General features: G+C 47.5%; 10 protein-coding genes and 1 long non-coding RNA gene across 14 annotated transcripts; 2 read left to right on the forward strand and 9 right to left on the reverse strand.

The window, feature by feature from the left end:
• The first annotated feature begins 82,839 nt into the window (after window positions 1-82,839).
• LOC142765068 (kelch-like protein 10) lies at window positions 82,840-95,185 on the forward strand. The gene is made up of 10 exons (XM_075865632.1): window positions 82,840-83,233; window positions 84,092-84,308; window positions 85,345-85,494; window positions 86,028-86,230; window positions 87,096-87,174; window positions 87,527-87,726; window positions 91,160-91,314; window positions 92,353-92,531; window positions 93,946-94,065; window positions 95,087-95,185. The coding sequence occupies exons 1-10, from the start codon at window positions 82,974-82,976 to the stop codon at window positions 95,105-95,107; spliced, it is 1,584 nt and encodes a 527-aa protein (XP_075721747.1). The 5' UTR covers window positions 82,840-82,973; the 3' UTR covers window positions 95,108-95,185.
• A 25,699-nt stretch (window positions 95,186-120,884) lies between these two features.
• Window positions 120,885-155,653, reverse strand: LOC119168265 (uncharacterized). Its single transcript, XM_075865633.1, has 13 exons — window positions 155,481-155,653; window positions 153,582-153,620; window positions 150,454-150,478; window positions 149,957-150,102; window positions 144,977-145,079; window positions 138,846-138,961; window positions 136,051-136,206; window positions 133,900-134,141; window positions 132,633-132,736; window positions 127,451-127,529; window positions 125,988-126,155; window positions 123,526-123,645; window positions 120,885-121,561 (listed from the first exon to the last, which is right to left on the reverse strand). Exons 1-13 carry the CDS (start codon window positions 155,569-155,571, stop codon window positions 121,430-121,432), a joined length of 1,521 nt encoding a protein of 506 aa, XP_075721748.1. The 5' UTR covers window positions 155,572-155,653; the 3' UTR covers window positions 120,885-121,429.
• Window positions 155,654-157,990: 2,337 nt separating this feature from the next.
• On the reverse strand, window positions 157,991-216,708 carry LOC119168264 (methionine synthase-like). 2 transcript variants are annotated; one of them, XM_075867208.1, is made up of 33 exons: window positions 216,227-216,708; window positions 212,699-212,931; window positions 210,594-210,683; window positions 208,940-209,009; window positions 207,132-207,224; window positions 204,203-204,309; window positions 201,661-201,720; window positions 200,850-200,944; window positions 198,973-199,073; window positions 198,217-198,278; window positions 196,487-196,634; window positions 194,777-194,889; window positions 192,688-192,828; window positions 183,500-183,685; window positions 182,093-182,272; window positions 177,183-177,299; window positions 175,727-175,867; window positions 174,742-174,831; window positions 174,260-174,358; window positions 171,965-172,129; window positions 169,693-169,793; window positions 169,549-169,616; window positions 168,599-168,719; window positions 168,448-168,529; window positions 167,938-168,036; window positions 167,126-167,201; window positions 166,641-166,796; window positions 165,227-165,420; window positions 164,154-164,284; window positions 162,935-163,001; window positions 161,569-161,670; window positions 159,840-160,043; window positions 157,991-158,096 (listed from the first exon to the last, which is right to left on the reverse strand). In XM_075867208.1, the coding sequence occupies exons 1-33, from the start codon at window positions 216,303-216,305 to the stop codon at window positions 157,995-157,997; spliced, it is 3,873 nt and encodes a 1,290-aa protein (XP_075723323.1). In that variant the 5' UTR covers window positions 216,306-216,708; the 3' UTR covers window positions 157,991-157,994. The 2 variants fall into 2 exon arrangements, with proteins under 2 accessions (XP_075723323.1, XP_075723324.1); XM_075867209.1 differs by having other exon boundaries at window positions 157,991-158,100; window positions 216,227-216,706.
• A 1,169-nt stretch (window positions 216,709-217,877) lies between these two features.
• LOC119167040 (nuclear valosin-containing protein-like) lies at window positions 217,878-220,419 on the reverse strand. Its single transcript, XM_037418449.2, has one exon. The coding sequence runs from the start codon at window positions 220,284-220,286 to the stop codon at window positions 218,061-218,063; it is 2,226 nt and encodes a 741-aa protein (XP_037274346.2). The 5' UTR covers window positions 220,287-220,419; the 3' UTR covers window positions 217,878-218,060.
• Window positions 220,420-220,647: 228 nt separating this feature from the next.
• LOC119167042 (uncharacterized) lies at window positions 220,648-226,371 on the forward strand. The gene is made up of 6 exons (XM_037418451.2): window positions 220,648-220,929; window positions 221,025-221,163; window positions 222,328-222,488; window positions 223,544-223,862; window positions 225,640-225,729; window positions 226,264-226,371. Exons 1-6 carry the CDS (start codon window positions 220,756-220,758, stop codon window positions 226,320-226,322), a joined length of 942 nt encoding a protein of 313 aa, XP_037274348.2. The 5' UTR covers window positions 220,648-220,755; the 3' UTR covers window positions 226,323-226,371.
• A 904-nt stretch (window positions 226,372-227,275) lies between these two features.
• LOC119167041 (cathepsin L) lies at window positions 227,276-408,833 on the reverse strand. 2 transcript variants are annotated; one of them, XM_075867210.1, is made up of 14 exons: window positions 408,462-408,833; window positions 251,235-251,342; window positions 249,708-249,788; window positions 248,827-248,871; window positions 247,854-247,959; window positions 247,482-247,595; window positions 246,388-246,542; window positions 243,185-243,281; window positions 239,378-239,458; window positions 237,796-237,915; window positions 237,226-237,290; window positions 235,512-235,605; window positions 232,401-232,474; window positions 227,276-232,200 (listed from the first exon to the last, which is right to left on the reverse strand). In XM_075867210.1, exons 1-14 carry the CDS (start codon window positions 408,657-408,659, stop codon window positions 232,117-232,119), a joined length of 1,422 nt encoding a protein of 473 aa, XP_075723325.1. In that variant the 5' UTR covers window positions 408,660-408,833; the 3' UTR covers window positions 227,276-232,116. The 2 variants fall into 2 exon arrangements, with proteins under 2 accessions (XP_075723325.1, XP_037274347.1); XM_037418450.2 differs by lacking the exon at window positions 408,462-408,833 and adding an exon at window positions 257,676-258,053.
• On the reverse strand, window positions 259,260-261,563 carry LOC142765069 (thyroxine-binding globulin-like). Its single transcript, XM_075865634.1, has 2 exons — window positions 261,095-261,563; window positions 259,260-259,843 (listed from the first exon to the last, which is right to left on the reverse strand). Exons 1-2 carry the CDS (start codon window positions 261,252-261,254, stop codon window positions 259,608-259,610), a joined length of 396 nt encoding a protein of 131 aa, XP_075721749.1. The 5' UTR covers window positions 261,255-261,563; the 3' UTR covers window positions 259,260-259,607.
• Window positions 401,760-407,836, reverse strand: LOC142765720 (uncharacterized). Its single transcript, XR_012884370.1, has 3 exons — window positions 407,312-407,836; window positions 404,683-404,871; window positions 401,760-402,240 (listed from the first exon to the last, which is right to left on the reverse strand). It is a non-coding gene; the product is annotated as an uncharacterized LOC142765720 (long non-coding RNA).
• A 1,451-nt stretch (window positions 408,834-410,284) lies between the features above and the next one.
• On the reverse strand, window positions 410,285-415,446 carry LOC119186917 (iris-like). Its single transcript, XM_075867940.1, has 3 exons — window positions 415,349-415,446; window positions 411,796-412,091; window positions 410,285-410,520 (listed from the first exon to the last, which is right to left on the reverse strand). Exons 1-3 carry the CDS (start codon window positions 415,444-415,446, stop codon window positions 410,285-410,287), a joined length of 630 nt encoding a protein of 209 aa, XP_075724055.1.
• A 48,199-nt stretch (window positions 415,447-463,645) lies between these two features.
• LOC142761755 (amblin-like) lies at window positions 463,646-468,922 on the reverse strand. Of its 2 annotated transcripts, none has more exons than XR_012884371.1 (4): window positions 468,743-468,879; window positions 466,099-466,287; window positions 464,878-465,060; window positions 463,646-464,124 (listed from the first exon to the last, which is right to left on the reverse strand). XR_012884371.1 is itself a non-coding variant. In XM_075867212.1 (4 exons), exons 1-4 carry the CDS (start codon window positions 468,881-468,883, stop codon window positions 464,051-464,053), a joined length of 501 nt encoding a protein of 166 aa, XP_075723327.1. In that variant the 5' UTR covers window positions 468,884-468,922; the 3' UTR covers window positions 463,862-464,050. The 2 variants fall into 2 exon arrangements, 1 of the variants encoding a protein (XP_075723327.1); XM_075867212.1 differs by having other exon boundaries at window positions 463,862-464,124; window positions 468,829-468,922.
• Window positions 468,923-542,769: 73,847 nt separating this feature from the next.
• On the reverse strand, window positions 542,770-558,908 carry LOC142766100 (uncharacterized). Its single transcript, XM_075867941.1, has 6 exons — window positions 558,304-558,908; window positions 557,698-557,778; window positions 557,159-557,404; window positions 555,451-555,675; window positions 549,182-549,444; window positions 542,770-542,774 (listed from the first exon to the last, which is right to left on the reverse strand). The coding sequence occupies exons 1-6, from the start codon at window positions 558,906-558,908 to the stop codon at window positions 542,770-542,772; spliced, it is 1,425 nt and encodes a 474-aa protein (XP_075724056.1).
• Between the last annotated feature and the right edge of the window lie 17,808 nt (window positions 558,909-576,716).

Consider the following 576,716-nt stretch of genomic DNA (forward strand, 5'->3'; position numbering starts at 1 on the left):
AATGAATACGACCTTCCTGCGAAGCTGTGCGATCAACAAAAAAAAGGGGGGGGCGCAGGGGGGGGGAGCGCAGTCTGATGAGATTCTTATGCGTGAGAGTGTAGGCAGAAACGCTGTATAAAGCGCGGCAGTCTGTTGATATCTGGCCCTCGTATGTTTGCACATACTGCAGCACAGCCTTGAAAGCTGCTACAGTTGCGAATGCCTCGTTAGGTTTGATACTCGCGTTTCTTGGTATAAAGTGGCCGAAAGTGTGGCGTTGCCTGGACAAATACGTCAGGTTTAACTGTGGCTTGGTTATGTAGTGAATCAACAAAATCTGAAAGGGTCCCTTGTGAATTCACCAAAGATATGGCAGGCAAAAATACACACACTTTTTTCATCTTCTTTTTCATTGAAAAAGAATGTCGCAACAGCCATTCTTTCATCGTTTCATTAGTAAAAGAAATATCACTCCTTTCATTATACCTTTAATGGCTATTTTGTATACTTCCTAGTTGTTTGCTGTATGTGCGTTTGACGTAGTCAGTCGCTATAATCGCACTAATCAGTGGCATCATAATCACATGTGTTTGTTATATATGCTATAGTGATGCGCTTTCTTTCTTTTTTTCCGAAGAGATCGTGCAGATCATGTTTGCTACTTGAGCACATGTATTGACAAAAATAAACCAGTTGTCAAATTGCATTCGTTTGTTCTCTTGCATTCGCTCGGTTCATCTTCTTTTTCTTTCTGGTAAATGTGCTTAGATGCGTTGATCCTGCACCGCCACCCTCCAAAAACTTTTTTTGCACCTGACGCAAATTTGCATCACCTCCGGGATCTGAGCTACCACGTCTGGTTTCAGACGGCCTCCGTGATCGGCTAAACTTCAACGAAACAAGCATGCCATGTGATGACGTCACCATCTGGCGTCCCGCTTTGTTGCGACATGATATCACAACTTCTGGCGATTGATGACGTCACCACATGACGTTATCGCGTGATGCTGTTTTTGTTTTTGCACCACTCGTGTGGAGGCCGACGGCAGAGGCCAATGCGGGACGACCGTCGAATTGCGCGTTTAATGAGGCATCTAAGGTTTTCACCTTAATGAGCATATGAGGAAGATTAATGTACAAGGTGGATAAATCCCATCTCTTCCATACGTATACCTTCACGGCACCAAGAACTGTAAAATTAGAGTATCGCACGGCAATAAACAACTTCGCACTTCGATTTCTGATATATATGGTGACTCTTGTGCGCGTATCAACAAACTACGAAAATTAAGGGGCAAAAAAAAGTGGCAGACGTTTAGAAGATCTTATCTTGAAGAAATCAAGAATTGGTGAACACCTAGTGTGGCTGGAGCCTAGATCGAAGTATACGTAAAAAACAGTGTGTGTGTGTGTGTGTGTGTGTGTGTGTGTGTGTGTGTGTGTGTGTGTGTGTGTGTGTGTGTGTGTGTGTGTGTGTGTGTGTGTGTGTGTGTGTGTGTGTGTGTGTGTGTGTGTGTAAAGCAGGTGAGGGATGTGAAAGCTACGCGTCCGTTGCGTTGTAGAATGTTGAAATAAAATTTCTGTAGCAGCTGGTCACATGACTTCATGTTTGATCGCCACTGATTTTCGCTGTGACGGTGCGCCGGCAAAGGTTGGGGACGTAAGACTTCTGGATTTTCCCTCAACAGACTCGGTTGTTGGTTTGCTCTAGTATTTCTCTATTCCTTTCTGCTGTGAAAGTCTCGTGGCGCCGCTCATGTTGACTTACTCTTTCCTTTTGAGTCGCCTAATCAGGCATGTAAGCCCTTCCCCCGTTTTTGCAGTTGACCTTTCCTCCACATCTCTTTGACCCTGAGGAGAGGGTACGAAGCATACACACGAGTGTTAAGCAAAGCGTATAAAGCAATAAGAAAACAGGGAGACTTGTCGATAAGTCGACTCTCGCGACACCCCGCGTTCAATGCTTTCGATGGTTGTTCATTGCATTCGCGAAAGCACTGCCGAGGTTTCTGCGGATAACTGGCTTCACTAAAGAACTACGACATTCTCCAGTTTGAGTGTATGCGCGTTTTCTAGTTTGTGTGTGCATATTTTTTTTTACCATCTCTCTCTTTTCTTCCTTATTTTTCTGTCTCCCTTACCTCTTCCGCAGTGCAGGGTAGCAGACCGAAAAATTTCTTCTGGTCAACCTCCCCATGTTTCACTTAACATTCTCTCTCTCTCTATTTTGTTGTGTTTAGCGGAATTTGATAGGGCCGCCTAAGATCTATTCTAAAAGGGCGCCACAAAAATAAATATGTGGGGTGTAACATCCCGAAACCACCACATGATTATGAGAGACGCCGTAGTTGAGGTATCCGAAAATTTCGACCACCTGGGGTTCTTTAACGTGCACCCAAATCTTAGAACATGGGCCTACAGCATTTTCGCCTCCATCGAAAACGCAGCCGCCGCTGCCAAGATTCGATTAAAAAAGAAAGAAAGAAAGAAAGGAAGGAAGGAAGGAAGGAAGGAAAAAAGAAAGAAAGAAAGAAAGAAAGAAAGAAAGAAAGAAAGAAAGAAAGAAAGAAAGAAAGAAAGAAAGAAAGAAAGAAAGAAACAAAGAAAGAAAGATAGAAGGCAGGAGCCGCATTGGCCCGTCCTCTTCTGTGCCCACAGCGGCGAAAGCTGCTCGAGGCTTATTAACATAGGCTGGCTAACAAGTTGCCTTTCGCTTTCCGCACTCCAGTCGTCCACGACGTGTCCTCGTCTATTTTTCTAGCTCTTCCACCCGTGAACGTGACTTTTTCGCACACCGGCCATTTTTCTTTACGCCTGCACACGCAGGATGAGAGCTTTCTGACTGACGCTCCGCCTTTTGAAACAGCAATGTGTTCGTTTGAGCGTCATTGTCGGCATTGTAGCTGCCGTTGCAGCAGCCGATGGTGAAGCAAAGAGAAAGAAAGAGGGGAGGGGAATTTCCTTTACTCTGCGGCGGTCATTATGGAAATTCGCTGGGGCCTGTATTGCGTTCTCTATGTACAGTCGCTTGTTCTAAGGGGGGCCTGTTACGGTAATATATAGCGATGAGCTGGAAAAGGGAAACGCCTGCTAATCATTAAAACAACTTGTGTGCGGAAACGTGTCTACTAGTTACGTAATTGGAGTTTACGGAAGCGTGAATTGATGTGGCCGAAGACGCAGTCAAGTATCTATTTTGCCCTTATCTTTCAATAAAGGTTGAAGATGTGGAGATGTGCTTGCTATAGAGCATTCGTGCTTTGAAGTGAGTGAGTGAGTGAATGAGTGAGTGAGCTTTATTTTATAAGCACTTGTTATTATTAGCGTACCGTTCTTGATAGCTCGCGGCAATCCTAAAGACAGTGCTTGCGCCTGAGATATTTTGGGCTTAAAAATATCCTTTCTGGTCCGCTTGACCACTAACTACCCACCTATTACCTGCACAGCACGCACATTTAGGGGTTACGTTCTGAAAAAAAAGCTTCATTCATGTTTAAGTGCAGGACAAAAGATATCACATAATTGATGTTACGGAAACACATAAAACTGTGCACCAAAAGCTAGAAGACGAACCATTCCACCTGTATTAGACCAATCTATGCCTAACACTTCACCAAATCCGGACTCCACAAATACCTAATCCAGACTTAAGAATTCACTTTGCAACGACTTCTCCGTTACTCAATGGGCCTTTCTTTTTCCACGAAGGTATCTGTGCTTCACAAAACTGCTCCCAGTAGCGAGTTGGCTCGTCCTTTCTCCAACGAACATTCGCGCGGGTTCCTCGCCGCTGCGTATACCTAACTGAATCCGTCCCTTTAAAACAGAGCTCTGAAAGAGAAGCCCGTAGTCGATCAAGCAATGTGAACCGAAAAAAAAGAAGTACCGAGCCCCTACGCCCTATCCTGCCGTGAGTGTGTTGACGGTGGCAATTACCCGAACGGCGGTGTTCTTGCTAATCGTCTCCCAAACTTCGGGCTGCTCTCACTTACTACGCCGAGAAACCTCCTCCCCACTCTTACTGTTCCTCGCGTTCTCCTACGCGAGCAGCAGGAATAGGCTCTCCCCCGAAACGATGTTTAAAGAACTCGTCAGCAGAAAAAACGAAAATGTCCTGGAGCATCGAATGGGTGCGCTATCTGCCGTACAAAAGCAATTAGCCCCCTAGTAGTATGCGCTTCCCCACTTCTCACTCTTGCCATTCGGTTTCGCAGACCTCGAGCACTCGAGAGGGCATTGCATAGGAAGGTATGTATGACGAAATAGGGAAGACAAAAGCAAGGGCCAGAATGACAGCGACTACGGAGAGCGAGAGAGAGCTCGGAAGTTAAGAAGATAGGCTGAAAACGGAGCTTGAAGCGACGATCTTCGTTCGCCTCTGCGAAGTCCCTCTTCTTTCGTTGTTTCCTCGGGAAACGAAAAACTGAGGGATAGCCTGCAGTGTAGTAGACGTTGAGACCAATCTCTACTCTGAAATTAAGAGATGGTGAGGAAACTAAAGGCGTAAAAAAATGTGTGACATAACCTGCAAGAAAGGTAAATCAAATAAAGTCAATACAATTCGTTCTCTTTATCCACCTTCGGTTAAAAAAAACGACAGAAGAAAAAAAGGGGTGAACGCCCCTTTTGGAACGACGAAGCCCGGTTGCTATTTTACATGAGGAAACTGGGGATGAGGAATTCGGTGATAAGTGGATGACTGAAGTAGTTGAGAGAGCAAGAAAGAGCACAGACGCTCAATCAAGGTCGATCACGACGGCCGCTCTTCAGCACAGTACCAAGATCTCACGTAAAGGCTAAACGACAAAAAAAAAATCAAAGATATGTTTAGGCAAGTCTCTTGCTGTTGAGAACCGAAATGGTGCTTTTGTCCCTATTCAGTGCCACGTCTGATGACGTCAGCGTTGGGAAATGGTTTGCTGTGATCGCTTATCAAAGCGAGATATTCGGCAAAATAAGCAAAAGCCGGCCCTGAAGGGTTCGTTTTCAGTCTTGCTGAGTTAATGAAATCTGTTAGCAAGTGGGAAAGGCTGGTTTAAATCGCTGCCTTTTTTTTTCTTCATATTCGCGCTTGATTTTTTTTTTGAAAGAGTCTAACCCTACAAGTGAGCATAATAATGAAAAAAAAATGGCGCTCCTTCACTGACTCTCAGCAGAAAGGTACGCATTTGGGATAGTCGGTTCGTAATTACACGCACGAAAACAGCAGTACAAGACTGCATCAAATAAAAGAACACAGACCAGGTTCGTGAGAGTTAGAACATTCACTCTCACATTTGTTTTATATTTTTCATCAGATTCCAGAACTCTGCGCTTTCAATACGAAGCGTTAATTGATCAATGGTGCAGCCAGAGGTGTTTTACTGTCTACCGCCAACTTTCACACCTAATTTACATTGCTTTTTAACGGGTCGTGTCAGTCTGAAGCAGCAAAGAGTTCACATCTTTGCCCTAATTTTGTGCCACCCCTACCTTCACACAGAGGCATCACAAGCAGGTATCCACTCCACAGAAAAATCATCACCTGCCTTGAATGTTGGGCTCACTTATTCTTCCTCCTACCTGGTGCATATACAAATTAATTAGAAAAAAAGAAGCAGTAATAAATGATCGCAATAATTATTGAAAGGCAAAGACAAACTCTATTACATGCGTATTTGGTGCACCTCTTTCCACTTACTTCAGCTCCTAATCTCTGCGTGTAAGCCATTCGGAGAAAACGCACGCCCAAGTAGAGAAAAACCTGCTTCTAGCACTCCGCACTGAGTGGGAGCTTCATCCTTTTCAAAACAACTCTTACGGGAAAGAAAAAAAAATTGTTCGTATAACACCCTTTTGCCTCTTTTCTTTGTTGGCGTAATCGGGCGAAGGAACACGACAGCCAAAACGTGCCACGGCACGAACCTCTTTCCATCTCTCTCCTTCTCTCTGAAAAACTTATTACCGTTCTCGCCTGAAGAGCTCCGCCGTCTTCCGCAGGAGTTGGCAATTCTCGTCAAAGGTCACTTCACAGAAAGTTGGGGCAAAACAGAGCCCGCACTTCGGCGCGTAAAACAGCTTGCTCTTTCTCTTCCCAGAAACCCCCGCGCGCACAACACGTGACACCACATACACGTGGCGTCTTTGTTCCCAAATTCACGCAGTCACCTCCCCAGAAGCAAGAACCTCGCAGGTCACGAAGCGAAATTCGAAAGTTCTGGAACCCAATTGAGAACACGAAGCAGCTCGTCGTTGCTCGATTGAGAATAAAGCAGAAAAAAAATTCCCTAGTTGGAACTGCTGAACTGTACTTTCTTAGATATCAAACCCACGCGCGACTTCACAACTCCAGTTTTGAACAAACATGTCAAGTCTTTCATCTTTTTCTCTCTTACTTCTGCCGTTTTTCGCATCACGCAGCGAAATTGACTTCGAATACAGCACTTTTCCGCAGCGACTCGTCAACTGTAGTCGCAAACAACTTCTGTTGGTACCGCCCCCGGAGCAGACGACAAAACGCTCAACTCGGCATACGCAGTGCTGTATAGCGTGTACAACAGACTCAATAAAGAAGGAGGCGCCATTTAGACATGGTTCAGACAGGTCGCATGGCTCAGGTAGGACAGGCAAACTTTACTAGGGGCTCATTGCAAGGAAAAAAGGCCGAGACTGTCAAGCATGAAATGTGACGAACGAAATGGTTAACTTGTCGTGCCAGTGTTACTTGGTTCTCAGTGTTCGGTTCGCCTATTGCAAGAGAAAGCAGTGCCGGCGCTAGTCGACGAAAGTTTCGTATAACTTGGGCGCTGCGGAGCGAGCGCTGCAGAACCAACGAAATCGTGCTCACGTGATCAGCCAAGCGTGCAAGGCTCTGAGCGAAAGTTTCGGATCGCGTGAAGACGGGTTGTGTGTTGCGATTCCCCTTGGGAACATTTAATGAGCGGATCAGCGAGTTGCAGGGTTTCCTATAGACTAGCCTGGTATGGGAATAACTTGAACTTTTATTCCATGTGGGTCGAACTTTGACGCCAATGAAAGTGTGGACGAGCCAGTTTGTTTTTGAAATAATCGTGTTGCTTGGCGCTTGAAAAAAAAAAAAAAACAGGTGCGCTAAGCTGATTGACGCGGGGAAACGTTTGAGAGAGCTATGAAGAATCAAACTAATTAGGCAGTGAAAAACGTTGCTTCAGTCAGAAAACTGTGTTCGATGTCGCGTCGAGTGGTGTTCTGCGATTGGATGTGTGTCCAAGGGGCTGCGGAGTTGTGTGAATTTGTTTATTCTCGCCTTCAACTCTCGGTCCCATTGATGTAGAGGCAAAGTTTGTTGGTAAGAAGAGCTGCCTGAAAAATTACATTTCTTTAAAATAATGATATTTCGCATGGAAGCTAGCTTTACAAACATCTAGTAACGGCGCGCAGTATTGCTGCCTGAAAAATATGGCTCTCTGCGACATTGATCTTTGTGTGGCTAAAAGAAGAAAAAAATTTCCCGCATGAGCATCACTGTGGTCGACTTGTGCATAGCGTTTCTTAAAATAAGCTAGAGAGGACTCTGACGCTACAATCGTTCAACGACCGTCAGAATGGTGGTACGGTACATTGGTTTGCCTAGTCCTCATGCTTGCGGGCTTCGAACGCACTCAGTGTGGTTTTGTTTACGGCAGTGTTTCGGTTTGCTTCGAATAAAACAACAAACCATTTTAAACTTCGTTACGCGATTTGAGTTGGTGAGCCTAAAAAAGTTACGGTGGTGAAGCATATTTGCTAAATCTTTGCTCCTTGTCCCATCGTAACAAAGCATGCTCCAGACAACGCGAAGCCGAACGGAGCCGAAAGTACAAAGATTAGAAATAATCCATGTACTACCCATTTTTCCTGGGCTCGCTGAAGCGCCACGCTTTGTTGCCATGCGTTGCCGCTCCCACAGACACAGGCCTCAGAGTTCCCTCTTGTGCATTAAATACCATTATGATATCTCAACACGGAAATTTTGGCCCTTCTGTCTGTCTGTCTGTCTGTCTGTCTGTCTATGTCCGTCCGTCCGTGCGTCAGTCTGTGTCTGTCTCTCTGTCTATGTCCGTCCGTCCGTGCGTCAGTCTGTGTCTGTCTCTCTGTCTATGTCCGTCCGTCCGTCCGTGCGTCAGTCTGTGTCTGTCTCTCTGTCTATGCCCGTCCGTCCGTCCGTCCGTCCGTCCGTCCGTCCGTCAGTCAGTCAGTCAGTCAGTCAGTCAGTCAGTCAGTCAGTCAGTCAGTCAGTCAGTTATTTTAAAACATTTGAAAGAACTTGGAAGGGTAATATCACATCATATTTTATATTTGGTTACCTGAAAGGGTGTACCGAAAAAATTGAGAATTTTTGCAATCCAACCAGAGCAAGTGGGACGGATTTCCATAATAGCATTTGTTTGAATAAAGGTCCACCAGCGCTGACGTAATGCGTTAACCCGTCGCTGCCAAGGTCAACAACAACGCCTGTAACTTACGTCTTCAATACATTTACTAAGTGACGGGACGGCTTTATGCTCTCCCATAGTAGAGTACGTAGTACTCTAAATCATGAACCACTTTTTCTGAACACACAAGCTGTGAGGTTCACGGGACGGCTTTACGCTCTGCCATAACCGAGTGCTTCGCACTTTAAATCGTTACCAACATTTAAATGCGAAGCATTTCTTAGCGAACTTCGGCGACTTTGAGCGTATATCTATCTATCTATCTATCTATCTATCTATCTATCTATCTATCTATCTATCTATCTATCTATCTATCTATCTATCTATCTATATGTCTGTCTGTCTGTCTGTCTGTCTATCTATCTATCTATCTATCTATCTATCTATCTATCTATCTATCTATCTATCCATCTATCTATCTATCCATCTATCTATCTATCTAGCCCGGCTGTGGCGGCTGCATTTCCGATGGAGGCGGAAATGTTGTAGGCCCGTGTGCTCAGATTTGCGTGCACGTTAAAGAACCCCAGGTGGTCAAAATTTCCGGAGCCCTCCACTACGGCGTCTCTCATAATCATATGGTGGTTTTGGGACGTTAAACCCCACAAACCAATCAATCTATCTATCTAGCCGCCTACGACTTTTAGCTCTACTGGCCGTTTCCATAATCGCATCGATACCAAGCTTAGTATGGCATACCATGACTGAATGAAGAACATATTTAACTAGTCATAACATAAAAATCATGGCATGTGTGTCAGGAATGTCATGATTTACATTTCATGGTCCTGCAGCTCTTGCGGTGGTTTCGTTCGCATGGCATGTTGCAAAACTGTTATGGTATGACATGCTTGCATGGAAAACACAAGCGACATACCCTAGAACGAAAATCATGACATGCGTGTCATGTAACAGCATAACTACGTTCCACGCTCATGATGCACTCGCGGCCGTTTCGCTGGGGTCAGATATACCAAATTTGGTATCACGGTACGTGAGTAGATGACAAAGGTATGTGACTGGTGCAAACATGATAATCATGAGATGCCCGTCATGTAATAACATGACTACATGCCACGTTCATGGTGCGCTGGCAGCCGTTTCGCTAGCGTCACACGTACCAAACTCGGTATTAAGTCACGCAAACGGACGACATGGGTAAATGACACATCCAAACATGATAATCACGACATGCGTGTCGTGTAACAACGTGACTACATGCCACACTGATGATGGGCTCGCGGCCGTTTCGCTAGCTTCCCGTATGCCAAATTTGGTGTTACGTGACGCCAATGGACGACGAAGGTGTGGGACTGGTGCAAACATGATAATTACGAGATGCGCGTCGTGTGAGAACATGACTACATGCCAAAGTCAAGACGTTATCACGTTTCGACGTGACCAGGTGCGCGTGCTTGCCGGTGTTCATTTCGTCGCGTCATGCCGGCGTTGCCACGCCAGGCGCCGGTCGTGCCATATGCTCGCAGGCACGCGCCGCGCTGCGTTGCTTTGACGCATGCGCGTTTCAGCGCGTCCGGCGTCGCTCCGTCACGAAATGAAGGAGCGCACGGATGCTGGTCACGCCTGTCGTCAGACCATGAGTGCTCGCGTTTTGATAACGTAGCGTCGTTGTGCCCAGCGTATACGCGCGCGTCAACGCTACAACGGAGTATATTGGGCCCTTCACGATGCGCTCGCGGCAATTTTGCTGGTTCCACGTTTACCAAAATTTGGTGTTACTTGACGTCAATGGTGACGAAATATATGACCGGTGCAAACATGATAATTCTGACACGCGTGTCATGTATAGGAACGAGACAAAATGCCACGTTCATGGCGTGCTCGCGGCCGTTTCGCTAGCTCCACAAATACCAAGTTTGGTATCACGTGACGCGAATAGATGACGAAGGTAAACTACACATCAAAATATGACAATCATGACACGGAAGTCATGTATGGCATCATTTACCTCCACCTCATAACGTTGTGCAGATCTTAAGGTGACATATTAACATTTCTCATTCGTGCTTCGCATATTATCATCAATTCTCACTGTACGTGGCATCTGCCGATTTTGTTTATAAACGCAACTGAGCGTTCCGTCAGTGGTTCATTGCGTGAGGCCCACGGTGTGGCTTTATGCTCTCCCATAGTACAGTACGAAGTAGTCAAAATCATTACCCATTTTTTAAAGTGCGAATGCACTTTATAAGCGACCCTGAATTCGCCGTCCACGGTGCGCCTCCTCCTCTCCCCTAGCAACGGTGCGAGGAGCGTCTGTAGCAACGGCGCAGCGACGTCACACACCACGTGATATCGCGCGCTCCGCTCTCCGCTCCGTGGCTGCGCGCGCCCGCGCAGCCACCACTTTGAAGAGATCGGCAAGCCGTCATAGGTATGGATCCATCGCTGGCATCAACCTCGACGGCGATACCTCCAACAACGAGTACAACGCAATCGAATGCGAGCGTCGCACGCATCGTTGAAGATGTCGCGCCGGTTGAAGACAAGGCAGTGCGGCGAAGGGCCCGTGATGCCGAGCGCAAGCGGGTGAAGCGGGCCGCGGACAAAAACATCATTATATATAGTGCAAATTTACTCTCACATAAACGCGTAAACTCACCAAGATTTCCCGAGAGGGTCTAATGGTTCCTGGAAACCGCAATGTGATCACATGGGGAAGTTTACGTTAACTCACTGGCGCATGCCAACCGATTTTAACTCTACTCCCCCTCATAGCATCCCCCCGTGCATTCGCACTTAACCATGCTCACCCTCGGAGAAATGCTTGGGAGTTGTTGTTTTTTTAACACACTGTAGCATCTTTTACGTCGGGCCCACATGTCTCTGCAGGAGCCTCGAAGGACCATTGCCCGCGCGCTCACTCTCTGGGTAACGCCTTCAGACCCTTCAGAAATGGATCTCTAAACAAATCCGGCATTTACATTTCGAGAAATTACGGAATTCTACAGGTACGGCCACTCAACTGATCCTAAACACTGTAAAAGATTTACAAAGGCGGAGGAGCGTTTACTGATCGACCTTTACACCAAAACATTGCTGTGCCCGATAGTTTTTAACACTCTCGATCCTGCCTGTACATGAAAATGCCCTCACTGTGCGGAGAAGTCATAGGACATCCTCCACATGGTGTGGGCATGCCAATCAACCCCTCGCCTCATCCAACAACTGAACCGCACCCGGGAGAACTGGGAGGCAGTCCTGCTCAGCTGCTTCGAACTGGCGAGTCAGGAGGCCCCGGCGAACCGAGCCCGGGTCGCATTGGATGCCAATGTGCTTGTGAGGAGTGGCTCACATCAGCCACCCCTCACAACCTAGAGTTTGTGAGGGGTGGCTCACATCAGGCCACCTTCCACCTACCCCATTTGTATAAATACAATAAAGTCTCTCTCTATGTCTCTCTCTCTCTCTCTCTCTCTCTCTCTCTCTGTAGTTTTGGAGAGCTTCGCACTCTCCCATATAGTAGAGTGCATTGTGCTCGAGATCGTCAACGATTTTTTTTTCTAAACACAGCGCTGTCTCTCTGAAACTGGGACAGATGATTGCTATACCATAGTAGAGTACACAATACTCTAAATCGTTTAACATTTGTTTTAAACAATTATTGAACACTCTTTCTAAACAACCAAACTCTCTCGCCACGATCGGTTCGTTCAACTGGTGCCCTGGACACGCATGGCTCGAAGGCTCTAGCTTGGGTGCTTTGTAACCAAGCGAGAATCTCTCTCTTGCTTTGACCGTACCAATTCTATACCTAGGCGGATTCTGGTTGACCAGAGGTTCAAGCGGCAAAAGTGTGTAACGCTTCACAGATCCCCCAAAAGGAAAGAGACCAACGGCTATCAAAAAAAAATGACGGCCGATCCACGAGGTGAATCATAATGAGATTCGACGAAGCTCCTGGAAGTAATACCATGAAATTTTCTTCCGTTAATTCGCCCGATAAAAAAAACCTGGCGTCTTTCGTTAAGCAGCTGGCGTCTTCTTTTTGTTTTGCTTTAGAAACATCTGGCGTCTTTACGTTTTGCTTTTAGAAAACTTCTGGTGTCTTTCGTTGGTTTATTTCATCAATCAATGGCGTTTTGAACAAAATTTTTTTTATTGTTAAATCACGCACAGGAGAAATCTCACCAGGAACTACCTTGAAGGTAAACAATGGCTGCTACTGGGAATGAGAGACATCAGAAGTCGGCTTTTAACACTTCTACTTCTACTAACGTTTCCTTCTGGAACATGCCAATGGCTGACAATGGAGAATGAGACACAGGAGCATTCGACTTTTAGTTAACGCGCATGCCGCGAAATTTTTATTGTTCAACAAAGCACAGGAGGAATCTCCCACCGGCAGCACCTTGTAGGTCATAATGTAACACTTGTTACACACTACGACTACGCCTACGAGGGACGAACAGGTGCCGCTTTAAGGAGCTTCGCCCCTAAAAAATGGCGGCCGATCCCCGAAGGAAATGGCGATGATGGAGCGAAGCTCGTAGGACATATATGAAATGCTTACGACAGTGCCACACTGGTGCGCCGACGGACGCCGGTCACGCCTCGGGTATAGGACTATCCAGCGCTGATGCTTTGCTTGCGCAGCGTCGCTGTTCCAAGCCACTTTTATACAGCGGCCGTGGCCCAACACCCACTGGGGCTTACAAAGTGATGGACCGATGGATTGACAGATATACAGACGGATTGATGGATCGATGGGGAGATGCACAGACAGACTATGGTACATTTTGTTTAAAACCATATGGGCTCTGTGGATGCTCATTGTACGGTATAGATGGACGACCGACGGGACCTGCGAATCCCAAAGGAATTCACTGATAAAAATTGTTTATTTTTTGTGCCAATGTTTAGAGATAAACATTGGCAGTTCAAAGACTGCCATACTGCTAGAAAACCATTTTTCGCAAGCTTATAGATGTTAAAGCTTGGCAGAACTCCAGGTCGCATTTGCCAGGAATTGCCGTCATTAAGAGCACGCTCTTCCTTCATCCTCATATTTATCTCTTGCTTTTCTTCCGAAGCGCTGGCATTTGGTGTATGCTATCTCACAGCACCGATTCGTCCGTTGGGGGATGCGCTAACTCGGATGACTACGACCACACACATGGAAAAATAAAAAAGCAGGAAAGAAAGTGAAAGACAAATATATATATATATATATATATATATATATATATATATATATATATATATATATATATATATATATATATGGAAAGAGAGAGAGAGAGAGAGAGAGAATAGACAAGAGAGATAGAAACACAAAGAAAGAAACGGATACAAAAAGAAAGAGGTTGAATTAGACACATGGCACTGTACAGTAGGGGGTCACGAAAATGAAATGGAAGAGGAAGGAATGCAAGGGTGAGGAGGGAAAGAGAAAGAGAAAGAAAGAGGTGACGTGGTACATAATTCGGAAACCGCACTCAGTATAGCTTAGCAAGGGGGTGAGGAAGAGGAGTGATATGAAAGTTAGGAGGAGAGGGAAAGAAGGAGAGAAATTAGAAAGAAGTAAAGAAAGAATTTGAACAGAACGGAACGAAGAAGGAACTCAATCTTCTTTTGCCAGATGGTGGCACTTGCTTGCCATGGTGCACCACCACTGTTTGCACTCATTGAGCAGGCGTGCAACTGGTTTTCATATTGTCTTTCGAAATATAGTGTTTCATTTGAAGAGACCGACTTTAGGGGAAAGTAATGAAAATATTCGGCACCGATACTGTGACTGAGACGGCCGATAAAGAAAATGATGACATGATCCTACGCGAGACAGCACAACTTAATTACTTATAAAGGTACTTGCTTGGGCGAGTTCTTAACTACTCATTGTTACCTTATTGCGCACTGCTTAAAAGACAAACTTTTGAGATGAAGGACTGGAAGAACACTAGCGCAAACTTCCAACTGAGTTTATTGGACAGACACATGATGATTTTGTGCAATCGTGCTTGATGGTTACAAAAGAGGTTTATAAAAATAAATCGCAAACATTTATTGTCATTCATTTGTGATTCAAAGATTATCCACCTGGAAGATGACTGTGTCAGTATGGTATCTTTGGCACTGACACAGAAAGAAATGGTGTATTTATGCAAAATGTTTCATAGGTGCGTGTTACTTCGGCATGACTGATCATTTGAATTGTACTGTATGAAAATTGTGATTCATTTTTGTAAACCTTTTTTTGTAGCCATGAAACGTGATTGCATAAAAGCACTATGTGTCGGTCCAATAAACTCAGTTTAAAGTTTGCCCTTGTGTCCCTCTAGTCCTTCGTCTTTTAATCAGTGTACAATAAGGTAACAATGAACTTACCTCCGTTCACAACGGCCTGAGTGCAATATATCTCCGTTCAGCGCAAGAACATTCCCAGTTTGCCGTCACCTTTTCAACAAATGCAGCAAGACTACAAACACGCTTGCCCTTTGTCTCCACATTATGTTTTCCCACAGCGCGACTGCCAAAGCGTAACTGTCAAAACGGTGTCGTTCACCATCTAGTCACTCTCAAGCAAATTTTCGAAGACCGGCGCCGACAAGAAACTTCGAGATAGAGGTATAGCAGTAGTGAAAGACGATTTCTCAACGAACTAGAAATTCCGCTGTATTCACCTTGAAGAAGAAAGGACTTCCTCACGTCGTGATTAGCATGCGTACAATACGAGGAAAAACAGGTGAAATCCGTTAATTCCGTGGCTATTTCGAGACGATCGAGGCCGCGAACGCTCAGCAAAGCGTGGTTGCCGCGGGCAGCCGTTGCAAACTAGGACATTTTTCATGTGCTTTTTTAATTCGAAGCCAACGCCTTCGCAATCGCTGGCCAGGCAGTGGGCATCCGTTATTTCTAAGCCTGCCACCACTTTATTTTCCCCTATTTTTCTCGGCCTCCTTTTCATCGTAGGCATCTTGCTCGCCGGCTTTTCCCGAATCCCCGACGGGAAACATCCCGACGTTTCCCGCCAAAGCGGTTCGCGTTTCCACCCCCCTCCCCTTCTCTCTAGCGGCCATCCATAACACAGGTAATGGGGTGTGCACACACGCCATCACAGCGTGGTAGGAAGGACACCCAGGAAGGGGGAGACGAGGATGTTGAATAGGGAAGATGGGGAGAAAGAAATGGGGAAGCTGCTCTATCCACGATACGTCCCCTTCTCTCCACAGTCCCTTCGGTTTCTTCCTTAGACCAATGGGCATTTCGGCCAACCAAGGGGAACCAAGACAGCTAGCCGAGGCCACGAGCTCACTTACTTTTTTCCCCCTTTTCGGGAAGGAATTATAGAATCATGTGTTATATCGAGTTTTTTTTTTTCTTTCAGATCTTCACGTCTTGCCTCATTTGGCGACAGGCCCCGCACCACCGAACTCTTCGATACGTACTTTCTTTCAGCTTTGAAGCTAGGTTGGAAGAGGTTGAACGCACGTTTCTGCACGTCGTATTGGGAATTGGTGCTGGGAGATGGAGAAAAAATAGGGAAAACAGGAGTACAGTTGGAAAGAAATGCGTGGAAATAAGTAAAAAAAAATAGGAAACGAAAGGAGGCAGTGGTTGGGAAGGTCATAGCTTCACGGATAGCCGGTGTTGTGGAGATCGAGCAATATATCTCTACGAGTCTTTCCTGCCAGGACCTTGCATCGAATACATACGCTCGGATGACCATTCCTATACGCTAGGCTGACTCTACAGTAGATCTGGCGATCAACTTTCACCTGTTCTGACATTTTCCTTGTCTTCTTGTCTCATCACTTTAGCCTACCACCTCAGTGACCATGACAACATCCTTCCTTTCACCTTCTTTTCGGTCTCCTTCCTTCTCATCTATCTTTGATACCCTCTCTCTGTTCTTGCTTATACAACTTCCTTTCCTTCGGTACTTGCTCTATTTCTCTATCACTCTATCGCTCAATATATTTCTTTACCATCTCGGAGTATGCAATACTTATACTCATATGACCTAGCATTCACTACACAGCACATCGCAGCACCACTTACACATGTTATTGCTCTTTTCACAGCCCAGCTGCTGTGGTCCAGGTTCTCCATTTGTCGTACACAGAAAAATATCGCATTTCCGTTTGTCACACGTAGAAAAATATTGCCATTACGAACCGGGAAATATTAAATCCTAATGTCCCTAGATATTTCACTCCCATTTCTTAAGTACTGACAGCCATCGAAGCACAACCGACTAATATCATGGGCTAACGGTAATTTTCAGTAGTCATGTTCTTACTGACGCTTTTTCAGCATCTGGTGAAGCGTGTCCCCTGCTTACTAACGGCGGGGGGCTGTAGTAAGCGTGGGGGACAGATAGCTGCCGAAAGGCCCGTCGTATTAGCATATTGACCACTGAAAAATGCGACCGTGGGCAGATGTACTTAGACGTGCGTAGCTTTCTAGATATTCCGTATTAGAAATAAAATGGCGGTACAAGCAAGCTGTGCGTGAGAGAGGGCCAGCAGATAAGGCAGTCGTCGGTACCTAAATGAACGGGAAACATCTTGTGATTTCGCTCAATCCCACAAGAGACGCTGAAACCTGCAGCCGTGGGGTTTATAAGGCAGGTTTAATTCCGATGATTCGTTTAAGTCTTCCTCAATTCAGAAGGCGGGAGACAGATCACAGAGAGAGATAAAGACAGGAACATTTACTTGTATATAAAAAAGAGTAAGAGATGACAAACAGAAGACCGACTTAAAAGATACAAAGTCATAGAAACACACATATCCATAGATAGGAAGATAAAAACCACAGATAATAAAAGATAAAGATAGAGACGAAGCATAGCCAAGTGTAGTGAGGTACGGCGAGGGTTGGGAAAGAGGCAGGTGAGAAGGTAAAAGTCTGGCCGATCCAGGGCAAGCTATGTGCGAACCAGCTTCGTGGAGCCTATTATTATTATTATTATTATTATTATTATTATTATTATTATTATTATTATTATTATTGCTTGTTTGAATTTGAGTTCACCACCCAACAAGCCGCGCTACTATTCCCACTTCCTCCACCAATTCCTCATAACCAGCTTCTTTCTTTTCCCTTTTGTTGTTCAAGGAGGAAGAGGAATAAACTATATTATAAGAAACCAGCAGGTTTAGATGGCAGGGCCTAGGCCTCCCAAGAGAGGGGACTTCAAGGGCTTGCCTCGACGCCGCCTCACAGGGCTGCTGGGTCGCCCAGGTTTGGTCGTCAAGAACGGGGCTCCGCAGAGCCCCATGGAGCTTCGACGAAAGGGTCGGGGCGTCAGTGTGTTTGTACTGTGCCGGGCACTTAACAAAAAATGCCGTCAGTCGCAAGCAAAATTATCCTCATCAACAGGCATGCGCTCTCTTCATCATCTTCATGATCGGCTTCGCTGCAAGTAAGAGATAGAAAGGAGAGAAATACAAAAATCAATAGAAACAGCGAAAAAAGGCAGCAGTAGATAGCGAAATAATACAAAAACAGAAACACGCGAGAAGAGAATAAAGAGACGAAGAAACAAAGTGAAAAATAAAGAGAAACATGCAAAGTATACCAAAAAAGTCAACTTGCTACTCGGCCGATTCCCCCAATCCCGAATGTGCCATGGCCGGAAGAGAACGACCACAGACGTAGATGGGGAGCAATAGCTCATGACTGCCTATAGTTCCGTACTTCCTTCAGGCTTGCCGTCACTGCAAAGCGGCTTTATTTTGCGTGTCGATCTTGTCTCTCTCCCTTACTTTCTATTGTGTCCAATCTCTCATTTTCTTTCCTTAGCTGCTTTTTTTTTCTCGACACAAACGCCGCCTCGATAGCGACAGTTCACCCACGAATGACGCGATTTTTCTCTGCCACGCTGTTTAGACACCGTCGCGTCGGCGAGCCTACGTCACACCCTCACCCTCACTGTGCCTTTTAAAGTTCCATCGCAGGCGACAGCCTCATAGGCTTTTCTCCTTCCCTCCTTTCCAGAAACACTATATAAAGGCATGCATGAGGCCCTGGAACTGCATGCCTGTGCGACGCGAAGCCACGGTGTATAGGCGATCACGGCCGACTTGGCAGATACAACGCGTTCGCTGGTGCGACGCGTGTGGCGCATAGATCACTTTGAGGAGATGGGCAATTTGGCACGAGATACGTTAATTGGAAGACCCGAGGATGCGGTGTTACACGAAGCGGGCGCGTTTCGAGTCGAAATTAGTTGTGTGCATCATGGTCTGGCTGCGTTAAGCGTTCTTAAGGGGCAAGGACTTGTTTGACCGACTGCCCCGCCGCGGTGGTCTAGTGGCTAAGGTACTCGGCTGCTGACCCGCAGGTCGCGGGTTCATATCCCGGCTGCGGCGGCTGCATTTCCGATGGAGGCGGAAATGTCGAGGCCCGTGTGCTCAGATTTGGGTGCACGTTAAAGAACCCCAGGTGGTCAAAATTTCCGGAGCCCTCCACTACGGCGTCTCTCATAACCATATGGTGGTTTTGGGACGTTAAACCCCACAAATCAATCAATTGTTTGACCGACTAGAGGATTGTTGCCGAAAAGTATGTGCCGTAACGTGCTAGTTACGATGCATATATGTCTGTTATGTGTGCTGACGCACAGCGAGACGCAAAGGTGACCTACAAACCAATGTACAATCGTCGGAACGACATCGTTTGGGATTGAGGCCATGAAGAGATTAATGAAGTGCACCGAGATTACTCTTTATAATTGTAAAAGCAGTCCAGAATATTGTCTACGGCTGCAAGCACTGATTCAGCTAGGTCTTCGATGCCATGCCCTACACTTCAATCAGTGATCGAAATAACAAAGTACTCGAGGAAAATATTGCATCAACCTATCAAGTTCCTTAAACTTGATTCTATTTGACACTCACTTGGCCCACTTATATTACCTTTGTGTAAGAAACAGCTTACTGGAAAGGAAGGTTTGAGTGAGTGAGTGGCAGGAATGAACGAGCGAGTTGTTTAGGCGCCCTGATAAAGTCTAGGCTCTACTGATTCAATATGACTGGCATCATTTTCATGCAAAGATACCAGTGCGACGCTACGCCTTAGAAAGTGTTCCGAACCATTGTTAATTCACGCTATGACCAGAAATAGACCGTCACTTTATCACTTTACTCTGAATGTTGTTAACTGGAAGGCGCCGTTGTTGGTGCGTGCTTTTCCAGCAAATGTAACATCTCGAGTGTGGAGATTTATCGCATGTTAGGCGTAGGCTTAGCTTTACAACCTACAGACCTGTATGAGAGACATGACTTTAACTTCGACGTTGATGCACAGAACTAACCAGCCATGCTTGCCATGCTTTAACGATTGGGGCACAATTTACCGTGCACACTTTTTAACGTTGAAGGTGGTTAACATCGCCCATTCTGCGGTGGTAATAGTATCACTTAGCTTCCGTACTATCGCACCGATAACGGGGCCTGGAGCATTCTGTTGGCAGATAAAACCCGTTCAACGTCAACTGGGTAGATGAAGTGCCTCTTGCGCTCCAGATATTACACGCCTTTCTTATTTATATATCACTTATTGGTTCTTCTTTAAGGCGGCAGAGTGTCGGTGATATAAACAAACAAAGTGTGACCTACATGGAGGTCACACATCGTCAAGCGGCAAACTTGCAGGCTTGCACTGACAGCGAACGAAAGTTTATTTTTCGGTCGCGAACGTTTATCTACAATGCAATATACGCGGGTGGGAGCACGTGGCTGTTTATTTTCCTTTTTCGAAATAGGGTGAAAAATGGCAGCAATTTAAAATGGCTGTCCTCTGATGGCGCTCGATGACAGTTCTTGCATTATCTATCCTAATTATATATGGCCCATCAAGAAATGACAGGTACTTTATGCTTATCTTTCCGGCTACTAGGTCCATACTGAGTGATTGAGTGAGTGAGTGGTGGTAGAATAAAGTATTAGTGTAAGTAAGAGTGCGAGCACAGTAAGTGTGAGTATGAGTGATCAACTGTGAGCAAATGTGAGTATGAGTAAACATGAGCGGGAGTATATGAATGAGCGTGGGTATAAGTCAGCGTGAGCATGTGTGACTGAGGGAGCAAGTGGGAGTAAGTATGAGCATGTTTGACTGAGGGAGCAAGTGTGAGCATAGGTGACTGAGGGAGCAAGTGGGAGCAAGTGTGAGCATGAGTGACTGAGGGAGCAAGTGTGAGCATGAGTGACTGAGGGAGCAAGTGGGAGCAAGTGTGAGCATGAGTGACTGAGGGAGCAAGTGGGAGCAAGTGGGAGTATGAGTGACTGAGGGAGCAAGTGGGAGCAAGGGTGAGCATGAGTGACTGAGGGAGCAAGTGGGAGCATGAGTGACCGAGGGAGCAAGTGGGAGCAAGTGGGAGCATGAGTGACCGAGGGAGCAAGTGTGAGCATGAGTGACTGAGGGAGCAAGTGTGAGCAAGTGTGAGCATGAGTGACTGAAGGAGCAAGTGGGAGCAAGTGGGAGCGTGAGTATGAGCTAGTGGGAGCTTAAGTGAATGTGAGTACGAGTGAATCTGAGTACGACTGAATACGTGTATACGAGGGAGTGTGTGTTTCAGTATAAGTGAGTGTGTGTTTGAGTCTCGTGTAGAGTGAGTGTGAGTGCGCAAGTGAGTGCGATTGAGTGGGAGTATTAAGCGTAAAGGTGAGTAAGAGTAAGAGTGATTGATTGATTGATTAATTGAGTGAGTGAGTGAGTGAGTGAGCGAGCGAGCGATTCTGTCTTATCTTGTAACCATGAAATCACAGCAGTGTGTAGTCCTGAAACTCCACTCAAATATATCAGCCATGTCTTCATTTCGCGCAAATAAGTTAGGTTAGGTTAATTTGGTTTTTATGGCGCAAAAGCAGGTAAGGTTATGCTGCGCCAGACACAAGACTTTCAAGAATGGACACTGAAAAGATGAGATTTTAAACCTTATTTAACAGATTACATTCGTTCAGAAAGTTTAGCAAGTCAGGCAGAGGTACTAGAGGGTCATCTCCTCAGAACAAAGCAGGGTGTAAAGGTACGTGTTGTTTGTGTAGCTTGCTAAAATGTTTTTGTGTCTGTGTTTCAATGGTAGGACATGTGATTAGGATGTGCGTAAGTGTTAACCCTTCTTGGCATTTTTCACACGTTGGTTGTTCTTCCTTTGCGAGTAAGAAGTTGTGTGTCAAGTGTGTGTGTCCAATGCGAAGTCGGTATAACACAACTTTAATAAACCGTTGCTGGTGACGGCAGGTCTTCCATTCCCTGAGTGTGGGTTTCACCAGGTGGAGCTTATTGTTCGTGCAGGTGTCCTATTGCTTTTGCCATTTTTCTAGTAGAGCCAGGCGAATTGTTCTCTGAATATCTTTAAGGGGAATTTTCCCTTTTGTTACTGTTTTATGGGATGCTTGAGAAGCATACTTATCTGCTTTTTTGTTTCCGGGTATCCCAACATGACTTGGGACCCAGCAGAAACGAATGGAGGCTGCCTGGCTGTTTAAGTATACCATGTTTAAAATGTCACCCACTATCGACTCACATTCGCATTTTATATGTAGTGCTTTTAGTGTACTTAGTGAGTCAGTGTATATGATTGCTTTCTTGTATTTTTCAGCGATGATTTTCCAAACTGCTACATTCAAGGCATAAGCTTCAGCTGAAAAAATGGGAAAAACTACGAGGTACTTTCACAGAAATTGCGCTTTTCGTCGTCGCAATCTCAATACCCACGTGGTTTTCCGTTTTTGAGCCAATGTGAAATTCTTCGTAATCCCTATATTCGTGCTGAAGTGTACAAAATTTTTGGATTATGTGTTCTGGTGGGGTGCCTTTTTTGTTAAAACGGCTTAGTGAAAATTCGCATAGCTGTGACAGGTTGAACCATGGCGGCAGTCTTGGTGGTTTATTAGCGACATCTAGTGATCCATCAGGGATGGTATAAAAGCGGCAGTATTCCTCGAAGCGTAGGACAAGTGGTTTGAATAGGTTCAGTTTGTTGAGGTAGTGTAATCGTGAGTCACATTTTGCAGCAATTTCGTAGCAGATGTGTTCAGGTGACGAACTTATTCTTAAAACATGACAAGGTTAGTAATGCTCTTCGATCACATAGAGGGGGCTCATTGCATTCTACGAATTGACTTTGCACAGGTGATGTTCTATAAGCACCACTGGACAGACGGAGACCGAGGTTGTGTATAGGGTCAAGACGGCGGAAGTATGAGTTTCGCGCCGAGTCGTAGACTACGCATCCGTAATCTAAAATGCTGCGTACAAGAGATCGGTAAATACGTATAAGGCAGAGTCGATCGGAACCCCAGTGCTTATGGGAGAGTACTTTGAGCACGCTGAGTGCTCTTCTTGCCTTAGTTTTCAGTGCGTTTATGTGTGGCAGAAAGTTTAGCTTTCGGTCGAATGTGATTCCTAGAAATTAGTGTTCTTGGTTTACCGGCAAGTTGATGTTGTATAGTTTGAGCGCGGTTTCAGGGAACAATCCTCTTTTTTGCGTAAAGAGAACAACCATAGTTTTTTGGCCTGAAAAGCGGAAACCATTTTGGTCAGCCCATTTCACAAGCCGATTTATTGTAATTTGGAGTTGCCTTTCGCTGGATGATAGGCAGGAGGCTCAGCATGCAATTTGGAGATCGTCAACATAGACGGAGTGCATGACTGTACGGCGTATAGCCCTGTTGATGGAGTTCATTTTCACTATAAACAGGGTGGTGCTCAAAACGCAGTCCTGTGGTACACCATTTTCTTGAACAAATATTCGTGATAGTACCGTACCCAAACGTACTTGAAAAGTTATATTCGATAAAAAATTGTGTAAGCAGTTCAGCATTGTTACGCGAATCCCTAAGTTAGCTAGATCTCTGAGAATTCCATATCTTCAAGTTGTGTCATATGCTTTCTCTAAGTCAAAGAAGACCGAGAGACAGAACTGTTTGTTTAGAAATGCTTGTCGTATTTCTTGTTCCAGCCTAACAATGTGATCAGTGGTGGAACAGTCCTTTTTGTATCCACACTGGTGTGCGTCCATTAGGTGCTCCGATTCCAGAGTGAAGGTAAGTCTAATATTTATGATGCTTTCGTAAGTTTTTGCAAGGCAACTTGTTAATGCAATGGGCCTGTAGCTAGTTGGGGTTGTTGGGGGTTTACCAGGTTTTAGGAATGGTATAACTATGGCTTTTTTTCCAATCTTCAGGCATTATGCCAGAGTCCCATATTTTGTTAAAGAATTGGAGAAGTGCTTTCGCCGATGCTTGGGATAGATGTGCCAACATTGCGTAGTGTATCTGATCAGACCCTGTTGCCGTTTTTTTACCGGCAGAAAGTACCCTGTTTAATTCGTGCAGCGTAAGCGGAAGGATATAACTTTCATTTGAGGTATCTGCTAGTAGGCAATCTTTGTCTTTCTGCATTTTCTTTATATTTCAGGAATGTATTGGTTTAATTTTCTGAGCATGATACCTTATAAAAGTGTTCTCCTAATAGGTTGGCCTGGTCTTCTAGTGTTGATTGTGTGTCTGTACTTATAAGCAGTGGTATTGTGTAGGAGGAGTACTCTCCCTTGAACTTCCTCACCTGGTCCCAGATGTGTGGCTGAAATTGAAGTGAGTGTCATTTCCGGTTCGTGCGGTTGTTACGCCAGTACAGGGCTGGAAATAAACGTCAACGTTGCTTTAGCGCGGGGGTTCACAAAGTCATTATAGCATACGCTATACCAGCTTCATTTGCTGGCCTACTCGAGAAGTTTTGCTTTATCCCGGTGCACAACGAGTTCTTAATTAGCTTCCGGGGTCCACCCTAAACTCGCATGGTCTGGACCACAAAGAAAGTAAAGGATATTTTCTCGCAATAAAGATCGTGGGCAGAAAAAAACAACTTCCACTGTGCCCAACAAACACGCTGCCGACGACGACGCCGAGACAGAACTCTTGTCCCAGGGGTGGTCGGTGCTGGTCTATTCCCATCCACCGCGAAATCCCGAGTAATTAAAGCAAGCCACCGTCAGTCTAGATGCAGAAAAGGGTCGTTCCACGGAGTGCACGAGGTCTTAACTAAGCTGGACTCGGCCACCAAACGAACTCGGCGTCTCCCGCCATTCTGAAGCACATGCATTCTTTCGTCGTCTGTTCGTTTGTGTGTGTGTGTGGGGGGGGGGGGGTCTACGTCTTTCATTTTCTTCGTAACAGCAGGTGAGCACTAGGAAGGGCCAAACAGGAAAATTGCGCAAACAGTATACCTGAAGTTTACTGTACGCTATATTTTTCACATGGCAGAACGTCGCAGAAGGATAACCGATCATTCTAAAAAGCTCCAAGCTCCCTGTGAATACACGTTCAAATAGTTTACGAACCAAAATGAGTACATAATAAACATAAGCATGGCTCGGTATTTAAATTTGGTCTTCATTACTGAACAGTTCCTGCCACTAAAAAAAAAATCGGAATACGCATGATTAACACAAGCGCATAACTAACACTTGAAGCAATAGCCATGATGTTGTCAACGAGTGTCTGCGAATGCTGGTGCTAGGTGAGTAAACGAGGCAGTTGAAGTCACGGGACTCAGTGTGACAATCTATTCAATTACACTGGCTTCAAGATTGGCCCATACCTTTCATAAGCCATTGGAACATTCAACCACGTCACAGAGTGGGAAAGCAGGAGGCCATAGAAGGCAGTGCCTTGAAAGCATTGCTGTCCATGCTGGGGCCTATATATCTCTTTTCCGATTGAAGGACTTGATCAGCCTAAATTGTGATTTACTTACTAAAGTGCCAGCTTACCTATAGGGTGTGTGATATAAGCAGTGAAGGGGCTGGCTAAAAAAAAAAAGGGGGGGGGGAGGCAGGGAACTAGGCACTCTCTTGCTTTACGGAGACAATCTCTTTTTCTTGCTCCATAATTGCCGTCCAGGACACTCTAGACCCTAAACTGTGTTTCCTTACCTCCCTTATTGAATTACAGTCATCATGACCACGACTATAGAGACAGTTGATCGTATATTAGATGGACTGCTTTAAGATTGTTCACCCATATGACAAACAAGTTTTATCGAGAAGTGTGTTAGGATAGATAGATAATGATAATTAGCATTAGACATATTATATTAATGCCCATCGCAAACAAAACGAAAATTGAAAGAGGGCTGGTCGTCTTTCTACCAAGACGCACACCTTTAACAGTTTTATTCGCACTGTCCCCGCGTGATACTCTTCTTCAACAGCTGCTTATTCATCACCTACATCTTTCTTCGTCGCCTAAGATGTGCAGCAACGTTCATAGACAGAACCATATAGTTAAATCCCGCTCCTACTCCTTCGAATAGTCTAAATAGCAAGCACGCAGAATCTACACGTTCTCTCTGCAGCACTTCAAAGTCAGTCTGCACTATACCTCTCCGAAGCCCTCACTTACATACAGAGCCTTAATTATATCTTCTTACATTCGTTTCTGCCTGAGGAGAGAAGTTTCAGCAGTCCTTAACCATTTAACCTACCAGCACAGCGCCTTAGATCCGCCGTTTTCCCCACATAACACCGAATCACAAGACGAATCTTTCCCGCGCGAAGAGGGAGAGATAGAGAGAAGACACACCCATTGTCTTCTGGTAGAGCCACGGTTCCTGTCGCATTGCTTAAACACGAGTGCACCGAACTACCAGCAGCAAGGCAGCCTAAACCTACCAACGGGCAGCTGTGATTCATTCCGGAGGTTCCTTCTCCTGCCTGTCTTTCTCAATCCAGGCTCGTGGCGTGCCTAAGTCCCCGGGTATTTGCGGTAATGAGTTCGCCTGCAGCATCACCACTGGCACTGCACACAGAGCGTACTTGCGCGCAGTGTGCAGTGCCAGTGCAGTGCCAGGACGCGAAGAACGAGAACTTAGTCCATGCGCGGCAAGTTCTTTGGCTTGAAGTGAAGGCTTCCACCGACCGGTAACACACATACTTAGGACAAACAAGCGCATGCCCTTATATATAGTATATCTCTATCTCACAAGGTGCGTGCAGTGCGGGGAAGCCTGTGAATCATTGCAGATGATCAGCATCGCAAAATCTAGGCTGTGTGTCTATTAAACACGATGGTATTGCTTGAGATACTTGAGCATAGAAATTTCGGCCTGTCTGTCTTGCTGCCCGTCACGCAATGCAGCCGCCCCGACAAAGTTTAAGCATTTGCGAAACACCCAGCCATCTTGAACTGGTGGCTGCCTTTATACTTGTAATATTGCCGATCAAAAAGCAAATGCTACGCATATCTGAGACCCAACGTCAATGCGTAAACACTAGATAGTTACTTTACTATATAATACATAGATACGGTATTCTAAAAACCCTAGTTTTTTCTACCCTGCGCTAAAAATGTGACGCTCTGCATGAAAAAAAAACAAAAAAACGAGAAACGCCAGGCCTGTGCGGAAGGCCCAACACAGTCACAGTGAAAGCTAAAAGAGCGGCATTACAGAGCCTTTTCTAAACACAGATTGGATAACTGCTGTAAGCGCACTTGCTTGATGCCCACTATGGTATTAATATCAAATTATTCTAAACACACTTGCTTGATGCCCACTATGGTATTAATATTAAAAAAATTGTTTGGTAGTAGGCCGGTATTCGCAATGCTATTTTAATCATTCTTTTGAGAAGCATGGTATCCGCTAAAGTATTGCGAGGAATTTCGTCCCAATTGTTCATGCAGCGACTGTCGACGATGAGAAATTATGCCTTGAATGGGTATGCACCACAGTTAATAGACGAACAAAAACAAGCTTTTGTAATGGGTTCGAATATTGGACGACCCACTCGTTATGCTATCCGCATTGTGCAACGACTGCTTGTTTTTCACTGTTTTAAGAAGCTTTATAAGTCGTATTAACGTGACTGCTTTCCCGACATCAAGCCTACTTAAGACAAATCTGCCAAGAAGTCCCAAGCATCGGCTTGCCTCAGCGGTAGAATACTGGGCTGGCACCAAGCGGATCGAAGTTCGAGCCACACTGTGTCATTGGTACTAGGGTTTTTTTTTTTTCTAATTTCGCGAGATGTGGTTACGGAGGCTGGCGGCGGCAGCGGCGACGGTGAACTACGGCGCTGCGGGAGACCCAAGTTGTGATCTCATAACAGCTTTCGCTGTAAAATAACACCATATTCACGAGTTGAATGATGACTAGTGGGGCGAAGCGAATAAACGAACGGATGGACGGACGGCTGCACGAACGGACGCACGGATGGACAAATGGAAGCACGGACGGATGAATGGACGGAAGGAAGAACGAACGGACAGACGAATGGAAGCACGGACGGGCTGATGGACGCTTCGTCCCATTCATCACCATCCACTCCGGGGATATGTTGTGATTTTCTTTTGTTATGCCTGACATCTCCGCCGTACTTTTTAAAGTCCTCCTTGTATGAAGACGAAGTCCGTACTTTTTTCCGCGCTGCACTGAAGTAATGTGGCAGAGCGTACTACCTAGCGTGCTAGGACGGAATAAATTATCCGTGCACATAAGCGAGCGGGCAACGCGAGCTTCCGTGGTCCTGCGACGCGTTCAACGTTCGCAAAGCTCGCGGGGTCCGGTTGTATTGCGTTTGTTACTCAAGGATGCAGCGGGAACCAACTCCGGTCTGCTGAACGTTAACTCAAGGGAAGTGGGTGATAGGAAAGAAGGAAAAGAAACGTTACAATAGAGGGGACCCCAAATTGCGCGTCGCGGTGGAAAAATGAGGTCCGTAGCGTGGTCCTTAGTTCCCTACGCGAGGATTCGCTCTTTCTCGATCGTCGCCCTGGTTAAGCATTTATTAGCGCCACGCAGCTTGGTCCCTTCCTATTAGTAGCGCGTTCGTTAGTTCCCTATACGAGGATATGGCAGGGAAATAAAAAAGAAACGATACAACGAACCACACGTGGAGCCACCCAGTCTTTTCGCACAATAAAGAAGCTAGTAGCCGTTACCGAGGCTTTGATGCGAAGCTAGAAATGAGGCGACGATGTTAACGATCATTACTTTTGTTGTATTCTTGCAATAATTTGCTCGTAATAGTTATACTAATACAAAGATGATAACAAGGCGGGGATGTTCGAAACATACACGTTGAATGTGCGACAGTGACTATTCGACAAATTCGCAAGCTTTTTTTGTTTATTTGTTTGGTGCATTCTGACAAAATTTATACATGTGAAACGAAGAGTGGAAACTACCATAGGACTAATTAACAAAGTAGGTGAACAATTAATAGACTTGATTTGTTATAAATTGACAATTATCTCTTTAAAACTATTCGAATCATGGCCTACACCTCTTGTCGGTTGAGATCGAAGAGTTCAAAGGACATCCATCGACAGGTCATTGTTGCATCCTGTACAAGGATGGTGGGGACTTCGGCAACTAGTCTGAGCGACAGACGGCAGTATCTTCAATTATTTTGCGTCAATTTTCTTTTCATTTATGCCTCTTGTCTCTCTCTCTCTTCCTTTTCGTACCACCTCTTTTCTATCGTCTGTCACTCCCCTTACCCACTTCCCCAGCACAGGGTAGTCAGCCAGTCTCAGAATTCACTAAACACCCTCTTCATTCACTTATTTCTTTCTTCATCCTTCCTTCGTACCAACCAAAGAATTTACCAACGGTCACAATATGACCTTATGCGAATTCTCAGCGCAGATGTTTATGGTTCCAGATTTTCGGCAAAGGTGAGCAAATACACATGCGTTTAAGGCGACGCGGAGTGGCGAGTGATTCGTTTGCGCGTCAACGGAACCTGGTGTCACGAACTTCCACCGCCGCTGACTAACAGGAAATTTGCGTGCGGTATCATAAAGATTCTAGCTCTAGGGGACTATCAAGCGGATCTCTAAGCGAATACATAACAGACCGGTGATCTAGTAGGCCTTTAAGCGTCCGCAAGAGCATTCCACACATGAAATGTCCCTACGATCAACCCACTTTCCCATGCCCGTGTGCAAGAGACGTGCGTTGAGCTGTCACAAGAGGCGCGGGGGGCACTGACATTGCAGTAGCTAAGACAACAGCTCGTTAACTCTCATCATACGAAACTACAAAGGGTTGGTTGGTTGTTCCTCAGAGTCCTGGCGCAACCCACCACGGGGGATCGGCCATGAAACGGACGGTGCCTCATTTGTGAGGTGGAGTTGTTTTACCAGCCGGATTATTTAGATAAGGCTGTTTAAACAAAGAACCAATTGGTAAACGATAGATTAGAAACAAAATAAATATTTTTAATCTATCGTTTACCAATTGGTTCTTTGTTTAAACAAAGGGGCAGTCTCGCTTTCGCTCTCTTTCGTCCTCGTCCAATCTATAGATTAAGCCGGCAACGGCGACGCCACTCAATGCAGGACGCTCGTTTTACAGCGAAAGCTATTAGACATCAAAACTGGGGTCATGCGTGACGCCGTAGTTGTCCGCCGCCGCCGCCGGTGTCCGTAACCACTATCGCGAAATAAAAAAAAACCTAGCACCAAGGACACAGTGGGGCTCGAACACGGGTACGCTGCGTGTCAGCCCAGTACTTTACCACTGAGCGAAGCCGGTGCTTGAGGCTTATTCGCAAACTTGTCTCCGGCAAGCTTAATTTCGGGAAAGAAATCGCGTTAATATGAGTAATAAAGCATTTTAGAACACCAAAGGAACAAGCGGGCCTCACAAAATGCGAATAGCGTAACAAGTGGGTTGTCCAATGTTGCAACCCATTACAATAGCTTGTTTTTGATCACCTATTAACTGTGGCGCACACGCACTTCCGGCATAATTTCTCATCGTCGTCAGCCACTGCATGAATTGACTGGTATGTGGGGTTTAACGTCCCAAAGCCACCATGTGATCATGAGAGACGCCGTAGTGGAGGGCTTCGGTAATTTCGACCACCTGGGGTTCTTTAACGTGCACCCAAATTTGAGCACACGGGCCTACAACATTTCCGCCTCCACTGAAAATGCAGTCGTCGCAGCCGGGATTCGATCCCGCGACCTGCGGGTCAGCAGCCGAGTACCTTAGCCACTAGACCACCCCGGCGGGGAAGCCACTGCATGAGCTATTGGCCTCCTGGAACGTGTTTAGCGGATACAACGCTTCTCAAAAGAATGACGAAAAATAGCGTAGCAAATGCTGGTCTACTACCCAGAAATTATTATTAATAATACCGTAGTGGGTACCCGGAGAGTGTGCTTGCAGCAGTTGCCCAATGAGCATTTAAAAAAGGCTCTGAAAGGCCGCTCTTCTAGCTTTAGCTGTGACTGTGCTGCGCGCAGGCCAGGCGTTTTTATTTGTTACACATAGAAATTGAGTCCCTAAATTTGCACTGCCCTCCTATGCTTTAATAAAGACACACGCGAAATTGTGTTGAGTTATTGTTGCGAAGGTATTCAAAGGTGTGCTCGTGTACAGCCTACAGAACATTGTGCCTGATTATTCAAACTCCATTCTGTTTCATCATCCGCCAACTCTTCCCCATCAGTCACTCTCAGACGCCTCGTGCCGCACGCCTGTGCTAAATGTCTGAAGCGGGGCTCCGCTTTGAAAGCTCCGGGCATGACGCCGACGCCAAAGCCGAGGGGTGACATAACGAGATCAAAGAAGGCTGCGCTAGAGCTCTCCTTAGTTGTTTGTTTGGCCTCTCTTATCCTCCTAGAGCTGGGGCTAGTAGGGGTTACGGGCTGTTATCACTCAGGACTGACCGAAATGTACAAAGTGAAGAAGAGGATAGGATTAATGTGATGATTGGGGTGGGGTTGGGGAGTCTGTAACGTCTTTAGCGTGCAGAACGCCGGCGCCACCACCGACCAGAACCTAAGGCGTCATCATTTCAGACAGGGATATTTTATTTTAGAGTAGTTATTTCTACGATCAACAGCCACTGTGTTCCTTCCATAGTTATGCACGTATGTATGTATGTATGTATGTATGTATGTATGTATGTATGTATGTATGCACGTATGCACGTATGCACGTATGTATGTATGCATGTATGCATGTATGCATGTATGCATGTATGTATGTATGTATGTATGTATGTATGTATGTATGTATGTATGTATGTATGTATGCATGCATGCATGCATGCATGCATGTATGTATGTATGTATGTATGTATGTATGTATGTATGTATGTATGTATGTATGTATGTATGTATGTATGTATGTATGTATGTATGTATGTATGCATGCATGCATGCATGCATGCATGTATGCATGTATGTATGTATGTATGTATGTATGTATGTATGTGACGCTACGATGAGTGGGAGACGTGGCCTGGCTCATACCCCATGTTTATTCCACTGTCTGACGAGGTGGACTTCCTTTGGAACCATGAGCCCGCTTTTCTTTGTAGGTTGATGTGACCAGCAAATAGTTGATACTTGTTAGGGTGTCGCGATTTGTGTCATGCAATGAAGATAGTGCGCCAGAATTGGCAGAAAAATCTGCTGAGGCTGTTGCAACGCCATTCTTGATGGGCGTTCCTGGCACAGGGCAGAGCTTCGGAGTTGATCCTTCCGAGCCTCCTGTGTTGGTTGGGCTCTCGGGTTGCTGTGAACTCGACGGTGACGCTGCGAGAGGCTTGGTTTGGTCAGATTTTACTTGGGGCTGTTTCTCTGTGTCCACAACTTTGGAGGTAAGCTGTTCTGACGCATGAATGTGGACGGTTGGCCCTGGACTTGGCTGAGTATATTCGGAGTTCCGAAGCTCTATCCCGACCGTAGTGGGCGTGTGAGAAGCGAGGTGGGCGTTGTGAGCGACGAAAGAGCGAAGTGATGTAAAACCAGGATTTTCACTCTTCGAGTAGTCATGACGTTGTTCGGTATTTTCTTCTTGCGTCAGCTGGTCTACCATGAGCAAGGCGTCCTTATAAGGAGAGTGGTGAGCGTTAGGAGCGCTTGAAGAACCGCGTGATGAAAACCCAGGTGGTGGACCACGTATGCCAGACGAAGAGGTAACGGCATCAGGTGGTTGGGCAACGTCTGGGGTCATATGCTGAAGCGATGACTTCGCAAATGCCGACTTTCGTGCAGAAGGGAGGCGCGCTCGATGGCTGTGTTTTTCCCAAAATACGCGTTGTCGTCTGCCACTGAACTCGTGTGCCACTTCGTCTTTTGTCAGAGGTCGAATCTTGTTGTGTGTTCGAATGGTTGAAGACTGCCTGTAAAATTGACGACTGAGTGCAGTTGTCTGTGGATGGTGGGTTACAAGCAAGTCTTCGTCGTAGTCGTCATCGTACTTTTTAAACCAAACGATCATTTCTTGTTTTATCTTTTGCCAAGACTCATCGTTGTCGAATATGTGGGTGTGGTAAAATTTAAATGCCTCACCGGTGACGTAGTCGCTGAAGTTCGTAACCATTTCCCGTTCCGACCACGATGCAGCGGTAGCGTGGAACTCGAAGAGGTCAAACCAGTCCTGTACTGGTCCATCGTCCGCTGCTCCAGTGTACTTGGGGATGGGAAGGTCGGTCGATGATTCTGTCATGGTGCTGGTCGCTGTGTGCGGCTAGGAGATGATTCCGTAGTCGATGTATGGTCAGGGCGTCTTGTGTAGAACTGCGTCGATGATGAGACACTGATGAAGTGGCTGGGAGGTCTTCATCCTGTCGACTTGTGTGACGCTACGATGAGTGGGAGACGTGGCCTGGCTCATACCCCATGTTTATTCCACTGTCACTTCTTCCTTCTCGGCTTCTACCAATCATCGCTTCATACGTCACACGATTCCCCCTCCCCCCGGAAGATGGCACTGGTTACAAACTATAACAAATTAAAGAAGTGAATGAACAAAACAATGCCCAAACTCACAGTTTCGCGTCCAGACGGAGTTCCACAATCTTACTAAATCTTCAAGGCCGATTGAGCAGTCCGATGAATTTTATGACAACTCTGGTGGGCGAGGTTGACTGTTGCGTTCTGGCACACTGAAGCACGCCTTGAACGTAGAAATTACTGATGACACAGCGATTCTCGTCATGAATGAACAAGGGTCGAAGTACTTGTAGCATTTGAGAGTCGGATGTAGGCACGAAGTTCTTCGTCGTAGACGCTGCTTTCTGTGTCGTAGCTGAGACAGAACGAGTGCTTGCAGCCTGCATGTGCGAGAACCGAAGCTGATGGTATGATGCCTTTGTTCCTTCATTGTACACGTGGTAGCTGCACGTCTCTTTCGTAGCTTTCTGTGGTCTTCTCTCAGTTTGTTGAATCGTAGACACGGCGTTGAGAACTGGTGCAGAAAACTTTGTCGACGTTGCTTTCTGCGAAGATGGCTTAGGCATCGACTTCGTCTTTGCTTCTTTAATTGATATTGTATCTGATGATCTTTCAGCCACAAGTGTACTCGTGAGGAGGTTTCACTTGATCGTTGTTCTTGTTCGAGTAGCCGTTGCAGTTCTTGGAGTTCGTGAAGTTGCCTTTGTTGAAATTGCTCGTCTTCTTGTGAAAGTTCGTCAGATGGGCCTCTTTCAGGAACATGAGTCTGCTTTTCTTTAGATGGTGATGTGATCAGTAGATTGTCGGTAGTCGACACAGTACTGCTAGGCTTGTTCTGCGATGAAAGCAGCGTGACAGGCTGATGAGAACGCTCCCAAGATGGTTGTGAGTCATCCTTGATTGTAAATGCTTCTGTCAGTTGACAACGCGCCGGCGTTGGTGGATCCGAAATTCCGGCAGTGCTTTGACTCACATGTGTGTTGTCACTTGACGATGAGAGCACAACAGACATGGCTTCAGGTGGTTCTGATGGCGTATGTTTTTCTTTTTGTAGCGTAGTTAGGCTGACAATGTCTGTCGAATGACCCTGGTCCGAAACGTCAGGGTAGGGGCTGGTATTGTGAGGATTCACTAGTTCGTCACGCGTGAATTCCGTCGCACGCTCGAAACCGTCTGGGCCTTCTGTGTGACACGAAGCATCAAGGAATTCGGGTGGTTCAGTAAAATGTGAAGTGTTGTGGTGCAGTGAACACGTTGAAAATGCCGATTTCATTGTTCTTGGGAAAGCCGGCTTTAGGTTTAGTCTTTTGCCGAAATGGTCTAAATTCCTTTCGGTATACGGAGGCTTTACCTTGTCTGTTGCGACGTGCAAGTTACCAGTCGGAGTTCAAATGCGTGACTTTTTTTCGGAAGAGTCATATGAAGGTACAATGGTGGTATATTTTCTCTGAGGTCTCGTTTGGAAAATAGGCTTACTGCGGGAAGACTTCGCGTAACTGTGATGGGTCAGTTGAAAAGCCTTCCGCTGATGTGGTATGAACAGGTCTTCATCGTATTTTTTGAAACGAATGATCATTTCTTCTTTGATCTTTTTCCAAGAGTCATCGTTCTCAAAGATATGGGTGAGGTAAAATTTGAATGCCTCACCTGAGATGTAGTCAGTAAAGTTGATGACCATTTCCCGTTCTGACCATGATGCAGCGGTAGCGTGGAGCTCAAACAGGTCGAACCAGTCTTTTACGGGTCCATCGTCCGCTGCTCCGGTGTACTTGGGGATGGGAAGGTCAGTAGATGCTTCTGACATGGTGCTGGTCGCTGTGTGCGGCTAGGAGATGATTCCGTAGTCGATGTATGGTCAGGGCGTCTTGTGTAGAACTGCGTCGATGATGAGACACTGATGAAGTGGCTGGGAGGTCTTCATCCTGTCGACTTGTGTGACGCTACGATGAGTGGGAGACGTGGCCTGGCTCATACCCCATGTTTATTCCACTGTCCCTTCTTCCTTCTCGGCTTCTACCAATCATCGCTTCATACGTCACATGTATGTATGTATGTATGTATGTATGTATGTATGTATGTATGTATGTATGTATGTATGTATGTATGTATGTATGTATGTATGTATGTATGTATGTATGTATGTATGTATGTATGCATGTATGTATGTACATATGTATGTATGTATGCATGTATGTATGTACATATGCATGCATGTATGTATGTATGTATGTATATATGTATGTATGTATGTATGTACGTATGCATGCATGTATGTATGTATGTATGTATGTATGTATGTATGTATGTATGTATGTATGTATGTATGTATGTATGTATGTATGTATGTATGTACGTATGCATGCATGCATGCATGTATGTATGTATGTATGTGTGTATGTATGTATGTATGTATGTATGTATGTATGTATGTATGTATGTATGTATGTATGTATGTATGTATTTATGTGTGTATGTATGTATGTATGTATGTATGTATGTATGTATGTATGTATGTATGTATGTATGTATGTATGTATGTATGTATGTATGTATGTATGTATGTATGTATGTATGTATGTGTGTTTAAAAAGCACTATGACGCGTTCTGTAGCTGTGGGTTCCAGTTCGATTCCATTTTGATGCAATTTAAATCGAACGCGTACATGATTGGCTCACGCCTAATTTGGGTAAATCGTGGAGAAGTCAATCGTGTAACAACAAATGACATAGATGAATTATATGGCTGTCGGAAAAGAACATGATAGCCCATAAAAATTAATATTGGTGCTTTAACAACTTCGACCCAAACCGCTTTGATTCGGATAAAATTTCGACCGTGCAGCAAGCATTTCTGTGACACTGTCCTGATGGGGACGCTTGAAATAGCTATCTTCAGTTTCAGTTTCAGTTTTTCAGTTTCAGTTTCAGTTTTATTGAGCATTTTCTTCACAGAGTTGCGAAAAAGAAAACGCAAGGATAGGAGCAAAAAGCTGCTATATTAGCAGCTTGACGAGGCTCCTACCCCTTTTCACTTGGCATTACAGAATCAGCAGAGCACAAAACATGAAAAAACAATTTGACGTCGATTTTCAATACTTCAATAAATAAAAAGAAAGTGCATCAAAATTACATCAGTTTCAGGTTTACATAAAATAAGCAAACCACATAGAGAGAAAAACAACATAAAACAAAAGAAAACAGCGTGCGGCCAATCATGAAACAATGCACACGTTGCTAAACGGCTACCAAAGTATTACAAAATGATTATACAACGTTTACAACACTGGGTATGCGAAAAGCACGAGTTTTAATGCACAAGGGAAACACTGACGAGTGAAATGTTGTATGTTTTACTCGTAAAAAAAAGCAACGAAAAAAAAATGTCAAAGAAAGCAAACATTATACGATGCCATGTTACACAAGCACTATTATAGGGTGTTTCTTTTACATATAGTACTGTAGCCGGACAACTAGAAGATGCTAAACTACACGGCGCCATTTTGGATGAGAAGGTTTTTAAGTTGTTTTTTATGTATATTAAAGATGTCGATGTTTTTATTTTCAAACAAGTTAAAACAAGCTGGAATACAGTGTTCAAGTCTTCTCAAACCGTGATTAGTTCGCGAATAAGGAACAAACCAGGAAGGCCTTTTCCGAATGTCATAATAGGATTGTGTATTTTTCCTGAGGTTACACAGTTTAAGAAAACAAGCATTGTTTGATAGCCAGCTTTGTTTGTATTTCATAATAAGGTTGAAACTGTGTATGTGATCGATCGGTAAAATCTTATATTCTCTGAATAAATGACTTGTATGTGCGTCGTATGGTACGTTTGCAATATGACGAATCGCTTTTTTCTGCAGTAAAAATATTTTGTTCCAATTTGCTTTAGATGTATCTGCCCACACTAGACTACAATAGTTTATGTGAGATGAAAACAACGTATTATAGAGTAAAAGTTTAATGTTTGCTGGAAGTATCTGTCGAAGTTTAGAGAGAGCACCACACGTCCTAGCTATATTTCTAGTTACTTTATTAACGTGTTCATCCCAATTAAGATTTTCATTAAAAATTACTCCTAAGGATGAAACTTCTTTGACAACCTCAATTTTTTCGGGCCCGAGATATATATCCAAACCACGACAGACAGCCTTCTGAACCGGTGCGAATACCACAGCTTTGGATTTTTTTGTGTTGATCGTTAAATAACTTGCAGTACTCCAAATGAAGATGTCGTTAAGAATGTTGTTGGCTGAGTATGCAAGCTTACCTAAATCATTACCATGAAAAAATATACTAGTGTCATCTGCATAAATTATAAAGTCCACATATTTGCTGACACTTGTTATGTCATTTATATAAATATTAAACAGTAGGGGCCCTAATATGCTGCCCTGAGGTACACCTGACGTTATGGTTAGTAGGGAGGATTGGCTGTCATTTATAACTACAGATTGCTTTCTTTGTGATAAATAAGATTTCAGAAAGTCAAGTGGGGTTCCCCGAAAACCATAATGACGCAATTTTGCATAGAGTACTTCGTGGTTGATTCTATCGAACGCTTTGGAATAGTCAATAAAAACACCCAATGTTAACAGTTTCTTTTCAAATGAGTTAAGTATGAGTTCTTTTTGTGTGAGGAGAGCCAGTTCCGTGGACATGCCCCGTCGGAAGCCAAATTGATGCGGTGATAATATAGAGTACTTTTCACAAAAAGACATGACACGTTGATATATTATTTTCTCTAGCCCTTTAGATATAACAGGAAGTATCGAGATCGGACGATAATTAGAAAAAATATTTCGGTCACCAGATTTGTATAAGACACTAAATCTTCAATTTATTTAGATTAAATGGTGACTTGTTTTTTTTAAAACACGCGTGTTTTTTGTCCACTGCTATGGCCTGTTACGTGAAGCGTTCCTTTTGTTGACCGCAGGGTATTTATATAAACGTCACTTACCGGACAGTGTCATGTACGCGGTGACTTCGCAGATTTTCGCAGTCAGAACACCGACAAAGCAAGTCTTTACATTCTACCCCTACAGCAACAGCTATTGCTCAAACACTACAACAACTACTATCTAGAATACAACTAGTACTGCTACTACTGCTATACTACTACTTCGATAACTACAGTTAATACCTGAACAACAATAACTACCGCTATTTTACTATTGCTAGTACTGGAATAAAACAACTAATACGGCTACTCCTTTTATAAATATTTTTATTATTACAAACACTACTAACACACACAAACACACATACGGCTACTTAGAATAGAACTTCTTAAAGAGTTCGGTATGCCAACTGAACGTATAGAGCAAATTAAAACACACGATAACTACCGTTCACAGCACGAGCCATAGTGTATAGTAGTGGTCATCGGGGTTCTTTAGCAATTTAGAAAAATAGCAGCCATTTATGCCTCCGGTAAAGCATAGCTACATGCTTCAACATTCGTTTGAAAATGTAGCTGAACTGCTCTACATCTGGTTAAAGCGTGTCTGAACGCCTTCACCTCCCGTTGAAGCGGGTTGAATAAAAATTCACAGGTTTTTAAAGCATTCGCTCAAGAAAGAGATATGCTTCTTTTTTTTTCTCCGTCGGTGCATTGGTTTTTCTCTGCGCCACCACTCTTCCTAAAGCGTTCTGCTGCTAATATAACATTGCAGTGCCTCCGGGATCGGAGACACTGCGAGCTCTTTTTCACCTAATATAACTTGCACTGCCTCCTATAGATTCGCACACCGTTGACCAAACGACGATGTCATGCAACAATGTCATGTCAAGTTTGGTTGCACAACGTCATAGAGGTGTCACGATGACGTCCCAAAGTATTTCGATCTGTGGTGTCACAAATTATTACGCTTGTCTTTTCCTCGTGTTTTTTTTTTCGCGCCATACGCTACGTTAAGAATGAACCAACTCGCCCAACAAGTCACTACACTGTGATGTCAGAAGCAGTCATATAGAGACGTCCTCAAGTGACGTCAGGTTCGAAAACGTCACGGTGACGCCACGATAGGTGCGAATCGGGATGTCAGAAGCCATCATACGGTGACATCATCCTGTGACTTCAGGATATACAACGTCATAGCGACATCATGATGACGTCACAAATTACTGCAATCGGTGACGTCAGAAGTCGTCATATTGCGACGTCATCACGGGATGACGTAAACGATTGACGACTGCCGACGTGACTCGTGTTGACGCCAACGGCAAATGTTTGCGCTTCATGAGGCATTTAAGGCATTCTCCTTGGGAATATTAGTTAGGGCTGATGTCACAAAACTACGATGTGATTAAGAGAGACGCCTTACTGGAAGGCTCCGGAAATTTAGACCACCAGGGGTTGTTTAACGCGTGCCTAAACTTTAGCACACGGGCTTCTACAGCTTCGCTCTCCATTGAAAACGCGCCTGCCGTGGCTAAAAGGCGGTGCGACCGGATAAGGAACCGAGACGGTGCTCTGCTAGACAAACCACGCTTGAAACCGCCGACACGCTTCTTTTCCCAACATCCACCCTTCTAACTCCACCTCCCCCCCCCCCCAGGCTTTATTATTTCGAACCCCCCTGACTCACTAAAAGACACCAACCATCGCCCGCAGCACTGAGCTTCATGGAGCAGGCGATATGCCATGGTCGGGTTGAGAAGCCACGGATCGCATGGGCCCCCAAGCGGTTCAACACGAGGCGCATACATGGCGACAAACAACAACAACAACAACAACAACAAATCCAGAAGTAATGACAAGAGCAACTGTAGGAGCGACAAATCGTATCAGCGACCGCATCCACCCACCGAAAGGGCTACGGGAAATGACGTGCATGTCTGCAACAGGAACAAATGTAAGAACACACAACAACGGCAACGACAAAATAACAACAACAAACAACGACTACAAACCGTATCTGCGGCCGTAAACACCACCCCGCGAAAAGGCTACGGCAAACGATGTGGAACGAAGCGGGTGAGGTTGAAATCTAAAACCTCGGAGTGTTATTACTTTTTTTTCAGCTTTTTTGTATTTTGCTTTTTATGTTTTGGCTTACTCCTGAGGCCAGTGTGAGTACCCCCGCTTTGTGGGAGGCGAGCAGATGTTTCTTGTTTACATGTTTATCGAAGCTGACGACTAAAGAAAATATAAGTTTGAAAAGTGGCAGCAGACTATAAAGAAGCAGAGTGTAGACTACCAGATATTCATAGCGGTGCAGCAAAGTTGAAGGATACCGGGGGCTTCAACGAAGAAGTGTATACAGGATCGTCGGAAAGTTGAAGTGAACTAAAAAGGTAAACTATATCTCACTTCCTAGGGAAAGATAGTTATATTAAAGTATATTAAAATTATTGAACAATGAAGACGAAGTCGCTGAGCTATTATGCTATTGTGCTCGTGAACAACTGTGTCACAATTTCATCTGCGAAGATTTTGGTTTATATTGGAAGTACACCATTTGCAAATAAAACAACTTTGCTACGTAATCTTTCTTGTTGGTTTTTCTTTTTTTTTCTCTCACGCCCGCAATTAGCGAGCCATACGGCGCTATAAAATCACGTATTTATAACGCACATACAAGGTCAAAATTTTTTCGTAATTCAATTTCGCGTTATGTAGGGCACGACGTTGCTACAGCTTCCGGTTGTGAATTATTATTCAATTTTTTATTTCTTCTTAACTGTTAGTTGTCGCCTCCATACATAGATGGCGACGGTGGCAACGAGCCGCCAACTACAGGATACGTGAGCTTCTACGGAAGTTTCACTACCAGTTTACATATACCTCGAAATTTCTGCAAAATACAAATGGCGCAGTTCACTTACCGGAGGAGCTATCCGAATGCAGCTACGACGCCACGGCACAGGAGTTCCCGGATGGACGCCGGCTACAAATGAACGCATTTTGTGCTTCAATAGGGGGAAAGAAGAAGCAAACGTGTGACATAAAATTTTCCCCGTTAAACTATACTCGGGACTAAATATAACTTATAACACTAATTAGGCTTTCAAATAAATGTATCATCACCTTTATTACTACCATTGTCTATACATGTGAAACCCAAGCACCAGCAAATGTTGACCCTTTATTGGCTAAGGTGAGTAATTTATTGCTTTATTGGTTCCAGTGAGTAAATCTTACGTATTTCGCGATGTCCTTTTCTCGTTTGTTTTTTTCTCGCTGTTCTTGTATGATTTAACACTCATATATACCCAATAATGGTAGAAGGCCCCTCTGACAGTTTGTAAGTTAGGCACCTCCTGATAGCATCTAAGTCGATTTCCTTGACCATGTCATCATTAAAACTGAACTTTGATTGAATAACAAAAACTATATATGACATAACCTTGACTGTACGCTGTTGTACAAAGCAGTAAAGTGTTTCACATGCACTGCTAAACAACTGATCTCCGCATTACACGTCTCCCAGAATACCGCTGCAGTTCCCGTAAAAAAAAAAGTTAGAATGGCGTTTTTTTTTTTTGTAGACTGTGTTGCCGTTGTCCACGCGGAACAAGGCTCTGTACGTCAGTACAAAACTGTCAAAACGAGGAACTGCGTCACCTTACGCTAGAATAAGTATGCATAAACGCGTTTCCTTGCAGATACAGAGGCGTGGTGCTCCTTTCCACAGAGGAAACACCAGTGTCGATCCATCAGAAAAAAAAATGTTTTTTTTTAAGAACGGGAAAGAAGCAACAAAGCACAGAAGAGAGACAGAATACCGGTGATAGGACCTCGCGACAAGTCGAAGCGTTTTCGCAACGCCAACATAGACGGCGTGTATCACAGCGTGCCGGAAGGAGTACACGGAAGCGTAAACAACGCCACGTACACCCAAAGAGGAGTTCGGTACACATGCGCGCTGACGCGTCCGAGCAACATTTGGTTCTGACTTGTTTACCATGTGCCCCCCCCCCTTCCCGCCACACCGAAAAAAAAATAAACAAAATAACGCGGTTACGTAACACTATTCTTCAAGAGCCTCAATATGTCGTTGCTTCGAATACTGCGAGCCATTGTGAATTACCTTGTTTTCAGTTTTTTTTTAACTTTCTATTCCTTCAGCTGGTGGCTGGATATGCTTCGAGGCTTCGGATATTCATCCTGCCTCTTTTGAAGGTCTTCTTTTCTTCAAAATATTCACTTGCAAAAAAGTCAACTTGAAACGCGAAATAAAAAAAAAGGGTAGGTGCATGTGTGTACTATTTCCTTGGTAAGCCACTACAACTTATATTGGGTAGCAGCTTATAGTAAACAACGGCGCAGCTGTCAAATAAACACAACGGGAAGAAGCGTTTCTGGATGTGTGCTTACATTGTTATACTCGCCCCCCCCCCCCCCCACACACACACAACCAGCCGGGTTCCAAACTGGGTTCTGAAACGCATTTCGTGGCCAAACAACGCGGTATGCGCGGTTGTCCTTTCCGCTGTCGCACAGCATGTGTCGAGAAGCTCTCTGCTTCGCGCCGTGACGCAAACACCTCTTGTCGTACCAGGTAGCGGAAGCCGTTCTGAGGTTTTGTGCGATGCAATATTTAAATACGTTTCCATGCGTATCGATACCAATGTTGTTGTGTTTTTTTTTTTGTATGGGGCGAAGCTAAGGCACACACGATGTCCGACCGTTCTGGTCGAGGCTCGTCAGAGTCTCTATAGTCGAAGCGCAGGTACGAAACATCTGCGCGCGATACCGTCTACAAAACGTACATAGCACGCATACGGTTTAAAACATGATCTGTGTGCAGTACGGTCTACAGAGCGTACATGGCGCGCATGTGGTTTAAGAACCGACATTGTTTACACCGTTTATCATTTCGCCAATTGTGAATCCCTATTCACCGTCACTTCGTGAATCTGCATCAGTTCTTTTATTTATTTATTTTTTGCTTTCTGTCGTGGTCGACGACCCATTAGGGTCAGCTAAACTGATTGCGCTGCCGGCAAGAAAGAACAAGTGACACAATAATTGTATCTCGGGTATTAGGCGCCAATACCAGGGCATATGGTTAACGCTCATGAGGCACACCCAAGCGGAGCGCGGAGCAGGAATAAACGTTTGTTGTTCAAAGACAGACAGACACAGACAGACATAGACCGACAGACAGACACAGACAGACATAGACAGACAGACACAGACAGACATAGACAGACAGACACAGACAGACATAGACAGACATACATCGACATACATCGACATACAGATCTATACAGACACACAGACACAAACAGATATATACAGACATATACAGACAGACACAAACAGATATATACAGACAGACATAGACAGACAGACATATACAGACAGACATAGACAGACAGACATAGACAGACAGACATAGACAGACAGACACAGACACAGACAGACAGACAGACAGACAGACAGACAGACAGACAGACACAGACAGACAGACAGACAGACAGACAGACAGACACAGACAGACACAGACAGACACAGACAGATAAATAGATAAATAGATAGATAAATAGATAGATAAATAGATAGATAAATAGATAGATAAATAGATAAATAGATAGATAAATAGATAGATAAATAGATAGATAGATAGATAGATAGATAGATAGATAGATAGATAGATAGATAGATAGATAGATAGATAGATAGATAGATAGATAGATAGATAGATAGATAGATAGATAGATAGATAGATAGATAGATAGATAGATAGATAGATAGATAGATAGATAGATAGATAGATAGATAGATAGATAGTGAATTGAGTGAATATGCCTCAAGGGTAATGCTAAGGAGATAAATGTCTGAAGATTACAAGCCAAGCGAGTTGGTTAGAGTTCACGAATTTCGTGCTGTGCTCAGTTGTAGGGCGCCGGACGGAAGAAGCACACGCACGTGACAGGCACTGACTCCCTTGTTGTAGCGGTTTAAATTTTTAATATAGAGTGTGCTAATCTTTCGAAATTAGCTTCACTTTGCGAAATAAAAATACTTTGCGAAATATACTTCACTAACAAATCTGCGCCTGTCTTGTCTCCTTCTATCCGACGTCCTAATAATGAGCGCTGCACGCAATTCATTGTGAAGATAAGAGCTGCCCGATTTGTCATTTCACCTGCACTGTGTTGTCTTGGTAATTATCGTAAGCGCGTTAATTATAATATACCTTTGGCACCTAATTAAGTAAGCGAGGCAAACCCCTTTTGATATTGTGCTACATCAAAAGGCAACCCGTGTAACAAGGACTCGAACGTACGACCTCCGGTTATGGTGGAGAGCACTTCCTATACGCCATCCCACACTGGAGAATGTCTGATGCAACGAAATGATATACTCCCATTCGAAGCGCTCTGCCCGAAATATACATACGGAGCTTCCATTAGCAGCGCGCGGTTGGTGGTGGTCTTCGACAATGCGAATCTCGAGTCTGGATCGGAAGGCGCTCCACCCTTACGGCGTGTTTCGCAGCAAGCAAGGACCGAACACGGAAAATCAATTAGAACAGGCAGTATGCGAATCTATCTATCTATCTATCTATCTATCTATCTATCTATCTATCTATCTATCTATCTATCTATCTATCTATCTATCTATCTATCTATCTATCTATCTATCTATCTATCTATCTATCTATCTATCTATCCGTCTGTCTGTCTATTCGTCTGTCTGTCTATCCGTCTGTCTGTCTGTCCGTCTGTCTGTCTATCTATCTATCCGTCTGTCTGTCTATTTATCTATCCGTCTCTCTGCCTGTCTATATCTATCCGTCTATCTATCTATCCGTCTGTCTGTCTGTCTGTCTGTCTGTCTATCTATCTATCCGACGGTCCGTCCGTCCGTCCGTCTGTATGTATGTCTCTCTGTCTGTCTGTCTGTCTGTCTGTCTGTCTGTCTGTCTGTCTGTCTGTCTGTCTGTCTGTCTGTCCGCGTTTCCTGGCTTAGGCATTGAGGTCACGTGCACCGACACGTACATATCATCGCACATAGAGAATGGCAAAAAGGGGGTTCGCAGCAAATGCAATTGACATGTCATGTGCTAGGTGGCGAAACGTGTCCTCCCACCCTCCCCGCTTATTCTCCAGTGCTCATGCGCACTCTATATACATATCTTTTGTCGAGGCGTGCAGACGAGTCGCAGAACAAGTAGCAGACGACGAAGAGGCGTTCCAGCCGTGAAATTCAATATCGTCTGCATGACCGAGGTGACACGTGCGGGCCTATGTGTAGTTCTGGTGCTAGCATTTTTTTTACGTGCTTCCTTGCTTCTCTTGCTGATATGAGCGCAGTTACTTTCTGCATATCATACGCGCTCTTTGTTCCTTCATGTTGTCTTCTATGCGCTGCTGATGCAAGCAAGCACGCGGAGGAATTTTGGTGTGAATCGACAAAAAAAAAAAAAGAAGGATTGCGAGGGCGCTGATAACAAGTGCTTTGAACCGTACAACTATGACATCCCCCCCCCCAAAAAAAAAAAAAAAAAACTAAGGCAGACTCTTCGATCTGATTTTCGTTTGAGTACACTATACACACAATCGATATGTACACGCAGTGCAGTAGAGTTGGCGAAAATAGTCATTCTTGACTTCAAGCTATCTGCATCTGTGTGAATGTACAAAAGGCTCACCCGCACAGTTGAAGCAAACTCGGCGCATAACTTCTCCTAAATGGCAACAAATCTTCGCTAAGGGCTTTTTAGCAGCACTCTCTTCATGCGGCTGCTACTACACTGTAAGAAAATGAAGAGAATCGTTTGACACCTTGTTATGAATCCCAATAAATAGAAGGGAGGCGAAGAAAGCTTTAAATGCATCCTGTCGCGGAGGCAATGCAAAGTCGCGTTTGGTTCGCAAATATTTCAGGTGGTGTAAAGGGGGGGGGGGGGGAGGGGGATCAGTGCAATTGACTGAAAAGAAAACAGATGAAAACGACTTACGTCTGAGAGTCGTCTCAGGCAAATACGTCTAAAAAACCGCGCGATTTTTCTATTCTTTTTACGTTGTAGTGCGGGAAAGGACCTTTCTACAAGCATTACTTCTTCATTAGCTTTTCTTCTGTATATCGTACAACCTTCTGTTTATTACTTAAATTCATTCGCGCGGTTTAAGTGCACGAAATGATTCTTCCGTTCGCGCTCCAATTTATACTCGCAAAACAACATTAGTCGTGACAATGTGTTACGAAAATTTTGTTGCCCTTTTTATCGAAAGGTAGAGCTAACCACATTTTATTCTTGAACAGAAAATCGCGAAAAGCAATGGGCGCCTATGTAGCTAAATCATTATCATCATCATCGTCATCATCTTCAGCCTGACTACGTCCAGTGCAGGACAAAGGCCTCTCTCGTGTTCTGCTGGTCAACTTGGTCCTGTGCTTGCTGCTGCCAATTTATACCCGCAAATTTCTTAATCTCATCTGCTCACCTAGCCTTCTGTCTTCCCCTAACCCGCTTGCCTCCTCTGGGAATCCAGTTAGTTACCCTTAATGACCAGCGGTTATCCTGTCTACGCGCTACATGCCCGGCCCATGTCCATTTTCTCTTTTTGATTTCAGATATGATATCCTTAACCGCGGTTTGTTCCCTAATCCACTCTGCTCTCTTCTTGTCTCTTAAGGTTACACCTACCATTTTCCTTTCCACTGCTCGCTGCGTCGTCCTCGATTTAAGCGGAACCCTCTTTGTAAGTTTCCAGGTTTCTGCTCCGTAGCTAAGTACCGGCAAGCTGCAGCAGGTATATACCTTCTTCTCGAGGGATAGTGCCAATCTACCTGTCATGATTTGAGAGCGCTTGCCAAATGTGTTCCACCCCATTCTTATTCTAGCTGCTTCAGTCTCGTGGTTCGGCTCCGTGGTTATTACCTGTCTTAAGTAGACATGGTCTTTTACAACTTCAAGTGCACTATTACATATCTCGAAGCGCTGTTCTCTACCGAGGTTGTTGTACATTACTTTTGTTTTCTGCAGATTAATTTTATGACCTACTTTTCTCCTCTTCTTGTCTAACTTCGTAATCATGAGTTGCAATTCGTCCCCTGAGTTACACAGCAATGCAATGTCATCGGCGAAGCGCAGGTTACTAAGGTACTCTCCATTAACTTTTATCCCTAACTGTTCTCATTCTAGGCCTCTGAAAACCTCCTGTAAGCACGCGGTAAATAGCATTTGGGAGATTGTGTCCCCGTGCCTTACACCCTTCTTGATTGGTATTTTGTTGCTTTCTTTATGAAGCACTATGGTAGCAGTTGATCTCCTGTAGATTTTTTCCAGGATGTTTATATATGCTTCTTCGACACACAACACGTACATAAGTAACACGTACAAAAAAAACTCGGCTTAGCACAAGACCTCCAAAGCATTTTCATATAAATGTAGGATGTTTACAAGGTATATTCGCCCATTTGTAGATGACGCCAGTTGCTCTTCTTCAGAGACAATCAAATATAATGAGTGCCGAATCCACGAGAACAAAATCACAGAAAACTGCACTCAAACTGGATGTCTTCGCGCGCAAATAACTCAACCACTCGGTCTCAAAGTCCTCATTCGTCCCCGTGTGTGTCGTCAAATGATACATGTGCGCTCGTTAAATCACGGGGATCATAGATCAAATGCGACAGTTCTCACAGACAACGAAATTGGGACGATCGTGTCAGCAGAAAATATGGGCATACAAATCAAAACAACTATGCAAAGGCAGCTCCGAAAGAAAAAAGTTAAACACCAACAAACCCTGAAGGCTCAAAAGCAACAAAAAAATATCACACAAAACCAAACGCAGACACACATGTGCGGATTAAACGAAGTTTCAATCGATTATTGCAATTGCACTTACGCGAGCAGAAGGCGCATTCGTTAGACAATAACGGACGACTGCGAATGACGTCATATATTTCCTTCTGATGTTCTTGTGCACAAATCCAACTTTTTAGGGGCGTGCAAAGTAGGGAAATGGTGTCGGCAACAGCAAAACTAAACAAAAAAGTCTAAAACAAGGTTCAATTATGAATGCAGCTACTCCAAGAGGGAAACATACGGTAGCTACTGCCTTAACCCCTGACTCAGTACCTCCGTGTTCTTTAATCGCATTACCGTCGAGGACAATTGAAACACGTTAACGTGGACCCCCGTTTTTGTTCTTTATTTCTCAAATCTTCTTCTAATCTCTTCCGTAGTAATCTCGATGTAGATTTTGTGCTCTTCAAGTTGACAAATGTACGTTCCTTGACTTCATAGATAAAAATCTCCGGCACCGATTATCTGGTCGTTATAGTGTTCGTTTCTATGCTCTTGTTTTTTCTAAATCTGAGCACCAGCCCAGACCTCGATCTAACACTAAGAAGCGAAAGAAAATAAACACACATAAGGGGTGAGATGAAGGGATCGAGGAACACCGACAGTGGGTTTTGAATTATAACGAGCCAATTAAAGAACAAATATATTCACCCTTCGGGGCGTCCGCACAAGGTTCACAAGGAAACTGAAAACAGAAGTCACAAAAACAGGTTTAACGTAAGATCAAGCGAATGACGTGTCCCAAGGCAGCAGCGAAGCCACTTACGGAACAATTTAGAACCGAGCTAGACACTTGTACAGAAAAAAAATTGGCCACCAGAGGGGGCGGTTTTTCTATTGTTTTAAAGCTAAGCCTTACCTCTCGCCTGTTTCCTTCCCTATACTTTTTTTCCCACTCTGCTATACAGAGTCTGAGCCTTTTTTTTAACGTGGACCGGACCTTACATATTTTTCTTAGGTCCCTACAAGCCATAAAAAATTAGAAAAAAAAAACAAAGTGCAAAATAAAGTGAAATTGCGACCCTAAAATGAAGGGCAGTCTAGCGATTACCGCATAAAAAATCTGAAAAAAAAAGACAAAGAATAACAGCTCGGAAGAATTTGTACTTGCCTTGGTAATCGCATTAAAAACTTCCGCCTGCACCGTCGAGACAGTGCTATCGAAAGCTTTTTCATTATGGTGCCGCGACGGATTGTTCCCCATTCGCTATTTAGAGTGCATGTCAAGCGCTTGCCTGATGGCCTCGTAGCTTTTCGCTTACAACCTACCGAGTCCGACAAGTTCAATTTCCATTTGTTTCAAACGTTCTCTGCCGCGTTTGAATGACAAAAAAAAAACAATGAGCAAAGCTGTGCCGGCGATTATTCACCGTAAGCGCACCGTTTCATCATTTTTTATGGCCTCGTCTGAGCGCGAAGTACTTTGGAGTGAGAAAAAAAAAATAAAAGTTTAAACAAAGAAGCCAACGTGCGATGACGGATCGTGCCAGTACATACAGCAGAACGTTTGATTCCTGCTGCTCAGACCATGCAAGTAAATGCACGTGCTTGCGCAAGTACACACGCACACAGTACAAGCAAGAAAAACAAAAACAAAAGCTCGACACAATGACGCGCATGCACATACGTTGCCATATAATAGCATTTTTTTTTCAAAGCCCACAACGCTGAAGGGTCTATTTCGAAATTTTAGGTTATAGTAACTCGTGTTTGTAGGAGAGAAAAGTTTTAGTTTAGTTAGAGCAGCGCCTCCTTTATTTCTTTCAATGCCAGTGCAAACGCACGCTTCTAAAGGGGAGTCATCGCCTGACGATAGTTACAGCGCGAGAACAGAACGACGACAAAGGGACAAGAAGGAGACGTTTGTCGTCGTAGTCATCGTTCTGTTCGCGTTTGTCGCCTTTGTCGTCGTTCTGTTCTCGCGCTATAACTGTAGTCATGTCATGCCAACTAGCCCAAACCGCCACACTTCCAAAGGGTCATCGTCAGTCCGCCTTAGTTCAGGGAGTAATCGTGATGCGGTGCCACATGCATAGGTCCGTCTGAGCACTTTCCGCCGATGACGCGATCGACGTGTTTCCCACTCCAATATCATACGTCCGTCAGATTCGTTCCTTCGGGGGTCCTTCTTTGTGTCTCGAAGCAATGCCGCCGCTGCATCACAGTGCCCTCGAAGTCAGCGCATGAAGTACCGTTGCAGTGACGCTTCCCCATTGGTTGCTCGCAGCGCACCATGAACGCTGACACGCGATCTCAAAACACTATATATTTCACAGGGCGAGCGGGACAGTCCACGTCACGAACACGAGGAATGCAAAGCAACGCCCCACGGATCTGTACACAACTGAACAAAAAAAAATCCCAAGCATTTCCCCGAGGGTGAACGTGGTTAAGTGCGAATACACGGGGTGATGCTATGAGGGGTATTTATTAATTCGCCCTATTATATTTTTTAATCACACTATGGTGCCTTTATGGTGTAATGGTTCCTGAGAATCGCAATTTGATCACACGGGGGAGTTTACGTTAACTCACTGGCGAATGCCAACGGATTTTAACTTTACTCCCCCTCACGACCCGCTCTCGACGGGAGACTGAGAGAGAAGGCGGGCGCGCGAAAGAGAGGGGTGCGCGCACAGCTGCAGCGAGCGAGGAGAGCAGAGGAGCGAGCGAAGGGGGAGGGATATAAGGCGCGTTACTGACACCGATATCAGCGTCGCGTCCGTGACTTATTCGGTAGAGCGTCGCGCTGCGGCCCGCCAAGTCCTCTTTCTTTTAAAGATAGAGAGAAGACTGCGGACGCCGCCGACGGCGGTGGATGGTTTGAGGTCGCTTATAAAGTGTATTCACACTTAAAAAATATTTCTTCATATGATTTCCGTCGTGAGGAACTATACATGATGGGCTCTCTCCTCCCCCATCACCGTAAAGCACTCGTGAATGCTAGGCAATGGGGGAGAGCAAGAAAGGGCTAGAGGAGAGGGTCGTGAATGGGTGTATCGAGCGCATCTGGCTGGCATTGATAAAATTGAGGAGGCGCTAGTTGGAGGAACAGGTGTAAGCACTGGGACGGGAAAGGGGGCGTCGTCACCTTAATTCTTATAAAGTGTCGTGAAGCCTGCCCCATACCGTTACTCAGTCTCTCGAAAGCTCACTCTACTTGTCATTGTTGGAAGTGCAGAGTTGGGCAGGTTTTTGTTCATAATGGGGGTTGAGGGGCCCTTATATGTTTAATTCCAAGAAATGTTGCTCCCCACACAGGGATGGAACAGCGCAGAAGACGGGTCAAAGAGCTCCCTGTCTTGTCTGCTTCTTGCTCCGTTTTTCGCGCTGTCCTGCCAAAATGTTCGTGAATCGAATGGCCTACTTAAGTGGCCCTGCAATACATTTTCGTAATATTTAGTAAACGCTGCCCATTGGTCGTTGAGGATCGTGAGAACACGCGAGACCAACATTACGGCGCATTGCGTGGCCTAAAATTTACAATAGGGTGTTTTCGAATAGCGTGCGCTAAGCTAGCGGGCGTTGCAATCGCCCGCTATTTCCGTCACATAATGGGAACACAAGTGATTAACTTATACGTCGAGTGCGCAGGGACGCGAAACGCTAGCGCGAAGCAACTGATGCTGATAGCAACTGTATCACCCCGGAATTCGCTCTCGGCCGTTCAAGCACTCGTCATGAACGGCTTGATGGAGAGCACAGCTGACAGTAATCAGTCAAGACCCTTTGTTCATTTTTAAGAGGCCACTGACAAGGGCTGTCCGAAAATTCTGGCCAGGATTGCAACAGTATCAGCTGACTGTTAAGAGGTCATCGAGCCTTAGTCATCCGAGCGATCGAACATGCACCGATGGTGCTAGATTGATGAGTGATATGAGCGTCCCATTCAGAACGGAGAGGTGACCTACATGTCACCATGCCAAAAATGTTTATGGTGAAAAACAGGCTGCCAGAGGTGCCTCACCAAGCGTTGAATGACCACTTTGGTGTCAACACGCGAGCTGAGAAAAAACATGGGATGATGCCGTCAGCATGACGTGACGGGTCACCGTAGCTGTGACTTAATCATGGCGTCAATGTGACGTCACTAAATGACGTAGTCACATCACATCACCGCTGGTTTAAAAATGAGCCGTTCCCGGAGATACTACAAGAAAGACCCTTTGATGTGCACACAGCTTCCTGAAGGGGCAGAGGAGGTCAATGCAATTTACTGTGAAGAAAAAAAAAAGTGGATTCATACTTTGAGTCGCCTTAAGCCAATGCATAAAACATCCTGTGAGCTCTACTTCTACTTCAGGACCTCGTCGTGTGGAAGCTGAGGAAGACGTAAAGTCGGTAGCGAAATATTAGCGCAAGTGACGGCATTCTCTGACCAACGATTTCTCGCCATGGAGCAGCACTCGGGAGCAAAGCACTGCTGCTTGTGCCTCCCATCTCTGTGAGTGTGTTTTGCGTTTATTGCGGCAGACGCGTTATTCAAGACAAAGTTGACTACCACTCGTTTCTACAGACTATTTTACCTAAGACATATGGGCGCTGCCAGCCATCTTGGGTTCTTAAGTCGATGGTATTTTGTTCTTGTATATTGATATGTGAATTACTAAGGCCTATGAATCATCGTTGGCATAATGTGAGTCTACCATTGCACTGTTCGTTTAGTTGTTAAAGATACCAACCACAAACATGACTAGCCCAACATTACGGCTAGTAGTCTATACAAGGCTATGGAAGGATACGCAACTGATCAGCAATATCCAGCGTTCGAATACGCTATTCGCTATACGCTGTTCGAATATTCGAATACGCTATTCGAAAACACCCTAATCAATTCTCAATGTCGACTGGAAACGGTTCCTTCTTCTCTCGACAAAGGACGCCGTACACCAGTGACCACGCATGTGCATCGCGAGCTGCACACCTACATTCGGGCGCCGCAAGAGGCCGCCACCAGCCCGCGCGCGCGCTCCTTATTGCACTGTTAGTAACGCGCGCTTTCGAGGACAAGAGAGAGCGAGAGAGAGGCAGATATCGGGTACTCACGCGCGCCCGACGTACTTTATTTCCCCATGCCAACCCTCCTTGTATAGCTTGTACCACACTTGTTGGGACGAGAGGGGAAGGAGCAATTATAGCGTGTGACTATAGTATCCGTAACTGCGCTATTAGTCGATGGAGTCCATTGTGAACATGGAGGAAATAAGAAGAAAGAAGGTAGCATGACGTCACGCAGCCATCCTCGGCAAGCCAACCCGTACTGAAGCCAGCAGTGTCGGCCGAACAACTAACTTTTCGTATAGTGCCTAGAATATTCTAGGCACCATACTTTTGGCGTCAAGACCGCGCAAGCAACGAGACTTGCCGAGACTTCGTGGTGTGGCTCCCGGTAGCTTTTAATGAAACCCCGCCTGTTTCAAGAACGGCCGCTACACGAGACGCCCGCTAGAACACTAAAACCTACCGCACGCTCTCCCGTTTTGATCACGTATTAGGCCGACATAATGGACTTCCCTAGCGTGGCGTACTGCTCCCTTCTTTATTTTTTTTCTTCTTCCACGATTGCAAAGCTTATATTTTGGACTCACCATTCGGGAGGTGTCAATCCCCATGAGGGACTCACCATTCGCCTGCCTTTCCACTGGAAATGCGGGCGCTGCATTTTAGACTTTGCCCCCCCCCCCTCTTACCTATCCTCCTCCTAATGGATCACCTTGTGCACTGTTACGTTTGGCCCGGCAATTCGTCTGGGCAGACGCCATTGTGCGTAAGCCGGTCTACTGGGGAGGCTCTCAACCCCTTCGGCGCTCAGTATGCCAGACGCCGTCGGAGATTTCGGCAATTACCCAGACCATGCGGCAAGCAAAGGCGAGTTCCTGGCTTTCAAATGCGGACCCTTTCATCGTCCCTTCGAGCAGCAGCGGTGCCTGATGACCTCGGCGACTCATCTGGCGAGGGGGAAGCTGTTGTGACCGGCGCCAGAGCTGACTGGGAACCGCCGCTCTTTTAATCCTTAATCAAGTAGCCGACCAGCCGGCTGCCTGTGCCCGTCAGGCATCGTCCCTGCTAGCCGGATGAGACGTCGTGTCGCCACGACGCCGTAAACCGTCCGAGAGAGGACAACAAAGACAGCATCTTCCTTGGAAGAGACCGTGGCGGCCGCCGCAAATCGCCCCGCTAATTGAGCGAACAGATTGGCGGACCCTTTGATGTATGCTGTCAGGAGCTTGGGACCTCTCGACTAGCGGTACACACACACGATGAGGAATAGCCCCACTGGCGCCACTAGTGCAGTGATCACGACTCAATATTGGACGTTCACGTGGACGGTGCATGCTCGTCCCCCCTCATTTGTTGTGTGTGTGTGACTGGTGTTCCACTCGGAGAGAAGGAGCCCGACAGGGCTTAAAACGACGCCGCAGAGTGCTGGACGTCGCTCTGAACCATGTAATGGTTCAACCACCACGCTCGTGGTTTGTAAAACCACTAACCTTTCTTTGCTGTAAATAAGTCTGAATAGCGCCATAAACCTGTTTGTTTTTCGTATCCCCATCTTGTCAGCATTCGTTTCCTCCACCCGGTTACACCACGCTACCACAAGAGACCGGGTAGACCCCCGTTCGCAACAACTGGTGGCAGCGGTGGGATGCCATCAGCGAACTTCCTCCTTCCCACCCTAACAGCACGCACAATGGCACACTGGACGAGTGAGTAACATCAGCTCATATAACGAAAAGTGCAAACGGACAAGGACGGAGCAAGGAATACGGGCTCGTCCGCTTTGCTTGTTCCGTACTTGTCCGTTTGCGCTTTAAGTTAAAATGTGGTACACGTCTAAAATGCTTCAAGTATACAAACTGAGAAGGCATTCACACTCTCGACTATTTTATTAAGGTTGGTCTAGTTGGCGACAATATTATACAGTATGGTGATGTATAGTGCACGTTTGGCAGGTACAAATAAGACAAAATGTAGCGAGTGTCATGCACATCTTGTCTCCAATATATCTGTCCAAAGTGTGCCACTAAACTATTCGGTATAACAATCTCGACACTTTGCCCATTGCTCAACAGCGAACTCTGGAAAGCAGGGGTGTCGTGCCCGTCATATATTACGATATAAGGAGCCTTATGTCGAGGATATATGTGGGGTACTTCAAGCACGTAATTGGTCAATTCTTATATCAACGTAAGTACTGTAAGTAAGTCGGACGAAAGCCCGCAAGATGACGGAAGAGACATGCAAGAGCAAGTTGACAATCACTCGTTTGTAACACGAAGCTACAACATAATCCATTGGGATGATCACAAACACTGCTTCTCAGTTGCCGAACGTCCTGGTCTGGTGATCGAACCCGGAACCAACTTCCTTCAGGGGTGGTCGCTATACCAAGTAAGCTAACTCGAAGGCTAGCAAACGGCAGCGCGAGGGTGAATCAGCCGAAAAATTGAAGCCCGTGAACACTGAATACTGCTGATGAGTTGCGTATCCTTTTAGCCTTGTATAGACTACTGTTGGGCTAATAACCTTTGTGTTTCGCATATTTAACAACTAAACGAACAGTGTATTGGTAGACTCATACGCGTGCAAACGATTGAGTTGGTGCACACGATGCTTCATATATAGGCCTTGGTAATTCACATAGCAATATATAAGAACAAAATACCATCGACTTAAGAACCCAAGATGGCTGGCAGCGCCCATATGTCTTACGTAAAATAGTCTATAGAAACGAGTGGTAGTCAACTTTGCCTTGAATAACGCTTCTGCCACAATAAACGCAAAACACACTCACAAACATGGGAGGCACAAGCAGCAGTGCTTTGCTCCCGAGTGTTGCTCCGTGGTAAGAAATTGTTGATCAGAGATTGCCGTCACTTGCGCTAATATTTCGCCACCGACTTTACGTCTTCCTCAGCTTCCTCACGACAAGGTCCTAAAGTAGGAATATAGCTCACAGGATGTTTTATGCATTGGCTTAAGGCGACTCAAAGTATGAATCCACTTTTTTTTTCTTCACAGTAAATTGCATTGACCTCCTCTGCCCCTTCAGGTAGCTTTGTGCACATCAAAGGGTCTTTCTTGTAGTATCTCCGGGAACGGCTCACTTTTAAACCAGCGGTGATGTGATGTGACTACGTCATTTAGTGACGTCACATTGACGCCATGATTAAGTCACAGCTACGGTTACCCGTCACATCACGCTGACGGCATCATCCCATGGTTTTTCTCAGCTCGCCTGTTGACACCAAAGTTGTCATTCAACGCTTGGTGAGGCACCTCTGGCAGCCTGTTTTTCACCATAAACATTTTTGGCAAGGTGACATGTAGGTCACCTCTCCGTTATGAATCCGACGCTCATATCACTCATCAATCTAGCACCATCGGCGCATGTTCGATCACTCGGATGACTAAGGCTCGATGACCTCTTAACTGTCAGCTGAGACTGTTGCACTCCTGGCCAGAATTTTCGGACAGCCCTTGTCAGTGGCCTCTTCAAAATGAAAAAGGGACTTGACTGATTACTGTCAGCTTTGCTCTCTATTAAGCCGTTTATAACCAGTGGTAAAGCCGTTCATGTCCACTGCTTGAACGGCCGAGAGCGAATTCCGGTGTGATACAGTTGCTATCAGCATGAGCCCAACCCATCAAAACAGAAGTCAATACGTTAGCTAATATAACAGCTACTCGGCCACCGCTCCATGCCAATTCAACATTCTCCGTCAAAACCAAGTCTGGCCAAGTCAAGCCAATATGCCCTCCGTTGCCGATCAATAGCTCGAGGCACTTCTTTTCTTTTTTTTTAAATGAAAGACAGCAAGAAGCAAATTTGAACGTCGAACGAGTTGGGTGAGCTATGACGGAATGGCTGTCTAAAAAAAAGTTTGCTATAATAAATTTAAAATTGGCAGAAGGAAAGAACCACATGCCCCTTTCAGCTCCAAAAAATAATAATAAAACTCGCGAGGAAAGCTCGGCGTTAGCGCCGGCGCTGCAACAGCGGTGGCGTTGTGTCGGATACCTCGTGACATCAGTGCTCGTTTCGAACGACAGAAAGGGTTTTACCTCCATTTTATTTATTTTATCTGTCCCCCCCCTTCCCAACTCACTTCCCATTCCATCGCGCAACGAACAGCCACCACGCGGCAGTGGATGCGTTTCTCTATAGCACATATCGTAGTATAGCGTTCCCTCTTTCCCGATCAGTTCTTTCCCCTTTTTCTTTCCACCCACCTTTATCAATCCAGTCGGGAAGCAGAAGAACTCGGGGACCTTCCCGACTCGCACTACTCCCCCCTTTCTTTCCTTCGGTGCACGAACTAAGTACGCATATATATTTTAAAAAGACAAGATGTAGCTGCCGAGGAAAGCAAAGAAAAAGGGCCGGCAGGGCCGGCGGGTCCCCGAACATGCAAATTCCATCAACGATGCGTCCGTTCATGTCTCCATTTTCGTTGTTCCTCTTTTTTTCCCCTTCTCGTCTGCTATCGTGACCCTTTTTTTTCGTCTGCTACATTTCGCCTGCTTTCCCATACTCTTTTTCTGGCCATGGCGTGTTCGAGCAAGAAGACGCCGCGTTACATCCAGAAAGGGGAAGCGTTGGGGACGGTAAGTTGGAATGGAGCTGTAGGGAAGGAGAGGAAACGACGTGGGATAAAGGGGAAGAACGCTCCTTTTATTTTCGTTTTGTCGTCTGCTCTCGCATCGGCGTCGTCTGCTGTTGTCGCTCACGAACGCAGCGCCACCAGCCTGCGCGTAGACGAACTACGCTCGCACTTTCTTTTTTTCTTTTAACCCATTCGCTTCAACGCGCCGATGCTCCCTTCACATCCCGGCTTGGCCGTTATAAAGGAGTTGGCGCTAAAGAGACAGAAAAAGAAAGTAAAATGTGCAGAGCTCCCGAAGAAGGCCAGCCGACGCGTAACCTCGTATAACGAAGCTCGCCTGCCCTCGTCTTGTTTCGCCCCCTTTTGTATTTCCTACATACCTTTGCCACACTCCCCCATATCCTTGAAGCCTATTTCTTCCCCCCCCCCTTTTTTTTTACCGCATTCGGAGAAGCGAGCTAGCCCTCCTGCTTATAGACGTTTCCCCTATATTGCGTCCCTTTTCGAGAAGAGGTCTTCAGGAGACCGAGTAGCAGATGCTACCCACGACAGTGGGCGCAGGACTCCAGTTCTCCGTTTCCGCCTGTTTCCCCGCCCCCATTTCTGTCTTCTATCTTTCGGTTGTTCTTTCACATTGCCTCGGAAACGAAAGGGTTAAATCCGAACATCCCAACGCTCAACCGCTGCTAGGACCACAGCCGAGCGCTTCGGGAGTGTGAAGCAAGAATACATACAGAAGAAGAGCTACCTCGAAACCAAGGTGGCACGGACTTTAGGCGCACTGCCGGCTTGTTAGCTCTCAAGCTTTTTCCCGTCTCTTTTGTTAAACCACGCCACAACGCCGAATGTGTCTCTACTAAACAACCGGCTTTTTTTTTTTCGTCTTTCGGCTTGGTTTAGCTCCAGTGGGTTCAGTTCTTCCATTCTCCTCATGCAGTTCTTTATTTTCCTCTCTTTAGTAACCCTGACGAAGTCGCAGTCGTCTGTTTCCAGTAACATGGTCGTCTGCTCGAAGGCGATATTGGACTCGGCGCCCTTCCTTTTTCTCTCGATAGGCTTAGCGACGAGCACGAGCGGACGCGTACCATGCCTGGACGAGAGGCGTTCGAAGCGACCGGGAAAGAAAGGCGGCGCGGGCCGTGTTTAGGGACGCCACTGCAACTGCTACAACGAATGCTATATACGTATGCACAAAGGGATAGCGAAAAAAAAAAAGCAGTGGGGTTGAGGCAACCGCGAGGCTTAGCAGAAAGTGTGGGCACGCATCGCACCACTGTCGCGGCCGATTGGTCCCTTTCTTTTGACGCTACTCTCGTTTTCTTTATTGGCAGTCTTGCATTTCGTCTCGCACCCGGCTTCCTTTCCAGCAGTAGTGAGGTCGAGCTTCGTACTTTTCATCCCACGAACACACTTACACACAAAATACAAGGTGAAAAGAAATGTCCCTACAGGAAGGACAAAAATCATACCACCATCCCCCTTCTCCCCTTCCGACCAACAGCAGGCCTAACAGCGTGGCACGTTTTGGGGAAGCCGTAGCGCATACGGAAATACGCAAACCCTTCTATCCCCTATAGCAGCACCGCACACGTAAGTTGAGGACCGTGCCGCGCCTTCCTAAACAGGTCTACGCCGCTTGTTTATTTTGACTCCCAAGGCAAGGAGCATACCCCCCATACTTCTCCGGCGTTTCTCCGACTTCGTACTTTGTATGCCTTCTTCTTCAGTGCTTTTCGCATCGGCTCCGTTATACCCCTACCGCGCCAGTCACCGATTCCATTCCTGGAGACTTCCACGATTGTGTTTATTTTCTCGCGCACGCGCAGTACCCCATTCGGGAGGACGGACTCACTCCCCCACCCCGTCCACGGCGAGAAAGATGCGTGCGTGGCGAGACACTGATAGCGTGGTCCGGAAAAGCGAACGCACGGGAAAAGCGTGCGGTGTCGCTCATGTGCGGCGAGTCACCCCTTTTGTGACCACTTCATTCTGTTTTTATTTGGTGTACCGTCCCCTCTATTGTGTCACCAATACTTTGTGATTCGCATTAGGAAGGAACCGAAGAGCTCCCTTCGAGAAGAACAGGGGAAAAAATGAAATAATGAAAAATCGAAAAGCTAAAAGCCGTTTTGGGATGGTATATAGAATTTCCGCCTCGCTGTGCCGTCCGGAGTATACTTTCGTTTTGCATATCGGAAAGCTAGATTCGGTTTCGTCGAAAATATGAGCTCAACAGCATGTTTACGCTGTGCCTGCAAGACTGAAGTACTGAAAGCGGGGAAATGGCGAAAAAAAACCAAATTCAGTTGTCACAAATAGAAGGCAGGACAAATGTGGCCGTGCATGAGCTTGTGCAACACCATGTGCATGGCGGTCAACAAGGAACCAAAGGGGCAGTGCCCCCCTCGAGACACACCAGCACTTGTCCCCACCCAGGGTACACTACACCTTCACCCAGCCACTCGCAAGAAAAGTTTGAACTGCTCCTTTTTATACCCCACAAGGCTCAATCCAGCTGACGTCTTTTGCCGTTTGTGGTCTATGTGCGCCCACAGTTGTCCTGTCTTGTGTGTGCTACAAGGAAGCCTACTGAAGATGTGTTAGCGACAAGCCCGCCAAACACATCTTTCGTCGTCTGCATGGGCTTTTTTACGCACTCAAACCATAACAACGTGAATATAAGGCACGCCGAAATGAAATAATTTTGACCCGTGAGCAGAAAGTACTGCTGACCAGCAGTCGATACTCCTTTGAGCACGCAAGTCAAACATTGTAGTACTGCACCTGGCAGACACTTAACGATGAGATCTTTCATAACATTAACAACATCATTACATTCGGCTCGCTGCAACAAAAGAAAAAGACTTGCTTTGGACACACTGTGAGCGTCATCCCAACTGTTGCGAGCTAAATTTAAGCGAAGTAGAAATAAAACTAATGCTGTGATTCCCTCTGCTAAACGATTTCGTTTCGAAGCGTGGAAACTTGGGCAAGTTGGTAGGACATATAACTGAATGCAGGAACAGCGCAACCTAGAAGTAGTTACTTCGGAACTACGGAAGCGAAAAAAACAAGAACAGAAAAGAGCGCCGTTTTTGTCCTTGTTTTTGTTCTTGTTTTTTTCGCTTCCGTAGTTCCGAAGTAACTACTTCTAGGTTGCGCTGTTCCTGCATTCAGTCATTTCGTTTCCGATCAAAATTTAGGGATGCCAGTAAAAACATTAAAAAAACCCTAGGCGTTAGTTTACCCCTTCAGAGGCGTAAATACTCGTGTCAATATTTTGAATAATGCTTTTTTCAGATGTATAAGGAACAGCGTACAGAACATTGCTGATGAATTTACCAGCTGTTTCTCTCGGACAATTAAAAACGCAAACTCGCAGTTGTGCCCGTGCACTTCACGTCACAGTCTCAGCGAATCGGCCTACCAGCCTTCAATTTCTAAAGAGGACGGCCAATCTATCATTTTTCTGTTTAAAGTGTAACAAATCTATTGGTATGGGTGGTATTTCTACAACTAACTTGCACCGCACGTTTCAATACACCTATGAAGTTCTGCTAGCACTACTGAGTTGCATTATCTCTAGACGGGAAATTCTCATTAACTCAAAAACAACAATAGTTATATCTCTACACAAAAGCGGTACACGTGATAAAATTCAAAATCTTCGTCCGATATCGATTCTTCCTTCTATAGCACAAGTACTAGAAAAAACATTTGTTGTTAACGATGACAAGCTATCTTGATAGCCACAGCAATTTATCGCACCGTCTGTATGGTTTTCGGTCGAGGAAAAACATTCACTCTTGGAAGTCTTATCTGATTAGTTGAATGCAGCGTTTGATGAGAACAAGGTTGCTTGTGCGCTCCCTCTTGATTTCAGCAAGGCGTTTGATAGTGTCGATAGCACCTTGTTACTGAGTAGACTTTTCCCATTCAGATTTAAAGGTGCTTTCTGGTGTTTACTGGCTAATTTTCTACAAGACAGGCATCAACATACATCCGTTGCGCAGTCTTGTAGCGCTTATTAAGCAATCAATACCGGTGTTGTGAACAGATAGATTCTCAGTCTATTGTCATTCAATATTTTGTACAAGTTCCTTTTATATCACGATACCGGTTTTTCCATATCAATATGCCGATGACACGATAATCTGGACGTCTGCCAATGACATCTATGAGGCCATTACTCTTTTGCAGTCAGCTGCCACTAAAGTTAGTGATTGGTTTTGAGATAACATTATTAACATAAACGTGTCTAAAACTAATGTAACCCGCTTTCATAAACTATTGAAGAAAGTAGCCCTTGACTATCCTTACATTCTGCATTGTTCTGATTGTTCATTCTGCTCTTGTGAACCGGTGCAGTATCCGTTGTGAAGTACCTCGGCTTGTACATTGATAGCGACCTTTCTTGAAATAGTCGTCTTGCTCATGTTTGCAACAGTGTTGGGGCTGTGTCATGTTTGATATATGATACCAAATACTGTATGCCATTTTCAGTACGAAAGATGGCACATGCTCAAGGGTACAATCTACTGCGTTACGAAATAACTATTTATGGACATTGTGCTGTCCAATGGCTCAACAGAATAGATAGTACACATTCCATCTTAGAAATCTGAGAAATCTTAAAATAGATAGTACTAAATTCGATCTTAGAAAATCTATCTTATGACCTGAACATGAATTCTGAGAGAGACATTTTCAAAATGCTGGTAATGCCTAAATTCAACGATCTATGAATACAAACGGTTGTCCTGAAACATTTCTTGTCTAAAGAATCCGTAGTTCCATGTGTTACTTCCAGTTCATTAAGGCCCAAATTCCAGTATTGGAGACCAATATGTTCAGCAAGGTATGGAACTAGGACATGATCACATTATGTTCCAAATTATTTTAATGTTTTCAATGTTCCAAATCATTTCAACAGATCTTGCGATTTCTTCACTTACAGGCTGTTGTATACCGCGCATGGTACCCAACGGGCCTTATGAAATCGCAGTATGGTTTCTTTGAGCAAATGTAATTCAACGGGATAACCCTTAATTACTCGTAGCCCTGGCAAAAACAGATCGGTATATCCCTCTTTCAGTGCCACAGCAACGGAAGTTTCGTCAGCAAATCGTGGCTTACCGTTGATGCCGTGCGTGTTGAGCACTGGTCCTCCGGTCAGCTGCAATGCTTGAATTACACCCCGCCCACACAAGTTTGGGACTCAGCATCACGGCTTTCCCAGAGTACAGTCGACAGTAAAAGTTTGCGGGATGTGCAGCGTGTGGCGAAGCAGCGGAAAAATTGCATTGCTGCGCAGCCTACCGTGACGTGCACCAAGGTGTTGAAGTTGTCTACCACGGCTTCCGAGATTAGATCCAGCAGTGGCGCGTTGTCTAAACGCACCGTTACCAATTACCGAGGCCGTGTTGTATCCTGTACACCACGCCACGCCACACTATAGACGGCGCAGCAAGGCAGTTTTCCGCCACGTGCTACACATCCGGCAAACTTTTGCTGTCGACTCGACGTGACTGTAACTTTAAGCTGTCCTTTCACCGATCTTCCGAGAAAGCAACTCAACTGCAAAGACGACTTGACGAGCCCGGGCCAGCGATGACGGTGCAAGGCATAAGTCGGCCAGGTCACTTTTGACACTGGTGATCCTGTGGCCACTTGCATCTTCACGGGCAACAACATGGGCTGCAACATTTGCAGTAACGGCCCGGCCAACCCTGCCGACAACTCACATAGGTGTAGCAAAAACTGTCCGTAGTACTCACTGGCCGAGGTTGGTTCCTCATGGTGAGCTAAGTTGGCGTGGCTTGTATTTGGACCTTGAAGCTAGGTGTCCCTTCTTCCGAGAATAGAAACACTCTGCGTGGCGGAACCTGCACTTCTTCGTCTTGTGGGCTTCGTCTCAGCAAAGGCAGCTGGTCTGGCTGTCGTCGCGGGACGCGTCATGCATTTTGGCGGCGGCATTGTGGAGAAATTTTGGCGTTCTTGCTTTGTTCCTATACGTCATCGCTGATTGGCCCACCTCGCTTCTGTCGTGCGTTACGGGCCGCCGTCTCAGCCGCATCCTCTGCTTCCTGCAGCGTGGCCATATAGACCCTGCGAGCACAGTACGACGAACTGCAGAATACAGCAGCCCACAGACAAGCCTGTCGCGCCGCATTCTATCAAGCGCCTATACCTTTGAGCTATCTTCCGTAGCTCGTCGACTCGTCAACTTGCCGATTTTCGGTGAAAAAAAAACGATAACACTCCGCTATCTCGTTGGCTTTCGGCGAAAAATACTCGGCAAATTCTTGAACTAGTGCTTCGGACGTCGAATTCTCATTTTTGTCAGACGCACAGCGACCTGGCAGAAGGTCTGCCGTTTTGGTACTAAGGGCGCTAACCACCAGGGCCTGACGCTTCTCCGGATCGTCGGCCCCGTGCGCTTCAAAGAAACGTTATAATCGTACCTGATATGCTTCCCAGTTTTCTGGAGGCGCTGCGTCATGGTATTCTGGAGGCGCTGCGTCAGAGTGCCTGGAGCGTGCAGCGAAGGCGAACGAGCACACTAAGTCACGTCACACATGAGACATGAGCGCTATCTTTTGTCTTGGAAAACGAAACGCGCGGCTTTGAGACGGGCGTGCGTGCCCGTCTCAGAGATTATAAGGTGTAGAACGCAAGGCAATGGGTAGGTGCCGCCACCGTGTCGTCTTAGCACAGCGTCGGAAACGCTTCCCTTTTCGTGCAAGCGTTGCACGCTCAGTGCAGTGTGATAAACACTACGGTCCTTAATTAGAATAACTCAGTATGTACGCCTTTTCTAGTAAAAGACACACATACAGAATATATACGTGTTGTTATGGTGCCTCAGTTATACACGATAATTGCTTTTTAGTTGACAATCGCACAAATATGAACCCCAATTCTTGAGCATCATTGTTGGTCGCTGTGGATGGGGTCGGCCATTTGGGTTATCCACTGGTGCCGTTTAAAGTGCCCGGTACCGTTAAGACTAGACAGACAGACAGACAGACAGACAGACAGACAGACAGACAGACAGACAGACAGACAGACAGACAGACAGACAGACAGGCAGACAAAGAAACAGGCCAAAATTTTTGCGTCGAAGGTCCCCAGGAAAGACTATCGTCTTTGAAAATGCTCATTCTTACGAAAGGCGCATGACTTATTTTCTTCCCCATGCCATCCCTCCATGTTAGCTTCCATCGCTTTTGTCAGGACGAGACAAAAAATAATGCAACTGCAGCGTGACAAATTTTTTCAACTCCAGTCGTACTGAACGGATTCTAAACAAAATTGTGGCGATTGATTCGTGACGCAGTAAGTTTCCTCATTGAATCCACGTCGTGACTACTTGAAAAATGTGTTGTAAGGCCCTTTTAATAAAGATTTTCTGTAACAAATTGCCAAGGAAGACGGCGCTGTGTTTAACGCTATAGCGTGCTTCTGCTTCCAAGTAAGCGAGTTCGCAGCGCAGCACTGAAATGGCCAAATAGCTCGCTGACTCTTTTTGTTATTATTTTGCGGACGCTCATCAATCATTGCACGCAACCTGTGTGAGGATATAAGCTGCCCTTCTAAGGCAAACAAATGTTCCCTGGTGGTACAAGTTCCTTTTTTTTCCCCTCCAACAATGTTCACGTCGTCCCTTACTTTTCGTTATACGAGTGGGCTTCGGGCTACACACCATCGTCGCTACCCAGGCCACGCCAAAACACTTCCTGTTATGCCCCTTGGATCTCAGCGTCAACGGGTCATTTTTCTTTTATTATCCACCACACTCTCTCTTTCCTTCTCCCCCTCACACGCCTAGTTTGCGTGTTCCTGTCTCCAAAGCCAGTGTAAAGAAATAAAGGTTGACTTGTCCGAGCCAACAATAGAGTCTAGGTTGCGCACGAGAAGTTTGATAAGTATTTATGTAAAAAAACGCTCCGCTTTGTACAGGGAGGTATCGGTCGCCCTGCGCAGGAAGCAACGCGCGCGTTATACGCAAAATAGGGGGGCATAGACACGAGCTATTTTGCATGGCCCGGAATGGCGTGCCATAGAAAGAAATGAACGAAGGGAAATCCGCTGGCCGCTCCAGACAGTAGCGTGCAGTGGGTTCAAATGATACGTGAATAAGATCACGGGTGTGTGCACGAGTGAGGGGGACACTTACCCCTTGATCCCCAAGGTGGGTGGGGGGGGGGGGGCGTAAAGTCTGCTCTATATTTTTACTCGGTCGGACATGTGCCGTCATTGTTTATGGAACAAGGTAAGGCCCAAGCTGGTTTTTGACAATGATGTTGGTCGAAGGACTCTGATGTGGCATTCCCACAATTGTTTCTTCTCATCGTTATGCCTGAAACGCAAGGTACCGAAGGCTGCAGGAGGTCATTGAGCGTGATATCTCATTTTCTCTCTTCATTCATTGTGAAGTATTTTGTCTCTTAAACTCGACCAACGGGAAAGGGGGTGTTCAAACTTTGCATGCAATGGGGCCGTCGTTCCTATAAAACGCAATGAGCAGAGGTAATTGTGGTCAGCTAGCAGAAATTGCACCTAATTCATTCGCTTGATGAGAATAATAGTAAGCATTATAACAATTATGACAGTTGTGCTGTCTTGGTGTTCGTGGCGCATTAGCCACGTGTGATCGGAGAGGAACCTATAGACAACGGTGGTGCCATTTAAGCACAGTAACTAGTACTCTAAATCATTACCCACTTTTTCTAAACACATCGCAGTTTCGATGTGTGTGACAACCTCTTATTCACTCGCATGGTTGGCAAGTGGTCCTAGCGATTAGTGAAGCCTACAAAAATATATCTCAAGGCAACGCTAATTTTCACCTTTGGCATTTGTTAGTTGGACTCGCATGTCGGTGTTTGTGTGCTACGGTGTACCCCTTGGGCTAACTTTTTTGCCGTCGCGCTGCCTAAGGTGATCTTGGAGGCCACATAGGAAGAAACACTTGGCTGAGGTTCACTCCACCAGGTGCCGCATTCATTCCAGTTTCTTGCAACCTTTCAGTGAACTCAATAAATTCATATTCGATACACTTAACTCACCCTTTTCACAAGTCGAGCTAGGCTTCAATATCATATTTATCCGATGTAACTTGAACGAGAGCCATCGACTTCTATATTCACGAAACATTTTACGAATATTCAGGAAACCGGAAGTAAGTGCCCGATCGGATGTGCTTGGAATAGAAACAAGACAAGAGATCCACTTGGCGCTCGTGGCTCTAATAAAGTTACATTCGTTAGTCAGGCTCGTATGTAAGGTAATATTGTTGCACGACATCGGCAACGAAAGAGCATCATAGACGACGAAGACGATGAAAGCGACCGTGCTCGTGTTGTTGCTGTTGGGCCTCCATCTTGGCTGCAGCTGCCTCTGACTCTCCCTGCATATTTTGCAAAAATATTTATTTCATTCTTTCTGTCACTCCCGCCCCGCCGCGGTGGTCTAGTGGCTAAGGTACTCGGCTGCTGACCCGCAGGTCGCGGGTTCGATTCCCGGCTGCGGCGGCTTCATTTCCGATGGAGGCGGAAATGTTGGAGGCCCATGTACTCAGATTTGGGTGCACGTTAAAGAACCCCAGGTGGTCAAAATTTCCGGAGTCCTCCACTACGGCGTCTCTCATAATCAAATGGTGGTTTTGGGACGTTAAACCCCACAAATCAATCAATCAATCATTCTGTCACCCCCGTGACATTATGATCGCGATCGAAACAAGCAGCAGGTACGACACTGCCACGGCCAGCCGTAAAGAAATACGGCAACGTTCAGGCTGCGTTTCTGGACAATGTCAAATTCTGCCATGCTGTACGATTTCATGATAGCAGCTATCTTAAGCCGATCAGAGAGGCCATAGCAGCCCTCTGAGAAATCAAAGTTGACCGGTGACAGAGTTTTACAACCTGGTGAAATTCAACACTACCCAGAATACCAGCCTCCAATGCAAATCTACCGCTGTTGAGAATAGCCGAAGGGAGTGTATAGGACACTGGGATGTGGCGTCGGTAAAACTCGCGGTTGTCCGGATGGTAAATCTTGCTGCATACGTGCGTATATATTATCATTTGGTAACGAGTACAGCATGGCGAACGCTTGCTTTGTGGTTCATGCATGCAAGAGAAGTGTAAACGCAGTGCTGTTCGCTGTAAAATAGACTCTTAGTAGACTTCGCGTCCACTTGAACAAATTCGCAATTTGGACCTAGTTGGTACACAATCCTGAGGCTAAAGATACATCGCCAATGCACCGGACGTCCCGAGAAGAAAAGACACTACAAACGCTATCGACGGCTGTGTTCCTTCACACTTCAATGCATATACAAGCCGAAGACAACCCTCCTGTGCATGCGCACTAAAATAGTTAGTATCTTATCAAAAATCGAAGCACGGGAAATCATCCTTGTCTAGACTGCATCCAGCCGTTTCTCTTTTTTTTTTTGGGGGGGGGGGGGTGGGGGTGGGTTGAGCCATTTGTTGAAGGCCTTGGTGAACACTTATGTTCATTGCTTTCATTATTTATTCTAAATAAAACGTCCCCTCCAGCCAAATTTCAAGGGAAGCACTAGTCCTTAGCCCCCCCCCCCCCCCCCCCAAAGGGCAACTGCCCAGATCTTTAGTTTCATTTCTCACTATAGGGCTATTGCGTACGCATGAGCGATAGCGTTGCCTGAAATATGTGTATATATGCATCGACGTACGAAAGAATGAAACAAAAAAAGTCTACATTGTTCACCTCTGCATCACCAGGGGATGCTACTAATGTCGTTCAAAGATATACGGAACACACTAGCCAGTCAGCTCTTCCAATGCACCGAATTGAACGGGGGCTGCGTAGCATGGTCACACACCAAGACAACGACCGCGAGCCCGCGTGTGCCGTCGCCTTCAATAGGCAGATACTGCACCAACAACAAGAGCGCACTCCACCGGAGGGTGTTTTACTTTTTGGACAACGGGATGGAAGGGGGACGGGGCGAGGACGCCGTCATTATTTATCCAATGACATGCCTCCCTTGGAATCGACGATGCTGAGCTCTATGCGCGTACGCGCAGAGGCATACCGAAGAGGGCCTTCGCTAGTACACTCGCGAGGGCACGAGCTTGCATAATCTCGAAGGGGCATCAAGGAGTATAGGGAACGGCCGGGGAGCATGCCTTTCTACGTGGGCATAGGGAAAAAAAAGGAAAGGCGCGATCGAACTCTCTGGCCGCTCGAGCGGTCACCACCACCGTCGTGTATGCATGCATGACTGAGGACTTTGAAGAAAAGTGCGTGTTAGAAAAGAAGCGTGGCGGGAAGAGGGATTTTGTTAGCTCGTTTCTGAGGAGCAGCTCCCTAAAATGGGAGAGCCTTCAAATGGGGAAGGTCGGAAAAATTGAGGGTACACCTTGCGATAAGAACGAAAAGAGATTGAGTAGTGGACATGGGTATCTTGCCGAGGTAGGAACAGTGACCTAGCTGCCTCTCGACGGGGACATAGGGAATAAAGAAAACAGAAATCGGGAAGAATGTTCGCAGGGAAGAAGAGAGAAGTCTCTAGAAGAGCGATCGAGCTTGCTGGCCGCTCGAGCGGTCTCCAGCGGCGTTCCGTAAGCATGCATGACTGAGGACATTGATGAAAAAAAAAAAATGCGTGGTGGAAAGCAAGCAGGGTAGAGGAGGAATTCCGTTATCTCGTTTTCAAGGAGATCTTCAAAAAGAGGAATTGTATCTAAATGTGGGAGAAGGAGGGAAATGTGCGATAACACGAGCGGTAAAAAGAGCGACAAGCGAATAAACAGTGGACTCAGATGTTCTGGCGATAAGGTGCGTTGGCCATTAGCGCCCCTATTCCAAGTCACCTTAGAGTAGAAGCGCAAGGTCTTCTCCATATATTGGCTTATTAGGGGAAGTGGCCACTGTGGCAAGCATTCGCCCCTCCTGAAGGGGAACCCTTCGCGAACTTATGGCTGCTAGGTATTAGCCATGGGGTATGCTCGGTGTTTTTCAGGTTGATTCTGAGCGCAGAGATGTTCCAGGTTAACCGCAGACGATCATATTCATGACATGGTTGCCCATACTGCCGAGAGAGAGAGACTTGCGCTGAAACCGAGTGTTAGAACTTCCCATAAGGCCTATACGGGCTCGTTATCGTTCACGTGTGGCTTCCGGCGTTGCCTTTCCCCTTCATTCTCTCAATGAACGTACCGCTGAAGCACTCAGTGCATATACTTCAGCCAAGCTGAAACATGTGGCCACGGTGTTGATCCCGATGGTTCACTGAAGCTTTTCTCGGTCACGGGTAATGTTAGTCTAGAAATATGGACTGATGTTTGCTTGGCGTCTGTTGCCTTCTTCATTTGTGGTGGACCAGTGTTGAGTAGGGGCACTTTCTCTGATTTCTGTAGCACATGCTCCCTCTGACTGAGGGTGATAGGTTTTTGTACACAACGATCTTTTGACCGCCCACCCAAATAATTTCGGTTTTAAAGCCCACTTTATATGTAACGCTACAGAGTACGATGAAAAAAAAAATTTCGAACGAGTGTGTCGCTAGTGTGAATGTTTCGACAGGCAGATTTGTCCTTGAGAACGTAGCAACAGTTAGCGCCTTCACCAGGACAAGTTTCGGAATGCTGGCGACACCCCTGCTCGAAAATTTTCTGTTACTTTCTCCAAGCTTCCACCTTCTTATCATTATTGAATTCGGAGTAACGGAATTCGATTTAGTCCCGATATCACAGCAGGAAAACAGGCATTACGGTATCAGACCGTCAGCGAATCAAATATGAACGTATTGGAAGAAATCTACGGTGGCTTGGCCTTCGATAAAGAAAGTGACAGAATCACTAGAAAAGTGGGTGTGAGGGAGTCATGATTTCCGCAATGCTGTTAACCTCCTGCTTACAAAAAGGTTTCACGTCCCTATAGATTGGGAAGAGTTGGGAATATGAGCTAATGGAGAGTACCTCAGTCAACTGCTACTCATCGCAAGCTTACAGAGGTTTTCGCGGCCATGTAGATTGGGAAGAGTTATGGATATGAGCCAATGAAGAGTACCTTGGTAAACTTCTATTTATCGCCACCTTACAGGGGGCATTCACGGCCATAGGTTGGGAAGGGTTATGGATATGTGCTAATGGAGAGTAGCTCTGTAATTTGCCTTGTAAAGAATGTCTCACATGAGTCGATACTTTATACAATAATGTCCTGAGTGAATTTGGACCACCGATAGCTCGTATTTAACGATACGAGATCAAAGGTAACAAGAAGAGCACCGATTGTGCGGGAAATTGCTGTTAAAACGCAATGGCACATTGGAAGAAACAGCTAATAGTCCGCTGACGAACTCATGAATCGATTCTTTCAGACTCGGTACGGCTGTGAGTCTGAGTGAGTTCGAGTGAGTCCAGCAACGAAAAACAATGGTGACTGTGAGTCCAACAGAGCCTCAAAGGCGAGGTACGTAGTGTGAGTGGATCTGAGTGAGCTCTAAGTTTATTGCCGACCTATGATGGTAGGTATGAAAATTATTATGCAGAAAGCAGAAGTAGTGTAAAACAGCCTCGGAAGAGAACCGCGCTTCGCGACCGGTAGCAATGCACTGGAAGATGTAAAGGAACGCTTCTATGCTCATGAGAGGTAACCGCGGAGCTATACCAGGAAACTTAATTGATTAGAAGAATAATGATATACTGGAGCGCATCCACAGGCATCCTACTCATGAGTGGTAGTCAGTCTACCACTACCCTCAAGAGGAAGGTGTACAGCAGCTGAATATGACTGGTGCCTAAATAAGGAGCAAAAAAAACTGGAGGTTTTAAAAATGATTAAGCTTAAAGTGAGGATGACGCAAAGAGAAATATAAAGTAAGATGATAGCTGCAACCTTTAAAAGACAAAAAAAGCAGCAGAGTGACCGAATGCGTGTTAACAAAAGCGTGTTCAAGACATCACTGCCGAAATCGAGAAGATTTGGACATGGGTGGGGCATGCAGCGCGTAGAAAAGATAAGCGCTGGTCCTTAAGAGTATCTGACTGGATTCGCAACGAATGGATATACCTCCGGCAAGGATCCTATCTCAGCAACTTGATTTTTCGTGTAGTTTAATTCACATCCTTTCATGTCATAATTACCATGACACAGTTAAAAGATGCAAGTAATACCCGTTAAACGTTTAGCGGTTTCCATTACTGTTGGTTTTGCATGGTCACTACAAAAAAGAGTAATTAAACTACCACAATATTATTGCTACCGAGTTTGGTTCAAAGATATGTAAAGTCACTCCTCACGCGCACAGAAGCCAGCTGTAGAAAGCTACCGATGAACATGCCCTTCTTCAGCAAAGGTATGGTGGCGTTATCTATTGGTGAAAACTGGCAACCAACACGCGGGAAAGCCCACGCCCCGCCGGCAGAGTTCGCTGTTGTCGGAGAAAGCAGAACTGCGTGGAGGGTGGCGCAAAAATCAAATCCTCGAGTTGAGTGTTCAACACGCGAACGTCTGTATAGGCAAGTTTCAGGGAAGTAGCCGATTGCAAGTTTAGGACAAATCGCAACCTCAAAATATTCGCGTATGCTTGCAGATGTCAGCTTCTTTTCTGCAGTTATTTTTCGTCCTCTTTATGCCCTTTCTTCATTTTTTTAGGCGGTTGTATTTTAAACACATTCAGGAGCCCTTCTTTCTCTTTTTTTTCTTTCTTTCTTACTTTCCTTCTTTCTTTCCTTGTTATTTACTTCTTTCTTCCTTTCTTTCTTTCACTCAATTTTTTTCCTCTTTCCAAATTTCTCTCTCTTCCCTCTCTCTTTCACACTGAGCAATGCTTCCTACCAACTGTTTTCCTCCGTCATGCTGCCAACTGAACCTTCATTTACGTACCAGCCCGCTAAACACTACTGTTGAAATAGGCAACAATAACTGGGCTGCAGGTACATAACGCGTTAAATGTACAGCCAACAACAAAGTGTGGAAACTCGATATGACAAGTATACTCTTTAAAAGATCAGACTTTCGTATCAGAAATGGCTGATCGTTGACAAGCGCATGATGAGGAGAACATCGAGTAGTGGAAAAACAACATACATACATACATACATACATACATACATACATACATACATACATACATACATACATACATACATACATACATACATACATACATACATACATACATACATACATACATACATACATACATACATACATACATACATACATACATACATACATACATACATACATACATACATACATACATACATACATACATACATACATACATACATACATACATACATACATACATACATACATACATACATACATACATACATACATACATACATACATACATACATACATACATACATACATACATACATACATACATACATACATACATACATAGCTCGTTCTGTAGGGTGCTTGAGTAAAATTGCTTTCCTCCTCCCTTCATGGTTATGTAAATCATTATATTATAGCATGTTTTACTCCAAACTTCTATACGGAATGCTTGTATGGGGAACAACAACTAAGACCAATTACGATCGAATATTAATCTTGCAAAAGCGCGCGCTCCGTGTAATAGAAAAATATAAAGGTCACCCCAAGGACTTAGACACTCAGCCGCTTTTTCTTAAACATGGAATTCTATCTGCTAGGAAAGTATATAATCTTAAACTGATGCAACACATCCACAAACATAAACTACAGGATTCCTTTCCACGCACTGTATCAACAACATATGGCTTCAGAAATTCTACCCGCAAAACTAAGAAAACACGCACGAACTATGGCAAGCAGGCTATTGATTATAAGATCATACAATTGCTAAACCTTCACGAATCGAATATAGACTTTACTCTGAAAACTAAACAATTTAAAAGTCATCATAAATCCTTTCTTCTTTTGACTAAAGACATAGTAGATCCATAGGCTTTTATATTTAGGAATACTTGTATACTGAGTTGATTTTTTCTTACTGTGAACAATGATACTTAAACAGAATCGTTTGATACCAAAATTGTTTCCTGTTTATGTAAAACATATTCTGAATGTATATCATGTAGAAATAAGCTATGTAACTAAATAAGATATGTATAATGTCACTTATTTGTATATGTATGTTACTGATGTGTGAATATGTGTAATATGGCACTGATGCAGACTGTATCAGGAGGTCAAGACCTCGTCAGGCTTAGTCTTTGCCTTTAGTCTTTGCCTCCCGCAGGGAAGTTTTTGTATTTTTTTTCCTGCAAATAAACTTTGAAACTTTGAAACTTTGAAACATACATACATACATACATACATACATACATACATACATACATACATACATACATACATACATACATACATACATACATACATACATACATACATACATACATACATACATACATACATACATACATACATGCATACATACATACATGCATACATGCATGCATGCAAACATGCATACATACATACATACATACATACATACATACATACATACATACATACATACATACATACATACATACATACATACATACATACATTAAACTCCCTAAGAATTATTACTAGGGACTCAAACATTCATACATACGCAACTCCCTCAGGTCAGTGGACGGCGCCTACACCAACTAGCCCAGCATTGCGGTCGCCATTTCAACCTCAAAAAAGTATCCCCCCCCCCCAAAAAAAAAACAGAGCAACGAATAACTTACAGGCTTTCTTATGCATTCGCCTAAGACGCCTCCACGGCCAAAGCCATTTTTGCTTCTCAGTTGATGAACTGGTCCTACAACGCCCTCTGCAAAGGCTTTCTGCTCCTAACGTGGTTTTGCGTAGCCTCCGTGATCGTTACCAACAGAAGACGTCATGTGAGAACGTCATCGTATTACTGTCACTTTATGGGAAGCCATGATGACACCACCGCTTTTATCGAAGCTGTGACATCACTGCGACGTCTTGTGCCGACGTCATCACGTGATAACGATTTTTGCCATCAGTCATGTTGGCGCCACCAATGGTCAATTTTAGCGTTTCATGAAGCATCCAAGGCTCTGGCCTATACCACCTCGTGGACACCTATTTTCTGTGATCGTATCTGTAGGTCGCATCTGTATGTGACACTTGCTCGCTGAATTACGTGTCGAACGGTTGTGCCCCCGCGACCTCCGACGAAAGCACAGCTCTGGCCAACCGGCTCGCCCTCCGCCATCTCCTGACGCCGAAAATCTCTCGCGGAGTGGTGCCCCGTCCTCAGACTCCTTCGACCATGTCCCCATCTTTCTCTGTCTTATCTTTACTTCTCACTCTATCCTTTTTAATCTCTGCTTACCCACTTCCCTGGGTAGTGGGCGTCAGATCGGGTCTGACCGGCACTGCAAGCGAGTCCTCGTGCCAGGTCATTCGTCACCTCATTAAGGTTGACCCGAGTTTCGTCCACTTGTCCCATATGCGCAGGAAACCATCGAATTTCAGTATCGATAGGATTGACTTTGTTCAAAAGTTTAACCACAGTCCCAGCGACATAGTCCTTGTCAAAGCTCGTAATTGCTGCTTCGGAGTCGCTATAGACGTATGACCATTTTCTGTTCCTGATAGTTAAAGCAATCGCGGCTTGTTCCGCAACCGTGGAATCCTTAGTGAGTATAGTCAGGGCGTCCCGTACCTCTCCCTGGCTGTCGACCACCACAGCCGTGTAGGCATCTTGGTCTTTCACCCAGGCTTCGTCCATGACGGCCACCTGTTGTCGTACCTGTTCAATTTCTTTCAATAAAGCTTTCGCTCTCGCTCTTCGCCTGCTGACATTGTGTTCCGGATACATGTTTCTCGGCAGGGAAGTGGTTCTGATCACGTCCCTAAGCTTCGCGTTCAGTTCGACCTCGACCTCCTTCGGGTTCTTCGATCTATTGGGGACTGACCCGATTGCCCTGAGTATCAGCCTACCCGCACGTGTCCTCGTTAGTTTTTCCTGCTGCGCCATCTGTTGCGCTTCAGCCATTTCTTGCATGGTATTGTGCACGCCTAAGCTCACGAGTTTCTCGTTCGACGCACTGTTGGGTATACCTGTGGCAGCCTTCACTAACTTTTTGATAATGGTGTTGAGCTTGTCCAGCTCGGCCTGCGACCATTGGAGGAGACCTGCCACGTAGGTGAAGTGACAGAGAGCGCAGGCGTGTAGTAGCCTTAAAGCGCTGCCCTCACCAAGGCCCCTGTGTCGGCTGGTGATTCTCTTTAGAATCCCGAGTTCTTGGTTAGTTTTTTTTTTTTTTGAAGTATGCTGAATATGCTGGAAATATGCCGGGAGGTTGCTACCTCCCGCTTCTATGTAGAAGTCTAGAACTTTAATTTTTTCGACCTGCTTGATCGCGGATCCGTCCAGACAGCGCAAGATAATGTTGGGTTCTTCACCTGGGACATAGCCCTTGGGTCTTCGACCCTTACCTTGATTTTTTATAACCAAATGTTCTGACTTCGCCGCCGAACAATTTAGCCCTATTTCGCCGAGAGTGCTTTCCACGATGTCTACACTCTCCTGAAGTCTAGTCGCCGTTTGACCTATGTTTCCGTTGGCGCTCCATATGGTTATATCGTCGGAATATATTGCGAAGTGTATACCTTCTATCCGCTCCAAATCCCTCGCAACTCTAGTCATTGCTAAATTATATAACATGGGTGAGAGCACAGTTCCTTGTGGGGTGCCTCTGTTGCCCAGTGCCCCCAACTTAGATTTTAGTTCTCCTATTGTGAGGCTCGCTTGTCTACCACTAAGAAACGACTTGACCATGCGGAAAAGCCTCTCGCCCAGATCCATCGTGGATAGGACCTCGAGGATGGCCTTATGCTCTATGCGGTCAAAAGCTTTTTCGACGTTGAGACCTAGGAGCGCTTTAGTATGCACTGGGCGAACCTGTATGAACTGGTGCTTGATCAGGAGCATGGCGTACTGAGTCGACAGCCCGGGACGGAAACTGATCATGTTATATGGGAGTATGTCATGTTGTTCGACGTAGCGCAGATTCTGTTGAGAATGACGTGTTCCATAGCCTTACCTAGGCATGACGTCAGTGAGATTGGACGGAGGTTATCTAGGCTGAGTGGTTTACCTGGTTTGGATATGAGAATAGTATTGACTTCCTTCCATTCCTCCGGATATTCTCCTGTTTTTCAAAAGTCGCTGAAGTGATCCGTCAAGTAAATGATAGAGTTATCGTCCAGATTCATTAACAGTTTGTTAGTAGTGCCGTCGGGCCCGGCTGCCAATCTGCTAAAAATACCATGGAGGGCAGCTCGCACTTCACCCTCAGTGAAATCACGATCCATTTACTCGCACGGTGGCCCAGAGTACTCTATGTGTTCATCGCTATCCTCCGGTTGTCTCAGCGGGAGATATTTTTCCGCAAGCTCCTGCATGATTACCTCTTAAGTCCTGGACTGGCTCGCCTGGTGTAATAGTTTCGCAGTGGCCATTCGCTTGTTAGACTTAGTTTCGTTCTCTTTCACTAGGTGTTAGAGGAGGTTTCAACTGCCCCCACGTTTGACTCTACCGTCTGCCTGGTTGCAAGCTTTGTCCCACTGTTGTTTTGTGAGGGTTTGTGAGTGCTCCTCTATCTGTCTATTCAGCAACGCTATCTTTTTCCTGAGCTTTCGATTAAGTCTTTGTGTGTTCCATTTTTGCCGGATGGATTGCTTGGCCTTGATCAGATGTGCGAGCCTACTATCTGTGGTCTCTATGCTGTCTTTCGTCGTAATATTCCTAGTGCCTCCTGCAGGTCCTCGGCGAGCTGGTTGATCCAGGTCTGGAAGGACTGTCTGCCAGTTTCTATGGGTTCCAACTCTAGTCGCTTTGCTCTAGATTTCCTAAAAAGGTCCCAGTCGGTGCACCGAAAGGTTTTAGTCTGTTGTTTCGGCATTCCTATACCAATGTGTATGATATAGTGATCGCTACCTAGATCTGTGCCTGAATTTTCCCAGCTAGCTTCGTTTAAGTTCTTCACAAAAGTGAGGTCTGGTGTAAGAGTCTGCACGTGTACGTACCACAGCGGGTGGGAAAAGCCAGATCGGTGATCAGGCTCAGTCCGAGATCTGCGGCGAGGTCCCATAGCCCTTTTCCTTTCTTTGTATTCCAAGTGTATCCCAATGTCTGGTAGGGGGGATTAAAGTCACCAAGTCACCTCCTAATATAAGCGGGGAGCTCTTGGCGATGGCGAGTGCCTTGGTGAATAGTGTCCTGAAGTTCTGTTTCCTGGCTCTGGGACTGCTGTAAATGTTTAAGCAGAAGATGCTGCGCCCCTTGCCCCCCTGCCTTTTAAGTATGACTTCTACTAAGGTATACTCGATATTAGTCAATCCGAGCGGGATATTGTGTTCGATAAAACGTAGCTTTTTGTCAACGAGGGTAGTTAATCCTCTCCCGCAATGTTTTCCTCTTCATACCGACTTGTAGCCGGTTAGTTCGATCTCATCCGATAAAGTTTCCTGCAGCATAATTACCTTTGGTTTGTCCCCCATTGACCTGATTAATTGGCACAGCGATGCCTTTTGTTGAGGAATCCGCGACAATTCCACTTACGCACACGAAAACTGTGCGTGCTAGCCATATATATTCGATGAGTTTAGTTTGCTGTTACCCGCCGTCGTTCTTTTTGGAGTACTCCCTGACGGTCCAGAGAGTGAATTTAGACTTTCCGAGTCTGACGGCAACAATTCGTCGTCGTCATTTTTCATTTCGAGTTTCTTGAATCTCTTTTCTGCCGTCAACCTTCATTTCCATAGTTTGTCCACTTTAAAGTTAGTCCTTTCTGTCGTCTCTTTGATTTATTTAATTACCTCTTTCATTTCAGTAAGGACTGAGAAAACTGAATGACTTTTGGGGCTAACTGCTCTCTTTTTAGGAGCGGGGGAGCAGTCCCCCTCTCATGATTCATTATTTTCACTTACTGGCCTGACTGTTACTACGCTCGCAGGGCATGGCTGCGCCTTCTTATTGAGTTCGATTACCTGTTTGGTCAGTTCTTCGTTAGGCTTCCGCAAAGAGTTTACGTCCCTAAATAATTGATCTATTCTGGCATCATTGCTGTCAGTCACCGCTGGTGCAGCAGTGCTACCAGCGACTCTCACGGTACCTTTTGCTTTATCGGCCCAAGTTGTCCCTGCAGCCAGCGTGGCACCAGGCACTCCGAATTCTGAGCTCTCCGGCACTCCTCTCGACTTGGAGCGGCTGTTCTTCCTGGGTAGCGAGCGGCGTCTGGATCTCGAGCAACTCCGAGAGCGTGAGTGGTTTATGTGACTCTTTTGTAGGCTTGGCGTCTTCATGGGCGCCTTCGTTGCCGATCGCGACCGGTCACGTTCCCTTCAGCGGACCAGCACCACATAGGGTACACTAAACCACTTCCTGCACGTTTTGTCTCCGGTGGGGTGACCTCCTCCGCAAAACTTGCACGTGGGTGTGCAGATGTGGTTCTCTGGCGGGTTGAGTGCTCCACACCCTCGACACTGAACAGAGTCCGGCGTCGGGCACACATCCAAGCGGTGTCCTACCCTACCACAAGTGAAACACACATCAAATTGTGTCCTGTAGAGGTAGCATCTTAGCAAGGTCGGTCCGTAACGCACAAACTTTGACACACACAGTCCGTCGAAGAGGACGAGGACTGAGCCCGAAGTCTTGATACACTTTGCAGCCAAAGCTAGTGGATTGCGCTCGTGCACGATGTTTGTTCTTATAGTGGACTGGGAGTCCCTGATGTCGACTCGTCTAACCACACCTTTGCAAGTGGCGTGTGGGGCCTGTTCGTACTCATTGACTTCACATTCCGCTTCCACGATATTGAAGGACTTGATTCTGCCATACCTTGCCGCATTATCTGGTTCAGGCATGCTAACCATTGTGATATTTTGCGTGAAGTTGGGGCACACTGCGTCTTCATTTGCTTGCTCTGCCGTCGGGCCAGAAGCCTCGATCACTGCAGTTCCGATCGCCATGGTGCTCACTTTGCTCAAAGTCAGTACTCCCCGTGGTCAGATTATAATCGTGTGATGCTCATCGGGAAGCTGGGGCATCCTCGAGGCTTTGACAACATGATTCTTGAACGCGCCGGTGGCGTTTGCGGCTCTCCTGCCACCGCCGGTGGCGGCGTCTCCACTGGACGCTTGTGAGTTGCAATGACATCGCGTTGGCCGCTGTGCTGCTCTTCTTCTTAGCACGGGATCGTAGGCCGGCAGCAACTCGCCAGCCGAAATCCTTCTCGTCGTTCACGGATACGTCGGAAGCCTTATCGTGCATACGGAAGTCCGTCATGTCCGAGGGGAACGTAGGCCGGCTAGGCCTAACGGGCCCTACTCCTCGGTATGGATCGCTCCGCACGTAGTGGAGTGAACAGGAGAGGTCCGGTAATATTGACAAAAAAGGCTGCCCACCTCGTCACTTGTTATCAGTCCATTTTCGGCAACATCATGAATTGAATGGTGTGCTGGAAGTGGTCGCACAATGAGAAAATGTCCAGTGGAACAACAAAAAAGACGGAGCCGATGTGAGACGCGTCTGCTCCCAATGGCAACCACAGCGCCTCCCCGAGTGGAATTGAAGTCTTGGCTGAATATAAGCAGCGCTGGACAGACGGTCATTCTAACTAAATATAAAAAAAAATCGTCACACAAGAGTGGCACACTTCGTAGGTGACTGTAGCAATTAGCAGACACGGCTTGAAAGATCAGGGCCTGAACAAAAAGCGCCGTCCAGAAAAGCCGGCGTGGGAGTGGTTATGATTTGTGGCCTCCTATATAGAATAAGGAGTACACATCAAAGCGCTGGCAATAATCAACCTTTGTTTCCTCGTTATTCTAGTCAATCAATGAACCAACCAATCGTTCAATCAAGCTGGAAAGTGCCAATGTTAATGCGTAATCATTGCAAGCGCCTCTGCGGTAACGTTTCTGTGTGGTCACGCAATCAAACAATCGAAATATTACTAAAGATGTGCGTGCTGTGGGAATGTCATGCCCAATGCGGAAACGAGCAAGACCCCGACTCTGTCTCACCAAGCTGCGGAGCTCAGCCTGCAGCCACTAACCCGGGGCCGTGCAGTTAAATTTGAAGTTGAAATTTATTTGCATCATAAAAATGCGGAAACGTTCGCGTGAAAAGTGAAATTGGTTTATTGATATGTGGGGGTTTATCGTCCCAAAACCACGATATGATTATGAGAGACGCCATAGTGGAGGGCTCCGGAAATTTCGACCACCTGGGTTCTTTAACGTGCACCCAAATCTGAGCACACGGGCCTACAACATTTCCGCCTCCATCGAGAATGCAGCCGCCGCAACCGGGATTCGATCCCGTGACCTGGGGCGAGCAGCCGAGTGCCTTAGCCACTAGACCACTGCGGCGGAGCGAAAAGTGAAATTCGAAGCACTTGAGAAGTGACCCAGCCCCCATATACAAGGCATACAGAAAGGGCTACGATATACGCTAACAAGACATAATTACTATTTAACATTGCATAGCAACCTCCAGACCTGTGCAGTGTCATACAATATTAGCAGCTTGACAGTGTTCACAAGTACATAAAAAACACTTATAGCACAGGAGAAACAATACTGACTACCGACATTATGACAACAAATGAGGGTTTTTTTTAAGAGCCAAAAGCACGTTATGCACGTTAAATAGAACTGAGAAAACTCACTTTTTTTTCCTACTGGCAATATGACTCGGCCTGCTGAAACATCTTTTCGCCACTGTGTTCATCTCCCTTAAATACCACAAATCTATATTGTGTCTAAAATCTGCATAACCAAATGTTATCAGTACTGTGGAGTAAAGTTTGTATTTGGCTCATATAGATTTAAACATTTCATTTAGGTGTGAATTAGCTTGTAAAAAAGTGTAAAACGGTTCAAATGTATACGGTAGAGCACTATTTTACGATATAGAATTGGCATCATACTTGTGCTTTCGTCGGTGCCGTGCTTCGACGCATGGGCCTAATGGCGATTACTAGATTTGAAGAGCGAGTGGCCCTTCCTGCCAAAAGGCACACCATTCTGTTTTCTTGTACCTGGCATCTACTGAAGGCCTTGAAATTCATTCCTGTAAGTTTTATGCCATGCCATTTTTGACCTCTTCTTCTTCTGTAGGCAATAAATAGACACGCAACATCTTTACTTCATGCCTATTTTATTTCAAATTTCCGTGTTGGACTGGACGGAGGACAAGATACTGTTGCGCTTAAGTCGTAAAGAATCACTAAGATTCAATAAGAAATAGGCAAGTGAGACGTTTACTCTTTCAAATCAAGTTTTGTCATTAAACATGATGTCCTCAAGCAAGTGCCAACTCAAGAAAACCCAATTTCGGAACGCAAACACGATAACAAAGCAACTAAGACACAAATGAAACCTTTTGAGTGAGACCATGTTGGTTTTTGGATCATGTGTGTTGGCTCAGTGCTGCTTTAATGAATGTGGCTCACTTTAATTGAAACGGTTGGAGTATTGGCTAATTTTTTATTATAAACTGCCTTTTTGAGCTCATTTTACAATAAGGAGTTTTCCCATTTTCATTCAAACAGTTCTAGAAATTGAAGATACCTAGGCATGTTTAGGTTGCAGTGAAATTTAGCCTACTTTCGGTTCCTGCATTTGGCTCGTTTAAAAAAAATGATGCAGTGAACCCGGGATGCCACACTGAAGCAAGACATCGACGCCCCGCTGTGGGATACCTCAGCCTGGTCATCTAAAACTTAATCTTTGAATAAAGTCATGTCCATTCATTTACGAAACATACATGCTACTGTGGCCTCGTTCTTGTTCGCCTTCTACTGTGGCCCATACCCACTCTTGGGGATTGATCTAGAATTCAGTTCTCTTATAAAATGTTATGGAACTTTAGAGGGCGGAAGGTTTTAGAACAAAAACATTACAAATGATATACAAAATTTCACGCTCGCTCACATCTATAAAACAAAAACAAAAACAGAATGTTACTTCTTGCGAAGAAACTTCAGGGCTTTCTTTTTGGAACCTCGGACACCCAACTGTTGCTCTGACGGTTGAGCTCTGCTACAGTAGTCTATTATTTGCAGTCTCGGATAGGAAGGTGCGGACGTTAAAAGTCAGAATTGGAACGGGTGTTGAAAAACCAGACGTACTTCAGAAGAACCTGGCTATTAGACCATCGACCTGATTTGATAATCAGATTTTAAGGCATTAAAGTTACGGCATCGACACCGAAGAAGACGATAGGAAAGCCAGTAACCGCCAACTAAACGCGCCACGCAGCGCGCGCAAAAAACCGGTAAACCGATTTCGCGGGCTATATTAACCGCCAAACCCGGATACCTGTTCATTCGGCTCTCGCTCACACTAGCGTACGGCTGTTCCTGGTCGCTCCGGTCCCAGTGCCCGAAGATCGAAGTTTGTCCGCGGACTCCTTCCTCCTCCTGGTTGGCCTAAACCAGCTTCCCGTCTATCGATCTTTCGTGGACATTGCCGCAGATGTGTGCCCCCGTTGCAGCCGAGATGAAGGATTCTACCGTCAACGGTGCGGACAACAAGGACGACATGCTCACAGCGTCCTTCCAGGCGACGCAGCTCTTTACCGACGATGGCCGACAGCGGGAGTTCACGCCGGCCGCCGCGGCGAGGGCCATGCCAGGACTGCGGGAACAGCGAAAGACGCGCCAGTTTTGTGACGTCCTTTTCCGCGCCACCAACGGCCCGGAAGTTTGGGCGCATCGCTTCGTGATGTGTGCCAAGTAAGTGCCGTCGATTGCGATGCTTTTATTTGTCATGGTTGTTGCCTTTGTGAGCTACTTGAGTACCTTGGACAATTGCCTCCTTTATTAAGATGCCTTACGAATGGCGGGTGCTCTAGACGGAGAGATCTGCAACTCGGGGGCTATGCAAAATATCGAGTTGTTGCACCGTCCGCCACAGGTAATGCTAGCGATCGACATTATTACAAAAAAAAAGGGAGGGAACGGGTGTGGGAGCTGGTTTCTCTCTCACGTGGCAGGCATCTAGCCTAGGAAGCATTGGTTGGACCTTCTGTTCCGGAATGCTTCAGTCACTGGTCAGAATTGTTTCGCATCTAGCCGCCGTCTTTCCAAATGTATACCTGCTTGGCGCCATCAATCCACCCTTGTGTATATGCAGGCCAAGAATTCTGACCCGACTTCATATCTTGGGGTTTTCCCCTAAATTCACTGGTTGGAATTCCTAATGCGGTGTTCTTACCTCAATGTTCACCTGGGATATGACGTCCTCCGTTTATATTGGCACACATGCGACTCGATGTGATTAGGTGTTTCTTTATTTTTCTAGGAATATCTGGCAATGTGCAACCATGTAGATTCGGTGGCGACGGCACGACGTGTAAACAATGCTTACCACGGAGAGTTGTTTCGGCATGTACAGTCAGCATCAGATGTTTTTCCGCAGTTTGTGGCTTTATTCAGTCGAATGACGCTGGTCATGTCGTGAACGCGTTTTAGAGCAAGCCGGAGTTGTATATTCGGCACATTTGGCATTTCCTTTTGTAGTGGTCCACAATGTACGGATACTAACAGCATGCCCTATTCTAAACCATATTATTCTTTTCTGTGAACAAGCAGATATTCCAGTTGCTACACTCTTTTCGCTATTGCCAAAGAGGCCATGGCTCCAGAGCAAAGGAAAGAGGTGGGGTGCCCACCCGTCCGAGCTCTGATCGAGGACCTGGAAGGCGACATGATCGAGCTGCTCGTCGACTTCGCCTACCTCATACCGATGCACGAGCGTATCGGCACGCACAACATCGTCAGGGTGCTTGAACTCGCCGAGAAACTCAAGGTTAGTCGGAACAGACCTGTGAAAGAGTTGGAAAACGGGTTTCCTGTAACTACGTCCATTGGTGAAAACACTGCTGGTACGTACGAAGGGCGTGAGCAAAGTTTCCACACAAGAGCACAATTTAAGTTGAAGCTCCTGTGTGAGAGCCGAAAAGTCAGTAAACATTGTTTTTCACCTTGGTCGGGGTCCATCATTATTTTCGCCAGTGTTTCGTCCCGACTATGTCGGATCGATGAAGCAAACATGACCTCTATCCTGTCTTGCACACATCGTCGCTTCCATTGCAAGTCACCAATGTCCAGTCTCCTCGGCCCTAATTATTTGTGCTGATAGTAATTTGGTGGTAATGTAGCAGTAACGTAGTAATTTGGAAGGTGGTAGATTTCGATTGCTAACGCTAGGCTCGTATCCCAGACGCTGCGACTGCTGCTACTCCCATCGAACACGTTTCACAGCCCGAACGTCTTGCTGAAAGTGGGTCATTTAGCCGAGCCATGCATTTGCATAGCTAATGGGCTGGTCCTCCAGTGTCGCCATTGTGACTATTCAAGAGGGTGGCCGCATGAACCCCTACACGACTCTTGCCACTAATTTTGAGGGTTTACAAGAAAAAAATTGGAGACGAGGCTTTGATAATTTCCGACGGAGATTTAGGCATTGGGCCAATTAAAGTCATTTCCATAGCAACTCTCTCCTTCCCACTGCCTCCTCGGTTAAAAAGAATTAGCGTGACAAAAGAGTGGTGGTAATGTAGTAATGAAGGGGTGGGGAGGTAGCCTGATCATGTATTTCGATAGCTACTGGTTCTGTCGTTAATTGGGGAGATATGCAATGAAAGATGCGGTAGTGTAGCATAGAGCTTCCGTCTGCCTTTTAGTCTTCAAATAAATAGCCAATGACCGAATACACTACTTTTCATGCTATTTCTTCAGAGCGCAAAAATTTTCATAGGCGTTAGTGTTCGCGCAGCTTTTAGAAGCGGAAGAAGAAGAAGAAAACAGCGGAACGTTTGCATGACAATCTTCTTACAACGTAGCTGATCCAGATTCGAGATCACTGCCTGAAGACCCTCAAGCAGAATCTCGAGCCGGAAAACTGCATCCAAACGTACCACCTGGCCACCAGCTGCGGATACGAGTACCTCGCCGGAGAAGCCCTTCGCTACCTGATCCGCAGCTTCGATGCGGTAGGAGTTTACTTTCACTCCCTGTGACTCCTGGGGCGTTTCTTTGCCCCTTTCTCTATTTAGAGTAGATAGAGAGTAGCATACGAGAGAGACCGGAATGAAACGCGCTTTTCAGAAACAACTGTAAAAAAAAACATGCGGGAATAAAAAAAAAGTAGCCAGTAAATTGCCATGGTACCGACTGCAAATTTTCGTCACCAAACCAATCGAAAAGTCGCTAATTTGGCGCAAAGTAGGCACCAACGGCAACCCTGACTGTATAGATCCCGAGTCGGCCGAGAAATATATAAACCCCTCTATGACGTCGGCGTGAAGTGATGCTCCCTCTCAGCTGGCTCCTCTCTCAGATGCTCCCTCTCAGCGTCGAACGTCGACCGCAATATCGTTTGGGCGACAAAGTAGCCTGCACCGCCTATGGTGTTGCCTTAGCCAAACTAGCTCACGTAACGTTTTACGTGGCCGCCGCTCTCCGCCTAGGTGACTGCCTGGTGTTTACGGCAACACGCCTATACAAATATACATTCGCGACGCAGGTGTGGAAGAGCAACGCTCACTTCGAAGCCCTCACGCCCGAGGAGATGCAGTCCATCCTGGAAGACGACCGGCTGAACGCGCCGAGCGAGGTGGATGAGACCTTCAAGGCCATCCTCAAGTGGATCTCCGCCGACGCAGCCACGAGGAAGGAGTACCTCGCCAAGTTCCTGCCCCTGGTTCGCTTCGTACGGTGCAGCGTCACGTGAGTGACACGCCCGACGTCACAGCCACGCGTGTAGACGGGATGGCATGTTCATATTTCAAGAGACCCCAAAGGCGCATTTTCAGAATGGACAGAAAGCACTCTCGATGGGTAGTCGAGCGTTCGGGTATCAATCAATCGTCGAAATACGCGAGAAATAGTTCCACCTTTTCTATAAATGACACCATATATCGAGGTTAGCGGTCAATGGCTTAGGTAAACATCCTGAGCTCCATAGTTAGCCATGCGCTCCGTTCGTATTTACTTAAGAGATTGTAAACATTTTTTTTGTGGTGGTCGAGTCCAAGGCAAGCGCTTTTAATCAAGCCATTGGATGGTCAATCTCAGCTAGCGACCTAGTCGTCGAACGTCGACCGCAATATTGTTTGGGCAACAAAGTAGCCTGCACCGTCTATGGTGTTGCCTTAGCCAAACTAGGTGTACAGCCGCTTCAACAGAAATTTCGTTATAGTCGTCAAAGTATGAATGTCATTACATACCGAAAGCTTTTGTGCATGCACATTCATGAGAATCCGTGAGATAATGTAAACGTGAACGTTGTTTATAAATCGGGAGATGATATAACACTGTGATACACTTTTGAAAGCCCGACCTTGCAAAATGAGGAGAAATAGAGCAATGCCATGCCGGGAATTTTACCTTGAACATGCGAGTACGGCAGACGTTGTTTACCAGATAGTTTAACACGAGCCGCGATGAAAGATTAACTCGCCAAGTTCCTGCCTTTGGTTCGCTTCGTACGTAATCAAAGTAGAAGTGCTCATGTCACTTCTGCTCACTTCGCTTCATGCCTCCACAACTTATTTTGAACAGCTGAAGAAACATCACTCATGCGTTCTTGCAGAGAGTTCGAGAAGGTCTTGTCATACCCGCAAGTCCAGGGAGACCAAAGCAGCCTGAAAGTGCTCACCGTCATCCATAAGGTTAGTCAAGATACTTCTTTGCTTACCGGGCGTGATTTGCTCGGGCATCGTTCTGGTTCACAGGTCACAACTCGAGTCTTGAAAAGCAGAAATCCATTTGCCTTGTGCAAGGCCGCATTAGCTAAAGGCTTGCAGCTAGCAAGCAACAACCTTATGGGCAAAATGTCTAAAGCACTTTCGAGCATTTTCCTATCGCTATCAAGGACTCCTCATGTATGAGATGTTCAGCTTAGCCGAATATCAAGCAAGCGAGACGTCGTGAGAATGCTTCTGAAAAGTCGTACCATGCACCCCTCACGAACAAGCGGACTTTCTGGAGTAAATGAAAGAAGCTTTTTTTTTCTCCGCGCAGACGCTAACTCGGCCCTCGATGGAGGTGGGCAACGTTGCCGGCATCGACCTGTCCTCGAAGCAGTGGCTCAGGCCCCGCATACCCAAGGACATCCTGTTCGTCTTCGGTGGGTGGACGTCGGGTGCCACGAACAGCATGCACACGTTCAACAGCCGCGCCCAGAAGTGGCGCGTCATGGGCAGCCAATACACCCCACCAAGGTGACTTGTGCTTTCTTGCGCTCTGCAGTTTGCAACGGGTATACTTGTCTCGACGCACTTAATTCGACAGAATCCTGTCCTGCCTGGGTCAAACATAGAGCAATATAGAAATGTCGACTAGGTCAATGTGATCAAATCTACCGCGTCGGCATTTTCTATTAGACTAAAGAATAAATGGTTCAAATAGCGGCATACAGTGCAGATGAATTGCAGGATTAGTAATATGGTGCAATGAGATCTTGTATGATGACACATATACCAGACACAAGGAAAAGCACAGGTCCTGTGTCTGATCTGGGTAATGACTAAGCTTAATATGTGGTCTGTGTGACGCAACGACGAGTTCGTGCTTGTGTACGAGTGGGCAAAATCAAAATTTCGTGTGGACCTAGTTGGCACATATTCCTGAACTAGATGCAACCGCGCACTCAGACTAGGTGCTCCGCATAGAAAACAGGTGACACGCATGGGTACTGACTATGAACTGCTTTATCATTTTTTTTTCGGCTGTCGATGCATATATACGCTCAAGCCAGCCACACCGCTTATGCACAAACGTAAGTACTTTTAAAGGTAAAGCAGTCATGAAATTGGCGGATTACCTACGCTAAGAAAAATAATTCGTATTCACAAGAGTGCAGGAACTCATCTGAATATGAAGTCTGTGTTCACTGTTTAGACTTTGCTTAGAACGAGTGTAGTGCGATTATGTGCGCTAAGGCTGCCTTAGGCGTATATAAGTATTGACAGCCGAAGCAATAAAGCAGTTGGTAGTCGGCTTTATCGTGCATTTTCGATGCGGAGCGAACCATGGGAGAATTCACATACGTATATGGTATGCGAGCTGATGGGCGCACACATGTCGCGGGATATTCACAGAAATGCTGACGCATTCTACGACGACGTGACATAATGCATGCTGACAACTTAGGTGACCATTCCTGCACCTGTCAGTAAGTGCATGATGGAGCGAAGTAGGACGCAGAGTTCAAGCGCGAAGCTTTGCAAACAACGAAGGACAGCGATTGTGAGGAGGGGGCAATGACACTAGCGAGATTGCAGGTTAGCGAGGTAGCCGCGCTACACGGCTCTGTGGCCACCGATGTCTAATGGTATGCACAAAATTCTCCACCCCGTTCACATGCTCACGACGTTCTCAATGTCAACCATGACGCAACTGGTGAAGTGCGTTGCATTGTGCTGCTCAACGCCGCCGCCATCGCTGTGCGAAATTTCAATGACAATGATAATGTCAGATCAGTTTGCCCACTTGTCTAGGCATCAATTATAGGGGCGTACCCTATAGTTCATCCCGCAACCAATCAGAGCACTTGGCAAGGTTCGCTGTCTTGAGAGACAGCGGCAATGGTGTAATGGCTGCCCGATGACGACCGTTTCACTATTGCAACACGAGAGAAGCATATCGATTGTACGGCAAACGTTAGGGTGCAGTACACTCACTGCACGCATAGGCGCGCACATGTACCGTGATATTTTTTTATTTGTGGTTATCGCGGGCATCTGCATAGGTTCATCAATTGCAGGGTTAATCGGCTATCTCTAGCCAAATTTCAAAGATATGCCAACGCACTTCATGAAGACGCGACCAAATGCATGTCAATGTCCAACGTTCCTGCGCCCGTAGGCCTAACCGAAAGAGTAAACGAGGACGAAAGAGAGTGAACGCGGAGCTGAGAGGAGGATCTAAATCTTTCAAATTAGAGTTTCTCGGCCAGCTTTGTCAGTTACGAAGCAGGCCTCATGCATATAGTGAGCAACGTTTACGGTCACGTCGTTATTAATAGATGTTTGAGCGAAATTAGACCTCTTAATCCAAGAGGGTATGTCCGAACGTATCCATAAAATTCGCCGTCAACCACCGCAGGGCGTACCACGGCGCGGCAGTAATCGATTCCCGCATTTACATCGTGGGCGGCTTCAACGGCCGCGAGTGCTACCACTCGGTCGTGTGTTTCGACGTGCCCCTCGCCAGGTGGAGCGCCAAAGCGAACATGGAATACGCACGCTGCTACGTCAGCGTTGCCGTTCTGCAGGCAAGTGCCGAACACAAGCCGTAGGGAGTTAGCAGCAGGTATACGATTGCGATACCTATAGTTTCATTCGGCATAGTACAGTACCTTCATTGCAGTCAATTTTGGTGACGTGTGTTGTCTGGCGTCGCTGGCGTTTGTACGTGCTGTTGCACACAGTGTGGATCGAGCGGGATTTGAAACTCTATAGGCCGCGAGGGCCTCCACTATAGAGAGGCCAGCACTGCGATCGTTTTGACGTGACAGATATGTAGTAGTTGTGGAATACGGTGGCTTTGCTTTCGGGACACCACTTCCATCGTCCTTCATGGCTGCACCGGTTCCTAGTCGTGATTTTACGATGCAAATGAGACACGAGAGTGACACTGATTTGTAGTTTTTTTTGCCCGTATTATCAGGTCCTACCGCTTCTTTGGGCACTGAGCTTCAAAACAATGGGAAGCACACACGGTGTCCTCGGCAAAAAGCACATAAAAGGTGGTGTCCCCGCAGACAACACGACCAGTTATCCTATGATTGACGTCATCACGTAGGTGGCGCCACGGAATATCCTCGAGGGTGTCGCATCGAGCGTCATACAATTCAAATGGCATCGGCCCCTTTGGAGTGACGGTGGCGACCGTGGTCGCATTTTGGTGCACGGGAAATTCAATAGACCTAATGCGAAGGGCATAGCAGGTCATTGTTTCAGTGTTCTGTTCCTAAATACGTCTGGATGTGTGCCTTCCGACATGCAGTTCTTAACGTATACTAACAGTAGTAGTTTCACTACAGTAAACTGTGTCCAAAAGTAGTATGCCACGTTCTTAACCTGCCAGCGAACAAAATACAAACGAGGAAGCAGCAGCCCTCGTTCCAGCGCCTTTGTGACCTTACCGGTCTATTGAGTAGTCAGAGCGATATTACAATTGTCGTTTACAACCTAAGGATAAATGTAAGCGCCACCTACAACCACAACTTTTCCACCCGAAAAAGTTTGCGTAAGTGACTCATCAAATCACATTTGCACATTTACTTATGTGGCGCTAACTGCCATCGCTAACTTCATATCAGTGTTTCTTTGTGCAGAAACACATTGGTGCCACTGGTTTTCGGTGAAAAAAAAACGTTACCTTCCTCGCAATGCACTCTCTGTGAAACGTAATGCTTCAAGAAGGGACGACGAACTTAAATACTATTCCGCATAGTATTTTGCGTTAGCAGCGAAAAAGCATGTGCACTGATGTCTGCAACGGGGACCACGTAGCGTGACTATCGCGCAGATGAATGGCACGTGAGCCGCAGTTGTTGGGGCGGCCCTCGTATGTGTTCTTTAGTTGTAACCGCCTATAGCGATCAACGACAGAGTGCTTAGCTGGGAATAACTTCTGGTTGTCTTGCAGGGCAACATCTACGCCATGGGAGGTTTCGACGGGCGGTCGCGGACCAAGACCGTGGAGCGTTACGACATCAAGGCGAACCAGTGGTCCTTGGTGGCGGACATGGTCGAGGTGCGCAGCGATGCCAGCGCCGCATCTGCTCACGGCCGCATCTACATGTGAGTCGGTTTCCTCATAGAGTTTCCCAAAGTTAACTAGAGTGGACACCAGCGCTGCGATCGTTCAGCGACCATGGGAATTAAGGGTGGGACATGGATTCGCCTATAGTCTTCGTGCTTGCAGCCGGTGAACGCACTTGTAGCTTCGTTTATTGGTGTGTTTTGTCTAAAAGGAAAACATAAACCGTTTTTCACTTCGTCACCAGATTGGAAGTAGTAAGCCTAAAGTGTTAAGGTGGTGAAGTGTAACTTCCGAACATTTGCCGATTGTTGTTTCGCGACAAAGCAGCTTCAAGCCACACGAAGCCAGAACGAACGTTAAAGGTAAAGACTAGGCAAACACGTCACACCCTTAAATCTCATGCTCGCTTAAGCGCTATGCGTTGCAGCTCTCATAGACACTAGCACCAGTGTTCCCTCTTGTGTATAATTAGGAAACTCTATCGGTTTCCTGACTGCACTGCTTTGTGGAGTCTGTACACCTCACAATCGTGTTGTCACTCTAGCTCGACTGCTATCTGTAGTTTTTTTTTTTTGTGGTGGCCGTCACACCTACAAAGCTATTCAGTGGGGCATAATCGAAGAGAGCTGTTAATGTCGTACTGCAGTCATGACGTACCTCGTGCGGGTAACCTCCATAGCTACCAGGGAATCCTATCGTGGAGCATGCTCCACTTGTACGTGATCAGTGCTTTCGACGTTTCCATTGGCTATCTCTGCTTGTGCATTAGCACTCCAGGTTGCGCAAATGAGGTACTCAAGTCAAAATTAGCATAATGTCACGTGCTTCACTCGCCAGTGAGAAAGAGGCAGATGAAGACGCAGTAGTCCTCGTGCCAGGGAGAGGTTGCGCTCGGCGACTATTTCATTGTCACTTGTCCCTTCGGAAGTGACACTGTCATAGGAAACCCGAAGGCTAGTGTTCTGTGGTGGTGGCAGGTGTCATTTGACGTAGCCTATATTAAACGTAGGAAACTGATCGTCACGCAATAACGTAATGGACCAATTGCGTGCTACTGCATTATAATTATATCGCAGCGCTGGCGGCTTCACGGGTGTGGCGGTTCTGGACAGCGTCGAGTCTTACGACCCATCGACCAACGCTTGGACCCGGATCGTCACCATGTCATCTCCACGCAGCGGTGCTAAGGTGGTCGCCCACGAGGACATGCTGTACATCATCGGAGGCTACAATGGTGTCACACGACTTTCCAGTAGTACGTCTCTTTACGTTGCGATTGCATAACCTTGATGTGGCACAAGATCGCCACAGGGGTACAGCTCCCACGAATTGCAACGAAGCTACACGCATGCTATGTCATCAATGCGGCGGGGCCACAGTAAGATGACATCGGTGTACACAAAGAAACCTTTTCTCGCTTGGTGTCCACTTTAGCGCTTTTTGTTGAAGCACCATTATATGGGTGCTCTACATATTATGCATGGTGCATGGCCTCAATCATATTCTCTCCGTCGGCCATGATGGCCATGGTGGTACAGTGGTATTGTTGCTCATAGTCGGAAGGCAGGCTGGGCGTGCAAGACAGGACCAAGGCAGACCTGAAAGCTATACGCCTGCTCGACCTTGAGCAGTGGGCGAGTCGGCTGAATTTATAGATGGAGCCTGTCTTGATCGCAGTTCTTCAGGCGCCATGCAATGGATACCGGAAAGCTGTATTTATTATGGCGTCGAGTATTTTCGTTTCTTCCGCCATGGTGGTTCACTGGTAAGGGCGCTCGAAATAGGAGTAGGACCACGGAAGGAAAGACGGGAATAGTATACAAAAACAGGTCTTTCCTTTTTTTTGTCTAATATTATGCGCCGTTGTGCAAGCACCATGTAAGAATAGCCTCACGGCCGGTTAAATGGTTTGAGCGTCCGCTTCCAATACGGGAGGTACCGGCTTAAATTTCGAGGGCCGACCAGGAACCCACCGTTTTTTCCAATTTGTAGAGAAGTACACCGACTTGGCGCTAGGCTGTTTCTGGGTACCCATCTCGAGAGGTAGCCCCAGAAAGTTCTGCGAAAGCCCCTGGGCATACAATAATCCACCATGGCTTTTGTTAAATAGTTGAGCATCCGCCGCTGCTGTGGAAGGCAGAGAATATCTGCCGCCAGGCACCTACTGGCTAAGGAGGTCCCAGCGCACTTCTGGCTTGGTGTTCGGCAAAACGAAGGTCGTAGTCGCTTGAAAGGGACCCCCTTCCCCTGTGGGAAATTGGTGGCATTGGACCATTATACTGCCAGACTTAAAATTAATGACATCCTTTTTCCCCATTGGTCTTGCTCATTGTTCTTCAAGCAGCATAGATGTCAACCAAAATAACCAGAGAACTATACGCATGATGACCTTGAGGAATTTCTTTTCATCTGCCGCGGTAGTACAAAGACAATAATAATCAGTGAGCCTCGATTGTTGAACTTCATAGCGCTTGAACAACTGCGCATCAGACCAGACCAAAGAACGAGAGACAAACATTATTGTCTCTATCGCTCCTCGGTCCAGCTTTAGGCACGTCTCAAGAACCCTTTCCGTGCTGCTTTTGACGTCCTTGCAAATAACGTTTTTATCGTATGCAGCGCACTAGCACTTGGCAGCACGCATTCTGCAGCTTGTTCATTCTTTGCAGTGGAGCAACTCGATGTCAGGAGAGCTCGCACAACCGAGCTACCCAGCATGCTCCAAGCAAAAAGCAACTTCGCCGCCATCGTCCTTGATGGCTGCATTTACACCATCGGCGGTTTCGATGGTGAGTCTGATCAACGCCCCATACAGTAACTGTCACTGTGGTGGTACTCATAAGCATGTCGAGTCTGCGGAATGCCGCAAGGTGACAGACCGGAATAAGAACATCCACCCGTTCGTCATCGACATGAGAGATCAGAAATTCTTACGCGTTTTTTTTTTCACAAAAGTTCACCCAATGGCATACAGAATTAAATATACAGATGGAGGCAGGTTTCGGCTGTATACATCAACAGTGCTATATGGTAACGACCATAGAGTCACACGTCATAGTCTGATGGTGTCGTCGGATGAAGTCCCACTGTTCTGAAGTAGCGCCGCGTCGACGAATTTCACATATTTCCTTATCCTTCACCAGCTACAAACCAGTTGCCGTCACTAATCTCCTTCGTGGAGGAGATCAAACCACGAACTTCCCACGATATCAGGCCGTTGTGTGGCACAGAAAATAAACCCACATGTCCTGTGCGAGGAGTACGCAAAACTCTACCACATGTCATGTGTTACGCGCATGGGCTGACTATATTGTATTTGTTCTCTCTGCGTCGGATTGCGGTGTGCCTTATGAACGCAGTGCGATTTGGCGAAAATTTCACGCCAGCAGGCTGATATACAAAAAGGTGAAAAAAAGCCAGAACGTTATAAGGCTCTGTAGTCCTGGTACAACCAGTCAACGAATCGAAGGACGAAAACAACTACCATACAATGCACACCCCATGTCGAATTTTTCTTCTTTCTGCTCCAAGAAATTGATGTGCATTCCTCGTGAATTTCTGCAAACCCGTTTGCCATAGCTCTCGAGTGAACCATCTCCTGTCTACGTAAACGGGAGACTATGGATGTGTGGTATTGAGTGGCATTGGCCCTTAATAAGATTTCCCTTTGTATCTCCTCTGATGGCTCCCGTATGCTGAAACATAGCGACAAGACAAGTATAACCCGATTATTCTGGTCCCGCATGATTCAGCTGATACAAGAGAGGCGCCAATAGCACTAATTACCTTGCCTGCCTATCTCTCAAACAGGCATCACGACGATTCAGCTAGTGGAAAAATACGACATCACCGCACGCGGATGGTACACGGCTCCTCAGATATCGACCAACTGCAGCGCCTCCACTGCATGCGTCGTTGAGGACATCGCCGACCCGAGTAAGTGTTTCGTGAATGCAGAGGCTTATAATCATCTCCTCTGTATCAACCTGCTTGGAAGGTGGCAGTGAACTTTGGTGGCAATCGTTCCGAACACACTTGGACGACAGGCTTGGACGGTATGGGTTAACTATTCCTCGAAATAGCATGCACCACCCAGCAAAGACCTTCGGCAGCACCCACGTACCACGGGAATCGATGTTAAGCGACGCGTGTTCGGAGAAAGTGACGGTGGCGTGATTTTTCATCGACGTGCCGCCTGTATCGTAGGAATACGTATGTACTGTTTATAAAACTATAGATCATCAGTACTGCAACCTCAACTTACGTTTCACCGTCACCTCCTTCGCACTGGGCCTTTTCCAAAGCAGGTTTTGAGTCTGGCGTAGCCTGTGGTAGAATAGTTGGTGGCCACGCAAAATGCGATGGGTTCTGTTTCTGTTAGGACCCGTATGGTTATTCTTAAGGCCTGCCTCAAGTTAAGAACGCGTTTACATACGAAAACACCCAGACTAAATAGGGAAGTAGATAGAAACGCTTCAACTGCCTCCAGTTCGTCAACAAACGCTTTGCCTTTAAAAGTGGTGCAAGGTGTAAGGAGCCACAGAAGGAACGCCATTATGAACCATGATGGTTTACTTTTATAGCGTTCGACTAGAACGAAAAATACGACATCACCGCACGCGGATGGTACACGGCTCCTCAGATATCGACCAACTGCAGCGCCTCCACTGCATGGTCACGGGATCGAATTCCGCAGCAGCCCCATTTCGATGAAAGCGTACGTTAACCAACTCCTGCATGGCCTCCCTCATATTCATATCGTTGCCTTTGGGAAGTAACACGCCAACAAATAAGCACGCTGGTCTAAACCCTCAGCACGGTGGCCAGATTCATGTTCCTCCGCAAGTGGAGAGCAGGTGTATATATCTACACCATTTCCTTCGCCATTTGGCGTTCCGGCCTTCTTCCAATCGCTGTATTTCGTCCAGTTCAAATCAAACCGTTGTCACTCTTACTCTTGTTACAGCTCGTCAGGTACAAGATTTATTGTTTATTGTATGTTTATTTTTATGTTTGTTTCTTTATGTCTCTTTGCAGCGTCCTGGATATAGCTGTGCACCAGCCACTTACAACACTGGTGGCACAGAAGGGCGCACTCGCTCACCAGCACGGGCGTGAGCAGCGCCTTATCGAAGCACCGCGATTCAAAAGAAGCTTGGCACCAGGAGCCTGACGTAGAAAAAAGTGCGAATAAAGGGGCCTGCCGAACCTTCGTAGCGGGTGTCTATTTTTACGATGAATGGATGGATGGATGGATATGGCTGTACCCTTTGGGTCGGGCGGCGGCTAGCGCCACCAAGCCGTAATACCTAATGAACCAAAAACTATTTTTTTTCCTTAAAAGTGAGTTTGAGGATTCGTACTTTGCAGTGAAGAGTTTAATTTTCACTCGTGCCTTGACTTTAGCCACCAATCAGATAACCTCCTTCTAGTTAAGTCTACCCGCTTAAAGTTTATTTTGCCCTCCCGGTCCCTAAACCCCAGTGTTTTGAAAAACTCTGCGCCATCATCCTGAACTATAGGGTGAAGCCCTTTACAGAACATTATCAAGTGTTCGGCAGTTTCTTCTTCCTCTCCACACGCACTGCATACTGTGTCTACCCCTTCGTATTTGGCCCGATATGTTTTTGTTCGCAGTACTCCCGTCCTGGCCTCAAACAGTAGAGAACTACCCCGAGTATTATCATAGATCCTTTCCTTGGCAATTTCCTGCTTAAAAGTTCGATAGATCTCTAGTGCGGACTTCTTAGTCATGCCCATTCTCCACATGTCAGTCTCTGTTTGCTTCACTTTCTTCTTAACCGATAGTTCTTTTTGGTTTGGCCACCTGCTGTTTTCTAAGTATTTACCAGTCAACTTTCTGGTTCGCTTCCTCCATTTTGTATCGACATTCTTCATGTACAAGTAGCTGAAAACCTTCCTAGCCCAACGCTCTTCCCCCATTTCTCTCAATCGCTTCTCAAATTTTATCTTGCTGCTAGCTTCCCTGCCCTCAAATGATGTCCATCCCATATCACCTTGTACTCCCTGATTTGGTGTATTCCCGTGAGCTCCTAAAGCAAGCCTACCTATTCCACGTTGCTTAATTTCTAATCTTGCTTGAACTTCTGATCTCATGCACAAGACCGCATTGCCGAACGTCAGCCCAGGAACCATGACCCCTTTCCATATTCCTCTCACAACATCATACCTATTGTAATTCCACAGTGCCCTATTTTTCATGACTGCTGCATTCCTGTTACCTTTAGTCGTCACGTATATTTCGTGTTCACTCAGATACTCGGTCCCATTGCTTATCCATACGCCCAGATATTTGTATTTATCTGTTATCTCTAGTGTGACCTCCTGTATTCTAAGCTCACTATCTTCGTTGTCATTGAAAATCATGACTGCTGATTTTTCCTTCCTTACTGAATTCCCAGCGTGTGCGTAATATAAGGAAAAAATTGTGGGACTCGGCGAAACCAAATAAGAAATCCGGGCAAAAGGTACATTTTGTCTACGACAAAATTAGTATAGACCGTATTCTTTATCGCTGGGATGACACCGTAAACGATAAAGTGATGATTGGCGAGGCAAAAAATCCCTCAACTGGAAAAAAAAACCTGCCAAGCAACGGGCCGGCGTCTCGCACTCAAAACCGCCCCAGTTGAGGTTTATAAATGTGAATTGCCGAAGTGTCTTAAACAAATTAGAATCTCTTGAATGCCTACTTCTCGACCTTGAGCCAGACTTTGTTGCTCTAACCGATACCTGGTTAAATAATGACATTTTAGATAGTGAAGTAACGCCCCCAAATTACAATATAATACGGAAGGACAGACCGACACGAGGCGGTGGAGTAGCGTTAATGATAAAACGCGAAATACAATACACTGTGCTGCCAGAGGTTGAAGGTGTAGAAGCTGTCTTTTTGAAACTAAAATTTGGCCTTCACACAACAATTGTGGGCTGCTGCTATCGCAGTCCTACTTCTGGCGAAGATAGCATGCAATCGCTCTACAACTACATTGAACAAAACATACAAAGCGCAAGATTCATCTTGTTGGGTGATTTTAACCTTCCTGATATCGACTGGCAATCCATGAAATTTCATTCCGCATGCTCAGATGTCCTTATCGACACAATGCTGCGATTTAATCTTCGCCAAGTAGTCAACCAATCAACACGGGTCCAGGGAGAAACTTCAAATATTCTTGACCTTATATTCTTGAGTAACCACTTCCCAGCCGATGAAACAAAGATTGAAGTTATGGATGGCATATCTGATCACAAGCTCACTTTGTGCACTGTCCCCTTTCGTGATAAAATAGAACCAACGAACATAAAAATTACTTACCCTGATTATAAATATGCCGACGACACCAGCATACTAAATTATCTAATTATAAAGTTTCCGTCCTTCGAAGAATTGTCGAATGATAGTTCCACGACCATTGAAATATTATAGTCTCAGTTAAAAGAAATTATGCACCACTGTATTAATACCTTTGTACCTCTTAGAGTGAAAAAAATTAAGAAACACAACCCGTGGATAACACGTGAGGTAATACATGCGAAACGCAAAGTAAAGCGAATACGAAAGAGAATGAAACGAAATCCCGGAGCAGTAACAGTAAATAATTTGACTGCTGCTGTGAGTGACCTAAAAACAAAAATCAAAACAGCGAAGAGCAACTATTTCACTAAAACGTTGCCAAACTTTCTAAAAAATTCACCCAGCAAGTTTTGGAGCTTTCCGGGGGTGTGTTGCTTTTGTTGCAAAAAACAACAAAAGCAACACACCCCCGGAAAAAGATAACCCGATCACTGCAGACAAAATGAACAACTATTTCAAGTCTGTATTCACTGTCGATGACGGAAACATTCCAGACATCGACACTAGTGCGGAAGGTACCCTGGAATCGATTATTGTCAATGAGGCCGGTGTCATAAATCTCTTGTTAAACTTGGACACAAAAAAAAGAGCAGGGCCTGACAACATTCCTAACATTTTTCTTGTAAGATATGCAGAGGTGCTAGCTAAATATCTGTGCGTTATGTTTAACAAATCACTATCAACGTGCTCTTTACCTGTGGAGGGGAAAAAAGCCAAAGTTGTTCCTGTGCATAAAGGAGGATGCGGAAATGACATATCTAACTTTAGACCTATATCCCTGACATGTACAATCTGTAAAATCTTGGAGCACATAATTCTTAAACAAATAGCTGTTTTCCTAGAAGAAAAACGTATATTATCTCCCTATCAGCATGGCTCTCGCCAAGGTCTTTCAACCATAACTCAATTAGTGGAATTAACACATGAGGTATCCCAGAGTATTGACAACCAAAAACAAACTGATCTAATCTTCCTCGATTTTGCCAAAGCATTCGACAAGGTATCACACAAGAAACTACTTCAAAAACTTGAGGCCACCTTAGGAAATTCTACTGTTCTTAACTGGATCAAAAATTATCTTACTGATCGTACACAGTATGTGGTATTTAACGATGAACCTCCGTCACATCTGGAGTTCTGCAGGGCTGTTTGCTGGCGCCAATTTTGTTTCTTCTCTTTATTAACGATTTACCTACAAATATTAAGGAAAAAATCAAATTATTCGCGGATGACTGCGTGCTATATCGAGAAATAAACTCAACGGAGGACCATGTAGCTTTAAATAGTGCTTTACAAGATGTTTCCTGCTGGTGCCGTAAATGGCAGATGTCACTTAATGCAAACAAGTGTACAATTTTATCAGTAAGTCGAAAAAAAAACTAGGTCAAATTTTCTTTACACCATTAATGACATTCCCATAACTAGAGTAAGTCAGCATAAATATCTTGGAATTATTATAACTGAAGATCTAAGATGCGATGCACACATAAGTTGCGTTACTTCAGCTGCACTACGCCGCTTGTTTACACTCAGATACCGGCTTCGCCAGGCCCCGCCTTCTCTAAAACTGCTTGCATACACTTCCCTTGTGCGATCATTACTTGAATACGGTAATATTATTTGGTCACCATTCACAAAACAGCAAATCACGAAACTGGAAGGAATACAAAGGAAAGCTATGAGGTTCATTTACAACAAGTACAGACATACAGATTCTCCGACTAAACTAATGAAAAAAGCTGGATTACTTACTCTAATGAATAGAACAAGGTTAGCACGTGCAAAATTCATACATGAATTAATACATGGTCATTTAAACATTGATGTATCCGCCTATCTTACGTTTGATCAAACTAGAACAACACGCCAAAAACACCCAATGAGACTTAACGAATACTCCTTCAACACAAACTGCTTTAAGTACTCCTTCTTTCCGTTAGCCACTAATGAATGGAATAAACTGGATCCGAGTATCTCCATCACTACCGAATTAGCGAAATTTCTAACCCTTGTCGAAAATGAACTTTGTATTATGCAAACGGAATCACCTGGTTGATTTTAATATGTATGTTCGTGTGAACATTGTACGAGCGAAGTATCATGTCATCATATTTTTTCTTTAAGCAATTTTTAGTACTGAATCCAGGTGAAGAGAAATCGCTCTGTTGATTCTTGAACATGTTTCTGTTTTTCAGTGTGTATCAATTTGCCCTTCCTTGAAATACTTCGCCATATTGTAGGGTAGTTTCTTATTGCTGTGATTTCTTGTTGTGTTTCTTGATGCATATGCCAATATGTCAACCAATGTGTCAACCAAGTCGCTGCATTTATTTTCTTCTGACAACTTTTCTTTTCACTAATGTTTTATGCCTTCTTTGATCTGAAATTGTTAAATGATCCGATTCTGTTAGTTTCATTCTGTACTTTATCGCGATGTATGTCTTTATTGTGTACCTATTCGAATTTTTATGTTCACGCCCTTCCTGCTAAAATCCCTGATGGGATTGGCAGTATATCGAAATAAATAAATAAATAAATAAAATCTAACCTATCTCCCTCATTACCGCAGATGTCCATCAATCTCTGCAAATCTTCCTTGTTGTTGGCCATTAGCACTATATCATCTGCGTACATTAATGCTGGTAGTGCCTGATCAATAAGTTTTCCTTGTTTGACTAAAGAGAGGTTGAAGCCCAGTCCACTTCCCTCTAATTTTGCCTCTAATCCTTGTAGGTACATCATGAATAATAAGGGTGACAGGGGGCACCCCTGCCTAAGCCCCCGTTTTACCTCTGCAGGCTTGGATACCTGTTTTTCCCACTTTATAACTGCCTTGTTACCTTTATAGATACCCTTTAAAAGATTAGTGACTACATGTTCCACGCCTAGTGTGTCCAGTATTCCCCACAATTCCTCTTGAACCACGCTATCGTACGCTCCCTTGATATCCAAAAATGCTAGCCACAGGGGCCTGTGTTCCTTTTCTGCTATTTCGATGCACTGCGTCAGTGAGAACAGATTGCCTTCCAACCTCCTGTGTTTCCGAATTCCATTCTGCAGTTCCCCCAGCACCCCCTCATCCTCTATCCACGCCTGCAGTCTTTCCTTTATAATCTGCATCGCCAGCCTGTAGACCACTGATGTCACTGTTATAGGACGGTAGTTGTTTATGTCAGCTTTGTCCCCTTTTCCTTTATAGATCATGCTCATCCTGCTAAGTTTCCATCCATCGGGAACTTCACCATCGATTATTATTGTGCTCACTGCCTCTCTCAAAGCCTGCTTAGACTTCGGACCTAATGTCTTTATCAGCCTAATTGGAATGCCATCTGGGCCTGTTGATGTACTACTAGGAACCCTTTTATCAGCCCTTTCCCACTCTTGTTGTGAAAATGGAGCCATTGCACTTGATTCGTCCTTGTCTATTGTGGTGCATAAAGTACTTTGTTGAAATTTTTCTGTCACCCTTGTTCTTATATATTCAATAGCTTCGTCCCCTTCTAGCCTAGCACCTTGGGCTGTAGTTATAAAACTCTGCTCTAGGCTCGTCTCATTTCTTAGGGAGTTTAGATGGTTCCAAAACTTCGCAGCTGCCTTTCTATCTTTTTTATGTACTTCTGCCAGCCACTGAGCTCCCTTCCTTCTAATCTTTTCATTGATAAGAAAGGATACATCCCTTCTACAGCTTAGAAAGGTTGCCCATTTTCTTTCAACATCATCTGTCGGTTCACCCCGCTGCTTAGCATGTCTATGTTCCCTAGAGGCTTCCTGACGTTTTGCTATGGCTCTTTTAACTTCCTCATCCCACCAACTTTTGGGTTTGTGTCTTCTTTTCCTGGGTGACTTGTCACGCGTCTTAGCAAGCTCTAGCTCAAAGAGTCTAATTAGATTCGTGTATGTCCACACTGTCTTATTATCCTCCTTGATTACTTTCTCAATTTGTTTAGTGGCTATTTCAATTTGCCTTGCTGGATAAAAATTTTCCTGTAGTTGCTCATCTTGTCTCCTTCCCACTTTCACTGCTCTTCCAAAACTTAGCTTGATACGTTTGTGATCGCTACCCAGACTTCTGGAGCCACCTTCATCTATGTGCATTCCCCTGAGCTTATCATACATCCTATGTGACATCAGTGCATAATCTATCGTCGATTGAAGCCTTCCTACCTCCCATGTTATTTGCCCTTCACACTTCTCGGTACTGTTGCACATGATCGAATCAAGCCTTTCACACATATCCATGATCATTTTGCCTGTCGGGTCGGTATACCCATCTATATCTTCTATGTGCGCATTCATGTCTCCTAGTATAATTATCTCGCACTCTCTTCCTAACTCCTGAATGTCCTTTGATATACACTCTACCATTGCCTGGTTTTCCTCTCTGGCCTTTGCTCCCGTCCACAAGTACACGAAACCAAGGAGTGTCATTTGACCTGCCACTTTCTCTTTTAGCCATAAATGTTCCTTGCACTCCTGCTTGACCCTTTGCCAGTCTGTACTTTTATGAATGAATGCCCCAATACCACCCCCCTTCCTGCTGCCTTCTGTTCAATAGAACAATATTCCCACGCGTAGTCCGGATTGTTCGGAGGTTGTTTCATGTCCCTTAGATGTGTTTCTACAGAACCGTATACCATCGGCCTCTCTTCCCTTAGCTGTTCTTCTATCTCTTCCCACTTCAGCCTGCTCCTACCACCCTGCATGTTAATATACCCTATGTCTGAATTCGCTCGGCGCTCGTGGCTACGTCTATTTATGCCCCGGACTCTACCTATCTTAGATATTGGTGCCACTTTGGAATCGTATCTGTCCATACCACCTGTCGAAGAGTCTCCCTGGTTGTTTTCCTCGTTACTAGCTATCCTGCACCCCGAAGGGCTCGCTTGCCCCCCAAAAAAGCTACTGTGCGTCCTGCAAGTCGCCAACCCACCTCATGACCTAGCCGCCCATCGAAGTGAATTCTGTCTCGTTGAAAACCCCCCCACCTATGCACCTCTCTGTTTATTTCCACCACCTCAAAGCCTTTCTCTCGACTCATCCGCCATATCTCTTGGTTTGCGTTGACCACCGCTCTTTGCAGGTTGCTATCACGCACCGGTACCTCCGGTATCGTGCATATCACTACCTGTACCTTAGGGGAAGTGGCGCGCATGTCATCGACGCCTTTCGCCAGTGTGGCTGCTAGTCCTGCTGCATCTTCATTTAGGACATCGTTTAAACCGCCTGAAATTATCACGAGGTTTCGTCCATCAGCTGTCGTTTTGAGCTTTGCGCTCGCTTGCCTCATGACTGCTTCCAACTTGCGTCCTGGGAACGCCCCTACTGCAACCCTCTTGTCACCTCTTACCCTCTCTTTGATGGCTTCTATGCATCGATTTAAATTCGAGTCTCCGGCAATTATCACATGCTGGGACTTTTCAGCTGGAGCGTTCTGCACCTGGGGGCTACTTGCACCTGCGACGCCGGCTGCTTTGTTCCCTTCCTGCCCTACCACTACCTCGCTGAAGCTGGGCCTTGCGACAGTTGAACCGGCTAAACCTGTTTTTTCCAAACTTGCTTGCTTTTCCTTCTCCACCGTTCTGGTTGCCGGTTCCCTACTGTTCTCTCGGTAGGTCGCTTCTTTGTTCAGCTTCGCTAGCGCTTCCTCGGTGGACTTCAGTCTTTCTCCCATTGCTCTCGTTTTCTCTTGCTCTGTCGCCAACGCAGTCTCGAGCTCGGCGATTCTCATCAGCAGTTCACTCTGGGCAACCATCATTTTCTCAATTTTTAGATGCGGAGCATCTTATACTCGCGCCTTGTAGTGCGCCGTCCGCACCGCTTCTCGAACATTCGACAGCTGACGCGCGCGCATGCGCCGTCGCCCACTCTTCCACCATCTGTGCATCCCTTCCTCCTCTACACACCGCGCGCGCTTCACTCCTCCACCATCTGTGCACCCTTCCTCCTCTACACACCGCGTTCGACATCTACAATTCTCCTGATTCTCCAGTGGACGCGCATGTGGCGTCGCGCTTCGAGAACATTCAACAGCTGACAGTGCATGCGCCGTCGTGCTGTATATATACTCAAAGTCGGCGCTCGCTCGCTCAGTTGCCGCTCATCGGTTGGTTTGTACGGCGCGTCGACGTCCAAGGTCGCGGTGAAATGAATTCCAACGAATCCACAAACACAATGATCGACGTCCCTTCGACCAGCGCCGCCCTTTCGCATACGTGTGTACGTGTTCACTCATTTAACACCCCCTCCTACAACCACGTTAACCAATTTAGCCATCGACCCAAGTAAGTCGCAATTTAACACCCCATTTCACAACCACGTTAACCAATTTAGCCATCGACCCAAGTAAGTCGCACTTTAACACCCCGTTAACCAATTATATGGTCCGCATCCTCCTCAGTGTTCCCCCGAGGGAAGCTGCGGGCAATTTTTTTCTTCCGCCTCACATTGCCTACACTTCGCGTCAGCCTCTACAGGGGGCGCCTACGCTGCTCTACAGGGGGCGCCTCCAAGCGACCATGTCGGCCATGACGTATATGGTCTGACGTGTGGTGCGATCTTGCGCGTTCTCAGCGCCTAGTGGTGTAGTAACGAACAATATGATATGACCTCTGCAATCATCATCAGAATCATCATCATCAGTCTGACACGCTCACTGTATGGAAAAGGCCTCTCCCACTTTCCGCCAGTTAACTCGGTCCTGAGCATGCTGCTGCCATTTATACCCGCAAAGTTCCTAGTTTCCTCTGCACACCTAACTTTGTCTCCCCTTCGTGCGTTTTCTTTCTCTGGGAATCCAGACCAGTTTCTCTGAATATCCAGGTAGTAGCAGCGGAGCCGAGCTAGAAGATTAAGAATTGGGTGAAGCACATTCGGCAAGCATTCTCAAGTCATAACTGGTATAGATTACCACTATCCCTCAAGGGGAAGGTATATAACGGCTGCATTTTGCCGGTACTTCCCTATAGAGCAGAAACCTGGAGAAGAAACAAAGAAGTTTCAGCTTAAAATTGAGGAAGGAGGAGCAAGCGATGGAAAGAGAAACTACAGGTGGAACCTTAAGAGACAAGAAGAGAGCAGAGTGGGGTAGGGAATAAATTGGCGTTAAGTATACTATAGTTGAAATCAAGAAGAATAAATTGACATGGGCCGGGAACGCAGCGCATAGGCAGGATAACCGCTGGTCATTAAGGGTAACTGTCCGGATTCCCAAAGAAGACGTCTGCAATAGCGCTGTTTAACTGACCAATACACACAAACCTTTTCGAAACGAGGAACAACTTTATACATGCGATCTTCCGTGTTTTTTTTTTTAACCTTGCTGGCTTGGCCTAGAAGCCAGCGTGACTGAGTTTTATAGTGGCGGCCAGAACATTATATTTTTGGGTGCAATACATTCTTTATTTTGTAAAAAAAAAACGCGTGCGCTAAATTCTGATGAAGCAGAGCTCTTTCTGTGCCTGTAGTTATGTCGTCTTCCATCGTTTTTATTTCTTCCCTTTATCTCTATTCCTATATGTACTCTTCCTTTCCTCCTTTTTACACTCCTCCTCACCATCAAATATATACTCGTCACTCTCGCTTCCCTATGCTAAGTTATGCTGTGCCAACCTCATTGGATTGCCGACATGATAAGATGCTTGCCTTAGGACTTGCAGCACGCAGACTCGAATCTCGCTTCTCTTTTTCTCTCTAAGTACTTCTTTCGCCCATCGGAATTATCGCATCCCACGCCGGAGGAAATGGCGCACGCGTTCTAGCCCAGAAAACAAAATGGTGGCATTTTTTTCTTTTTCTTGTTTTTAATAAATGTATGTAAGGAGAGGTTGGTGCCAATGCGTGGCGCCGGCTACTCCTCTTCTTTTTCTTTTCATGCATTAAGGTAATCAGTTAATTATAAAACTATCTGTCGCTAAACAATTTGTGAATATATTTTCATATATGTAAGGGTACCACCCGGTCAATCGCTTATGTGAGTTATGCTAGTGTAATAAGCGTCAGCCATCCAACCAATATTTTCTGTTTGGTCTGCACAGGCTAGTGAACGGCTTCCACAGCTCAACCATAGAAAAAAAAAATGTCACATTTGCACGAACTGCGACACATGATACAACTGTTCAATTCTGGCTGCAGAACCCTCCTAAAAGCTCAAATATCAGTCTTCCTGCACTGAAGGCACATCGCAGCTCTGTTTAGTGCGACAAACCAATGGCTGCTCACCCGTAACACGTAACCAGGGCTGCGAGTGGTCCGAAGTCAGCTCTTTCCGCCGGACCCATAGTTAGCAGACCACGTGGATAAACCCTTGTCTTCCAAAGCGTGAACACGTCTGCCACGATTGATCAGTGGCTTAGGTGCTCGGCTGCTGTAACGAAGCTGGCATTGCAGGGGAGGTAAAATGGTAGAGGCTCGTGTACTGTGCTCTGTCTTCGCACAGTACACGATTTCGATTACTTGGTACTCTACTATGGGAGAACATAAATTAGCCGTCCTGTGGGCCCTGTTGGCCAAAATTGCGGCGTATGCCATGAGGACAACAGCGTTCAGCTCACACGCAAAAGAATTTTGCCGTGGATACCGGCCAAAAAGAGACGAAAAAGGTATTCGGAGAAGCTATTACCAGTTTAGGGTGCTTAGTCTTCTATTATGAGGGAGCAAAAAGCCGTCCCGTGGAGCTCACATTTCACGAGCTTTTAATCGAACTATTGAGCTGACTGTGTTTAGAAAATGTGGTGAATTAGTTTGACTTTCAGTACCAGGTACTCTACTATGAGAGAACGTAACACTTCCCGTGCGCCTCCCACTTGATGAAGTCCCATCGACGAAAATTACGCGGTGAACCAGTTCACGTCATTGAACGTACAAGGTGGAGATGCAGTAACGTTCACCGGTCACTTCGATCTTAACGTTAATCTACCTGTTCAAGCCTTGTTTGTGGGATAAATTGTGAGTCTACACAAATAGGCCTTTGAATGCAGGCTAGGCACTTGCGAAATAGTATGCGCTATTTTGCAATAAGTAAGGTACCCTCATTTGTACGCTTCTCTGTTATTAGCAGCTTTTCACACAGACGTTTGATCTTTCATTGGTATTGTTATTTCACGTTGCCACATTTTATTCTTTCCGGAATATTTATGTAAAACCTTCGTTGTAGCCAGAAGCTCAAAAATACTTTATCGACGTTGAAACAAAGCACTAAATAAAGTCATTACAAAAGTAGATAGAAAGATGGAGATTCTGGACCAAAACCAATCCAGACAGAACACAACAAATTCATGATCGTCATGCGAAAGCATGCCACAGGCGCCAACGTCAGAGAAAAAGCTGTGATAATTTCCAACAGGTCCAGACTGTCGGCCATGAACCAGGAGACGCATAATGGCTCAATATCAAATGCAGCAATCGGAAGAGTGCGAAATTTGGCAGTGGAACTACCGTGGTTTCCAGCGTAACTATAGAACTGAGGACGGATAATGGAAAGTTGCAACATTATTCGATAAGGCAATTACAACAATATCCCATAAGCCCATAGGAGGGACGCATATCCTGCATCTCATACAGAATCCAGCTATGAAAGGAGTTGTGGAAAGAGTGTCTTCGTACTTAATATATTTATCCTCCGAGACAAGCGGGAGCAACTTTAGACAAGCTCTTTCAAGAGACAGCCAAACTGGCGAAAGTAAACCCACTCATCATAGTTCGCGACTCTAATGGCGAGCATTCAAGCTGGAGATATGAGCCAAGACAACAAATGAAAATAATATTGCAAGAACTATAGAGGCACTGCCAATGACAGTGTTAACGGACCTTGCAAACTCTACGAGAATAGAGAACAGCATATCCAAGGACAAAAGCCCAGATTTAACGATAGTGCAAAACTGCCACAGCGCAGACTGGTACGATACCATTGGCACACGAAACAACCTCCTTGATGACACCTATACCAAGTGTCTTGGAGCAGAAACCATCACAGCTCCTTACCAGGCTAAATACACTGGCTCCCAAACTCAAAACTGGATGCTCCTCGCACTCATGCCGGAGCGATCATTAAATACTAAGCACCACACTCCGCACGGGCCGAATTCGCAAACACGTCGACACGACTGAAGTAACAGGCTAGCATGCTTATAGAAGATCGCTAAAAATTTAAATGATTGCCCCAGACGACTCGGACGAGTGGAGCAAAGTCATCCGAAATGGAAAGCAAATGTACACCAATTCAGTCGCTAGAAAAGACACCCCGGAAGAAGACGCTCACCTTCTCCACCTGTGGGAAGCAAGAAGGAACCTTACTAAATGATGGAAAAGTCAAAAACGAAATAGCAAACTGAATGAATTAATTAACTTTATTTCAAATCTGGCCGTTTCCTCTGGGCGAGGTGGGAGAAGAGGTGATTAACCCCTGCCCCTTCCCACCTTCCGTTGATTATGAGGCCGGTGCCTCATGCGACCACTCGAAGTCCTTCGACCCTGGCAGCATCTTTGGCTTGCCGGACGGCGCAAAGAAACTCAAATCGAAAATTAAAGATATAACGCAGCAAGCTGAAGAGTACGCTAATAAACTTTCCACAGCCAACTTGAAACAATTCGGCGATTCGATAAAAGGAACCCTAGGAACAGCAAAGGCATGGGATGTCCCCAGAACCATGACTGACCCACTTAAAACAAAACGCGAAGGACAAAACTTTTTAGACAGTTTATTGCACACACAACCAGGCACACGAGACGACCTCCATCATAACATCTATATATACCAAGTGTTTCGGAGCCCAAGCCATCACAGGCCCTTGCCAGGCTAAATACACTGCACTTTCAAACTCGGAACTGGATGCACCTTTCACGCATGCCCGGGTCTTGGATGTGCCACTTTCTTCATCCTTCCCGGTCCGCGCTTTGTGCGCTGGGCCTCGCGTTCTCCGTACCTTGCGTCCGACGCACGACTCAACAGTTATGGTCTGCAATCACCGCCAGTCGACAGACTGCTTCATGCTGCGTTTTTGGTGAGGTGGTGGAAGGACGCAGTTCTGCAATTCGCAGTGTTGTGTTATACCATTAAATCTTGACATGCGATCATCCCATTCCCAGTCCTCTCATTCCTCCAGCTGTCAGCAGCCGAGAACAGTTGCCACTCATCCACCGTGTTGGTGCATAATGCATAGGGAAACCACCGGGGATATATATATGAATTATTTGTTAAACGGACGTTCGTACTAGTTACAAGTGAAAGTTCACTTACGGAGCTTCGCTTGAATGCGTACCCTACCTTGGGACAGCGTGTTTCGAACGACAGATAATCTTCCGGCTTCGGGCACAATTTACTCTAGCACACGAGAGCTACGTGTAGTTCCATACAGGGGAGCGGGTGCGTTTTGAACCAATGTTCAACGATTTAAAGTTATACGACGTACTACTATGGGAGAGCAATAAGCTGTCCCAGTTTCAACGCACATGTGTTGAGAAAAGGAGTTTAACAATTTAGAGTACTTGGTACTCTACAATGGGAAGGCAGAAAGCTGGTACTTTATGAAGGTAACAGATGCATTTTAGATGCGAAGCAGCTCTTTGGCTCACGTGTGTAACGCCGGAGGTAAGTACGTGCATCCATACAAACGCGCCGCAACGCGCTCCCCCCGCTGCAGGTGTTGGAGCGGTGCCAAGTAGGTCACGCCGCAGCTGTGCGTTGACGTCGCGCTCCCTTCTCACGCTTTCCTCGCAGGTGCGCACTGACGTCACTCTCTTCCTCACCGTAGCACGTTCACCGCAGCCCCCGCAGTTGCTGGCTCCTCCACCCACTCGCAGCAAACTTCTCTCTCACTTCACCCTCTCCACCGCCCGCAACGCTCAACCACACGTCGAGTGGAAACACTTTTTCAGCTTGTTTATCTGCGATGAAAATTACACAAAACCGAACTTACTCGAGTAGAGGCTACACCAAGTTTTGCTTCAAACCGATCTTACAGCACCCGCGTGGACGCCCGTTTCAAGCGGGTCAACGCCGTTCGCAGCGCTGCTGCTTCGCATCCCATCAGGGTTCCCTGTGTGTTTAGAAAAAGTGGTTAACGGTATAGAGTACTTAGTACACTGTTATTTAAGAACATAAAGTCGTCCCGTCGGCCTCACACTTCATGAGGCCGTGTTCGCAAAAATTACGCCGAAGTCACGAATGACTAGGCCATAAATATCAGATGGTCCACAATTTTTTTTAATGCGGAGCATTTCTTAGTCGCACAATGTCGCGCTTCGGCGTTGGCGGTGGCGCCGTCCACACCTGTCCTCCTGCGCGTGCTCGCGTCTCCGGCCGGCCTAGGAAGACACCAGCAAAACTGTTGCTCCCCTCCCTATCTCTTGCCTCGCAAGGCCGACGCAGTCAACGTCTGCTAGTAAAGAAACAGCTGCTCACGCTGCGCAACTGCTCACTGGCCGCATTGTATATGTAGGCACTGGATCGCGCGTTCGGAATTGAGTCAAGGACGTCTTTACTTGGCTTTCACCTGACGTTCAAGGCAACACTTCCGCTTCAGTCAATAAGTAAGAATGATAAACACGAAATAGCAATTAAACATTCGCAAACCCTGCCCTATAACGCAACATTCACGTGATACCCCCCATTACTCTGCGACGCATTTACTCGAGTTCCACCCGCGGGTGTTTAAAAAAAGTGGCTAACGATTTAGAGTACTCGGTATTCTATTATTGGATAACTGAAAGCCGTCCCTTGTGCCTTATCCTCCTAGCAGTGCGGGCAACGGCCTCACATGGGAAGATGATGGGGTGCGTGGGAAGACGCACTCAACAGTTTTAAATGCAAAGCATTTTTAGCGAACTTCAGCGACATTGAGCGTATCTACCTATCTATCTTTCTATCTAGCCACTTACGTTTGGGTGGTCTCGTGGTCACCCCCTTAACTTGACGTGAACCAAAATTACCATGGGCGGGTAAGATGGTTCGACGAACATGACGCGCTCGTCAAGACATGAATAATCTGACAATCCAGTTGCGTACGTCATCAAACACTTCCCGTCAGACAGCGCCACATACCCACGGGCGTGTATGTGCCGCCGGTATGCGGGTATGTGCCACAGGTGATTGGCACTTAGTATCTACTTAGGAAGGACGAGAACACACATGGGCAATTTTAACGCGTAAGCGTTAAGAAATAACTGACATCGGTAGCGTCGACCTAATGATGGCATAGAATAAATGCCAGTGTTAAGAAAAACCTGACATAGGCAGCGTTGACACCCTGATTAATGCAAATAATGAATTTCCGGGTACCAGCAGGATTCGAACCCAAGCATTATGCGTGGGACTCTGAGGAGTATTATACTCGCCGAAAGTTACATAGCAGGGCAGTGCGCGTTCAAAAAGATGAAAGGAAAGAGGGCTTTTCAAAGAAACCTGTCAAGTATTCTACCACAGAGCTACGCCAGGTCTCGGAACTACTTTTCAAATAGACGCTAATATTCATGAAGCGTCAATAATGGTTGCAGTGCTGCCTGCCTAATTTTATAAAAATTACATGTGTATTTCTTTGATACAGCCATCACGTCGGATGAACGTCAATTGTGGTTAGGTGCTGTGCACTGAGGTTGACTTTTGTAGCAGTGTCCCAACTTCAATGTAGCAGTGTCCAGGGCCAGCATCTTTGCGAGCATCAGCGCTTCATATCAGCTTCTGGTGGTGCTAATACGCATGTTCTAGTTGACATCGTTGCGCAAGGGCAAACAACTGGTTATATATACATCTGCAACTCTTCAACATATATCTGTGCGTGCAAGATTTGTACATATATACTTGTTGTATATGTACGTGTACATATGTACGTGTTGCTCAATAAAAAAAAACTGCAACTAGGACATCTTACCTCCGCATGCTTCGCATAACGTCGTTTCCCACGCCCGTGGGTGTTTGGAGAAAGCTGGTGAACGATTTGGAGTACTTGGTCCTTCACTATGGGTAAGCACTAGGCCGTCCCGTGGGCCTCCGATACACACAGGATGATAATCCTGTGTTTAGAAAAAGTCGTTAACGATTTAGAGCACTTGGTACTCTACTATGAGAGAGCTGATCCTTACATGCCGCTATGGGTTCTGCCGATTTTTCGTTATGTCTACTAGAGATAATGCTAATGAGCAGCATCAACAAGGGTGATCGTGATAACCCGTCATACTTGCTCTGGTTTGGCTTCAAGATATGCATGCAAAAATAAACATTTCTCATTAGGAAAAACTAAGTAGCATAAACTTCCATCAATTTCCTTGATTGAGGCTTCACAGCCTTTAGTCTGGTATTTTTATTATGGCAAATTTGTGGCAAATTTTGTTTCACAGTTTATGGTTGCAATGGCATTAGGTCTAGGGTGTCGGAGGGCTCATTTTGAACAGGGGTGTGCAAATATTCGAAAATTTTAATAACAAATTGAATAGCGCATATCTTTCAAATACTTTTCGAATAATAGGCACTGACGGGGAGAATTCACAAGAACAGAACATTGGAAAACAATTGACTATTTGTGACGCTTTAATTTTTTGAATAGCAAAGTAAATGTTGGCGTCTCTGAACCAAGTCTCTCCTCATTATAGTATTCAAGATGAGGATGATGCATCAAACAATGTTTAATTCCTTTTTTAGGGGCGCAGCTCCTTGTAGCGGCACCCGGTCGTCCCTCGTGGCCATAGTAGTAGTGTGTAACAAGTATGACATTTTGACCTGCAAGGTGGTGCTGGTGATTTCTTCTGTGTGTTGTTGAACAATAAAAAAGTGCTCATTGTACATGCCAATGGCTGCTAAGGGGGAATGAGAGACAGGAGAATTCGGCTTTTAGCTAACGCGCACACTGCGAATTTTTTATTGTTCAACAACGCACAGAAGACAAGAAAGGGTTGCTACGTTATACTCGCTGGGCGTAACCTCCTTTGTTTTAGAAAGGTTTAGCGAGCCGTGGGCCGCAGTGCCATGACTACAGTGAAGAAGTATATACCATGAACTCGAGGTGGTTAAAGGTGGGAAGTAGACCCAAAACGCAAGCCGTAAGAAAGTGTGCGTGTGCCACCTCTCGTTTAGTCCTTGGAATGTCCGCTGGATGGCGGTGCTTCTATATGGGGAATATATGATGAAAAGATCCGAGATGGTGGTACTTGGAGTGTTGAATAGATGGACGAACGGACACACAGACAGATGCATGGATGGACTCATGAACGGACGCAGGGGCGGATGCATGGACGAACGCAAGGACGGACGTACGAACAGACGCACGCACGGACGGGTAGATGGACGCATGGACGGTCACACAGACGGACACATGGACGGACGGAAGCAAGAACGAATGGACGGACGGATGCTTCACCCCACTCTCCATCATTCACTCCATTGGTATGCTGCCAATTTTTTTTCTTCTCAGTCTATGCACTGGTACGCACGCCGTACACCTCATGCTTGCTGCACCAAATGTAGTTTTGAAATATAGCTCCCGAAATAGAGGCATTGCAAACTTTCTGCCCCCTCGCCTTGTTTTGCCCGGCATGCGTGATCGGCCCATCGAAGAGAAGATGCCAAGTGATTACGACCCCATCTGACCTCATGACGTCACAAGTTTAATGATCTGCAACGTCATAAAGTGAGTTCCAGCACCATGACGATCATATTTTGAATTACTCTTCTCGACGCCGACACCCCGTGACGTTGACGCCGCCAGCATTCCAAGTTCGTGCTTGTTCAGACATTGAAGGCTCGCGGATAACCATCCTGGCCACGTTTTTGCCTGAGTGAGATGGTTAGCGCAGTATAGAAGTTAATCCGCCACGCTCACGTCGTCATAATGTGTCATGTTGTAGTTGCCGTACAGAAGTGAAAATTCTAAGGGCTCGCTTTTGTTTGTAAGGCAAAATATGAATGATTGCTAACAGACAACACTGCCGATGAAAGCAACTTTCCTTGGCAGTGTTTTCAGTTAAAATTACTGTCGTAGCGCCAGTGCGTTATGAAGCGCAGTCCGCGACGCGACTCGGACGTAATCGTCAATACAGCGTCGTCGTCTTGCATACCTTTAGAACTGTGTGAACTCCACTGTAAAAACGGACAACCGAAGACATGAATGCAACACACGCGCAGTCTTCTCTTGTGCTTGCCGTCTTTCTATAGCGCTGTCAAAACGGTTTTAAGATGAACTTACACCAACTGTCAAAACTACGTGCTCTACGAAAGTTGCGTCACTCACCGTACGTTCTTCCATGGTGATCCCGCGTTGACGTTGAGTTGTATGATGGAGTTCGTGTCGCAGTACACTCCCTTCCACGTTTCACAATCCCTGCCAAGCAAGACTAGCTGGCGACATCGCCGCAAATGAGTGGTATCTCAGTAGACGTACTTTTTCAGAAGGCGCGAGCCACACAGAGACACCTCTTGTGAGACTATGCGCCACCGCCGGGTTACCAAGAAGCAATGCCAACTGCCATCAGCAGCAAATTCATCAGCCTAGAGCTGCAGGCAACGAAGAAGACGTGGTCCAGCACGTGCTTCAACATCCTGGAACAGTGGGCGAAAGCGGCGCCCCCACGGGTTTGACGCGAGTATTATAGGTTGCTGCTCCGGGACGTCGAGCACGCTATAGTGACTCACTTTAATTCCCTTGCCCATTCCCCTTTTATGCCGGATCGTCAGCAAAGTTGTTTCACTTACTCGAAGTGGACACCTGATGGTTTGCTTGGAAGCCACAGTCAATCGGATGAAGTACGACAACGGCGCGAGCCAAATCGATCCTGGGGCTTCAGCGGATACCTAGCGGCGTTACAACGAAACCTTCGAAACAAGAAAGGTTTTTTTTTGTTTTGTTTTGTGCATCTTAACAAGCTGATAGCAGCTATCAGAAAAGAAAAAGACACGCAAACAGGACGGGTGTATATATCAAACGTTTAGCGGCCGTCCAGTTGACGTGTCTCCGCATGTCCGATGCTGTGCATCTCCGATTCCAAACTGCACACGTGTGTTGGCCGTCCTGTCTCTTCGTTCAGCGATTGTTGCTTCCCGTCCTTCTTAAGATGATCCAGTTCTGTTATCACCGACTACGCCGAATTTCGGCGCTGAATACGTTCTTATCTCCGGTTGCTATAGCAACCGGCGCTTCGTGAAGAAAGCCGCAGCGGTTGTGCCGCGAGGCTTTCTTCACGTATAAGTCGGTGGTGGACAGGCGAAGGTGAATGCGCCAACAGCTGCAGAGTTTCGACACGACACCGTCTATCATGGATTTAGGTCGTCCCGCGAAGTGTCAGTTGCTATAACGCGACGAAGCGTTATTCACCGATGTTTCCTCGAGACCCCGATCAAGAGGCACTTCCGCCACCAGCACAATGTCTGCTGTAATACCTACGATAAAGAGTGCTTACCAGAGCAAACGACAGGGCAGGAGGGGACAGGAGAAGAGACGAGACAGAGCACTGAACTGCCAACAATTTATTTCTTGCGAAGGTCTTCGCTTTTATACAGTTATCAGTTTATACAGTTATAAAGGGTTATTATAAGCACTCTTTATCACGTTATACCAACACGCCCAATCCTACTGTCTCTTGAGCTACAATACCTATACTCGAAGAACCTATGGCATTGCGATCGTTCAGCCACTGTGGTAATTATGAGTATTTTATACGTAAAACCACGAAATTTATTTTAATTACTAGTTTTTGCAAGTTATGTGCAGCCTCGAAATCTTCAACTATCGTGCACGAGCGGTGACTTTTCTGTGCCTAAGCGCCGTACGACGAAGCCTCCGTAGTGGCAAACAAGGCGTGGGCATTCGAATGGTTTCGGTCGTATTTTCTTCTCAGAACATTAACTTTGCCGCCACAATTCGAAGACCTAGCATTACTATATGCACCCACTCCCACACTTATGAGATAAGCAGTAGAACGTGGTTCATCTGCTCAGCGCCGACAATAAGGAAGAGCCTGGCAGACGACAGGCTCGGACCTGAACGTGCTTCGTGGGCACGTGTTGATCCTCATCCTGTTTGCAACTTGGCTCCGTCGTACGGCGCTGACGCGCAGAAGAGTAGCCGCTCGGACAGTACAGTTAAAGATTTGGGCGGATGTACAGTGTCAACATTCATGAAAGGGAACACGTCGACGCGTGGCCTGCGCACTCCGGCAGCTGCTGGCAGCGCGTTCAAGCGGTAGCGATAGCAACCACATTCTCTTCTCGCGTCATCTCGCGGCGAGCAAAACAAGATGTCAGTGCTGATGCGGAACCGCTGGCAAGATTGCAACCCCCTCCCGCTTCAAGGCCATTACCGGCTCTCGCGTAATCGCCTTCAAGGGGGAGGGGGTCGCAATCTTGCCAGCGGTTCCGCATCAGCACTAACATCTTGTTTTGCTCGCCGCGAGATGACGCGAGAAGAGAATAGGGAGTTTTACTGCTGGGTACGCATTCTCTTGGGGCGTTGCGGGCCAGCAGCCGCCGGAGCGCGTAAGCCACGCGTCGCCGTGTTCCCTTTCATGAAAATTGACACTGTACATCTTCCACTCGTCTTGTCGTATCTTATGCGGAGAGTCTGTTATACTCTTCCGAGAGAAGAAGTACGCCACATAAATCTGTTTCAGGTCACTGTCTGCCTCGCGTAAGAAAGTCGTAAACCTGAAATTCAGCTGCCGTCATAACTTACCCCGCTGCTATGCTCGTTGCTGCTTACCAAGCTACTATGCTCGAGGGTATGGGTTTGACTCTTCGCCACTGCTGCCACGTTTCATAGGGGTCGAACAGCAAAATGAAACCTCCTGCTCAGGCTTAGGTGCGAGTTAAAAAGACCCAGGTGCTCAAATTATTCCGCAGCCCCCCACAACCGCATTTACTACCGGTCTCCCCAATGTTGCTAAAAAATCTTCTGAAAACTGACATTGGCAGAAAATAGATGGTACTAGTTCAAGCTGTGACTCATATTTGATGTATATGACATCGAATTTTCCAAAACAATTACCTGCCAGAAAAAATAATGAAAAGTAATTCTATGAGTTGAGTGACAGAAGAGATGGTGTTCTTTTGAGCCTCCAGGGTCGTTGCGACACCTGGTGGAGAGGTCTGAACCAAGCGCTTCCATCTGTGTGGCCCCCGAGATCTGTTTCGGCAGTGTGACAAAACACAAAGCTAACACCCGAGAAATACACCAGAAGGAAAGAACTAATCGTTCGGGTTTTACCCTCTCAAACCACGACGCGGTTATAAGAGAGGCCACAGGGGTGGTCTCAGGAATTTTCAGCCACCTCATGATGATCCTCAGCGTGCATACAAATCTAAGAAGACGGGCTTAAAGCATATCGCCTCCCCCAAGCATGTGGCCGCCGCGGTCGGGTTTCGATCCCGTGGCCTTCGAGTCAGCACTCAAGTACTGTGACTGGTCATCGTGATGGGTACAGCTTATTCATGCCCAGGTATACGATCGAGTGTCACTACCGGATGCATAAGTAATTATATTTAATGATATTTCTCGGGGTTTGATGTCACAAAACAACACACGATTATAAGAGAAGCCATATAGTAGAGGGCTCCGGAAATTTTCGACCACCTGGGGATCTTTGTCATCATCATCATCAGCCTGAGGACGCCCACTGCATGGCAAAGGTCCCTCCCATGATCCGCCAATCAACCCGGTCTCGTGCTTTCTGCTGCCACGTTATACCTGCGAACTTTATAATCTCATGAGCCCACCTAACTTTCTCTCTCTCCTTTGCGTGTTTGTGTTTTCTAAGAATTCAGTCAGTTTTCTTTACTGACCAGCGGTTATCCTGAATATGTGCTACGTGCCCAGCCCATGTCCATTTCTTCTTCTTGATTTCAACTGTTATCCTTAACCCCGGTTTGATTTATTTATTTATTTATTTTGATTGATTGATTGATTGATTGATTGGTTGATTGATATGTTGGATTGAACGTTCCAAAACCACCATATGATTGTGAGAGACGTCGTAGTGGAGGACTCCGGGAATTTCAACCACCTGGGTTTCTTTAACGTGCACCCAAACCTGGGTTTGTTCCCTCCCCCACTCTGCTCCCTTCTTGTCTCTTACGGTTACACCTTTAATTTTCCTTTCCATCGTTCGCTGCATCGTCTTTGTTTTAAGTTGAACCCTCTTTGTAAGCCTCCAGGCGTCAGCTCCGCAGGCAAGTACCGGCAAGATGCAGCTGTTATATACTTTCCCCTAGAGGGTTAGAGGTATATTATCATTCATGATTTGAGAATGCTTGCCGAATTGGATTCACTCCACCCATATACCCATATTCTTCTAGTTATTTCACTCTCATAGTTCGGGTCCACGGTTACTACCTGTCCTAGGTAGACATATTTCTTTACAACTTCGATCGCCTCTCCACCAATCGCAAATCGCTGCTTTTTGCCAAGAATGTTTCACATTACTTTAGTTTTGTGCATATTAATTTTCGGACCTACTCTTCTGCTTTCCGTGTCCGGTTCAGTAATTATACGATGTGATTCGTCCCCCGAGTTACTCGTTGAAGCAATGTAAGTCTTTGACGTCTCCTTTCTTATTGATTGAGATGATGCTGGTGTTCTCCCAAGATTCTCATACTCTTTTCGCCAGGAGACACTCCGTATATAAGCCACTTTTTCTAACACAGTTTATCTTCCACCTTCCAGCAGCTCCGTTGTTGCCTCATTTTGACCAGCGGTTTTGCCCTTTTGCATTCCTTCTGAAGCTTTCATTACTTTCCCTTTCGCTACCTGTTACTACTGGTAGGATCTTGAATTTCTGTGGTCTATTCTTGCTTCTTACAATATCATCTTGGTCTTCTCGGCTTCCATACAGGTCACTGTAGAACTCCTCCGCCCCCTCTACTATCCTATCCATATTGGTTATGACATTGCCTCTCTTGTATTTTAATGCACCCATTCGATTTTTGGCCATGCGAAAGTTTGCCTTCGCGTACTTAAGGCTTCTGTCGTTTTTTTACAACCAGCACGATTCTCTTCATGTTACACCGTCTGATGTCGGCTACCTTACGCCTACTGATTAACTTCAAAAGCTCCGCTAGCTCAATTTTTACGGTTGCATTTGAGGCTTTCATGGTTTGTCGTCTCTCGATTTTTCGCATCCTGAGATAGCTTTGCAGTGTCCTGTCTAGCGACTACCTCCGACTTCCATTCCACGCTCTTTGATCATACTAGTAAGATCATCATCCATTGTGTTAGCGTTAACGTGGGTTACATCGGTTAGAGCTGCAAATCTATTCTGAAGCAAAACTCTCAATTCCTCTACTTTCGGTCTCACCACTATCTCAATAATTGGCTTCTTGCGTATAAGTTTTTACCTTTGATTTTTTAGAGGCTAATCTCCTTATGGCGTGGCTTGTGCGTCCCCTGTTGTCGTAGTGCGTAACCTGTAACACACACCCGCATTCCAGTGGCACATACCCGCCCTCGGGCACATATCCGCATGTCCACATGTTACGAAAAACGTAGCACCGCGTCATTATCACGCTCTCGGTGTTAACAAAGCGCTGACATCAGAAATGTGGTACGTACCCTCTTTAGTACTTGGATTGTCCGCTGCATGGCGACACTTGTATATGATGAATATATGATAAAAAGAAGTGAGATGGTGGTACTTGAAGTGTTCACTAGATTAACGGACGCACGGACGGACAGACAGACAAGCAGATGGACAGGCGCACAGACGGACGGATGAGCGAACGGACGCATAGATGGGCGCACGAACGGGCACACGTACGAACGGATGGAAGCGCGGACGGATTGATGGATGCTTTGCCCCACTCATAATCTTCATTTCGTATAGATATGCTGTGATTTTTTTTTTCCATGTAGGTGATTGAGCTCTGACCATTCGATGGTCACTGCATAGGATCTTGCTAACTACTTCTACATCCTATGAATTGCATGGGTGTGCACGTAGCTTGAAGTTTATTTCGTTTTTTTTTTTTAGATTCACCATATGAACTTCAGCCCGTCCACTTAGGGTTAGCTCGTTTTCTTAAGAAAGTGTTCAAGATCCGTAAACTTAAATTATATCGTTCTGCGAAAACTACCAATAACTATCTTCTGGCATTTCTAGAGTCGGTGCGATATTTCCCCACTGCATGGTCTGCAGGCCTCTTTTTTCCCTACTTTGGCATTACAGTCACTCATCAGTATTGTTTACTCTGTTTTCACTTTATTAATTGCAGACTCTATGTCTCGTAAAAGCGTTCAACCAGGTGGTCATCGTGACCTGATGTAGGTGTGTAGGGCTGTACCACCTCCATTCTGTACCTTTTGTTAAACTTAATTACGACACTTGTCAATCTTTCACTGATGCTATAGTATTCCTCTATGTTGCCGGCCATATTCTTGTGTATAGTAGAGGGTTCTGGTTTAACGTGCGCCTAAACCTGTCTCAAGCATTCTCGGATACACCTCGGTGGGCACAAAAGCAGACGAGAAAACGAAAGGCGAGAAGGCCTCAAACATTTTCGCCTCCATCGAACAGGCTGCGGGCACGGCCGGGAATCGATTCCGCAACCTGCGGGTCCAGTACTTTAGCCACTATACCAACGCCAGCCCAGTACTTTAGTACTTTAGCCACTATACCAACGTGGCTAAAGTCCAGCCCAGTACTTTAGCCACTATACCAACGTGGCAGGTGACACCCAAGTAAATATTTAGGGTATCTTGAATTTTTTTTTCAGCTCGCAGCCACGCCAGCTTTCATCAACGCTGTACTTGAGGATAAATCCTTGAGCTTTGTCGCGTTCAGGGTGAAAGCCGTGGACGACGGAAACTTCACGACGCATCGACGATGTTGTAGAGCGCGTTGAAGAGCCGGTGACGCTCGCCGCAGACGCCCAGGTAGTCGTCGAAGTTGAGGTCGACCACGGCAAGGCCGTTCTGGAAGTGTCTATTCACCACGTTGCCCTGCGTTTACAAGGTGCGGAAGCCGCAACACCGAGGTCAAGCCTTTGTGTGGACTGTTCTACGGATAGATTTCCGTGGCACATCGAACTGTTAACTTTGCCGTTTCGTACCTACCGGGTGGTTCCTTTCGAACTGACCTAATTCAGTGGACGGTATTTGCGTTACAATGATCCTGATTGTAATACAATTCGCATCAAAATAAATAGGAACAACGAAAATTCAATAGACCTTTCTGTTTTTCCACGTGAAATTTGAATAGAAGGGAGCAAATAAGGAATAACGAGAACAGGAACATTGTGCGAGGGAAGTGCACACTGTTGAATTAGGAACAGGTTTACGTTTAACAAGTGTCCGCATATTCCTTATTTTTGTGTGTGTTTGTGTGTGTTTTTTCCTAATAATCCGTTCTCTCGCTATAAGCCACGGACAATTCAAGAAATATAAAAGCAAGCATTTCTAGCGAAATTGCAAATGTTACTGCCCTCACATTTCGGAGAGTGCTACATGCAACGTCAAGGGTCGAGTTTGGTTACACGCCTACAACATGAAGGGTGGTCATGTTCAACACCTCTTGTGCGGAAAGTGATTATAAACCTTTACAACATTTATTAGTCACGTTTGGTGTACCACTTGGCAATTACAAATTTTGGGAATGTTTCATAGGCACAAGCCATCCCTCCGAGTATGGCATTTCGTAGTTGTCGCAAACTCTTGGTTATTCTTTATATCGGCGTCGCACGTCTCGAGACGGGACGGGGCATGAACTTATCGTTTCCCTTGAATATTCTGCCACAAACCACATTCAAATTTGACTATCGCGAACAAAACTATGGCCCAAATAAATAGATTGGCTTTGTCATTTACATATTGTTTGCACGTGACGTCATGGTAACGGTTTCATAACGTACTGGTGTAACAGCATGGCGGCTTAACGATGTAAAGGCAACATAATCCCATCGTGCTTAAACGGCTTCATATGACAAGGATGCAGCGAGAATACTATTGGCCTCAGTGAGTCAATAACAAAAGAACTTGCAATCGATATAAAGATAACATTCAAATGCGACGTCCCGAAAATCTCGTGAGTCATGAATGCACCATCATGGTAGTTTCAGTGACGCCAGTGCAAGCCATTCATAACGAACATTGCTGCGATGGGCGCATACGAACGAAAACGGTCGGGTTCTGTGGTGTTCTAGACGTTTTGAGACTTTGTTGATTTCACATCGCGACACAGGAGAGCTTTCATTCAACAGCTAAAGATGATGGCGTCTATGTGTCGAAAGTAAAATCTTCTATTGGTTTTCTCTTGGTAAGCGGCGATTTTAACGAGAAATTCGTCACCATTGCAGGCATACGTTTAGATTTGCCACAAGACGAAGGCTTCTTGAAGTGCTACGACTTCAACCGGCGTGAGTTTATTCACTCCCAATCTATCTACCGCTTACAAACTACTTGATTTCAATTTCGACCAAATGCGGAAAATCTCATCCAAACACCCCGAAATATCAGCTATGGCTTTAGTAACAGTAATATCGCAGACCTTAAGTGCCAAAACAAGTATAGGATTTGACATAGAAACCATCATTCATAGCGCAACTAAACAGGACACACAGAAAGGAACCGATGAGCCGAGGCGCATGCTAACAACTGATTTCGTTGAAGGAAAGTCTCCACTTTCATACAGTTAATTCAATAAAATCAACTATTAGCTTGTGCCTGTGCTCGTCGGTTCTTTCTTGTGTGTCCTGTTTAGTTGAGCTACTCACGACGGCTTTTATATCAAAACACCAACTCTCTCAGCAGTCAACTTTTGTCAAATGACAGGGGCTATGAGACGCACCAAAGAGGCGGGATTCGGAAGTTTCTTTCACCCAATCTTCTCAGTGCTGACTGACATCGCAAAGTAAACGCCACGTTGACGGTTGATTATTGCAACTTGGTCTACATTCTGCGCTACTCACAATGACGGTGAGCGCCTTGGAGGAAAACGTGACGTAACAGTCACGCTCGTCGTGGTAGACGTGACAGGAAGTCGTCGGTAGCGGTTCTTCAGCTGTCATGTCCGGTACCTTGAGGCACACCTGCGCCCGTGCGAGTGGAAGGTTTGTTCCTGAAGACTTCTTTAAAACATGGGTAGTGGTTGCTCCCCCCCCCCCCCCAACGACCACTGCCGACGCGCACTTACCCGAACCTCGCACCATTTGACAAACTCTACCCTAATTCATACCCGACCAGTTTGTTCAAGTCCTGTCGAACAGAGGTCACCACATTAACCCACGTGCTCTGGTATTGTACGAAATACCCGCGAGGTGTCAACTCTGCCAATTCTTCCGCCGCGTTGGGCCGCTGCCTTGCGCAGGCCCCAGCTTCGGTGAACTTTGGGTGTCCAGAAGGCCCGGGAGGTGGCGGTGGCCCAAGGACTGAATATCCTCACGTTGGAGACCTAAGGCCCGGTCAGCAAAAGCTCTGCTGCACTACTAATTAAGTTCTTTTTACCAGCCAGACCAACAGAAGCACTCACCCCTTTGCGCCCCGGAAACACCATCAAAACAAGACGCTCAAGTTCCCCGCGTCTGTGGGTCGCCACCTCCTCTGCCCTTTCCAGGAACTTGCTTCTTGCAGGTGCCATCCTGAATGCCCCCCCCCCCCCCCAAGAAAAAGAATCCGGGTGCCGAACCTAGTTTAGAACTTGGAGTCAAAGAACATGATATGAGCCTCAAACAAGAAAGAAGTTTAGGGTTTAAAAAAATGGAGGCTTGGATAGATGAAAAATGCATCGGAAAGTCAATGTTGCCCTATCAAACGTTGAATGGCTCTCAGTGAGTGTGTGTTTTCAACCTGTCATCCCATTCCAAAGCGACGAGTTATAATTCATAATCACTTGCAGAAGCGTATAGGCAATTGGGCTTGTTTCTGTTTATTTTCAATACTCGTAATTACCATCATCCGCAGCAACTGCGCTGACACGTCGGCATGCGCTTATTGTCTAACGACGTCCCACTAACGCTATCACGCTCCACTCTCGAAAGCGAGGCACGAGTGTCCTCGAAGCCGGCGTAGCCGCCTCTGGCCACTTGAGCCCAAACGGCTACTTTTCGACCCGTTGTGCGACGAAAACTTATAGTTGGCACCATGGTTATTTTCTGCATACTTTTAAACTCCTGGTTTTACTCATCGAAAATGGCTTCACTTACTCGTCAACAGTGAAAACTCCGCTCTTTACACCACTCCGGTTCTATTTGGCTACAAACTGGCGATATTATTAAATGACATGGCTACTTTGGCTACTTTTGGCTTAAGTTCTCGCTCCTCTTCAAGTCCACGCAACTGCAACTGTGCTCGAAGCTTTCGTCGCTGTTTCTCGCGAAAAAAATATGGGCGTGAAGTGAAGGCAGTACAGTCTTGATCTACGGCATTTACTTCTGTATTCGCAGCGACGGTTAGCGCCGGCTGCTGTGTTGTGCTGGCTTTTGCCATGGATAAACAATTTACAATGTCCACTGCGCGTTGTTACATTATTCAATTCTTTTTCATTAAATCTGAATCCAAAAGCCAGATGTATACACTCGGTAATACATTAAGCTATACAAACTGCGACCAGACTTCCAAGACAGAACCCCTCAGTGCGAGAGGCCCACATTAAATTACTCTGATGTACTCAGTCGATTCAAATGTTCCTCCTCCCAATACGTGAGCTCTCTTCACGTCACGTGGTACGGAGCTGTGAATTGATAACGTCACCATTTAGTGATGTCTTGATTACTTTATGACGATGACACAAAATTTGGCTGACTTCATGATACCATCAGATGACGATGTCACGATGTGGCGTCATAGTGAACAGTCTGGCGATGTAAATTTGTTTGTCAGCGTAACCTTTCTACGTGTGACGTCATCACTCCCTGGGAGATGGTCACCTGATTTTCTTTACTCAAGACTCGTGAAACTCTCTCGGATTCGCGCAAACTCTCGCAAGGTCTCGTTGAAGTCTCGCGAATGCCAACGCAAACATAGCCTCTTGAAGAGACACTAAAGGGCAAAACGATTTTTCGCGTATTAATAAAGTACAATTTCATAATCCTGAAAACACCCATCTTTACCGCGACGTGACGCTTGGTAAGCCAGAAAACGCGCTAAAAGAAAATGCAGGCGGCGACGCCACCGTGCGATTCTCGCAACAATCACGACGACCTATTAAACTTTGAAGGTGACGTGCCGCGCGTACGTTTCAGCGCGAAATTTAAATGTGTAACTCTGACCTTGCCATTCTGCGGTAATAATGAGCTCATGAAATTCAAACTTATGGCTTTAGAGTTCTGAGATTACAGTTTATCACTACAAACGAAGTCATTATTTCTGTTTAGTGTCTAACAACATGTTTTTTTTTTTCCTTTGTTACTTAGGCCGTTGTACTGCTGCCCACCTGCGCGAAGGGAACCTTCTGCGGCTTCACCATAGATTCCTTGTGGAAGCAACTGCGGCCTGCCTGGTCGGGCAACATGGTGTAGCGAAGCGGGGCCAGGCTCAGCGACAGCAGGCTCTTGGTGGCCACCGACAGAGGCTTGCGCTTGAGCCACTCGAACCACGGTTCCTGGGCCGAGGCAAGCACACGGAGCATTCATGATTACTGGACACGGCTCTGCTTCGGTAGACTATCAGCAAAGGATATCTCACAGAAGTGTGGCAGCTTGGGCTAGTATGTATGACATGACGATAGTTATAGCGCGAGAACAGAACGACGACAAAGAGACAAGGCAAAGAGACAAAGCTGATGCTGATGGTGATGATCTCAGTAGATGGTGCTCACCCACAGAGGGGGATGGGCCAAGAACCGGGCGGAAGGATACTTAAATGAAACTAAAATGAAATTGCTCGTGTCCTTCTTGTATCTTTGTCGTCGTTCTCTTCTCGCGCTATAAATATCGTGATATCTCACAGGTTTAGTTCACGACTTTGCGTGCTTTGCTGTATGTACATCGTGGTTGCTAGATTGAGAGCATGAAATCCTGACAATTTGAAATTTTCAAGCAATGATGATATGTGATGATGATGATGGTGGTGGTGACCACGACGATGATATGATGATATGTGATGATAGTGATGATGATGATGATGACGACGATGGTGGTGGTGGTGGTGGTGGTGGTGGTGATGATGATGATGATGTGGGGTTTAGCGTCTAAAAACCACCATATAGTTAGAGACACCATAGTGGATGGAGGGGGCACCTGGCGAAATTTTCGAAGCAGGTGAGTAAAAAAAATGTGTATGTTGATGACACGTGGGTCACAGTAGAGTGAGCAGTAGTGGCGTAGCCAGGAGGCGGCCCAACAGGCCCATGCCTCGCTCCCCAAATATTTTTCGCCATAGTATACAAAGAAAAAATTGACCGTATGAAGGTGGTGCCCCCTACCTCCTTCGAAATTACAAAACTGCCTCCCCCCCCCCTTACCACCTTAAAAAAATTCTGCACATGCCCCTTAGTTCTATAGTAGAGCATGGGCCTAGTGTGGCCGTATTACGCTATGTCTAATGATGTTATTTCGATGCATTTCCAGTGCTCAACTGGAACCGCAAAAATAATATATGCGGACACGGAAAGATAAAGGGATCGTACACTAACACCTTTTTTTCGTATCTGCACGTTCTTTTTCTTGTTTCTTTTTTTCTTGTTTCTTTTTTTGTCATTTCGCTTTAACAGCTAATATTCATCAAAGTTCATCATTCCAACTGGCCCAGAAAACTGTTTTCAATTATGGTGTTATATCAATATAAACTGACTCATTCTTTGACTTCCGTGTCTTTTTAAAGTATATTCACACACACACACACATACCCACACACACACCACTATACACAATACTACACACAACACTGAATACTCACAAAGGAGCCGCTGTCGAAACCGCAGGCGGCGTGGCTCATGTTTGGAATGTGAGCCCACACCACCACATTCTTAAGGACCCTGCAGTTGAAAGAGAAAGGTGTTGTCAAGTAAGCATCGAAGTAAAAGAAATAGCACGTAGCTGTGATTGATCCCCACGATAGAGCAATCGACAAGCCAGAAATATTTATTCAAGAAGATTTGCAAAAAAAAAAATTAATGCCACGCAACAAATAGACACTGCAGCCTGCGCTCAGCATTTCCTCGCCTTCTTTCGTCAACCAGGTGTAGCTTGATATGTGAAAACGCACCAACTATTGGTGTTAACTATAACTTAGTGCCGTTGCTAGCAGACTTAGCAAACGTCCCTCCATGATTTATTTCTATCAGCTCTATCATTCCGATGCTAGTTAAATCAGTGTCAACTGTTTTCTAGTTCCGATAGAGTACTTGACGTCGATCGTATAGAAGCGATAGCTTACGCCGCTGGCACAGCATACACAGTATAAGCTCTTCGTAGTCATCCTAAATACAGGCCCCTGATCACTTGGTATGTGTTCGTATTTGAGCTATAGAGTTTAACTACTAGCCCGCTATGAGCGCGCTACCAGCTCGAGTGTGGTTTATCACGATCATTGGCTGTTATAACAGATAATTACACATAATACTAGCGCTCTTATCTCTCAGTTACCGCTTAAACATCACTGAATTTCCTATTATTTCGCTGGAGGAGAGTAAGTGCTTTTGTTCGCTGAAGCGAACACTGGAGCGTATCGTAGCGTTTCCCTTACATAGGTTAATACATACACTGCGTTTTCGGGACGGAATGAGGAAGGCATATTTCAAAAACAAATCAACTGAAATTTTACAACAACGTACAGTAGCTGCTGAGGGATCGTGGTCAAAAAGACAGCAATGCTCGACGTGATTCGCGGCCCCATTTCACAAGCAGAAGCATTGCAACAAAGGATGAACACAATGTAACGCGAAGAAATAGAATATAAAATTTCCAACCAAATGACAGTTCAATTAAAAGAGACATTAGAAAAAAATTATTTACAGCATGTACAGAACACAAAGGCTTCATACCATTCCAGTAACAGGGCATATACACCTCGGCACATCTATATTTCACGACTAACATCACTACGTTACTGTGAAGACATTTGCTCTAATATACATGACAATGTTGGCATATATGTACACAAGAACTCAATGCGATATCTTGATACAATGGTATAACGATACAAAATATGCAATGAAACACGATATGTAACAAATGAAATCATATAAAACAACTCAACGGGCGCTGCTTAGCACCAAGTCGGTTGAAAAATGAGTTGTATCCTTTCGTGTTCCACCTTGACGAAAGGGCACGACCAATGCCGCAGAAACTCTTGCTCCCCGAGGAAGAAAAGTTCCTCGGAGAGGAACGCGAGGATCTCTCGTCTCATTCTCCCCAGTATCGGCCACAAAGCACGCCGGCGGCAATTGGCAGCTACGGCCTCACATCGGTTTCTCCAAAAGCTGAACGTAAAGCTCCTTATAGCGGCACCCGTTCGTCCCTCGTAGTCGTAGTAGTAGTGTGTAACCAGTCTTACATTCTGACCTCCAAAGTGTCGCCGGTGAGAGATTTCTTCTGTGCGTTGTTGAACAATCGAAAATTCGCCGGCGTGCGCGTTAACTAAAAGCAGAATTCTCCTGTTTCTCATTCCCCTTAGCAGCCATTGGCATGTACATTGAGTAGCACCTGACAAGAAAGGGTTGCTACGTTATACTCGCTGGGCGTAACCTCCTTGGTTTTAGAAAAGTTTAGGGAGCGTTGGGCCACAGTGCCATGAATACAGTGAACTAGTATATACCATGAACTCGAGGAGGTAAAAGGTGGGAAGTAGACACGAAGCACAAGCCGTAAGAAAGTGTGCGTGTGCCTCCTCTCGTTCAGTCCTTGGAATGTCTGCTGGATGGCGGTGCTTCCATATGAGGAATATATGATGAAAAGATGCGAGAGGGTGATATTTGGAGCGTTGAATTGGTGGACGAATGGACCCACGGACAGATGCATGGACGGACGCACGAATGGCTGCACGGACGGATGGACGCATGGACGGACGGAGGAGCTGATGCATGGACGAACGCAGGGACGGACGCACGGATGGACGTACGAGCGCACAAACAGATGCACGCACGGACGGGCGGATGGACGCACGGGCGGCCACACAGACGCGCGCATGGGTGGACGGAAGCATGAACGAATGCAAGGACGGATGCTTCGCCCCATTCTCCATCATTCACTCCGTGGATATGCTGCCTTTTTTTATATAATGTGCTTGGACGTGGCTTGGGCTGCGAGTAGCTCCTTGCCCCAGCCTTCTACTTCAGTGCTCGACCTTTTGACCGCCGCTCGCACGTCACTCTTTGTTTCAGCGGCATACTCTTTTACTGTTTTGAGTGTTCGCGATAGCAGTGCACAAAACACCGACGTGGTGCTTCAGTGCATCAGTTCGACAGAGTTGAGATAAAAGGCACGCGTAAATTTAAATACTAATATCCATAGCCGGTAATCGACCATATTCGTTCATTTTCTATTATAACATTTTACAGTAAACGTGGCATGCCCTTTGCGCAAGAATTGTGGTCCCAAAAGTTCACTATGCAGCAGCGTATACCTCGCAGTTATAGCAACATTTCACCGTAACCTCTTCACACACGAGTTCGGGACGGCTCAGTGCTCTCCCATAGTAGAGTACCCTGTACTCTAAATCGTTACCCCCTTTTTCTAATCCCTCCCCCCCCGGGCGCGTTTAGTCGTCGACTTTTATTCTCTTAGCGGGACGGCTTAGTGCTCTCCCATAGTTGAGTACGAAGTACTCAAAATCGTTAAACATTTTAGATGCGGAGCATCTAATACTCGAGGCTTGTAGTGCTGCGCCGTCCGCAAGCTCCTTCCTCCTTCTTCCACCATCTGTGCATCCCTTCCTCCTCTACACACCGCGCGCGCTTCACTCCTCCACCATCTGTGCACCCTTCCTCCTCTACACACCGCGTGCGCTTCTCCTCTTCACGAACATTCGCTAGCTGTATAATGTAGCGCGCATGCGCCGTCACGCTTCGAGAGCATCGGCAGCTGACGCGCGCGCATGCGCCGTCGCGCTTCGAGAACATCGGCAGCTGACGCGTGCGCGCGCATGCGCCGTTGCGCTTCTCCCCCTTCTCGAACATTCGACAGCTGACAGTGCATGCGCCGTCGCGCTGTATATATACTCAAGGTCGGTGCTCGCTCGCTCAGTTGCCGCTCGTCGGTTGGTTCGTACGGCGCGTCGACGTCCGATGTACCTCGCGCCAAACCTCTCTCGTGCCGCCGTACAAAAGTACGTCGACGAGGCCGTGCAAGATTACAGAAAACAACAACCGCAACATCGACCGTTCATGCTAGTTTGCGACTTCAACGTCGACGTCATCAAGGACGATTGGATAGTCGAATACATGGCGTCGCGACACTCGCTGAAACGCGCAACGCACGACGACTGCAAACACCACCAGCCGACCACCATTCGCGGAACCTGCATCGACCACGTCTTAGCAAATTTCGACCTACGACCGCTGCAACCCGATCCACTCACTCTTCACTTTACCGACCAAAAAGCCATCGTGCTCAAAGTTCGTCGCAATAAATAAACACCGCCCTTTCGCATACGTGTCGTACGTGTTCACTCATTTAACACCCCTCCTACAACCACGTTAACCAATTTAGCCAGCGACCCAAGTAAGTCGCAATTTAACACCCTATTTCACAACCACGTTAACCAATTTAGCCATCGACCCAAGTAAGTCGCGCTTTAACACCCCTTTAACCAATTATATGCTCCGCATCCTCCTCAGTGTTCCCCCGAGGGAAGCTGCGTGCAATTTTTTTTCTAAACACGAGTTCGGGCGGCAGTGAGGCCCACGGGACGGCTCTTAGCTCTCTCATAGTAGAGTAGCTAGTACTCGAAATCGTAACCCACTTTCTTATACACAGATTGGACCATAATGCACTCATCGTGAGTGACGTTGCTGGGGCGGCTTTCTGCTCTCCCATTGTAGAGTACCAAGTGCTGTAAATTAATAAACACTTTTAGGGGCAAAGCTCCTTAACGCGGCACCCCTTCGTCCCTCGTCGTAGTACGCAACATGTCTTACGCTTTGACCTGCAAGGTGGCGCCGGTGGGAGATTTCTCCTGCATGTGCGTTGTTGAACAATGAAAAAATCGCAGTGTGCGCGTTAACTAAAAGCCGAATTCTGCCTGTCTCTCATTCCCAATTAGCAGCCATTGGCATGTACATTGAGCACTATCTGACAAGAAAGGGTTGCTAAGTTATACTCGCTCGGCGTAACTTCCTTGGTTTTAGAAAGGTTTAGCGAGCGTTGGTCCGCAGTGCCATGAATACAGTGAACTAGTATATACCATGAACTCGAGGTGCTTAAAGGTGGGAAGTAGACACGAAGCGCAAGCCGTAAGAAAGTGTGCGTGTGCCACCTCTCGTTTAGTCCTTGGAATGACCGCTGGATGGCGGTGCTTCTATATGCGGAATATATGATGAAAAGATGCGAGATGGTGGTACTTGGAGTGTTGACTGGATGGTCGAACAGACACACAGAAAGATGCATGGACGGGCGCACGGATGGCTGCATGGACTGATAGACGCATGGACGGATGCAGGGGTGGATGCATGGACGAACGCATAGATGGACGCATGAACAGACGCACGCACGGCCGGGTGGAAGGACGCATGGACGTTCACACAGACGCACGCATGGATGGATGGAAGCAAGAACGAATGGACGGACGGATGCTTCGCCCCACTCTCCATCATTCACCCCGTGGATATGCTGCCATTTTTTTTAGTAATGCGTAACCTGCGTTCGTAACGACATTGCGTATATATGTCAGAGCTCTGCATATCGCATAGAACGCATGAGCCAATGTATTTGGCGCGTCTTATGCGAAAAGCAGCTTACATACAAACGCCGCGCCGTTACGAACAATACGCTGTGCCAAAACTCACTACTAAGTACAACTATGGGAAAATATTAAGAAACAGAATAATATCGCATGCATAATGACTGTTTCTCAAAGATACAGTTAAAAACTGATTACACAAGGTTGCTCATTAACATCGCGGTAATGAACGTTTCCTCACCTGTAGTAAGCTTCGTACTTGAAGAAGGCCCTGTCGTCGATGGCGTCTTCTGGGATGACAACGCTGACCTCAATGTCAAATGCGCCGAGACATTCATTGAGGTTCTGTGTGAAGAAAAAAAAAGAAAGAAAACATCTCGAGAACTGCACCAACAGCACGCATCAAACTAGCTTGTCAGAAGTTGTTTCAATCTATAACCTTTCAGGTGCGTCTAGCCGATATCACGAATGCCACAATTTAGGCGAGATCAATGTTCCACCTATGTGTCTTTAATGACGCTCGCCCATTGCATTTGGTGAAATTCTTGCTGACGTGGATAGACGCGATTATGAGTACTTGGTACTCATAATCGCGGTATTCATAATCACGCGACATGGTACTCATGTCGCCTGATTTATTGCTCTTGAGAAGTTCCACTGTCTCTCAAGAATTGGCCTGAGATAACCTTTCCTTTTTCTTCTTAGTCGCTCAACTAATCCTCCCACCCCTGCACTCTCTTGAGGTTTAACCACGCGAAAAAAACACACGGTGGACAGGAAAAAGACGAGACAAACGCTGACTTCCAACTAAATTTTTATTGACAAGAAGGCTGTCAATATACCCGAGCGAACAGAAGAAAAAAACTGGGATAAAATGACAGATGTAAAGATACGAAATATTGTCAACAATCACTGAGCCTGCTACTCCGACCCTCGCACCTCAAAAAACATAGCTCTTTTTCTGACAGAGCAACTGATCGCTTGCTTAAGCATGCGCTCCTTTTTTTTTTTTTTGGAAGGGGGGGGGGGGGGCTAGTTGGCTAAGCAAACTAACCCAGTCAGCCACTTTGTTAGGCTGCATTCTCTGGAAGTTTTCTACACCCAGCATGGTTTTGCGCTGCCGCCGTGATGGGAGGCGTTCAAAGCTTTCTGCACCACCCGTGGTTTTACATAGCCTCGGGGATCGGTATTCACCTTTGAATAAGTAACAACGCCGTGTGAAGACGTTGCTATCTGACATGACGTTATCTGACGTCGCTGTGGCGTGATAGCTATGTCCTAATGACGTCGCAAAGTCAGGGGATCTGTTGCCTCATAATGACGTCATATGGTGACGCCACAAAGTGAGCGTTGCATCGTTCGAGTCGACTTTGTTTCGTGTCACTATTACGGATTGGTAAGGCATATGAGGCTTTCGCATTAATGAGTTTTCAGCTTGAATGAGTAAGACCTAGCGCAATTGCCCATTTCACCGTAGATGGACGTTGCTGTTAGCGAAAAAGGCTCACCACGATGAACTGGTGGTAGGAGCCGTCGGTGCCAGCCGGCGGGTGGAAAAGCACGCCTCCGCCGCCCGTGCGCTCCGAGAACTTGTGCAGGCTGCGGCAGAGGCGCACCACGGTCATGTTGGTGACGTCGGCCGAGGCGAGGGCGCGGAAGCCGTCTTTCATGGCCCGCGGCCCACCGATGCCCACGAATAACCGCACCCAGGGGTAGGCCTTGCGACGCTCGGCGATGGCGCTGTACCGTTCTGTTGGCCGGAAGAGTTAGTGAGTGAGTGAGTGAGTGAGTGAGTGAGTGAGTGAGTGAGTGAGTGAGTGAGTGAGTGGTTCGCCGTGCCAGAGCTACCAAATATCGATAGAAAATTGGGGGACCCTTAAGCTTCGCCTTAAGAAGTGAACGCGATATCGAAATCCGGCCTCTAGTGCACAATTCAACCACTAAGTGCATACTTATGCATATGTTTTGTGACAAACACACGCACGCACACAAACGCCCACACAGTAGATTGAACCAGCGCGTGCTATTATCACCGAATGGCCTCGTTTTCGTCGTGACACCTGTCGAACAAAATGCGTTAAATGGGCCCTGAAACACTTTTTTCAAGTAAACATGGAACGAATTCGCAAGAAGAGCTTATTGCCTCACGAATTCAACGCCGCAAAAAATTTAAGAATTCGTCCAGTGCGAGTGGAGTTACAAAGGTTTGTCGCATGCTGCAATTGCCTTCTCTCTTCTGTCGTCCCGACGAAAGCGCTGGACGCTAAGCAGGGAGGGGTGGCAGGGCAAAGAAACCACCGCGCCTCGTGACCTTGAGCACTTTTTGTTCGAATGCGCGGCTTTTCGGTGTGATCGCGCGCGCACGCGTGGACAAGTAGCGGCCTCCCACGGCTATCTCGGTAACTTGATTTTTCGGTCGCAGACCCACTGACAATTTTTCGCTCACAACCAACGTGGCCGACGCCGGCAGCGGGTTTTCTGAGGTACTAGCTCTTTAATGTTATCACGTTAATACAATAACTGAACCCACTTACAGTCGATCAACACAATAACTGAGCCCAGTTGAAAATTATGTGTGACCTCTGTATTGTGTGCTTCGAGGCGCAGCTGGTCATCCACTTTCGCAAAGCAGAATGGCTCCTCCATTTTCAACAGCACAGCCATTCTAGAGCTGGGCTTGACGACAGATGAAAATGTGCGTCGCACTTTGTGTGACCGGTTCCCCAGATAAACCCGTATATGGTGTCACTGCCTTGATTGCGGACAAAGCGGCCACCACCCAGTGATGCGGAGAAGGGAACTTGTGGAACGTGAATAGGACAGCATGGCGCGTATTCCAGGAGCTTTAAAAAATATTTTTAGACCTTTTTGCGTGTTTCACTGCAGCGGGGGCGTGTGTGATAGGGGCTGCCACATAACCAGTCCTTAGTTGCCCGTGCATCTCTAGCGATAACCTAATCACAGACACACACGCAAGATGACGTCTCGGAAAATCACAAGAAAAACAGTGAGAACCACAGCTCCACTGCTCCACTGTTACTCACGATTTCACGAAGTGAGATAAAATTTTATTCTTGCTTTTTTTTCTTTTACAAAGGAATCAGGATAGTCTTTCTTGGGATACTTGTGGTGCTTAGAAAAAGTGGTTAACGATTTAGAGTACTTGGTACTCTATTATGGGGGAGCATAAAGCCGTCCAGTGGACCTCAAAAACCCGGGAAACAGAGGCGCTTCAACGCCAAAATATTGGTCTGTTCGTCTGTTCCAGGACTCGGAGAGCTGGCCACAGTTTAAGCACTCGCTGAAGGCCCAGCCATCATGAACTGGTGGCTGCGTTCATACGTGTGAACATTGTCGATCAAAAAGCAAACATTACGTATATCTGAGACGCTACATTAATACGTAAGTTAGGTGGTATTTTCCTTTACTGGAAAATAAATGAATACGTAATTCTAAAGATCCTAGAGTTTCCCGACGCTGCGCTGGACATGGGACGCTATGCACGAAAAAGACTGCCGCTTTATTATTACCGTCTTCCTACGGCATTTGTAGCGAAGCGAGCAGATACACGGTCATTTTTCAACTTACGCGTCTCTTTTCAGAACATCGAACAGGCTCACTACCGGAAGGACGCTAAACCTTCGGATAAGACTACAAACCTTCATCGGCCGCCATGACTGCGACGCTGTCACCTCCTTGGGTGAGATCGAGGCAGCAGAAGACGACGGCCGAGCAGAGTTCCAGCGGCAGGCTGCTCACCGCGTAGGTGAAGTCCTTGGAGTCGAAGAAGCACCAGATGGGCTTCCTGGGTACGTCTGAAACGCAGTATAGTACGCGAGCAATGTGAATTCGTATCGGGCTGGTTGGTTTTTCGTGATTGAAAAAAAAAATTGCGCAACTGTAGCGCAATTTTTCTCCCGAAATTCGGTTTCGCCATGTCATAGAGAGTGAAAAATGACGACTTTAAGGGTATGCCTCAAGAAACTAAGGAGGTGCCACCCCCCTCCCTCCCCTTCCCAGAAAAGATTTCTGGCTCGCCCCTGTTTTCAATGTTTAGCCTAGTCACACATCTACGCCCGCGTCTTCCGGGGAACTATTCGCAACTCCAGCTATTCACGCGGCGCCTAGCGGCAATATAGGGAAGCTGCGTACTGATGTTCAAGGAGTCCACGCGTTAGTCGTATACGGTAGGAGCACGGTACGATGATGCCGCCCGTGAAGAAAAAACGAACTGTCAAGCAGATTTCTTCTTTCCAGGTGAGGCACCAGTGTTAACTTGTTAACTCGAACCTATTAAATGACCATTGAATCCAGTGACTACATGTCGCTGCGGTGCCCGAAGTATGTAAACAAATTTTTTCGCAGAGACGCGGTGCGCCATGTGCATTATACACACAACGCGACAACTTCGAAACGCCGCTCGTGTTTGCGGAACCACTGGTGCCGACTAAAGATAAGATTCTCCGCGTCAACAATCCGCTTCCCTTCCACAAAGCAGCGCACAAACTCCAATCACACTGCAGAAAACTCAATAATTGTGTTGGCGACAGCGGACGCGGTGACATACGTGAATCCGCCATGCTGCAACTTCGCAGCGCCCTCTCATGTTCATTTGAGTTGCGAATAGGTATAAGCCACTCTCCATTCCCCTCAACATGTAGAAGAGGCTCCAAGCCTATAGACCGCATGTTCTTGCTCAGTCGTACCTAATTTGTCGTCTCTTCAAGTAGAGGAATAAAGCCACAAGGGATATTAATAATAATCACAGGCCATAGATTCGCCCACGGTGCTAGAGTAGTTACCGTGCTCGAATTCATGCCCGAAGCTCGTGGGTTCAGTCTCGGTCCACGGCGGTCGCAATTAAATGGAGGATAAGTGCTAGAAGCCCATGTACTGTGCAATGTTAATGCACGTTAAAAAACAAGAGATGGCAAAAATTTCCGCAGCCTTCTAATAAGGCATCCCTTATAATGATATCATGGATCTTGGACTCAAAACCCCACATAGTATTGTGATATATTCAGCCGAGGACCATTGGTACATTGATCTCCAAAAACTGTCTGTTCCTCATCTTTACCTCCATCAGGCCCCTGGATGTGGAATTCGCGTCGTCATTTTATTTAAATCTTACGCTCGATCGAAAGCTTTCCTTTCTTTCTGTTGACTTCTTGTTTCTATTCCACTCTCAACATTGATTGATTTATATGTTGGGTTTAATGTCCCGAAACCACGATATGATTATGAGAGACGCCGTAGCGGAGGGCTCCGGAAATTTCCACCACCTGGGGTTCTTCAACGTGCACCCAAATCTGAGCACACGGGCCTACAACACTTCCGCCTCCGCCAGAAATGCAGCCGCCGCAGCTGGTATTCGATCCCACGACCTGCGGGTCCGCAGCCGAGTAACTTAGCCACTATACCACCGCGGCGGGGCCACTCTCGATATTTATGAAACAAGCAGCGCCTTTGCAATTATGATGCTCAGAATTACGTTGTGCACGTATTTCTTCATTGCATTGTGTCTATCATAGAATCTTCATTCCTAGAAATAACCCTCTTATAGATTTAACAGCATTAAACAACGAACACTCAACCAAAGAGGAGAAAAAGAGAAAGAGAAACGGGGTGCTTCGTTCAGACTTTGCTCACCCAAACCAGGAACCCAGGATACGCCCATGCTTCCATATAGCTCAAAATTCAGGAGCGGGCTTCATTTCATACCCGGTCAATTCTGCTGACAGCTGGCCGGCTGAGTATAATCACATTGCCTTCGTTAGTGTACAGCGCAGAGGTATGATTGGGCAATAAAGCGTCTTAAGAAACTCCCAGACTTCTCACCGTCATCGATGGTCCTTTGGTCCTCCTTATTCTATCTTTAGAGGCCGCGTTGATATCTGAGGAACAACGGCTGCATATCAAGGCAAAATTCTTAGCTATAGATGCCTCATCAAAAGCGAAGAATTGCCATCGGTATCTTCGAGACTTGGCGAGACCTGACAGTACATCGCAGAGACCGGCGTCGGCGTCAACACAAATTATGCGAAAAAGTGCAGAGTTACAAAAGTCGGTGAAAAGTCACTTGATGCTTGGGTATACGCGGGTGTCAAGCCGGCGCACTACAAAGTCGCACGACCTATGCGTAACACTGCGCCCACCAATGACGTCGACCTGTTATGTCACTGTGACGCCACAGACCACCAGAATTTGTTGCATCAATATAACGATACAATATCACGTATACTATGACGATGTCAATGCAAGGAATCGTGGCTAGGTCCCCGGCGGCCCCATTACGGAGCCAGTTTGAAACCCTGTTAACTTCAGAAAGCTTTCGAAGGCGGAAGGGGGAGGGAAAATATGTCCATAAGGGAGAAAAAGACAATCGCCTGCGCCTTCGAATCATCTGAAGCGAATGACAATCTGGGACCCTGCGAGGGCTTTAAGGTGTCCTCACGTGCTGCCCAAGACACCTTGGCGACATCCGAGGAAGTCGTGCCGTTGTCCGGTGACGTGGTCGTGACTTGCAGCATTGCACGGGGTCCGTCCACTATCCCGGGACGAGCCACATACCTGTTGTGCAAGAAAAAAACAAACGGCGACATAAATTTTCGAAAAGGCCCCGGAAATCATATGCCCAAGATGGCCCCTAATAGGGCAGCGTATACAACTGTCACATCAGAAGTTAGTTTACGTTACTTTATGGGCGAGAAAGTCGTCGAGCCTCTTATTACATGCCAACATGACTTGATGACGGAAGCCATTAGTAGGAATTGTAGCTGGTTCACGTTATGAAACAACGATGTGATTGCGAGGGACGCTGCAGTGAAGGGCGCCCGCATATTCAAAGAATTGTATAGTTCTTTAACGTGTACTAAAGTCAAAGAACGTGAGCCTAAAACATTTACACCTGCAGTGAAAATGAGCCTGCCTTGGCCGGGAATTGATTCTGCGCGACTTTCATTAACCAGCTGAGCACCATAAGCACTAAACCATCGTGGCGGGTACGTTCAGTCGCTATGACTGAATTGCTTCCAATTACATACCGTATTTCTTTGGGATCATTATCTGTCAGTTCTAATTATTGTTGGGTGTAACAAAGAAAACGAGCTCTTGGGTTAACCTTTCTTTCCTTCATTCATAGAGGCGGTTTCGTTGTGACAGACCTGACGCTTTCGGGTAGTATGCGAGTGATTATCAGTCAACTGCCAGATCGTATATTATCACCTACTACGTGCCACCAACATGCAGAAAAGGTGTTCTACATTCGCCGAAATGGCTACTGGTGGCGCTGAGTGACGCTCCCACGTTTAAATGCGCATGTAAACACTATAAACTAGATGGAGTGACGACCGCCGCCATAACTCAGTGCTAGAGCATCGGAGGCGTTATGCGAAGACTCGCAAGTTTGTTCCCTGCCAGTCGATATTCATCTCTTCGTGGACTTTTTTCTTACAATAACGTTGAAATTGCTTCTAACAGAGCGAGAGAGAGAGAGAGAGAGAAAACTTTATTTAGGCTTCTAACAACAAACAACCCCTATACTTTCCTTGGCATCATTGTCGGTTTTCATTTAGCGTCACATATATTGATGTGTGGCGCCAAAATTCCATCTTATACTCTTCATGAATACATTTGACATCATTTATCTAGACGCCCACACTAAATTCCGCGTCATTAGAGGCGTGAAAGACTTCCGGTCAACAACTCCATAAATAACTCATTCATGCAAAATGGCGCATGCTTCGATATAAAGCTTCTGTGTTTAGACAAAGCATTCAACGATCTTATGTACTTCGTATTCAACTATGGGAGAGCAGTGAACCGTCCCTGTTGTAGATGTCACCTGATCAGACCATTTAAAGAAAAAAAAAAGCCTTTAACCACAGGGAAATATAATAAATCAAGAGTGGCCACTCGAGCGTTTTCACGGCGAAGCAAGGAAGAGTCTGACCAACCGCTAGGTGGCGTACCCCTGCTGGCTTTTACTCGTTAGTCAACACATGTAGTATATAGCCACCTCAGGGGGACCATGAAGACTCACGATTGGTATAAAAATTTTTCAGAAAAAAAATTATTGACATGCGCCAATCGCTATATTGGCTTTACATCGTGTCCCGCTGAAGGCGCTAAATGGTTATCACCAAAATGTGTAAAATCTTACTAGATAGTGTTGTCTTTCTGCATTTGTTTTGCACAAAGCGTGCACGTATATGTGTTTCAAGTGTACTGGACATGTATTCCCTTTATGGAAGCATGGGTGTGTTTTCCTAGACAGGAAAACAAGTCCTCGCACGTAGGCTACGTGCAATGTCGTCCGCGAGGCTTAACCAAGTATTATACTGTTGCAAATGTATCCTATCGCGGAAAGCCACCATTTTTGCTCGCCTTAATCTGCAAGATATTTCGATATCTGTAATGCAAAGTTTCATTGATTGATATGTGGGGTTTAACGTCCCAAAACCACCATATGATTATGAGAGACGCCGTAGTGGAGGGCTCGCAAAATTTCGACCACGTGGCGTTCGTTAACGCGTGCCCAAATCTGAGCACACGGGCCTACGTCATTTTCGCTTCCATCGAAAATGCAGCTGCCAGAGCCGGGATTCGATCCCGCGACCTACGGGTTAGCAGCCGAGCACCTTAGTCACTATAGACCACCACGGCGGGGCAATACTAAATTTCCAGAAGTGATAGTTAAAAAAAAGAACAAAGCTACATTATAATGTTCCTTCACACCTTTTAGAGTAACATTTTTTTTAATATACACAGGTGCAAGTCAAAGTATGGTTACGTTCACGTTAGTTACCACATATACCATCGGCGCGAATTTATCCCGTTCGCCGCTTCCATTTCAGTTTCGTTACTCTGAAGAAAGCTCAGTTTTTTTTTGTTTTTTTTTGTCTATTCCGTAGCGAAATTAAATTAAGTCAGCTGCACAATGATTGCGTCAAGCCTGAGAGAAACGTGGAGCTGGGCGGCTTGCCTTGTTTTCTTTCCATTTCGCATTTTGTTTCCTCTTCTCTTTGTTTTTTTCTTTGTTTTAACAATGAAGCTGATTTTGCTCGACATAAGAGGTCTGTAGAACCTGCACGTGCTCTTCACTCATCTTCCATCTGGCTTCCTTCACAGTCTTCCATTCCTCTCTCTCTCTTTATCTTACTCTCTCTCTCTCTTTCTTTTCTTCTCTGTGCTCGTTGTCTCGGCCATCAGAGTGATGGTGTCCCCCAGAGGCAGATTTGGAGCACCTGCAGTAGCACTTTTTTCTGCTCCATGCGGAACACGTCTATTCTATGGGCGCCTAGGCTATGGCTTGACTCGTCTCGGCACCGTTACTCTCTGGATACGCCAGCAAGGCTAAGTCACCGAAAACGTCACTATACGCGTTATCACGGACGCGCCGAGTAGCGGGACACGTCATTTCTGTCATGAAGTGTAGGCAGCAAAACCACGTCACTCCAAAATTTTATTGACTTGGAAACTGCGTGCACGGCTGCATGAGCACGCTGAAACGTTTCTCACGACACGCTTACGAGCACGGGATTATTGTGTCATCGAAGCCAGCGCCATTTTAAAGCATACTATGAACACGAGCCAATCAAGGAGCCAATGGATACATTTTATGGAGTGTTATCTTTCAATATAGAAAAGCCAGTAATATCTCAATACTAATAAAAAATCGTCGACCACGTACAGCTACCAACGTTCTCGAATACTTCAAGTATTTGCCACCAGAGGTGTCCCAGGTGGTTTTTCACGACCTTAAATGAAGATCCCCGGCTTTCTGAAGCTAACATGGTTTTGCAAGACCTCCAAGATCCGAGGCGTTGAAATCTTTTTGCAGCTCACGTGGTTTCACAGTGCCTCCGAGATGGGCCCACCTTTGGCCAAGTAGCAATGCCATGTGGTGACGTTGTATGACGCCATAGTGACATCGCAAACATTCGCGATTATGATGTAATGATGACGTCACCAATTGATAATGACTTCTTTGCATCACTTCGCGTTGAAGCCGTATCTAAAGTTATCGTCTAAATAATTAAAATTAGTTTTGATTTTACTATCTGTCAGATTTTGTTCACATACTATGCCACCATCTGTGTCAAACTAACACTGCTGCAATTTTTGTGCAAGTGAGGCGCTACGTATGAAATAGATAATAGAGAGTTTTAGTACTGCGTACGCTGCGTACGTGGCGGCGTTGCGTACGTAAGGACGCCACGTTCTGCGTAGTGCACATGCGCAGACCGCAACGCGCACGTATCGCGCTACGTACGCAGCCGCTACGTACGCACTAATGAGATGCGTGCGTGCGTACGTATGAGGTGATCGCGCCGCTCTCGAACAAGTTCGCGACAGCGCGAGACTTCGTTTTGCAAAATGGCGGCATCGAAGCCAAGCACCGACCGGCTCTGTCGCTTAAAATATGGCCATACTCTGGCTATAACACTTGGATTGGCTCACATTGGCTGTCAACAACACGGGCTTCTATTTTGATCTACCAGATGGGGCAACACGCTTCACGCTCGTTACGTACGCGGGTACTACGGCGTACTAAAAGCCGATTAGTGGCAAACAACGCCACGTAACGCAAGGCGCTTGCGTGATGCGTACGTAGCACCATTCCGCAGTACTAAAACTCTCTAATCACATTGCGTGTTTTGTTTGCGGGCGTTGAACGGCCGCTAAGTTGTGTGATATTCTGTCGTTTATAGTACGCCGCAAGTAGAGGGGCACCCAGCCAGGTGTTGATAGCGTGCACTGTCATGTGATGACGTAATCATGCGATGCGACTTTGCGTGGCACCTAAGTTAGGTCACAAATGTTCGCGATTATGATTTCATGATTACGTCATCAAATTACAACAATTTTTTTTACTACTGCGCGTTGAAGAGGCCGATGGTCACATCTCGCTTTTGACGAGGCTTTCGTATGAACAATTAGTCTTTATTTTGTGACCTCTCAGTTTCATGTTCTCAGACTGTCACCTTCTGTTAGGAACACATGGCCGCAACATAAGTTTGTCTAATTGATACTGTTGCGATTTCTGTGTAAATCAGCGACTGTGTGTGAGATAAGTACATTGTGTCTTTTGCTCGCAGGCTATGAGCGTCCACTAGGGTGTGTAAAATGGTGTTTTTATGGGACGTTGCAGGTGCAGAGGCCCCCAGCAAAGTGTCCATCCCTGTTTGCTCTTTTAGGTATCTAGACATCGTATTTGAAAAAAAAAATGACCACCCAAGCACTCCTTGCGGGTGGTTAACCAGTAAAGCAGAAGCTTGCGGCCACAGGACGTTGCAGACGTCGCAGCCGAAGCCGCTCGAGAAACGTGCCGCCAAAAGCGGGCGTCCACTCAAGCGAACGCTTTCTGTCATAGCCTCGTTGACGCTGCTTTCTGAGAACGCCACTTCCTGGGCTCGCTGCATGTTGTCGCTTGCATTCGGCTTGAAAGGCTGCGGATCCGAGGTGTGCAGTTGCGGTTTGCGCTTCGCCACTGGAGTCTGTTTCGATTCCCGGACTGCAGCATCAGCCCGGCAAGCATGAATTTTCTCGTGGACCAGCCGTCGGCGCTGTTCTTGGAAAGTCGTCAGCTTTCCGGGCGCTCGAACGATCCGTGCCCTCAGCATGAGAGAGAGAAACAACATTTATTCACGCATCCGGCGTGCGGGAAGTTACCGGCCACACAGGGCGCGGGTATTCCCTATCTGAAGACTATGGCTAATAGTCCAATAGTCCCAGGCCCTAGATTTTGAGGACGTTGTGCTCCGGCTAGGCGTTGGATACTCGGGCTCCTCCGCTCCCGTTGTCCGGGGCGTTGGCTACCTTTCTCCTCTGGTTTGCCAGGGCCTCCTCAAGGCGCTGGATGGCCCTTCGTTGCGTGCCCTCAGCATGAGGAAGTCGTAACTTGAACCTTCTTGTTACGCCTAACTCTTCCCGTGACCATGAGCACTCCTTTGCTTGTCGACCTGCCGGATTACCTCCTTTACCATCATCTTTTTTCCCTTCTCTCCTGCCTTTCTTTCTCTCTCACTCCCCACCCCACTGTTGAGGTAATCTTCACTGACAGACGGCGCTGCACTTGTTTCCTCAATCTTCTCCCTTTCAAAGCCACTCCATTGAAAGTGCCGCGTGCGGGTTCGCCGGTGCGGCTGCGCAGGAAATCACTGACGACGCTGCTAATGGCGCACCCTCTTGATTGATTGATTGATTTGTAGGGTTTAACGTACCAAAACCACGATACGATTATGAGAGACGCCGTAGTGGAGGGCTCCGGAAATTTTGACCACCTGGGGTTCTTTAACGTGCACCCAAATCTGAGCACACGGGCCTACAACATTTCCGCCTCCATCGGAAATGCAGCCGGGATTCGAACCCGCGTCCTGCGGGTCAGCAGCCGAGTACCTTAGCCACTAGACCACCGCGGCGGTGCGTTTTGGGTGCGATGTAAATAATGACGTAACTGGCAGAGCAGCTAATGGACAGGTTTGCCGTTTCGCGTAACGAACGGCTTTTCGTTTCATATAGCCATGTCTAGCTTTTCTGGCAAAACGTATAAAAATTCACTCATTCCTATAGATGTATACGCACCTGTAACGCGGGATTGGTCTGCCCGGGCTGACAACAGATGCTGGAGCGCTTGTGGATGCCGCCAGGAGTGTCGAGTTCCGCGTCCCATTTGGCGTGCGAGAAGCTGCCAGAAAGCATTAGAAGCGCTCAACTCGGATCTGAATAACCAAATTGTTACGCGTAGCTTAGGCTGACTCCTCACATCATCCTAACATACTAGGAACTATATTAATGGGGTGTCTTCTCTTTCATCAATGCATTGATAGCAAATAATAAGCAGGCAGTCTAGCGTTTCTTTCTAGACTCCATATTTTATCCTACAACCAGACCCTAGGAGGCAAGGGGTAAATGGTACCGTGATTCTGATGCAGATATTTTTCAATTTCGTACCACGCCCGCGCCTTTTTAGTACACGTTTTACATTTTCACTTTGTGAGGGACGCAATACTGATCACACTAGCACAGCCGCTTTGTGTTTTCACAGCAGAGAAGAAACACCTTTCAAGACCGTACCCTATAGTAGTGCAGAGGCTGACATCACTGCCTCCACAGTTCATTCTCGGGGGGACACGCAAATTTAACGCAGCTCAAAAAGTAAAATCACGGCGCCCAAAGAGCCTTCGGTGAACTGCAGCGTAAATCCAAGGACGCGCTCACGTGCTACGCGCATCCCTCCTGGTTCTTTTCTTTCTCTGGTGCACCCCATGTTCACTGTTTTTAACAAGGGTCTACATCCATACTATCTATGACCCTGCCGCACTTTCTCAGCATGGTAAGAAAACACAGCCGATCGGTAGTCGGGGCCGCTGAGAACACGCAAGCAAAACATTACAGCGCAATATGTGGCCTGGAATTTGGAAATAATGTTGAAATTCGGCCAGGAATCGTTTTACAGCTTCTTTCAGCAAACGGTGTCGCAAACAGAAATGACCGCCCCATCAATCCACCACCTACGGCCATTGCCTGATTATAGCATTGTGGGCTGCATAGTTCCCACAGCCGCCGCAGGATGTCGTCACGTGCTCGTGGGCTACCCGCGATCGCAGTGAAATTAGGCCGCGCGTTCGTAGAAAAGTAAACAGTTGTTCCGTGTACGAGAATGAAACTGACGAGCGAATGCTCTTGAGGAGTGTGACGCAAACGACCGAGTGCCTGATCTCACTGCCAGCGTTCATGAAAGCGGTAGAGTGGGGAGCGGGTGGGGAGAGCGTTTGCTCCACTCGGTGGCGGAACAACTGATCGAGTGAGTGTGTGGCGCGCGCGGAGAAGCGTGAGGCACCTGGCGGGAGTGCGCGCCTGTTGTTTCACTGCGGCGCGCTTGCCCAGCGCAGGGAGCTTCGACGGCGACAGCCGCGGGGTAGGACAGACCTAGGAAGTTTCGCTCCAAAAAAAAAAAAAAAAGTGTTTGGGAGCGTGCGCGCGTTGGCGAAAGGGTGCATCTTCTTACCCCCTTGCCATCCTCCTCCCTGTACAGCTTTCAGCGCGCTCGTTGGTACGAAACGAGAAAGCAATTGAAGCGCCCGACGTATCCCAGTAACTCCTCCCGGTTGAGCATTTGACGGATTCTCAAAATACATTGAGGTAGTTGATTCGTGAGAAAATAGGCTTCTTTTATGAATCCATTCGATGAATAACTGTAAAATTGTAGCAGAGCTCCTAAAACTGAAATATTCAACAATGATTGAAAGGGACCCTTTTCCTATGAATCATCAAACGGCTTCATAAAATGAGTAAAGGAAATTAAAAGTAACCGCTTGCTGGTGAGTTGCCTTTTCGTCCACTTTCTTCGTATCTATATACAAATTATCAGAACACACTTAAAGCAATACAGTTACCTTGTCTGTATTTTCTTTGGCTTCATTATCTGCTGATTTTCAATATTAAAAATGTGGTCTGCGACAAGGAGCGTCATTGGCGATGGGAACATCGTTTTTATTTTAGTGTATGAAATATACAAGAACCCTTAAAATGGCCGTGAACCATTCCCAAGCGCATGTGAAAAAAAAAAACACATTCTGCAGAGAGCCGACCCTGCTAACAACATCTGCCAAGTCTTGCAGCCCTGAGCGTCGAGGCGAGTTTAGAAGCGAAGAGCGAAGTGGCCATCTTTACTCTTTGCATACAGATTTCTGTGCTCACTCTCTTCAGAGCCACCGGCGCCTGTTGTTTGAAGTCCAAAAAACTGATTACATGATATTGGCCGATAACTGACATAAATTAATTGATTGATCTTTTAACTGAATAAGGGCGCGCGCACAGACACGGACACAAGAACAATAAAATGCACACAACATTGGCGCCCCTCGCAACTAAACTTCATTCGAAAGAAAGGTAGGTACATAAATATCAATTCTCTCACTTGACCTGGCAGGTGAAAAGGCAACAACATATCGATTGATATGTGGGGTTTAACGTCCCAAAACCACCGTATGATTATGAGACGCCGCAGTGGAGGGCTCCAGAAATTTCGACCACCTGGGTTTCTTTAACGTGCATCCAAATCTGGGCACACGGGCCTACAACATTTCCGCCTTCATCGGAAACGCAGCCGCCGCAGCTGGGATTCAAACCCGCGACCTGCGGGTCAGCAGCCGGGTACCTTAGCCACTAGACCACCGTGGCGGGACAGCAAAAGCGCATGTTGAATTCGAATGGCAGATCCAGATCAAGTTTTTTTTTTTCTCCTCTGAGCGGAGCAATCACATTTCAATGGCAGATTGGGAGCGTGAACTGTGTCTTCCAATGGCAGATTCAGAGCAATCGCAGATGACGGATTGCTCCGCATAGCGAGAATTCTTCGTCCGCCGAAATCGGCGGATTTAACCGGAAGTGACGTATTCTGTGCGCCCGCCTTTCGTCCAATCCCCGATGGACGTCCGGAAAACGCTTCGCACTTCCTCGCGCCCTCTCGTGCTCCCTCGCTAGATTTCGGCTCTCAAAGAGCTCCCGTCGTGATGCGCACGTTCCAATCAGAGATTTGGCGAGAGCATTCCCGCTCGGATCTGCACGCTCAATTCGCAATCCGGCCCAGCGCTCGCGATCTGCCGTTGGAATTCGACATTAAATGGGTTGTAAAAACACGTGACTCAGATCAGACCCTCAGGGTGCTGATGAGATATGAAAATTTGTTTTCTGTAAACGTGATACAGGGTGCGCTTACGCAATTCTTCCCACTTCTCCTAATGTGAAACGCCTCTATCAGGTCTGTAGTCGTCAGATCTGGGTGTTTTGATATAAAAATAGCATCACAAAAAAGGGGGTTGCAACCGCTTGAGCTGCCATGTTTGGGCAAGTGTAGAATATCTTTTGTGTCCAACGATCTCCTATGTTCTTGTACCCATGAGTTGACATCTTCTCGTTTGGCCTATGTAGATGTGACCACACAAAAGTGGTACCAAATATACAACACGTATTTCTCACTTCACATACGACTGCCTATATGATTCACGTCGTATCCTCCTCGGTTTCGAACCTTTGCGTTTTTCGCTAGTTTTTAGGGGCGAAGCTCCTTATAGCGTGGCTTGTGCGTCCCGTTGTCGTATGTAAGCACCAGTGGCACATACCCGAGAGAGTCGTCTTTAGAATGAGAATGTCCGCTAGATGGCGGTACTTGTATCTGATGAATACATGACGGAAAGATGGGAGATAGCGGTACTTAGAGTGTTCACTAAATAGACCGACGGACAGATGGACGGATGGAGGGACATACCCGAGAGAGCGGTCCTTAGAATGTGCGCTGGATGGTGGTACTTGTGTATGATGAATACATGATGGAAAGATGGGAGATAGCGGTACTTGAAGCGTTCACTAGATAGAAGGATTGATGGAAGGATATACCCAAGAGAGCGGTCCTTATAAATGTCCCCAGGATGGCGGTACTTGTATATGATGTATACAAATGGAAAGATTTGAAATAGCGGAACTTGGAGTGTTCACTATATAGACGAACGCATGGACATACAAATGGGTGGACGGACTGACGGATGCATTGACGCATGGACAGAAAACAGAGGGGCACACGGACGGATGAATGGACATACAAACAGACAAACGAACGAACGGACGCATTGGTGGACGCACCAACGGTAACACGGATGGACGGACGCATGGATGGACGCATGGACGGTTTGACGAACACTCCGCTTTACCAATCATTATTCACCCCATGGATATGCTGTGATTTTTAATCTATTCGGCTACGCAGCTTGCTTATTTTGTTTGGGGCCGAAAATACTACCCCAACGTCATATCGATTCGCAACGTTTTTTTTATACCTCGTGTCAGCTTGTGCATGTAGGGGATGACAGAGGGCTTTTTAACTGATTCCTTACTTTTATCGTTCACTTGGTCCACCAGTTTTTCTGTTTTTAGTAGCTTCTGCACCACCTTGCGTAGGACGGGCTGAGGGAAGCCAGGGCTGCTCAGTCTTTCAAGCTGATTTGAGAAACTTTCTGCCCTTTCGTACGAGCACGATTTTTTGATGGAATCTTTTTTAAAGATGAACCAATACCAACTAGCCCAATTATCCGTTGTACTGCATTAATTGATTGACTGATAGTTTTAGTGAGCTACATGCAATGTTATCTCGCTTGTTGACTTCAGCACCATGGTTATCGCTTGACCTCTGCCAATATGTTATGACCGCACCACAAGAGGCAGGACTGGGTTGTGGGGTGCGGGCTTGTCCCCGGGACAGAGCAGAGTAGAACAGGCAGCCAAGCTACCGGAGGCTGTCTCTCTGTTCTCTTTACTACAATGGCGCTGTCGACTGTGCCATTGTGGTGAATCAGAGATACGAGAGACAACGGCCGTATGCCACCCGTCTGTTCTTTATCTGGCCTCGTCTTCCTTTTAGTCGGGCTAGCCGAGCTCGCATCAGTGACTGAGCGCGGGCTCTTTCTTCCTTACGAAGCATCTCAAGACTACGTTGCGATGTCATTGTGAATGCAACAACTGCAGACTCGTCTGTACGTATCTCGACCACTAGGCTTGACCACTGACCTGGTATGGCTGTCAGGTAAGCGACTGCGATGATGCCGAAGAAGCCGAGGGGAATGAGGCACAACGACAGCCGGTACTTGCCGAACAACCGGGGCCGCCGGGTGATGTCTTCCTCGAACCTCTGCCTCAGGTGGGGTGGCACGACACTGAAAGGTCGCAGATAGATAGATAGATAGATAGATAGATAGATAGATAGATAGATAGATAGATAGATAGATAGATAGATAGATAGATAGATAGATAGATAGATAGATAGATAGATAGATAGATAGATAGATAGATAGATAGATAGATAGATAGATAGATAGATAGATAGATAGATAGATAGATAGATAGATAGATAGATAGATAGATAGATAGATAGATAGATAGATAGATAGATAGATAGATAGATAGATAGATAGATAGATAGATAGATAGATAGATAGATAGATAGATAGATATGCGAGACAATGTGCCGTGGGAAAGTGCACCAGGGTTGCAGCACATGAACTTACACGAGGCGACGAACGCTTCGGAGGTCTGTAAGCAAGTGAGACGTAAACATTTACAATTAACAAAACACCATCATGAGGTAGGTGAAGTCAATAGTGATGCAGAACTACTGAAAGAACCGAACAGAACAGAACTACTGAAAATGCAGCAGTTGAAAGAACAACTATCGCGAATATCGGTAGTCCATTTACCGATAGTTCTGCGGAGAACAGTCATGACAGGATATACTATTCGCAGTAATCAGCTCTTTTTATTTATGAACATCTTTAGCATTTATTTAGAACATTTAGAAATCACCTCGATGAAAATGCCGGAAATTGCCTATTAAGAAATTATTGCTTAAAACAAAGCAGTCAACTTTACCAACAAAAGTTCGTGATTTTCTTTTTGTCATTTTAGACCACAAACACAAAATAAATTTGAGGTCTTGCAGTTCCGTGACATGAACGGCTTCCTTGCCGCTACCGCGGAACCGTTCAATTTAATTATCATTTGTAAGCCAAGCATTTTGGTGAAGGAACACAACCATTGTCGACCTTCGCTCCATTTAACCTGCTCCTTCTTTCTGAAACTATCTTTCTGAAACTATCCGTCCACCAGCAACTGAGGACTCGCATTGTGCAGGTACGGACGTTGCTGTGATGCGCAAGTACTTCCTAGCCTTCTGAGAGAGCGGCGTTGTTGTGCATTTCCAAGAGTGCCAGAATGCTAAAGGATTGCTCTTCCTTTCCTCTGGAGGTAACTCTAAGTACTGGCAACTCATTGGTTTTGCGTTTGAAGTGGAAGTTTCGGGCTTTGTTGTTGCCTCTCAAGAGAGCGCATAATTCAGCTTCCTGCCGGGACTTCGTTATGAAACACATGCTGATGATATGGGGGGTTTAACGTCCCAAAATCACCATATGATTTGAGAGGCGCCGTAGTAGAGGGCTCCAGAAATTTTGACCACCGGGGGTTCTTTAACGTGCGCCCAAATCTGAGCACAGGGGCCTACACCACCTCTGCCTCCATGGGTAACGCAGCTGCCGCGGCCGAAATTCGAACCCGCGACCCGCGAGTCAGCAGCTGAATGAAACACATGCTGTCTAGTTGGTTCAGGTACAGGACAAACTAGCTTTGTGCTTCGAAGTAGTGTCCCAATGTCGTCTTCAGAATTCGTTGCGTAAACTAAGTGCTGCAGCACCGAGGACAGATAGGCTTGGGGCACATAGACATCGCTAACTTCCTTACGAGCACGTGCTTGCGACCGAGGTCACTTGAAAAGTTCATTTCTGTGTCCAAAAATGCAGCGCCCTCCCTTGAATGAACGAAGAATCACAAAGCCACATGATAGGAGCTACCGACGTTGATTTCCTTGCTCGCGTTTGTGAGCCCTGGGCGGATAGTTTTGTTTCAAATTCTAGGACGAATATACCTCTACCGTTCGCAATTTCCGCTTTGATTTGCTTGCTTTATTGCCGATCTAGTAGGTCCGAAGCTACATAAGAGGCAAACGAAGAAACACTCATTGCCCTGTCCGCTTCATGTTCTAGTAAATAATCTCGAGCTATAGCGCTTACTTGCCGATCCCGCCATGGTTATCCCCACAACCACAGATTACGTCCACGGAGAACCAAGTTTACGCGGCGATGAGTTCGCGCGGTTGGCTTGCCCCTTCAAGGTGATTATCAGCCCCTCGCGCAATCGTCTTGAAGCGGGGAGGGTTCCAATCTTATCACCAATGACTGCTTGTTTTGCTTGCCCCGAGATGGCGCGAGAAAAGGCTGTAGTTGCTCTTGCTCCCAATTGAACACGCTGCCCGCAGCCGCAGGCCACGCGCTCGCGTGTTCCCTTTCATAACAAAAAATTGAAAGTGTACTTCACAAGTTAAAGGGCCCTTGAACAATCTCTCTAGGCACAAAGAAAGAGCGTGTTTGAATTTGCAGTCTTTGGGGCACAATTTACGGCACCAGCCGTCTGATCACATGACATTATAAGGAAATAAGATCTTTATTGGTTCGCATAATAAGAGTTATCAGTTGTGAATAGCCTCATACCCTGTTTTACTATTCAGTCTCGCGCCCGCTCTGCTTCTTCTCGCATGATTTTCATGCGTCATCAACTGATTTCACTTCGTTTTGTGCGTTTTCGAGTGTACAAGTGGAGGCAACACCATGTAGTTGTCATTGGCTTAACGCTTAGCGCGCTAAAGTCGTCGCCGCGTTTTAAGAACCTCTTCACAACCTGGCAAACGCGAAGAACGAGTGCGTTACACTCTCTTGACGTTTCCCGTCTATTGAGCAACATGCCTGACGCCAGCAGCTTGTTCGCGTGACGACGGGGTGTAGTAGGCACTCGATTGGTCGATATACGAAAGATATCTGTTGTCAATAGGTCTCCTGCTCTGCTTCGCCATGCAGTCGTGTGACCGTTCTGTCTCGTCTCGTATGACCGTCGTGCGCGAGAAACTGGTACGATAACACTTTCTGCGCTTACGACTGCGCAAGCGGAGTTAGCACCTTGTAGTCGAAAAGGTGCGAAATCCTGTCTGGCTCAATGCTTATAGTACTGGAATTCCACGCGCTTTATGAAGAAATAAGTGGGGAGGAGGACATAGCGCTTGTAGGAATAGTAGCGAAGTCAGAAACCGTGGTCTCTCATTTGAACTCGCTTTGGTTTACGGGGCCCGAAACGAGCGACAAGAAGAAGATGACGCCTTTACGAAGGATATTGAAGGTGGGAAAGAAAATGCCCTTCCATCTCTGAACTGGCAGTGATTCCGGTGTCCATAGGGGAACAAAGTTTAGCAAACTTGGTACCAACGCTGAACGCACCGACTAGCAGATTGAATCCCGGCTGCGGCGGCTGCGTTTCCGATGGAGGCGGAAATGTTGTATACGCCCGTGTGCTCAGATTTGGGTGCACGTTAAAGAACCCCAGGGGGTCGAAATTTCCGTAGCCTTTCACTACGGCGTCTCTTATAACCATATCGTGGTTTTGGGACGTTAAACCCCACAAATCAATTAATCAACGCACTGAATAGTAATTTTTGAATTGTTTGAAAATTTTTTCTACACACCGTATTCAGACAAATCCATTGATATGCGGGGTTTAATGTCCAAAAACCATTGAAATACATTAAAAGAAGGCTCACCTCCGTCAAGCGTCGCTGCGCATTCTGTTGCTCTTCCTTCTGCAAGTGAACGAAACAAGAGCCTGTATCTATAGACAGCACGATGTTAGCGTGATGGCAACATACACACGTGGTAGGTTGCTCTTACCGCTAAGTGTTCATGACTCATTCGTGGCCACATTTCGAACTGTTATACTAGTCACGCTTACCACCACGGTGGTCCAGTGGTTATGATGGTTGACTGACGACGCGCAGGTCGTGGGATCGAACCCCGGCCGCGTTTGCCGTGAAGGCGCAAATGCTTGAGGAACATGTACTTAGATTTAGATGCATGTTAAAGGGCCCCTAAACCACACCGAGTTCAAAGTCGAGACCGCAGTTTCGCACCTCCGCTGCCCTTTCCACAAGTGCCATCTCCTCCTCGCCACATATTTATTCGTGAAACACGTGGAATAACAGAACTAAGCGTTGGGCCAATCAGAATTTGGAGCTTTTCGACTACCCGCTGCTATTTCTTCTTGCGCAGTTGCTAACGCAGAAAGCAAAGTTAACTCAGTTTATGGCGCACAGTCAGTCATGCGAGACAAGGCAGAACAACGGGAAGAGCAAAAAATTCACCCCGAATCTCTCATATATCGACCAATCGAGAGCTTATACTTCATTCTGACGTCACGTGGCGTCACGAAGTCTGCCGCAAGGACGGTGGACGCCAGGAGAAAATAATGCGCTGGTTCCCCGTATTTTCAGAGGTTATTAGGGTTCCTTGAAAGAACCCGAAGTGATCGAAATTTCTGAAGCTTTCAACTGCGGCGTCTCTCGTAATCATAATCTGTCTTCTGCAGTGAATATAGCAGACCGTAGAAAAAAAAACTATAGCCATGACACATTGTAGTGGTACAGTGGACGTACTATCGCAATCATTAATAGAGGAAACACGTGACCGCATGACACGGATAGCCTCAACCACTGGGTCCCTCCCCCGCACTCCTATTTTTCCTACACAGTAATCACTCTTGAATAGCCACGCGTCGGGTTTGGGTAGGGTTACTGCACGTGTCGCTTTAAAGCAGCATGTACTTGTACGCATGCTACATGTACGTACGCAGTTAGCATGTACGCATAGTCCCGCTATAATGTGCTCATGACAGTGCGTGTGTTACCCTTACCGACACTGAATAATATTTATCCTAAAGGTGCTTCAATAAAAACTGATGATAGAGCAGTTTTTAATGTCAGATACCAATCGATCTTTTAATAAACCTGAAAAAAATTATACACACTTGACGTGACAAACAAATTGAACGAAATAGTTATACAGTATTGATGAAACACAGTACTTATAAAGACGCAGTAGTCCTCCGAAGTCGTCAGTCGAGGCACGGGCACTCAGCTGCAGACTGTTACTACTGTCACTTGAGGCTACACAAAACATGATAGTTTTGTTCTGTTTTTTTTTTTACGTAATAAAACGACGATATCATTTGAGGGGCCACCGTCCACGCTCCGGAAATTTCTACCACGTTGGGTTCTTAGCACTCTATTCATGAGTTTCCTGGCCTCTACCATCTCGCCTTCATCTAAATGCAGCCGTTATTCGATCCTGTGACCTTTTGGGACAGCACTGGAGAACAAACGAACAAACACTTAGGATCATGAGTCACGAAGACCGATCTATCTATCTATCTATCTATCTATCTATCTATCTATCTATCTATCTATCTATCTATCTATCTATCTATCTATCTATCTATCTATCTATCTATCTATCTATCTATCTATCTATCTATCTATCTATCTATCTATCTATCTATCTATTCGTGCCAGCCAGACATGAAGAACCGAGTATCGGACTCTTGTCCATTCACGCGAATGATGAGGCTTTACCCAAAAGACACTGTTGAAATAAAACAAGAAGATTACCAGCGTCCTCCGCAAGTGCTTCGGCGGCAAAGCGTATCTTCCTTTCGCGCTTGTCGACTGCTTTCTCAAGCTGCTGCTCTTCCTCGGCCATTTTCTTTCTTCTTCTGCCTCCTCATCCACTCCCGGGGCTTTGTCTGTCTGTCTGTTCGTGTACCTTTATAAGTGACTCACACCCATTACGAGGAATTAACGGAGGAACCGGTAGGTAGTAAAGATGATTGGTGGCATACGAACAGATGAATACACAGAAATATTGCTGAATGCATCATAGTAGCACAAAGCTTGATAAAAAAAAGACAGGAAACAGAAGCAAGAAGGGAAAAAAGGACAGGGGCTACACTTACAACCGTTGAAGGGTTTCTGTGAATGCATGTACATGTAAAAGCGTAGACGCATGACCAAAATAGAGAAATGGGACAGACACATACACGTGTCCCCCCTTTCAAATACTCAGAAATCCCGTTTCAGCGTCACAGAGCTTAACAGGTGCTTTCCTCAAGCATTCAGGACCGATGTGTGTTTGTGTGTGTGTTTGTTTGTGTTTGTGCTTTGCGATGGCAATCAAATCGGCAGTCTTGACGGGGTTTTTTATCGCCGTCTCCGTGGCCGTCACCGTGATGTCCCATATATAGTCCAAATAGGTAAGATCCCGCAGTTCATCGTACGTTATACGCGCGGGTAATATATCCTTGTCCTGCTTCTACTACCCCCCCCCCCCCCACTGCCTCAAATGATTCTTTCATGAATCAATAAACATGTTTACCTAGAAAGACATGCCGTCGAATGCTCAAGCAAAGCGCAAAAGCCCCACCCATTCTTAACGAGCATGGAAAGACGCCAGGGGCGAAGGACGGTTGCTCGAGCAGCAGCCGTGAACTTTCATTTTACGGACGCGGTCGCCATCGCCGGTGATCGTCAGCCATCAGCGGCCGACTCGTGCGGCGCTCTCAACGCAGAGACTGCGCGAAAAGTGTGCCCCTGGAGCGCCCGTATTCTCTTTCACCAGCGTTTTGTCGTGAGGTCGTATCCAAAAGAGTTAGCTGCCAGCGTCACTTCGTATAACGTTACAACGTGTTACTATCACACACGTTGCTTCACCCTTGCAGGAAGGGGTGACCTTTTTTTTTCTTTCCACTTTTCTTTCCTCTTCTCTCCCTTTCCTTGTTTTTACCCTACCAGAAAGAATAGGCAGCACAGTTGTGAGCCTCTTGTCTGCTATTTCCTCTCTGTCTACGTGTTTCCTGTTCATGCAAACCACAAAATATATTCAATATAATAATAATAATAATAATAATAATAATAATAATAATAATATAACATAATATTAGTGGTCTGGATGATAGACAACAGCAGAGGTTGTGATTTCTGCAATTATCGTCATTCCATAAGAAACTACTAAGCAACTTCCCAAACATTCCCGGGATGCTCTTCCTGCGACTAAACGTTTTTACAAACACTGTGCGAATTATTCAGCAAAACAATTCGTTCTATTACTTCGTGAGGGAGGAGGCATAAAAGGTCCCAATGACAGCAAAATAGTTCCAGGGTTCTCTTCACTCACTCATCATCATCACTAAATGATAAGTGAAATGTAGAGGGCTCCACACTGACTGTTTTGCTCTGAAAATTTATGTTATTGCAAAAACAATTATATAAACACTCTCCGCTGCTTTTTTCGTCACCGTCATGCCTCGTATATATATATATATATATATATATATATATATATATATATATATATATATATATATTGACGTATGCCCTGACGAAGGCCTGTCCCCGGCCGTAACGTTGGCAATAAAGCATCGTTTTTCGTTTGCTCGTTCGCTTCTTCTGGTGACTTATATCTATATATATATATATATATATATATATATATATATATATATATATATATATATATATATATATATATATATATATATATATATATATATTGACGTATGCCCTGACGAAGGCCTGTCCCCGGCCGTAACGTTGGCAATAAAGCATCGTTTTTCGTTTGCTCGTTCGCTTCTTCTGGTGACTTATATATAGACGAGTCTGATAAGCGCGCGCGGGCAGGACAAACCCCGCTGCATGGAGGTGGCACTTCGTGGAGGCGACGGCCATTAGAGCGCGCCTAACGTGCGTCTGTCGCATCATCTCGGCAGTGATAATGAAAACGAGCTAATGTTTCGAAGCTTTGAGGACTGGAAAACGGCGTATGGTGTACGAGTATACAACTAGCTTGCCGTTAGCATTCCAGGCAACGCACGCTCTACGGCGTAGTGCGTGCCAGCCCCAGCATTCTACCACTGAGCCACGCCGGTGCTTGTGTAGTTAGTGCAGCGCGCTGGGAGTCGAGAGTTCGCTGGTTCGATTCCGCGCAACAAATGCTTGCCTTCTATTTTTTTTCTTGGAATATTTTGTACACATTTCCAACATTACTTCAGTGACGGAAGTACGTCAGGGGAGTCGTGGTGGGCCCTGGCCTAAAACACTTTTTTGTTAAAACAACTAATGTACGATTTTCTAATCTAGCACCAATGTATTGACTTCAATCTGTGTCCAATATAGGGCCAAGCCATTTTTGTATTTCCTCAAAAGTGCTGCCTTTTCTTCTGGAGTAGTCTTCTACCTGAAAAATAAACAAAATGATCTCAAAATATACATATGAGACATAACTTTGGAATATGTAAATGAAAGAAGTGAACGCTTATCGCTTGCGAGAGGACAGGCCATTTACATTTAATCCTTTACAAGTATCTTGTAGCAGGACAATGTACCTCCATCGAATAAGTGCGCTTCTGTCAAGGTCATGTTTGTAAATTGTGCACCTGCATTATTGCTGCTGTTATAAATATTCTGGGCATTTTGCATTCGCATCTCTGAATTTAGAAATCGGCACCGACTTAAAAATTACGGGGCTGTGTGAAAGTGCAATTTAGGCCTGTCCACTTATATCCGCCAATTAAATCGATAAAGTAATCTGCTTTTTTGTCTTTATTGTGCACGATCGAACATATGTGGCAAACAAAAAGCCTGATTTGCCTCGTCTCCCCCAATGCCAGAGCGCGCATGCTAACCTTTAATATTGATTATGCACGCGTAGCACGCCGAATAAGCTGCCAGACTAACGCATTTAAATGTAATTTCTTCCCAGGAAGATAAGGCAGTGTAAAAGGTTGTCTTCTGAAGTTGCAGAAATTATTTCACGTGAATTATTTTCAAGTTCACTGCAGGGTCTCCAGCAGTGCACTCGCACGGTTGTGTAAGACCAAATTGTACTATATACCTGCTTTATATTGTGTATGTCTTAATGTGTCCCTTCGAAAGATCAAAATGAATTGCGTTTATTGTAATGTTGATGTGTTGTAAACTGTAATTGTCTAGTGTAATGATGCATTCTTCCCCCTCCCACACTGTAAAGCCATTAGGCGCTGTTCGTACTATGATTGAAAAATAAAAAATCACGCGACTAGCAACCAATGTTAATTAACCTTACATTAACTTCACGACATAACCCAGAGTAAGGACACCGTTAGGGTAAGGCACGCACACACACACATCACAGGTGATGTGATGCTTCCGTTCTGATATTACGGTGCATTGTCATTTCATAAGGGTCGGAATCACTGTGCTGTTTTGTTCCTGTTAATACTGTCGTTGCAATTCCCAAAAAAGTGGCATATTTAACGAAGAAAATCAGTACTGAGCATGGCAGCGTATACAAAAAAAAAACAATTAACAAGAAATACACGCGTGATCATTTCAGTATATCCTATCTCTCTTAATTAAATGCCTGCGTATAGCTACAAACATGTAATGTGCCGAGCGTATAGGTATGCGCATCTAATCTATCAAACACGTACCTGCACGCTTTAAGCGACGTTTTGCAACGATGGCTTCAAGCACGTTTCGCATCGATTTAGATTGTACGAGTACTGCAGATCAAGCGAGTAGGTGCATTTTTATATCACTGAGCTGCTGCGCAACTCAGTTCGAGTATCAGCCGCGAGCTCCTTTTGGAAACGCGGCCGTGGCAGCGTGCGAAGCGACCTTCGTCCTCTCCCGAGATGAGCCTGATAGGCGCACAGAAAAGATGAAAAGAAAAGATGAAAGAATGAAGAAGAGAAAAACAGACAGCATGAATGCTCTTGTTTGTTTGTTTCTTCTTCACCGTTCCATCTTTTCTGTATGCTCCAACTGCGCTGCGATGTAGCTATACGATATTAGATTACGCAACACTTCGCTGCATCTCCAAAGTTCTTGTTCGTGAACTTGCTCAAGGAAGGAGACGCTCGATTAGCGAATCCAGAGGATCCCTCGGTAACACTCGCGTTGCCCCAACGAGAAGTGCATCGGCCGCACACCAACCTGCTCACGCGTGACCCGACCGACGGCAAAGTAGGCGGCCTGAGGATGCGCCAGGTAGAGACCGCACACGGACGCGGCCGGACGCATGGCCAGGGTGTCGGTCAGCTCGATGCCCACCTCCTCGCGGACGTTCATCAGTCGCCACAGCGTCAGCTTCTCCGAGTGGTCCGGTTGGCAGGGATACCCTGGCGCGGGTCTGATGCCCTGCGATTTGACCATTCTTGGGTGCCCGAAAAAGCGGCTCATGGAGTACCGCGTCTCCATAGCAACAATTATTAAGTCGGTTTTAAGGTGTATTCAAATTGTATTGTATTGTTGTATTGTATTGAAATTAAGACGGTTTTTAATGGTGTATCGAAAGGGTGATAAAAACCTAAGAAGAAAGTGCATACATAAATCCGACGTTGCTTTCCTTTTTTATATCTTCCTTGCTTTAGCGTTTTTTAAGTATGTCACCATGCAACTTAAGTAACCCACCCTATTGCGGCAGTTGTTAGTTCTCAATGAATCGATTAGCAACAAATGTCAACCATGTGTTTATTTTAACATTAAAAAATGTCAATTGTTGTTGTTGTTTGTTTGTTCTTGTTGTTGTTGTTGTTGTAGTTGTTGTTGTTGTAGTTGTTGTTCTTGTAATTCTTGTAGTTGTTGTAGTTCTTGTAGTTCTTGTAGTTCTTGTTCTTGTTGTTGTTCTTGTTGTTGTTGTTGTTGTTGTTGTTGTTGTTGTTGTTGTTGTTGTTGTTGTTGTTGTTGTTGTTGTTGTTGTTGTTGTTGTACGAACGCACAATTCCGCAATAAAAAACTGCGATCAGTGCAAAGGAGTGGCCGAAGTTTATTTCACACCCGCTACACTGCACAATTAAAGATCGTGACAAAACCAGGGCATCGGTGAAAACTAACAATGCACCCATCACATGTAAGACGAAGGAAGCGCGAGAATACAAATACGCGCCAAATCTGCAATACTGAAAACCTGAACATATCGCTGCATGATCGTTTCTATCTCTTCACAATTAGGTAAACCTTAACATCCCTTAAAAACTAGTTGGCCCATGCGTTCCGCAGTGGCGTTAGCCATTAAATACTCACACTTGGAATAAACCAAAATCTGGACATTCCCACCGCAACACGAAACGTATGCAACCTTTGAGCTTGAGTTTGAATTTACTGTATCCCACACAGAGTTTCACAGTGAGTGGTTGGAACAAGGGTGAAAATCCAAATGTTCCAGCCAGACACCCACACGCTACACACACAAAAAAAAATCCACATCAAGAGCCCGAAAATGCTAAAGAGCCTGGCTGTGGCAACAAGACAGCAAAAGCAGAACAAATTTCAAGGCAGTTTAAACGAGCAATATAGATGCTATGCGTTGGGGGGAAAATATACAAATAGAGAACATTTACTACTGACATACGTCACGAAGCGTATTCTGAATAGGAATATTAGTCAGAGTAGGTACATTTCCACGAGTAATTTTGAAATTATTTCGCATATTTGGCAAGCAATAACACTATGCCTCTAAACTAAAATTTCCAAAACCTTTAAATATAGTGAACAGCCACCACTACCATCCTTTGACGTTTTCTGCATGTGTACACGCCAAGCGGGAAATAGTGCCCATCGGAGTAGCCGGGTGACGCGGGACAATCTATAGACGCGTCTGCTTTGGACTTTAATAGTCATAATTTCTCTCTCGCGTTATAGAGATGTAGTCGGCAACACTTGCCTTGTATTTGACGGAATGCAGTTCCGCTCCCTCCAGAGATTCGTGCGGCGAGTAGCCCCAGTAGAGTTTCCTGACCATGACGTGAAGCATTTCGGCGAATGCCTGAAAAAAAGAAAGTAAACGCAGACAGGATTGTCGTTCAGCGAAACCTTGGAGTGGGCTTGTCCAAACGTTGGCTCTGACGACATTCCTTGTTTGGCGATCTCTCATCACGGAAAAGGGAACTGTCACGTGCTGTGCCACGCAGATCGACTCCGGATATAATGAACCCGGTCGAAGCGAATTGTTCTCTATATCGCATGCGCGAAACTCATGTCAAACTGAACGCTACATAAAACGTACTCGCTATTTCGGTGACAGCGCCATCCTGCTCTTGGAGGTGGGGAGGAGCCCTCTGTCCCTACGCATGCAACATGACGAACTTCGTAATAGGCAGTTCAGTTGCAGAAGCGTTTGGCTATATCACCATCAAACATTCATTGATTTGAATATGTGGAGCTGTGAATAAGACATATACGGGAGGGCGTAATCATATTGGAACCTGTTTCGATAGTGCTCCACGCAGTGTTATTTCGTTATATATATCGTTCGCCAGTAAAAAATTACGAACGGTTACACAGTAATAAGTAAAAAGTCGATTTTCCACTAGGGCTATCGCAATGGATGCGATAGCAATGAATGCGATAGCAATCACACGGAGAACGAGAAGCAGCTCGATACTTTCAGCACGCCGCTACAGCACAAAGAAAGACGCTCAAAAACAACGCATAGGTATAAACTGGACAAATGTAAACTAAAAACCATCATAATTCTTACGCGTTTGCATCTGAGCAACGCGCTGAAAATTTTAACAATGCAGAAACCGGTGCTGATTGATTTTTTTGTTCCTTCTAAACTGCGGCACGTGTAATTAGCGCTCTGCGGTTCCCGCTACGTGGTGGCGTCTGACGCCTAATGTGCCCCGTATTTTTTTTTTCACATCATTAGTCGTACAGAAGGCAGCCACTTTTTCTTGCATATGGCATGGGCAGTTTTCAATTTGAAAGAAAATTTAAAAGCGTTGGCCATATAAAATACGCCCAAGTTGTTCAGAGATCTCCATACCGTGAACGGTAAGTGGTGCGTATGAATAGCACGCCGCGACATCACCCGCACAAGCATGGCGAGTGGCTGTGTTGACTTGCGCTGTGGACTGTGGAGCGAGTGTTCACTGGTTCGAATGCCCGCAATCTTAATTTCGATTTTTTCCCTACTGGTTCATTTTTCTTCATGCCTCGTATATAAGTTGTACATATCCCGGACATGACGGCGACGGCGAAAATCAGCCGAGAGTGTCTGTATAATTGCTATCGCAATAAAAGATTACCTCTGCCAGTCGGTCAGCGAGGGCTTCTACCATGATCACTCTGAAGTCGTCGTTCTTCTCTCGATAACTGGAACGGAGAAGAGACAGGAACAATCCACTGGTCAATTATTTTCAAACTTTATACTCATTTTTAGTGTGTCTATGAATTTGCAACCACAAAAGCAACAGCTAAAGAACCAGAATAACGTACTTAGAGGAGCGCTTAAAAGGGCCTGACATCTTTACTCGAGAAGAGGATCTAGCTCATCGTGTAATTTACTTGCACAATTTGTTTGTCGCTGACTCTCCAAAACTTTGTTGGTATCCGCCGAAAAATTGGGTTAACGCTTGTTGCTCATAAAAAAAAAGAAAGTTCTGAATTTAAAGCTCTCCCTCGTGAGTGACGAAAACCGATATCGGCCAGCCGGTGGCAAGCACTTGCAAAAAGCGGGAAAAAAACTCTAACAGCTTACAAGTACTATATATTTTCCTTGAGCCATAACTAGTATATATAATAGGGTACGAATGGTTTATCGCCAAGGACCACAGTCTCTAACTTTGGGTTGAATACCTAGATGTCTCGTCTCATTGTCGCAATCACGCCCGGCTGATCTCGTTTGAGTGCCCGTCCGACCATAGGGTTTTAAATATACACTAGAGTCAACTCGGCTGCTAGTGCCTATGGGAGCTGCAACGCAAGGCGCTTCAGCGAGCATGGGATTTATGGGTATAGTACATCAATTTGTCTAGTCTTCGTACTTTACGTTCCTTCTAGTTTCACGTGGCTTAAAGCTGCTTTGTCACGAAACAACAATCGGCAAATGTACGGCAGTTACGCTTTACAAATATTTTAGGCTTACCACTTCAAATCGGGTCGCGAAGTTCAAGGGCCGGGTTCGTTTTTTTGTCCTCCGAACCAAAACCCAAAAACAGCAACAGACGAAGCCACAAGTGCGATTCGCCGCCCGCACTGAGTACGAAGACTAGGCAAATTCATGTCATACCCATAATTCTCGTGGTCGCTGAACGATCGCAGCGCCACAGTCCCCACTAGTTAATTTTTTGGAAACTCTATATTCGTCCGACCTTGTTTGAAGAACCCGGATGTCTCATTTCAGTGCCAGAATAACGATGCTTGCTTTAGACAGAAGATCACTCGAATGTCGCCCACAACAGGAAGAAGCTTTCCATGTTTAGAAACGATCAGAGTGCTAGCTCAGATTCGCTGCCTGGCCCGTACCGAGCGCAGGCTTTCTCGCATCCGAATCCGGCGGACACCACGAAGAGGCCCACGAAGTCTTGGATGCCGCTCTCCAAGGGTGCCACAAAGTCTGACAGGCAGTAGAAGGGCGAAGGCTTGCTCTTCGCGGCCTGGTTTCACGAAAAGCCACACGGGCATGTTAACAAGGGCAACAAAAGAAGCATAAGAAATGCTGGGCCTTAACCCCTCTCCACCACTCGAAAATAATATCTCACGTTTACATTTCGTAAAACTGCGACAGCACATTGGACTCGGTAGACATACAAAGAGTCTTGGATACATTGCGCGTTTAGGTGTACTGGAATAATAATAATATTAATAATAATAATAATAATAATAATAATAATAATAATAATAATAATAATAATAATAATAATAATAATAAAGTATTGGTTGAAGTTCCTGAACTTCCCTGTACTGTGCAATATGAGTGCACGTTGAAGTACACCGTATGATCGAAATTTTCGGTGCCCTCCGCTATATACGGCGTACCTCAATCATGTCGTGGTTACGTGGCGTAAGAACTAAATATATTATTATTATTATTATTATTATTATTATTATTTAGTTCTTACGCCACGTAACCACGACATGATTGAGGTACGCCGTATATAGCAGAGGGCACCGAAAATTTCGATCATACGGTGTTCTTCAACGTGCACTCACATCGCACAGTACAGGGATTTCAGGAATTTCAAGCAATACTTGAACATATACGATTACCCTAGCCGAAACAGAGAGAGAGGGACATTTAATATTTGTGAAACCTGAGGTTGGATCGATGTTTTTACCAGCTACTCAAGGTGGAGGAAGCGTAGGGGTGCAAGAGAGAGGAGAGAGAGGGAAGGAGCAGAGGGTGAAGAATGGAACAAAACTCTACAACATGTTCGTTTTGGACAAGAAAAGAAAAAAAAATGGCAATCGAAAAAGACTCGCACAAGAATACACAGTTTATCTAGTGTTTACATATCACACGTTAAAGTGTTTAAATTTTCAGCTTTAACACTTGATACGCGAAGAGAAACACGTTACGGAAAAGGAAAAGAGAGTACCTGCTGGCGAAGCCCATACAATGTGCCAACTGCATGTCTCCTGGGAAAACCGTCGTCAGCGTAGAGATGGATATCATCGCCGACACTGTTGGCCGAGTAAAATCCGACGACACCACGCGCTTGAAGCAATCGGCTATCGATGATCTTCGCAAGCATCTGATTGGCTTCGTGAAACAACCTTTTCGCTTCTTGGCCTGAAAAGGGAAAATAAAATCCACGCATATCCACGAAGTTAATTCAGATGATAGGAGCAGGGCACTGAGCATCGGATCGTTAATCGTGGCCTTTTACATTGTTCTGGTAAACAGACTTTTATTTTGTTTTTTCTAACCTTTGCTTCTGTCATATGCTTTGATTGCTGGTTGGTTAAATGTCGCTGTTTTGGGGGCGAAGCTCCTTACGCCGTGGGTCGTATGTCTCGTGTCTTCGTAGTAGCCAGTTCCATTGCATTGCATGTCAATAAAAACAGTGACACAGCATATTCACGGAGTGAATGATAATGAGTGGGGCGAAGCGTCCGTCAGTCCGTGCATGCTTCTGTGCGACCGTCCGTCCGCCCATTTGTTTGCCCATCCGTACGTCCGTACGTCCGTCCACTTCGCCCCACTAGTTATCATTCACGTCGCGGATTTTCTGTGATGTTCTTTTACGCTGTGGCCTTTTATTTGTTCTGGTTAACAGTCTTTTGATAGTGTTTTTCTTGTTCAGATATGTTATCGTTTCTACATCTGTTGTTGCCGACGGGCGGCGGTTTATGGACGGAGGGACTTGTGCGATCTTAAGGTGCTTAGCTCCTAAAAGGAAGGGGGACGACGACGACGCAAAATTGTATATTTCCTTTGGTACTGAAGTATATCAACGTAAATTACTTCGGCATGGGAAGAGTGACAGTGAGAGAGCGCGCTGATTTCCGGTTTCGGATTCCACGACATACCTAAGCATGGGAAATTTGCAAAGAAATGCAATTTAAAACATCGGCGCATCCGCAATTGCGCTGTGCGAATAATAACTTTGAATTTCCTTGCTATCGCGTCAAAATCGCGCTCCCGATATCTTCTCCCGTTCAAAAGAATTAGGTAATGAAATATATTACGTTAATATCTACAATATCAAAAAAAAAAGCTAGTCATATCGGCACCATCTCAAATGCGAATACCAGGCCCCCTAACTAACTGCCGCCTTATAGGCAGGCTTCACTGCGTGGTTCTAATACATAATGCAGCTGTTTTTTAAATGACAGAATTTTTTTTCCCCTTAAGGGGAGCACTTTTCTACAGACGAACAATGTCCTCGTCGAGAAAATTTTGTAGCATCTAACGTTCTTTTTTTTTCTGAGGCCTCAACATTTTATGCGAGCTAGACTGTTGCTTGTGCTTGTATTGTGGAGCTGCTTTTCTTTATTAGAAGTACTTACCCACATGATCATCTTCAAATATTTTCGGGTACCGCTGGTTCGGATATTTCCCTTTCAGCTGCCACACGTCAAAAAACGGTTTCCAATCGATGTAAGGCACCAGCTCCTCAATGTTGACGTCGTGAAAAATCTTGGTACCCAAGAACTGTGGCTTTGCTGTTCACACAAGCAGAGGGACATTTTCACACATTTCACACATTTTAAAGAGATGTCACATTTTAGAAAAAAAAGTCACATGAAAGAATCTGCCAGCTTGAGTATCGGTAGTATATGAGGAGTACAATGAGGTATTTATATTGAGAAAACGATAATACACTTGTGTTGATGGTGTTTGCACACTTTAAGGTCGTAGTTGAATAACCTAAACAACTCAAGAGACCAGAATAACACGCTAATTTTCAGAATTAATGTGGCAGGAATATATTACGTTACAACCTTGAGGGCACCGTCTCAGGCACTTGAAAATGGTGCGATCAGGTTCATACTTGGGCTAAAGTCAGCGTTCCAGTTGAGCCGAAGTTTGTTCTGCCTGGCATATTCCAGAGAGACGTATTTCCTTTCCTGAGATAAAAGGAGGAAAAGCGAACAAATACATTCTAGAAATGAAAATATCATAACTTGGCAAGATAGCATGGAATAAAATGCGTACTGCGCACCTTGATCCTCGTTCATTGCAAAGTTCTTGAAAGTGCACAATGCAGGTGCCCGAAAAGTCTTTATAGTTACGGATTGCGACAACAAAGACGTGGGCTGGCTTGTGCCAATTAAGTGTAAGTTACCGTCTGCGGGTTGGCGAGGGTAAGTCGCCTTTGGGAGTTCGCAAGTGCAAGTCACACTTTGCAAATTCCCAAACGTAAGTCACTCTCAGCAACTCTACAAGTGTAAGCTATTTCCTGCGAGAACGCAGTTGCGAGTTACTCTTTGTGAGTTTAGGGTGTAAGCTTGGGTTCGCCAATTCTCAAATATAAGCTACCGTTTGTGGGAGTTAACATGTGTATCTCATCACTTGCGTGTTCAAAAGTGAAAGTTCTCTTTTACGAGCTTGCAGGTGTAGTTTGCCCTTTTCAAGTACTCAAGTGGCGCTTTGCGATTTTGCCAGTGTTACCGTATGCCAGTTCGCAAAAGTGAGGCATTGAAAGCCCACGAGTTACATTTCACGATTTTCAAATGTTCCCCTGTGCAAGTTGAGAGAGTTTGCGCACAAGCCCACAAGTGCAAGTACCGTATGCGTTTTAGCCTGTGTTACGTTTCGCCAGTTCGCCAGGGTTACGAATCACGAGTTCACAAGATGCGTTACCCTTTGCGAGTCCATGTAGTCCTCTCTGAGTTCCTCGTACTCCTCGTCAATGTCTTCGACAAGCACACTTTTTTTCTTGGCGTCCAGCAGAGCAGTGCACTGGAGAGCAAACCATTGGGATACGTCAAAATATATACTGATTACGGACATCAGTGAAATGCAAATGAGTCTTTACTTCGCAGCGCTTTTAGAAACGTATTAAACTGCAGCAGCTCAACAGGTTACACCTCTAAACGAATTGAGGAGTTAGGTATAACAACGCGACCGTTTTCTATGCTAATTCTGTGATGAAGCCATGACGTTAACAACATAATTTAACCAGGAACACAAGAACATGTGTTGATACGCATCTCTATTTTACATGTCTTTGACGAGTGGCGCCACGGTGGCAGCCGCACGAACTAGTCATATCCCGTTGCTTCCGGCACGCATAGCAGGCCACCCATTTTCGTACAACGTCTGTGCGGTGCTTGAAGTAGATATTCAACATTGTGGAAACCGATATCTTACCACAACGACACTCTTCGAAGCGTCGGGAACGTAGATCACCGGCTGGCGGTAACGTGGCGCTATCTTCACAGCGGTGTGGCGCCTGCAGTAGTGACATAAGAGAGTCACTTCAAGCAGGTCACCTCGCCGTCAAATCAACTCCAACACTTACTTCGATGTCGTGGCGCCTCCTATGAGCAGCGGGACGGAGAACTTCTGTCGTTCCAACTCCGTTGCGACGTGAATCATTTCGTTCAAGGATGGGGTGATGAGACCGGATAGGCCTAGGATGTCTTCGCGAAGAGCAATTTTACCAATTCAAAGAAAAGAGAGATATAAATCAGTCTGCAATGATATGCAAAGTCAGTTCCTGCTGTGGTAGCTGGCGTTTTGCAAGTTTTGATGATGAAGACGTGCAGATTACGACATGTTTAGCCGCGAAATAGCCCACACACAGAGCAAAGAAACACACAACAGTACGGAATGGCTGTGTATGCGCGATTTCGCGGCTAAAATATGTTCTTAGGCAAGTACCAACCAAGCCAACAGTCTTGTTAAAACATGCAGATTACGCAGACATGCGAACTACGGAACTGTTCGCGAAAATCGGGAGAAGTGAATGAGAGACATTCAGGACGATAGACAAGGTAAATAAAAACAGTGTTTAGATATCTAATAAACATTCATAATTAACTATACATTACTAAGAACTTGTGCTACTGTGTGCAGTACGGATAAATTGAACTTCAACTGCGAACGATTCGCTGTCTCGTTAGGACAAGGTGTTTCAGGAAAACAAAAGCTACTCCAAGAACAGATGGCGACACCACAATAACGTTTCGGCACTATAGCACTCTATGACGTTATGAATTCTGGCTGACCCTATACGAAATGAGATACATGGTTATCAAAAAGGAGCCTTACGCTGCGTTGAAGCGAGCTAAGCTCTCGAAGTGATAAGCTCACATCAGTATTTCTGCAAGACAGAAAACAAACATTGGGAAGGCCGTTTGAAACCACCTCACTACGTCAGGCCCCCTGGTGCAGTGTTCTCGACAAAGACACACACACACACGGGCCTTCCGCACCGCGGTCCGTGTTCGACAGTATGATTAAAATTACCGGCATTTTCCTCTCGAACGACGTCCAGGATCTTATCGCACGGGACCATGACGCCGAGGTCAATAACCCTGCGAAGGAAAAATGCACGCCAAGTTACTGCCCATATTAAATATCCCTAAGAGCAGCGATGAGTCGCTAGCTTACTTGAAGTTATTGCAGCCCAAGACGACTGCCACGATGTTCTTTCCGATGTCGTGCACGTCACCGCGAACCGTAGCCAGAACAACGACACCGGAGTGGCTAACCTGTACGAGTCACGCATATTACGTTTACGCGCAGCACAGCTGCTATGCTCGATGTTTGCAGCGTGTCATAGAGGAAAAGCAATAACATCATGAACGAGCAAGCGCTCCGTTTCAACTCTTCCACTTCGCTTCCAAAACACGTGCGCTGATTTGTCCGACGTGTGATGCAACAACGCAAACTAATGAGAGAACATGGACAGAGAGGGAAAAAGAAAGAGTGAGACAGGTTACACACACACACACACACACATATATATATATATATATATATATATATATATATATATATATATATATATATATATATATATATATATATATATATATATATATATATATATATATATATATATATATATCGGACAAAGCATAGCATAGCCTTGTATAGTACCGCAAAGAGGTTGCGAAAGTGAGGTTGATCAGAAGAGATATGAAGTGAGGAGGAGGGAAAGATGAGGGGAGAACGAGTGAGGTATGAAAGAAAGGAACGGAACAAATTTTCAAAAAAAAAAAAACAGAAAAGAAAGCAAGCATAGTCATATTAGGTATACTATAGTATAATATGGTACAGCACAGTATAATAGGGAAAGGAAATTTTCCTTGCATGGCTAAAGAAAGCCGCAATATCTTTCTTTTTCTCTCTCTCTCTCTCTTTAGTCTTGAGCGCCTCTCGTCAACAACTTATGCTCGACACAACTTCCAGTTAGAAGAGACCTAGCTCTTCTGTAGGTTTTTCAGTAGAAAAAAAAAATTCGACTTGGTCCGAAATTGTCGTCGTCCCCACGTACTCATAACAGAATATGAGGTTGTGAGACACATGGAATGCATGTAGTCTTCAAAAGGAATTAGGCATGCAGGAAGAAACGCAGACAGAGTAGATTGGACTAGCCATCTGTCATGAGTTGGTGCGTGAATATTCGAAAACATTGAATAACGAAACGAGCAGCACTCTATTCGATGACGACGCTTCTATGGAATAGAGCACAGTCAACCTATACCTAACATTTTTCGAATACTTTTCAAACAATCAGAAGCGACAGAAAAACCTCTGAGGAACAAAAAGTTGGAAGAATGAAGAATCCTATTTCTTGATTCAATTAATGAATTGCGGAGATTGGGCAGTTCAGGGTTCTACTGGACGATCTAAGCTTTACTCAGCAGCAGAGTAACAAATTCTCTTTTAAACTTCAGGGTCGCCGAAGCGAATGTGTTTCTAATTGAATATAATTATCAGGAGACTGATGAGAAACATGAAATACTACTTGATTTTTGAGTCTGAGGGTTACTTATAAACTGGTTACAAAGTGACATTTAAAAATCATACCTGCTGTGTTCATCCTACAATTAAAAAACACTTCGAAATCTGTAGTCGTTGTTGTATGTGAGGTTACATCAATTTATATGATTGTAGTATATTTTGTCGGTCAAGCGTAACGGTAATTTTAATTTTTCAAAGTTGGTCAATACTTGTTTCAAATAAAGTGTTTCGGGATTCATGGCCTGTCTTGAAAAGGTTGCCTTAGTATTCGAAAATTATTCGAATAGTATTCTCTATACATGTTCGATTGGGTATGATCACTCTTCGATTCATATTCGATTCGGTTCTAAATTTCACTATTCGCACAACCCTATAGTTATAAGCCAACACTTTATCCCTGCCTATTTTCGTTGTGGTCTCTAGGAACTCTTATGCAAACGAGTTTTACGGAAACCCGCTATAGGTGACGGAAGGCTTAAGCTGGGGAAATAGACAACATCCCGTTTGTGGAACGAAGCTACAGGGAAATCCCTAGGGATTTCTCAGAAAAAGAAGTTTCTTTAGTTGCCGAAATATTCGTCCTGGTCCGAGGATCGAACCCGGAACCAACCAACGCCTTTCGGGGCGCTGGCTCTACCAACTGAGCTAACGAGGAAGCTATAGCAAATGGTAGTGCGAGGGCGATTTCGTCGACAGGTCGAAGCACATGTACACAAGTAATGCAAATGAGTTTCGCGGAGATTCGCGAGGTGGCGGTACACGGTTAAGACGGGGAAGTCAACGAGCTCCCGGGTGGTTGTCTAATTTCCCCTTCTCGGAAACTCTGGTGCGGCAAAATCAGTAACGCCAACAATAGCCCCACATTTCTACCCTCTACAGTTTATAACAGTTAGGCCTCGTCGCAATTTTTCACCTGGTTTGTCGCCGTGCTCCCTAAGGACTTCCTTGCTTCCTCCTTCTCGCGCTCCATAAAAGGTATTAGGTAGGCGACGGCCTTCTTCATCACTCGCGCCGACTTGATCACTTGGGGCAGGAACATCTTTCCTTCGCCGAATAGGTCACCAACGATGCTCATGCCCTGAGGATGTAAATGTTCACAGAAGCGTAGCAGTTCGAATAAACATTAACTGGTGTTTGCAAGTGTAAAGCGCTATAGTCTCACTTTAAAGCGTCTTCTCTTTAGATAGTCTGGTCATAATAACTGCAATTACTAACTACCATAAATAAACCGACAACCAGTTATTATTTTTTTTGGCTCGCAAGCTGGCTTGTAAGGTGTAGATACACAAAGATCTTCTGCTATTTATTGTCACACCTTGCATTACAACGAATGGGTCGTAGAGTACAGAGTAAGGAGACGAGGATCAACTGTTATCGAACAATTGAGACACCTGTATTCGAATGGTTTTTGCTCGTTAAAGCTGCATTCACACGACGGACCAAATCATGATACGACCCCAGAGATCGCGTACTACGTCACCATACGTCACCCGCTTCCGCGTCTCCGCTTCGGTCTGCGCGGAGCTATTTTGGGATCCTCGCGCAGAAACACCGAAATCTTCGCTTGCAGCGTGAATTCTTCCCTGATGGAGGCTCAAATGCTGTCGGACCGTGTGCTAAGCTTTGGGTGCTCGTTAAAGAATTGTGGTCTAAATTTCCGGAGCCCCCCGCCCCCCCCCCCCCCTTAACTATACGGCGTCTCTCATAATCATATGGTGGTCCTGGGACGTTTAACCCCACATATTCATTTATTTATTCAAAATACCTTACAGACCCAACAGGGCATTGTGTAAGGGGAGCATAGAAGAAATACATGCACGAATTCGTACCATTTCCATGCAAACAATACATTGAACTAATTGTCAATTATTATACAAGTCCTCTCAATCAATCAATTCTCTCCTGTCGTATATATACATGTGACGCGATTCGGTTGCGGAGGGATCCGAATCACGTCACATGTCACGTGACTGATCCGTCCGCAATCATTTCCGTCGTGTGAATACAGCTTTTAGTGCAAGTATGGGCTACGCCATCTTCCGCATCTTCCGTTTCCTTAGTACGGAAGTTGCTTGTATCCTGTTCGACGATCTGTACAAAACCCGCTGGCCGTTAACGGAAAGATCGTTCTTATGTTAGGGAAAAAAGTGCTCAGCCACAATGTACCATTAACTTGTCGTAAAGTAGGGCCATATTTTTATGCAGTGTGCTTTCTAGCGCAACGTGACAGCTTACCGGTCGGAGTGTCTAACCACAGATGGCAAGACCATGACACAATTACAAAATCAAATTTTTGATCTGCGAAAAGTGAAGCCGCATACGGGTAACACATGCAGCAAACAATGCGAGGAAGGCGAGAGCGTGAGCGGTTCGTCTTTGTGCGTGGCGCGAATGAGATGCGCGATACGCTGGTTTCTTATGTCATTTAAACGCCATATAAACATCTGAGTCCTATGTGCATCGCAAAAGGGATGATTGAATCTGTTGCTATAATACGGGGTCTCCTCATTTTCGCCCGGACTTCAGCATATGTATGATGTTCGGGCCAGTTGTCCGTCCATTTGAAGGGCCTTTACCAAGCATAGCTGGAAATTCAGTGGTTTACAGATGCAGCTGTGCCCGAATCTTCAACGAAAACGTAGCCGCGAGAATGTCACGCAACGGAGCCGCAATAGCGAAGTTACTCGCGTTTGATGGTCCAACGCCACCCTCGCTTTCTTCGCTTTTTTTTCTCTTCGCTTTGTTCATTTCGTCCACTCTTCTCTTCTCCTCACCAAGTGCTACTGCTCGCCGCGAGGAGAAAAAGCGGGAAAATGTGTGTACTGCGAACACGGCAACCGATCATTTTTGTGGGTGACAGGAGCAGACGCGGATTATGATGTAACGGCCAATGCTGGGGACGCCCAACGGTCCGGAGAGTAAATCGGATTGTTTCTCCGAATTTCGTTGAGCACCCGCTAGTATGGCGCTGCCACGCTTTGCGCTGCTGATCGTGACGGTTCTTAACTCAAATCGCTTGAAATGTCAAGAACCCATTGGAGGTGCTTGGGGGCCTTTGAGAATGGAGTGATGGTGCAGTGTTTTTATCTGAGTTTAGCTTCACTCACATGCTATGTCTTCACACAGTAACTGCACACAAAAGCGATAGCAAGCAGGTAGGGCCGCTTGTGGGACAACGCCCTGGTGGCCCCCTCTAGCAACAACAAACCGTCATCAATGGTCCTTCGATGAGATTTAGGGCGAGCGGGTAGGCGTCTTTCTTTTGGCGGGCTTCCTCCACGTCCTCTTCTATGCGAGAGTCCAAGCCCTGGATAAACAATATTTACGTTTAAATATCAGGCACAAAAACATCGCGAACGTATCTGTACATACTGGTCTACTATTCTGGTATTAACAAAGCATATTGGCGTAGTGTTGCCTTTCGTGTCTACGCTACTACCTGCCAAACTGTTATCACACGGGAAAACTCTGCTTGTACGCGCAAACGACGGGAAGTGATACCGATAAAGATATAACGAGTAATCTAATGTTTAAGTCATGCGAGAACGGTAGCGCGCATCGTGTGAGAAGGGCATCACGCATCGTAGATAAGTCATCTGACAAAGTCCATCACATTCACGTGGTTCGTAATATCTCTGAAGCCGTATATCGTGCTATTATTTTTTATCAGTGAATATTGTTATTGCTCACCTTGATTAATGCTGTCTTCAGTCTCTCTTCAACAGAACAGTTGCGCCAGCTGTCCTCAGCCTCTTTGCGATTGCCTTCTTTGTTCATGCCCTACATGTAAACAATTATTAGTATAGTACTTACATACCTCACCAACAACATTAGAAACCTGGTCTAAAAGGAACCAAGTCAGGTTAATAATAACAAACTTCACATAACGACTGTTTTCTTTCTGTTGTCTCATTCTTGTGTATTACAGCCTTCCTGGCAATACCTTTTATCATACCCCTTATTCATTGTTTTTGATACTTCTACAATGTAATTATTCGCTACCATCATTAACAAATCGTACGAGCTCGCACAAATTTCAGTTTATCAGCAAAAATTCGTCTGAAGCTAACCTCTCGAACACGTCACTGATGGACATTAGAGACTTCCAATGTTTCATACGCTGTTCTAGCACTTCCTTACGGCCACAGGCTTTTCGAGGCTATAGCCTCTTTTTTTATCCCCTTAGCTATATAACATCACTCCGATAACATATATTGGTGATGCCGTCTGATAAGACGTAACAACTTCGCACGCGTAAGGGCTTAGAAACTATTCCTTGCATTGGTTCCCTTCCGAACACTTCCATGCCTAAGGCGAAGAACGTAATCTTCGAGACTACAAGCGAAGTTCTATTGTGTGGCGACTCTTTTTTGAGAAACAGGCACGATCATTTGACCTGCACACAACACGATAACTGCACCAAGTAAAGCTTTATTAGCATATCTATGTCATACACACACGTTGGATATATAAGTGTGCCCCAGGTGATGATAATTAAAAACAATTTTTCTAATGTCATACTTTCAGCGTGCTGTCGTGCGCAATGAGCTGTTTTGGTTTTTTTTTTTTGGTTTTTTTTTTTGCAATCTTAGGAGTAAAGTTGTCTTCAGCGGGACAAGCTGCACCAAAAATGGCGTAGAAAGTTTAACGTAAAATCGAGAAGGTCGGCACTAACCTTAGAGTATTCCAGAAGCTTCTCCGTGGCTTCTGGATCCGTGTTCATGACGACTGCTTCGCAGAGCTTGAGAAGTTCAGGGTCTATGGTGTCGTAGACGGGAAGACATCCGGCATTGACGATACCCATGTCCATGCCAGCCTACGTTTAATACTTTAATTAACGAGAAAGAAAGAAAGAAAGAAAGAAAGAGAGAAAGAAGGAAAGAAAGAAAAAAAGAAGGAAAGAAAGAAAGAAAGAAAGAAAGAAAGAAATAAAGAAAGAAAGAAAGGGAAACTGAGCAAGCACTTGCCGTCCTGAGGTTTTTTTCATAACCTGAAATGTAAATTTTCATTCGAACAAGCCCTTTATAGGTAACGGTAACAATTACTATTAATAAAAGAGTCGCAAACATTTGCAGTTGCTTCAGCTTCCATACACAGCAGATGACTTGGCAAGAACACAGCACGCTGACGTGCCTTTCAACTCTCTTCGCATCAATTCCGGAATTGAGAAATGCATCTTGTTATAATCGCCATCTTGTTCTAGCTTGAATATCACCGAAAGATCTATCCCGACAATTACTACGTAGTAACATATAAAGCAACTGCGGTTTCTCGTACAAGCTGTGTTTAAGAGTACCTTAGTTGCGCTACATATTCAAAACAAACCTCTTTCTTTCAGTATTGTTCTATCTAAACGACGAGGCAACATTCTCTTGGAATGACAAATATAGCAATCTTGTGTCACGCGCGTACTTTTTCTGTATATGCGATCGATATACATACCACAGTCGTGACCCGCCACATCCATTAACCGCGCTAGCATGTCCGGGGTGAAATCTTTAAAAAAAATTGTGATATTAAATAAAGTTTGTTCATCATCTATCTATCTATCTATCTATCTATCTATCTATCTATCTATCTATCTATCTATCTATCTATCTATATTTATCTATCTATCTACCATTAGGCCTACGCTAGCGATTCAGATGCTTTTCTACAAGCGTCACCAGTTTCGTTATTGATTCACTTCAAATTCAAGCGTATCATGTGCTATCTTGTACACAGGTAAAGCTTCATCCAAAGGGAGTGCAAGTACATGAGGCTCCTGCCCGCGTATCAACGTCTATTGACTACCCGAATGTCGCAGGATCAAATCTCGGCCGAGGTAGAGGCATTTCCTATGGAAACGAGGATTCTTAAGGTTCTTGTACTTAGAATAAGGTGCGCGTTAAAAAACCGCAGCTGGCCGAAATTTCTTGAGCCTTCCCCTGCGGCGTATCTTTGTTTTGGGACGCTAAACGCCAACATTTATTACGATTATTGTTCCTCTAATTGTGAATAACTGCAATCGTAGGGAATATATTCAAAGAGAATTCATCCACTTCGGACAATGTCTAGTGCGACAAAGCAGTAGATAGACTAAGTATTTAATAAATAATTATTTAATAATTTATACGTAAAAGACCACTCACGTCAATAGCGTGGAGAAGGAAGACGCTGTGCATCGCTTCCCGAATCCGGTCGTGGCCACGAAACGCGAAAGACAAGTTGGACACTCCTCCGCTGACTCTGACTCCCGGCAGGGTCGCCTGTGGGGACACAACAGCGCATCCTAGGGCTTAGGTAGTCTTCCGACGCTTCAAGGATACAATAAATACAAAGCAAGCAAACGACAATCATGTGTTAAAGAAACATTATTTGGAGTTATGCTGGGTTGCAAGCTAAGAAATAATGACCGCTCCTCTCACAACCATCGTGGTCCCTCTGACATAGAATTTTCATAAGTGCCCTGTCCAATAGCGCTCTCTTTTCCGTGACGATAATTATTTGTAGGGTATATAATAGCTGACTATATATCCCATGCCAACCAACCTTTTTTTTTAATCGGTATGTGAATAGGAGAGGCCGCTGCCATTATGGTTGCACTGCTTACTACGTGTAGAAAAAAAAAGAGAGCTGGAGGGCATACAGCGTCAACAAGAAAATCTCCTATGAAGCGGCTACCTGCTCGTGTTCAGGCCACAATTTCCATCCATGCTTCTTGTCCCCATTTATGGGTGGGAGGGGGGGGGGGGTAATTGACGAGAGAGCGCGTTTAACGCACGGTGTTCATAAAATGCAACCTCCTCCGACACCATTTCGGCATCGTGTACCGTGCTCATGTTTTTTTTTTTTTATGCGAATGCATTTCTTGGTCGGGCTATGTCAGGCGTCCGTCGGGATCCGTCCACCACCATCTCCCATAGCAACAGCTGCGCGCGCGCTTATCCTCGCCCCCAGCAAGTGGAGCATTTATTGCGAGAGAGTGTGGTGGTGGCGGTAGTGGTTAGAATAGTATGGAAACACCTAATTTCTGCAGCCCTGTAGGGAACATGAGCATAGGAGAGGGTAGGTGAAGTGCTTCGCCGCTCCTTCTGGCGTCGTTCGTTCTCTCTCCTCCCGGCGCCCCACACTCCCTTCCGCTCGCTCCTCACTCAACCGTTCGCTGAATACGGAGGACAATGTAGTGCACAATTCATTTTCTCCTTATTTTGACGGTGTTTGGCTTTTTACGAACGCCGCCATGCAAATTCGACACTTTGCTCTAGCTGCTGCGCCCCGCCATCTCTAAGCCAAGTACTCCAAAGTGGCCATGGTGCCACAGACTCAGAGAAACGCACTCGTTTGTATCTGGTGGCAGAAGGCCGGCGCAATGAAAAAAAAAAAAAAACTAAGAATGAGCCTGCATATAAAGAAATGCTGTTGTCACTTCTGGGCATCGCTGATTGGTTCCAGCAGCTTTGCCACTGCAGTCACACGAATGAAAAATCGGTCAGGAAGCGACTAGCCAAAACAGTCCCTCTGCGACCATTCGCAACTGTTTGCGACCAGTCGCAAATGGTCGCGCGACCACTGCTAGTCGCCGGTGTGAACCAGGGAGGTTTAAAAAAAATTCTGGAGTAGAAGTCATTACCAAGGATTGAAGCCATGCCTCTGGCAAGATGGCGGCTGTGGTGACCATCTTACTAGGGGCATGATAACGTATTACCATTGAGCGATTGGAACGGAGCGTTTCCTTTGCGACTGGTCGCAAACAGTTTCAAATGGTCGCGCGACCGCTGCTAGCCGCTGGTGTGAACCAGGGAGGTTTTAAAAAAATTGCTAGAGGGGAAATCATTGCCTAAGAGTGAGGCCATGCCTCTGGCAAGATGGCGGCTGCGGCGGCCATCTTACTAAGCATGATAACGTATCACCGTTGAGCGGGCACAATCAGAAAAGCTGGCTTCACTTCTGCTGGCAAGGCATTGCGGGAGCTTCCACTCCAGCAATTTTTCTTTAAACCTCCTTGGTGTGAGCCAACCAATAGCCTGGTTACTGGAACGAAGAAAGTTTGTTCTGTCTGTCTGTCTGCCTGTCTGTCTGCCTGTCTGTCTGCCTGTCTGTCACACTAAACCATTCAGCCACCCGGCTAAAGTTTAAGCACTTGCTGAACACCCAGCCATCTTGTACAAGTGGCTTCGTTAATATATGTGAACACAGTCCTTCAAAAATCAATTACGCATATCTGAGGCGCAATATCAATACGTAAATATGAAACGGCGTGTTCCTTTACTAAAAAATAGATATGTAACTCCAAAGACCGTAATGTTTTTTTAGCCTGCGCTGAAAGTCTGACGCTACGCACGAAAGAAGGCTGGCAGAAGAATATATCGTTCCTCGACGACATTTGCAGCTAAGCACGCAGATACGCGGCTAACGTTTTAGGGGCGAAGTTCATTACGCCGTGGCTGGAATGTCCCATGTTCTCGTCATCGTAGTAGCCACCTCTTGTTTAGTCCTTGGAATGTCCGCTGGACGGCGCTGCTTGTCATGTTCAATATATGATGAAAAGACACGAAATGGCGGTACTTGGGGTGCATCCGTCTGTCTGTCCGCCCACTTCGCTCCGCTCGTCATCATTCACCTCGCAGATATGCTGTAATTTGGGGGGGGGGGTGTTGTAGCCATGCGTGGATAGACAAATCCATCACTTCACTTATTTTGCGCTTGGATTAACGTTGTGAAAACTGAGGTGATTATTAGAACAATTTGTATGCATTATACGGACGAAAGGACTGCGCTGTTTTACCGAATAGAATGGCAGCATATCCACGGGGTGCATGATGGATAGCGCGGCAAAGCATCCGTCCGTCCATTCGTTCTTGCTTCCATCCGTCCATGCGTCCGTCTGTGACCGTCCGTGCGTCCGCACGTCCATCCATGCGTCCGTCCCTGCGTCCATCCGACCGTGCTGCCATACGTGCGTCCGTCCATGCATCTGTCTGTGTGTCCGTTAGTCCATCTAGTCAACCCTCCAAGTACCGCGATCTCGCATCTTTTCATCATATATTCTGCATAGAGAAGCACCGCCATCCAACGGACATTCCAAGGACTAAACGAGAAGGTGGCACACGCACACTTTCTTACGGCTTGTGCTTTGTGTCTACTTCCCACCTTTAACCACCTCGAGTTGATGTTATATACTAGTTAACTGTATTCATGGCACTGCGGCCCCCCAAAGCTTGGTAAACCTTTCTAAAACCAAGGAGTTTACGCCCAGCGTTTATAACGTAGCAACCCTTTCTTGTCAGATAGTGCTCAATGTACATACCAATGGCTGCTAACGGGGAATGAGAAACAGGAGAATTCAGCTTTTAGTTAACGCGCACGCTGCGAATTTTTATTGTTCAACAACGCACAGAAGAAATCTCTCACCAGCAGCACCTTGGAGGTCAAAATGTAAGACATGTTATGTACTACGACGAGGGACGAACGGGTGCCGCTTCAAGGATCTTCGCCCCTAAAAAGAGTCCTTTACCGGCAATATTGGCTTCAGGCCTGTCCGTTTATTACCCACACTATTTTATTTTATTTTAATGAAGTAATGCTAGAGACAAGTTAAATCATGATATTCATTATTACTCACTTGCGGCTCCAAAAGGCGGGAAGAAGTCTAAAGGCTCTGACCTCCCCGCCTCTCTAGAAATTTGGAATGAGTACCGCGAAGAACAGAAATATCATGTATTCCGATTATTTAATCCCCCCTCCCCAGCTCCAATGGAAAACCTTATGATCCACTGTGGCTTCTATTGGGAAGACAGTGGATAGCTATGTAAAATTTCATCTGTTTCTGTGTTTTCACGTGTCAAACCTATATACTATGCGAATGCTGCCCCGCCGCGGTGGTCTAGAGTGGCTAAGTTACTCGGCTGCTGACCCGCAGGTCGCGGGATCGAGCCCCAGCTGCAGCGGCTGCATTTCCGATGGAGGCAGAAATGATGTAGGCCCGTGTGTTCAGACTTGGGTGCACGTTAAAGAACCCCAGGTGGTGAAAATTTCCGGAGCGCTCCACTGTGGCGTCTCTCATGATCATGTGGTGGTTTTGGGACGTTAAACCTCACATATCTATCTTTATACTATGCGAATGCGACGATGCCGAACGACCAGGGCACGGGGTTAATGTTGGAACATTAAAGCTCAGATGCGTGCAAACTTAACTACGAGAGGGCTTTCGCAACTCGCGCGCGTTAAGCCGCGGTCTCCTTTGGCAAGAAACTCGCCCTTTCGTGCTCGACAGCGCCAATCCGCCCCCGCTGTCACTTTTAAATGCAGAACATAGGGTGGGGCAGGTTGTCTTATTCTGTGGTCGTCGTCACTGGCGTAACGCGGTCAGAAGCACATTGGGCACGCAGTAGACTATAGACGTAGATTCTAAACGTCTGGTTCATCCACCCACCACTTCCCTCCTGGGCGATTGGCCAGAAACTGGGTAGCTTCTATTTGACGCGAGCGCCAAATAGAAGTCTTCTTTTCCCCCTTCAGGCGCTTTGCTGAGGACTTAAACTGAAACCTTCTTTTTCTCGTTCTTCGGGCATCTTGATGGTGATCCCTTATCATCATCAGCAAAACAAAAAAGAAAAATAAACTAGCGCGCTCCACGTAAGGCAGGCGAGACTACTTTTAAAAATCGACAAAAAATGAGGAAACAAGTGCGAAGTAGAGAGAGAGAAAGGGGAAAGATAAAGGCAGAGGAAGAAATAAATGAATACAAAGAGAGCAAAGAAGACACAAAAGATGGAAAGGAAGAAGAAGAGAGAAGGGGGAAAAGGAAAACGAAACAGAAGCAAAGATTACTGCCAGCTCAGCTCTTCGGTCAGGTTTCGCAACCTTTGTGCGAAGGTCCCTTAACTGTTTTTTTTTTTTACTTACAGAGGCGTTTCGCAGTGTCGCCCCACCCGAGCCTGCAGCTGATTTATCGCTTTTTCTTTTCATTTTACAAAGCTACGCGTCTTTTTGTTTTGCAATAGATTGGCGAGACATTCGTTATGAAGCGAACCCTAAAAGTATTAAAGATTTCGCTCACTTTAATTCGACGGGTGGCGTTGATGAAGTCCACCGCGTAATTGGCGTGCTCCGACAAGCCCGTTGCGACTGTCAGGATGTTAGGGTCGAAGATGACGTCGCTGGGATCCAATCCTGCGTCCCGAACTAGGATCTCGTACGACCTCGTGCATATCTCCACTTTGCGGTCCTCATCGGTCGCCTGAAATAACATTTTCAATAACATTTCCAACAAGAAATATGAGGCGTTTCTAATGTTCATATATCCATATATACCAACCATCGATATAAGGACACACACGCGCACGGGCAGCTCATCCATAGAGAAATGAAGGCTGTGTTTATTTTTTTATTGATCACAGTATGAAAGTACTGAAATCGATGGGCTCTTATCGAACACAATCTTTTAGTGATAAACAGCAGACAATCAAGCTTATGAAAGTTTTGGAGGCTCTGTAGTAATTACGTGATAAATGTGAAGAAATTAAAGTGACCAAGCAGTCAACTAACTTGCCATCGCCGGCAGCGACCGCGGACGTATACGTTCGAATAACGCGTCCGACGCTCCACCAATCGAGTGTTCGCACCCTGCCGGCAGACGCATGCCTTTTCGTCCGCTTCGATTTCTTCTCATTTGTCGCGTGATCAAAGCAAAGGATGTCCCGCTAAACTTCCCCAGGCTAACTGTCTGTTGACTGTAAGTGAAAAGTTGTTCACAGTCAGTGGCACGGAAGTGTCTAATACACTGTCAACTGCAAAAGGATAATGCAAAAGGATAATGCCAATTTGTATTTGCATATAAGTAGTATCATTGGTTTAAACATTCTTTACTGTATAGCAAACTATGGTTATTCGTGCGCGAAAACGTGCACCCCCACTCGCTTGTTACCCCCTCATACATACATACATACATACATACATACATACATACATACATACATACATACATACATACATACATACATACATACATACATACATACATACATACATACATACATACATACATACATACATACATACATACATACATACATACATACATACATACATACATACATACATACATACATACATACATACATACATACATACATACATACATACATACATACATACATACATACATACATACATACATACATACATACATACATACATACATACATACATACATACATACATACATACATACATACATAAACGAACGCGCGCGCATGCGTGCGATTGAGGGTTCCATTCACGCGCATAAGTTCTAGTCTATCCCAAATAATGTTGCCAGACATTTTGTGCATCTACGCCTTTCTTAGTATACAAGCTCCTCAAAAGCTAAGTTCTCATATAATGAACCCAAATAACACAAATTTTACTATACACGTGCATTATTTCACGGTTCACGGAGCAGCAAAGTTGGGGACGTACAACTCACCTGACCCAGTTCGTCGAAAGCCATGACCACCACCGCCGCGCCGAACTTCTTAATCGCGAGCGCCTGCCTCAGAAATGCCTCCCTGCCTTCTTTGAGGCTGATAGAGTTGACGATACCTTTTCCCTGGGTGCACTTAAGGCCAGCCAGAATCACGTCAAAGTTCGACGAGTCGATGCAGATGGGAACCTGAAAAAAAAATTTACGTTACATTTATCACCATTTTTTTTTCTTTTTTTCTGTCACTGCTGTGCCTGTTTCGTCGGCTATACTTGGGCGGGGCATGCATCAGATGTCTCCAAACGCATGACACAACGTTTCTCGAGCAAATATATTACACGGGTGAGTTGGTGCACACTTAGCTGGAAAAACACTGCTAAACGGAGGGACAAGCACGAAGGAACACAGTACACAGTTCAGCGCTCGTCCTGTGTGCTGTGTTCTTTCGTTCTCGTTCTTTGGGTGCGGCGTGTTCACCCGAATAAGTTCAGAGAAGCCAGTTGAACCTTGGTGGGCTCGGTGGCTGTGCCACGGGACAGTTGCCTAAGCTGCTACTTTTCAATATGCAGGTCGTCGCCATCGCAGTGATCTGCGCAGCTCTGCCCGCTACCATACTGGCCATCCCGCACGCACCCTCAACCTGTGTGGAACCATGCATTGGCCGTATATCGGTTGCTTTCTCATATGATAAGCTAACCGCCCCTGACACGGATTTCGTCATCATTGCCACCTGGGATACGCCTATGTCAGCAACATCAATCGCCTCTTCGGCTATAAAGGAGCGACACCCTCGCGCGCCCAACTGTGGGCTCGGCGGCTGTGCCACACTCTAAGCCGAAATTCGGCAAAGTTGGACTAACTGCAGTCGTTAAACCAATGGACGAACGGTTCGTCCAACAGGGACTAAATGTGTGACAATGCGTGTCTTGCGCAAACGCCCGGCAATGAAGGGACCAACGGGGAGGGCAACTGCGCCGCGATCGCCTCCTGTCGATGCTGCACTGCAATGCTCGGCGTGGTTGGCGATCATGAAAACAAGTTAAATAGGCTATACGCCACTGTGAAAGGGAAGCACTATGAAACGAACAGAAGATGTTATGAGAGGAAAGTAGTACAACACGCTGTCAGTGCACACAGCAAGTGCCCTCGCGTTTCCACCATGCCGGCACGGGCGAGCCGAAGCCAAGTGAAAGTCTCCGCAAACACGGGCAATGCCGAGAACTCGCTTTAATGTGCTGAATAAGTTCGAACAACGGTGAACACTGACAATGCTAATAAAGGTAAGCTGTGCATCAGCGGTCGTGTACCCACACAGTGACCACAAGTTCAAAGCGATATATAGGAAAAGTAGGCTTCGTACGTCATCGGTATGAAGCGGGCTGCCGGTGTGAGTGCATTGCCGGCACAAGCGAAGGAAGCGTCGCGTACAAGTTCACAAAAATAGTAGCTCAGGCAAACTTATGTCTTTTTATCCATCCGACAATCGTTATCAAAAATCCAACGTGTAGGCGATCGCGGATACGACTAATCGTGCGGCCAGCGGTACACAGGTTGTGCCTTACCAGCACGATGAAAGAACCGTGCCTGCGAACGGTCTCGTCGCTGTAAGTATACGGATATCTACATCACTCCGTAAGACACAGCGAACATGGGGCACTTACCTATTGTTCATTTGTGACTATACAATAACGACGACGAAAATTTCACGCGAGCCGCATGTTGCGATCGCCGGCGGTCGTTCAGCCGTACTCGTCGTAAGCCTAGCGACGCCGTCGGCAAGCCGACACGGTATGGCATCGGCGGGGCGCCTCGCTGCTTCGCCGGCTTTCCCGCATAAGCGCCGCTGCTATGTTTGTGTTTGCGGACTCGTGCGCCAGCACTGCGAACGCTGGTTCGGCCGACATGATCGAATACCAGCTGATAATTCGTATTCTCGGGCTGGAGGCATGTTGAAGATTAGATGGATCCATATTAAAAGATCGATGCGCATCGGTGCTACGAATAAGCCCATGTAAATTTTCGCGTTACGGTGTCAATATTTATTGTTTTCTTAAGCCGAGTAAAAGTCGCCCGCTGGCACTAGATGGGAGGTCAAAATACTGTGCTATATATACCCGAGAGTCTGTTCTCTGTAGTACAGCGCGGGCAGTCAGTGTTTGCAGTGTGTTACTTTGAAATAGTAGTGCGCATGTATGTGTGTGTGTGTGTGTGTTGCATGAATAACATACTATGATCTTCAGTGCTCATTAAATTGGAATAAACATAAAATATACTGCACAAACGTAGTGTCGCCATTTTTTTTGCCATTGGTCCAGACGGTTCAACTGTTAGTCCCGCTGGAGCATTCTACTGGGGTCAACATTTAAACCAAGCGGAGTAAGTGCTTGGGGTAACAGTTGAGCCCTTGCAGTTACTCCCGCAGTTAGTCCAAAATTGGTTCAAAATCTGTGGCAGCGCATTTAAACCCCTAAAGGACCAATGGCATACCCCACTTTAGTCTTTTTCGGCTTAGAGTGCACGGGACAGTTGCCTAAGCTGCTACTTTTCAATATGCAGGTCGTCGCCATCGCAGTGATCTGCGCAGCTCTGCCCGCTACCATACTGGCCATCCCGCACGCACCCTCAACCTGTGTGGAACCATGCATTGGCCGTATATCGGTTGCTTTCTCATATGATAAGCTAACCGCCCCTGACACGGATTTCGTCATCATTGCCACCTGGGATACGCCTATGTCAGCAACATCAATCGCCTCTTCGGCTATAAAGGAGCGACACCCTCGCGCGCCCAACTGTGGGCTCGGCGGCTGTGCCACGGGACAGTTGCCTAAGCTGCTACTTTTCAATATGCAGGTTAGTCGACCTTTGAGTCTTTACGCTAAGAAATCGAGCGACTTGTTTCTGGTACTGCTGCCGAGCCCCCAGTGTTTGTTATCCATTATTGTAGAGTGTATTGATGTCTTGTGTGCCTTGCTATTGCTGTCAGGCGACATTGAAACTAACCCCGGCCCTGAATCTAACGCTATACTAACCGAATTGCAAAAACTGTCAGCAGGGCAATCACAGCTAATAATCGAACTGAAGGGTTTAAAAACCGAACTCGCCGAAAATAGCAGCATAATAGGTGAACTTAGCAGAAGAATCAATATCGTTGAGAGCCACTGTCAACGCATCGAATCCCTGCAACAACAGGTCAAAACCATCACGTCTACTACTGCCGAGACAACCCAGGCAATCTCAGACATAGAAGCACGAATTGATGACGCCGAAAATCGAGCCCGCCGTAACAATCTAATCTTTTTCGGTATTCCCGACCCTGGCGCATCGGAATCTGCCTCTCAGATAGAAGAAAAAATCATTCGCCTTTGCTCAGATCAGTTGGGCTTAACTGTGAATCCCGACGAGATTGAGCGTGCGCATCGTCTCGGCCGCCACAATACTAGCCGTAACCGCCCCATAATTGCGAAATTTGCTCGCTTTAAAACCAAAGAACAAATCCTGTCTAATGGACCCAAGCTCAAAGGCAGTAACTGCAGAATTGGTCAGGACTACTCCCGCGCAGTACAAAATGCCCGGAAACACCTTCTTGCTTTTGCAAAGGCGAAAGCTGTCGCCTTTTCTCTACGTTATAAAACCCTGTACATAGGATCCGCGAAGTATATGTACGATGACGCAGCGAAGCGTGTTAAAGAAATCAGATAGCAATTGCCACATCATCGACAGCCATCACAGCGCTCGATAACAATACGCCCAAGCACTGCTATTTCAGCAATTTTTACTAACATACGGAGTTTTCTTCCTAAACGCGACGTCGTATGTAATATTGCCCTATCGTCTGGGTGTAATTTGTTAATACTTACCGAAACATGGCTTACTGCCGACGTATCCGACGCAGAGGTTATGGATGACCTACCGGGCTTTCATGTTTTCCGCAAAGATCGTCAGAACTCCAGAGGTGGTGGTGTGCTCATTGCCGTCAGTGATACCTTGCCTTGCACCATTGTTCATACACCCAGTGATCTTGAAATACTATGGCTACTTTTCCGTTCCTCTCCTCATACTATTTTACTTGGTGTATGCTACCGCCCGCCGCGAACAGATACGGACTTCATTGAAAAGCTTAGCTGCGTCTTGAACACACTCACGACAAAATACATTAACGCTCAGATATTGTTCTTTGGGGATTTTAACTTCCCTCACATAAATTGGAATAGTAATCCGCCTTCATCACTGAGTAAAGCCGATAATGATTTCCTCGATCTCTGTTTTAACTTTAATTTAAGTCAGCTTGTGTTACAACCAACACGCGTTGCGCATGGCTCAGCCAGCGTTTTAGATCTTATACTAACCAATAGTCCAAATAGCCTATCTTCGATGTCTTACCTCCGCGAAATTAGCGACCATAAAATAATCCACGCAGTCTTTAGCTTTACCTTGCTGAAACGAGAATCGTGGAGAAAAACAATACGCTTATACGGCAAAGGCAACTACGATGCCATAAACAACGAACTTATCGCTTTTTACTCGACTTTTTGCACCGATTTTCACAGCCGCACACTTCATGCAAACTGGTCGATCTTCCAACAAAAGTTTACTGAGCTCGCCACCAACCACATTCCAGTTACTTCAGTACAAGCTAACCGCAATAAACCTTGGTTCAATAGGAAATTAAAATCTCTAGAAAATAAGAAAAAACGACTTTACCGATTCGCAAGGCAACAAAATTGTACCACGGCCTGGGAAAAATATTACGTAGCTGAGAAAGTTTACTTATCAGCTATACGTCATGACAAGCACTCTTTCTTTTATGACACCTTACCCTGTGTACTCAAGAGCAACCCCCAAAAATTCTGGCAAATTTTAAACCCCAAGCCACCTACTGCTGTTGTCATTACCGACCATAACGACATTGCGATTCCTGAGCAAGAATGTGCTGATGTATTTAACCTTGCTTTTTCATCTGTATTTACCACTGAACCTGATGCTCCTCTACCAGTGCCCCCACCCCCTGTCCAAGGTGTCATGCCAGCAATCCAATTCAGCGAACAAGGAATAATTGCCATAATTGAAAATCTTAAACTTTCATCAACTTCAGGGGCAGATGATATCAATACAAAACTGTTAAAAACACCAAGAACATCTGCGCAGCCTATTTCAGAATTATTTTCGAGCAGTCCTTATCATCCGGTAGCATCCCCCTCTCCTGGAAGGAAGGGCAGGTCGTTCCAATCTTCAAATCAGGCAACAAAAGCTCTCCTCTCAACTATCGACCGATTTCCCTGACTAGTGTACCTTGCAAGATAATGGAGCACGTCATCTACACGCAAATCATGCAGTTTCTTGACAGGCACAACTTTTTTCACGCATCTCAACATGGATTCCGGAAGGGCCTCTCATGCGAAACGCAACTTGCCATGTTCATCCACGACTTGCACATCAACCTCGATACTAACAAACAGGTAGATGCCATTTTTCTTGATTACGCAAAAGCTTTTGATAAGTTACCCCACCAACGGCTGTTACTTAAGCTCTCTCAGTTGAATCTACATCCCGATATTTTCCATTGGATTAAGGAATTTCTTGCTAGCCGATCACAGTCAGTACATATCAATAATTCCATTTCCGCCCCCCTCCCTGTAACATCTGGCGTTCCACAGGGCAGCGTCTTAGGCCCTCTGCTGTTTCTTATTTATATAAATGACCTCCCTCTACATGTTTCCTCTCAAATCCGAATGTTCGCAGATGATTGTGTCATCTACCGTACAATCACTAACAATGCTGACCACGCTATTCTGCAAGAAGATCTCAACAATATTCAGGATTGGTGCAACGAATGGCTGATGACCCTCAACCCCAACAAATGCAAGGTAGTATGTTTCACTCGCCGTCTTCAGCCATTATACACACCTTACACTATTGCTAACACTTCATTAGAAACAGTGGATACATTCAAGTACCTTGGTGTCACACTCTCACATGACTTAAACTGGTCGCCTCATATAGCATGCATTACCGCCTCGGCCAACCAAACCCTGGGATTTCTAAAACGCCACCTGCGTCATGCACCACGCCACGTAAAACTTCTAGCATATAAGTCACTCGTACTCCCGAAACTAGAATACGCTTCTCCCATATGGTCACCTCATCAAGCATGTCTTATCAATACCCTAGAAGCCATTCAGAATCGCGCAGTAAGGTTTATTCAATCGTCATATTCCTATAACATCAGCATATCATTACTAAAAACACAGTCTGGTTTAAACACGCTATCATACCGGCGCCGCATTGATTCATTAATCCTTTTTCACAAGTTTTTCTACAGCTCGCTTCATCATGCCCCATATATTTTGGCCCCGCCACCGCGCACATCGCTGCGCACAGGGCACCACTTGCAAGTTTCTCGTCCACGCAGCCGCACTACAACATTTTCTGCATCTTTCTTTTGTCGATCATCAGTTGACTGGAACGGCCTGCCCCGCCATATCGTCGAAACCACCTGCTCATCATCATTTTCGGTAAAACTAAAATCTGCTGTTTTTCAATAAATGTATGTAGCCACTATTTTGTAAAAAAATGTGTGTTAACCCCACCCCTTATGTAATACCTCCAGTGCGGGGTCTTTAAGGTAAATAAAAAAAGAAAAAAAAGAAAAAAAAGAAAGCGAAAGCAGTAAAAAGTTCAGATTGGTTGGTTGATCGATTGATCGATTGATTGATTGATTGATTGATTGATTGATTTGTGGGGTTTAACGTCCCAAAACCATCATATGATTATAAGAGCCACCATGGTGAAGGGCTCCGGAAATCTCGACCATGGCACCGGGGTTCTTTAACGTGCACACAAATCTGAGCACACGGGCCTACAACATTTCCGCCTCCATCGGAAATGCAGCCGCCGCAGCCGGGATTCGATCCCGCGACCTGCGGGTCAGCAACCGAGTACCTTACCCACTAGACCACCACTGCGGAGCAAAAAATTCGGAGCATTTCTTCGCCAGGCTTTCTTTTGTGCTTATCGCCATTGCTGCTGTTGCGTGTTCTTTTCTTGAGTTTACCTTCGCTTACATATTTTTCTCTTCTCTCGTGATTATCTGATTAGTTTAGACGAGTCGGAAAAATATCAGCAACACTATAAAAAGTCCGCTGTTGCCTCGCTGCGGTGGTCTAGCAGCTAAGGTACTCGGCTGCTGACCCGCAGGTCGCGGGATCGAGTCCCGACTGCGGCGTCTGGACTTTCCATGGAGGCGATAATGTCGAGGCCCGCTTACTTGTATTTAGGTGCACGTCAAAGAACTCCAGGAGGTCGAAATTTCCGGAGCCCTCCACTACGGCGTGTCTCATAATCATGTCGTTGCTTTGGTACATTAAACACCAGATATTATTATTAGTCACTTGGGCAAAGACGTCCACCCGCCGCAACCCAACCTCAACGAAACGGCTCATGATCGAGCGCGAGAACAGACCCGCCACGACAATTAATCATTTTGACAGCACTATCCCGAGCCCGGCCCGGGGCGTAATTTATACGTAGATGCGGCCTCATCAAGTGTAAGACCCGCGGGACGGCCTTAAGCTACTACTCAAAATCGTTAACCACTTAGTCTAAACGACGCTTCACACCTAAAACATGGAAGAACACGGCGCTGGTGCGAGTGAAAAGAAATATGAACACGATACAGAGCTCTCATTTCTCTGCAAAACATTTCATGTGATCCCGGTAGTATGCTGCCCAGCCAAATGCTTATGCACGATGGGGGCCTTTGGCTGCTTGCTGTACATAAACAGAGGCGGTGCTACAACAAATCCTTGTATGTAAGTCGTGTCTATCTTCTATTTTATGGCCTCCTTTCCACTGTTTTCCTCTCCTTACTGCTCCTAGTGCAATGCGAACTCTCTTCGGTGGCGTTCCACATCCGCTTCTTTTTTCCATTCATCTGTGTCTGACTTCGCCGTCGTTTCATTCTAACTTCACTGGCTCGGACAGGCAAGTCATACCCCTGTCACAAGTGGCAACTTAAGTGCTCTTTGAGCGAGTGTGCTTACATTCACGAAGTCTCATTTTGGCGGTTCGCTGCTACACGATAAAGTGAAGTGAACTTTGGAAATCATGGCAGTGGCGATTGACGGATTTGTAGCACAACGTTTGTTTGTTATTTCTGCGCCTGTGTCTTATCTTCGGACCACGTTGTCTTCGTGAAAGTAGCACATGTGTCACATGCCATCTTGAATGACTAGAGAACAAGTCACCTACACATGTGCAAGTGTACCTGGAAGTAAACTACGCGACGGACGCAGTTATTGCTGTGCATGTGCTGCCGCTTCCGCCTAGCGGACGTGGCCGCATATAGCCCGACGGTGAAAGTAGCGAGGTTATTGTTGTTTTTATTATTGTTTTATACATAACAATATCCATCATGACAAAAACAGTGGTTTAAATATATTACGAGCGCCACTTTAGGCAACAACGTCTTTCTGTACAAGCCACTGGTACCGAGGCTACACAATTCATCGCAGCCGTCGCAGTGAAGTGAGGTCGGGAAACGCACTTGCCGGCAAGTGTACTTTGCAGCGAAAGACACTAAACTTGCTCCTGTGACAGCGCGCGAATGACACTCGCGGCTAAGTGTACTCGCTCAAAGTGCACTTCAGTTGCTACGGGTGACAAGGATGTTAAGCCTTCGGGAATGATGGCGTTCACGGGCAAGCAAGCTCTGGCCTTTCAAACGTGCAGCCTACTCGGCTTACGTGAGACCTGAGTGACGCCGACGCGAGACATGAGGCGGCGACAGGACGGTACCTAAAGGTGTTCCGCGGTGAATAGTTCGGTTGCTTGATACACCTCCTGTAACAATCGAAGGCGAAAGCCTGCTTCACTCTTATTAATGTATTAGCTTAATTGGAGACATTTCTTGCAGCACGTCACGAGCCGAACTGTGGAAGGCACACATTAGACAGATTTAATGAAGCGTGGAAATCAGCCCTGCGGACGCAGTCTGTCATAAAAGCAGGCGGTGTCAACACCTCTTTTTTTATATATACATATAGAAGGTGTTGGCTGTGTTCGCATGGCTTCTGCGGACGCCCAACTAAATGTGTCCATTAAGCAACCCTCATTTTCCAAGTCGAGCAAACTGGCCCCGTGAATACGCTGTCATGCCACTTCCATTTTCCACCGTTATGCATCATGTTACCAACCTTGGACACTTCAGGCTCGCTGGCGATCAAGTTGAGAAACTTTGTCATCGCTTTCACTCCGTCAATCATTCCGTCGTCGACGTTGATGTCCAATATCTGCGCCCCCATCTCCACCTGCTCCTTTGCCACTTGTAGGGCATCCTTGCAGGGGATAGAAAAAAAGAGTCGAAACAGTAACCATGTAACAATACCTTGGTTGCGTAGATGCTTCTCATTTTTTTTCATTATATTTTTCACGTTTATCGCTCCGTTCCGCCACAGATGGCGACAGCAACAGTGACGGCGGCACCGCTCAACACAGGAACGGGCGTCTAAAGGCCTGACCACAAGAGCGCGTTGCAGCGTATGAGCGCATGGCTTTCCGACGCGGCGCCGCACCCTCCCCCTACGGAGAGAGGGGGAGTGGAGCTTCACGTAGCCGCGCACTCTTTCTCTCTCCATACGGAGAGAGCGCGGCGCCGCGTCAAAACACCACGCGCTGACGCGCTGCAGCGCGCGCGTCTGGTCCGGCCTTAAAAGCTGCATGCGCTCCAAAAAAAAAACGTCTGGCTTGTGCAAAACACGCAGCACAGACAACAAAAACTCACAGAGTGGTCTCTCAGAGCACGTTCTATGCCATCTTGGGGTAACAATTACACTTGCATGGCAACCGGTACGCCATAAATCATCATTAATTATGTGACGTAGAGAAACAACTACTAGGCAATTATTCGTTATTCTGTGGAGAGGCGGGGTGCCTGCAACACATCTGTAAGGCATTCGGAGTCAGATGACGATCAGATGAGGTTCATCGCATAGGCGGGCAAACTGACTCGTTAGTCGACTCACACAGACTCTGATCGAGTCGTGAGTCAGAGTCTGGGTGAGTCCCGCTAATATTTCGGTGAGCTTGATTCCGAGTGAGTCTGATAAAGAAAAATTTTAGCGAGACGAAGTCCGAGATAGTCCGGTTGACTTAAACATTAGTTAGCATGAGTCTGAGTGAGCTCCACATTGTTTTTCCGACCTCTCGTTCTACGAACGCAACTTCAGCGTTACTGTTACCCTTATATGTCAGCTCTGGTTTATTCTAATTATGTCTACACAACATCAACGCAGTAGCCTTCATACGCCAGCTATGTATAAATTCAATAGGGACGTGTGTGAGTTACGGGGAAATGGTTTGACCATCCCTACATTCTTTTTTCAAACGAAGGTGTTAAAAACATCTCAAGGGAGTCATCACCTTCAATAACAATGCCCTTTAGGATTGCAACCACGGGCAACTTGTACTTAAATATAGAATTAAGATCTAAAGTGCCAAATAGAACATCAATTATGCGACACATCGATGTTGAAAACCACTGATATCTTGGGCAAAACAGATAATTGTACGCTAACAAACTCGCCACTCAACTTGCTCTGACTCACTCACTCAGAGCCAGTAGTCTGGGCGACTCCAAGTAAGTGCACGTTAAAGAACCTCAGGTGGCCGAAATTTCCGAAGTCTTCCAGTACGGCGTCTCTCGTAATCATATGGTGGTTTTGGAACATTAAACCTCACATATAAAATCAATTTCATGTAAGTAATATTTTGGTAAGTCTGAGTCCTAGTGAGTCTGACAGAGGAAGATTTCAGTGAATCTGAGTCTGAGTGAGCTCTAAATTTTTGAGGTTCACAGCGTTTTGCTTCTTCGCTAGCACTTCGTAAAAGACCTTGATGTAAACTCTTATCACCTCTTCTAAACCATTATTGGTAATGCACACAATTCAGCCCTTACTGTGATTGGCCGCAGTTTCTTGTAGGGTGATTAAACTTGCTATTAATTTGCTATTCTTTTCCAAATCTTTTACTCAGAGAAAAAGGGAGCATTCAAGAAATTTAGGGGGCTCAAGTAGTCTTTGCCCGCTTTTGTGAGCTGTCTAGCTACGCTGCCTATAGCTACGTACGTGCGAATTGTGAAACATGAGCGCTCATAGTGTGCGTCTCCTTCTCTCTTCTTGTATTTAAGATGTTTACCATGTGTGCCGCTGATATCCCAGCCGTGATTTGCAGCGTGCTTCAACTAAGTACGCGTAAGCGTGCAAAGCAAACGATCCGTCACCGTACCTGGTATTTCCCCTGTCGGAGCATTTCGGCAAACCTTCGAGATCCGGCTATGTTGCAGCGTTCGCCGACGTTCACAAACAGCGTCTCCGACGTGATTACCACCGCTTCGAGTCCTGTTTGCAAAATAAGAACGGGTCCACGTCTATGCCGAACCGACACCAAACAAGAGGAACACGTGTATATACGTATATCTGCTTTAAAGGGACCCTACAACGCTTTTTGAACATGGCCAGAAAATGATGCCATATATATACATTGTCAAGTAGATCCTCCGTGAGTGGTCAAAACGTGGTTTATTTCGACGTTTCAGCCTAGAGTCTGGCCATCATCAGGATACTTCATCCTGAAGGATCCTTCATCCTTCACGATGAAGAATGAATGATCCTGATATATATATATATATATATATATATATATATATATATCGAGAGAGAGAGAGGACATTGCAGTGACGGCAACGACAAAAACCAGCTGAGAGTGTCCATATAATTGCTATCGCAATAAAACAGTCCTCGGCCATTGGCTTATTGGACCACCGTAAGCTACACAGTTACAGCACCCGCCGCCGTGTGCCGCTACGTGTCCGCAGTGCGTAAAGCCCCCTGATGCTGCACTGTTTAGTGAGCGTGCTCGTGACCACGCTGAAAGTCAGCTGCGCGTTCATAGAAAACCAGAAAAGGAAGTCTTCAGGGTTTTATAATGTATATAATAATAATACTAATAGCATAGATACTACTAATAATAATAATTACTGTTGCGGCTTAACGTCCCAAACGTGCTCAGGGTGTAGTATGGACGTATCTTCTTGCTCCCTCGTTATTCCCTCTATCTGCAGCTTTCAGAACGCTCGCTGGGACGAACCGAAAAAAGGGCGCTTTGAGTGTGCAGCGACTGTCTAACTCTGTTCTTTCTGTTCTTGCTTGACAGATTCAATTTTTTTACAGCGCTTGATTCGTAAGGTAATAAGCTCCTATAGTGGGGCAATTAATTGGATGGTTACTTGGAAAAGTATTGCAGGGCTCCTTTAAGGAAGACTCACATTCACTCAGTCAAATATGAATGCAGTTTTAATTGCTGCTACTGACCTCTATAGAAGCTTAACCTACAGGTGAACTAGTAATGGTGGGACGTGGTGACGCACATAGAAACACGGGCAACACAGAAGAATTATTAAACACGAGATTTGTGCGCCCACAGTTGGAAGTACTTTTTTGCGATTCATCAGTGTCCGGCACATCCAATCGAAAGTACTTCGTCGCGTGATGCGTGACACAAGAAAATTAACACTCTCATAAGAGCTTACACCTATTGCCCCTGAACCCCTCCGCGATCAGTCTTTTTCATTTTCCAGTTCTGCCTTCTGCCGTTTTTGTAGGGGGTTCGGTGGCGGAGTAAGCGTGGCAGTGTGATCCGGGACAAACAGGATCACCAGAACAAAAGCCTCCGAAATCGGGAACCCTACCTATAGCATTTCGTGACGTTGCCGCCAGACCCAAGACGCATGCACCATGGCAGGTATTTACGTTATTAATGGAAGTCCTATATGCTACCCCACATATGAGGAGCGTAGGTATTTTGAGATGACTGGGCAAGGTCGTCCTCCTACAGGAGACGTAGATGACGACAATGACAGTGGCATAGGAAGAGAGGATGGGGAGATGTAACGGAATAATGAAAACATTCCTGGACTTATCGAAGCGGATGGCTCACCGGAAAGACTGAGGCAACCTCTTCTGACCGCCACGGGTGGCGACCTCGGTTTCAAACCTCTCACGGCATCCGCAATGGCGCGGACATGTTCCGGCGTCGTCCCACAGCAGCCGCCTACTACGTTCACCAAACCGCTCTCGGCAAACTCCTGGGCAAGAAACAAAGACGGCGTGTCACGGATCCCTTTAGCTGTGCTGTTTGGTAGTGACCTAAAGAATCCACGTAACTAGGGAACACACACTACAGACTACACAAGATGACACATGATAATCACTAGTGGATGTCCAGTAAGTCAAAATTATTAGCCCTTTCATAGGTACTCAGCTTCTCGGCATCTTCTGTCGTCCCGGTCCATCATGTAGTTATGGTCTGTCATAAATGGGCATACGCCAAAAAATATTGCGTAAATTACACTACTCACAATCGGTCCCCTGAATATGAAGGGGGGCCACAGTTAGCCTAACAAATAGCCGACAGTATTAATGGTGCTAAAACACCCTTGCCTACACGCCTGAGAGTACTGAAACCGTGGGCATGTAAAAAATAAAAAAAGTAAGTAGTAGGACCTTAGGGCAAGCTACATTCCTTCCTCCTTCCTTTCTCCTCCTCCTCGACGCAGTTTCCCGACGACGTTAGTGACGCTTTGAAACACCCTTTTCTACATGCTTCGCCCATCCACAGTGTCTTTCTTCTTCTATAAATCTGATTCTCTTTTCGATATACTCTAGTGATGTAGCGCGAAAATCGCACGCTGAAAAGTCCTACAATCCGTTACGTAGTTGTCCTAGACGACTCGGTGGAAAAGGCCATATTTTGTTTATTTTTGCAGCACGTCATTTCATTTCTGCTTTTAATTATCGATCACCCTGATTCCCCCCTTTCCTTGAGTTTTCTGCAAATTACGTGGTGTTGCACCACCTCCGGCACTGACGCACCTCTGCAGCAAGTGACAACGTCCAGCGGTGATGACGCCATCATATGGCACCATATATGACGTTGCCAAGAAGTCATTTGAAGCGATGGCCAGGTTAGGCCTGATGGCTTCGGCGTATGTTTTGGCTGGCGAAGGAGCGTCGTGTTCCGACCTCCTCTCCATCGCAGATAAACGAGCCTAAAAGAGTGTTACCACTCGATGTGCTCTCGAGAATCGCGAGAGGTCGAGAGAGTAAAGCGAGAGAGAGAGGTGACCCGAACAGACATGTTTCAATGCTTACGTTAGGCGGACGTCAGGTTTCTTGCGCGTGAACCGACGAGTCGGTGGTGTAGTGAGCGGCGGTATCGGGGCGCTGTTGCGGGTGAACGGACGAGTCGGCAGCTGCGGGCGCTGCGACGTAAAGCCCCTGGCTTTACTGCGACGAGCGCACGGTATGCGAGAGAGAGTGACGTCAGCGCACACTGCGAGGGGAGCGTGACGTCATCGCGCAGCTGCGGCGGGACCATCGCTTAAAATACAAACAATTGTTTGTATATTCTACCATGGGCTTGACCTACTTGGAGCCGCTCCGACACCTGCGGCGAGGGGAGCTCGTTGCGGTGCGTACGCACAGACGCACGGAGGGACAGCGTTACACAGGCTAGTCAAAGAGCTGCTTCGCATCTAAAAAGGTACACACAACACTGTTAGCTCCTCCTTTCTAGTATTTTCTAGAATAGCCTATTCGCTGTTACAACAGTGTGCATAATAAAATAATAACAAGCACTATTAGTTCATATTTGGATTTGTAACCCACCTTAATTCTATCTGCCATGGCTTCTGGAGTCTCGTCATACTCGCCAAACTCATTAGGCAATCCTGCACGGAAAGATTTATTTATTTATTTATTTATTTATTTACGAAAAATACCTGCAGCGCCCGAGAGCATTATTGCAGGAAGAGGAGAGAATACGCAACGTAAAATACGTTCACACAAAAAAAAACTATTCAAAAACAAGATGGTCGCAAAAACAGATCATAAAAATGCAGCTATGACAGTACCAATATGTCCCTGAAAGATGTTTCAGTGCGGAAGTCTGCAACCTCCTGTGGGAGCCGATTCCACTGAGAAATTGTGAGCGGGGAAAAGAAGTTTTCATAAATGTTTGTTCTGCACAAAATTTCTCCTAATTTTGGGGGGTCGTGAGTTTTATTAAAGAAAAAAAATGGGGAGGTGAAAGGTAAGATTCTTTATATATTTTGAACAACCCATGAAATGTTTTGAATATTATTTCTAATCTCAAGTGTTTCCTACGTATTACCCAAAAATTCCCACCCTAACCTATCTTCAAGCACAGTGACTCTGACACTGAAGTTGTAGTTGCTAATCACAAAACGAGCTGCGCGGTTTTGAACGTTCTCAAGCATATTAGACAAAATTTTTGTTTGTGGGTCGCACGCCACAGTAAGTGTTACGCATGAGAATATTAAATGCTGCACGCAAGTGCACTCAAAATAATGACGCAGTGGCGGATAACAGCATGCAATGCACAACACTCCCAGTAAGTCTCACCAGCGTTAGGGTAGCAGATCACGTATGCATCGGTGAAAACAGACGTGTCTTTCAAGTACGGTCGCATTTCACTGGCTCCGAGGGCGCAGTTGAGGCCGATGCTGCGGGGAAAACGTTTCACATACGAGACCTCTAATCGCGATCCGAGACGAACAGAAGAAAGAAAGGAAGAGAGAAAGAGCTATGCACAAGTTCAGTTATTCGGCGGCAAGTTATCTCTTCGTTCACATTTCTTCCTTCACGTTTGCATCACATTTCTTATATCCCCTAGACTTTCCTAAGCATCACTGGTAGTTTCCATTACTACTGTGTCTAACCAAAAAAAAAAAAAAGACAGCCCTCGAATTCACACTTCTTTCTTCACTCATAGCGAGGGTCTCGTTTTGGCAGACTTTATGCTTTCAAATCTCATGCGAAGGATTTTTTATCAACTGCCAGCTCGTAATAAGATAAGATGCTACGTGACGCCAACAGGCAAAAACTGTTCCACACTCTCCGTAATAGCTACTTGCGGCGCTGACTGACGCTGCCACGTTTAAATGAGCATATAAACCTTTTAAAGTGGACACAGGGATTACATCCCGCCGCCTGAGTGCATCGGACGGGTTATTCGAAGGTCTCCGGATCGGTCCTTGCCAGCGACAGCTTATCTTTCCGTCCACTTTTCTTCACATATACATCAGGATTACTTCTAACAAAATCTCTTATACTTTCCCAGGCATAATTGTCTGTTAGTTCCCGTTAATATCACGACTACTACTGGACCACTGCTTCTTTTACAGTTTCACTCTAAAACAGGTAGAAGACAGCGTATATGTCGCCAGATCATATCTTGTCTTCCAATATTTTTATTCTTATTTCTCTTTGCCCCTCAGATACATTTCTTATTATTTGACAACTTCCCCATGAAATCAGTCCTTCGATTGGTCGACCTAAGACGTAGCACCTTTCCCATAGAAACGCATGTAGCTCCACCGCGAAATACATGGATAAATACATATCGTCAGCAATGAACGACCAAACAGTGTCAAGAACTGCTACAAAGGCTGTTTTAGACTTTATCAAAAGCACTGGACGAGATACTAGAGTTTAGGCTACTACTATGCTAAGTGGCTACTGTACATACACACCACCTCTTCTTGTCCTCACCATCACCCTTCATCCCTCTTTCCTTCCCCCTTCCTTTATCCCCTGTGTAGAGTAGCAGGCTCGGGCGAACTAGCTCAGGCCGACCTCTCTGCCTTCTAATAAATCCTCACGCACTCTACATGGATAGTATATTGCAGTAAATTTTGAATAACGACTGGACTCAGCAGCTTATCAAATGTGTCGAGGCTTGAACTTAAGGCGATAGTTACAGCGCGAGAAGAAAACGACGACAAAGAGACAAGAAGGACACGAGCGCGTGTCCTTCTTGTCTCTGTGTCGTCGTTTTGTTATCGCGCTGTAACTATCGTCATGCCATACCAACTCGCCCAAGCTGCCACACTTGAACCTAAGACCTCATGAACATATGCAGTATTCAACTCTGACCTTCTGTAGCATACAAGTCCGAAATGCGCAAGTTATCACAGTCCACGACTTAACACCCAACGTGCGTAGATCTATCTATCTATCTGTCTATCTATCTATCTATCTATCTATCTATCTATCTATCTATCTATCTATCTATCTATCTATCTATCTATCTATCTATCTATCTGTCTGTATCTCTATCTATCTATCTATCTATCTATCTATCTATCTATCTATCTATCTATCTATCTATCTATCTATCTATCTATCTATCTATCTATCTATCTATCTATCTATCTATCTATCTGCCTGTGTCTGTCTGCCTATGCCTAATATCCAAGTTTACAGCACACTGTACATACCAGAGGGGCCTTACGTGGCTGACGCTCAGAATGAATGCCTCGCAAGTTTGTCCCGACAGATTTCGTCCACTTTTGTCGACGATAGTCCCTGAAATCTGCAGCAAAAGAAGAATCAAAATGAAATATTACACCAGAAAGAGATAAGAAAAAAAAAGATCTCGTTCTGCAACGTACGCCACCCGAATTATGGTAATAAACATGCGCAAGTATCATCGTTTGATCGCTTCATTGATTGGCTGATTTAAACGGAAGGGCTTTTTGGCGCTAGTTGGTTGAATTGCATGTTCATAGGAGTTGCAGCGCGGGGACGAAAGTGTCGAAATAAAAGCGTAACGGAAGGCAAGGCGGGGAACGGAAAGCAAAGAGGGACGACACGAGACGGTCCAACTGATCTATCTTTCGAAATTTCTTTGCCTTGCGTTCCGGCTTTCCTTTAGCGCATTCGTGCTTGCGCTGCTACCCCTATAAACATAGGCTGATTCGTTTCAATGATTTGAAGCCGAACAATCGCCCACAATCTAAAATAGAAAGAAACGTACACGAGATGTCCATGTTGAATTTTATCGTCTAGGTTCACCAGCATGTGCGTCCAAGTTATGTACGCAAATATTCTTGTATTTCTTCTGAATATAGTTATGTACTTAATCACTTTATTTTTATCTTCCTTCCACACCACCCGCGGAAAATATTGCAGGTAGCACCATTACTGCGCACTGTATGGTGGCCACACGATTACCGGCGTACTTCGCTATAAGGCATGCACTAGTTGTTTATACAAAAAAAAAAACAATATCTTTTTTAGGGTACTTACAAAGACGGGGAGGCTCTCTCCGGATGCTTCGAAGTATTCTTGTATCGCGACCAGGGCTGCCTTGAGTAGCAGGCAAAAACACAAATTGCCAACGTTACAAAGATGTTTATCGCAGATTTTTCACATGGAAAAAATTTCAAAATGTCTTTTTAGTATTTTCTCCACATTGGCTCGATGAAATTTTCCTAAACCTAGCTCGTATGCTAGGTGTATGGCATCGTCAGACGACAATGCGCTTCATTTTGATTGATTAGAAGCAATGTAGTACCCATTAGGCGCCTTCGAAATCTATGACGTCACGGTGTTAGGTGCGGGAATCTCAGTGTGGCGTCTCTAGCCACATTTTTTAGCTCTCTTGTGCTTCTTAAAGGGTCCCTGAAACGGTTTATTCACATTCCCTTTTTTTATTAGACCACTACTGGAGCAAATCATTGGCATTCATAGTTCAATCGAAACTTTAACTATTAACGGAGCTACGAGTACTTAAAAAAATTGGCCCCGTATTTGCATGTTAGTCTGCAAATTTCGTCGAAAGACGATAGTCTTGTTTGTGGAGAGACAAAACATTTATTTGATGTTCGGCGCAAGAAAATCGGTGAATGGTATTCTGGAGGCGCTGCGCTAGAGTGCCTCAAGCGTGCAGCGGAGGCGAACAAGCACGTCAAGTCACGTCACACGTGAGACATGAGCGCCATCTGGCAGTTTTCTTGGAAAACGAAACGCGTGGCTCTGATACGGGTGTGCGCACCCGTCTCAAAGGTGGTAAGGTGTAGAACGCTAGGTGACGGGTAGGTGCCACCACCGTCTCGTCTTAGCAAATTAAGCGTTGAAAACAGTCGCCTTTCCGTGCAAGCGTGGCATGGTCAGCACAGCGTGATAAGCGCTACGGTCCTTCGAGTTACGTATGTATGCTTTTTTAGTAAAAGATGTACATGCAGAATATATACGTTTTATGGTGCCCCAGACATGCGCAATATTTTTTTTTAAATTCACAATTGCATAAGTATGAACGCCAAAGTTTGAGCAAGATTGGTGGGCACTGCGGATGGGGTCAGCCGTATCAATTATACCTGATGCTGTTAAGAGTGAACAAACATACAAATGTACAGACAGACAGACAGACAGACAGACAGACAGACAGACAGACAGACAGACAGACAGACAGACAGACAGACAGACAGAATTTTTTGCGTCGAAGGTCCCCAAGAAAGACTATCGTCTTTAAAGTTATCCTCCTCCTCCGCTCCACCTTTCACCCTCAACTGCCCTCAACGCTTCCTTCGAGCGCTCGGGGCTAAGCTCCGCCTTCGCGGCACCTGCGCCACGATGTGGCGCGAGAACGCATACGCGTAAATCCCACCGCCGATCCGATACCAGCAGTCTGTGCTGCGCGTTCCACAGCCAATCAGATCAGCTGGAAACAATGACGTCAGTGGGGCAGAGCGTGTCGCTTGGTGTATGGGCGGTTGAAAACGCGTTCGGCCGAGTCGCAGCGATCTGGAGCGATTCGCAGCTTTAAAGCTTTGTAATAAATTACACAGTTTACGCAGCGAGCTCAAATCGGCCTCTAATTACCATTGTAACTTGGCCTACCGGCCCAATGTGTTTGTACAAATCGTCAAAACCGTTTCAGGGTCCATTTAAGAACCACCGGACTTAACGACTGCTTGAGAAAAAGCAGCGTGAGACCATGCTGGGTAATATCGAGCTGTCTATTTATCCATCTCTTTCTTACTCTTCTTTTCTCCCTATACTTTCCATTATTACATCTTTCCTTCACCCCAAGTGCAGGGCAGCCAACCGATCCAAGCTTGGCTAACCTTCCTGCTTTTACTCTCTTTCTCTCTCTCTCGGCGCGCGCGTTTTCTCACTTCCCAATCATCGAGTCATGCTTAAAAGGGATTAAGAAATTGTACTTAACTAATAGGCTAAAAATTGTCTTACTCTTCAGTGTCTCTATGTTTTCCCTTCTCACCACAGCGTCGCCCCTATCTCCACCCTCTCATTGGTCGACGCTGGATAAAAAAAAAAGCTTCGCTATTGACGCAACAGAAAAAATGTAACAAAAACTTGCTTCTAACAGATAAAAACAAGATGTAAACAGTTCTCTTAATGCAAAATAATGAATCCCCAGAAGTCATTATCGTGCAAGACCTTCATGGTCACAGCCCTGCAATGACGGGGCGGGAACCGCTGAATAAAGGTTCACAGGTGCAGAAGCTTCGGCTAGTTGGCCTGGGTTCGTGATCACGAATTTCACAGAGCGAAAACATAAGAAAATTGGCACAAAATAGAAAAGAGCGCTGAATTCAAACCCGTCGTAAGTCAGCGCCCTTTTCTGTCCCATTTTTCCTTGTGTTCTCGCGTTGTGGAATTCGTCATCATGAATAAAGGTGTCGGGGTGGGCCTGACTACCCCTTTCGATTATCAGGGGCGACCGCCTCACGCATAGCCACTTCCTTGATACGCAGCTTTGCTTTGAAAACACAATCGCAACGAAAGGAAGCAAACTAACGTGTGACATTATGTACAAATGCGTTACCTTGCAGTTGGCAGTGTCGAAGACAGTTTCGACAAGAAGCACGTCCACGCCACCGCCGACGAGACCGCGCACTTGTTCCCCGTAGGCGGCGCTTAGTTCGTCGAAAGCTGCGTCACAGAAAATGGCTTTCACGTGTTGAGCACAGTTGAGCATCACTTTTTTTCTTTTCTTAAAGCAAGGTCCCACTACCACCGCAGCGCTCATGTCAAGAGCGCAGGCTCATGTACACTGTCGTACTTTATGAAAGGGAACACGCGAGCGCGTGGCCTGCGCTCTGCGGCGGCTGCCTACAGCGCCATCAACGGACAGCAAAAGCAAACACGTTCGCTTTCGGCGTCATCTGTTGCCAAAACAAAATAATAATATCGAGTTATGGCCGGCAGACAAGCGCTGCTGGAATGCACTCCATCTCGGTTCACGCCTGTAGTGCGTAGTCCGCTGCCAACATAACAAACGTTGTGCGCGACCACGGCGCAGGCTGCAGCAATCGCTCGATGTCGCTCGCCGCGCGAGCGGTGAGGGATCGTAATGTAGCAGCGCCTGTCTGCCGGCCATGACTCGTTATCTAGCTTGGCAATAGATGACGCCAAAAGCGAACGTGCTTTCTTCACTTGTCGCTTGATGGTGCTGTAGGCAGCCACCGCAGAGCGTAGGCCACGCGCTCGCGTGTTCCCTTTCATAAAGAACGACAGTGTACACTCTGCGAGTTGTGTTCGCATACTACTATGGAAAAATAAAATGGCGACACGTTTAAGCAAAGACGTTCTTGTTCGATTACGCAAAACTTACGCTTCACTTGACCAGAGTAAAGTGTCTGCACACCGCTCCTGTTTCTGTTGCAAGATTATCGGAGGGATAACGCAGGTTTTCTTTGGCTCCTAAAGTTTCCTCATTAAATTGCAGTATCGGTACATCGGGAGACACGAGCACCTTCGCATTACGATGCTCTCTCGTTATACCACATTATAAGGTAGAATCACGCATGCAAAACCTGGGACTGTTGGCAGAAATGTCATCGTATTATATGATGTGGCATTATTATACCAAACTCCGCCAACACTCGCGGCGTACATCTGGCTATACACCTATATCAATACAAATGGCACCGCCCCTCTCAGTGGGCGTGGGCAGGTCGGCATTGGTGGCGACCTCGCTGCCCACGGACCGGACCTATACACTTATATTGAGAGTGCAGTCACAAAGAGGGCTCCCTACACCAGGCTTGCACTCTTGGTACAACCCCGCTTGTACAATAAGTTGCAGACGTATACCGAACCCTACGACAGAATCACCACTTGGTGACGTGAATCACATGTACAGCACGTGACCTGAAACGGAACTTCAAGGCAGGCATCCCACGTTCGCGCTTTCGCAAACGAGCGCTGACGATTGCCTTGTTATATTTCTTTAAGATACTTTTAATAATCTTTCGCTGCTCATAACAGGCCAACCTGGACCGCAATGCCACCGGCGTATATCTAGCCATGGCTCTTAAAAGCTCCGAGCTCTCAGTCCAGAACTTGGCAGTCCAGGAGGCCTGCGAACGAGTGGATGGCCACGGTCTTGATTTATTAATATGTGGGGTTTACCATCCCAAAACCACCATATGATTATGAGAGACGCCGTAGCGGAGGGCTCCGACCACCTGGGGTTCTTTAACGTGCACCCAAACTGGAGCACACGGGCCTACAACATTTCCGCCTCCATCGAAAATGCAGCCGCCGCAGCCGGGAATCGAACCCGCGACCTGCGGGTCACCAGCCGAGTACCTTAGAGACCAGCGCGGCGGGGCAAGCCACGTTCTTCCAGTCCCAGCTTGGGCGCGGCCAGCAACTGCGGCGGACCCCTTTTAGAGGGTGTCTGACCAGTTCTCCAGGACCAAATAGAGTTCATTTCATTTCGCTTCACCCGCAGCCGTGGCTTCCATCACATTGACGGGGTTATTCCAACTTGCTCCAACAGTCTTCTGCAGTTACCAGCTGCATGGTTACGGAGCACATACATATGCATAAGTTCACCGCTGTGGAGAAGTGGTTACAATCCTCGGATGGTGACCCGAGTTTGTGGGTTCGATACAGGCCACGGCGGTCGCATTTCGATTGAGACAAAATGACAGAGGCTTGTGTACTGAGCGATGGCAGTGCACATTAAATTACACCAGTTGGTGAAATTTTCCAGAGCTTTGCACGCACTTGATAAGCATATCCTGCTTTTGGCGCGTAATACCCCAGATGTAAGAAGAGCAATTTGGCGAGCTTGTAGGAATACATAAATGTACATGTAGCGCAAAATTAATTGATATGTGGGGTTTAACGTCCCAAAACCACCATATGATTATGAGAGACGCCGTAGTGGAGAGCTCCGGGAATTTCAACCACCTGGGGTTCTTTAACGTGCGCTTATATCTCAGCACACGGGCCTACAACGTTTCCGCCTGCATCGGAAATGCAGCCGCCGAAGCCGGGATTCGATCCCGCGACCTGCGGGTCAGCAGCCGAGTACCTTAGCCTCCAGACCACCGCGGTGGGGCATGTAGCGCAAAAGACAGGCATACAATATAACAGGAAGACCAGACGAGTGCCAACCTTCAAATCCGATATATGTGTAGATGATCAAGACATGCCCTAGCTTTAATGTTCCATGCTTGAAAACAAGCCTAATGATGTAAAGTAGTGGACGTCGATGAAGCAACGCGAGTATACGTTCTAGCTAATTAAGTCATTATTAAATTCACAAAAGAGACATATATTCAGCAAGTATGCATAAAAGCAAGAAAAAACTTGCTCTTACATATATATGAACTATTTTTCTTTCTTTTTTCCGTTTACTATATAGGTGATATATATCCGTCTACTTTATAGGTCCACTTTATATTCCGTCTTTATATCCGTCTGCTTTATATTCCGTCTGCTTTATAGGTGATACGTACATACATTGCGTTCATGCGGTCTGTCAACATACGGCGATATTGACAGTGTCCGGTTGGTCGGTCCCAGCGCCCCGCACACGAACCTCGGAATGCCTGAAAGTGGGCGTTTGTAGAGAGTTAGAATATGCTTCGTGTGTGAACCGATGCTGTTTACGAAGGCGCGCACAGCACGTGGCGCACTGTAGTCGGCTACAACCTCAGAATTATTACATAATGTCCACCCACAGCCATAGCTGCCCCTCCCCGCGAAGAAAGAAACGTTTAGGAGGTGCAACACCACTCCTTGAGGCGACCAGATAATGTCACATGTAGCCAAAGAGCCAATTCATGCTGGCGGTGTCTTGCGGCGGAAAAGGGAATTCTCGCCGTTTTATTCGTTGGCGAGCGAACAGGTCCGCAGTGTTCGCGTTCCGCGCACTCAAGGAGTTGGGGACGCGGGGCGCGTTCGGCCGTGATCAGCCAATAGCGTTGCCTTTTAAAGACGATAGGCCAACCCCATTCGCAGCACCCACCAATATTCCTCAAGGTTTAGCGTTCATAGTTGTGCGATCGCCAATTAAAGAGCAATTATTGCGCATATCTCAGGCACCGTAACAACGCTTCGAAGTTTTGTATGTCTGCCTTTATACTAGAAGAGGCACACACAAGTAACTCTAAGGAATGTAGCGTTTATCGCGCTGTGCTGACAGTGCAGCGCGATGCTCAAAAAGGTGTTTCCAACGCTTTGCTACGACGTCACGGTGGTGGCATCTGCCCGTCGCTTTGCGTTCTACACCTCATCACTTCCGAGACTGCAGGCGCGCATCTTTCTCCGCGAGCTGCACGCCTTCGTTTTCGAAGATAACTGCCAGATGACTCTTGTGTCTAACGTGCCTCGATGCGCTCGTTCGCCTCCGCTGCACGCTCGAGGCACTCTAACGCAGCGCCTCCAGAATACCATTCACCGATTTTCTTGCGCAGAACATCAAATAAACGTTTTGTTCGCTCTCTCCAGAAGCAAGACTATCGTCTTTCGACTACATTTGCGGTGTAACATGTAAATTTCGAACCAACTTTCTTTAATTTTTTCGTGGTGGTGGCTTTGCGCCGCTGGGCGCCGCCAATTGAAATGTATTCGTCGGCGCATGTTATTTCTGTATTTTACGGGACGTTCTCTGGACGCCTGCGGACGCCCGTTCCAACGAGAGTTTCACCCCAAAAATGTTTCTGCGCCCATGGCTCTCGAGTTTAGAAAATGTGGTAAACGATTTTAAAGTACTCGGTACTCTACTATAGAAGAGCCGAAAGCCTTCCGATGGACCTCACAATTGATGAGGTCACATTGCCAATCATTAGCCGCAAAGCTACTTATGGCCCGCTGAAACAGTCATTCAACGGACTGTAACGATTTTGATCCCGTCCTTCTTCGCCTTGATTTGCCTTTTTTTCATACAGAAATAAGTTAGTCTCCCTGATTTTAGATCGAAAACTTGAACGCGCCGGTAAATTTTGTCATTTTTTTCAAATAAACGAATGTTTTATACGTACGTCCGCATCATTTTCGGCCAGCTCCCGCACTTCAGCGGCGAGATGCAATAAGAGGTTCGACCATTATTGAAAGCCACCGTGCTAGGTTCGGCATGGAGGGGCGAGATTATGCGTACGTCCATTCGACGTTCTGGCGCAACACTACTGTTAGGCACAAGCGGGAAGACTGGATACTTGAAGAGGTTAAACCACGGCTCTTTGTAAAGACACACTATAGGTTTCTTGCAGTGAATAAGAAAGAAACTATCGGTAACAAGCGTAGGGCAAAGTTTTGCACTAACCTGTTTGGGCTTCTACTTGCTGGCAGGCTTGGCGGGCTAGCCTGGCGCCTTCCAGGTTAAGACGGTAAGCCTAACAAGGTATCGAAATAAAGAAAGTTTAGAAATTTCCCACCAGCCAGCTAGTCATACCACTGGCTCATTTTATTAACGTAAACCCAGAAGTTGTTTAGCGAGTCCTTGTGTGCGCCACGCTACACTATAGGAGATAGGAATGGATTCTGTTACTTTTAACTGCTTCCCAGTAAGTAGAACTGGTTTATATTGACTATATAGCAACACCGAACCCTGTATTCGAAAGAAATTATTCCGTAGAGTCAGTGGCGTAGCCAGGCGGTGGCACACCGCGCATCTGTTCTCTCTCTCTGCCATGAGATAGAGCACAAAGAGAGAGAGAGAGAGAGAATAAGAATGAAAAAAAGCAGAAAGGTTAACCATGGCTGAGCCCGGCAGGCTACCTTACACCGAGGAAGGGGGTAAGGGGAATAAAAGTTAGAGAGAGAGTGAAGGAGAGAAAAGAAAGACACCCGAACACACGCACGTGGCTCCCACATTGTATTGATTGATTTGTGGGGTTTAACGTCCCAAAACCACCATATGATTATGAGAGACGCAGTAGTGGAGGGCTCCGGAAATTTTGACCACCTGGGGTTCTTTAACGTGCACCCAAATCTGAGCACACGGGCCTCGACATTTCCGCCTCCATCGGAAATGCAGCCGCCGCAGCCGGGATTCGAACCCGCGACCTGCGGGTCAGCAGCCGAGTACCTTAGCCACTAGACCACCGCGGCGGGGCTCCCACATTGTATTAAAGGGGCCGTGACACGGTCACCCACCGAATTGCTGTTTTCAGCAAAAAAGAAATAGAAGTAGAGGGTCTGTTGTGCCCGTACATTTAAAAAAAAGATTTACTGTAGAAGAATATTTCATTGCCAATTGAGCCCTCCGAATTCCCGCCTGTAAATCCCGCTCATTACCGACGACTGCAATTCTGCCATGGCGTGTGTGACGTCATGCACTTCACGTAGCAGCGGAGTCGTCGTCTTCTACCGAAGTTCCTGTCACTTCAAATCGTTCAATGTTTCAGTGCCGAAGTCAAGCAAGCTCTAATAGCTCCATTATCCGCACGGGGGAGCACGAAACAATAGGGAGTTTTAGAATAACGTTTGCAGGGGCAGCGGGCGTTGCGGGCATTGCGTGCGCCTTACGAGTTTTGAGGTGTGTTCCAATACTCACGGTAGACGGCTAAATAGACAGCTAAATGGACGGCGGTCATCTTAAGTCCCATTCCAAATCTCACGTAGCCAGCAAAATAGACAGCTGCGAGAAGACCGCATTAGGGTGCTAATCTAGCCACCCTAACCGCATCGTAGACGAATACGATGCCGGCTACTTTGCTGTCTAAACAAGATGGCGGCTCAGCGAATCGATCAGATAAATCAAATCTCGCCGAAATGGTCGTCTGCACACGAGCAGACGCTTTGACAGACGCTAAATGTGAGGAACGTTTGTGGGGGAGATCGGCATCGCATAAGTCGCCTATGCGTACCCTCATTGGCCCTAAATTGTGTGCCACTGTATAGCGCTAAACGGAATTATACATAACGTGTTTTTGCGAGGCTCGGACGGAAACAATGTGCAAGCACACAGATCTCACCAGATGGCTCAGTCCGTAATCGGCTTGGGCTACAGCTGTCGAAGTGAAAGTGTTCGTTTCCACGAAGTCGGCTCCAGCTTCCAGGTAGCGCTGCCACAATAAATAAATAAATAAATAAATAAATAAATAAATAAATAAAGCACGGCAAACGAACCAATTTTACCCACAAAGAGAGGTCTGCAGATACGTATTAGAAAACTTCAACTGATATTAGTGTAAAGCGCGTGACAATACCTGTATGGTATAGATAAATGGTATGCGATTAAATTGTAAGATTTGTGTTTGTGTTTGTGCGTGTGCGTCTGTGTGTGTGTGTGTGCGTGCGTGTTCATATTTGCTGGGGTTTTCTCAAAGCCTACGATACTTGATACCACGAGTACCTGGCTCCATGGTGTTTTCCTATGTGTTTTGAAAAAAATGTTTAACGATTTCGAGTACTTCGTACTCAACTATGGGAGAGCACTGAGTTGTCCCGCTAAAACCTTGTATATTCAAGAAATTAATTTACAGAAAAAAAATCCACGCATATTCACGAAGCCAATGCTACACTAGAGGAAGACTGGCGCTATAGTTTTTAAGGGAGCTGCAACGCACGGCGCTTCAGCCACCATTATAATCACGAGAAGTACATAAATTTGCCTAGTGTTGCCTATAGCATTCGTTCTTTCGGCTCCGCGTGACGAGAATCCGCAACACAAAGCCCGTCGAAGGTTTAGCAGTTACGCTTCACAACCTTGACCTTTTCTTTAAGCTCGTCGTTTCAAATTGGCTCACGAAGTTCCCAACAATTCCTTCTTTTATCCGAAACCAAACGGCAACACAGCAACAAACAAAGCCGCAAGTATATTCGAAGCACGAGGACCAATTTTCGTACTATCCATCATTCCCCAGGTAGCTGAACGATCGCAGCGCCAGGGTCTGCTCTATAGTTAACTTGGGGAAACTCTATGCCTCGTAACTACAGTACTGCGCGAAAAACTGACAAGAAACAGAGAGGGCACACACACAAGCGCAGACAATAGCAAGTGAAAGTTTATTGAAGGATACATATATATACCTAGCGAAAAAATATGCCGTGAAACATTGGAGGTTGGCAGTGAGATAATCTATCTCTATATTTCGTGCAATGTGACCAAAGGCCTCGCAACACACTTGTTGTCATACTTGTGTATATAAAATGCCTCCGGAACTCCTCTCGCTGTCCTATCCCTGTGCCGGGACAACACCCTTGTTTCGCGAACTAATGGGAAACACTTGCAATCCCTGCAATGTAGGCACAGATTCGACGAAGGGTGGGCCTTCAGCGATGCCCTGTGATCCATTAGTCGGTTATTCAAACATCTTCCAGTTTGCCCAATATCGCACTTACCACATGACAAGGCCTTGGACAAAATACACCGCACCCATTCCACATTCAACAAACATTTCCCAGTGATTGACCTCACAATCACACTACTTTTTTGTTTTCCTTGCCTTTAACTTTCCTTTCCATCACTGCGCAAACTCGGCCCAACTTATTTCTGGACGAAAAAAACCACATTAACACCGAATCTATTTCCCACCTTTTTTATACGGGGGGAGAAGGCATGAAGATATGGAATGGACGAGAAAGGCAAACCTTTATCGATGCCCGCCCTGTCATTACCGTCCTGTTTGAGCTTCTTTATTAATCCTTCCCTGAGAAGACTCAGCTTTCCTCCTGGAAAAATCGATAACTTAAGCCTAGTAAGCTGGTCATCAAAAGCCTATGACATTTGATGCGGGCACGATTGCGCAAAACAGATTCGAGACATGAAGTGGCGACACCATTCTTGACTAACTTTGAGTGACAGGAATGAAAATCAAGAATGGGCTTAACCAACCTAGGCGAATACCGCCAGCACGTGTGCTCCTGCTCAATCCTAAATTTCAAATCCAGAGACTGAATGCAGGCATCTTTCGAGACCTCAAAGGTAAATTTCAAACCCTCAAAGGTAAATTTCTATGCCTCGGTCGCGGGAGCCAGAACCACATCATGCCTGCATGTTGCAGATGCCATTTACACTGTGAGCGTATAGAGAACCATGTAAAAAAGCTGAGTAAATTGTAAATTCTGGACAAGCAACCTTGTGTATCTCCATAACAATGTCCGGTCTGGTCAGGTTCAGTAGGTCATTGTTGCCTTGCAGAGGCCTGCCGTGGTGGGCGAACTCCGATCCTCGGTACGACGCCTCGTCCAGGCCGAACTGCTGAATCATCGTGCCCATCGCACCGTCCAGGATCATGACTCGCTCTTCCAGAACACCCTTGATCATAGTCGTTCTGTGCGCTCTCATTGCGTCATTTTTGGGGTCCACGTCTGCAAGAATACATGGCGCATATATCTTAATTTTTTTTTGTCTCTGTTATCCATGGCCAGAACTCGATGCTGGTGGTACATTAATAAATTAAGCCGGAGCGCGAAGGGAATATTCAGTGTGGGGGGAGGGGGGCTAAGGGACAGCCACACGTCCCCTTTTCATATTTCTTGGCTGCCCCTTTCCCATGCTTTGCCTCCTCCCTAGAAGAAATATAGCCAATCACAACGCATGAGTTTCTCGCGTATACCTGCGTATACCTGCGTACACCTGGCGCCACCCTGTGTTAAAATAGTTATGTCGTGATGACTGGCATTGTGCATTGAGGCCCTGTGTTAAAATGGCGCCACCCTGTCCTTGAAATAGATGTTATGTCGTGATGACTGGCATTGTGCATACTAGCCCTCAATTGGGGCTGTAGCAATCATCATGGTATGTGCTCCTACACCAAGTATGAGCAGGCTTTCAGCAATTTTCTTTAAAATGTAACACCGTACTGACTGACTATCCTGATTATCACTGTTTTGATTCATTGATATGTGGGGTTTAACGTCCCAAAACCACTATATGATTATGAGAGACGCCGTAGTGGAGGGCTCCGGAAATTTAGACCACCTGGGGTTCTTTAACGTGCACCCAAATCTGAGCACACGGGCCTACAACATTTCCGCCTCCATCGGAAATGCAGCCGCCGCAGCCGGGATTCGAACCCGCGCCCCGCGGGTCAGCAGCCGAGTACCTTAGCCACTAGACCACCGCGGCTGCATGCGTAGTGGTAACAAAGTGTGGAAAAAAATAAACGAGGAACTAAACCAGAATACCAAGGATTATACGATCGACAACCTCGTCATAAATGACAAAACGATTGGTGGGACCAAACTCGCCAACCTTTTCAACAATTTCTTTGTTGAAATCGGAAGTAGCACCTACTGTCACGAAGCTGTTAATCGTATCCCGAGACTATCCCACTCAATGTACTTGCAGCCAACATCTGTCCCTGAAGTGACAATGCTGTATCAGAAGCTTAGGAACAGTCGTAGCCGCGATGTGGATGATTTAGAAATAATACCAATCAAATACGTTATAGACCTAATTGCACCAGTGCTTACACACATATATAACGTCGCTATCTCTACTGGGCTTTTTCCAGACAGCATGCAGGTTGCTAGAGTTTCAGTGATTTACAAGAATAGAGACAAAAATAGCTTAAGCAACTATCGTCCTGTGTCAATATTGCCTATCTTTTCAAAGGGACTTGAGAAAGTAATAAATTGTCGTATTGAGAAATTTATTACAAAATACAACCTATTAACAGATCACCAGTTTGGCTTCAGAAAGGGACGTTGCACTGAGACAGCACTTCTTGTTCAAAAAGAGGAAATATTACACAACTTTGAAAATAAAGTCATGACACTGGGTATATTTCTAGATTTTAGTAAAGCTTTCGATCGGGTAAACCACTCAAGTTTATTTGAAAAGTTAGAACATTATGGGTTACGTGGGACAGTGTTACAACTTATTAAATCTTAATTGAAAACGCGCAACCAACACGTTGAACTAAATAAATTTAAATCACACCTTAGGCCTATTGAATATGGGGTTCCTCAGGGTAGCATATTAGGACCGATTCTCTTCCTTTTCTATATTAATGATATTGTAAGAATCTATGAGGATTGTAAATATATTATATATGCCGACGATTGCTCGGTACTTCTTGAGGGAAGAGACTTGGAGACCATGACACGAAAGGGTGATACATTCTGTCATAACTTACAGATCTGGTGCAAGTTCAATAGGCTTACTTTAAACGAATCGAAAACTAAATGTGTGTTGTTCCGTGCCCCGGGCATTTTAAGAAGCATCGACGATTATATAACTCTTGGGCCATTTCAAATCAAAATCGAGAAACATATTAAGATTCTTGGTGTAATTTTTTCAGAAAATATGTCCTGGAATGAACATGTCAGGACCTTATTGCCAAAATTAAGCAGAGCAGCCGGTGTATTAAGCCGAAACCGTCACACTTTTTTTGTTAGCATTAAAAGAATGTTATATTTCGCGCTCCTCAGCTCTCACCTATATTATTGCACGCTAATATGGGGAAACACAACATTATCAAACTTGCAGCAAATATTCTTGGTCCAAAAAAAAGCACTTCGTTCAATAGAAAACGTCTCGTTTCTAGAACACACAGAACCTTTATTCCACAAACATAAAATTATGAAGATTCACAACATATACAAGCATAAACTACTGAGAACATACAAAAATGCCACATTAGGAAGAACACAGCTATTCGAAGAAATTGCAAATCTTTAAGCAAATACAATTTCCTATCCTTTCAGGTATCACCCACCATACCACGTTCCTTTCTCGCGTACCCATTATGGGAAAGAAAAACTTGACTATGTACTCGCAACCACACTAAATGAACTAGAACAAAGAAATGTTGACGTTCTTAACTTTACTAACAAAGCCTTACTAGATCTGTTTATGTAAATGTATTAGAACTACTCATGTTTGTATAATTACAGTAGCTGGTTTTACTAAAATGATTGTAACTTAAAACATACATTGATGTTTTTTTTTTTCATTAGAACACCGTAGTCTGCATAACCACTTTGGTAATCACATTGTATATACTGTAGCTATATAGACTTGTTAGATGTTTTGCCCTGTCACTACTGCTTTACGGGTGACCAGAGCTTAGTCAAGCTGCGCAAGCGCAGCTTTTTTCTCTGGTCGCCTATTTTCGCAGTGACAATGCGCTGTATTGTCTGAACCGAAAATAAAATTTGATTTGATTGATTGAATTGAAAACGAAATCCGGTTTATCTAATCTCTGTCTTTGTCGTCGCATTGCCACGCTATCTTTATTCCCGAAATTTTATTACAGTAATCTCCGTCATCCACCTTACATCGTTCACCTTACGCACATACCTCGTCGCCGCAGACATGAACTGCAAGTGTCACGCCCACGTGCTCGAAACATCACATTTTCCTCTTTATTTTTCCTCCGAGCAGCAACAAATTCGAATGGCCTTTCCCACACCATCGCGGCCATTGCTAATCCATCAAACTTCTTGGACAATGTAACAAACTTTCTTTCCGAGTGAATTCACCTGGCTACACTGTATACCCACCCCTTATGTAATACCCCCTTGAGGGGCCTTTAAGGAAATAAAGTGATGTGATGAGTGATCGAAATAACTGTTGCGTGCCACGTCTCATCAGCAAGTGCGACAAAATTGTGCCAACAGCCCTAATAAGGATTCGAACTGCTACTCGCATACGCACCTGAGTGTGGAATTCGGCCGTCACCCATGATAGGAGGGACACCGTCCGTGCTACCGTTGACAAGCCGGAGTGACCACATCGTAACGAGCGTAAGGCAGCATGTCCGCCAACAGCGAGCGCGGCGAAAATAAGCGCGGCCAAGGCACAGGCGCTTCGCTGCCCGCCCCCGTTATCTCCTTATCGTACAAGCGAGAGGGGGCTCACGATAACGATAAGAGGAAGACGCCCTATTGAATGAACATACACACAAAAGTTACGGGGTATCTTGACGACGTTCCATCTCGACTTGCCGCGTCACGATCGCGTAAATATATATAAAAAAAGATAACATGTGCAACGGACAGTATGGTGAGCTGCGGATCATTCCAATAGCTACACCGATACAATTACAACCTATCAATCAAACTCTAATTATAGCTACCCAACGAAAAGTCAGTGAGGGACATTTAGAAAAGCGCACATAGCACAGGACAATCACTTATTAGCGCTCTGCAGTTTAGACAGACATGTGGGGCTTAACGTTCCAAAACGCCCCGCCACGGTGGTCTAGTGGCTAAGGTACTCGGCTGCTGACCCGCAGGTCGCGGGATCAAATTCCGGCTGTGGCGGCTGCATTTCCGATGGAGGCGGAAATGTTGTAGGCCCGTGTACTCAGATTTGGGTGCACGTTAAAGAACCCCAGGTGGTCAAAATTTCCGGAGCCCTCCACTACGGCGTCTCTCATAATCATATGGTGGTTTGGGGACGTTGAACCCCACAAATCAATCAATCAATTAACGTTCCAAAACCCATCATATGATTATGAGAGACGCCGTAGTGGAGGGATCAGGAAATTCTGACCACTTGGAGTTCTTTAACGTGCACCCAAATCTGAGCGCACTGGCCTACAGCATTTCTGCCTCCATCGAAAATGCAGCCGTCACAACCGGAATTCGATCCCGCGACCTGCGGGTCAGCAGCTGAGTACCATAGCCACTAGACCAGCGCGGCGGGGTTGCGCTCTGCAGTTTAGCATTATTAACTGCATTAGTAACAAAATGTTAGTCGCCTCGTCACAGTATGACATATGCAGCCTCAGCTTGGGTTCCTACATAACGGCGTATGGAAACAAACCCAGTACTTTAGCATAGGCGACGACCCTTCAATGAGGTAACAAACAATTCAATCGAGATTAAATAAATTAACATATTTTTTTGTTTTCGAGAACTTATTACTACTTCAAAAAGAGTGAGAAATTGTTCTATGGAGAATGTCGCTGGAGCCAAATTTTCGACAAGTTGACGTCGACATGAAAACCACTTGAAACGCAGGTCCCAGCGACATTCCCTGTTCAATTATTTCTCATCATTCGAAGAACATGTTTTCCCCTTAAACTCAAAGCCCAGCCATAAAAGTTTAGTTCGTACATTTCTTATACATAAACTAGATTTCTCCAGATGACCACTTTGTCCTTCATCTATCCCCTGTACATTTATTACCTTAATTTCTGTTACCTAATAGCAGGACACACTTGTATAAGGCATATTTTTCGCCCGAACTTTCAATGGGATATCATACATTGTACTGATGACCTCAGCATGCCCATGACAATAGAGCATACACTTTTTTCAAACAGAACGCAGTCTACAGTGACAATTCCTAAATACATGTGTCAATATGTATGTAGAGCTTTTATTTATTCAAATGAAGAAAATAAATAAGAAACTGTGGTAAGTTTTCCAGAAGCAAGCAACGTAATTCATTAATGAACAAGGAAGCAATAATGATTCGGGTCACGTGAGAAAACTTTAAAAGAAGAATGTTTCGAAGAGATCAAGTATGGAAACTCTGTTGCTCATTCAACACTCTCAGGCGCCACTTTAACCTTTTCCACCTTTTTGAAAGTCTTACGCCCCTTGTTGGAAGCCGACACCTTTCCGAAAGCAGCGTCGAAGTGTTCACTGCCAACCAGGATCGTGCCTTCAGCTCCGTCCTTCAAGTACTTGGTCAGCGCAATCACCGACGCCTGGCGGACGAGCGCCGCCAAGTCAGCGCCTGAGAATCCCTCGCACCTCTGGTCCTTGCCGACGCTTTCGAGAGAGACCGTCTCCTCCAGAAGCGGTCTCGTTCCATTTCTCGTCAACGTCTTCAGAATCTCCACGCGCTCGTTGGGACTGGGCAGGCCGACGTAAAGTACTTCGTCCAGACGACCCGGTCGTAACATGGCCGGATCGATTATGTCCGGCCTGTTGGTCGCGGCCAAAACGAACACCTGCTTCCTGGGTTCCAGGCCGTCCATCTCGGTCAAGAGCTGGTTCACAACTCGCGACGCCGAGCCGCCGTCCGCCGAGTCCGAACGTCGAGGACACAGGGCGTCCAGTTCGTCGAAGAAGATGACGCACGGAGCCGAGTTGCGGGCCCTCTGGAAACACTGTCGCACGGCCCGCTCACTCTCGCCCACGTACATGTTGAGCAACTCGGGTCCCTTCACGGAAATGAAGTTGATTCCGGACTCGTTGGCAATGGCCTTCGCTAACAGGGTCTTCCCGCAACCCGGAGGTCCGTGCAGCAAGATTCCCGTCGGCGTGACAAGACCCAGGGACTCGTACTTGTCTCGATGTCGCACGGGAGCCAAGATGGCGACCTGAAGCGCTTCTCGGATTGAAGAGAGGGCGCCCACGTCCTCCCACGTAACGTCCGGTACGGTGGCGAACCCTTCGCGCTTGGCCGAGGGCTGGACCAGCTTAAGGGCGCTCTCGAAGTCCGTGACGTCCACGCAGAGGTTCTTGAGCTGCTCGTCGTCCAGAGGAGGGACTTCTTTCAGCAGGGAGACGGCGACGTCGAGGCGATTCCGTGGTCCTTCCCCGGTCGCCTTGACGCTCTCCTCGATACCGCGAAAGATTCTGTTTATCGCAGACATGGTGGCCTCCCGAGTCAGGGCCATCAGGTCGGCGCCGACGTAGCCCGGCGTCCTGTGGGCGACCACGCTCAGCTCAACCTCCGGTGCGAGCGTCAGCTTCCGGCAGAGTACTGCGAGAATCCTTTCACGCGCTGCTTCGTCCGGAATGCCGAGGCATATCTCGCGGTCGAATCGTCCGGCTCTCCTCAGGGCGGGGTCCAGGGCGTCGGGTCTGTTCGTGGCTCCTATGACGAGGACTTCTGCGGGCAGCTCTCGTTGCGACAGGTCGTCGAGACTGGAGAGGAGCTGGGCGACGATGCGTCGCTCCATCTCGCGCTGCGCCGTCTCGCGCTTGGGCGTCACGGCGTCTATCTCGTCGATGAAGAAGATGCACGGGGCGCTGTTGACGGCCCTGTCGAACAGCTCTCGTATGCGTTCCTCCGACTCTCCGGATACGCCAGCTACGATCTCGGGCGCCGCTACGCGGATCATGGGGAGTTCCAACTCACCCGCTATGGCGTGAGCCAGCAGAGTCTTCCCGCTACCGGGAGGTCCGTGCAACAGGAACCCCCGAGGCGGCACGACCCCCAACTTCTTGTAGACCTCAGGATGCTTCAGGTGCATGAGCATGTTGCATATCTCTTCCAGGGGTCCTTCCATCCCTCCCAGGTCCGCGAACCGAGCCGTCGGGTTAATAAGAGCGATCTCTTTCTCCTTGGCCATGCGCTTCTTGAGGTTGTCTTGGATGGCGGCGTCAACGTCGTTAGACTTGGGCTTCTTGGGAGTCTTGCGCGCTTTCTCGGAACCCTTGTCATTGGGAACCGCAGACTTGGTGTCGGGCGTCTTGTAAAGGTCGTTGATGGACTTGTTCATCGTATTCTGATCGGGATACGGCACAACGTCTTCGTCGGTGACGCTACTGTCGTCGAGATCTTCTTGCCCCGCCGTGTCCGTACCCGGTTGCGGGTCTTCCTGTATGATTACCTCCAGCGCATTCGTCACGGAGTACAGCAGAGCTTTCCTCTTCTTGCGTCGGTACTCGGGATGCCGTCGCTGTAGCCTGGCTACGATGCTCTCGGCATCCAGGTCGTCGTTTTCGCTCAGAACTTGTCGGACGCGAGGCAAGAGCCTCTGGTCTCCGCCGAAAGAATGCCGCTTGCGCTTCTGTGGCGGCTCGCTCATGCTTACAGGCCAGTCACTTTATAACATTTACGCGCTTGTGACCTTCTCCGATAGATGAAACGACCGGGAAGCAAAGAAATTATGCGCTGACACCGACACGCTTTAAAACGACGTGTAAACAACGCGCACTCGTGGGCGCTGCCATCTTGGTCTCATTGTTGCCCGGTGTCAAGCTTGTGTTTCGGCCGTTATGAAAATAACTATACCCTAACTTCACTTTTTGTTCAAAAAACTGTTTGAAGTAAAAATCAACATATAATAGTTTTATAATAATTATTTCATTTTATTTATTATTTGTTTTTTAATAAACAAACTTTTTTACGTACATAGACTGATTCAGTAAAGCGTCGGTCTCGAATTTTGAAGATGGCCGCGCCCATGATGTTGTCAACGTGAGCTCGCGCAGAGTCCACTCAGGAGTCAACAGTGCCGAAATCCGCGTTGACTGCTGTAGCAACTAGCTATCGCGATGGCTCCCAAGGGCAAAGAAAAGAGAAAAGAAAATAAGCGACAGAGATGGAAGCCTGTGGATGCCGAAACGAAGCAGCCCACGCAGGAATCGGAACCCGCTGACTGCGGTGGAGACGCGCCCAAAGCGACGGAAAGCAAAAGTTCGTCTGCCGGAACGTCCGCTCGCGCACCGGTAAAATTGCGATTCTGTCGCTCGTGGAACTCGGAGAGATCGATTTTAACTAAATAAAACAATCTCGGGCATCGCGTGTCGTTCGTTCATTACAGATAGAACCAACGTGCGATCCGCAGTTTAGGAAGAGGGGACTGACCAGCAATTGGGGCAGGTACGACGAACCGGTCGAAGTTGAAACCGAGTACAACAGGAAGCGCGGCGAGGACTTTGAGCTCCTGCTGAGCGCGTCAGGCGAGTAGTCCTTCTGCTGGAGTTTTCAGGGAACTGAAATGTCCCGTTTTTCTACTCTGTTGCAGTGTGGTCAAACACACAACTAGATGGTCAAACACACAAATAGATGCGCGCGTTTGACACTACATTGTGCGCATTAACGTCAGTTGAGCGTCTTGAGGGGGTAGCAAATCCGTGTTGCATCACTGTGAAGGGGAGGGGGGTCAAGTGCCTTTTTTTTTCACCCCCTCCCCCCTTGCGCCCGGCCAAATCCATTGCTAGCCGATAGTTATAGCGCGAGAACAAAACGACGACACAGAGACAAGAAGGACACGAAAGACACGAGCGCTCGTGTCTTTCGTGTCCTTCTTGTCTCTGTGTCGTCGTTTTGTTCTCGCGCTATAACTATCGTCATGCCATACCAACTAGCCCAAGCTGCCACACTTCCATTGCTAGCGGCGCGCTACCTGGTGCCACTGCACCGGAACGGTGGGACATCGTTCAGTTGAGGGAGCATTCGACAATTCGTGCGTTTCAGGTGGCACTTCCGAATTTTTTTTACCAAGTCGTTTCCGAAGAAAAACAAGGAAAAAAATTTTTAGAAAGTACACTGTCGAGTGCGGCAGCGCTATGATTTCTACTTAGTTACCGAGTATAAATTCGGTAGTTTCGTTATTATTGCCCAGCATTGCTGCCTTAGGAATTGCTTTTTGCAGAGAAAACCTTGCCTTGTGAAATTTTTTTAGGGGTGGGTCATAATTCTTTAGGATATATATTGCATGTGTAAATAGCTTGCTAAAATTACTGCTGACTTTGTTAGTATGCTCGATATAAGAGCAAAATGCATGCTTGCTTGTTTACACCATTTTCTGAGGGTCTGCAACAGGTTCGGGCAGTAGAGATTTAATTGCACCAAAGAAGCATACGGTAATGACGCCTATAGAGAGAGCTTAAATTTAAGAACGGCATAAAATATTCAGGCATTGAACAATACTGCTCAACTACAGAAATTATCTGCTGTGATCAAACTACACAAGAACATTGCACGCAAAGCTGAAAAATTTCGTACAGCGCTTGGTCTCCATCTGTCAGGACTATATCTCTGTGACAGTATTACATATCTAATGAAACAAGACCAATTCGCCAACCGAGTTTTTAAACGCTTAAAGTCATTTTGTTTCGCAGCTGGAGCAAGTGCGCACTTTCGCTTCAAGGAGCAGCAGGACTGGCAAGATGAACCGGCCGAGCTCAACGAGTTTTTCTCGATCGACTGCGACAAGATCGTTGATGCTCTGCTAACGATTCCTGTGCACGAGCGCCTCGGCTTGCCCGAGGACATTTTCCCGGTGAGGAATTCTGCACGCTACTCGTCATGCTTTATCTGTATCCTGCACAGTCAACGAGAAATCGTTCTTGCAGCTTTACACTAGCTCCGGGCACTGTGCAAACTGTCACTGCTGCACATTTTTGTGTGTGAACAAAACGCTAAACGCCTACACTCATTTTTTTGGTTAAGCATGTTTCCCATTTCATGTTTCGAAAAAAAAAAAGAATGACCTGTCGTAAATGTCAATACTTCAACTTCATTTAGTGCATGCAGGTCCCCCTTGCGTCTGTTTCAGTGCAGAAGAAAAGAGTTGAATATCCCTGCAAGTATTTCGTTGGTGAAATATCGCATGGTTAGAACAAGTCCACGAAAGGATTCAGTGAGTGAGGGCATGTATCAGCGTTGAATATTCTCGTACCTGCTCGGGAATTCCGGGTTTTCGTGTGACCAACGTATGGTTTCATGGTACAGAATAGTGCGAGACTATAGGTTAACATCAACAACTCAAGTGTTCTTTAACACGCTCATACATCTAAGTAGACAGGTATTTCCATAAATGTCATGTAAATGTAAATTTCTATAAATGCCAATACTTCAACTTCATTTAGTGCATGCGGGTCCCCCTTGCGTCTCTTTCAGTGCAGAAGAAAATGGTTGAATGTCCCTGCAAGTATTTCGTTGGTGAAATATCGCATGGTTAGAACAAGTCCATGAAAGGATTCAGTGAGTGAGGGCATTTATCAGCCTTGAATATTCTCGTACCTGCTCGTGAATTCTGGGGTTTCGTGTGACTGGCATATGGTTTCATGGTACAGAATAGTGCGAGACTATAGGTTAACATCAACAACTCAAGTGTTCTTTAACACGCTCATACATCTAAGTGGGCAGGTATTTCAGCATTTTGCCCACATCAAAGTGAGACTGCCGTGGTTTGGAATCAAACCCATGACCTTGTACATTGCAGTGGTGCGTTATATTTCCTAAGCTGTTACGTCTAGTAGGCCTGCTCATTCCTGCGAGAGTTATTGTACAGCAATAAATGTTACTGGTTTCACACGCCTTGCTTCCTTCTAGGCTCACATTATACAGGAGTTTAAGGACGAGGCAGCCGCCTGCACCGAAAGGTACGAAGCGTTTCTCCGTACGGGAAAGCGACAGGACAAGAAAATGCCGGACGTTGGGGAGTCACTGACGAACACGCTGCAAGCGGCCATAATTGCGGCGGCCAAGTCGAAGCCCAAGCCGAAGGACGAAGACGACTTGGAGGAATTGCTCAACCTGTCCCTCAAGTCCCCTCAGTCAGACAAACCCTCGAGGAAGGACAAGAAAAAGGACGACGATGAAAGAAGCCTCGAGTTCCTGCTCTCACTTACAGAGGAACGCGCCGAGAAAGGTTTGCTGTGTTATTCTGTGAAATCTTTTGACTCAGTAACAGAATTTTTTTATGGACATTGTCTTAAGGTAGTTTCTGAAATAGATTAAGCATACTTTGTGGGCTCGCTCAACGTAAGATATGCAAAACGAGGGAAACAAGTGAAATAAGCGGAAAAAACAAATTAGCCGTTCAAAAAGAACACAGGTGCAACTTCTGCACACTTGTAGCACAGGGCTCACATGCTGCAGCAAACGTTCCGTGGATGTGTTAGGCATACTTCAATTTCATCATTTGATTATAGAGAGATGAACTTATTGCGCCCTTTTTTGAACTTTGACGTCTAGTGATGTCGTGGCATGTCTTGCATGTTGCAGCTGTCTTATACAAGCCCGTCTTGTTCTGTAACAAAGCTACACCTCCCATCAACTCTTTGAAACACTCAACTTTTTGGTGGTTGGTGCCTCGTGCATGCGTCGTGAATCCTAATCCGTGTTCTAGAAACTATGTTCAATAAAGTGTGTGCTTTTGCTAGGAGTGGACACAGAAGAGAAAAATGTAGCCACTTGTATGCATTGGGAAACCCCGCCGCGGTGGTCTAACGGCTAAGGTACTCGGCTGCTGACCCGCAGGTGGCGTGATTGAGTCTCGGCTGCAACGGCGGCATTTTTGATGGAGGCGAAAATGCTGTAGGCCTGTGTGCTCAGATTTGGGTGCACGTCAACGAACCCCAGCTGGTCAAAATTTCGCCGAGCCCTCCACTACGGCGTCTCTTGTAATCATATGGTAGTTTTGGGACGTTAAACTCCACATATCAGTCAATCAATTAATCAAACTACCCTTTCACAATATTGTAGTGAGCACTGTTGTCATGACAGGGCACTTCACATGATAGGTGAACAAAGACAGCTGGTTCCACTGTCTTAGAAATTTCCTTGCTAGCATGTCACGACATTGCAAAATTTTGACAGTGTATAGTAGGGCTTTCAGTATGGATGAAGATATACTCAAACCTCATTATGACAAAGTTGTATCTTACACGAAAGTATGTTCATTATATCCAAAAATTCATTATAAAGGCTTATTTCTGATGCTATATTTATTGCAAGTTATTTCTCATTTACTTCATTATAACCAATGTTTCGTTATATGAAGGTTACTTCATCTTTTAGAGCAGGAGTTGGCAACCTTCGGAGGTGGAGGGCCGAGTTGCATAGTGCTGACACAGTGGGGCCCATACAGCTAATCAAGGGGGCAGTGTCTTTGCAGAAAAAAAAAAAGAACAAGTTTGGCAAACTGCAATGGTCAATGTAAAAAACTGGAATAGAAATGTTTTTTTCGGCAAACATGTCACGACAATGCAATTTGAAAAAACATAGGTTACAGGCAGAAACCCATTTTAGTTCAAAAACTGGCAGGTGTGCCTTGAGAGAGTGTGACAAGGGGAAGGGGGAGGGTCATTCTGACATTTTGCCGGGTGCCGCGTAGTACTGTGATGCGGGCTGCAAGCGGCCGAGTGTTGCTCTAGAGTAACCAAAAAAGTAAAGCGACAGCTTTCAAAAACTGTCACTGAGCTATCACAGACATAATATGAGAGAGAAAAAGACACTCCAAGGTCTTCATGGTATAAAAAAGAATAGGAGGTTTCAGCATAAGATTCAATAAATGTAGCTTCGAACTGCAGTTTCTCTTGAAATTATGAGCTTCTGATCACTAACTTAACACCAAGATAGTTGTTTAAAAACTATCTATTAACCTATCTAGCATTCATCTTCAGTGTTCCTTTAATTCTACCCAGATCTGGTTCCTGCAGCTGAAGAGGCCGCCACTACAACCGTTGCTGAACCTGAGCCCAAAGCAATGGAGGAACCCGTCAAACCACCGCCTCGTAAGACTTGTTTGAAAGTACTACATACTCCGTTTTCTACGGCGGATACAATGCTGTGGAGGCTATGCAAGAATTTTGGTCATCAGAAATGTACAAGTCCACACATCTTGCGCTTGAATTTTATCATCGTAACTTCTGCTACACGGAACATAATTTCCCGGTCCCTTCAGGTTCCCCTTACAGAGATGCTATTGTATTAACGTTTTGTATGCATGGTTTCGTTACTAGTGACTTGCTCACAAGGCCTATGAACAACACAGGAGCACACGTAAGTCTAAACGATAGGATGTTTGTGGCTATTAATATTAAGGAGCTACAATTAAGTAGCGAATCATGTTTCCAACAATGCAGTTGTCTTCAGCAGACGACTGCCTAGCAGCAAACTTCAGGCAGCTTGTAATGTGATGAGTTAAGTAGAACTATAAAGTAGCCAGGTTACATCTGAGGGGTTGCCAGAGCTGAAGGCTAGGAGAACAATGTGATCATTGTCTTTATTCAACGTTACAAACGAATTTTCTTTACGTTCATTTGCAGAACCTCAGAAGCCGACTGTCGACCTAGAAGACTGGTTAGACAGCGTTTTGCAAGATTGAATGCACACATCGTACTATTTATATAAAGTACCTTATTTCGCAAAAGCAATCTCTCCAGGCTAGTTTTCGTCCACCTATGAAGCCCGCTGCCACAAGTGTTCACAACTCCAGTCGAGCAGGATGAAAAACTTGGCCAATCATCCACATTCAGGGTGGAAAGCGTGGGTGTTTGAAAGCACAGAGTGCATTGATCATGAATTACATATTTTTTCAATGCAATATTGTAAAGTAGAAAATGGGACGTCTGCTGGCCAGCATTCAGCGAGCACTGGCGTTGCCGCTCAATGACAAGAAAACTGACGCAACCAACTGGTAATGACATAAAATGAAGTGTCAGTAATCGTGTCATGTGATTATGCCTTGCGATATGGACACAGAAATAGTGGGGACATTGCTACAATTGTAACACCAAGATGCACTGTGCTTTCACATTCAGTCTATGAAAGGATTCTTAAGCGTGCTTGTAACTTTATCCTGGGTCTGTCCATTTTTTGATAACATTATTTTGCCATTGAGGCTAACAGAAGGGACATTACTACACTTTAACCTCAATAGAGCTAACCCGGATATAACAAAATATTTGTTGTAAGAAAGTAAATGAGAAATAGTCTTGCCATAGGAATAAATTGAGGAATAAACCTTTATAACGAATTTTTGGATAGAACGAACTTATTTTCGTGTAAGATGCCACTTTTTTTATAATGATGCTCGAGTCTTCAAGACAGATTCTGTGTTGCTCGATGCAGCAGCCCTGCCACAAAATGGAACTGCACGACCACATGTCTGTGTAGAAGGGCGTAAATTGACGAGCTATTTTACATGGGCTGCCAGTTCAGATTCAGTCATCAGGCACAGCTTTTCTTTTGGGCGAGGTGCAGAACGAGGCAGTGCTGAGACATATCTACCTGCCACGTAGCAAACCATACTCCTTATAAAGAATTTCCCTGGACAGATTTGTTTCAAGATTTTATTGCAAAGCACTAACTAATGACTTGCAACAAAAGGACAGAGGTATCTACAAGAAACCCTCTTCAATGTGCTGCCAACAAGAGTTAATAAAAGAGGCGAGTCAATGTAAAAGTAAAAAACAACTGTGCAGGTGAAACATCAATCATTCACGCCACATTTGTTTCCTCTTCTTCATAGCACCGCAAAATCAGCAAAGACAAACGCTGCAGTATCCAACTGTGGCGTGCCCGTGCGTTGGCACAGTCAGCCTCTTTATCCAACAGTGTTCAAAAGGAGTGCTGACACACTTTTTCAAAGTTGTACAAACGTTACTACAGCACGTTTATTGCACGTGTAGCACGTGAAATATTGAAAACACTTATGGTATTTTGGTTTTGCACTTAATATTAATGCCGCACATACTACCATCCTCATCATTACATCATGACAAAGAGCGAAATACGATTGCTATGTGTAATACAAGCACATATGTGATGATGATGCTCATAACAACAGCTTGGCAGAACTGGTGGGTATGTTTTTTTCCAGGCTGTGCATTTAAGTAGGGCAGTGACTGAAGAGATTGCAAGACGACAGCGACATCGTGACGAATCCATTTCTTTGATACCAAAACTGAAACTGGCTTGCAGGAACGTGTTATGGTACCATATTTAAACTGTCCAAACACTTGGCAGTAAACGCGAAAAGTGCGGCGCAGTACTGAACGAGGACAAGAGAAGAGGACGACGACACAGTCACACTGTTCTCTTATCCCTGTTCCGCACTGCACGGAATGGGGCAAGCAAAGAGAGCAATACCAGTGCCCCCTTTCGTACTGCACGGAACAGTACGGAATGGGCACAAGAGAAAATGGGTGCCCCTGTTCCGTACAGCACAGAAAAGTACAGAACAGGGACAAAAAAAGAGAACAACGCAAGTGCCCCTGTTCCATACTGTGCAGAACAGGGACAAGAGAACAACAACACAGGCACACTGTTCTCTTGTCCCTGTCCCATACTGTGACCCACTTTTTGCATATAGAATGAATAGCTACCAACTAGCCCAAATGGCTGATTTGCTGCATAGCAGTACTTTTTTATGTTTAGGGTTTAGATATGTGGCCTATGACCTCTGTTGAGTACCAATATATCAAAAACGTCATGTCAGCACTCCTTTTGACATTCAATACAGCAGAAACAATTGCAACAAGCTGGAGAGTCAGGCTAGTGCCTTAAATGTTTCAACGAATCTGGAAGCGTACGTTAGCACACAATCTGTGCGATGGTTTGCTTCAAGACCCATTAAATTGCGGAAGCAATCCCTTTGCATATATCAACAGGAGAATCTAAGAACTTGAGTATACAAAGAATTGCATAGTTTGGTTATGAGGAAAAGATGGACACAGTGTTTCGTCGGCGTACACGATGTTTGCATTTCTTTGTCGCCTTCTCCATTTGTTCGGAAAGTTAACAACCAGCGATTAACTATACGTACAAATCCTGCATTCTGCAGGTGTCAAGCATAAAATAGAGAAGTAAAAATAAAACGCAAGTTGCCGATTGCTAAAACTACTAAAATCCACAATCACGGGCAGGGACGGCATGAAAGGTGGAACCTCGACGAGCGCGCATTTGGTAATTGCCATTTGGAAGACGGGTCAAAACTATGTATCTAACTATAATAGGCATAACCTTTACAAAATGAGCTTTCAGGTTATACAAAGCCACTGCCATCTACACATCTTTCTTTCTTATAGGGCATAGATCAACGTTTGCAAAGACAGCAAAAAATGAGTTATCAGGGCATATATATGGAGCACCCTTGAAACATGATTTAAGTACAAGAAACAGTTTGTTCACTCAACAAATTAGTGTGGCTGAATATAGCTTGGTCTAAATGTGTCACACACACTTTTGAAAGTCTTCATAGATAGCATGGGTGTCAAGTTTAAATATTGTGACCAAGTACATGGTAATAGACAATTGTTTTTCTTTCTAAGAGTTAAAACAGCTATAAGATGGTTTGCTGTGCAAAGCACCAAAATCGGTGCAAATGCAATATTGGGCCCGACATAATAATATCATCCAACTTATTATTGTCATTCAGATAATACAATAGATACAGCATGTCAGATTAGCATAGAGATACATACTTTGTGAATATTTTGTAAAGTAACTATCACATTGCTGAAAATAAAACTGCTTCATGCTGTTTTACTCGCACAGTCATGAAGCTGCTGAAATATGTGAAAACCGAGAGCTGTGCTACTGAGCAATCAGTAAAAAGTCTATCTAGCAAAGAATCACAGCTATCACTGGCATGTGTGACACAACGCGGCTTTTCTCTTGAAAACTGTGCTGCATACGTAAAAACACACTGTGGCAATGTCATCTGTGAGGCTAAATTAAATTACACTAAGCAGCACATGTTAATATCGTCCCTAAACAATGTTCTTTGGCTCTCGCGTCAAATGTACAACTCATAAGCACGACATACCGTTTGAAGCAATTGTTTGCTTGTGCAGACACCACAAAAGCATTTCCTTGCAGCAGCAAAGAGGGAGATCCGAAACCTTGCATCCAAAACATTGGCAGCTGTGTCGCGTAAGTACAAAGCACTGTAGCAATAGAACAATTTTACATTAAAATGTATGCCACCAATCGAAATGGTACGATTGCTTCCTGCAGTGCATACGCGAAAGCGTGAGCGCCGCCTATGACAATGAAGCACCACGATTAGTGAGCTCTTAATAGTAACTTGTGGGTTGGCCTGCCTTCGTGACAAGTGTAAGAAAAACTACGACCATAGCTACATTACGACACTGTCGTAGTAGTGATACGCAGAGTCTGAAAAAAAAGTTTTAAAACCACGCTGTAGCGAGAGGATTCCCAGAAACTGCTTAGTGCATGTGTTCATTATTCTTTTTCTTGCTGTGTTGAGAGGGCTGTGCACTTGCACTGACATCTGTGTGTGAAAGTCTGAATTGTGAAACAGGGTTGTACGGCGCAGCATTGTAAAAAACTGAAGAAAACATTGCAGTTTTTTGAACCCGCAGAACAGTACTGATACTGTGCAGCCATTTCAAACAGCACATTCTAAAACATTTCAAAAGCGCACAACAATTGTGAAAGAATGTCGTGTTTTTAGTACAGCGAGATCACTTGAAATTCAACTGTGATCAGAAGACATATCTATTAAGATCTAGTACACAGCAAGCATTTCAGCAGACTTTGCAAGTCATTTTCAAGGTGATTGAAGAATCTATGGGCACGAAGATACTTTTTTCTTGTTATGATAGAAAAGTGGGAAGTTAATTATGCATACTTTGTGTCTAAGTAGTTCCAGTTAAGTATTAAGCGCAAGGTATCGAGTATTCAAAAACGACATGTACGAAAACCGCGCTTCCAGTGCAACTAGATAATGTCATGTCCGTGACTTTACCTGGCAAGTGCCACAGCTCAAGATGACGTTGCACATATGCTAATGCTACATTTATAACTTGTCTGGTTGATTGTGACCAGTTAACGTTACAGTACTAGTCTGAAACAACCCAAATCCTGTAGTGAGGCAGTAAGCGTCACCAGTTGAAGTCGCAGTACCATGACATCTACGCATGTGACAAGCACTGCTAAGTCTCATCGATGCCATCAAGCGGCCGAAAGAACGCAAAGAACACTGGTCACAGCCGTGCTTTGCACTATGTGCCATCAGACGGCACATGCTCACGCTTCTGCCTTTTCACGCTCAATTTGCTTTGAAGACACTTATAAAACACTTTTCATTTTGGGGTGCCAGCATCCTCAGTTTCTACAATCAAAATTTCACAATTCTGTGCGTGGTAGTATCAAATTGGCGCATCTACGAAACAACAAATGCGTCTTTTCCATGCATGCGAACCAACCATCCTACCATGCAATGGCTATCTGAAATAGAACTGCCTACTGTGTCACTGAATGTCGAAGATGTTAGCACTCCAACTACTTTAATCAATTAAGTCTAAAGGCAGTTTTCATTTTCCCTCTTTATGCCTTAAAGGGTACCTGAAATGGTTTCCTGAAATTATTTGCACCATAATTTAAGCTATCAAGATAGCCACCATGCAACTTAAGGTCTGCATTGTCTCAAGTCAAGTTTTTCACCTCGACTTCATTACTGAGCTGTTTGGGCTACGCCCCATTTTCTAGTGGACCGTAGACTGCAAAACACATTTTGCGTCTGTCTCATTGATCTCTGTGCCACCAAAAACCCAGCCTCTCAAGCTTCATTCGCCATTTCAAGTGCCAAAATGACGATAGGATCATTGCACTAGAGATGTACCAAAACAGTGCCATTTCCCGAGTATAGGTGACTGAAGACTTTGTGCGATGCAACACTGCAACTTGAAGTGAAGTGCGCATTTGAAATATTATAACTGATTACACACTCCATGCAAATATCTTAAATCTGTACGTTTAAAGATTCAAATGACCTGTGCTACTGGCTCAGTATGTATAGAAAAAATCATTAAAATCATTTCAGGCTACCCTCAAATGCATCGCTCATGTGTGCGGGCATCTTAAAATCATTAAATTATGCTAACAATGACAAAAAACATAAGCTACCCCACTGAACACGAACAAACGTCACAGAAGCACAATGTAAAAGATTGTTAACACTGCCAATGAGCCCAAATGATAGAAAGATAAACACTAATTGCTTAGAGCATGGCGTTGTGACACTGTAAGCATCACGGATTACTGTACTAGTAAATAAACGTTGGTATTCTAAAAGAATGCATGTCACATACGTTCGTGTAGGAATAAAAGAAATAGGAAGAGAGAGAGAACAAGCAAAACAACTGAATCGACTAGTGCTTCGGTGGGACTACGGCGGACAACGGCATCTGGTTGACACCGCAGGTACCATCGCCACGATAAACCCTGTAGTAGCCCTGAAACGAAAGAAAATAGATGCGTCAAGCAGGTTTGAAAAATTAAACAGCTTTACTTTCATTTTTATTTTTCATTTATTTATTAAAGTACCCTAAAGGCCCACTAGGTTCAATTACCAAGCATCATGCTTGCACAGAGCGATCTCTGTATACAGAAGATTTGTGTGGCAGAGTAAACTCGGTCAGTACCCTTTTCTCACCTTTTCTCCCCAGTACTTGCCCCAGCTGTTCTTCACGATCCAGTAGGGCACAGGCTTGCGACGGAAACTTCGTTCTGCAAGGAGTACAAAGAGAGTCGCTACAGCTGGAAAAGACAACGCTCGAAGAAAGAAGCACGAGCTTGTCCTCTACTGCCGCACACTTGCAGATTGTGCCGTTCATTACCCTATCTCGTATTGCCACAAGCTTTGAAAAATGAGAGCTCTGTGCACAGTCACAGTATTAGGAGACACTTGCTTGCATGTGCATACCAATAGAGCCAAGCATTGACCCCTCTTAGAAGCCTGTGTACCTATTGGCAGTGATGACCGTTCTTGACATTTAATTTGAGCCACCATGTACAGCCGCTATGTAACGCACGAATGATAGTCCACAAGAGCATCGATAATCATGATAAGTCTGTTAAGGTATGACCGATTGTCGATTAAGAGATAACAGTAGATGATTAGGTGACCGTGCTGTCAATGTCACAGTACGGCCAAACCTGGCTATGATGCAGTCATAGTTTCACTGGGAAACTTTGTCACAAATGTATCATAAATTTTGGTCAATTCGATTTCTTTTTTCACTACCAGCTGCCAACATTTCCATGTGAAAGGTTGCCTACAGAAGATCGATTCTCTCTATCAAAGTTTACCAATCTTCTAATTTGTCACAGAGACAATGAGTGAATGTACACAATACGGTACAGTACACAAGGTGTTCAATGAATCGAACCTGCAGCATAAAATATACTTGGCTAAATTCAGAAATACATATATGTGGTTTGCAACAGAACTAATACAGTGGACTACTCTTAAACGGAACTCGAAGGGGCAAGAAAATATGTTCCATTTATGAGAAGTTTCATTTAAGCAAAGCCCACAAAATGAATGAAATATGACTTTATTTCAATAGCACCAACTGTGGCTGACTGAAAAAAAAACCATCTTGAAGTATACAATACTACTATAGTTGATTAGAAAAAAAAATTTTGCTAATATATTACTGACTCAGAAAAAAAAAGGAGGTGATAACAGTTTGCTTGGCTGTGTTCAAGCATTTTTTCACAAAGTAAGAGTGCATGGGCAAAAGACTGGGCAGGAAATCTGTGCCACCATCATATTCAAAGTAGCACTGCAACAAGATGACAGCATCTCTTGCTGCACTGTCTGTCACTGAAATGGGCTCAGGATCACACACCACCTCATCACCACTGGAGCACAGGTCATCATCTCGAACTTCAGCAATGAGTTCCTCAAGACTGTCCTCATGACATGTGGCGATGTTTTCATCAAGTGTTTCATAGTCCACATACGTGAAAGAAGTAGACTGTCACCTGACTGAAGAGAATATCAGCCTCCTCAGCCTCGGCAATGTTGTCTTCGTCATCTGGAAGGACTTCTTGTCTTGAAAATCCTGCATGATGGAAGCACCTTTGCACAGTTGACATTCACGCATTCCCAGGCATTGGTTAGAATGTGAAGAGCTGAGAGCAAGTCCACATTGTAATCTTTTCTGTTGTCTGCACAAAGAAGCATTCGCTGGAGGACTTGGCGGCGATAGAGAACCTTCAAGTTTTGAATTATGCCCTAGTCTATCGGTTGAAGGATTGCAGTCCCATTTGGTGGCAGGAACTCCAGGCTGATCGATTTGAGTCTATCGACTTGACCATGAGCAGGGCATTGATCAACAATAAAAATAACCTTCCTGTTCTGCTGGGTAAGTCTTCTATTCTCTTCCCGCAAGGATGTCTCGAAGATTGCTTGTGCTTTCCTGTTCGCGTGGTACGTGACAGGCAGCGTGCGCACACCTTTGAAGCCGCAAGGGTGCTTCGACTTCCCTATGACTAGCATCTTCAACTTTTCGCTACCGTCCATGTTGGCACCTACTAGCACCGTAATACGATCTTTGCTTCGCTTTCCCCCCTGCACAGGTTTCGCTCCTGTAAGCGAGAGTCTTAGTAGGGAGTGCTTTGCAAAACAACCCCATTTCATCAACATTAAACACGTCCTGTTGATCGTAGGCTTCCAAAATTTCTTGCAACCTCCCCTGTTGCCAGTGGCTACACATATCTCTATTTACAGCCGCACTTTCTCCACAAACTGTCTTAAAGATAAGACCATGCCGCTTTTTAAAACTGCTCAGCCAGCCATTGCTCACCCGGAAGTCCTCGATCCCCATCCGAATAGCAATCTCTTTGGTCTTCTCTTCCAAAATGGGGCCGCTGATCCGGAAGTTTGCACTGCGCACTCGCTTGAACCAAAGGAAAAGAACATCTTAGATTTCTTTGTATGCTGTCGTTCTCACCCGTATTCTGTCCGCAGCGAAGTTCCCAAGCTTTACAGCTTCTTCAATCTTCTCTTTGTTCTTGGGTGTCCTTGACAGCATGGACTTAGTAATATTGAACTTTTTCGCGATATCCGTCTTTGAAAGGATGTTGCGGTCAAGTTCTTAAATGATTTTTTTTTACTTTCGTTGCGAGCGAAAATGCGAGCGAAAATGCATTGTGCTGCCATATTTAGGTTCCATCTCAAGTTCACAACGAGACGTCCATCGCTGCTCGGCGTGCGCGGACATGTGCGATCGCTGGAATGGCTTGGCTAGACTAGCTTCCGTATATGTTTCATGGTTGCAAGACTGCCGTGGCCACTTTCACTGTTCATGAATTTTTGCCCGTTTTAGTTTTATTTAACCGATGTAAGCGAAAAAAAAATGTTTCGATTACCCTAAACTTTTATCATTAAATATATAAAAGACCAACCAAATGTGCCTAGATATGATGACAGTTATAGCACGAGAACAGAACAACAACAGATAGACAAGAAGGACACCTTGTCTTTGTGTCGTCATTCTGTTCTTGCGCTATAACTATCGTCATGTCATACCAACTAGCCCAAGCTGCCACACTTCCAAGTGCCTAGATAGTTTTGTTAATGCGACTTTTCCGTTAAACCGAGTTTTTTTTAATGGGAGTCCACTGTATTGAGAAACCAGAATAAATCATATCACAAATTTCGTTATACAAACAAACGAATGTAGGCAGTTTTTACACATTTGCCAAAGCTGGCTGTTGCGCATCAAGAAAAACAAAGGAGCCATCTGGAACTTACTGTCCACGCCAAATCCAACGAGAAGAACCCCATGATCCAAGTCCGTAGGACTGCAGAGGAACTTCCATGGGTGTGATATGCCACCAAAATAGAACTGAAAGCAAGGTAACAAAAAAAATTTTTTTTCACTTTTGAATTACAATTACTGAGGCTTGAGAATGGATATGGAGACAAAAAAACAAGACATATGTGAAACATTACAGGCGTGTTGTGTATTGCTACAGTAGTTATTCATGTAATCAGCTTTCTACAGGCCTTTGACATTTTGGTTGCAGTAGTACGCGAATTATTTCAGTGATTTAATTGATCAAAGCCATTCTGGTCCAACTTCTAGAGCAGCTAAAACCTTGCTTTAGAGCAGCATAACTACCTTTTGGAGCAGTAATTTGTAACACATTTTCGAACGCAAACATTCATGTCACCCGGGCACTGTGGCAGTTGTACCACATGTAGTAGCATCACTAAGTCGATTTACGGCCACATGCAAGCATGTTTACTTGAAATACTCATAAAGATGAAATTCAGACACTGCTCTTAGTTTTTCTGTCGATAGATATTTTTAGGTTTCCTGAATCCCTAGACCTTGGATTACCTCACACTTCTCTGAAATTCACTTCATGTTTGCAAACGATTTTGATTTTTTCTGACACTTCAGCTTGTGTACTGGAAGCACGAGCACAAGCTCCTTTCACTGCAGCATAGACCGTCGTTCAATGGATAAGTGCTTGCCGCCGTATTTAAAGGCCAGATTTGCTACTACCCTGGTTCGTGACCAGTTATAATAACAAAAAGGGTTTCGTAACTGGTCCTTCGTGCTTGAAATCTAAACCACACTCCAGAAAGTTTGTTGTAATGAGAGGGTACATACAATATTTACTTTTGAATACCCTTTTTAACATGTAATGTCATCCTTAGACAAGAAGCCCGTTGTATTGCCGCTGTATGGCATTAAGCTTTAAGGGTTCTGCTTAAAATCTCATAGAAGTGAACTGCAGCAAAGAGTACTGCAATTTCTCTAAAACAAGCAAACTAAACCATAATGGTCCGGTCTTTGTTCAAGTACCGCACTAAACCATAATGGTCCGGTCTTTGTTCAAGTACCGCTCACCCTATGGAGTCAACAAGTCAAGTAAGATTGTCGTCCTCAAGACGCACAAATCATAACATTTCTCTAACTTGATCTATCGCAGTTAGAAACTATTACATTGAACTTAATATAATGTAATCTCACAGTATGCTCTATTGGTACTACAAAACACTGATTATGCTATACGAGTGCATTAAAAATGTGTGACAGGTTTGTGCCTAGGTCAATAACACTCACCTGTCTATTCTCATAAACACTAAGTATTACAGTGGTAACATTGTCTCGAGTGCCTGCCATATTCTTTTTCTCTGAAAAACTGCGAAAATGCTGTCTTCGTGCACGATTGGCGCGAGCTACGATATTTCGGCCAAAATGTAGCATGGCGTAGCAGGTTTCACCTTTTGGTGCAGTTTGGCGCAATTGGCACAGTTATCGCACCACTTCGACAGTGTTTTCAGTTCATTAAGCCATCTCAAGAACAGCACCTCCATGGCTCCAAAAATGTAAAATCTGCGAACGTCAGCATAGCTCAGAATTTCTGCATTATGTCTACTAAGGAGCGTGTTCCTTCCCCCCTGAATGTTTCAGTGAAAAGCAACACGACAATGTGCTGCCTCATTGACAAACCTGCATTGCGTTGGCATTGATTCCGATCGAAATTGGTCCATGCTTCATCAACCAGTAGGCCAGCTCTGGAAGACAGAAAGAAAGAGACGGTGACTTCAGCTCTAACGAAAAAGAAGCGCGAATAATTGAGACACATCAGAGGTACGTGGCTGTAAGAATCTCCATTATCAGCTCTCCATAACGCTTTCGTCATGGGAAACGAAGAGCATCTCGACAAAGGCCCTAAACATGATAAGAAGACGTCGGATCCATGGCATCTTTGGCATGATGGTCATTTTTAGCCACACCCAACGACAACATTGTAATGGGCTGCTCAATGCTTTGCGAAGACAGAACCGTGAAACCACTGCGAGCATCAATTAGGTAGACTCAAGAAATTGAGGCTGTAAAGTTTCACTTTGAATAAAACCTGCTACATTTCTTCTGACTTCACTCTCGTTTGAAAAGCGAACATCTTGAAAGCAAGCAAGCAGGAAATACTGAATGTGGATGAACAAATCAATGAATGAATCAATCAGTCATTGAATCAGTCAATCTACAGAAAGCCACAAAAGCTGACTGCTTTCTCACCGGTTTCATTTTGGGGCAAGCCGACGAAGCTCTGCACTTGGGCCTTGGACTCTGTCTTGTTAAACTCGCACGTGCCGTCTACGCCTCGATAAGGGTACTCAGACTCGGTCTCCAGACCTCCTGAAGGAAATGCATTTGAGTGAGGCTGTGTTAATCAAAAATTTGCATTCACTTCATGCAGACCAAGAAAATTAAAGTAAGAAAAGAAAAACCGCCAGGCATGTGCGGAATCTGCAGCTCGGTCACAAGAAAAGCTGGAAGAGTGGCCATTCTGGAGCCTTTTCTAAAACACTCTTGGGGCAACTACAACAAGCACACTTGCATGGTGCCCACTATGCCATCAATCATGATAATTTTCTTGCAGTAGGGAAGCATCCGTGGTGCTATTATTAGACATTTTTTTGGAGAAGCATGGTACTTGCTACACTCTTGTAAGGCATCATGTTCACTTTGTTGATTCTGCGGTTGATGACCATGAGGAATTAGGCTGAAACTTTTGCAATGTGTTGGAGCGTTCAAGGATCCACTTGTCACACAATTCACTTAGTGCGACACCTGATTGTAACTTTACTGTTTTGAAACGCTTTGTTACACATGTCAATGCGATTCCTTACCCAACATAAAGTCTACCTAGGGTCAGTTTGCAACGGATTTTCAAACACCGGCGTGGCTCAGTGGTAGAATGCTGGGCTGCCACGTAGATGGCCCCGTTTGATATCTCATTCTATCCTCAGCATTTTTATTTAGTTCGTTTTTGCCCCTTATTTCACATGATAGTGATTACATGTACTGGAAGTGGCACACAATTACAAAATCGGCCCTTGTAGCGATCTCATAACAGCTTTCGCTGTAAAACGAGGAGACAAAACGAGACATTTTCAAGCAGTCCCCTCAGTGCCAAAGTTCTGTATCATCACAGCTAAATGAAAACTCCAGAGCTAGTGTCTATCATATGTCGTGGGAACGACAGTTAGTACAGTAGAACGACCCTGCAACGACCTGTTCTGTACAACAGTTTTACTCGCTCTGGCTTAGTTCCTAATTTTCATATGCAGTGTGGACAGCGAGGATCACCACAGCGGAAGAAATCGACAATTTTGGCAACTAACTCGCTGCTCTGAAATGAACACGCTGCTTCACCATGTCCTGCACAACCTCCAATGATGATTCCCTATACATATCCATATGCATTATATTGAGGCTTCACCATGCCTCAAATTCATTCTACATAATAAATTTTCACAGCGAAAGACGCTTTGCGTGCTCTAGTCTAGTGTGAGCGGCAAAGAGCGCGCGCAATCTTACCACCAAAGTGATCTATAGCGCAAAGGAAGTTGGAGCACCTAGCACAATGTTGTACACACACAGCTCCAACGTTTTAAGTCTGTACTCAATATGAGCAGCCTTGTCATCCACCTACCGAAGTGTCTACACATATCAAAACTTCACTGAATACACAGAGGCAACATATAGAGTATATATAGAGTATGTTGAAGTGTTAGTGTAATAGAGGCACAGGAAGAGGTGTGTGAACTAGAACATTTTTATGTACGTCATGATAGTGTCACAGCAATAATCGTACCCATTTCAATAACAGCTTTCATGGCTTGGCCCATGTAACCACCCTTGCATCCATGGTCCCCGTGATCGCAGTCAACAAGCTCTGAAGTGAAACAAGCAGAAATGCGTGTGCATAAGAGAAATCATTGTCGATGATAACAGTATTACCAAGGAATTGGTAAGTTCAGAATTCTCAGTGATGAAAAGACAAATGGTGACTTAGCAGGAGAGAAAAATACTACACAATAAAAACAAATACAAATAGATTTGTCCATTTGCAATGTGTAATCCACACATATACCTTTGCCAATACATTTAGCCCTTTAAAGGCATGAAGTCAGGTAGTAAAATTCCTAACATAAGAAAACATGTGGTCTGATCAGATGTTGTAAACTGCCCAACAAGCAGTTGTGATGCGTTTTTTTTCTTTTCTCTCGACTTTTTTTTTTTTTTTTCGATACCTTTCGAACACTTCTCCCAGTATCAACAGTATTGACTTCAGTGTTGATGATAAACAGTGCTTACGAAGCAAAACGTGTCAATTTAGCACTAAGCAGTGGACACAGAACTTTCCTATTTTCAACGTCTTCAGTTTACACCATGTCAGTGCAATATCGCCTCATATGCTTGCATCAGAGTCCGCTTTGATGACCACATTCGTGGCGAAAGAATTCACTTATCTCCGTCTATAGTGCATACCAATTGTTGCTACACTTAAGGGGAGATGCGAGTCGAAAAATCGCGTTTTTAGCAAAATTTCTCGTATTTCTCATTTTTATTGCATTGCAATCTTCAAACCTTCTTCTTTCATCTGTGAAAATTTCAAAACGGAATTCGGACCGCAAAATGCAAAAAAATGTGTATGAAGGCATTGCGGTGGCTCAAAATTTCGTGAATTTGCGCCGATATTGGCCATCTTTGACTGCGCGCTGCTCCCCGTCGCAGTGCCGCCGGCCATCGCGATCGGTTGGGAAAGTTGCGCTGGCCTTCTTCTTGCAGCTCCGACGACCGCCAGTTTCGTACGTGGGCAAAAAAAATAAAAAACGAGGCCTTTTTATCACGTGGTTTGAGCGGTTTGAAACGCGCGGCACCCTAAGCTGCATCGCCATTGGCTACCGAGTCATTGTCAGCTGTGTTGGTGGCGGCCATCGTCATTTGGTCCGTCTGCTTTTCTGCGCGTCTACGCACATTTCCGCGATGACAAGCCCGAAAAAGTGCAACGTGAGACCGCAGAAGTTTCGAACGAAGCACAAGTTCAAGGGAAGGCGGCGTAAAGCGCCCCGAACGACGGCGACGAACGAGAACGCGCCTACGGGTGCTAGGCCTGACGGCGGCATCGACGAGTGCGAGAGCGACAGTGGCTGCGATGAAGGGATTGACGCTGCGCTTTCTTTCGTCAGTGCTTCGAAAAAGAAGCTCGGCTTCTTCGAAAAAGACGAAAGACAGCGCGATGAGGTTTGTGCAACGACAGTTTTGTGCGACACCCTCTTGCTGACAGCACTTGTGGCAGGTGCGGCATGCCCTGCTTGCGGTATTCAAAAACTTGCCGTTCGGGAGCCGGCAGAAAAGCGCAAGGGACTTTCGTCGCTCCTCGAACTTCATTGCGAAAGCAGCGAATGCTCAGTGACTGTTCTTTCGTGCTCCTATACGTCACTGCGTGTTACGGCAGACGGCAGCAGCCGAGTGAGCCAACGGTACGACAGTGGGAGCTCCCGAGATAGTTTCGCTGTAAATGTGAAGGCGGTGGTGGCTGCACGCGCTGTCGGCATTGGGCATGAGCAATTGTCGAGATTTTGCTCCATTATTGGACTCCCAAAGCCAATGCACCACCGAGGATTTTTTTCGATAGCAAAGAAGGTGCACACCGCTGCCATGGCAGCTGTGAGTGAAAACTTGCGCCAATCCAGAGAGTTGACGAAAGAAGTAGCAGGGGAAACTGATGTGGCTGTTATGTTCGACGGCACTTGGCAGAAGAGGGGCCACAAAAGCCACAACGGGATTGGCGCAGTTATCTCCTTAGATACTGGCCTCTGCTTAGACTTCGAGGTCATATCAAATTACTGCCCGACATGCAGTAGGCACAAGGATATGGGCCCAGACGAAGAAGTGTCGCAGGCATTCCATGGCCCAGTCTGTGAAAAAAATGCAGACTGTTCCTCCCATGCCATGGAAACGGAGGCTGCGATGCGCATTTGGCAGAGAACATTGACTTATGACACCCCACTGCATTTCATGACATTCTTGAGTGACGGTGACAGCAAAGCATATAGTGCAGTTGCAGAGTCAAAAGTCTATGGTGCTGTCAATATAGAAAAAGAAGACTGCACTAATCATGTGGTCAAGAGACTTGGCACCGCGCTACGGAAGCTGCATGTGCCATTACGAGGGCAGAAAATGAAAGAGCCAGCCATTCACAAGCTCCAAACATACTATCAGATTGCCATAACAAGCAACAGGGGGAGTGTACGGGATATGTACACTACAGTATGGGCTTCGTACTTCCACTCATGCTCAACTGACAATGCTGGCAGCCACAAGTTTTGCCCTGCAGGAACAGAGACGTGGTGCAAACATCAACGCGCTGAAGCACTTGGTGAACCTGCACCACGCCACACACCTCTCCTGACAAAAGCACAGAGATTGGCTGTTTTGCCCATTTATAAGCGGCTAATGGATGAGAAGCTCCTTGCTCGATGCATCAAAGGGAAAACCCAAAACGCATCGGAATCCCTGAACAGCAAAATTTGGCTACTTTGCCCCAAGACTAAGTTTGTCTCCCGAACGGTTGTCGAGACTGCCGCAGCTATGGCAATCCTGTGGTTCAACAAGGGTCATGCTACTTTCCAGCACATCCTGGAAGAGCTCAACATACTGCCATCTAGAGATCTAGTTACTTTCAGTGATTCCCGCGATGCGAGGCGCATCAAGAGAATGTCCGAGCGTCTGACAGCAGAAGCAAGGGCCCACCGTCGTTGTGAAGTGAAAAGGGCACGGCTAGAAGAGAGTGCTCGCAAGGACCGTGAGGGCACAACCTATGCTGCAGGACAGTTCTAGTAACTTGCAGTGCTTTTCAAAGTTCTGTTGAACATTATGGCCAAAGATTATGCATTTCTAACAACTCTGTGATAAAAAAAAAGGTTTCAAACTTTCAAATGCGTTTTTCTCCTTTTGCAGTTTTGTGTGATCTGTGCTTCTTATACACGCTAGTTCGTATACTTAGAATTGTCATACCTCTATGAAATTTTGCACATAGCATGATGAAGGCCCATAGAGTTCAAGTATCTATTCAGATTGTCAGTGCTGCTTGATTATTTTTTTCAAAAATTACATAACATTGAAAGCCCATGGCAACTAGAGCCATAGTAAATTTTTCTATTTTATTATTGTATTTCACCTTTTTACACACAAAATTAATATAGTTTTTCGCACTCTACAGTTCCAAAGGATCATAGTCAGTTATATCTGCATGCTTTATCTCAAATTTTTATAGGTCAGAATTGTTGCATAACAATGGCCATAATTTTGCAGTATCTGACCTGCAGAAAGAAAACCAAGCAATCTACATGAAAATAAATGACATATTTGAAAAGAGGAGAAAAAACTCTATTAGCATGCCAATTTGTGTTAAATTCACTCTTATTAAAGAAAATCGTTTTTCGAGTAGCATCTCCCCTTAAGGTTTCCAAGTTACCTTACCTTGCACGGACACTGAACACATACACACATACAATCTCGTGAACCGTGTTAAACCCCAACACAAATCAGTATAGGCCTGCTGAGCATTTGACGGAGACATACGTTAGAAAGGCCCGGGTAAAAAAAGCCTCACCCTGTTCGGAGAGCGAGACAAGCTTGTTGCGTGACAGGAACCACTGGCCTTCCACGTTGCCAGTCACCGAGAAGGCCCAGCAGGAACCACACGCACCCTGAAGGCAAGTTAGGAGAGTAGTTGGCAGCTTCTTCTCACATAACGAAAGATTAGAAAGGCCAGACTTTACAGTTCAATGCCTTAGATCAGTCGTTCTCAGCCCTGGATGTGTTGAGGACATCTTGTGAACTGGCGGAAGTGATGGGGGACCCCTTGCACCGGTTGGGAGGGAGGGAGGGGGGGGGGTACGTAGGCAAGTTGAAACTGAAATGACTAAGGCTAGTCAAAACACAACTGAAGCGTGAAACAGGTGCCATTTATTGCTACTTAAAACATCAAACAAACGTGCCACATCGCTTCATTTTGGACAGTTCATCAATACGTGGCACAGTCATGCTTAAAGAAAAATGCAAGTGAGGGTTTCGTAGATCATAGAAATGGCTTCGCGGACCCCCATTTGAGAACCACTGCCTTAGATAGTCTTACTGTGCACCCGAGGGCAAAACGTTAGCGTTGTACAAGATGCGATCTCTTAAACCAGGCATGAATTGCATTTTTCAAATTACGAAATACCAAGTGGCTGTCCTTTGCCGCAAGGCGATCTCGTGCTGAAGCCATCTTCTGATGATGGCGACAATGAAACAATGAAAGTATTTTGCGTGGCACTTCAAAGCGCCATTTTAGGAGACTTTCAAAGGCGGTAATTTTTTTTTTTTTTTACCATGCTACAGTCATGAACAAGCCAGAAATTGCAAAGGAGTTACTTCTCAGCAGTGACTTCGTTCTCTTTAGAAAGTGGTGCGTCAAAGCCTACGGTCAAAACGAAAATGTGTGCATGACAAGCACTGTCATGGCAGTAGTTTTGATTCATCAAGTTCTGTGAAACACTAATGGAGAGTCAAGAAAGACTTGAATGTGCAGCACATTTCGTTGAAGCGACACATCTTGTGCAGGAATTAAACTGAAACAATATGCAGTCATTACATGTACAGTCGAGCCCTCATATAACGGCTCCACTTAAAACAAACTTTCGCTTAAAACGAACAATATCCGCGTGACCGTGAAAATATACATTAGTTCAATGGCACAAAATAGCACTTACAACGAGCGTCTCGTCTCCGAGCGCCGCTGATCGGTTACAGTGAACGGAGTCAGCGGTCTGCCGACTTCCCGAGAAACCAATTTCGACCACCGATCAGGCATCGGCGAAGTGCCCATACATTCTTATTGTTAAACGTCGGCCCTGCCTCCGCAACCCTCGGGTCGTCGCTTTCCCCAACCCATGGAGAAAGGAAAACTGGTTCCTTCCTCCATGCCCCGACTGCTTTTTGTTACACACCCCTCCGTCCTTTGTCCCCCCCGCTACTCTGAGTACCCCGCATCGCCAGACAAGGCCCGTCGTGTTTTCGCACTGCCACCGATCTTTCGAAGACCAGTGGGCTATCTACCCCGTTTTTGATTGCTGGCACTGTCGTTGGCGTCACCGGCCTGGAATGATCAGACTATTTGCCAACATCGTTGGCCACTGACTGTATCCAATAGTCTGCGTCTAGTACGCTACCCCACCGATTCTGATAATTTGCGATTCGTTTCGTGTTTAGGACTTGCTTTCGCTCACTTTGCACTCAACTCGGTATGCCTTCCGCGTGCGTGCGAAAGTGCAAAAACGGCTGTTAATTTGCGTGGCATGAATCGCGAAATATCGAAGTTCATGAGGCCACGCAAACCCACCAGCGCAACAAAATAATTTTTTGACCACGGCCGCCGATTCTTCGAACATCGCCACGCATACTAATCCAGGCAGCCATGCTTTCACTTCAGCGCGCGCAGGCACTCTTTCCAAGTTTTTCTACGTGCGAGTTTCGCGGACCTTTCAAGCAACCTACCCAACCTGCATCCTTCCCGTGCGTTTTAATTTTCAAGGTCGCCCTGTTACCACATCCTCCCCTCTTTTTATCGCAACTCCTTGCCCTTCTCTCGCAAGTCTGCCCTCCTCTCTTGATCACAACACCTTCGCCCGTCTCCATTGCTCCACGACGCCTGCCACGCTGGCTCAAATTAGTTTGTTTTCCGACTGGAAACTGGCCCAGAGCTGTTCCACGCGTACTGGCATGTGTGTCGCGTGTGCGCGACTTGCTCTCTTTTGGTGTGCGTGTGTGGTCATGATGGCCGACGAAAGGACTAGCACGTTTTTTCCTGCCGCTGAACAAAACGTCTAAAGTGTATTCACTTGGCTTGAGCGTAAGCCGCACGTTAGGTGCCGCGTTGCATAGCGCTTGCTCATAGCTGTTGACCACCTGGCAGCCAACTTGCCGCTTTGGGCGTCCCTGTATTCAGCTGTGGAGATGGTGAATATTTTGTGGGCGGCGGTGACGGCTAAACTGTTTTTGCGAGGCTAACTTCGTCGGCGTAGGGCCCGATGCCGAGCCTGAAGCTTCCGAACTGCGGCGGCGATTTGTGGCAGCGCGTCATCGACTCCGACCTGGGAGAGCGGATGGGACATCTGTTGCGATGGTTTAATTACGGCCGATGATGATGCCGACACAGCGGAACCGTGCACGGGTTGGGGCATTGTGAATGAAGTACGTGACGAGAGCGATTTGGAGGAATCATATTGCGAGAACGACGAAACTTTGGAGCAAGTGCCTCATGCAGCTTATGCCACGGGCCTCGGCGAACGAGCACCCTTCCGTTTTAAATGAACTTGAGACCACCTTTATCGCTTCTGCTCTTCGAAACACGTGCATCACGGACTATCTGGTGCAAAAAAGTTTGTTTTTCACTCACAACTTTTTTTAAAAGCTGTGTTTCATTTACTACGAACTTTGGGATACAGAGAACGAATGCCCCGTCACGCTCAGGTTCGTTATAAGCAGGCTCTACTGTAGCTATAGGTCTTTTCCAGCATTATTAACCTGCCATTCATAACCTGAAAATGCTGCTAAATTTTTTTTTCAGTGCTTTGCCTCACTTGCCATCAATTCACTTCACACCATAAGAACTGACAAAAAAAAAGGAACTTTTGGAGCACCCTATTTTTTTCACTCAAACCCAATTTTATTATTGTGGAGAACTCTCCAGGTCTCCTGTGACCCCATCCTGTATGCACACCCCAAAAATATTTGTACACGTGCTAATGATACACTTCTCCAATGCTTACTTACCTGGTTTTTCACTTCCGTCACAGCTCCCTTGGTCCTCCAGTCAAAAAGGTCTGGCAGCGGTTCGTTCACGGGTCCCACTTTAATTGGCTTGACTTCGGCCTTGTGTTCAGCGAGATCTTTCTTCAGGCCGAGGTAGTGACGCTCAAACTCGCTCGCTGCGATACAGACGTCTCCGATTAAGAGATTGTGCTTTAAAAAATGCAGATGAAGACACTGCCCCATGACGACGACAAACAAGCACGGGCGATACGAGCAAAACACAACGTGTGGCTGCACATGCAGTTCCACGGCGCAGTCCTCTTTTAGAGTGAACACATAGGCTTACAGGGCACACAAATATTTTTCTACATGGCAAATATGAAACATAGTAACTTAGCCGACTGGGGTATTGCATATTGATAATAAGGAGTGTAAAGAAGCGCAGAGAGTGTTCAGCATCAACTTTCACTGCGTTTCTAAGCGGTGTTCATTAGCGGGCAAAAATGCAATTGTCCAGTTCACACCAGGTGACTTGCGGTTGGTACATCCTGGTACCTTTCTACACATCTAAGCAGCTTATGAACACAAAGCTTGAAATTCATTACGCAAGGCTGCGACGCTCAGTCTGGGTGTGTTCCAACATTCGCTGTATGTCATTTTTTTTCTCATGCATAACGCTGACAAAATAATATACAGAAAATTTGGAGCTAGAGTTGAAATAAAAGTTATACGTGAATTTTGGTGCGCAAGGTGGCTTTGTGGTGTGGCTTCACAGTAATACAAGCAAGGGAGTTTCCGAACACTACGCAGGAATATAGATATGAATATATTTACAAGCTTTTACGCAGTTTCGACTTGTGAATACCGGTTACATACAGGAACGGGTTATACGCGAGAAAATATGATGCCCCTTAAGAGGAGGAAAACAGAACAGCAACTAATTCTGTTGGCATTTTTTATTATTATGTTTAATTCATCGTTTCGGTGGAGGTAACATGCCAAGGCACCGCATGTTGTGTCGTTATAAGATATTGAACACTGAGGAAGCTTTTGCCATTGTAAGAAATAAATATGATAACAAGATAAACGACTGTTGAAAATGCCAGTTCTCTTACGGGACAGGTCTGAGAATTCCGTAAGGCCGTAGTGTGCAGTTCCTTCTTCCAGTCGGTTAAAAAGTGCAATCCTCTTCAAGTTGTTCTTGAAGATCATGAATCGAGCTTCGTGCTCTGGAAAAATAAAAAAGTAGCAGCAGGTGAGACCTCCTCAATTGTTCAAAAACAATAGAAGCATTGCCATCATCATCACAGGTAATTCACTGGACATATATGTCATGTGCAGAATGAAGGATCTATGATTTCTATGCTTTAGACCCTCATTATTCATTCTTTAGCCATGACTTGGAGGTTTCATACGGCTTTTTAAAACAATAAATGCAGAGAAAAATCTCACATATACTCAAAGTAGAAAATTGAGTGCCTCCTTACCTTCCTTGTCCTTGTATGTCTTGTTGTACGTCCGGGCAAACACGCTGAAAAGCGACCGCTCTTGGGAGAGCTTCAGGTGCTTCGACAGGTAGGCGAACGTAAGATCCTGGAGGAAAAAACAAACAAATGACCACATTCACATCAGCCTGTCAAGTAATGCCCAATCACAGTATCCTGGGCCCCCATTGAATTAAGGTCGAGTTGTTATGTAACAGGCTATCAGTTTGGCTAAGTTCATTATGAGTGAATGGTACAAGAGAACTCGTAGATGGAGGCATGTTTTTTTTGTTCTGAACTGTCTTGCACTGGTCCTCCATTTTAGAAAGCTGAACTGTATAGCTGCTTACACAATGTAAAACTGCAACCTCTACACCAACACTTAGTTCTCAAGGATAATTTATCTTGTCAGAGAACATCTGATGCACATATTCAAGATACAACATAATTGCCGTCCATGTCAGGATGTAACTGGATAAAACAACTTATCACAAGATACAGTAGAGTTGTCCCAAAATGTAACACTACTTGGTTGAAAAAGTATGCGAATTGTCTTATTAGTCAATAGGTTTACTTTTTGTTGAAGAATTTTACAAGTTAGTTTCATATGCTGCAAAAGGGCGAATCAGTCACCGAAAATGTGTGTTCAAAAATGTCTTTGTAAAAAAATTTTCATAACCATGGCAAAAATATTATAGAAGCTGTACATAACTGTTGCTCTAGCGTATAAGGGGACATTTTTGCAGGCAGGTAACAAATAATGAAGCTAGAATAAATATCAGATGGAAAAGTCCAAGGTGAAGTGGCTGCATATTGCTTTTTTTTATTGTTAGAATACATGTTCATAGTTCAAAGCTTAATTAGATGCAAATGAAGCATCATAAAGTAGTACTGTTATGCTAATTCTTATAGGTTGCGAAGATTAAATACTTTACAATGTAACTGTAACCATTTTTGACAGGCACACAATACACACCTTGGGGTCAAGAACTCCGGATATTCGTGTGACGATTGACATTGCCTGGGACAAGAAGCAAATGTCAAATTATTAGACAACAGAAACCGAGGTGATTGAGCATCGCTTTTAACTGCAATCTTTTCATTTCAGCAGAAAAGAAAGTGACTCGCTGATGGGAATCACTTACAGGTGCGAGCGCTGCAATATGAAATGCCAGTTAATCGACGGTACTGTTGAAGCGCTACATTGGGAAAGAAAACTGTTGCACACGCAATAAATATACGTCACGAGAGCTCATGCCGAGCGGACAAATGGAGAACATAAAAAGAAGAGCAAAAGCCATGGCTGAGAATATGCAAAAAAAGAAAGAGTTGTGCGAACAGCAAAACTTTGGACGGGAATCGAATTTGAATATTGGTGTGTGAACACGATTGGAATAGAAAATTTTTTTAGTTGATACCCACTTGTGATATGGAATGAAAAAAACTGACCGCATATCTGCGTGATTCACTGCAAATGTCCTCAAAAGATGAGAGATAGTCCTCTGTCAGCAGTCTTTCGTGTGCGTAGCGTCACATTTCCTGTGCGGCCTAATAAACACTAGGGTCAGTATAATTGGGTATCTATGCATTTTCTATTAAACGAACACACCATTTAGTACTTACGTATTGATGTTGCGCCTCAAATATAGGTAATGTTTGCTTTTTGACTGACAATGTTCACAAGTCCGAATGCAGCCACCAGTTCAAAATGGCTTGGGGTTCAGCAAGTGTTTAAACTTTGGCCGGGTGGCCAAATCGTGCGACGGAGACAGAAAGACGGACCAAACTTTCTGCGTTCAAGTACCCCAAAAAATAGTATCGTCTTTAAAAGATAAGGGCAAAGAAAGGTGTGCCTACCGCTTCGCATGTGAAGGAATTGACATTCCGATAGTTCTCCCAGTCTCTGCTGTAGATTTCAGCTTCACAGATCTTCACTGGCTGCAGAAAAACAAGGGCAGATGAATAAATGGTAGTAAAAAAAAATGAAGAAAGAATTATGTCCCACTTTTACCTGAAAGCTTAAACTTTCACGATATCAAGGTCTAGCACCTCCCTTCAACTTCTCAGATGTTCGTGCTTACAGACTTAAAAATGTGTTCGGACTCTCAGTACCACGTGTTTTATTGTCCCACTGCCACAATCGCCACAGCTTGCTTTTGTTTCCTTTCTCAAAAACCTGACACCCACCGCTTTGCTTTCAAGAATGCCAGGTCATGCAGGCAGTTCATGACCTGAACATACCAGACGCACAAAGATAATGCAAGGTAAAGCACATTAAATAGGCAATGATCATTGCAACAAGTCTCTTTAACTCTGAAGTGAATGAAGGTGTGAAACAATAGTGCGATGGCGAACGCGAAGCAACTCCTGTTATGCAGAAGGCACAAAACCATGGCAGCGAGCAGACATCCAACAATGGTGGTGCGATGAGTGACCCCAGAAACATAGCAGACATTGGACTGAAACAGCATGCAAGGTAAGACCAAAGGCAAACTGTCAGATTTTGCAAGTGTACAGGAAAGTAAGAAATGTCGGCTTGATGTTAAGCATCATCTTTTTTCTTCAGGCCATAACATATGCATGCATGTTCAGTGGGAGCACTAGTGTTTTTATAGTATGCCTGTGCACAACACTTACATCTACAGCTAGATGCAGATGCATCACATTGGTTCCCGCCCCCTTTCCAAGTGAATTGAACGGAACATTGCGAACGCACCTGCTTCACTTTATAAGATTTCTTGACGAATGCATGTACCTTTTTTTTTTTGGAGATCCTCTAAATTAGCAGGCAAATGGTGTGTGTGCCGTTCATAGGGTGGTGGCTTTACAATGATTATACCATGACAATGATACAAGCTTCTGCGTAGCATCTCCGTAACAGCTATCATAATCTTTTAACAATTTGAGGAGTCATTCCACACTGTGAAGGTCGACGACCAGCGCAGCTGTTAATTACGTAACACAGAGGTCACGCAGAATTTTGAACTTTAATCAGTTACACACATTCCGATATTAAATTCAATATGTCTGCCCAAAAATTCCCCATTGAACTTCTTGCTCACTACTTTGAATTTTTCATCTGACCGGCACGTACGTTTCTGCTGTGGCACGTGTCGTCTTGTTTGGCTTCACACATAAGCTAGGCATTTCAGGCGTGATCCAAACTGTAAGAAGTGTTTGCCTTTTTTCAGTGGCACAAACATTTCTCGCCCCTTAACAACTTCTTCGTTACTTTAAGTGAACCAGTGCTGAATAGCTGGGTTTGCCCAATTTATGTGGCATACTTCTGTGTTGGGGGTTTTTTCATGACGAGAGACGCAGCCCAGACATGCACAGCTTCTTTTTAAAATGCGAAATAAAGCAAAACGTTGTGATACATCTTACCTTCCCCTTCTTTGGAGTGCAGAGCTCTTTGGTGTAGTTGCCTTTCGACACCTTGCAGACCGATTCCGTCATCTTCATCTTGAGTCTGATTATGAGACCAGAGACAACCTGTGGGCATTGAGAGTGAGAGAGAAGTAATAAGCATTTAAGCATGCAGTTGCAATAACTATGCCATTCAGAGTGACACTATAACAAAAGATTAAAATGAAATAATGGTGTTTCAAATACCAAGGGAGGGACATTTTATTGCAGTACAGCATGTATTTGCAATGGAAGAGGGCTTCTTCGGTCTATGCTGCTTTTCTTGTGGAGCTGCTGAACTATACTGCTTCAGTACAGCATTTTAATTCAGCCTATCAAATAAAACACCAGAGTAAATGTTTGATTATGCTATATATATATATATATATATATATATATATAGTTATAAACTTCGAGAATAGTGCAGTATAGGAAACAAAACAATAAAATATTTATTTAATCTTAACAGTTTCGGCTGGTGGACCAGCCTTCTTCGGAGGATCTTACATCCTCCGAAGAAGGCTGGTCCACCAGCCGAAACTGTTAGGATTAAATAAATATTTTATTGTTTTGTTTCCTATACTGCACTATTCTCGAAGTTTATAACTTTTATTACGGTAGCCGGAAGAAACTCTCATCATCTATTTCATCTATATATATATATATATATATATATATATATATATATATATATATATATATATATATATATATATATATATATATATATATATATATATATACACTTTTTTCATTAGATTCATAATGCAGTGTAGCTTTTTCTACAATATTATTTATATTTTTTCCCAGAGAAATGCTGGTTTGTGTTGATGTTATACAACGTAATGTTCTTGGAGTGTATGTATCTCCCTATAGAAATTATACTCTCACACAATTTCGACTACAAGGCTTGTTAGTATCTTCATATAATAATAACAAATAAGATGTTGAGTTGAAGGTGGCCAGAAATTTTATAATAAGCAAGCGCATACTAGATCATAATGGGCCCCGAGAGAGAGAAGCTTAGTGCCACAGTTTGATCAATGCCGGAGCACATTTCACAATTAATACCGCAGTTATCACCACCACCACGTTTGCTGTGCATGTCATACTTACAGTTTTGGCTTATAGTTAGTTAAATGGCATAGAAAAATTTCCAGAGGTGTGGGTGTTCCACAGGCCTTTTAATATAGATGCGTTATTCGACCAATCGCCAGATCAATGGCAATGAGTAGTGCAGAAAAATAAGTGTCTCGTGGCATGTGTCTGCGTAGTATACTTTTTTATAAAACAGTTTGTCGACACGTTCCTGAAAAACAAAAGGGCACAATTGTAACAATACTGATGAGCGTACAACTGAATATATTGATCGTGTATAATCACAAGACTATAAATACATCAAATATATAAGTATATAGATAAAACTTACAATAATTGTTGGAGTTTCATGTCCTGAAACCACAATACGATTACCAGAGATCTCATAGTGGAGGGCTCTCGATACTTTTATTCAATAAACCTATTTTATTGATAAGACTGTTTAACGTCTGCAGCAGAGTTTACATTAAATAAGTTCTAGAAGAAGACAGTGTCATGGTGAGTATATATCTTTTTTTTTTTTTCTGAAACGAAGCTTCAAGACATGTTTCCACAAAATGAGAAAGTACTGTTGTTTAGACAATTTAGACAGCAGGCTTTTCATTTGAGAGCTGGCTCTGGTGTAACTACTCCTAGTGAAACGATGTATCTATTCAAATAATTGCAGTGTAAAAAAAAACAAGACAGAAACGATCAGCCCTGAACTTTTCTGTCATCTTTGTTTCGTTTTTGTCTGCTATGTTATCGTGCTGCAGTTATTTGAAAAGATGTACCAACACGCCCAGTTTGCAACTAATTATGTTTCCGTTCTGGCGTGTTTACGTGGGAGCTGCAAGGACGGCGCTTTGCTGCAAGCCCATAAATGGCACCCGAGAATACACAGTACAAGCAATGGGATCCACGAACAATCACCGAGCTAAAGCATTGCAGGATTACTTTTTCATAAAGTTCTCTGGTACTGTTTTCAAGCCATGACAGTTCATTCAGACTATTTACTCAATTTGTCAGACCAAGTGAGTAGAGAAAAAATCACAACATATCCACAGAGTAAATGTAAACGGTGGGGCGAAGCGTTCATCAGTCCGTCCATCCATTTGTTCTTGATTCCAGTAAAGCTTGCAGCTGGGTGAGTCGGTTCATAATTCTGGGTCGTTTGTATTTACGCACACCACTTTTCCCAGAGTTCTTCCTTCCGTCTGTCCGTTCGTGCGTTCACCCCTATGTCTGTCTGTCTGTCAGTCCGTCCTTTCGTCTATCTAGTTAACACTCCAAGTACAGCCTCACATCTCACATCTTTTCATCATGTATTCATCATATACAAGTGCTGCCATTCAGTGGACATTCTAAGGACCCCTCTTTCTGGTATGTGCCACCTGTGGTTACGCAGTACAACGAGGGACGCAGAAGCCACCCCATAAGGAGCTTCACCCCTAATAATGTTGCACATTTTATATATGGTAAATACAACATATATTTTTTGTTTTACTTTAACCTCTTCAGTGCAAATATTATATTCTTTCAGCCCGTTACCATGTTGATAGTTCCTGCGCTCTCTAATTTAGCTCATCACACATCAGTTTTTTATACATGTGTCTTGAGTTTGCTGATCCTTCCTGTACTTATAGCTGTCAAGGACTAAACCTTTTAGCATTGCATACAATTGAGCAAACATGTTCAAACTTGGTCTTTCACACTCAACAATTGAAAGCTGCAATTCTTCGGATGGAGATGTTTGTGCATTGCCATATTATGACTTTTTGGTGTGCAAGTGATTTACGATCCCCACTGATGCAGCTATATAGGGATGCAGCTATGTCAATATATGGAAAAGTGTACAACAATTATTTTTCCTCTATTCCTTTTGTAAGAGGATTGCCGACTTTTGCCAGATAGATGCCGTGCACTCGCAGCTCTTTTGCTGCTTAGAGGCAGTGAAAAAAGTGTGCTCCATATCGCAGCTTGTCTTGACAGTTTGGTTGACCCATACATTTTGAAAACAGCTGCCAGAAAGTGTAGTCTTCAATTAGCCAAAGTTCGATTCATTTGTGTTCCGAATCAGACTATCAGACTTTATCAAACTTCAGAACAGACATTCACCTATACCACATACCATGTTCATCCTTCGGTTGTTTCTATAGCACTCAGGTCTCGGGTCTGTTATGGGTTTGCAGTATGTTTGGAATAATGAAAAATTAAACTAAGTTTGACTTTTGCAAGGATGCAACAAAAAAAAGCAACAAAGGAATGAAAAAGAATGCCCTTGCATGCAGCAGTAGTCAAAGACCTCCTGTTTGTTCTGGGTGTGGTGTGTGAAGGTGCCACCACGTCTCTTTATACGCATGAAGAAAACAAAAAAAAAATCAAAGTTTACCAAAAATAAAGTCTCAGGAAATGGAAGGCGCATACGCACTTCGCCCGGCAGCGCTACCAGAAGAAAAAAAATCAAGCAAGGACTCAAACAAAAAAGAAAGAAAATAAATAAAGAGGCACGGAGGTAAGCCCTGCATTACACGATAGGCAGGAAAATATCGGGTGTGGCGTCGCTCCAGTAAATCAACTAGACGGGCAGGAAACACCTGGGAGCCTCCGCCCTGTAGGCAACGCGTGGTAATGACGGCATGCTTGGCGCCTCCCTTTGTGCACAACACCCAAAACACGCCTTACTTTCGCAGACATGCAAATTTCGGCTGGGCTGCGTGAAGCATGGTGTATGCCAAGAGCCATGTGGTGTGTACCGCATCGACAAATCTGCATGTACTACAGATACCTCTGCAGATGCAGTGGCTGCTTCGCTTGTTTTACTGCTTAGAAGTTTATGAATACTTGCTCTACAAAACATTTTGAGATGTTTTCATTGCTTCGGGAGGCAATTGAGGAAAGATGGTGTTGATATTTGAGTGATTTCACCACAGTAAACTCTATAGATTATAGTCTATAGACTAACCTAGCACTACTAATGTTAATGATTGGTAACATGGAGTTTTCAATCAGTTATTAAATATATTTTTATCAATGTTGCTAAACATGACTGGCTGCATCTTGTTTGCTTAACCCTTTACTGCCGAGTGTCGCGAATCCGCGACATGCCGAAAAACTTCGGAGCGAGCGAGTGACGAAACGCATGCCACCTTTAACGCCGGCTGTCAAGTACTCACGGGGAACATAGCTTTCAGCACGAAAAACCTGGCGCCGTCCCGTCTAGGATATTTTATGCACTACTAATGTTGAGGATTGGGTAAGTTGGAATTTTCAATCGGTTATTAAATATTTTTTAGCAATGTTGCCAGACATGACTCGCTGCATCTTTTTTTACTTAACCCTTTACTGCCAAGCTGATAGTATAAATCATGAAGCGCGTGCTACAGCTCTCACTGCTACATTGTTTTTCGCCTGAGTGACGCAAGTTCTATCTTCAATAATTTTCCTTATTTGGTGTGTACGCACCCAATAGGTGGCACATGACATGTTATGTAGTAATGAAGTGTGTTTTTTGCTGCAAGGTCCTCGCTTCTCTGGTGTACGGCGAATTTGCAACGTACATAAAAGTATGCATTATGGCTGCATTTTAGATGATCTAATGGTGCAATCATTAAAAGGCTGCTATTTAAAGCTGGAAAAAGAAAACTTTTATTTTGTTGGGTAGTTTTACAATTGAGGCATTAAAGGGTTGAGAAGCTACTATTAGAGTTTAAAACCAGCTGAGCTATCTTTGAGAGATTTGTGACAGAAGGATTTCCTGGTGTGTTGGCCACATGCTTATGCATTAAAGGTATTTTAAATTAAATATTGAAATGTAGCAGCGAATGCCACTTTAATACACCTGAAATACACGGCGAACCAGTCATATTTAAAGCACAGAACAATCTCAAGAGAAGTCCCCGCAAGCGATGATGTTGAAAAACCCCATGGGATGACCAATGTACAGATGATGAAAAAGTGCCTGATAACTGCCTACAGTATAACCCTTGTGGAACCGATAATGTACACAGCAACTGCAATTGGAAAGCTGCCCAGCTTTCTGCTGGAAAAAGTTATTTCTGGCACAGCATGGGCTTTGTGGCCGAATCTCAACATCAGGCGATTCTTCCCAAGTAGGTTTATCACGAAAGCCTTTGTCTGATGAACACACGGCTACGATATGCGTGACTTGTGCCAATCCAATAAGGCTTTCAAGCACTGCACATTCTGCAGATAAGATATGTACACAGCTCAGCGTTTCTATACGAACAATGCGCAACGGCGGTGTAAGTATGTAATTTCTCGAAAGTAGTCTTTTTTTTTTCATGCTGCTATAAGAGAGATGGCTTATGGTACAATGTGAAGACCTTAGCATTTCGTTATCAAATGTGTGCTTATGAATTGTTTCAAGTGTCTATCCTGGGGTCGATCTGAACAATATACATTAATCAGACATAGACATATGGCATGATCACATGAAAGCTGCCCTGCTAAGCTCCGCAAGTATCACTATGGCTTTCTTGAAACAAGGACCCCTCCCTCGCTTGCACTAGCATGATTAATTAAATTAAATGTATTTCTTTCTGTCTCTTGCTCCCTCTCTGTACCAGTTCACCCGGTGGTATCGGTACCGCTGGTGTCAACGGTCCTCAGAATAAGTTACACGGTCAATCCATGCACCCGCACAATCCTCATATGTCGCGGCTCCCGCTCAGAAAGACCGACATTAATTGTTTTTCACGACTTAACAACATTGCCAGCTCGTTATATTCCTCACAACGCGACATTTCAGCTTCAATAATATTCCTCATAACGCGCATTTAATTAAGCTATATCTGAACGGTGCAAGAACAACTATTTATACGGAGGCGGTAGATATTTTCGAGCACTAATAAGAACGCGAATCACCCATGTAATTACGCGAATGAATTCATGCGCGCATCATGCACGTTCACAGTGTTGCTTAATTAAAGTACACTTATTAACGTCTCTAACCCCCGCGTTATATATAAACGGTTAGAGGTATATACAGTATGAAACACGGTTTCGTTTCTTCATGCGTGCAGTCGGCTATCATGCGTACACTTAACTTCGCGTGCACAGGAAGGATTCGACCTCGAAACCTCAAGCGCGCTAGCAAACTTTCTCAACACCGCAGTCTTTAATTAGCAACTCGCTTGCACGGCAGCGAGTCGCGCCCTTTTGCTTAGTCACCGTCACCCCATTTGACGGCAGTCCAAAAGGATCGCACGACGCTAGAATCACGTGCGAGTGAGTGAGCATGCAATCGTGCGTCAGTGGCGCGACTCCGTCGCAACCGCGCGCGACAGCGAAACAATCGCCGATACCTGCCGAGAGGCTCACCTGCGTTTCGGCTTCCAGGATTTCGACCACGGTGTCGTAGAATTCGCGGCCGTCCACCTGCGTCGCCGCCACATAGTGAGCTTCGTCGAGATAGTTTTCAAAGTCTTTAGCGTCGTGCTTCATCGGTGCGCCCAGTAGAGCCGCTGAACCGAGCGCCAGCAGGGCGCAGAGCGCGGCGACAGCTGTCGCAATGGACAACTTCATTGCGTTCAAATCCTTCCGTGAGACGAGTCACTTGATTGAAGAAGTCGTCTGCGGACTCCGCAAAACCGCGTATACGGACCTCCACCACAGGCACAGCGGTGGGACGGAGGCTCAATCAACGCGCAGCTGACAGCAAAAACTGACGCTTTCGCCACGGATACCTCGCTTTCCCCAGTGTTTATGTTTTCCTGTGGCTGCGCACGCAGCGCCACCTACTCGCCTTTCAAGTTTCAAACCTTTTCCTGCTGGAGAGAGTAGCGACAACTTTGCCAACTTGCCTCCTCCCCTTCTCTTTCTCAACCAACGCTGCGTTGCCTCTCTCTGCACACTTCTTTAGGCAGTGCGCCGTGCTCCCGACCGGGTTGCAGAAATTAGGTGCCTTTTCTCATCTTCTAACCACTACCACCACCACCACCACTTGTGTTATGCGGAGAAGCCGTCACGCATCGTCGGCTCTCGAGATCGGTAAATGCGTAGAAGACAAAGACTGACACAGCAGACGAGCACATTGGTCTTCGTCCTCGTATTTTGCGCACTTGTGTCACGTCACACCAGCAAGCCCATACATTAGTCACATGGGCGTCTGAGAAAATTTGCAAGCACCCTACCCCTACCCCCAACGTTGCCCTCGCCGGAAGTTTTGGATATATTACATTATATGCAGTAGCAATAAGATACACATATTGGTAAGCATTACGAGTGGCTGCATATTCGTGTGAAATGTCCTTCTGCATTGACTAACCTGTCGGTCTCGTCATGGCCGGCATTGGGGCGCCCCCTCTCTTACACCCCCCCCCCCTTTCCTGTAGATTCTGCCTGCGGCTCTGTTTTCTTTCTCATTTTTCTCGAGTAACTATGCTCTTGTATTCTTTTATTATTTTCCGACAAAAGCGTCGACGTGTAATCGTTACATGAAGTGTACATAAAAACATCAATACCATATATCCCACGTTTTCTTGCCAAAAGGTTGCGTCACAGGTGCAAGAATACAGACTCAGTATCTGTCATTGTAACAAGCGCCAGTGAGCAATCGCATTCAGGCTCCGATGACAATATCAACTTGCAAGGCAGGCTAACGGGCTGCCTCGAATATATGCTTTGTCAGCTCGACAATGGGTTGCCCATTCACAAAACTACAAGCCTCTATAAGTTTGTTGCCGCGTTGAGCCATTTCGCTGCCAAGAATTTAATGGGTTGTGTGCCATATATTATTAGATTTAATAGAGTCACACGAATTTTGAGCATCCCCGAAATACACAAGGAAGCAGTTATCTGACGCGCAAAATTTTCGAACGTAATAGTTCGCTGCGAATGGCATTGCCTTTCGAGGGATAGTCCGCTCAAAGGGCAATACACTAAAAATATATACTATTTGTTTTGACTTCTTCACTGAGGCAAATCATTTCTTCCAACACAACAACGAAACATATCATACAACGCTGCAGAATTTTCCACGGCGTCTGCTGAAACAAGTGAAACAGATGACGCATAAATCAAAAATTATTTCACCAAAATTACAAACGTAACTTAATTAAAGTTCCGCGGAAAATAAACAGATTGCGCTGCCACAAAGATGGCGGCGCCCGGCTCATGAGTAACGCTAGGGTGGCTAGTAACGCGTGGCGAGTAGAAAGCCGCCGGCAGGTGGACGACCCGACTTCTCGCGCGCAGCCTCCGTGACGACGCGTCAGAAAGCGTCCAGAATCTCGGAGGACATGACAAGCCATCCTAGACGCTTGGTTTGGTGACCGATCCCAGGAAGACGACGCTGCTGGGGTCCTTGCCGAGCACCAGAAACAGGAAGGGTCGGTCCACCGTGAACTCCAGGTTGCGGCCGTCCGCACAGTCGGCGATGGGCGGAAGACCGGTCAACCGCGCCTCACTTCTCGCCGCCGCCGAACGCAGACCCAGCCGGAACACGGCGAAGTGCTTGGCGGCCGACACCTTCAGCCGTCCTGCAGCGCCTGTTTCGCATAGAAATGTTAAAGATTGGAAAGATGGCGAGCTGAAGAATGCATACATTGTAGGCATTTTTATTATGCTGATATTCATCTGTACATTACCATCAACATAATGCTTTCGTAATGCATTCTCAACGCTGTCGTGTATGATCATTGTCATCCTGAGTGGATCGTAGCTGTTGGTCATCGGGATCTCAGCCAGAACCTCAAAATAAGTATATTTCTGACTCTTCTGAGGTCTCTTCAACCCCCATTTCGTGATGGTCTGCAACGGCGTATACGAGATATGGGCGTAGGAAAGGGGAGACAAAATAGGCGCTTGTCCACTCCCCTGTACCCCTTTACAATGCAAAATAGTTTTGCACCCCTAAGACAAAGCCCTGCTACGCCCATGGTTGAGGTGCTGTGTCGAACAATATTAATAAAAGGTGGGGTTTTCCCATCAAAAAACCACCATATATTTATGAAAAAACGCCGTAGTATGGGGCTCCAGAAATTGTTTTACGATCTGGCATACGTGCACTGACATGGCACAGCACACGGGTCTGTACCATCGCGCCTCCATCAAAATGCGACCCCCGCGGCGGGGATCTAACCCGCTACCTTCAGTTCAGCAGCCGAGCACCCTAGCCACTGATTCACCGAGGAGAGCGCGGTGCAATATCTTATGAGCGAGATGCGATTGCTGACCGAAATGGACTACTACATTAAGCACTAAACAAATATTGTGAAAATAACTTCTTAAGGATACACATTCTTGCGATTTCCACTTCTTCACACGTTTCCGAATACGAAGCGTCCGCGCCAGAATGAAAAGAACAACCATGCATTCGTTCAATCTCAATTCGAAGAATAAATTGAGATTGTAGTGCGCTTACCATAAAATAGGGAGATGGGCAGCCACCCGCTCGCAGTACGACGATACGAAGAAAGCCGTGCGGATTCCCCCGGACCAGGAGACGTTTTTGTTAGCTTAGAAGATTTTTTTCTATTGTCTAGATTTTCACGGAAGTAGTACAGTACGAAAGTCCGTATCTTGAGTTACCGTGTATGCCCCCTTGCTCCCTGAGGGCGCGTATACTAGCCATTTATTAAGCTTTCTGCACCGATTGCCACGTGGCCATAATATGGAAAGATGATCATGAATGTTACATTTGGTTTCGTCATTATCCGTTTACCCTTCTTGTTTCCGGCTTAAAATGTTGAAAACTTCTCATCGACAGTCGAAGAGCCGTAACTCGAAAAGGGACGTACCTGCTCCGGTCATGTCGGAGAAGTCCGCCGCGTCTCCGAACGCGTCCCGAACGCCCATCGCAGGCAGAAGTCGAGCGAAGTCCATGGCGCAGCAAAGTCTCAGCCTCGGCAGCGTGACATCGACGAGACCACGCTGCTCAAGGCGGTCCAGGCATTCCATGATCTTGTCCTTGGAGAGACTCCGCTCGAGCGACGCGAGTCCGCCGAACGGAGAGTCCGGCAGGAACACGACCAGGGACTCCAGGAGCGGCGAGTTGTACGGGACCTCGAGCACGGTCGCCGCGATGTCGTCGCACCTGGGACGCCGATGAATCGAAATGAATGAGAAGACGAATGACGAGAACGTGGACGTGAGCACGTGGGTGGAGTAAGGTTTTCAACGCACTGTCCCCTCCCCACGCAACTGGAAGAGTCCAAAAGAAGACGAGTTTCTCATTGGATGCAAAAACGAAAATGAAGCAATGACGTGCTGCACACAACTGACAGCCTTTGGTCCCTTTTCGGGAGCTAAATTGGGGAGTAAACCATTCTATGAATTGCAGCAGAATCGAAAGTTGGGCTAGTTTGGCTAGATGCGTGGTATAACTGTCCGTTCAAATGCACGAATAAACACTTTCTTTTTTGCCTGCACAGGCATGCGTTTTTTTTTGGATTGGCTGTTTTTTGATTGCCTAGTTATATATTCTTCTCTATTTAATAAATCGTTTAGTTGCGAGAAAGCGCTTGTCCTCTCTTCCTTTCTGTTTATTCGTGCGCTTGAACGGACAGTTATACTATTCTACGAATGCAACATTTGGGGTCCTCTGCGAAAAGTATTGCCAAAATTTGCATAGCCATAACCTGAACGTCGGACGATGCTGGGACAAATTCGAATAAGTAAATATAGGTGTTTCATTCCGGCGCCTGGCTACAGATGTGATTATGAGTCTGGAACGCCCTTAATCGGTCGACAAAACACTACGAAGAGTAAGATATCGCGGAATGAGGCCTTAGAATGCGGTGTGGCAGTACCGTGGACAGGATTATTTCATGGTTTGACTAAGACAGGAATGCCATATATCGCACAGGTACAGTAGTGGCGTAGCCACGGGGAGGGGTTGGGGGATTAAGCTCCTCCCTCACCCACTAAAGTATGCATGGGATGCAGAGAAGGTGAAGGACTGATCCCAACGTTAAACGTAACGATGTTTATTAACGTGGTAGCAACAGCAGGGCAAGCGTGCCGATGCTGCGCTCGAACGTTTAGAGAAACAATCATTCAAACCAAGCTTGGTAGCTAGGGATATATAGCCGTCTGTGGTGACGTCCGCCTCCGGTGAAAGAACAGTGGCGCTGTCCGTTATCGGACGCGCGTGTTGCAGGAAGTGGCCGTGTCACGCCGGGCTTATCAGTGGTGAGACAAAGGACGCACAGGACTGTGCGCAGTGGTCGCCATATCATCCCCCCTTCCCCCTCACGGAGTACAGAGCCCTCAGGGTCTGTAAAGATTTGGGAGTCGTACGAGTAGGCACTGCGCCGTGTCGCCTGTAGGCAGACAGAAATTAGGTGCCTTCTTCCTTTTCCACATGAACCACTACCACCACCAGTCGTACGAGAAGTCCTGATCGTGTCGTGAAAGAGCGGCCTGCGATGTCGGTGGCTGTGGAATTCGGATGCCTGAGGAACGAGTGGCGCTGCCCGGTTCGTTCACCGTGATGTATGCGGGCTTGAGTCGGTCAATCGAGACGCGGACGTCATTCCCGTTTAGGCGCAGAGTAAAGGTCTTGTCACGATGTACTACTAGGTAGGGCCCGCTATAGGGTGGCTGGAAGGGCCAGCGGACGATGTCGTCGCGGAGGAAAGCGTGCGTGCACGATGCCAGCTCCTTGAACTCAAAAGGTGTAGGCTTGGTGTGGCGGGCGGCAGGCGATGGGCGTAAGGCAGCGATTGTGCGCCGGAGCCAAGCGACAAAGTCGGTGGGGTCTGACGTCGTAGTGCTAAATGGCAGAGCTGCGAGAAATTCAGCTGCGAGACGGAGTGGTTCTCCGTAGACGAGCTCTGCTGGCGTAGCGAGGATGTCCAGCTTGAAGCTGGCGCGAAGTCCTAGAATGACAGCCGGGATGGCCTCGAGCCAGGTTGATTCCAGGTGGCACATAATGTCTGCCTTGAACTGTTGGTGAAAACGCTCGATCATTCCGTTGGCACAGGGGTGGTAAGTGGTGGTCCTCAAGCGTTAAAAACCGATAGTCAGTCCGAGGTGCGACTCAAACTGTCGTCCTTGGTCGGTGGTTACACGGCGGGGGGCGCCGAAACGAGCAATCCAGCTAGTGAAGAAAGCCGAGGCGACGAATTCCGTGGTGATTCCCTCGAAAGTCATGCCTCGGGCCATCGAGTTTAGCGGTTGATGGCATTGAGGCATCAGCGGTAGTGTCCAGCCGGGGGAAAAGGTCCTATGATCTCAAAGTGAACATGTTCGAAATCTCCAGAGGCAATTTTCCGAGTGGGGACGTGACGTGCTGGCGACTTTAGCGCGTTGGCAGTGAATGCAGGAGCGCACCCACGTGCGAAAATCTTGCTGCATGGAGGGCCAGACATAACGGTCAGCCACGATGCATGTAGAGGCACGTATGCCAGGATGGCTGCGGTTGTGGAGCTGGTTTAAAAGACCTCGGCGACGGCACAGGGGCACAGAATATTGTTTTTGCCGACCCTGGAATGGGGACTTCTTTTAGCTGAAGTGAGGACATGCCCTTGAGAAGTTCCTGCAGCTCGGCGTCTGTGATCTGAGCCTCGGCGAGGATGTCTACTGTTATTTGCACCGAGCTGATGGTGGCCACACGTGAAAGCGGTCGGCGACCACGTTGTCTTTCCCGCTGATATGTTGGATGTCGGTGGTGTACTGTGCAATGAACGAAAATTGGTTCTGCTGAACAGGCGGGAATTTGTCGTGGCGTCGAGAGAAGGCGTAGGTTAAAGGCTGGTGGTCGGTATAGATGGTGCAGTGTTGCGCTTTGAGAACGTGGCGAAAGTGCTCAACTGCTTCGTATATCGCCAGAAGTTCTCTGTAGTAAGCTGGCGAACTTGAAGGCGCAGTGGTCCTGGTTTCGTAGGTGGAACTGGCCACTGAAGGGGTGTCCTTCCGAGCTGAGAAGAATGCCAAGGGGTGTCAGGTGTTCTCCACGCGTTGCACGAGAGTGGCGCCGGCTGCGAAACCAGAGGCGTCCGTGAAGAGTCCTGAGGGAACATCAGCCACGGGATGAGAGAGGAGCGTAGCAGTACAGCAGTGCCTTGCATTTCTCGAAAGTTTGCACCAAAGTCGGTGTCCACGTCACGGGTTGGTTTCCTCGTAGACCAGCCAAGACATCATGAAGGGGCGCCTGGTAGTCGGCGGCGTGTGGTAAGAAACACCTATAGAAATTCAGCATGCCGCGGAAACGGCGAAGGTCTTTAGCGGAGGAGGGTTGAGGGTACTTCTGCAAGTCAGAGATACGATCAGAAAAGGATCGAGTTCCCTCAGATGAAACTTCGTGGCCAAAAAATGAACGGTGGAAGCGCCGAGCGTGCTCTTCTGAACGTTGACGAGCAGGCCGTGGTCGTTGAGGCGCTGGAGCAACAGACGAAGGTACCCGTGGTGTTCTTCGGCTTCATGTGAAAATACCAATATGTTGTCAAGATAGACGAAGCAGAAGTCAAGGCCACGAACGACTTCGTCGATGAAGCGCTGAAAAGTTTGCCCTGCGTTCCTTAGCCCAATGCTCATGAAAGAAAACACGAACAAGCCAAACGGTGATAATTGCAGTTTTCGGGACGTCGTCCCAATTGACATGTATTTGCGTGTAAGCCTTCACCAAGTCCAGCACGGAGACGATGTGACAGCCGTGAAAGCGGTGGACGAAGTCCTGTATGTGCTGGGCGGGGTACCTGTCCGGGATGGTGCGCGCGTGTTGAGGGCGCGGTAGTCCCCACATGGTCGCCAGCCAGCGGTATTCTTCGGGACAAGGTGAAGTGGCGAGGCCCATGGGCCATCGGAGCGATGGGCGATGCCTTCTCGGAGCATGGCCTCGAACTCTGCCTTGGCTATGCGCATGCGCTTTGGGACCCGGGGGGGAGGGGGCAGAGTTGTCCGGATATAGTACATGGTGGTGCGCTGCACTGTGCGTGGTAGGCTGCTGGGGCGCGTCAAACCGGGAAACTCAACGAGGATGGTATGGTACGGCGAGTGATTGTCGACACTGAGGACCTTGATGCTTGGCTGTTGGGTGGTCGTCCACTAGCCATGTGTGAGGTGTCCTGTTGTCGCGTCGGTGAGCGAGTCGTTGCGGCAGTTCGGACGGAGGTTGTAGTGAGCCAGAAAGTCTGAGCCGATGATTGGCTCGGCGACGTCAACAATGACAAAATTCCAGTGAAGGTCGTGGTGTATATTCTTGAGCTGAACGTGCAGGCGCAGTGAGCCGTACGTATTGATTGTGGACCGGTTAGCCGCGCTAAGCTCGAAAAATGGTGGCCGAGGACCTTGAAGGTGGGACCGCGGGTAGCAGCAGATGTCGGAACCACTGTTTTGCGACTTTGTCGGTGACGAAGATACGGTGGCCTCCAGGTTGGCAGCTTGCGGTCGTCTCCACCAGCTGCCGTCAGTGCTTCTCGTTGGCGGAGCAGAGTGGTCGAATTTGCCGGGCCCTGTCACCGACGTGCCGATGGTAGTAGCACCGGCCATGCTCCAGGCTGCTGTGACGAGGCGTTGACACAGTCACTGCTTTGCTATTGGTATCGCTGACGCGTTGAAATTCACTCACCTACGCGTTACTCAATGTAGCCGAGTTGTTGATCGATGTTGTCAATGCGGCGCGCAAGCTCTGTGGTATTGAGTGGTGCGGTGACAGCCTGAATGGTGGGCAGTGACTGCGGCACAGAGACCTCGATGACGCAGTCTGCGATCTCGGTAAGGTCGTTGGGAGGAAACCTGGACTGAGCCTGCAAAATTGCTTGGACATGCGGTGCGGTGGAAGTTGTTCAATCCAAATCACTTTCAGCAAGGAATCCGGGACTTCTATTCTGCCCGTGAGAGCACGCATGTGGCGGAGCAGCTGTGAGGTTTTGCGTTACCCATGTTCTAAAAGGCATCGCCGACGATGCCTTCACCATGCTCCTGGCCAAGAACCCTCGCACTGTGGCGGAGATCATTACACTTTGCCAAAGTTACGAGGAGCTACGACGGCAGCGCTCGATGACCCGTCGACCATCCTCACGTGACGCTGATCTCTCGGCCTTGTCAACACTTCCTGACCACACCGCCTTGCTTGCTGAAATCAAGTCATTCGTGCGTGAGGAAGTTGCCCGCCAATTCTCTTTACTGGCCTTTGCTTCCCCGAAATGTGCTGAACAGTCGTCAAGCACACTTCTGCCTCCCCTCCGCCGAGCCATTCAGCAGGAAATCGCGGAGGTCGTTCCAGAATATCACCAGCCGCCTCCAGTATCTACACCACTCAGTTACGCCCAAGTTGTCGCCAGGCCACCCCCACCGATTCCTGTGACTGGCCCCCTTGGTTACACCGAAACCATCGCCAGACCCCAGGCCTTCGGAGAAACTGTGCCTCCTACATATACCGACGTCATCCACGTGCCCCGTGTGCCGCCCACTATGCAGTTATATCAGCAGCCGGCTCGCCCATCGCGTTCTTCGACATGGATGGGACCCGCGAACCGATGGCGCACTGTGGACAATCGCCCCATCTGCTTTGCTTCTGGTTGCGTCGGTCACGTAGCACGCTACTGCAATCGTGTGCAGCGATCACAGGTCGCCTCCAATTTTCCCAGCCAATCGAGCCGCTTTTATGACCAACCGCCACCTACGTCACCGTCGTCCCGCCCCGCTCCATCTACCCGCCGTTCACATTCTCCGCGACGTCGCTCAATGTCGCCGATGCGGCCACGTCCACTAGAGGGTGACCAGGAAAACTAGTCGTCGCAGTCCACGAGGCAAGGGCTGCGACGCTGTCGAACTGCGGAAGCCCTCAGCAAAGACCATCGAACGTGATAGACGTGCTTGTGGATGGTGTTCGTGCATCTGCCCTTGTAGATACTGGAGCCGCCGTATCCGTCATGGACGCAAAGCTTAGCCGATTACTGCGCAAAATGACCACGCCACTTTCCGGGCTCTCCCTCCGTACAGCCAGCGCCCAAAGCATTCACCCTACAGCGATGTGTACAGCCCGCCTTATGATTCAGGACGTGATGTATGCCGTCGAATTCATCATAATTCCTTCATGCTCTCACGACGTCATCCTAGGATGGGATTTTCTCTCCCGCCACGACGCCGTCATTCATTGCGCACCAGCAGAAATAGAGCTCACACCATTCTCTTTTTTGACGCCGGCCGACAGTCCATCTGCTGCAAGCAAGTTACTCGTCAGGGACGACACGCAAGTGCCTGCAAACTCGTCCGTGGTGGTGTCGGTCTACTGCGCAAGTCTTTCCGACACCGCTGCACTCCTCTCACCATCTCATCGTGTTTTCACCAGAAAAGGTTTGCTGGTTCCTTTCGCGACCGTGCAAGTAACTCGCGGCAGCACCACCATTTTTGTTCTGAACTCATCCCCGTACAGTGTTACGTTGGTGCGAGGGGAATGTCTCGGCAGCGTGTAACCCATCGAAGACGCACAAGTCATGGATCAACCTGATGACACGCACTGCCGAAGCTCCAATACGCTTAGTGCTGTTTCTACATCTGTTTCATCATGCGCTGATGTATTCGGTCCTTCCATTGCCGACAACCTTACGCCGGTCCAGTGCTCCCAGCTTCTGGCCCTGTTGGAAGAATTCCGCTCTTCTTTCGATGTCGCTCAACCTTCTCTCGGCCGCACATCCACTGTTACGCATCGCATTGACACAGGCGCCCAACCACCACTACGGCAACGTCCGAATCGCGTATCTCCCACAGAACGCCGTGTAATCAACGAGCAAGTGGACGACATGCTACGCTGCGATGTTATTCGACCCTCTAACAGCCCCTGGGCGTCTCCTGTCGTTCTCGTCGCGAAGAAGGACGGTTCTGTGCGGTTCTGTGTGGACTACCGACGTCTCAACAAGATCACTCGTAAGGACGTGTACCCACTACCGCGTGTGGATGACGCGATTGACAGCCTGCAAGGAGCCGAATTCTTTTCATCTCTAGATTTGCGCTCAGGGTACTGGCAAGTACCTATGGCTGAGGACGCTCGACCTAAGACCGCTTTCGTCACTCCCGACGGCTTGTACGAATTCAACATCATGCCGTTTGGGCTGTGCAATGCGCCCGCCACCTTTGAGCGCATGATGGATACCGTTCTGCGTGACCTGAAATGGCACACGTGCCTGTGCTACCTCGATGACGTCGTCGTTTTCGCTCCGGACTTCTCCACGCACTTTCAACGCCAGCGGCTTGTTTTAACGCGTCTGAGTGACGCCAGTCTGCAACTAAACCTAAAGAAGTGCCGATTTGCAGCTCGGCAGTTGACAATACTCGGCTACGTCGTGTCCAAGGACGGAATTCTCCCCGATCCAGCCAAGCTTCGAGCCGTGACCGAGTTCTCCAAGCTGACATCCGTCAAGGAACTGCGCAGTTTCATAGGACTGTGTTCCTACTTTCGGCGCTTCATCCGAAACTTCGCGTCTATCGCATCGCCGCTGACAAAGCTCCTCGGTAGTAACGGGCCTCTCCATTCGTGGTCATCACAGTGTGACGACGCATTCACAACGCTACGTCGTTTGTTGACGTCGCCTCCCATACTCCGCCACTACGACCCCACTGCCCCTACAGAGGTACACACGGACGCCAGTGGTGTCGGTCTCGGCGCTGTCCTTGCGCAGCGCAAACCAGGGTTCCCGGAATATGTCGTGGCGTATGCAAGCCGTACGCTTACAAAAGCCGAGAATAATTACACCGTCACTGAGAAAGAATGTCTGGCAATCGTCTGGGCCCTTACCAAGTTCCGACCTTATTTATATGGTCGCCCATTTGATGTAGTCACCGACCATCACGCACTATGCTGGTTGTCATCATTGAAAGATCCCTCAGGCCGTCTCGCCCGGTGGGCACTTCGCCTGCAAGACTACGACATCCGCGTGCTGTACCGCAACGGAAGGCAACATGCTGACGCCGACGCTCTGTCACGCTCTCTCTTGCCTGACGACAATGCCCACGACTCAGCGTCTCACCTTGCCGTTTCTTCCATTAGCATTCATGCCGTTGCTACTGAACAGCGCAAGGATCAATGAATTGCCTCACTGATAGACTTGCTGACTGATCCATCCACTCCATCCACTCGCGCGTTGCGTCGTCAAGCCCACCATTTCGCCGTTCGCGACGACCTTCTCCACCGACGCAACGGTGACGGCCGCCAGTGGCTACTAGTCATACCCCGCAGTCTGCGCTCTGACATATGCGAATTCTTTCATACTGATCCGCAATGTGCGCACTCCGGGGTATCGAAGACTTACCAGCGCATTCGCCAACGGTACTTTTGGCGCGGCATGTACCGCTATGTGCAGAAATTCGTTCGCTCCTGCATAGAATGTCAGCGCCGCAAAACTTCAACGCACCTGTCGCCGGTAGGTCTGCAACCTCTACCTTGCCCTGCCAGGCCGTTTGGGCGCGTTGGCATCGATTTGTATGGGCCAGTTCCACTAACGTCGGCTGGTAACCGCTGGGCCATTGTTGCTGTGGACCACGTCACGCGATACGCCGAAACTGCCGCTCTCCCCGCGGCTACAGCGAGCGATGTGGCCTCCTTCCTGCTCCAACGATTCATGCTGCGACACGGTCCACCTCAGGAGCTGCTCAGTGATCGAGGCCGCGTCTTCCTGTCTGAAGTCGTCGAAGCCATTCTCAAAGAGTGCAACGTTGTTCACCGCAAAACTGCTGCTTACCACCCGCAGACGAATGGCCTCACTGAACGCTTCAACCGCACGCTCGGCGACATGCTCTCCAAGTACGTCGCCGCCGATCACACAAATTGGGATTCCATTCTACCCTTCGTCACCTACGCATATAACACCGCCCCTCAGAGCACTACTGGCTTTTCACCTTTCTTTTTATTATATGGAAGGCACCCGTCGCACACCATCGACACTATACTTCCGTACAAGCCAGATCCGTCAGAGTGGGCGCCTATTTCTGCTACAGCCAAGCTTGCTGAAGAGTGTCGAGAGCTTGCAAGGACCTTTACAGCGCATGATCAAGAGCGGCAAAAAGGCATTCGCGCTGACACCAGCACTACTGCGCCCACGTTCCTCCCTGGAGCGCTGGTCTGGCTCTCGATCCCTTCCACTTCAACTGGCCTATCTTCAAAACTATTGCCCAAATACGAAGGCCCCTACCGTGTCGTCGAACGCACTTCCCCTGTAAATTACTTGATCGAACCCATCGAACCATCTTCGGACATGCGCCGTCGAGGGCGCGACATTGTCAACGTGGAGCGCCTCAAAGCCTACCACGACCCGCTCATAGTAGCCAGCTGTTAGGTCGCCAGGCGGCTCCCTCTTCGTACCCGGGGTAGTTGTGGCGAAGCCTTCGAACAGTGGGTCGTCCTCTTCAGCGCCTTCTAGTGGGTTGCCCTTTTTAGCAAAAAGAAGAGCAGCTCGTGCAGAGAGTCGGTACCCGCATTGACTGTCGCTGTCAAGCATCGTCGACAAGTGTCCGCCAATAAACGTCTCAACAGTTAACAAGCATATAGCAATAGCAGGGCAACCATGCCGATGCTGCGCTCGAACGGTTGGAGAAACAATCATTGAAACCAAGCTTGGTAGCCACCTGTGGTGACGTCAGCATCCGGTGAAAGAGCGGTGGTGCTGTCCATTATCCGACGCGCGCGTTGCAGCATGTGGCCGTGTCACGCCGCTCTTATCAGTGGCGAGACAGCGGCTGCGCCGGACTGTGCGCAGTGGTCACCATATATATATATATATATATATATATATATATATATATATATATATATATATATATATATATATTGCAACGAGCAAGGTTGCGTAAAAACACAGGTTATTATTCCAGAAACGTTAGCCGCAACAAGCTGGTACAGGCAGGAACCCGGCCAGCACGAGCCACACACGGACGTCAACGTCTTCTTTCACGCTGGCACAGAGCTGGCGCCACTATGCTTCGGTACAATTACTCCCCGCGCAGAAAGGAGCCAACCTGGTGACCTAGGGAAAGGACACGACAAGGGGGTCATAGCACGGTTTGAGGCGTGATACGTGTACTGTTTCACGCCCACGGCAGCGTTGGTCCGAGGGTGGATCAATGGGCTCAACTTCATAGTTGACAGGAGATGTTTGCCGCACCACACGGTAGGGGCCATGGTATTTCGACGAAAGCTTCGGGGAAAGACCGGGAGGGGTAGACGGGACCCAGAGCCAAACCAGCATTCCTGGGTTATAGTGTACAGTAGACGCAGAGGAATCGTGGTCAGTTTTCTGGCGCCATTGGTCTTGTGCGGTAAATGAGCGAGCGAGTTGACGACACTCTTCGGCATAAGCAGCTGCTTCGGAAACAGGCGTCGCTTCGGAAACATCAGGCCTGTAAGGGAGAATGGTGTCCATGGAGCATGATGGCTCACGTCCGTACAGAAGGAAGATAGGAGAAAAGCCAGTGGTTGTTTGTGGCGCAGAGTTGTACACGTACGTGACAAAAGGGAGCACTTGGTCCCAATTAGTGTGGTCGTCAGAGGCGTACATGGCAAGCATATCTCCAAGGGTACGGTTAAAGCGTTCTGTCATGCCATTGGTTTGGGGATGGTATGCCGAGGATTTCCTATGGACGGTGCGACATGCCTTGAGTAGCTCGTCGACGGCGCTCGAGAGAAACACGCGTCCACGGTCACTGAGTAATTCACGAGGTGCACCGTGTCGCAAAATGAGATGGTGAAGAAGAAAGGACGCAACGTCTTTCGCAGTGGTAGCAGGCAGCGCAGATGTTTCAGCGTAGCGTGTTTTAATGATCCACGGCGACGATAATCCACCGGTTGCCTCGAAGAGAGTTGGGTAGAGGACCATAAATATCAATTCCGACGCGGTCGAATGGTCTCGCTGGGCAGGTTAAGGGTTGCAAAGGGCCAGCAGTGTTGTGAGAAGGCGTCTTGCGTCGTTGACACGTGGTGCATGACCGAACGTACTGGTGAACGTGCCGATACATGCCGCGCCAGTAGTATCTCAGACGAAGGCGAGAGTAAGTCTTAAATACTCCAGCGTGGCCACACTGGGGGTCATCGTGAAAGGCAGCGCAGATGTCCGAACGCAAATGACGAGGGATGACAAGGAGCCACCTACGGCCATCCGTCACGTAATTGCGGCGATACAACAAGCCTTCACGGACAGCAAAGTGTCTTGCTTGACGAGAGAGGGAGCGTGAAGTCGTTTCTGATGAACTGTGAGAGAGGACGTCGAGCAAAGAATTGATCCAGGGATCCTTGCGCTGTTCGGATGGCATGTCAGTGATGCTCAACGATGACGAATCGCAAATGGCAGTTGATAAGTAGGCAAGGTCAGGAGGCAGTGGAGAACGGGATAGTGCATCGGCGTCTGAATGTCTGCGTCCTGAGCGATAAACAACACGGATATCGTATTCCTGAAGGCGTAAAGCCCAACGAGCGAGGCGGCCAGTAGGATCTTTCATGGACGCTAACCAGCATAAGGCATGGTGATCTGTGACAACATCAAACTGGCGTCCGTAAAGGTAGGTGCGAAATTTTTCTATAGCCCAAATGATAGCCAAGCACTCCTTTTCCGTGACGGAATAGTTGGACTCTGCCTTCGTTAGTGTACGGCTGGCACAGGCGACAACGTACTCGTCGCAGCCATCCTTGCGTTGAGCGAGAATGGCACCGAGGCCGACACCGCTTGCATCCGTGTGAATTTCAGTGGGTGCATTGGGATCGAAGTGGCGGAGAACTGGCGGAGAGATAAGTAGCCGGCGTAGCGCCGTGAATGCCTCATCGCAGTGGGAATTCCAGCCAGAGAGGTCCGTGCTACGGGAGAGAAGCTGAGTCAGAGGGGCAATTATAGAGGCAAAATTGCGAATGAAACGCCGAAAATAGGAACACAAGCCTATGAAACTACGAAGCTCCTTTAGGGTAGTAGGCTTGGGGTACTCGGAAACGGCACGCAGTTTGGCAGGATCTGGCGATATTCCTTCTTTTGAAACGACGTGGCCGAGAATTGTGAGTTTGCGGGCGCCAAAACGACATTTCTTGAAGTTAAGTTGCAACCCGGCTGCCGTAAGGCACTGGAGAACTTGTTCCAGACGGGAAAGATGAGTTTCGAAATTCGCCGAGAATACAACTATGTCGTCTAAATAGCAAAGACAGATGTGCCATTGAAGTCCCCTGAGGACACTGTCCATCATTCTTTCAAAAGTCGCAGGCGCATTGCAAAGACCGAAGGGCATTACATTAAATTCATATAAGCCGTCAGGGGTCACAAACGCCGTTTTTGGACGGTCTGGTTCAGCCATTGGTACTTGCCAATATCCAGAGCGCAGATTCAGTGAAGAGAAAAACTCCGCACCTTGAAGGCAATCCAAGGCGTCATCAATGCGTGGCAGAGGATAAACATCCTTGCGTGTGATGTTGTTTAGTCGACGATAATCCACGCAAAACCTGATGGAGCCATCCTTTTTTCGCACGAGGACCACTGGCGAAGCCCAAGGACTGTGTGAGTGCTGAATAACACCACGTTGCAGCATCTCGTCGACGTGTTGAGTGATGACGTCACGCTCGGCCTGCGAGACGCGGTAGGGGCGCTGACGAAGTGGAGTATGATGACCGGTGTCGATATGGTGAGCGACAACTGACGTGCGTCCCAAGGGAGGTTGTCCGTTGTCGAAGGAGGCGCGGAAACGGTCAAGTAGTTGAATGAGCTGATTGCGCTGGTCTTGCGTAAGGCCGGTGTCTACGCTGCGCAACAGAACGTCTTCGTCAGGTAGTGAGGGCGCGGTGCCAGCTGTGACAGCATCCACGGACATCGGTGTCGTATCAGAACGGGCATCGAAAGGAAAAATGTCATCATAAGTGTCAAGACTCCCAATGCATTCGCCATGCAATAAGGTAGCGGGACAAGGGAACGGATTGCACACGTACACGGCACTGGAGCCATCGGCAAGTGTTATGACGGCAAACGGGACGACAAGGTTCCGGCGACGAGCGCATTCTTGTGACGGCATAAATAGGGCAGTTGAATCGGAAACGGAGTTGCACAAAAGAGATACCGCGGTGACCGAAAAAGCAGAAATGACGACGTCAGCGGCGACGATCACCTTTTTGGGTGAGCGAGGGAGATCTATGAATGTCGTGCTGAATGGAGACAAAACGAGTTGAGCACGAGCGCAGTCGACAACCGCATGATTAGCGGAAAGAAAGTTCCATCCCAGGATGATTTCATGAGACGCATGCGGAAGGACGACAAATTCTACGATGTCAATTCGAGCAGCACCGCGCTCGACTTCTGCTAGGCTCGGTTCCTTCCGTTAATTAAAACGGAATTGAAACGGCCTCTTAATTGCACAGCAGCACCGCGCTCGACTTCTGCTAGGCTCCGCACCGAAGAAGTGCACCGCGGATAGCACCAAACTCTTGCGGAGAAGCCACAACTACAGAAAAACATTTTCTGCCATATTTAGCGGCCGTCTGGCAACAACCTTCCTTCCAGTCTGGCAACCACTTATGCAACGCCAAATAGAACCTTGCCTATATATATATATATATATATATATATATATATATATATATATATATATATATATATACCATCACGGATGTACTTATTGATGTAGCGCGCGACACATATAAAATGAAAATGACCTCCCCCCTTTCTTACTACGTCCTACCGAGATAGATAATATACCTGGCAGTTCGGTAAGGCGCCCCCAGACGGCGCAACGTGCGCACGGCGCTGGCGCTGCCGGAAGCGTCGCGGAACCATCCGCGAGACGGCTGGAACTGGGCGGGCAGTTTTGAGTCAAACAGCGCCACGCTGGCGAACACGAGCCGCGAGTCGGGACCCACGCAGTCGCCTGAAAACATGGGGCTCTGGAAGCTGAATTCGGACAGCGCCTGGAACAGGCCGTCGATGTAGAGGCGGCACTCTTCGGCGCACGTGGCGAAGTCCCTGAAACAGCAATTCACAGCGAAATAAGAGGGAGAGAAAGAAACACTTATTGTGTTCAGAAAAAATTATTGTCATGAATGTACGAACGTCAATAACACTCAACAGAACATTTTCTTCTTAGGCATACAATAACGACGATGACAAAAGAGACGTCATTTACATGAACATGTATAGAGATGACGTTGAAAGAACATGTACACACGATGGTTCATACAAACAGAACCACAAAAAATATTCACTTATTACACGACATCGCAGCTGGACTCGCACGCTGCACGAGTTTAAGACGGCTAGTTTCGGCTCTGTAGTTTTGTGTAAGTCTCGCGACGTTGGCGAATTTCGTTAAAGTGAATTGCATTGGAGATCACATTACCAACTGATCCACATACGTTCTTTTTGTCGGAAATAGCAACCTTTTATCATATAATTATACCATAACATTTACATCAGTGAAACGAATAAGTGAGGTTTAACTTCCCAAAGCCACCATACGATTATGAACGATGCCGTATATAGTGGAGGGCTACGGAAATTTCGACCACCTGCGGTTCTGTAACGTGCACCCAAATATGGGAACACGGGCCTACAGTATATTCACCTCCCACTAAAATGCAGCCGCTGCAGCCGGGATTCGATCCCCATTAGCGAAACAAAAGCCCTTCATTCAGTGTGACCGTGTATCACACTGGCGTATTTGTACGAGGATAAAGTACGGAGCATTCGCGTGACCAGAAATATTTTTCGAGGGGGGGGGGGGCACCTTGATTTTGGGAGCCCCCTTCCCCCCTTAGAATGGCCATTTCTCGCTCTCCATGCATTGGCGAAAAAAATTTCGGGGGCAGGGGGAGGGGGGGGGGGCACGTGCCCGGTGTGCCACCGCCCCCGAGTACGAGTACATGCTCTCTTCCCAGCCTTTTGGCGTAACATTTCAGAAATTGCGGGGGCTTCTACTCTGGAACTAGGCGAAGCTTTTATAACTCGGATTTCGGCGTCGTAGGGGGGAAAAACCGGGCGCCGTTGAGCGTGCAAAAGATGCTGCCTCAGAATGCGCGCTGGTGACCCGTTATCTGGAAGCGCACCATTATGCAATTATTGAAGGTTCTCTCTCATTCTTGGGCTCGTCGGCCACCAACCGTTTCCGATATGGCAGCCTGGTCTTTTCGTTCAGGTGTCTTATCATTGCCTGTTGCCACATTTCATTGTTTTCTGGATACGAACGCACGACTGTCGTCGTTTTATACAGCAACTGGAGTGTGGCACTGCTCAAAGAGTTGTCAATGGTTCAGTTCCAGACATGGAGAAAAGATAAGAAGGGGCGTTTCGCAGTTAGATATACAGACAGACAAACATACATGTTAGAGATAGATAGATAGATAGATAGATAGATAGATAGATAGATAGATAGAAAAGTTGTATATCAGGCACTTAAACCGCAAGTATCGCTTCTCATTTTCCCGGTAGGGCATTATTACGACCTCCCTGATTGCCTTGGACTCGGCATACATCGTTTATGCGTGTACGTACATGACGTGAATCTGGGGCGAGAACATAGCCAGCGGCTTGTGGTAGCGGGTGGCGAGGTGTACGCTGGCATCGTGACACAACGCTAGGTAGCTGGTCATCGCGCCTGCCGCTCCCAACTTCCTCCTGGGCCTATGGAAGTCGCAGCAGAACAGCATGCAGGCGTGCAGTCCGAAGACGTCCATGAGCGAACTCTGGCGGCGGCCAACTCCGCACGCGGCAGCGTCCCTGTGACAGGGAATGAAATATTATTCGTTCATGGTGATGGTACCACATCAGTATGAACCTTCACGTGAACGAGAGATCAACAACTACTTCGTCAAAAAAATCGATTAACCCACAAGGGCGACGCAATGAACGCGATGCAACAAATTGGAATGTAATAAAATGTAATCATCTCTTTTGGATGCGATCTCCCGTAGCTCTACAAGAGAATACGGCCACTTCAAGGAGCAAAGGGTTTTTCGCGTTGTCCGTCACCATAGCAGTGAAACTGCAGCAGCTGTGAGAGTATACTAGCAGTCTACTGATGGCTCACTCGAGTGATAGCATACTTTTAAGCAAAGTTCACGATTGCTTCATACTTCTTCGCCTGACGAAAGCCGTCAACAGCAAGCCTTGCTCGCGAGACGACGTTATCGATTTGTGAACATGACGGCGACACCAAAAACCCACTGATAGCATCCGTATAATTATATTGCAATAGTAAAAACGAACGAAATGTCTTTCGAGAGGTTCTGGACGTAGATAAAGCACGTAGTCCAGGACTCCACAAACCATGGTAGCTGTGCGAGCTTTCTCCGACAACATTGGTAGTTGATATGGAAATACGACGCCTTATAGCGAGGGTTCCCACTGGGGCACTTCGAAGCAAGCCATCTTCAGAACCAGTTGTCCTCCAACATTGCACCTTAAGGGTGTGACATGGTGTCATCCTCATGTCGAAATCTCCCAAGTAATCTTGGCGGCATGTAATGACGCCTTCTGATAAGAATATGACACCTTCGGCTATTCTGGCCTCTCGAAACGTGTTTAAAATGCTTGTAAGCTTCGAAGATTCTTAATTAACAGTGTAGATCTACGACCAGCTATAGAGGCCATCGCGGAAGGTAGGAAAAAGTGGCCTAACTTGGCCAGCCCCCTTCGCATGACTATCGTACAAGCGCGATTCGATTAAAAGCTACCGTGCAGAAAACCTCGAAGTCTGCATATCTCATTTCTTGTGCAATCTTGGCGCGGAGTCGCGTGTTGGGCCGACACTGCTGTTTACCCGAAGCGTTCGATTGCCAAGGCCCTCACGTATTTTGAAATGCGAAATGAAAGGCGTTCTGCGATCGCTTTTCAGAATACTACTTCGCTGTGCCGTAGGGGCCCGCTGTGTGGGTGAAGCGCCAGGTATGAACTGTCTATGAATGCGTTAAATCTTTCAATGTTATTTCAAGGCACTGGATATTCTGTTGCAGCAAAAATTATGTCATGCTTGTAAGTTTCGAATCAAGTCTGTTGCTTCGAACTACCAGCGGTTGTCTTGCCTGAAGCCCCTCCATGCGTTTCCCGCCGGAAGTAGACTCGATGGAGAGCTTTTAGTCTTGCCTATTCGCGCAACGTGCCCTGCCCTTGCGCATTTCTACTTGGTTTCCATTAAGATGTCCTTAACAGCCGTTTGCTACCCGTCACACTCTGCTCTCTTCTTATGCTATCACCTATCATTTTCTTTTCCATCGCTCGCTGCGTCGACCTCAATTCAAGTAGCACGTACTCGGTGACAGCTTCCCCTGGCGAGTCGTCACCGGCTAAACCGAGGAGGCGTCCGAGCTGCCGCTTCGTCTCGCCAGCTGCGCCGTGGTGCATCATGATGAGCGTGCAGGCAGTGTGGTGTGGTGACAGCAGGACGGTGCCCTGGTGTCTCGGTTCCTCTCGCATGGCATTGCACAGGTCCAAGGGCAGCTGCAGCAAGGGCCCTCGAAGCTCAGCTTCCAGCGAGAAGGGCAGAGGGTGCGACACACTGCGCGGGATAAGAGCCGTATATTTGGTTGAACGGTTCGGTGGTTCGTGGTTCTTCAAAGAACTTGAGAGCTCGAGAAGGGGGGTGACAGACGACGTAGAAAAGGGTGCTCGTGTTGTGTGGTGGTTCTGTCGTCAGTGCACTATCGACCACGGTTCTTTGAACTATATACCACGACATATACACTATAGTAAGCAAGCAAGCACGCAGGTTTTGTGCGCATCATTCGCACCGGTGACCTATAAGAGAAGGCGCCGGTGCATGCACCTATTGCTGTACTGCAAAGCACGTACCTCATGGTGAACAGTCCGCTCCAGCCCATTGGCCGGTAAATGAGAGGGACCTTCGCGGAATGCATATCGTGGTGGCTTGACCTGCGAGGAAAGCGAATTAGCAGTAAATGCAAAATGAAAAGTTTTAGCATTAACTTTTAATATATCTAATTACATTTAGTTACCGTGATAGCCATCGGTGGGCACACTTACCAGCAGTGCTCGTAATATACAAGTAAATACGAAAATTGTCGTAAAACACGAGTGAATAGCTGAAATCTTTACAATAACTCTTACAATGTCTGCTTTCAAGTTTAGAGCCTAAAACACTGTGCAGTACGTTCACGGCGAAGGAGACTTGTAGATTACATATGTATACATGAAAAATATGATAGAGATGGAAGTAGATCAAGGCTGTGTCACTATGTCTCCTACGGGATTCGGAGTAATGTTACTTGCAAGAGCACGAACGAAACTGCCATTTTCTCAACGAACCGTAATGTTCTGGCCCTCGATAAACCTTAAATTTGTACTGCAGCATCCGGCAGAGAAGTTACGACGGTACAACGTGGCTTCACTGCTGCAGCTTGTTAACAACCTTAAACGTCGAGACAAAACTCACCTTTTTTCACGCCTTTTTGCCTCCAGGTGGCATCCAGACGATGCCGCCGAGTGGCCCGACATCAGCGAGTGCGAGGTAGTGCTCGACGTCGCCGTAAAGGTGCTGCTATCCTCCGAAGTCGAAGACATGACGCTGGAAGCCTCCAACCTGGTCTGCCTGCGACGCCGTCGCGACTGCAGTAGCTCCTCTTGAAGTCGCTGCTGGTGCTGTTGAGCCTCTCGAAGTGGTTGAACCGGTACCGTCTGCTCATGAGCGTGCTGGTGGGCATGTTGGCATTGGTGCCGTTGTTCCTGCTGCGGCAAGTGCCTCGAAGCCGGCTGGACTTCTGGGCTGTGTACCCGATCATTTTGTTCCTGTACCCGCCGTGTGTCCGAACCTTGGCTACCACCGCCTTCAGTGGACAAACCTGGACGTTCCATTGGGTTGTGTACACGGTCGCTTTGTTCCTGTACGCGCTGTTGGTCCGAACCCGGGCTACTGCCGCCTTCAGTGGACAAACACGGACGTTCCATTGGGCTGTGTACAAGGTCGCTTTGTTCCTGTCCTCGTTGTTCGTCCGAACCCGGAATACCACCGCCTTCAGTGGACAAAGCCGGACGCTCCATCTACACTCGGCCTCGGTCAGCCGGTGTCTATTCTGTAGCCTTGGAGGAACGACCGGCAGAGGGATAGGTTCGCGTACTCGGAACTTTTTTTTTCAGGAAGACAGTGATCTATCTCAGGGCGTTGCCGATGGCCGTTCGGTGGAGCGTGCAGGCGCGTGGCAGTCAAAGAGCGCGTTGCGGGCAGCTCTAGCTCGTGCGATGGCGATCCGGCTATACCCTTTGGATCGGGTCGCCAGCGCTCCATGCGCGGCGTAGCCTGAACAGCGCGGCGGTAGCGATGATGATTGCGGCGTAACCTTCTGTAAGTGTATTAGAGCGCAGCAGATTCTTGTATCTGTGACACAACCATAATATGACATTGGCCGAGACACAGTCAGTTTTAAAGGAAATCCTTGATATGGGCTATGCTTCTCCATATATAAAAAAGATGAAAGTAGAAACTGAACACGATCACAAAATATTAGGTATAGCTAAAAAGGAAAATGTGAATATAGGTGATCAAGCGAATAATCTGAAGACAAAAAATAGAGCAATTGTGGAAATCAGGAGTAAACATTGATTCTAAAACCTAAATCTTTTCGAACTTATTAGAAACTCCACCAGGGTTCGGCAACCTTTCCTTCACTGTGCTCAAGTAAAGTAGATTAGAGTATGTTCTTATATTCGTGGCACGCACCCACGCTGGGGGACTGGCCAAGAACAAGGTAGTAATCCAAAAAAAATTTAACCTATGTCAAATTGTGTCTATCAAAAAGGTGAATGAAATAAAAATTTAACTACAATATAAAATATTAGGAATAAATTATTAGGATAACAGTCAGCGAAGCCTGCACTAAGCCAGGCAGGGCTTCAAAACGGCGAAAATAGACGATTGTGAAGATTCATCCATGCTTGCTTTCAGGTTGTCTTAGCCACCAGCCACGTTGGTCTAATGGCTAAGGCACTCGGCTGCTGACCCGCATGCAGCGGGATCTAATCCCGGCCGCGGCTGTCACGTTTTCAGTGGAGGCGAAAACGCTTGGTGCCCGTGCGCTTGCATTTAGGTGCCCGATAAAGAACCCCCAGTAATCGAAATTTCCGGAGTCCTCCACTACGGCGTCTCTCATAATCATATGGCGGTTTGGGAACGCTAAACCCCGACAATTGTTATAGCTGGTGCAGGAGAAGGTTGTTGTTTTCAGATTTGTTTAAGTATATAGGCTGCTTGGCTGCTTCTATATATTGATTCCCTGATTAGAGTGATTAGAACTAAACCACAGACAGTCCCACACACGACGCGAGCACGTCGTCGTTTCCTCGAAGCCGCTGATGCCTTTCCCGTTCCCTAGTGTTCTCTTGCACGTACTCGAGGTCTTCGGCTCACCGCCGTTGCATGCCCCGCCGTGGTGGTCTAAGGTACTCGGCTGCTGACCCGCATGTCGCGGGATCGAATCCCGGCTGCATTTCCGATGGAGGCGGAAATGTTGTAGGCCCGTGTGCTCAGATTTGGGTGCACGTTAAAGAACCACAGGTGGTCGAAGTTTCCGGAGCGCTCTACTACGGCGTCTCTCATAACCCCGTGGTGGTTTTGGGACGTTAAACCCCACATATCAATCAACCGCCGTTGCATCGCAGCCCACTATACGGGGCACCGGCGGCTGGGCTAACCGTTGCCATCTGTCGGTTGTGTGTAGTGAGATTTACCACAATATTTGTGACACGTTTCCATTTATGATTGATTGATTGATTGATTGATTGATTGATATGTGGAGTTTAACGTCTCCAAACAAGCATATCATCATGAGAGACGCCGTAGTGGAGGGCTCCGCAAATTTCGTCCACCCGAGGTTCTTTAACGTGCACCCAAATCTGAGCACACGGGCGTATACAGCATTTTCGCCTCCATCGGAAATGCAGCCACTGCAGCCGGGATTCGATCCCGTGACCTTCGGGTCAGCAGCCGAGTACCTTAGCCATTAGACCACCGCGGCGGGGCCTGTTTATGACGATGACGGTTTTCTGGTAGGTCTTACAAATTTCTCTCGAGCGTATACAAGTTTGTTGGGTACTTCTTCCTGACCAGTGACGTGTCTTGGGCCTTACCAAATTTCTGCGGTGGGTTCCCGTTTATGATTCCAGCAACGGCGACAACGTCGTCGGGTATATACGCGCACGTTTTATTTTTTTAAAATCGGGGAAGAATTCATCGAGGACATTAAATTAGGCAACAGGGGGACACCTCAGGGCTCGGTGTTATCACCCACCCTTTTCAACATTGTGATGTTGAAACTGCCTGAACAGTTGAAGGATATTGAGAATTTAAATCACACCATTTACGCGGATGACATAACATTGTGGATGAACAAGGGCAGTGACGGCCAAATTGAAGGCTCTCTGCAAATCGCCATTGATAAAATCGTGGAGTACCTGGAGCCCAAAGGACTTAAATGCTCGGCCGAAAAGTCGGAAGCACTCTTCCTCATGCCCGCCGGAAAACGGCGGCTCCACAACAGGCCTGAAGTGGACATCCACTTGTATGTTAACGGCGCAGAGATCCCCGCGGTCGACAGTATCCGTGTCCTTGGACGAAGGATTCAGGCGAACCGTAAGAATTCTGAAACTCTTGCTAGGTTGGAAGCCAGTTCTAATCAGACATGTCGTCTCATCAGACGAATAGCGAACAGGCATGCTGGGATGAAGGAGGCGAACCTTCTTAGATTAGTGCAGACCTTCATAATAAGTAGGATAGTGTACGTGGCACCTTATTTAAAATTAAACCAAGCGGAGCGGGGCAAACTCGACACCATTATCAGGAAAAGTGTGAAAGTCGCGCTCGGACTTCCCCCAAACACGTCAACTGACAGACTTATGAAGTTGGGGGTATCTAACACACTCGATGAGCTAATTGAGGCTACTGTGACTGCACAACATCAAAGACTACTCGGATCTAAAACGGGGAGAGCAATATTAAAGAGATTGGGCTATGAGCCCACGCGTGAGCAAGCGCGTTCAAAAGACATACCAATACAGATCAGGGACAGGATAAAGATACCTCCGCTACCCAGAAATATGAACCCTAACTTTCACGAAGGCAGGCGTAAAGCCAGGGCAGAGGCATTACAATCTAGGTACACTGGTCGACAGGACGTCGCGTATACAGACGCTGCGGAATATAAAAGCAAAGCGGCACACACGGCAGTGGCGGTCAGGGGAGATGGTGGCCTAATTGCGTGCTGCACAGTACTTGGTGTCGAGACTGTAGAGGCCGAGGAAGTGGCCATAGCTTTGGCCATCAGCCAAAAGGGGATCAGGGTGGTCATCAGCGACTCCAAAAACGCTGTGAGAAATTACGAATCGGGAAGGGTGACGGAGACTGCCGTCCGTATATTAAACATGGTAGGAGTACCCAAAGAGCAGATTCTGCTTGTCTGGGCTCCAGCTCACCAAGGACTTAGAGGGAACGAGGAGGCTCATTCCGTCGCCCGAGGTCTCACCTACCGGTCGACCCCTGGAACCTCCCAAGTTACCGAACAAAGAAGCGAGTATATGCGCACATACCATGAAATCGTCGCACACTACAGGCTGAATCGGCAAGTATACCCGAGAGCGGACAACTCACTAAGTAAGAAAAACGAGATTTTGTGGCGAAAGTTACAGACCGGGGTTTTTCCAAACCCTGCACTTTACAGCAAGTGGCACCCCGCAGTTTTCCAGTCCCAGTGTAAATTTTGTGATGACGTAGCGAATTTGGTCCACATGGTGTGGACATGTCCAAGTAAAAACGATGGTTCTCGCACTGTAGAATCCTGGGAGGCCCTGCTCTGCAGCCCAGATCCCAACGTCCAGCGCGACATCATCAGTCAAGCCCTTGCTGCTGCCGCGTCCCAAGGGATTCCGGCCGACAGCTAGGGGCAACGGGCCATGCCTGAGCAATTGACTGACCTTTTAATAAAGTTTTCTCTCTCTCTCTTAATCAATCAGTCTAAAAGAATATTCGGCTGAATTCTTCATCTTTAAAATAACTCATCATCATTAATTCGTACTTAAATTTGTTGTATTAGTTAGTTCTAACTTGAATTATTAGTATACTAAAAACACCGAAAAAAATTCACCTACTACTCGGCCAATGCCCCCTGCATTGGGTGTGAGCCATCAGAGAAGGAGGAGAAGGAGAATACTTCAGCGTGAAGCGGTTGGGCTCCGCCGTTGACTCCGCGCCGTTCCTGCCGCAACGAAATGAGGCCACCTTCGAACAAACTGCCAGCGGTGAGTGGAGACGTCCATAATGCAGTTAAGCTTTCCAAGGAAAGGTAACGAAGATAAAGTAGGGGAGTTTTGGTTTGCGAGATCAGGATGCGGGAACACCGCATTGTAAGGCTTAAGCTTACAGTTGCGACACGCAGGTTGCGGGATCAAATACCGACTGCGGCGGCTGCATTTCCGATGGAGGCGGAAATGTTGTAGGCCCGTGTGCTCAGATTCGAGTGCACGTTAAAGAACTATAGGTGGTCGAAATTTCCGAAGCTATCCACTACGGCGTCTCTAATAATCATATGGTGGTATTAGGACGTTTAAACCCACATATCAATCAAGCTTATATTTCCGACCCTGGTTGATTCTTCTTATTTTTTCCTCACTTCAACACGAATCTGAGAACGCAAAATTTCACCTTAGTTCGCTCCCACTGAAATGCGACAGACATAAGAGCACGATTCAAACCCGTGCCTTCGCGCTACTAAAATGATCTAGTATCCACTAAGATCTACTAAGATCTACTGATATGATCTATTATCTTTTTATTCCTGTCATACTTCCTCTTCTTTTCTATTTTTATGCGTGGCTTTGTCTACGTCACGCTAGGCGACAACAACATGCGTCAAACGGGGCCGCTCTCGGGTACTCCCGCATCATCGTGAAGGCGCTCGAAAAACACGTAGAGGAGGTCTTGTCCTTGGTGCCACCGCACGCTCAGCATGCTACAGATGACTATGCTATCCGTGGTTGTGTCAGCGTTAAGCCAACCCACACGAGACAGTGGCGTGCTCAGGGGCTGGCTTACCAGGCACCTGCCCTTCCCAAAACTTACTCTTCCCGCAATTGGACAATGTTCTTACGTTACTTTTGATGGCGCAAGAGCCATGCTTGACCAAAGAGTGCCTGCCGCTGGACACAAAGCACAAGATGGCACTTGACCACTTGCAATTGACTTCCTTGCACCCACTTCGTATCAGAGATGGGCCAGAGTTGCTGGCACGTGCATCTTTGGGGGAGTATACTGTGGGGGCATGCTGTCTGTGCCACTGACATGAGACGACAGCGTATACAACAGACTAAGCCTTCAAAGTGTTCCGACTTTTAAAAAGTTGCTGGATCGAGGAATTGAACCTCCTGATGCACGAGTTTTCTTTGTATCGATTTCAGGATCGGTCGTGCGACGCAGCACCCGTCCCTTACTCCAAGCGTCTTGTGTGCTTGGTCGTGTTCGCCGTCGTCGCCGCCTTTGCGGCCGCCATGGTGCTCCTCTTCTACGTCTCCACTACGGTCATCCGTACCTACGCCAGAAAACGCGACGGTGACGGTCCGAAGGATCACGTGAGCCTCTCGTGTCACACCGACGGCTGCTCCCGGTTCGAGGCGCTGCTCGCGGACACCCTCAACACCAGCGTCGACCCGTGCCACGACTTCAAGGCGTACGTCAGCTCGCGCTGGCTGCCCGACCCGTCCAAGGAGCTGGACGCCCAGTGGTGTTACGAGTGGAACGTCAAGTACGCCTGGATGCGCATGATGGTCGGCGAGATACGACTGCGTTCCAATACGTCGTCGCTGGACCGCCTGATGGCCGATTCCTTCGCAGCATGTGTGCACAGGTCGGAATTGCCCGGGTCTTTCTAGTTTTATGGCGAAGCCATTAGGTGCTTCAGTAGTAAGACCGGAAAAACCCACTGAAGACCAGAAGTATGCCTAAGCAAGGTTGCCCTGGTGCATGGGTGTCGGCAGGGCGGTGCAAAAGGGGCACTACCCCCCCCCCCCAAAAAAAAAATCATGCCGTCGAACAATGCATTGATCCCCAAAGAACTGGCATTCCTCGACTATATGAAAGCCATGACACACACTTTAGACGCGTATTTGGTTTTTTTTTCTGCTCGTGCATTTGTGCATCATGTCCACTGTTACGTCCAACGATAAGGTTTTTCTGCTAACCTTTCTGACACTTCTTAATAGACGGAGAAAAAAAAGAAAATTGTTCAAGCAGCTTTGCACTAGCTCTCTCAAGCCTGAAGGAATATATGCACGGCAAAGTTGTCGACCTTCTTTCTTTGCATCTGTTGTTTCAATTTATTTCTATTTTTCTATCCTTTTTCGTACTTTCTTCCCTTTCCCTTATTCGTTCTTTCTTTTTATCTTTCTTCTTTTTCTAATATGTTTTGCTCTGTCTTTTTTCTATCTCCCATATGTATATCTTCCTCTGATTCTTTATCGCTCTTTCTTTCTATTAGCCTTGTGACGATCAGGAAAATGAATTCCTGTAGCTGCCTTGCATGCTTGATTGATATGTGGGGTTAAACGTCTCAAAACTACCATATCATTATGAGAGACGCCGTAGTAGGGCTCCGAAAATTTCGACCACCTGGGGTTCTTTAACGTGCACTCAAAACTGAGCACATGAGCCTACAACATTTCCGCCTCCATTGGAAATGCAGCCGCCGCAGCCGGGATTCGATCCCGCGACCTGCGGGTCAGCAGCCGAGTACCTTAGCCTCTAGACCACGACGGCGGGGCTGTCTTGCACGCTCACTCCAATACAGAGTATGGTGACATCCCATTTTTTTAATAAAAATTATGGCTCACTTCTATCGGCGCGCACGCTCCCAAATAGAGCCTTTAGATTGCACGATGCTAACGTCTATATATTCTTGCACAGCGTTAAACAGCTGTAGTGTAGGGTTTGCTTATTGATGTATATTGTCAGTTATATTGCCTAATTGATAGCTAACGTTGCCATAGTAATGGCTAGTCTTGATTGTTTAGTGTTACGATCTGTCTCCACGCGGTTTCAAACCAGTGGTTCAGCTGCCAACTGAATGCTTTATCCAGCATCTTTTGTTTTTGCGAACAGGGCCGATGAGGATTCCAAGGAAACGCGCAACAAGTTTAAGCAATTGATGCGCGACCTGAGCATTCCTTGGCCCGAACAGCCACCCAGTGACGTCGACCCGTTCGAAGCCCACCTCAACCTGAGCATTCGCTGGAACGTGGCACTCTGGTTCGACGTCAAGATGCTTCCCGCCCGTACAGCAAGCGGTCGTAAGGTGATTTACATCTACCCGAGCGCGTACGCCAAGTTCTGGAGGGAACAGTACCTCACCATGACTAGCCAGGCCTCGATGCGCCAATACGTGGACCAGTACTTGGCCTCCTTCTACGACACGTCGACACGGAACGCAAGCGGCGAGCCGGAACAACTTTGCCAGTACGACGCGGTGTTCAACTTCACCAGGCAAGTTGTCTTTCAACTTGCCGGCGTCATCATGAAGGACAAGTCTGTCGCGGTCCTCGGGTTTGACTCCCTGGCACGAGCGTTCGGTCAGAAGACGGATCGCTTCGTTTCGTTGATGAACAAGTACTTCTTTCCCGGGAACTTCTCCTCGTTCGAGCCGGAGGACAGCGCCATTGTGAAGGCGACGGACACATTGGACGTCGTTCGTCAAGTCGTTACCGGCACGGATGCCTCGACTGTGTTGAACCACTTGGGCTGGTGGATGCTGCAGGTGTTCGCTCCCATAGCGGACAACCATTTCTTCGTCGAGAAGTACGGAAGCGTTGAGAAGGCCGAGCTGCTGCGCCCGCTGTTCTGCGAGACCCAGGTCGAGTCTTCCTTTAAGATTCTGCTCCTCGCCAGACATATGGCCGCCCGCTTTCGAGATCACCAGATCCAACGCATCTACGAACTCCTGAACAGCGTACGCCAGGCTACCGTGGCCGAGATCGGCAAGTTGGATCTGCCGGTTAATACCAAGGTGGTGCTGACGAGAACGCTTAAGCACTTGCGCGTCAACCTGTTGCCCAGGCCACAGTACCGGTCTGAGACGTTGCTCCGGCACATCTACTCGTTCGAGTACGCGAGCAAGAAGACCACGCTCGACTACTGGATCTCGGAGAGGAAAGGCAACGCAGCACTCATCGGTGGCAGCGCGTACTTCGAGGACAAGCGGCTGCCACACAACTACTTCAAGGAACTCTTCTCCTACGACAGCATCCTGGACACCATCAGCATGTCCATGGTCGTGGTGCACGAGCCGTTTTACTACCTTGACGACGAATTCGGCGCCATAAACTACGGTGGTTTGGGCGCGGGCTTCGCCAAGACCCTCATAGAAGGCCTCGTAAGTGACCCAATGTTACGTGCCGCCGTCGCCAGTGACGCGTCAAGCGGCGCTGACGAAAGAAACGCGAGACCGCTCTGGGGCGCTGCGACCGGCAACGATACTAATGGCTCGCCACAGCCCGAACTCGGTCTGATCGCTCCGGTCTTTCTGCCGGCGTTTCGCGCGTTCCAGGCGAAGATGCGTGGGGCCGGCCCCGTTAACGCGGGCCTATTCTCGCCAGCAAAAGTGTTCTTCGTCAACTTCTGTCACAGTCAGACGCGCATGGCGGCAGGCTTCGACTGCAACTCCGCGCTGCGAGGAACAGCCGATTTCGTTTCCGCGTTTCACTGCAAACGTGGTAGCAGCATGAACCCTTGATATTTTTTCAATCCTAATAGAAAGAGTACAAGACTATTGTCTTAACACTTCTGAATATTCATTATAATTATTAGTCCGTTTATTTGGTTGCTAGGACATGTGTGTTTCTGCATAATTGTGCGTGTGCCGTGTACGGTGTCGTGAAAAGCGTGTTCCACTTGTTTAGATCCACGATGACCGAAATTTTATATCAACAAAATAACTGTACGGGTCTCATCACACGATACTTCTCGATTACTCCAAATCATAGGAATTGCTGTGAATCTTTCTGATGGCAGTAGTAGCTTATATTCACATCCAGCTTTATTTCGCTGTTTGCCTCCTTTATTTTTTACCAGGGATATATATGTAAAGGAAATTACCAAGAACCCGCAAAGAAGCAGACTGATGAAAATTTGAATGCTAGTAAGTACGTTAACAAGACGAGTGAAGTTCGCGTAATGCATTGACAAAAACCACGTACGCTTCATTGGCTGACTGCTTATTTAAAGGCCGACTCCGGCGATTTTGCAAGGTCAATGTATCTCGATGAATTTCACTGCCTATACGTTCATTTGCACGTTTGCACCACTCGTTCATGCAGAACTGCAGGTTTGAGAGTTTTCGCAGATTATTTTCTAGCGAATTTTATAGCTTGCCTCTAAACGCTCACCTCGCTTGACCCTATAATGACACCATAGTGTGTGTGACGTTGATTTTTTGCAAAACGGACGTGACGAAACTGATGTGCCACTGCAGCGTCTGCTTGTCTGCTGGAGTGTGTGGGATCGGCCGGTGCCTCCTTGATTGAGCGTGCGATTTCCCTTTCCGTGTTGGTGGATGTGCGATGGGTGGCAAGTGATGTTGCGTTGTGGGCCGCACACCGTTCGCCGCATATTCACCATAACAGCGTAGGCGTTTTAACCGATATCGTTGCAGGCGCACACTCGGACGACCCGGACAAGTACTGCTATCTGGCTGCGTTATGCGCAACCATGGCAGGTTCTGGCCAAGTGTGTCGTCATACGTAGAAGCACACTCAGTTGGGTTTTGGCATTGCCGTTTTGGCCTCTTAAAAATTATTTGAGCTTGTCGAGCATTTCAGTTATCGGGCGCAGGACAAATGTGTCTCGGGAACATGAAAGCCCCTTTACCCTGACATGGACGAAAAATCGCAGGAGTTGGCCTGTAATTCCGTTGCTTTGTATACGTACTGTCAGAGATAAACATTTCTGGGATTGATAGATTTGTTAATTGGCTAACCTAGCTGGTTTAGATAGCCTTGACTATGTGATGCAGGTTGTTTCCAGGTTGCTTCTAGGGCACTGCTATGCTATAGGTGATGCTAGTTCCTTTTTTACGTTTTAGAGCAGACAGATTCGAGTTGAACTACACGCAGTCACCGACACGATGCGCGTCCACAAACTTTGGAGACGGAACCTCGCACTGAAACCACGCTCTCGCACTTCTAGGGGATCTACACGTCGCTGGCGTAGGGCACTCCATCCCTTTGTGGTCTTCTCAGAGCCCCCATCATACCTTTCTTGTCTTCTAAGATTCCCTAACATTCTAACGTACTCGAAGTCTTGGATCACCGCCGCTGTTTTGTAGCCATTCGGACGGCTGTCATACTAATTTTTAGTAAAGTAGTGGGATTCCATTTTCGTGGCACATTTTATGGTTAGTTGGGATAACTATCGCCTCGATCATATTAAGTGAACCAATTGCAATTAGTGCGTTTTGCTCAATATCTGTGGCACTTGACCGTTTATGATGAGGATAGTTTACTGACAGTATAGCACGCACAGATCCCTGCCAGCTTAAGCAGCTTCGCCTTTCTAAAGACGAGTTCAAAGCAAGTCTGGCCACCCTGAGCCCCATATAAAACATTCAACCTGTAGTACACAAGTTTCGCGATCAATTTGCAAAATTATCCACCAAAGGGGAAGGGGTCGTGCATTAAGTGGGCAGACATTCGTTATTTACCACATTACCACAGAGGCCGTGTCCAGTGCACGTTTGTCCCCGGGTGTACTTCGTGCGAATTGGAAGCGTTCCATCCCGCGATTACCCAAACACTACGAGGTAAAAAAAAAAACACAGTTGTACCTATCAGACGCGAACGACAGTGTCGCAGACTCGCTACAGGAAGTTACTTCGAGCACCGAAAGAACCGCTGCCTTCTGAAGGCCGAAAATGGAAAGCTGAGAGTGACAGAGAAAGTCCATCGCTATACGCCGAAGGCGTCAAGGAGAGACGGAGTGATGGGGATCTGGTGTCGCGTCTTGTTCTTTGGCAAATGTATTTATTTAGTTAATTTTAAAGCACAAGGAGCTAACTTGGCCCAAGCAGGAGGGGCAGTGCACATCCATGAAGTTCAGCTTGGTCAGCGCCCGAGCAGCCGGTTCTTGCTGTGCAGGGAAAAAACCTTGGGGTGGTTTCGGGCTCTGGAGCTGTGTATCCGGACCATGCACAGCCTACGGTTTTCAGGCTGACCACATCAGAACCTGATTCCCTCTCAAGGTTTCGCCCCGCAGAGCAATTACGGGCTGCTCACGTGCTCTACACAGACGTGGCCACGGCTGTACATAACACGGTCAAGTTATTTAATGGACAGTATAACTCTCACGGAGCTCACGTTATCACTCACTCAAAAGGCTATGCCAACAGGCAAAGACATCCTTTGACGACGAAACCTTTATTTGACTTTCCTATAGAACTATCGTTGAGTGGAATAGACTTACCAATAACGTTGCAAGCGAAGGTTCATTGTATCTCCTTCAGAATTGCTATTGATCCTTTGCAGTATCGATCCTGATTATGTAATTGATATGTGGGGTCACGGCCGCCTGGAACGGAGCACGCGTCCGATCCAGGCGGTTGCGGTAGGGTTTAACGCCCCAAAACCTCCATATAAATAAAAGACACGGCAGTCCTGATTATGTAATAATTAAGCATTGGTGGTACTGGATAGTTCTTTTTTGTATTTATTTAAAAAAATTTTTGGGATTTTCTCATTTTTCACTCTTCACGTCAATTATTTATACTACTGATTATCTGATTTTACTCTTTTCATCTTCGATACTTCTTGTATTCATATGACTCTACGTGTATTCCTTATGTTTATAATGCCTGTGGTTCTTTTCCTTGCAATTTATTTTTCTGTATCACAGCTGTCATAATTTTTTTGAGAGATAAGTACCTCAAAATTAACATTCAGAAGCCTTTCCGCGAATCGTAAAAACCGAGCCAATCAAAGCTTCGCACGTGCGAGCCCCACCTATTATATTTATTTTCTTTCACTGTATACCGCTTTACGCAAATGGTCCCTCCCAACAGTTTCCTTCCTCCATGCCATGCATGGGGCCTTCATCCACGTAGCACAACGCTTCAACTGGCAGGCAACAACGATGGTAATGCACTCATATCCAAGCAACAATGAAATGTCGCTAAGTGAAATGACAATTTTCGAAAGAATTTGATTTCTTAGTGCGCAGGGAACAGTAGCTTGTCACGATTGGCAAGTCACTGAGCCAATTGTGGGTGCACTCCAAAGTTTGATAAATGCCGAGTAATGGCAAGATATAGGGACAAGAAGGCATGTGGAATAATGAAGCGTTTTATTTTATTCGCAAAGCAGGAACTGAGTGTGTATAAGAGCCCCGTCCGTCAATATGTTGGACAATGAATACCAGTATCTTTTCAATTAATTTTTCATTTCAAGATACGAATGGGATGTTGTTGTTGTTTTTGTTTCCCTGTGCAAATGGCTCGTACCCAAAGAAGGTGATTGGCCGAATATAAGGTGAATTTGCCCTAAACTTTCAGCATTGCGTCATTCCTACAATTTTTTGTAACTTAATTTTGATTTAAAATACCGATATCAAGTTTGCAGAAAAAAAACGAAGAAAAATATTGAGACAGCAATTTAGCAAGAAAATCGTTTAGTCGCAGTGACATAGAGAAAGAAGAAGACTTTATTTCTCTATGGCAGTGATGTATTCTTGAACGGCGAATAAACCATCCCTGTGGCTGAAACCCAGTGTAGAGGCTCCCAATGAAAGAAGATCAGGTTGTGATAGTTGCAAGCCCAGTCTTTGAAGAGGTGGTACTAGTATGTTTTGCCTAAATAAATCGAAACGGCGACAATGTAATAAAAAATGACTGATCGTTTCCTCTTGATTACAGTAAATTCACATAGGGGAATTCAATATGCCTGATCTATGCAAGTAAAAATTGAGGGAGGTAACGCGGCAACGAAATTTCGTGATGACAACTTCTATCATCCTTGATTTAGTCAGTTCACTGCGCCAGGGAAATAACAAGTGTTTGTACTCTGGAGAAGCCGTCAGTGCAGGGTCAGATAAATTTCTGGCGCACGTGTTATCATTTCTTCCTTTTTTGTGTGTGTGCCTGTGTGTCATCTTCCCGCCCTCTTGACTGTGTATATAGCCACGATCTGTGCAATAAAACGGTCGTAAGCGCGTGCTCTGTCCTATCCGTCTTCTTTCTGAAACGTTCCCGGCTCACTAAGAGAGTATATTTCTTTCAAAAATGCAGTACCAACCAGCCCTAGTATAGCCGCTCTTTTGAAATGATCAGTCAGCTCGATAAAAGAATAGTGTTCCGTTGTGGTTTCGTTGCGTCCAGTTTCGGTTCGGTTATCGGACTTGCTGGGTGGCGCCTCACTCGGCAACGAGGATTCACGCACCGTGAGTGCATTCGTGAGGCGATTCGTAAACGAAGTGTTGAAGTGTTTCAAAAGTGAATGACGAGCTCTCGTGTCGAGTAAACGTTCTTCTTCGCGCTCTGCGCCAAGCCCGCCGTGCAAAGGCTAGCTGGTGCACCCGCCGGCCGCCTCGGCAGTCGCCGAAGCCACTTAGCCACTATACCACAATAAGATTGCCTATTATAAGAAACGTGTAATATTCGACAATCCCATGACCGAGAGGGCATAATTTATTGAAAAAAAAGCACACAAATGCGCACGCGACTAAAACACCTTTGAGCGACGCATTTACACACGTTTGCCATTGCCGAGTTTTTCGCGTGCGACGTGCTCGTCAAAATCTCCGAGTTATGTAAGCTATTTTTTTAACAGCTGGGCTATACCTCTAACTTACAGCAGCTGTGTTTACGTTCTTTTTAATATGATCCGCCGAAGAGACAACGACAACGTTCTCACACGCGCTTGCCTGCGTCACGAGACGAGAAGAAGAACAAGAACGACGTGGTTGGTCTCCGCCATCGAATATACGCATCCTTCAAGCAGCAATGAAGATGGCATCGCCTCCTGGCGCAACGCCAAGGGTGAGTAGAGATGTTAACAAAGCCAATGAGGCTTTCGAACAAGCGCTGTGTGTAGTTTCGGCGGGCGCCAGCCTACGACCCTTGCGTAGACACTGTAGTTAGACGCGACGGTTACCTGCAACAGCCCGCGATACGTAAGCACTGAGACCCTTACTGTCCGAACCCCTAACGACGACTCGACCGACCAGCGGCCGTTCACTCACGCAACACACATCGGAAAACGCGTACACACGTGATTGGCTGTAGTGAATCACGTGTACCGCTCAATAACGGCAACTGTAGAAAGACACACAACTAAAAGGCACACAGCTAGCGCCCATACCCCTCACGGATGGCGCCACATATATCACGCTGTCTGAGCTTAAAGTATAGTGCCTAGGCACTATACGTAAAGTACGGAGACCCTGATTGATTGATATGATTGATATGTGGGGTTTAGCGTCCCAAAACCACTATACGACGCCGTAGTGGAGGGCTCCGGAAATTTAGACCGCCTGGGGTTCTTACGCGTGCACCCAAATCTGAGTACACGGGCCTACAACATTTCCGCCTCCATCGGAAATGCAACCGCCGCAGCCGGGATTCGAACCCGCGACCTGCGGGTCAGCAGCCGAGTACCTAACCACTATAGACCACCACGGCGGGGCAAGTACGGAGACCCTAACACGGGGAAAGTGCTCTTGCAAGGCTGCAGATTTTGGACCACCGTGGGCTGGTTTTATATTTTACATGCGCGTAAGTTTAGGTGCACTAACAATTCATTTTTGTTTACACAGTATGCGTATACTTGTACCTCTTTATGAAGGCATCGAAACAGACTCCCTATAAACGTGCGTATGCCCGTTTCACTATGGTGGTGTCAAAAATTTATTCCATTACGTCTGTGCTCGCTGTATTGGCGTTCGAAATGTCGTTCGTTCACCGTATTAAGTATATACCACATGAACTATTTTAACGCAAAAAGTGTTGTTTTGCCAGGATCCGCAAGGAATACTACCGAGACCATCAAGCGCGCGTTATTTCTGCCATTTCCCCGACGGAAATGAGGTAGTCTATTCTTTGTGGACCCCATTTCCGTTACGGAAACGACGTCAATAAAAGAAAAAGTGGCAGTTAGCTCGAGAAAAAAAGTTACACGACCTGTAAATCAAACCTCTTGATGCATGAGTTTTTTTTTTCTAATCCGCGAGCTTCTTTGCACACTGCAATAGAGGACCCAACGCCCCCAGACCATAACTTTGGTATAATTCTTCAGTATTGCAGGGACAATAAAAAACTGTATCCAGCACCACATAAGAACCTCACACGAATGGAATCAGTGGCATTACGCAGAATTTAAACATACACATACACGAACTTACACAAGCTATACATGTAGTCGACCCCAGAACACACAGAGGTAATATGTCCGTGGTGTGGGGCCACACCAACTCTGTTTCACATCACGTGGGAGTGTACACATCACAATAAAGAACACCACAACATGAACAACACAGAGGAACAATGGGAGGCACTGCTGTCCAGCTCGGCCATTGCTGATCAGCGCTGGCTGGTCCAACGGGTAGAGATAATGGCTAGGGCCAGCGGAGCCCTGGAATAGGGGCCCGACCATTCGGAATGCTCCGCGTTATGCGCAAATAATGTTCTCTCTCTCTCTCTCTCTGCCAGTCTCCCGGTTCGTCGCAAGACGTGGCGCCCGTCCGTTACTCCAAGCGCCTGGTGTGCGTGGTCGTGTTCGCCGTCGCCGCAGGTCTCGTGGTGTCCGTGGTGGCCCTCTTCTATGTTTTGGCGATGGTCACGCAGATTTCCACGAAGAACGGTGACGGCGACCGCTCGGGGGAACGCGTGAACCTCTCGTGTCGCACCGACGGCTGCTCCCGGTTCGAGGCGCTGCTTGCAGACACCCTCAACACCAGCGTCGACCCGTGCCACGACTTCAAGGCGTACGTCAGCTCGCGTTGGCTGCGCGACCCGTCCAGCGAGCCGGACTACCAATGGCGTTACAAGTGGGACGTCAAGTACGCCTGGATGCGCATGATGGCCGACGAGATACGACTGCTTTCCGACACGTCGATGCTGGAACGACTGATGGCCGACTCCTTCGGAGCATGCGCGCACAGGTTGGTTGCCTACGTCATTCTAGTTTAGGGTGACAGCCTAATCAAGACTCTGGCATTGTGCCTCATAAGACGGCTGGCGTCTGCTACAAAAACCCACGCGACGTGAGCCAGTTCGATTATAGAATCGGATGAAAACGAGGGCTCGAGTCTTTATCGAACACAGGTGTTCTGCGTGGGAGTCAAGCACTCTACTAAAGAGCCCCACAAATTGATTTATTGCCTGCTTATTAAACGCAATGAAACTCAGTATAAGAATACAATGCGATTTCACAATTTTGAGTGTTGTTAATGTCAGTCACTTGATTGCAGGGCTCGAGCACACGTCGCACATCACTTTGCTCAGCAGCCACTGCACTTTCATGGTCACATCTTCGTTGCACGGGTCAATAACAGGATAACGGTAGTTTTTAACTATTAGGCCTCCATGCGCGAGCATCTTCTTTACCACGCTCATGTTTTTGAAAGTCACCGCACACACATGATTCATTCTACACGTCCTTAACGCAACCATTTCGGGCGGCAATCGGAGGCTTGCCAGAGGCAGTGTCACAAAATCTTCCACCCGATATGGTCAGCCTTCTAAGTCGGCATACAATAACATCACATTTCTAAAACAATACGTCCGTGTAGGAAGGCTCGCCAATACAATTTCAACGTCCTCGTTATCTTCAAAAGAACTGTTTCCACAACTTAAACAGGCTGTTCTCACCACTTCACTGGACCTTGCACACGCACGCCCGTTCGCGTCAGTGGCTGGAAATGGCATCCACAAAGCCACTTAGTTTCTGGAAGCGCTTCAGAAAAAAGCGTTATTCATGTCGTCATGACGGGCGAGAAATCATGTAAATGGGTTTAATATTGATCAGCCGAAGACTACTCGAGTACAAATATCTACCAGTCAAACTACGTCACAACCACCATACGCCGAAGCAGCAAAAGCACAAGAGTTCGAGAGTAGACAAATACAGCTTAGTCTCACGACAACTATCATTATTAGAATTTATTATCATCATCCTATTAATGAAACATGTAACCATCGTGATCATCATCATCTCGATATATCGATTTGTTTATTAACTCCCCCCTCTGCTACATGAGTTGCGAAACGCATTCTACTATAGGACTATACGATGACGGCAAAAGGAAGACTATGAAACCTCTTATAGCTATGAAAATGATCGGCTATATTGTTGACCTAACTGTGCGTAGCAGGTGTAACGTTGGCTAATTGATAGGTAATGTTATCTACCATAGTAATGTTGCAATAATGTGATTATTGATCTTCACTCTTACAAAAATGGCAGCATAACCACGGAGTGAATGATGGAGTGTGGGGCGAAGCATTCATCCGTCTATTCGTTCTTGCTTCCGTCGGTCCATGCGTCCACCTGTGTGACCGTCCATGCGTCCATCCGACCATCCGTCTACCCGTCCGGGCGTGCGTCCGTCCCTGCGTTCGCCCGTGCATCCACTCTTGCGTCCGTTCATGCGTCCATCCATGCATGTCTCTGTTTGTCCGTTCCTCCGTCTATTCAACACTCCAAGTACCACCATCTCGCATCTTTTCATCATATATTCCCCATATAGAAGCACCACCATCCAGCGGACATTTGAAGGTCTAAACGAGAGGTGGCACACGCACACTTTCTTACGGCTTGTGCTTCGGGTCTACTTCCCACCTTTAACCACATCGAGTTCTTGGTATATACTAGTTCACTGTATTCATGGCACTACGGCCTAACGTTCGCTAAACCTATCTAAAACCAAGGAGGCTACACCCAGCGAGTATAACGTACGTAGCAACCCTTTCTTGTCAGATAGTGCTCAATGCTCATGTATATGGCTGCTAATGGAACCTGAGAGACAGGAGAATTCAGCTTTTACTTTCTTACGGCTTGCGCTTCGTATCTACTTCCCACCTTTCACCACCTAGAGTTCGTGGTATATATTAGTTCATTGTATTCATGGCACTGCGGCTCAACGCTCGCTAAACCTTTCTAAAACTAAGGAGGTTACACCCAGCGAGTATAGCGCAGAAACCCTTTCTTGTCATATAGTGCTCAATATACATGCCAACTGCTGCTAATGGGGATCGCAGCGTGCGCGTTAAATAAAAGCCGAATGCTCCTGTCTCTCTCCCGCTTAGCAGCCATTGGCATGTACATTGAGCACTATCCTTTGATGTTCAACAACGCACAGAAGAAATCTCTCACTGGCACCACCTTGGAGGTTAAATTGTTATACTTGTTACACACTAAAACGGCTACGAGGGACGAACGGGTGCCGCTATAAGGAGTTTCACCCCTAAAGAGTGAGTAATCAGTTAGTAAACGCGTGTGTTTATTTGTTTCTGAAGTATTTTAATACCTTCGCGGCATACCTTTACTAGCCAGCCGCTAGTACAGCTTTTAACTTTCGTCATTACCAGGGAAGCTTTCTTAGCGTTTTCAACTAAGTACTTATCTAATAAAATCCATGGCTACTAATAACTACACGGTGCACGATCCCAAAGTATGGGTATATATAGCCTTCAAGTTGCAGCTACAGTGGAAATCTAACAAGTCTTGAAGATTTCCGTGTGCGTTTGCACGCGTGTTCTCGCTTGTGATCTATTTATATGCACCCTCATACCCATATTATCACGTGCTCATATGACCATATGATTTGCTCATATGAGCATCATAATATGCATGCTCATAAGTAGATATCATATGAATATATGCGCACCTACAAGAGTAGAGTTATATAAAGTAGTTAGCAGCCAATATTTTTGCACGAGGATAATACAACTTCGTTTTTTAATCTATACTTACGTAATAGAATTATCTTGATATGGCAGTGCACATGAACATATAAAAAATAGATGTAAACCTCTACTTTCGTGGTTACTAACAATTTAGTAATCGACTAACCGCTCGATTCCGCACCATTCACTAACTATGTAGTAAGTTTCGCTAATCTGCATTTCACTAGCTTAGCTTACTAAGAGGCTGGTGCTTGACGTGACAAGTGAATGGTCAGTATTTAGTTAGTGAATATGCTGACCTTTTAGGTGTGATGCATCTCTTGCTCGGGTCTATGTCCCACGGCGTCCGCGATCACATCACGCATGCACAACTATCTTCCTCCCCTCACTCAAACAGCTGCGCGCTACTCTCTCCCCTTCTCTACGCTCCCCCTCTCCCCTCGTAACGCCGATGCAGGGACCGTCTGCTAACCCCCCCCCCCCCCTAAAGGCATTCCTCACCGCGGCGTTTACACAGTCAAAGCGCATGCGCGTCCTTTCCTTCTCTCCTCTCCTACGCTCCCTCTCTCTCACCTCGCAACGCCGATGCAGGCATTGTTCCCTAGCAAGTTTCTTGATTGAACAAACCGTCTGATCGCACTGCACAAACGTTTACTCGCCGCGCTGCATATACAGGCACTGGATCTTGACCTCCAAAGCATGTAGTTTCCTAAAAGGAGACTCTGATCATGTGATTCCTATGTTATTCTATTAAGAAAAAAAAAAGAGAAACGTGAGCCCCGTAAATGTCTGCATCAGAGTGCGATACCTCAACAGTAGCTCACGAGGGCTGGGGGCAAGGAGGGATAAAAAGGATATGATTAAAAGGTAGATATAGGCAGGAGAAAGCGAGGCGCAGGGGCAGCAAACGACAAAAAACGATGGAAGTACAGAGGAGATAGGAAAGACGGACACGTTCTTAGGAGTCCAAGCACGAGGCACCACTCAGCGAGAGCTCATGTCGGCAGCAGGAGATGGCGTCGCGTGAGCCAGTCGGCCCGAGCTGCGCTGTCGTTGGAGATCGCGGGGGCACAACCGCGGTCAGCACGAAATCCAGAGAGCGAGTCCTAAAAAGAGACTCTGCCGCTACGATCGTTCAGCGACCGTGGGATTCATGGGTAGTACACGGATCTGCCTAGTCTTCGTACTAGCGGGCGGCGAATCGCACTTGTGTGTATTGCTGTTTCAGTTTTGTTTCGAAGGAAAGAGCAAACCCTTTTTAACTTCGTGACCTGATTTGAAATGGTAAGCCTCAAAGGTTAAGATGGTGAAGCGCAACCGCTTAACATTTGTGGATTTTTGTTTCGTGAGAAAACACCTCCAAGCCAAAAAAACAGACATCGAGCCAGCAGTATACGAAAAGCAGACAAATCCGTGCACTACCTTTCATTACCATCCTCGCTGAAGCGCCGTGCGTTGCAGCTCCCATAGACACTAGCGCCAGAGTTCCCTCCATAATGTGTATTTAGGAAGCTCTATGCTCCAAAGTAGCACCGGTGGAAGATTTCTTGTGCCTTGTTGAACAATGAAAATTCGCAGTGTGCACCTTAACTAAAAGCGGAACGCTGATTTCTGTGTTCAATTGGAGTCTTCTGTCTCTCACTGCCCATTAGTAGCGATTTACATGTTCCAGTAGGAAACACCGGTCCATCACTGCGTGCTTTGCGCCTCTCCAAGTTTCTCTCCTGCGCAACGCCACAATGAGTGCCAACGTCGCCGCCAATGTCAGTGTTAGCGCCCGCTGCTTCGCATCTACACATTGTTCCCCTAAGTGGGGGATGGTGTAAAATTTTTTAAGAGTGTTGATTATCCGCTATTACGAATACCAACATTTTCTGGCAGTCTCTAGCCAACTATTTGCGCTGTCTAACTCTTTTCTTGCGCGAACAGGGCCAGCGAGTGTTTTCTAGCAGTCTCTAGCCAAATATTTGCGCTGTCTAACTCATGTTTTTTTGCGCGAACAGGACCAGCGAGAACGCAGTTGATACGCGCAAGAAGTTCAAGCAGTTGATGCGTGACCTCAGCGTTCCTTGGCCTGAAACTCCGCCCAGGGACGTGGACCCGTTTGAAGCACACCTCAACCTGAGCATCCGCTGGAACATACCGCTCTGGTTCGACGTCAAGATGCTTCCCGCCGACACCTCCAGAGCAAATAAGTTCATCTACATCTACCCGAGTGCGTACGCCAAGTTTTGGAAGGGCGAGTACGACGCCATAACCAGTCAGGGATCGATGCGCCAATACGTGAACCAGTATATTGAGTACTTCTACCACGAGTTGACACCAAACTCCAGCGGACAGGCGGCCGACATTCGCCGGTGCGACGCGGTGTTCAACTTCACAAGACACGTCGTTTTTCAGCTAGCTCGCGCGGACGCCAAGAAGGAACCCGTTGCGGTCCTTGGGTTCGGTTCCTTGGCGCGAGCGTTCAGTCTGACGACGGAACGCCTCGTTTCGCTTTTGAACGACTACTTCCGGCCCAAGAACTTGTCCTTCTTCGATCCAGAGGACCAGGCACTCGTGAAGGCGACGAACACGCTGGACGTCGTCCGTCATATCATCACGGAGACGGATGCCTCGACGGTGTTGAGCCACCTGGGCTGGTGGATGCTACAGGTGTACGCGCCGATAGCGGACAACCGCTTCTTCGTTCAAAAATACGGAAGTGTTCAGAAAGCCGAGCTTCTGCGTCCACTGTTCTGCGAGACCCAGGTCGAGAGTTCTTTCAAGCTCCTGCTACTCGTCACGCACATGGACGTCCACTTTCGCAGTCAACAGCAGCGAAACATCCATGATCTCCTGACCAGTGTGCGAGAGGCTGCCTTGGCAGAGTACAAAAAATCGCACCTGCCGGACGACGTCAAGAAACTGCTTACCGGAAAGCTGAGACGCTTGCGTATCAACCTGTGGCCCAGACCGCCGTTCCGGTCAGCGGCGCTGCTCCGGCAGATCTACTCGTTCGAGTACGCGAGCAAGAAGACCATGTTGGACTACTGGATCTCGGAGAGGAGGGGCAACGCGGCGCTCATCGGTAGCAGCGCGTACTTCGAGGACAAGCGGCTGCCGCACGGGAACTCCAAGGACACTTTCTCTTACGACAGCATCTTAGACACCGTCAGCTTGTCGATGGTCGCGGTACACGAGCCGTTTTATTACACCGATGACGACGCGTTCGGAGCAATCAACTACGGTGGTCTGGGTGCGAGCTTCGCGATGACCTTCCAGGAAGGTCTGGAGAGCGACCCAGCGTTGCGCACCGCCGTCGCCAGTCACGCTTCGAGCGGCGCTGCCCTCGGAAGCGAGAGCCTACCGTGGGGCGCTGTGATCGGCAACGATACTAAAGGCTCGCCACGGCTGGAACTCGGTCCATTATTTTTGCCGGCATTCCGCGCGTTCCAGTCAAAGATGCGCGGTGCCGGTTCTCTTAACGCGGGCCGATTTTCGCCGGCGAAAGTGTTTTTTGTCAATTTCTGCCACAGCCAGACGCGCGTGCGCGCTAGCTTCGACTGTAACGCTGCGCTGCAAGCAGCGTCCGACTTCGTTTCTGCGTTTGATTGCGAACGCGGTAGCAACATGAACCCTTGACGTTATGCAAGCCCTATAATAAAACTGTTCTGTCTACCTCTTGCAGTTGTGAGCATACACTTTCGGCCGAGATGTGACGTGTTTTGCTTTCCTGATTTCCGCATATTGATCTTGCATATTTGCCTTAACAAAGAAAAACCAAATGCAATGTTTACTGCACAAAAGGCTTTTGCAATGCAAGCCCTATTTTTGCTTGTTACGCCGGTATGAGGCGAAATGCCAAAGCTAAAGTATTATGAAGATAGCGTAAGGGTAATTTAGACTAGGCACATGGTGCTTTTGACCATTTCAGCTGAGATATTTGAGTTTCTATGTGCTACTTGCAAAATAAAGGTTGATAAGTTCAAAAAGAAAACCATCCAATTTTGTTACGTTAAACCAAATAGTTTTGAATGACCAGCCGTTAGTTCAGCAAGTGGACGCGGAGAAAGTATCAACGCGCGACGGAGCGTTAGAGACTTCGTTTTGCAGTAATTCCAGCGTCATCGTTCATGTCGGTGTCATTGATTGCGAGCGAGAAATCATCGTTGTTCGCAAGTGAAAGATCAAGAGAGATGCAAAGCAATAAATTATAACTGGGTTCGAGTGAGATATTCACGCAGACCTTCTGCGTGGAAAGTGGGTGTCCTATTGCACAGCCATAAATATGCGGAAAAAAATATGCGAACCTTAACTAGTGATTTCCTTAACTCGTGTATTAATTACTGCGTGGTAGAAGCGTATAGAACCGCGCCAGGCATCTAAAGATGTGCAATTCGAAACAAGCGGTGTTTTAAATTTAAAAGCCCACCCGGTCTCGGACACATTTCATCGTCTCATCAGCGTGAAAAACGTAAGCAGCTGCCTATAGTTTCACGTGCTGTCTTAAGACAACACGCGTCTGTAAGACAACAACGGACACGCAAGACAATTCTTCCTTTTGCCGTTTAGCAAAAAGAGCATATATGGCGCAGTGGTTATTTCGCACGTGTATACTTGCAGTAGGCTTTCTATGATAGTTTGAAACAGTCAATGCAACGCACATAGACGTTCGACATACACGCACCTAGAGAAAAAGCTAGTCTACAGCAGTTATGAAGGCGGTGCACACGGGTCTTGATTTACACTATCGCGCTCTACCCTTGAAGGTGAAGCTCAAGCTTATTCCAAGCTTTCTTTAATTCCCTTCTCTACATATTATCGTGTTATGATCAACTTATAACTTTTGTATACCTGAGAATGCTATTAACATTAACAACATTAACATAAAGGCTAACAGAAAAACTTGAGGTCCAAGTATACTGCTCTTGCCTTGATGTTCCTAGTATGTTCGAAACAATCCAAGGTTGTTGTTTTTTTTTTTTCGCGCAAACGTTGCAGTTAAATCGACCAAAAAGTGGGTGCGTAGCTGGCGCACCCACTTCATCATCATCACAACCACCAACATCGCCATATGGCTCCGTTTCGGCCGATCGTGTCCATGGACAGCAGGTGCGTAGACCAACCATTCATTGTCAGCCTACCTAGTCAAAAGATCTTCAATCTCTGTGTGATTACGCGAAATAGTGCGACTTAAAATTACAATTATTCATAATTAACGTTACATTAAAAATCATCTTAAAGTTATTTTAGCTCTTACTCATAAATCCTAAATTCAGTATGTATGATCCGCCCGACTCATGGCCGATCCCCCAGAATGGGTAGGTGCTAATGATCCAAGGAGCATCATCATCATCATCGTCGTCATCATCATCATTGTTGTCATCATCATCATTGTCTGCTAACCGAAGAACTCAACCAATCCAGCATTTCTGCATCGAAAAACAGACGTGGTGTAAAAGAAGATGAACGGCGTATGCTGCAGCCGACATGACAAAATGATGCGAACGATTTTTCATCGAAGAGAAGACCCCTTGCATATAGCAAAACGAACGTTATGCCACTTTCATCCCTTCAATATGTTGGGATGTGTACTACCGAATTTCATTTTGTGACCACCGCGCTGCCGTCAATGATCAAGTACCATGCGTCATATGCACGAGAAACACTGGGATCATCCAGTGTATGCCGCTTTATTCACTCAGTGTAGCGAATAATAATGATTTATAAATTAGCTCTAGTAATATTCGCTTACCTTTCATATTCCAATCCGTAGTGAAGGAGCTCTGAATTTCAACGACCATCTGCTTTGAACCTCACACGACCTAGAAAAGTAGTCAGTTAAAGGTTTCGCCTGAAAACTTGACAGTCACACGCAGTCAGATCGAAGCCCGACACCAGAGCAAAGGCACCCTTGTTGGCCTCGTGAATTCGACCAGTGAAAGGTAACGAAATGTCAGCTCAAGGTAAATTGAAGTGGCGTGCAAATGTCGTAGTACCGTATTAAAAGTCAAACCCCTGTGGGGCTTGGCTTGTCAGTGTGCAGGCTCCTTCTCTCTTCCATGCATGTTAGCCTTGGTACTGCAAGCGTCATCTTGTCCGTCCTCGATGGCCTGTTTTCTTATGCTTCCACGACGACACCGGCTCACCCTCCCCTGTGAGTCGAGAGGGGGTATGACTGCGCATGGCCTCCGAGATGGCGGGCACGTGGTGTGCCCGCCATCTCGGAAAGTTGTTGCTTCTTTCGCGAAAGCTGTTGATATACTCACAGGACATTATGAGAGTTCGATCACGAAGAATGCGAAGGATTGCTCTCAATGCCGACGCACGATTGACAGCCGGCAGCGATACACGAAATGGAGAATATCACTATCGTCAACCCGGCTGTATACGCCCACTGCAGGGCAAAGCCCTCTACCACGTTCCACCAGTCAACCCGGTCCTGCGCTTCCTGCCGCCACGTTATACCAGCGAACTTCTTATATATTATCATCTGGCCAGCTTCATTTTCTGTCTCGCGTAAAGAGAAAGGAAAAACAAATTGGCGCATCTATGCATTAGTGATGCGAAAACTGGCTTTACGGCAAAGTTGGCTGCCTTCTTCATTTCCTGTCTCTTCTCCTCACTCTCACTCCTTTGCCACTCTATATATTACATACATACATACATACATACATACATACATACATACATACATACATACATACATACATACATACATACATACATACATACATACATACATACATACATACATACATACATACATACATACATACATACATACATACATACATACATACATACATACATACATACATACATACATACATACATACATACATACATACGTACATACGTACATACATACATACAAAACTCCTACGGGCAGAAGACGGATATCCGTTAATACTGTAGATTGATATGTACTACAGGTCTGAAAATTCACATTAGAGGTCGTTGTTGCGCGGCTTAGCGGGAATCTCTCAGTCGCATAACTCCTTGCCGATCTCTAACATGCATGAGCAAGTAGCATCATAAACAGCATGTACAAAGGGAAAAAATGGCGGAAAAAATAACCATCGGTTGATTTCTCGGTGCCGATATGCGATGTTTGTTCCGTCATATAGTTCCACATCAAACTCAAGTGAGTCAACAAAGCTGCCACGCATACGAGTTCCCTTTAATCTGCAGCAGTTCACGTCCACTTTCCTTAAACGAAAGCATATACAGAGAAATAAGGTTGACATGTGAGGTGCTGATGAACTCTTACCATTTACAAGATTTTCTGCACCTCCCATGTCTTATAGCGATCGATAAGTACAGTTTCAGTAGAAACATGTATTGAAGTATGGCAGCTTGGGCTAGTTGGTATGACATGACGATAGTTATACCGGGAGAACAAAAGGACGACAAAGAGACAAGAAGGACACGAAGGACACGAGCGCTCGAGTACTTCCTGTCCTTTTTGTCTCTTTGTTGTCCTTCTGTTATCGCGCTATAACTATCCTGTTTTGAAGGATTGGAGTGCTATGTCTGCAATACTACCACTGCTATATAACCGTCTGACCAAATAACAAATCTCAGCATTCAGGGCTTTATGAAAACAGCCGTGTTTCAGGACACCAGTAAACAACACGTGTATACAATCACGCAGAAATAAGCATGCCACAGCAATAAATGAAGCAAATAAATGATTAAATTTATCAACAAAGTTCATCGTCACAAGCGTCAATGACGCCCTGGCAATGTCAAGGATTCATATAGCTGCCACGTCCGCAACGAAACGCGCTGACGAAATCGACCACTCCGCGCAGAGCTGCATTGCAGTCGAAGCTGGCCGACATGCGCGTCTGACTGTGGCAGAAGTTGACGAAAAAAACTTTCGCCGGCGAGAATGGGCCCGCGTTAACAGGGCCGTTGCCATGCATCTTCGCCTGGAACGCGCGAAATGCCGGCAGAAAGGCTGGGCCGACTAGACCGAGCTCAGGCCGCTGCGAACCAGTAGTATTGCTGCCGGTCGCAAAACCCCAGGGTGCGGTGTCGTTTCCGTCGTTAGCGCGGTTCGATGCGTCACCAGCCACGGCGTGACGCAACGCGGGGTCGTTTTCGAGGCTTTCCAAGAGGACATTCGCGAAGCCTGCGCCCAGACCACCGTAGTTATTCGCACCGAAAGCTTCGTCGTGGATGTAGTTAAACGGCTTGTGCACGGCGACCAACGACAAACTGATGATGTCCAATATGCTGTCGTAAAGAACGGATCCTTCGAGTTGCCATGCGGCAGCCGCTTGTCCTCGAAGTACGCGCTGCCACCGATGAGCGCCGCGTTGCCGAGCCTATCGGAGATCCAGTAGTCCAGCATGGTCTTCTTGCTCGCGTACTTGAAATAGTAGACGCGCTGGAGCAGAGACACATACTGTAACTCCGGTTTGGGCCACAAGTTGACGCTCAAGCGTTTCAGCTTAGTGGCGAGCAAATTCTTGACGTCGACCGACAAGCCCGACTTGTCGTACTCGGCCACGACAGCCTCTCGAACGCTGGTCAGGAGTTCGTGGATGTCTCGCTGAGCGCGTCTGCAAAAGTTGAGAGAGAGAGAGAGAGAAATAACGTTTATTGCACCCGTCTAGAATGACGGGGGAGGAGGCTTCGGCCTCCGCCCCCAATCATCCCCCTAGCCATCGGCCGAAATCCCTTGGGACTCGGCGGCGGTCAGGGCAAGACCGATGACTTGACGCTGTTCTTCGGCGTCACGGCTGTGTAATAAGGCCTCCCAGGATTCTACGTTTCCACTTGGATCATTGTAGGATGGGCAGGTCCATACCATGTGCACTAATCCCGCAGTGCTGTTGCAGTGCGCACATCTGGAGTTGAACACTTCCGGGTGCCATTTACTGTACAGGTGAGGGTTTGGAAACACCCCGGTTTGCAATTTTCGCTACATAATTTCCTCCTTTTTGCTCAGCTGTTTAGCTGCCTCTGGATAAATCTTACGGTGGAGTTTATAGTGTGCGGTGATTTCCTTAAACGTTCGTAGTTCGTCTCTTGTGGAGAGGGGCTGCTCGCGCGAAGGCGCCGGGTCAACGTCGATCGACCGGAAAGTGAGCCCTCGGGCGATCGCGTGCGCCTTCTCATTCCCCTTCAGACCTTGATGGGCCGGGGACCATACTAGTGAGATTAGCTCTGCGGGTACTGGTCCTTGTCTTAGAATTTTGGCGGCTGTAGCAGATATCCTGCCCATATCGTAGTTTTTAATGGCTGACTTAGACTCGCTAACAATCTCTCGTGTGCCTTTTTGAGCTGTTGCCAAAGCAATCGCAAGTTCTTCTGCCTCTGTGGTGGTTGTGCTCTTAGAGGTGCAGCATGAGACCAGGTCCCCGTTCTCGCGAACCACTACCGCTGTGTGTGCTCCCTTTCTTTCGTATTCTGCAACGTCCGTGTAAAGCACGCCAGATTGACCTTCAAGTTTCGCCTGCAGGGCTACAGCTCTAGCTTTGCGTCTGCCTTCATGAAACGCCGGATGCATGTTTTTCGGCAGCGGTACAATTTTCAGTCTTGCCCTGGTTGATTTAGGTATGCTAGCGGTCTGCCTGGAACACTCCGTGGGCTCGAACCCCAAGCGCTCCATGATTTTCCTCTCTGTTCTACTTCTCAGAAGTCTTTTTTGCTGTGACATCATGGCGGCTTCTATTAGTTCATCTAAAGTGTTGGAGACACCCAGCCCAAGAAGTTTAACCGTAGAGGTGTTCGGAGGAAGCTCTAGCGCAGTCTTGATGCCTTTCCTTATAATGGCTTCAATTTTATCTTTTTCTGCTCTACTTAATTTAAGATAAGGGGCGACGTATAGTACACGGCTTATCACGAAAGCTTGAATTATTCTTAAAAGATTGGCTTCCTTCATCCCCGCATTCTTGTTAGAAATGCGCTTAAGCAGGCGGCACGTCTGGTTCGCACTAGCTTCGAGTATCCGGATAGTTTCAGTTTTTTTCTTCCATTTTCCTGTATGCGCATCCCTAGAATTCTAATACTGTCTATGGTTGGAATAGCATTACTGTTCACTCGTAAAGCGAGGTCACAACCCCTTCCGAGGGGATTGTGTGTTTTCCTTTTTTTGCGATGGTAGAAAAAGAGCCTCTGATTTTTCTGCCGAGTATTTTAACCCTAGTGGTTCGACATATTGTTGGATGGTATCTTTAGCCACCTGAAGAGCGCTTTCAATATGTCCGTCACTACCCCTGTTTATCCACAGCGTCACATCATCTGCCTATATTGTGTGATGCAGATTTTCGATTCCTTTCAACTTCTCAGGAAGTCCAATCATCGCTATATTAAAAAGAGTCGGAGAGAGTACAGACCCTTGTGGCGTCCCTTTATTGCCCAATTTAATGTTTTCGAGCGACTGCCCTCCCATGCTAATAGTGGCTGTACGATTTTTAGAAAGCCCCTCACGTAGTTGTATGTCTTGACGCCTACGTTTAGCGCACTAAGGTTCTTAAATAAGGCTTCATGTTTGACATTGTTAAACGCCTTGGAGACGTCCACACCCACAATTACTTTGGTGTCAACAGTCTTTTTGTCTATTATCTCCTCCTTTAGCTGTAGCATAATATCGCACGTCGATAAGTGGGATCTGAAGCCTATCATAGTATCAGGGTACAGGTTTTCACCTTCCATGAACCTAGTCAGTCTTGTTTGGATGACGTGCTCCATCAATTTTCCTACGCAAGATGTGATGGAAATGGGTCTGAAATTTTCAAGACTGAGCTTTTTCCCTGGCTTAGGAATGAAGACTACATTGGCCATTTTCCAAGCTTGCGGTATTTCTCCCTAATTCTCCCAGCATTCTTGCATATAAGCTGCAAGTTGACGAATGGAGCCGTCGTCAAGATTCCTGAGCATTCTGTTGTTGATTTTGTCCGGACCGGCAGCCGTTTTTGTTTTAAGTCGGTTAATTTCAGCCCTGACTTCTCCAACCGTGATGGGGCTGTCTAGGTCCGGGTTTTCTGAACCAGCGTAGTCAGGGAGCTTTTGAGATTCTGTGCAGCAGAGGTATCGATCCCTAACCTCCGTTAATAATTCCGTCGTCTGACCTTTATATTTATACACAAGCTTTTGAAGTTGCTGTCGGGCCTCCGACTTGGTTTTCTCTGGGTCTAATAGATGCCGTAGTAGCTGCCATGTTTTAGGACTGCCAATCTCTCTATCCATCTGATCACAGATACTACCCCACTTTTGCTTGGTAAGTTCCAATGCATAATCTTCGATCTCTCTATTCAGTGCAGCAACTTCCTTTCGGAGATTCCTGTCTCCTCTTTTCTGGCGGATTTTTCGCTCTAGGTTTTTCTTTTTCTTCCACATGCTTACAAGATGTCTATCAACAACTTCCTCATCGCCAGCGTCAATCTCTTCGGTAGCGTGCTGAACCGACTGGATCACCCTCTACTCCAATCGTTGATATCATTTATGGGGTCTTGTTCCGACCTGACATTTCTAAAGGTCACCCAATCTGTAGTTTTAACTTTTTTCTTATTGATCACCAGCGGGCCATTGGCAACGATAATCTCTAAAATTCTATGATCACAACCTAGGTCTTCACCGGAATTGCACCACGTGGCGGCGGTGGCACTGCTGACCAGGGTAAGATCTGGCGTCCTGTCTTGAGATACGCTATTTCCTTTCCTCGTTGGCTGCATTGGGTCTGTTATAAGTATGAGCTCATGTTGTTGAATTTCATTCCAAAAATTTCTACCCTTAACCTGGGTGAATTTATAACCGCATGCCGTATGATGCGCATAAATGTCGCCCAAAATCAATAGTAGACCGTTTGCTGAAATAACCTTTGTTTTCGTGAAAAGATCACCAAAGTTGATTTTGCGCTGCATGGGGGAACTCTACACATTCAGGACAAAAAGACTCTTGTCTTTGCGCTTGCGAGGCACGAGTTCGACTAAAACATGACCGATCTGCGAGTTCCCCGTCTCGTGCTGCAATGTCGTGATGTTTCTCTTTATGAAGGTCGTAACTTGGGTATCATTACCCGACCCGGCAAAAGATTCGTAACCTGCTAATTTTGCATTTTTCCCACACTCCTGGATCACAATAACCTCCGGTCGATCGGCGTTCGTAAAAAAAGATTGTAAAACCGCACATTTGCACGAGAAACCCCTACAGTTTCACTGCCAAATCGTATTACTGTAAGGGTGCAGAGCCATCTTGGTTTAGCTTGAGCGCTTGGCATAGCCATTCTATCTGTCGGTCCCTGCTAGCAAATTCAGCCTTAATTTTCTCAATAGCGTTGCCTACTTGTTACATGTGTTCTAGTACAGCTTGGAGCATACCTTGTAATGACTTTGTTTCCATGTCAAGCGCTTCAATTCTCGCTCCGTGATTTTCTTCATTTTCGGTTTCTTTAGCCCTCTTCTTCTTTAAAGGCGGTTGGTTTGCTACCGGGGGTGTTTCCAGCGCCTTCCCTGGTTTACTGGTTTGATTAGCCTTAATCTCATCAAGCTGTTTGCGTATTTTCGCATTTTGGTCCTGTAATATCCTGTTTTGCTCTTTATAAGCATTAATCATCTCTGTATTAGCATCCTGGGAGACCTTAGTTACCCACCCCACCTGTGGTCCTGTGGATTTTGACTTCTCCTGGGCGCAATCACCACCATCATGGGATGCCTTGTGAGAAACTCCCGGTTTCTCCAGCGGTGGCAATCGGGGGAAGGATTCCGAGCGCCCTCTCAATCTACTTCGATGCTTGGATTTGCGCCTCGAACGATCTTGAACCCCGTCTGTCCTGCTGTGCCGCCGCGTGCCCTCTTCGGCCTTGCGTCGTTCTTCTTGCTCCCGCGCTTCTTCAAGCTTCATTTCCTGCTGTCGCTTCTTCACTATATAAGGTGTCCGAAAAAGTTCTTTGCACCTTTTGTCTCCGGTCACGTGCTCCTTGCCACACAGACAGCACCTCGGCGTACATTCATGGTCCTTGGGTGGGGAGGCCACCCCACAACCTCTGCATTTTTCGTGCGGGCTGTCACATACGTAGGATCGATGTCCCAGCTCACCACACGTGTATCACACTTCAGATCTCTTCTTGTTGAGAAAACAGTTCATAGGCGCCCCAAAGCAGATCATCCATCTCGGCACGTAGTCGTCAACAAAGGTGAGTATTGCCGAAGTGGAGTTGCCCATCCTTCGCACACCAAGAATAGGACGATTCTCTTCGTGTGAGAAAGCCAGTTCCAATTCTATCTCAGAGAGTCTGATATCAAGTCCACGTACCACTACATTGCCACAGCTTTCAGGCACAGCCATGTATGTCTTCACCTCGTACTCCTTGCCGTCGAGCCTTATGACTTTCAGGTCCAACATTTTCTTGGCATCATCCTCCCTGGGCGTGCTGTATATCAATGTTCCTTGCTTGTCGTTGACAACGATCCTGTCCTCCTCCCGGTCTTTCTGCCATGGAATGCCTGCTGCCATTCTTACTGCTCCACCAATCACAGGTGCCGAGCGTCTGGTCAGCGTCAGTCCTTCTTTGGGCCTGATAATAACCTTGTGATCCGCGTTCGGAAGACGCGGTAGATGCGACGCTACTGACCGCTCCACGAGCTTTTTTTGCCACTTTATATGAAGGTCTCCCACTTACACCATGCTAGTCGCCATTGAAGCCGGCCGGCATCGTCCTGCCTTCTTTTCCGCATCCAGTGCTGGTAGACGCCGCCCTGGTGGCGCCATCGCGTTCCCGTTGTTGACTCTCCTGGAGCTCCGCCCCACGTTTCGACACTTTCGTCACCCAGTCCCAGCTTTCCAATTCTTCTTGATCGGCATCTCTACCATTAACAGTCACTTCCATCGTCATAGTGCCTCCGCAGACGCTCTACGAGCCGACGCCGGGAGCTTCGAACGCCGATCCGACCGCCTCGGCGCTAGGCCTAACGGTGGAGTTGGCGAGACGCACAACGTAGCCGAACACCGAAGGCGCAATAAAATTCTTTAAAATCTACTTACAGTTTTCAGAATGATAGCCACAGGATCCTGAACACGTCCGCAACCACACACAGCACTTCATCAGCTGGCTGTTGTCCTTCTGCGTGAAAAAGTGGTCAATTCACGGAGCCGACGTGGAGCCGTGTCTCACGCCATTGCGAGCCTCGCGCCGCGTCGCTAAACCCCAACAATTGTTATTAGCTGGTGAAGGAGGAGGTTGTTGTTTTAAGATTTGTTTAAGTATATAGGCTGCTTGGCTGCTTCTGTACATTGATTCCCTGATTAGAGTGATTCGAACTAAACCACAGACAGTGACACACACGACGCAAGCACGTCGTCGTTGTTTCCTCGAAGCCGCTGATGCCTTTCCCGTTCCCTAGTGTCCTCTTGCACGTACTCGAAGTATTCGGCTCACCGCCGTTGAATGCCCCGCCATGGTGGTCTAAGGTACTCGGCTGCTGACCCGCAGGTCGCGGGATCGAATCCCGGTTGCGGCGGCTGCATTTCCGATGGATGCAGAAATGTTGTAGGCCCATGTGCTCACATTTGGGTGCACGTTAAAGAACCCCAGGTGGTCGAAGTTTCCGGAGCCCTCCACTACGGCGTCTCTCATAACCCTGTGGTGGTTTTGTGACGTAAAACCCCACATATCAATCAACCGCCGTTGCATCGCAGCCCAATATACGGAGCAACGGCGGCTGGGCCAACCGTTGCCATCTGTCGGTTGTGTATAGCGAGATTTACCACAATATTTCTGGTACATCCCCATTTATGGTGATTGGTTGATTGATTGAATGATTGATTGAGTGATTGATGTGTGGTGTTTAACGTTCCAAAACCAGCTTATGATTATGAGAGCATATGATTATTTGTGGAGCTCTCCACTATAGTGGAAGGCTCCGCAAATTTCGACCACCCGAAGTTCTTTAACGTGCACCCAAATCTGAGCACACGGGCGTATACAGTATTTTCGCCTCCATCGGAAATGCAGCCGCTGCAGCCGGGATTCGATGCCACGACCTGTGGTCAGCAGCCGAGTACCTTAGCCATTAGACCACCGCGGCGGGGTCTGTTTATGACGATGACGGTTTTCTGATAGGTCTTACAAATTCGTCTGGCACGTATACAAGTTTGTTGGGTACTTTTTCCTGACCAGTGACGAGTCTTGGGCCTTACCCAATTTGTGCGTTGCGTTCCCGTTTATGATTCTAGAAACGACGACAACGTTATTGGGTATATACGCGCAAGTTTTTTTATCAATCAGTCTAAACGTCTAGAGTCTATTTTAAAGCTGCATTAATCAACTTTAAAATAATCATCATTATAATATCGTACTTATGTTTGTTGTATTATTTAGTTCTAACCTAAATTATTATATACTAAAAATACCGAAAAAATTCACCTACTACTCGCCCAATGCCCTCTGCATTGGGTGTGAGCCATCAGAGAAGAAGGAGAAGAAGAAGAATACTTCAGCGTGAATCCTTTCGGCTAGGGGGTCGTATCTTGTGCGCTCGCACGCTTGCTTGCTCTGGGGGTTTGGCTGAAATCTGAGTAGCCTCTACTGAATTTCTTCTTGGATAGGCGTATCTAAAGCCTTAGCATTGATTAGCTAGTACCCTTCTGGCTAGTCAATCCAGACAGATGCCGCTTTCTTCGCCTGGACCAGGGACTTATCTCTGGTCTGCTTCTCTTTCACCGCAGGAGCTACCAGTGGACCAGTTCCTACGCAATGGCGTCGCTTCCGTTCCTGTGGCCCTAGTCCCAAGCAACGACGGAGTCATTAAGATGAAAAACCCTAAAGTGATCCAGTCGGAACTCAAAGCAGCGACAACTCACTATCACACCATCACAGAGGTCCGGCAGTTTGGCAAGGGAGGCATTGTCTGCTTTTCTCCTGACCAGCTCTGTGTCAAAGACTTACTTAAATGCTCGATGTTCGCTACCAATCCGGTGAGCGCCTTCATTCCTCCTCACCTAGCATGCGTCAGAGGTATTGTCCGAGGCGTAGACATCAACATGACTCCAGCTGAGGTCCTAGAGATGTTCTCTGAGGCAGGTGCTATTGCAGTTTATAGATGCTCACGAGTTGTAGAACAGACAAAGATCCCTACTGAGTCTGTAATTGTCACATTTGCCGGGTCGATTCGCCCCACTGAAATCAAGGCGTGGCCTTTAATATTCAGAGTCGAACAACTGTCACCTCGTCCCCTCTGTTACATCGTGCATAATGAATAGCACAGCATAAACGGAGACATCTTGTTTATTTCATCTTCTTCCTTCTCCCCCGTGGCGGCCACCGAGCGCGTGCCACCGCACAGCGCTGTAGTCGGTAGCGACGCCTTATACCACATATCCCCTCTTGCAAAAAAAAAAAAAAATAAAATAAAATAAAAATAAATGGTAGAAACACACAAAACTGTTTTTGTCTACTTCCTAACGAAGTCCTTCAATTTCTTTGGGGTCTTCTTTTTACGCTTGCTTTTCCTTGCAGGCGCATTAAATCCTGGACTGGTCAAAGCTTGCGTGCCGTCTGGTGGAGATGATACGGGGTCTGCCCTTTCATGACCATCCGCTCTTGATGTGTCCCATTGGGGCGCACTAGATGACCGATCAGATGCAGGGGACCAGTTCATAAGGGCAGCGGTTTCAGGCTGTAATGCATGAGAAGACCGATTAAATGCAGGTGTCCAGTTCATAACAGCAGGGGTGCCCGATTTCATTTTGTTGACCGCTCCGGAGTGAACTGCGATTAACTTAGATGCGTTCCACACACGCCCATCGTCCAAAAGGTACGAGGCCGGTCCCCGTTTTCCAATGATCTTCTTGGGCGCGGAAAATTGTGAAGACAGCTTACCGTGAGCTGCAGTTGTCTTAACGCGCACGTAATCACCAACGACGAAACTGGGTTCCTTGGCTCCACGTTTTTCATCGGTGTAGCTCTTCGAGATCATTTGCTTCTTTTTGACATGCTCTCGTAGCTGTTCAATCGCCCTTGACGGGTCCGTGCTGAAGCATCTGTCGGGCAATCCCAATATGTCAAGTCTGGTGCGAGGTTGGCGTCGATGAAGAAGAACAGCGGGTGTCGCACCAGTAGTCGCGTGAGGCGTACAGCGATATACTTGCAGGTAATCAAGCATGGCTGTTCGTACGTCACGACGTTCAAGCAGGGCTAGTTGAATGTACGACTTCAGCACCCTATTGAATCTCTCCACCAAGCCGTTAGCTTGTGGGTAATACACGGAAGAGTTGTAGTGCGTTATTCCACGCTCCGTGAGAAACTCGTCAAAGCTTGCTGAAGAGAACTGTGGTCCATGATCGGATACAATACTACGTGGGTAGCCTTCTCGCGCAAAAAGTTCAAGTAAAAACTTCTTCACTGTAGACGTGGTCGCATCTCGCACGAACGCCACTTCAGGCCACTTGCTATAATAGTCAATAACAGTAATCGCAAAACGGCAGTCGGCCGAAGCTTGCGTGAAAGGTCCCACAATGTCGATGGCAATTTTTTCCCACGCCGCGTCAGGAAGAGGAACAGGTTGCAGTGGCGCTGGAAAGGTACGTGCGGACTTGTCACAAGACTGGCAAATCACGCATGTGCGCACCAGTTCTTCAATGTGACTATCCATGCATGGCCACCAATAGGACTCTCTCAGGCGAGCTTTGGTACGACTAATGCCTGGATGTGACTCGTGGGCCAGATCCATAAGGCGGCGTGTCAACGTTGCAGGCACGACAATCCTGTCACCCCGGCATAGGATATCACTTACAACAGAGAGTTCAGCCTTCACGTAAAAGTAAGGTAGCAATTCTTTTGACAGTGATTTCTTGTCAGGCCAAGAAGTAGTCGTGAAGTGCTTAACTTCACAGATAATCTGATCATTGGCACTTGCTTCTTGAAGTTCTGGCATGGTAACTACGGGAGACAACAAACAGATAAATTCCTCTTCTGGTGCATCGCGGATTAAACTCTGGACGGGTAGCCTGGAGAGAGCGTCAGCCACGACGTTTTCGCTACCTTTCCTGTATTCGACGGTATAGTTGTAGCAGAGCAACCGTGAGGACCAGCGCGCAATCCTTAATGGTCGGTGACCGGTGCCTTTCGTCGAAAGAAGCGTAACCAGCGCTGCGTGATCCGTTCGTAAGATGAAAGGTCGTCCCCATAGATAAACGTGCCAGTGTTCGCAAGCCCAAACACAGGCAAGGGCCTCACGTTCGCCGACTGAGTATTTCCGCTCATGCGGTTGAAGTGTGCGGGAGGCGAATGCGACAGTTTGCAGTGAGGTCCCGTTGTCTTGCTGAAGTACTGCACCTAATCCATATCCTGAAGCATCAGTTGTAACGAACACAGGCAAGTGAGGATCGAAAAGATGAAGCACTTCGCAAGATGTGAGCAGAGATTTCAGGCGCTCCAAACTGCTCTGTGCTGCCGCACTCCAAACGAAAGAGGCTTGTCCTCGTAGCAAGGCGCGCATTGGCTCGACAACATCCGAAAAATGAGGAATGAACTTGGAATAGAAGCCTGCAAGCCCCAGTAGCGAGCGGAGTTCGTTAATATTTGTAGGTGATGGTGCCTTTGTTATCGCCTCAATGGATGACATCAACGGAAATAATCCTTTGGCGCTCACAACGTGACCTAGAAAAGTCAACTCTGCCACGTCAAAGACACACTTGTTGTTGAGCCGGAGGCCAGCATCAGAAAGACGTTGCAATACAGCGCGCAAGTTTCCCAAATGGTCCTCTCGGGATCGCCCATACACGATGATGTCATCAATGTAAAATAGGACACATTTGCACCCTTTCAAGATCATGTGCATCATTTTCTGGAACGCTGATGGCGCCGACGCCAGTCCGAAGCAAACCCTCTTGAAGCGAAATAGTCCATCGTGAGTGATGAACGTGGTAAGGTCACGGCTCTCTAAACTGAGCGGTAACTGGTGATATGCAGAAGCTAAGTCTAGCTTCGAGAAACGCTGTGCCCCAGCCAGGCTGTTCAGGAGCTCCTCAGTTTGTGGCAAAGGAAAACTGTCTACTACCACAGCTTTGTTTGGTTCCCGTAAGTCAACACACATGCGAATCGAGCCGTCTTTTTTTCTGGCTACGACAATAGGGGAGACCCACTCAGAAGAGTCGACACGCTCAATGATGCCCTGAGCTTCTAATTTCTGAACTTCTGCCGAGACTTGCTCGCGAATGACAAGTGGCAGTCGTCTCAGTTTGCTGGCCACCGGTTGTACAGACGCGCGAACTCTGACCTTGTGAGTGAAACCTCTCACAGTTCCCAGCTCTTTTGCAAATAGGTGCTCAAACTCAGAACGTAATTCTGGAGGTAGCACCGGAGTTTCTTGCGTCATTAGAAGACACCTGAGCGGTGACCCTTGGATCTTCATATCCAGAGCAGCGATGCTGTCTAATCCCAGAATGGTCGTTCCCCCAGGCACAACGTATAGTAGAACAGAAGTGCATCGGCCGTGAAATGAGGCAGTAGCAATGAAGCATCCTTGTATAGGAATTGCTGCCTTTGAATAATCGAGAAGCTGGACGGATGTAGACTTCAGTGGATACGTTTTAGAAAAATAGCGTTGGTAAAGTTCTTCGGCCAGGATCGAAACCGATGATCCTGTATCGATCAAAAATGGTACAGAAATTCCTTCTATTTCCAACGCTGCGTAAATTCCCTTCTTACGGCTCCAGATCTGACAAACACTTAAATGGTCGTCTGGATCAGCTGTATCGTTACCTTCCGCTACATGCTGAACATTCTTCTCAAACTTCCGCAATGACTTGCACACCTTTTCAAGATGGCCAATTTTCTCACATTGTCGACACCTATGTGCTTTGGCCTTGCACAGAGAGCTATTTGCAAGGTGTGCCGTAGACGTTAGTGTACCTGCCGCAGCGCTCGCAGGCACGAGGCACGGGTCGTCAGTAGTCGTCAGAGTCTGGAAGATACGTTGTCCTTCCAAGCCCAAGCAGTTGAGCAGGATCGCCTTCCGACGAATGGCAGGTAGGTCGAAGGCGCCCGAAGCAACCATGTAATTCTTGAAAGCCTGGATCCATTGCTCCCATGGAATGTCCGGGTGTCCAGGTGACGACAGGAACGGAGGTGGCGGCTGTAGCCCCGAAATACTCATCGTAGAAGATGGTAGGCAATAAACGAGGGCACAGATGAGGTTCAGGCCGGTAGCACATGGGCTGGTGAATCCTCGTCGCCAAAATATGTTACATCGTGCATAATGAATAGCACAGCATAAACGGAGACATCTTGTTTATTTCATCTTCTTCCTTCTCCCCCGTGGCGGCCACCGAGCGCGTGCCACCGCACAGCGCTGTAGTCGGTAGCGACGCCTTATACCACACCCTCCAGTGTCAGAAATGTTGGCGCTATGGACACACTTTAAAAGGATGTAGGTCAGCTCCCAGATGCCGAAAATGTGGTGAGGCACATACTGCAAATGAATGCAATTGTACTGAAGAAAAGTGTTGTCTTTGTCATGAGCAGCACTGCGCAGATAACGCTAATTGCTCAGCCAAAGCGCGGGAGACTCAAATTATGGAAATTGTTGATCGCAGACGCTGTTCACGAAAAGACGCCATCGCTGAAATTCAGGCAAGAACCCAGGGATATGCTGGTGTTGCAGCCCGACATAATGCAACTTTAGAAGCTTCTCTTACAGTGTCCATTGCAGACATGATTGAAAAAGCGATGGAGAAAGCTATAGATCGCCTGGCCACCACCCTTTGTGACTCCTTATCTCATATTGTAGCCACTCAGTTGACGCAAATATATGGGACACCAAGAGATATGAAGGATACTTCCCAAGACAACGTAACTCTCCCACCAAGTGAAGCAGACGCAGAGTCATCTCCTTCAGGGGTACAGGCTGCAGGGCCCTCTTGTACAGACAACCAGAGGATAGGTGAAGACATACTAGAGGATGATCAGGATTATGATGATATGGACATGGACATCAAATCCCTAAAGCGCACTCGATCCCCTGTCTCCAAAAATACTGGCTCTTCAAAACATTCAAAAAACAAAAAATACCAGAAGGAGAACCTATCGAAGAGCGATTTTCTTAAAGACAGCATTTTAGATAAGGTAGTTGCCGAAACAATTCTGTCAAAATGATAGGTTCTATCAAAATTCTTCATTGGAACTGCCGATCTATTCATTCAGCTAGTACAGATTTATTGTATTTATCTTGTAAATTCAATCCAGACATTATTGCACTGCAAGAAACGTGGCTGTCAGCACATAATTCGTTTTACCTACCTAATTTCCGGTCTTTTCGCCTGGATCGCCCATCCAAAGGTGGAGGTTTAGCGTTCTTTGTCAATAATAAAATTAGTTCAAAGATCAAAACTTCGTACAAAAGTATATCCCCCGAATGTGAAATTTTCGCTTTAGACATCACCTTGCCTGGATGCTCTCCCTTCTCTCTGGTAAATCTTTACTTTCCTCTGGGTGTACAAGACACGCGATGTTTAGACATGGCTGTTAGTTCGTGGTGCACAGAAAAAATTATGGTTGGAGATTTTAATTCTCACCACACTAGTTGGGGTTTTAGGACTGATCAATGTGGACAACGCTTGTGGGACTGGTCTATAGACCATAATTTATCATGCCTCAACGCTAGAACTCCCACATTTATCCGAGACCGATCCCGCTCTGCCTTAGATTTGAGTTTTATAAGCTCGGGTATTTCTAGCGTATCTTGGACTACTCTAGACTGCGCCACCAACAGTGACCACTTACCAGTACTGTTTGAAATTTCTTGCCCCATTATTCCATCTTACTCCCAAGCTCGAACCTTTATCAATTATTCCAAATTTAAAAATGACCTAGAAGTTGCTTTGACTACCCCCACTGAAGACAACGATGAAAATAAAGCCATGAAATTAAGTGCGGTAATTAAAAGAACGTTCAAAAAAGCAGAATTTTCTATTGAGTCTGATACGAGAAAGCCTTGTAGCCAGTGGTGGAATTCTGAGTGCTCTCGTGATCATAGACGACGACAAGCGGCTTGGAAGCAGCTAATTCATAATCAGTCCCCCAAAAATTGGGCAGATTACAAGTTTATTGCTGCTACATTTAAGCGCACCGTGGCTAAAGCTAAAGAAGACTATGACAAAAAACATTTCGACTTTCTTTCCAAACCTAGAAATAAGAAAGCGTTATTCCGATATATGAGATCGCGCAAAATTCTGCCGTCTCTAGCTAACTCTGATTATGACAGGTTATCGACGGAAGAAATGACTAATTCGTTAGAGGCAATCGGAAGAGGTTTAGCTAACAGATTTTCGTCGACTTTGACAATCAACTGGCAAAAGTCCTCTATAAAGACTGACTACGAAAAAGTGACATTGTCCGAAATGTCAAGCGTAATTAGAAACTTACCCTCTTCGGCTCCTGGTCCTGACGGTATAACAGTTCCTATGATTAAAATTTTATTCCAGATATCACCCGGCGACGTCCTCAACCTTATAAACTATTCCTTAAGCAATGCCTGGATACCACATGACTGGAAAATAGCTAGAGTGATTCCCATATTAAAAAAACAAGGGTCAGGTTTTAACATTGACAACATCAGACCAATCTCTCTAACATCTCACCTGATCAAAATTATAGAGAGAGTTCTCAATAATAGAATAAAAGTTTGGATGGCTGACAAGCTAATATTGAAACCATTTCAAATAGGTTTTCGTAGCGAATGCTCAATTTGGTGTGCTCATGCCGACTTAGAGAGCCGAATACAGCTTGCCCGAAAAAGACGACAATACGCGGTACTAGTAACACTAGACATAGCTAAAGCTTATGATAGCGTTGAGCACTCAATTTTATTGAATTCTTTACACGAATGTGACTTTCCGCGTTATATTGTTGATTGGGTAGCAGAGTTTCTAAAATCGAGAGAATTTTATTGTGCAAAGGATGGATGTCACTCATCTAAATTCAAACAGCAACGTGGAGTACCTCAAGGGGCGGTCCTATCTCCGCTGTTATTCAATGTGTTGATGAGCTCAATTCCCATTGAACGAGATATCACTGTCTACATTTATGCAGACGACATTGCATTTTTCGTTGCAGATAGTGACATTTATTCTTTGCATCAAAAATTGCAAAAGTACATGTATTCTCTTGAAATTTGGCTGCATTCAATTTCATTGTCTCTAAACATAAGTAAAAGTGCGCTCCTGGTGTTCCCTATAGCAGATTCTATTCAAATTTCAGTACTTTATAATCAGGAACCGATTCCACAAGTAGAGTCTATCAAATATTTGGGCATTATTTATAACGAGAAACTTAACTGGAGCCCTCACATAGACTATAACGTGGCAAAGGCACAACGAGCTTCAGGCTTATTGCGAAGGTTGAGCAACAGAAAATATGGGTTACGTAGACACACCTTATTAATGATATATAAAATGTACATGCGCCCAATACTCGAATTTGGGTGTATATTATTTTCGGGTGGCCCTACGTACAAAATTAAACCGTTAGTTCTATTAGAGCGAGAAGCGTTACGGTTGTGTTTGCGACTCCCCAGGTATGTCGCTATTAATGTACTATATCAGGAAGCTCGCATACCAACTATTCTTTGCCGATTCCGTATCTTAACAGTACAAACATACTTGAAATTTTACGGCTTATCAGCGAGACGGTCTGCATATGCCTTTATTAGTGACCCCGACGCCTTCTTCCTCGCTCACTGGCCACGCTTTCGTACTCCCCAGATTATTTTTGTACAAAAGAAACTTGAAAGCATAAAGGTGGATATCAGATCGGTAATTGGAACCAAAGCATTAAATCACAATATTACGATAGAATGTGATGAAATTTTTCCCCCACTATCTAAGTTTCAATCTTCGAGTCACTTAAATGACAGGTTAGAAGACTACATAGCTCATGCGGAAATAAAGAACATAATAGCCACAGACGCTTCTGTGAATAAAGAAAAGGCAGCAGTAGGAATCGTCTCAGATTACCTCGGTTGGTCATTCTCGGTAAGACTACCAGACTTCACTCCGGTTTTCGAAGCTGAGCTCCTGGCTATTATTTTAGCGCTACGAAAACTTCCTTCAAACGAAGAGAGTGCAATGATAATTACTGATTCTCTTTCGCTGTGTACTACTCTCACAGCTTCAGAACAATCAAGAGCTCTAGCGACATTACAAACATTAGTTCCACCTCATGTGAAGTTCCTGAAGTTAGTCTGGGTCCCGGGACACTGTGGCATACGGTTGAATGAAATAGCCGATTCACTATCTCGAGCCACACTTGATGGCCCTGTGATCTCGGTACTACCAGAATCGGAACACATAGTGTCGATCAGATATAGAAAATGGGCTATTTATACGGATATTATGGAAAATATTACTAAATATACGGACTATCAGCACCTAACATACCCCTGGAAACCTCAGTGGAGTCAATCTAAAAAGTTAGAAGTTATTTTAACCAAATTTCGATGTCGTGTCCCTCCATTAAACTTTTACTTGCACAGAGCTGGTCTGGCGATATCCCCCCTGTGTCCATTCTGTGAAGAAACGGAAACAATAGAGCATTACTTTATAACATGTAAAGACTATTCATTAATTAGGAAAAGACTTTTAATTGTTCCGTTTCAAGCAGTAGGTTTAAATTTAACTGCAGATAATGTTCTAAGTTTCGGTGCCTTTAGCTTGGGACATTGCCACAGGAGCGTATTCGATGCTGTATGCAATTTCATTCGAGAATCAAAGCGCATGTCATAATAATGCCTGCTTAAATATATTTCTGAAGACACTTGTCTAATTTTGAATGAAATTTGCATATTCATTTGATTGTGACCGGGTGAGATAAGCTCGATTGTCTGGTCTACTCAAAATTTCTGTCTTCCACTGTAGTATTACCTCACCTTTTCTCTTCTTGATTCAATCTTCAATTATTTGTTTAGTTTAATATTCCTTTTTAGTTAATTATTATTTTCTATTACATCATTAGTTTTTTCATTAAGGATAAACCTTTTAATATATCTCATATAGGATACTTCTAGATTTCATGGCCAATCCCCCATAGTGGGTATGTGCCAGTGCGAAGGGGCAACAACAACAACAACAGCGTGAAGCGGTTGGGCTCCGCCGTTGACTCCGCGCCGTTCCAGCCGCAACAAAATGAGGCCACCTTCGAACAAACTGCCAGCGGTGAGTGGAGACGTCCATGGTTCCAGTTAAGCTTTCCAAGGAAAGTTAACGAACATAAAGTAGGGGAGATTTTGTTTGCGAGATCAGGATGCGAGGGACACCGCATTGTAAGGCTTAAGCTTATAGTTGCGAAACGCAGGTCGCGGGATCGAATCCCGACTGCGGTGGCCGCATTTCCGATGGAGGCGGAAATGTTGTAGGCCCGTGTGCTCAGATTCGAGTGCACGTTAAAGAACTATAGGTGGTCGAAATTTCCGAAGCCCTTCACTATGGCGTCTCCCATAATCATATGGTGGTTTTGGGACGTTTAAACCCACATATCAATCAAGCTTATATTTGCGACCCTGGTTGATTCTTCTTTTTTTTCCTCACTTCAACACGAATATGAGAACGCAAAATTTCACCTTAGTTCGCTCCCACTGAAATGCGACAGCCATAAGAGCACGATTCAAACCCGTGCCTTCGCGCTACTAAAATGATCTATTATCTACTAAGATCTACTAAGATACACTAAGATGATCTATTATCTCTTTATTTCTGTCATACTTCCTCTTCTTTTATACAGCGCGCACACAGCTTTGTTTGGTTCCCGTAAGTCAACACACATGCGAATCGAGCCGTCTTTTTTTCTGGCTACGACAATAGGGGAGACCCACTCAGAAGAGTCGACACGCTCAATGATGCCCTGAGCTTCTAATTTCTGAACTTCTGCCGAGACTTGCTCGCGAATGACAAGTGGCAGTCGTCTCAGTTTGCTGGCCACCGGTTGTACAGACGCGCGAACTCTGACCTTGTGAGTGAAACCTCTCACAGTTCCCAGCTCTTTTGCAAATAGGTGCTCAAACTCAGAACGTAATTCTGGAGGTAGCACCGGAGTTTCTTGCGTCATTAGAAGACACCTGAGCGGTGACCCTTGGATCTTCATATCCAGAGCAGCGATGCTGTCTAATCCCAGAATGGTCGTTCCCCCAGGCACAACGTATAGTAGAACAGAAGTGCATCGGCCGTGAAATGAGGCAGTAGCAATGAAGCATCCTTGTATAGGAATTGCTGCCTTTGAATAATCGAGAAGCTGGACGGATGTAGACTTCAGTGGATACGTTTTAGAAAAATAGCGTTGGTAAAGTTCTTCGGCCAGGATCGAAACCGATGATCCTGTATCGATCAAAAATGGTACAGAAATTCCTTCTATTTCCAACGCTGCGTAAATTCCCTTCTTACGGCTCCAGATCTGACAAACACTTAAATGGTCGTCTGGATCAGCTGTATCGTTACCTTCCGCTACATGCTGAACATTCTTCTCAAACTTCCGCAATGACTTGCACACCTTTTCAAGATGGCCAATTTTCTCACATTGTCGACACCTATGTGCTTTGGCCTTGCACAGAGAGCTATTTGCAAGGTGTGCCGTAGACGTTAGTGTACCTGCCGCAGCGCTCGCAGGCACGAGGCACGGGTCGTCAGTAGTCGTCAGAGTCTGGAAGATACGTTGTCCTTCCAAGCCCAAGCAGTTGAGCAGGATCGCCTTCCGACGAATGGCAGGTAGGTCGAAGGCGCCCGAAGCAACCATGTAATTCTTGAAAGCCTGGATCCATTGCTCCCATGGAATGTCCGGGTGTCCAGGTGACGACAGGAACGGAGGTGGCGGCTGTAGCCCCGAAATACTCATCGTAGAAGATGGTAGGCAATAAACGAGGGCACAGATGAGGTTCAGGCCGGTAGCACATGGGCTGGTGAATCCTCGTCGCCAAAATATGTTACATCGTGCATAATGAATAGCACAGCATAAACGGAGACATCTTGTTTATTTCATCTTCTTCCTTCTCCCCCGTGGCGGCCACCGAGCGCGTGCCACCGCACAGCGCTGTAGTCGGTAGCGACGCCTTATACCACACCCTCCAGTGTCAGAAATGTTGGCGCTATGGACACACTTTAAAAGGATGTAGGTCAGCTCCCAGATGCCGAAAATGTGGTGAGGCACATACTGCAAATGAATGCAATTGTACTGAAGAAAAGTGTTGTCTTTGTCATGAGCAGCACTGCGCAGATAACGCTAATTGCTCAGCCAAAGCGCGGGAGACTCAAATTATGGAAATTGTTGATCGCAGACGCTGTTCACGAAAAGACGCCATCGCTGAAATTCAGGCAAGAACCCAGGGATATGCTGGTGTTGCAGCCCGACATAATGCAACTTTAGAAGCTTCTCTTACAGTGTCCATTGCAGACATGATTGAAAAAGCGATGGAGAAAGCTATAGATCGCCTGGCCACCACCCTTTGTGACTCCTTATCTCATATTGTAGCCACTCAGTTGACGCAAATATATGGGACACCAAGAGATATGAAGGATACTTCCCAAGACAACGTAACTCTCCCACCAAGTGAAGCAGACGCAGAGTCATCTCCTTCAGGGGTACAGGCTGCAGGGCCCTCTTGTACAGACAACCAGAGGATAGGTGAAGACATACTAGAGGATGATCAGGATTATGATGATATGGACATGGACATCAAATCCCTAAAGCGCACTCGATCCCCTGTCTCCAAAAATACTGGCTCTTCAAAACATTCAAAAAACAAAAAATACCAGAAGGAGAACCTATCGAAGAGCGATTTTCTTAAAGACAGCATTTTAGATAAGGTAGTTGCCGAAACAATTCTGTCAAAATGATAGGTTCTATCAAAATTCTTCATTGGAACTGCCGATCTATTCATTCAGCTAGTACAGATTTATTGTATTTATCTTGTAAATTCAATCCAGACATTATTGCACTGCAAGAAACGTGGCTGTCAGCACATAATTCGTTTTACCTACCTAATTTCCGGTCTTTTCGCCTGGATCGCCCATCCAAAGGTGGAGGTTTAGCGTTCTTTGTCAATAATAAAATTAGTTCAAAGATCAAAACTTCGTACAAAAGTATATCCCCCGAATGTGAAATTTTCGCTTTAGACATCACCTTGCCTGGATGCTCTCCCTTCTCTCTGGTAAATCTTTACTTTCCTCTGGGTGTACAAGACACGCGATGTTTAGACATGGCTGTTAGTTCGTGGTGCACAGAAAAAATTATGGTTGGAGATTTTAATTCTCACCACACTAGTTGGGGTTTTAGGACTGATCAATGTGGACAACGCTTGTGGGACTGGTCTATAGACCATAATTTATCATGCCTCAACGCTAGAACTCCCACATTTATCCGAGACCGATCCCGCTCTGCCTTAGATTTGAGTTTTATAAGCTCGGGTATTTCTAGCGTATCTTGGACTACTCTAGACTGCGCCACCAACAGTGACCACTTACCAGTACTGTTTGAAATTTCTTGCCCCATTATTCCATCTTACTCCCAAGCTCGAACCTTTATCAATTATTCCAAATTTAAAAATGACCTAGAAGTTGCTTTGACTACCCCCACTGAAGACAACGATGAAAATAAAGCCATGAAATTAAGTGCGGTAATTAAAAGAACGTTCAAAAAAGCAGAATTTTCTATTGAGTCTGATACGAGAAAGCCTTGTAGCCAGTGGTGGAATTCTGAGTGCTCTCGTGATCATAGACGACGACAAGCGGCTTGGAAGCAGCTAATTCATAATCAGTCCCCCAAAAATTGGGCAGATTACAAGTTTATTGCTGCTACATTTAAGCGCACCGTGGCTAAAGCTAAAGAAGACTATGACAAAAAACATTTCGACTTTCTTTCCAAACCTAGAAATAAGAAAGCGTTATTCCGATATATGAGATCGCGCAAAATTCTGCCGTCTCTAGCTAACTCTGATTATGACAGGTTATCGACGGAAGAAATGACTAATTCGTTAGAGGCAATCGGAAGAGGTTTAGCTAACAGATTTTCGTCGACTTTGACAATCAACTGGCAAAAGTCCTCTATAAAGACTGACTACGAAAAAGTGACATTGTCCGAAATGTCAAGCGTAATTAGAAACTTACCCTCTTCGGCTCCTGGTCCTGACGGTATAACAGTTCCTATGATTAAAATTTTATTCCAGATATCACCCGGCGACGTCCTCAACCTTATAAACTATTCCTTAAGCAATGCCTGGATACCACATGACTGGAAAATAGCTAGAGTGATTCCCATATTAAAAAAACAAGGGTCAGGTTTTAACATTGACAACATCAGACCAATCTCTCTAACATCTCACCTGATCAAAATTATAGAGAGAGTTCTCAATAATAGAATAAAAGTTTGGATGGCTGACAAGCTAATATTGAAACCATTTCAAATAGGTTTTCGTAGCGAATGCTCAATTTGGTGTGCTCATGCCGACTTAGAGAGCCGAATACAGCTTGCCCGAAAAAGACGACAATACGCGGTACTAGTAACACTAGACATAGCTAAAGCTTATGATAGCGTTGAGCACTCAATTTTATTGAATTCTTTACACGAATGTGACTTTCCGCGTTATATTGTTGATTGGGTAGCAGAGTTTCTAAAATCGAGAGAATTTTATTGTGCAAAGGATGGATGTCACTCATCTAAATTCAAACAGCAACGTGGAGTACCTCAAGGGGCGGTCCTATCTCCGCTGTTATTCAATGTGTTGATGAGCTCAATTCCCATTGAACGAGATATCACTGTCTACATTTATGCAGACGACATTGCATTTTTCGTTGCAGATAGTGACATTTATTCTTTGCATCAAAAATTGCAAAAGTACATGTATTCTCTTGAAATTTGGCTGCATTCAATTTCATTGTCTCTAAACATAAGTAAAAGTGCGCTCCTGGTGTTCCCTATAGCAGATTCTATTCAAATTTCAGTACTTTATAATCAGGAACCGATTCCACAAGTAGAGTCTATCAAATATTTGGGCATTATTTATAACGAGAAACTTAACTGGAGCCCTCACATAGACTATAACGTGGCAAAGGCACAACGAGCTTCAGGCTTATTGCGAAGGTTGAGCAACAGAAAATATGGGTTACGTAGACACACCTTATTAATGATATATAAAATGTACATGCGCCCAATACTCGAATTTGGGTGTATATTATTTTCGGGTGGCCCTACGTACAAAATTAAACCGTTAGTTCTATTAGAGCGAGAAGCGTTACGGTTGTGTTTGCGACTCCCCAGGTATGTCGCTATTAATGTACTATATCAGGAAGCTCGCATACCAACTATTCTTTGCCGATTCCGTATCTTAACAGTACAAACATACTTGAAATTTTACGGCTTATCAGCGAGACGGTCTGCATATGCCTTTATTAGTGACCCCGACGCCTTCTTCCTCGCTCACTGGCCACGCTTTCGTACTCCCCAGATTATTTTTGTACAAAAGAAACTTGAAAGCATAAAGGTGGATATCAGATCGGTAATTGGAACCAAAGCATTAAATCACAATATTACGATAGAATGTGATGAAATTTTTCCCCCACTATCTAAGTTTCAATCTTCGAGTCACTTAAATGACAGGTTAGAAGACTACATAGCTCATGCGGAAATAAAGAACATAATAGCCACAGACGCTTCTGTGAATAAAGAAAAGGCAGCAGTAGGAATCGTCTCAGATTACCTCGGTTGGTCATTCTCGGTAAGACTACCAGACTTCACTCCGGTTTTCGAAGCTGAGCTCCTGGCTATTATTTTAGCGCTACGAAAACTTCCTTCAAACGAAGAGAGTGCAATGATAATTACTGATTCTCTTTCGCTGTGTACTACTCTCACAGCTTCAGAACAATCAAGAGCTCTAGCGACATTACAAACATTAGTTCCACCTCATGTGAAGTTCCTGAAGTTAGTCTGGGTCCCGGGACACTGTGGCATACGGTTGAATGAAATAGCCGATTCACTATCTCGAGCCACACTTGATGGCCCTGTGATCTCGGTACTACCAGAATCGGAACACATAGTGTCGATCAGATATAGAAAATGGGCTATTTATACGGATATTATGGAAAATATTACTAAATATACGGACTATCAGCACCTAACATACCCCTGGAAACCTCAGTGGAGTCAATCTAAAAAGTTAGAAGTTATTTTAACCAAATTTCGATGTCGTGTCCCTCCATTAAACTTTTACTTGCACAGAGCTGGTCTGGCGATATCCCCCCTGTGTCCATTCTGTGAAGAAACGGAAACAATAGAGCATTACTTTATAACATGTAAAAACTATTCATTAATTAGGAAAAGACTTTTAATTGTTCCGTTTCAAGCAGTAGGTTTAAATTTAACTGCAGATAATGTTCTAAGTTTCGGTGCCTTTAGCTTGGGACATTGCCACAGGAGCGTATTCGATGCTGTATGCAATTTCATTCGAGAATCAAAGCGCATGTCATAATAATGCCTGCTTAAATATATTTCTGAAGACACTTGTCTAATTTTGAATGAAATTTGCATATTCATTTGATTGTGACCGGGTGAGATAAGCTCGATTGTCTGGTCTACTCAAAATTTCTGTCTTCCACTGTAGTATTACCTCACCTTTTCTCTTCTTGATTCAATCTTCAATTATTTGTTTAGTTTAATATTCCTTTTTAGTTAATTATTATTTTCTATTACATCATTAGTTTTTTCATTAAGGATAAACCTTTTAATATATCTCATATAGGATACTTCTAGATTTCATGGCCAATCCCCCATAGTGGGTATGTGCCAGTGCGAAGGGGCAACAACAACAACAACAGCGTGAAGCGGTTGGGCTCCGCCGTTGACTCCGCGCCGTTCCAGCCGCAACAAAATGAGGCCACCTTCGAACAAACTGCCAGCGGTGAGTGGAGACGTCCATGGTTCCAGTTAAGCTTTCCAAGGAAAGTTAACGAACATAAAGTAGGGGAGATTTTGTTTGCGAGATCAGGATGCGAGGGACACCGCATTGTAAGGCTTAAGCTTATAGTTGCGAAACGCAGGTCGCGGGATCGAATCCCGACTGCGGTGGCCGCATTTCCGATGGAGGCGGAAATGTTGTAGGCCCGTGTGCTCAGATTCGAGTGCACGTTAAAGAACTATAGGTGGTCGAAATTTCCGAAGCCCTTCACTATGGCGTCTCCCATAATCATATGGTGGTTTTGGGACGTTTAAACCCACATATCAATCAAGCTTATATTTGCGACCCTGGTTGATTCTTCTTTTTTTTCCTCACTTCAACACGAATATGAGAACGCAAAATTTCACCTTAGTTCGCTCCCACTGAAATGCGACAGCCATAAGAGCACGATTCAAACCCGTGCCTTCGCGCTACTAAAATGATCTATTATCTACTAAGATCTACTAAGATACACTAAGATGATCTATTATCTCTTTATTTCTGTCATACTTCCTCTTCTTTTATATTTTTATGCGTGGCTTTGTCTACGTCACGCTAGGCGACAACAACATGCGTCAAACGGGGCCGCTCTCGGGTACTCCCGAATCATCGTAAAGGCGCTCGAAGAACACGTAGAGGAGGTCTTGTCCTTGGCGCGACCGCACGCTCAGCATGCTACAGATGACTATGCTATCCGTGGTTGTGTCAGCGTTAAGCCAAGCCACACGAGACAGTGGCGTACTCAGGGGCTGGCTTACCAGGCACGTGCCCTTCCCGAAACTTACTCTTCCCGCAATAGGACAATGTTCTTACGTTTCTTTTGATGGCGCAAGAGCCATGCTTGGCCAAAGAGTGCCTGCCGCTGGACACAGAGCACAAGATGGCACTTGACCTCTTGCCTACCTTGCAGCCACTTCGTATAAGAGATGGGCCAGAGTTGCTGGCACGTGCATCTTGGGGGAGTATACTGTGGGGGCGTGCTGCCTGGGCCACTGACATGAGACGACAGCATATACGACAGACTAAGCCTTCAAAGTGTTCCACACTTTAAAAAAGTTGCTGGATCGAGAAATTGAACTTCCTGATGCACTAGTTTTCTTTGTAACGATTTCAGGATCGGTCGTGCGACGCGGCACCCGTCCCTTACTCCAAGCGTCTTGTGTGCTTGGTCGTGCTCGCCGTCGTCGCCGCCTTTGTGGCCGCCATGGTGCTCCTCTTCTACGTCTCCACTATGGTCATCCGTACCTACGCCAGAAAAAGCGACGGTGGCGGTACGGAGGATCGCGTGAGCCTCTCGTGTCACACCGACGGTTGCTCCCGGTTCGAGGCACTGCTCGCGGACACCCTCAACACTAGCGTCGACCCGTGCCACGACTTCAAGGCGTACGTCAGCTCGCGCTGGCTGCCCGACCCGTCCAAGGAGCTGGACGCCCAGTGGTGTTACGAGTGGAACGTCAAGTACGCCTGGATGCGCATGATGGTCGGCGAGATACGACTGCGTTCCAATACGTCGTCGCTGGACCGCCTGATGGCCGATTCCTTCGGAGCATGTGTGCACAGGTCGGAATTGCCCGGGTCTTTCTAGTTCATGGCGAAGCCATTAGGTGCCTCAGCTGTAGGACAGGAAAAACCCACTGAACACCAGAGATATGCGTAAGCAAGGTTGCCTGGGTGCATCGGCGTCGGCAGGGCGGTGCAAAATGGGCACTACCCCCCCCCCCCCAGCAAAAAAAAATCATGCCGTCGAACAATGCCTTGATCCCCAAAGAACTGGCATTCCTCGACTATATGAAAGCCATTACACACACTTTGGACGCGTATTTGGTTTTTGTCTGCTCGTGCATTTGTGCATCATGTCCACTGTTACGTCCAACGATAAGGTTTTTCTGCTAACCTTTCTGACACTGGTTAATCGACGGAGAAAAAAAAGAAAATTGTTCAAGCAGCTTTGCACTAGCTCTGTCAAGCCTGAAGGAATATGCACGGCTATGTTGTCGACCTTATTTCTTTGCATCAGTTGTTTCTATTTATTTCTATTTTTCTATCTTTTTTCGTACTTTCTTCCCTTTACCTCATTCGTTCTTCCTTTCTATCTTTCTTTTTTTTCTAATCTGTTTTGCTCTGTCTTTTTTCTATCTCCCATATGTATATCTTCCTGTGATTCTTTATCGCTCTTTCTTTCTATTAGCCTTGTGACGATCAGGGAAATGAATTCCTGTAGCTGTCTTGCATGCTTGATTGATATGTGGGGTTAAACGTCCCAAAACTACCACATGATTTTGAGAGAAGCCGTAGTGGAGGGCTCCGGAAATTGCGACCACCTGGGGTTTTTTAACGTGCACTCAAAACAGAGCACATGAGCCTACAACATTTCCGCCTCCATTGGAAATGCAGCTGCCACAGCCGGGATTCGATCCCGCGACCTGCGGGTCAGCAGCCGAGTACCTTAGCCTCTAGACCACGACGGCGGGGCTGTCTTGCATGCTCACTCCAATACGGTGTATGGTGACATCTCATTTTTTAAATAAAAATTATGGCTCACTTCTATCGGCGCGCACGCTCCCAAATAGAGCCTATAGATTGCACGAAGCTAATTTCTATATATTCTTGCACAGCGTTAAACAACTGTAGTGTAGTGTTTGCTTAGTGATGTATATTGTCAGTTATGTTGCCTAATTGATAGCTAACGTTGCCATAGCAATGGCTAGTCTTGGATGTTTAGTGTTACGATCTGTCTTGACGCGGTTTCAAACCAGTGATTCAGCTACCAACTGAATGCTTTATTCAACTTTTTTTGCGAACAGGGCCGATGAGGATTCCAAGGAGACGCGCAACAAGTTTAAGCAATTGATGCGTGACCTGAGCATTCCTTGGCCCGAACAGCCACCCAGCGACGTCGACCCGTTCGAAGCCCACCTCAACCTGAGCATTCGCTGGAACGTGGCACTCTGGTTCGACGTCAAGATGCTTCCCGCCCGTACAGCAAGCGGTCGTAAGGTGATTTACATCTACCAGAGCACGTACGCCAAGTTCTGGGGGGAACAGTATCTCGCCATGACTAGTCAGGCCTCGATGCGCCAATACGTGGACCAGTACTTGGCCTCCTTCTACGACACGTCGACACGGAACGCAAGCGGCGAGCCGGAGCAACTTTGCCAGTACGACGCGGTGTTCAACTTCACCAGGCAAGTCGTCTTTCAACTTGCCGGCGTCATCATGAAGGACAAGTCTGTCGCGTTCCTCGAGTTTGACTCCCTGGCACGAGCATTCGGTCAGAAGACGGATCGCTTCGTTTCGTTGATGAACAAGTACTTCTTTCCCGGGAACTTTTCCTCGTTCGAGCGGGAGGACAGCGCTATCGTAAAGGCGACGGACACATTGAACGTCATCCGTCACGTCGTTACCGGCACGGATGCCTCGACCGTGTTGAGCCACTTGGGCTGGTGGATGCTGCAGGTGTTCGCTCCCTTAGCGGACAACCATTTCTTCGTCGAGAAGTACGGAAGCATTGAGAAGGCCGAGCTGCTGCGCCCGCTGTTCTGCGAGACCCAGGTCGAGTCTTCCTTCAAGATTCTGCTTCTCGCAAGACACATGGCCGCCCACTTTCAAGATCACCAGATCCAACGCATCTACGAACTCCTGAACAGCGTACGGCAGGCTACCGTGGCCGAGATCGGAAAGTTGGATCTGCCGGTTAACGCCAAGGCAGTGCTGACGAGAACGCTCAAGCACTTGCGCGTTAACCTGTGGCCCAGGCCACAGTACCGGTCTGAGACGTTGCTCCGGCGCATCTACTCGTTCGAGTACGCGAGCAAGAAGACCATGCTGGACTACTGGATCTCGGAAAGGAAGGGCAACGCGGCGCTCATCAGTGGCAGCGCGTACTTCGAGGACAAGCGGCTGCCACACAACTACCTCAAGGAAGTTTTCTCCTACGACAGCATCCTGGACACCATCAGCTTGTCGATGGTCGTGGTGCACGAGCCGTTTTACTACCTCGACGACGAGTTCGGCGCCATTAACTACGGTGGTTTGGGCGCGAGCTTCGCCAAGACCCTCATAGAAGGCCTCGTAAGCGACCCAATGTTGCGTGCCGCCGTCGCCAGTGACGCGTCGAGCGGCGCTGACGAAGGAAACGAGAGACCGCTCTGGGGCGCTGCGACCGGCAACGATACTAATGGCTCGCCACAGCCCGAACTCGGTCTGATCGCTCCGGTCTTCCTGCCGGCGTTTCGCGCGTTCCAGGCGAAGATGCGTGGTGCCGGCCCCGTCAACGCGGGCCAATTCTCACCGGCAAAAGTGTTCTTCGTCAACTTCTGCCACAGTCAGACGCGCATGGCGGCAGGCTTCGACTGCAACTCCGCGCTGCGAGGAACAGCCGATTTCGTTTCCGCGTTTCACTGCGAACGTGGTAGCAGCATGAACCCTTGATACTTTTTCAATCCTAATGGATAGAGAACAAGACTATTGTCTTAACAGTTCTGAATATTTATTATAATTATTAGTCCGTTTATTTTGTTGCTAGGACATGTGTCTTTCTGCATAATTGTGCGTGTGTCGTGTACGGTGTCGTGAAAAGTGTGTTTCACTTGCTTAGACCCACGATGACCGAAATTTTATATCAACAAAATAACTGTACGGGTCTCATCACACGATACTTCTCGATTACTCTAAATCATAGGAATGGCTGTGAATCTGTCTGATGGCAGTAGTAGCTTATATTCACATCCAGCTTTATTTCGCTGTTTGCCTCATTTATTTTTTTACTGGGGATATATATGTAAAGGAAATTACCAAGAACCCGCACAGAAGCAGACTGCTGAAAATTCGAAAGTACGTTAACAAGACTAGTGAAGTTCGCGTAATGCATTGACAAAAACAACGTACGCTTCATTGGCTGACTGCTCATTTAAAGGCCGACTCCGGCGATTTGGCGAGGTCAATGTATCTCGATGAATTTCACTCCCTATATGTTCATTTGCACGTTCGCACCACTCGTTCATGCCGAACTGCAGGCTTGAGAGTTTTCGCAGATTATTTTCAAGTGAATTTCCTAGCTTGCCTCTAAACGCTCACCTCGCTTGACCCTATAATGACACCATAGTGTGTGTGACGTTGATTTTTGCAAAACGGAAGTGACGGAACTGATGTGCCACTGCAGTGTCTGCTTGGCTGCTGTAGTGTGCGGGATCGGCCGGTGCTTCCTTGATTGAGCGTGCGATTTCCCTTTCGTGTTGGTGGGTGTGCGATGGGTGGCAAATGATGTTGCGTTGTGGGCCGCACACCGTTCGCCGTATATTCATCATAACAGCGTAGGCGTTTTAACCGATCACAGCAGGCTCAAACTCGGACGACCAGGACAAGTGCTGCTATCTGGCTGCGTTATGCGCAACCATGGCCGGTTCTGGCCAAGTGTGTCGTCATACGTAGAAGCACACTCAGTTGGGTTTTGGCATTGCCGTTTTGGCCTCTTAAAAATTATTTGAGCTTGTCGAGCATTTCAGTTATCGGGCGCAGGACAAATGTGTCTCGGGAACATGAAAGCCCCTTTACCCTGACATGGACGAAAAATCGCAGGAGTTGGCCTGTAATTCCGTTGCTTTGTATACCTACTGTCAGAGATAGACATTTCCGGGATTGATAGATTTGTTAACTGGCTAATCTAGCTAGTTTATATAGCCTTGACTATGTGATGCAGGTTGTTTCCAGGTTGCTTCTAGGGCATTGCTATGCTAGGTGATGCTAGTTTCTTTTTTACGTTTTAGCACAGACAGATTCGAGTTGAACTACACGCAGTCACAGACACGATGCGCGTCCACAAACTTTGGAGACTGTGATGCGGGTTCTTGTTGCTGATTTGTTTTTCTCCCGGGCTGAGCCTCAGAGAGTTTTGTTAATAAGGACAAAGCCGTTCGGTTTCCAAGAAACACACAAAAAGTTTAATTGAAAAGTAAAAAGGCAAAGATTCCTCACAAAACAAAACACTTAATAAACAGTTGACTGGACATGACGAAACACATCTGTAAACACCCAACAAGAACGTTCAAAGTCAGTAACTAAACCTAACGTTCGAAAGGGGCTGAGTGATGGGAGTAGCGCAAGAGTATCGGTGCAGTCTCACCCACAAGTTGGTTTTCGGCGGTGATGAGAAACCGGAACGCCGTGACTCCTGCGTCAATGCGTGGGCTGGACGAGGACGAGGGAACGCTGGCTGCTGGCGACACGTCGAAAAGCCCTACCAAATCGTGATGGTTTCGGCTTGAGGAGCGTGGACACGTCGGAGACGGGAGAACGCAGGCTGGTGGCGACGCGTCCGGGAACTAGGGTCGACCTAGTCAAGCAGCTGGGCGCACAGCTCGGGCCCGGAGCCCGACGGCTGTAGCTCGCCTGCCGGAACCGAAGTCCGCAGGCTCTGGAAAGGAGTTCAGGACCGGATGGCCACGGTCCTTTGGAGCGGGAACCCGACAGCAGGAGGCCCCGGCCGGTTGAAGACCTGCAGGCTCGGGTCCTACGCCCGACGGCCCATCTTCAGCGCCCGGTCCGGTGACGACCTTCCGCTTGCCCCGTCTTCTTCGAACTCCCCTTGCTCTGGTCTGCTCAGGCTCCTGCTTCAGCTCTGGCCCACTTGTCTCGTTCTCATTGGAGATACTGCTGTCTCGTGGTGTCAAGCCATTGGGCCTTGAAATCTCCGTGTTCGCTGCCCATTGGATGTTTTACCTTTTGTTTACTTCACGTCCTGCCACGCATCCTCGTGCTTGACGCTCTTTAACGTCGTCATTCTTGTTTAAGCGGCACCGCACGTGCACTCTGGTATTTCTCCTTTTGTTTTTTTTTTTTTTTTTTTTTCCCGTGACGCGCACTTTTCGAAGGCGCGCACTTTGAACGCGCACCACACATCACATACGCCCCCCTTTTATTCAAGTTTTTTTTTTTTTAGAAAAAAAAACTGCCGATGAGTGCGCGTTCTGCACTACGTCACAATTAAACCACATATTTGCACCACGCAGTTCAACACATCACCGGGCTACAGTTCGCTACATCGTCCAAATGTCCACACTTAAACTTTAGATTCACCCAATTGCATTTAAAAGTTCTGAAACCCGGAATAAACCTTTTTACTACAAAATCGACTATGGACAAAGCTACTTGTGTCCGCATCTAAAAGTCGAAGTCCAGAAAGAGCTACCGGTTTTCTAACCCTACACTCAGGTTATCGCGTCCCAAACCAGACGCACTGCCCTTCTCGCACGTTTCGAAAGTAACTGTGGCAAACATGCTTTTATGCACTTTCGCTGAAACGCGTGTCTGCGCCCCCGCCGGCCACATGAACGCTTACCGGTCACAGAGGAACAGGGCGCGGTCTCGAGCCGTCGGCGTCGACACGAAACGCACTGAGACACGAATGTCCAAATGCCACAATCTCTCACACAAATGCTTTCTTTTAGTTCACCATCTAATGAACACAAGCTCGGGGTGCCCTCAGCAAGCCCAAACGCTCCGACAAGCGTGTGAGGTTCCTGGATTCTTGAGAAGGGATGCCGTTGTGCTCGGTCATTATACAGCTCATCTTGAGTGGACTTAATTATAGGTTCAAAACCAATCACGTTCTCAGGTTCAAGACCCTGTCTGGCATTCTCCATACCTACTATCGAGCCCACCTCCGATTCGATACTGTTTATTTTGAAGAGTGCTTCAGCACTCCCATCGTGTTTTCTCGGACAAATAGCAGTTGCGCTATCCTGTGAACTAGAATCCCCTCTCTCTCTGAGTGAGATATACGTATGGTCTAGGACCATTGACGTGGTGCCTGCTGCTACCTCTGTCGGTACAAAACAATCAGTGGCCACTATATCAGAGCCTTCATGGCATTCGCTGCCATCTTCCCAATGACGTTCTAGCGCTCCTTCCATGGAGCTATTGAGAGGTAGCCCTACCCCTTCCCGAAATGTGCTCGGCCTCTGAGACGTTCTGATACACACCTCATTCTGAATGGAGCTTCTTTGTTCCCTGCTATCGAAGCTTTGCTCCACAACATTTTCCACAGCTTCTAGGTCGCCCATATCCAGGCGCTCTTCTTCATAGGTGCTTGGCCTCTCAGAGGTCCCCAAGCAGCTAACGGAAGTAATATGTTCCCAGCCAGAGGAGCTTTCCGTCGCTTCAACAAACTCCTCATGACTCCTGCCTTCTTGGCTGTCCACCTCTCTGCCTTCCTCTATCTGAGCTTCTCGCTCCGAAGTAAGGCTGTCGCGAGGTTCGAGGCCAACCTTGCAGGAATCGACTTCCCTCCAGCAAACGCTGCTATCGGAGCAAACATTCACCGCTTGCTCGACCTTCTGCATCGCCAGCTGCCCCCTTTTCGCCATCGCAAGCTCGAGTCGCCGCTCGAAGTCCACCCTCTCTAATTGGAGCTGCTGCTTCAGTATGCGTGTCTGACGCTCTAGCAACACTTTATTTTCACGCGTTACGCGCTCTAGCTCCTCCTTCTTCGCTCTAAGCACCAATTCAAGCTTTTCCTTCGCCGCCTTTCGTTCTGCAGCCCGTTGCTCACGCTCCCTCTCCATCCGCTCCTCGTACCATACTCTAAACTCCGCTCCCGTCAGTCCCATTTTATCCGCCAACTCAATTAACTCCCACGTGTTCGTCATCGTGTTAACCGCGTCAAAAAAATCTACTGGAAAAACAAACGACTTTGTCCTGCCGTGGACGCCAGTTTGTGATGCGGGTTCTTGTTGCTGATTTGTTTTTCTCCCGGGCTGAGCCTCAGAGAGTTTTGTTAATAAGGACAAAGCCGTTCGGTTTCCAAGAAACACACAAAAAGTTTAATTGAAAAGTAAAAAGGCAAAGATTCCTCACAAAACAAAACACTTAATAAACAGTTGACTGGACATGACGAAACACATCTGTAAACACCCAACAAGAACGTTCAAAGTCAGTAACTAAACCTAACGTTCGAAAGGGGCTGAGTGATGGGAGTAGCGCAAGAGTATCGGTGCAGTCTCACCCTCAAGTTGGTTTTCGGCGGTGATGAGAAACCGGAACGCCGTGACTCCTGCGTCAATGCGTGGGCTGGACGAGGACGAGGGAACGCTGGCTGCTGGCGACACGTCGAAAAGCCCTACCAAATCGTGATGGTTTCGGCTTGAGGAGCGTGGACACGTCGGAGACGGGAGAACGCAGGCTGGTGGCGACGCGTCCGGGAACTAGGGTCGACCTAGTCAAGCAGCTGGGCGCACAGCTCGGGCCCGGAGCCCGACGGCTGTAGCTCGCCTGCCGGAACCGAAGTCCGCAGGCTCTGGAAAGGAGTTCAGGACCGGATGGCCACGGTCCTTTGGAGCGGGAACCCGACAGCAGGAGGCCCCGGCCGGTTGAAGACCTGCAGGCTCGGGTCCTACGCCCGACGGCCCATCTTCAGCGCCCGGTCCGGTGACGACCTTCCGCTTGCCCCGTCTTCTTCGAACTCCCCTTGCTCTGGTCTGCTCAGGCTCCTGCTTCAGCTCTGGCCCACTTGTCTCGTTCTCATTGGAGATACTGCTGTCTCGTGGTGTCAAGCCATTGGGCCTTGAAATCTCCGTGTTCGCTGCCCATTGGATGTTTTACCTTTTGTTTACTTCACGTCCTGCCACGCATCCTCGTGCTTGACGCTCTTTAACGTCGTCATTCTTGTTTAAGCGGCACCGCACGTGCACTCTGGTATTTCTCCTTTTGTTTTTTTTTTTTTTTTTTTCCCGTGACGCGCACTTTTCGAAGGCGCGCACTTTGAACGCGCACCACACATCACAGAGACGGAACCTCGCACTGAAACCACGCTCTCGCACTTCTGAGGGATCCATACGTCGCTGGCGTAGGGTACTCCATCGCTTTGTGGCCTTCTCAGAGCCCCAATTATACGTTTCATGTCTTCTAAAATTTTCTAACATTCTAACCTACTCGAAGTCTTGGATCACCGCCGCTGTTTTGTAGTCATTCGGACAGGTAACATTCGTCTCAATTTTTAGTAGAGCAGTAGGATTCCATTTTCGTGGCACATACCCATTTATGGTTAGTTGGGATAGCTGTCGCCTCGTTCATATTAAGTGAACCGATTGCAATTAGTGCCATTTACTCAATCTCTGTGGCACATCGCCGTCTATTATGAGGATAATTTACTGATAGGTATAGCACGCACAGATCCCTGCCAGCTCAAGCAGCTTCGCCTTTCTAAACACGAGTTCAAAGCAAGTCTGGCCACCCTGAGCCCCATCCATAACATTCAACCTGTAGTACACAAGTTTCGCGATCAATTTGCAAAATTATCCGCCAAAGGGGAAGGGGTCGTGCATTGAGTGGGCAGACATTAGTTATTTACCACATTACCACAGAGGACGTGTCCAATGAACGTTTGTCCCCGGGTGTACTTCGAGCGAATTGGAAGCGCTCCATCCCGCGATTACCCAAACACTACGAGGTAAAAACAAACACAATTGAACCTGTCAGACGTGAAAGACAGTGTCGCAGACTCGCTACAGGAAGTTACTTCGAGCACCGAAAAAACAACTGCCTTCTGAAGGCAGAAAGTGGAAAGCTGAGAGTAACACAGAATGTCCATCGCTATACGCCGAAGGCGTCAAGGAGAGACGGAGTGACGGGCATCTGGTGTCGCGTCTTGTTCTTTGGCAAATTTATTTTGGTGATTTGAAAACACAAGAAGCCAACTTGGCCCAAGCAGGAGGGGCAGTGCCCATCCACGAAGGTCAGCTTGATCAGCGCCCGAACAGCCGGTTCTTGCTGTGCAGGGCAAAACCATGAGGTGGTTTCGGGCTCTGAAGCTGTGTATCCGGAGCGTGCGCAGCCTATGGTTTTCAGGCTGACCACGTCATAACCTGATTCCTCCTCAAAGTTTCGCCCCGCAGAGCAATTACGGGCTGCTCGCGTGGTCTACACAGATGCGGCCATAGCTGTACATAACACGGTCAAGTTATTTAATGGACAGTATAACTCTCACGAAGCTCACGTTTTCACTCACTCAAAAGGCTATGACACCAGGCAAAGACATCCTTTGACACCGAAACCTTTCTTTGACTTTCCTATAGAACTATCGTTGAGTGGAATAGCCTGACCAATAACGTTGCAAGCGAAGGTTCATTGTATCTCCTTCAGAATTGCTAATGATCCTTTGCAGTATCGATCCTGATTATATAATTGATATGTAGGATCACGGCCGCCTGGATCGGGAGCACGCGTCCGATCCAGGCGGTTGCGGTGGGGTTTAACGCTCCAAAACCTCCATATGATTAAAAGACACGGCAGCCCTGATTATGTAATAATTAAGCATTGGTGGTACTGGATAGTTCTTTTTTGTATTTATTTAAATTACTTGTTAGTATTTGCTCACCTTTCACTCTTCACGTCAATTACTTATACTACTGATTATCTGCTTTCACTCCTTTCATCTTCGGTACTTCTTGTATTCATACTACTCTACGTGTATTTTTTGTGTTTATAATGTCTGTGGTTCTTTACCATTCAAACTATTTTTCTGTATCCCAGCTGTCATAATTTTTTTGAGATTTAAGTATCTCAAAATTAAAATTCAGAAGCCTTCCCACAAACCGTAAAAACCGAGCCAATCAAAGCTTCGCACGTGCGAGCCCCACCTATTATATTTATTTTCTTTCGCTGTATCGCTTTACGCAAATGATCCCTCCTAACAGTTTTCTTCCTCCATGCCATGTATTGGGCCTTCATCCACGTAGCACAAAGCTTCAACTGGCAGGCAACAACGATGGTAATGCACTCATATCCAAGCAACAATGAAATGTCGCTAAGTGGAATGACAATTTTCGAAAGAAACATGATTTCTTAGTGCGCAGGGAACAGTAGCTTGCCACGATTGGCAAGTCACTGAGCCAATTTTGGATGCATTCCAAAGTTTGATGAATGCCGAGTAATGGCAAGACATAGAGACAAGAAGGCACGTGAAATAATGAAGCGGTTTTTTTTTTATTCGAAAAGCAGGAACTGAGTGTGTAAGATCCCCGTCCGTCAATATGTTGGATAATGAATACCAGTATCTGTTCAATTAAATTTTCATTTCAAGATACGAATGAGATGTTCTGGCGCACGTGTTATCATTTCTTCCTTTTTTTTGTGTGTGCCTGTGTGATCTCCCCGCCCTCTGGTCTGTGTATAGAGCCAACATTTGTGCAATAAAACGGTCGTAAGCGCGTGCTCTGTCCTATCCGTCTTCTTTCTGAAACGTTCCCTGCGCACTAAGAAAGTATATTTCTTTCAAAAATGCAGTACCAACCAGCCCTAGTATAGCCGCTCTTTTGAAATGATCAGTCACCTCGATAAAAGATTAGTGTTTCGTTTTGGTTTCGTTGCGTCCAGTTTCGGTTCGGTTATCGGACTTGCTGCAGGTGGCGCCTCACTCGGCAACGAGGATTCACGCACCGTGAGTGCACTCGTGAGGCGATTCGTAAATGAAGTGTTGAAGTGTTTCAAAATTGTATGACGAGCTCTCGTGTCGAGTAAACGTTCTTCTTCGCGCTCTGCGCCAAGCCCGCTATGCAAAGGCTAGCCGGTGCACCCGCCAGCCGCCTCGGCAGTCGCCGAAACCACTTAGCCGTGGTACCACAATAGGATTGCCTATTATAAGTAACGTGTAATATTCGACAAGCCCACGGCCAAGAGAGCATAATCTTTTGGGAAAAATTATACAAATGCGCACGCGACTAAGACACATTTGAGCGACGCATTTACACACGTTTGCCATTGCCAAGTTTTTCCCGCGCGACGTGCTCGTCAACATCTCCGAGTTATGTAAGCTATTTTTTAACAGCTGGGCTATACCTCTAACTTACAGCTGCTGTGTTTACGTTCTTTTTAATATGATCAGCCCAAGAGACAACGACAACGTTCTCATGCGCGCGTGTCTGCTGCACGAGACGAGAAGAAGAACAACAACGACGTGGTTGGCCTCCGCCATCGAGTATACGCATCCTTCAAGCAGCAATGAAGAAGGCATCGCCTCCAGGCGCAACGCCAAGGGTGAGTAGAGATGTTAACGAAGCCAATGAGGCTTTCGAACAAGCGCTGTGTGTAGTTTCGGCGGGCGCCAGCCTACGACCCTTGCGTAGACACTGTAGCGCGACGCGACGGTTACCTGCAACAGCCCGCGATACGTAAGCACTGAGACCCTTACTCTCCGAACCACTAACGACGACTCGACCGACCAGCGGCCGTTCATTCACGCAACACACATCGGAAAACGCGTACACACGTGATTGGCTGTAGTGAATCACCTGTACCGCTCAATAACGGCAACTGTAGAAAGACACACAACTAAAAGGCACACAGCGCCCATAGCCCTCACGGATGGCGCCACATATATCACACTGTGTGAGCTTAAAGTATAGTGCCTAGGCACTATACGTAAAGTACGGAGACCCTGATTGATTGATATGATTGATATGTGGGGTTTAGCGTCCCAAAACCACTATACGACGCCGTAGTGGAGGGCTCAGGAAATTTAGACCGCCTGGGGTTCTTACGCGTGCACCCAAATCTGAGTACACGGGCCTACAACATTTCCGCCTCCATCGGAAATGCAGCCGCCGAAGCCGGGATTCGAACCCGCGACCTGTGGGTCAGCAGCCGAGTACCTTAACCACTATAGACCACCACGACGGGGCAAGTACGGAGACCCTAACACGGGGAAAGTGCTCTTGCAAGGCTGCAGATTTTGGACCACCGTGGGCTGGTTTTATACTTTACATGCGCGTAAGTTTAAGTGCATGAACATTTCATTTTTGTTTACACAGTATGCGTATACTTGTACCTCTTTATGAAGGCATCGAACTAGACTCCCTATAAACGTGCGTATGCCCGTTTCACAATGGTGGTGTCAAAAATTTATTCCATTACGTCCGTGCTCGCTGTATTGGCGTTCAAAATGTCGTTCGTTCACCGTATTAAGTATATACCACATGAACTATTTTAACGCAAAAAGTGTTGTTTTGCCAAGATCCGCAAGGAATACTGCCGAAACCCTCAAGCGCGTCTAATTTCTATCATGAGGTGGTCTATTTTTTGATGACACCACTTCTGTTACGGAAACGACGTCAATAAATGAAAAAGTGGCAGTTAGCTCGAAAAAAAAAAGTTACCTGACCTGTAAATCAAACCTCTTGATGCATGAGTTTTTTTTTTCTAATCCGTGAGCTTCTTTGCACACTGCAATAGAGGACCGAACGCCCCCAGACCATAACTTTGGTATTATTCTTCAGTATTGCAGGGACAATAAAAAACTGTATCCAGCACCGCATAAGAACCTCACACGAATGGAATCGGTGGCATTACGCAGAATTTAAACATACACATACACAAACTTACACAAGCTATACATGTAGTCGACCCCAGAACATACAGAGGTAATATGTCCGTGGTGTGGGGACACACCAACTCTGTTTCACATCACGTGGGAGTGTACACATCACAATAAAGAACACCACAACATGAACAACACAGAGGAACAATGGGAGGCACTGCTGTCCAGCTCGGCCATTGCTGATCAGCGCTGGCTGGTCCAACGGGTAGAGATGATGGCTTGGGCCAGCGGAGCCCTGGAATAGGGGCCCGACCATTCGGAATGCTCCGCGTTATGCGCAAATAATGTTCTCTCTCTCTCTGCCAGTCTCCCGGTTGGTCGCAAGACGTGGCGCCCGTCCCTTACTCCAAGCGCCTGGTGTGCGTGGTCGTGTTTGCCATCGCCGCAGGTCTCGTGGTGTCCGTGGTGGCCCTCTTCTACGTTTTCACGATGGTCACGCAGATTTCCACGAAGAACGGTGACGGCGACCGCTCGGGGGAACGCGTGAACCTCTCGTGTCGCACCGACGGCTGCTCCCGGTTCGAGGCGCTGCTCGCGGACACCCTTAACACCAGCGTCGACCCGTGCCACGACTTCAAGGCGTACGTCAGCTCGCGTTGGCTGCGCGACCCGTCCAGCGAGCCGGACTACCAATGGCGTTACAAGTGGGACGTCAAGTACACCTGGATGCGCATGATGGCCGACGAGATACGATTGCTTTCCGACACGTCGACGCTGGAACGACTGATGGCCGACTCCTTCGGAGCATGCGCGCACAGGTCGGTTGCCTACGTCATTCTAGTTTAAGGCGGCAGCGTAATCAAGACGCTGGCATTGTGCCTCATAAGACGGCTGGCGTCTGCTACAAAAACCCACGCGACGTGAGCCAGTTCGATTATAGAATCGGATGAAAACGAGGGCTCGAGTCTTTATCGAACACAGGTGTTCTGTGTGGAGGTCAAGCACTCTACCGGAGAGCCACACAAATTGATTTATTGCCTGCCTATTAAACGCAATGAAACTCAGTATAAGAATACAGTGCGATTTCACAATTTTGAGTGTTGTTAATGTCAGTCACTTGATTGCAGGGCTCGAGCACACCTCGCACATCACTTTGCTCAGCAGCCACTGCACTTTCATGATCACATCTTCGTTGCACGGGTCAATAACGGGATAACGGTAGTTTTTAACTATTATGCCTCCATGCGCGAGCATCTTCTTTACTACGCTCATGTTCTTGAAAGTCGCCGCAGACACATGATTCATCCTACACGTCCTTAACGCAACCATTTCGGGCGGCAATCGGAGGCTTGCCAGAGGCAGTGTCACAAAATATTCCACCCGATATGGTCAGCCTTCTAAGTCGGCATACAATAACATCACATTTCTAAAACAATACGTCCGTGTATGAAGGCTCGCCAATACAATTTCAACGTCCTCGTTATCTTCAAAAGAACTGTTTCCACAACTTAAACGGGCCACTTTCACCACTTCACTGGGCCTTGCCAACGCACGTCCGTTCGCGTCAGTGGCCGGAAATGGCATCCACAAGTGCTTCAGAAAAAAAAGCGTTATTCATGTCGTCATGACGGGCGAGAAATCACGTTAACGGGTTTAATACTGATCAGCCGAAGATTACTCGAGTACAAATATCTACCAGTCAAACTACGTCAAAACCACCATACAGCGAAGCACCAAAAGCACGAGAGTATGCGAGAGTAGACAAATACAGCTTAGTCTCACGACAACTATCATTATTAGAATTTATTATCATCAACCTATTGATGAAACATGTAACCATCGTGATCATCATCATCTCGATATATCGATTTGTTTATTAACTCCCCCTCTGCTACATGACTTGCGAAACGCCTTCTACTATAGGACTATATGATGACGGCAATAGGAAGACTATGAAACCTCTTATAGCTGTGGAAATGATCGGCTATATTGTTGACTTAACTGTGCGTACAGGTGTAACGTTGGCTAATTGATAGGTAATGTTATCTACCATAGTAATGTTGCAATAATGTGATTATTGATCTTTACTCTTACAAAAAATGGCAGCATAACCACGGAGTGAATGACGGAGAGTGGGGCGAAGCATTCATCCGTCTATTCGTTCTTGCTTCCGTCGGTCCATGCGTCCACCTGTGTGACCGTCCATGCGTCCATCCGCCCGTCCGTCTACCTGTCCGTGCGTGCGTCCGTCCCTGCGTTCGTCCATGCATCCACTCCGGCGTCCGTTCATGCGTCCATCCATGCATCTCTCTGTTTGTCCGTTCCTCCGTCTATTCAACACTCAGAGTACCACCATCTCGCTTCTTTTCATCATATATTCCCCATATAGAAGCACCGCCATCCAGCGGACATTTGAAGGACTAAACGAGAGGTGGCACACGCACACTTTCTTACGGCTTGCGCTTCGGGTCTACTTCCCACCTTTAACCACATCGAGTTCATGATATATACTAGTTCACTGTATTCATCGCACTACGGCCTTACGCTCGCTAAACCTATCTAAAACCATGGAGGTTACACCCAGCGAGTATAACGTACGTAGCAACCCTTTCTTGTCAGATAGTGCTCAATGCTCATGTATGAGGCTGCTAATGGGACCTGAGAGACAGGAGAATTCGGCTTTTACTTTCTTACGGCTTGCGCTTCGTATCTACTTCCCACCTTTAACCACTTAGAGTTCGTGGTATATACTAGTTCATTGTATTCATGGCACTGCGGCTCAACGCTCGCTAAACCTTTCTAAAACTAAGGAGGTTACACCCAGCGAGTATAGCGCAGAAACCCTTTCTTGTCATATAGTGCTCAATGTACATGCCAACTGCTGCTAATGAGGATCGCAGCGTGCGCGTTAACTAAAAGCCGAATGCTCCTGTCTCTCTCCCGCTTAGCAGCCATTAGCATGTACATTGAGCACTATCTTTTGTTGTTCAACAACGCACAGAAGAAATCTCGCACCGGCACCACTTTGGAGGTTAAATCTTTATACTTGTTACACACTACAACAGCTACGAGGGACGATAGGGTGCCGCTATAAGGAGCTTCGCCCCTAAAGAGTGAGTAATCAGTTAGTAAACGCGTGTGTTTATTTGTTTCTGGAGTATTTTAATACCTTCGCGGCATACCTTTACTAGCCAGCCGCTAGTACAGCTTGTAACTTTCGTCATTACCAGGGAAGCTTTCTTAGCGTTTTCAACTAAGTACTTATCTAATGAAATCCATGGCTACTAATAATTACACGGTGCGCGATCCCAAAGTATGGGTATATATAGCCTTCAAGTTGCAGCTACAGTGGAAATCTATCAAGTCTTGAAAATTTCCGTGTGCGTTTGCATGCGTATTCTCGCTTGTGATCCATTTATATGAACCCTCATACCCATATTATCACGTGCTCATATGACCATATGATTTGCTCATATGAGCATCATAATATGCATGCTCATAAGTAAATATCATACGAATATATGCGCACCTACAAGAGTATAGTTACATAAAGTAGTTAGCAGCCAATATTTTTGCACGAGGACAATACAACTTCGTTTTTTATTCTATACTTACGTAATAGAATTATCTTGATATGGCAGTGCACATGCACATATAAAAAATAGATGTAAACCTCTACTTTCGTGGTTACTAACAATTTAGTAATGGACTAACCGCTCGATTCCGCACCATTCACTAACTATGTAGTAAATTTCGCTAATCTGCATTTCACTAGCTTAACTTACTAAGAGGCTGGTGCTTGACGTGACAAGTGAACGGTCAGTATTTAGTTAGTGAATATGCTGACCTTTTAGATGCGATGCATCTCTTGCTCGGGTCTATGTCCCACGGCGTCGGCGTCCGCGCTCACATTACGCATGCACAACTATCTTCCTTCCCTCACTCCAACAGCTGCGCGTTACTCTATCCCCTTCTCTACGCTCCCCCTCTCCCCTCGCAACGCCGATGCAGGGACCGTCTGCTAACCTACGCTCCCCCCCCCCTCAAGGCATTCCTCACCGCGGCGTTTACACAGTCAAACCGCATGCGCGTCTCCTCTCCTTCTCTCTTCTCCTACGCTCCCCCTCTCTCGCCTCGCAATGCCGACGCAGGCATTGTTCCCTAGCAAGTTTCATGATTTAACAAACCGTCTGATCGCACTGCACAAACGTTTACTCGCCGCGCTGCATATACAGGCACTGGATCTTGACCTCCAAATCATGTAGTTTCCTAAAAGGAGACTGTGATCATGTGATTCCTATGTTATTCTATTAAGAGAAAAAAGAGAAACGGGAGCCCCGTGAATGTCTGCATCAGAGTGCGATACCTCAACAGCAACTCACGAGGGCTGGGGGCAAGGAGGGATTAAAAGGATATGATTAAAAGGTAGATATAGGCAGGAGAAAGCGAGGCGCAGGGGCAGCAAACAATAAAAATGACGGAAGTAAAGAGGAGATAGGAAAGACGGACATGGTCGCCGGAGTCCAAGGACGGGGCACCACTCAGCGTGAGCTCATGTCGGCAGCAGGAGATGGCGTCGGGTGAGCCAGCCGGCCAGAGCTGTGCTGTCGTTGGAGATCGCGGGGGCACAACCGCGGTCAGCACGAAATCCAGAGAGCGAGTCCTAAAAGGAGACTCTGGCGCTACGATCGTTAGCGACCATGGGATTCATAGGTAGTACACGGATCTGCCTAGTCTTCGTACTAGCGGGCGGCGAATCGCGCTTGTGTGTATTGCTGTTTCAGTTTTGTTTCGAAGAAAAGAGCAAACCCTTTTTAACTTCGTGACCTGATTTGAAATGGTAAGCCTCAAAGGTTAAGATGGTGAAGCGCAACCCCTTAATATTTGTGGATTTTTGTTTCGTGAGAAAACACCTCCAAGCCAAAAGAACAGACATCGAGCCAGCAGTATACGAAAAGCAGACAAATCTGTGCACTACCCTTCATTACCATCCTCGCTGAAGCGCCGTGCGTTGCAGCTCCCATAGACACTAGCGCCAGAGTTCCCTCTATAGTGTGTATTTAGGAAGCTCTATGCTCCAAAGTAGCACCGGTGGAAGATTTCTTGTGCGTTGTTGAACAATAAAAATTCGCAGTGTGCGCGTTAACTAAAAGCGGAACGCAGGTTTCTGTGTTCAATTGGAGTCTTCTGTCTCGCACTGCCCATTAGTAGCGATTGACATGTTCCAGTTGGAAACACCGGTCCATCACTGCGTGCTTTGCGCCTCCCCAAGTTTCTCTCCTGCGCAACGCCACAATGAGTGCCAACGTCGCCGGTAGTGTCAGCGTTAGCACCCGCTGCTTCGCATCTACACATTGTTCCCCTAAGTGGGGGATGGTGTAAAATATTTTAAGAGTTTTGATTATCCGCTATTACGAATACCAACATTTTCTGGCAGTCTCTAGCCAACTATTTGCGCTGTCTAACTCTTTTCTTGCGCGAACAGGGCCAGCGAGTGTTTTCTAGCAGTCTCTAGCCAACTATTTGCGCTGTCTAACTCATGTTTTCTTGCGCGAACAGGACCAGCGAGAACGCAGTTGATACGCGCAAGAAATTCAAGCAGTTGATGCGTGACCTCAGCGTTCCTTGGCCTGAAACTCCGCCCAGGGACGTGGACCCGTTTGAAGCACACCTCAACCTGAGCATCCGCTGGAACATACCGATCTGGTTCGACGTCAAAATGCTTCCCGCCGATACCTCCAGAGCAAATAAGTTCATCTACATCTACCCGAGTGCGTACGCCAAGTTTTAGAAGGGCGAGTACGACGCCATAACCAGTCAGGGATCGATGCGCCAATACGTGAACCAGTATATTGAGTACTTCTACCACGAGTTGACACCAAACTCCAGCGGACAGGCGGTCGACATTCGCCGGTGCGACGCGGTGTTCAACTTCACAAGACACGTCGTCTTTCAGCTAGCTCGCGCGGACGCCAAGAAGCAACCCGTTGCGGTCCTTGGGTTCGGTTCCCTGGCGTGAGCGTTCGGTCTGACGACGGAACGCCTCGTTTCGCTTTTGAACGACTACTTCCGGCCCAAGAACTTGTCCTTCTTCGATCCAGAGGACCAGGCACTCGTGAAGGCGACAAACACGCTGGACGTCGTCCGTCATATCATCACGGAGACGGATGCCTCGACGGTGTTGAGCCACCTGGGCTGGTGGATGCTACAGGTGTACGCGCCGATAGCGGACAACCGCTTCTTCGTTCAAAAATACGGAAGCGTTGAGAAGGCCGAGCTTCTGCGTCCACTGTTCTGCGAGACCCAGGTCGAGAGTTCTTTCAAGCTCCTGCTACTCGTCACGCACATGGACGTCCACTTTCGCAGTCAACAGCAGCGAAACATCCATGATCTCCTGACCAGTGTGCGAGAGGCTGCCTTGGCGGAGTACAAAAAATCGCACCTGCCGGCCGACGTCAAGAAACTGCTTACCGGAAAGCTGAGACGCTTGCGTATCAACCTCTGGCCCAGACAGGAGTTACGGTCTGCGGCGCTGCTCCGGCAGATCTACTCGTTCGAGTACGCGAGCAAGAAGACCATGTTGGACTACTGGATCTCGGAGAGGAGGGGCAACGCGGCGCTCATCGGTAGCATCGCGTACTTCGAGGACAAGCGGCTGCCGCACGGGAACTCCAAGGACACTTTCTCTTACGACAGCATCTTAGACACCATCAGTTTGTCGATGGTCGCGGCGCACGAGCCGTTTTATTACACCGATGACGACGCGTTCGGAGCAATCAACTACGGTGGTCTGGGTGCGAGCTTCGCGACGACCCTCCAGGAAGGTCTGGAGAGCGACCCGGCGTTGCGCACCGCCGTCCCCAGTCACGCTTCGAGCGGCGCTGCCCACGGAAGCGAGAGCCTACCGTGGGGCGCTGTGATCGGTAACGATACTAAAGGCTCGCCACGGCTGGAACACGGTCCATTATTTTTGCCGGCATACCGCGCGTTCCAGTCGAAGATGCGCGGTGCCGGTTCTCTTAACGCGGGCCGATTTTCGCCGGCGAAAGTGTTTTTTGTCAATTTCTGCCACAGCCAGACGCGCGTGCGCGCTAGCTTCGACTGTAACGCTGCGCTGCAAGCAGCGACTGACTTCGTTTCTGCGTTTGATTGCGAACGCGGTAGCAACATGAACCCTTGACGTTATGCAAGCCCTATAATAAAACTGTTCTGTCTACCTCTTGCAGTTGTGAGCATACACTTTCGGCCGAGATGTGACGTGTTTTGCTTTCCTGATTTCCGCATATTGATCTTGCATATTTGCCTTAACAAAGAAAAACCAAATGCAATGTTTACTGCACAAAAGGCTTTTACAATGCAAGCCCCATTTTTGCTTGTTACGCCGGTATGAGGCGAAATGCCAAAGCTAAAGTATTATGAAGATAGCGTAAGGGTAATTTAGACTAGGCAAATGGTCATTTTGACCATTTCAGTTGAGATTTTTGAGTTTCTATGTGCTACTTGCAAAATAAAGGTTGATAAGTTCAAAAAGAAAACCATCCATTTTTGTTACGTTAAACTAAATAGTTTTGAATGACCAGCCCTTAGTTCAGCAAGTGGACGCGGAGAAAGTATCAACGCGCGACGGAGCGTTAAAGACTTCGTTTTGCAGTAATTCCAGCGTCATCGTTCATGTCGGTGTCATTGGTTGCGAGCGAGAAATCATCGTTGTTCGCAAGTGAAAGATCAAGAGAGATCCAAAGCAATAAATGATAATTGGGTTCGAGTGAGATATTCACCCAGACCTTCTGCGTGGAAAGCGGGTGTCCTATTGCACAGCCATAAATATGCGAAAAAAAAATATGCGAGCCTTAACTAGTGATTTCCTTAACTCCTGTAATAATTACTGCGTGGCAAAAGCGTATAGAACCACGCCAGGCGTCTAAAGATGTGCAATTCGCAACAAGCGGTGTTTTAAATTTAAAAGCCCACCCAGTCTCGGACACATTTCATCGTCTCATCAACGTGAACAACGTAAGCATTGATTGATGATTGATATGTGGGGTTTAACGTCCCAAAACCACTATATGATTATGAGAGACGCCGTAGTGGAGGGCTCCGGAAATTCAGACCACCTGGGGTTCTTTAACGTGCACCCAAATCTGAGCACACGGGCCTACAACATTTCCGCCTCCATCGGAAATGCAGCCGCCGCAGCCGGGATTCGAACCCGCGCCCTGCGGGTCAGCAGCCGAGTACCTTAGCCACTAGACCACCGCGGCGGGGCAACACCGTAAGCAGCTGCCTATAGTTTGACGTGCTGTCTTAAGACAACACGTGCTGTCTCAAGACAACATGCGTCCGTAAGACAACAACGGACACGCAAGACAATTCTTCCTTTTGCCGATTAGAAAAAGGAGCAATTATGGCGCAGTGGTTATTTCGCACATGCATACTTGCAGTAGGCTTTCTATGATAGTTTGAAACGGTCAATGCAACGCACATAGACGTTCGACATAGACGCACCTAGAGAGAAAGCTAGTCTACAGCAGTTATGAAGGCGGTGCACACGGGTCTTGATTTACACTATCGCGCTCTACTCTTGAAGGCGAAGCTCAAGCTTATTCCAAGCTTTCTTTAATTCCCTTCTCTATATATTATCGTGTTGTGATCAACTTTTTATACCTGAGAGTGCTATTAACATCAACAACATTAGCATAAAGGCTAACAACAAAAAAACAGGAGGTCCAAGTATACTGCTCTTGTCTTGATGTTCCTAGTATGTTCTAAACAATCTGAGTTTCCTTTTCGTACAAACGTTGCAGTTAAATTGACCAAACTGAAGCGTCGCTGGCGCACCCACTTCATCATCATCACAACCACCACCATATGGCTACGTTTCGCCATATGACTGCATTATCCCATATGGCTACGTTTCGGCCGATCGTGTCCATGGCCAGCAGGCGCGTAGACCAACCATTCATTGTCAGTCTTCCTTGTCAAAAATCTTCAATCTCTGGGGGATTACACAAAATAGTGCGGCTTAAAATTACAATTATTCTAAATTAACGTTACATTAAAGGTCATCTTAAAATAATTTTAGCTCTTACTCATTAATCCTAAATTCAGTATGTATGATCCGCCCGACTCATGGCCGATCCCCCAGAGTGGGTAGGTGCTAATGATCCAAGAAGCATCATCATCATCATCATCATCATCGTCGTCATCATCATTGTCTGCTAACCGAAGAACTCAACCAATCCAGTATTCTGCATCGAAAAACAGACGTGGTGTAAAAGAAAATGAACGGTGTATGCTGTAGCCCACATGACAAAATGATGCGAACGATTTTTCATCGAAGAGATGACCCCTTGCATATAGAAAAACAAACGTTATGCCACTTTCATCCCTTCAATATATTGGGATTTGTACTACCGAATTTCATTTTGTGACCACCGCGCTGCCATCAATGATCAGGTAACATGCGTCATATGCACGAGAAACACTGGGATCATTCAGTGTAGGCCGCTTTATTCACTCAGTGTAGCGAATAATAATGACTTATAAATTTGCTATAGTAATATTCGCTAACCTCTCATATTCTAATCCGTAGTGAAGGAGCTCTGAATTTCTACATCTGCTTTGAACCTCACACGACCTAGAAACGTAGTCAGTTAAAGCTTTCGTCTGAAAACTTGACAGTCACACCCACTCAGATCGAAGCCCGACACCAGAGCAAAGGCACCCTTGTTGGTCTCGTGAATTCGACTAGTGAAAGGTCACGAAAGGTCAGCTCAAGGTAAATTGAAGTGGCGTGCAAATGTCGTAGAACCGTATTAAAAGTCAAACCCCTGCGGGGCTTGGCTTGTCAGTGTGCAGGCTCCTCCTCTCTTCCATGCATGTTAGCCTTGGTACTGCAAGCGTCATCTTGTCCGTCCTCGATGACCTGTTTTCTTATGCTTCCACGACGACACCGGCTCACCCTCCCCTGTGAGTCGAGAGGGGGTATGAATGCGCATGGCCTCCGAGATGGCGGGCACGTGGTGTGCCCGCCATCTCGAAAAGCTGTTGCTTCTTTCGCGAAAGCCGTTGATATACTCACAGGACATTATGAGAGTTTGATCGCGAAGAGTGCGAAGGATTGCTTTCAATGCCGACGCACGATTGACAGCCGGCAGCGATACACGAAACGGAGAATATCATTATAGTCAGCCTGACTACGCCCCCTGCAGGGCAATGCCCTCTGCCATGTTCCACCAGTCAACCCGGTCCTGCGCTTCCTGCCGCCACGTTATACCAGCGAACTTCTTATAATATCATCTGGCCAGCTTCATTTTCTGTCTCGCGTAAAGCGCATCTATGCACATCTATTGGCGCATCTATGCATTAATGGTGCGAAAACTGGCTTTACGGCAAAGTTGGCCGCCTTCTTCATTTCCTGTCTCTTCTCCTCACTCTCACCCCCTTGCCCACTCTATATATTACGTACATACATACATACATACATACATACATACATACATACATACATACATACATACATACATACATACATACATACATACATACATACATACATACATACATACATACATACATACATACATACATACATACATACATACATACATACATACATACATACATACATACATACATACATACATACATACATGCATACATACATACATGCATACATACATATACAAAACTTTACGGGCAGAAGACGGATATCCGTTAATACTGTAGATTGATATGTACTACAGGTCGGACCATTCACATTACAGGTCGTTGTTGCGCGGCTTAGCGGGAATCTCTCAGTCGCATAACTCCTTGCCGATCTCTAACATGCATGAGCAAGTAGCATCATAAACGGCATGTACAAAGGGAAAAAATGGCGGAAAAAATAACCATCGGTTGATTTCTCGGTGCCGATATGCGATATTTGTTCCGTCATACAGTTCCACATCAAGCTCAAGTGAGTCAAAAAAGCTGCCACGCATACGAGTTCCCTTTAATCTGCAGCAGTGCACGTCCACTTTCCTTAAACGAAAGCATATACGGAAAAATAGGGTTGACATGTGAGGTGCTGATGAAGTATTACCATTTACAAGATTTTCTGCATCTACCATGTCTTATAGCGATCTATCAGTACAGTCTCAGTAGAAACATGTATAGAAGTATGGCAGCTTGGGCAAGTTGGTATGACATGTCGATAGTTATAGCGCGAGAACAGAAGGACGACAAAGAGACAAGAAGGACACGAAGGACACGAGCGCTCGTGTACTTCCGGTCCTTCTTGTCTCTTTGTCGTCGTTCTGTTATCGCGCTATAACTATCCGGTTTTGAAGGATTGGAGTGCTATGTCTGCAATATTACTACTGCTAAATAACCCTCTGACCAAATAACAAATCTCAGCATTCAGGGCTTTATGAAAACAGCCGTGTTTCACGACACCAGTAAACAACACGTGTATACAACCACGAAGAAATAAGCATGCCACAGCAATTAAATGAAGCAAATAAATGATTATATTTATCAACAAAATTCATCGTCACAAGCGTCAATGAGAAACTCTGGCAATGTCAAGGATTCATATAGCTGCCACGTCTGCAACGAAACGCGCTGACGAAATCGTCCACTCCGCGCAGAGCTGCATTGCAGTCGAAGCTGGCAGACATGCGCGTCTGACTGTGGCAGAAGTTGACAAAGAAAACTTTCGCTGGCGAGAATGGGCCTGCGTTACGTTAACAGGGCCGTTGCCATGCATCTTCGCCTGGAATGAGCGAAATGCCGGCAGAAAGGCTGGGCCGACTAGACCGAGCTCAGGCCGCTGCGAACCAGTAGTATTGCTGCTGGTCGCAGAACCCCATGGAGCGGTGTCGTTTCCGTCGTTAGCGCGGCTTGATGCGTCACCAGCCACGGCGTGACGCAATGCGGGGTCGTTTTCGAGGCCTTCCAAGAGGACATTCGCGAAGCCTGCGCCAAGACCACCGTAGTTAATCGCACCGAAAGCCTAGTCGTGGATGTAGTAAAACGGCTTGTGCACGGCGACCATCGACAAACTGACGGTGTCCAATATGCTGTCGTAAGAGAACGGGTCCTTCGAGTTGCCATGCGGCAGCCGCTTGTCCTCGAAGTACGCGCTACCACCGATGAGCGCCGCATTACCGAGCCTCTCGGAGATCCAGTAGTCCAGCATGGTCTTCTTGCTCGCGTACTTGAACGAGTAGACGCGCTGGAGCAGAGACACAGACTGGAACTCCGGTTTGGGCCACAAGTTGACGCTCAAGCGTTTCAGCTTAGTGGCGAGCAAAGTCTTGACGTCGACCGACAAGCCCGACTTGTCGTACTCGGCCACGACAGCCTCTCGAACGCTGGTCAGGAGTTCGTGGATGTCTCGCTGAGCGCGTCTGCGAAAGTTAAGAGAGAGAGAGAGAGAAATAACGTTTATTGCACCCGTCTAGAATGACGGGGGAGGAGGCTTCGGCCTCTGCCCCCAATCATCCCCCTAGCCATCGGCCGGAATCCCTTGGGACTCGGCGGCGGTCAGGGCAAGACCGATGACTTGACGCTGTTCTTCGGCGTCACGGCTGTGTAATAAGGCCTCCCAGGATTCTGCGTTTCTACTTGGATTATTGTAGAATGGGCAGGTCCCTATCATGTGCACTAAACCCGCAGTGCTGATGCAGTGCGCACATCTGGAGTTGAACATTTACGAGTGCCTTTTACTGTACAGGTGAGGGTTTGGAAACACCCCGGTTTGCAATTTTAGCCACATAATTTCCTCCTTTTTGCTCAGCTGTTCACCTGCCTCTGGATAAATCTTACGGTGGAGTTTATAGTGTGCGGTGATTTCCTGAAACGTTCGTAGTTCGTCTCTTGTGGAGTGGGGCTGCTCGCGCGAAGGCGCCGGGTCAGCGTCGATCGACCGGAAAGTGAGCCCTCGGCCGATCGCGTGCGCCTTCTCATTCCCCTTCAGACCTTGAAGGGCCGGGGACCATACTAGTGAGATTAGCTCTGCGGCTACTGGTCTTTGTCTTAGAATTTTGGCGGCTGTAGCACAGATCCTGCCCATATCGTAGTTTTTAATGGCTGACTTAGAGTCGCTAACAATCTCTCGTGTGCCTTTTTGAGCTATTGCCAAAGCAATCGCAAGTTCTTCTGCCTCTGTGGTGGTTGTGCTCTTAGAGGTGCAGCATGAGACCAGGTCCCCGTTTTCGTGAACCACTACCGCTGTGTGTGCTCCCTTTCTTTCGTATTCTGCAACGTCCGTGTAAAGCACGCCAGATTGACCTTCAAGTTTCGCCTGCAGGGCTACAGCTCTAGCTTTGCGTCTGCCTTCATGAAACGCCGGATGCATAATTTTCGGCAGCGGTACAATTTTCAGTCTTGCCCTATAGTTGATTTAGGTATGCTAGCGGTCTGCCTGGAACACTCCGCGGGCTCGAACGCCAAGCGCTCCATGATTTTCCTCCCTGTTCCACTTCTCAGAAGTCTTTGGTGCTGTGACATCATGGCGGCTTCTATTAGTTCATCTAAAGTGTTGGAGACACGCCGCCCAAGAAGTTTAACCGTAGAGTTGTTCGGGGGAAGCCCTAGCGCAGTCTTGATGCCTTTCCTTATAATGGCTTCAATTTTATCTTTTTCTGCTCTACTTAATTTAAGGTAAGGGGCAACGTAATATACACGGCTTATCACGAAAGCTTGAACTAATCTTAAAAGATTGGCTTCCTTCATCCCCGCATTCTTGTTAGAAATGCGCTTAAGCAGGCGGCACATCTGGTTCGCACTAGCTTCGAGTCTCCGAATAGTTTCAGTGTTTTTTCCATTTGCTTGTATGCGCATCCCTAGAATTCTAATACTGTCTACGGTTGGAATAGCATCACCATTCACTCGTAAAGCGATGTCACAACCCCTTCCGAGGGGATTGTGTGTTTTCCTTTTTTGCGATGGTAGAAAAAGAGCATCTGATTTTTCTGCCGAGCATTTTAACCCTAGTGGTTCGAGATATTGTTCGATGGTATCTGTAGCCACCTGAAGTGCGCTTTCAATATGTCCGTCACTACCCCTGTTTATCCACAGCGTCACATCGTCTGCGTATATTGTGTGATGCAGATTTTCGATTCCTTCCAACTTCTCAGGAAGTCCAATCATCGCTATATTAAAAAGAGTCGGAGAGAGTACAGACCGTTGTGGCGTTCCTTTATTCCCCAATTTGATGTTTTAGAGCGACTGCCCTCCCATGCTGATAGTGGCTGTACGATTTGAGAGAAAGACCCTCACGTAGTTGTATGTCTTGACGCCTACGTTCAGCGCACTAAGGTTCTTAAGTAAGGCTTCATGTTCACATTGTCAAACGCATTGGAGACGTCCAGACTCACAATTACTTTTGTGTCAACAGTCTTCTTCTCTATTATCTCCTCCTTTAGCTGTAGCATAATATCGAACGTCGATAGGTGGGATCTGAAGCCTATCATAGTATCAGGGTACAGGTTTTCATCTTCCATGAACCTAGTCATTCTTGTTTGGATGACGTGCTCCATCAATTTTCCTATGCAAGATGTGAGGGAAATGGGGCTGAGATGTTCAAGACTGAGCTTTTACCCTGGCTTAGGAATGAAGACTACATTGGCCGTTTTCCAAGCTTGTGGTATTTCTCCCTTGGCCCAGCATTCTTTCATATAAGCTATAAGTTGACGAATGGAGCCGTCGTCAAGATTCCTGAGCATTCTGTTGTTGATTTTGTCCGGACCGGCAGCTGTTTTTGTTTTAAGTCGGTTAATTTCAGCCCTGACTTCTCCAACCGTGATGGGGCTGTCTAGGTCCGGGTTTTCTGAACCAGCGTAGTCAGGGAGCTTTTGAGATTCTGTGCAGCAGAGGTATCGATCCCTAACCTCCGTTAATAATTCCGTCGTCTGACCTTCATAGTTATACACAAGCTTTTGAATTTGCTGTCGGGCCTCCGACTTGGTTTTCTCTGGGTCTAATAGATGCCGTAGTAGCTGCCATGTTTTAGGACTGCCAATCTCTCTATCCATCTGATCACAGATATCACCCCACTTTTGCTTGGTAAGTTCGAATGCATAATCTTCGATCTCTCTATTCAGTGCAGCAACTTCCTTTCGGAGATTCCTGTCTCCTCTTTTCTGACTGATTTTTCGCTCTAGGTTTTTCTTTTTCTTCCACATGCTTACAAGGTGTCTATCAACAACTTCCTCATCGCCAGCGTCAATATCTTCGGTAGCGTGCTGAACCGACTGGATCACCCCTTTACTCCAATCATTAATATCATTTATGGGGTCTCGTTTCGACCTTATATTTCTAAAGGTCACCCAATCTGTAGTTTTACCTTTTCTCTTATTGATCACCAGCGGGCCATTGGCAACGATAATCTCTAAAATTCTATGATCACTACCTAGGTCTTCGCCGGTATTGCACCACGTGGCGGTGGTGGCACTGCTGACCAGGGTAAGATCTGGCGTCGTGTCTTGAGATACGCTAATTCCTTTCCTCGTTGGCTGCATTGGGTCTGTTATAGGAATGAGCTCACGTTGTTGAATTTCATTCCTGAAATTTCTATTCTTAACCTGGGTGAATTTATAACCCCATGCCGTATGATGCGCATAAAAGTCGTCAAAAATCAATAGTAGACCGTTTGCTGAAATAACCTTTGTTTTTGTGAAAAGATCACCAAAGTTGATTTTGCGCTGCCTGGGGGAACTATACACATTCAGGATAAAAAGACTCTTGTTTTTGCGCTTGCTAGGCACGAGTTCGACTAAAACATGACCGATCTGTGAGTTCCCCGTCTCGTGCTGCAATGTCGTGAAGTTTCTATTTACGAAGGTCGTAACTTGGGTATTAATACCCGACCCGGCAAAAGATTTGTAACTTGCTAATTTTGCATTTTTCCCACACTCCTGGATCGCAATAACCTCCGGTCGATCGGCGTTCGTAAAAAAAGATTGTAAAACCGCACATTTGCACGAGAAACCCCTACAGTTTCACTGCCAAATCGTATTACTGTAAGGGTGCAGAGCCATCTTGGTTTAGCTTGAGCGCTTGGCATAGCCATTCTATCTGTCGGTCCCTGCTAGCAAATTCAGCCTTAATTTGCTCAATAGCGTTGCCTGCTTGTTTCATCTGTTCTAGTACAGCTTGGAGCATACCTTGTAATGACTTTGTTTCCACCTCAAGCGCTTCAATTCTCGCTCCGTGATTTTCTTCAATTTTGGTTTCTTTAGCCCTCTTCTTCTTTAAAGGCGGTTGGTTTGCTACTGGGGGAGTTTCCAGCACCTTCCCTGGTTTACTGGTTTGATTAGCCTTAATCTCATCAAGCTGTTTGCGTATTTTCGCATTTTGGTCCTGTAATATCCTGTTTTGCTCTTTATAAGCATTAATCATCTCTGTATTAGCATCCTGGGAGACCTTAGTTACCCACCCCACCTGTGGTCCTGTGGATTTTGACTTCTCCTGGGCGCAATCACCACCATCATGGGATGCCTTGTGAGAAACTCCCGGCTTCTCCAGCGGTGGCAATCGGGGGAAGTATTCCGAGCGCCCTCTCAATCTACTTCGACGCTTGGATTTGCGCCTCGAACGATCTTGAATCCCGTCTGTCCTGCTGTGCCGCTGCGTGCCCTCTTCGGCCTCGCGTCATTATTCTTGCTCGCGCGCTTCTTCAAGCTTCATTTCCCACTGTCGCTTCTTCACTATATAAGGTGTCCGAAAAAGTTCTTTGCACCTTTTCTCTCCGGTCACGTGCTCCTTGCCACACAGACAGCACCTCGGCGTACATTCATGGTCCTTGGGTGGGGAGGCCACCCACAACCTCTGCATTTTTCGTGCGGGCTGTCACATACGTCGGATCGATGTCCCAGCTCACCACACTTGTAACACACTTCATATCTCTTCTTGTAGAGGAAACATTTCATAGGCGTCCCAAAGCAGATCATCCATCTCGACATGTAGTCGTCAACAAAGGTGATGATTACCGAAGTGGAGTTGCCCATCCTTCGCACACCAAGAATAGGATGATTCTCTTCGTGTGAGAAAGCCATACAGCTGCAGTTCCAATTCTATTTCAGAGAGTCTGATATCAAGTCCATGTACCACTCCTTTGCCACAGCTTTCAGGCTCAGCCATGTATGTCTTCACCTCGTACTCCTTGCCGTCGAGCCTTATGACTTTCAGGTCCAACATTTTCTTGGCATCATCCTCCCTGGGCGTGCTGTATATCAATGTTCCTTGCTTGTCATTGACAACGATCCTGTCCTCCTCCCGACCTTTCTGTCATGGAATGCCTGCTGCCATTCTTACTGCTCCACCAATCACAGGTGCCGAGCGTCTGGTCAGCGTCAGTCCTTCTTTGGGCCTGATAATAACCTTGTGATCCGCGTTCGGAAGACGCGGTAGATGCGACGCTACTGACCGCTCCACGAGCTTTTTTTGCCACTTTATATGAGGGTCTCCCACTTACACCATGCTAGTCGCCATTGAAGCCGGCCGGCATCGTCCTGCCTTCTTTTCCGCATCCAGTGCTGGTAGACGCCACCCTGGTGGCGCCATCGCGTTCCCGTTGTTGACTCTCCTGGAGCTCCGCCCCACGTTTCGACACTTTCGTCACCCAGTCCCAGCTTTCCAATTCTTCTTGATCGGCATCTCTACCATTAACAGTCACTTCCATCGTCATAGTGCCTCCGCAGACGCTCTACGAGCCGACGCCGGGAGCTTCGAACGCCGATCCGACCGCCTCGGCGCTAGGCCTAACGGTGGAGTTGGCGAGACGCACAACGTAGCCGAACACCGAAGGCGCAATAAAATTCTTTGAAATCTACTTACAGTTTTCAGAATGGTAGCCACAGGATCCTGAGCACGTCCGCAACCACACACAGCACTTTATCAGCTGGCTGTTGTCCTTTCCGCGTGAAAAAGTGGTCATTTCACGGAGCCGACGCGGAGCCGTGTCTCACGCCATTGCGAGCCTCGCGCCGCGCCGCTTAACCCCAACAATTGTTATTAGCTGGTACAGGAGGAGGTTGTTGTTTTAAGATTTGTTTAAGTATATAGGCTGCTTGGCTGCTTCTATACATTGATTCCCTGATTATAGTGATTCGAAATAAACCAGAGACAGTGACACACACGACGCGAGCACGCCGTCGTTGTTTCCTCGAAGCCGCTGATGCCTTTCCCGTTCCCCAGTGTCCTCTTGCACGTACTCGAAATATTCGGCTCACCGCCGTTGAATGCCCCGCCATGGTGGTCTAAAGTACTCGGCTGCTGACCCGCATGTCGCGGGATCGAATCCCGGCTGCGGCGGCTGCATTTCCGATGGAGGCGAAAATGTTGTAGGCCCGTGTGCTCAGATTTGGGTGCACGTCAAAGAACCACAGGTGGTCGAAGTTTCCGGAGCGCTCTACTACGGCGTCTCTCATAACTTCGTGGTAGTTTTGGGACGTTAAACCCCACATATCAATCAACCGCCGTTGAATCGCAGCCCAATATACGGAGCAACGGCGGCTGGGCCAACCGTTGCCATCTGTCGGTTGTGTATAGCGAGATTTACCACAATATTTGTGGCACATCCCCATTTATGATGATTGATTGATTGATTCAATTATTGATTGATTGATGTGTGGCGTTTAACGTCCCAAAACCAGCATATGATTATGAGAGCATATGATTATTTGTGGAGCCCTCCACTATAGTGGAGGGCTCCGCAAATTTCGACCACCTGAGGTTCTTTAACGTGCACCCAAATCTGAGCACACGGGCGTATACAGTATTTTCGCCTCCATCGGAAATGCAGCCGCTGCAGCCGAGATTCGATGCCACTACCTGTGGGTCAGCAGCCGAGTACCTTAGCCATTAGACCACCGCGGCGGGGTCCGTTTATGACGATGACGGTTTTCTGATAGGTCTTACAAATTTCTCTGGCGCGTATACAAGTTTGTTGGTTACATCTTCCTGACCAGTGACGAGTCTTGGGCCTTACCCAATTTCTGCGGTGCGTTCCCGTTTATGATTCTAGCAACGACGACAACGTCATCGGGTATATACACGCACGTTTTTTTATCAATCAGTCTAATAGTCTAGAGTCTACTTTAAAGCTGAATTCTTCAACTTCAAAATAACTCATCATTATAATATCGTACTTAAATTTGTTGTATTATTTAGTTCTAACTTAAATTATTAGTATACTAAAAATACCGAAAAAATTCACCTACTACTCGCCCAATGCCCTCTGCATTGGGTGTGAGCCATCAGAGAAGGAGGAGAAGAAGGAGAATACTTCAGCGTGAAGCGGTTGGGCTCCGCCGTTGACTCCGCGCCGTTCCAGACGCAACAAAATGAGGCCACCTTCGAACAAACTGCCAGCGGTGAGTGGAGGCCTCCATGGTGCCAGTTAAGCTTTCCAAGGACAGTTAACGAGCATAAAGTAGGGGAGTTTTTGTTTGCGAGATCAGGATGCGGGGGACACCGCATTGTAAGGCTTAAGCTTATAGTTGCGAAACGCAGGTCGCGGGATTGAATCCCGACTGCGGCGGCCGCATTTCCGATGGAGGCGGAAATGTTGCAGGCCCGTGTGCTCACATTCGAGTGCACGTTAAAGAACTATAGGTGGTCGAAATTTCCGAAGGCCTTCACTATGGCGTCTCTCATAATCATATGGTGGTTTTGGGACGTTTAAACCCACATATCAATAAAGCTTATATTTGCGACCCTGGTTGATTCTTCTTTTTTTTTCCTCATTTCAACACGAATCTTAGAACGCAAAATTTCACCTTAGTTCACTCCCACTGAAATGCGACAGCCATAAGAGCACGATTCAAACCCGTGCCTTCGCGCTACTAAAATGATGTATTATCTACTAAGATCTACTAAGATATACTAAGATGATCTATTATCTCTTTATTTCTGTCATACTTCCTCTTCTTTTCTATTTTTATGCGTGGCTTTGTCTACGTCACGCTAGGCGACAACAACATGCGTCAAACGGGGCCGCTCTCGGGTACTCCCGAATCATCGTGAAGGCGCTCGAAGAACACGTAGGGGAGGTCTTGTCCTTGGCGCGACTGCACGCTCAGCATGCTACAGATGACTATGCTATCCATGGTTGTGTCAGCGTTAAGCCAAGCCACACGAGACAGTGGCGTACTCAGGGGCTGGCTTACCAGGCACGTGCCCTTCCCGAAACTTACTCTTCCCGCAATAGGACAATGTTTTTACGTTGCTTTTGATGGCGCAAGAGCCATGCTTGGCCAAAGAGTGCCTGCCACTGGACACAGAGCACAAGATGGCACTTGACCTCTTGCCTGCCTTGCAGCCACTTCGTAAAAGAAATGAGCCAGAGTTGCTGGCACGTGCATCTTGGGGGAGTATACATTGGGGGCGTGCTGCCTGGGCCACTGACATAAGACGACAGCATACACGACAAACTAAGCCTTCAAAGTGTTCCACACTTTAAAAAAAAGTTGCTGGATCGAGGAATTGAACCTCCTGATGCACGAGTTTTCTTTATAACTATTTCAGGATCGGTCGTGCGACGCGGCACCCGTCCCTTACTCCAAGCGTCTTGTGTGCTTGGTCGTGTTCGCCGTCGTCGCCGCCTTTGTGGCCGCCATGGTGCTCCTCTTCTACGTCTCCACTATGGTCATCCGTACCTACGCCAGAAAAAGTGACGGTGACGGTACGGAGGATCGCGTGAGCCTCTCGTGTCACACCGACGGTTGCTCCCGGTTCGAGGCGCTGCTCGCGGACACCCTCAACACCAGCGTCGACCCGTGCCACGATGTGATGTTTGTTGGTGAGGTTCGTCGCGCCGCAGAGCGTGTGACGCGTTGCGGATGGAGGAGACGGTATCTGACGTTAACAAACCACACTACAATTGTATTTGACAGCATACACACACGAAATACATAAAGCGGCAGCGTACACTACTAGTCAATTGTCTCACGTGGCGGTGCTTGGGGACCAGGAGGCTGTGGGCTGGTTGAGTCCCTGTGATGACGCAATCGTCGTCGGGTAGATGTCCGGTGTGGCAACGACGTAGCAGCAGCAGGGGTTAAGGGCCGAGTGAACGAACCGTCGCTCGGTAGCCGGTAGCCAGACAGGGCTCGTCCGCGCCAGGCCAGGACCTTGCGACGCTCGTCTCGACGGCGGTGGACAATCTGGAACCTCGCGCGTAGGTGCGGGTTCTCCGAGAGCAGCAGGCCGCGTCCCAGGTCTTGCCAGGCGAGGACCGTGAGGCGCTCGCTGTCCCGAAGACAGGCGCCCTGTGTATGCGAACCTCGCGCGTAGATGCGGGTTCTCCAACAACCTGCCGCCCGTTCTGCCGGCGTTCCAAAAAAAAAAAAACTGTCTCGCCTGCGCGCGCCCTTCTTAATCTTCTCTGCAGCCCGAGCTCCTTCGTTTTTCTCGCCTTCCAGCGATCGGCCAGACGAGCCCTGTCTGGCTACCGGCTACCGAGCGACGGTTCGTTCACTCGGCCCTTAACCCCTGCTGCTGCTACGTCGTTGCCACACCGGACATCTACCCGACGACGATTGCGTCATCACAGGGACTCAACCAGCCCACAGCCTCCTGGTCCCCAAGCACCGCCACGTGAGACAATTGACTAGTAGTGTACGCTGCCGCTTTATGTATTTCGTGTGTGTATGCTGTCAAATACAATTGTAGTGTGGTTTGTTAACGTCAGATACCGTCTCCTCCATCCGCAACGCGTCACACGCTCTGCGGCGCGACGAACCTCACCAACAAACATCACATCTGGCGTCCGCGCGACAGGACCGCTCTTATCCTATAAAAGAGCAGCGCGTCGCTTATGCGGGTCTGACGGTTGACGATGGAGACGGACAAGCTCACAGCAATTGGAAAGGAACTGGGGTTGAGCGGTCCAGGGCTAAAGCAGTGGATCGATGAGGAGCGCGTACGTGAACGAGAAGCGCGGGAAGTACGTTTAGCCGAACGCAATGCGGCAAAAGAAGCTGATGCCGAGGCACTGGCGAGGCTACAAGCAGAAAAGGAGGTTCTCGAACTAAGGTTGAAGCTCCGAGAGTTAGATGCGACAACGGGTAGCGTGACTACAGGTCAATCAGTAGAGGGTCCGCACATGGGTTCTCCTCAAAGCTACGAAAGTCCGCACAAACTCATACCGCCCTTCAACGAAGTTCGCGACGAGCTGGACGCGTACATCCAGCGCTTTGAACGCGTCGCCAGGAGCCAGGATTGGCCGCAAGACAAGTGGGCCCTTTCACTGAGCCTTTGTTTGACAGGTGAAGCGCTAAGTGTTGTTGGCAGAATGGCACCTGACCATGCCATGGATTACGCAACGTTAAAGAAAACGTTGTTGCAGCGCTTCCGGTTTACAGAGGAGGGCTACCGCACTAAGTTTCGGTCGGCGAAGCCTGAGGACTGCGAAACGGGTCGACAGTTCGCTGGGCGATTACTAGGTTATTTCGACCATTGGCAAGAGATGGCCAAGACCGAACGGACGTACGAAGCTCTACGAGACGTTATTGTTTCAGAGCAATTCATCACGCAGTGCCACGAGAAGCTGGCAATCTTCCTGCGGGAAAGGGATTGCCGAGGAATTGAAAAGCTAGTAGAAGCTACTGATCATTATATGGAGGCGCAGGGTTTCGTCAACCTTGGTAAAGGTAAGGACGACAAGGACCATAAAAAGCCACCAGATCGAGCGCAGGCCGCACTACGGAAAGAGGAAAAGGACAAACCACATTGTTTGCTTTGCGGAAAGCGCGGTCATAAGGCCTCAGATTGCTGGGCAAATACTAAAGGGCCAAGGACAAAACCAGCCTTCTGCGGAAAATGTAGACGTAGTGGGCATAGCAAAGAGGACTGCCCTAACAAGGGAAGCGGTAAAGCCTCGTGCCTGAAAGAGCAAGCAGAAGGTCCGAAAGCATCAAACCAGGAGACACAGGCTTCCCGGCAAGGTACTGATTGCTCGAAACGTACGAGAATCAAGTGGGAGGACAAGTCTATGCCTACGGCCGAAGGCGTCCTTGAAAACCAGCCCGTTACGGTCTTACGGGATACAGGATGCGACTCGGTTATTGTGAGAAGGTCCCTTGTACCAGTCAGCAATCTGACGGGGAAAGTTTCCTCTGTGTGTCTTCTTGATCGAAGGGTACTGAAACTGCCGGAGGCAGACGTGCGAATTATTTCACCCTTTTTCTCAGGCAAGACTCGCGCGATCTGCATGGATGACCCACTGTATGACGTCGTTCTGGGAAACGTCCAAGGGGTCCGTGACGCCTCCGATCCTGATCAAGATTGGAAAAGACACCTACGTCCAGCTAGTCCGATGAAAATATCATCTAGGGTGGGAGCGGACGACGGATCGCTGACTGGATCTTATACTACAGATGCATTCACTTCGGTTGCGAGGCAATCAAAGGAAAACGAAGTCGCCGCGACAGTCGGACGGAGTTCTCGTCGCCTGCCGGTACCAACAATAAGTCCCCTAGATATGAGTGCACGTGACTTGCAGAAAAGTCAGAGGGATGACGCTAGCTTACAGAAATGCTTTGAGGCCGTCGATAAACCCATCCAGACCAGGTTTGCCGAGATTCTTTTCTTCACAAAAGAAGAAATTCTATACAGGAGGTACAAGCTCAGATCGAAGAGAGAAACTGAACAACTTGTTGTACCTACAGCCCTCCGCCATTGTGTAATGCAAATGGCTCATGAAGGAATTCTTGCGGGCCATCAGGGTATAAAACGCACAACAGACCGTATCCTCGAGGAGTTCTATTGGCCAGGGGTACTTTCTGACATCACACGATTTGTGAAATCGTGCGACACGTGCCAGAGAACTTTCCCAAAACACTTAGTTGGGCGAGTACCGTTGGGTAAAACCCCCGTCATTGATACACCGTTTAAGAGAGTGGCCATTGACATTGTGGGACCATTATCTCCCAAGTCAGAAAAAGGGAATAGATACGTTTTGACAATGGTGGACATGGCAACGCGGTATCCTGATGCGGTGGCGCTGCCAAGCATTGAAACAGAAAGGATCGCTGAAGCACTGTTGGAGATGTTCTCGCGAGTGGGGGTACCTCAGGAAATCATCAGCGACCGAGGCACGTCTTTTACGTCCCACCTAATGCGCGAATTCAGCAGGCTTCTATCCTTCACACAGTTGCCGACGACACCATATCATCCCATGGCAAATGGTCTTGTCGAGAGGTTCAATGGCACACTTAAACGAATGATAAGACGAATGTGTCAAGAGTGCCCGAAAAGTTGGGACCGGTACTTAGCGCCTTTACTTTTCGCCTATAGAGAAGTTCCGCAGTCAAGTTTGGGCTTCGCCCCGTTTGACTTACTGTATGGCCGTTACGTCAGAGGGCCCATGTCAATATTGAAAGAGATGTGGACTGGTAATCATCTAGATGATGAGACGAAGACCTCGTACGGCTATGTAGTTGACCTGCGGAGACGTCTTGAAAACACTTGTCGTCTAGCCAAGGAGGAGCTGCAGAAAGCCAAACTTGTGCAGAAGAAGCACTATGACATGAAGACTAGACCACGGCGTTTAGCTGTTGGAGACAAGGTGCTGCTGCTACTCCCGTCGGACAACAACAAACTGATTCTAACATGGAAAGGGCCTTTCACAGTTCTAGAGAGGAAGAATGACGTGGATTACGTTATTGATTTAGGAACGCGAACATCTCTGTTTCACGTCAACCTCCTCAAAAAATATCAAGAACGACCATCGGTACCACAGCCAACAAAAGAAGCGTCAGTCGCGTGTCTGGCTGATGATACTGAGCACGACGATCTACCATGCGTACCTTTTCAGCAAAAAGAATCTGCTGCCGATGTGAACATATCGGAAGCACTCTCTACTAAACAGCGCACGCAGATCGCTAGAATACTGCATACCTACGAGAATGTATTCACCGACATTCCCGGCAGAACACATCTCACCCAGTGCAAGTTGAATGTCGCAACGGATACACCAGTGAACATACGGCCGTATCCACTACCGTTTGCTACCAAAGAGGCAGTTCAACAAGAAATTAGAGACATGCTGAAGCAAGGCATCATCGAGCCATCTGAGTCTCCCTACCAGTCGCCGATAGTAGTTGTCAAGAAAAAAGACGGGACAATACGTCTATGCATTGACTTCCGGCAACTCAACAAGATACTGCTGAACGACAATGAGCCCATACCTCGAGTTGATGTTATTTTTGGACAACTGGGGAAGGCACGATATTTTTCTAAGTTCGACTTTGCTAAAGGGTATTGGCAAGTCCCGATGCATGAAGAGTCCAAAGCAATGACAGCGTTTTCTACATCAGCAGGCCTTTATCAGTTTCGTTTCATGCCGTTTGGCATTAAAACCGCCCCAGCTGTCTTCAACCGTCTAATGAGGAAGGTGGTAGCAGATATACCCCATATTTACTTTTACTTCGACGATGTGCTCGTTGCAACCGAGACGTGGACAGAACACGTGGCCACACTTGAAGCCTTTCTTCAACGAGTTAGCGAATCCGGGTTGACGATTCGACCAACGAAAAGTGAGATTGGTCAGCGGTCAGTAAAGTTCCTCGGTCATCACGTCGAAAATGGCATCATCAAACCCCAGATCGAAACCCTTGATAAAATACGGGCAGCCAAGCGCCCACAGACGAAAAAAGAAGTACGCTCTTTCCTTGGACTTACGGGCTATTACAGAGATTTCGTCCACAAGTACTCCGAGATAGCAGGACCATTAACTGAACTGACTAAAAAGAGAGCCCCTAACAAAGTAATTTGGGGAGTGCAGGAACAGAAAGCCTTCGATGCACTCAAGACCATGCTGTCTACACAACCTGTCTTGAGAGCACCCGATTTCGCTCAGCCTTTTGTACTTCGCACCGACGCCTCGTCAACAAGCGTAGGTGCCATACTTATGCAGCGGCATGGTGCTATGCTACACCCAGTGTCGTACGCTAGCCGACGACTGCAACCACGAGAAACTGCCTATTCGACAATCGAGCGCGAAGCCCTGGCACTCACGTGGGCCATCCAGAAATTTCATATTTACTTGTTCGGGCGAACGTTCATACTACAAAGCGACCACAAGCCTCTCGTTTACATCAACTCCGCCAAACACATCAACAGCCGTGTTCTACGTTGGAGCCTCATACTCATGGAGTACGACTTCAGCGTTGAATATATAAAAGGCAGTGAGAATGTAGGAGCAGACTATATGAGCCGGTTGCCAAGCGCATGAACATCATCGCTACACGGCTTGAGGATTTCGCAGTGTCGGGTATAATTGATGGAATTTTTTTTTTCGGTGCACATTACTTACCGTGACGGACCAACTTTCATCTCGTCTTGCGAGTACCTTTGAGAGTGTCGGGTGTGCGGGGCCCTGAACACTGGTGACAACTTTTGTGTCTGTTATGTGTGCCGAGTGTGCGGGGCTCGGAAGTGTAGTGCAGTGCTCCGAGTGCGCGTGTACTACGGTGTCCCAAGGGATCCAGTGGCAGCTGCAAGTTCTTCACAGCGAAGAACCTTCTTAAGTGGGGGGGTAATGTGACGAAGCAGGGAAAGCGAGAGCAGACGACGGAGTGGCCGATCGCTGGAAGGCGAGAAAAACGAAGGAGCTCGGGCTGCAGAGAAGATTAAGAAGGGCGCGCGCAGGCGAGACAGTTTTTTTTTTTGGAACGCCGGCAGAACGGGCGGCAGGTTGTTGGAGAACCCGCATCTACGCGCGAGGTTCGCATACACAGGGCGCCTGTCTTCGGGACAGCGAGCGCCTCACGGTCCTCGCCTGGCAAGACCTGGGACGCGGCCTGCTGCTCTCGGAGAACCCGCACCTACGCGCGAGGTTCCAGATTGTCCACCGCCGTCGAGACGAGCGTCGCAAGGTCCTGGCCTGGCGCGGACGAGCCCTGTCTGGCTACCGGCTACCGAGCGACGGTTCGTTCACTCGGCCCTTAACCCCTGCTGCTGCTACGTCGTTGCCACACCGGACATCTACCCGACGACGATTGCGTCATCACAGGGACTCAACCAGCCCACAGCCTCTTGGTCCCCAAGCACCGCCACGTGAGACAATTGACTAGTAGTGTACGCTGCCGCTTTATGTATTTCGTGTGTGTATGCTGTCAAATACAATTGTAGTGTGGTTTGTTAACGTCAGATACCGTCTCCTCCATCCGCAACGCGTCACACGCTCTGCGGCGCGACGAACCTCACCAACAAACATCACACACGACTTCAAGGCGTACGTCAGCTCGCGCTGGCTGCCCGACCCGTCCAAGGAGCTGGACGTCCACTGGTGTTACGAGTGGAACGTCAAGTACGCCTGGATGCGCATGATGGTCGGCGAGATACGACTGCGTTCCAATACGTCGTCGCTGGACCGCCTGATGGCCGATTCCTTCGGAGCATGTGTGCACAGGTCGGAATTGCCCGGGTGTTTCTAGTTTTATGGCAAAGCCATTAGGTGCCTCAGCTGTAGGACAGGAAAAACCCACTGAACACCAGAGGTATGCGTAAGCAAGGTTGCCTGGGTGCATGGGCGTCGGCAGGGCGGTTCAAAAGGGGCACTACCCCCCCCCCCCCCCCCCGCCAGAAAAAATCATGCCGTCGAACAATGCCTTGATCCCCAAAGAACTGGCATTCCTCGACTATATGAAAGCCATGACACACACAAAAACCAACGATAAGGTTTTTCCGCTAACCTTTCTGACACTGGTTAATCGACGGAGAAAAAAAAGAAAATTGTTCAAGCAGCTTTGCACTAGCTCTGTCAAGCCTGAAGGAATATGCACGGCTATGTTGTCGACCTTCTTTCTTTGCATCTGTTGTTTCTATTTATTTCTATTTTTCTATCTTTTTTCGTACTTTCTTCCCTTTACCTTATTCGTTCTTCCTTTCTATCTTTCTTTTTTTTTCTAATCTGTTTTGCTTTGTCTTTTTTTTTATCTCCCTTATGTATATCTTCCTCTGACTCTTTATCGCTCTTTCTTTCTATTAGCCTTGTGGCGATCAGAGAAATGAATTCCTGTAGCTGCCTTGCATGCTTGATTGATATGTGGGGTTTAACGTCCCAAAACTACCACATGATTATGAGAGACGCCGTAGTGGAGGGCTCCGGAAAATGCGACCACCTGGGGTTTTTTAACGTGCACTCAAAACTGAACACATGAGCCTACAACATTTCCGCCTCCATTGGAAATGCAGCTGCCGCAGCCGGGATTCGATCCCGCGACCTGCGGGTCAGCAGCCGAGTACCTTGGCCTCTAGACCACGACGGCGGGGCTGTCTTGCATGCTCACTCCAATACGGGGTATGGTGACATCCCATTTTTTTAATAAAAATTATGGCTCACTTCTATCGGCGCGCACGCTCCCAAATACAGCCTTTAGATTGCACGATGCTAACTTCTATATATTCTTGCACAGCGTTAAACAACTGTAGTGTAGTGTTTGCTTAGTGATGTATATTGTCAGTTATGTTGCCTAATTGATAGCTAACGTTGCCATAGTAATGGCTAGTCTTGATCGTTTAGTGTTACGATCTGTCTTGACGCGGTTTCAAACCAGTGATTCAGCTGCCAACTGAATGCTTTATTCAACTTTTTTTTGCGAACAGGGCCGATGAGGATTCCAAGGAGACGCGCAACAAGTTTAAGCAATTGATGCGCGACCTGAGCATTCCTTGGCCCGAACAGCCACCCAGCGACGTTGACCCGTTCGAAGCCCATCTCAACCTGAGCATTCGCTGGAACGTGGCACTCTGGTTCGACGTCAAGATGCTTCCCGCCCGTACAGCAAGCGGTCGTAAAGTGATTTACATGTACCCGAGCGCGTACGCCAAGTTCTGGAGGGAACAGTACCTCGCCATGACTAGCCAGGCCTCGATGCGCCAATACGTGGACCAGTACTTGGCCTCCTTCTACGACACGTCGACACGGAACGCAAGCGGCGAGCCGGAACAACTTTGCCAGTACGACGCGGTGTTCAACTTCACCAGGCAAGTCGTCTTTCAACTTGCCGGCGTCATCATGAAGGACAAGTCTGTCGCGTTCCTCGAGTTTGACTCCCTGGCACGAGCGTTCGGTCAGAAGACGGATCGCTACGTTTCGTTGATGAACAAGTACTTCTTTCCCGGCAACTTCTCCGCGTTCGAGCGGGAGGACAGCGCTATCGTAAAGGCGACAGACATATTGAACGTCGTCCGTCACGTCGTTACCGGCACGGATTCCTCGACCGTGTTGAGCCATTTGGGCTGGTGGATGCTGCAGGTGTTCGCTCCCATAGCGGACAACCATTTTTTCGTCGAGAAGTACGGAAGCGTTGAGAAGGCTGAGCTGCTGCGCCCGCTGTTCTGCGAGACCCAGGTCGAGTCTTCCTTCAAGATTCTGCTTCTCGCCAGACACATGGCCGCCCACTTTCGAGATCACCAGATCCAACGCATCTACGAACTCCTGAACAGCGTACGCCAGGCTACCGTGGCCGAGATCCGAAAGTTGGATCTGCCGGTTCAAGCCAAGGCGGTGCTGACGAGAACGCTCAAGCACTTGCGCGTCAACCTGTGGCCCAGGCCACAGTACCGGTCTGAGACGTTGCTCCGGCGCATCTACTCGTTCGAGTACGCGAGCAAGAAGACCATGCTGGACTACTGGATCTCGGAGAGGAAAGGCCACGCGGCGCTCATCGGTGGCAGCGCGTACTTCGAGGACAAGCGGCTGCCACACAACTACCTCAAGGAACTCTTCTCCTACGACAGCATCCTGGACACCATCAGCTTGTCGATGGTCGTGGTGCACGAGCCGTTTTACTACCTCGACGACGAGTTCGGTGCCATTAACTACGGTGGTTTGGGCGCGGGCTTCGCCAAGACCCTCATAGAAGGCCTCGTAAACGACCCAATGTTGCGTGCCGCCGTCGCCAGTGACGCGTCGAGCGGCGCTGACGAAGGAAACGAGAGACCACTCTGGGGCGCTGCGACCGGCAACGATACTAATGGCTCGCCACAGCCCGAACTCGGTCTTATTGCTCCGGTCTTCCTGCCGGCGTTTCGCGCGTTCCAGGCGAAGATGCGTGGTGCCGGCCCCATCAACGCGGGCCAATTCTCACCGGCCAAAGTGTTCTTCGTCAACTTCTGCCACAGTCAGACGCGCATGGCGGCAGGCTTCGACTGCAACTCCGCGTTGCGAGGAACAGCCGATTTCGTTTCCGCGTTTCACTGCAAACGTGGTAGCAGCATGAACCCTTGATATTTTTCAAGCCTAATGGAAAGAGAACAAGACTATTGTCTTAACACTTCTGAATATTCATTATAATTATTAGTCCGTTTATTTTGTTGCTCGGACATGTGTGTTTCTGCATAATTGTGCGCGTGTCGTGTACGGTGTCATGAAAAGTGTGTTCCACTAGTTTAGACCCACGATGACCGAAATTTTATATCAACAAAATAACTGTACGGGTGTCATCACACGATATTTCTCGATTACTCCAAATCATAGGAATGGCTGTGAATCTTTCTGATGGCAGTAGTAGCTTATATTCACATCCAGCTTTATTTCGCTGTTTGCCTCCTTTATTTTTTACTGGGGATATATGTGTAAAGGAAATTACCAAGAACCCACACAGAAGCAGACTGATGAAAATTCGAATGCTAGTAAGTACGTTAACAAGACGAGTGAAGTTCGCGTAATGCATTGACAAAAACCACGTACGCTTCATTGGCTGACTGCTTATTTAAAGGCCGACTCCGGCGATTTTGCGAGGTCAATGTATCTCGATGAATTTCACTCACTATACGTTCATTTGCACGTTTGCACCACTCGTTCATGCCGAACTGCAGGCTTGAGAGTTTTCGCAGATTATTTTCTAGCGAATTTCATAGCTTGCCTCTAAACGCTCACCTCGCTTGACCCTATAATGACACCATAGTGTGTGTGACGTTGAGTTTTGCAAAACGGAAGTGACGAAACTGATGTGCCAATGCAGCGTCTGCTTGTCTGCTGGAGTGTGTGGGATCGCCCGGTGCCTCCTTGATTGAGCGTGCGATTTCCCTTTCCGTGTTGGTGGGTGTGCGATGGGTGGCAAGTGATGTTGCGTTGTGGGCCGCACACCGTTCGCCGCATATTCACCATAACAGCGTAGGCGTTTTAACCAATATCGCAGCAGGCGCAAACTCTGACGACCCGGACAAGTACTGCTATCTGGCTGCGTTATGCGCAACCATGGCAGGTTCTGGCCAAGTGTGTCGTCATACGTAGAAGCACACTCAGTTGGGTTTTGGCATTGCCGTTTTTGCCTCTTAAAAATTATTTGAGTTTGTCGAGCATTTCAGTTATCGGGCGCGGGACAAAAGTGTCTCGGGAACATGAAAGCCCCTTTACCCTGACATGGACGAAAAATCGCAGGAGTTGGCCTGTAATTCCGTTGCTTTGTATACGTACTGTCAGAGATAAACATTTCTGGGATTGATAGATTTGTTAATTGGCTAACCTAGCTGGTTTAGATAGCCTTGACTATGTGATGCAGGTTGTTTCCAGGTTTCTTCTAGGGCATTGCTATGCTATAGGTGATGCTTGTTCCTTTTTTACGTTTTAGAGCAGACAGATTCGAGTTGAACTACACGCAGTCACCGACACGATGCGCGTCCACAAACTTTGGAGACGGAACCTCGCACTGAAACCACGCTCTTGCACTTCTGAGGGATCCATACGTCGCTGGCGTAGGGTACTCCATCGCTTTGTGGCCTTCTCAGAGCCCCCATTATACCTTTCCTGTCTTCTAAAATTCTCTAACATTCTAACCTACTCGAAGTCCTGGATCACCGCCGCTGTTTTGTAGTCATTCGGACGGCTAACTGTCGTCTTAATTTTTATTAGAACAGTGGGATTCCATTTTCGTGCCACATTTTATGGTTAGTTGGGATAACTGTCAATTCGATCATATTAAGTGAACCAATTGCAATTAGGGCAATTTACTCAATATCTGTGGCGCATCGCCGTCTATTATGAGGATAATTTACTGATAGGTATAGCACGCACAGATCCCTGCCAGCTCAAGCAGCTTCGCCTTTCTAAAGACGAGTTCAAAGCAAGTCTGGCCACACTGAGCCCCATTCATAACATTGAACCTGTAGTACACAAGTTTCGCGATCAATTTGCAAAATTATCCGCCAAAGGGGAAGGGGTCGTGCATTGAGTGGGCAGGCATCAGTTATTTACCACATTACCACAGAGGACGTGTCCAATGAACGTTTGTCCCCGGGTGTACTTCGAGCGAATTGGAAGCGCTCCATCCCGCGATTACCCAAACACTACGAGGTAAAAACAAACACAATTGAACCTGTCAGACGCGAAAGACAGTGTCGCAGACTCGCTACAGGAAGTTACTTCGAGCACCGAAAGAACCACTGCCTTCTGAAGGCAGAAAGTGGACAGCTGAGAGTAACACAGAAAGTCCCTCGCTATACGCCGAAGGCATCAAGGAGAGACGGAGTGACGGGGATCTGGTGTCGCGTCTTGTTCTTTGGCAAATTTATTTAGGTGATTTGAAAACACAAGAAGTCAACTTGGCCCAAGCAGGAGGGGCAGTGCCCATCCACGAAGGTCAGCTTGGTCAGCGCCCGAACAGCCGGTTCTTGCTGTGCAGGGCAAAACCATGAGGCGGTTTCGGGCTCTGAAGCTGTGTATCCGGAGCATGCGCAGCCTATGGTTTTCAGGCTGACCACGTCATAACCTGATTCCTCCTCAAACTTTCTCCCCGCAGAGCAATTACGGGCTGCTCGCGTGCTCTACACAGATGCGGCCATGGCTGTACATAACACGGTCAAGTTATTTAATGGACAGTATAACTCTCACGAAGCTCACGTTTTCACTCACTCAAAAGGCTATGACACCAGGCAAAGACATCCTTTGACGACGAAACCTTTCTTTGACTTTCCTATAGAACTATCGTTGAGTGGAATAGCCTGACCAATAACGTTGCAAGCGAAGGTTCATTGTATCTCCTTCAGAATTGCTATTGATCCTTTGCAGTATCGATCTTGATTATATAATTGATATGTAGGATCACGGCCGCCTGGATCGGGAGCACGCGTCCGATCCAGGCAGTTGCGGTAGGGTTTAACGCTCCAAAACCTCCATATGATTAAAAGACACGGCAGCCCTGATTATGTAATAATTAGGCATTGGTGGTACTGGATAGTTCTTTTTTGTATTTATTTAAATTACATGTTAGTATTTGCTCACCTTTCACTCTTTACGTCAATTACTTATACTACTGATTATCTGCTTTCACTCTTTTTATCTTCGATACTTCTTGTATTCATACTACTCTACGTGTATTTTTTGTGTTTATAATGTCTGTGGTTCTTTACCTTTCAAACTATCCTGTATCCCAGCTGTCATAATTTTTTCGAGATTTAAGTATCTCAAAATTAAAATTCAGAAGCCTTCCCACAAACCGTAAAAACCGAAATAAAAGCTTCGCACGTGTGAGCCCCACCTATTATATTTATTTTCTTTCGCTGTATCGCTTTACGCAAATGATCCCTCCTAACAGTTTTCTTCCTCCATGCCATGCATTGGGCCTTCATCCACGTAGCACAACGCTTCAACTGGCAGGCAACAACGATGGTAATGCACTCATATCCAAGCAACAATGAAATGTCGCTAAGTGAAATGACAATTTTCGAAAGAAGTATGATTTCTTAGTGCGCAGGGAACAGTAGCTTGCCACGATTGGCAAGTCACTGAGCCGAATGTGGGTGCATTCCAAATTTTGATAAATGCCGAGTAATGGCAAGATATGGGGACAAGAAGGCACGTGGAATAATGAAGCGTTTTATTTTATTCGCAAAGCAGGAACTGAGTGTGTATAAGAGCCCCGTCCGTCAATGTGTTGGACGATGAATACCAGTATCTTTTCAAATAAATTTTCATTTCAAGATACGAATGAGATGTTCCGGCGCACGTGTCATCATTTCTTCCTTTTTGTGTGTGTGTGTCTGTGTGTCATCTTCCCGCCCTCTTGACTGTGTATATAGCCACGATATGTGCAATAAAACGGTCGTAAGCGCGCGCTCTGTCCTATCCGTCTTCTTTCTGAAACGTTCCCTGCGCACTAAGAAAGTATATTTCTTTCAAAAATGCAATACCAACCACCCCTAGTACAGCCGCTCTTTCAAAATGATCAGTCACCTCGATAAAAGATTAGTGTTTTGTTTTGGTTTCGTTGCGTCCAGTTTCGGTTCGGTTATCGGACTTGCTGCAGGTGGCGCCTCACTCGGCAACGAGGATTCACGCACCGTGAGTGCATTCATGAGGCGATTCGTAAATGAAGTGTTGAAGTGTTTAAAAAGTGTATGACGAGCTGTCGTGTCGAGTAAACGTTCTTCTTCGCGCTCGGCGCCAAGTCCACCGTGCAAAGGCTAGCTGGTGCACCCGCCGGCCGCCTCGGCAGTCGCCGAAGCCACTTAGCCACTATACCACAATAGGATTGCCTATTATAAGAAACCTGTAATATTCGACAAGCGCACGACTGAGAGAGCGTAATTTATTGAGAAAAAAGCATGCAAATGCGCACGCGACTAAGACACCTTTGAGCGACGCATTTACACACGTTTGCCATTGCCGAGTTTCTCGCACACGACGTGCTCATCGAAATCTCCGAGTTATGTAAGCTATTTTTCAACAGCTGGGCCATACCGCTAACTTACAACAGCTGTGTTTACGTTCTTTTTTTTAATATGATCAGCCGAAGAGACAGCCACAACGTTCTCACGCGCGCGTGCCTGCGGCACGAGACGAGAAGAAGAACAAGAACGACGTGGTTGGCCTCCGCCATCGGCTATACGCCTCCTTCAAGCCGCAATGAACATAGCATCGCCTCCAGGCGCAACGCCAAGGGTGAGTAGAGATGTTAACGAAGCCAATGAGGCTTTCGAACAAGCGCTGTGTGTAGTGTCGGCGGGTGGCAGCCTACGACCCCTGCGTAGACACTGTAGCGCGACGAGACGGGTACCTGCAACAGCCCGCGACATGTAAGCACTGAGACCCACCCTATACTCTCCGAACCCCTCACGACGACTCGACCGACCAGCGGCCGTTCATTCACGCAACACACATAGGAAAACGCGTACACACGTGATTGGCTGTAGTGAATCACGTGTACCGCTCAATAACGGCAACTGTAGAAAGACACACAACTAAAAGGCACACAGCGCCCATAGCCCTCATGGATGGCGCCACATATATCACGCTGTGTGAGCTTAAAGTATAGTGCCTAGGCACTATACGTAAAGTACGGAGACCCTGATTGATTGATATGATTGATATGTGGGGTTTAGCGTCCCAAAACCACTATACGACGCCGTAGTGGAGGGCTCCGGAAATTAAGACCGCCTGGGGTTCTTACGCGTGCACCCAAATCTGAGTACACGGGCCTACAACATTTCCGCCTCCATCGGAAATGCAACCGCCGTAGCCGGGATTCGAACCCGCGACCTGCGGGTCAGCAGCCGAGTACCTTAACCACTATAGACCACCACGGCGGGGCAAGTACGGAGACCCTAACACGGGGAAAGTGCTCTTGCAAGGCTGCAGATTTTGGACCACCATGGGCTGGTTTTATATTTTACATGCGCGTAAGTTTAGGTGCACTAACAATTCATTTTTGTTTACACAGTATGCGTATACTTGTACCTCTTTATGAAGGCATCGAAACAGACTCCCTATAAACGTGCGTATGCCCGTTTCACTATGGTGGTGTCAAACATTTATTCCATTACGTCTGTGCTCGCTGTATTGGCGTTCGAAATGTCGTTCGTTCACCGTATTAAGTATATACCACATGAACTATTTTAACGCAAAAAGTGTTGTTTTGCCAGGATCCGCAAGGAATACTGCCGAGACCATCAAGCGCGCGTTATTTCTGCCATTTCCCCGACGGAAATGAGGTAGTCTATTCTTTGTGGACCCCACTTCCGTTACGAAACGACGTCAATAAATGAAAAAGTGGCAGTTAGCTCGAGAAAAAAAAAGTTACCCGACCTGTAAATCAAACCTCTTGATGCATGAGTTTTTTTTTTCTAATCCGCGAGCTTCTTTGCACACTGCAATAGAGGACCCAACGCCCCCAGACCATAACTTTGGTATAATTCTTCAGTATTGCAGGGACAATAAAAAACTGTATCCAGCACCACATAAGAACCTCACACGAATGGAATCAGTGGCATTACGCAGAATTTAAACATACACATACACGAACTTACACAAGCTATACATGTAGTCGACCCCAGAACATACAGAGGTAATATGTCCGTGGTGTGCGGCCACACCAACTCTGTTTCACATGACGTGGGAGCGTACACATCACAATAAAGAACACCACAACATGAACAACACAGAGGAACAATGGGAGGCACTGCTGTCCAGCTCGGCCATTGCTGATCAGCGCTGGCTGGTCCAACGGGTAGAGATGATTGCTAGGGCCAGCGGAGCCCTGGAATAGGGGCCCGACCATTCGGAATGCTCCGCGTTATGCGCAAATAATGTTCTCTCTCTCTCTCTCTCTCTCTCTCTCTCTCTCTCTCTGCCAGTCTCCCGGTTCGTCGCAAGACGTGGCGCCCGTCCCTTACTCCAAGCGCCTGGTGTGCGTGGTCGTGTTCGCCGTCGCCGCAGGTCTCGTGGTGTCCGTGGTGGCCCTCTTCTATGTTTTGGCGATGGTCACGCAGATCTCCACGAAGAATGGTGACGGCGACCGCTCGGGGGAACGCGTGAACCTCTCGTGTCGCACCGACGGCTGCTCCCGGTTCGAGGCGCTGCTTGCAGACACCCTCAACACCAGCGTCGACCCGTGCCACGACTTCAAGGCGTACGTGAGCTCGCGTTGGCTGCGCGACCCGTCCAGTGAGCCGGACTACCAATGGCGTTACAAGTGGGACGTCAAGTACGCCTGGATGCGCATGATGGCCGACGAGATACGACTGCTTTCCAACACGTCGACGCTGGAACGACTGATGGCCGATTCCTTCGGAGCATGCGCGCACAGGTCGGTTGCCTACGTCATTCTAGTTTAAGGCGACAGCCTAATCAGACGCTGGAATTGGGCCTCATAAGACGGCTGGCGTCTGCTACAAAAACCCACGCGACGTGAGCCAGTTCGATTATAGAATCGGATGAAAACGAGGGCTCGAGTCTTCATCGAACACAGGTGTTCTGTGTGGCAGTCAAGCACTCTACCCGAGAGCCACACAAATTGATTTATTGCCTGCCTATTAAACGCAATGAAACTCAGTATAAGAATACAGTGCGATTTCACAATTTTGAGTGTTGTTAGTGTCAGTCACTTGATTGCAGGGCTCGAGCACACGTCGCACATCACTTTGCTCAGCAGCCACTGCACTTTCATGATCACATCTTCGTTGCACGGGTCAATAAAGGGATAACGGTAGTTTTTAACTATTATGCCTCTATGCGCGAGCATCTTCTTTACTACGCTCATGTTCTTGAAAGTCACCGCACACACATGATTCATCCTACACGTCCTTAACGCAACCATTTCGGGCGGCAATCGGAGGCTTGCCAGAGTCAGTGTCACAAAATATTCCACCCGATATGGTCAGCCTTCTAATTCGGCATACAATAACATCACATTTCTAAAACAATACGTCCGTGTAGGAAGGCTCGCCAATACAATTTCAACGTCCTCGTTATCTTCAAAAGAACTGTTTCCACAACTTAAACGGACCACTCTCACCACTTCACTGGACCTTGCCAACGCACGTCCGTTCGCGTCAGTGGCCGGAAATTGCATCCACAAGCGCTTCAGAAAAAAAAGCGTTATTCATGTCGTCATGACGGGCGAGAAATCACGTTAACGGGTTTAATACTGATCAGCCGAAGATTACTCGAGTACAAATATCTACCAGTCAAATTACGTCAAAACCACCATACAGCAAAGCAGCAAAAGCACGAGAGTATGCGAGAGTAGACAAAAACAGCTTAGTCTCACGACAACTATCATTATTAGAATTTATTATCATCAACCTATTGATGAAACATGTAACCATCGTGATCATCATCATCTCGATATATCGATTTGTTTATTAACTCCCCCCTCTGCTACATGACTTGCGAAACGCCTTCTACTATAGGACTATATGATGACGGCAAAAGGAAGACTATGAAACCTCTTATAGCTGTGAAAATGATCGGCTATATTGTTGACTTAACTGTGCGTAGCAGGTGTAACGTTGGCTAATTGATAGGTAATGTTATCTACAATAGTAATGTTGCAATAATGTGATTATTGATCTTTACTCTTACAAAAATGGCAGCATAACCACGGAGTGAATGATGGAGAGTGGGGCGAAGCATTCATCCGTCTATTCGTTCTTGCTTCCATCGGTCCATGCGTCCACCTGTGTGACCGTCCATGCGTCCATCCGCCCGTCCGTCTACCCGTCCGTGCGTGCGTCCGTCCCTGCGTTCGTCCATGCATCCACTCCGGCGTCCGTTCATGCGTCCATCCATGCATCTCTCTGTTTGTCCGTTCCTCCGTCTATTGAACACTCCAAGTACCACCGTCTCGCATCTTTTCATCATATATTCCCCATATAGAAGCACCGCCATCCAGCGGACATTTGAAGGATTAAACGAGAGGTGGCACACGCACACTTTCTTACGGCTTGCGCTTCGGGTCTACTTCCCACCTTTAACCACTTAGAGTTCGTGGTATATACTAGTTCATTGTATTCATGGCACTGCGGCTCAACGCTCGCTAAACCTTTCTAAAACTAAGGAGGTTACACCCAGCGAGTATAGCGCAGAAACCCTTTCTTGTCATATAGTGCTCAATGTACATGCCAACTGCTGCTAATGAGGATCGCAGCGTGCGCGTTAACTAAAAGCCGAATGCTCCTGTCTCTCTCCCGCTTAGCAGCCATTAGCATGTACATTGAGCACTATCTTTTGTTGTTCAACAACGCACAGAAGAAATCTTTCACCGGCACCACCTTGGAGGTTAAATCGTTATACTTGTTACACACTACAACAGCTACGAGGGACGATAGGGTGCCGCTATAAGGAGCTTCGCCCCTAAAGAGTGAGTAATCAGTTAGTAAACGCGTGTGTTCATTTGTTTCTGGAGTATTTTAATACCTTCGCGGCATACCTTTACTAGCCAGCCGCTAGTACAGCTTGTAACTTTCGTCATTACCAGGGAAGCTTTCTTAGCGTTTTCAACTAAGTACTTATCTAATAAAATCCATGGCTACTAATAATTACACGGTGCGCGATCCCAAAGTATGGGTATATATAGCCTTCAAGTTGCAGCTACAGTGGAAATCTATCAAGTCTTGAAGATTTCCGTGTGCGTTTGCATGCGTGTTCTCGCTTGTGATCTATTTATATGCACCCTCATACCCATATTATCACGTGCTCATATGACCATATGATTTGCTCATATGAGCATCATAATATGCATGCTCATAAGTAAATATCATACGAATATATGCGCACCTACAAGAGTATAGTTACATAAAGTAGTTAGCAGCCAATATTTTTGCACGAGGACAATACAACTTCGTTTTTTATTCTATACTTACGTAATAGAATTATCTTGATATGGCCGTGCACATGCACCTATAAAAAATAGATGTAAACCTCTACTTTCGTGGTTACTAACAATTTAGTAATGGACTAACCACTCGATTCCGCACCATTCACTAACTATGTAGTAAATTTCGCTAATCTGCATTTCACTAGCTTAACTTGCTAAGAGGCTGGTGCTTGACGTGACAAGTGAACGGTCAGTATTTAGTTAGTGAATATGCTGACCTTTTAGATGCGATGCATCTCTTGCTCAGGTCTATGTCCCACGGCGTCAGCGTCCGCGCTCACATTACGCATGCACAACTATCTTCCTTCCCTCACTCCAACAGCTGCGCGTTACTCTCTCCCCTTCTCTACGCTCCCCTTCTCCCCTCGAAACGCCGACGCAGGGACCGTCTGCTAACCTACGCTCCCCCCCCCCCTCAAGGCATTCCTCACCGCGGCGTTTACACAGTCAAAGCGCATGCGCGTCTCCTCTCTTTCTCTCTTCTCCTACGCTCCCCCTCTCTCGCCTCGCAACGCCGACGCAGGCATTGTTCCCTAGCAAGTTTCTTGATTGAACAAACCGTCTGATCGCACTGCACAAACGTTTACTCGGCGCACTGCATATACAGTCACTGGGTCTTGACCTCCAAAGAGTGTAGCTTCCTAAAAGGAGACTGTGATCATGTGATTCCTATGTTATTCTATTAAGAGAAAAAAGAGAAACGTGAGCCCCGTAAATGTCTGCATCAGAGTGCGATACCTCAACAGCAGCTCACGAGGGCTGGGGGCAAGGAGGGATTAAAGGATATGATTAAAAGGTAGATATAGGCAGGAGAAAGCGAGGCGCAGGGGCAGCAAACGATAAAAATGACGGAAGTAAAGAGGAGATAGGAAAGACGGACACGGTCGCAGGAGTCCAAGGACGGGGCACCACTCAGCGAGAGCTCATGTCGGCTGCAGGAGATGGCGTAGGGCGAGCAAGTCGGCCAGAGCTGCGCTGTCGTTGGAGATCGCGGGGGCACAACCGCGGTCAGCACGAAATCCAGACAGCGAGTCCTAAAAGGAGACTCTGGCGCTACGATCGTTAGCGACCATGGGATTCATGGGTAGTACACGGATCTGCCTAGTCTTCGTACTAGCGGGCGGCGAATCGCGCTTGTGTGTATTGCTGTTTCAGTTTTGTTTCGAAGGAAAGAGCAAACCCTTTTTAACTTCGTGACCTGATTTGAAATGGTAAGCCTCAAAGGTTAAGATGGTGAAGTGCAACCGCTTAACATTTGTGGATTTTTGTTTCGTGAGAAAACACCTCCAAGCCAAAAGAACAGACATCGAGCCAGCAGTATACGAAAAGCAGACAAATCTGTGCACTACCCTTCATTACCATCCTCGCTGAAGCGCCGTGCGTTGCAGCTCCCATAGACACTAGCGCCAGAGTTACCTCTATAGTGTGTATTTAGGAAGCTCTATGCTCCAAAGTAGCACCGGTGGAAGATTTTTTGTGCTTTGTTGAACAATAAAAATTCGCAGTGTGCGCGTTAACTAAAAGCGGAACGCAGGTTTCTGTGTTCAATTGGAGTCTTCTGTCTCTCACTGCCCATTAGTAGCGATTGACATGTTGTCACACCGGTCCCGTTAATTAGGGAGGCGATCGCCGGGCTAATTCTAAGAGCCGAAGTATCGGCCCTCCGAACCGCACCACGAAAGCGCGGACAATTTAGGAGTGGTCCTTATTGGTGCGCCAGCAGACGCCGGCTGTGGCCCAAAGAACAAGTCAGAGCCGAGAGTTGATAAACAAACAAATTATATTCTCAATAATGGAAGATCGAAAACAATACACAAAAATGCACACTCCACAATAGTTACATACAATATGTCACCAATCAAACCAATCAATCAACGTACTACACAATATAATCAGCCACACTTGAAACAACGGACTCGGACAACAATACGAGCTACAATGCAGCCGCATGCATTGAACAACCAAGACACTTAAAGACTAAACAGATAGAAAACCTATTCAGTCCAAAGTTCTTGGAACCAAAGTCGAGATGATACTCTTCCGAGAATCACTCACTCAAAGTCCAGCGTTGTTGTCGTTCCACAGCCCGCGAAGTTTCTCTTCCAGGAAACCTCCCGTCTTCAATTGGCCACTCTTCAAACTTCAACTTCTTCGCCGGAACACGTCGGCTTCACACCCGCAGCTGTTGCCACGCGTCCTCGCTCAATAGCGGTAAACACACGCTCTTGCCTGTAGCCCGAGCCTTCACCCCTCAGGTGGAAATCCTCTTCATCTCCGGCTTCGTCCCTATGGACCAAAACCTTCGCCGACTACACGGCTGAATCCCTACGCGCTCTGGCGTTAACTTCCGTCTCCTCCCGATCTCTCGTCTCGGCCGCTTGATTAAATACCTTCCGCGCCACATTCTAGAAAGTTCTTGTCATTTCGTCGGCGCGATACGCAGCGAAGGCTGGGGAGAGGCGCGAGACTGTACGGGGGCCGTCCCCGACAGATGAGTCAACCAGGCATACACGCCCATTTCCTTCTGGAACGTTCCAGTGCTTGCCCGGCCGCCGCTGTGGGGTGAGGAGGTTCATCAGTGAAGCCACGCTTCCGAGAGGAGAGTCGTCGCGCGCCCGGAGAGCCTTGGCCGTTTGTTTTCTTTTTCTTTCCTTTTTTTTCTTTTAACTTCGCGGCGTTTCTCCCGCCCGTTGTCGCAAGAATTTGGCGTCGCGCTCATTTTTAGCGCTCGTTCTGTGACACATGTTCCAGTAGGAAACACCGGTCCATCACTGCGTGCTTTGCGCCTCCCCAAGTTTCCTCCTGCGCAACGCCACAATGAGTGCCAACGTCGCCGCTAGTGTCAGCGTTAGCGCCCGCTGCTTCGCATCTACACATTGTTCCCCTAAGTGGGGGATGGTGTAAAATTTTTTAAGAGTGTTGATTATCCGCTATTACGAATACCAACATTTTCTGGCAGTCTCTAGCCAACTATTTGCGCTGTCTAACTCTTTTCTTGCGCGAACAGGGCCAGCTTGTGTTTTCTAGCAGTCTCTAGCCAACTATTTGCGCTGTCTAACTCATGTTTTCTTGCGCGAACAGGACCAGCGAGAACGCAGTTGATACGCGCAAGAAGTTCAAGCAGTTGATGCGTGACCTCAGCGTTCCTTGGCCTGAAACACCGTCCAGGGACGTGGACCCGTTTGAAGCACACCTCAACCTGAGCATCCGCTGGAACATACCGCTCTGGTTCGACGTCAAGATGCTTCCCGCCGACACCTCCAGAGCAAATAAGTTCATCTACATCTACCCGAGTGCGTACGCCAAGTTTTGGAAGGGCGAGTACGACGCCATAACCAGTCAGGGATCGATGCGCCAATACGTGAACCAGTATATTGAGTACTTCTACCACGAGTTGACACCAAACCCCAGCGGACAGGCGGTCGACATTCGCCGGTGCGACGCGGTGTTCAACTTCACAAGACACGTCGTCTTTCAGCTAGCTCGCGCGGACGCCAAGAAGCAACCCGTTGCGGTCCTTGGGTTCGGTTCCCTGGCGCGAGCGTTCGGTCTGACGACGGAACGCCTCGTTTCGCTTTTGAACGACTACTTCCGGCCCAAGAACTTGTCCTTCTTCGATCCAGAGGACCAGGCACTCGTGAAGGCGACAAACACGCTGGACGTCGTCCGTCATATCATCACGGAGACGGATGCCTCGACGGTGTTGAGCCACCTGGGCTGGTGGATGCTACAGGTGTACGCGCCGATAGCGGACAACCGCTTCTTCGTTCAAAAATACGGAAGCGTTGAGAAGGCCGAGCTTCTGCGTCCACTGTTCTGCGAGACCCAGGTCGAGAGTTCTTTCAAGCTCCTGCTACTCGTCACACACATGGACGTCCACTTTCGCAGTCAACAGCAGCGAAACATCCATGATCTCCTGACCAGTGTGCGAGAGGCTGCCTTGGCGGAGTACAAAAAATCGCACCTGCCGGCCGACGTCGAGAAACTGCTTACCGGAAAGCTGAGACGCTTGCGTATCAACCTGTGGCCCAGACAGGAGTTCCGGTCTGCGGCGCTGCTCCGGCAGATCTACTCGTTCGAGTACGCGAGCAAGAAGACCATGTTGGACTACTGGATCTCGGAGAGGAGGGGCAACGCGGCGCTCATCGGCAGCAGCGCGTACTTCGAGGACAAGCGGCTGCCGCACGGGAACTCCAAGGACACTTTCTCTTACGACAGCATCTTAGACACCGTCAGCTTGTCGATGGTCGCGGCGCACGAGCCGTTTTATTACATCGATGACGACGCGTTCGGAGCAATCAACTACGGTGGTCTGGGTGCGAGCTTCGCGACGACCCTCCAGGAAGGTCTGGAGAGCGACCCGGCGTTGCGCACCGCCGTCGCCAGTCACGCCTCGAGCGGCGCTGCCCACGGAAGCGAGAGCCTACCGTGGGGCGCTGTGATCGGCAACGATACTAAAGGCTCGCCACGGCTGGAACACGGTCCATTATTTTTGCCGGCATTCCGCGCGTTACAGTCGAAGATGCGCGGTGCCGGTTCTCTTAACGCGGGCCGATTTTCACCGGCGAAAGTGTTTTTTGTCAATTTCTGCCACAGCCAGACGCGCGTGCGCGCTAGCTTCGACTGTAACGCTGCGCTGCAAGCAGCGACTGACTTCGTTTCTGCGTTTGATTGCGAACGCGGTAGCAACATGAACCCTTGACGTTATGCAAGCCCTATAATAAAACTGTTCTGTCTACCTCTTGCACTTGTGAGCATACACTTTAGGCCGAGATGTGGCGTGTTTTGCTTTCCTGATTTCCACATATTGATCTTGCATATTTGCCTTAACAAAGAAAAACCAAATGCAATGTTTACTGCACAAAAGGCTTTTACAATGCAAGCCCTATTTTTGCTTGTTACGCCGGTATGAGGCGAAATGCCAAAGCTAAAGTAATATGAAGATAGCGTAAGGGTAATTACACTAGGCAAATGGTCATTTTGACCATTTCAGTTGAGATATTTGAGTTTCTATGTGCTACTTGCAAAATAAAGGTTGATAAGTTCAAAAAGAAAACCATCCATTTTTGTTACGTTAAACCAAATAGTTTTGAATGACCAGCCGTTAGTTAAGCAAGGGGACGCGGAGAAAGTATCAACGCGCGACGGAGCGTTAAAGACTTCGTTTTGGAGTAATTCCAGCGTCATCGTTCATGTCGGTGTCATTGATTGCGAGCGAGAAATCATCGTTGTTCGCAAGTGAAAGATCAAGAGAGATGCAAAGCAATAAATGATAATTGGGTTCGAGTGAGGTATTCACCCAGACCTTCTGCGTGGAAAGCGGGTGTCCTATTGCACAGCCATAAATGTGCGAAAAAAAATATGCGAGCCTTAACAAGTGATTTCCTTAACTCGTGTAATAATTACTGCGTAGCAGAAGCGTATAGAACCACGCCAGGCGTCTAAAGATGTGCAATTCGCAACAAGCGGTGTTTTAAATTTAAAAGCCCACCCAGTCTCGGACACATTTCATCGTCTCATCAACGTGAACAACGTACGCAGCTGCCTATAGTTTCACGTGCTGTCTTAAGACAACACGTGCTGTCTCAAGACAACATGCGTCCGTAAGACAACAACGGACACGCAAGACAATTCTTGCTTTTGCCGATTAGAAAAAGGAGCAATTATGGCGCTGTGGTTATTTCGCACATGCATACTTGCAGTAGGCTTTCTATGATAGTTTGAAACGGTCAATGCAACGCACATAGACGTTCGACATAGACGCACCTAGAGAGAGAGCTAGTCCACAGCAGTTATGAAGGCGGTGCACACGGGTCTTGATTTACACTATCGCGCTCTACTCTTGAAGGCGAAGCTCAAGCTTATTCCAAGCTTTCTTTAATTCCCTTCTCTACATATTATCGTGTTATGATCAACTTTTTTATACCTGAGAGTGCTATTAACATTAACAACATTAACATAAAGGCTAACAACAGAAAAACAGGTGGTCCAAGTATACTGCTCTTGTCTTGATGTTCCTAGTATGTTCTAAACAATCCGAGTTTTTTTTTCGTACAAACGTTGCAGTTGTACGAAAATTGACCAAACTGAAGCGTAGCTGGCGCACCCACTTCATCATCATCACAACCACCAACATCGCCATATGGCTACGTTTCGGCCGATCGTGTCCATGGACAGCAGGCGCGTAGACTAACCATTCATTGTCAGTCTTCCTTGTCAAAAAATCTTCAATCTCTGGGGGATTACACAAAATAGTGCGGCTTAAAATTACAATTATTCTAAATTGACGTTACATTAAAAATCATCTTAAAATAATTTTAGCTCTTACTCATAAATCCTAAATTCAGTATGTATGATCCGCCCGACTCATGGCCGATCCCCCAGAGTGGGTAGGTGCTAATGATCCAAGGAGCATCATCATCATCATCATCATCATCATCGTCGTCATCATCATCATTGTCTGCTAACCGAAGAACTCAACCGAACCAGCATTTCTGCATCGAAAAACAGACGCGGTGTAAAAGAAAATGAACGGCGTATGTTGTAGCCGACATGACAGAATGATGCGAACGATTTTTCATCGAAGAGAAGACCCCTTGCATATAGCAAAACGAACGTTATGCCACTTTCATCCCTTCAATATATTGGTATGTGTACTACCGAATTTCATTTTGTGACCGCCGCGCTGCCGTCAATGATCAAGTAACATGCGTCATATGCACGAGAAACACTGGGATCATTCAGTGTATGCCGCTTTATTCACTCAGTGTAGCGAATAATAATGATTTATAAATTAGCTATAGTAATATTCGCTAACCTTTAATATTCTAACCCGTAGTGAAGGAGCTCTGAATTTCTACGACCATCTGCTTTGAACCTCACACGACCTAGAAACGTAGTCAGTTAAAGCTTTCGCCTGAGAACTTGACACTCACACCCAGTCAGATCGAAGCCCGACACCAGAGCAAAGGCACCCTTGTTGGTCTCGTGAATTCGTCCAGTGAAAGGTCACGAAAGGTCAGCTCAAGGTAAATTGAAGTGGCGTGCAAATGTCGTAGTACCGTATTAAAAGTCAAACCCCTGCGGGGCTTGGCTTGTCAGTGTGCAGGCCTCTCCTCTCTTCCATGCTTGTTAGCCTTGGTACTGCAAGCGTCATCTTGTCCGTCCTCAATGGCCTGTTTTCTTATGCTTCCACGACGACACCGGCTCACCCTCCCTTGTGAGTCGAGAGGGGGTATGACTGCGCATGGCCTCCGAGATGGCGGACACGGGGTTGCTTTCAATGTCCACGCACTATTGACAGCCGGCAGCGATACACGAAACGGAGAATATCACTATCGTCACCCCGGCTGTATACGCCCACTGCAGGGCAAAGCCCTCTACCATGTTCCACCAGTCAACCCGGACCTGCGCTTGCTGCCGCCACGTTATACTAGCGAACTTCTTATAATATCATCTGCCCAGCTTCGTTTTCTGTCTCGCGTAAAGAGTAAGGAAAAACAAATTGGCGCATCTATGCATTTGGTGCGAAACTGGATTTACGGCAAAGTTGGCTGCCTTCTTCACCTCCTGTCTCTTCTCCTCACTCTCACCCCCTTTCCCACTCTATATATTACATACATACATACATACATACATACATACATACATACATACATACATACATACATACATACATACATACATACATACATACATACATACATACATACATGCATGCATGCATGCATACATACATACATACATACATACATACATACATACATACATACATACATACATACATACATACATACATACATACATACATACATACATACATACATACATACATACATACATACATACATACATACATACATACAAAACTTTACGGGCAGAAGACGGATACCGTTAATACTGTACATTGATATGTACCACAGGTCTGAACATTCACATTAAAGGTCGTTGTTGCGCGGCTTAGCGGGAATCTCTCAGTCGCATAACTCCATGCCGATCTCTAACATGCATGAGCAAGTAGCATCATAAACGGCACGTACAAAGGGAGAAAATGGTGGAAAAAATAGAAAAAATAACCATCGGTTGATTTCTCGGTGCCGATATGCGATATTTCTTCCGTCATACAGTTCCACATCAAACTTAAGTGAGTCAACAAAGCTGCCACGCATACGAGTTCTCTTTAATCTGCAGCAGTGCACGTCAACTTTCCTTAAACGAAAGCTTATAAGGAGCAATAAGGTTGACATGTGAGGTGCTGATTAACTATTACCATTTACAAGATTTTCTGCATCTCCCATGTCTTATAGCGATCGATAAGTACAGTTTCAAGAGAAACATGTATTGATGTATGGCAGCTTGGGCTAGTTGGTATGACATGACGATAGTAATAGCGCGAGAACAGAAGGACGACAAAGAGACAAGAAGGACACGAAGGACACGAGCGCTCGTGTACTTCCTGTCCTTCTTGTCTCTTTGTCGTCCTTTTGTTATCGCGCTATAACTATCCTGTTTTGAAGGATTGGAGTGCTATGTCTGCAATATTATCACTGCTAAATAACCCTCTGACCAAATAACAAATCTCAGAATTCAGGGCTTTATGAAAACAGCCGTGTTTCAGGACACCATTAAACAACACGTGTATACAATCACGCAGAATTAAGCATGCCACAGCAATTAAATGAAGCAATTAAATGATTAAATTTATCAACAAAATTCATCGTACAAGCGTCAATGAGAAACCCTGGCAATGTCAAGGATTCATATAGCTGCCACGTCTGCAACGAAACGCGCTGACGAAATCGTCCACTCCGCGCAGAGCTGCATTGCAGTCGAAGCTGGCCGACATGCGCGTCTGACTGTGGCAGAAGTTGACGAAGAAAACTTTCGCCGGCGAGAATGGGCCCACGTTAACAAGGCCCTTGCCATGCATCTTCGCCTGGAACGCGCGAAATGCCGGCAGAAAGGCTGGGCCGACTAGACCGCGCTCAGGCCGCTGCGAACCAGTAGTATTGCTGCTGGTCGCAGAACCCCAGGGTGCGGTGTCGTTTCCGTCGTTAGCGCGGTTCGATGCGTCACCAGCCACGGCGTGACGCAACGCGGGGTCGTTTTCGAGGCCTTCCAAGAGGACATTCGCGAAGCCTGCGCCCAGACCACCGTAGTTAATCGCACCGAAAGCCTCGTCGTGGATGTAGTAAAACGGCTCGTGCACGGCAACCATCGACAAACTGACGGTGTCCAATATGCTGTCGTAAGAGAACGGGTCCTTCGAGTTGCCATGCGGCAGCCGCTTGTCCTCGAAGTACGCGCTGCCACCGATGAGCGCTGCGTTGCCGAGCCTCTCGGAGATCCAGTAGTCCAGCATGGTCTTCTTGCTCGCGTACTTGAACGAGTAGACGCGCTGGAGCAGAGACACGGACCGGAACTCCGGTATGGGCCACAAGTTGACGCTCAAGCGTTTCAGCTTAGTGGCGAGCAACTTCTTGACGTCGGCCGACAAGTCCGACTTGTCGTACTCGGCCACGACAGCCTCTCGAACGCTGGTCAGGAGTTCGTGGATGTCTCGCTGCTGGCGTCTGCGAAAGTTGAGAGCCATGTGATTGACGAGTAGCAGGAGCTTGAAGGAAGTCTCGACCTGGGTCTCACAGAACAGCGGGCGCAGCAGCTCGGCCTTCTCAACGCTTCCGTACTTCTGGACGAAGAAACGGTTGTCCGCTATGGGTGCGTAGACCTGCAGCATCCACCAACCCAGGTGGCTCAACAATGCCGAGGCATCCGACGTCGTGATGATTTGACGGACGACGTCCAACGTGCCCGACGCCTTCACGATGGCCGTGTCCTCTGGTTCGAAAGATGAGAAGTTCTCGGTAAGCAAGTACTTGCTCATCAATGAAACGAGGCGTTCTGTTTTCAGACCAAACGCTTGTGCTAGAGAGTCAAGCTTAAATACCATGACAGACTTGTCCTTTGTGACGACTTCGGCGAGCTGAAAGACGATGAGCCTGGTTAGAACATACACAGCGCGATACGGGCAGAGTTCGGTGGCCACCTCGCCGCTGGCATTCGGAGTCGAGTCGGGGTGAAAGTAGGCCAAGTACTGGTCCAAGTATCGGAGAATCGTGGCCTGGCTGGTCATGACGAGGTACTGGCCTTTCCAGAATTTGGCGTATATACTCGGATAGATGTAGATCACCTTACGACCTCTCGAGGTGTCGGCGGGCGGCGGAAGCATCTTGACATCGAACCAGAGTGGTATGTTCCAGCGGATGCTCAGGTTGAGGTGAGCTTCAAACGGGTCCACGTCGGCGGGCGGCTTTTCGGGCCAAGGAATGCCGAGGTCGCGCATCAACTGCTTGAACTTCCGGCGCGTCTCGGCCGCGTTCTCCGTTGCCCTGTTCACGTGAAAGTTTTTGGTAAAATGTTTTGCCAACAGGTGAACAATTGGCTTGATACTACTCGTATACACTTTCGGGGCTAATAAAAATGGATACACAAGATTATAGATCTCTATGACAACATTATCTATCAATAAACCAAGATTATGGCTGACATCAGTCATAATTAGTTTAACGCTAGTTATTAGTCTCTTTGCACTTTCCAAGTATATACGAAAATCAGAATCATGCAACTGAGATGTTCATTTGGCTGCATGTACAGTCTGTTGCGCACTTAGGCGAAAACTTGATGCATGACATCGAGGTGCGGCCAGCGCTGCAGTCGCACGCCGGCCGCATCTCGCGCATGCGCAAACGTTTGAAGAGCGTGGTGTTGAACTGCATCGTCTGCTATATACAGTGGTGCGCGCTGGCAACATTGTCGGGCAGCCTGCTGATTTCATCGTTGCTGTGGTAACTTGACCGATATTCTGGACTAAACTTTGCGGTACCAACCTGTCAGCCTTCATTGGCGATAATGGTGTTCTGTAAAAACAGTATTTGGCAACATACGTTGTTTGATTTTGCGAAATGCCGGGATAGTGGGTGCGTTCTAGTATATTTTTCTTTGGTGTGTCCACCACAGTACGCTGCGACGGAGAACATCATAATGAGGACGTATAGGGCATGATATTTATTTCACGCTAGAAGAACGAAGCACTCTACAGCGACTGCCGTGCAGCTATGCGGATTCAACTCAATAAAACAACCGGCAACGTATTTAGCATTGATGTAGGTCAAGATAACAACCTGAACATGCTACTCGATAGCAATTATAACATGAGGCAGCACTCACTCACCGGCGCCGAAATGAACGCGTGAAGCCTCCAACTTCACTTAATACGCCGTCATGTCCCCAGCGGCCACGATATTACGGCGCTCATTTTGGGCGTAGTGAGGCATACAGTGACGCGATGATCGACGTCGGCCCAGTTTCCGCAGTAACGATGAAATTAGCCCGCTGCCCGACAATGCGGTCAACGCGCACCGCCGGCGGTAGCCGCAGTTCAAAACCACCCTTGACATTCTCCTCTCCCTTTTTTTCATAAATAAAAATGTTGTATCATCAACCGCTCAGCACTGCGCCCCTCCAGCGACTGCCGCACACTGGCCACATCATGGCCGCATCGCGATGCCACGCGCTACGAGATTTTCACCCGAAGTGTGAAACAGGCTTTACACCCCCTTTTCGTAAGAAATACATGACCAATTCACCACGCCCCGTCACGCAATGAGCACGGAAGGCACCTGTTACAATATACGTCTGCCCTCAAGACGTGATAGACAACCGAGTCGGCTATTGGATTGCGTTCGACAATGTTGAACCCAACGTTACTAGACCCTGCAGGATCTAGTAACCTTGGTTGAACCTTTCCCAACATAGTTGAAATGTACGTCTGCTGACTGCTCTCGAAACTTCAACAATAGGCTCAGCGTTCCCCCGAATTGAAGTAGGTTAACAAACTTATTGCGATAGCAATCATGTGAACATTCCCGGCTGTTTTTTGCCGTCGGTGTCGCCGTTAGTCACCGCCATCATGCATATATATATATATATATATATATATATATATATATATATATATATATATATATATATATATATATATATAGTCCAGTAGATTCTCCGTGAGCGGTCGCAACGTGGTTTATTTTGACGTTTCGGCCTAGAGTCTGGCCTTCATCAGGATCCTGATCCTTCATCCTTCATCAGTAATCCTGATGAAGGCCAGACTCTAGGCTGAAACATCGAAATAAACCACGTTGTGACTGCTCACGGAGGATCTACTGGACTATATATATATATATATATATATATATATATATATATATATATATATATATATATATATATATATATATATATATATATATATATATATATATATATATAGAGAGAGAGAGAGAGAGAGAGAGAGAGAGAAGACTCGAACGTGACCTCTCACGTCGGAGAGCATCTCGTTAACCGTTGAGCCACTAAGACGCACGTCATTCAAGGCCAAACCTCATAAGCGCGAAAATGCACGCGACAGCGACGAGCGATGCTATGAGCGACGAAACAAGGCGTTCGCGCGACGTGTGGCGTGCTCGTTTTCGCGCGATCGCTCGGTTCTCCAGATTTGGAAACCGTCGCTCATCGCCCGGAAGTGCTGGGCTCAAGCAGCCAATCGCGAAATACCGGAAAAGACAGACTACATAGGTGCACGTGGCCCTCCCCGAGTCACGTATGCGCAACAAGAAATAACGCAAGGTTTATTACGCATGTGCATATAAAAAAGTGCTGCAATGCAATAATAAACACTTTAAGTTTCATTACACAACAATATATCTTATTTTTAAATTGCATACCGCTCGCTATGCGGTTTTCTTGGTGCGAGTAGACGGCCTCATGCCAGCAACAGTGGAATTCGCTCGCCGAAGCCGTCGCGTGAATGAGGTTTGCCTGCGCTAGCGACTGATCACGCGAAGCCGATCTACTTCGCGTCGCTCGTCGTTGTCGCGTGCATTTTCGCGCTTATGTGGTTTGGCCCTCAATGTTCAAACCATGTTTTCAGCATTACCAGCGAGATGGCACAAAGAGCGCGCTCGGCGCCCAGCTCTTCGCAACGCGCGCAGCTCCGACGCGTATTTCGCACCGCAGGGGAAGGGGGGGGGGTGAATCAGCTCGTGCGTGCGCGCGCTTATCTCGTGGTGCGGAGAATCGTATACCTTGGCCTTCCGCTGGAATTATTTCATTGTAGTTTCCGGGCGCGCCAAGGTGGCTTCGCTCGCTGCGCAGCCCCCGTTTGCGTAAATGGCGCGCTTTTCAGACAGAGCGAAGTAACGATCGTGGCAGTTGTTGATTCACGTTCATCTGTACCTGTGAGCCCATTTCGTGCGTCATTTGTGCGTGAGTAACGCACAGCACGTTTTATCCGCTTGCCATTCTTCGCATTAGATTCTAATGTGTTGCTACCCCTTGCGGCGAAACTGTGAGTTTTGTCGTACTGCATGTACCCACTTCAACTTGATTTTTAGATCTGCAATAACTGGAGCTGGAGAGATCATGTGAGTAGTAGCTGCACACTTTTTTGTGATGTGGCTGCAGATGATTGTATGGACAACTTGGCCTTCTACGAGTTAGCAGATTTCAACCACACACTCACTGCGCAATTCACCTGGTATTGCACGCGCTGATATCCTACGCTGTGGCGGCTGTGGTTCAAGCAGTTTAAACCTCCGGATGCATGGTTCGCTGGTAAACTATTTCACTGCCATCCTGAATAACGGCTCACACCTTCACGGTTATCTCATCTTTACCAAATTCCTTGAAATCACGTGAATTTTTGTATCACACGCCAGTGTCTGGTTGAGCCATTCAGGTAGTAAAATGAAACGTTGGGCTAGTTGGAATGCTTGCACGATTGACGCAGCGCTAGAGGCGAAGACGAGAGGAACGCACAGTACACAGGACTGCAGCACTCGTTCTGGTATATATTCATTCAGGCAACCAACCTGTGCGCACATGCTTCAAAGGAATCGGATATGAGGCGTTCCAGCGGCGACGTATGGTGGTGCAGTCGTATCTCGTCTACCACCATACGACCCCAGGCGTATTTCACGTCCCACTCGTAACGCCAGTGTTCATCCAGCTCCTTGGACGGGTCGGGGAGCCAGCGCGAGCTGACGTATGCCTTGAAGTCGTGGCACGGGTCGACGCTGGCGTTGAGGGTGTCCACGAGCAGCGCCTCGAACCGGGAGCAGCCTTCGGTGCGACACGAGAGACTTAAGCGTTCCCCCGATCGCTCACCGTTTCCTGCGAACATCCGGGCGATCATCGCGGAGACGTAGAAGATGGTTACCACGGCAACGACGATGACGGCTGCAGCAGCGAACACGACTGCGCAAACCACCCGCTTGGAGTAGGTGACCGGCGCCTCGTCGCGCAATCCACGTGGAGACTGCGTGACACAAAGAAAACAGTAGTCGAGCATTGAGATGTTCCATTCCCGGGACAAGCAACTCTTTTTCCGAGCTGCCTGCCACGTGTCCTCTTGTTGAAGTCATTTCCGTGACAGAAATGGGGGTCCGGCAGAAGTTGACGCACGTCATTTCCGTCACGGAAGCGACGTGCGTTAATTTCTGGTGGGCCCCGGGATAACACATATTTGCATTGAAATATTTCTTCTGGTGTTTAGTTCACACATAATATTAGCGATATATCGAGCATCGACACAATAAAAACAGACGTTGCAAAGTACCACCTAACGAGAAAATTTTCCTCTTATATTTTAGATTAACATCACTCTCTCTCTCGCCTAATGCAAGAAGGTCTTTTGGATTGGCTCCGTCGGATTATTATGGTCACCGCAGGAACGGTTATCTTTACATTTTCACGGATTCGAAGAATCAAAGTGCTGTAAGAACACTAAAGTGTCTTATGGGTATTATGCACACTGGCAGACTTCTGACCGAAATTCGCTGCAACTCAAGCAAAGGACTAAACAAAAAAAACGGATATATAAAGCCTACAGACTGCTGTCGTATGCCCACTTACTGTTCTATGCCAGGACACTTACGGACCCTTATGGTGTAACCTTTCGAAATGGGGTGCGTTTATTCTCCCGGCCACCGGGATAATTGATCAAAAACATTTTCTCCCGGCAGTCGCCTCTCATTGACTATCTTAACTAACGTGACCAACTGCTGGAATAAATTTTTTGTATGATTTTTCCGGAAACCGGTAGAACTTGACCTAACCTATTCAACATAACCTAACGTAACCTAACCTAACCCAATGCACGCTGTGCCACGTCTGTCCATCTGTCTTGCAGCCTAACCTAACCTAATCTAACGCACGCTAGGGTACGTACGCCCAGTCTGTCCCGCAACAGCCAGTTTTTTCTCTCTTCTCCACGCGGCAGTTAGTCACGTGTCATATGACAGTCAATGAGAGTCGACCACTGGGAGAAAGTTTTTTGAGCAATTATCCCGGTTGCCGGGAGAATAGACACTGCGTTTGAGATGAGTATACAATGAACAAGAGAGCGCCACGTCGGTGTAAACCTCTAGCTCTTCGAAAAAACAACAAAAAACCTTGGTTTCTTTTTGACACTGGGAATCGAACCCGGTACCCACTGCATCGGAAACGGACGCTCAACCATGCAGCCCCCGCTATGGTAGCAATTTATTTTTTAAACGATTAAATTAAGAACGATGGTGAATTTACATTTATGCGTACGTAAAAAAAAATCAGCGCCACTTGATCTATATCAATCTGGAGACTTAGAATACATCGTACGTCACACCGTTACCTTACAACGCAAAAACCCGCAATGTAGCTTCGTGGGACTCCCATTCGAAAGCTTAATGGACACCAGAAACGTGTCTCCACTCACCTGTGGCGTTTTGTTCGGAAGCGACCACGATTTTTTGGCGGCTGCAAAGAGGCGCGGAATCAACGGCGATGCACTCTTGCTTTCACCTAAAGCCATCTTCTTCTGCGTCATCTTTTCGTCGCGAGCAACAAGCATATGCGCACGTACCTGATGACCTCGTCATTGCCTCTAAGTATAGATCCCCACCACATGGCAACAGTGTAGGGAATCAAAATTCAGGAGTCCTTCGCCCTTCGGAGAAATGGGGGAGGGTGGGGGAGCAAACCTTTTGCTCAAGACCTACGCCGCAGTGGCATAGCGTCTATGGTGCTCGTATGATGACCGGTACGTCCCTGGTTCGATCCTCGTGTCAGCGGTGGCATTCGATGAAGGTGAAACGCAAGGAGCCCGTGTATATACTGTGCCATTTTCCTCTCTTGCGTCGCCTTCTCACTAAGATATACGCTGCCATGTTGAGATGAATCGTCAGCACAGCATCCCGCACTTCTCTTCCATCGATAATGTGCACGTAGCCTCTGAGCACATGGAGGCAGCTCGAAGTGGAGCTCGTGCACGGCACTACCAGGGGCTGATAAACCATGGCCGCTGCACGATTCTTCAAGGCTGAGACGTTTGTAAGTTTATAGTTCATTAGATGTCCAGTTCTCTATCGACAATTAAAAAGTGTAAAGTGAAGAAGCCTTCATTATTGTATTACAGTAGTTGCGCATCCTTAGATAGATGAAGTTATAGGCTTCACGCGCAATGTAGTCCCTTTATTGTCGCAATCTTTTATTCCAATATGAATTGGCGTGTTTCTGTAAAACAATATGTGTGTGTGTGTGTGTGTGTGTGTGTTTGTGTGTGTGTGTGTGTGTGTGTCTGTCTGTGTGTGAAGTACATCTTTCGTATAGAAACAGTAGCAACGGAAGTGTTTATATTTTGTCAGTTCCGGCTGGAGTAAGGCCCTTATCAGGAATAAGGCCGAAACTGTCGAAATACACTTCCGTTGTGACTGTTCTTACGTAGGAGAGAGAGAGAGAGAGAGATACGTTAACTTATGTATTCAGTAACATACAATATTACACGTTTTGGCTAAAGGAGAAAGTGAAGAAAGCAAGGAGAGGAAGGATATGAAAGGTCCACTGTAGACGATCGTTCGGTTTGCTACCCGACGTTAGGGGTAAGGGAATGGAAGGATGGAGAGAGTGAGCACTACACGCGCACGGAACATTCGACATCCGGGCCAGCGTTCACAAACTGCATTAGTGCACGAATGACTTTTATATGTCATCCATGGAAAGGCAGGCATGCCGGATCGAAGGCAAGTTTGGATAGTCCCTTCAGACCCGCACGTGTGAAGAGTTTGCGATGAGACGAACGTGATACGGTGGTGCGGTCGAAGCCGAGGGATCTCCTTGGCATTTTTTGAAAACAGCGGAGCAGAGCAGCTTGTCTATTTCGGCTTCTTCGGTAGGAAGCCTTCAGGGTTCGGTACAGCCCGAGAACAAGCTTCATGTGCATTAGCATCTGGAAAAGAAAGAAAGGCTTTAGCAGAATACAGTGGGGCAGATATACAGCTTGCACTAGTCCCTTTATCATTGAGTAACTGACCTGTGTCGGCTTTTGGGCGCTCGAATAGGCTGTTTTAGAGAACAACAGTCAAGCACGACGCCGATATAACGAACTTTAACATTCCACTTGTCACAACCTCATGCAAACAAAACACCACGTGTTTTAAACCTCGATATAACGAAGCGTGTTATCGGTGGTTTCAATCGCCGGTAACATGCTACGAAATCTCAATCAAAGGCAAAGTTGTCTGTTGAAACACCGGAGCAGAGGGAGGCCATATCAGCACGTTACAGAGATAGGTTTACCAAGCGTGAGAGAATGCCGATATCGAATCTACACTGCAGCTACCGTCTGTGTGCATAGTTTTTGTGTGTGTGTGTGTGTGAAACCGAGCCAAACGTATACTTTTTGCTCGTGATAACTTGGTTTACAATAGCTAACTATCAGCCGATTTTCGCTAAGTTTTGGGAGCCCAAATGTGCAGCCACGTGGGCGACTACGCATTTAGTGTCCGCGAACCTTGTGATCGTCTCCTGAACACGTATCGCAGCCAATGCAGAATGCACGGTTTGCGAGAAAAAAAAAAGTGCCGCCATATCCACGAAGTGAATGATCATGAGTGGGCGAAGCTCCGGAGGTAAACCTGGTAAACCATGAATCCTCTGTACATTTTGCCCACTCGATTTTATTACATCGCTCCCCCTAGCGTACGTCGCCGCACTAAATCGAACGATTGCCTTCAACCAATGACACGCGCCATATTTGACATCATTCCTATTTTATAAGATCTCGCGTCTTTCATCAACTACAAGTACCGCTTTCTAGTTTATAACATCTTGCATCTTTTCATCATCAGCTACAAGTACCACCATCTAGTAAACACTACAAGAACTAAACGAGAGGTGGCTACATACAGGAGACGGTACCGCCATCTAGTGAACACTGCAAGAACTAAACTAGAGGTGGCTACATACAGGGGACGCACAGCCCACGCCCTAAGGAGCTTCGCCCCTAAAAGCTATAAATCTACACGTTCCTCGCGCAGGCCGGACCTATACAGGAAGCCATAAATCAGCAAGCGACCCTTGTTGTTTTTTTAACGATATTTGACACCACAAGCAGATACTTAATGGTGCAACTTTTCGTGCAAGCTTCACAGGATGGGAAGCTGTTAGCGCCGACGGAACAGTTAGCGCTCAGAATGCGAGTACAGAGGCCAGCAGCGAAATTGAAGTACCACGTGTTTCTAGACCCCTTGTGGCATGGTCCTTGCTTTGGCACCACGCTGCAGGAAAGTTTCTGCCTCTCTGGCGCTGCAGACACGATTAGGTCAGTGGTAACGTTGTTGCGAGAGGTCAGTAATTAGTTATGCGTCTATTTACTAGGAGCAACGGACAAATTTAAGTTATCGAAATTCTTGAACTTAAGTTTATTAAAAACTACTTGTTTGGCCAGTTGGTAATTCGTCATATTATGAGTAAATTTATACTGCAACTAAGTAATCTCTATAGAAACACCCCCACATCCAGGTTAGCTTCCACTCAAAACACACACAACACAGCGCTGTGTGTGTGTTTCTTGAGAGGAAGCCAGTGTGAATGTGTGAGTGTTTCGAGAGATTACCAAGTTTGCGCTAAATTTACTCACAAAACTATTTAACGTAAGGTTTCTCGGGAAAAGGAATTCTTTTTAGTTAAAAATAATTAAAATGTTAAAAGAATTATAAAATGTAAATGTTAAAAAGAATTAAATGTAAAAAAAATTAAAATGTAAAAAGGCTCGACCACCGTGCATAAATGATGAAAATCACGCTAATCAGTGGTTAATTAACGAATATCGTGCCTATCAGCTTTTCAATTAACGCTTGGTACATAAATAGCGATTCACAAACTGTAGCCGTTGTTTTCTCAATGCATGCACACTATAGGATAAAATCGCGGATTCTGGGATAAAGCGCGGATTTCGGGAGGTGTGTTGGTCAGTTGCAAATTTCGAACCGGTAGTCACTTGAGCGCCGATCGCAAGCGTCGGTTCGAGACCAAAGAAAATAAAACAAGCAGAGGAAGGCAACGAGTTAGATGGAACGAAGAAATTTGATTGATCCTTCGATTAATTCATTGTTGAAAGTCAGAGCTATTTCTATCCTTGTCTTTTCGCTTTTTTATTTACACTGTAACTACTAGGTTGCACTGTTCGTACATTAAGTTTAGAGTTACTGTATATGCTATACCTTTACATAACTCTAATTCAGTTATGTTCTAACAATTTTTCCAAGTTTCCACGCTGCACACCGACGGCTATGGACAACTATACGCCACAAAAATCTCCTGTTGCTTGTGAGATCACAGCAGCTCTTGCGATAAGCGACAATAAGTGCGTCAACTCAATTGTACTTACGTAGGCACGCTTTCTGGCACATTCTTTCCGAGGCAAAGTTGTCAGTGGCTCCACCACATCTTCCGGAGAGGTACAATTTACACGTTTGCAACGCGAAGTCGAAGAACCAAAATCGCGCATTTCGCCGGCAGGGGACTCGGAAGTTCGTGGGTATTTTGCTGCACCTGGCCCCTTTCTTTCCTCTAGCGGCTGAAACAAACGAAAATACGTATCTTTAAAAGACACTTGTTTCTAGAATTTCCCAAGACGCCCGGTGAATTTAGTGGCTGACGGGTCTTCGATGTCCTCTCGTCCGACCGCTCACCTATCGGGGCCCCATCTGCGAACTGCTCTCACTGTCTCCACTTTTTTTTTTTACTCTTCTCCCAATTTCTTTTACTCCCTCCTTATCCCTTCTCTTGCGAACCACTACTGAGGTGTCGCACTTTGCCACAGACAGCTGCGGGGTTAACTTAGCATTTTTTTTCCTTATTTGAAATCACTTCCCCCCTCTCCCTGCACGCACGCTATAGTGCGCAAGAGGAGCATGATCATTGATGGTAGAGCAGACTACAATGAATCTGCCATACCAACAGACTACCATCATACCAGTAAACTACCATCATGCTACCATACCAACAAGCCCAAATCACCACCCTCATCGCATGAGGAGCTTCTGTGAACTGATGTATAACGAACCAAGCATTCACATTCTTGCAGCTTGTAGAGCTTACAGGGGCTAATTAATATCTAATGAAGCGCGTTTGCCCCTCTGAGGCTAACAGGATGCGGCGGTGTAGCCATCACTCTTGACGTGTGGAAGCACCGGGAAGTCTCTATATTGCGTCGACAAATCAAACACGGGATGTCGCTGTGGGCAACGTTTCGACCACGGAAGCTGTGTCCATGGGACATTCATCTGCCCTTCTTACAACAACGTTCTTTATGTTATTCTTATGTCGGCTTAATGCTGGTGACACATTAATCGTGGTTGCGGGGCTAACCCAACTTATTTTACAAAAATTACATATGTACTCTAACGATACAGGTGTCACGTCGGGTTGGCGTCAATTGCAGTTAGGCAACATCCACTGAAGTACTTGGTCTACGCAGCAATATCCAGGGATCCAGGCCTGCCATCCTTGCAAGCACATGTGCTACATTTCAGCCTACAGGTTCCGATGTTGGTAATAACCATGTTGCTCTTGGAATCGTTCATCATCATCAGCCTGACTACGTCCACTGCAGGACAAAGACCTCTCCCATGTTCCGCCAGTCAACTCGGTCCTGTGCTTGCTGCTGCCTATTTATACCCGCAAACATCTTAATCTTATCTGCCCACCTACCTTTCTGTCTCCCCCTAACCCACTTACCTTCTCTGGGAATCCAGTCAGTTACCCTTAATGACCAGTGGTTATCTTTCCCACGCACTACATGCCCGGCCTCTTTTCAATATCAACTATGATATCCTTAACCCCTGTTTTTTCCATGATCCACTCTGCTTTCTTCTTGTCTTTCAACGTTACACCTAACATTTTTATTTCCATCGCTCGATGCGTCGTGGTCAATTTAAACTGGACTCTCTTTTGTAAGTCTCCTGGTTACTGCTACATAGGTAAGCATCTTTATAAAACACGTCCGACTGTTCAACATACAAGTCTGTGCATACGATATTTGTACATATGTTAAGGGTCCTTTCGTAATGTTTAGCTCGGCACCCAAATACAACAGAGTCATCCGCATGCTTCACATGACATCGATATTCCGCCGGGATCTGCAGACTTTCTTTCTCTTTTTCTTTCATCTAGCATCAGTTCTCTCTATTAAAGTAAGCGTACAGTATTATTATAGGTAATAACGTCCGTCCCCAGAACGCTGTTTTCTGCCCGAATCAGCTTGGCGTCTTTCATGTAAATCGCAGCGTTCGTCAGCCACTATACAGCCGGAAATCAGGGTTAGGAATTCAATTCTTCGCAAATAGAAATTCTTCCAAAATGTGCAATTCTGACATCAGCTTTACGCGTCGTACAGCAGATAGCTTTTATTCCGTAATAAACGCGAAATATTTCGATGAAGCAGCCATAGCAATTGGACTGCTTCTCTCTTTTTTTATTCTTCGAGCCTGCATAGCTCAAAGAAGTCTCTGATATATGTCAAATACTCATAGTAAGTATAGACTATATAGATGCCTTAGTTTTTTTTTTTTTTTGAAAGCTGGCTGTTTTCTATACAGAGCAAGTCAAGCAAAAGCAACATGAGCAGCTACAAAGGCTATAGTTGGTGTTGCATCTTGGTTAAACGTGTTTCTAACCGCATACAGGGACAAACCTGTACACACCAAAAACACAGAGCACAGACTGACAACTACATTTTGTAAGTCTGCATTCTCTATTTTTCGTGTGTCCAGTCCATCCCTGTACGGTTAGAAACGCCTTTACCCAATAAGCAGAGCATCATTTTGGGGTCAGCTGCTGCTTGTATACAGTGCTGTTTGCAGAAGACCAAAAGAGCATGACAGTAGAAACGTGTACAAAGAGTATTTAGAACATAAAGCAAAACATTACCCACTTGGTAAACCAAAACTTTGTTTTACAGTAAGAGATAAGTACGTTTGCACTCTTCAACGACCACAAAAGAAATTGCAACGTACCGTAAACGTAGAGCACACAGGCGAGCACAACGAGACAACACGCTCGAAGTCTCATAATAAAAGTAATGCTTCGAGCAGCTGAAATTACAGCTTCAACATTCTAAACTATTGATAATACGTGCTTCTATTGTCACGTCATGTGCCCCTATTGTATTGTAAATTCGCTTTAGAACGGCATTTCACTGGCGCATTGTATTGTTCCCTTGTGATTCAACGCGTGGAACAGAAGTTATAAGTAATGAAGCTTCCACACCTGTTCGTTTCCAGAAGCCTGTATATGCGCGTGTTTGTTCAAATGATAATATACGGTAGCACAAACAAAGGACATGGACAAGAGAAGGCACATTCAAGACAACACAGCGCTAACTTTCAGCAACAGTTTATTACTCACAGGTCCCGCTAGCATATGCACTCCACGACATCATACGTCACATGTGCATAGCTCTCACAACCATAAATTGTAACCTACGAGCATACATCAACACATTACAACACTATATGCAACGAGTTTTCTTTTTCCTAGTGCATAACCATGAAACGTTCTTCGTGAAGACATGTAATCAAGTTCTTTATTATTACCATAGCAATTACATGGACACTCTCAGCTAGATCTTGCCGTCGATATGGGAGTCGCCGTCACTCACCGTATATGTTTACATGTTTATATATATGAAAACGCAAGAAAAAAATAATCCAAAAAAAGACTCCGGAGTGCGGAATCGAACGTGGGACCTTTGAAACGTGAATGCGAGGCATTAACCACTGAGGAGCGCATGATTCAACGTTCAAACGGCAAGTTATTTATGTCTACTACTTACCACTCGTGACTTGCATCTCGGGGAGGGGGGAAGAATGCTGTTTTCGGCATTACCAGCAAGATGGCGCAATGAGCGGCGGCCGCCATTCTTCTTCCCTCGTCTCGTCGCGGCTGGTTTAGTGAGATAAGCAACTCGCTTGCACGGTAGCGAGTCGCACCTTTTTGCTTAGTCACCGTCACCCCATTTGACGGCAGTCCAAAAGGATCGCACGACGCTAGAGTCACGTGCGAGTGAGTGAGCATGCAATCATGCGTCAGTGGCGCGACTCCGTCAACTCCGTCGCAACCGCGCGCCACAAGCGAACAATCGCCGATGCCTGCCGAGAGGCTCACCTGAGTTTCGGCTTCCAGGATTTCGACCACGGTGTCGTAGAATTCGCGGCCGTCCACCTGCGTCGCCGCCACATAGTGAGCTTCGTCGAGATAGTTATCAAAGTCTTTAGCGTCGTGCTTCATCGGTGCGCCCAGGAGAGCCGCTGAACCGAGCGCCAGCAGGGCGCACAGCGCTGCTGTCGCAATGGACAACTTCATTGCGTTCAATTCGTTCCGTGAGACGAGCCACTTGATTGAAGAAGTTCTCTGCGGACTCCGCAAAAGTGCGTATACGGACCTCCACCACAGGCACAGCAGTGGGACGGAGGCTCAATCAACGCGCAGCTGACAGCAAAAACTGACGCTTTCGCCCCACAGAACTCTCGCTTTCCCAGTGTTTATGTTTTCCAGCGGCTGCGCACGCAGCGCCGCCTACTCCCCTTTCAAGTATCAATCCCTTTCCTGCAGAAGAGAGTAGCGACAACTTTGCAAACTTGCCTCCACCTCTCTTCATTCTCTCCCAACGCAGCGTTGCCTCTCTCTGCACACTTCTTATGCTATGCGAAGAAGCCGTCACGCATCGTCGGCTCTCGAGATCGGTAAATGCGTAGAAGACAAAGACTGACACGGCAAACGAGCACATTGGCCTCCGTACTCGTATTTTGCGCACTTGTGTCACGTCACACCAGCAAGCCCATACAATAGTCAAATGGGCGTCTGAGGAAATTTGCAAGCACCCTACCCCTCCCTTCAACGTTGCCCTCGCCGGAAGTTTTGGATATATTACATTATATGCAGTAGCAATAAGATACACATATAGTTAAGCATAACGAGTGGCTGCATATTCGTGTGAAATGTCCTTCTGCATTGACTAACCTGTCGGTCTCGTCATGGCCGGCAATGGGGCACCCCCTCTCTTACCTCCCCCCCCCTTTCCTGTGGATTCTGCCTGCGGCTCTGTTTTCTTTCTCATTTTTCTCGAGTAACTATGCTCTTGTATTCTTTTATTATTTTCCGACAAAAGCGTCGACGTGTAATCGTTACATGAAGTGTACATAAAAACGTCGATACCGCATATCCCACGTTTTCTTGCCAAAAAGCTACGTCACAGGTGCAAGAATACAGACTCAGTATTTGTCATTGTAACAAGCGCCAGCGTGCAATCGCATTCAGGCTCCGATGACAATATCCACTTGCAAGGCAGGCTAATGGGCTGCCTCGAATATATGCTTCGTCAGCTCGACAATGGGTTTCCCATTCACAAAACTACAAGCCTCTATAAGTTTGTTGCCGCGTTGAGTCATTTCGCTGCCAAGAATTGAATGGGTTGTGTGCGATATATCATTAGAGTTAATAGAGTCTCACGAATTTTGAGCATCCCCGAAATATACAAGGAAGCAGTTATCTGACGCGCACAATTTTCGAACGTGTTAGTTCGCTGTGAATGGCATTGCCTTTCGGGGGGAAAGTCCGCTCAAAGGGCAATACACTAAAAAAATACACTATTTGTTTTGACTTCGTCACTGAGGCAACTCAATTCTTCCAACACAACAACGAAACATATCATACAGCGCTGCAGAATTTTCCACAGCGTTTGCTGAAACAAGTGAAACAGATGACGCATAAATCAAAAATTATTTCCCCAAAATTACAAACGTAACTGAATTAAAGTTCCGCGGAAAACAAACGGATCACGCTGCCACAAAGATGGCGGCGCCCGGCTCATGAGTAACGCGTGGCGAGTAGAAAGCCGCCGGCAGGTGGACGACCCGACTTCCCGCGCACCGCCTCCGTGACGACGCGTCAGGAAGCGTCCAGGATCTCGGAGGACATGACAAGCCACCCTAGACGCTTGGTTTGGTGACCGATCCCAGGAAGACGACGCTGCTGGGGTCCTTGCCGAGCACCAGAAACAGGAAGGGTCGGTCCACCGTGAACTCCAGGTTGCGACCGTCCGCACAGTCAGCGATGGGCAAAAGACCGGTCAACCGCGCCTCACTTCTCGCCGCCGCCGAACGCAGACCCAGCCGGAACACGGCGAAGTGCTTGGCGGCCGACACCTTCAGCCGTCCTGCAGCGCCTGTTTCGCATAGAAATGTTAAAGATTGGAAAGATGGCGAGCTGAAGAATGCATTCATTGTAGGCATTTTTATTATATGCTGATATTCCTCATCTGTACATTACCATCAACATAATGCTTTCGTAATGCATCCTCATCGCTGTCGTGTATGATCATCGTCATCCTGAGTGGATCGTAGCTGTTGGTCATCGGGATCTCGGCCCAAATAAAGGTAGTCTCAGCCAGAACCTCAAAATAAGTATATTTCTGACTCTTCTGAGGTCTCTTCAACCCCCATTTCATGATGGTCTGCAACGGCGTATACGAGATATGGGCGTAGGAAAGGGGAGACAAAATAGGCGCTTGCCCACTCCCCCCTACCCCTTTACAATGCAAAATAGTTTTGCACCCCTAAGACAACGCCTTCCTACGCCCATGGTTGAGGTGCTGTGTCGAACAATAATAATAAAAGGTGGGACTTTTCCATCCAAAAACCACCATGAAATTATGAAAAAAACGCTGTAGTATGGGGCTCCGGAAATTTTTACGATCTGGCATATGTGCACTGACATGGCACAGCACGCGGGCCTGTACCATCGCGCCTCCATCAAAATGCGACCACCGTGGCCGCGATCGAACCCGCTATACCTTCAGGTCAGCAGCCGAGCACCCTAGCCACTGATTCACCGAGGCGGGCGCGGTGTAATATATTATGAGCGAGATACGATTGCTGACCGAAATGGACTACTACATTAAGCACTAAACAAAGATTGTGAAAATAACTCAAGGATGCACATTTTTGCAATTTTCAGTTCTTCACACGTTTCCGAATACGAAGCGACCGCGCCAGAATGAAAAGAACAACGATGCATTCGTTCAATCTCAATTCGCAGAATAAATTGAGATTGTAGTGCGCTTACCATAAAATAGGGAGATGCGCAGCCACCCGCTCGCAGTACGACGATACAAAGAAAGCCGTGCGGATTCCCCCGGACCAGGAGACGTTTTTGTTAACTTAGAAGATTTCTTTCTATTGTCTAGATTTTCACGCAAGTAGTACAGTACGAAAGTCCGTATCTTGAGTTACTGTGTATGCCCCCTTGCTCCCTGAGGGCGCTTATACTAGCCATTTATTAAGCTTTCTGCAACGATTGCCACGTGGCCATAAAATGAAAAGATGATCATGAATATTACATTTGGTTTCGTCATTATCCGTTTACCCTTCTTGTTTCCGGCTTGAAATGTTAAAAACTTGTCATCGAGAGACGGAGAGCCGTAACTCGAAAAGGGACGTACCTGCTCCGGTCATGTCGGAGAAGTCCGCCGCGTCTCCGAACGCGTCCTGAACGCCCATCGCAGGCAGAAGTCGAGCGAAGTCCGTGGCACAGCAAAGCCTCAGCCTCGGCAGCGTCACATCGACGAGACCCCGCTGCTCAAGGCGGTCCAGGCAGTCCATGATCTTGTCCTTGGAGAGACTCCGCTCGAGCGACGCGAGTCCGCCGAACGGAGAGTCCGGCAGGAACACGACCAGGGACTCCAGGAGCGGCGCGTTGTACGGGACCTCGAGCAGGGTCGCCGCAATGTCGTCGCACCTGGGACGCCGATGAATCGAAATGAATTAGAAGACGAATGACGAGAACGTGGACGTGAGAACGTTGGTGGCGTAAGGTTTTTAACGCAGTGTCCCCTCCTCACGCAAGTGGAAGAGTCCAAAAAGAACGAGTTTCTCATTGAATGCAAAAACGAAAATGAAGAAATGACGAGCTGCGCACAACTGACTGCCTTTGGTTCCTACCTTTCCTGGAGCTAAATTGGGGAGTAAACCATTCTACGAATGCAACATCAGGGGTCCTCTGCGAAAAGTATTGTCACAATTTGCGTAGTCATATCCCTTAACATCGGAAGATGCTGGGACAAATTCGAATAAGTAAATATAGGAGTTTCATTTCGGCGCCCGGCTCCAGATGTGATTATGGGTCCGGAACGCCCCTAATCGGCCTACAAAGCACTACAAAGAGTAAGATATCGTGGAGTGAGGCCTTAGAATGCGGTGTTGCAGTACCGTGGGCAGGTTTTTTGATGGTTTGCCTATGACAGGAATGCCATATATCGCACAGGTACGGCACTGACGTAGCCATGAGGGAGGGGTCGGGGATTAGGCTCCTCCCCCACCCACTAAAGTATGCGTGGGATGCAGAGTCGGTGAAAGACTGATCCCAACATAAACCGTAACGATGTTTATTAACGTGGTAGCAACCGCAGGCCAAGCGTGCCGATGCTGCACTCGAACGCTTAGAGAAACAGTCATTCAAACCAAGCTCGGTAGCTTGGGTTATATAGCCGTCTGTGGTGCCGTCAGCCTCCGGTGAAAGAATGGTGGCGCTGTCCGTTATCGGACGCGCGTGTTGCAGCAAGTGGCCGTGTCACGCCGGGCTTATCAGTGGCGAGACAAAGGATGCGCAGGACTGTGCGCAGTGGTCGCCATATCACCCCCCTTTCCCTCACGGAGTGCAAAGCCCTCAGGGTCTGTAAAGATTTGGGAGGCGTACGAGAAGTCCTGATCGTGTCGTGAAAGGAGCGGCTTGCGATGTCGGTGGCTGTGCGAAGTATGCCTGAGAAAGGAGTGGCGCTGCCCGGTTCGTTCACCGTGATGTACGCGGGCTTCAGTCGGTCAATCGAGACGCAGACGTCATTCCTGTTTAGGCGCAGAGAGATAGTCTTGTCACGATGTACTACTAGGTAGGGTCCGCTATAGAGTGGCTGAAAGGGCCGGCGGACGGTGTCATCGTGGGGGAAAGCGTGCGTGCACGATGCCAGCTCCTTCAACACAAAATGTGTAGACTTGCTGTGGTGGGCGGCAGGCGATGGGCGTAAGGCGGTGATTGTGCGTCAGAGCCGAGCGACGAAGTCAGTGGGATCTGACGTCGAAGTGCTGGATGGCAGAGCTGCGAGAAATTCAGCCGGGAGACGTAGTGGTTCTCCGCAGACAAGCTCTGTTGGCGTAGCGAGGATGTCCGGCTTGAAGGTGGCGCGAAGACTGAGAATGATAGCCGGGATGGCCTCGAGCCAGGTTGATTCCGGATAGCACATAATGTCTGCCTTGAACTTTCGGTGAAAACGCTCGATCATTCCGTTGGCGCAGGGGTGGCAACTGGTGGTCCTCAAGCGTTCAAAACCGATAGTCAGTCCGATAAGCCTGAAGAGGTGCGACTCAAACTGTCGTCCTTGGTCGCTGGTTACACGGCGGGGGGCGCCGAAACGAGCAATCCAGCCAGTGAAGAAAGCCGAGGTGACGAATTCCGTGGTGATTCCCTCGAGGGGTCATGCCTCGGGCCATCGAGTTTAGCGGTTGATGCCGTTGAGGCAGTAGCGGTAGTGTCCAGCCGGGGGAAAGGGTCCTATGATCTCAAGGTGAACGTGCTCGAAACGACCAGAGGCAATCTTCCGAGTGGGGACGTGACGTGCTGGCGACTTTAGTGCTTTGGCAGTGAATGCAGGAGCGCACCCACGTGCGACAATCCCGCTGCATGGAGGGCCAGATATAGCGGTCAGCCACTATGCATGTAGATGCACGTATGCCGGGATGGCTGAGGTTGTGGAGCTGGTTTAAAAAACCTTGGCGATGGCACAGGGGCACAGCGGATTGTTTTTGCCGACCCTGGAAGGGGGACTTATTTTAGCTGAAGTGAGGACATGCCTTTGAGAAGTTCCTGCAGCTCGACGTCCTCGGCGAAGATGTCTGCTGTTATTTGCACCGAGCTGATGGTGGCCACACGTTAAGTGGTCGGCGACCGCGTTGTCTTTCCCGCTGATATGTTGATGTCGGTGGTGAACTGTGCAATGAACGAGAGTTGGTTCTGCTGAACAGGCGGGAGTTTGTCGCGGTGTTGAGAAAAGTCGTAGGTTAGAGTCTTGTGGACGGTATAGATGGTGCAGTGTTGCGCTTCCAGAACGTGGCGAAAGTGCTGAACTGCTTCGTATATCGCCAGAAGTTCTTTGTAGTAAGCTGGCGAACTTGAAGGTGCAGTGATCGTGGTTTCGTCGTTAGAACTGGCCACTGAAGGGGTGTCCTTCCGAGCTGAGAAGAATACCAATGGGTGCCAGGTGTCGTCCACGCGTTGCACGAGAGTGGCTCTGACGGCAAAACCAGAGGCGTCCGTGAAGAGTCCCAAGGGAACGTCAGGCACGGGATGAGAGAGGAGCGCAGCCTTGCACTCCTCGAAAGTTTGCACCTAAGTCGGTGTCCACGTGACGGGTTGGTTTCCTCGTAGACCAGCCAAGACATCATGAAGGGGTGCTTGGTAGTCGGCGGCGTGTGGTAAAAAACGCCCATAGAAGTTCAGCAGGCCGAGGAAACGGCAAAGTTCTTTAGCGGAGGAGGGTTGAGAATACTTCTGCAAGTCAGAGATACGTTCAGGCAAGGGTCGAGTTCCCTCTGATGAAACTTCGTGGCCGAGAAAATGAGTGGTGGAAGCACCGAGCGTGCTCTTCTGAACGTTGACGAGCAGGCCGTGGTCGTTGAGGCGCTGGAGTAACAGACGAAGGTGCCCGTGGTGTTCTTCGGCGTCACGTGAAAATACCCATATATCGTCAAGATAGACGAAACAGAAGTCAAGGCCACGAACGACTTCGTCGATGAAGCGCTAAAAAGTTTGCCCTGCGTTCCTTATCCCAACGCTCATGAAGGAAAATACGAACAAGCCAAACGGTGATAATTGCAGTTCTCGCGACGTCGTCCCGATTGACGGGTACAGTGATTTGCGTGTAAGCCTTCACCAAGTCCAGCACGGAGAAGACGTGACAGCCGTGAAGGCGGTGGACGAAGTCCTGTATGTGGTGGACGGGGTACCTGTCCGGGATGGTGCGGCCGCGTTGAGGGCACGGTAGTCCCCACATGGTCGCCAGCCAGCGGTCTTCTTCGGGACAAGGTGAAGTGGCGAGGCCCATGGGCCATCGGAGCGACGGGCGATGCCTTCTCGGAGCATGACCTCGAACTGTACCTTGGCTATGCGCATGCGCATGCGCTCTGGGACGCGCGGGGGGGGGCACAGCTTTCCGGATATAGTGCACGGTGGTGCGCTGAACTGTGCGTGGCAGTCCGCTGGGGTGCGTCAAACAGAGAAACTCGACGAGGATGGCATGGTAGATTTGTCGGGTTTAACGTCCCAAAACCACCACATGATTATGAGAGACGCCGTAGTGGAGGGCTCCGGAAATTTCGACCAGCTGGGGTTCTTTAACGTGCACCCAAATCTGAGTACACGGGCCTACGACATTTCCGCCTCCATCGGAAATGCCGCCGCCGCAGCCGGGATTTGAACCCGCGACCTGCGGGTCAGCAGCCGAGTACCTTAGCCACTAGACCACCGCGGCGGGGCAAGGGTGGCATGGTACGGCGAGTGATTGGTGACACTGAGGACCTTGATGCTTGGCTGTTGGGCGGTCGTCCGCGAGCCCGGTGTGAGGTGTCCTGTTGTCGCGTCGATGAGCCGGTCGTTGCGGCAGTTCGGACGGAGGTTGTAAGAGCCAGAAAGTCTTAGCCGATGATTGGCTCGGTGACGTCAACGATGACAAAGTTCCAGTGAAGGTCGGGGCGTATGTTCTTGAGCTGAACGTGCAGGCGCAGTGAACCGTACGTCTTGAATGTAGACCGGTTAGCGGTGCTGAGCTCGAAAGATGTTGGTGGGCGAGGACCTTGAAGGTGGGACCGCAGGTAGCAGCAGATGGCGGAACCGCTACCGACAAGGAACCGGTGTTTTTTGACTTCGTCGGTGACGAAGATACGATGGCCTCCTGGTTGGCAGCTTTCGGTCGTCTCCACCAGCTGCCGTTAGTACTTCTCGTTGGCGGAGCAGGGTGGTCAACATTACCGGGCCCTGTCACCGCAGTGCCGATGGTAGTAGCAGCGGCCGTGCTCCAGGCTGCTGTGACGAGACAGTGTCAAAGTCACTGCTTTGCGATTGGTATCGCTGACGCGTTGAAATTCGCTCACCTACGCGTTGCTCAATGTAGCCCAGTCGTTGATCGATGTTGTCAATGCTGCGCGCAAGCTCTGTGGTATTGAGTGGTGCGGCGACAGCCAGGATGGTGGGCAGTGAATGCGGCACAGAGACCTCGATAATGCACTCTGCGATCTCGGCAAGGTTGTTGAGAGGAAACCTGGGCTGAGCCTGTAAAATTACTTGGACATGCGGTGGAAGTTGTTGAAACCAAATCACTTTCAGCAAGGAATCTGGGACTTCCATTCTGCCCGTGAGAGCCCGCATGTGGCGGAGCAGCTGTGAAGGTTTGCGTTCGGCGAGCTTGGCGGACTGAAGTTGTCGCAACTTCTGTTGATCCGAAGGTGACAGGCGGCGTACGAGTTCAGTCTTAAGGTGTTTGTACCGGTTGGTCAATGGTGGGTTGACGAGGATATCGTGGACCTCATTGGTGAATCGAGCGTCCAAGTGGGTGACGGGCGACAGTGTAGTTATAACGGGTGCGGTCTTGCGCGATGCGCACCAGAGAAAACTGAGCCTCGACTTGGATGAACCATACGTCGGGCGCCCTCGCCGAAAACGGCGGGAGCTCGACGATGACGTGACGTACGTCTGTGTCTGCGGTGGCCGCAGGATTGGCGGCACCCGCTGGAGCAGGGCTTTGTGGGGCGTGGTCCAAACGCGGCTGTTGGGGGGCCCGATGTTGCTCTTGCAGTTGTTGCACTTGTTGGCGAAGAGCAACGAGGGCTTTCGCTCGGCCATGGTGGTGTGGTTAGTTCCAATCCCGGGTCACCAGATGCGGGATGCAGAGTCGGTGAAGGACGGATCGCAACATAAAACGTAACGATGTTTATTAGCAAGCATATAGCAACAGCAGGGCAACCGTGCCGATGCTGCGCTCGAACGGTTGGAGAAAAAAATCATTGAAACCAAGCTTGGTAGCCGCCCGTGGTGACGTCAGCATCCGGTGAAAGAGCGGTGGTGCTGTCCATTATCGGACGCGCGCGTTGCAGCATGTGGCCGTGTCACGCCGCTCTTATCAGTGGCGAGACAGTGACTGCACCGGACTGTGCGCTGTGGTCACCATATAATGAAATTGACCCCTCCCCGACTTTCTTGCTACGTCCTACCGAGATAGATAATATACCTGGCAGTTCGGTACGGCGCCCCCAGACGGCGCAACGTGCGCACGGCGCTGGCACTGCCGCAAGCGTCGCGAAACCATCCGCGGGAGGGCTGGAACTGGGCGGGCAGTTTCGAGTCGAACAGCGCCACGCTGGCGAACACGAGCCGCGAGTCGGGACCCACGCAATCGCCGGAGAACATGGGGCTCTCGAAGCTGAAGTCGGACAGCGCCTGGAAAAGGCCGTCGATGTAGAGGCGGCACTCTTCGGCGTACGTCGCGAAGTCCCTGAAACAGCAATTGGCAGCCAAATAAAAGGGAGAGAAAGAAACACTTATTGTGTTCAGAAAAAAATATTGTCACGAACGTCAATAACACTCAACGGAACATTTTCTTCTTAGACATACATTAACGACGATGACAAAAGAGACGTCATTTACATGAACATGTATATGAGATGACGTTGAAAGAACATGTACATACGATGGTTCATACAAACACAACCACAAAAAATATTCACTCATTACACGACATTGCAGCTGGACTCGCACGCCCCACTAGTTTAAGACGGCTAGTTCTGGCTCTGTAGTTTTCTGTATGTTTCGTGACTTTGGCAAATTTTGTTATAAAATGAATTGCATTGGAGATCACATTACCAACCAATCCGCATACGTTCTTTTTGTCGGAAATGGCAACCTTTTATCATATAATTATACCATAACATTTACATTAGCGAAACGAATATGTGGAGTTTAACTTCCCAAAACCACCATATGATTATGAAAGACGCCGTATATAGTGGAGGGCTACGGAAATTTCGACCACCTGCGGTTCTTTAACGTGCACCCAAATCTGGGCACATGGGCCTACAGTATTTTCACCTTCTCCTAAAATGCAGCCGGGATTTGATCCCCATTAGCGAAACAAAAGCCCTTCATTCAGTGTGATCGTGTATCACACTGGCGTATTATGTACGAGGATAAAGTACGGAGCAGGCGCGTAACCAGAAATATTTTTCAAGGGGGGGGGGCATCTTGATTTCGTAAGCCCCCTTCCCCCCTTAGAATGGCCATTTCTCGCTCTCCATGCCTTGGCGAAAAAAATTTCGGGGGCGGGGGGGTGGGGGGGGGGGGACAACACCACCTAGAACTAGGAGAAGGCCCGCGCATGTCCCCTCTCCACACCAAGTACGTCACCACAGTGAGATCTGCAAGCCCGACGACGCGAGCAGAGAGAGCGCAGGGCGCGCACGGGAACTGGCGCGGCTCGGCTTGGCTTTCGGCTGTGACTAGTACGAAATCCATCTGCCAGCATGCGCGTTGTGGGTAGAAAACTGTTTATTGAATGTGGCAGCCGCAAGGTGTTTTTTTTATGCAGAAAATAAGGAAAATTTTTATGTGTTTTTATTTACATCATGGTCTATTCATGCGGCGCAGTACTGGTTATAAAAATTGCGATATACTGCAGGCTTCAATACATAAGAGCACCAATGCTAGCGGTATCAGCCTAAGCATCTGGCAACGCTGACACTATTTCCAGTGCTGCAGCTTGTTGGCGTGCATTTTCTTTGTACTCAGTTGCTCAGGCGTGCTGCATGAACTTTTGCTGGTGTGCTGGCAAAAATGCCTGGGTGCTGCTGTGCACCGAACTGTCGATCGAACTACGCTAATGGACCGCGAGCACGCGTGTACAGGTTTCTGTTGGACCCCGCCCAAAATGCAGCGTGGACGAAGGCTGTGCGGCGGGAAAACTTCACACCTACGAAGTACACTGTGATAAGCACATGTTCCCGTTTGTTTTCCGGCAGTCGTGCTTCTCGTGGGAACAGAGTCTAGTTAATTGCGTGACGCATGCAACCGTTACGACGCGCTACGCACCTTAAGGATTGACAACTGAGCAAATGGTGTGTTTCAGTGTAATATTGTTCCATGTTCGTGCCGTAAAGTGTATAGTGCCATGTTTACGCCTCGGGTTGCTCATGTGCGGTTCCGCCTAATCAGAAATTGATTTAGCGCAATGTATTCGCGAGTAAAACTGCCTGCGTCGAACATACGATGTAGACGGCGTAGTTACTTTACATGTGGGGCGTCCGCCACTACTTGAGCGCCAAACAAACGATGGCTCGTGGTTTACCGTCTCAAAGCAAGGTTCGCTAAGTGAGACGTCATTCTTGTTGACTGCGTGGTCGTGGTTGCCGTGCAGAAGCAGATAAATAAAGCGAAAGAATTTGTCTTAATCTTTACAAACGGCGCACTGGGATCATACAATTCTGTAAAACTGTTATGTATAATTCTGTCGCTTTCATCTTATACTTCGTTGTTTGTGCTTATGTTCCAGGTCTGTGAGCACCACTTTCTTGAAAGTGACTTCGTAGACTCCACCAGATACACTGACAGCATGACTGGGAAAGTAATTGTAGTACCCCTCAAGCTGAGGCGCTTGAAGCCTTCTGCAATCCCAAGCGTTTTCCCTAATTGCCCTGCTTACTTGTCCCGCCAAGAAACTTCTGCACGCGAGAGCCCAGAAGAAAAGCGCGCTCGTGTGGACGCAGAAGCGTTGCAGGAAGCAATACGGTTATCAGAGCAGTCTCACGAAGCGGAAGAAAAGAAGAATGTCATCGCCACTTTCGAAGACCTATTGACAGCAGTAGGTGACCTCTCTCTTACTGACTTCTGTACCAAGGTGGTCACCCAGAAACAAGTACTTTTCCTCAACTTCAGCGACCAAGGTGCCCCAGTTGTGCATCGTGCAGTGACAGTGGCATCCGACCTTTCTTTGGCAGTGTATGTTGGTGAAATGAGGTTACAAAACCTAGGTTCCTCTGTGCTTCCTATGACAATTTCTGACTTGAGAGTGCTTCACAAAGTTCTGTGCGATGTGGAAGACGTCACGAAGGATTCCACAAATAATGAACTCCAACTAGAGATTCTGCTGAAGCGTGTCGTGGCACTCCTGGAGCAACTGTCATCTTCAGCTCTCCCGCATGAGTGGCAAGTGCAAGTCGTCAAATTTGTGACACAGCAACTTCAAGTTCTCCTCACTAAGGCATCGACTTACCCAGCTGACTTTCTGGTGTTCTGCAGCTTTGTGTACACAATATCGCCGCACGCATACAGATTCATCAGGAGTACAGCAAAATTAAAGCTCCCACATCCACAGACAATAAGACGCATTTGTGCCTCTTACCGTGCTAGCCCATCCAGAGAGCAACAAGAGGATTCATTCCTTTGTTATGCAAGGAGACTGGCATCAACACTAAAAGACCATGAGCGCTTTGTGACGCTTATGGTGGACGAGATCCACCTGCAGGCATCCTTTCAGTACAAGGGTGGTTATGTCACTGGTGCAGCGACAAACAATGAAAATGCGGCAAAGACAGCATACGTCTTTATGATACAAAGCTTGTTATCATCAAACAAGGATGTTGTGCATATACTTCCAGTAGCACAAATAGAAGCGAAACAGCTACATGAATTTCTTGATCTGCTGATCAGGCACCTAGAAGACATTGGAATACGAGTAGTTGCAGTGGTGTCTGACAACAACTCGATCAACCGAAAGGCTATGTCATTTTTTTGCTGATCCTCCCAAAGTGAGCATTGTATACAGGCACCCGTCAGACTCATCAAGACCCTTGTTTTTTATTCTGGATGCAGTGCATATATTAAAGTGTATCTGAAATAACTGGCTGAATCAGCGTAATTGTGGAAGGGGCATCTTCTTTCCCAATTTCAGTGCCCTCTCGGAAAACCCATCTGTCCTGACAGCCTCGTTTAACACACTATGCAAGTTGCATGAAGGAGAAAAAAATGAGCTTTTGCGACTAGCTCCAACTTTGTCCTTCAAGTCGCTGAATCCATCCAATCTAGAGCGACAAAATGTAAAGCTCGCACTGAGGATCTTCAACAGTTCAACTGCTGCAGCACTAAGAAGCACCAAAGTCGCACTTGAGCATAAAGCTGGCACATTGGAACTTATTAACATTGTTTTGACATGGTGGAATGTGGTGAATGTCAAGACCCCATTCAAAGGTCAGCGTCTCCGAGACCCATTTCAAGAACCGATAAGTGCACTGCAATGCCACCAAATTGAGTTTCTAAACAAGATTGTGGATTGGTTGGACCACTGGCAGAGCTTGAAGCATGATGCTGGCCAGTTAACTCGCGAAACGCACATGGCACTGCGACATACCTCACATGCCCTTGTTGAGGTGTCAACGTATTGCATTGAAGAACTTCGGTTCAAATACGTTTTGCTAGGGAAATTTCAAACCGACAGTTTGGAAGACAGGTTTGGCAGGTACAGGCAGCTGTCTTGTGCCCAATACCACGTTTCGATACGTCAGATTTATGAATCCGAGCACAAGCTGAGACTTCAGAAGCTACTTGATCTTCCCAACTTGGATACCATTGCAACTTGCATTCCTACCACTGATTTGAAATTCCTTGTTAAGCAGTTTGATGTTGCAGTGATGGACGATGATGTGAAGGAGGAGAAAATGCTACCAGCTATTACATATGTAGCAGGATATTGTGCATATGCTGCAGTTAGGAAACTTGCCTGCTCTTCCTGCCAGGAAAACTTGACTGTTGAGAATCGGACCATTGAACTGGATGATGATGTGCTAATAGCTAATGCAACGCGTGGTCGACTGAAATTTCCACAAGCGGTAGTTGTGAATGCCGTGCTCACAATGGAAATTGTGCTTGACAAGCTGAGAAGTCCGAAGTACGCATCACAATTTTTTGCTTGCGCAAAACAAAAAGAAGTTCTTGTAAGCCTCGCGACTTCCCTTGTTGAGTGCAATGAAGACTTGGATTTCTGCGATGGTGGCCACTCACCTGAACTTGTCTTAAACTATGTTCTCAGTGCTGCTGCCAATACGCTGCTGAATAATTTGTGCAAAGTTCAAAATAACAAGCTGAATGAAAGCAAGGCTGCAAAGCGGAACAAAGTTGAAAATAAAGGAACTGAAAGCAAGGCTGCGAAGCGGAAGCTCAGTACTCTTCAAGCATAATCTTCTTTCTTATGAATTGTTCTGCCTGTTTGGATTATGATGTATCACGAATAAATATGTCTCACAGCGAAAATTTAAGCCTATTTTAAACTGCACGAAATGGCTGTGCATGCTGTTGAAAATTTCACGAGTGCCTGATGAATTATTTCAAGCCAGCGTTTAGTTAAAACATACTGAAAATATTCCTTAATGCAAATATTCTGTGCACTCCAAAACCGCGAAAATAATAATAATAATGTAGGGAAAATGCCATTTCAGAAAGAAAAAGCGTAGCATTGGGTGAAGCCGACTTTTAGGCCGATCTCACTGCGGTGACGTCACGCAGCCCTGCACAGGCCTTCTCTAGTTCTAGGTGGTGTTGGGTGGGCACGTGTTTGGTGGGCCACCGCCCCCGAGTACGAGTACATGCTCTCTTCCCAGCCTTTTGGCGTAACATTTCAGAAATTACGGGGGCTTCTACTCTGGAACTAGGCGAAGCTTTTATAACTCTGATTTCGGCGTCGTAGGGGGAAAAACCGGGCGCCGTCGAGCGTTCAATAAATGCTGCCTCAGAATGCGCGCCGGTGACGCGTTATCTGGAGGCGCGCTATTTTCCAATTATTCAAGGTTCTCTCTCATTCTTGGGCTCGTCAGGACACCAGCCGTTTCTGATATGGCAGCCTGGTCTTTCGTTGAGGTGACTTGACATTTACTGTTGCCACATTTTATTGCTTTCTGGATACGAACGCGTGGCTGTCGTCTTTGCACATACCAACTGGAGTGTGGCATGTCTCAGAGAGTTGTTAATGCTTCAGTTCCAGACATGGAGAAAATATAGAAAAGATAGAAAGGGGCGATTCGCAGTGAGACATACATACATACATACATACATACATACATACATACATACATACATACATACATACATACATACATACATACATACATACATACATACATACATACATACATACATACATACATACATACATACATACATACATACATACATACATACATACATACATACATAGATAGATAGATAAAAAAGTTGTATATCAGGCACTCGAACACCAAGTATCGCTTCTCATTTTCCCGGTAGGGCATTATTACGACCTCCCTGATTGCCGTGGACTCAGCATACGGGTACGTACATGACGTGAATCTGGGGCGAGAACATAGCCAGCGGCTTGTGGTAGCGGGTGGTGAGGTGTACGCTGGCGTCGTGGCACAGCGTGAGGTAGCTGGTCATCGCGCCCGCCGCTCCCAACTTCCTCCTGGGCCGATGGAAGTCGCAGCAGAACAGCATGCAGGCGTGCAGTCCGAAGACGTCCGTGAGCGAACTCTGGCGGCGGCCGACTCCGCATGCGGCAGTGTCCCTGTGACAGGGAATGAAATATTAAGCGTTCATGGTGACGGTACCACTTAAGTATGAACCTTCACATGAACGAGAGATCAACAACTACTTCGTCAAAAAAAATCGATTTAGCCACATGGACGACGCAATGAATGCGATGCAACAAGTTGGAATGTAATAAAATGTAATCATCTCTTTTGGATGCGATCTGCCGTAGCTCTACAAGAGAATATGGCCACTTCAAGGAGCAAAGGGGTTTTCGCGCTGTCCGTCACCACAGCAGTGAAACTGCAGCAGCTACGAGGGTATACTAGCAGTCTACTGATGGCTCACACGAGTGATAGCATACTTTTAAGCAAAGTTCACCATTGCTTCATATTCTTCGCCTGACGAAAGCCGTCAACAGCAAGCCTTGCTCGCGGGACGACGTTATCGATTTGTGAACATGACGGCGACGGCAAAAACCCACTAAGAGCGCCCGTATAATTAATATTGCAATAATAAAAGCGAACGAAATGTCCTTCGACGGGTTCTGGACGTAGATGGAGCACGTAGTCCAGGACTCCACAAACCACGGTAGCTGTGCGAGCTTTCTACGACCATATTGGTAGTTGATACAGAAATACGACGCTTTATAGCGAGGGTTCCCACTGGGGCACTTCAGCAAGCCATCTTCAGAACACGTTGTCCTCCAACATCGCACCTTACGGGTGTGACATGGTGTCATGCTGATGTCAAGATCTCCCAAGTAATCTTGGCGGCATGTAATGACGCCTTCTGATAAAAATATGACACCTTCGGCTATTCTGGCCTCTCAAAGCGAGTTTAAAATGCTTGTAAGATTCAAAAAAATTTAATTAAATAACAGTGTAGATCTACGATCAGCTCCTTCGCATGACTATCGGACAAGAGGAATTCGATTAAAATCTACCATGCACAAAACCTCATAGTCTGGATATCTCCTTTCTTGCGTGATCTTGACGCAGAGTCGCGCGTTGGGCCGACACTGCTGTTTATCCGAAGCGTTCGATTGCCAAGGCCCTCACGTATTTTGAAATGCCAAATGAAAGGCGTTCTGCGATCGCTTTTCCGAATACTACTTCGCTGTGCCGTAGGGGCCCGCTGTGTGGGTGAAGCGCCAGGTATGGACTGTCTATAAATGCGTTAAATCTTTACAATGTTATTTCAAGGCGCTGGATATTCTGTTGCAGCAAAAATTAGCTCATGCTTGTCAGCTTCGAATCAAGCCTGTTGGTCATAACTATACCAACGGTTGTCTTTCGTAAAGCCCCTCCATGCGTTTTCCGCCGGCAGTAGACTCGATGGAGGGCTTTTAGTCTTGCCTATTCGCGCTACGCGTTCTGCCCATGCACATGTCTGCTCGTTTCCATAAAGATATACTTAACAGCCATATGCTTCCTGTCACACTCTGCTCTCTTCTTATCCTATCAACTATCATTTTCTTTTCTATCGCTCACTGCGTCGACCTCAATCTAAGCACATACTCAGTGACAGCTTCCCCTGGCGAGTCGTCGCCGGCTAAACCGAGGAGGCGTCCGAGCTGCCGCCTCGTCTCGCCAGCTGCGCCGTGGTGCATCATGATGAGCGTGCAGGCAGCGTGGTGTGGTGACAGCAGGACGGTGCCCTGATGGCCCGGTTCCTCTCGCACGGCATTGCAAAGGTCCAGGGGCAGCTGCAGCAAGGGCCCGCGAAGCTCAGCTTCCAGCGAGAAGGGCAGAGGGTGCGACACCCTGCGCAGGATAAGAGCCGTATATTTGGTTGAACGGTTCGGTGGTTCGTGGTTCTTCAAAGAACTTGAGAGCTCGAGAAGGGGGGTAACAGACGACGTAGAAAAGGGTGCTCGTGTTGTGTGGTGGTTCTGTCAACAGTGCACTATCGACCACGGTTCTTTGAACTATATACCATGACCTATACACTATAGTAAGCAAGCAAGCACGCAGGTTTTGTGTGTATCACTCGCACCGGTGACCGATAAGAGAAGGCGTGGATGCATGCACCTATTGCTGTACTGCAAAGCACGTACCTCATGGTGAACAGTCCGCTCCAGCCCATTGGCCGGTAAATGAGAGGGACCCTCGCGGAATGCATATCGTGGTGGCTTGACCTGCGAGGAAAGCGAATGAGCAGTAAATGCAAAAAGAAAAGCTTTAGCATTACTTTTAATGTATGTAATTACATTTAGTTACCGTGATAGCCAATGATCGGGCAACTTGCCAGCAGCACTCGCAATATACAAGTTCATACGAAAATGCGGGTATGACACGAGTGAATAGCGGATATCTTTACACTAACTCTTGAAATGTCTGCTTTCGATTTTAGAGCCTAAGAACACTGTGATGTGCGTTGACGGGGCAGGAGACTTGTAGATTACTTATGTATACATGAAAGGTATGTGAGAGGTGGAAGTAGATCAAGGCTGTGTCACTATGTCTCCTACGGGATTCGGAGTAATGTTACTTTACTTGCAAGAACACGAACAAAACTGCCGTTTTCTCAACGGACCGTAATGTTCTGGCACTCGATAAACCTTAAATTTGTACTGCAGCGTCCGGCAGAGAAGTTACGACGGTACAACGTGGCTTCACTGGTGGAGCTTGTTAACAACCTTAAACGTCGAGACAAAACCCACCTTTTTTCACGCCTTCTCGCCTCCAGGTCGCATCCAGACGATGCCGCCGAGTGGCCCGACATCAGCGAGTGCGAGGTAGTGCTCGACGTCGCCGTAAAGGCGCTGCTATCCTCCGAAGTCGAAGACATGACGCTGGACGCCTCCAACCGGGTCTGCCTGCGACGCCGTCGCGACTCCAGCAGCTCCTCTTGCAGTCGCTGCTGGTGCTGTTGAGCCGCTCGATGTGGTTGAGCCGGTACCGACTGCTCATGAGCGTCCTGGTGGGCATGTTGGCATTGGTCCCGTTGTTCCTGCTGCGGCAAGTGCCTCGAAGCCGGCTGGACTTCTGGGCTGTGTACCCGATCGTTTTGTTCCTGTACGCGCCGTGTGTCCGAACCTTGGCTACCACCGCCATCAGAGGACAAGCCTGGACGTTCCATTGGGCTGATTGCACGGTCGCTTTGTTCCTGTACCCGCTGTTGGTCCGAACCCGGGCTACTGCCGCCTTCAGTGGACAAACCCGGACATTCCATTGGGCTGTGTACAAGGTTGCTATGTTCCTGTCCTCGTTGTTCGTCCGAACCCGGAATACCACCGCCTTCAGTGGACAAAGCCGGACGCTCCATCTACATTCGGCCTCGGTCAGCCGGTGTCTATTCTGTAGCCTTGGAGGAACGACCGGCAGAGGGATAGGCTCGCGTACTCGGAACTTTTTTTTCAGGAAGACAGTGATCTAACTCAGGGCGTTGCCGATGGCCGTTCGGTGGAGCGTGCAGGCGCGTGGCAGTCAAGGAGCGCGTTGCGGGCAGCTCTAGCTCGTGCGATGGCGATCCGGCTATACCCTTTGGATCGGGTCGCCAGCACTCCATGCGCGGCGAAGCCTGAACAGCGCGGTGGTAGCGATGATTATTGCGGCGTAACCTTCTGTAAGTGTAGTAGAGCGCAGTACATCCTTGTATCTGTGACACAACCACAATATGACATTGGCTTAGACACAGTCAATTTAAAGGAAATCCTTGATATGGGCTATGCTTCCATATGTATATAAAAAAGATAAAAGTAGAAACTAAACACGATCACAAAATTTTAAGTATAGCTAAAAAAGGAAATGCGAATATTGGTGATCAAGCGAAAAATGTGACGACAAAAAGTAGAGCGATTGTGGAAATCTGGAGTAAACATTGATTCTAAAGACTAAATCTTTTCGAACTTATTAGAAACTCCACCAGGGGTCCGGCAACTTTTCCTTCACTGCGCTCAAGGAAAGTAGAGTAGAATATGTTGTTATATTCGTGGCACGCGCCCACGCTGGGGGACTGGCCAAGAACAGGGTAGTAATCGAAAAAAAAATTTAACCTATGTCAAATTGTGTCGATCAAAAAGGTGAATGAAATGAAAATTCAACTACAATATAAAATATTAAGAATAAATTATTAGGATAACAGTCAGCGAAGCCTGCACTCAGCCACGCAAGGCTTCAAACGGCGAAAATGGACGATTCTGAAGATTCATCCATGCTTGTTTTCAGGTTGTCGCAAGGCCGTAGCTAGCTGGCTCACGTGGACCAGCCACGTTGGTCTAGTGGCTAAGGCACTCGGCTGCTGACCCGAAAGTCGCGGGATCGAATCCCAGCCGCGGCAGTCACATTTTCAATGGAGGCGAAAACGCTTGGTGCCCGTGCGCTTGCATTTAGGTGCCCGATAAAGAACCCCCGGTAATCGAAATTTCCGGAGTCCTCCACTACGGCGTCTCTCATAATCATACGGTGGTTTGGGAACGCTGAACCCCAACAATTGTTATAGCTTGTGCAGGAGGAGGTTCTTGTTTTAAGATTTGTTTAAGTATATAGGCTGCTTGGCTGCTTCTATACATTGATTCTCTGATTAGAGTGATTCGAACTAAACCACAGACAGTCACACACACGACGCGAGCACGTCGTCGTTGTTTGTTCGAAACCGCTGATGCCTTTCTCGTTCCCTAGTGTTCTCTCTCACGTACTCGAGGTCTTCGGCTCACCGCCGTTGCATGCCCCGCCGTGGTGGTCTAAGGTACTCGGCTGCTGACCCGCATGTCGCGGGATCGAATCCCGGCTGCATTTCCGATGGAGGCGGAAATGTTGTAGGCCCGTGTGCTCAGATTTGGGTACATGTTAAAGAACCACAGGTGGTCGAAGTTTCCGGAGCGCTCTACTACGGCGTCTGTCATAACCCCATGGTAGTTTTGGGACGTTAAACTCTACATATAAATCAACCGCCGTTGCATCGCAGCCCACTATAAGGGGCAACGGTGGCTGGGCTAACCGTTGCTATTTGTCGGTTGTGTGTAGCGAGATTTACCAAAATATTTGTGGCACATCCCCATTTATGATGATTGATTGATTGATTGATTTATATGTGGAGTTTAACGTCCCAAAATCAGCATATCATTATGAGAGACGCCGTAGTTGAGGGCTCCGCAAATTTCGATTACCCGAGGTTCTTTAACGTGCACCCAAATCAGAGCACTCGGGCGTATACAGCATTTTCGCCTCCATCGGAAATGCAGCCGCTGCAGCCGGGATTCGATCCCGCGACCTGCGGGTCAGCAGCCGAGTACCTTAGCCATTACACCACCGCGGCGGGGCCCGTTTGTGACGATGACGGTTTTCTGGTAGGTCTTACCAATTTCTCTCGAGCGTATACAAGTTTGTTGCGTACTTCTTCCTGACTAGTGACGTGCCTTGGGCCTTACCCAATTTCTGCGGTGCGTTCCCGTTTATGATTCCAGCAACGGCGACAACGTCGTCGGGTATATACGCGCACGTTTTTATTTTTTTAATCAATCAGTCTAAAAGAATATTTGGCTGAATTCTTCATCTTTAAAATAACTCATCATCATTAATTCGTACTTAAATTTGTTGTATTAGTTCTAACTTGAATTATCAGTATACTAAAAACACCGAAAAAAATTCACCTACTACTCGGCCAATGCCCCCTGCATTGGGTGTGAGCCATCAGAGAAGGAGGAGAAGAAGGAGAATACTTCAGCGTGAAGCGGTTGGGCTCCGCCGTTGACTCCGCGCCGTTCCTGCCGCAACGAAATGAGGCCACCTTCGAACAAACTGCCAGCGGTGAGTGGAGACGTCCATAGTGCCAGTTAAGCTTTTCAAGGAAAGGTAACGAAGATAAAGTAGGGGAGTTTTGGTTTGCGAGATCAGGTTGCGGGGGACACCGCATTGTAAGGCTTAAGCTTATAGTTGCGACACGCAGGTTGCGGGATCAAATACCGACTGCGGCGGCTGCATTTGCGATGGAGGCGGAAATGTTGTAGGCCCGTGTGCTCAGATTCGAGTGCACGTTAAAGAACTATAGGTGGTCGAAATTTCCGAAGCCTTCCACTATGGCGTCTCTCATAATCATATGGTGGTATTGGGACGTTTAAACCCACATATCAATCAAGCTTATATTTCCGACCCTGGTTGATTCTTCTTTTTTTTTCCTCACTTCAACACGAATCTGAGAACGCAAAATTTCACCTTAGTTCGCTCCCACTGAAATGCGACAGCCATAAGAGCACGATTCAAACCCGTGCCTTCGCGCTACTAGAATGATCTATTATCTACTAAGATCTACTAATATCTACTAAATGATCTATTATCTTTTCATTCCTGTCATACTTCCTCTTCTTTTCTATTTTTATGCGTGGCTTTGTCTACGTCACGCTAGGCGACAACAACATGCGTCAAATGGGGCCGCTCTCGGGTACTCCCGAATCATCGTGAAGGCGTTCGAAAAACACGTAGAGGAGGTCTTGTCCTTGGCGCGACCGCACGCTCAGCATGCTACAGATGACTATGCTATCCGCGGTTGTGTCAGCGTTAAGCCAACCCACACGAGACAGTGGCGTGCTCAGGGGCTGGCTTACCAGGCACGTGCCCTTCCCGAAACTTACTCTTCCCGCAATTGGACAATGTTCTTACGTTACTTTTGGTGGCGCAAGAGCCATGCTTGACCAAAGAGTGCCTGCCGCTGGACACAGAGCACAAGATGGCACTTGACTTCTTGCCTACCTTGCAGCCACTTCGTATAAGAGATGGGCCAGAGTTGCTGGCACGTGCATCTTCGGGGAGTATACTGTGGGGGCGTGCTGCCTGGGCCACTGACATGAGACGACAGCATATACGACAGACTAAGCCTTCAAAGTGTTCCACACTTTAAAAAAGTTGCTGGATCTAGGAATTGAACCTCCTGATGCACGAGTTTTCTTTGTAACGATTTCAGGATCGGTCGTGCGACGCGGCACCCGTCCCTTACTCCAAGCGTCTTGTGTGCTTGGTCGTGCTCGCCGTCGTCGCCGCCTTTGTGGCCGCCATGGTGCTCCTCTTCTACGTCTCCACTATGGTCATCCGTACCTACGCCAGAAAAGGCGACGGTGACGGTACGGAGGATCGCGTAAGCCTCTCGTGTCACACCGACGGTTGCTCCCGGTTCGAGGCGCTGCTCGCGGACACCCTCAACACCAGCGTCGACCCGTGCCACGACTTCAAGGCGTACGTCAGCTCGCGCTGGCTGCCCAACCCGTCCAAGGAGCTAGACGCCCAGTGGTGTTACGAGTGGAACGTCAAGTACGCCTGGATGCGCATGATGGTCGGCGAGATACGACTGCGTTCCAATACGTCGTCGCTGGACCACCTGATGGCCGATTCCTTCGGAGCATGTGTGCACAGGTCGGAATTTCCCGGGTCTTTCTAGTTTTATGGCGAAGCCATTAGGTGCCTCAGCTGTAGGACCGGAAAAACCCACTGAACACCAGAGGTATGCGTAAGCAAGGTTGCCTGGGTACATGAGCGTCGGCAGGGCGGTGCAAAAGGGGCACTAACCCCCCCCCCCCCGCAAAAAAAATCATGCCGTCGAACAATGCCTTGATCCCCAAAGAACTGGCATTCCTCGACTATATGAAAGCCATGACACACACGTTTGACGCGTATTTGGTTTTTTTTCTGCTCGTGCATTTGTGCATCATGTCCACTATTACGTCCAACGATAACGTTTTTCTGCTAACCTTTCTGACACTGGTTAATCGACGGAGAAAAAAAAGAAAATAGTTCAAGCAGCTTTGCACTAGATCTGTCAAGCCTGAAGGAATATGCACGGCTATGTTGTCGACCTTCTTTCTTTGCATCTGTTGTTTCTATTTATTTCAATTTTTCTATCTCTTTTTGTACTTTCTTCCCTTTACCTTATTCGTTCTTCCTTTCTATCTTTCTTTTTTTCTAATCTGTTTTGCTCTGTCTTTTTTCTATCTCCCATATGTATATCTTCCTCTGATTCTTTATCGCTCTTTCTTTCTATTAGCCTTGTAACGATCAGGGAAATGAATTCCTGTAGCTGCCTTGCATGCTTGATTGATATGTGGGGTTAAACGTCCCAAAACTACCACATGATTATGAGAGACGCCGTAGTGGAGGGCTCCGGAAAATGCGACCACCTGGGGTTTTTAACGTGCACTCAAAACTGAGCACATGAGCCTACAACATTTCCGCCTCCATTGGAAATGCAGCTGCCGCAGCCGGGATTCGATCCCGCGACCTGCGGGTCGGCAGCCGAGTACCTTAGCCTCTAGACCACGACGGCGGGGCTGTCTTGCATGCTCACTCCAATACGGGGTATGGTGACATCCCATTTGTTAAATAAAAATTATGGCTCACTTTTATCGGCGCGCACGCTCCCAAATAGAGCCTTTAGATTGCACGATGCTAACTTCTATATATTCTTGCACAGCGTTAAACAACTGTAGTGTAGTGTTTGCTTAGTGATGTATATTGTCAGTTATGTTGCCTAATTGATAGCTAACGTTGCCATAGTAATGGCTAGTTTTGATTGTTTAGTGTTACGATCTGTCTTGACGCGGTTTCAAACCAGTGATTCAGCTGCCAACTGAATGCTTTATCCAGCATCTTTTGTTTTTGCGAACAGGGCCGATGAGGATTCCAAGGAAACGCGCAACAAGTTTAAGCAATTGATGCGCGACCTGAGCATTCCTTGGCCCGAACAGCCACCCAGCGACGTCGACCCGTTCGAAGCCCACCTCAACCTGAGCATTCGCTGGAACGTGGCACTCTGGTTCGACGTCAAGATGCTTCCCGCCCGTACAGCAAGCGGTCGTAAGGTGATTTACATCTACCCGAGCGCGTACGCCAAGTTCTGGAGGGAACAGTACCTCACCATGACTAGCCAGGCCTCGATGCGCCAATACGTGGACCAGTACTTGGCCTCCTTCTACGACACGTCGACACGGAACGCAAGCGGCGAGCCGGAACAACTTTGCCAGTACGACGCGGTGTTCAACTTCACCAGGCAAGTCGTCTTTCAACTTGCCGGCGTCATCATGAAGGACAAGTCTGTCGCGGTCCTCGGGTTTGACTCCCTGGCACGAGCGTTCGGTCAGGAGACGGATCGCTTCGTTTCGTTGATGAACAAGTACTTCTTTCCCAGGAACTTCTCCTCGTTCGAGCCGGAGGACAGCGCCATTGTGAAGGCGACGGACACATTGAACGTCGTTCGTCAAGTCGTTACCGGCACGGATGCCTCGACCGTGTTGAGCCACTTGGGCTGGTGGATGCTGCAGGTGTTCGCTCCCATAGCGGACAACCATTTCTTCGTCGAGAAGTACGGAAGCGTTGAGAAGGCCGAGCTGCTGCGCCCGCTGTTCTGCGAGACCCAGGTCGAGTCTTCCTTTAAGATTCTGCTCCTCGCCAGACATATGGCCGCCCACTTTCGAGATCACCAGATCCAACGCATCTACGAACTCCTGAACAGCGTACGCCAGGCTACCGTGGCCGAGATCGGCAAGTTGGATCTGCCGGTTAATACCAAGGTGGTGCTGACGAGAACGCTTAAGCACTTGCGCGTCAACCTGTTGCCCAGGCCACAGTACCGGTCTGAGACGTTGCTCCGGCACATCTACTCGTTCGGGTACGTGAGCAAGAAGACCATGCTCGACTACTGGATCTCGGAGAGGAAAGGCAACGCAGCGCTCATCGGTGGCAGCGCGTACTTCGAGGACAAGCGGCTGCCACACAACTACTTCAAGGAACTCTTCTCCTACGACAGCATCCTGGACACCATCAGCATGTCCATGGTCGTGGTGCACGAGCCGTTTTACTACCTCGACGACGAGTTCGGCGCCATAAACTACGGTGGTTTGGGCGCGGGCTTCGCCAAGAGCCTCATAGAAGGCCTCGTAAGTGACCCAATGTTGCGTGCCGCCGTCGCCAGTGACGCGTTCAGCGGCGCTGACGAAACAAACGGGAGACCGCTCTGGGGCGCTGCGACCGGCAACGATACTAATGGCTCGCCACAGACCGAACTCGGTCTGATCGCTCCGGTCTTTCTGCCGGCGTTTCGCGCGTTCCAGGCGAAGATGCGTGGGGCCGGCCCCGTTAACGCGGGCCTATTCTCGCCAGCAAAAGTGTTCTTCGTCAACTTCTGTCACAGTCAGACGCGCATGGCGGCAGGCTTCGACTGCAACTCCGCGCTGCGAGGAACAGCCGATTTCGTTTCCGCGTTTCACTGCAAACGTGGTAGCAGCATGAACCCTTGATATTTTTTCAATCCTAATAGAAAGAGAACAAGACTATTGTCTTAACACTTCTGAATATTCATCATAATTATTAGTCCGTTTACATTGTTGCTAGGACATGTGTCTTTCTGCATAATTGTGCGTGTGTCGTGTACGGTGTCGTGAAAAGTGTGTTCCACTTGTTTAGACCCACGATGACCGAAATTTTATATCAACAAAATAACTGTACGGGTCTCATCACACGATACTTCTCGATTACTCCAAATCATAGGAATGGCTGTGAATCTTTCTGATGGCAGTAGTAGCTTATATTCACATCCAGCTTTATTTCGCTGTTTTCCTCCTCTATTTTTTACTGGGGATACATATGTAAAGGAAAATAACCAAGAACCCGCACAGAAGCAGACTGATGAAAATTCAAATGCTAGTAAGTACGTTAACAAGACTACTGAAGTTCGCGTAATGCATTGACAAAAACCACGTACGCTTCATTGGCTGACTGCTCATTTAAAGGCCGACTCCGGCGATTTTGCGAGGTCAATGTATCTCGATGAATTTCACTGACTATACGTTCATTTGCACGTTCGCACCACTCGTTCATGCCGAACTGCAGGCTTGAGAGTTTCGCAGATAATTTTCAAGTGAATTTTATAGCTTACCTCTAAACGCTCACCTCGCTTGGCCCTATATTGACACCATAGTGTGTGTGACGTTGATTTTCGCAAAATGGAAGTGACGGAACTGATGTGCCACTGCAGCGTCTGCTTGTCTGCTGGAGTGTGCGGGGTGCCTCCTTGATTGAGCGTGGCAAGTGATGATTGATGGGTATCAAGTGATGTTGCGTTGTGGGCCGCACACCGTTCGTCGCATATTCACCATAACAGCGTAGGCGTTTTAACCGATATCGCAGCAGGCGCAAACTCTGACGAGCCGGACAAGTACTGCTATCTGGCTGCGTTATGCGCAACCATGGCAGGTTCTGGCCAAGTGTGTCGTCATACGTAGAAGCACACTCAGTTGGGTTTTGGCATTGCCGTTTTTGCCTCTTAAAAATAATTTGAGTTTGTCGAGCATTTCAGTTATCGGGCGCGGCAGAAAAGTGTCTCGGGAACATGGAAGCCCGTTTACCCTGACATGGACGAAAAATCGCATGAGTTGGCCTGTAATTCCGTTGCTTTGTATACGTACTGTCAGAGATAAACATTTCCGGGATTGATAGATTTGTTAATTGGCTAATCTAGCTAGTTTATATAGCCTTGACTATGTGATGCAGGTTGTTTCCAGGTTGCTTCTAGGGCATTGCTATGCTAGGTGATGCTAGTTTCTTTTTTAGGTTTTAGCACAGACAGATTCGAGTTGAACTACACGCAGTCACGGACACGATGCGCGTCCACAAACTTTGGAGACGGAACCTCGCACTGAAACCACGCTCTCGCACTTCTGAGGGATCTATACGTCGCTGGCGTAGGGCACTCCATCGCTTTGTGGCCTTCTCAGAGCCCCCATCATACCTTTCTTGTCTTCTAAGATTCCCTAACATTCTAACGTACTCGAAGTCTTGGATCACCGCCGCTGTTTTGTAGCCAGTCGGACGGCTAACTGTCGTCTTAATTTTTAGTAGAGTAGTGGGATTCCATTTTCGTGGCACATTTTATGGTTAGTTGGGATAACTGTCGCCTCGTTTATATTAACTGAACCGATTGCAATTAGTGCCATTTACTCAATATCTGTGGCACATCGCTGTTTACGATGAGGATAGTTTACTGATAGGTATAGCACGCACAGATCCCTGCCAGCTTAAGCAGCTTCGCCTTTCTAAAGACGAGTTCAAAGCAAGTCTGGCCAGCCTGAGCCCCATCCATAACATTCAACCTGTGGTACACAAGTTTCGCGATCAATTTGCAAAATTATCCGCCAAAGGGGAAGGGGTCGTGCATTAAGTGGGCAGACATTAGTTATTTACCACATTACCACAGAGGCCGTGTCCAGTGAACGTTTGTCCCCGGGTGTACTTCATGCGAATTGGAAGCGTTCCATCCTGCGATTACCCAAACACTACGAGGTAAAAACAAACACAATTGTACCTGTCAGACGCGAATGACAGTGTCGCAGACTCGCTACAGGAAGTTACTTCGAGCACCGAAAGAACCGCTGCCTTCTGAAGGCAGAAAATGGAAAGCTGAGAGTGACAGAGAAAGTCCATCGCTATACGCCGAAGGCATCAAGGAGAGACGGAGTGATGGGGATCTGGTGTCGCGTCTTGTTCTTTGGCAAATGTATTTATTTAGTTAATTTGAAAACACAAGAAGCCAACTTGGCCCAAGCAGGAGGGGCAGTGCACATCCACGAAGGTCAGCTTGGTCAGCGCCCGAGCAGCCGGTTCTTGTTGTGCAGGGCAAAACCTTGAGGCGGTTTCGGGCTCTGAAGTTGTGTATCCGGAGCATGCGCCGCCTATGGTTTTCAGGCTGACCACATCAGAACCTGATTCCCTCTCAAGGTTTCGCCCCGCAGAGCAATTACGGGCTGCTCGCGTGCTCGACACAGACGTGGCCACGGCTGTACATAACGCGGTCAAGTTATTTAATGGACAGTATAACTTTCCCGCAGCTCACGTTATCACTCACTCAAAAGGCTATGCCACCAGGCAAAGACATTTTTTAACGACGAAACCTTTATTTGACTTTCCTATAGAACTATCATATAGTGGAATAGCCTTAACAATAACGTTGCAAGCGAAGCTTCATTGCATCTGCTTCAGAAATACTATTGATCCTTTGCAGTATCGATCCTGATTATGTAATTGATATGTAAGGTCACGGCCGCCTGGATCGGGAGCACGCGTTCGATCCAGGCGGTTGCGGTAGGGTTTAACGCCCCAAAACCTCCATATGATGATGAGAAACGCCAGACCTGATTATGTATTAATTTAGTATTGGTGGTACTGGATTGTTCTTAATTTTATTCATTTGAAGTATTCGTTGAAATTTGCTCACTTTTCACACTTCACTCTTCGCGTCAATTATTTGTACTACTGATTATCTTATTTTTCTGTTTTCGTCTTCGATACTTCTTGTATTCATACAGCTCTACGTGTACTTCTTATGTTTATAATGTATGTGCTTCTTTTCCTTGCAAACTGTTTTTCTGTATCACAGCTGTGACAATTTTTTCGAGATTGCAGTATCTCGAAAATAAAATTCAGAAGCCTTCCCGCACACCGTAAAAACCGAGCCAATCAAAGCTTCGCACGTGCGAGCCGCACCTATTATATTTATTTTCTTTCGCTGTATCGCTTTACGCAAATGATCCCTCCTAACAGTTTTCTTCCTCCATGTCATGCATCGGGCCTTCATCCACGTAGCACAACGCTTCAACTGGCAGGCAACAACGATGGTAATGCCCTCATATCCAAGCAACAATGAAATGTCGCTAAGTGAAATGAAAATTTTCGAAAGAAGTATGATTTCTTAGTGCGCAGGGAACAGTAGCTTGCCACGACTGGCAAGTCACTGAGCCAATTGTGGGTGCACTCCAAAGTTTGATGAGTTCCGAGTAATGGCAAGACATAAGGACAAGAAGGCACGTGAAATAATGAAGCGGTTTTTTTTTATTCGCAAAGCAGGAACGGAGTGTGTAAGAGCCCCGTCCGCCAATATGTTGGACAATGAATACCAGTATCTTTTCAATTAAATTTTCATTTCAATATACGAATGAGTTGTTCTGGCGCATGTGCCATCATTTGTTCCTTTTTTTGTGTGTGTATCTGTGTGATCTCCCCGCCCTCTTGACTGTGTACATAACCGCCATCTGTGCAATAAAACGGTCGTAAGCGCGCGCTCTGTCCTATCTATCCGTCTTCTTTCTGAAACGTTCCCTGCGCACTAAGAGAGTATATTTCTTTCAAAAATGCAGTACCAAGCAGCCCTAGTATAGCCGCTGTTTTGAAATGATCAGTCACCTCAATAAAAGATTAGTGTTTCGTTGTGGTTTCGTTGCGTCCAGTTTCGGTTCGGTTATCGGACTTGCTGCAGGTGGCGCCTCACTCGGCAACGAGAATTCACGCACCGAGAGTGCACTCCTGAGGCGCTTCGTAAATGAAGTGTTGAAGTGTTTCAAAAGTGTATGACGAGCTCTCGTGTCGCGCAAACGTTCTTCTTCGCGCTCTGCGCCAAGACCGCCGTGTAGAGGCTAGCTGGCGCAACCGCCGACCGCGATACCACAATAAGATTGTGTATTATAAGAAACATGTAATATTCGAGAAGCCCACGACCAAGAGAGCATAATTTACTGAAAAAAGCCTACAAAAGCGCACGTGACTAAAACGCCTTTGAGCGACGCATTTACATACGTTTGCCATTGCCGAGTTTTTCGCGCACGACGTGCTCATCAAAATCTCCGAGTTATTTAACAGCTGGGCTATACCGCTAACTTACAACAGCTATGTTTACATTCTTTTTCAATATGATCAGCCGAAGAGACAACGACAACGTTCTCACACGCGCGTGCCTGCGACACGAAGAGACAACGGTTAAATTTTTATCTCCACAAATCAGGATTTTTATTAACCAACCTATGTGCAGTTTGCAATGAACCGGAAACAATAGATCACTTTCTTCTCACATGCCGCCGCTTCGCCTCACTGCGCCGAGTAATTCTTGAAAGACCGATTGGTGTGCTCGAATGGCCAGTCAATACATTCACCATATCATCGTTTGGAGCCAGTCAGTTGGGTGTGGGCCGCAGTGCTATTCTGTCAGTGCAACATAAATTCATTCGAGCAACCGGAAGGATACGCTGCTAGTGGTACTGCCAGATATATCCAATTATTTGTCCCCCTTCCTCATTCTTGTTAAATTGTTTTATATACTCTGGTTTATCGAATTCTCCTGCACTTTTTCACATTTTTTTCAAAGGAATATTGTTATTGCTTTTATCTAATTTCTCTCTTTTTTAGCAAGCTTTGTACAAAAAGATATTTATTATGAGGTACAGTGTGGCCAATCCTCCTTGTGGGTATGAGCCAAGATCTCTCCTAGGCGACAAGACAAGACAAAGACAACGACAACATTCTCACGTGCGCGTGCCTGCGGCACGAGACGAGAAGAAGAACAAGAACGACGTGGTTGGCCTCCGCCATCGGCTATACGCCTCCTTCAAGCCGCAATGAAGATAACATTGCCTCCAGGGGCAACGCCAAGGGTGAGTAGAGATGTTAACGAAGCCAACGAGGCTTTCGAACAAGGGCTGTGTGTAGTGTCGGCGGGCGGCAGCCGACGACCCTTGCGTAGACACTGTAGCGAGACGCGACGGGTACCTGCAACAGCCCGCGACATGTAAGCACAGAGACCCACCCTATACTCTCTGAACCCCTGACGACGACTCCACCGACCAGCGGCCGTTCAGTCACGCAACACACATCGGAAAACGCGTACACACGTGATTGGCTGTAGTGAATCACGTGTACCGCTCAATAACGGCAACTGTAGAAAGACGCACAACTGAAAGGCACACAGCGCCCATACCCCTCACGGATGGCGCCGCATATGTCACGCTGTGTGAGCTTAAAGTATAGTGCCTAGGCACTGTACGTAAAGTACGGAGACTCTGATTGATTGATATGTGGCGTTTAGCGTCCCAAAACTTATGAGAGACGCCGTAGTGGAGGGCTCCGGAAATTTAGACCGCCTGGGGTTCTTACGCGTGCACCCAAATCTGAGTACACGGGCCTACAACATTTCCGCCTCCATCGGAAATGCAACCGCCGATGCAGGGATTCAAACCCGCGACCTGCGGGTGAGCAGCCGAGTACCTTAACCACTATAGACCACCGCGGCGGGGCAAGTACGGAGACCCTTACACGAGGAAAGTCCTCTTCATCGGCTGCAGATTTTGGACCACCGGGGGCTGGTTTTATTTTTTACATGCGCGTAAATTTAAGTGCATGAACATTTCATTTTTGTTGACATAGTAGGCGTATACTTGTACCTCTTTATGAAGGCATCGAAACAGACGTGCGTATGCCCGTTTCACAATGGTGGTGTCAAACATTTATTCCATTACGTCCGTGCTCGCTGTATTGGCGTTCAAAATGTCGTTCGTTCACCGTATTAAGTATATACCACATGAACTATTTTAACGCAAAAAGTGTTGTTTTGCCAGGATCCGCAAGGAATACTGCCGAGACCATCAAGCGCGCGTCATTTCTGCCATTTCCCCGATGGAAATGAGGTAGTCTATTCTTTGTGGACCCCACTTCCGTTACGGAAACGACGTCAATAAAAGGAAAAGTGGCAGTTAGCTCGGCAAAAAAAGTTACCCAACCTGTAAATCAAACCTCATGATGCATGAGTTTTTTGTTTTTTTTATAATCACCGAGCTTCCTTGCACACTGCAATAGAGGACCAACGCCCCTAGACCCTAACTTTGGTACAACTCTACAATATTGAAGGTACAATAGAAAAGTGTATCCAGCTATGCATAAGAACCTCACAGGAATGGAATCGGTGGAATTACGCAGAATCCAAACAAACACATACACGAACTTACACAGGCTATACATGTATTCGACCCCAGAGCATACAGAGGTAATATGTCCGTGGTGTGGGGCCAGACCAACTCTGTTTCACATCACGTAAGAGTGTACACATTACAATGAAGAACAGCACAACATGAACAACACGGAGGAACAATGGGAGGCACTGCTGTTCAGCTCGGCCATTGCTGATCAGCGCTGGCTGGTCCAACGGATAGAGATGATGGCTAGGGCCAGCGGAGCCCTGGAATAAGCCGCCCGACCATTCGGAATGCTCCGCGTTATGCACAAATAATGTTCTCTCTCTCTCTCTCACTCTCTCTGCCAGTCTCCCGGTTCGTCGCAGGACGTGGCGCCCGTCCCTTACTCCAAGCGCCTGGTGTGCGTGGTCGTGTTCGCCGTCGCCGCAGGTCTCATGGTGTCCGTGGTCGCCCTCTTCTACGTTTTCGCGATGGTCACGCAGATTTCCACGAAGAACGGTGGCGGCGACCGCTCGGGGGAACGCGTGAACCTCTCGTGTCGCACCGACGGCTGCTCCCGGTTCGAGGCGCTGCTCGCGGACACCCTAAACACCAGCGTCGACCCGTGCCACGACTTCAAGGCGTACGTCAGCTCGCGTTGGCTGCGCGACCCGTCCAGCGAGCCGGACTACCAATGGCGTTACAAGTGGGACGTCAAGTACGCCTGGATGCGCATGATGGCCGACGAGATACGACTGCGTTCCGATACGTCGACGCTGGAGCACCTGATGGCCGACTCCTTCGAAGCATGCGCGCACAGGTCGGTTGCCTACATCCATAGAGTTTCTTAATACACACTAGAGGGAACTCTGGCGCTAGTGTCTATGGGAGCTGCAACGCACGGCGCTTCAGTGAGCATGGGAATGATGGGTAGTACACACATCTGTCTAATATTCGTACTTCTGGCCTGCTTTTGGCTCCGTGCGTGTTCGTATGGCTTGTAGCTGTTTTCTCACGAAACAAATATTAGCAAATGTTCAGCGGTTGCGCTTCACCATCTTATTCTTTTAGACTTACCGTTCCAAATCAGGTCACGAAGTTCGAAAGTGTTGCATCTTTCTTTCAAAGCGAAACCGAAACACAGCAATAAGCGAAGCCGCAAGTACCATTCGCCGCCCACAAGTACGAAGACTAGGCAAATGTGTGTACTACCCATCGTTTCCATGGTCGCTGAACGATCACAGCGCCAGAGTCCCCTCTAGTTAATTTTAGGAAACGCTATGCCTACATCATTATAGTTTAAGGGGACAGCCTAATCAGACGCTGGTATTGTGCCTCATAAGACGGCTGGCGTCTGCTACAAAAACCTACGCTACGTGAGCCGGTTCGATTATAGAATCGGATGAAAACGAGGGCTCGAGTCTTTATCGAACACAGGTGTTCTGCGTGGCAGTCAAGCACTCTACCGGAGAGCCACACAAATTTGTTTATTGCCTGCTTATTAAACGCAATGAAACTCGGTGTAAGAATACAGTGCGATTTCACATTTTAGAGTGTTGTTAATGTCACTCACTTGATTGCAGGGCTCGAACACACGTTGCACTTCACTTTGCTCAACAGCCGGTTCACTTTCATGATCACATCTTCGTTGCACGGGTCAATAACGAGGTGACGGTGGTTTTTAACTGTTATGCCTCCATGCGCGAGCATCTTCTTTACTACGCTCATGTTCTTGAAAGTCACCGCACACACATGATTCATCCTACACGTCCTTAACGCAACCATTTCGGGCGGCAATCGGAGGCTTGCCCCAGGCAGTGTCACAAAATCTTCCACCCGATATGGTCAGCCTTCTAAGTCAGCATACAATAACATCACATTTCTAAAACAATACGTCCGTGTAGGAAGGCTTGCCAATACAATTTCAAGGTCCTCGTTATCTTCAAAAGAACTGTTTCCACCACTTAAACGGGCCGCTCTCACCACTTCACTGGACCTTGCCAACGCACGTCCGTTCGCGTCAGTGGCCGGAAATGGCATCCACAAAGCCACTTAGTTTCCGGAAGCGCTTCAGAAAAAAAAGCGTTATTCATGTCGTCATGACGGGCGAGAAATCACGTTAACGGGTTTAATATTGATGAGCCGAAGACTACTCGAGTACAAATATCTACCAGTCGAACTACGTCAATACCACCATACAGCGAAGTAGCAAAAGCACGAGAGTATGCGAGAGTAGACAAAGAACACTTAGTCTCATGACAACCATCATCATTAGAATTTATTATCATCATCTTATTGATGAATCATGTAACCATCATGGTCATCGTCATCTCGATATATCGATTTGTTTACTCACTTTCCTCTCTGCTATATGACCTGCGAAACGCCTTCTACTATAGGACTATACGATGACAGCAAAAGAAAGACTATGAAACCTCTTATAGCTGTGAAACTGATCGGCTATATTGCTTGCTTAACTGTGCGTAGCAGGTGCAACGTTGTCTAATTGATAGGTAATGTTATGGTGGCTACCATAGTAATGTTGCAGTATTGTGATTATTCATCTTCACTCTTACAAAAAATGGCAGCATATCCAAGGAGTGAATGATGGAGAGTGGGGCGAAGCATTCGTCCGCCCATTCGTCCTTGCTTCCGTCCGTCCATGCGTCCGTCTGTGTGACCATCCATGCGTCCATCCGCCTGACCGTGCGTGCGTCTGTTCGTGCGTCCGTCCCTGCGTTTGTCCATGCATCCGCCCCTGCGTCCGTTCATTCGTCCATCCATGCATCTGTCTGTGTGTCCGTTCGTCCATCTATTCAACACTCCAAGTAACACCATCTCGCATCTTCTCATCATATATTCCCCATATAGAAGCACCATCATCCAGCGGACATTCCAAGGACTAAACGGTGGCACACGCACACTTTCTTACGGCTCGCGCTTCGTGTCTACTTCCCACCTTTATCCACCTGGAGTTCATGGTATATACCAGTTCACTGTATCCATGACACTGCGGCTCAACGCTCGCTAAACCTTTCTAAAACTAAGGAGGTTACGCCCAGCGAATATAACGTAGCAACCCTTTCTTGTCAGATAGTGCTCAATGTACATGCCAATGGCTGTTAATGGGGAATGTAGCGTGCGCGTTAACTAAAAGCCGAATGTTCCTGTCTCTCATTCCCCCTTATTTGTATGTACATAGAGCACTATCTTTTATTGTTCAACAACGCACAGAAGAAATCTCTTACCGGCACCACCTTGGATGTCAAAATGTTATACTTGTTACACACTACAACCGCTGCGAGGGACGAACGGGTGTTGTTATAAGGAGCTTCGCCCCTAAAAAGTTAGTAATCAGTTAGTAAGCGCGTGTGTTTATTTGTTTCTGGAGTATTTTACTACTTTCGCAGCATACCTTTACTAGCCAGCCGCTAGTACAGCTTGTAAGTTTCGTCATTACCAAGGAAGCTTTCTTAGCGTTTTCAACTAAGTAATTATTTTATAAATTCTATGGCTACTAATTATTACACGGTGCGCGATCCTTAAGTATGGGTATATATAGGCTTCAAGCTGCATCTACAGGGGAAGTCTATCAAGTCTTGAAGATTTCCGTGTGCGTTTGCATGCGTGTTCTCGCTTGTGATTCATTTAAATGCACCCTCATACACATATTATCACGTGCTCATATGACCATACGATTTGCTCATATGATCGAGCATCATAATATGCATGATCATAAGTAAATATCATAAGAATATATGCGCACATACAGTTACAGGTATAGTTACATAAAGTAGTTAGCAACCAATGTTTTTGCACGAGGACAATACAACTTCGTTTTTTTTTATTCTACACTTATGTACTAGAATTATCTTGATATGGCAGTGCACACGCACACATAAAAAATAGGTGTAAACCTCTACTTTCGGGGTTACTAACAATTTAGTAATGGACCAACCACTCGATTCCGCACCAATCACTAAATGGGTAGTAAATTCCGCTAATCTGCATTTCCCTGGCTTCACTTACTAAGATGCTGGTGCTTGACGTGACAAGTGAAGGGCCAGTATTTAGTTAGTGAATATGCTGAACTTTTAGATGCGATGCATCTCTTGCTCGGGTCTATGTCCCACGGCGTCGGCCTCCGCGCTCACATTACGCATGCACAACTCTCTTCCTTCCCTCACTGCTACAGCTGCGCGTTACCCTCTCCCCTTCTCTACGCTCCCTCTCTCCCCTCGCAACGCCGACGCAGGGACTGTTTGATAACCTACGCTCACCCCCCCCCCCCCTCAAGGCATTCCTCACCGTGGCGTTTACACAGTCAAAGCGCATGCGCGTCTCCTCCCCTTCTCTCCTCTCCTACGCCTCCCTCTCTCGCCTCGCAACGCCGACGCAGGCATTGTTACCTAGCGAGTTTCATGATTGAACAAACCGACTGATCGCACTGCACAAACGTTTACTCGCCGCGCTGCATATCGCACTGGATCTTGACCTCTAAAGCATGTAGTTTTCTAAAAAGAGACGCTTATCATGTGATTCCTGTGTTATTCTTAAAGAAAAAAAAGAAGAAAAGTGAGCCCCGTAAATGTCTGCATCAGAGTGCGACACCTCAACAGTAGCTCACGAGGGATGGTGCAAGGAGGGATTAAAAGGATATGATTAAAAGGTAGATATGGGCAGGAGAGAGCAAGGCGCAGGGAGAGCAAACGACAGAAAACGACGGAAGTAAAGATGAGATAGGAAAAATGGACATGGTCGCAGGAGTCCTAGGACGGGGCACCACTCAGCGAGAGCTAGCTCATGTCGGCAGCAAGAGATGGCGTAGGGCGAGCCAGGCGGCCAGAGCTGCGCTGTCGTTGGAGATCGCGGGGGCACAACTGCGGTCAGCCCGAAATCCAGAGAGCGATTCCTAAAAGGAGACTCTGACGCTACGATCGTTCAGCGACCATGGGATTCATGGGTAGTACACGGATATTCCTAGTATTCGTAGTAGCGGGCAGTGACTCGCGCTTGTGTGTATTGCTGTTTCGGTTTTGTTTCGAAGGAAAGAACAAACCCTTTGTAAGCCTCAAAGGTTAAGATGGTGAAGCGCAATTAACCGCTTAACATTTGTGGATTTTTGTTTCGTGAGAAAACACCTCCAAGCCAAAAGAACAGGTATCGAGCCAGCAGTATACAAAAAGCAGACAAATCCGTGCACTACCCTTCATTCCCATGCTCGCTGAAGCGTCGTGCGTTGCAGCTCCCATAGACACTAGCGCCAGAGTTCCCTCTATAGTGTGTATTTAGGAAGCTCTATGCTCCAAAGTAGCACCGGTGGAAGATTTCTTGTGCGTTTTTGAACAATGAAAATTCGCAGTGTGCGCGTTAACTAAAAGCGGAATGCATGTTTCTGTGTTCAATTGGAGTCTTCTGTCTCTCACTGCAAATAATAGCGATTGACATGTTCCAGTAGGAAACAGCGGTCCATCACTGCGTCCTTTGCGCCTCCCTAGGTTTCTCTCCTGCGCAACGCCACGATGAGTGCCAACGTCGCCGCCAGTGTCAGCGTTAGCGCCCGCTACTTCGCATCTACACATTGTTCCCTTAAGCGGGGAATGGTGTAAAATTTTTTAAGAGTGTTCATTATCTGCTATCACGAATACCAACATCTTCTAGCAGTCTCTAGCCAACTATTTGCGCTGTCTAACTGATGTTTTCTTGCGCGAACAGGGCCAGCGAGAACGCGGTTGATACGCGCAAGAAGTTCAAGCAGTTGATGCGTGACCTCAGCGTTCCTTGGCCTGAAACTCCGCCCAGGGACGTGGACCCGTTTGAAGCACACCTCAACCTGAGCATCCGCTGGAACATACCGCTCTGGTTCGACGTCAAGATGCTTCCCGCCGACACCTCCAGAGCAAATAAGTTCATCTACATCTACCCGAGTGCGTACGCCAAGTTTTGGAAGGGCGAGTACGACGCCATAACCAGTCAGGGATCGATGCGCCAATACGTGAACCAGTATATCGAGTACTTCTACCACGAGTTGACACCAAACTCCAGCGGACAGGCGGTCGACATTCGCCGGTGCGACGCGGTGTTCAACTTCACAAGACACGTCGTCTTTCAGCTAGCTCGCGTGGACGCCAACAAGCAGCCCGTTGCAGTCCTTGGGTTCGGTTCCCTGGCGCGAGCGTTCGGTCTGACGACCGAACGCCTCGTTTCGCTTTTGAACGACTACTTCCGGCCCAAGAACTTGTCCTTCTTCGATCAAGAGGACCAGGCACTCGTGAAGGCGACGAACACGCTGGACGTCGTCCGTCATATCATCACGGAGACGGATGCCTCGACGGTGTTGAGCCACCTGGGCTGGTGGATGCTACAGGTGTACGCGCCGATAGCGGACAACCGCTTCTTCGTTCAGAAATACGGAAGCGTTGAGAAGGCCGAGCTTCTGCGCCCGTTGTTCTGCGAGACCCAGGTCGAGAGTTCTTTCAAGCTCCTACTACTCGTCACGCACATGGACATCCACTTTCGCAGTCAACAGCAGCGAAACATCCATGATCTCCTGACCAGTGTGCGAGAGGCTGCCTTGGCAGAGTACGAAAAATTGCACCTGCCGGCCGACGTCAAGAAACTGCTTACCGGAAAGCTGAGACGCTTGCGTATCAACCTGTGGCCCAGACCGCCATTCCGGTCTGCGGCGCTGCTCCGGCAGATCTACTCGTTCGAGTACGCGAGCAAGAAGACCATGTTGGACTACTGGATCTCGGAGAGGAGGGGCAACGCGGCGCTCATCGGTAGCAGCGCGTACTTCGAGGACAAGCGGCTGCCGCACGGGAACTCCAAGGACACTTTCTCTTACGACAGCATCTTAGACACCGTCAGCTTGTCGATGGTCGCGGTACACGAGCCGTTTTATTACACCGATGACGACACGTTCGGAGCAATCAACTACGGTGGTCTGGGTGCGAGCTTCGCGATGACCTTCCAGGAAGGTCTGGAGAGCGACCCAGCGTTGCGCACCGCCGTCGCCAGTCACGCTTCGAGCGGCGCTGCCCTCGGAAGCGAGAGCCTACCGTGGGGCGCTGTGATCGGCAACGATACTAAAGGCTCGCCACGGCTGGAACTCGGTCCATTATTTTTGCCGGCATTCCGCGCGTTCCAGTCAAAGATGCGCGGTGCCGGTTCTCTTAACGCGGGCCGATTTTCGCCGGCGAAAGTGTTTTTTGTCAATTTCTGCCACAGCCAGACGCGCGTGCGCGCTAGCTTCGACTGTAACGCTGCGCTGCAAGCAGCGTCCGACTTCGTTTCTGCGTTTGATTGCGAACGCGGTAGCAACATGAACCCTTGACGTTATGCAAGCCCTATAATAAAACTGTTCTGTCTACCTGTTGCACTTGTGAGCATACACTTTAGGCCGAGATGTGGCGTGTTTTGTTTTCCTGATTTCCGCATATTGATCTTGCATATTTGCCTTAACAAAGAAAAACCAAATGCAATGTTTACTGCACAAAAGGCTTTTGCAATGCAAGCCCTATTTTTGCTTGTTACGCCGGTATGAGGCGAAATGCCAAAGCTAAAGTATTATGAAGATAGCGTAAGGGTAATTTAGACTAGGCACATGGTGCTTTTGACCATTTCAGCTGAGATATTTGAGTTTCTATGTGCTACTTGCAAAATAAAGGTTGATAAGTTCAAAAAGAAAACCATCCAATTTTGTTACGTTAAACCAAATAGTTTTGAATGACCAGCCGTTAGTTCAGCAAGTGGACGCGGAGAAAGTATCAACGCGCGACGGAGCGTTAGAGACTTCGTTTTGCAGTAATTCCAGCGTCATCGTTCATGTCGGTGTCATTGATTGCGAGCGAGAAATCATCGTTGTTCGCAAGTGAAAGATCAAGAGAGATGCAAAGAAATAAATGATAATTGGGTTCGATTGAGATATTCACGCAGACCTTCTGCGTGGAAAGTGGGTGTCCTATTGCACAGCCATAAATATGCGAAAAAAAATATGCGAACCTTAACTAGTGATTTCCTTAACTCGTGTATTAATTACTGCGTGGTAGAAGCGTATAGAACCGCGCCAGGCATCTAAAGATGTGCAATTCGAAACAAGCGGTGTTTTAAATTTAAAAGCCCACCCGGTCTCGGACACATTTCATCGTCTCATCAGCGTGAAAAACGTAAGCAGCTGCCTATTGTTTCACGTGCTGTCTCAAGACAACACGCGTCTGTAAGACAACAACGGACACGCAAGACAATTCTTCCTTTTGCCGTTTAGCAAAAAGAGCATATATGGCGCAGTGGTTATTTCGCACGTGTATACTTGCAGTAGGCTTTCTATGATAGTTTGAAACGGTCAATGCAACGCACATAGACGTTCGACATAGACGCACCTAGAGAGAAAGCTAGTTTACGGCAGTTATGAAGGCGGTGCACACGTGTCTTGATTTACCCTATCGCGCTCTACTCTTGAAGGCGAAGCTCAAGCTTATTCCAAGCTTTCTTTAATTCCCTTCTCTACATATTATCGTGTTATGATCAACTTTTTTATACCTGAGAGTGCTATTAACATTAACAACATTAACATAAAGGCTAACAACAGAAAAACAGGAGGTCCAAGTATATTGCTCTTGCCTTGATGTTCCTAGTATGCTCTAAACAATCCGAGGTTGTTGTTTTTTTCGCGCAAACGTTGCAGTTATATCGACCAAACTGACACGTAGCTGGAACACCCACTTCATCATCATCACAGCCACCAACATCGCCTAATGGCTACGTTTCGGCCGATAGTGTCCATGGACATCAGGCGCGTAGACCAACCATACATTGTCAGCCTTCCTAGACAAAAGATCTTCAATCTCTGGGGGATTACTCAAAATAGTGCGACCTAAAATCACAATTATTCATAATTAACGTTACATTAAAAATCATCTTAAAATACTTTTAGCTCTTACTCATAAATCCTACATTCAGTATGTATGATCCGCCCGACTCATGGCCGATCCCCCAGAGTGGGTAGGTGCTAATGATCCAAGGAGCATTATCATCACCATCATCGTCATCATCATCATTGTCTGCTAACCGAAGAACTCAACCAATCCAGTATTTCTGCATCGAAAAACAGACGTGGTGTAAAAGAAAATGAACGGTGTATGCTGTAGCCGACATGACAAAATGATGAGAACGATTTTTCATCGAAGAGAAGACCCCTTGCATATAGAAAAACAAACGTTATGCCACTTTCATCCCTTCAATATATTGGGATGTGTACTACCGAATTTCATTTTGTGACCACCGCGCTGCCGTCAATGATCAGTTAACATGCGTCATATGCACGAGAAACATTGGGATCATTCAGTGTATGCCACTTTATTCACTCAGTGTAGCGAATAATAATGATTTATAAATTAGCTATAGTAATATTCGCTAACCTTTCATATTCTAATCCGTAGTGAAGGAGCTCTGAATTTCTACGAATATCTGCTTTGAACCTCACAGGACCTAGAAACGTAGTCAGTTAAAGCTTTCGCCTGAAAACTTGACAGTCACACCCAGTCAGATCGAAGCCCGACACCAGAGCAAAGGCACCCTTGTTGGTCTCGTGAATTCGTCCAGTGAAAGGTCACGAAAGGTCAGCTCAAGGTAAATTGAAGTGGCGTGAAAATGTCGTAGTACCGAATTAAAAGTCAAACCCTTGCGGGGCTTGGCTTGTCAGTGTGCAGGCTCCTTCTCTCTTCCATGCATGTTAGCCTTGGTACTGCAAGCGTCATCTTGTCCGTCCTCGATGGCCTGTTTTCTTATGCTTCCACGACGACACCGGCTCACCTTCCCCTGTGAGTCGAGAGGGGGTACGACTGCGCATGCCCTCCGAGATGGCGGGCACGTGGTGTGCCCGCCATCTCGGAAAGCTGTTGCTTCTTTCGCGAAAGCTGTTGATATACTCACAGGACATTATGAGAGTTGGATCGCGAAGAGTGCGAAGGATTGCTTTCAATGTCGACGCACGATTGACAGCCGGCAGCGATACACGAAACGGATAATATCCCTATCGTCAACCCGGCTGTATACGCCCACTGCAGGGCGAAGCCCTCTACCATGTTCCACCATGTCAACCCGGTCCTGCGCTTCCTGCCGCCATGTTATACCAGCGAACTTCTTATAATATCATCTGCCCAGCTTCATTTTCTGTCTCACGTAAAGAGAAAGGAAAAACAAATTGGCGCATCTATGCATTAGTGGTGCGAAAACTGGCTTTACGGCAAAGTTGGCTGCCTTCTTCATTTCCTGTCTCTTCTCCTCACTCTCACCCCCTCTCCCACTCTATATATTACATACATACATACATACATACATACATACATACATACATACATACATACATACATACATACATACATACATACATACATACATACATACATACATACATACATACATACATACATACATACATACATACATACATACATACATACATACATACATACATACATACATACATACATACATACATACATACATACATACATACATACATACAAAACTTTACGGGCAGAAGACGGATATCCGTTAATACTGTAGATTGATATGTACTACAGGTATGAACATTCACAATAGAGGTCGTTGTTGCGCGGCTTAGCGGGAATCTCTCAGTCGCATAACTCCTTGCCGATCTCTAACATGCATGAGCAAGTAGCATCATAAACGGCATGTACAGGAGGGAAAAAAATCGCGGAAAAAATAACCATCGGTTGATTTCTCGGTGCCTATATTCGATATTTGTTCCGTCATACAGTTCCACATCAAACTCAAGTGAGTCAACAAAGCTGCCACGCATACGAGTTCCCTTTAATTTGCAGCAGTGCACGTCCACTTTCCTTAAACGAAAGCATATACGGAGAAATAAGGTTGACATGTGAGGTGCTGATTAACTATTACCATTTACAAGATTTTCTGCATCTCCCATGTCTTTTAGCTATCGATAAGTACAGTTTCAGTAGAAACATGTATTGAAGTATGGCAGCTCTGGCTAGTTGGTATGACATGACGATAGTTATAGCGCGAGAACAGAAGGACGACAAAGAGACAAGGACACGAAGGACCCGAGCGCTCGTGTACTTCCTGTCCTTCTTGTCTCTTTGTTGTCCTTCTGTTATCGCGCTATAACTATCCTTTTTTGAAGGATTGGAGTGCTATGTCTGCAATATTACCACTGCTAAATAACCCTCTGACCAAATAACAAATCTCAGCATTCAGGGCTTTATGAAAACAGCCGTGTTTCAGGATACCAGTAAACAACACGTGTATACAATCACGCAGAAATAAGCATGCCACAGCAATTAAATGAAGCAATTAAATGATTAAATTTATCAACAAAATTCATCGTCACAAGCGTCAATGAGAAACCCTGGAAATGTCAAGGATTCATATAGCTGCCACGTCTGCAACGAAACGCGCTGACGAAATCGTCCACTCCGCGCAGAGCTGCATTGCAGTCGAAGCTGGCCGACATGCGCGTCTGACTGTGGCAGAAGTTGACGAAGAAAACTTTCGCCGGCGAGAATTGGCCCGCGTTAACAGGGCCGTTGCCATGCATCTTCGCCTGGAACGCGCGAAATGCCGGCAGAAAGGCTGGGCCGACAAGACCGAGCTCAGGCCGCTGCGAACCAGTAGTATTGCTGCTGGTCGCAGAACCCCAGAGTGCGGTGTCATTTCCGTCGTTAGCGCGGTTCGATGCGTCACCAGCCACGGCGTGACGCAACGCGCGGTCGTTTTCGAGGCCTTCCAAGAGGACATTCGCGAAGCCTGCGCCCAGACCACCGTAATTAATCGCACCGAAAGCCTCGTCGTGGATGTAGTAAAACGGCTCGTGCACGGCGACCATCGAAAAACTGACGGTGTCCAACATGCTGTCGTAAGAGAACGGGTCCTTCGAGTTGCCATGCGGCAGCCGCTTGTCCTCGAAGTACGCGCTGCCACCGATGAGCGCCGCGTTGCCGAGCCTCTCGGAGATCCAGTAGTCCAGCATGGTCTTCTTGCTCGCGTACTTGAACGAGTAGACGCGCTGGAGCAGAGACACAGACTGGAACTCCGGTTTGGGCCACAAGTTGACGCTCAAGCGTTTCAGCTTAGTGGCGAGCAACTTCTTGACGTCGACCGACAAGCCCGACTTGTCGTACTCGGCCACGACAGCCTCTCGAACGCTGGTCAGGAGCTCGTGGATGTCTCGCTGCTGGCGTCTGCGAAAGTTGAGAGCCATGTGATTGACGAGTAGCAGGAGCTTGAAGGAAGTCTCGATCTGGGTCTCACAGAACAGCGGGCGCAGCAGCTCGGCCTTCTCAACGCTTCCGTACTTCTGGACGAAGAAACGGTTGTCTGCCACGGGTGCGTAGACCTGCAGCATCCACCAACCCAGGTGGCTCAACAACGCCGAGGCATCCGACGTCGTGATGATTTGACGGACGACGTCCAACGTGCCCGTCGCCTTCACGATGGCCGTGTCCTCTGGTTCGAAAGATGAGAAGTTCTCGGGAACAAAGTACTTGCTCATCAATGAAACGAAGCGTTCTGTTTTCAAACCGAACGCTTGTGCTAATGAGTCGAGCTTGAAGACCATGACAGACTTGCCCTTGGCGACGACTTCAGCGAGCTGAAAGACTATGAGCCTGGTTAGATCATACACAGCGCGATACGGGCACAGTTCGGTGGCCCCCTCGCCGCTGGCATTCCGAGTCGAGTCGGGGCGAAAATAGGCCAAGTACTGGTCCAAGTATCGGAGAATCGTGGCCTGGCTGGTCATGACGAGGTACTGACCTTTCCAGAATTTGGCGTATGCACTCGGATAGATGTAGATCACCTTGCGACCTCTTGAGGTGTTGGCGAGCGGCGGAAGCATCTTGACATCGAACCAGAGTGGTATGTTCCAGCGGATGCTCAGGTTGAGGTGAGCTTCAAACGGGTGCACGTCGGTGGGCGGCTTTTCGGGCCAAGGAATGCCGAGGTCGCGCATCAACTGCTTGAACTTCCGGCGCGTCTCGGCCGCGTTCTCTGTGGCCCTGTTCACGTGAAAGTTATTGGTAAAATGTTTTGCCAGCAGGTGAACAATTGGCTTGATACTACGCGTATACACTTTCGGGGCTAATAAAAATGGATACACAAGATTATAGATCTCTATGACAAAATTATCTATCAATCAACCAAGATTATTCCTGACATTAGTCATAATTAGTTTAACGCTAGTCATTAGTCTCTTTGCACTTTTCAAGTATATGCGGAAATCAAAATCATGCAACTGAGATGTTCATTTGGCTGCATGTACAGTCTGTTACGCACTTAGGCGAAATCTTGATGCATGACATCGAGGTGCGGCCAGCGCTGCAGTCGCACGCCGGCCGCATATCGCGCATGCGCAAACGTTTGAAGAGCGTGGTGTTGAACTGCATCGTCTGCTATATACAGTGTGCGCGCTGGCAACATTGTCGAGCAGCCTGCTGATTTCATCGTTGCTGTGGTAACTTGACTGATATTCTGGACTAAACTTTGCGGTACCAACCTGTCAGCCTTCATTGGCGATAATGGTGTTCTGTAAAAACAGTATTTGACAACATACGTTGTTTGATCTTGCGAAACGCCGGGATAATGAGTGCGTTCTAGTATATTTGTCTTTGGTGTGTCCTCCACAGTACGCTGCGACGGAGAACATCATAATGAGGACGTACGGGGCATGATATTTATTTCACGCTAGAAGAACGAAGCACTCTACAGCGACTGCCGTGAAGCTATGCGGATTCAACTCAATAAAACGACCGGCAACGTTTTCAGCATTGATGTAGGGTCAAGATAACAACCTGAACGTACCTTCTCGATAGCATTCATAACATGAGGCAGCACTCACTCACCGGCGCCGAAATGCCCACGTCAAGCCTCCAACTTCACTTAATACGCCGTCATGTACCCAGCGGCAACGATATGACGGCGCTCATTTTGGGTGGAGTGAGGCGTACAGTGACACGATGATCGACGTCGGTCCAGTTTCCGCAGTAATGATGAAATTCGCCCGCTGCCCGACAATGCGTTCAACGCGCACCGCCGGTGGTAGCCACAGTTCAAAACCACCCTTGACATTCTCCTCTTCCTTTTTTTTTTCATAAATAAAAATGTTGTATCAACAACCGCTCAGCACTGCGCCCCTCCAGCGACTGCCTCACACTGGCAACATCATGGCCGCATCGCGATGCCACGTGCTACGAGATTTTCACCCGAAGTGTGAAACAGGCTGTACATCCCCTGTTCGTAAGAAATACAAGACCAATTCACCACACCCCATCACGCAATGAGCACGGAAAGCACCTGTACATCTGCCCTCAAGACGTGATAGACAACTCGGCTATTGGATTGCGTTCGACAATGTTGAACCTTTCCCAACATAGTTTAAATGTACGTCTGCTGACTGCTCTCGAAACTTCAACAATAGGCTTAGCGTTTTCCCGAATTGAAGTAGGTTAACAAACTTATTGCGACAGCAATCATGTGCACATTCCCGGCTGTTTTTTGCCGTCGGTGTCGCCGTTAGTCACCGCCATCATGCATATATATATATATATGAGAGAGAAGACTCGAACGTGTGACCTCTCGCGTCGGAGAGCGTGTCGTTAACCGTTGAGCCACTAAGGCACACGTCATTCAATGTTCAAAGTATGTTTTCAGCATTACCAGCGAGATGGCACAAAGAGTGCGCTCGGCGCCCAGCTCGTCGCAACGCAAATTATTTCATTGTAGTTACCGGGCGCGCCAAGGTGGCTTCGCTCGCTGCGCAGCCCCCGTTTGCGAAAATGGCGCGCTTTACAGACACAGCGAAGTAACGACCGTGGCACTTGTTGATTCACGTTCATCTGTACCTGTGAGCCCATTTCGTGCGTCATTTGTGCGTGAGTAACGCACAGCACGTTTTCATCCGCTTGGCCTTTTTTTTGCATTAGATTCCAATGTGTTGCTATCGTATTCACTGATTCGCCCTTGCGGCGAGACTGTGAGTTTTGTCGTATTACATGTACCCACTTTAACTTGGTTTTTAAATCTGCGATAATAGGCGCTTGAGAGATCACGTTAGTAGTAGCTGCGCAATTTTTTTTGGGATGTGACTGCAGATGATTATATGGACAACTTGGCCATCTACGAGTTGGCATATGTCAACCATACACTCCCTGCGCAATTCACCTGGTATTGCACGCGCTGATATCCTACGCTGTGGCGGCTGTGGTTCAAGCAGTTTAAACCTCTGGATGCATGGTTCACTGGTAAACTATTTCACAGCCATCCTGAATAACGGCTCATATCTTCACGGTTATCTCATCTTTATCAAAATCCTTGAAATCCGTGAATTATTGTACCACATGCCAGTGTCTGATTGAGCCATTTAGGTAGTAAAATGAAAGGTTGGGCTAGTTAGAATGCTTGCACGACTGACGCAGTGCTAGAGGCGAAGACGAGAGGAACGCACAGTGCACAGGACTGCAGCACTCGTTCAGGTATATAATCATTCAGGCAACCAACCTGTGTGCACATGCTTCGAAGGAATCGGATATGAGGCGTTCCAGCGGCGACGTATGGCGGTGCAGTCGTATCTCGCCTACCACCATGCGGCCCCAGGCGTATTTCACGTCCCACTCGTAACGCCAGTGTTCATCCAGCTCCTTGGACGGGTCGGGGAGCCAGCGCGAGCTGACATACGCCTTGAAGTCGTGGCACGGGTCGACGCTGGTGTTGAGTGTGTCCGCGAGCAGCGCCTCGAACCGGGAACAGCCTTCGGTGCGACACGAGAGACTTAAGCGTTCCCCCGATCGCTCACCGTTCCCTGCGAACATCCGGGCGATCAGCGCGGAGACGTAGAAGATGGTTACCACGGCAATGACGATGACGGCTGCAGCGGCGAAAACGACTGCGCAAACCACCCGCTTGGAGTAGGTGACCGGCGCCTCGTCGCGCAATCCACGTGGAGACTGCGTGATACAAAAGAAAACAGTAGTCGAGCATTGAGAGGTTCCATTCCCTGAACAAACAACTCTTTTCCGAGCTGCCCGCCACGTGTCCTCTTATTGAAGTCATTTCCGTGACGGAAATGGGGGCCCAGCAGAAGTTGACGCACGTCATTTCCGTCACGGAAGTGACGTGCGTTAATTTCTATTGGGCCCCTACATAACACATATTTGCATTGAAATATTTCTTCTGGTGTTTAGTTCACACATAATGTTAGCGATATAATGAGCATCGACACAATAAAAACAGACGTTACAAAATACCACCTAACGAGAAAATTTTGCTCTTATATTTTAGATTAACATCACTCTCTCTCTCGCCTAATGCAAGAAGGTCTTTTGAATTTGCTCCGTCGGAATTTTATGGTCACCGCAGGAACGGTTATCTTTACATTTTCACGGATGCGAAGAATCAAAGTGCTGTAAGAACACTAAAGTGTCTTATGGGTATTATGCACACTGGCAGACTTCTGACCAAAATTCGCTGCAACTCAAGCAAAGGACTAAACAAAAAAAACGGATATATAAAGCTTACAGACTGCTGTCGTATGCCCACTTACTGTTCTATGCCAGGACACTTACGGACCCTTATGGTGTAACCTTTCGAAATGGGTTGTGTTTATTCTCCCGGCCACCGGGATAATTGATCAAAAACATTTTCTCCCGGCAGTCGCCTCTCATTGACTCTCATAAGTCACGTGACCAACTGCTGGAATAAATTTTTTTGTATGATTCTTCCGGAAACCGGTAGAACTTGACCTAACCTATTCAACATAAGCTAACGTAACCTAACCTAACCCAACGCACGCTGTGCCACGTCTGTCCATCTGTCTTGCAGCCTAAGCTAACCTAATATAACGCACGCTAGGGTACGTACGCCCAGTCTGTCCCGCAACAGCCTGTTTTTTCTCTCTTCTTTCGGCGGCAGTTAGTTGTAGTGGACGCTGAGTGCTATGTTAATCCTCTAATGGATGGCGCTGTCTAATGGATGGCAGGGGGGCAGTTGGGAATAAAGGGGGGTCTTCTTGTTGTTGCTATGAGCCATGCTCGTGTCTTACTCGGCGTCTCTGAACATGGTGTCAGAAGTGGGCGTCTAACGCGGAGTTATGGAGGAGACAGACGCCGGACCTTCTCAGCTCAACTTCATTCACGTCGGTACACCGGGACTTCAGCCTCCGTCGCCTTTCAACTTCACCAGCCCTGGGGAATGGACAACATGGATAACGAGGTACGAAGATTACGCCTTCGCGGCCGGTATCAACACAGCCACCGACGAGGTGCAGGTGCGAACTCTTTTATATTGCATGGGTTCCCAAGCACGTAGCGTCTTGTCGTCGCTAGGACTGTCTGCTCCGGAAAACCGCCCGTTTGCGGAAGTCAAGGCTAAGCTCACTTCGCATTTTGTCCACCCTATCAATGAGATTTACGAGAGCCGCCGATTTCACCGCCGAGTGCAACAACTTGGGGAGCCGGTTGATGAATTTTTCACCGCGCTCAGGAATCTTGTCAAGCGTTGTGGGTACAACAACGCCGAGATCGAAGACCGCCTTGTGCGAGACAAGTTTGTCGTTGGATTGCGGAATGAGAAGCTATCGGATCAGTTGTGCCGATGTACGAAACTTACAGCTGAGGAAGCGTTGTGCCAAGCGCGTGTTCATGAAGAAGCCGAAAAAGAGCGTCTATCCCGTGAAACTCCCAGCGAGAACGGGGCCTTTGACAGCTTAAACGTGGACGCGGCGCAACGCGCGAAGAACGCTTCATCGCGTCGCAGCAAATCTGTGCAGCCAACTCAGTCTACTTGCGATTACTGCGGCCGTGGTCACCACTCTCGAAAAGAATGCCCAGCTCGCAAAGCCACATGCAATTTCTGCAAGAAGCAAGGTCATTTTATTGCTGTTTGCCGGGCCAAGCATCGGAAAGAGCTGTTAGGCTCAGTGGAACTTCACGCGCTCAGTACGCGTCGGGCACGATATGCCGACATTCACGTGAATGGTCACCTCGCACACTTCAAGATAGACTCAGGGGCCGAAATAACGGTGGTTTCACCTTCTTTTCCGGCATTACCTACTGTTTTGGATAAAGTGGACGCCGAGGTATCCGGTCCTGGAAATCAAAGGCTGCACGTTCTGGGATCTTTCACTGCTACCTTGCAGTGGCGTAACAAAGTGTCTGTGCAAAGACTGTATGTTATCAAGAACCAGACGACACACCTCCTGGGATTACCAGCAATTGAAGACTTGGGCATCGTTCAGTTTTTGGACTCTGTGGATGGTATTCCGTCATCTCAATCAAAAATTTTTCGTGGGCTTGGCGAAGTACAGGAAGAATACCACATCCGCGTCGCTCAAGATGCTCGTCCCTTTTCATTAAGTGTTCCTCGACGAATACCTCTGCCTCTGCTAGAGCATGTGAAGAAAGAATTGGATGAAATGGAAACCCAAGGAGTCATTCGCAAGGTTGACACGCCTACCGCATGGTGTTCAGGCCTCGTCGTCGTGCCGAAGTCGTCGGGCGGGTACAGGCTCTGTGTCGACTTGACGAAGCTTAACAAGGTTATCCAGCGGGAACGCTACATTCTGCCGACAGTTGAAGACATCTTAGGTCAGCTTGGTGGGGCACAAATTTTTTCCAAGCTCGATGCAAGATCCAGCTTCCACCAAATAAAACTAACTCGTGAGAGTGAAGAACTGACGACATTCATCACACCTTTTGGCCGATATTGCTACAAGCGTCTTCCCTTTGGCATTGCGACAGCACCCGAGTATTTCCAACGCTTCATGTCGAGACTGCTCGAAGGCATCACCGGAGTCGTCAACATGATAGACGACATACTCGTCTTTGGTAGGAACCATCAAGAGCACGACCAGCGTCTAGCTGACGTCTTGGCACGGTTGACTCAAGCGGGTGTCACTCTTAATGAAAAGAAGTGTCAGTTCAGGGTCTCTTCTGTCAAGTTCTTAGGAGTTGTCGTCAGCCAGCAAGGAATTAGTCCAGACCCGGACAAAGTCAAGGCTATCATGGATCTCCCACCACCAATCGATGTTAGTGGTGTTCGCCGATTACTTGGAATGGTAAACCATGTGGCTCGATTCATTCCAAAACTGTCTGAGATCTCCGCACCTATTCGTGCACTCCTCAACAAGAATAACGCGTGGAGCTGGAGTTACAACCAAGAGGAAGCGTTCAAGAAGATAAAGTCTTTGCTCAGCTCCGACACATGTATGGCTATGTACAATCCCCATTACCCAACTATAGTATCGGCTGACGCAAGCTCTCATGGCCTTGGTGCCGTTTTACTCCAAGATCAACCGTCAGGAATTCGACGAGCAGTTGCCTATGCTTCCAGATCTCTCACTACTACAGAAGGACGCTACAGTCAAACGGAAAAGGAGTCTCTGGCTGTCACATGGGCTGTCACCAGGTTCGATCAATACCTACGTGGACTAAGCTTTGAGGTCGAATCCGATCACCTTCCGCTTGTAGCTCTCCTGTCAAGTAAAGATCTGGACATCTTGCCACCTCGAATTCAACGTATGCGAATAAAACTGATGCGCTATCAGTTCGCCGTCAAGTATGTTCCTGGAAAACTGCTAGCCACAGCGGACACACTATCAAGAGCTCCCTGCGACTTGCCAACTTCTAAAGCAGTCAGCAGCTTGGAAGTCTATATAGGGGAAGTTCTCAAGGAGCTACCTTTACAACTGGAAAATCAGCTAGACGAGATCCGTCGTCTTCAAGCTCAAGATAGCGAGTGTTCTTCTATTATGACTTATTGTGAGAAAGGCTGGCCGTCCAAGAAGAGAGTTCCGACCCATTTAGCACCATACTGGAAGGAGCGAGAAAGACTGAGTGTGTACGATGGGTTACTCTTACTGGATCGCCGCATTGTCATCCCGTCAGCCCAACGCAAGGACATTCTCGCACTACTGCACGAAGGACATCAAGGTGTCCGCCGCTGTCAAGTGCGCGCCCGCGAGTGCGTTTGGTGGCCCCATTGCAGCCAGCATATTGAGGACCTTGTGGCTCAATGTGCTAAGTGTGCTGAGACGCGAACCTTGCGTTCTGAGCCACTGTCACCAACGCCAACACCGGAACGACCATGGCAACGCCTGGGAATCGACTTGTTCCACCTGGAAGGACGCGACTACGTCCTCATTGTCGACTACTACTCCCGATTTCCAGAAATAGTCACACTGGGAACTTCATCAGCAAAAGCGGTTGTTGCTGCGGTCAAGAGTTGTTTTGCCCGTTTTGGGATACCAGACGTTGTGCGGACGGACAATGGACCTCAATTCTCGTCCAAGGAGTTCGCCGACTTTGCAACGGCGTATCGATTCTGCCACGAGACCAGCAGCCCTCGATACCCTCAGAGTAACGGAGAGGTAGAGCGCATGGTGCGTACCGTGAAAGATTTGCTGAAGAAAAGCCCGGATCCGTACCTCGCTCTACTCGCATACCGAGACACACCTGGAGTTTCGGGCGTCTCTCCAGCTCAGTTACTCATGGGAAGGAGACTACAAACTCGTCTTCCGGTTCTGCCTGAACGACTTCTTCCGGCCTTACCCAATCACGAGGAATTTCAAGCACAGGATACTGCGGCGAAGTTGAAACAGGCGAAGGACTACAATAGCCGTCACAGTACTACTCCTCTGATTTCTCTCAGTATGGGGGAGGATGTGTGGATAAAGGATTTAGGTTGCAGCGGTCGTGTCCTCAGCCCAGCTCAGCGACCAAGGTCATATGTGGTCGAGACTCAAAGTGGTGTTGTCCAGAGGAACCGTTGCCATCTGGTGCCGTTTGTAGATGACCAAAATGTCCAACAGCAAGCATCAATGGCTTCATCACCGACGCATGGAACCTTGTCATCAAATCCGCCAAGAGACTCAGCCTCGACCTCAGCGTCGGAATCATTGTCTCCAAGTGCTTCAAGTGCTTCGTGCGCATCACCTGTGCCGCCTGTGAAGATGCCTCCCTCGCCTGAAGTGCAGACGCTACCTGTGCAAGCAAGTGCGCCTCAGTGTGATGAACCTAAGCGTACGCGTTCTGGCCGTGCCGTGAAACCGCCGCGCAGGTTGAACATGTAACTATCCCGGGAGGGAAGATGTAGTGGACGCTGAGTGCTATGTTAATCCTCTAATGGATGGCGCTGTCGGCATGCGCGCGCCACCTCATGTGGGGTATATAGCAGGGGGGCAGTTGGGAATAAAGGGGGGTCTTCTTGTTGTTGCTATGAGCCATGCTCGTGTCTTACTCGGCGTCTCTGAACATTAGTCACGTGTCATATGAGAGTCAATGAGAGTCGACCACTGGGAGAAATTTTTTGAACAATTATCCCGGTTGCCGGAAGAATAGACACTGCGTTTGAGATGAGTATACAATGAACAAGAGAGCGCCACGTCTGTGTAATCCTCTAGCTCTTCAAAAAAAACAACAAAAAACTTTTGGTTTCTGCTCGACACTGGGAATCGAACCCGGTACCCACTGCATTGGAAACGGACGCTCAACCATGCAGCCCCCGCTATAGGGTAGCAATTTATTCTTTAAAAACGATTAAATTAAGAACGATGGTGAATTTACATTTATGCGTACGTAAAAAAAGATCAGCGCCACTTGATCTATATCAATCTGGAGACTTGGAATACATCGTACGTCACACTGTTACCTTACAACGCAAAAACCCGTAATGTAGCTTCGTGGGACTCTCATTCGAAAGCTTAATGGACACCATAAACGTGTCTCCACTCACCTGTGGCGTTCTGTTCGGAGGCGACCACGATTTTTTGGCGGCTGCAAAGAGGCGCGGAATCAACGGCGATGCACTCTTGCTTTCACCTAAAGCCATCTTCTTCTTCGTCATCTTTTCGTCGCGAGCAACAAGCATATGCGCACGTACCTGATGACCTCGTCATTGCCTCTAAGTATAGATCCCCACCACATGGCAACAGTGTAGGGAATCAAAATTCAGGAGTCCTTCGCCCATCGGAGAAATGGGGGAGGGGTGGGAGCAAACCTTTTGCTCAAGACCTACGCCGCAGTGGCATAGCGTCTATGGTGCTCGTATGATGACCGGAACGTCCCAAGTTCGCTCCTCGTGTCGGCGGTGGTATTCGATGAAGGTGAAACGCAAGGAGTTTGTGTATATACTGTGCCATTTTCCTCTCTTGCGTCGCCTTCCCACTAAGATATACGCTGTCGTGTTGAAATGAATCGTTAGCACAGCATCCCGCACTTTTCTTCCATCGATAATGTGCATGTAGCCTCTGAGCACATGGAGGCAGCTCGAAGTGGAGCTCGTGCACGGCACTACCAGGGGATGATAAACCATGGCCGCTGCACGATTCTTGAATGCTGAGACGTTTATAAGTTTATAGTCCGTTAGATGTCCAGTTCTCTATTGACAATTAAAAAGTGTAAAGTGAAGAAGCCTTCATTATTGTATTACAGTAGTTGCGCATCATTATATAGATGAAGTTATAGGCTTCACGCGCAATGTAGTCCCTTTATTGTCGCAATCTTTTATTACCACATGAATTGGCGTGTTTCTGTAAAACAATATATATATAAATATATATACATATATATATATATATATATATATATATATATATATATATATATATATATATATATATATATATATATATACATATATATATATATATATATATATATATATATATATATATATATATATATATATATATATATATATATATATATATATATATATATATATATATATATATTTATATATATATATATATACATATATATATATGTGTGTGTGTGTGTGTGTGTGTGTGTGTGTGTGTGTGTGTGTGTGTGTGTGTGTGTGTGTGCAGTACATCTTTCGTATAGGAACAGTAGCAACGGAAGTGTTTATATTTCGTCAGTTTCGGCTAGAGTAAGGCCTTCATCGGGAACAAGGCCGAAACTGTCGAAATACACTTCCGTTGTGACTGTTCTTACGCATATAGGAGAGAGACAGATACGCTAACTTCTGTATTCAGTAACATACAATATTACACGTTTTGGCTAAAGGAGAAAGTGTAGAAAGCAAGGGGAGGAAAGATATGAAAGGTCCACTGTAGACGATCGCTCGGTTTGCTACCCGACGTTAGGGGTAAGGGAATGGAAGGATGGAGAGAGTGAGCACTACACGCGCACGGAACATTCGACATCTGGGCCAGCGTTCACAAACTGCATTAGTGCACGAATGACTTTTATATGTCATCCATGGAGTGGCAGGCATGCCGGATCGAAGGTAAGTTGGATAGTCCCTTCAGACCAGCACGTGTGAAGAGTTTGTGATGAGACGAACGTAATACGGTGGTGCGGTCGAAGTCGGGGGATCTCCTTGGCGTTTTTGAAAAGAGCGGCGCAAAGAAGCTTGTCTATTTCGGCTTCTTCGGTAGGAAGTCTTCAGGGTTCGGTACAGCCCGAGAACAGGCTTCTTGGGAATTAGCATCTGTAGAATAAAGAAAGGCTTTAACAGAATACACTGGGGCAGATATTGTGCATAAACCGCGCGATAAGCAGCTTGCACGAGTCCATTTACCATTGAGTAATTGATTTGTGTCGGCTTTTTGGCGCTCGAAGAGTCTGTGTCAGAGAACAACAGTCAAGCACGACGTCGATATAACGAACTTTAACATTCCACTTGTCACAACCTCATGCACACAAAACACCGCGTGTTTTAAACCTCGATATAACGAAGCGTGTTATCGGTGGTTTCAATCGCCGGTAACATGCTACGAAATCTCAAGCAAAGGCAAAGTTGTCTATTGAAACACCGGAGCAGAGGGAGGCAATATCAGCACGTTACAGAGAGAAGTTTACCAAGCGTGAGAGAATGCCGATATCGAACCTATACTGCAGCTGCCGTCCGTGTGCATAGTTTTTTTGTGAAACCGAGCCAAACGTGTACTTTTTGCTCGTGATAACTGGGTTTACAATAGCTAACTATCAGCCAATTTTCGCTGAGTTTTTGGGAGCCCAACAGTGCAGCCACGTAAGCGACTACCCATATAGTGTCCGCGGACCTTGTGATCGTCTCCTGAACACGTATCGCAGCCAATGCAGAATGTACGGTTTGCAAAAAAAAAATGCCATAAATCTACACGTTCCTCGCGCAGGCCGGATCTATACTGGAAGCCATAAAACAGCAAGATACCCTTGTTGTTTTTTTTAACGATATTTGACACCACAAGCAGACACTTACTGGTGCAACTTTTCGTGCAAGCTTCACAGGATGGGAAGCTGTTAGCGCCGACGGAACAGTTAGCGCTCAGAATGCGAGTGCAGAGGCCAGCGGCGAAATTGAAGTACCATGTATTTCTAGACCCCTTGTGGCATGGTCCTTGCTTTGGCACCACGCTGCAGGAAAGTTTCTGCCTCTCCGGCGCTGCAAACACGATTAGGTCAATGGTAACGTTGTTGCGAGAGGTCAGTAATTAGTTATGCGTCTATTCACTAGATGCGTCCGACAAAGCTATCTAAATTCTTGAACGTGAGTTTATTGAAAGCTAGTTGTTTGGCCAGTTGGTAATTCGTCATATTATGAGTAAATTTATACTGCAACTAAGTAATCTCTATAGAAACACCCCCACATCCAGGTTAGCTTCCACTCAAAACACACACAACACAGCACTGTGAGTGTGTTTCTTGTGAGGAAGCCAGTGTGAATGTGTGAGTGTTTCGAGAGATTACCAAGTTTGCGCTAAATTTACTCACAATATTATTTAACGCAAGGTTTCTCGGGAAAAGGAATTCTTTTTAGTTAAAAAGACATCTCTCAGGCCCGACAAACGTGCATTTATTATGAAAATCACGCTAATCTGTGGTTAATTAACGAATATCGCGCCTATCAGCTTTTCAATTAACGCTTGGGACTATTTTCAATTAACGCTTGGTACATATATTGCGATTCACGAACTGTAGCCGTTGTTTTTTCAATGCATGCACACTATAGGATAAAATCGCGGATTTTGGAATAAAGCGCGGATTTCAAGAGATGTGTTGGTCAGTTGCGAATTTCGAACCGGTGGTCACTTGAGCGCCGATCGCAGGCATTGGTTTGAGACCAAAGAAAATGAAACAAGCAGAGGAAGGCAGCGAGTTAGATGGAACGAAGAAATTTGATTGATCCTTCGATTAATTCATTGTTGAAAGTCAGAGCTCTTTTCTATCCTTGTCTTTTCGCTTTTATCGTTACGCTGTAACTACTAGGTTGCACTGTTCGTACATTAAGTTTAGAGTTACTGTATATGCTATACCTTTACCTAACTCTAATTAAGTTATGTTCTATCAATTTTTCCAAGTTTCCACGCTGCACACCGACGGCTATGGACAACTATACACCACAAAAATCTCCTGTTGCTTGTGAGTTCACAGCAGCTCTTGCGATAAGCGACAATAAGTGCGTCAACTCAATTGTACTTACGTAGGCACACTTTCTGGCACATTCTTTCCGAGGCAAAGTGGTCATTGGCTCCACCACATCTTCCGGAGAGGTACATTTTACACGTTTGCAACGCGAAGTCGAAGAACCAAAATTGCGCATTTCGCCGGCACGGGACTCGTAAGTTCGTCGGTATTTTGCTGCACCTGGCCCCTTTCTTTCCTCTAGCGGCTGAAACAAACGAAAATACGTATCTTTAAAAGACACTTGTTTGTAGGATTTCCCAAGACGCCCTGTGAACTTAGTGGCTGACGGGTCTTCGATGTCCTCTCTTCCGACCGCTCACCGATCGGGGCCCCGTCTGCGAACTGCTCTCACTGTTTCCACTTTTTTTTTTACTCTTTTACTCCCTCCTTATCCCTTCTCTTGCGAACCACTACTGAGGTGTCGCACTTTGCCGCAGAAAGTTGCGGGGTTAACTTAGCATTTTTTTTCCTCATTTAAGATCACTTCCCCCCTCTCCCTGCACGCACGCTATAGTGCGCAAGAGGAGCATGATCATTGATGGTAGAGCAGACTACAATGAATCTGTCATACCAACAGACTACATCATACCAGTAAACTACCATCATGCTACCATACCAACAAGCCCAAATCACCTCTCTCATCGCATGAGGAGCTTCTGTGAACTCATGTATAATGAACCAAGCATTCACATTCTTGCAGCTTGTAGAGCTTACAGGGGCTAATTAATATTTAATGAAGCGCGTTTGCCCCTCTGAGGCTAACAGGATGCGACGGTGTAGCCATCACTCTTGACGTGTGGAAGCACCGGGAAGTCTCTATATTGCGTCGACAAATCGAACACGGGATGTCGCTGTGGGCAACGTTTCGACCACGGAAGCTGTGTCCATGGGACATTCATCTGCCCTTCTTACAACAATGTTCATTATGTTAATCATGGTTGCGGTGCTACACATTAATCGTGGTTGCGGTGCTAACCCAACTTTTTTTACAAAAATTACATATGTACTCTAACGATACAGGTGTCACGTCGGGTTGGCGCCAATTGCAGTTAGGCAACATCCACTGAAGTACTTGGTCTACGCAACAATATCCAGGGATCCAGGCCTACCATCCTTGCAAGCACAAGTGCTACTTTTCAGCCTACAGCTTCCGATGTTGGTAATAACCATGTTGCTCTTGGAATCGTTCATCATCATCAGCCTGGCTGCGTCCACTGAAGGAAAAAGACCTCTCCCATGTTCCGCCAGTCAACTCGGTCCTGTGCTTGCTGCTGCCTATTTATACCCGCAAACATCTTAATCTTATCTGCGCACCTACCTTTCTGTCTCCCCTTAACCCACTTACCTTCTCTGGGAATCCAGTCAGTTATTCTTAATGACCAGCGGTTATCTTGCCTACGCACTACATGCCCGGCCTCTTTTCAATATCAACTATGATATCCTTAACCCCTGTTTTTTCCCTGATCCACTCTGCTTTCTTTTTGTCTCTCAACGTTACACCTATCATTTTTCTTTCCATCGCTTGCTGTGTCGTACTCAATTTAAACTGGACCGTCTTTGTAAGTCTCCTGGTTCCTGCTACGTAGGTAAGTATCTTTATAAAACACGTGCGACTGTTCAACATACAAGTCTGTGCATACAACATTTGTACATATGTTAAGGGTCCTTTCGTAATGTTGAGCTCGGCATCCAAATACAACAGAGTCATCCGCATGCTTCACATGACATCGATATTCCACCGGGATCTGCAGACTTTCTTTCTCTTTTTCTTTCATCTAGCATCAATGCTCTCTGATAAAGTAAGCGTACATTATTATTATAGGTAATAACATCCGTACCCAGAACGCTGTTTTCTGCCTGAATCAGCTTGGCATCTTTCATGTAATTCGCCGCATTTTTCTTTCATCTAGCATCAATGCTCTGTATTAGAGTAAGCGTACAGTATTATTATAAGTAATAACGTCCGTCCCCAGAACGCTGTTTTCTGCCTGAATCAGATTGGCATCTTTCATGTAATTCGCAGCGTTCGTCAGCCACTATACAGCCGGAAATTAGGGTTAGGAATTCAATTTTTTGCCAATAGAAATTCCTCCAAAATGTGCAATTCTCACATCATCTTTACGCGTTGTACAGCAGATAGCTTCAATTCCGTGATAAACGCGAAATATTTCGATGAAGCAGCCATAGCAAGTGGACTGCTTCTCTTTTTTTTTTCTTCGAGCCTGCATAGCTCAAAGAAGTATCTGATATATGTCAAATACTCATAGTAAGTATAGACCATATAGATGCCTTACTTATTTTTTTTGCAAGCTGGCTATTTTCTATACAGAGCAAGTCAAGCAAAAGCAATATGAGTAGCTACAAAGGCTATAGTTCGTGTTGCATCTTGGTTAAACGTGTTTCTAACCGTATACAGGGACAAAACTGTACACACCAAAAATACAGAGCACAGACTGACAACTACATTTTGTAAGTCTGCATTCTCTATTTTTCGTGTGTCCAGTCCATCCCTGTACGGTTAAAAACGCCTTTACCCAAGAAGCAGAGCATCATTTTGGGGTCAGCTGCTGCTTGTATACAGTGCTCTTTGCAGAAGACCAAAAGAGCATGACAGTAGAAACGTATACAGAGAGTATTTAGAACATAAAGCAAAACCTTACCCACTTGGTAAACCAAAACTTCGTTTTACAGTAAGAGATAAGTACGTTTGCACTCTTCAACGACCACAAAATAAATTGCAACGTACCGTAAACGTAGAGCACACAGGCGAGCACAACGAGACAACACGCTCGAAGTCTCATAATAAAAGTAATGCTCCGAGCAGCTGAAATTACAGCTTCAGCATTCTAAACTATTGACAATACGTGCTTCTATTGTCACGTCATGTGCCCCTATTGTATTGTAAATTCGCTTTAGAACGGCATTTCACTGGCGCATTGTATTGTTCCCTTGTGATTCAACGCGTGGAACAGAAGTTATAAGTATTGAAGCTTCCACACCTGTTCGTTTCCAGAAGCCTGTATATGCGCGTGTTTCTTCAAATGATAATATACGGTAGCGCAAACAAAGGACATGGACAAGAGAAGGCATATTCAAGACAACACAGCGCTAACTTTCAGCAACAGTTTATTACTCGCAGGTCCCGCTAGCATATCCACTCCACGACATCATACGTCACATGTGCATAGCTCTCACAACCATAAATTGTAACCTACGAGCATGCATCAACACATTACAACACTATATGCAACTAGTTTTCTTTTTTCTAGTGCATAACCATGAAACGTTCATCGTGAAGACATGTAATCAAGTTCTTTATTATTACCGTAGCAATTACATGGACACTCTCAGCTAGATCTTGCCGTCGATGTGGGAGTCGCCGTCACTCACCGTATATGTTTGCATGTTTATATATATGAAAACGCAAGAAAAAAATAATCCAAAAAAGACTCCGGAGTGCGGAATCGAACGTGGGACCTTTGAAACGTGAGTGCGAGGCATTAACCACTGAGGAGCACATCATTCAACGTTCAAACGGCAAGTTATTTATATCTACTACTTACCGCTGGTGACCCGCATCTCGGGGAGGGGGGAACAATGCTGTTTTCAGCATTACCAGCAAGATGGCGCAATGAGCAGCGGCCGCTATTCAGGCTCACCTCAGTTTCGGCTTCGAGGATTTCGACCACGGTGTCGTAGAATTCGCGGCCGTCCACCTGCGTCGCCGCCACATAGTGAGCTTCGTCGAGATAGTTTTCAAAGTCTTTAGCGTCGAGCTTCATCGGTGCGCCCAGGAGAGCCGCTGAACCGAGCGCCAGCAGGGCGCACAGCACTGCGACAGCTGTCGCAATGGACAACTTCATTGTGTTCAATCCGTTCCGCCAGACGAGCCACTTGATGGAAGAAGTCGTCTGCGGACTCCGCAAAGTCGCGTATACGGACCTCCACCACAGGCACAGCGGTGGGACGGAGGCTCAATCAACGCGCAGCTGACAGCAAAAACTGACGCTTTCGCCACAGAACCTTCACTTTCCCAGTGTTTATGCTTTCCAGCGGCTGCGCACGCAGCGCCACCTACTCGCCTTTCAAGTTTCAAACCTTTTCCTGCGGAAGAGAGTAGCGACAACTTTGCAAACTTGCCTCCTCCACCTCCTCTTTCGCTTCCAACGCTGCGTTGCCTCTCTCTGCACACTTCTTATGTTATGCGGAGAAGCCGTCACGCATCGTCGGCTCTCGAGATCGGTAAATGTGTAGAAGACAAAGACTGACACAGCAAACGAGCACATTGGTCTCCGTCCTCGTATTTTGCGCACTTGTGTCACGTCACAGCAGCAAGCCCATGCATTAGTCACATGGGCGTCTGGACAAATTTGCAAGCACCCTACCCCTCCCCTCAACGTTGCCCTCGCCGGAAGTTTTGGATATATTACATTATATGCAGTAGCAATAAGATACACATATTGGTAAGCATAACCAGTGGCTGCATATTCGTGTTAAACGGCCTTCTGCATTGAATACCCTGTCGGTCTCGTTATGGCCGGCAATGGGGCGCCCACTCTCTTACACCCCCCCCCCCCCTTTTCCTGCGGATTCTGTCTGCAGCTCTGTTTTCCTTCTCTTTTTTCTCGAGTAAGTATGCTCTTGTTTTCTTTAATCATTTTCCGACAAAAGCGTCGACGTGTAATCGTTAAATGAAGTGTACATAAAAACGTTGATACCATATATCCCACGTTTTCTTGCCAAAAAGCTGCGTCACAGGTGCAAAAATACAGACTCAGTATCAGTCATTGTAACAAGCGCCAGCGAGCAATCGCATTCAGGCTCCGATGACAATATTCACTTGCAAGGCAGGCTAACGGGCTGCCTCGAATATATGCTTTGTCGGCTCGACAATGGGTTGTCCATTCACAAAACTACAAGCCTCTATAAGTTTGTTTCCGTGTTGAGTCATTTCGCTGCCAAGAATTTAATGGGTTGTGTGCCATATATTATTAGAGTTAATAGAGTCACACGAATTTCGAGCATCCCCGAAATACACACGGAAGCTGTTATCTGACCCGCACAATTTTCGAACGTGTTAGTTCGCTGAGAATGGCATTGCCTTTCGGGGGAAAGTCCGCTCAAAGGGCAATACACTAAAAATATACACTATATATTTGTTTTGACTTCGTCACTGAGGCAAATCATTTCTTCCAACACAACAACGAAACATATCATACAACGCTGCAGAGTTTTCCACGGCGTCTGCTGAAACAAGTGAAACAGATGACGCATAAATCAAAAATTATTTCACCAAAATTACAAACGTAACTGAAATAAAGTTCCGCGGAAAATAAACGGATCGCTCTGCCACAAAGATGGCGGCGCCCGGCTCATGAGTAACGCTAGGGTGGCTAGTAACGCGTGGCGAGTAGAAAGCCGCCGGCAGGTGGACGACCCGACTTCCCGCGCACAGCCTCCGTGACGACGCGTCAGAAAGCGTCCAGGATCTCGGAGGACATGACAAGCCACCCTAGACGCTTGGTTTGGTGACCGATCCCAGGAAGACGACGCTGCTGGGGTCCTTGCCGAGCACCAGAAACAGGAAGGGTCGGTCCACCGTGAACTCCAGGTTGCGGCCGTCCGCACAGTCGGCGATGGGCGGAAGACCGGTCAACCGCGCCTCACTTCTCGCCGCCGCCGAACGCAGACCCAGCCGGAACACGGCGAAGTGCTTGGCGGCCGACACCTTCAGTTGTCCTGCAGCGCCTGTTTCGCATAGAAATGTTAAAGATTGTAAAGATGGCGAGCTGAAGAATGCATACATTGTAGGCATTTTTATTATGCTGATATTCTTCATCTGTACATTACCATCAACATAATGCTTTCGTAATGCATCCTCATCGCTGTCGTGTATGATCATTGTCATTCCGAGTGGATCGTAGCTGTTGGTCATCGGGATCTTGACCCAAATAAAGGTAGTCTCAGCCAGAACCTCATAATAAGTATATTTCTCACTCTTTTGACGTCTCTTCAACCCCCATTTCGTAATGGTCTGCAACGGCGTATACGAGATATGGGCGTAGGAAAGGGGAGACAAAATAGGCGCTTGCCCACTCCCCTGTACCACCCCTTTAAAATGCAAAATAGTTTTGCACCCCTAAGACAAAGCCCTGCTACGCTCGTCGTTGAGGTGCTGTGTCGAACAATAATAATAAAAGGTGGGGTTTTCTCATCCAAAAACCACCATATAATTATGGAAAAACGCCGTAGTATGGGGCTCCGGAATTTTTTTTTCGATCTGGCATACGTGCACTGACATGGCACAGCACAAGGGTCTGTATCATCGCGCCTCCATCAAAATGCGACCCCCGCGGCGGGGATCTAAGCCGCTACCTTCAGTTCATCAGCCGAGCACCCTAGCCACTGATTCACCGAGGCGAGTGCGGTGCAATATCTTATGAGCGAGATACGATTGCTGACTGAAATAGACTACTACATAAGCACCAAACAAAGATTGTGAAAATCACTTAAGGATGCACATTCTTGCAATTTCCAGTTCTTCACACGTTTTCGAATACGACGTGACCACGCCAGAATGAAAAGAACAACCACGCATTCGTTCAATCTCAATTCGAAGAATAAATTGAGATTGTAATGCGCCTACCATAAAAATAGGGAGATGGGCAGCCATGCACCCGCTCGCAGTACGACGATACAAAGAAAGCCGTGCGGATTCCCCCGGACCAGGAGACGTTTTTGTTAGCTGAGAAGATTTCTTTCTATTGTCCGGATTTTCATGCAAGTAGTACAGTACGAAAGTTCGTATCTTGAGTTACTGTGTATGCCCCCTTGCTCCCTGAGAGAGCGTATGCTGGCCATTTATTAAGCTTTCTGCACCGATTGCCACGTGGCCATAAAATTGAAAAATGATCATGACGATTACATTTGGTTTCATCATTATCCGTTTACTCTTCTTGTTTCCGGCTTAAAATGTTGAAAACTTTTCATCGACAGACGGAGAGTCGAAACTCGAAAAGGGACGTACCTGCTCCGGTCATGTCGCAGAAGTCCGCCGCGTCTCCGAACGCGTCCTGAACGCCCATCGCAGGCAGAAGTCGAGCGAAGTCCGTGGCACAGCAAAGCCTCAGCCTCGGCAGCGTCACATCGACGAGACCCCGCTGCTCAAGGCGGTCCAGGCATTCCATGATCTTGTCCTTGGAGAGACTCCGCTCGAGCGACGCGAGTCCGCCGAACGGAGAGTCCGGCAGGAACACGACTAGGGACTCCAGGAGCGACGAGTTGTACGGGATCTCGAGCACGGTCGCCGCGATGTAGTCGCACCTGGGACACCGATGAATCGAAATGAATGAGAAGACGAATGACGAGAACGTGGACGTGAGCGCGTGGGTGGCGTAAGGTTTTCAACGCAGTGTCCCCTCCTCACGCTACTGGAAGAGTCCAAAGAAAGACGAGTTTCTCATTGGATGCAAAAACGAAAATGAAGCAATGACGTGCTGCACACAACTGACAACCTTTGGTCCCTGCCTTTCCGGGAGCTAAATTGGGGAGTAAACGATTCTACGAATTGCAGCAGAATCGAAAGTTGGGCTAGTTTGGTATAACTGTCCGTTCAAGTGAACGAATAAACACTTTCTTTTTTGCCTGCACAGGCATGCGTTGTTTTTTTTTTGATTGCCTGGTTATGTATTCTTCCCTTTTTAATAAAATGTTTAATTGCGAGAAAGCGCTTGTCCTCTCTTTCTTTCTGTTTATTGGTGCGCTTGAACAGACAGTTATACCATTCTACGAATGCAACATTTGGGGTCCTCTGCGAAAAGTATTGCCAAAATTTGCATAGCCATAACCTGAGCGTCGGACGATGCTGGGACAAATTCGAATGAGTAAATATAGGTGTTTCATTCCGGCGCCTGGCTTTAGATGTGATTATGAGTCTGGAACGCCCTTGATCGGTCGACAAACCACTACGAAGAGTAAGATATCGCGGAATGAGGCCTTAAAATGCGGCGTGGCAGTACCGTGGACAGGATGATTTCATGGTTTGACTATGACAGGAATGCCATATATCGCACAGGTACGGTAGTGGCGTAGCCACGGGGAGGGGTTGGGGGATTAGGCTCCTCCCCCACCCACTAAAACTTGCATGGGATGCATAGAAGGTGAAGGACTGATCCCAACATTAAACGTAACGATGTTTATTAACGTTGTAGCAACAGCAAGGCAAGCGTGCCGATGCTGCGCTCGAACATTTAGAGAAACAATCATTCAAACCAAGCTTGGTAGCTTGGGTTATATAGCCGTCTGTGGCGACGTCCGCCTCCGGTGAAAGAACATGCAGTGGCGCTGTCCGTTATCGGACGCGCGTGTTGCAGCAAGTGGCCGTGTCACGCTGGGCTTATCAGTGGTGAGACAAAGGATGCACAGAACTGTGCGCAGTGGTCGCCATATCACACCCCCCCCCTTCCCCCTCACGGAGTGCAGAGCCCTCAGGGTCTGTAAAGATTGGGAGGCGTACGAGAAGTCCTGGTCGTGTCGTGAAAGAGCGGCCTGCGATGTCGGTGGCTGTGGAATTCGCATGCCTGAGGAAGGAGTGGCGCTGCCCGGTTCGTTCACCGTGATGTATGCGGGCTTGAGTCGGTCAATCGAGACGCGGACGTCATTCCCGTTTAGGCGCAGGGTAAAGGTCTTGTCACGATGTACTACTAGGTAGGGCCCGCTATAGGGTGGCCGCAAGGGCCAGCGGACGATGTCGTCGCGGAGGAAAGCGTGCGTGCACGATGCCAGCTCCTTGAACTCAAAAGGTGTAGGCTTGCTGTGGCGGGCGGCAGGCGATGGGCGTAAGGCAGCGATTGTGCGCCGGAGCCGAGCGACAAAGTCGGTAGGGTCTGACGTCGTAGTGCTAAATGGCAGAGCTGCGAGAAATTCAGCTGCGAGACGGAGTGGTTCTCCGTAGACGAGCTCTGCTGGCGTAGCGAGGATGTCCAGCTTGAAGCTGGCGCGAAGTCCTAGAATGACAGCCGGGATGGCCTCGAGCCAGGTTGATTCCAGGTGGCACATAATGTCTGCCTTGAACTGTTGGTGAAAACGCTCGATCATTCCGTTGGCACAGGGGTGGTAAGTGGTGGTCCTCAAGCGTTCAAAACCGATAGTATTACGCTTAATTTTACGCGAACCCCTTTGGGCCCAAATGCAAGACCACGGACAGCGTGCGAACGCTCCCGGGCCTGTAAACGTATCGGGGGTAGAGGCGCAGAAGTGTATGCCCAGACGCCGAGGAACCTGAGACGCTGCTGCCACGAAGGTCGTCATGTGCTGTGCGCGAGAACGCGGTGAGCTCGTGGCTCATTCGCACCTGGCTCTTGAGTGTGGGAACGCCGGTGGTGTGATCCGTGGCGCGATCAGTCGCGTGATCGGTGGCGTGACCAGTGGCGTGGTAGGTGGTGCGAACACAAGGTGTTCCATATTTGGTCATGTCTGGAGGCGCCTGACGTCACACAAGCGTCTGGAACCCTTTAAAAACGCGCAGGGAGAGACTGGGTGAAGCAGTCTGGATTGAGACTCTGCCGGAACTCTGCTCCTCGGCTTCTTACCTTTGTTTGTAAACTTGAATGTCCACTTTGGTCTAACTATGTAGTATTAAACTCTTTTGATTTGCTGTTCTGCGCCGTCTCGCCGGTACTTCCCTTCTCGTCGGTCCTGATGCAAGTTACGAGCACAACCTGCTGACGGCGGCGGTCAAGAGACGCCCGTAACAACTGGTGGCAGCGGTGGGATGCTGCAGTCATTTCGACGACTCGAGGGTTGAGCTGCGACACGGATCCACGAGCCGTCTCTGAAGTGGTTCTTGAGAGAAAGGAAGAGAAAAGTGAGCCCCGTTATTGTCTGCTTCAGTGAGCGACACCACCACAGAGCTCACAAAGGGATAGGGGTAAGGAGGGATAAAAGGGTAGAAGTAAAGGTATAGGAAAGAGGAAGAAGAAGCAACAACAAACTGAGGGGATAGGAGAGACAGGAAAGATGGAAGAACGGTCACTCGTCTGCCAGGCCGCAACCAGATGCAGTGTTTGCGAGGGTCTACGCGGAATTCTTGGCTGTTGAGTGGTGAGTGCGGGGCTTTGTCTGCTGAGTTTTGCCAGGCTTTTTCAGTGGGGAAGCGTAACTGGTAATTCGAACTATTGTTGTCGCCAAAATGGGCTGCGGCAAGATAGTTGTGTACAGTAGGAAAGGTCGCACTGAACACAGCCATGAATTTGAAGTTGCTGCGTAAAACGGAGTTATTACAGCTTGCGACGGAGTTGCGTTTGGATGTTTCTGACGCACTCCGGAAACCAGAATTGATCGAGGCTATTAGTGCTCTGGAGGCTGAGGAAGATGAGCTGACGGAATGCCTTGAGATAATCCGAGAAAGGGAAGCCGCAAAAAGACAGGCAGAGGAGCGTAGAGAACAGCAAGAGAAAGAGCGTGAGGAAAGGGAGCTCGAATTAAAACGACTCGAGTTTCAACGTTCGAGAGAGCGCGAGGAACGCGATCACGCGCTCGAGTTAAAGCGACTCGAGGTTGAAATAGAGCGCGTGCGAACGGCAGGGCAGAGAAGCGAGGCAAACAGTGCAGGGGTGCACATATCGCTCAAAATGACAGAACTAATTCGCCCTTATAAACTCGGAGAGGACATTGGGTTGTTCTTGGTGAACTTTGAGCGGACGTGTGAGAAGCAGGGGTTCTCCCGTGAGTCGTGGCCACAGCGTTTGCTCACACTCTTACCTGGCGAGGCAGCAGAAGTAATCGCTCGTTTATCCAATGAGGAGGTCGACGATTACGATAAAGTAAAATCCAGTTTGCTTAGGAAGTACAGGCTCTCCGCGGAGGCATTCCGGCGGAAATTCCGTGAATTGGAGAAAGGAAGGAGTGAGTCATACACTGAATTTGCCTATAAACTGAAGTCAAACATGGTGGAATGGCTAAAGGAGGAGAAGGCCTTCGGTGACCACGCAAAGGTTATTGAGTGTTTTTTACTAGAGCAATTCTACAACCGGTTACCAGATAACATTAGGCATTGGGTGCAAGACAGGCCAGATGTTAGCTCTGTAGCCAGAGCCGCAGAGCTAGCAGAGGAATTCGTCACACGTCGGGCTCGCGAAGGCAGTGACAGTGGTCGAAAAGGGGGTCCCGATTTTGGGTTCAAGCCAAAGAGAGGGCCTGTGAAAACGAAGGAAGAGCCTGAAATTGGGAATGCCCGAACCGTAAATACGTCGGAGTCGAAACGGAACACCGAACCTGCGTTAGAACAGCAAAGGAAGCTAGAAGCGAGGAAACCGTTCCTTTGCTATAACTGCCATAAACCCGGTCACATTGCGGCGCACTGTAAGAAACCAAAAGTTGTGTTTCTATCCATCAGTGGTAGGGACGAGAATATCGAGCTTCTCGAACCTTACATGCGCGACCTTGAAGTGAACGGGAAGCCATGCCGCGTACTGCGCGATTCTGCGGCTACGATGGACGTAGTTCACAGCTCGTACGTTGAACCGCAAATGTTCACGGGTGAGTGTGCTTGGATCAAGCAGGCTATAGAGTCGTGTAGTGCATGCCTTCCCGTCGCAAAGGTAACTATCAAAGGCCCTTTCGGCACGCTCGAGACGGAAGCTGCCGTGTCGCCGGCACTCCCTCCGCAATACCCTTACCTGTTTTCGAATAGATCTGACAAGATGCTGCGCGAGAGAGGGCAGCTGTTTGGGGAGGCAAATGTGATGGCGCTAACGCGTTCGAAAGCACGGGAACTCGCTGCGAAGGCAGTTGCCGAGTCCCCTTTAGCTGAAATCGGCCTGACGCAGGACTCCCCAGCAGAGGTCGAACTTACGCCAGCGTTACAACAGCAGGGGGTCCCATCCGTGGAGGATGAAGCTACGGCACGGGCACCATCAGAAATATTGGAAGAGCATTCCAGAGATTTACTTGTAGCGCCTACGTCGGAAAGCTTACAGCGACTGTTAATGGTAGACAGCATGGCCTTGAGGAATCAACAAGATAAAGACCCGAGCTTGCGAAACATCCAGAGCAGGGTACATGAAAAGATAGCCCCGAAAACATAAGTTATTATGAGAAGGATGGCATACTGTACAGGAAGTATGTTGACAAAAGGGGTGTAATGTTTGATCAGCTGGTCGTGCCTCAAGCTTATCGAGAGGATTTACTGCGCTTGTCGCATGGAAGTTCTTGGGCAGGTCATTTCGGCGTCAAGAAAACAAAGGAACGATTGTTGCAGGAGTATTATTGGCCAGGCTGTTTCCGCGACGCAGAGCGATTTGTAAGGACATGCGACACGTGTCAGCGTGTAGGTAAGCCGGGTGACAAGTCGAGGGCGCCGATGAAGCTGGTGCCTATCATCACAGAGCCGTTTCGGCGGCTCGTAGTGGACACTGTAGGCCCGCTGCCGGCGACATCGTCGGGGTACCGCCACGTGCTGACCGCGATATGCCCAGCGACTAAGTTCCCCGAAGCGGTTCCACTTAAAGAACTTAGCTCTGTGGAAATAGTTAACGCGCTCCTTTCCATATTCGCACGAGTTGGCTTTCCCGCCGAAATACAGTCGGATCAAGGCTCTGTGTTTACTAGTGCTCTTACCACTACGTTTTTGGAAAGGTGCGGAGTAAAACTAATGCATAGTTCAGTCTACCAATCTCAGTCTAACTCCGTGGAGAAGCTCCACTCCGTTCTGAAGCGAGTGTTGAGGGCGTTATGCTACGAAAGGAAGACGGACTGGGAGCTATGTTTGCCGGCTACCATGTTCGCGTTAAGGACTGCCCCGCATGAAGCAACGGGGTATTCACCAGCCGAGCTCGTGTACGGCCGCTCGTTGCGATCTCCTCTTCGCTTGCTTCGAGAATCGTGGGAAGGCCGAGCCGAAGACCCAGTAGTGGTCGAGTACGTTTTGAAGCTACTGGAGCGTTTAAGAAGCGCTCAACGACTATCAGAGCAAGCCATGGCTAAAGCGCAACATAGGTCAAAGGTGTACTATGACCGCACAGCCAGAACCCGTCGATTCGATGTCGGGGACAAAGTAATGATACTGCGACCGTCGCAGAAAAACAAGTTAGAAGTGCAGTGGGAAGGTCCCGCCAACGTAGTTGAAAAGCTTTCTGACACAAACTACGTGATACTCCTGCCCGGAAAGCGAAAGATACAGCAAGTGTATCATTGCAATCTGCTCAAGCCATACCGAGAACGGGAGGCAGTGGTATGCATGATGGTGAACATCCCCGAGGAGATTCCAGTTGAACTTCCAGGGCTTGCATCAGTCATAAACGGTGAGGATGGTGAACCACTAATCAAAGAATTAATATCGAAAGCGCAGTTAGAGCCGGAGCAAAAGATCGAGCTCCAGGATCTTCTGACAGAATTTCAGGACTTATTTGTAGATAGGCCTGGAAGAACCTCGGTTGTTACTCATGACATTGAGCTGACATCCTCAGAACCCGTGCGTAGCAAAGCTTACCGAGTGTCACCGCGCCAACGAGAGATTATGGCTTCCGAGGTGAAGAAGATGTTGGAATTAGGCGTGATCGAGCCGTGTGAGAGCGATTACACTTCGCCCTTAATCTTAGTTGAGGTGCCGGGAAAAGATCCACGCCCTTGCGTGGATTATCGCAAGCTAAACTCGATCACCAAAGATCACATTTACCCGATACCAAACATTGAAGAGCGCATTGAGAGGGTTAGTGGAGCTCGATATATTTCCACGCTGGATCTCGTTCGAGGCTACTGGCAGGTTCCTCTCACCGAAAGGGCTAGCAGATATGCAGCGTTCATATCGCCGTTGGGAACGTTCCGCCCTAAGGTATTAAGCTTCGGTTTGAAAAATGCACCATACTGTTTTTCAAGCCTTATGGACAAGGTGTTACGAGGACTAGGGGTATTCGCTTTACCCTACTTAGACGATGTGGCGATATATTCGTCCTCTTGGTCGGAACACATGCAACATCTGCGAGTGGTTCTAACGCGTTTGCGTGAAGCGGGACTAACTGTGAAGGCACCTAAATGCCAATTCGCTCAAGCTGAGGTGATCTACCTAGGTCACATAATCGGACAAGGACGCCTCCGACCTTCTGAGCTCAAGGTGGCTGCCATACGCGATTTCCCGCAACCACGCTCAAAGACAGATATCCGCTCATTTCTGGGGGTTGCAGGTTACCATCAACGTTACATCCCGAAATATTCGGAATTAGCTAGCGCTTTAACTGACGCGCTCCGGAAAACTGAGCCACAAACTGTCATCTGGGATGACCGTAAAGAGGAGGCTTTCAAAGCATTAAAAGCCGCCTTAACAGGTCAACCTGTGCTGAAATCACCTGATTATTCGAAAGAGTTCATAGTTCAGTGTGATGCTAGTGAGCGAGGCATGGGAGTAGTGTTGTGCCAATGAGGAGAGGACGGTGAACACCCAGTTAGTTCTTTATGCCAGTCGTAAGCTGACTGTGCGAGAACAAGCGTATAGCACAACCGAGAAAGAATGTGCGTGTCTCGTATGGGCAGTGCAAAAGTTGTCGTGCTACCTTGCAGGCTCGAGGTTCATAATATAGAGACAGACCACTGTCCTCTCAGATGGCTGCAGTCCACTTCTTCCAAAAATGGTCGCCTCCTGCGCTGGAGCCTCGTTTTGCAGCAGTATTCATACGAAATACGGTACAAAAAGGGGAGTCTCAATGGCAATGCCGATGGCTTAAGCCGAAGCCCCTAGGTCATGAATTGGCCTCGATTGTTTTTCTTCCTGACATAGGTTTTTGTGTTATTATTTCTTCCGTAGTTTTAGAAGACCTGTGCGTCGTTAGGTGGGCAATGAAATTAGGGGTGTGTTTAGTACTTTGTACGAGTAATAAGATTGAGACTTTTGTGTTTAAGGTAAGCCTGGCGGGGCTCAGTGGATACGTGTCTCGCGCTTGCTTCTTCAGTGGCTTTGTTATCCTGTGTTTTCCCGTGGATTGTTTGTTCAGTCGACCGGCTTTACCATGGCGAGGATCTTGCTCTCCCAGAGAGAGGACTTCGTTGTCATCTGGCATCTCTTCGGACACCACGTCGGTTCCAAACTCTTGGCAGGAACGCCGGAAGAACCTGTGGTTTCCCTTATGCTGATGAAAGACCTGAAGCGGTGGGGTGTGATGATCTCACCACCTGGAGCTGCCTGGCGACCAGCCCCACCGACGAGCCCCTGCGGGGTCGCCCCGGAAAGGAGCTCATACCATTGTCTTTGGCCACTTTTGACTGTCGCCATTTGCTGGATTCCATTGTATGGTTCGCCTCCAGCCTCCGGCGAACCTCGACAACATCAGGAAAATCTGGCGGAACTACCTTACGAGACGGAACAGGGCCTTGAGCCAGGTATCACGTACAGTGCTCCAAGTTAAGAAGGCTACGAGCTTCGACGACTGATCCCTGTTGACAGTGGATGCTGTCCCCTGCCATTCGGGATCTCCATCTGCGAGGGGGCAGTCTGTTACGCTTCATTTTACGCGAACCCCTTTGGGCCCAAATGCAAGACCACGGACAGCGTGCGAACGCTCCCGGGCCTGTAAACGTATCGGGGGTAGAGGCGCAGAAGTGTATGCCCAGACGCCGAGGAACCTGAGACGCTGCTGCCGCGAAGGTCGTCATGTGCTGTGCGCGGGAACGCGGTGAGCTCGTGGCTCATTCGCACCTGGCTCTTGAGTGTGGGAACGCCGGTGGTGTGATCCGTGGCGCGATCAGTCGCGTGATCGGTGGCGTGACCAGTGGCGTGGTAGGTGGTGCGAACACAAGGTGTTCCATATTTGGTCATGTCTGGAGGCGCCTGACGTCACACAAGCGTCTGGAACCCTTTAAAAACGCGCAGGGATCGACTGGGTGAAGCAGTCTGGATTGAGACTCTGCCGGAACTCTGCTCCTCGGCTTCTTACCTTTGTTTGTAACCTTGAATGTCCACTTTGGTCTAACTATGTAGACCAAAGTGGACAACTTTTAAACTTTTTCGATTTGCTGTTCTGCGCCGTCTCGCCGGTACTTCCCTCCTCGTCGGTCCTGATGCAAGTTACGAGCACAACCTGGTGACGGCGGCGGTCAAGAGACGCCCGTAACAATAGTCAGTCTGATAAGCCTGAAGTGGTACGACTCAAACTGTCGTCCTTGGTCGGTGGTTACACGGCGGGGGGCGCCGAAACGAGCAATCGAGCTAGTGAAGAAAGCCGAGGCGACGAATTCCGCGGTGATTCCCTCGAGGGGTCATGCCTCGGACCATCGAGTTTAGCGGTTGATGGCGTTGAGGCATCAGCGGTAGTGTCCAGCCGGGGGAAAAGGTCCTATGATCTCAAAGTGAACGTGCTCGAAACGACCAGAGGCAATTTTCTGAGTGGGGACGTGACGTGCTGGCGACTTTAGCGCGTTGGCAGTGAATGCAGGAGCGCGCCCACGTGCGACAATCTTGCTGCATGGAGGGCCAGACATACCGGCCAGCCATGATGCATGTAGAGGCACGTATGCCAGGATGGCTGCGCTTGTGGAGCTGGTTTAAAAGACCTCGGCGACGGCACAGGGGCAGAGAATATTGTTTTTGCCAACTCTGGAATGGTGACTTCTTTTAGCTGAAGTGAGGACATGCCCTTGACAAGTTCCTGCAGCTCGGCGTCTGTGATCTGAGCCTCGGCGAGGATGTCTGCTGTTATTTGCACCGAGCTGATGGTGGCCACACGTGAAAGCGGTCGGCGACCACGTTGTCTTTCCCGCTGATATGTTGGATGTCGGTGGTGTACTGTGCAATGAACGAAAATTGGTTCTGCTGAACAGGCGGGAATTTGTCGTGGCGTTGAGAGAAGGCGTAGGTTAAAGGCTGGTGGTCGGTATAGATGGTGCAGTGTTGCGCTTCGAGAACGTGGCGAAAGTGCTGAACTGCTTCGTATATCGCCAGAAGTTCTCTGTAGTAAGCTGGCGAACTTGAAGGCGCAGTGGTCCTGGTTTCGTAGGTGGAACTGGCCACTGAAGGGGTGTCCTTCCGAGCTGAGAAGAATGCCAAGGGGTGCCAGGTGTTCTCCACGCGTTGCACGAGAGTGGCGCCGGCAGCGAAACTAGAGGCGTCCGTGAAGAGTCCTGAGGGAACATCAGCCAAGGGATAAGAGGGGAGCGTAGCAGTACAGAGCGCTGCCTTGCATTTTTCGAAAGTTTGCACCAAAGTCGGTGTCCTTGTGACGGGTTGGTTTCCTTGTAGACCAGCCAAGACATCATGAAGTGGCGCCTGGTAGTCGGCGGCGTGTGGTAAGAAACGCCTATAAAAATTCAGCATGCCGGTGAAATGGCGAAGGTCTTTAGCGGAGGAGGGTTGAGGGTACTTTTGCAAGTCAGAGATACGTTCAGACAAGGATCGATTTCCCTCAGATGAAACTTCGTGGCCAAGAAAATGAACGGTGGAAGCACCGAGCGTGCTCTTCTGAACGTTGACGAGCAGGCCGTGGTCGTTGAGGCGCTGGAGCAACAGACGAAGGTACCCGTGGTGTTCTTCGGCTTCATGTGAAAATACCAATATGTTGTCAAGATAGACGAAGCAGAAGTCAAGGCCACGAACGACTTCGTCGATAAAGCGCTGAAAAGTTTGCCCTGCGTTCCTTAGCCCAATGCTCATGAAAGAAAACACGAACAAGCCAAACGGTGATAATTGCAGTTTTCGGGACGTCGTCCCAATTGACATGTATTTGCGTGTAAGCCTTCACCACTGTTTTGCGACTTTGTCGGTGACGAAGATACGGTGGCCTCAAGGTTGGCAGCTTTCGGTCGTCTCCACCAGCTGCCGTCAGTGCTTCTCGTTGGCGGAGCAGAGTGGTCGAATTTGCCGGGCCCTGTCACCGACGTGCCGATGGTAGTAGCACCGGCCATGCTCCAGGCTGATGTGACGAGGCGGTGACCCAGTCACTGCTTTGCTCTTGGTATCGCTGACGCATTGAAATTCGCTCACCTACTCGTTACTCAATGTAGCCGAGTTGTTGATCGATGTTGTCAATGCGGCGCGCAAGCTCTGTGGTATTGAGTGGTGCGGTGACAACCTGGATGGTGGGCAGTGACTGCGGCACAGAGACCTCGATGACGCAGTCTGCGATCTCGGTAAGGTCGTTGGGAGGAAACCTGGACTGAGCCTGCAAAATTGCTTGGACATGCGGTGGAAGTTGTTGAATCCAAATCACTTTCAGCAAGGAATTCGGGACGTCTATTCTGCCCGTGAGAGCACGCATGTGGCGGAGCAGCTGTGAGGTTTTGCGTTCGGAGAGCTTGGTGGACTGAAATTGTCGCAACTTCTGTTGATCCGAAGGTGACAGGTGGCGTACGAGTTCGGTCTTGAGGTGTTAGTACCGGTTGGTCATTGGTGGGTGTACGAGGATATCGTGGACCTCGTTGGTGAATCGAGCGTCCAATGTAATTAATGAGCGTCAATGTAATTAATCGAGCGTCCAATGTAACGGGCGACAATGTAATTATAACGGGTGCGGTCCTGCGCGATGTGCGCCAGAGAAAACTGAGCCTCGACCTGGATGCCATACGTCGGGCGCCTCCGCAGAAAACGGCGGAAGCTCGACGATGACGTGACGTACGCCTGTGTCTGCAGTGGTCGCAGAAGTGGTGGCACCTGCTGGAGCAGGGCTTTGTGGGGCGTGGTCCAAACGCGACTGTTGGTGGGTCCGATGTTGCTCTTGCAGTTGTTGCACTTGTTGGCGAAGAACGACGAAGGCCTCTTTCTCGGCCATGGTGGTGTCGTTAGTTCCAATTCCGTGTCACCAGATGTGGGATATGCAGAGTCGGTGAAGGACGGATCGCCACATAAAGCGTAACGATGTTTGTTAACAAGCATATAGCAACAGCAGGGCAACCGTGCCGATGCTGCGCTCGAACGGTTGGAGAAACAATCATTGAAACCAAGCTTGGTAGCCGCCTGTGGTGACGTCAGCATCCGGTGAAAGAGCGGGGGTGCTGTCCAATATCGTACGCGCGCGTTGCAGCATGTGGCCGTGTCACGCCGCTCTTATCAGTGGTGAGACAGCGGCTGCGCCAGACTGTGCGCAGTTGTCACCATATATATATATACATATATACCATCACGGATGTACTTATTGATGTAGCGCACGACACATATAAAATGAAAATGACCCCCCCCCCCCCCTTTCTTGCTACGTCCTACCGAGATAGATAATATACCTGGCAGTTCGGTAAGGCGCCCCCAGACGGCGCAACGTGCGCACGGCGCTGGCGCTACCGGAAGCGTCGCGGAACCATCCGCGAGACGCCTGGAACTGGGCGGGCAGTTTTGAGTCGAACAGCGCCACGCTGGCGAACACGAGCCGCGAGTCGGGACCCACGCAGTCGCCTGAAAACATGGGGCTCTGGAAGCTGAAGTCGGACAGCGCCTGGAACAGGCCGTCGATGTAGAGGCGGCACTCTTCGGCACACGTGGCGAAGTCCCTGAAACAGCAATTGACAGCGAAATAAGAGGGAGAGAAAGAAACACTTATTGTGTTCAGAAAAAATTATTGTCATGAACGTACGAACGTCAATAACAATCAACAGAACATTTTCTTCTTAGGCATACAATAACGACGATGACAAAAGAGACGTCATTTACATGAACATGTATAGAGATGACGTTGAAAGAACATGTACCCACGATGGTTCATACAAACACAACCACAAAAAATATTCACTTATTACACGACATCGCAGCTGGACTCGCACGCCCCACGAGTTTAAGACGGCTAGTTCCGGCTCTGTAGTTTTGTGTAAGTCTCGCGACGTTGGCGAATTTCGATAAAGTGAATTGCATTGGAGATCACATTACCAACTGATCCGCATACGTTCTTTTTGTCGGAAATAGCAACCTTTTATCATATAATTATACCATAAGATTTACATTAGCGAAACGAATATGTGAGGTTTAACTTCCCAAAGCCACCATATGATTATGAAAGCTGCCGTATATAGTGGAGGGCTACGGAAATTTCGACCACCTGCGGTTCTGTAACGTGCACCTCAATCTGGGAACACGGGCCTACAGTATATTCACCTCCCTCTAAAATGCAGCCGCTGCAGCCGGGATTCGATCCCCATTAGCGAAACAAAAGCCCTTCATTCAGTGTGACCGTGTATCACACTGGCGTATTATGTACGAGGATAAAGTACGGAGCATTCGCGTAACCAGAAACATTTTTCGAGGGGGGGGGGGCACCTTGATTTTGGGAGCCCCCTTCACCCCTTAGAATGGCCATTTCTCGCTCTCCATGCCTTGGCGAAAAAAATTTCGAAGGCGGGGGGGGGGGGAGGGGGGCACGCGCCCGGTGTGCCACCACCCCCGAGTACGAGTACCTACTCTCTTCCCAGCCTTTTGGCGTAACATTTCAGAAATTGCAGGGGCTTCTACTCTGGAACGAGGCGAAGCTTTTATAACTCGGATTTCGGCGTCGTAGGGGGGAAAAACCGGGCGCCGTTGAACGTGCAAAAGATGCTGCCTCAGAATGCGCGCTGGTGACGCGTTATCTGGAAGCGCACCATTATGCAATTACTGAAGGTTCTCTCTCATTCTTGGGCTCGTCGGCCACCAACCGTTTCCGATATGGCAGCCTGGTCTTTTCGTTCAGGTGTCTTATCATTGCCTGTTGCCACATTTCATTGTTTTCTGGATACGAACGCACGACTGTCGTCGTTTTATATAGCAACTGGAGTGTGGCACTGCTCAAAGAGTTGTCAACGGTACAGCTCCAGACATGGAGAAAAGATGAGAAGGGGCGTTTCGCAGTTAGATATACAGACAGACAAACATACATGTTAGAGATAGATAGATAGATAGATAGATAGATAGATAGATAGATAGATAGATAGATAGATAGATAGATAGATAGATAGATAGATAGATAGATAGATAGATAGATAGATAGATAGATAGATAGATAGATAGATAGATAGATAGATAGATAGATAGATAGATAGATAGATAGATAGATAGAAAAGTTGTATATCAGGCACTTAAACCCCAAATATCGCTTCTCATTTTCCCGCTAGGGCATTATTACGACCTCCCTGATTGCCGTGGACTCGGCATACATCGTTTATGCGGGTACGTACATGACGTGAATCTGGGGCGAGAACATAGCCAGCGGCTTGTGGTAGCGGGTGGCGAGGTGTACGCTGGCGTCGTGACACAGCGCTAGGTAGCTGGTCATCGCGCCTGCCGCTCCCAACTTCCTCCTGGGCCTATGGAAGTCGCAGCAGAACAGCATGCAGGCGTGCAGTCCGAAGACGTCCGTGAGCGAACTCTGGCGGCGGCCAACTCCGCATGCGGCAGGGTACCTGTGACAGGGAATGAAATATTAATCGTTCATGGTGACGGTACCACTTAAGTATGAACCTTCACATGAACGAGAGATCAACAACTACTTCGTCAAAAAAATCGATTTAGCCACAAGGGCGACGCAATGAACGCGATGCAACAAATTAGAATGTAATAAAATGTAATCATCTCTTTTGGATGCGATCTCCCGTAGCTCTACAAGAGAATACGGCCACTTCAAGGAGCAAAGGGTTTTTCACGCTGTACGTCACCATAGCAGTGAAACTGCAGCAGCTGCGAGAGTATACTAGCAGTCTACTGATGGCTCACTCGAGTGATAGCATACTTTTAAGCAAAGTTCACAATTGCTTCATACTTCTTCGCCTGACGAAAGCCGTCAACAGCAAGCCTTGCTCGCGGGACGACGTTATCGATTTGTGAACATGACGGCGACAGCAAAAACCCACTGATAGCATCCGTATAATTTATATTGCAATAATAAAAACGAACGAAATGTCCTTCGACAGGTTCTGGACGTAGATGGAGCACGTAGTCCAGTACTCCACAAACCACGGTAGCTGTGCGAGCATTCTCCGACCATATTGGTAGTTGATACAGAAATACGACGCCTTATAGCGAGGGTTCCCACTGGGGAACTTCATCAAGCCATCTTCATAACACGTTGTCCTCCAACATCGCACCTTAAGGGTGTGACATGGTATCATCCTCATGTCAAAATCTCCCAAGTAATCTTGGCGGCATGTAATAACGCCATCTGATAAGAATATGACACCTTCGGCTATTCTGGCCTCTTAAAGCGAGTTTAAATGCTTGTAAGCTTCAAAAATTTTTAATTAAATAACAGTGTATATCTACGACCAGCTCTAGATGCCATCACAGAGGGTACGAAAAAGTGTCCTAACTTGGCCAACCTCCTTCTGACAAGAGCGGACAAGAGCGGACAACTATCGGACAAGAGCGATTCGATTGAAAACTACCGTGCACAAAACCTCATAGTCTGGATATCTCTTTTCTTGTGCGATCTTGACGCAGAGTCACGCGTTGGGCCGACACTGCTGTTTACCCGAAGAGTTTGATTGCCAAGGCCCTCAAGTATTTTGAAATGCGAAATGAAAGGCGTTCTGCGATCGCTTTTCAGAACACTACTTCGCTGTGCCTTAGGGGCCCGCTGTGTGGGTGAAGCGCCAGGTATGAATTATCTATAAATGCGTTAAATCTTTACAATGTTATTTCAAGGCACTGGATATTCTGTTGCAGCAAAAATTATGTCATGCTTGTAAGCTTCGAATCAAGTCTGTTGCTCCGAACTACCAGCGGTTGTCTTGCCTGAAGCCCCTCCATGCGTTTCCCGCCGGAAATAGACTCGATGGAGAGCTTTTAGTCTTGCCTATCCGCGCAACGTGCCCTGCCCTTGCGCATTTCTACTTGGTTTCCATTAAGATGTCCTTAACAGCCGTTTGCTACCCGTCACACTCTGTTCTCTTCTTATGCTATCACCTATCATTTTCTTTTCCATCGCTCGCTGCGTCGACCTCAATCTAACTAGCTCGTACTCGGTGACAGCTTCCCCTGGCGAGTCGTCACCGGCTAAACCGAGGAGGCGTCCGAGCTGCTGCTTCGTCTCGCCAGCTGCGCCGTGGTGCATCATGATGAGCGTGCAGGCAGTGTGGTGTGGTGACAGCAGGACGGTGCCCTGGTGTCCCGGTTCCTCTCGCATGACATTGCACAGGTCCAAGGGCAGCTGCAGCAAGGGCCCTCGAAGCTCAGCTTCCAGCGAGAAGGGCAGAGGGTGCGACACACTGCGCAGGATAAGAGCCGTATATTTGGTTGAACGGTTCGGTGGTTCGTGGTTCTTCAAAGAACTTGAGAGCTCGAGAAGGGGGGTGACAGACGACGTAGAAAAGGGTGCTCGTGTTGTGTGGTGGTTCTGTCGTCAGTGCACTATCGACCACGGTTCTTTGAACTATATACCATGACATCTGCACTATAGTAAGCAAGCAAGCGCGCAGGTTTTGTGCGCATCATTCGCGCTGGTGACCGATAAGAGAAGGCGCGGGTACATGCACCTATTGCTGGACTGCAAAGCACGTACCTCATGGTGAACAGTCCGCTCCAGCCCATTGGGCGGTATATGAGAGGGAGCCTCGCGGAATGCATATCGTAGTGGCTTGACCTGCGAGGAAACCGAATTAGCAGTAAATGCAAAATGAAAAGTTTTAGCATTAACTTTTAATATATCTAATTACGTTTAGTTACCGTGATAGTCATCGGTGGGCAAACTTACCAGCAGTGCTCGTAATATACAAGTAAGTACGAAAATGTGCGTAAAACACGAGTGAATAGCGGAAATCTTTACAATAACTCCTACAATGTCTGCTTTCGAGTTTAGAGCCTTAAACACTGTGCAGTACGTTCACGGCGAAGGAGACTTGTCGATTACATATGTATACATGAAAAATATGATAGAGATGGAAGTAGATCAAGGCTGTGTCACTATGTCTCCTACGGGATTCGGAGTAATGTTACTTGCAACAGCACGAACGAAACTGCCATTTTCTCAACGAACCGTAATGTTCTGGCACTCGATAAACCTTAAATTTGTACTGCAGCGTCCGACAGAGAAGTTACGACGGTACAACGTGGCTTCACTGATGCAGCTTGTTAACAACCTTAAACGTCGAGACAAAACCCACCTTTTTTCACGCCTTCTCGCCTCTCGATCGCATCCAGACGATGCCGCCGAGTGGCCCGACATCAGCGAGTGCGAGGTAGTGCTCGACGTCGCCGTAAAGGTGCTGCTATCCTCCGAAGTCGAAGACATGACGCTGGAAGCCTCCAACCGGGTCTGCCTGCGACGCCGTCGCGATTCCAGTAGCTCCTCTTGAAGTCGCTGCTGGTGCTCTTGAGCCTCTCGATGTGGTTGAACCGGTACCGTCTGCTCATGAGCGTCCTGGTGGGCATGTTGGCATTGGTCCCGTTGTTCCTGCTGCGGCAGGTGTCTCGAAGCCGGCTGGACGTCTGGGCTGTGTACCCGATCATTTTGTTCCTGTACCCACCATGTGTCCGAACCTTGGCTACCACCGCCTTCAGTGGACAAACCTGGACGTTCCATTGGGCTGTGTAATCGGTCGCTTTGTTCCTGTACCCGCTGTTGGTCCGAACCCGGGCTACTGCCGCCTTCAGTGGACAAACCCGGACGTTCCATTGGGCTTTGTACAAGGTCGCTTTGTTCCTGTCCTCGTTGTTGGTCTGAACCCGGAATACCACCGCCTTCAGTGGACAAAGCCGGACGCTCCATCTACACTCGGCCTCGATCAGCCGGTGTCTATTCTGTAGCCTTACTCTGTAGCCTTGGAGGAACGACCGGCAGAGGGATAGGTTCGCGTACTCGGAATTTTTTTTTCAGGAAGACAGTGATCTAACTCAGGGCGTTGGCGATGGCCGTTCGGTGGAGCGTGCAGGCGCGTGGCAGTCAGGAGCGCGTTGCGGGCAGCTCTAGCTCGTGCGATGGCGATCCGGCTATACCCTTTGGATCGGGTCGCCCAGCGCTCCATGCGTGGCGTAGCCTGAACAGCGCGGCGGTAGCGATGATGATTGCGGCGTAAGCTTCTGTAAGTGTAGTAGAGCGCAGTAGATCCTTGTATCTGTGACACAACCATAATATGACATTGGCCAAGACGCAGTCAGTTTTAAAGGAAATCCTTGATATGGGCTATGCTTCTCCATATATAAAAAGATAAAAGTAGAAACTAAACACGATCACAAAATATTAGGTATAGCTAAAAAGGAAAATGTGAATATAGGTGATCAAGCGAATAATCTGAAGACAAAAATAGAGCAATTGTGGAAATCAGGAGCGAACATTGATTCTAAAACCTAAATCTTTTCGAACTTATTAGAAACTCCACCAGGGGTCCGGCAACATTTCCTTCACTGTGCTCAAGTAAAGTAGAGTAGAGTATGTTCTTATATTCGTGGCACGCACCCACGCTGGGGGACTGGCCAAAAACAAGGTAGTAATCAAAAAAAAATTTAACTTATGTCAAATTGTGTCTATCAAAAAGGTGAATGAAATAAAAATTCAACTACAATATAAAATATTAGGTATAAATTATTAGGATAACAGACAGCGAAGCCTGCACTAAGCCAGGCAGGGCTTCAAAACGGCGAAAATGGACGATTGTGAAGATTCATCCATGCTTGCTTTCAGGTTGTCTTAGCCACCAGCCACGTTGGTCCAGTGGCTAAGGCACTCGGCTGCTGACCTGCATGCAGCGGGATCTAATCCCGGCCGCGGCTGTCACGTTTTCAATGGAGGCGAAAACGCTTGGTGCCCGTGCGCTTGCATTTAGGTGCCCGATAAAGAACCCCCAGTAATCGAAATTTCCGGAGTCCTCCACTACGGCGTCTCTCATAATCATATGGCGGTTTGGGAACGCTAAACCCCAACAATTGTTATTAGCTGGTGCAGGAGGAGGTTGTTGTTTTAAGATTTGTTTAAGTACATAGGCTGCTTGGCTGCTTCTATACATTGATTCTCTGATCAGAGTGATTCGAACTAAACCGCAGACAGTCACACATACGACGCGAGCACGCCGTCGTTGTTTCCTCGAAGCCGCTGATGCCTTTCCCGTTCCCTAGTGTTCTCTTGCACGTACTCGAAGTATTCGGCTCACCACCGTTGAATGCCCCGCCATGGTGGTCTAAGGTACTCGGCTGCTGACCCGCATGTCGCGGGATCGAATCCCGGCTGTGGCGGCTGCATTTCCGATGGAGGCGGAAATGTTGTAGGCCCGTGTGCTCAGATTTGGGTGTACGTTAAAGAACCACAGGTGGTCGAAGTTTCCGGAGCGCTCTACAACGGCGTCTCTCATAACTTCGTGGTAGTTTTGGGACGTTAAACTCCACATATAAATCAACCGCCGTTGCATCGCAGCCCACTATACGGGGCAACGGTGGCTGGGCTAACCGTTGCTATTTGTCGGTTGTGTGTAGCGAGATTTACCACAATATTTGTGGCACATCCCCATTTATGATGATTGATTGATTGATTGATTTATATGTGGAGTTTAACGTCCCAAAATCAGCATATCATTATGAGAGACGCCGTAGTGGAGGGCTCCGCAAATTTCGACCACCCTAGGTTCTTTAACGTGCACCCAAATCTGAGCACACGGGCATGTACAGCATTTTCGCCTCCATCGGAAATGCAGCCGCTGCAGCCGGGATTCGATCCCGCGACCTGCGGCTCAGCAGCCGAGTACCTTAGCCATTAGACCACCGCGGCGGGGCCCGTTTATGACGATGACGGTTTTCTGATAGGTCTTACAAATTTCTCTGGCGCGTATTGAAGTTTGTTGGGTACTTCTTCCTGACCAGTGACAAGTCTTCGGCCTTACCAAATTTCTGCGGTGGGTTTCCGTTTATGATTCCAGCAACGGCGACAACGTCGTCGGGTATATACGCGCACGTTTTTATTTTTTTTAATCAATCAGTCTAAAATAATATTTGGCTGAATTCTTCATCTTTAAAATAACTCATCATCATTAATTAGTACATAAATGTGTTGTATTAGTTAGTTATAACTTGAATTATTAGTATACTAAAAACACCGAAAAAAATTCACCTACTACTCGGCCAATGCCCCCTGCATTGGGTGCGAGCCATCAGAGAAGGAGGAGAAGAAGGAGAATACTTCAGCGTGAAGCGGTTGGACTCACGTTGACTCCACGCCGTTCCTGCCGCAACGAAATGAGGCCACTTTCGAACAAACTGCCAGCGGTGAGTGGAGACGTCCATAGTGTCAGTTAAGCTTTCCAAGGAAAGGTAACGAAGATAAAGTAGGGGAGTTTTGGTTTGCGAGATCGGGTTGTGGGGGACACCGCATTGTAAGGCTTAAGCTTATAGTTGCGACACGCAGGTTGCGGGATCAAATACCGACTGCGGCGGCTGCATTTCCGATGGAGGCGGAAATGTTGTAGGCCCGTGTGCTCAGATTCGAGTGCACGTTGAAGAACTATAGGTGGTGGAAATTTCCGAAGCCTTCCACTATGGCGTCTCTCATAATCTTATGGTGGTATTGGGATGTTTAAACCCATATATCAATCAAGCTTATATTTCCGACACTGGTTGATTCTTCTTTTTTTTCCTCACTTCAACACGAATCTGAGAACGCAAAATTTCACCTTAGTTCGCTCCCACTGAAATGCGACAGCCATGAGAGCACGATTCAAACCCGTGCCTTCGCGCTACTAAAATGATCTATTATCTACTAAGATCTACAAAAATCTACTAAGATCTACTAAGATGATCTATTATCTCTTTATTCCTGTCATACTTCCTCTTCTTTTCTATTTTTATGCGTGGCTTTGTCTACGTCACGCTAGGCGACAACAACATGCGTCAAACGGGGCCGCTCTCGGGTACTCCCGCATCATCGTGAAGGCGCTCGAAAAACACGTAGAGGAGGTCTTGTCCTTGGCGCGACCGCACGCTCAGCATGCTACAGATGACTATGCTATCCGTGGTTGTGTCAGCGTTAAGCCAACCCACACGAGACAGTGGCGTGCTCAGGGGCTGGCTTACCAGGCACGTGCCCTTCCCGAAACTTACTCTTCCCGCCATTGGACAATGTTCTTACGTTACTTTTGATGGCGCAAGAGCCATGCTTGACCAAAGAGTGCCTGCCGCTGGACACAAAGCACAAGATGGCACTTGACCACTTGCAATTGACTTCCTTGCACCCACTTCGTATCAGAGATGGGCCAGAGTTGCTGGCACGTGCATCTTTAGGGGTGTATACTGTGGGGGCATGCTGTCTGTGCCACTGACATGAGACGACAGCGTATACAACAGACTAAGCCTTCAAAGTGTTCCGACTTTTAAAAAGTTGCTGTATCGAGGAATTGAACCTCCTAATGCACGAGTTTTCTTTGTATCGATTTCAGGATCGGTCGTGCGACGCGGCACCCGTCCCTTACTCCAAGCGTCTTGTGTGCTTGGTCGTGTTCGCCGTCGTCGCCGCCTTTGCGGCCGCCATGGTGCTCCTCTTCTACGTCTCCACTACGGTCATCCGTACCTACGCCAGAAAAAGCGACGGTGACGGTCCGAAGGATCACGTGAGCCTCTCGTGTCACACTGACGGCTGCTCCCGGTTCGAGGCGCTGCTCGCGGACACCCTCAACACCAGCGTCGACCCGTGCCACGACTTCAAGGCGTACGTCAGCTCGCGTTGGCTGCGCGACCCGTCGAAGGAGCTGGACGCCCACTGGTGTTACGAGTGGAACGTCAAATACGCCTGGATGCGCATGATGGTCGGCGAGATACGACTGCGTTCCAATACGTCGTCGCTGGAGCGCCTGATGGCGGATTCCTTCGGAGCATGTGTGCACAGGTCGGAATTGCCCGGGTCTTTCTAGTTTTATGGCGAAGCCATTAGGTGCCTCAGCAGTAAGACCGGAAAAACCCACTGAAGACTAGAAGTATGCCTAAGCAAGGTTGCCCTGGTGCATGGGTGTCGGCAGGGCGGTGCAAAAGGGGCACTACCTCTCCCCCCCCCCCCCAAAAAAAAATCACGCCGTCGAACAATGCCTTGATCCCCAAAGAACTGGCATTCCTCGACAATATGAAAGCCATGACACACACTTTGGACGCGTATTTAATTTTTTTTCTGCTCGTGCATTTGTGCATCATGTCCACTGTTACGTCCAACGATAAGTTTTTCTGCTAACCTTTCTGACACTTGTTAATTGACAGAGAAAAAAAAAGAAAATTGTTCAAGCAGCTTTGCACTAGCTCTGTCAAGCCTGAAGGAATATATGCACGGCTAAGTTGTCGACCTTCTTTCTTTGCATCTGTTGTTTCTATTTATTTCTATTTTTCTATCTTTTTTCGTACTTTCTTCCCTTTCCTTTACTCGTTCTTTCTTTTTATCTTTCTTTTTTTCTAATCTGTTTTGCTCTGTCTTTTTTCTATCTCCCATATGTATATCTTCCTCTGATTCTCTATCGCTCTTTCTTTCTATTAGCCTTGTGACGATCAAGGAAATAAATTCCTGTAGCTGCCTTGCATGCTTGATTGATATGTGAGCTTAAACGTCCCAAAACTACCATTAATTATGAGAGACGCCGTAGTGGAGGGATCCGGAAATTTCGACCACCTGGGGTTCTTTAACGTGCACTCAAAACTGAGCACATGAGCCTACAACATTTCCGCCTCCATTGGAAATGCAGCCGCCGCAGCCGAGATGCGATCCCGCGACCTGCGGGTCAGCAGCCGAGTACCTTAGCCTCTAGACCACGACGGCGGGGCTGTCTTGCATGCTCACTCCAATACGGGGTATTGTGACATCCCATTTTTTAAATAAAAATTATGGCTCACTTCTATCGGCACGAACGCTCCCAAATAGAGCCTTTAGATTGCACTATGCTAACTTCTATATATTCTTGCACAGCGGTAAACAACTGTAGTGTAGTGTTTGCTTAGTGATGTATATTGTCAGTTATGTTGCCTAATTGATAGCTAACGTTGCCATAGTAATGGTTAGTCTTGATTGTTTAGTGTTATGATCCTTCTCCACGCGGTTTCAAACCAGTTGTTCAGCTGCCAACTGAATGCTTTATCCAACATCTTTTTTTTTTGCGAACAGGGCCGATGAAGATTCCAAGGAAACGCGCAACAAGTTTAAGCAATTGATGCGCGACCTGAGCATTCCTTGGCCCGAAATGCCACCCAGTGACGTCGACCCGTTCGAAGCTCACCTCACCCTGAGCATTCGCTGGAACGTGGCACTATGGTTCGACGTCAAGATGCTTCCCGCCCGTACAGAAAGCGGTCGTAAGGTGATTTACATCTACCCGAGCGCGTACGCCAAGTTCTGGAGAGAACAGTACCTCGCCATGACTAGCCAGGCCTCGATGCGCCAATACGTGGACCAGTACTTGGCCTCCTTCTACGACACGTCGACACGGAACGCAAGTGGTGAGCCGGAACAACTTTGCCAGTATGACGCGGTGTTCAACTTCACCAGGCAAGTCGTCTTTCAACTTGCCGGCGTCATCATGAAAGACAAGTCTGTCGCGGTCCTCGGGTTTGGCTCCCTGGCACGAGCGTTCGGTCAGAAGACGGATCGCTTCGTTTCGTTGATGAACAAGTACTTCTTTCCCGGGAACTTCTCCTCGTTCGAGCCGGAGGACAGCGCCATCGTGAAGGCGACGGACACATTGAACGTCGTTCGTCAAGTCGTTGCCGGCACGGATGCCTCGACCGTGTTGAGCCACTTGGGCCGGTGGATGCTGCAGGTGTTCGCTCCCATAGCGGACAACCATTTCTTCGTCGAGAAGTACGGAAGCGTTGAGAAGGCCGAGCTGCTGCACCCGCTGTTCTGCGAGACCCAGGTCGAGTCTTCCTTTAAGATTCTGCTCCTCGCCAGACATATGGACGCCCACTTTCGAGATCACCAGATCCAACGCATCTACGAACTCCTGAACAGCGTACGCCAGGCTACCGTGGCCGAGATCGGCAAGTTGGATCTGCCGGATAATGCCAAGGCGGTGCTGACGAGAACGCTGAAGCACTTGCGCGTCAACCTGTGGCCCAGGCCACAGTACCGGTCTGAGACGTTGCTCCGGCACATCTACTCGTTCGAGTACGCGAGCAAGAAGACCATGCTGGACTACTGGATCTCGGAGAGGAAAGACAACGCGGCGCTCATCGGTGGCAGCGCGTACTTCGAGGACAAGCGGCTGCCACACAACTACTTCAAGGAACTCTTCTCCTACGACAGCATCCTGGACACCACCAGCATGTCCATGGTCGTGGTGCACGAGCCGTTTTACTACCTCGACGACGAGTTCGGCGCCATAAACTACAGTGGTTTGGGCGCGGGCTTCGCCAAGACCCTCATAGAAGGCCTCGTAAGTGACCCAATGTTGCGTGCCGCCGTCGCCAGTGACGCGTCGAGCGGCGCTGACGAAGGAAACGAGAGACCACTCTGGGGCGCTGCGACCAGCAACGACACTAATGGCTTGCCACAGCCCGAACTCGGTCTGATCGCTCCGGTCTTTCTGCCGGCGTTTCGCGCGTTCCAGGCGAAGATGCGTGGGGCCGGCCCCGTCAACGCAGGCCTATTCTCTCCAGCAAAAGTGTTCTTCGTCAACTTCTGTCACAGTCAGACGCGCATGGCGTCAGGCTTCGACTGCGACTCCGCGCTGCGAGGAACAGCCGATTTCGTTTCCGCGTTTCACTGCAAACGTGGTAGCAGCATGAACCCTTGATATTTTTTCAATCCTAATAAAGAGAGAACAAGATTATTGTCTTAACACTTCTGAATATTCACTATAATTATTAGTCCGTTTATTTTGTTGCTAGGACATGTGTGTTTCTGCATAATTGTGCGTGTGTCGTGTACGGTGTGTGTATGTCGTGTGCGTGGGTCCACTTGTATAGACCCACGATGACCGAAATTTTATATCAACAAAATAACTGTACGGGTCTCATCACACGATACTTCTCGATTACTCCAAATCATAGGAATGGCTGTGAATCTTTCTGATGGCAGTAGTAGCTTATATTCACTTCCAGCTTTATTTCGCTGTTTGCCTCCTTTATTTTTTACTGGGGATATATATGTAAAGGAAATTACCAAGAACCCGCACAGAAGCAGACTGATGAATATTTGAATGCTAGTAAGTACGTTAACAAGACGAGTGAAGTTCGCGTAATGCATTGACAAAAACCACGTACGCTTCATTGGCTGACTGCTTATTTAAAGGCCGACTCCGGCGATTTTGCGAGGTCAATGTGTCTCGATAAATATCACTCAGACTATACGTTCATTTGCACGTTCGCACCACTCGTTCATGCCGAACTGCAGGCTTGAGAGTTTTCGTAGAATATTTTCAAGCGAATTTTATAGCTTGCATCTAAACACTCACCTCGCATGGCCCTATAATGACACCATAGTGTGTGTGACGTTGATTTTTGCAAAACGGAAGTGACGGAACTGATGTGCCACTGCAGCGTCTGCTTGTCAGCTGGAGTGTGTGGGATCGGCCGGTGCCTCCTTGATTGAACATGCGATTTCCCTTTCCGTGTTGGTGGGTGTGCGCAAGTGATGTTGCGTTGTGGGCCGCACACCGTTCGCCGCATATTCACCATAACAGCGTAGGCGTTTTAACCGATCGCAGCAGGCGCAAACTCGGACGACCCGGACAAGTACTGCTATCTGGCAGCGTTATGCGCAACCATGGCAGGTTCTGGCCTAGTGTGTCGTCATACGTAGAAGCACAATCAGTTGGGTTTTGGCATTGCCGTTTTTGCCTCTTAAAAATTATTCGGGTTCTTCGAGCATTTCGGTTATCGGGCGCGGGACAAAAGTGTCTCGGGAACATGAAAGCCCCTTTACCCTGATATGGACGAAAAATCGCAGGAGTTGGCCTGTAATTCCGTTGCTTTGCATACGTACTGTCAGAGATAAACATTTCCGGGATTGATAGATTTGTTAATTGGCTAATCTAGCTAGTTTATATAGCCTTGACTATGTGATGCAGGTTGTTTCCAGGTTGCTTCTAGGGCATTGCTATGCTAGGTGATGCTAGTTTCTTTTTTACGTTTTAGCACAGACAGATTCGAGTCGAACTACACGCAGTCACAGATACGATGCGCGTCCACAAACTTTGGAGACGGAACCTCGCACTGAAACCACGCTCTCGCACTTCTGACGGATCTATACCTCGCTGGCGTAGGGTACTCCATCGCTTTGTGGCCTTCTCAGAGCCCCCATTATACCTTTCCTGTCTTCTAAAATTCTCTAACATTCTAACCTACTCGAACTCTTGGATCACCGCCGCTGTTTTGTAGTCATTAGAACAGGTAACTGTCGTCTCAATTTTTAGTAGAGCAGTGGGATTCCATTTTCGTGGCACATACCCATTTATGGTAGTTGGGATAACTGTCGCCTCGTTCATATTAAGTGAACCGATTGCAATTAGAGCCATTTACTCAATATCTGTGGCACATCGCCGTCTATTATGAGAATATATATAGTTTACTGATAGGTATAGCACGCACAGATCCCTGCCAGCTCCAGTAGCTTCGCCTTTCTAAAGACGAGTTCAAAGCAAGTCTGGCCACCCTGAACCCCATCTATAACATTCAACCTGTAGTACACAAGTTTCGCGATCAATTTGCAAAATCATCCGCCAAAGGGGAAGAGGTCGTGCATTAAGTGGGCAGAGATTCGTTATTTACCACATTACCAGAGAGGCAGTGTCCAGTGAACATTTGTCCCCGGGTGTACTTCGTGCGAATTGGAAGCGTTCCATCCCGCGATTACCCAAACACTACGAGGTAAAAACAAACACAACTGTACCTGTCAGACGCGAACGACAGTGTCGCAGACTCGCTACAGGAAGTTACTTCGAGCATTGAAAGAACCGCTGCCTTCTGAAGGCAGAAAATGGAAAGCTGAGAGTGACAGAGAAAGTCCATCGCTATACGCCGAAGGCGTCCAGGAGAGACGGAGTGATGGGGATCTGGTGTGGCGTCTTGTTCTTTGGCAAATGTATTTATTTAGTTAATTTGAAAACACAAGGAGCCAACTTCGCCCAAGCAGGAGGGGCAGTGCACATCCATGAAGGTCAGCTTGGTCAGCACCCGAGCAGCCGGTTCTTGTTGTGCAGGGCAAAACCTTGAGGCGGTTTCGGGCTCTGAAGCTGTGTATCCGCAGCATGCGCAGCCTATGGTTTTCAGGCTGACCACATCAGAACCTGATTCCCCGTCAAGGTTTCGCCCCGCAGAGCAATTATGGGCTGCTCGCGTGCTCGACACAGACGCGGCCACGGCTGTACATAACACAATCAAGTTATTTAATGGACAGTATAACTCTCACGCAGCTCACGTTATCACTCACTAAAAAGGCTATGCCACCAGGCAAAGACATCCTTTGAGGACGAAACCTTTATTTGACTTTCCTATAGAACTATCGTTGGGTGGAATAGCCTTACCAATAACGTTGCAAGCGAAGGTTCATTGTATCTCCTTCAGAAATACTATCGATCTTTTGCAGTATCGATCCTGATTATGTAATTGATATGTAGGGTCACGGCTGCCTGGATCGGGAGCACGCGTCCGATCCAGGCGGTTGCGGTAGGGTTTAGCGCCCCAAAACGTCCATATGATTAAAAGACACGGCCGTCCTGATTATGTAATAATTAAACATTGGTGGTACTGGATAGTACTTTTTTGTATTTATTTAAATTATTCGTTGGGATTTGCTCACCTTTCACTCTTCGCGTCAATTATTTATACTACTGATTATCTGATTTTACTCTTTTCATCTTCGGTATACTTCTTGTATTCGTACAACTCTACGTGTATTCCTTACGTTTATAATGTATGAGGTTCTTTTCCTTGCAAACTATTTTTCTGTATCACAGCTGTCATAATTTTTTCGAGATTTCTGTATCTCAAAATTAAAATTCAGAAGCCTTTCTGCGAATCGTAACAACCGAGCCAATCAAAGCTTTGCACATGCGAGCCCCACCTATTATATTTATTTTCTTTCACTGTATATCGCTTTACGCAAATGATCCCTCCTAACCGTTTCCTTCCTCCATGCCATGCATGGGGCCTTCATCCACGTAGCACAACGCTTCAATTGGCAGGCAACAACGATGGTAATGCACTCATATCCAAGCAACAATGAAATGTCGCTAAGTGAAATGACAATTTTCGAAAGAAACATGATTTCTTAGAGCGCAGGGAACAGTAGCTTGCCACGATTGGCAAGTCACTGAGCCAATTGTGGGTGCATTCCAAAGTATGATGACTGCCGAGTAATGGCAAGATATAGGGACAAGAAGGCACGTGGAATAATGAAGCGTTTTTTTTTTATACGCAAAGCAGGAACAGAGTGTGTAAGAGCCCCGTCCGTCAATATGTTGGACAATGAATACCAGTATCTGTTCAATTAAATTTTCATTTCAAGATACGAATGAGTTGTTCTGGCGCATGTGTCATCATTTGTTCCTTTTTTTGTGTGTGTGTCTGTGTCATCTCCCCGCCCTCTTGACTGTGTACATAACCGCCATCTGTGCAATAAAACGGTCGTAAGCGTGCGCTCTGTCCCTTCCGTCTTCTTTCGGAAACGTTCCCTGCGCACTAAGAAAGTATATTTCTTTAAAAAAATGCTATACCAACCAGCCCTAGTTTAGCCGCTCTTTTGAAATGATCAGTCACCTCGATAAAAGATTAGTGTTCCGTTGTGGTTTCGTTGCGTCCAGTTTCGGTTCGGTTATCGGACTTGCTGCAGGTGGCGCCTCAATCGGCAACGAGAATTCACGCACCGTGAGTGCACTCCTGAGGCGCTTCGTAAATGAAGTGCTGAAGTGTTTCAAAAGTGTATGACGACCTCTCGTGTCGAGTAAACGTTCTTCTTCGCGCACTGCGCCAAGCCCGCCGTGCAAAGTCTAGTTGGTGCACCCGCCGGCCGCCTCGGCAGTCGCCGAAGCCACTTAGCCACTATACCACAATAGGATTGCCTATTATAAGAAACGTGTAACATTCGACAAGCGCACGACTGAGAGAGCGTAATTTATTGAGAAAAAAGCATGCAAATGCGCACGCGACTAAGACACCTTTGTGCGACGCATTTACATTTGTTTGCAATTGCCGAGTTTTTCGCGCACGACGTGCTCATCAAAATCTCCGAGTTATGTAAGCTATTTTTTAACAGCTGGGCCATACCGCTAGCTTATAACAGCTGTGCTTACGTTCTTTTTTAACATGATCAGCCGAAGAGACAACGACAACGTTCTCACGCGCGCGTGCCTGCGGCACGAGACGATAAGAAGAACAAGGACGACGTGGTTGGCCTCCGCCATCGGCTATACGCCTCCTTCAAGCCGCGATGAAGATAGCATCGCCTCCAGGCGCAACGCCAAGGGTGAGTAGAGATGTTAACGAAGCCAATGAGGCTTTCGAACAAGCGCTGTGAGTAGTGTCGGCGGGCGGCAGCCTACGACCCTTGCGTAGACACTGTAGCGAGACGCGACGGGTACCTGCAACAGCCCGCGACATGTAAACACTGAGACCCACCCTATACTCTCCGAACGCCTAACGACGACTCGACCGACCAGCGGCCGTTCATTCACAGAACACACATTGGAGAACGCGTACACACGTGATTGGCTGTAGTGAATCACGTGTACCGCTCAATAATGGTAACTGTAGAAAGACGCACAACTAAAAGGCACACAACGCCCATACCCTTCACGGATGGTGCCACATATATCACGCTGTGGAAGCTTAAAGGATAGTGCCTAGGCACTATACGTAAATTACGGAGACCCTGATTGGTTGATATGATTCATATGTGGGGTTTAGCGTCCCAAAACCACTATATGATTATGAGAGACGCCGTAGTGGAGGGCTCCGGAAATTTACACCGCCTTGGGTTCTTACGCGTGCACCCAAATCTGAGTACACGGGCCTACAACATTTCCGCCTCTAACGGAAATGCAACCGCCGAAGCCGGGATTCGAACCCGCGACCTGCGGGTGAGCAGCCGAGTACCTTAACCACTAGAGACCACCGCGGCGGGGCAAGTACGGAGACCCTAACACGAGGAAAGTCCTCTTGCATGGCTGCAGATTTTGGACCACCGGGTCTGGTTTTATTTTTTACATGCGCGTACGTTTAAGTGCATGAACATTTCGTTTTTATTTACATAGTATGCGTATACTTGTACCTCTTTATGTAGGCATCGAAACAGACATGCGTATACCCATTTCACAATGGTGGTGTCAAACATTTATTCCATTGCGTCCGTGCTCGCTGTATTGGCGTTCGAAATGTCGTTCGTTGACCGTATTAAGTATATACCACATGAACTATTTTAACGCAAAAAGTATTGTTTTGCCAGGATCCGCAAGAAATACTGCCGAAACCCTCAAGCGCGCGTCATTTCTGCCATTTCCCCCGACGGAAATGAGGTAGTCTATTCTTTGTGGACCCCACTTCCGTTACGGAAATGACGTCATTAAAAGGAAAAGTGGCAGTTAGCTCGGGAAAAAAAGTTACCCAACTTGTAATTGAAACCTCATGATGCATGAGTTTGTTTTGTTTTGTTTTTTATAATCACCGAGCTTCCTTGCACACTGCATTAGAGGACTAAACGCCCCTAGACCCTAACTTTAGTACAACTCTACAGTATTGAAGGGACAATAGAAAACTGTATCCAGCAATGCATAAGAACCTCACAGGAATGAAATCAGTGGCATTACGCAGAATCCAAACAAACACATACACGAACTTACACAGGCTATACATGTATTCGTCCCCAGAGCATACAGAGGTAATATGTCCGTGGTGTGGGGCCACACCTACTCGGTTTCACATCACGTGGGAGTGTACACATCACAATGAAGAACACCACAACATGAACAACACAGAGTAACAATGGGAGGCACTGCTGTTTATCTCGGCTATTGCTGATCAGCGCTGGCTGGTCCAACGGGTAGAGATGATGGCTAGGGCCAGCGGGGCCCTGGAATAGGGGCCCGACCATTCGGAATGCTCCGCATTTTGCGCAAATAAAGTTCTCTCTCTCTCTGCCAGTCTCCCGGTTGGTCGCAAGACGTGGCGCCCGTCCCTTACTCCAAGCGCCTGGTGTGCGTGGTCGTGTTCGCCATCGCCGCCTGTCTCGTGGTGTCCGTGGTGGCCCTCTTCTACGTTTTCACGATGGTCACGCAGATTTCCACGAAGAACGGTGACGGCGACCGCTCGGGGGAACGCGTGAACCTCTCGTGTCGCACCGACGGCTGCTCCCGGTTCGAAGCGCTGCTCGCGAACACCCTCAACACCAGCGTCGACCCGTGCCACGACTTCAAGGCGTACGTCAGCTCGCGTTGGCTGCGCGACCCGTCCAGCGAGCCGGACTACCAATGGCGTTACAAGTGGGACGTCAAGTACGCCTGGATGCGCATGATGGCCGACGAGATACGACTGCGTTCCGATACGTCGACGCTGGAACGCCTGCTGGCCGACTCCTTCGGAGCATGCGCGCACAGGTCGGTTGCCTACGTCATTCTAGTTTAAGGCGACAGCCTCATCAAGACGTTGGCATTGTGCCTCATAAGACGGCTGGCGTCTGCTACAAAAACCCACGCGACGTGAGCCAGTTCGATTATAGAATCGGATGAAAACGAGGGCTCGAGTCTTTATCGAACACAGGTGTTCAGAGTCTTTATCGAACACAGTCAAGCACTCTACCGGAGAGCCACACAAATTGATTTATCGCCTGCCTATTGAACGCAATGAAACTCAGTATAAGAATACAGTGCTATTTCACAATTTTGAGTGTTGTTAATGTCAGTCACTTGATTGCAGGGCTCGAGCACACGTCGCCCTTCACTTTGCTCAGCAGCCACTGCACTTTCATGATCACATCTTCGTTGCACGGGTCAATAACGGGATATCGGTAGTTTTTAACTATTATGCCTCCATGCGCGGGCATCTTCTTTACTACGCTCATGTTCTTGAAAGTCACCGCACACACATGATTCATCCTACACGTCCTTAACGCAACCATTTCGGGCGGCAATCGGAGGCTTGCCAGAGGCAGTGTCACAAAATATTCCACCCAATATGTCAGCCTTCTAAGTCGGCATACAATAACATCACATTTCTAAAACAATACGTCCGTGTAGGAAGGCTCGCCAATACAATTTCAACGTCCTCGTTATCTTCAAAAGAACTGTTTCCACAACTTAAACGGGCCACTCTCACCACTTCACTGGACCTTGCCAACGCACGTCCGTTCGCGTCAGTGGCCGGAAATGGCATCCAAGCGCGTCAGAAAAAAAAGCGTTATTCATGTCGTCATGACGGGCGAGAAATCACGTTAACGGGTTTAATATTGATCAGCCGAAGATTACTCGAGTACAGATATCTACCAGTCAAACTACGTCAAAACCACCATACAGCGAAGCAGCAAAAGCACGAGAGTATGCGAGAGTAGACAAATACAGCTTAGTCTCACGACAACTATCATTATTAGAATTTATTATCATCAACCTGTTGATGAAACATGTAACTATCGTGATCATCATCATCTCGATATATCGATTTGTTTATTAACTCTCCCCTCTGCTACATGACTTGCGAAACGCTTTCTACTATAGGACTATACGATGACGGCAAAAGGAAGACTATGAAACCTCTTATAGCTGTGAAAATGATCGGCTATATTGTTGACTTAACTGTGCGTAGCAGGTGTAACGTTGGCTAATTGATAGGTAATGTTATTTACCATAGTAATGTTGAAGTAATGTGATTATTGATCTTTACTCTTACAAAAATGGCAGCATAACCACGGAGTGAATGATGGAGAGTGGGGCGAAGCATTTATCCGTCTATTCGTTCTTGCTTCCGTCGGTCCATGCGTCCACCTGTGTGACCGTCCATATGTCCTTCCGCCCGTCCGTCTGCCCGTCCGTGCGTGCCTCCGTCCCTGCGTTCGTCCATGCATCCACTCTGGCGTCCGTTCATACGTCCATCCATGCATCTCTCTGTTTGTCCGTTCCTCCGTCTATTCAACACTCCAAGTACTACCATCTCGCATCTTTTCATCATATATTCCCCATATAGAATCACCGCCATCCAGCGGACATTTGAAGGACTAAACGAGAGGTGGCACACGCACACTTTCTTACGGCTTGCGCTTCGGGTCTACTTCCCACCTTAAACCACATCGAGTTCATGGTATATACTAGTTCACTGTATTCATCGCACTACGGCCTAACGCTCGCTAAACCTATCTAAAACCAAGGAGGTTACACCCAGCGAGTATAACGTACGTAGCAACCCTTTCTTGTCAGATAGTGCTCAATGCTCATGTATATGGCTGCTAATGGGACCTGAGAGACAGGAGAATTCGGCTTTTATTTTCTTACGGCTTGCGCTTCGTATCTACTTCCCACCTTTAACCACTTAGAGTTCGTGGTATATACTAGTTCATTGTATTCATGGCACTGCGGCTCAACGCTCGCTAAACCTTTCTAAAACTAAGGAGGTTACACCCAGCGAGTATAGCGCAGAAACCCTTTCTTGTCATATAGTGGTCAATGTACATGCCAACTGCTGCTAATGGGGATCGCAGCGTGCACGTTAACTAAAAGCCGAATGCTCCTGTCTCTCTCCCGCTTAGCAGCCATTAGCATGTACATTGAGCACTATCTTTTGTTGTTCAACAACGCACAGAAGAAATCCTCACCGGCACAACCTTGGAGGTTGAATCGTTATACTTGTTACACACTACAACGGCTACGAGGGATGATAGGGTGCCGCTATAAGGAGCTTCACCCCTAAATAGTGAGTAATCAGTTAGTAAACGCGTGTGTTTATTTGTTTTCGGAGTATTTTAATACCTTCGCGGCATACCTTTACTAGCCAGCCGCTAGTACAGCTTGTAGCTTTCGTCATTACCAGGGAAGCTTTCTTAGCGTTTTCAACTAAGTACTTATCTAATAAAATCCATGGCTACTAATAATTACACGGTGCGCGATCCCAAAGTATGGGTATATGTAGCCTTGAAGTTGCAGCTACAGTGGAAATCTATCAAGTCTTGAAGATTTCCGATTGACTTTGCATGCGTGTTCTCGCTTGTGATCTATTTATATGCACCCTCATACCCATATTATCACGTGCTCATATGACCATATGATTTGCTCATATGAGCATCATAATATGCATGCTCATAAGTAAATATCATACGAATATATGCGCACCTACAAGAGTATAGTTACGTAAAGTAGTTAGCAGCCAATATTTTTGCATGAGGACAATACAGCTTCGTTTTTTTATTCTATACTTACGTAATAGAATTATCTTGATATGGCAGTGCACATGCACATATAAAAAATAGATGTAAACCTCTACTTTCGTGGTTACTAACAATTTAGTAATGGACTAACCACTCGATTCCGCACCATTCACTAACTGTGTAGTAAATTTCTCTAATCTGCATTTCACTGGCTTCACTTACTAAGACGCTGGTGCTTGACGTGACAAATGAAGGGTCAGTATTTAGTTAGTGAATAGGCTGAACTTTTAGATGTGATGCATCTCTTTCTCGGGTCTAAGTCCCACGGCGTCGGCGTCCGTGCTCACATTACGCATGTACAACTCTCTTCCTTCCCTCATTCCAACAGCTGCGCGTTACTCTCTCCCTTTCTCTACGCTCCCCCTCTCCCCTCGCAACGCCGACGCAGGGACCATCTGCTAACCCCCCCCCCCCCTAAAGGCATTCCTCACCATGGCGTTTACACAGTCAAACCGCATGCGCGTCTCCTCTCCTTCTCTCCTCTCCTACGCTCCCCCTCTCTCGCCTCGCAACGCCGACGCAGGCATTGTTCCCTAGCGAGTTTCATGATTGAACAAACCGACTGATCGCACTGCACAAACGTTTACTCGCCGCGCTGCATATACAGGCACTGGATCTTGACCTCTAAAGCATGTAGTTTCCTAAAAGAAGACTCTGATCGTGTGATTCCTATGTTATTCTATTAAGAGAAAAAAGAGAAACGTGAGCCCCGTAAATGTCTGCATCAAAGTGCGATACCTCAACAGCAGCTCACGAGGGCTGGGGGCAAGGAGGGATTAAAAGGATATGATTAAAAGGTAGATATAGGCAGGAGAAAGCGAGGCGCAGGGGCAGCAAACGATAAAAACCACGGAAGTAAAGAGGTGATAGGAAAGACGGACACGGTCACAGGAGTCCAAGGACGGGGCACCACTCAGCGAGAGCTCATGTCGGCAGCAGGAGATGGCGTCGGGTGAGCCAGTCGGCCAGAGCTGTGCTGTCGTAGGAAATCGCGGGGGCACAACCGCGGTCAGCACGAAATCCAGAGAGCGAGTCCTAAAAAGAGACTCTGGCGCTACGATCGTTCAGCGACCATGGGATTCATAGGAAGTACACGGATCTGCCTAGTCTTCGTACTAGCGGGCGGCGAATCGCGCTTGTGTGTATTGCTGTTTCAGTTTTGTTTCGAAGGAAAGAGCAAACCCTTTTTAACTTCGTGACCTGATTTGAAATGGTAAGCCTCAAAGGTTAAGATGGTGAAGCGCAACCGCTTAACGTTTGTGGATTTTTGTTTCGTGAGAAAACGCCTCCAAGCCAAAAGAACAGACATCGAGCCAGCAGTATACGAAAAGCAGACAAATCTGTGCACTACCCTTCATTACCATCCTCGCTGAAGCGCCGTGCGTTGCAGCTCCCATAGACACTAGCGCCAGAGTTCCCTCTATAATGTGTATTTAGGAAGCTCTATGCTCCAAAGTAGCACCGGTGGAAGATTTCTTGTGCGTTGTTGAACACTGAAAATTCGCAGTGTGCGCCTTAACTAAAAGCGGAAAGCCGGTTTCTGTGTTCAATTGGAGTCTTCTGTCTCTCACTGCCCATTAGTAGCGATTGACATGTTCCAGTAGGAAACACCGGTCCATCACTGCGTGCTTTGCGCCTCCCCAAGTTTCTCTCCTGCGCAACGCCACAATGAGTGCCAACGTCGCCGCCAGTGTCAGCGTTAGCGCCCGCTGCTTCGCATCTACACATTGCTCCCCTAAGTGGGGGATGGTGTAAAATTTTTTAAGAGTGTTGATTATCCGCTATCACGAATACCAACATTTTCTGGCAGTCTCTAGCCAACTATTTGCGCTGTCTAACTCTTTTCTTGCGCGAACAGGGCCAGCGAGTGTTTTCTAGCAGTCTCTAGCCAACTATTTGCGCTGTCTAACTCATGTTTTCTTGCGCGAACAGGAACAGCGAGAACGCAGTTGATACGCGCAAGAAGTTCAAGCAGTTGATGCGTGACCTAAGCGTACCTTGGCCTGAAACTCCGCCCAGGGACGTGGACCCGTTTGAAGCACACCTCAACCTGAGCATCCGCTGGAACATACCGCTCTGGTTCGACGTCAAGATGCTTCCCGCCGACACCTCCAGAGCAAATAAGTTCATCTACATCTACCCGAGTGCGTACGCCAAGTTTTGGAAGGGCGAGTACGACGCCATAACCAGTCAGGGATCGATGCGCCAATACGTGAACCAGTATATCGAGTACTTCTACCACGAGTTGACACCAAACTCCAGCGGACAGGCGGTCGACATTCGCCGGTGCGACGCGGTGTTCAACTTCACAAGACACGTCGTCTTTCAGCTAGCTCGCGCGGACGCCAAGAAGCAACCCGTTGCGGTCCTTGGGTTCGGTTCCCTGGCGCGAACGTTCGGTCTGACGACGGAACGCCTCGTTTCGCTTTTGAACGACTACTTCCGGCCCAAGAACTTGTCCTTCTTCAATCCAGAGGACCAGGCACTCGTGAAGGCGACAAACACGCTGGACGTCGTCCGTCATATCATCACGGAGACGGATGCCTCGACGGTGTTAAGCCACCTGGGCTGGTGGATGCTACAGGTGTACGCGCCGATAGCGGACAACCGCTTCTTCGTTCAAAAATACGGAAGCGTTGAGAAGGCCGAGCTTCTGCGTCCACTGTTCTGCGAGACCCAGGTCGAGAGTTCTTTCAAGCTCCTGCTTCTCGTCACGCACATGGACGTCCACTTTCGCAGTCAACAGCAGCGAAACATCCATGATCTCCTGACCAGTGTGCGAGAGGCTGCCTTGGCGGAGTACAAAAAATCGCACCTGCCGGCCGACGTCAAGAAACTGCTTACCGGAAAGCTGAGACGCTTGCGTATCAACCTGTGGCCCAGACCAGAGTTCCGGTCTGCGGCGCTGCTCCGGCAGATCTACTCGTTCGAGTACGCGAGCAAGAAGACCATGTTGGACTACTGGATCTCGGAGAGGAGGGGCAACGCGGCGCTCATCGGTAGCAGCGCGTACTTCGAGGACAAGCGGCTGCCGCACGGGAACTCCAAGGACACTTTCTCTTACGACAGCATCTTAGACACCGTCAGCTTGTCGATGGTCGCGGCGCACGAGCCGTTTTATTACATCGATGACGACGCGTTCGGAGCAATCAACTATGGTGGTCTGGGTGCGAGCTTCGCGACGACCCTCCAGGAAGGTCTGGAGAGCGACCCGGCGTTGCGCACCGCCGTCGTCAGTCACGCCTCGAGCGGCGCTGCCCACGGAAGCGAGAGCCTACCATGGGGCGCTGTGATCGGCAACGATACTAAAGGCTCGCCACGGCTGGAACACGGTCCATTATTTTTGCCGGCATTCCGCGCGTTCCAGTCGAAGATGCGCGGTGCCGTTTCTCTTAACGCGGGCCGATTTTCGCCGGCAAAAGTGTTTTTTGTCAATTTCTGCCACAGCCAGACACGCGTGCGCGCTAGCTTCGACTGTAACGCTGCGCTGCAAGCAGCGACTGACTTCGTTTCTGCGTTTGATTGCGAACGCGGTAGCAACATGAACACTTGACGTTATGCAAGCCCTATAATGAAACATTTCTGTCTACCTCTGGCGATTGTGAACATACTCTGTAGGCCGAGATGTGGCGTGTTTGGCTTTCCTAATTTCCGCATATTTTTCTTGCATGTTTGCCTTAACAAAGAAAAACCAAATGCAATGTATACTGCACAAAAGGCTTTTGCAATGCAAGCCCTATTTTTGCTTGTTAGGCCGGTATGAGGCGAAATGCCAAAGCTAAAGTATTATGAAGATAGCGTAAGGGTAATTTAGACTAGACACATGATGCTTTTGACCATTTCAGCTGAGATATTTGATTTTCTATGTGCTACTTGCAAAATAAAGGTTGATAAGTTCAAAAAAAACCATCCATTTTTGTTACGTTTAACCAAATAGTTTTGAATGACCAGCCGTTAGTTCAGCAAGTGGACGCGGAGAAAGTATCAACGTGCGACGGAGCGTTAAAGACTTCGTTTTGCAGAAATGTCAGCGTCATCGTTCATGTCGGTGTCAGTGGTTGCGAGCGAGAAATCACCGTTGTTCGCAAGTGAAAGATCAAGAGAGATGCAAAGAAATAAATGATAATTGGGTTCGATTGAGATATTCACGCAGACCTTCTGCGTGGAAAGCGGGTGTCCTATTGCACAGCCACAAATATGCGAAAAAAATATGCGAACCTTAACTAGTGATTTCCTTAACTCGTGTATTAATTACTACGTGGCAGAAGCGTATAGAACCGCGCCAGGCGTCTAAAGATGTGCAATTCGCAACAAGCGGTGTTTTAAATTTAAAAGCCCACCCGGTCTCGGGCACATTTCATCGTCTCATCTGCGTGAACAACGTAAGCAGCTGCCTATAGTTTCACGTGCTGTCTTAAGACAACACGTGCTGTCTTAAGACAACACGCGTCCGTAAGACAACAACGAATACGGAAGACAATTCTTCCTTTTGCCGATTAGCAAAAGGAGCAATTATGGCGCAGTGGTTGTTTCGCACGTGTATACTTGCAGTAGGCTTTCTATGATAGTTTGAAACGGTCAATATAACGCACATAGACGTTCGACATAGACGCACCTAGAGAGAAAGCTAGTCTACAGCAGTTATGAAGGCGGTGCTCACGGCTCTTGATTTACACTATCGCGCTTTACTCTTGAAGGCGAAGCTCAAGCTTATTCCAAGCTTTCTTTAATTCCCTTCTCTACATATTATTGTGTTATGATCAACTTATAACTTTTTTATACCTGAGAGTGCTATTAACATTAGCAACATTAACATAAAGGCTAACAACACAAAAACAGGAGGTCCTGGTATACTGCTCTTGCCTTGATGTTCCTAGTATGTTCTAAACAATCCGAGGTTGTTTTTTTTCTCGCACAAACGTTGCAGTTAAATCGACCAAACTGAAGCGTAGCTGGCGCACCCACTTCATCATCATCACAGCCACCAACATCGCCATATGGCTACGTTTCGGCCGATCGTGTCCATGGACAGCAGGCGCGTAGACCGAACATTCATTGTCAGCCTTCCTAGTCAAAAGATCTTCAATCTCTGGGGGATTACACAAAATAGAGCGACTTAAAATTACGATTATTCATAATTACGTTACATTAAAAATCATCTTAAAATTATTTTAGCTCTTACTCATATATCCTTAATTCAGTATGTATGATCCGCCCGACTCATGGCCGATCCCCAAGAGTGCGTAAGTGCTTATGATCCAAAGAGCATCATCATCATCATCATCATCATGATCATCATCATCGTCATGATTATCATTGTCTGCTAACCGAAGAACTCAACCAATCCAGCATTTCTGCATCGAAAAAAAGAGACGCGCTGTAAAAGAAAATGAACGGCGTATGCTGTAGCCGACATGACAAAATGATGCGAACGATTTTTCATCGAAGAGAAGACCCCTTGCATATAGCAAAACGAACGTTATGCCACTTTCATCCCTTCAATATATTGGGATGTGTACTGCCGAATTTCATTTTGTGACCACCGCGCTGCCGTCAATGATCAGGTAACATGCGTTATATGCACGAGAAACACTGGAATCATTCAGTGTATGCCGCTTTATTCACTCAGTGTAGCGAATAATAATGATTCATAAATTAGCTATAGTAATATTCGCTAACCTTTCATATTCTAATCCGTAGTAAAGGAGTTCTGAATTTCTACGACCATCTGCTTTGAACCTCACACGACCTAGAAACGTAGTCAGTTAAAGCATTCGCCTGAAAACTTGACAGTCACACCCAGTCAGATCGAAGCCCGACACCAGAGCAAAGACACCCTTGTTGGTCTCGTGAATTCGTCCAGTGAAAGGTCACGAAAGGTCAGCTCAAGGTAAATTGAAGTGGCGTGCAAATGTCGTAGTACCGTATTAAAAGTCAAACCCCTGCGGGGCTTGGCTTGTCAGTGTGCAGTCTCCTCCTCTCTTCCATGCTTGTTAGCCTTGGTACTGCAAGCGTCATCTTGTCCGTCCTCGATGGCCTGTTTTCTTATGCTTCCACGACGACACCGGCTCACCCTCCCCTGTGAGTCGAGAGGGGGTATGACTGCGCATGGCCTCCGAGATGGCGGGCACGTGGTGTGCCCGCCATCTCGGAAAGCTGTTGCTTCTTTCGCGAAAGCTGTTGATATACTCACAGGACATTATGAGAGTTGGATCGCGAAGAGTGAGAAGGATCGCTTTCAATGTCGACGCACGATTGACAGCCGGCAGCGATACACGAAACGGAGAATATCACTATCGTCAACCCGGCTGTATACGCCCACTGCAGGGCAAAGCCCTCTACCATGTTCCACCAGTCAACCCGGTCCTGCGCTTGCTTCCGCCACGTTATACCAGCGAACTTCTTATAATATCATCTGCCCAGCTTCATTTTCTGTCTCGCCTAAAAAGAAAGGAAAAACAAATTGGCGCATCTATGCATTAGTGGTGCGAAAACTGGCTTTACGGCAAAGTTGGCTGCCTTCTTCACTTCCTGTCTCTTCTCCTCACTCTCACCCCCTTTCCCACTCTATATGTTACATACATACATACATACATACATGCACACATACATACATACATACATACATACATACATACATACATACATACATACATACATACATACATACATACATACATACATACATACATACATACATACATACATACATACATACATACATACATACATACATACATACATACATACATACATACATACATACATACATACAAAACTTTACGGGCAGAAGACGGATATCCGTTAATACTGTAGATTTATATGTACTACAGGTCGGAACATTTACATCAGAGGTCGTTGTTGCGCGGCTTAGCGGGAATCTCTCAGTCGCATAACTCCTTGCCGATCTCTAACATGCATGAGCAAGTAGCATCATAAACGGTATGTACAAAGGGAAAAAAATGGCGGAAAAAAGAACCATCCGATGATTTCTCGGTGCCGAATGCGATATTTGTTCCGTCATACAGTTCCACATCTAACTCAAGTGAGTCAACAAAGCTGCCACGCATAAGAGTTCCCTTTAATCTGCAGCAGTGCACGTCCACTTTCCTTAAACGAAAGCATATAGGAGAAATAAGGTTGACATATGAGGTGCTGATGAACTATTACCATTTACAAGATTTTCTGCATCTCCCATGTCTTATAGCGATCGATAAGTACAGTTTCAGTAGAAACATATATTGAAGTATGGCAGCTTGGGCTCGTTTGTATGACATGACGATAGTTACAGCGCGAGAACAGAAGGACGACAAAGAGACAAGAAGGACACGAAGGACACGAGCGCTCATGTACTTCCTGTCCTTCTTGTCTCTTTGTTGTCCTTCTGTTATCGCGCTATAACTATCCTGTTTTGAAGGATTGGAGTGCTATGTCTGCAGTATTACCACTGGTAAATAACCCTTTGACCAAATAACAAATCTCAGCATTCAGGGCTTTATGAAAACAGCCGTGTTTCAGGACACCAGTAAACAACACGTGTATAGAATCACGCAGAAATAAGTAGGCCACAGCAATTAAATGAAGCAATTAAATGATTAAATTTATCAACAAAATTCATCGTCACAAGCGCCAATGAGAAAGCCTGGCAATGTCAAGGATTCATATAGCTGCCACGTCTGCAACGAAACGCGCTGACGAAATCGTCCACTCCGCGCCGAGCTGCATTGCAGTCAAAGCTGGCCGACATGCGCGTCTGACTGTGGCAGAAGTTGACGAAGAAAACTTTCGCCGGCGAGAATGGGCCCGCGTTAACAAGGCCCTTGCCATGCATCTTCGCCTGGAACGCGCGAAATGCCGGCAGAAAGGCTGGGCCGACTAGACCGAGCTCAGGCCGCTGCGAACCAGTAGTATTGCTGCTGGTCGCAGAACCCCAGGGTGCGGTGTCGTTTCCGTCGTTAGCGCGGTTCGATGCGTCACCAGCCACGGCGTGACACAACGCGGGGTTGTTTTCGAGGCCTTCCAAGAGGACATTCGCGAAGCCTGCGCCCAGACCACCGTAGTTAATCGCACCGAAAGCCTCGTCGTGGATGTAGTAAAACGGCTCGGGCACGGCGACCATCGACAAAGTGACGGTGTCCAATATGCTGTCGTAAAAGAACGGGTCCTTCGAGTTGCCATGCGGTAGCCGCTTGTCCTCGAAGTACGCGCTGCCACCGATGAGCGCCGCGTTGCCGAGCCTCTCGGAGATCCAGTAGTCCAGCATGGTCTTCTTGCTCGCGTACTTGAACGAGTAGACGCGCTGGAGCAGAGACACAGACTGGAACTCCGGTTTGGGCCACAAGTTGACGCTAAAGCGTCTCAGCTTAGAGGCGAGCAACTTCTTGACGTCGACCTCTCGAACGCTGGTCAGGAGTTCGTGGATGTCTCGCTGAGCACGTCTGCGAAAGTTGAGAGACATGTGATTGACGAGTAGCAGGAGCTTGAAGGAAGTCTCGACCTGGGTCTCACAGAACAGTGGGCGCAGCAGCTCGGTCTTCTCAACGCTTCCGTACTTCTGGACGAAGAAACGATTGTCTGCTACGGGTGAGTAGACCTGCAGCATCCACCAACCCAGGTGGCTCAACAACGCCGAGTCATCCGACGTCGTGATGATTTGACGGACGACGTCCAACGTGCCCGTCGCCTTCACGATGGCCGTGTCCTCTGGTTCGAAAGATGAGAAGTTCTCGAGAAGGAAGTACTTGCTCATCAATGAAACGAAGCGTTCTGTTTTCAAACCGAACGCTTGTGCTAATGAGTCGAGCTTGAAGACCATGACAGACTTGCCCTTGGGCGACGACTTCGGCGAGCTGAAAGACGATGAGCCTGGTCAGATCATACACAGCGCGATACGGGCACAGTTCGGTGGCCCCCTCGCCGCTGGCATTCCGAGTCGAGTCGGGGCGAAAATAGGCCAAGTACTGGTAGAAGTATCGGAGAATCGTGGCCTGGCTGGTCATGACGAGGTACTGACCTTTTCAGAATTTGGCGTATGTACTCGGATAGATGTAGATCACCTTGCGAACTTTTGAGGTGTCGGCGAGCGGCGGAAGCATCTTGACATCGAACCAGAGTGGTATGTTCCAGCGGATGCTCAAGTTGAGGTGAGCTTATACGGGTCCACGTCGGCGGGCGGCTTTTCGGGCCAAGGAATGCCGAGGTCGCGCATCAACTGCTTGAACTTCCGGCGCGTCTCAGCCGCGTTCTCCATGGCCCTGTTCACGTGAAAGTTATTGGTAAAATGTTTTGCCAACAAGTGAATAATTGGCTTGATACTACGCGTATACACTTTCGGGGCTAATAAAAATGAATACACAAGATTATAGACCTCTATGACAAGATTATCTATCAATCAACCAAGATTATGCCTGACATTAGTAATAATTAGTTTAACGCTAGTCATTGGTCTCTTTGCACTTTACAAGTATATACGGAAATCAGAATCATGCAACTGAGATGTTCATTTGGCTGCATGTACAGTCTGTTGCGCACTTAGGCGAAATCTTGATGCATGACATCGAGGTGCGGCCAGCGCTGCAGTCGCACGTGGGCCGCATATCGCGCTTGCGCAAACGTTTGAAGAGCGTGGTGTTGAACTGCATCGTCAGCTATATACAGTGGTGCGCGCTGGCAACATTGTCGGGCAGCCTGCTGATTTCATCGTTGCTGTGGGAACTTGGCCGATATTCTGGACTAAACTTTGCGGTACCAACCTGTCAGCCTTCATTGGCGATAATGGTGTTCTGTCAAAACAGTATTTGACAGCATACGTTGTTTCATCTTTCGAAACGCCATGATACAGGGTGCGTTCTAGTATTTTTTTCTTTGGTGTGTACACCACAGTACGCTGCGACGGAGAACATCATAATGAGGACGTACAGGGCATGATATTTATTTCACGCTAGAAGAACGAAGCACTCTACAGCGACTGCCGTGAAGCTATGCGGATTCAACTCAATAAAACAACCGGCAACGTGTTCAGGATTGATGTAGGGTCAAGATAACAACCTGAACGTGCTACTTCTCGATAACATTCATAACATGAGGCAGCACTCACTCACCGGCGCCGAAATGCACACGTCAAGCCTCCAACTTCACTTATTGCGCCGTCATGTCCCCAGCGGCAACCATATGACTGCGCTCATTTTGGGTGGAGTGAGGCGTACAGTGACGCGATGATCGACGTCGGTCCAGTCTCCGCAGTAACGATGAAATTCGACCGCTGCCCGACAATGCGGTCAACGCGCACCGCCGGCGGTAGCCGCAGTTCAAAACCACCCTTGACATTCTCCCCTCCCTTTTTTTTCTTTTTTTTTCATAAATAAAAATGTTGTATCATCAACCGTTCAGCAATGCGCCCCTCCAGCGTCTGCCGCACTGGCCACATCATGGCCGCATCGCGATGCCACGCGCTACGAGATTTTCACCCGAAGTGTGAAACAGGCTGTACATCCCCTGTTCGTAAGAAATACATGACCAATTCACCACACCCCGTCACGCAATGAGCACGGAAGGCACCTGTTACAATATACGTCTGCCCTCAAGACGTGATAGACAACCGAGTCGGCTATTGGATTACGTTCGACAATGTCGAACCTTTCCCAACATAGTTGAAATGTACGTCTACTGACTGCTCTCGAAACTTCAACAATAAATAGGCTTAGCGTTTTCCCAAATTGAAGTAGGTTAACAAACTTATTGCGACAGCAATCATGTGCACATTCCCGGCTGTTTTTTGCCGTCGGTGTCGCCGTTAGACACCACCATCATGCATATATATATATATATATATATATATATATATATATATATATATATATATATATATATATATATATATATATATATATATATATATATATATATATATATATAGTTGAGACGTTTATTGGCGGACGGTTGTCGACGATGCTTGACAGTGACAGTCAATGCGGGTACCGACTCTCTGCACGAGCTGCTCTTCTTCTTGCTAAAAAGGGCAACCCACTAGAAGGCGGTGGAGAGGATGACCCACTGTTCGAAGGCTTCACCACAACTACCCCGGGTACGAAGAGGGAGCCGCCTGGCGACCTAGCAGCTGGTTACTATGAGCGGGTCATGGTAGGCTTTGAGGCGCTCCACGTTGACAATGTCGCGCCCTCGACGGCGCATGTCCGAAGATGGTTCGATGGGTTCGATCAAGTAATTTACAGGGGAAGTACGTTCGACGACACGGTAGGGGCCTTCGTATTTGGGCAATAGTTTTGAAGATAGGCCAGTTGAAGTGGTAGGGATCGAGAGCCAGACGAGCGCTCCAGGGAGGAACATGGGCGCAGTAGTGCTAGTGTCAGCGCGAATGCCTTTTTGCCGCTCTTGATCATGCGCTGTAAAGGTCCTTGCGAGCTCTCGACACTCTTCAGCAAGCTTGGCTGTAGCAGAAATAGGCGCCCACTCTGACGGATCTGGCTTGTACGGAAGTATAGTGTCGATGGTGTGCGACGGGTGCCTTCCATATAATAAAAAGAAAGGTGAAAAGCCAGTAGTGCTCTGAGGGGCGGTGTTATATGCGTAGGTGACGAAGGGTAGAATGGAATCCCAATTTGTGTGATCGGCGGCGACGTACTTGGAGAGCATGTCGCCGAGCGTACGGTTGAAGCGTTCAGTAAGGCCATTCGTCTGCGGGTGGTAAGCAGCAGTTTTGCGGTGAACAACGTTGCACTCTTTGAGAATGGCTTCGACGACTTCAGACAGGAAGACGCGGCCTCGATCACTGAGCAGTTCCTGAGGTGGACCGTGTCGCAGCATGAATCGTTGGAGCAGGAAGCAGGCCACATCGCTCGCTGTAGCCGCGGGGAGAGCGGCAGTTTCGGCGTATCGCGTGAGGTGGTCCACAGCAACAATGGCCCAGCGGTTACCGGCCGACGTTAGTGGAAGTGGCCCATACAAATCAATGCCAACGCGCCCAAATGGCCTGGCAGGGCAAGGTAGAGGTTGCAGACCTACCGGCGACAGGTGCGTTGAAGTTTTGCGGCGCTGACATTCTATGCAGGAGCGAACGAATTTCTGCACATAGCGGTACATGCCGCGCCAAAAGTACCGTCGGCGAATGCGCTGGTAAGTCTTCGATACGCCGGAGTGCGCACATTGCGGATCAGTATGAAAGAATTCGCATATGTCAGAGCGCAGACTGCGGGGTATGACTAGTAGCTACTGGCGGCCGTCACCGCTGTAATTGCGTCGGTGGAGAAGGTCGTCGCGAACGGCGAAATGGTGGGCTTGACGACGCAACGCGCGAGTGGATGGAGTGGATGGATCAGTCAGCAAGTCTATCAATGAGGCAATCCATTGATCCTTGCGCTGTTCAGTAGCAACGGCATGAATGCTAATGGAAGAAACGGCAAGGTGAGACGCTGAGTCGTGGGCATTGTCGTCAGGCAAGGGAGAGCGCGACAGGGCGTCGGCGTCAGCATGTTGCCTTCCGTTGCGGTACAGCACGCGGATGTCGTAGTCTTGCAGGCGAAGTGCCCACCGGGCGAGACGGCCTGAGGGATCTTTCAATGAGGACAACCAGCATAGTGCGTGATGGTCGGTGACTACATCAAATGGGCGACCATATAAATAAGGTCGGAACTTGGTAAGGGCCCACACGATTGCCAGACATTCTTTCTCAGTGACGGTGTAATTAGTCTCGGCTTTTGTAAGCGTACGGCTTGCATACGCCCAGACATATTCCGGGAACCCTGGTTTGCGCTGTGCAAGGACAGCGCCGAGACCGACACCACTGGCGTCCGTGTGTACCTCTGTAGGGGCAGTAGGGTCGTAGTGGCGGAGTATGGGAGGCGACGTCAGTAAACGACGAAGCGTTGTGAATGCGTCGTAGCACTGTGATGACCACGAATGGAGAGGCCCGTTACTACCGAGGAGTTTTGTCAGCGGCGATGCGATAGACGCGAAGTTTCGGATGAAGCGCCGAAAGTAGGAACACAGTCCTAAGAAACTGCGCAGTTCCTTGATGGATGTCGGCTTGGGGAACTCGGTCACGGCCCGAAGCTTGGCTGGATCGGGGAGAATTCCGTCCTTGGACACGACGTAGCCGAGTATTGTCAACTGCCGGGCTGCAAATCGGCACTTCTTCAGGTTCAGTTGCAGACTGGCGTCACTCAGACGCGTTAAAACATGCCGCAGGCGTTGAAGATGCGTTGAGAAGTCCGGAGCGAAAACGACGACGTCATCGAGGTAGCACAGGCACGTGTGCCATTTCAGGTCACGCAGGACGGTATCCATCATGCGCTCAAAGGTGGCAGGTGCATTGCACAGCCCAAACGGCATAACGTTGAATTCGTACAAGCCGTCGGGAGTGACGAAAGCGGTCTTCGGTCGAGCGTCTTCAGCCATAGGTACTTGCCAGTACCCTGAGCGCAAATCTAGAGATGAAAAAAATTCGGCTCCTTGCAGGCTGTCAATCGCGTCATCCACACGCGGTAGTGGGTACACGTCCTTACGAGTGATCTTGTTGAGACGTCGGTAGTCCACACAGAACCGCACAGAACCGTCCTTCTTCGCGACGAGAACGACAGGAGATGCCCAGGGGCTGTTAGAGGGTCGAATAACATCGCGGCGTAGCATGTCGTCCACTTGCTCATTGATTACACGGCGTTCTGTGGGAGATACGCGATATGGACGTTGCCGTAGTGGTGGTTGTGCGCCTGTGTCAATGCGATGTGTAACAGTCGATGTGCGGCCGAGAGAAGGTTGAGAGACATCGAAAGAAGAGCGGAATTCTTCCAACAGGGCCAGAAGCTGGGAGCGCTGGACCGGCGTAAGGTTGTCGGCAATGGAAGGACCAAATACATCAGCGGATGATGAAACAGATGTAGAAACAGCACTAAGCGTATTGGAACTTCGGCAGTGCGTGTCATCAGGTTGATCCATGACTTGTGCGTCTTCGATGGGTTCCACGCTGCCGAGACATTCCCCTCGCACCAACGTAACACTGTACGGGGATGAGTTCAGAACAAAAATAGTGGTGCTGCCGCGAGTTACTTGCACGGTCGCGAAAGGAACCAGCAAACCTTTTCTGGTGAAAACACGATGAAATGGTGAGAGGAGTGCAGCGGTGTCTGAAAGACTGGCACAGTACACCGACACCGCCGCGGACGAGTTTGCAGGCACTTGCGTGTCGTCCCTGACGAGAAATTTGCTTGCAGTAGATGGACTGTCGGCCGGCGTCAAAGAAGAGAATGGTGTTAGCTCTATTTCTGCTGGTGCGCAATGAATGACGGCGTCGTGGCGGGAGAGAAAATCCCATCCTAGGATGACGTCGTGAGAGCATGAAGGAATTATGATGAATTCAACGGCATACATCACGTCCTGAATCATGAGGCGGGCTGTACACATCGCTGTAGGGTGAATGCTTTGGGCGCTGGCTGTACGGAGGGAGAGCCCGGAAAGTGGCGTGGTCACTTTGCGCAGTATTCGGCTAAGCTTTGCGTCCATCACGGATACGGCGGCTCCAGTATCTACAAGGGCAGATGCACAAACACCATCCACAAGCACGTCTATCACGTTCGAAGGTCTTTCCTGAGGGCTTCCGCAGTTCGACAGCGTCGCAGCCCTTGCCTCGTGGACTGCGACGACTAGTTTTCCTGGTCACCCTCTAGTGGACGTGGCCGCATCGGCGACAGTGAGCGACGTCGCGGAGAATGTGAGCGGCGGGTAGATGGAGCGGGGCGGGACGACGGTGACGTAGGTGGCGGTTGGTCATAGAAGCGGCTCGATTGGCTGGGAAAATTGGAGGCGACTTGCGGTCGCTGCACACGATTGCAGTAGCGTGCTACGTGCCCGACGCAACCACAAGCAAAGCAGATGGGGCGATTGTCCGCAGTGCGCCATCGGTTCGTGGGTCCCATCCATGTCGAAGAACGCGATGGGCGAGCCGGCTGCTGATATAACTGCATAGTGGGCGGCACACGGGGCACGTGGATGACGTCGGTATATGTAGGCGGCACAGTTTCTCCGAAGGCCTGGGGTCTGGCGATGGTTTCGGTGTAACCAAGAGGGCCAGTCACAGGAATCGGTGGGGGTGGCCTGGCGACAACTTGGGCGTAACTGAGTGGTGTAGATACTGGAGGCGGCTGGTGATATTCTGGAATGACTTCCGCGATTTCCTGCTGAATGGCTCGGCGGAGGGGAGGCAGAAGTGTGCTTGACGACTGTTCAGCACGGTGCGGGGAAGCAAAGGCCAGTAAAGAGACCTGGCGGGCAACTTCTTCACGCACGAATGTCTTGATTTCAGCAAGCAGGGCGGTGTGGTCCGGAAGTGTTGACAAGGCCGAGAGATCAGCGTCACGTGAGGGTGGTCGACGGGTCATCGAGCACTGCCGTCGCATCTCCTCGTAACTTTGGCAAAGTGTAATGATCTCTGCTACAGTGCGAGGGTTCTTGGCCAGGAGCATGGTGAAGGCATCGTCGGCGATGCCTTTTAGAACATGGGTAATTCTGTCGGACTCTGACATGCTCGCGTCCACTTTTTTGCACAAGTCAAGGATGTCCTCTATGTAGCTTGTGAAGGACTCACCGGTCTGCTGTGCTCGTTCACGTAACCGCTGTTCGGCTTGGAGCTTACGAACGGCAGGACGGCCGAACACGTCGACGACGGCGGTTTTAAAAGCGGACCAAGTGGGGAAATCGGATGCGTGGTTGTTGTACCACATGCCGGCCACACCCGCGAGGTAGAAAACCAGGTTGCCGAGTTTACCTGCCTCGTCCCAATGATTGGGAACGCTGACGCGTTCGTACATAGCAAGCCAGTCCTCGAGTGAGTGAGTATGAACTTTATTAAGGTCCTGAGAGGAAAGAAAGCGGTGCCGAAAGCCCCGCCATCAATCCGGCGGCTCCACCCAGGTCGGGACCGGTAGACAGAGTCTCTCGGCGACGGCCCGGGCCCTCTGGACAGCCTTGAGCTGGGCGATGAGCTCTGTGCTTCGAAGGGCGGAGTCCCAGGAGGACTGGTCAGAAAATTCTGTACCCACGTTGGCAGGGCACAACCAGAGCATGTGGTCGAAATTGTTATACTCGTTTCCACAGTGTGGACATGCAGTGGAAAAGTCCGGATTAATCCTGCTTAGTGTCGTTGGTGTGATGTATGTACGTGTCTGCAATTGTCTGTAAGTGATTGCTTGTGCTCTGTTCAGATCTCTGTGAGGAGGAGGAAAAGTTCGACGTTCTAATCTATGATGTGAGGTGAGTTCGTGATATGATACAAGTGGGTCTTTGTAATCGAGGTTCCTGCAGGCTGCATTTAAGCGAGGGGGCGAACCACTGACGCGGAAAGTGAGCTCTCGCGCCAGTGTGTGTGCCCGCTCGTTTGGGTTGCCAGCAAAGCCGGAAATGTTTCCCATGTGGGCTGGGAACCATGCGATGTGTGTAGACCGAAAGTTTTCCTCCTTCGTCTCGTGGTTGAAAAGCCTGTTAACGACCGCAGCTGCCTTCGAAGAGACTAGGGCCGCCGAAAAAGTTCTTATAGCTGTTCTAGAGTCCGAGTAAATGACAGAGGCTTCAGTGCAGCTTCGAAGGGCTAGCGCAATGGCCATTTCCTCTGCTTCGTGGGTGAAGTTGGTAACTACCGTGGCTGCGTTGACGAGCGAGCCGTGGGCGTCCACCACAGAGACTGCATAGGCACCTCGATTCCAATATTTTGCGGCATCAACGAAGAGGACCTGCGTATCGTTGCACATGATCTTGGCGAGTATTGCCTTGGCTCTCGCTTTTCTTCGTCCTTCATTGTGGGTTGGGTGTATGTTTCTGGGAATCGGGTCAACTGTTATCGCTTTCATGGCTTGTGTGCAAAGTTGGGACTTTTCTGGCGGCATGAAGAAAGGCTGAAGACCGGCTTCAAACAATATCTCGTTGCCCGCCTTTGAGAGTGAGAGCCGACTAATCTGTGCATGCCGCTGTGCCTCAAAGAGTTCGGTAGCTGTATTATGCAGGCCCAATTGTAAGAGTCGTTCCGTACTAGTGTTGCGAGGGAGGCTCAGGACCCTTTTCAATCCTGTTCGAATTAATGTATCAATTTTGTTGAGCTCTGTCTTCTTCCAGTTGAGGAAGGGGGCGGCGTAAGTCACGTGGCTGATGAGAAAGGCGTGAAATGCTTTCATGAGGTTGTCCTCTTTCAGACCAGCCCTTCTACTGTTGACCCTTGATAATACCCTGGTGAAGTTGAAGACACTTTTCTCTATACGTTTGAGGGCCTCCGCGTTGTCACCGCTGTAAGCACCAACTACCATGCCCAGGACCTTGATTGTGTTACATATTGGGATACTACCTCCGTCCTTGGTGTGTAGGTGAACGGGGAGGGAGCTAAGGAGCTGTCCCTTTCTGGGGCCGTGTTTACACAGAAGGAGCTCTGATTTGCTCGTAGATAGCTTCAGCCCCGTATTTTGTAGGAAAGCTTGTGTGGTGTCTAGGGCATGTTGTAGGTTCTGCTCCAGGGAGCCTAGTGGGCCACTTGTGGACCAGATGGTAATGTCATCTGCGTAAATCACGTGTCCTACCCCATGAACTTTCGAGAGTCGGTTCGCCAGATCGTGCATTGCGATGTTGAAAAGAAGTGGCGAAAGCACTGACCCTTGGGGGGTGCCGACGTTTCCCAGCTTGTGCTTACGGCTTCTGATTTGTCCGATGTTTATGGTAGCCGTACGGTCCGCCAAAAACGATCTGACATAGTTGTGAAATTTTTCTCCGAGATGTAAACTGGAGATTTCGTTGAGGATATGTTCGTGCCTGACCGTATCGAAGGCCTTCGTTATGTCGAGCGCCAGGATGCCCTTTACGTCCCGTGATTTATTGTCTATCACAGCACTCCTGATAAGGAGCATGGCATCTTGTGTTGATAGTGATTTTCAGAATCCTATGAGATTGTGGCGAAAAAGGCTGTTTGCTTCGATGTGCTCTGCAATTCTATTGTGAATGACATGTTCGGCGACCTTTCCGAGGCACGAAGTAAGGGATATTGGTCTCAAGTTCTCGGCATGGAGCGGTTTTCCGGGTTTGGGGATGAGAATTATATTGGCAGTTCGCCATTCATCCGGTACGCGGCCCGCCGTCCATACCTCGTTTATTTTCTTTGTAATGATTTGTATGGCTTGGTTATCTAAGTTTCTGAGAAGTTTGTTAGTTAATCCATCTGGACCAGGGGCCGAGCGGCCGTTAAGGCCATGAAGGGCGTGCACAATCTCTGAGACCTCGAATGGACGATCCAGTGAGCGTTGAGGTGTCCCCTTGTACTCGCATGCCGGGTCGTCCCAGGGGACTGATTTGCTTTCTGTCGGCAGGTATATGTCTGCCAGGGTGTTAGCAAAGTCCTGAGGACTAGTGCCTTCAATCGTGTGCAGGTGGACGAGTCTGTCGAGCATTATTCGAAGCCAGTCCTCGACGTCGGTGCCATCCGCGCCGGCGAAGACAGGAGGGTCCCGGATGCGGGGAACACCGGAACATGGCGTCGGCGCAGGAGGAAGCGTTTGCTGTGCGGCGTCTTGGTGCATGGTAGAAGGCACGGTGCGGGATCGTAGCTCCAGGGGCATCAAATGCTAACCGAAGGTGTTAGAAGGGCAAAGCACTCTCCACCAAATTGTTGAGACGTTTATTGGCGGACGGTTGTCGACGATGCTTGACAGTGACAGTCAATGCGGGTACCGACTCTCTGCACGAGCTGCTCTTCTTCTTGCTAAAAAGGGCAACCCACTAGAAGGCGCTGGAGAGGACGACCCACTGTTCGAAGGCTTCACCACAATATATATATATATATATATATATATATATATATATATAAGACGTGATAGACAACCGAGAACAATATATATATATATATATATATATATATATATATATATATATATATATATATATATATATATATATATATATATATATATATATATATGCTAATGAATTAATGAATCTGAGTAACGGACGCTCTGCTGGCAACGAAGAAGACGATGATGATCGGCGGCTGCAGTAGTAGCTCGCGCACGCCGTTCGCCATTAGCCAGACCTGCCTGTTAAAGCTCATTTTGTCAAGCTGCGTCTGAACCTTTCTCGACGTACAACACCTCTATTTTAAGTGGTGGAGGAGCCGGGGTTCCCATCAACCTGGAACTTCGCAATCGGACGCTACCCTCACCGTTCAACATGACTGCTCCTGGCCCTTCTCAAGCTGCCTCACCAACGACAGTCTACTGTACTGGCGCGCCTCGGCAACGTGACCCACCAATTTTTCGCGGCAACGATGAACAAGATGTCGAGGACTGGCTCGTCGAGTACAAAATCGTAAGCGCTTCCAACAAGTGGAACGCCTGCGACCAGCTCACAAACGTGCGCTTTTACCTAGCTGATGTGGCCAGCCTCTGGTTCAAGAACCACCAAGGCGAAATTACCAACTGGTCCGCCTTCAAGACCACCATCTCCGCGGTCTTCGGCCGTCCCGCCGTGCGCCGGCTTCGCGCGGAACAGCGTCTCCGTAGTCGAGTCCAGCGCAGGGACGAGACCTTTACGAGTTACATTGAAGATGTCTTGTCCCTTTGCAAGCGCGTCGATGAATCTCTAACCGAACGCGACAAAATCAAGCACATCATCAAAGGAGTTGACGACGACACCTTCCAGATGCTCGTCGCTCGGAATCCACAGACCGTCACCGATGTTGTCCACCTCTGTCAGGAGTACGACGAGTTGCGTAAGCAGCGTGTCTCGACGCGCAGGGCCGCAGAAGATACGGCTGAAGTTTCCGCCCTCGTACACGACGTCGCTGCTGATCAGACCGTCTTACTCCCCCAAATCAAACAATTCATTCGTGAGGAAGTTGCGCGTCAGCTTTCTCTTGTGGCCGAAGCATCCGCGCCAGTGACCTCGTTAGACCCACGTCTACGCCAGGTCATTGAGACACAGGTCGCGCAAGCACTGCCTCCATCGCCACCTGTCCCTACGCCGCTGACCTACGCTGCCGTCGTTGCTAGACCCCCAGCCCCACCTGTCTCTGGCGCATACCGGGGCACCGGGTCCTCCTACCCTACGATGCTGCCTACATACACGGCACCCCATCCCGTTTCGCCCCCTGCACCTTCTGTCGTTAACCCATGGCGCACCTTGGATAATCGACCCATCTGTTTCGCATGCGGTTTCGTGGGACATATAGCACGCTACTGTCGCCGTCGCAACTTCCAGCCTCCAGACCATGGGAATTCTGCAAATTACCAGGCTGCCCAGAATCCCCGGCGACCATCTTCTCCTATCACCGACTCATTGTCCCCACGACGCCCCGTCGATTCTCGCCGGTCATTACCACCCCGTCGCCGATCTGTCTCCCCGATGCTTCGGCGCACGAGTCCCGCTCGAGAGGAAAACTGACAGCCGCAGTTCCGGAGGCAAGAACTGCGTCGTCGTCGAACTTTCTAAGACCTCCTCTTTGTCCGTCCAACGAAATTGATGTGCTAGTAGAAGGTGTTGCTGTACGTGCACTTGTCGACACAGGCGCCGTCGTTTCTGTAATTAGTGAAAAACTGTGTCGCGATTTGAGAAAAGTTACAACGCCGCTTACGAATCTTGCTCTGCGTACAGCCACCTCCCATTTCATCGCGCCGACAGCTCAGTGCACAGCACGCGTCCTTATTCAAGATGTTTGGTACGCCGTCAACTTTGTTGTTCTCCCACGTTCATCTTACGACGTGATACTAGGATGGGATTTCCTTTCTACCCATCAGGCTCTCGTCGACTGCGCTCGTGCTGAACTCACGTTGACGAATCCGTGCCTTGATATCGACCACCACAGTCCCTCGAAAGTGTTTGCCGCAGCTGACGTCCGCATCGCGCCGTTGTCCGCCGTCCTAGTGCCTGTGTTTTCCCCTGCTGCCACTAACTCGACGCTCCTGTTCCAACCAACTATAGCTAGTGCGCAACACCGGACCATCGTCCTCCCGTTTGCCGTCATCAACTTTTCCAATGGTTCGGCGGTACTTTATGCGTGCAACGTTTCTGCTTGCCCGTACATCCTGCTACGCGGTGAGTGTCTGGGAAGCCTCGAGACCTTAAATTGTATTTTCGAAGAACCGATCTATCCAGACAAGCCATTTCTACCGACTTGTGCCATTACACCCGCAACTGACGCTAATGAACCTATGGATGTATTCCGCAAGTCCATCGATTGTAACCTCACGCCTGGGCAGCAGAAACAGCTGATCAAGCTCCTACAGCGTTTTCGAGCCTCGTTTGACCACAATCAGCCTTCCTTAGGTCGAGCGTCATCTGTTGTACACCGTATAGATACTGGTCAAGAGACGCCATTACGGCAGCGTCCATATCGTGTGTCAACTACCGAACGCCGTGCCATAAATGAACAGGTTGACGACATGCTGACACGTGGCATAATCGAACCGTCAAGCAGTCCCTGGGCCTCTCCAGTTGTGTTGGTGAAGAAGAAGGACGGATCCATCAGGTTTTGCGTGGACTACCGGCGTCTCAACCGAATCACGCGCAAGGATGTCTATCCGCTGCCACGCATTGACGATGCCTTGGACTGCCTACAGGGAGCCGAATTTTTCTCTTCTTTAGATCTCCGCTATGGATACTGGCAGGTACCCATGGCAGAGGCCGATCGTGAAAAAACTGCTTTCATCACACCCGACGGGCTTTACGAATTCACAGTGATGCCCTTCGGCCTCTGCAACGCGCCAGCTACTTTCGAGCGGATGATGGACTCTATCCTTCGAGGCCTCAAATGGAACGTTTGCCTTTGTTATTTAGATGATATTGTCGTCTTTTCAACTGATTTTGAAACCCATTTAACCCACCTCGAGAAAGTCCTCGCGTGTATTTCTGCCGCGGGGCTGCAACTGAATCTGAAGAAGTGCAATTTCGCCGCTCGAAAGCTTACGATCCTTGGCCACGTGGTTTCAAAAGACGGCATTCTTCCTGACCCTGCCAAACTTACAGCCGTTTCAGCGTTTCCCAAACCGACCACCATGAAAGAGCTCCGAAGCTTCATAGGCCTTTGCTCTTACTTCCGGCGCTTCGTCCGCAATTTCGCGACGATCATCGCTCCTTTGACCAAGCTCCTCGCCGGCTCCAGAGACCTTTCAGCCTGGTCTGCCACCTGTGACGACTCTTTCAATGAACTGCGCCGCCTCCTCACGTCGCCGCCTATTCTGCGACACTACGACCCATCGGCACCCACAGAGATCCACACCGACGCTAGTGGTGTCGGGCTAGGCGCTATTCTTGCACAGAAGAAAGACGGCTTCCAAGAGTACGTGGTTGCCTACGCAAGCCGAACTCTTAGCAAAGCCGAAAGCAACTATTCTGTCACCGAAAAGGAATGCCTCGCCATTATTTGGGCGATAGAAAAATTTCGACCTTACGTGTACGGGCGCCCTTTTGACGTCGTGACTGACCACCACGCCCTCTGCTGGTTGTCGTCATTGAAGGATCCAAGTGGTCGCCTCGCCCGATGGGCATTACGCCTCCAAGAATATAATATTCGCGTGGTCTATCGCTCCGGCCGGAAACATTCGGACGCAGACGCCCTATCCCGTTCGCCCCTACCCCCTGACCCGGATTGCTGCGAAAGTATAACCTGTGATGCCACTGCCGTCACCATCGCCGACATGCCATCTGAGCAACGCAAGGACCCTTGGGTTGCTTCGATTCTAGACATCCTGGCTGGGCGGACGGCTTCCCCCCTTCTCGCACGTTGCGTCGGCAAGTGGAGCACTTCGCCACTCGCGACGACGTGCTGTACCAACGCAACTACGCACCCGGTGGACGTCAGTGGCTACTCGTGATTCCACGTCATCTGCGATCCGAAATTTGTTCCACGTTTCATGACGACCCCCAATGTGGACACGCAGGTTTCCTGAAGACTTATTCTCGCATACGTCTCCGATATTACTGGCGTGGCATGTACCGTTTTATACGACAATACGTTCGGGCCTGCTCGACGTGCCAGAGACGAAAAACTCCCCCTTGTCACGCCAGCGGTACCTTGCTACCCTTACCATGCCCATCTCGACCATTCGACCGCGTCGGCATCGATATCTATGGTCCCCTTCCCAACACTGCTGACGGTAACCGCTGGATCATAGTTGCCGTCGACCATCTCACGCGGTATGCCGAAACTTCATCCCTTCCCTCGTCTACAGCAAAAGACGTTGCGACTTTCGTTCTTCACAACATCGTATTACGTCATGGAGCACCTCGGGAGTTACTGAGCGATCGTGGTCGCGTATTCTTGTCAGACGTCATCACAGCATTGCTGCGTGAGTGCCACGTCGTTCACCGCACTACAAGCGCCTATCATCCTCAGACCAATGGAATGACAGAGCGCTTCAACCGCACCCTTGGTGACATGCTGTCTATGTATATCTCGTCAGACCACTCCAATTGGGACCGAGTGCTCCCGTTTATCACGTTCGCTTATAATACCGCCATTCAAAGCACTACAGGGTTCTCTCCTTTTTTTCTCCTTTACGGACGCGAACCTTCTTGCACTATGGACACCATTCTTTCGTACAAACCTGACTCCTCAGAGTCCACGACTTTGTCTCAAGCCGCTACATACGCTGAGGAATGCCGCCAACTGGCAAGAGCATTCACAACCCAAGACCAAGGACGCCAAAAGCACCACCATGACGCATCAAATAACACCACTTCCTACGATCCAGATTCACTCGTCTGGCTGCATGTTCCCTCTGCTACACCTGGCCTTTCTACCAAGTTGGTCCCCAAGTATCACGGCCCATATCGTGTGCTACAAAAAACGTCACCGGTGAATTACCTCATCGAGCCACTGGAACCATCTTCTGACCAACGTCGTCGTGGCCAGGAAATTGTCCACGTCTCGAGACTTAAGCCCTGCTACGACCCTCCCGTGTTTATTTGTCCATAGGTCGCCAGGATGGCTCCTTATTTCGCGGGGAGTAATTGTAATGAATTAATGAATCTGAGTAACGGACGCTCTGCTGGCAACGAAGAAGACGATGATGATCGGCGGCTGCAGTAGTAGCTCGCGCACGCCGTTCGCCATTAGCCAGACCTGCCTGTTAAAGCTCATTTTGTCAAGCTGCGTCTGAACCTTTCTCGACGTACAACACCTCTATTTTAATATATATAATGTGTGTGTGTGTGTGTGTGTGTGTGTGTGTGTGTGTGTGTGTGTGTGTGTGTGTGTGTGTGTGTGTGTGTGTGTGTGTGTGTGTGTGTGTGTGTGTGTGTGTGTGTGTGTGTGTGTGTGTGTGTGTGTGTGTGTGTGTGTGTGTGTGTGTGAGAAGACTCGAACGTGTGACCTCTCGCGTCGGAGAGCGTGTCGTTAACCGTTGAGCCACTAAGGCGCACGTCATTCAATGTTCAAACCATGTTTTCAGCATTACCAGCGAGATGGCACGAAGAGCGCGCATCTCCCACGCGTATTTTGCACCGAGGAGGAGGGAGGGGGATGAATCAGCTCGTGCGTGCGCGCGCTTATCTCGTGGTGCGGAGAATCGTACACCTTGGCCTTCCGCTGGAATTATTTCATTGTAGTTACCGGGCGCGCCAAGATGGCTTCGCTCGCTGCGCAGCCCCAGTTTGCGAAAATGGCGCGCTTTTCAGACAGAGCGAAGTAACGACCGTGGCATTTGTTGATTCACGTTCATCTGTACCTGTGAGCCCATTTCGTGCGTCATTTGTGCGTGAGTGACGCGCGGCACGTTTTCATCCGCTTGCCTTTTTTTTCGCATTAGATTCCAATGTGTTGCTATCGTATTCACTGATTCGCCCTTGGGCGAGACTGTGAGTTTTGTCGTATTACATGTACCCACTTTAACTTGGTTTTTAGATCTGCAATAATAGGCGCTGGAAAGATCACGCTATTAGTAGCTGCACACTTTTTTTGTGTGATGTGGCTGCAGATGATTATATGGACAACTTGGCCATCTATGAGTTGGCAGATTTCAACCGCACACTCCCTGCGAAATTCACCTGGTATTGCACCCGCTGATATCCTATGCTGTGGCGGCTGCAGTTCAAGCAGTTTAAACCTCTAGATGCATGGTTCGCTGGCAAACTATTTCACTGCCATCCTGAATAACGGCTCACATCATCACGGTTATCTCATCTTTATCAAAATCCTTGAAATCACGTGAATTTTTGTACCACACGCCAGTGTCTGGTTGAGCCATTCAGGATAGTAAAATGAAACGTTGGGCTAGTTGGAATGCTTGCACGATTGACGCAGCGCTAGAGGCGAAGACGAGAGGAACGGACAGTGAACAGGACTGCAGCACTCGTTCTGGTATATAATCATTCAGGCAACCAACCTGTGCGCACATGCTTCGAAGAAATAGGATATGAGGCGTTCCAGCGGCGACGTATAGCGGTGCAGTCGTATCTCGTCCACCACCATGCGACCCCAGGCGTATTTCACGTCCCACTCGTAACGCCAAAGTTCATCCAGCTCCTTGGACGGGTCGGGGAGCCAGCGCGAGCTGACGTACGCCTTGAAGTCGTGGCACGGGTCGACGCTGGCGTTGAGGGTGTCCGCGAGCAGCGCCTCGAACCGGGAACAGCCTTCGGTGCGACACGAGAGGCTTAAGCGTTCCTCCGATCGCTCACCGTTTCCAGCGAACATCCGGGCGATCATCGCGGAGACGTAGAATATGGTTACCACGGCAACGACGATGACGGCTGCAGCGGCGAACACGACTGCGCAAACCACCCGCTTGGAGTAGGTGAGCGGCGCCTCGTCGCGCAATCCACGTGGAGACTGCGTGATACAAAGAAAACAGTAGTTGAGCATTGAGATGTTCCATTCCCGGGACAAGCAACCGAGCTACCCACCACGTGTCCTCTTATTGAAGTCATTTCCGTGACGGAAATGGGGGTCCAGCAGAAGTCGACGCACGTCATTTCCGCCACGGAAATGACGTGCGTTAATTTCTGGTGGGTCCCTGCATAACACATATTTGCATTAAAATATTTCTTCTGGTGTTTAGTTCACACATAATATTAGCGATATATCGAGCATCTACACAATGAAAACAGACGTTGCAAAGTACCACCTAACGAGAAAATTTTGCTCTTATATTATAGATTAACATCACTCTCTCTCTCGCCTAATGCAAAAAGTTCTTTTGAATTTGCTCCATCAGAATATTATGGTCCCCGCAGGAACGGTTATCTTTACATTTTCACGGATGCGAAGAATCAGAGTGCTGTAAGAACACTAAAGTGTCTAATGGGTATTATGCACACTGTCAGATTTCTGTCCGAAATTCGCTGCAACTCAAGCAGAAGACTAAACAAAAAAACGGATATATAAAGCTTACAGACCGCTGTCGTATGCCCACTTACTGTTCTATGCCAGGACACGTATGACCCTTATGGTGCAACCTTTCGAGATGGGGTGTGTTTATTCTCCCGGACACCGGGATAATTGATCAAAAACATTTTCTCCCGGCAGTCGCCTCCCACTGGCTCTCATAAGTCACGTGACCAACTGCTGGAATAAATGTTTTTGTATGATTCTTCCGGAAACCGGTAGAACTTGACCTAACCTATTCAACATAACCTAACGTAACCTAACCTAACCAAACGCACGCTGTGCCACGTCTGTCCATCTGTCTTGCAGCCTAACCTAACCTAATCTAACGCATGCTAGGGTACGTACGCCCAGTCTGTCCCGCAACAGCCAGTTTTTTTCTCTCTTCTCCCCGGGGCAGTTAGTCACGTGACATATGAGAGTCAATGAGAGTCGACCACTGGGAGAAATTTTTTTGAACAATTATTCCGGTTGCCGGGAGAATAGACTCTGCGTTTGCGATGAGTATACAATGAACAAGAGAGCGCCACGTCGGTGTAATCCTCATGCTCTTCGAAAAAACAACAAAAAACTCCGGTACCCACTGCATTGAACCCGGTACCCACTGCATTGGAAACGGACGCTCAACCATGCAGCCCCCGCTACGGTAGCAATTTATTTTTTAAACGATTAAATAAAGAACAATGGTGAATTTACATTTATGCGTACGTTAGAAAAAACAGCGCCCCTTGATCTATATCAATCTGGAGACTTGGAATACATCGTACGTCCCACCGTTACCTTACAACGCAAAAACCCGCAATGTAGCTTCGTGGGACTCTCACTCGAAAGCTTAATGGACACCATAAACGTGTCTCCACTCACCTGTGGCGTTCTGTTCGGAGGCGACCACGATTTCTTGGCGGCTGCAAAGAGGCGCGGAGTCAACGGCGATGCACTCCCGCTTTCACCTGGAGCAATCTTCTTCTGCGTCATCTTTTCGTCGCGAGCAACAAGCATATGCGCACGTACCTGATGACCTCGTCATTGCCTCTAAGTATAGATCCCCACCACATGGCGACAGTGTAGGGAATCAAAATTCAGGAGTCCTTCGCCCATCGGAGAAGGACTAGGTCTTTGCCCGCGGCGTAGGTCTTTGCTCAAGACCTACGCCGCGGTGGCATAGCGTCTACGGTGCTCGTATGCTGACCGGAACGTCCCTGGTGCGATCCTCGTGTCGGCGGTGGCATTTCGATGAAGGTGAAACGCAAGGAGCCCGTGTATATATACTGTGCCATTTTCCTCTCTTGCGTCGCCTTCTCACTAAGATATACGCTCCCATGTTGAGATGAATCGTCAGCACAGCATACCGCACTTCCCTTCCATCGATAACGTGCACGTAGCCTCTGAGAACATGGAGGCAGCTCGAAGTGGAGCTCGTGCACGGCACTACCAGCGGCTGATAAATCATGGCCGCTGCACGATACTTCAATGCTGAGACATTTATAAGTTTATAGTCCATTAGATGTCCAGTTCTCTATCGACAATTAAAAAGTGTAAAGAGAAGAAGCCTTCATTATTGTATTACAGTAGTTGCGCATCCCCGAAATACACAATTTTGAGCATCCCCGAAATACACAAGGAAGCAGTTATCTGACGCGCACAATTTTCGAACGTGTTAGTTCACTGCGAATGGCGTTGCCTTTCGGAGGAAAGTCCGCTCAAAGGGCAATACACTAAAAAAATACACCATTTGTTTTGACTTCGTCACTGAGGCAACTCATTTCTTCCAACACAACAACGAAACATATCATACAACGCTGCAGAATTTTCCACAACGTTTGCTCAAACAAGTGAAACAGATGACGCATAAACCAAAAATTATTTCACCAAAAATCAAACGTAACTGATTTAAAGTTCCGCGGAAAACAAACGCATCGCGCTGCCACAAAGATGGCGGTGCCCGGCTCATGAGTAACGCGTGGCGAGTAGAAAGCCGCCGGCAGGTGGACGACCCGACTTCCCGCGCGCGGCCTCCGTGACGACGCGTCAGGAAGCGTTCAGGATCTGGGAGGACATGACAAGCCACCCTAAATACTTGGTTTGGTGACCGATCCCAGGAAGATGACGCTGCTGGGGTCCTTGCCGAGCACCAGAAACAGGAAGGGTCGGTCCACCGTGAACTCCAGGTTGCGGCCGTCCGCACAGTCGGCGATGGGCGGAAGACCGGTCAACCGCGCCTCACTTCTCGCCGCCGCCGAACGCAGACCCAGCCGGAACACGGCGAAGTGCTTGGCGGCCCACACCTTCAGCCGTCCTGCAGCGCCTGTTTCGCATAGAAATGTTAAAGATTGGAAAGATGGCGAGCTGAAGAATGCATACATTGTAGGCATTTTTATTATGCTGATATTCTTCATCTGTACATTACCATCAACATAATGCTTTCGTAATGCATCCTCATCGCTGTCGTGTATGATCATTGTCATCCTGAGTGGATCGTAGCGGTTGGTCACCGGGATCTCGGCCCAAATAAAGGTAGTCTCAGCCAGAACTTCATAATATGTATATTTCTGACTCTTCTGACGTCTCTTCAACCCCCATTTTGTAATGGTCTGCAACGGCGTATACGAGATATGGGCGTAAAAAAAGGGAGACAAAATAGGTGCTTGCCCACTCCCCTGTACCCCTTTACAATGCAAAACAGTTTCGCACCCCTAAGACAAAGCCTTGCTACGCCCATGGTTGAAGTGCTGTGTCGAACAATAATAATAATAAAAGGCGGGGTTTTCCCATCCAAAAACCACCATATATTTATGAAAAATGCCGTAGAATGGGGCTCCAGAAATTTTTTTACGTTCTGGCATACGTGCACTGACATGGCACAGCACGCGGGTCTGTACCATCGCGACTCCATCAAAATGCGACCCCCGCGGCGGGGATCTAACCCGCTACCTTCAGTTCATCAGCCGAGCACCCTAGCCACTCATTCACCGAGGTGGGCGCGGTGCAATATCTTATGAGCGAGATACGATTGCTGACCGAAATGGACTACTACAATAAGCACTAAACAAAGATTGTGAAAATAACTTAAGGATGCACATTCTTGCAATTTCCAGTTCTTCACACGTTTCCGAATACGAAGCGACCGCGCCAGAATGAAAAGAACAACCATGCATTCGTTCAATCTCAATTCGAAGAATAAATTGAGTATGTAGTGCGCTTACCATAAAATAGGGAGATGGGCAGCCACCCACTCGCAGTACGACGATACAAAGAAAGCCGTGCGGATTCCCCCGGACCAGGAGACGTTTTTGTTAGCTTAGAAGATTTCTTTCTATTGTCCAGATTTTCACGCAAGTAGTACAGTACGAAAGTCCGTATCTTGAGTTACTGTGTATGCCCCCTTGCTCCCTGAGGGCGCGTATACTAGCCATTTATTAAGCTTTCTGCCCCGATTGCCACGTAGCCATAAAATGGAAAGTTGATCATGAATATTACATTTGGTTTCATCATTATTCGTTTACCCTTCTTGTTTCCGGCTTAAAATGTTGAAAACTTCTCATCCTCCGACGGAGAGCCGTAACTCGAAAAGGGACGTACCTGCTCCGGTCATGTCGGAGAAGTCCGCCGCGTCTCCGAATGCGTCCCGAACGCCCATCGCAGGCAGAAGTCGAGCGAAGTCCGTGGCACAGCAAAGCCTCAGCCTCGGCAGCGTCACATTGACGAGACCCCGCTGCTCAAGGTGGTCCAGGCAGTCCATGATCTTGTCCTTGGAGAGACTCCGCTCGAGCGACGCGAGTCCGCCGAACGGAGAGTCCGGCAGGAACACGACCAGGGACTCCAGGAGCGGCGAGTTGTACGGGACCTCGAGCAGGGTCGCCGCGATGTCGTCGCACCTGGGACGCGGATGAATCGAAATGAATGAGAAGACGAATGACGAGAACGTGGACGTGAGCACGTTGGTGGCGCAAAGTTTTTAACGCAGTGTCCCCTCCCCACGCAACTGGAAGAGCCGAAAGGAAGACGAGTTCTTTATTGAATTCAAAAACAAAAATGAAGCAATGACGAGCTGCGCACAACTGACTGCCTTTGGTCTCTGCCTTTATGGGAGCTGAATTGGGGATTAAACCATTCGTCGAATGCAACATCAGGGGTCCTCTGCGAAAAGTATTGTCACAATTTGCGTAGTCATATCCCTTAACATCGGACGATGTTGGGACAAATTCGAAGGAGTAAATATAGGGGTTTCATTTCGGCGCCCGGCTCCAGATGTGATTATGGGTGCGGAGCGCCCCTAATCGGCCGACAAATCGCTACGAAGAGTAAGATATTGCGGAGTGAGGCCTTAGAATGCGGCGTTGCAGTACCGTGGGCAGGTTTTTTTCATGGTTTGACTATGACAGGAATGCCATATATCGCACAGGTACGGCACTGGCGTAGCCACGGGGGAGGGGTCGGGGATTAGGCTCCTCCCCCACCCACTAAAGTATGCGTGGGATGTAGAGTCGGTGAAAGACTGATCCCAACATAAAACGTAACGATGTTTATTAACCTGGTAGCAACAGCAGGGCAAGCGTGCCGATGCTGCGCTCGAACGTTTAGAGAAACAATCATTCAAACCAAGCTTGGTAGCTTGGGTTATATAGCCGTCTGTGGTGACGTCCGCCTCCGGTGAAAGAACAGTGGCGCTGTCCGTTATCGGACGCGCGTGTTGCAGCAAGTGGCCGTGTCACGCCGGGCTTATCAGTGGCGAGACAAAGGATGCGCAGGACTGTGCGCAGTGGTCGCCATATCACCCCCCCTTCCCCCTAACGGAGTGCAGAGCCCTCATGGTCTGTAAAGATTTGGGAGGCGTACGAGAAGTCCTGATCATGTCGTGAAAGGAGCCGCCTGCGATGTCGGTGGCTGTGCGAAGTATGCCTGAGAAAGGAGTGGCGCTGCCCGGTTAGTTCACCGTGATGTATGCGGGCTTGAGTCGGTCAATCGAGAAGCAGACGTCATTCCTGTTTAGGCGCAGAGAGATAGTCTCGTCACGATGTTCTACTAGGTAGGGCCCGCTATAGGGTGGCTGGAAGGGCCGGCGGATGGTGTCATCGCGAGGGAAATCTTGCGTGCACGATGTCAGCTCCTTCAGCACAAAACGTGTAGGCTTGCCGTGGTGAGCGGCAGGCGATGGGCGTAAGGCGGTGATTGTGCGTCAGAGCCGAGCGGCGGAGTCGGTGGGGTCTGAAGTCGAATTGCTGGATGGCAGAGCTGCGAGAAATTCAGCTGGGAGACGGAGTGGTTCTCCGCAGACAAGCTCTGTTGGCGTAGCGAGGATGTCCGGTTTGAAGGTGGCCCGAAGACCGAGAATGATAGCCGGGATGGCCTCGAGCCAGGTTGATTCCGGATGGCACATAATGTCTGCCTTAACCGTCGGTGAAAACGCTCGATCATTCCGTTGGTGCACTGAGTGGTAACTGGTGGTCCTCAAGTGTTCAAAACCGATAGTCAGTCCGAGGTGCGACTCAAACTGTCGTCCTTTGTCGGTGGTTACACGGCGGGGGCGCCGAAACTAGCAATCCAGCCAGTAAAGAAAGCCGAGGCGACGGATTCTGCGGTGATTCCCTCGAGGTGCCTTGCCTCGGGCCATCGAGTGTAACGGTTGATGGCGTTGAGGCAGTAGCGGTAGTGTCCAGCCGGGGGAAAGGGTCCTATGATCTCAAGGGGAACGTGCTCGAAACGACCAGAGGCAATGTTCCGAGTGGGGACGTGACGTGCTGGCGACTTTAGTGCGTTGGCAGTGAATGCAGGAGCGCGCCCACGTGCGACAATCCCGCTGCATGGAGGGCCAGACATAGCGGTCAGCCACGATGCGTGTAGATGCAGGTATGTCGGGATGGCTGAGGTTGTGGAGCTGGTATAAAAGACCTCGGCGATGGCATAGGGGCACAGCAGATTGTTTTTGCCGACCCTGGAAGGGGGACTTTTTTAGCTGAAGTGAGGACATGCCTTTGAGAAGTTCCTGCAGCTCGGCGTCCTCGGCGAAGATGTCTGCTGTTATTTGCACTGAGCTGATGGTGGCCACACGTGAAAGCGGTCGGCGACCACGTTGTCTTTCCCGCTGATATGTTGGATGTCGGTGGTGAACTGTGCAATGAACGAGATTTGGTTCTGCTGAACAGGCGGGACTTTGTCACGGCGTTGAGAGAAGGCGTAGGTTAGAGGCTTGTGGCCGGTATAGATGGTGCAGTGTTGCGCTTCGAGAACGTGGCGAAAGTGCTGAACTGCTTCGTATATCGCCAGAAGTTCTCTGTAGTAAGCTGGCGAACTTGAATGTGCAGTGATCGTGGTTTCGTCGGTGGAACTGGCCACTGAAGGGGTGTTTTTCGGAGCTGAGAAGAATGCCAATGGGTGCCAAGAGGGTTCGCCGCGTTGCACGAGAGTGGCTCTGACGGCGAAACCAGAGGCGTCCGTGAAGAGTCCGAAAGGAACATCAGGCACGGGATGAGAGAGGAGCGTGGCGGTGCAGAGCGCAGCCTTGCACTCCTCAAAAGTTTGCACCTAAGTCGGTGTCCACGTGACGGGTTGGTTTCCTTGTAGACCAGCAAAGACATCATGCAGGGGCGCTTGGTAGTCGGCGGCGTGTGGTAAAAAACGTCTATAGAAGTTCCGCAGGCTGAGGAAACGGCAAAGTTCTTTAGCGGAGGAGGGTTGAGAATACTTCTGCAAGTCAGAGATACGTTCATGCAAGGGTCGAGTTCCCTCTGATGAAACTTCGTGGCCAAGAAAATGAACGGTGGAAGCACCGAGCGTGCTCTTCTTGACGTTGACGAGCAGGCCGTGGTCGTTGAGGCGCTGGAGCAACAGACGAAGGTGCCCTTGGTGTTCTTCGGCGTCACGTGAAAATACCAATATGTCGTCAAGATAGACAAAGCAGAAGTCAAGGCCACGAACGACTTCGTCGATGAAGCGCTGAAAGGTTTGCCCTGCGTTCCTTAGCCCAAAGCTCATGAAGGAAAACACGAACAGGCCAAACGGTGGTGATTGCAGTTTTCGGCGCGTCATCCCGATTGACGGGTATTTGCGTGTAAGCTTTCACCAAGTCCAGCACGGAGAAGACGTGACAGCCTTGAATACGTTAGACGAAGTCTTGTATTTGGTGGACGGGGTACCTGTCTGGGATTGTGCGCGCGTGTTGAGGGCGCGGTAGTCCCACATGGTCGCCTGCTAGCGGTCTTCTTCGAGACAAGGTGAAGTGGCGAGGCCCATGGGCCATCGGAGCGACGGGCAATGCCTTCTCGGAGCATAGCCTGGAACTCTGCCTTGGCTATGCGCATGCGCTCTGGGGCATGCGCTCTGTGACCCGGGTTGGGGAGGGGGGAGCAGAGTTATCCGGATATAGTGCATGGTGGTGCGCTGCACTGTGCGTGGAAGTCTGCTGGGGCGCGTCGAACCGGAAAACTCGACGAGGATGGCATGGTTAGGCGAGTGATTGTTGACACTAAGTACCTTGATGCTTGGCTGTTGGGCGGTCGTCCGCTAGCCAGGTGTGAGGTGTCCTGTTGTCGTGTCGATGAGCCGGTCGTTGCGGCAGTTCGGGCGGAGGTTGTAGTGAGCCAGAAAATCTGAGCCGATTATTGGCTCGACGACGTCAACGATGACAAAGTTCCAGTGAAGGTCGCGGCGTATGTTCTTGAGCTGAATGTGGCGGCACAGTGAGCCGTACGTCTTGAATGTGGACCGGTTAGCCGCGCTGAGCTTGAAAGATGTTGGTGGGCGAGGACCTTGAAAGTAGGACCGCGGGTAGCAGCAGATGTCGGAACCGCTGTGTTGCGACTTCGTCAGTGACGAAGAAGCGGTGGCCTCCAGGTTGGCAGCTTTTGGTCGTCTCCACCAGCTGCCGTTAGTGCTTCTCGTTGGCGGAGCAGGGTGATCGATATTGCCGGGCCCTGTCACCGAAGGGCCGATGGTACTAGCACCGGCCGTGCTCCAGGCTGCTGTGACGAGGCGGTGACACAGTCACTGCTTTGCTATTGGTATTGCTGACGCGTTCAAATTCGCTCACCTACGCGTTACTCAATGTAGCCGAGTTGTTGATCGATGTTGTCAATGCGGCGCGCAAGCTCTGTGGTATTGAGTGGTGCGGCGACAGTCTGGATGGTGGGCCGTGACTGCGGCACAGAGACCTCGATGATGCAGTCTGTGATGTCGGCAAGATCGTTGAGAAAAAACCTGGGCTGAGCCTGCAAAACTGCTTGGACATGCGGTGAAAATTGTTGAATCCAAATCACTTTCAGCAAGGAATCCGGGACTTTCATTCTGCCCGTGAAAGCACGCATGTGGCGGAGCAGCTGTGAAGGTTCGCGTTCAGCGAGCTTGGCGGACTGAAGTTGTCGCAACTTCTGCTGATCCGAAGGTGACAGGCGGCGTACGAGTTCGGTCTTGAGGTGTTAGTACCGGTTGGTCATTGGTGGGTTGACGAGGATACCGTGGACCTCGTTGGTGAATTGAGCGTCCAAGTGGGCGACGATGTAATTATAACGAGTGCGGTCTTGCGCAATGCGCACCAGAGAAAACTGAGCCTTAACTTGGATGAACCATACGTCGGGCGCCCCCACCGAAAACGGCGGGAGCTCGACGATGACGTGACGTACGTCCGTGTCTTCGGTGGTCACAGGAGTGGTGGCGCCCGCTGGAGCAGGGCTTTGTGGGGCGCGGTCCAAACGCGGCTGTTGGCGGGCCCGAAGTTGCTCTTGCAGGTGTTGCACTTGTTGGCGAAGAGCGACGAGGGCCTCTTGCTCGGCCATGGTTGTGTGGTTGGTTCCAATCCCGGCTCACCAGATGTGGGATATGCGAGTCGGTGAAGGACGGATCGCAACATAAAACGTAACGATGTTTGTTAACAAGCATATAGCAACAGCAGGGCAACCGTGCCGATGCTGCGCTCGAACGGTTGGAGAAACAATCATTGAAACCAAGCTTGGTAGCCGCCTGTGGTAACGTCAGCATCCGGTGAAAGAGTGGTGGCGCTATCCGTTATCGGACGCGCTCTTTGCAGCAAGTGGCCGTGCAACGCCGGGCTTATCAGTGGCGAGACAGTGGCTGCGCAGGACTGTGCGCAGCCACTGTATACATATTGCCGCATTCAACCTGCAGAGGAGAGCTCGCACAGCCAGAGAAGAAGACGAAGCTCTTGCCCGGTCCTCTTTACGAGCGCCTTTCATTTTTAATTAAAGTGAGCTCTTCTATATCGAACTCCTGCTGTGTCTGCGTCGTGACACTGGTGGAGGAGCTGGGTACATGTCCAGGACACCTTCCAACAGCCCGGGTTCTAGTCAACAAAGACTTCCGCTCGTCGAAACACCCGTTCACCGCGCCAGCCGCCGCCTGTTAGGCCTGAGCCCAGAGTTCGGTCCTTAGACGGAAAACATGACCGCGCCGGGAAGCAGTTGCCCCACCATGACGAGCCCAAGCACGACACAGGTGACTGTTTTCACCCCTAAAACTCCTGTGGACTTCCATGGCAACTCATATGAGGACGCAGATGACTGGCTTGAGGAGTTCGAGCGCACAGCCAACGTTAACGGGTGGAACGCCGCACAGAAGTTTGGGTACGTGTATTTCCCTCTTCAAGACGGGGCTCGCACGTGGTTCACGAATCGCGTGTGGTCAACGTGGGACGAGTTCCGGTGGAAGTTCCTGGACACCTTCGCAAACACCGAAAGGTGGGAGCATGCACAACGACTCCTTGAATCACGGATTCAAAAGCCCAACGAGTCTGTTGCTATGTTTGTTGAGGACATGGCTCGTCTCTTTCATCGAGCCGATCCCGAAATGTCCGAGAACAGAAAGATCAGCCACCTCATGCGTGGTGTTAAAGAGCAGCTGTTTGCTGGTCTCGTACGGAACCCACCTTCAAACGTCGACGAATTTTCGAAGGAGGCGACCGCCATAGAACGTGCACTACAGCTACGGTACCGCCAGTACGACCGTCCAAACAACAGCGGACAAATCAGCGCAACCGCCGTGACCACGGTGACTCCTGACGAGCGTTCTTTGCGTGACCTGATACGCGAAATTGTACAATAAGAGGTGAAGAAGCTCGCTGCCACACCGAATGACTGCGCGATTGCGTCGGTCACAGAAGTTGTTCGCCAAGAAATAAGGCAAGCGCTTTCACTTCCCGAGCCGAACACTGAAATAGTTAGGCCAACATATGCAGATATTCTCCGTCGACAGCCTAGATCTAACGTGCTGCCACCTCAACAGTACCACCAGCAACAGCAGCCGACAGTGCCTTGGTACTACAGGCAAACGTCGACGCCGATGTGACCCCCACTCCGCAAAACCGACATATGGCGTACCCCTGACTACAGGCCCCTGTGCTTCCATTGTGGGGAAGCAGGCCACATCGTGCGGTATTGTCCTCATCGCGTTGCCGGGCATCAAGGATTTCCGTCCACTACCCCTCGGCGCTATTTCGACGGAAGACGCAACGTTGAAACGAGCGCGACGATCCCGCGAGACGTTTCTCCTGGGTTCCGGTCACGCACGCCCTCCCCAGGTCATTTTCCCCGATCTAATAGAGGTAGCACCACGGACATGGCGAGAGGAAGGTCTCCCAGTCCACGCCGGGGAAACTAGAAGCAGCGACCTTAGGGGGAAAGGTTGCGAATCGCCGAAGATTTGAAAATCCCCAATTGCCGCCGCATGAAGTGCCACACATTTCGAATGAACCGACGAAAGACGAGATTGTCACCGCCGACATTACACTTTCAATTGACGGTCACGACGTGACCGCACTGGTCGACACTGGTGCGGACTTTTCAATAATGAGTGCGAATCTGGCCGACCAACTCAAGAAGGTAAAAATGGAATGGACGGGGCCGCAAATTCGAGGAGCCGGAGGCCAGCTGCTGACACCTACCGGACAGTGCACCGCACGAATCAAGATCGGGGATTCATCATTCGTGGCAACCTTCATTATTCTTTCTGAGTGTTGTAAACAGGCCATCTTAAGTATGGATTTCCTGCGGGAGTACGGTGCCATTATAAATATACCGGACGGTGTACTGACCTTTTCAGCGGACCATAGCGCAGCGCTGCAGCGCAAGCCCATGCGCGTGATTGACGACGTGACCATGCCACCGTTGTCATGCCGCCTCGTCTCTGTCACGTGTAACACGCAGCATAGTGGAGAAGGTGTCGCGGAACAAATATCGACGCTTTTACTCTCTCGAGGAATAGCTATTGCCAGAAGTCTCGTCAGTGTAGTGTCTGGGCAAGCAGAGGTCCTGTTGACAAACTTCAGCAACGAGCGTCGACACATTGCAGAGGGTACCACAGTTGCATACTTCGAAGAAATTGTAGAATTCCGCGAGTGCTTCGCATTACAACAGGCAGAGACGCCGGCCGCTTCAACACCACTGCCTGTCGACGTGAGCACAGATTTATCGCCAGCGCAGAGGCAGAGTCTTCTAGATATTCTCGGCCAGTTTGAAGATTGTTTTAGATGCGGAGCATCTTATACTCGCGCCTTGTAGTGCGCCGTCCGCGTCGTCCGCGCCGTCCACACCGCTTCTCGAACATTCGACAGCTGACGCGCGCTCATGCGCCGTCGCGCCGTCGCCCACTCTTCCACCATCTGTGCATCCCTTCCTCCTCTACACACCGCGCGCGCTTCACTCCTCCACCATCTGTGCACCCTTCCTCCTCTACACACCGCGTTCGACATCTACAATTCGCCTGATTCTCTAGTGGACGCGCATGTGGCGTCGCGCTTCGAGAACATTCAACAGCTGACAGTGCATGTGCCGTCGTGCTGTATATATACTCAAGGTCGGCGCTCGCTCGCTCAGTTGCCGCTCGTCGGTTGGTTTGTACGGCGCGTCGACGTCCAAGGTCGCGGTGAAATGAATTCCAACGAATCCACAAACACAATGATCGACGTCCCTTCGACCAGCGCCGCCCTTTCGCATACGTGTGTACGTGTTCACTCATTTAACACCCCCTCCTACAACCACGTTAACCAATTTAGCCATCGACCCAAGTAAGTCGCAATTTAACACCCCATTTCACAACCACGTTAACCAATTTAGCCATCGACCCAAGTAAGTCGCACTTTAACACCCCGTTAACCAATTATATGGTCCGCATCCTCCTCAGTGTTCCCCCGAGGAAAGCTGCGGGCAATTTTTTCTTCGACCTCGAGAGTAAATCAAACGCCACTGGCAAAGCACCGAATTATAACGGAAGAGACGGCAAGACCAATTCGACAAAACCCATACCACGTGGCACCGAAAGAACGCGAAGCAATCCAAGAACAAGTCCAGAAAATGCTCAATGATGACATCATTCAGCCGTAAAAAGCCCTTGGGCATCACCGGTAGTGCTAGTTAAGAAGAAAGACGGCAGCTTACGCTTCTGTGTGGACAACCGCAAGCTTAACCGCGTGACAAAGACGTATACCCACAACCGCGTATTGACGATTCACTTGACAGACTGAGGCATGCACGCTTCTTCTCGTCGATGGACCTGAAAAGCGGTTATTGGCAAATCGAGGTCGATGAGCGGGACAGAGAAAAGACTGCTTTTGTTACGCCTGACGGGCTTTACGAGTTTAAAGTCTTGCCCTTCGGATTGTGCTCAGCCCCAGCAACATTTCAGAGACTGATGGATACCGTCCTATCAGGCCTTAAGTGGCAGACATGTCTGGTATACCTCGGCGACGTCATTGTTTTCGCACCAACATTCGAGGAACATCTAAGACGGCTGCTATTAGTATTTCGAGCAATACGGTCCGCTGGCTTATCGCTGAAACCTGAGAAATGTCATTTCGGTTTCAAGGCACTTCGATTGTTAGGACATGTGGTGAGCCATGAAGGTGTTCGTCCGGACCCCGACAAGATCAACGCCGTCTGAAAATTTCCGGTGCCAACAGAAAAGAAGGCCGTAAGACGTTTTCTTGGCCTTTGCGCCTACTACCGCAGATTTATCGCCAATTTCTCGCACATAGCGTCGCCCTTAACACGCATAACGAGAGACGATGTTCCATTTTTATGGGGCGAAGAGGAACAAGCAGCATTTGACGGTCTACGACAGCGCCTGCAGACACCCCCTGTGCTTGCTCACTTTGACGAGGACGCTCCAACAATGATCCACACTGATGCCAGCAACGTAGGTTTAGGCGCTGTACTCGTCCAGTGGCAAGACTCAGCCGAGAGAGTGATTGCATATGCAAGTAGGACGCTTTCCCGTGCCGAGTCCCATTATTCCACAACGGAAAAGGAATGTCTTGCTGTAGTATGGGCAGTTCTGAAGTTTCGCCCATACCTCTACGGCCGTCCTTTCCACGTAGTCAGCGACCACCACTCTCTTTGCTGGCTGACCAACTTGAAGGACCCATCCGGTCGGCTAGCGCGCTGGAGCTTACGCCTACAAGAATTCGATATGACGGTCGCCTATAAGTCGAGACGACAGCACTCTGATGCTGATTGCTTATCCAGGTCGCCTATAAAGCAAGATGATGTCACAGAAGATGATGACATGGCATTTTTAGGAGTGGTCGACCCGGTCACCATTTCGTCTAAGCAGAAAGAAGACAGTGAGTTGCTCCCTCTTATTAATTTTCTTAACGGCCAGTCTACAAGCGTTCCCAAGATATTTGCAAGGAGCCTGCCATCATTCTGCTTGCGCAGTGGTGTCCTATACAAGAAGAACTTTGCCCCCAGCGGAAATGCCCACTTACTTGTCGTCCCGACATCCATTCGCGATGAGATCCTGAGCGCTTGCCACGATGAGCCAACCTCCGGCCACCTCGGATACACGCGCACATTGGCCAGAATCCAACAAAAGTACTACTGGCCGAAGCTTCCAGGCACTGTAAAGCATTACGTCCGCACGTGTCTCGATTGTCAACGACGAAAATCGCCACCTTTAAAACCAGCCGGATTGTTGCAACCAGTTCAAGTGCCCACCATGCCTTTTGCACAAATCGGAATGGATCTCCTTGGACCATTTCCGACTTCGCATACTGGAAATAAGTGGCTAATTGTCGCTACGGACTATCTTACTCACTACGCAGAAACAAAGGCTTTATCAAGTGGAACCGCAGTAGAAGCGGCACGATTTTTCATTGAAAATATCTTTCTGAGGCATGGTACTCCTAGAATTATAATAACAGACAGAGGTACCGCTTTCACGGCCATGCTCCTCAAGTCAGTGCTTGAGTTGAGTGGAACAGCGCATCGAAAAACTACCTCCTACCACCCACAAACCAACGGCTTAACAGAACGCCTCAACAAGACAATTGCTGATATGCTTAGTATGTACATCGACGTGGATCATAAAAATTGGGACGACGTTCTACCATACGTGACGTTTGCTTATAATACGGCGCGCCAGAAAACTACGCGGAGCACGCCATTTAGTCTTCTTTATGGCCGTGAAGTGACGACAATGCTTGATGCCATGCTGCTGCACGACTGCGAGGATACAGACACGGATGTTCAAGCCTTTACCCAACGAGCTGAAGAGGCACGGCAGCTAGCACGCGTGCGAATCGCCCGACAGCAGAGTTATGACACACAACGTTATAACCTGCGACACCGATACGTCACTTATCAATCAGGCGAGAAAGTGTGGGTCTGGAGCCCTATTCGCCGACGCGGCCTTTGTGAAAAGTTATTGAAGAAGTACTTTGGTCCCTACAATGTTATACGGCGCCTAAGTGACGTGAATTATGAGGTCATCCCTGACAGTTCCTCACGAGCTCAAAAATCTGAAATCGTACACGTTGTGCGGATGAAGCCATATTGCAGTGAGCCAGTTGCGTAATACGTCAACTACATACACCGCGTATTCTGTAGCCGAGCATCGGGTCGATGCTCTTCCTGGAAGGAGGCAAATGCCGCATTCAACCTGCAGAGGAGAGCTCGCACAGCCAGAGAAGAAGACGAAGCTCTTGCCCGGTCCTCTTTACGAGCGCCTTTCATTTTTAATTAAAGTGAGCTCTTTTATATCGAACTCCTGCTGTGTCTGCGTCGTGACAATATATATACAGTGGCTATGTATATATATAAATATATATTCCTGCTCACGGTTGGTTATTTTTTCATCAACTTTTCTTTCTTCTTATTTACATTCCATTGGTTCTAATAACTTCCCCTGTACATTCCTTGGCATTACTTTATGTTAGATCTCATTAATATTGTGTTAAAACACAGAAAAACGAGCCCTTAGGTATACACTTCTTTCCCTTATATATATATATATATATATATATATATATATATATATATATATATGTGTGTGTGTGTGTGTGTGTGTGTGTGTGTGTGTGTGTGTGTGTGTGTGTGTGTGTGTGTGTGTGTGTGTGTGTGTGTGTGTGTGTGTGTGTGTGTGTGTGTGTGTGTGTGTGTGTGTGTGTGTGTGTGTGTGTTGCAACAATAAAGTCTACCATCGCGTATGTACGTATTGATGTAGTGCGCGGCACATATAAAATGAAATTGAACCCCCCCCCCCCTTCTTACTACGTCCTACCGAGACAGATAATATACCTGGCCGTTCGGTACGGCGCCCCCAGACGGCGCAACGTGCGCACGGCGCTGGCGCTGCCGGAACGTCGCGGAACCATCCGCGGGAGGGCTGGAACTGGGCGGGCAGTTTCGAGTCGAACAGCGCCACGCTGGCGAACAAGAGCCGCGAGTCGGGACCCACGCGATCGCCGGAGAACATGGGGCTCTCGAAGCTGAAGTCGGACAGCGCCTGGAACAGGCCGTCGATGTAGAGGCGGCACTCTTCGGCGCACGTGGCGAAGTCCCTGAAATAGCAATTGGCAGCCAAATAAAAGGGAGAGAAAGAAACACTTATTGTGTTCGGAAAAAAGTATTGTCACGAACGTCAATAACACTCAACAAAACATTTTCTTCTTAGACATACATTAACGACGATGACAAAAGAGACGTCATTTACATGAACATGTATATGAGATGACGTTGAAAGAACATGTACATACGATGGTTCATACAAACACAACCACAAAAAATATTCACTCATTACACGACATTGCAGCTGGACTTGCACGCCCCACTAGTTTAAGACGGCTCGTTCTGGCTCTGTAGTTTTCTGTAAGTTTCGTGACTTTGGCAAATTTTGTTATAAAATTAATTGCATTGGAGATCACATTACCAACCGATCCGCATACGTTCTTTTTGTCGGAAATAGCAACCTTTTATCATATAATTATACCATAACATTTACATTAGCGAAACGAATATGTGGAGTTTAACTTCCCAAAACCACCATGTGATTATGAAAGACGCCGTATATAGTGGAGGGCTACGGAAATTTCGACCACCTGCGGTTCTTTAACGTGCACCCAAATCTGGGCACATGGGCCTACAGTATTTTCACCTCCTCCTAAAATGCAGCCGGGATTCGATCCCCATTAGCGAAACAAAAGCCCTTCATTCAGTGTGATCGTGTATCACTTTGGCGTATTATGTACGAGGATAAAGTATGGAGCAGGCGCGTAACCAGAAATATTTTTCAAGGGGAGGGGGGGCATCTTGATTTCGTGAGCCCCCTTCCCCCCTTAGAATGGCCATTTCTCGCTCTCCATGCCTTGGCGAAAAAAATTTCAGGGGCGGGGGGGTGGGGGGGGGAACAACACCACCTAGAACTAGGAGAAGGCCCGCGCATGTCCCCCTCTCCACACCAACTACGTCACCACAGTGAGATCTGCAAGCCCGACGACGCGAGCAGAGAGAGCGCACGGCGCGCACGGAAACTGGCGCGGCTCGGCTTGGCTTTCAGCTGTGGCTAGTACGGAATCCATCTGCCAGCATGCGCGTTGTGGGTAGAAAACTGTTTATTGAATGTGGCAGCCGCAAGGTGTTTTTGATGCAGAAAATAAGGAAAATTTTTATGTGTTTTCATTTACATCATGGTCTATTCATGCGGCGCAGTACTGGTTATAAAAATTGCGATATACTGCAGGCTTCAATACATAAGAGCACCAATGCTAGCGGTATCAGCCTAAGCATCTGGCAACGCTGACACTATTTCCAGTGCTGCAGCTTGTTGGCGTGCATTTTCTTTGTACTCAGTTGCTCAGGCGTGCTGCATGAACTTTTGCTGGTGTGCTGGCGAAAATGCCTGGGTGCTGCTGTGCACCGAACTGTCGATCGAACTACGCTAATGGACCGCGAGCACGCGTGTACAGGTTTCTGTTGGACCCCGCCCAAAATGCAGCGTGGACGAAGGCTGTGCGGCGGGAAAACTTCACACCTACGAAGTACACTGTGGCAAGCACATGTTCCCGTTTGTTTTCCGGCAGTCGTGCTTCTCGTGGGAACAGAGTCTAGTTAATTGCGTGACGCATGCAACCGTTACGACGCGCTACGCACCTTAAGGATTGGCAACTGAGCAAATGGTGTGTTTCAGTGTAATATTGTTCCATGTTCGTGCCGTAAAGTATAGTGCCATGTTTACGCCTCGGGTTGCTCATGTGCGGTTCTGCCTAATCAGAAATTGATTTAGCGCAATGTATTCGCGAGTAAAACTGCCTGCGTCGAACATACGATGTAGACGGCGTAGTTACTTTACATGTGGGGCGTCCGCCACTACTTGAGCGCCAAACAAACGATGGCTCGTGGTTTACCGTCTCAAAGCAAGGTTCGCTAAGTGAGACGTCATTCTTGTTGACTGCGTGGTCGTGGATGCCGTACAGAAGCAGATAAATAAAGCGAAAGAATTTGTCTTAATCTTTACAAACGGCGCACTGGGATCATATTATTCTGTAAAACTGTTATGTATAATTCTGTCGCTTTCATCTTATACTTCGTTGTTTGTGCTTATGTTCCAGGTCTGTGAGCACCACTTTCTTGAAAGTGACTTCGTAGACTCCACCAGCTACACTGACAGCATGACTGGGAAAGTAATTGAAGTACCCCTCAAGCTGAGGCGCTTGAAGCCTTCTGCAATCCCAAGCGTTTTCCCTAATTGCCCTGCTTACTTGTCCCGCCAAGAAACTTCTGCACGCGAGAGCCCAGAAGAAAAGCGCGCTCGTGTTGACGCAGAAGCGTTGCAGGAAGCAATACGGTTATCAGAGCAGTCTCACGAAGCGGAAGAAAAGAAGAATGTCATCGCCACTTTCGAAGACCTATTGACAGCAGTAGGTGACCTCTCTCTTACTGACTTCTGTACCAAGGTGGTCACCCAGAAACAAGTACTTTTCCTCAACTTCAGCGACCAAGGTGCCCCAGTTGTGCATCGTGCAGTGACAGTGGCATCCGACTTTTCTTTGGCAGTGTATGTTGGTGAAATGAGGTTACAAAACCTAGGTTCCTCTGTGCTTCCTATGACAATTTCTGACTTGAGAGTGCTTCACAAAGTTCTGTGCGATGTGGAAGACGTCACGAAGGATTCCACAAATAATGAACTCCAACTAGAGATTCTGCTGAAGCATGTCGTGGCACTCCTGGAGCAACTGTCATCTTCAGCTCTCCCGCATGAGTGGCAAGTGCAAGTCGTCAAATTTGTGACACAGCAACTTCAAGTTCTCCTCACTAAGGCGTCGACTTACCCAGCTGACTTTCTGGTGTTCTGCAGCCTTGTGTACACAATATCGCCGCACGCATACAGATTCATCAGGAGTACAGCAAAATGAAAGCTCCCACATCCACAGACAATAAGACGCATTTGTGCCTCTTACCGTGCTAGCCCATCCAGAGAGCAACAAGAGGATTCATTCCTTTCTTATGCAAGGAGACTGGTATCAACACTAAAAGACCATGAGCGCTTTGTGACGCTTATGATGGACGAGATCCACCTGCAGGCATCCTTTCAGTACAAGGGTGGTTATGTCACTGGTGCAGCGACAAACAATGAAAATGCGGCAAAGACAGCATACGTCTTTATGATACAAAGCTTGTTATCATCAAACAAGGATGTTGTGCATATACTTCCAGTAGCACAAATAGAAGCGAAACAGCTACATGAATTTCTTGATCTGCTGATCAGGCACCTAGAAGACATTGGAATACGAGTAGTTGCAGTGGTGTCTGACAACAACTCGATCAACCGAAAGGCTATGTCATTTTTTGCTGATCCTCCCAAAGTGAGCATTGTATACAGGCACCCGTCAGACTCGTCAAGACCCTTGTTTTTTATTCTGGATGCAGTGCATATATTAAAGTGTATCCGAAATAACTGGCTGAATCAGTGTAATTGTGGAAGGTGCATCTTCTTTCCCAATTTCAGTGCCCTCTCGGAAAACCCATCTGTCCTGACAGCCTCGTTTAACACACTATGCAAGTTGCATGAAGGAGAAAAAAATGAGCTTTTGCGACTAGCTCCAACTTTGTCCTTCAAGTCGCTGAATCCATCCAATCTAGAGCGACAAAATGTAAAGCTCGCACTGAGGATCTTCAACAGTTCAACTGCTGCAGCACTAAGAAGCACCAAAGTCGCACTTGAGCATAAAGCTGGTACATTGGAACTTATTAACATTGTTTTGACATGGTGGAATGTGGTGAATGTCAAGACCCCATTCAAAGGTCAGCGTCTCCGAGACCCATTTCAAGAACCGATAAGTGCACTGCAATGCCACCAAATTGAGTTTCTAAACAAGATTGTGGATTGGTTGGACCACTGGCAGAGCTTGAAGCATGATGTTGGCCAGTTAACTCGCGAAACGCACATGGCACTGCGACATACCTCACATGCCCTTGTTGAGGTGTCAACGTATTGCATTGAAGAACTTCGGTTCAAATACGTTTTGCTAGGGAAATTTCAAACCGACAGTTTGGAAGACAGGTTTGGCAGGTACAGGCAGCTGTCTGGTGCCCAATACCACGTTTCGATACGTCAGATTTATGAATCCGAGCACAAGCTGAGACTTCAGAAGCTACTTGATCTTCCCAACTTGGATACCATTGCAACTTGCATTCCTACCACTGATTTGAAATTCCTTGTTAAGCAGTTTGATGTTGCAGTGATGGACGATGATGTGAAGGAGGAGAAAATGCTACCAGCTATTACATATGTAGCAGGATATTGTGCATATGCTGCAGTTAGGAAACTTGCCTGCTCTTCCTGCCAGGAAAACTTGACTGTTGAGAATCGGACCATTGAACTGGATGATGATGTGCTGATAGCTAATGCAACGCGTGGTCGACTGAAATTTCCACAAGCGGTAGTTGTGAATGCCGTGCTCACAATGGAAATTGTGCTTGACAAGCTGAGAAGTCCGAAGTACGCATCACAATTTTTTGCTTGCGCAAAACAAAAAGAAGTTCTTGTAAGCCTCGCGACTTCCCTTGTTGAGTGCAATGAAGACTTGGATTTCTGCGATGGTGGCCACTCACCTGAACTTGTCTTAAACTATGTTCTCAGTGCTGCTGCCAATACGCTGCTGAATAATTTGTGCAAAGTTCAAAATAACAAGCTGAATGAAAGCAAGGCTGCAAAGCGGAACAAAGTTGAAAATAAAGGAACTGAAAGCAAGGCTGCGAAGCGGAAGCTCAGTACTCTTCAAGCATAATCTTCTTTCTTGTGAATTGTTCTGCCTGTTTGGATTATGCTGTATCACGAATAAATATGTCTCACAGCGAAAATTTAAGCCTATTTTAAACTGCACGAAATGGCTGTGCATGCTGTTGAAAATTTCACGAGTGCCTGATGAATTATTTCAAGCCAGCGTTTAGTTAAAACATACTGAAAATATTCCTTAATGCAAATATTCTGTGCACTCCAAAACCGCGAAAATAATAATAATAATGTAGGGAAAATGCCATTTCAGAAAGAAAAAGCGTAGCATTGGGTGAAGCCGACTTTTAGGCCGATCTCACTGCGGTGACGTCACGCAACCCTGCACAGGCCTTCTCTAGTTGTAGGTGGTGTTGCGTGGGCACGTGTTTGGTGGGCCACCGCCCCCGAGTACGAGTACATGCTCTCTTCCCAGCCTTTTGGCGTAACATTTCAGAAATTGCGGGGGCTTCTACTCTGGAACTAGGCGCAGCTTTTATAACTCTGATCTCGGTGTCGTAGGGGGAAAAGCCGGGCGCCGTCGAGCGTTCAATAAATGCTGCCTCAGAATGTGCGCCGGTGACGCGTTATCTGGAGGCGCGCTATTTTCCAATTATTCAAGGTTCTCTCTCATTCTTGGGCTCGTCAGGACACCAGCCGTTTCTGATATGGCAGCCTGGTCTTTCGTTGAGGTGACTTGACATTTACTGTTGCCACATTTTATTGCTTTCTGGATACGAACGCGTGGCTGTCGTCTTTGCACATAGCAACTGGAGTGTGGCATGGCTCAGAGAGTTGTTAATGCTTCAGTTCCAGACATGGAGAAAATATAGAAAAGATAGAAAGGGGCGATTCGCAGTGAGACATACATACATACTTACATAAATACATACATACATACATACATATATACATACATACATACATACATACATACATACATACATACATACATACATACATACATACATACATACATACATACATACATACATACATACATACATACATACATACATACATACATACATACATACATACATACATACATACATACATACATACATACATACATACATACATAGATAGATAGATAGATAGATAGATAGATAGATAGATAGATAGATAGATAGATAGATAGATAGATAGATAGATAGATAGATAGATAGATAGATAGATAGATAGATAAAAAAGTTGTATATCAGGCACTTGAACACCAAGTATCGCTTCTCATTTTCCCGGTAGGGCATTATTACGACCTCCCTGATTGCCGTGGACTCAGCATACGGGTACGTACATGACGTGAATCTGGGGCGAGAACATAGCCAGCGGCTTGTGGTAGCGGGTGGTGAGGTGTACGCTGGCGTCGTGGCACAGCGTGAGGTAGCTGGTCATCGCGCCCGCCGCTCCCAACTTCCTCCTGGGCCGATGGAAGTCGCAGCAGAACAGCATGCAGGCGTGCAGTCCGAAGACGTCCGTTAGCGAACTCTGGCGGCGGCCGACTCCGCATGCGGCAGTGTCCCTGTGACAGGGAATGAAATATTAATCGTTCATGGTGACGGTACCACTTAAGTATGAACCTTCACATGAACGAGAGATCAACAACTACTTCGTCAAAAAAAATCGATTTAGCCACATGGACGACGAAATGAATGCGATGCAACAAATTGGAATGTAATAAAATGTAATCATCTCTTTTGGATGCGATCTGCCGTAGCTCTACAAGAGAATATGGCCACTTCAAGGAGCAAAGGGGTTTTCGCGCTGTCCGTCACCACAGCAGTGAAACTGCAGCAGCTACGAGGGTATACTAGCAGTCTACTGATGGCTCACTCGAGTGATAGCCTACTTTTAAGCAAAGTTCACCATTGCTTCATATTCTTCGCCTGACGAAAGTCGTCAACAGCAAGCCTTGCTCGCGGGACGACGTTATCGATTTGTGAACATGACGGCGACAGCAAAAACCCACTAAGAGCGCCCGTATAATTAATATTGCAATAATAAAAGCGAACTAAATGTCCTTCGACGGGTTCTGGACGTAGATGGAGCACGTAGTCCAGGACTCCACAAACCACGGTAGCTGTGCGAGCTTTCTCCGACCATATTGGTAGTTGATACAGAAATACGACGCTTTATAGCGAGGGTTCCCACTGGGGCACTTCAGCAAGCCATCTTCAGAACACGTTGTCCTCCAACATCGCACCTTACGGGTGTGACATGGTGTCATGCTGATGTCAAGATCTCCCAAGTAATCTTGGCGGCATGTAATGACGCCATCTGATAAAGATATGACACCTTCGGCTATTCTGGCCTCTCAAAGCGAGTTTAAAATGCTTGTAAGATTCAAAAAAATTTAATTAAATAACAGTGTAGATCTACGATCAGCTCCTTCGCATGACTATCGGACAAGAGGAATTCGATTAAAAACTACCATGCACAAAACCTCATAGTCTGGATATCTCCTTTCTTGCGTGATCTTGACGCAGAGTCGCGCGTTGGGCCGACACTGCTGTTTATCCGAAGCGTTCGATTGCCAAGGCCCTCACGTATTTTGAAATCCCAAATGAAAGGCGTTCTGCGATCGCTTTTCCGAACACTACTTCGCTGTGCCGTAGCGGCCCGCTGTGTGGGTGAAGCGCCAGGTATGAACTGTCTATAAATGCGTTAAATCTTTACAATGTTATTTCAAGGCGCTGGATATTCTGTTGCAGCAAAAATTAGCTCAGGCTTGTCAGCTTCGAATCAAGCCTGTTGGTCATAACTATACCAACGGTTGTCTTTCGTAAAGCCCCTCCATGCGTTTTCCGCCGGCAGTAGACTCGATGGAGGGCTTTTAGTCTTGCCTATTCGCGCTACGCGTTCTGCCCATGCACATGTCTGCTCGTTTCCATAAAGATATACTTAACAGCCATATGCTTCCTGTCACACTCTGCTCTCTTCTTATCCTATCAACTATCATTTTCTTTTCTATCGCTCACTGCGTCGACCTCAATCTAAGCACATACTCAGTGACAGCTTCCCATGGCGAGTCGTCGCCGGCTAAACCGAGGAGGCGTCCGAGCTGCCGCCTCGTCTCGCCAGCTGCGCCGTGGTGCATCATGATGAGCATGCAGGCAGCGTGGTGTGGTGACAGCAGGACGGTGCCCTGATGGCCCGGTTCCTCTCGCACGGCATTGCAAAGGTCCAGGGGCAGCTGCAGCAAGGGCCCGCGAAGCTCAGCTTCCAGCGAGAAGGGCAGAGGGTGCGACACCCTGCGCAGGATAAGAGCCGTATATTTATTTGAACGGTTCGGTGGTTCGTGGTTCTTCAAAGAACTTGAGAGCTCGAGAAGGGGGGTAACAGACGACGTAGAAAAGGGTGCTCGTGTTGTGTGGTGGTTCTGTCATCAGTGCACTATCGACCACGGTTCTTTGAACTATATACCAAGACCTATACACTATAGTAAGCAAGCAAGCACGCAGGTTTTGTGTGCATCATTCGCACCGGTGACCGATAAGAGAAGGCGTGGGTGCATGCACCTATTGCTGTACTGCAAAGCACGTACCTCATGGTGAACAGTCCGCTCCAGCCCATTGGCCGGTAAATGAGAGGGACCCTCGCGGAATGCATATCGTGGTGGCTTGACCTGCGAGGAAAGCGAATGAGCAGTAAATGCAAAAGGAAAAGTTTTAGCATTACTTTTAATGTATGTAATTACATTTAGTTACCGTGATAGCCAATGATCGGGCAACTTGCCAGCAGCACTCGCAATATACAAGTTCATACGAAAATGCGGGTATGACACGAGTGAATAGCGGATATCTTTACACTAACTCTTGAAATGTCTGCTTTCGATTTTAGAGCCTAAGAACACTGTGATGTGCGTTGACGGTGCAGGAGACTTGTAGATTACTTATGTGTACATGAAAGGTATGTGAGAGGTGGAAGTAGATCAAGGCTGTGTCACTATGTCTCCTACGGGATTCAGAGTAATGTTACTTTACTTGCAAGAACACGAACAAAACTGCCGTTTTCTCAACGGACCGTAATGTTCTGGCACTCGATAAACCTTAAATTTGTACTGCAGCGTCCGGCAGAGAAGTTACGACGGTACAACGTGGCTTCACTGGTGGAGCTTGTTAACAACCTTAAACGTCGAGACAAAACCCACTTTTTTTCACGCCTTCTCGCCTCCAGGTCGCATCCAGACGATGCCGCCGAGTGGCCCGACATCAGCGAGTGCGAGGTAGTGCTCGACGTCACCGTAAAGGCGCTGCTATCCTCCGAAGTCGAAGACATGACGCTGGACGCCTCCAACCGGGTCTGCCTGCGACGCCGTCGCGACTCCAGCAGCTCCTCTTGCAGTCGCTGCTGGTGCTGTTGAGCCGCTCGATGTGGTTGAGCCGGTACCGACTGCTCATGAGCGTCCTGGTGGGCATGTTGGCATTGGTCCCGTTGTTCCTGCTGCGGCAAGTGCCTCGAAGCCGGCTGGATTTCTGGGCTGTGTACCCGATCGTTTTGTTCCTGTACGCGCCGTGTGTCCGAACCTTGGCTACCACCGCCTTCAGAGGACAAGCCTGGACGTTCCATTGGGCTGATTGCACGGTCGCTTTGTTCCTGTACCCGCTGTTGGTCCGAACCCGGGCTACTGCCGCCTTCAGTGGACAAACCCGGACGTTCCATTGGGCTGTGTACAAGGTTGCTATGTTCCTGTCCTCGTTGTTCGTCCGAACCCGGAATACCACCGCCTTCAGTGGACAAAACCGGACGCTCCATCTACATTCGGCCTCGGTCAGCCGGTGTCTATTCTGTAGCCTTGGAGGAACGACCGGCAGAGGGATAGGCTCGCGTACTCGGAACTTTTTTTTAGGAAGACAGTGATCTAACTCAGGGCGTTGCCGATGGCCGTTCGGTTGAGCGTGCAGGCTGGCAGTCAAGGAGCGCGTTGCGGGCAGCTCTAGCTCGTGCGATGGCGATCCGGCTATACCCTTTGGATCGGGTCGACAGCGCTCCATGCGCGGCCTAGCCTGAACAGCGCGGCGGTAGCGATGATGATTGTGGCGTAACCTTCTGTAAGTGTAGTAGAGCTCAGTAGATCCTTGTCTACTGCGCTCTACTAAAAAAATTAACCTATGTCAAATTGTGTCTGGTGAAAAGGTGAATGAAATGAAGATTCAACTGCAATATAAAATAATAAGAATAAATTATTAAGAAAGCAGTCGGCAAAGCCTCCACTAAGCCAGGCAGGGCTTCAAAACGGCGAAAATGGACGATTGTGAAGATTCATCGATGCTTGCTTTCAGGTTGTCGCTAGGCCGTAGCTAGCTGGCTCGGGTCAACCCGCCACGTATGTCTAGTGGCTAAAGCATTCGGCTGCTGACCCGCAGGTCGCGGGATCGAATTTCGGCCGCGGCAGTGGCGTTTTCAATGGAGGCGAAAACGCTTGGGGCGCGTGTGCTTGCATTTAGGTGCACGATAATGAACCCCCGGTAATCGAAATTTCCGGAGTCCTCCACTAGGGCGTCTCTCATAATCATACGGCGGTTGGGGAACACTAAACCCCAACAATTGTTATTAGCTGGTGCAGGAGGAGGTCGTTGTTTTAAGATTTGTTTAATTATATAGGCTGCTTGGCTACTTCTATACATTGATTCTCCGATTAGAGTGATTTGAACTAAACCACAGACAGTGACACACACGACGCGAGCACGTCGTCGTTGTTTCCTCGAAGCCGCTGATGCCTTTCCCGTTCCCTAGTGTTCTCTTGCACGTACTCGAAGTCTTCGGCTCACCGCCGTTGAATGCCCCGCCATGGTGGTCTAAGGTACTCGGCTGCTGACCCGCATGTCGCGGGATCGAATCCCGGCTGCGGCAGTCGCGTTTTCAATGGAGGCGAAAACGCTTGGTGCCCGTGCGCTTGCATTTAGGTGCCCGATAAACAACCCCCGTGTTACATCGTGCATAATGAATAGCACAGCATAAACGGAGACATCTTGTTTATTTCATCTTCTTCCTTCTTCCCCGTGGCGGCCACCGAGCGCGTGCCACCGCACAGCGCTGTAGTCGGTAGCGACGCCTTATACCACATATCCCCTCTTGCAAAAAAAAAAAAAATAAAATAAAATAAAATAAAAATAAATGGTAGAAACACACAAAACTGTTTTTGTCTACTTCCTAACGAAGTCCTTCAATTTCTTTGGGGTCTTCTTTTTACGCTTGCTTTTCCTTGCAGGCGCATTAAATCCTGGACTGGTCAAAGCTTGCGTGCCGTCTGGTGGAGATGATACGGGGTCTGCCCTTTCATGACCATCCGCTCTTGATGTGTCCCATTGGGGCGCACTAGATGACCGATCAGATGCAGGGGACCAGTTCATAAGGGCAGCGGTTTCAGGCTGTAATGCATGAGAAGACCGATTAAATGCAGGTGTCCAGTTCATAACAGCAGGGGTGCCCGATTTCATTTTGTTGACCGCTCCGGAGTGAACTGCGATTAACTTAGATGCGTTCCACACACGCCCATCGTCCAAAAGGTACGAGGCCGGTCCCCGTTTTCCAATGATCTTCTTGGGCGCGGAAAATTGTGAAGACAGCTTACCGTGAGCTGCAGTTGTCTTAACGCGCACGTAATCACCAACGACGAAACTGGGTTCCTTGGCTCCACGTTTTTCATCGGTGTAGCTCTTCGAGATCATTTGCTTCTTTTTGACATGCTCTCGTAGCTGTTCAATCGCCCTTGACGGGTCCGTGCTGAAGCATCTGTCGGGCAATCCCAATATGTCAAGTCTGGTGCGAGGTTGGCGTCGATGAAGAAGAACAGCGGGTGTCGCACCAGTAGTCGCGTGAGGCGTACAGCGATATACTTGCAGGTAATCAAGCATGGCTGTTCGTACGTCACGACGTTCAAGCAGGGCTAGTTGAATGTACGACTTCAGCACCCTATTGAATCTCTCCACCAAGCCGTTAGCTTGTGGGTAATACACGGAAGAGTTGTAGTGCGTTATTCCACGCTCCGTGAGAAACTCGTCAAAGCTTGCTGAAGAGAACTGTGGTCCATGATCGGATACAATACTACGTGGGTAGCCTTCTCGCGCAAAAAGTTCAAGTAAAAACTTCTTCACTGTAGACGTGGTCGCATCTCGCACGAACGCCACTTCAGGCCACTTGCTATAATAGTCAATAACAGTAATCGCAAAACGGCAGTCGGCCGAAGCTTGCGTGAAAGGTCCCACAATGTCGATGGCAATTTTTTCCCACGCCGCGTCAGGAAGAGGAACAGGTTGCAGTGGCGCTGGAAAGGTACGTGCGGACTTGTCACAAGACTGGCAAATCACGCATGTGCGCACCAGTTCTTCAATGTGACTATCCATGCATGGCCACCAATAGGACTCTCTCAGGCGAGCTTTGGTACGACTAATGCCTGGATGTGACTCGTGGGCCAGATCCATAAGGCGGCGTGTCAACGTTGCAGGCACGACAATCCTGTCACCCCGGCATAGGATATCACTTACAACAGAGAGTTCAGCCTTCACGTAAAAGTAAGGTAGCAATTCTTTTGACAGTGATTTCTTGTCAGGCCAAGAAGTAGTCGTGAAGTGCTTAACTTCACAGATAATCTGATCATTGGCACTTGCTTCTTGAAGTTCTGGCATGGTAACTACGGGAGACAACAAACAGATAAATTCCTCTTCTGGTGCATCGCGGATTAAACTCTGGACGGGTAGCCTGGAGAGAGCGTCAGCCACGACGTTTTCGCTACCTTTCCTGTATTCGACGGTATAGTTGTAGCAGAGCAACCGTGAGGACCAGCGCGCAATCCTTAATGGTCGGTGACCGGTGCCTTTCGTCGAAAGAAGCGTAACCAGCGCTGCGTGATCCGTTCGTAAGATGAAAGGTCGTCCCCATAGATAAACGTGCCAGTGTTCGCAAGCCCAAACACAGGCAAGGGCCTCACGTTCGCCGACTGAGTATTTCCGCTCATGCGGTTGAAGTGTGCGGGAGGCGAATGCGACAGTTTGCAGTGAGGTCCCGTTGTCTTGCTGAAGTACTGCACCTAATCCATATCCTGAAGCATCAGTTGTAACGAACACAGGCAAGTGAGGATCGAAAAGATGAAGCACTTCGCAAGATGTGAGCAGAGATTTCAGGCGCTCCAAACTGCTCTGTGCTGCCGCACTCCAAACGAAAGAGGCTTGTCCTCGTAGCAAGGCGCGCATTGGCTCGACAACATCCGAAAAATGAGGAATGAACTTGGAATAGAAGCCTGCAAGCCCCAGTAGCGAGCGGAGTTCGTTAATATTTGTAGGTGATGGTGCCTTTGTTATCGCCTCAATGGATGACATCAACGGAAATAATCCTTTGGCGCTCACAACGTGACCTAGAAAAGTCAACTCTGCCACGTCAAAGACACACTTGTTGTTGAGCCGGAGGCCAGCATCAGAAAGACGTTGCAATACAGCGCGCAAGTTTCCCAAATGGTCCTCTCGGGATCGCCCATACACGATGATGTCATCAATGTAAAATAGGACACATTTGCACCCTTTCAAGATCATGTGCATCATTTTCTGGAACGCTGATGGCGCCGACGCCAGTCCGAAGCAAACCCTCTTGAAGCGAAATAGTCCATCGTGAGTGATGAACGTGGTAAGGTCACGGCTCTCTAAACTGAGCGGTAACTGGTGATATGCAGAAGCTAAGTCTAGCTTCGAGAAACGCTGTGCCCCAGCCAGGCTGTTCAGGAGCTCCTCAGTTTGTGGCAAAGGAAAACTGTCTACTACCACAGCTTTGTTTGGCTCCCGTAAGTCAACACACATGCGAATCGAGCCGTCTTTTTTTCTGGCTACGACAATAGGGGAGACCCACTCAGAAGAGTCGACACGCTCAATGATGCCCTGAGCTTCTAATTTCTGAACTTCTGCCGAGACTTGCTCGCGAATGACAAGTGGCAGTCGTCTCAGTTTGCTGGCCACCGGTTGTACAGACGCGCGAACTCTGACCTTGTGAGTGAAACCTCTCACAGTTCCCAGCTCTTTTGCAAATAGGTGCTCAAACTCAGAACGTAATTCTGGAGGTAGCACCGGAGTTTCTTGCGTCATTAGAAGACACCTGAGCGGTGACCCTTGGATCTTCATATCCAGAGCAGCGATGCCGTCTAATCCCAGAATGGTCGTTCCCCCAGGCACAACGTATAGTAGAACAGAGGTGCATCGGCCGTGAAATGAGGCAGTAGCAATGAAGCATCCTTGTATAGGAATTGCTGCCTTTGAATAATCGAGAAGCTGGACGGATGTAGACTTCAGTGGATACGCTTTAGAAAAATAGCGTTGGTAAAGTTCTTCGGCCAGGATCGAAACCGATGATCCTGTATCGATCAAAAATGGTACAGAAATTCCTTCTATTTCCAACGCTGCGTAAATTCCCTTCTTACGGCTCCAGATCTGACAAATACTTGAATGGTCGTCTGGATCAGCTGTATCGTTACCTTCCGCTACATGCTGAACATTCTTCTCAAACTTCCGCAATGACTTGCACACCTTTTCAAGATGGCCAATTTTCTCACATTGTCGACACCTATGTGCTTTGGCCTTGCACAGAGAGCTATTTGCAAGGTGTGCCGTAGAACCACAACGATAACATACTTGCTCTTTCGGAGATATGCGACTTTGACCGTGCATGTTATAGCAAGTACATGTGCTACAATGCCGTTCTCTGTGATTTGAAGTATCTTTTACACGATGAACTTGCAAGTCATTTTGTGCAAGTTCTCTTGCTTCATTAGTCGCTTGATCATGCTGTTTGGCAATGGTAAGAGCCTTAGAAAGCGTGAGAGACTCTTCCAGCAGAAGGCGTTCACGTAAGTATCCACTTGTGGTTTTCTCTATGAGCTGGTCGCGTATCATGTCGTCCGTTAGATCACCGAAATTGCATGCTCCTACAAGACTTCTCAGCGCGGTGACGTAATCAGCCGCAGTCTCACCTGGGGCCTGCGTACGTTGACGGAAACGGTGACGCGCTGCAGTGACGTTCAACGTGGTTTTGAAGTGACCTTCCAGCGTCGCGATGGCGCGGTCGAACACATCAGGACTAGGGGACGTTAGTGTACCTGCCGCAGCGCTCGCAGGCACGAGGCACGGGTCGTCAGTAGTCGTCAGAGTCTGGAAGATACGTTGTCCTTCCAAGCCCAAGCAGTTGAGCAGGATCGCCTTCCGACGAATGGCAGGTAGGTCGAAGGCGCCCGAAGCAACCATGTAATTCTTGAAAGCCTGGATCCATTGCTCCCATGGAATGTCCGGGTGTCCAGGTGACGACAGGAACGGAGGTGGCGGCTGTAGCCCCGAAATACTCATCGTAGAAGATGGTAGGCAATAAACGAGGGCACAGATGAGGTTCAGGCCGGTAGCACATGGGCTGGTGAATCCTCGTCGCCAAAATATGTTACATCGTGCATAATGAATAGCACAGCATAAACGGAGACATCTTGTTTATTTCATCTTCTTCCTTCTTCCCCGTGGCGGCCACCGAGCGCGTGCCACCGCACAGCGCTGTAGTCGGTAGCGACGCCTTATACCACACCCCGGTAATCGAAATTTCCGGAGTCCTTCCCTACGGCGTCTCTTATAATCATATGGCGCTTTGGGAACGCTAAACCACAACAATTGTTGTTAGCTGGTGCAGGAGGAGGTTGTTGTTTTAAGATTTGTCCAAGTAACAGGCTGCTTGGCTGCTTCTATACATTGATTCCCTGATTAGAGTGATTCGAATTGAACCACAGACGGCAACACACATGACGCCAGCACGTCGTCGTTGTTTCCTCGAAGCCGCTGATGCCTTTCCCGTTCCCTAGTGTCCTCTTGCACGTACTCGAGGTCTTCGGCTCACCGCCGTTGCATGCCCGGCCGTGGTGGTCTAAGGTACTCGGCTGCTGAGCCGCATGTCGCGGGATCGAATCCCGGCTGCATTTCCGATGGAGGCGGAAATGTTGTAGGCCCGTGTGCTCAGATTTGGGTGCACGTTAAAGAACCACAGGTGGTCGAAGTTTCCGGAGCGACTACTACGGCGTCTGTCATAACCCCGTGGTAGTTTTGGGACGTTAAACTCCACATATAAATCAACCGCCGTTGCATCGCAGCCCACTATAAGGGGCAACGGTGGCTGGGCTAACCGTTGCTATTTGTCGGTTGTGTGTAGCGAGATTTACCACAATATTTGTGGCACTTCCCCATTTATGATGATTGATTTATTGATTGATTGATTGCTTTATATGTGGAGTTGAACGTCCCAAAATCAGCATATCATTATGAGAGACGCCGTAGTTGAGGACTCCGCAAATTTCGATTACCCGAGGTTCTTTAACGTGCACCGAAATCTGAGCACACGGGCGTATACAGCATTTTCGCCTCCATCGGAAATGCAGCCGCTGCAGCCGGGATTCGATCCCGCGACCTGTGGGTCAGCAGCAGAGTACCTTAGCCATTAGACCACCGCGGCGGGGCCCGTTTATGACGATGACGGTTTTCTGGTAGGTCTTACAAATTTCTCTCGAGCGTATACAAGTTTGTTGGGTACTTCTTCCTGGCCAGTGATGAGTCTTGGGCCTTACCAAATTTCTGCGGTGGGTTTCCGTTTATGATTCCAGCAACGGCGACAACGTCGTCGGGTATATACGCGCACGTTTTTATTTTTTTTAATCAATCAGTCTAAAATAATATTTGGCTGAATTCTTCATCTTTAAAATAACTCATCATCATTAATTAGTACTTAAATTTGTTGTATTAGTTAGTTCTAACTTTGTTACATCGTGCATAATGAATAGCACAGCATAAACGGAGACATCTTGTTTATTTCATCTTCTTCCTTCTCCCCCGTGGCGGCCACCGAGCGCGTGCCACCGCACAGCGCTGTAGTCGGTAGCGACGCCTTATACCACATATCCCCTCTTGCAAAAAAAAAAAAAAAAAATAAAATAAAATAAAAACACACAAAACTGTTTTTGTCTACTTCCTAACGAAGTCCTTCAATTTCTTTGGGGTCTTCTTTTTACGCTTGCTTTTCCTTGCAGGCGCATTAAATCCTGGACTGGTCAAAGCTTGCGTGCCGTCTGGTGGAGATGATACGGGGTCTGCCCTTTCATGACCATCCGCTCTTGATGTGTCCCATTGGGGCGCACTAGATGACCGATCAGATGCAGGGGACCAGTTCATAAGGGCAGAGGTTTCAGGCTGTAATGCATGAGAAGACCGATTAAATGCAGGTGTCCAGTTCATAACAGCAGGGGTGCCCGATTTCATTTTGTTGACCGCTCCGGAGTGAACTGCGATTAACTTAGATGCGTTCCACACACGCCCATCGTCCAAAAGGTACGAGGCCGGTCCCCGTTTTCCAATGATCTTCTTGGGCGCGGAAAATTGTGAAGACAGCTTACCGTGAGCTGCAGTTGTCTTAACGCGCACGTAATCACCAACGACGAAACTGGGTTCCTTGGCTCCACGCTTTTCATCGGTGTAGCTCTTCGAGATCATTTGCTTCTTTTTGACCTGCTCTCGTAGCTGTTCAATCGTCCTTGACGGGTCCGTGCTGAAGCATCTGTCGGGCAATCCCAATATGTCAAGTCTGGTGCGAGGTTGGCGTCGATGAAGAAGAACAGCGGGTGTCGCACCAGTAGTCGCGTGAGGCGTACAGCGATATACTTGCAGGTAATCAAGCATGGCTGTTCGTACGTCACGACGTTCAAGCAGGGCTAGTTGAATGTACGACTTCAGCACCCTATTGAATCTCTCCACCAAGCCGTTAGCTTGTGGGTAATACACGGAAGAGTTGTAGTGCGTTATTCCACGCTCCGTGAGAAACTCGTCAAAGCTTGTTGAAGAGAACTAATATGTTACAATATGTTGAAAGAAATATGTTACATCGTGCATAATGAATAGCACAGCATAAACGGAGACATCTTGTTTATTTCATCTTCTTCCTTCTCCCCCGTGGCGGCCACCGAGCGCGTGCCACCGCACAGCGCTGTAGTCGGTAGCGACGCCTTATACCACAAACTTGAATTAGTAGTATACTAAAAACACCGAAAAAAATTCACCTACTACTCGGCCAATGCCCCCTGCATTGGGTGTGAGTCATCAGAGAAGGAGGAGAAGAAGGAGAATACTTTTCCAATGATCTTCTTGGGCGCGGAAAATTGTGAAGACAGCTTACCGTGAGCTGCAGTTGTCTTAACGCGCACGTAATCACCAACGACGAAACTGGGTTCCTTGGCTCCACGCTTTTCATCGGTGTAGCTCTTCGAGATCATTTGCTTCTTTTTGACCTGCTCTCGTAGCTGTTCAATCGCCCTTGACGGGTCCGTGCTGAAGCATCTGTCGGGCAATCCCAATATGTCAAGTCTGGTGCGAGGTTGGCGTCGATGAAGAAGAACAGCGGGTGTCGCACCAGTAGTCGCGTGAGGCGTACAGCGATATACTTGCAGGTAATCAAGCATGGCTGTTCGTACGTCACGACGTTCAAGCAGGGCTAGTTGAATGTACGACTTCAGCACCCTATTGAATCTCTCCACCAAGCCGTTAGCTTGTGGGTAATACACGGAAGAGTTGTAGTGCGTTATTCCACGCTCCGTGAGAAACTCGTCAAAGCTTGTTGAAGAGAACTAATATGTTACAATATGTTGAAAGAAATATGTTACATCGTGCATAATGAATAGCACAGCATAAACGGAGACATCTTGTTTATTTCATCTTCTTCCTTCTCCCCCGTGGCGGCCACCGAGCGCGTGCCACCGCACAGCGCTGTAGTCGGTAGCGACGCCTTATACCACAAACTTGAATTAGTAGTATACTAAAAACACCGAAAAAAATTCACCTACTACTCGGTCAATGCCCCCTGCATTGGGTGTGAGTCATCAGAGAAGGAGGAGAAGAAGGAGAATACTTCAGCGTGAAGCGGTTGGGCTCCGCCGTTGACTCCACGCCGTTCCTGCCGCAACGAAATGAGGCCACCTTCGAACAAACTGCCAGCGGTGAGTGGAGACGTCCATAGTGTCAGTTAAGCTTTCCAAGGAAAGGTAACGAAGATAAAGTAGGGGAGTTTTGGTTTGCGAGATCAGGTTGCGGGGGACACCGCATTGTAAGGCTTAAGCTTATAGTTGCGACACGCAGGTTGCGGGATCAAATACCGACTGCGGCGGCTGCATTTCCGATGGAGGCGGAAATGTTGTAGGCCCGTGTGCTCAGATTTGAGTGCACGTTAAAGAACTATAGGTGGCCGAAATTTCCGAAGCCTTCCGCTATGGCGTCTCTCATAATCGTATGGTGGTATTGGGACGTTTAAACCCACATATCAATGAAGCTTATATTTCCGACTCTGGTTGATTCTTCTTTTTTTTCCTCACTTCAACACGAATCTGAGAACGCAAAATTTCACCTTAGTTCGCTCCCACTGAAATTCGACAGCCATAAGAGCACGATTCAAACCCGTGCCTTCGCGCTACTAAAATGATCTATTATCCACTAAGATCTACTAAGATCTACTAAGATGATCTATTATCTTTTTATTCCTGTCATACTTCCTCTTCTTTTCTATTTTTATGTGTGGCTTTGTCTACGTCACGCTAGGCGACAACAACATGCGTCAAACGGGGCCGCTCTCGGGTACTCCCGCATCATCGTGAAGGCGCTCGAAAAACACGTAGAGGAGGTCTTGTCCTTGGCGCGACCGCACGCTCAGCATGCTACAGATGACTATGCTATCCGTGGTTGTGTCAGCGTTAAGCCAACCCACACGAGACAGTGGCGTGCTCAGGGGCTGGCTTACCAGGCACGTGCCCTTCCCGAAACTTACTCTTCCCGCCATTGGACAATGTTCTTACGTTACTTTTGATGGCGCAAGAGCCATGCTTGACCAAAGAGTGCCTGCCGCTGGACACAAAGCACAAGATGGCACTTTACCACTTGCAATAGACTTCCTTGCACCCACTTCGTATCAGAGATGGGCCAGAGTTGCTGGCACGTGCATCTTTGGGGGTGTATACTGTGGGGGCATGGTGTCTGTGCCACTGACATGAGACGACAGCGTATAAAACAGACTAAGCCTTCAAAGTGTTCCGACTTTTAAAAAGTTGCTGGATCGAGGAATTGAACCTCCTAATGCACGAGTTTTCTTTGTATCGATTTCAGGATCGGTCGTGCGACGCGGCACCCGTCCCTTACTCCAAGCGTCTTGTGTGCTTGGTCGTGTTCGCCGTCGTCGCCGCCTTTGCGGCCGCCATGGTGCTCCTCTTCTACGTCTCCACTACGGTCATCCGTACCTACGCCAGAAAAAGCGACGGTGACGGTCCGAAGGATCACGTGAGCCTCTCGTGTCACACCGACGGCTGCTCCCGGTTCGAGGCGCTGCTCGCGGACACCCTCAACACCAGCGTCGACCCGTGCCACGACTTCAAGGCGTACGTCAGCTCGCGTTGGCTGCGCGACCCGTCCAAGGAGCTGGACGCCCACTGGTGTTACGAGTGGAACGTCAAATACGCCTGGATGCGCATGATGGTCGGCGAGATACGACTGCGTTCCAATACGTCGTCGCTGGAGCGCCTGATGGCCGATTCCTTCGGAGCATGTGTGCACAGGTCGGAATTGCCCGGGTCTTTCTAGTTTTATGGCGAAGCCATTAGGTGCCTTAGCAGTAGGACAGGAAAAACCCACTGAACACCAGAGGTATGCGTAAGCAAGGTTGCATGGGTGCATGGGCGTTGGCAGGGCGGTGCAAAACGGGCACTACCCCCCACCCCCGCAAAAAAAATCATGCCGTCGAACAATGCCTTGATCCCCAAAGAACTGGCATTCCTCGACTATATGAAAGCCATGACACACACTTTGGACGCGTATTTGGTTTTTTTTCTGCTCGTGCATTTGTGCATCATGTCCACTGTTACGTCCAACGATAAGGTTTTTTTGCCAACCTTTCTGACACTTGTTAATCGACGGAGAAAAAAAAGAAAATTGTTCAAGCAGCTTTGCACTAGCTCTCTCAAGCCTGAAGGAATATATGCACGGCAAAGTTGTCGACCATCTTTCTTTGCATCTGTTGTTTCAATTTATTTCTATTTTTCTATCTTTTTTCGTACTTTCTTCCCTTTCCCTTATTCGTTCTTTCTTTTTATTTTTCTTTTTTTCTAATCTGTTTTGCTCTGTCTTTTTTCTATCTCCCATATGTATATCTTCCTCTGATTCTTTATCGCTCTTTCTTTCTATTAGCCTTGTGACGATCAGGAAAATGAATTCCTGTAGCTGCCTTGCATGCTTGATTGATATGTGGGGTTAAACGTCCGAAAACTACCATATCATTATGAGAGACGCCGTAGTGGAGGGCTCCGAAAATTTTGACCACCTGGGGTTCTTTAACGTGCACTCAAAACTGAGCACATGAGCCTACAACATTTCCGCCTCCATTGGAAATGCAGCCGCCGCAGCCGGGATTCGATCCCGCGACCTGCGGGTCAGCAGCCGAGTACCTTAGCCTCTAGACCACGACGGGGGGGGGCTGTCTTGCATGCTCACTCCAATACAGAGTATGGTGACATCCCATTTTTTTAATAAAAATTATGGCTCACTTCTATCGGCGCGCACGCTCCCAAATAGAGCCTTTAGATTGCACGATGCTAACTTCTATATATTCTTGCACAGCGTTAAACAATTGTAGTGTAGTTTTGCTTAGTGATGTATATTGTCAGTCATGTTGCCTAATTGATAGCTAACGTTGCCATAGTAATGGCTAGTCTTGATTGTTTAGTGTTACGATCTGTCTCCACGTGGTTTCAAACCAGTGGTTCAGCTACCAACTGAATGCTTTATCCAGCATCTTTTGTTTTTGCGAACAGGGCCGATGAGGATTCCAAGGAAACGCGCAACAAGTTTAAGCGATTGATGCGCGACCTGAGCATTCTTTGGCCCGAACAGCCACCCAGTGACGTCGACCCGTTCGAAGTCCACCTCAACCTGAGCATTCGCTGGAACGTGGCACTCTGGTTCGACGTCAAGATGCTTCCCGCCCGTACAGCAAGCGGTCGTAAGGTGATTTACATCTACCCGAGCGCGTACGCCAAGTTCTGGAGGGAACAGTACCTCGCCATGACTAGCCAGGCCTCGATGCGCCAATACGTGGACCAGTACTTGGCCTCCTTCTACGACACGTCGACGCGGAACGCAAGCGGCGAGCCGGAACAACTTTGCCAGTACGACGCGGTGTTCAACTTCACCAGGCAAGTCGTCTTTCAACTTGCCGGCGTCATCATGAAGGACAAGTCTGTCACGGTCCTCGGGTTTGACTCCCTGGCACGAGCGTTCGGTCAGAAGACGGATCGCTTCGTTTCGTTGATGAACAAGTACTTCTTTCCCGGGAACTTCTCCTCGTTCGAGCCGGAGGACAGCGCCATTGTGAAGGCGACGGACACATTGAACGTCGTTCGTCAAGCCGTTACCGGCACGGATGCCTCGACCGTGTTGAGCCACTTGGGCTGGTGGATGCTGCAGGTGTTCGCTCCCATAGCGGACAACCATTTCTTCGTCGAGAAGTACGGAAGCGTTGAGAAGGCCGAGCTGCTGCGCCCGCTGTTCTGCGAGACCCAGGTCGAGTCTTCCTTTAAGATTCTGCTCCTCGCCAGACATATGGCCGCCCACTTTCGAGATCACCAGATCCAACGCATCTACGAACTCCTGAACAGCGTACGCCAGGCTACCGTGGCCGAGATCGGCAAGTTGGATCTGCCGGTTAATACCAAGGTGGTGCTGACGAGAACGCTTAAGCACTTGCGCGTCAACCTGTTGCCCAGGCGACAGTACCGGTCTGAGATGTTGCTCCGGCACATCTACTCGTTCGAGTACGCAAGCAAGAAGACCATGCTCGACTACTGGATCTCGGAGAGGAAAGGCAACGCAGCGCTCATCGGTGGCAGCGCGTACTTCGAGGACAAGCGGCTGCCACACAACTACTTCAAGGAACTCTTCTCCTACGACAGCATCCTGGACACCATCAGCATGTCCATGGTCGTGGTGCACGAGCCGTTTTACTACCTTGACGACGAATACGGCGCCATAAACTACGGTGGTTTGGGCGCGGGCTTCGCCAAGACCCTCTTAGAAGGCCTCGTAAGTGACCCAATGTTACGTGCCGCCGTCGCCAGTGACGCGTCCAGCGGCGCTGACGAAAGAAACACGAGACCGCTCTGGGGCGCTGCGACCGGCAACGATACTAATGGCTCGCCACAGCCCGAACTCGGTCTGATCGCTCCGGTCTTTCTGCCGGCGTTTCGCGCGTTCCAGGCGAAGATGCGTGGGGCGGGCCCCGTTAACGCGGGCCTATTCTCGCCAGCAAAAGTGTTCTTCGTCAACTTCTGTCACAGTCAGACGCGCATGGCGGCAGGCTTCGACTGCAACTCCGCGCTGCGAGGAACAGCCGATTTCATTTCCGCGTTTCACTGCAAAAGTGGTAGCAGCATGAACCCTTGATATTTTTTCAATTCTAATAGAAAAAGAACAAGACTATTGTCTTAAGACTTCTGAATATTCATTATAATTATTAGTCCGTTTATTTTGTTGCTAGGACATGTGTCTTTCTGCATAATTGTGCGTGTGTCGTGTACGGTGTCGTGAAAAGTGTGTTCCACTTGTTTAGACCCACGATGACCGAAATTTTATATCAACAAAATAACTGTACGGGTCTCATCACACGATACTTCTCGAGTACTCCAAATCATAGGAATGGCTGTGAATCTTTCTGATGGCAGTAGTAGCTTATATTCACATCCAGCTTTATTTCGCTGTTTTCCTCCTCTATTTTTTACTGGGGATACATATGTAAAGGGAAATAACCAAGAACCCGCACAGAAGCAGACTGATGAAAATTCAAATGCTAGTAAGTACGTTAACAAGACTAGTGAAGTTCGCGTAATTTATTGACAAAAACCACGTACGCTTCATTGGCTTACTGCTCATTTAAAGGCCGACTCCGGCGATTTTGCGAGGTCAATGTATCTCGATGAATTTCACTGACTATACATTCATTTTTGCACGTTCGCACCACTCGTTCATGCCGAACTGCAGGCTTGAGAGTTTTCGCAGATTATTTTCAAGTGAATTTTATAGCTTGCGTCTAAACGCTCACCTCGCTTGGCCCTATATTGACACCATAGTGAGTGTGACGTTGATTTTCGCAAAACGGAAGTGACGGAACTGATGTGCCACTGCAGCGTCTGCTTGTCTGCTGGAGTGTGCGGGATCGGCCGGTGCCTCCTTGATTGAGCGTGGCAAGTGATGATTGATAAGTGGCAAGTGATGTTGCGTTGTGGGCCGCACACCGTTCGTCGCATATTCACCATAACAGCGTAGGCGTTTTAACCGATATCGCAGCAGGCGCAAACTCTGACGAGCCGGACAAGTACTGCTATCTGGCTGCGTTATGCGCAACCTTGGCAGGTTCTGGCCAAGTGTGTCGTCATACGTAGAAGCACACTCAGTTGGGTTTTGGCATTGCCGTTTTTGCCTCTTAAAAATAATTTGAGTTTGTCGAGCATTTCAGTTATCGGGTGCGGCAAAAAAATGTCTCGGGAACATGAAAGCCCGTTTACCCTGACATGGAGGAAAAATCGCAGGAGTTGGCCTGTAATTCCGTTGCTTTGTATACGTACTGTCAGAGATAAACATTTCCGGGATTGATAGATTTGTTAATTGGCTAATCTAGCTGGTGTATATAGCCTTGACTATGTGATGCAGGTTGTTTCCAGGTTGCTTCTAGGGCATTGCTATGCTAGGTGATGCTAGTTTCTTTTTTACGTTTTAGCACAGACAGATTCGAGTTGAACTACACGCAGTCACGGACACGATGCGCGTCCACAAACTTTGGAGACGGAACCTCGCACTGAAACCACGCTCTCGCACTTCTGAGGGATCTATACGTCGCTGGCGTAGGGCACTCCATCGCTTTGTGGCCTTCTCAGAGCCCCCATCATACCTTTCTTGTCTTTTAAGATTCCCTAACATTCTAACGTACTCGAAGTCTTGTATCACCGCCGCTGTTTTGTAGCCAGTCGGACGGCTAACTGTCGTCTTAATTTTTAGTAGAGTAGTGGGATTCCATTTTCGTGGCACATTTTATGGTTAGTTGGGATAACTGTCGCCTCGTTTATATTAAGTAAACCGATTGCAATTAGTGCAGTTTTAGAGTGGCACTCTTTTATAAAACAGGAGAGCGGTCACGACACGTCAAGCGGTAATGGCGGAACTAGCCTGAGTCCCCAGTTAACCAAACGTCGTCTTCTTCACCGACTGAGTCATACCCCCTGCCTTTCTGAGTAGTCTCATCTTCTTCACTACATTTTCCTCCCCTCCGGAAATGAGCCAACCTGGCGACTCATGGGCAGGAGACAATAGAGGGATCGTAATACGGTTTTAGGCGGTCTATGTGGACGGTCTCACGTCCACGGCGTCGTTGATCATGGGGCTGCTCCAGCGGCTCCACGATGTAATTGACGGGTGAAGTTTGTTTAACCACACGGTGAGGTCCGTCATACTTGTACATCAGTTTCGTTGAGAGACCAGGGCTGGTTGAAGGGATGCGAAGCCAGACAAGGTCATCTGATGCATAAGAAGCCGGAGGCGTCGGGTTATCGCGGTGGTGTTTCTGGCGTTGCTGTTCAGTACTTGTGAAGGAACGGGCAAGCTGACGACACTCTTCCGCGTATTTAGCAGCCTGTGACATCGTCGTCGACTCAGCAACATCTGGGTGGTAAGGAAGGATGGTGTCTAGCGTGCAAGAGGGCTCGCGACCATAAAGGAGGAAATATGGAGAGAAACCAGTGGTTGTCTGGACAGCAGTATTATGCGCGTAGGTTACAAAAGGGAGAATACTGTCCCAATTGGTGTGATCGGTTGCGACGTACATTGACAGCATATCTCCTAATGTACGGTTGAGTCGTTCTGTAATGCCATTAGTTTGAGTATGATACGCGGTGGTGGTGCGATGAATGACTTGGCATTCTTTGAGAAGCGATTCAACAGCGTCCGACAAAAACACACGCCCTCGGTCACTCAAGAGTTCACGCGGTGCACCGTGACGTAAAATGATCTGATGCAGTATGAAACGACCGACGTCACTGGCTGACGCAGAAGAGAGTGGTGAAGTTTCTGCGTAGCGCGTAAGGTGATCGATAGCGACGATTACCCAGCGATTTCCAGCCGGTGTAATCGGAAGAGGTCCATACAGATCAATACCAACACGGTCAAACGGTCGAGCAGGACAAGGTAAGGGTTGTAGTGGAGCTGGAGAACTTGGAGTGGAATTCTTCCGGCGTTGACAAGCGAGACAGGAACGCACGTAGCGACGAACGAAGCGATACATTCCACGCCAGTAGTAGCGGTGGGACAGGCGGGTGTAAGTTTTTAACACTCCCGCATGGGCGCATTGTGGGTCGGCGTGAAAGGAGGCGCATATGTCTGAGCGGAGACGTCTGGGAATGACTAGGAGCCATTGGCGTCCTTCGGAGAGATAATTCCGTCTGTATAGCAAACCATCTCTGATAACGAAGTGTTGTATTTGACGGCGCATACCTCTACGTATATTTTGCGAGGGAGTTCGACTCAACAAGTTAATAAGTGAAGCGATCCAAGGATCTTTTCGTTGCTCCTGTAGCATGTCGCTGACACTAAGTGCAGACACGCCGGGGGCAGGCGAAGACGGTGACTTGTCACTACATCGTAGAGGTGATCGGGACAAAGCGTCTGCGTCGGAATGTTTTCGGCCAGATCGGTAAACGACGTGGATGTCGTACTCTTGTAGCCGAAGCGCCCAACGGGCGAGCCGGCTGGTGGGATCTTTTAACGATGAGAGCCAACATAATGCATGATGATCAGTAACGACGCTGAATGGGCGCCCGTAAAGATAGGGTCGAAACTTGCCTATGGCCCATATGATGGCTAGACACTCTTTTTCGGTGACTGAATAGTTGGCTTCTGCTTTTGTGAGTGCACGGCAGGCGTAAGAGACGACGTACTCATCAAATCCAGGTTTACGCTGGGCGAGCACAGCACCGAGGCCAACTCCGCTAGCATCCGTGTGTATTTCCGTCGGGGCAAGAGGATCAAAATGTCGCAGTATAGGAGGTGACGTAAGAAGGTGGCGGAGTGTGGCAAACGCATCATCACAAGCTGACGACCAACTGGGAAGGTCGTTGTTGCCGGCAAGAAGGTCAGTCAAGGGCGATAAGATGGAGGCGAAGTTGCGAATAAAACGTCGAAAATAAGAACATAAACCGAGGAAGCTGCGAAGTTCTTTTAAGGTCTTCGGCTTAGGAAATTCGGCAACGGCACGGAGTTTCGTCGGATCCGGAAGAATGCCATCTCTAGATACAACATGGCCCAAAATTAGGAGTTTTCGAGCGCCGAAGCAGCACTTCTTCAAGTTGAGCTGTAGACCGGCGGCGGCGAGGCAAGTAAGCACTGTCTCGAGTCGCTGAAGATGCGTTGAAAAGTCGCTTGAAAATATCACGACATCGTCTAAATAACACAGACATGTCTGCCATTTCAGGCCACGGAGGATGTTGTCGAT

Source organism: Rhipicephalus microplus, chromosome 6 (assembly GCF_043290135.1).
Source record: "Rhipicephalus microplus isolate Deutch F79 chromosome 6, USDA_Rmic, whole genome shotgun sequence".
Lineage (NCBI taxonomy): Eukaryota > Metazoa > Arthropoda > Arachnida > Ixodida > Ixodidae > Rhipicephalus > Rhipicephalus microplus.

Bases quoted from the DNA above. Each gene is read 5' to 3' on its own strand.
- LOC142765068 (XM_075865632.1), top strand. From the start codon at position 82,974: ATGTGTGCCCCCGTTGCAGCCGAGATGAAGGATTCTACCGTCAACGGT. The intron at 83,234-84,091 runs GTAAGTGCCGTC...GTGAACAAGCAG, and splicing joins CGCTTCGTGATGTGTGCCAA to ATATTCCAGTTGCTACACTC. The intron at 84,309-85,344 runs GTTAGTCGGAAC...CTTACAACGTAG, and splicing joins AACTCGCCGAGAAACTCAAG to CTGATCCAGATTCGAGATCA.
- LOC119168265 (XM_075865633.1), bottom strand. From the start codon at position 155,571: ATGGCCGAGGAAGAGCAGCAGCTTGAGAAAGCAGTCGACAAGCGCGAA. The intron at 136,207-138,845 runs GTGAGGACACCT...ACTGCGTTTCAG, and splicing joins CAAGGTGTCTTGGGCAGCAC to ACGTACCCAGGAAGCCCATC. The intron at 132,737-133,899 runs GTGAGCCTTTTT...TTCTTCACACAG, and splicing joins CCTACCACCAGTTCATCGTG to AACCTCAATGAATGTCTCGG.
- LOC119168264 (XM_075867208.1), bottom strand. From the start codon at position 216,305: ATGTGGTCACTCCGGCTTGTCAACGGTAGCACGGACGGTGTCCCTCCT. The intron at 207,225-208,939 runs GTTAGTGCAAAA...GCCCACTTTCAG, and splicing joins GCAAGTAGAAGCCCAAACAG to GCATTCCGAGGTTCGTGTGC. The intron at 168,530-168,598 runs GTAAGTGTTGGA...TCACTACTGCAG, and splicing joins GGAGGCGCCACGACATCGAA to GCGCCACACCGCTGTGAAGA.
- LOC119167040 (XM_037418449.2), bottom strand. From the start codon at position 220,286: ATGAGCGAGCCGCCACAGAAGCGCAAGCGGCATTCTTTCGGCGGAGAC.
- LOC119167042 (XM_037418451.2), top strand. From the start codon at position 220,756: ATGGCTCCCAAGGGCAAAGAAAAGAGAAAAGAAAATAAGCGACAGAGA. The intron at 222,489-223,543 runs GTGAGGAATTCT...GCTTCCTTCTAG, and splicing joins TGCCCGAGGACATTTTCCCG to GCTCACATTATACAGGAGTT. The intron at 225,730-226,263 runs GTAAGACTTGTT...GTTCATTTGCAG, and splicing joins ACCCGTCAAACCACCGCCTC to AACCTCAGAAGCCGACTGTC.
- LOC119167041 (XM_037418450.2), bottom strand. From the start codon at position 257,879: ATGAAGTTGTCCATTGCGACAGCTGTCGCCGCGCTCTGCGCCCTGCTG. The intron at 237,291-237,795 runs GTGAGAAAGCAG...TCTGTCTTCCAG, and splicing joins CTTGCCCCAAAATGAAACCG to AGCTGGCCTACTGGTTGATG. The intron at 235,606-237,225 runs GTTTGTCAATGA...CCTTGCTTTCAG, and splicing joins TCAATGCCAACGCAATGCAG to TTCTATTTTGGTGGCATATC.
- LOC142765069 (XM_075865634.1), bottom strand. From the start codon at position 261,254: ATGGAATGCCTGGACCGCCTTGAGCAGCGTGGTCTCGTCGATGTCACG. The intron at 259,844-261,094 runs GTACGTCCCTTT...TATGCGAAACAG, and splicing joins CTCCGACATGACCGGAGCAG to GCGCTGCAGGACGGCTGAAG.
- LOC119186917 (XM_075867940.1), bottom strand. From the start codon at position 415,446: ATGGGCCTCGCCACTTCACCTTGTCCCGAAGAAGACCGCTGGCTGGCG. The intron at 412,092-415,348 runs GTACCCCGTCCA...TCGGCGTCCCAG, and splicing joins GGCCGCACCATCCCGGACAG to GTGCGACGACATTGCGGCGA. The intron at 410,521-411,795 runs GTACGTCCCTTT...TATGCGAAACAG, and splicing joins CTCCGACATGACCGGAGCAG to GCGCTGCAGGACGGCTGAAG.
- LOC142761755 (XM_075867212.1), bottom strand. From the start codon at position 468,883: ATGAGACTTCGAGCGTGTTGTCTCGTTGTGCTCGCCTGTGTGCTCTAC. The intron at 466,288-468,828 runs GTACGTTGCAAT...CGTTTGTTTCAG, and splicing joins CTGTGTGCTCTACGTTTACG to CCGCTAGAGGAAAGAAAGGG. The intron at 465,061-466,098 runs GTAAGTACAATT...TCGTGTTTGCAG, and splicing joins GTGCCAGAAAGTGTGCCTAC to CGCCGGAGAGGCAGAAACTT.
- LOC142766100 (XM_075867941.1), bottom strand. From the start codon at position 558,908: ATGGAGCGTCCGGTTTTGTCCACTGAAGGCGGTGGTATTCCGGGTTCG. The intron at 557,779-558,303 runs GTGGGTTTTGTC...CTTTCCTCGCAG, and splicing joins GCGAGAAGGCGTGAAAAAAA to GTCAAGCCACCACGATATGC. The intron at 555,676-557,158 runs GTATGTGCTTAG...TCCCTGTCACAG, and splicing joins CCATGGGAAGCTGTCACTGA to GGACACTGCCGCATGCGGAG.